Source organism: Halichoerus grypus, chromosome 1 (assembly GCF_964656455.1).
Source record: "Halichoerus grypus chromosome 1, mHalGry1.hap1.1, whole genome shotgun sequence".
Lineage (NCBI taxonomy): Eukaryota > Metazoa > Chordata > Mammalia > Carnivora > Phocidae > Halichoerus > Halichoerus grypus.
In genome coordinates this window covers 13712352-14289067 of record NC_135712.1, presented here as the reverse complement: position 1 = coordinate 14289067, position 576716 = coordinate 13712352, and the positions used below count along the sequence as shown (strand labels likewise).

The 576716-nt window shown below is 44.3% G+C and overlaps 2 protein-coding genes, 1 long non-coding RNA gene, 1 other non-coding gene and 1 pseudogene across 16 annotated transcripts; 1 reads left to right on the top strand and 4 right to left on the bottom strand.

Annotated features, from left to right (window-relative positions):
- Positions 1 to 108519: 108519 nt before the first annotated feature.
- On the bottom strand, positions 108520 to 482257 carry TIAM1 (TIAM Rac1 associated GEF 1). 13 transcript variants are annotated; one of them, XM_078053766.1, is made up of 30 exons: positions 482082 to 482257; positions 406229 to 406277; positions 366360 to 366489; positions 328132 to 328217; positions 249689 to 249867; positions 239288 to 240261; positions 224457 to 224904; positions 219069 to 219241; positions 203313 to 203537; positions 201334 to 201519; positions 195619 to 195765; positions 193068 to 193142; positions 190184 to 190354; positions 183911 to 184015; positions 176445 to 176526; positions 170491 to 170577; positions 165242 to 165466; positions 150022 to 150125; positions 140167 to 140346; positions 139166 to 139234; positions 138736 to 138861; positions 133623 to 133731; positions 129944 to 130123; positions 129733 to 129851; positions 124722 to 124830; positions 120100 to 120158; positions 119511 to 119613; positions 117119 to 117206; positions 114650 to 114822; positions 108520 to 111046 (listed from the first exon to the last, which is right to left on the bottom strand). In XM_078053766.1, exons 6-30 carry the CDS (start codon positions 240248 to 240250, stop codon positions 110577 to 110579), a joined length of 4776 nt encoding a protein of 1591 aa, XP_077909892.1. In that variant the 5' UTR covers positions 240251 to 240261; positions 249689 to 249867; positions 328132 to 328217; positions 366360 to 366489; positions 406229 to 406277; positions 482082 to 482257; the 3' UTR covers positions 108520 to 110576. The 13 variants fall into 13 exon arrangements, with proteins under 13 accessions (XP_077909892.1, XP_077910277.1, XP_077909952.1 ...); XM_078054151.1 differs by lacking the exon at positions 239288 to 240261; XM_078053826.1 differs by lacking the exon at positions 366360 to 366489.
- LOC118521865 (large ribosomal subunit protein bL35m pseudogene) lies at positions 449752 to 450488 on the top strand (annotated as a pseudogene).
- A 2688-nt stretch (positions 482258 to 484945) lies between the features above and the next one.
- On the bottom strand, positions 484946 to 547300 carry LOC118521862 (uncharacterized). The gene is made up of 4 exons (XM_078053577.1): positions 547197 to 547300; positions 509079 to 509147; positions 489715 to 490088; positions 484946 to 485404 (listed from the first exon to the last, which is right to left on the bottom strand). Exons 2-4 carry the CDS (start codon positions 509124 to 509126, stop codon positions 485311 to 485313), a joined length of 516 nt encoding a protein of 171 aa, XP_077909703.1. The 5' UTR covers positions 509127 to 509147; positions 547197 to 547300; the 3' UTR covers positions 484946 to 485310.
- LOC144378853 (uncharacterized) lies at positions 524696 to 525690 on the bottom strand. The gene is made up of 2 exons (XR_013440700.1): positions 525629 to 525690; positions 524696 to 525448 (listed from the first exon to the last, which is right to left on the bottom strand). It is a non-coding gene; the product is annotated as an uncharacterized LOC144378853 (long non-coding RNA).
- An 8080-nt stretch (positions 547301 to 555380) lies between the features above and the next one.
- On the bottom strand, positions 555381 to 555481 carry LOC118521870 (U6 spliceosomal RNA). The gene has a single exon (XR_004910342.1). It is a non-coding gene; the product is annotated as a U6 spliceosomal RNA (small nuclear RNA).
- Positions 555482 to 576716: the final 21235 nt, after the last annotated feature.

The window sequence follows — 576716 nt, the reverse complement described above, 5'->3', positions numbered from 1 at the left end:
AGCGTTTGCTCTGGTCATGATCGGCTCCGCAGAAAGCCAGCTTCTCCCTCTCCCACTCCCCCTGCTTGTGTTCCCTCTCTCGCTGTCTCTCTCTGTCAAATAAATAAGATATTTTATTAAAAAATTAAAAAATAAAAGGGAAGAGAGTGGTTCTGGTATTGGGAGGGGTCTCAGGTCCTACCCCAGATCTCCCACCTGCTTGCTTCAGAGCCCCTCCAGATGTTGCTTAACCTCTTACCTCTCTGAACCTTCATTAGTTCATCTATCAGAAGGAGATAATGGCAAATCTGAATATGGATATAATTGAATAAGATGGTATAAGAGAAGAACATCCTGAGTGTTTCATGTGAATGGTAATTGGTATTACTAGTGCAGAAGCCCTTTCCAAAACACTTCGAGCACAGTGCTGGACCTTCTTTAGATTTCAAAACGTTCCTAAAGAAACTGTAGGTCTTGTCTCTAGCTCCATCTTTCTCCGCATAGTTTCCAGGCTCCTGTTAGACATTTGGTCAGACTTTAAAAGAACAAGTCTGAAGGGGATGTCATCATTTTCAGTGAAGTCTTGGTTAATTATCTCTCACAGAGGTAAAGAAATAGGGACTTTAAATTTAAATAATTTAAATAATCAATCAAGCTAAACCTTGACCAGAGATGCGCATGCATTTTTCTTCCCAGCCATGTCCCTTACTGGCCAGTATTTATCTTTACTTAGGGTTGTCATATGTGGCTATGCAAGCTGAGCACTGCATACACAAGGGGATCACATCACACAGATTGACGTCCTCTAGAGCTGCACAGGGCAGACCTACCCAGCTCTACCTGCTAGCCTGATTTGGCCAAATTCTTTTCTCACTCACACACGGAGCTATCTTCTGTGAATGGTCCATGGATAAATAGTCTTCACCTTCCAGATTCGCTGCTAATTGAATTTTGGAAGTGTTGTTAATCCCAGCCTTCATGTCTCCTGTAATCATTGCCAGCTAATAGATGCTTAGCAGCGCTAGTTTCATAGGCTTGCCACCTGTAGAGTTGCCCCAAGCCCCATGCTTGGTTTAATGCTCTGCTATCCCCATCTTGAAATTCTTAATAACTTTTTAAACAAGAGGCCCCATATGTTCATTTTGTACCAGGCCCTGCAAATTATGTAGTCAGTCCTGATGCTTAGAGTAAATAAAATTCAAAAGTTCATCAAATAGTATCCTGATCTTGGAAGGCTTATAAAAGATTGCTAGCTGGGATTAATATATATTAAGACAGTGACCTACAAACACCTCCACTTCAGAATCATTTGGGGATTTTGTAAATTGTGCAGATTCTTGGGCCCCGCAAGCTGGAAATTCGGATTCGGTAGGTCTGGGTCTCAGGTGCATTCTCAACCTGAGAATTCTGTTAATGTCACAAGTCATTCTGATAGGCAGCCAGGTCAAAAAATTGTTGCCCTGGGACATGCCAGGGTGGTCTTACCCAGAAGCAGAATCGGGAGGAGTCAATCTGAAAGTTTATAAATTCTCCTTGGAGTATTCACTCAGATTAGGTAGGGTAACTACCTACTCTGAGCCGCCATCAAAATTCCTTTTCCAGGAGCCTAAGAAAAGGACTTTTAACCTCAAATATGGGAGAAATGGCTTTTCAAAGTCAGAGGTCTTTTAATTACATGATGCTAAAACTTAAAATTATAAGGTGGAAGAGTTTTTCCTTTTTTTCCCTGGTCCTCTCACTAGAGGAATTTTGATGACTGTAGAGTGTGTCCCAAACACCTCTGAAAGATTACAAATTCAAAAGAGAGAAAATGTAAAGGGAAAGTGAGAGGAGATATGTTGGTGCATGGATGCCGCTCTGGAAAGTTCCACAGATGACCTGGTCCTTGCATAACTGTCAGTCTTGTTGGATGGTTCCCAGCTCCTCCAAGATGGTAGCTGGCTCTCTTCAATGAACTCAACAAGAGTTCCTCCTCTGCTGCTCCCAGGGCTGAGAGACTCCCTTCAGAGGAGACCAGAGCTCTGCATGGTCACAGGGCATCGTATGTGTTCTCTTCTCAAGTCTCTTTTTTTGTGTTTGTTTGTGACATTTTACTATGTGTTGTCTAGATAAATAAACTAGTAGGTAAGCCACTACTTCATCCTAAAGTTCCTTTTAGAGAGAATCGTCAGATTCCCCCCATAGGGAAGGAAAAGTTCCCATATATCAGGAAACTTTTTGAAAAATCTTTCTGAATAGAAATTAAATGCATTTGGGGCACCTGGGTGGTGCAGTAGGTTAAGCATCAGACTCTTGATTTCAGCTCAGGTAATGATCTCAGGGTCATGAGATCGAGCCCCACGTCAGGCTCCACACTCAGTGTGGAGTCTGCTTGGGACTCCCTCTTCCTCAGCCCCTCTCTTCCTGCATGCTCTGTCTTTCTCTCTCTCTCTCTCAAATAGATATATATTTTTTAAAAAATTAAAATGCACTTATTCAAGGTCTGCTGATGTCAGGAGAATTGTGATAGAATGTCTATGAATCATTACAGGGGATTCTGTACAAGGGGGTGAAAGAGCAGGAACAGAAACATCTCCCCAATCAGTTTCAGTCTCCTCCCACACCTGCAATCATCCACTTTAGAATAGGTGGGCTCTCAAGCCTCCTTTCCCAGAGCCCTACAGAAATCTTTTGGACCCCTTGTCTGTTTTTGAGAGGGAAGCTTGTGAAAAGCTAACCCCAGGGGTCTCCTCCTGGGGTGATTTCCTCCCACTTTACAGGGCACGACATGGCTTCCATGGAGACTGGTCCAAGGTCAGAACTGAGGCACAGTGGATGCCAAAGCTTTCATGCATAGACTTCCTGTACAGCGCCAAATCCCCTTCACCTGGGAATCCTCTGAAGCACCATGCTGCTATCTTAAGGGAACACTCCAGCTTTTAATCTAATGGTTGCCAAGAGCAGCAATTTTAGAAGTGTGGTTATCAAGTCTCCATAGAGACTTCTTCAAAGGTCAAAGGACCCTGAGGAATTCTCTCCAAAGTAATAGAAGGGACCATGCTGGGCTCACAAATCAAAGGGAAAAAAAACATCTGAACTCCCCTCTGGGAGGCTATAATCTAGGCTGTCTTCTACACACTTCGTTATCCATTAAAATAATTTAAATGTGAAGAAATAAAATGCTAGTGAAAGAAAGTAAAATACATATTCCAATAGAGTTTTTGAAAGCACTAAGCACATGAAGAAAGCACACACACATTTGGAGAAGATCGGCTTTTTGGAATCCAGGGGGCTGCATATATGAGGGCAGAGTGAACAGGAGTAAGAAATGGCTGAAAACTGGGGATTCTCGAATGGTCTTTACTCAGAACAGCCCCTGTTGGCGCCCAAACCCTACTCACCCCTTTCCTCACAGGTTTGAGAAATTGAGCACAGAGGGAAATGTAATGTAGCCTCAGCAGGGGTCAAGAATAACTCCTTCCCCAACTATGTAAACTCCAGCTAGTGGTTTTTACTTTTCCACATCAACTTCCAGACACCTGTAGAACATGATGTTTGCAGAACCACATAAGACTTAAAGATCCTGGCAATGATGTGAGCAGACCAGAGAACAAGTTGGGGAAAAGCCTGGAGTGTTAAAATGCAGAATATACAGACAGGAGAGTTGGAATAAGATTATGGAATGCAAAAATGAAGTACCGCACTGTAATTTAAGGTTACATCGATAACCAATAGCAGTAAATAATATGCACAAACACTGAGAGGAGGGGAAGGAGGGGCTCACATGGAGGAGAAGGAGGGGCTCACGTGGTCTGAGTGAGCTAAACCTTTCTCATCGTAGGGGTAAATAAATCAATAAAGTGCACCAAATTTTTTTAATCAAGTAACTATTTTGAGTTTTGGACTTAAGAAACAGAAGTAAAACAAAAATTATTAAAGGACTTTCTCTGAGGAATGGAACCCCTGCTTAGAGAGAGGTAGGGGAGAGACTATTGCTTTTTAGAAAATCTTTGGTACCATCTAATTGACTCCATGCATATGGATGAGGTGATAAGGTACATGAACTCTGGAGGCCTTACCATCTGTGTGATTTTAGGTAACTTCTCGAACATCTCCATGCCTCAGTGACCTCATTTATAAGGCAGGATTACTAATAATGCTTCTCCCATATTGTTGGAAGAATTAAATGGGATGATGTAATTAAAGCATTTAGCACAATGTCTGACCAAGAGTAACAAACATCTCAATAAAGATTGGCTACAATAATTATTATTGTCACTTGGTAACTTACTTTTTATTCACTTCATACATCATGCACAGCTCTACAAATTAAGACATATGGATCTAAGTCACTCTTTAGTTGTTACTTTATAGTCCATTGTATGAACTGTCAGAGCTATTCAGCCTTTTGACTGCTAAGGTTCAAACATGCTCCTTCTCAAAACAAGGATTTCTCCAACTCAGCACTATGGGCATTTGGGGTCATATCATTCTTTATGGTGGGAGACTGTCTTGTGCATTACAGGGTGTTTAGCAGTATCCCTGGCCTCTGCTCACCAGATACACCACCACCCCCAAAGTCCAGAAACCAAAAATGTCTCCAGACATTGCCAAATGTTCCTTGCGGAGGAGGAATGGAACAAAGTTGCTCCCAATAAAGAACCATGGATCTAAACTGACATGGCTAAAATCCATCCTAAAGACTTCAGGGACTGCCCACCTAGAGTCAAATTTCTTCTCATGGGAAACCTTTGTTACAGGCAAATATAAAATACCACAGTATCTTTGGGGTTTCACTCATCTGAAATTCAGGGCCAGAGAGACAGTTTTCTTGTGTCTTTGATCTAAGATGCACTTTACAAGACCTGGGGAAAGGAATAGGGGTATTACTCAAGAAATAATGCTATTAGTCAAGCCAACCAATGGAAAACTACTGAAGCAATATTATTTATGTTTTTGGCTCTAGTTCTTATAAACTCAATCATAACTTTATTAAATGGGGTTAAAACAGGTACAATTTGTACAGGACAGGTTAATAGTTAATTTGGCATAAATAAGCTTGTTCTTCCACAAATAATCGTCTGTACCCAAGCCCAACAGCCTTGCCATTGTGTGCCAAATGATCTAGAGGGGCCCTGCAAGAGAAAACAATCAACTCCACAGAGACGCAGCCCCATAACTAGATGAGAGCAAAACATGGAATCTGTATCTAAATAACACTAGCTCAGAGTTTACTTTCATATAAGGAGGGCAGCAAGTAAATATGAGCAGAATCCCATGATTATATAGCATTTTAATTTAGAGTTCTGTTTAGCAAAACTATATCCATGTCTTTGGGGATGGCTTATTATAATAGTACTTTGCTGATGCGGTTTCAGAAAATCATATTAAATGAAAAATCCTGTAGAACAGATGTGTTCACAAGTCCCTGTCCACATAGCAGTTGATCTGTTTAATGAAAACACAGCTATGGTTCAGAATTAGTGCTTTATACTGTTACAGTATTGTTATATTAGGGTCTCAGAGGAGGAAAAAGGTTGGGGAGGAATGAGAGTAAGGAAATTGCCAGAACTAGGGGTCAGGGATAGAATATCTCCAAGGCGGGAATGGTACAGAGGAAGGGAGATTTTAAAAAAAAAGTATTATTTAGAAAAAGAAAGAGATAGCAAAACCAGGACCTAGAAATGAAATGTCTGCTTTATTCAGATAAACTAAATCAAGTAAATAACACCACCTCTGTGCTCTGTTTAATGGGTTCCATTTAAATATAATTGGAATGTAACAAAGCTACTTGCAACTCCCTCAAATTCATTAAAATGAGATTTTACCAGGATTCACGAGCTATTGCTTACCCAAATAATCCTTGTACCAGGGGAGTCCTAGGACCACTTAGCTTGTGCTCAAAAGTTGTAGATGAAATTTTATGAGGTTTCTCCACATCAGTTCAATTTGTGGTGACTGTTCAACTAGCTTTAGAATAATTGTTTTTGTTCTGTCTCCAAAGCAAGCAGGAACAACTCCATTTGAGGATCTGCTGCAAAGAAGCTGCCTCTACAGTCCTATGGACTGATTTGTGCCCCCCTAAAATTCGTATGTTGAAGCCCTAACCCTCCAATGTGATGGTATTAGGAGCTGGGACCCTTAGGAAATAATAAGGTCACAAGGGTAGAGTCCCATGACAGAATTAGTGCTCTTATAAGAAAAAAAAAATAGTGCTCGTTCTCTCTCTCTCTCCCTCTCTCTCCCTCTCTCTCCCTCTCTCTCTCTCTCTCTCTCTCTCCCCCTGTCTCTCTCTCATGCAAGGACACAATAAGAAAGAGAAAGCAGCTATATACAAGCCAGCAAGCAAGTCCTAACCAAGAAAGAAATAAGCACGCACCTTGATCTTGGACTTCACAGCATCCAGAACTATGAGAAAGAAATGTCTGCTGTTTAAACCATCCATTCTATGGTATTTTGTTATGGCAGTCTGAGCTAAAACATACGGATGTGCGATGCATTTCTCTTTCTTCTCTGTGTGTGTTTGCATGTGACAGAAATCATTCAGTATGATCCTTGCCCCCAAAGAGCTACACTTCTAAATAATGCACACCCCAGATCCTATGTATACCCTATCCATCCTGAAACCACAGGAAAGCAGATTTTATTCAATTAAATATAAGATAATTTTAAAGAAAGCCAATAATTTCATTTTGGATGATGGTAGATTGGGCTAGTAAAAATAAAGATTAACCTTGGAAAAAAACAACATTGGCAGTTTTTTCAGTTTTATTTTAATTCCAGTGTCATTAACACAGAGTGTTATACTAATTTCAGGTGTATAATACAGTGATCCAACAATTTTATACATTTCACAGTGCTCAAGATAAGTGCCCTCCTTAATCCCCATCACCTATTTCCTCCAGCCCCCTTCCGACCTCCCCTCTGGTAACCATGAGTTTGTTCTCTGTAGTTAAGAGTCTATTTCTTGGTTTATCTCATTTTTTCCCTTTGTTCATATGTTTTGTTTCTTAAATTCCACATATGAGTCAAATCATATGGTATTTGTCCTTCTCTGACTGACTTATTTCACTTAGCATGATACTCTTTAGCTCCATCCACATCATTGCAAATGACAAGATTTCATTCTTTTTGATGGATGAATAATATTTGTATATATATATATATATCTCACATTTTCTTTATCCATTCATCTATCGATGTACATGAGCTGCTTCCATAATTTGGCTATTGCAAATAATGCTGCAATAAACATGACAGGTTTAAAGAACACCAGACAGAAGGATCAAACATCAATTTATTCTTGAATGCTAACCCTAGGTTAAGAACTACCTGAAGTATTGAGATTTTTTGCAAATAGCATGCCTTCTCTCCCAAGAGGCCACCACGCACATTTTTAACTTGAGTAGTTGAGTTTTCTTCTAAAAAATAAAAAGTTTAGAGCAAAACTGGAAAAATGCTTGTCATTAAAAGGAATATAAAACAAATATTTTAATAAAATCTATCCCCTAAGACATTTCTGAGGTGACACCGGCTCTCTAGTTTCACAGATCTGAAAAATCATCTGCAATAGTGGTTGGATTATTAGCCACCTTCCAGCTCTTGTTGAAAAATAAATAAACAGCAAATGTTTTATCTGAATTTGCTGATGCAAGCAGCAATATAGTTCCTTTGTATTTAAACCAAAAGGTACTGCTCGATTTGTCTTTTCCCACTGGCTTTATTAAAAGAGATTAATATATGTATTGTTCTCTCATAGTTTACAATGCACATACATTATCTCATTCAATCTTTCCAGCAAGCCTGTGAGTTTTGTAATATTATCATCTCCATTTTTCAGAGGAGTAATTGGACACTAGAGAGGGAAAGGAATTGACCAAATGTTATCAACTCAAAAGTGGTGTAGCTAGAATTCAGTGGCACCAAGAGGCTTCTACAGGGCACGTCTAGTCTTTCCCCACATAAACAAAAGGTGGCCCTTCTCCAACACACACAAGGGAGCAGAAACACACACACACACACACACACACACACACACACCCCTAAGACACAGCTTGTTTCAGAAATTGATTATAATTGGCCATATATTTGAGAAAATTTTCACAGACTTGGGGTCTTTGATGATGAGTTTTCTCCTTAGAGCCTATAGTGCTTGTTTTGATTTTCAGCAACTTGCAACTTGATTGAAATTAAAACATTCTGCCGGTCAGGGACCTGTTTGGTTCCCTAAGGACAACCATTGCCACCAAGTCCCCAGTGGACCCCACGTCAAGAGCACATTTTATTATTAATTCAAATAATAGACACACAAACCCTTGAAGCCTGTCCTATCTTCCGTATCAATTAATTAGTTGATCAAAGAAAGCTTGCTTTTTTCATTTTCATTTTTTAAAGAATTTTGGAAGCCTCCCTGTGATGATTGTTTTATCTGCTAAAACTGTAAGAATTTTTTATGCAAAAATTTTTTAAAATACGTATGGACTTGAAATGAAAGGTTGCTCAGCATTTTTCTATCCCTCTGACTTCAGAGACCACCTCAAAGACAGGTTCCAGATGAAAACGTCCTACTAAATTGTCCAGACCTTGCAGAGAATACTCAAGCAGAGAAACACGTCACAGGCTTCACCGGGTATGTGACTAAAATAAGTAAAAAATTAACAGAGTACAGTTGACCCCTGAGCAACATAGGCTTGAACTATGCAGGTCCACTTACATGGGGATTTTTTTTTTCAATAAATGATATACAGGACTGTCAATGTATTTTTCTCTTCCTTATAATTTTCTTAATAACATTTTCTTTTCTCTAGCTTACTTTATGGTAAGAATACAGTACATAATGCATAAACATACAAATTGTGAGTTAATTGTTTACGTTATCAGTAAGGCTTCTGGTCAAGAGTAGATTCTCGTAGTTAAGTTTTTGAGGCGTCAAAAGTTATGTACAGAGTTTTGACAATGTCAGCAGATGTGGGGGGGCACCCCTCACCCCTACATTGTTCAAGGGTCAATTGGAGTTAAATGCACCCATGCTGGAATGAGACAGCTTGGGTTCCCATGCTGGCCCTACTATTTTTACTAACACTGAGAATTTGAGCAAATTATTTAAACACTGTGCCTCAGTTTCCTTATCTGTAAAATGGGCATGGTAATAATAGTATTTATCTCATTGCCTTCTCTTAAGAATTGAGTAAATAGAGGTAAAGTACCTCAAAAAGCACCAGGCACATAGAAAGTGCTATGCAAGTATTAACTGTTGTTACTATTACAGTAACTTAAAAACAAAAATTCTACCTCTTGATCCTTCAAGGACAGAAAAGAATTTTTAAAGCAGTTCCATGATAAAAAATCACTTTCATTTTTTCTCTTCCTGTTTCCAAGTCAGGGCTCAGCGAAGTACAGCCCGTGGGCCAAATCTAACCCACTACCTGTTTTTGTACAACCAGCAAGCTAAGAATGGCTTTTCCATTTTTCAATGGTTGGAAGGGAAAAAAATGGAAAAAAGAATGCTATTTCATGACACATGGAAATTATATGAAATGCAAGTTTCAGCGTCTATAAGTAAAGTGTAACTGGTGCCCAGCAGTGCCCATTCGTTTATTTGCATAGTGTCTGTGGCCTCTTAATGGCTCAAGGCAAGGTTGACTAGTTGTGACAGAACTAATAGCTCACTAAGCCTAAAGCCTATGATATCTGGCTCTTAAGAGAAAACATTGCCAGCCCATCGTACAGGTGATTGGCAGACTCAGAGTAATCCGGTGAACTGAGGGAGATCCAGACAGGTCCTGAGAGGGAAATTTTATATTCAGAAAAATGACAAGATAAAATTTAAGTAGTTAGTATTATTCCTTCTGAGTTCAAGGAACAGTATAGCAAAGATGTCCATTGAAATTATAGGTTCGATTTTAATTACAAACTAAATTGTGTCGATTCTAGGAGGTTTGATTATTCATAATAATCAGAAACTATCTGAGCTCACATCATAGATGCTCAGTTTTTTATTATAGAAATTTTGTACAGGGGCGCCTGGGTGGCTCAGGTTGATTAAGCGGCCAACTGACTCTTGGTTTTGGTTCAGGTCATGATCTCAGGACCCTGGGATAGAGCCCCGCATTGAGTCTTGCGCTCAGCAGGGAGTCTGCTTCCCCTCCCTCTCCCTCTGCTCATGCTCTCTCTCTCTCTCTCTCTGAGATAAATAAATAAATCTTTAAAAGAAATGTTTGTACAGTAGCTAAAAATGTATAGGTAACTCCACTCCAATCACCCTGCACCCCAGCTCTAACACTTTTTTTCCTTGTTTTAATTCATTGCATGTTTATCCTTCTATTAAAAGTTCAAGTTTGAATCTGAAAAATTAAAGATGAAGCATGAAATAAGTTTATCTCACCTACCCACTGTCTCATTTGTCTCCAGGCTTCTGCTCATTCCCTCGAGAAGAACTTGTTCTTTCTTTTCTCAATATCATAATCCCGTACTTAGGTTTCCAAGTTATTTTTCACACTTTGATACTAAAATATTCACAGTTAGACTTTTCCCATCATGATGTCCTCTCACCTTCATGCTTCTGCCTTCCTTGTCACCCATAAAATCTTGCCTTACACTCTGGTGAGGCAAAGTTAAAAACAATATAATAGAAAGTTCTGTTCATGTATACAGTTTCTACTTGCTTGTTTTAACTGTTTTCTTTTCTCATTATTTTGATGAAATTACTTTTTTCCTAAAAACCATTTTTCTGACCACTTTGTGCAATGACAGCCCTGGGGTTGCTGCAGTGAGGTAGGACTGAGGTTTCTGGAGTTCGTTTGAAGGTGAAGGGAGAAAGGACCTCTACCCTCAATTCCCCTGCCCTCTCCACTGTAGCTGCTCCCTCCCCCCAGACTGGAGCAAAAGAAGGGAGGAGAGGTAAGGAGACGGGGAAGAAACCACTTAACTGACACCCATGAGCTTTAGTTTTGGTTCTAGTTGGTGTTTAAAGCCAATTCTATTGTGGGATGCTTTGTGGGTTCTTTGGACAACATCTCCAAGTTGAGGATCCCTCACCTGCAGTTGCTGTGATGAGGGTAAATTTCTCATCTCAGAAAGTTGAGGACTGCTCCTTCAACCTCGCCATCTGGTGTCTCACCTCCACCTTTTCTGGTGATGACTTCTTGCTTCTCCCTGAAGTCCTCAGGGCAAGATCTAAAACAACTCCAAGCTGGTACTGTCACACGTGGCCTTCACCTGGGCTCCACGTGGCCAGAACCTCTGACTGGCCATCAGAGAGCATACATGACCTCCCACACACAGCCCTGTCCTTAGCTGCCACAGGCCAGGCCAGCCAGCCTCTCACCCATGCAGGCTTTTTTGTAGGTAATAAACTACAGAGTTTGCAGTTCACACTCTGCAAATGAGCTCCTTAAAGCCTTCTCTCTTGCCTTGAGAAAGAAAAATCCCTTTCATGTTGGGAGGTGAGAAGGTAGTAGGGATATAAAACATGGGCAAAACATGAAATGCGAAGCCCAGCTTTTCCCAAGTTAATTCTCTCCAAGTTCCTGGTTCTTCTCTCAGATTCCATGACCTCATTCATAGGCTGGGGTAGGTGGCCAGCTAAAGGCCACAACATGGGATTTCGCCTCCCTCCTTTGCAAGTCCTGATGAGGAAGCCCAGTGTTTCACTTTGAAATATGGGAGAAGTTGAGACTTATTACCTTGGAGTCTCAACCAAAAACAAGACAAGAAAGAGTCCTTGTCAAAGGCATACAATTGGTCTCACGAACATTTAAATTTACCTGGTAATGTTTTTATTTGAGGATAAATGCAAAAAAAAAAAAAAATTTGGTTTTCTCATAATGTCTCTAGTTTATCAGCACTTATAATCCTCAATCTTGGAAATTAATTATATAATAACCCACTTAAGCATGTTTTTAAAACAAGCCAACAGAACAAACACCTTTGAAGTACAGCTAAAATCTGGGGTCATGATGAAATCTTAATCTCATTTTTCTTTTCAGTCTCTGGGCTTCTGGACTTTTTACTTTGATCCACCCTGCATAAAGCTATGGGCAAATGTATGATGATTTTGATCTTATAAAGTGTATGTAAATTCACACACCCTCATATTTGCCTTGTAATAAAGACAGCAACCTATAAAGGATGACACAGCGGTGACTCAGCAGTTTGAAGCCCTGCCAACAACTACATCGTCACCTCTTTATATGGAGCTTCATCCAAAATTCTCCCCTGGGAAGCTTCCTTGATGATTGAGGAGCCACTAGACAAACAGGCATCTGCCTTCCCCAAATGCTGGCAGATATCACCCAAGGAGAATCTCAAATAGGAGAAAAAAGAAAAATAAGGAGAAGAATTTTTTTAGTGCAAAAATAAATATGGGGCACAATTCAGCAGCATTGGATACCAGAATGAACATAGAAGAGAGAGGTTGACGGAGGACATAGGAAGCTGGGTCACACTGTGCAGGTGTCTGGGCCACCACCAATCATCTCTAAATATAGGAATGTGAAAAACAAGGATTCCAGAAATGCTGAGATCATAGTTAGTGTTGAAATGATTATGTCTTCATTATGTTGGTTTTCTTTAAGCACCAATTCTAACTAGATTCATCAGGGTACATACAAGAAACATTCCATAATGATTCCCTGCAACACAGATAGGCACATTCCTGGCCACCAGCCAAATCCAGCCTGCTGCTTGTTTTTGAACAACCTGTGAGCCAAGAGTGACTTTGTTTCTGAATGGTTGAAAAGAACCATGACATGTGAAAGCTAGGTGAAACTCAAGTTTCAGTTTCTATAAATGGTTTTACTGGCCACCAGCCATGCTTATTTGTTTACACATTGTCTATGGCTACTTTCACACTACAACGGTGGGGTGGAGTAGACGTGAGTGAGACCAAATGGTGCACAAAACCTAGAATATTTTTTCTGTCCCTTTGCAGAGAAAGAAAATATTGCTCTATAATTATTAAGAATGCCATGGACAAGGAGGCTGAATCGGTCGGAAGAGGTAGTCTGTGTCCCAATTCACTCCCTAAACCTTAGTAGATGTCTCCAAATTAGCCTTGGCATCTCTGCCTTCTACTCTAAATTAGAACAGCCCCAGGGAGTCTGTTTGAGTATGCCAGAAGAATAAAATGGAGTATGGAGAAGGACTAGAAGCAAAAAAGAAAAAAAAAATCAAGAGATTTGTCTTAGTCATTTCTCACATACAAATGATTTAAAAAAGAGAAACCCTGGTAAACCAAAGGGATCAAGTAAGATTACCTGTGCTTTTTACTAACCAAACTAGTCAAAGTAGCTCTGATTTCATCTCTATTTTTATTCTCATTAGGCCTCAGATTTTCAAAACCTTACTGTTATCCTGTTTATGAAAATAAATGAAAATTCAGCCATAGAATATTAGTTTTGAGATACTGGGGACTTTTGCAGTAGAGACCTGAAACCTTTAAAGGATATTACCTTTCTGTATCCAAATGCCCACTTACAAAGATTTGTCGGGAACACGTAAACCAACAAGGAGTTCATACTAGTAGGTTGACTATCAACCCATAATTGCCATGAGAGTATAAGCTTCCCATTGAAACTGTAAATTCCCTCTGTTAAATAAATACTCCCTCAAAGGTGGGATGCACATTAGCTTCTGCTCAGCTCAAAGAGCCTGGTACCTGGTAAGATGCTGTCATAAATACTGGTTGAATAAATGTTTTATTTATTCAGAGAGTTTTTTTTCAATTCCTATTGCAATTGTGTGTTAATTCATAACATAATTACAGATATTTTCATATATTTTAATATGGTTATATTAATTTAAATGAGGATTTGCATCACTATGCAATACAAAAGGAATTCTACACACACGAATGAAATACAACGGACTTACCGCCTGTCCCTAAAGACTGATCCAGAGACACCGTGCCACATGGACCAAAATAATATCCATTCACTAAGTGAGAATCTGTCATGTGAAATGAGCACTGTGAAAACAGTTCCCAAAAATGATAAGTAAATCTAATCCATTTGTCACTATGCATGAAGCAAACATCAAATTCCTTGGGAAACAACATACACCATTTTCAACTGTTGAATCTGGAAGAGCATGTGGGAGTAAGACAAACCAAAGAATACATCTCCAAAGCAATGGCAGATATTCTTTGGATAACCCTCCACTAGAAAGCATTCTTTTCCCTCCTAAAGCCAAGAATATTTGTAGAATTTCTCTCATCACAGCATGAATTCATAGGCAACTGCAGCAGGATTAGCTACAAGCAGCATTAGCAGAACCTATGACATTAAGAATCTGGAGGAATTTTGTGCCATCAGCATTTGTGTGCAACATGCAATTAGTCACTAGAGCATCAAACATTAAAATAATAAAAACACAGTGGCTAAAGGCCTTTCTACTTCAGAGACTTAACTTGGAACACACATTAGCTGACACAAAGTCTCACTCTCAAGTTCAAAGAAAACTTTCTCTTATTGTTACAAAGAGGTGCTGGGCCAGATAGATTCTACCAACCTTGGTAGTCAATATCCTGGGCCCAGAGCAACGGTGCTGTTCAGGATTCTTGGCTCCATAATGGAAACTAACTCTGATTACTTGAAGGCATAAGGCATCATTTATCTGAAGGATGTGGGATAGATCACAAGATTCAGAAAAAGGCTAGCCAACCAGGCACAGAAAGTGGGCAAAATAGGGAAGCCAGTGCCATAGCCAAAATCATGGCAATGGAAGACTCTGCATAGGATCCTACTGTGGCCCCATTTTACCAGCCCCATGCTGGCCCTGGACAGGGAATGCTGCCACTAGACACAAAAAGCCACAACCATCCCTCTAAGACAAATTCTAGAATGCGCCTATAAGGAGCTCAGGTCAGGTCACCCAAAAATGTACCACTCTGGCATGTTGATTTTTTTAATTAAAATTTACTTAAGAAACAGCCAGTATAAAAAGAACACTTTGACCCCATCTTTGTCTCCAGAAAACAGGAAATAAATCTCCCTCGTGGAAGGTACCTCCCCTGTACCAGGAGGTAAAGAGACATGGGGATAGAGATAGGGAATTTAGAGCTGAGAACGGTGTTCAAACAAATCTTGTTACTTTCTACTAATTTACTACCCCGCCCCAAATTCTGTTTAGAATTCCTCACTAATTGAAGCTCCCAAATATAACTTTTATTTTCCCCGTCAATTCCTCATAGATTTATTGTCTCTTCATCTAAGAAGTATAAAAACTGCCTGCTTTGGTCATTTCTTTAGGTCTCAACTTTATTATTGGGATTCCATGTGCATGTAATTAAACTTTGGGGGGTTTTCTCCTGTTAGTCTTTCTCATGTCAATTTAATTCTTAAACCAGCTAGAAGAACCTTAAAAGGTAGAAAAAAAAACTTTCACTCCCAACACCTGTTTCTTTGCACCACTGCCCCAAAGTCTAAGGTAAGAATACAGTAAGCTTAGCTCCGGTCAAATACCTGTTCCCTAGATGCTAGGGAATGAGAGAAGAGCACCTGGAACATTCTTCAGTAGGAATCAGGGCTCTGCTTCCACTAATCTTAAGCTTTCCCCAAATTGGAGATGGTTTTCAGATGCTAGACTAATGTCTATTTTGGAGGTGCCTCCCCTTTCTCAAGGAATTGCAAAATAAATACAGATAACACTATTACACTAGAGAGGAAATATATAATGAAATATTATGATTCTAGGAACTATATACCATAAACTGCCCCATGGTCAATCCCATTTCATAGAGGAATAACACTTCACTTCTACATGTTTTTTTAGACATTCCAGAGTAGAAACCAGTGAGGAGGAAATTGAGGTCCACATCATCTCCTGACATCCCTTCCACAGCACCGTGACACAGGCACTCAGGTCCCTCTGAGCTGTGGTAGTTCAGGTAGCATAGGAAACCAGTGGAGGACAGCACGAGGATTAGGCTTCAGGGAAAGGAGGAAAGGCCTAAATGGCCAGGTTCACCGTGATAATGAAGGGTACGGAGAGAGGTGTGTGGAGCCCTTTTGCTTCAACTTTGCAGCAATGGGAAAGTGATCCAGAACTGGAGCACCCCTAACTAACAATGGAACAGTTACAAATGTTCATAGCAACAATATTTCCTTGTCAACTCCTCACTGGTTCGGATATGGAAGGCTAATCAATAACACCATTATGTGAGGTCAACACATTGACTTTTGCCTTGGGCTACAAGGTCCCAGACTCACTCAACCCACACACATAAAAGACGCTTACAATCCCAGAGCTTATCAAAATTGAGAGCAGTTCCGATTTGCTTCTGTTTCATAATTGAAAAGAAACTCAAACTCTAAACTTCTTTGGACAAGGAATGTTTTGTTTACTCAATTGCTCGACTGGGTTATAAAGTCTTGACCGCTAATACTGATAGGTAGCAAGACAGGAGGAAGGGCATTTGGAGGAAAAATGGCCCCCTTTTAGTAAAGATATACATTCATCAACAAAATATACATTGCAGTATAGTAAGTACCTCCATTATATTATTAAAAATACTCTTTAAACTATCCATGTCTTTGACAGGAGAATTATTTCCTAGTGACTGCATAAGTGTTTGCCAGATCCAAGGGAAGGAGGTGGTCCTTGCTGCTGAGAAAAGTCATAAGTACCCAATCTTCACAGTAGAAGTTGGTAACTTTGTACCGAAGGACTGAACACAGCCCAGGATCAGGTCGGGTTTTCTGCTTTGTTCTCCAGTCTCCTGTCATCAAGGCACATACATACAAGGGGCTGGTGGTATGCTGTGCTGATGAAGTGACCTGGATGAGTCCACGTTCATTCAGCCCAGCTGGGGGAAAGGGGCTGGGCACCCCACCCCGGAAGCCAAGCACACCCAGGCAACCCTTCTAAGGCTTGGCAAAGGCATCCTGTAATTAAGCATTAACATCTAATAAATAATAAGTGAATACCAGGGTAAAGCACTTTGCAAATGGAGAAGACTGCATGAGTACCTATCATTGCAAATGGTGCTCTAGGTAATCACAACATCCAGGAAGGAGTTTACACATACAGAGCTTTGGCAGAGAAAACACTAGCATCCGAAGAGCTGGGCACTAAATGTTTCAAATCCCTGCCCTGGCTGGATGGCTGCCCAGAATAGGAGGCAAGCCTACAAAGCTCTTGGGATGATTTCTGGGAGTTCTGCAGAAGACACCAACATTGCCAGGGAAATCCTGGAGCTTCCTTAATGAATATTGGCAGCAGCAATCTCATGTGTAGATTTACAGAAGTCGTCCCCTTCCGAGCCCCTAGAAGAAGAAACTGAAAAATATTTAAATGATCCCAAAAGCTCAGCCACTTAACTAGTCACCTTCATAATCACAATGAATGTGAATAAGAAGGACTTGGAGAAGGTCAAATGGTAGATGTTGTCCACTAGCACAATTTTAAAGGGACTTCCAGTTCCTTTATATCTTGGTTTTTTTGAATGAATCCTTTTCCTCGAAGGAATTGTGGCATTTTGCAGAGACTCGGATTTTTATTTTATCTATTTCTAGTTATGAAAAAATTTGCATTGTTGTGTTCATCCAAATCCAGCCGCCTTCACTCATCTGTCCATTTTTTGAATGTCTACAACGCTGAAAGTAAGCACTGCACAGATAGATTACATTTTGTCTCACCACATTCTCTAATTTTTATGTGTATTTAGTCTTTTCATCTTCACGATAAACCCCCTAGAGGCCAAGGACAATATTGGTTCAGGGCATTGCTTCGGGTTCCCTCTGGGACTAACACAGTAATGCTCATTAAGTAGATTCGTCGTGCTATGAAGTTGCTCTAACATGGGATCCTCTAATTAGACATTCCCCACCTCAATATTCAGAACATTTCAAGCAATTTTTTAGATAATATATGTGACATTTAAGTGAATTTCACCTTTGCTTGAAAGTCCCCGCTTTGCAACGCAGGTTAACCATTTCAACATCTCAGGGAAGAACATTCCGCACTTGAGGACAAACCAAGTGCACCCAAGAACTTCCTGAGCTCTTGTCTGCTTCATAGTTGATGGCTCACCACGGCTCACTTAAAGGGGAGGGAAAAAAAAACAGTAGTTTTTCTAACAAAATATTTTGGAACACTTTGAGGCCTCCCTGTCTTGAATGTTCTTTAAAAGAAATATGGTATTGAATTTTCCATTTATCTACAAAAGCAATATAGAGTCAGTGCCCCGAGCAAACAACACAAATATTTAAAGGAAAAACTGAAACCTCCTTCTCACCCCTTCCTAGATAACCAGTACCAACATTTTGAAGCATTCTTTCGTGCTTTTTCTGATGCTCAAACATATCAAAACATGTTTATTCATATGTGGTTTTGCTTTTTGTTTTGTTTTGGGGTTTTGGTGTTGTTTTATTTTGCAAAGTTGAGATCATACTGTGCATATTATTTTGTAATTTGCTTCGTTTTTACTCAAAAATGCATAAGGGGCGTGCCTTCAGGCCACCCCACCCTCTCATTCCTCCTTCTTTTGAATACATGTGTTAGATTCCCTTGCATGGTGTACTATCTTATTTTTCCCCCACCTTTTCTTACTGGTGAGCATTCAAGCTTTTTCCACTTCACTAAAATTTGGAATTAGCCTAAAATAAAATTCAGTTCTTTAAAAAAAAAAACTATTTTCTGGGTCAAATTAATAAATATTTATTTAATTGAATTTCTTAAAACTACTTTGGGTTTGAACTTTAAAGCATCATGCAATTCCTGAGGAGCACCAGGATGTCCTAAAATTATTCTTGAAACAGGGCATGCGCACACTTCTTTAACTCCTTTAAAATAATTAAAATAAGGGCTTAAAAGTGTCAGCACCCTTCCATTACTATAACACAGAAATTCAGTTGGCGTTATGTACATTTACACAAACAGTTTCTACAGGGTCTTCTGGGGATGACTGTCCAGGGAAATGCTACTAATGATCAAAGTAAGCCTGGGAAAATTCTGTTTAAAACTAACTAGATTGGGGGCGCCTGGGTGGCTCAGTTGGTTAAGCGACTGCCTTCGGCTCAGGTCATGATCCTGGAGTCCCGGGATCGAGTCCCGCATCGGGCTCCCTGCTCAGCGGGGAGTCTGCTTCTCCCTCTGACCCTCCTCCCTCTCATGCTCTCTGTCTCTCGTTCTCTCTCTCTCAAATAAATAAATAAAATCTTTAAAAAAAAAAAAAAACTAACTAGATCATTTTTTTAAATTCTGTTTTCCTTGTGAAGGTGACTACTTCCTAATCTCTTCCCCTACCTTCTCCATTAAGTCATAGAGATGCCTGTGCAGTCTGGCCAGCGCCAGAGAGAGAACCTCATATTGCAAGCCCTCTCTACCATGCGCACAGCATAATGGGGCAAATATGGGCAGTGCTACCAGCTCTCCTGTCCCTCCCTCTCCAGGCTCCCCTTCTTGATCAAACATTAAACCATCACTCAAGATAGAAGTAAAAATTCATCCTCCTTACTTCTCCTGTGCCCTCAATCTTTCTTACCTTTAAAGCTGAAAGGAAAGTGACATTTGGATTCACTTTTTAAGGTTTATCATTCGTAAGAAACTATCTGAAAGCACAGGACAAAATGGCTTGGTTTTAACTTTGAGATCAGAATGTACCTTAAACACAGGCAAATGGCGATTTGGTTCTCACCTCAAGTGATAAGAGAGATTAGAGGCATGGCCTCAGGTGCCTACATCAGGGAAAGCAGAGGCACACTTGGGAATTCAAAATGGCCTGACTTTTTTTGCACAAAGCCCAGCCCCAGCTCTCCTACCCACCCCACTAGCAATTTAATTCTTACTTATTTACATCAAAAGAATTCATAGGAATTAATAATCACAAAACTTATGTTTTCTAACTGAGTGAAATCTAAAATATTTGTCCTGAGTATCTATCCCATGGGAATAATCGTGCTAGAGCCTGAGAATAAAAAGAAACCCTTCCCAAGACACTAGCTCTAATTGAAACAATAGACCAAACACTCAAAGACACTAAGTAGTAAAAGCCAGATGGGATCACCACTATTGTCAGAAATGAGAACTCCTGCATTTTCCAGAACAAGACTTCTCAGGCAGACATGAAGACCACCTGAATCAGAATTATCCTGAGTCTGATTTAAAAAAAAGATCTGACCCAGCCCAGACCTGCCACATCAGGACCATAAAGGTGAGTGCCCTGGAATCTACCCTTTTTACCAGCACCCCAAGGGATGCTGATGGACACAAAAATTTTAAAACCATAGGATAGTGGTTCTCTGAGTGTGGTCCCCAGACTGGCAGCATCCAAAAGACCTGGGTTTGTGTAGAGATACCCATTTTCTATCCTACCACAGACCTACGAAACCAAAAATTCTGGCAGGGACTCAGCAATCTCTGTTTAAGAAGCCATCCAGGTGATTCTAATGCATGCCAAAGTTTGAGAACCATTCCCATAGCATGCTTCTGCAGAGCTCAGTTTGGAAAATATTGGAATGAGTGAGAACATACGAATTTAAAGAAGGAAGCCATCACCTGAAGCTGGGACAACATGTGGACCCTTAAGAGAAGAGCACAGGTTTAGGACAGGGCATCTAAATTATGGGTTACTGAGTGAAAAGAAGAAGAAAAGGCATTCAAGACAGAGGGAAGAATGAGAGAAAATTGTAATAAGAATAGGCATCTTCCCAGGGTCAATAATCAGTTCAGTGAGCACTAAGATTTCATGCCATTTTTGTTACAAGAATTACAGTTCAACAGGCGTACTAAGCTGGGGATCTGGGAGAACTTCAAAGTAACTGTAAAGAGTGTGCACCTTCTTGCTCAGGCATTGATGAAGCATTGAAGAATAATGAGCTGAGGCATAAGAAGACACAGGATTGTGTTTAGGAGATGCAATTATGCATTAGTGCTCATAGGGAACATACTAGAGTGTCTAAAAGTGGGTAATTAAATTAAAAGTCTTTTTATATTACAGAAATAAAGCGGTAAGGGTCTAGATTAGGGTGATGGTGCTGAGGAGTAAAATTACCAAACAGGTAGAGGTGACTTAAAGAAGGAAAAGTGGCATGTACTTGGTGTGTGGATGGGGCAGGGGAGAATGAAGGAGGAGCAGGGAAAGGAAATGGCCAAAGGTGACAGCCCAGGTTCAAGGCTAATAAGCCAGGAGCATTTAGGAACATGGGAAATTCCGAGGGGTGCAGGTTTGGGGGAACAGAGATCCCATCTCCACTCTTGCTATCACTTTCAGTTCTCAGAACAAATCGGTCTGCTGTGAAGGAGACATTCATAATAATTCTACAGAATGTGTAGCAACTAGATACCAAACCCCTCCAGCTTACAAAGAGAGTTTTTTTTTTTTCATATTACATCTGGAGAGCAACTTCAATCATAATCCTTAAAATCTGCAAGGAAATTCCTCAGGGAAACTGGGCTGCTGGCTTTCATTTAGGCTAGCTAAAGACACTTCAGTTAACACATGTGTGCACCTGACCTAAAGTACCTGAAATTTCGAATTTGCCAACAGAAAACTTTTCCTTCCCCTGGCCTTCTCAATGAAAACCTATCAGTTAAAATTCTTTCCTCCTCTGGCAAGCCTTCTGGAAAGTGGTGCTTAAACTCCTGGGTACCCTGATAGGTGGCAGAATGATTAAAGAGTAATAAAGCATTAAGGTCACTTTCTGGTTAGGATTTGGAGATGGCCAGGTTCCAGGCAGAACTAACTCAGAGGCTCTTCCAAGGAGGGTCAGGCCCTGGACCTCTGACCTCGGAAGGTGGCGCTCAGAGGACCAACAACAAACACCAGGACAGGAGGTAGGGATGCCCGGGAAAAGCTTCCGCTGCCAACGGAAAGAGCCCCCAGTGGCCAAAGCTGAAACAATTTGAGCAATAAAATGTGGCTGCCATAACCGATGACCACAAACTGGGTGGCCTAAAACAATTGGAATTCCTTCTCTCACAGTTCTAAAGGCCAGAAGTTGGAAATCAAGATGTCAGTGGAGCTGTGCTCCATTGTGGGATCTTTGGGAGAATCTATTCTTGGCCCCTTTCAGCTCCTGGTGGCTCCAGACAGTCTTTGGCTTGTGGTCACATCCCTCCAACCTCTGCCTTTGTCTTCGCATGGCCTTCTTCTCTGTGTCTGTGTCTTCTTTCTTTATAAAAATACTTGTTTTTTTTTATCATGGTGATGATTTTGTAGTGTATATAAATGTCAGATCACTACATTGCACACCTGAAACAATATAAAACTGTATGTCAGCTACAGGATACTTGTCATTGGATTTAGGGCCCACCCAAATAATCCAGGATATTCTCATCTAAGATTCTTACTTAATTACATCCACAAAAACCTTTTCCAAATGGATTGCAGGGGTTAAGATGTAGACGTATCCTTTTAGGGGCCACCATTCAATCCACTGCACTGATAAATAAATGGTTGAATACATAGGTAAATAAGGGGGGGAGGGTAGGCAAATTTTCAGAGCTTAAAATTTTAAATAATGTATATAGATAAATACTCTGTCCGCAAAGAGGTGGCACATAATTCCCCTCCCCTTAAGTGTGGGTTGCACGCAGTGAACTCCTTCCAAAGAATACAGCATGGAAAGGGGTGCAGAGAGTAACTGCTACAAAGAAACTTGACAAATGCTATCTCAGCCAGGTGATCAAGGTTAACATCAACAGCGGCCAGTCATGTGAATAGCAGGCACCTCTGATATGATGTGATGAGAATGATATTTAATTCTGTGGTCTTCCTCCAAAAAGTCTATAACCCCATTCTAGCCACGAGAAAGGCATCAGACAAACTGAAACAAAAGACATTTTACAATATACCTAACTAGGACTCCTCGAAGTTGTCACTGTCATCAAAATCAAGAAAAGCCTGAAAAACTGCCACAGTCTAAATAAAGGGTCTAAGGAGACATGACAACTGAAGGTAACATGGGATCCTGGAACAGAAAAGGTATATTAGTAAAAACTAAGGAAATATGCAGTATGGACATTAGTTAGTAATAATGTATTAATACTGGCTCATTAGTTGAGATAAATGTACCAAACCATATAAGATATGGATGCTGGATGTAGAGTATAAGGGAACTCCCTGCACTGAATCTGCAACTCTTCTGTTAATCTAAAATTATTCTAAAATTAAAAGGTTATCTTAAATATAGCAATATTGCTACATTCCTGAGATTAATGTATGAGGGTTGACTACAGGGTCCCTCAGCCTCAGCACTACTGACATTTCGTTGAGGGGCCTGTCCTGTGCTTTGTGGGATGAACAGCATTCCTGGCTTCTATACGCCAGATGCTGGTAGAATCCAAGCTCCCCTCCACCCCACGGTGGACAACCAAATATGTCTCCTGATATTGTCAGATATCAGTTCTTATTACAATGTATCTTAATATTTGTTTTATGTTATCATAATTTCTCATAATTATTTCATAATTCTATTTCTCACTCCAAGAAAGATTAATGATGTCCTAGCAGCAAATGTGAGGAGCCTCTGAATGAAGACACAGCCCCTCAAATCCTTACCAGTGGGTGCAGCTCAGGAAAGCTATGCAGTGGGTTGATAGCTTGTCCCCAACCTCTGCATCTGTGACCTCAGCTGAGTAACCAGCTTATTGAATGGCTAACTTTGATGAGACTCCATCAGGAATAGGCTTTATTTCCTCTGCCCCTTACTTCCAGCATGCCTTGGCTGAGCTCTGTTCCCACTTCTTGATGGTGTCTCGGACAAACAAGAGAGCTTTCTGGTCAGTTTCAGTAGTAAGAAGAGCAGTCTTATAAAATGATTCCCGCAGACCTGACTCACTCATCTGAAGTAAGCTTCAGTCTCAGGTTTCACAGAGCAAGCCTGGCCCTTGAGTGAGGCCATGCGGTGTCCACCCATTCCCAGACTGTCTCCTGAATCAGCCCCCTCCCACCACCATGACAACCAGGAGGAGTCGGGCTGGCCCAGATTTGGCGATGTTGGTGCTTGGGGCCTATCTTCTCCCGAGCCCCAGGGATCTTGTGTTGCTCACGTCTAAGTCTTGGCATTTGGATTCTTCACGCTCAGCATCAATAGATCAGAAAAGATTTCAAATTACACAGATCCTACATATTCAACAAAGGAAGAGTACTTCAAACATAAGGGACAGCAGGTTATCACGATCTATTATTTAATAGGTAAGCAACTAACAGATGATAGAGGGTTGTGACATTACCCAGGCAGGAGAAAATTTGGAAGGAAATATGCCCTCATTCCAGGAAGTCCTCCATTCCTTGGGGGCAGAGAAGGTTACAGAGACTCAGAACAGCTCCTGAAGGTACCCATACAGATTCCTAGATTCACTCAATTCTAAGATGCCATCAACTGTGAGACACAGCCAAAGAAATGGGGGGAAATAAAGAAATACCAACACTTTAAACATCTATATCAATAAGAAGATGCCTCCTGATTTGATAAATATTAAAATGGGAAATGGGAAAAAATTCAGGGAAGCAGAATAATTAAATGGCTCTTAGACTAGAAAAAAATCTTTGAAAAATCCTTTAGCTGACCCCATGAATTCAGGCAGTCTACTATAGTCCCACCCAAATCAGAGAAAGTCTGGCTAATTTTAAAGATTAGGTTCTTTTCATTTTCAGTGGCATTCCTTCAGGGGGAGTGAATTACAATTTGCCACTGGGATAGATAACAGAAAGAAAAAGAGCTACAATTTGCATACTAAAATCATGCAAAAAGTGGAATACTAATGAAGACTAATCACTCTTCTCAATGGAATGGTCTACTACTAAGATCCTCTTTTACTCTGCTTTTAACTTGGCTGAGAGAAAAAAGTCTTTTTTTTTTTTTTTTAAATAGAGGGGAAAAAAGAATTTCATTTAGGAAGTGCCCTAGCTTTGTGCATTTTAGGCATGAATTTCTGTAGACACACTTACCTTTTTAAGTATATTGTGCACAAATACTGTTTCTTATGCTTAAAACCAGTTCTTAAAAGAATTAGAAATGAGGACTTGCCCTGATAGAGAGAAAAGTCTGATTCAGGATTTAATAAATCATACACTGAAAATTCTTCATTGCACATATGGGGCAATAGTGAAGCTCAGTCTTTGGAGTCAGCAGGAACTAGCTTTGAAACTGAACCCTATAACTTACTAGAATGTGCCACTTTTATTTTGTTTCTGTTTCTTGAGTTCTAAAATGGTGAAAATAATTCTCACATATTAAATTCAGGATTAAATAAGATATTGTCTAGAAAGCAATTTACCCAGTATCGGGCATTCAGCACAATATTAATCTATTCTATCCTCCCTAGCCCCTAACAAATGATCAGAGTTTCAAAGTAAATGTTAACTTTAAAGTGAATTGCATTAATTAATTAATGCTGGTTAGATCTCAGCTTTCCTGGAAAATGAGGAATAGCTTTGTTTTTATGGAACAGACAAATGGTGCCTACTTCATGTCAGGTACCATATGGGGCATAAGAATAAACACAGAGAAGACTATGGCACAATTCTAGTTCATGAGGATTTACCATCTAGTGGCAGACAGAGGAGCAGAGCAAAGCCTTGCCACACGTGGTGGCTCTAAGAAAAGCAAGTACACACAGTACCAGGGGCAGCTGAGCATGGCCGGTGCCCTCAGAGTGGTGGCTGACCACCTAGGAGCACTGAGGGAGGCTCTGCAGAGATGGAGGGCCTGGAGCATCGGGAGCTGTCAGTGAGGCAGGGGCGGAGTCAATGAGAATCACATGCCAGGTTCTTCAGAAGGGAGGGAGTCTACCATCATCATGTTCACCAGCCAAGGGACCCAGGGAGTAGAACACTCTCGGGTACGTCACATCTACTCTTGAGTTTCTCTTTGATTTATAAAACAGTGCAAATAATTCCCATATATTAAATTCAGGATTAAGTGATATAATCTGCTGGAGAATCAAAGGTCCAGAAACATCTGAACTCCTTCAAGTTTGCTCACCACCCACGGATCTCCAGCAAGTCTTCAGATCAACCTCCTGCCCTGCTCAGCTTCCTTTTCTTCTGTCTCTGGATTCCATTTCCTGCAGTCCCTGTGCTTTTCATTGTGTTCCATGGCTCTCCTTGATACTGAGATCAGATTCCTGATGCCTCTTCCCAGAAAAGCCTTGGAAACTCCCCTAGGATCCAAGTTTAGAAAAGCAATTTCTTTCTAAAAGGGTCCTCAGAGGGTCATGCTAGACCAGTGGCTTACCTTTTGGGCCTTGATGACTTTTCCACAGAGCCACAGTGGTCTTCTAATGCCTTTGCAAGAGAGGGTCTAGCATCACAATCAGGGTCCCACATAGAAAGAACGTGAGCATTAAGAGCAAAGGGGCCTGGGATGTGCAGCCACTCAATCACCACGGAAGAGAACAAACATCTGGATATACTGAGGAGATGAAGCCATTGGCCTCTGAGAGAAAGACAGGAATTCCAGAAGTTAACACACCGAAAAGAACATTTGAAGAGTCTTCAGATTTAGGAAGCCCTGCCCTCCCTCTGAGCCACCTTGTTCTTGCTTTAACATTTCTCTGCCTGCTTCAATTTTTCTTTTTAAGCCACAGATTCGTACCTGGCACAGCAATGAGCAGACTCAGTGGCCTGGCACATTTTCCATCTGATATTCACCCCTAATGGGGCCTGATTTATGTATAAATTGTCTCAGCATAACAAGTGACACCCTGTGACTTGGCTGTCCTTCATTGTCAACAGAGGACCCAAGTAAAACCCGAAACATTTCTGTCTTGCCTGCCTGGTGACTCTGCACCTGTGATTCATGGTGCCTGCTCGCTCACCCCTCGACTTGCTGGCAGAGGCTGAGGCCACTGGTGGTTAGTGCTCACCTCCCCACCTCTGCAGCTCTCGGGTCTCCTCTCCAAAATGCAGAAGGAGGAAGGCAAGAGACGGGCACCTCCATCATCACATCTGACGGAAGCAGTCCCCAGGTGTTGGATCAGGCAGGGCCCTCGCTGGGGTACTTCTGTTCCAGAACCATCCCCAAGCTGTTATCACCTTTGGACCTCATTTGGCAAATATTCTAAGACCAAATGACTTTGGGATAAACTCTTGCCCAAGGTTGGGTGGGTAGGTCTGACTGGATGCTTCTGAATGATATAATTGAGAGAGCGAGCGAGCAGGAATTTTCAGGTCTAAGACCTTCCAGGAAAATAATTTGAAACTAATTAAAAATAATTTAACTTAAATGCAGGTGGGGTTCCCCGGGTAAAACACATCTCTTCTGACTGCAAGGATTAGAAAAATTGCATTCAAAAACCAATGCTATCAAGCCCCAGTTTGCAAAACATTTGGCTTTCCTCTGGATTTTTGCAGGAAATATAAATTGTCTGTAACACATTCCAAAGAGCCTCACCCAACAGCACAAGCCAAAGTGCTTACATAGCACAATCCTGATGCTTTCAGCCCACCCTCAATAACTGATATTTGTCATGACATGAATAATTTGTCTTCTCAAGTGCGAGTATGATTAAAAGTTTCTCCTCTCAGGTCTAAAAATACTGTAAGAGCCTCTTATAAATTAATGCAGTTGCTCTTTGGTTCTTAAAATGCAAGAAAAGAAGTATATGTAAAGTGAAGAGTGTATCCCTGTAATCTTCCTGTTCTAACCTAATTATTTTATTTCATGATCTATAGCCTACCAATTGCAGGTGTCTGAAATAATAAGAGTTAGCACTTACATGGTACTTACAATGTGCTGGTCACTATTTTAAGTGCCTTCATAAACTCATCTAATCCCCACAGCTATCTTTGGATAGACGTTGTGATTTTCATCCCCCTTTTAAAGATTATGAAACAAGGGCACAGAGAGGTTAAGGGACTTTCCCAAGATCACACAGCTTGTCTAGTAAGAGGCTGAGCCTGGATTCCCACCAGATATTTTAGTGTCTGTGCTCTTATCCATTTATACTGTTTAGTGTCTGTGCTCTTATCCATTTATACTGTTAAATCTCTTTTAAATTGTCACACAGGTGAAAAGTTAAGCTTTTCATCATGACTGGGAAAACATTTTTGTTGGTTTTGCTAATTTGGGGGATGTTCAGAGAATCTCCAAGCAACATTTGGTAATTATTTGATTGCTTGTATTGAGAAGGACCTGAGAGATCCTCTAATCCCACCCCTTCCTGGTTTTTTCAGCAAGGACACTGAAGCTCAGGGTGATATAGAGATTTCCTTGGAAACTGGGATTTGGGTCTTTTCCTCCCAGTCATCATGATGAGACAGTGTCAGGAAACAGGTGCGTGGATTCAGGTACCAAATACCACTAATTAGCCTTGGGTTAATCCGAAACAATCCCCCTACTTCTGAACTGAAAGGCTTACAATGGGTGTGTTCTAGGGTTTCTTTAGGCTATACTTTCTATGACTCTAGTTGTGTGATTTTCCCAGGGTCAAATAGTTCTACAAACAAAGGGGAAAATGTGGGAGGAGCTGAAAAGTCAAGTCGAACTTCTAAGAGGAGTCTGCTGGAGTGGGGCACACAGTTCTCCTTATTTCTTCTGTCTCCTTTACAAACTGATCTGAGACCAAGAAAGGAAGAAGTCAGAAGGTGAACACCTTCATCTGATCTCTGTGTAAGGTAAAGCAGGACCTAGAGGGGATGGCCCCCTGCAGAGCGATGCTCAGCAATGAATCCCAGGTATGCAGAGGGAGGTCTGGAGATAAACTGGCCCTGGAATATCAAGTTACTGTGCTCAGTCCAGTCCAGGGGACCGGGGAAACTGTGGGTTGAGGATCTGTAAAACTATAGACGGGGGATTATGGAAAAGAAGAAAGATGGCCAAGCAACATGTAGGGATAACTAAAGAAATTTTAAGACTGTTCTTTTGTGACTACAAAAAATAAATTCCCTCCTCCAAGATATTACCCCGCCACACACACACATGCCAAAAAAAAAAAAAAAGAAAGAAAAAGAAAAAGTCAGCAAAGTCTGTTACACTAATGCCCTCCATAAGAAGGTTTTCATGAATATAAAAAAGCAGGGAGGTCAACTTCCACGTCTGGTTTGGAGGGGGGAACAGAGAGAGAATAACAGTGGAAGGGAAGGGGCACCTGGCAGGCTCAGCTGGTAGAGCACTCGACTCTTGATCCCCAGGTTGTGGGAGTTGTGAGTTCGAGCCCCATGTTGGGTGTAGCGTTTACTTAATTAAAAAAAAAAAAAAAGTAGAAGGGAAGATGGGATTAGTGTCATCCCTACATCTTGGGGGATTAAGCAGCAGTCCTGGCCTCCATCCCCTAGATGCCTGTAGCAGTCCCCGCCCAAACTGTGACAACAAAACCGTCTCCAGATATTGTCAGATATCCCCTGGAGGGCAAAACTGCCCCCAGTTGGGAATCACTGGAAAAGACTGAAGTGATTAGAAAGTCATCCAAGCTCAGAGGTGAGGAGCTGAGGCAAAAAAAAAAAAAAAAGAAAAGAAAACACCTAAAATCTCATGACTCACTTCCAGACACTTTACTTGTGTTAATCAAGCTAAAAAAAAAAAAAATTTGGATGGGATTTGAGATTCAAAGCTTTATCTCATTAGTTATTTTAACAAGTATTTTAACAAGGACCCTCCAGAGGCCAATTGTTTTTTCGAATTTTATTTTTTAAATACCCATCATTCCTCCCTCCTAGGGCTGTCAGCTTTCTTCTCCAGTTAAAATTTAGCAGAAGAGTTATTATTTCCTTTTTTTCCCCCTTTATGCTTGTCAAAGTTTAATCAGCCTGATTACCAGATTGAAAATGAATGGCTGCAAGATGCTAGTTTCTAAAAACAGGAGATCAATCAACACAATTGTGCACACCTGATAAAAGTTTCCAGCAGCAGGTTCCTGATTCCAGGAAACAGTAGCCTTCAGGACAATTTCACTGCATTATAGATTAACCCTCCTACTACCAGAAAAGTCTGGAACTAATGTGTCCCTCCCAGAGTGAATCATAATAGCTAATTAAGTGAAGTGCTGTATCATAGATTCTTAATTCTCACTGGCAAGGTTCTTGGAAGCTAGGATCAAGTGTCTGGGAATCTCAAGCCAACACAAGTGTTACAGCTTGAATGTGTCCCCCAAAATTCTTATGTTGAAGTCCTAGCCCCCAGTACCTCAAAAAGTGACATGATGTGGGAATAGAGTTTATCTTTGCATGGACAATTAGTTAAGATGAGGTCATACTGGAGTAGGGAGGTTCCTAATCCAACATGATTGGCATCCTTATAAAAACAGGAAATTTGGACACAAATATGCACACAGGGAGAACACCATATGAAGATGAAGGCAGAGATTGAGGTCATGTGTCTACAAGCCTAGGAGCACCAAAGATTGCCAGCAATCCACCAGAAGCTGAAAGAGAGGCACGGAACTGATTTTCCTCGCAGCCCTCAAAAGAACAAATTTTGCCTACATCTAGCCTCCAGAACTGTGAGACAATAAATGTCTGTAGGACTCTGTTACAGCAGCTCTAGCAAGCTAATTAAAGAAACCTACACATACCTCTGCTCTAATTTACCCCTGTCCTGCCTTATTCAAGACATGTGGCAAAATGATCTTCTCTCAGACTGACATGGCTACAATAAGATCTCCCCCTAGACTCAAGCAAACAACATCAGAGTAAATTACTTTTAAAGGGGGAGTACAGTTCCAAAACTCACTCATCTACAGTCCCATCAAAACCCAGAAGCCTTAGGAACTCTGTCGCTTCCCTGATCTGAAATTTCCAAGTTTCAGCCAAGATTGTTTATGTAGCTAATCTCAAAACCATTGGCACTCACAGCTTGCTACTACGTGTATTGGTCAGGGTTCTTCAGGGAAACAGATCCAACAGGGGATCTATCAATATTATCTATCTATTATATAATACCATATAATACACATAATATAGATATATATATCTCCATGTTATATATCCTTTATATAAATATAATCTCCGCGGGGTGTCTAGGTGGCTAGACACCTAGTCGGTTAAGTGTCTGACTCTTGTTTCAGCTCAGGTCATAATCTTGGGGTAGTGAGATGGAGCCCTGAGTCTGGCTCCACACTCAGCGGGGAGTCTGCTTGAGAGGCTTTCCTTCAGCCCCTCCCCCCACTAGCCCATGCACATTCTCTCTCTCTCAAATAAATAAATCTTTAACTATATATATATATATATATATTATATGTATCTCCTTTACGTATACCTATATGTCTGTATAGATATTCATTTTATATATATACTATATATATCCATTTACATATGGAACTTTATATGTATAAAGATAGAGATTTATTATGAGAAACTGGCTCATGCAATTATGGAGGATGAGAAGTCCCACAATCTGCCCTCTGTAAGTGGAGACCCAAGAAAGCATTGGGTATAATTCAGTCCAAGTGTCAAAACCTGAAAACCAAAGGAGCCTGTGGTTTAAATCCCAGTCGGGGAGCAAGAGAAGAGGAGATGAAATGTCCCAACTCAAACAGTGAGGCAGAAAAAAAAGGAATGAATTCCTCCTTCCTCCACCTTTTGTTCTAGGCAGGCCATCCATGGATTGGATGATGCCCACTGACACTGAGGAGGGCCATCTGCCTTCCTGCATCTGCTCATTCAGATGCTCATCTCCTCTGGAAGGCCCCTCCCAGACACACCCAGAGGTCATGTCAGTCTGGAGCCTCCGTGGCCAGTCGAGGTGACACACACAATTAGCCATCATACTCCAGAACATAGTTTCTGCTTCTCTGTGTGGGATCCAGAAGTTTGTATGAACCAGGGTTTAAAAATGTACTTTTCCTTTTATTTCACTTATATAGCTACAGCTAAAAGAAGGCACAAATAATGCTGTATTCAAATTGTTATGAAGAAAATGACTTCAGAAAATGCACAGTTTTCTTCAGAGGGGCCCATTTCCCTTTTCCAAATCTTTAACTTTCTGAATTAATAGGTTTAACAAAGGCAATCCACACCTTCCATGTGGATTATATTCTGTGGACTATTTATAAATTGGCTACATGATGCAGCATTTTCCTGTAGTAATAATATTATGAATGAAAGTCAATATCCTAGACAGAAATCCTAGGTTTGTTTTACAAACAAAACTATTTCATCCCTAACGTCACTGAACTGCCATTCTCAAAAGAGAAAGCTGAATTTGAGGTCCTGGGAACAAGGGTTCATGTACTTCAAAAGGGAAAATAATTTTTAAAAACTCTCTTAGTTCTCATTTTTCTTTTCGTGCCAGGCAGAAGCAAGTGTTTGTATATTAAAGTGCAGCAGGGTTTTAGGATGTGGCTTTCCCGCCTCAGTGTTGACATGGGCGCCACGGAAGAGTACCGGGGTGACTGTGACACCCGGACCTCCACAGAGAAAATTTACAATGAGAGCTGAAGACCTATTCCAAGACTCTTGACTCTCCTCACCAATTCCAAGAGTAGAAAAGTGTAAGAGGGAGCAATTTAGCAGGAAGATTTCTTTGCCAAGACCTGCTGCCATGTTTTAGCAGAGTGCTGCCCCCCCAAGGGGAGAGGATTGTGGTGTGCTGCCTTCCCCATCTCAAGCCTGGTTGAGAGGGCTTCTTCGTACTCTCACGATGCTTTAAAGCGTGTTTTCTGATGTGGGGCGAGTCTCCCCTCACACAAAGCAAAATAAAATTGTGAAATTTCAACTTCTGGCAATGATAGCACAGCTTATATCAAACCAATTTCCCCTTGAATAAACTATAAGAGCTGAAATTTTGTTCAAAGTAGCTGTTTGAAACCATGAGAGATCAAGAAGGCAGCCAAGACTTGATGGGCCAAGATCAAGATAGAAAGGAAATACACTGGTGTGATCTTTTTATTCTCGGCTACATTTCTCCTCCAGCTGTTTACCAATTTCTCAGTTGCGAGGAAGAGTACTAAAAAGCAAGGTAAAACTGGGAGCTGAGGGCCCAAAACGCTAAGCAGAGTTTTGTCAGGCTTGAAGTGCCTGAAAGACAAAAGTTGGAGTTCAAGTCTGTAAGACCCTGACAGGCCACACCCTAGGAGTAAAGGTGACCAGAATGAGACTGGAACTTCCAAAGACTGACTGGATCAAGATGACCTGTTTCTACTGCACCTGCCTTCTGGAAGAAAGCTAAATCCTCTCTGGAGAAAGATAACATCATCTAAATCCTCCATAATTTTTTATATGTAATATCTGACATTTAATCAAAACTGGCAGGCATGTCAAGAAATAGGGCCAAGTGATTGTAAAAAAAAGAGAGAGAGAGAGGAAGAGAAACTAGATAATAGAAACATACCCACAGCTCATTATGTCTTTAAAATAAATGTGACTGATATGGTCAAGAATATAGATGGCAACATGGTAAATTTCATCAGAGATCTGAAATTTATTAAGAAAAAAACAAATGTAAATTTTTAAAATAAAAAAATGCACTAGCTGAAATTAATAACTAAATAAATAGGATTAACACCACATTAGATAAATAGAAGAAAGGATTAATGAACTGAAAAATACTGCTAGTTAGAAAAATAGCCATAATGAAGCATGAGGGGTGGGGAAGGAAAATGCTTAAGAGCAGAACAACTCTGTGGAACAAGGTAAGAAAAGCCTAAACCATGTGTAAGTGGGCTCCCAAAAAGAAAGGGAAAAGAGAATGAAATATCTGAAGAGATTATGAATGAGAATTTTCTAACACCGATGAAAAACACTAAGCCATGCACTCAAAATGCTCTCTATATAAGACAAACACAAACAAAACCACACTTAGTCACATTACGGTAAAAGCTACTAAAAACCAAAGATAAAGCGGGGGGGGGGGTGGGAATTCTTACATAGAAGTATGGAATTTCTGAAAGACTTTTCCTGCTATAGGCTGGTCTCTATGAAAAGATGTATATTGGCCCTCCTCCCTTGCTCCCCAATCACCCTATTTAGTGGGCAGTAAGGTAACCAGGTCCAGAGAATTTCTCCCTTTAGCAACTCAGCCAAGCTGCTCACTTCCTGAATTAGAAGATGCACCCTTAGAGTATTTGCATTAATCTGTGGCAGAGAGTGCTGGCTGCCTTCTAGACGGATGTTCTTTACAAACAGAACTCAATGAACCTAAATACAAAGACAAAAACCCCTTCTTTCCCAGCATCTAATGTAGCTAGAAATAACCATGTGACACAGTTCTAGCCAATGACAAATGGAAATTCTTACTTGGAGCCTCCAGCAAGCACCTCAGTGGGGTAGAATCAGTTGGCACAGGGCAGGTTTTACCTTTGTGCTTCCCTCTTTCTCCCCACATGAAAAGCACTATGGTGGCTGGAACTGCAATAGTATATCACAACTGACAGTGAGAGAATCTAAAGAATTAAAGAAATTGATCTTGACATCCTTGAGCTGCTCCACCAACTATGGGCTACCTACCAAGACTTCATTGTCATTCAAGAGTGACTTACACAAGTCACTATTATTTGGATCACTTTGATTGATGCATCTGAAGCGAATCCCTGTTAGTGTTTCCCTCTCCTTGGGGCTTGAAACAATTGGGTAAGGAATTCTTCTGTTGGGTTCAGCTTGTTGCTACTTTGAGGTTAAGGGAAGCCTCAGAATATCTGACCTAAGAGGAAACCAATCAGCAACTTATTCTCACATGATACCCTTTCAACATAAGGAAGAGACAGTTTAACACAGGATATATGATCATCAAATCTGGACCATTAGATGGGTAGGAAGACAAGGAGGGAGACCAGTTAAGTGGTCACTGCAATGGTCCAGTTGGAAGTAAACTCATGGTAATAAGACTGGCCGAGACAAGACTGATTTGAAACTCACTTAAGAGGCAGAACCAATAGGATTTAGCTATAAGTTGAACACAGTGGAGGAGAGAGAGTAACTCCATTCCACCCCTTATTAGTGATGTGACCTTGGCACAGTCCCTGACCTTTCCAATTCTCAATTGCCTCATTAGAAATTCATAAGGTTGTTGAGAGCATCGAGAGTGCTCAACATAAAAGCACCTATTACAAGGCCTTGTTACAAAATAGATTTTCCACAAACACTGGTTTTCTTTCCCACTTCCTTTTCTTCTCCTCAGGCCATACTGCAGAAGGGCTCGTCTGAGTTATGGAGACTTTGCTCTTAGAGATACTCATGCTGGACATTGAGAGCCTTTGGGGGGCAGATGCCCTCCCATAATCCATCTCCAGAATTCTCACAATAAAGCAACTCCCAGAGTAGGATCACGTTTGGGCCGTGTGTGGCAATTCTTGTATTCTTAAGTTATCTGAGGAAGCAACATGGAGCTCTTGGTAAGTTCTGACAGTAAGAACCATGTTCCTTGGGCCCTACTCTTCAGTTTATATTGTCTTCATTCCCCCCCCACCAAAAAAAAATCTGGGCCATTTCTCAATGAGAATCTGAGTGGGGAAGATGGAAGTCAATCTCTCTTTGATTCTGGGACCTACATCAGTTCAGAGATCACAGAATTTAATCATCTGTCTTAGATTCAAAACACAGATGGGAAATGAGGGAACTAGTATCCTTACAAGCCTTGTCCCTATGCTGAGGGACCAGATTATTTTTCCAATCCATCACAAAGTGACACTTTTGTCAAATACAGCAGAAATAAATTATTAGAAAGTGAAATTTTTCAAAAGAATACGTATCACTCATCTCAATATTGTGCTATTTGATTCAAGAGACGTAAAGCAAATCTGTCAAATTGGTTTTTTTTAAGTTTCCTAAATCTTACTCTCAAATTCAGTACTTAACCTACCATGATCTATGAACAAACACTTCATAGACTGGCTTGTCCACAAGCCACACTGAGTAGAACACATCTAGAATGTCTTAGTCTGCTACGATTACTGTATAAAGTGTCATACATTGAGTGGCTTAAACAACAGAAATTTATTTTCTCACAGTTTTGGAGGCTAGAAGTCCAAGATCAAGATGTCAGTGGGTTTGGTTTCTCCTGAGGCCTCTTGGCTTGGCTTGCATATGGCTGCTCTCTTGCTCTGTCCTCACATGGTCTTTTCTCTGTGTGCGAGTACCTCTGATGTCTCTCTCTCTCTCTCTTCTTATAAGGACACCAGTCCTATTGGATTGGGACCCCACTCTGTAATCCCATTTAACTTTAATTACCTTCTTAAACGCCCTGTCTCCAAATACAGTCACTTTGGGGGTTAGGCTTCCAATATGTGAATGTAGGACACAGTTCAGTCCATAACAAGAATAAAGCTCATACAGGTTTCTGCAGTACTTCTCAATTTGAGCCTTGTAAGAGTCTGAAGAAAACAGCCTCTGGATTCTCTCTCATCTTGGAGGGGATGAAAAAGAGCCAAGCGAAAATGTCACTTACACCCAGGGCTCGTGTACCTGCAGTTCATCCCTAATCAATGAAGAACCCTTAATGACCAAGCTTGAAAGTCTCTCCGTCTTGATTTTCCTCCTTCTTCATCTACTCTGTTTATCTTTAAATAGGTTTTAAACAAAATTACTCAACAATTCCTCACTGTGACACTGGACTTCTATCTTTTTCAGGGTTTTTGGTTTTTTTTTTTTTTTCTGTTTATATGTTGCTTCAGTTTCCTTGGTATTTCATTTTTCATCTAAATGAAATCTCATGTGTGTGTTCCCTAGTTCAGTGATGGGGATGCAGCTAATAGAGAATGTAAGTCAGATGGTCTTTATAACCCCTTCATAAGCGTGTGCTGGACTATTTGTGCTAGAATCTGTCTCTACCTCCTGCTGGCTGCGCCCCCTCTCGTGTGTGCCCAGGCAGATGAAATATTTTGTCAGGAAACACATGAACCACAACAGTAGTGACTTTTTCTTTCTCCTTTACCTGCAACAGCATAAATTTCTACTGTCAGATTATATATTTTGTTCCTAAGGGTGTGTTCATTTCTTTTTCTATTTCCATAGCAATCTGCTGATTTAACCCACATGTCTCTAGGAAGTGACTGTTCAAGAAATCTGGCACATTCAACCCAATATTTGTAATCAGTTCTACTTTGGGCATAATGACTGGTTCAGTAAAGTCTATGCTTGTTGATAATATTTCCCCCCAAAATGATGATTGTCAGACTACTTAAAATTGTATTTGTAACCAACAAACAAATATTTGAAAGCCTGGCTGCATACATCTACATTTAAAAGGCCTTCAAAGAAAATACAGCCACTCACAAAGTGCTTTCTTAAATATTTACATTTTTTAACAAGATAAATTTAGAATTTTTAAGTAGAGCAAAGACATAAAGACTGCAAAAATACATTTTTAAATCATTTACACCCTAATTGTTGTATTTCATCATGCAAACTTTGGGTTTTTATTGTATCTACAGATAAAGATCAGAGAATTTTCTTGTGGTACCCACATCACCTGTAACTGTTATGAATGTTCATATTACAGTTAACATCTTGTCGTTTCTCATTTTTTGCTTCCATGGAAGCATTTTGCATTATTAAGACTTGCCTATAATAGGGGCGCCTATATTAAGCATCTGCCTTCAGCTGGGGTCATGATCCCAGGGTGCTGGGATCAAGCCCCACATCAGGCTCTCTGCTCCGCGGGAAGCCTACTTCTCCCTCTCCCACTCCCTCTGCTTGTGTTCCCTCTCTCACTGTGTCTCTCTCTGTCAAATGAATAAATAAAATCTTAAAAAAAAAAAAAAAAAAAAAAAACTTGCCTATAATAGCCTGAGACTTTGTTTCTTGATCTGCAATAATCAGAGAGTTGGGCCAAAAGTTTGGACTCACTTTAATTCCTTTATTCTTTTTACTCACCTGCATGCTTATCATCTTGTGATTTAGCTGTTGCTGTTCTTATTTTACAATATCATATTATATATCTTCAACTAGAATGTAAGTCCCCAGGAGCAGAAGTCATATCATGCCTGCTTTCTATCCCCTAGAGCAGAGCTACTCAAAATACAGGTCTTCCAACTATTTTTTATTTACTGTTTTATTTGCATACTGTTTAGTTCAACCAACATTTTTTCTTAGCAGGACTTTTTTTTTTTAATTTAAATTTTAGTTAGTTAACATACAGTGCAATATTGGTTTCTGGACTAGAATTCAGTGATTCATCACTTACATACAACACCCAGTGCTCATCATATCAAGTGCCCTCCTTACTGCCCATCACCCATCGAGCCCATCCCCCACCCACCTCTCCTTTCATCAACCCTCAGTTTGTTCTCTATTGTTAAGAGACTCCTATGGCTTGTTTCCCTATTTCCTTTTTTTTCTTTTCCCCCCCTTCCCATGTGTTCGTCTGTTTTCTTTCTTAAATTCCACATATGAATGAAATCATATAGTATTTGTCTTTCTCTGACTGACTTATTTCACTTAGCATAACACACTCTAGCTCCATCCATGTCATTGTAAATGGCAAGATTTCATTCCTTTTGATGGCTGAGTAATATTTCATTATATATATATATATATAGCACATTTTCTTTATCCATTCATCTGTTGATGGACCTTTGGGCTCTCTCCATAGTTTGGATACTGTTGATAATGCTGCTATAAACATCAGGGCTCATGTATCCCTTCGAATCTATATTCTTGTATCCTTTGGGTAAATACCTAGTAATGCACTTGCTGGATTTAGGGTAGTTCTATTTTTAACGCTTTGAGGAAGCTCCAAACTGTTCTCCAGAGTGGCTGCAGCAGTTTGCATTCCCACCAACAGTGCAAGAGGGTTCCCCTTTCTCCACATCCCCTCCAATACCTGTTGCTTCTTGTGTTGTTAATTTTAGCCATTCTGACAGGTGTGAAGTGGTATATCATCATGGTATTGATTTGTATTTCCCTGATGATGACTGATGTTGAGCACCTTTTCATATGTCTGTAAACCATCTCGATGTCTTCTTTGGAGAAGTGTCTATTCATGTCTTCTGACCATTTCTTAACTGGATTATTTGGTTTTTGGGTGTTGAGTTTGATAAGTTCTTTATAGATTTTGGATACTAACCCTTTATCAGACATGTCATTTGCAAATATCTTCTCCCATTCTGTAGGCTGCCTTTTAGTTTTGTTGGTTGTTTCCTTCACTGTGCAGAAGCTTTTTATCTTGATGAAGTCCCAATACTTCATTTTTGCTTTTGTTTCCCTTGCCTCCAATGACATGTCTAATAAGAAGTTACTACAGCCGATGGGCGCCTGGGTGGCTCAGTTGGTTAAGCGACTGCCTTCGGCTCAGGTCATGATCCTGGAGTCCTGGGATCGAGTCCCACATCAGGCTCCCTGCTCAGCAGGGAGTCTGCTTCTCCCTCTGACCCTCCTCCCTCTCATGCTCTCTGTCTCTCATTCTCTCTCTCGCAAATAAATAAAAAAAAAAATTAGAAGTTACTACAGCCGAGGTCAAAGAGGTTACTGCCTGTGTTCTTCTCCAGGATTTTGATGATTTTCTGTCTCACATTTAGGTCTTTCATCCATTTTGAATTTATTTTTGTGTGTGGTTTAAGAAAGTAGTCCAGTTTCATTCTTCTGCATGTGGCTGTCCAGTTTTCCCAACACTATTTGTTGAAGAGACTATCTTTTTTCCATTGGATATTCTTTCCTGCTTTGTCGAAGATTAGTTGACCATAAAGTTGTGGGTCCATTTCTGGGTTCTCTATTCTGTTCCATTGATCTATGTGTCTGTTTTTGTGCCAGTACCGTTCTGTCTTGATGACTACTGCTTTATAATACAGCTTGAAATCCAGAATCGCAATGCCTCCAATTTCGTTTTTCTTTTTCAGAATTGCTTTGGTTATTCTGAATCTTTTGTGGTCCCATGCTAACTTTAGGATTGTTTGTTCTAGCTCTGTGAAAAATGCTGGTGGTATTTTGATAGGGATTGCATTAAATGTGTAGATTGCTTTGGATAGTTATAGACATTTTAACAATGTTTGCTCTTCCAATCCATGAGCATGGAATGCTTTTCCATTTCTTTGTGTCCTCATCAATTTCTTTCATAAGTGTTCTATAGTTTTCAGAGTACAGATCCTTTACCTCTTCAGTTAGGTTTATTCCTAGGTGTCTTATTGTTTTTGGTGCAATTGCAACTGGGATTGATTCCTTGATTTCTTTTTCTGCTGCTTTGTTATTGATGTATAGAAATACAACAGACTTCTGCACATTGATTTTATATCCTGAGCAGGACTTTCTTAGTGAAGAAACTATAGGTTGATTTACACTCTGATACAAGCTCCTTACTTCACCATAACAAATAGTTCCAGGAAGAGTAGAACCTGCAGGCAGTTTTGGTCGATAGAGCCTTACAAAAGATTCTCAGTATTTATTATTTGACAAACGGCTTATCTATTCATTTAATAAGCATTAATTGAGCATCCATGATAAAACAAAGCACTGAGAGAACCCAGCAATGGACCCGCAACTATATGGTCAACTAATCTTCAACAAAACAGAAAAGAATATCCAATGGAAAAAAGACAGTCTCTTCAACAAATGGTGTTGGGAAAACTGGAAATGGTGGGAGGCACACAAACCTACGGATGCTTATGGTCTATTAAACAAGATGACATATTTTAAATCATTGAGTAGAATATAAGATCACAAATTTATAAGCAAGGCACATACAAGACACCATGGGAGTTCAAAGGAGGGAAAGAATCATTTGGGCACCGAGAAGGGGTAATCTGGGGACTTCTTTCTTTAAGGAGGGGCAGAATGTTGAATGATGGTATGGAAGCCAATCACAGGGAGCAAAAGTAAGAATGCCAGGAAGCTGTAGGCATGTTTAGGAGACTCCCCGAGTATGAACATTGCCTTTCTCATCATTTGACATTGGACAAGTATTCAATTCCTGCACATGCCCTTTTTCTTATCTGTTAAAAAAAGTATTCATCTTACAGAATGAACATCAAATGGCTTAATTCAAGTGAAGTGCTTAGAGCAGTGATCAATGCTCAGTAATTGTCAATTCTTGCTGTTATTATTATCATTCATCACATTATTACTATGGAATGTTAACTTTGCTTTTGCTTTTTGAGGATGTTAGTGCTTTTGGTTTTATGCTGTGGAAAATAAAAAGCTACTGGAGCTTTCAAACCACAGTAGGCAAGAGAGCAGAGGAAAATGGGACAGAGGTCAGAAAAATGATGGTTGCCTACAATTAAGGAGCAGAAAGAGAAAGGAAAAATCAGCAAAGGGCACAGAAGACACCATCTGGGAGGCAGGAAGTAAGCCAGGTAAAAATGGGCACATGAATTCGAGCTGGGAAAAAAAGTGTTTTGGCAGAATGAGGCCATGAATAGATTGAACTACTATAGAAAGATAAAGGAGGGTGGTTATTAAAAAAAGAGAGAGAGGAGGTAGTTGAATTGGAGAATTATGAAGTCACTCACAGCGACCTTTAAGAGAATTTCTTCATGGTGCTCAAAGCAGGAAGCAGACTGCAAGAAAGTGAGGAGGGTGAGCAGTAAGGAAGTGGAAATATACAGGTAACATACTCCCATTCCTTTGTGAGTATTTACTTGCTGTGACTGAATGGGTGTGCTCATAGCCCACCTAAATGACAGCCACTAACTACTAACAGTTTACCGCTCTTCAAGATGGGTCATGGATGTTCTGTCTGTTCACCCCTTGCCCAGCCCTTTCTGTAAACTATTTCTACCCCCACCTCGAACCTTGCAGCTGACATAAGGAATGTGTGGATTTCTAAATGTGGTACCAAAGAGAAAGCACGAGTCAGTCTTTTCCCCGGAGCAGAAGTTTTAACATGAAAAACTTTGGTGCTGTCAGCAATCATATTTCTTCCCTGCTAGAATAAACCAGTCAGTCTGCAAAGAAAGATGATAATTCCAGTTTTCAGAGAGAAGTGGATGGAAGAAATGGAGAGAAAGAATCCTAAAGGCAACTAGACCCAAGTTCCAATTGTTTCTGAGGCACGGCTAGAGTACTGCCTTTCCAGTGGTTTTCCCATTCAACGTGTCCTTGGATCCCATGAACCAATAGACTCACCTTCTTGTCTTAGGCACTCTGACATCTGTCCCTTGCGACTTAAAATTACCTAATATGAGAAGGGCTATATATTGCAGCAAAGGTTTAGTAGATGTTGGAAAATGTTAAACAATAGTTCAAGATGGTGGCATGGTGCGCTTGCAGTGAAAATGGAACAGAAGGCAATGAAGTGGGCCTGAATCTCAGTCTTTTTTTCCCCATTTTATTTATTTTTTTAATTTAAATTCAATTAATTAACATATAGTGTATTATTAGTTTCAGAGGTAGAGGTCAGTGATTCATCAGTTGCATGTAACACCCAGTGCTCATTACATCACGTGCCCTCCTTAATGCCCATCACCCAGTTACCCCATCTCCCCACCCACCTCCTCTTCAGCAACCCTCAGTTTGTTTCTTATGATTAAGAGTCTCTTATGGTTTGTCTCCCTCTCTGGTTTCCTCTTGTTTCATTTTTCCCTCCCTGCCCTATGGTCCTCTGTTTTGTTTCTTAAATTCCACATATGAGTGAGATCATATGATAATTGTCTTTCTCTGATTGACTTATTTCGCTTAGCATAATACCCTCTAGTTCCATCCATGTCATTGCAAATAGCAAGATTTCATTTTTTTGATGGCTGAGTATTATTACACTGTATATGTACACCACATCTTCTTTATCATTTCATCTGTCAATGGACATCTGGGCTCCTTCCACAGTTTGGCTATTGTGGACATTGCTGCTATAAACACTGGGGTGCAGGTGCCCCTTCAGTGAATCTCAGTCTTTCACTCAAGTGTGCAATAAATATAAATGGTCTTTTCTGTACCTCAGCTTAATCTGCATCATAAGCCCTCAGCCCACTGGGTTGGTAGAAATTTTATCCTAGTTTTATCCTAGTTGATTCTCCCCGCTCTGTCAAGGTTCCAGGGTACTCAGAGCACTAAAACGTGGTCAGGGGTTTCCACTAAGACATGCCTTCAGTCTAGAGGCTCTCTCTGCCATTTCTACATCATTCCAGTGGCAGGGGACTCTTGCTGCGGCCTTTGTGCCATGCCAGGGGTGCAGCAATCTCTGCCACACTAAGGACCCATCTGCTTAAACACCGTGACTCCATTTTCTCCCTGCAATTCTGTTGAGCAAGAAGGCAGTGGGTTCCCTCTCTCCAGGCCTCAGAGTCTCTGTATTCCCCACCATCCCAGAGAAATCTTCTAGTTTGGGGAAGGACTAGGGTGGGGTGGAGATGAGAATCCTCCTTTCTTCTTCCATCCAAACATTATGTCAATTCTCAGTTCTCCCTTTCTCCTAAGAGCTCAGGGATTCTCTGCAACCAAAGCCCCTAAGACCCCTTCCCCCCCACCCCCCCCCACCCCCGGTCCTATCCCCTGCTGAGACCATAAACATGGAGCCAATTCACTGCTTCTACGTATGGGAAGAAAAAACAAGAAATGCGGGGAGAAATAAAGTTGACATAGGTTAATATCTCAAAAATATCCTCCCCACACTCAGAACCTTAGAAGTGATATAAGGGGAAATGAAGGGGTCCCTGTTAGACAGATTTGATCCTCTGAGCAAAGTAAGAGTGGAGAATTTCCTGGGGGAAGAAGAGAGCTGAGGATTGACAGCTCAGAAGTTCCTCGCCTTCCTCTATCAGTTCTTGGGACCTGGGAATAGCAGGAGAAAGTCTCCCTATCCAGGCATGGATGTGACAAGTGGGAACGGTGCAAGGCTATATGGGCTGAGGGGTGCTAAAGTGTGAATGAGGAATTTGTACACACTGGGCCCTAGGGTCCAGGTCGAACAGAGAAGCAAAGGAGATGGAATGGAGCAAAAACTCTGACAACAGAGAGGAACTGTGGGAGCAGGTGTTCCTGTGAGGATGGGGAGCCAGCCCAGCAGGAAGAATACGAGGTGTCGGGAAAGGAGAAAGTCCCAAATTCCAGGTCTGGGAAGCCCTGGGAGATGGGAAAGATATCGCTGGAGAGCCCATGTGCCCACATCTGCTGAGAGCCAGATCTGATATTAAACCCAGAGATACCTACTCTGTGCCAGCCCCCCTCCCCCACCCCGGGACCTGAACTATATGAGCTTCCGGGGGTCTCTGAAAGTAAGGGGGGCAAGAATCCCTCAAGGGGCCTGAAACTGTCTCCACCAAATATTTGCTAACTTCACAATTTCCAAAGTCTTATGAAAACCAGGGCTAAGACTATACACGGACATGAAGGGAAAGAGTTACGTCAATCAGCCTAAGAGCTACTGTGTGGGAGCTGGTGGTTATTTCCAGAAAGAGAGCATGTGGGGTTTTTTGTTGTTGTTGTTCTTTATTTTTTTAAGATTTATTTATTTATTTATTTATTTATTTATTTATTTATTTATTTATTTTTAGACAGAGAAAGAGAGAGACAGAGAGAGAATGAGGGCATGGGGTGGGAGTGTGGGCAGAGGGAGAGGGAGAGAGAATCTTAAGCAGACTCCCGTCTGAGTGTGGAGCCTGAAGTAGAGCTCCATCCCACGACACTGAGATCATGACATGAGCCAAAACCAAGAGTTGACCTCTCAACCAACTGCACCACCCAGGCACCCTGAGGCCATGAGGTTTTTAATCTTCATTTTACAAGTGATTTTTTTCTCCTCATTAGGCAAGGTAAATCTTATCACTGTTTTTTACATTTTAAGCTTTCCTATTTATCAAGAATAACACCTTCCACTGAGAGACATTGTTCCAGAAATGGAAGTTTATAATGTATTTTTAAAGTCTGTGCACTGGCAATCATAATTATTTTACCGGCTGCATTAAGAAGCACTCTTTTGCATTTCCAGAGAAATTCAAAGCTTCTGTGGGCTTCAGTATCATCAGCTGGTGCCTGTGGCCTTCTTATAGGATGAGATGGCTCATCCTACTTTTCAGATAATAAATGGAAACAACAGGTATCTCATCAACAGAGCTGGCATTTGCACCCGAGTCCCCAGCTTCCTGCATGTCATTCGGGTAACTCAGTTTCTAATCCTGCTCCATAAATTCACACGTCTCTCTCTCTTCTCCGTTGATGGTATATTTCAATTGCGTCTGTTTGCTGAGGTCCTCAAAACACAAATGTAATCATCTTCCCTCTGCCTTCTTTATGTTTGCTTCTTCAGAACTGCCATAATCTACAGGAAGCCTCACCACCTTCTCTTTTAAAATCTGGGACACTAAGCAGCTACTTAACTAGTACACACCAGGCATGTAAGGAAATAAACCAAGCTTACAGGCAGGATCCCCAGAGAGTCAAGAGAAAGCATTTTTTTAACTGAATTGGCAAACAGTATAATCAAAGCCTCTCTAGGACTTTGTCACAGACATTAAGGAAAACAGGTTTGGTGGAAACTGTTTTGAGGAAACCTGAGATGCTTAAGGGCATACAGGGAAATTGCCCAAATCTTACTTCAAAAGAAATAGACAAGAGCACACAACTACTGCGCTGTGATGATTCGATTAAGAACTGCAACAGACTTGGCCAACATCTCCACGGTGAGTTAGAGAGCTGCCAAATTCTATAAATTACCTCAACTCAGAGCCAAAACTCTGAGTTTAGGAGTGCCAAATGGAGCTCATGCTTACTATGTCAGCTTTAAATCAAACTAAAAAAGATGGACTTTACCGCATTGTTGGTAGTATGTTATGTTATTTCTATTTTAGTGTATGCTTCTTTCAAGGTATCTCCTTCTTTTCCCTACCAAGTAATCATGAATCTTTCTTGTACAGTAGAGCATGTTGTGCTTTAAATCCCTTTCATGTCTGTTTTTCTGATTCATTCTCAACAGATAAGACTGCCCTTGTCCACAGTTCCCAGATGAAACTCAGAGAGGTTCAGTGATGTCTTAGTCAAAGTCCACCGCAGAATCCGCCACCCCAAGGTAGGTGTGGGAGGCAGGAAGGTGAATCTTAACTCAGACAGAATGTCCTGTCAGTGCATACAGGCTCTCTCAGCCGGGTCATGGGACTACCCAGAGTCCAGTCACTATTAGAAAATTGTGCAAAGCCTTGAGGAGTACCCACGGGAAAGGGGGCACTTGTCATTGCAGCATTGTATAAAACTAAGATTCTGATGCTTTGACATCTTGAGGGTTTGCTAACTCTGGGGACTGCCCCTCCCGGCCACCTCCAAGCCTACCTTTCATATGCAAACCAACCAATCCAATGATGCCCATACCCCCCAAACATCTCCTCTATCAGGCCTTTACATTCTGGGGCCACTATTCCCCTGCCCTAATCGCCCCCAGGGTACCAGACAGCTAAGGAAAGCCATGTGCCCCAGAGCCCACTGAAATCACTCAAAATGGCCCATCCCAAGCCAGCTTACCCTGCCTCACCCATTCCTTCCTGTAGAAACCCCAGCACAGGTTCCTGCCCACGTTTTCCTCTCACTTCCTCTGCCTCCTCACTGGCCCTGGTGCTTCCCCGTGTGGCCCTGTTGGGGGTGGCATGCCCCCCCCACACACCCTGGTAAACACTTCATGAGTCACATACTGTCTTTTCAATGGCAGTCATCTCCTGATCTGTTGGCCTCATCATACCTGAATAATAATAAAACCTACATTTTAAAATCAGCACATTTGAAAATTAAATATTGAAATAAGCTGGGGCCAGGCAGACCAAAGATGAGAGTGAACGGCAGAACGGTCTCCTTTCCAGGAGAGATCCTGTGCCAAAAGGAAATGAGCTGATTTCGCTGCACCCAGCCAGCTCTCCAGCAAGAGCCCAGTGATCGCAGCATCCATCCAAGCTTGCCCTCCTGTTCCTCCACAAAGCCATCCCATATGCAATCAGTGTAGGTTCTGAATTGGAAGAATGTCTGCTCAGCTTGACTCATCCCTCTATCTGAAAAAGCAACAAAAAGCAGAGAAGAAATGGCACAGTTGATAAGAAACTACAGTAGTCCTCCACCAACACACCCTCATGTACACTCCCATCATAAGGTCATTCCATCAGTCAGGGCTTACGTGGCAAAGGGGATTGGTTGGAAGGTGGCTTAAATTCCAGTACTACACATCTGCATTGTAATGGGTGCACAGAGCACCTACTCTCATTCTTTAAGGCCTATATTGGACATAATTTTGGAACTAGAACTTTTGAGATTTGTTCTGAGTTTGGGAGTGTGAGATCCTGGGAATAGGACCAGCCTTTTTTTTTCTACTTGTTTTCTCAAGGCACTTCTATACAAGACTGCCAGAGAGAAGAAAGAGTTCCCATATATTTGAAATGCAATCTGCCTATTACAGATGGGTTTTTGTTATTATATACCTCCTTTTATTTCAAAGGGCAGATGAAAATGGAAAACTGTTAGCTATTCTAAGAATCATATAATCATAATTATCAATTTGAATTCCTATTGCGAATACTTGTAACCACAGTGAAGTGATTTATCATCAGTGCATCTCAGGGTTTTAATTGTGTGCACTTGAATGTATTTGCATATTCTCAGCACACTTCATCATTTTCATTCCTGATAAAGCACTTCAAAAGGAACTATACTATGTCAAAACTATACGGTTCAAAAATGTATTGTTCTTGCATATCTCTCAAAATTATGGGTAATTGCTATCATCCTCTGAATATGTTTAGGATTAAAGGTAACTTGGACTTTTTTAAATGGTTCCATGAAACTAAGATTTCAAAAATGCTGCTCTAGGTGTCCGATGTTTAATGTTATTCATATCCACACTCTGTATAATGTTCTTTAATGATTTCTTGTGTGACAGTTGAAACTGGGACAGCAGATTCTAAAAGCCCATCTCCTTCCTGCCTCCTCGAGGAGCCTAGGCGCTATAAAGGAGAAGGAAGATACTGAGAAGACCCTAGATAGATAGATATTAACTGACTGGGGCCTTTTCTGTGGCTCCTTCCCTCATTTTTCTTCCATCACTGATTCATGGCCTTCAGCATCATATTTTTCCTCTCAGGGGACTAATAGATCCAGAAAGTCATGAAGAAGTTAATGTAACAGCTATCAAAAGAAGTGATAGCAAACCTATTTAATGAATCTGACAAGAGAAATACAAACCCAGCTTTCCCAACACTCCCAAAAAGCAATAATTTGCACAGATCCTGCTGGTGTTATTTATACAGTCCACTAATCTAATGCTTTCTTTTATTTGTACATCTAAAATGCATATTGATATAAATTCTCAGACATAGGAAAGATCTTCAGCAGAGCTGAGGAATGTTCTTTGAAAATTAACCCTAATCTAACCAGATGTATTTACTCAATCCCCCTAGACATCAGTGTCAAAAGAAGGTATTAGGATGCAACAAGATACCATGTAACATAGTTTCAAAATACTTGAGGCAAAAATAAACAAAAGTACCCCCAAAAAGGCAATTCCTCCGTTATGGTGCAATACTTAAACATATTTTTCCCAATAATAGGCCAAACACAAAATAAATTGGTAAGGATATAGATTTGAATAATATGCAAAAGCATTATCTAATGCACATATATTGAACACTATGTCCTCAGAATATACATTCAAGTACGTGAAAAATATTTATAAAAATGGACCAATTCTAAAGTTAAAGTAACTCAAAAATGTCAAAGAATTGGTATCATGTAGATCACATTTTTAACTACAAAGCAGTTATGTGATTATTACTTATAAAAACAAAACTATAAGTGAAAATCCCCCATATGTTTGAAAATTTAAAAGCACAAATTTAATAACTCACAGATCAACTCACAAGGGAAATTATAAAATATTTAGAATTGGAATAACAACAAAAATAGTACATGTGTCACAAACCCTGTAAAAGAAAGGCAAAGTAGTGTTTATAGTGGAATGTATAATGTAATGTGATTATAATAGAAAAGTGAAAAGGCTGAAAATTTATATAACTACTCAGAGAACATTAAAGGATGAAAAAATAAAGATAAGAACATGAAATAATGGAGAGCAAACACCCAATGGAGGGGAATGGTAATGTGAAAACTAGATTATTTGAAAGAATAATAAAATTGACAAATGTTTGACAAGTCTGCTCAAGAAAAAAGACTGAATGAATAATATTGGAATGAAAATGGAACAAAGTTCCAGATGCAAATACAAATATTAAAAAGATAATAACAAATTTATGCCAATAAATGTGAAAAGTTAGATGACATGGACAGATCCTTGAAAAATATAATTTACAAAATTGCCTCCAAAAGCAATAAGAAAACAACAAATATGTCGATTTACATTTTTAAAAAATTAATCAGTCAAAAGTCTTCCTTTAAAAAGTAGAAACAAACAAACAAAAAAGCAAAAACAAGGGCACCTGACTACCCTAGTCACTACAGCGTGTGATTCTTGATCTTGAGGTCATGAATTCAAGCCCAAAGTTGGACCTAGAGCTTACTTAAAAACAAAACAAAACAAAGTAGAGACATAGTAATTTTATAAAACTAGCATAACCTTGCATCAAAAACTGGTAAGAGCACTATGAAAATGGAAAATTATAGGTCAATCTTATTCGTGGTTACAATGTAAAAATAATTATATATATAATAAAAATTTTACATATGTATACACATACATATGTGTATGTGTGTATATACATATATATAATATTTAAATTTACCAAATATTCAAGGAAGATTTAATACCAATCGTTCCCAAACTCTTTCAAAAAATAAGAGTGGAGGAAATAATTCCAAGCTCATTTTACAAGGCCAGCATTACTCTGATACCAAAGCCAGACAAAACACAAGTAAAGAAAATTAGAAGCCACTATCCTTGATTAACATAGATGAAAAAATCCTCAAAAGAATATTAACAAACCAAATTGAACAATACATTAAAAGAATCATACATGATGATCAATGGGATTTATTCTAGGGATGTAAGACTGGTACAACAACCATAAATCAATCAACTTGATGTGCTAAATTAACAAAATGAAGGATAAAAGTCGTATGATCATCTCAATAGATGTAGAAAACGCATTTGACAAAATTCAACATCCATTTAGATAAAATCCTCAAAAAATGGGAATAGAGGGAATGTGCCTCAACATAATGAAGGCAATATATGACAACAGCTAACATTATACTCAATGGTGAAAAGCTGAAAGCTTTTCCTCTAAGATCAGGAACAAGAAAGGGATGCCTATTTTCATTACTTTACTCAACATAGTATTAGAAGTCCTAGCCGGAGCAATTAGGCAAGAAAAGGAAATAAAAAGCATCCAAGTGAGAAAGGAAGAAGTAAAACTGTCACTATTTCCAGATGACATGATATTATATATAGAAAACCCTAAAGACTCCATCTAAAAAACTGTTAGAACTAATAAATGAAATCAGTAAAGTTGAAGGATACAAAATTATATACAAAAATCTGTTGTGCTTCTATACACAAACAACAAATTATCAGAAAGAGAAATCAAGAAAACAACCCCATGCATCAAAAAGAATAAACTGCCTAGGAATACATTTAACCAAGGAGGTGAAAGACCTGAACCCTAAAAATTATTAGACTTTGATGAAAGAAATTGAAGAAGACTCATAGAAACAAGTGGAAAGACATTCCATTTTCATTGATTGGAAGACTTATAATGTTAAAATGTTCATATTATCCAAAGCAATCTATAGATTCAAGATTCCAGTGGAATTTTTCCTATCAAAATTCCAAAGGAATTTCTCACAGAACTAGAAAAAAACAATCCTGAAATTTGTATAAAACCACAAAAGACCTAAAATAGCCAAAGCAATCTTGAGAAAGAAAAAGCTGGAGACATTATAACCCTTGATTCAAACTCTATTACAAAGCTGTAGTATTCAAAACAGTATGGTATTGGCATAAAAACAGACACATACATTAATGGAACAGAATAGAGAGACCAGAAATAAACCCATGCATATATGGTCAATTAATTTACAACAGAAGAGCCAACAATATACAATGAGTAAATGACAATCTCTTCAACAAATGATGTTGAGAAAACTGAACAGCCGCTTGCAAAAGAATGAAACTGTACTACTAACTGACACCATACACAAAAATTAACTCAAAATAAAGACTTAAACATAAGACCTTAAATCATAGCTTCTAGAAGAAAACATAGGTGGTAATCTCCTTGACATCAGTCGTGGTGATGATTTTTTGGATTTGATTCCCAAAGCAAAGACAATAAAAGCAAAAATAAACAAGTGAGACTACATCAAACTAAAAAGCTCTGCACAGCAGAGAAATCATCAACAAAATGAAAAGGCAACCTACTGAATGGGAGAAAATATTTGTAAATCATATATCTGATAAGGTGTTAATATCCAAAATATGTAAAGAACTCATACAACTCAATAACAAATAAAAACCAAACAAATAAACAATTGAATCAAAAAATTGGCTGAGGATCTAAATAGACATTTTTCCTAAGAAGATATACAGATGGCCGACAGGTACATGAAAAGATGCTCAACATCACTAGTTATCAGGGAAATGCAAATCAAAACCACAATGAGATATTACCTCATACCTGTTGGAATGACTATTATCAAAAAGATAAGAAATATCAAGTGTTGGTGAGGATGTGGAAAAAAGGGAAACTTTGTGCACCATTGGTAGGAATGTAAATTCATGCAGCCACTATGGAAACCAGTATGAAGTTTCCTCAAAAAATCAAAAATATGATCCAGCAATTCCAATTCTGGGTATTTACCTGAAGAAAACAAAAACACTAATTCAAAAAGATATCTTCACCTCCATGTTCACTGTAGCATTATTTACAATAGCCAAGATATGGAAACAACCCAAGCGTCCACTGATAGATGAATGGATAAGGAAGTTGTGATATCTATATACAATGAAACACTATTTAACCATAAAAAAAAAAAAGTGAAGTCTTACCATTTGCAACAACATGGATGGAACTTGAAGACGTTATTCTAAGAGAAGCAAGTCAGACAGGGGAAGATAAAAATCATGGAATCTCACATTATATATGGACTCTAAAAAGAAACAACCAAACAAAAAAGAAACAACCAAACTGATACAAAGAACAGATTAGGGGCACCTGGGTGGCTCAGTCATTAAGCGTCTGGCTTCAGCTCAGGTCATGATCCCGGGGCCCTGGGATCCAGCCCCGCATCGGGCTCCCTGCTCAGCAGGAAGTCTGCTTCTCCCCCTCCCACTCCCCCTGCTTGTGTTCCCTCTCTCGCTGTGTCTCTCTCTGTCAAATAAATTTAAAAAAATCTTTAAAAAAAAAAAAGATTAGTGGCTGCCAGAGGTGAAGTCAAAGGGTCGGTGAAATGGATTAAGGTACTTATTAATTTAAAAAAAAAGCATTCTTATAAAGCTTTGACAAGTAGGACACTATTATCATAGGGAAAGGCAAATAGATAAACGAAACAGATAGAGGTTGAAATAGTTGAAGTTAATGGGTGATCAGTATCAAGGAGGGCACTTGCTGTGATGAGCACTGCTGTTGTATGAAGTGATGAATCACTAAATCCTATACCTGAAACCAATATTATACCATATGTCAACTAACTGGAATTTAAATAAAGACTTGGAAATAAAAACAGAGTTGAAACTTGATATGTCAAGAGTGGGGAAAAGATAGGCTTTTAATAAACATGACTGGGACAATTATTATTGTTTGGAAAAAATGAAATCAAAGCCCTCCTTTACCTCATGCACAAAAACCAATTCCAAATGGACTAAAGACTTAAATACAAAAGGCAACACTATAAAATTTTAAGGCACAGCATAGAACAACATTTTTGTGACATTAAGGACAGGGGATATTTTTTCTAAAACAAGACGCAAAAAAGTGTAAATCATGAAGGAAGATATGGGTAAATTAACTAAATTAAAAGTAAGAACTTGGGCGCCTGAGTGGCTCAGTGGCTAAGCATCCGCCTTTGGCTCAGGTCATGATCCCAGGGTCCTGGGATCGAGTCCCATGTTGGGCTTCCTGCTCCACAGGGAGCTTGCTTCTCCCTCAGCCTCTGCCTCTGCCTCTCTCTCTCTCTCTCTCTCTCTCTCTCTGTATCTCATGAATAAATAAAATCTTAAAAAATAAAAATAAATTAAAGTAAGAACTTTTGGGGCACCTGGGTGGCTCAGTTGGTTAAACGTCTGACTCTTGATTTTGGTTCATGTCATGACCTCAGGACCATGAGATGGAGCCCAACGTCAGGCTCCATGCTCAGCAGGAAGTCTGTTTGAGATCCTCTCCCTCTGCCTTACCCCCCACCCCGCTTGCTCACTCTATCTCTCTCTAAAATAAATAATAAATCTTAAAAAAAAAAAGGAGGAACTTTTGTTCACCAAAGGATATCGAAGAGAAAATAAAAATACAAACCACAAACTTGTAAAACTTTTGCCATATGTATTACTGACAAAGGAATACTATCTAGGATATATAAAGAACTTCAATGAATCATTAAGTAAAAAAGCAAGCAACTGATAGAAAACTGAAACAACAGATTGAATAGGTCTTCAGAGGAGAGTAAAGCCAAATGGCCAAAAAAATATAAATGAGATTCTCAGCCATATTAATCACCAAGAAAATAAAAATTCAAACCACAATGAGGTACCACATTACAACTACCAAACTGGCAAAAGTTAAAAATTCTGGCAAAATCTGAAGTTGGCAAGGATCTGGAGTTGCTCGTCTATGAAATTGTAAATTAAGACAAGCACCTTTGAAAACTGTATCACCCAGCAAGTACATCTAGAAGACAATTGCATATTCATAACAGCACTTTTTGTAACAGAAAGAAAAATGGGAACAATCCAAATGTTCATCGCCTGTAAAAGAGATAAACTGCATAAAAGTCATACAATGAAACACTGTGTTCTTGTGGAAATTAATGAATTACAGATATTTGTAAAAACAGGGATGAACCTCAGGAATATAATGTGCAACTAAAAAAGGAAGTATCATAAGACATACACTTTAATTTTGTCTATATTAAATTCAAGAACACATAACACTGAACAATATATCATTTAGGGAAGTACCATCTGGGAAAAGTGAAAAAAAGAGAGAAAAAGGGGGGTGGAAAATAATAAACATAAATTTCAGCAGAGTGGTTTCCTCTGAGTAGAGAACTAAAGCCAGAACCCAACCAGAGCTCAAAACTCCAAGCGAACCAACATCAAAACCGAGTCATTTAAGTTATTGTCCTGGGACTCCCCCCTACCAAGAAAAAGCATAGGTCACAGAGCTAGTGTGCAGGGTTGAATGCAAGGGAGAAGCTTAAGAGAATCCAGCTGTGAGAACAAGGTCTTTATATCATCTTCAAGGAAAAAAGGTTTTCTTCTTATTTCACAGGGAGGAGCCCTGCAAAAAGTTAATATGACCTCTATAAAGTCATTTTATCATCAATTTAGACCCAGAAATAGAATCCATCAGTCTTAACTCCTTTTGTTGATGCCATCACTAACCTATACTCCTTCATTCACAAATGACTTAGAGGCTACACACAAGCTATGGAGGAGACAGGCCATGATTCACCGGCCAATGTGTTTCAGGCAAGGTTTTATTTCCATGCTTTCGCGATTCCCATCTCTTTTATGCTCTGAAAACAGCAGCTGTGCCCGACAGTAGTCAACAGAAAAAGAAAAGAACTCATTTATAAAGCAGAGGACAAAAATAGTTTGCCCAGCATTTATACTGTGCTCTTTGGGGCTCAGGGTCAAAGAGTTCAGTCTGACTTTTCTTTAGTAACCTAAACTTAGTTGCTTTCTTTTTCTGCATCAAAATGATTTTCGGTGTCTATTCATATAACAATGGATGTGAGGTTCTATCAAATGCCAACCAGTTGGATCGCTACTGAAATGGAAATGGCATGGTTTAAACAAATCAAAAGCATATCATTAAGGTCACTAAAAGACATTTTGCTGGCAAAACCCAAGACACTATGGCAATGAAATATGTCTAAAAATGAGAAAGACCAACTATAAAATATTTCCTTATGTAAATGTCACAACTGCATTAGACATTAAATCCACCTTTAGAGGTAATTTTGGCCCAGAGTCAGATTTAGAAATCTTGCTTCCAGAAGGAAAGAAAAATTTTTAAAATAAAGAAAAACACATTAAAAAAATCCAGATCCATCACCAATTTTCTATGTGACATTACACAAGTCTTCTAACATCAGAGACTCTGTTTCCCCACTGGGCAAATGTGCTCAGAGACACCTACCATTCCTGGTTCCCCAAAGAGAAATATATAGGAAAGCACCTCACTGAATATGAAGAGCCACTCAAAGTATGTATCTGATGTGCAGCTACAATTGGGTTTCATGGAATTTTCTCATAATTTAAGAAAATATTAAGAAGTTCTTGTAGAAGATAAGACACATCCGTTTTGATTCACAGTGGGCTGATCAATTACCAAAGAAGGTGGACTGATTTTTTTTTTTTTTAATCTAAGAAGGCGTGTTTGTTTTCTATTGCTGTGTAACAAATCACCCCAAATCTAGCAGCTTAAACAATGCATGATCTCACAATTCTGTAGGTCAGAAATCCAGTAAGCTTGACTGGGTTCTCTACTTCGGGTTTCACAAGACCAAAGTCAAGGGGTCAGCCAGGCTGGGCTATTCACTGGAGGCTCTAGAGATGAGTTTAACCTTAAGTTCATTTAGGTTATGGCTATAGGTCTGAGGCACCCAATTCCTTCCTGGCTGTTAGCTAGTAGGGGCTCTCTGCTCCTAGAGGGCACCCTCATTCATTCACATGTGGCCCCCTTCATCTTCAAAGCCAGCAACAGTATACTGAATCTCCCTCATGATTTGAATCTCAGACTTCCTCATCTGCTACTAGTTGAGAAAGCTCTCTGCTTTTAAGGAATCATGTGATCAGACAGGCCCACCCAAATAATCGTAAAGTTAACTCTGTCAGATAACATAATGAGACCATAGGAGTGATATTTCATCATATTCCCAGCTTCTATGGATCAGTGAAGGACATTTTTGTGGAGGGAATTGTAGAAATTCTGCCTACCATGGAGGAAGTAGGGGGATAAAAGTTAAGAGCATGGGTTTTGATAAAAGACTGACTTAGTTTCAAATTCCAGCTCTGTAATTTGACTGGATCTCTGTTTAAACTCAGATCTAAGTTGCTAAACCCCTCTAAGCTTTACTTTCTTTAGATTGCAATCTACTTAGGAGCAGGGAGAACTAATAACTATTTCCCATATGCATTGCACAGTGTCTGGAACATGTCAGCATTTGGTAATATTTGAGAGAACAAATGAATGAATGAATGGGAGTTAACACTGAAAGTTATTTCCAAAATGTACCACAAAGCTTTATTTGGCCCTGTTTTGCTAATATTTTTTTCATCAACTTAGTGAATTTGAATTGACCCAAATTGACTTGGATCAATGAATGAGGACATACAAGGAATACACGTTAAAGCAATAAGCGATGTGCTATGGTGAGCACTGTGAATTGTGTAAGACTGTTGAATCACAGACCTGTACCTCTGAAACAAATAATAGATTATATGTTAAAAAAAAAAAAAAAGAAGAAGAAGATAGCAGGAGGGGAAGAATGAAGGGGGGGAAATCGGAGGGGGAGACGAACCATGAGAGACTATGGACTCTGAGAAACAAACTGAGGGTTCTAGAGGGGAGGGGGGTGGGGGGATATGTTAGCCTGGTGATGGGTATTAAAGAGGGCACGTTCTGCATGGAGCACTGGGTGTTATACACAAACAATGAATCATGGAACACTACATCAAAAACTAATGATGTATGGTGATTAACATAACATAATAATAAAAAAAAAAAGAAAGAAGTGAAACAAAGGTGGGCCATACATTGGATGACAGAGCCCAAATCAAGAAGAATCATGGCAAACTGAAAAAAGAAACTTACCAAATCAAGTGAGATGAAAATTAATGAGTTTCCTTAATGACCTTAGCCTCCAGCCTAGGTCATTGATCTTAGCTTGGTGCTAGGTTTCCAAGTTAATCACGATAGTTTTTTCTCAGTCTGGGCTAACTGTCATCATTGTCCCTCTTCATTATTCAAGTCTTGTCCTTTGACTCTCATGCTTCATAGTTTTATTTTAACTGGTTTTTACTGTAAATCACCTAAAAGTTTGTTAAGAAGTAGGTAGGATATAACAATGTGTAACAAGATGGAGAAAATTTTATGTGCCAAAATCCAGGAGACCTAAAGACAAGCAGATTTTCTTTGGGTAATGAAGAGCAGGAGGGGACTGTTCTCTCAGAGAGCCCCTGGACTGAGATACAAGACTACTCTCTCAGAGATTCCCATGATGAATGGGTCACATATGGAGAACATGAGTGTGGGCAGGGCTAGATTGTATGAATGAGCTCCTAGGCAAGATGGTAAAGGTATTTATTTACCTTATCTCATATGATCACTTCTCTATGCCTCCCTTCTGCCCTTAAAACTTCAGTTAAGGTTCTAATCTGTCAAAATGCTATTGTGTACATGGATGTGTGTGTGTGTGTGTGTGTGTGTGTGCAGATAATAAAGACCAGGTGGGGAAAGAAGATTATAGAGACTTAGTTGAGTAGACAGAGATGGAAGTAAGGGAAAAAGACACTTTGAACTATTCTAATACCAGAATTATCAGAATTTCTGAGGCACAATAAGACCCCAAATGAGGTCCTGATTAAATAAATTAACTAATAATTATTAGATAAGATTTAATCCCTTCAAATGCCTATAATCCCTTAAAATCCCCTTAAAAATACTGTAAGAAAATATAAACATCTTTTTGTTTATCCTTATAAGAAAACAAATTAAAAATATTTTGTAGATTTTTATGCCTATAACATTTATAAAGAGGTAGATAGATACATAAATTTACATATTTATTTGATCTTGGAATGCCAAAAGACAGCTTGTACCATTTTTTTTAAAGATTTTATTTATTTATTTGACAGAGAGAGAGAGACCACAAGCAGGGGGAGTGGGAGAGGGAGAGGGAGAAACGGGCTCCCTGCTGAGCAGGGAACCCGATGTGGGCTCTATCCCAGGACCCTGGGATCATGACCTGAGTCAGCAGCAGATGCTTAAACCACTAAGCCACCTAGGTGCCCCCAGCTTGTGCCATTTTAAAGTGACAAGAAAATATGTTAGCCTGAAAAAAATGTCCTATGTCAAATGAAGAAAGTTCACACTTGATCTTTCCATTTCTCCATCATATTTACATTTGGGTTAAACCAACAAATGCTGGGGCCGGTGGGGGCAGAAAGGAGCAAAGAGCCCCTGAGATGTGCAAAACAATACGGTTCTGGCTGAGGAAAGTAGCCACGGCAGAGACCACCAATCCTCCCCTTCCTGGGCACACAGAGACATATGATGAGTCCTCGCAGATGGGAAAGGGAACAGCGCTAGTGTGTCACATCTCATCCAAGGCCGTAAAGAGCTGGTATGGCTTCTGCATGTTGTCTCCTCTTCCTTTATCCTTCGGCCTGGCTGGAACATTGAAACATGGGAGCAGTGTGAGTGAGCCCGCTGAGATCCCTGAGCCACAGCCTCCCCGAGGACAGGTGCCTGACCTGAGTAAGACGGAGACAGGGTCAGAAATAAACCTTCCTGGATCAAACTGCTGAGATCTGAGAGTGTATTTGTTACCACAGCATAGTCTAGCTATCCTAATACGAAAACACTATTTCAAGCCATAAATACAAATATTCCTCGGTCTGAAGGCAACTGGGATTCAACTGTTCTACAACAAATTAGACATATCCAGGAGTTAGCAAAAGCTTGCTTTTTTATTTTAGATATTTATCATCGATAGCCCATTTATAATAGATAAGAAAATAACCAATAAATCGAGAACTTTTACAAAATATACAGGGATTTTTTTTTTTAAGATTTTATTTATTTATTTGACAGAAAGATAGAGAGCACAAGTAGGCAGAGAGGCAGGCAGAGGGAGAGGGAAAAGCAGACTCCCCGCGGAGCAGGGAGCCCGATGCGGGACTCGATCCCAGGACCCCGGGATCATGACCTGAGCCGAAGGCAGCCAATTAACCAACTGAGCCACCCAGGCGCCCTTTTTTTTTTTCTTTTTTTAACCACAGTTGACCCTTGAACCACATGGGTTTAGAACGCACAGGTCCACTTATATGTGAGGGGTTTTTTTTTTTTTTGATAGATACAGTTCTGTCAATATATTTTCTCTTCCTTATGATTCCTTTAATAACATTTTCTTTTCTCTAGCTTACTATTGTAAGAATATAGGACATAATACATATAACATACAAAATATGACTTTATGTTACAAGTAAGGCTTCTAATCAACAGTAGGCTCTTAGTAGTTACTTTTTTGAGGGGTCAAAGCTGTATGTGGAGTTTTGGTGGCATGGGGGTTGACGTCCCAATCCCCACGTTATCCAAGGGCAAACTGTACTTCTAAGTGACTTCCAGATAGTACTCACCCAAAGCTTAATGAAAAATTCTAATTCTCGGGGCACCTGGGTGGCTTAGTCACTAAGCGTCTGCCTTTGGCTCAGGTCATGATCCCAGGGTCCTGGGAATGAGCCCAGCATCGGGCTCCCTGCTCAGCGGGAAGCCTGCTTCTCCCTCTCCCACTCCCCCTGCTTGTGTTCTCTCTCTAGCTGTCTCTCTCTCTCTCTGTCAAATAAATAAAATAAAATAAAATAAAATAAAATAAAATAAAATAAAAAATTCTAATTCTCAAGTAGCACTGAAAAGTTATTCTTAACAGGTGGTCGGAAACTTATAGCCCAGATGATTAATGCTAATTTGGGTTTCAGCACAAGAGTGTGTTTTTAAAAGCCTCAGTCTTAAGATATTGGGTAGTGACATGGAATGCTGTCCCTGCCTGGGACATCAGAATGATCCTTGAGGCCTTCCTTTCAAGTGTGACATGAGCTTGGCATACTTTTTAGCTGGTGAGTTGGAAACAAATGTACAGTTTTTCCTAGGCCTTCAAAGTTCAATCCATCTCATGTGAGATAAATCTTAGTGAACATTCAGGGAAAGCTAAATTTAGTGAGAGGCCCATGTGTGGTATATTATTTCTGTCAAGTAGAAGATACTAGTCAGCAGTGGGGTCATAAAAGCAACTGCCTAGTCAAGATTCATGCCAATCTCCAAGTTCAACAGCCCTCATGAGTAACTCCTGGTTACCATATCATTGTTTTCCTATATACATTTTTCAGACATATTTAATAGCCTAAGGAATGTTTGATAGTCACGTCAGTTTTGTTAAAGCTCTGATCAGCTATCCCAAACCCATCGGGCAGACTATTGAAATACTGAAGGCTCTATGTGAAAATCATTAGTACTGTTGCCCAACTAAAATATTTTTTAGTAACACAAAGAACATTAACTTTACGTCTTTATTTTTCCAAATATCTTTAATAGAGTAAATAAATTAATTTAAGAAATGGCAAACACCATTTTCCTTAATATATTTCATGTTACATAACAAATTTTCTCACATAATATCCCAAGGAATAATTTAGCCAGTATATAATTTTCAAAAATTCTATAACAACTTTCAGGCATCAAAATTACCATTGAAGTTCTGATTAATGTTTAGCGAGATTATATTCTCTGCAAATAATACCCATTTCCTACTGATATCACCAGTGGAATATCGATGCCTGCTTTTATATAACAAATACACTCAATATTCATTGAGCAGGATACATTCTCTGCACAAGCTAAAAAGCAAAACCAACAGGTAAGCAAGTTTCTTAATTCATGTTCTTCATTTGATTTTCTTTGTGGTTACTGTTGAAATTTCTGTTATATTCTTTCAGGTATGATTAGCCCTATGACTAAAGTAAAGATGCTAATAATGTATAGATATCCTAAATTTGGAGCATGGGTGCATTAGGAAAAATTTCCCTGACTCTGTCTTCGATCTTAGAAGAACAGGGACTCATCAACCCCTCCCCCAAATATGCCCCTATTATAAATTACTGGCTTTTGAGTTTCTTAACACTAAAAGCAATGTGTTTATTCATTTGAAACCCACATATGTCCTATCCTGTTAAAGAACACATGGTAGGTACTCAAAAAAATGTATGGTAAATTCTGGTTTTAGCTGACTTTTTTTAAATCATGGAGTGTTCTCAATTGGAATATAACAAGTATGCAGAAAATACACACACAAAAGTAAGTTAACAGTTCAATGACTTATCACAGAGAGCATTTGACCACCCCCCAAGTCCAAGTAAAATGGAGAATTGCCAGCACTCCAGGAGCCTCGGACTCCACCTCAGACCCTCTCCCTAATAGTAGCTCCCCGAAGGGAATCACTATCCTGATTTCTAACCCTGTAATCTAGTTTCTCCTATCTAGGATCTTAAGTAAATAGGCTCATGCTGTATTCTCTTATGCTTGGTTCTGACACCCAACATTATGATTATGAGGCTTATCCAGGGTGTCTTGTGAAGCTATAGTTTGGTCCTTGTTGTTACTGTGTGGTATTATTTTGCAAGAATGTACTACCATTTACTTTTCCATTCTATTGTTGATAGACATTTGGGTTGTTTCTAGTAGTCCCCATGAGCACACATTTGCCAGTTGTATATGTTGCAAATATCTTTTCCCACCCTGTGGCTTGCCTTGACAGCAAACAATTTTAACTAATGTTTCTTGGCAAATTGCAAGGTATTATGCCTGATTCTGTAAGTGGGTACATATAGAGTGCTTCTCAGCTATGGGACTGTTGAGGTATTTTTGAGCTCCTGGGACAAATAGCAATTGTACCCAGGGGTAGAGATGCTAACCCAAAGTGTGTGTGTGTGTGTGTGTGTGTGTGTGTGTGTGTGTGTTCAAGTCCCTGTGTATAAGTGGGGTGTGTAGAAAAACACCATGATTCCAAAATTAGGATAAGCTTTCAGATACTTATTAGGTGAATTAAAAATGGCTCTGGGGCACCTGCGTGGTTCAGTTGGTTGAGTGCCTGACTCTTGATTTCAGCTCAGGTCATGATCCCAGGGTCCTGGGATCAAGCGCCGTGTAGGGCTCCCCAGCTCGGAGTCTACTAGTCTCCCCTCCCTCTAACCACCACTTCGCCTCCCCTGCTCGCACGTGCTCTTTCTCTCCCTCAAATAAATAAATAAATCTTTTTAAAAATAGCTCTATATTATAAGAAAACACGAACAAATTGTGAAAGCAGGCTATTTGTAAATGTAAACAAGCAACATTTTTGTGTTTTTATAAAAACTCTGGTTTCTCTTTTGCTTTTCTCTCCATTGATGGGCCATACTTAAGTTTTAGGGGGTAAAATCCTAAATAGTGGATATTATATGATCTTTGAGCTGTATCTGCCAAAGGGCTGGCTCACAATAACACAGAACATGCCCTGGTGTTCTACAGTGGGGAGTGTGTCTTCAGCCTGGACACTGAGGAAGAAGAGCTTCTTCGTTGAAAGGAATTCAAACTCTGCTCCTATTGCCTTTGCAGGAAAAGTCAATGCAGCAAGTGAAGGAAGAACACAGATTCCCAGCACTCAGCTGAGTGAAACCCAGAGCTGCAACCTCAGGCCAATGTTTCTTTTAAGGTGGCAGTCAGCTTTGGGCAGATACTGCAGAGAAATAAATATTTCCTTAGAAATCAGTTGATGAAGATGGAATGGTTGACCAGAACTGCCTTGAAAGACAGAGAATTGGAGTCCCTGAAGCAAGAAAAAGAGATCTCAATGCAAAAACCTTGCAAAGCACAAAGAAGACGGCCAAACTGGAAGAGAATTTTCCCTGAGAAGAATGGAGATAATCATTTATTAAAAATGATCATCTCCCTTATAAGGACCCACTGTTACTTACTGTGGAGGAACTAGGATATGTAGATCCTTTACAGTTGCTTAGCAGGGGATGATAATCTTAGGATATCGAGCCAATGTGCTTTCATCCTTGGGAACTGCTGCTTCCACGTTAAAGCGGGTGGGGTTGTGTGGGATGCAGACTTGGGAAGGGGTGTCGAGTGCAGGATGTTTGTTAAGCAGAGCCCTAGGACCAGCCCTAAGGGAGGGAGCAGCAGGGAGCAGAGCTGGGCAGAAGGAGAAGCAGGGCCATGATACTGTCAGGACATAGCCTAAGCTGACCCATGTGGCTGCCGCAGCTGGAAGAGCCCTCTGGCACTGTGCCAAGTAGGGCCAACGTGGCCCAGCCTTTATACTCCCATACAGATCAGTCATTAGATATGAGCATGACCTTGGGCACAGCTCCGAGGCTACACTGATCCTAAAGAAATGACAGCTGAAGGCCATGTGGGCACCCTACTGTCAGCAGCGGGGTCCAAGTCCAGCACTGAAGGCATCCGGGCTGTGCATTCTGGTGTCCACCCGGCATCCTACTGCAGGTTCCAGTTGCGGATGCTACTGTGCCCTGCCCTTTACTGCCCTGACCTCCAATGTGGGCAGTCCTCTTTCAGACAGAATCCACATCGCTATGCCTGCCGGCTTCTTGCTGAGCCACCGAGGGCCACTTTGCCCACAAGCAAGACAGGTTGGATGTGCCAGGGGATGAATAACCACCCAGCCTTGACTCTCGGGAGTGCATCAATACCCCAGCTTCCTGGCCCTTCCGTGATACAATTCCTATGTGCCTGTTTGACACTTCTCCAAGTTTCCATGTGAGATTAAGCTCCCGTCACCCACTGCAATAATTGTCTTAATAACTCACCCATTATTGGCCTTCTTTTTCCTTGCTCACTTCCCTACTCCTCAACCAGTGTTCCTTTCCCGTCCCAAATAAACTACTTGCACTCAAGTCTTCATCTAAGAACTTCTGGGGGAATCCAAAGGAAAGAGTTTCCATAGCCAAAAACTAGCCTGGTAGACTCGGATGATGGAGTTTCTTCCATTAAGGCTGGTCTGTGGAGATCAGTGCTGTGGGGAGAAAAGTATAATATAGGGCAATCCTTTCCAAGAAGGAAAAGAAAGTGGAAACCCCACTGTTTGGTGCAATGAAGTATAAGAGGAAAGGGTGGAGGTAGAAATTGGAGCCATAGTGTTGAAGTGTGAGGGACACATCCAGGCAGGGACTGTTGGGGCAATGTAATTAACAAAATCTCTCCCAACCCAGAAAACCTCTTCACAAAGATAGAAGAGAAATAAAACGATTCTATCATTGAATAGTCATTAAATCAGAATGCGGTGTGTATCAGAGGCAATCCGCAAAGAGATTGCAAAGAGGGGAAAAAATCTTACTATTTTATAGAGCCAAGCAGATACACCCTATTACATGCATGTGCTCAAGATAAACAATAACCACTTGTCTATAACAGGACCTGACAGCACCATTTGTCACACATAGATCATCCCAGATTCACCTGGTAACTGAGGTTGCGATGTGTGTTTGCTAATTGGCTTTATCCAAAGGAAAAATAAACCTCTCACATCTTTATGACAGGAGGTGGCTTTGGAGTGAGGCACCTGCCAAAGTTAGGTCCCTATCCTCTCACAGAAATTGGGAGATGGGGCACTTGAGAAAGACATTTCTGGGTCATAAACGCGACAAGAGGCTTATTTAGCTTTTAAAAAGATTTACATATATTTCAAAGAGAGAAAGAATTTACAATTAGGAGTTTTCTAAAGGAAATGCTTGAGGAAAGGGGACGTCTCTTCCCTTATTTTCAAAGAAAGAATTAAGCATCTTATTTGTATTTGTCTTTGCCTTTACAGTACAAGGGAAACCTAACACTTGAGGTCCCTTCCTGACACAGGTTTCTCTAGGTGATGCTCCGCTGAACAAGAAGTGCAGGAGACAAGATCAGAAGGGACTGGGGATTAGACTGACCTACCCCTTGTCAACAGTTGTAGGGCTTGGCTTTCACTGTGATTGAGATAAAAAGTCATTAGAGAGTTTTGATCAGAGGAATGATGCAGTCTGACTTATATTTTAGAGTCACTTATTATAAAACTGATGACTACCTATTTAGCAGGACTTTATTCTCAGGACTCCTGCAGGTGCTAATGGAACTACACAAGATCCAAAGCTTTATCTTGAGGTTGTTTTCTCTGCCGTCTGCTGATGGGAAGATAGCAGGGAAAAGTCATTAATAACTTGAGGTCATACAGGTTTATGTTCCCAAATGGCAGCAATCAGTGTACAGAAGAGGCTAGAAGAAAGAAAGCAGAAGAAAGGAAATACATTGAGGACTGAACAGTGTCAAGGAGAAGATGGGACCCAAGCTATGCATCAAAAGGATGGAGGTAGTTAGTGACGGAAAGGCAAACAACATGAATTCAGGGTCAGAGGTCACTCTGAATACAGCCTGTTTGGAGTAGGCTGAGAAAAGTTAATAAATTAAGATTGCAGAGACCTGTGCTGTGGAGGCCAAGTGTTACTGATAAGAAAGTATAGGGGCGCCTGGCTGGCTCAGTCGGAAGAGCGTGCGACTCTTGATCTCAGGATCCTGAGTTCGGGCCCCACGTTGAGTGTAAGATTACTAAAAGAAATAATGAATAAACTTAAAAAAAAAAAAAAAGAACAAAGTATAATGAACAGACCCTCAAGAAACTAACCAGTGGAGAGGTACCCATCCTCTGCTCTGATGTCTCTACCTCCAGCAGAACAGAGTAGCCACACATTTACATCATTAATGACCTCCACCTAGTTACTTCTTGCCAATTAGTTGGGTGTAACAAAAAGCAATTTACTTTTAATTACTCCCACCATTCCGTCCTCATCCCCTCCCTCTGTCTCTTGTCCCTGAGATAAAAATTCACCCCCATTTGTGGGCAAAATCTATATTACTTGGGACCTTTGAGCAAAAGGCCATTTTACTGGCAGGACAAGGGAGGAGGCTTCAAAAGAGATGAGAATGAAAATTATGATGGTTAATTTTATGTGTCAACTTCACTGGGCCACAGGGTGAAGGATATTTTGTCAAATGTCATTCTGGGTGTTTCTGTTAGGGTGTTTTGGATAAGATTAAGATTTTAATGGGTAGATTGAATAAAGCAGATTGTCCTGCTTAGTGAGGGGGAAGGGGGCTTCATCTAATCAGCTGAAGGCCTGAATAGAAGGAAGAAGCTGACTCTCCCTAAAATAAAAGAGAAAAACTCCTACCTGACTGCATTTGAACTGAGACATTGGATTTCCCTATCTTCAGACTCAAACTGAAACATTAGTTCTTCCTGGGTCTTGAGCCTGCTGGTCTATGGATAAGAGCTACACCATTGGCTCTCCTGGGACTTCAGCTTCCTGACTCACCCTGAAGATCTTGGGACTCTCAGACTCCATAATTGTGTGAGCTAATTCCTAATAATAAATCTCATTATATTTACATATATATAAAGAGAGAGAGAATATGGACAGAGAATAGATAGATAGATGATAGATAGATAGATAGATGATAGATGATAGATGATAGATAGATAGATAGATAGATAGATAGATAGATAGAGATAGATAGATAGATAGATAGATATCCAATTGTTTCTCTGGAGAACACTGATTTAACAGAAATGCACCTGAAGCCATTCTTCTTCCTGCTTTTGTGATGTTGGTCACCAAAGGGTCGAGGGAAGTGAAAGCAGGGCAAGGTTGGAAGAGATATTATAATACCAGGACTTATGAAGTATCTGGGGGCTTCCCTCAAGCACAGACTAGGGTACTACCAAGTCATGAGGTGTGATAAGTGTCAGGGGGTCAATAAAATCTTCCAGGATTCTTCTAGGTAATGGCCTAAGTCAACTTGGAGCCTAAGAGACTGAGCCTGGAGGAGGGAATACACTCTGTACTGGTAAAGATTGAGTAAGGCTGAGGAAAACACCTGGTGTGGCAGAGTGGGACAGACACAAGTGAATGCAGGGCGAGCCGGGTCATGGGACCCTACAGACATTTCCCTGTAATAGCTACAAGAATGAATACAACTCACAGTGAATGCTTCCTCAGTAACAGACACTGTGCCAAAGGCTTTCTGTCCATTGTCTCATATAATGCCCCCATTTTTCAGATGAGAAACAGAGAGCTAATGAGGTTAAGTGGAAATTATAGATAAAGAGATTAAGGGCCTCAGACTAAGAATCATGTAAGGATGAAATGGATTATGTTAGGAAGTGCGTAGAGCTAGGTGTCTGGCATATAATAAGAGCTCAGTAAATGGAAATTATTATTTTCACATTGTCCTCCTCATCACTATTATTACTGTAGGATTCCTTCATTATAAATACTTTAGCAACAAAATTGCTCTGGCACTAAGAAGGCTAAAATGCTAAAGAGATCCCTCTGTATATGGCCTTCCAGTTCAAAGGTACCTGAAAGGGGCACCTGAGTGGCTCAGTTGGTTAAGCATCTGCCTTCGGCTCAGGTCATGATCTCAGGGTCCTGGGATCAAGCCCCACATTTTGCTTCCTGTTCTGTGGGGAGCCTGCTTCTGTCTCTCCCCCCCTCCCCTCAAATAAATAAATAAAATCTTAAAAAAAAAAAAGCTACCTGAAAGTCTCTTTCTTACAATGTTTTCTGTCTCAAGAGCAAGAGGGACTTGGGAGTCTTCCTTAGCTTGAGAAAGAAACAAAAATCACTCTCTAGTCAGAAATCTGGCTCCAAACTTCTCATTAATTTCTCCCTGGTCACCATAGCTCTTTCCTGGTTCCCACTTTCAAACATTTCCTGATTGCAGCGACTAAGCTCAAGGGCACCCATTCTCTACCTCAATAGGGTTTTGCCTTCAATCTCTTCATATACTATAACCTAGAGGTTACTTGGTTACTCAAGGCACATAGTTGGTCCTAAATACTTACCTGCTTAAGGCAAGTTGTTTTCTCTTCAACCCCCTCCCTTCCTGCACTAAAGAGAAAAATTTAGAGTTGACCCTGTAGCTGTAATGTAAGATGACCTACATTGCTTTAATTGTATTTCATCTTTGCATCAGAGTAGAGTTGACCATATAGCTATAATAAAAGACGTCTTATATTGTTTTAATTGTATTATATCTTTGACACCTTCTCATAAGAAATGGAGAAATGCCCTTTGAACTAATTTTTCCAATCTGTGTATCATGAGCAACCTGATTGCTTTGGAATCAGTTTCTTGCTGTGATCATTAATTATTTTTCCTTCTCTGATGACTGTCATTATCCTGTGGCTGCCATTCATTCGTTGTCACACATATATCTTGCAGTTTGCTTATTCCTGTTGCCACTTCAGTCCTGATTAAATTCAATGTGAACATTGGCCTTGGATGAAAAGAGGGGCAAATTTAGCGGTGTTGCTTGAATTTATGAGGCTGTGACATGATTTGTTGTGATTGGAGATGGGACACCACTCTGGAGAGCAGGGCTGCCACCAAAAGGAAGAAACCCATGTGACCTTCCCTCTGACATTGGCGATCACAAGGGGTTCACAGCCAGGACGTGGCCTGGCTTCATCTGAAGAGGCTGCCACATTTTACACCAATGTGGTATCTGCTCTGTGAACATTGAGAAGGAAAAAGGAAATTCATCAACATTGCTTGTCATCTATGACCACTCTGGGTACAATACTTGTTCAAACTTACAACAGCACAGTAAATAGCTTTTATTAAACTCATTTTAGAGGTAAGGAAGCCGAAGCTCAGGGAAGCTAAATAACATGACCAAGAACACACAGCTGTAAGTAAAGGAGCAGAGTGGGGTTTTGAACCCAGGGCTGTGATTCCAAAGCATGCGTTATTTCTCTGCACATCACTAAGAAGCCTTAAGAAATGTGTTCAGCAATGAAATCAAGTTTGGAAAAAGGACAGTGGTCCAGCTGGCCAAGATGTCATGGGGGGAAATCTCACAGCCAATCAGCAAAGTTACGAGATTTTCTTCAATGAGTCTTAGAAACCAGTCAGGATGGAGAAAGCAGATAATCTGATTGCCCAAGATTTGGAGTCTGCATTATGGGTGTGGTGGAAGTTCCCAAAGTGAGAAATCTGGGACAGAAAGGAGGGCATGATGTGGGCATGATGAGTCCTGGCTGTGTGCAGAGCTGAATACCAGGAGGGAGTGGGGACAGACTGGGACAACAGAGAGGGGCCTGCAGTCTGAGAAGAGGTGGAGTGGAGAGACAGGGAAAAGAATGTCAGAGCAGAGCCCAGGAAAATAGCTCATTCTCCAATAAGCTGCTCCCCTCCAGCTGTCAGACTGTTGAGAGGTTTCATGCAATGTGCTGCCAGGGTTAACTACCCTTAAACAGGCATCTCTTCCCAAGCAAAGCAAAGGTACTTGAAAGATATAGGATTCTTTAGTCATAGAATGGCACTCTATAAACAGATGCTCAGGATTGTGAAAGCTAGAAATTCCGGTGAGGACAGCCCCCCAACACCTCAGTCCTTCCTCCAAATCTTACTGCACTAGGTTTAATCTGCCTTAGAATGAGCCAGCTCTGCCTGAAGCTGGCTTCTTGCATGGGTTTCATAAAAGGGTCATAGTCCCTCATTTGGGATTCTCTTGCCAAACCAACAATTTCTGGGCACTGTCCTGCTTTCCTCTCCCACCTCACTCTGCTATAGCCACCCTGGTCTCTTCTCGGTTTCTAGAACATTCCTTTCCTGATGAAGAACTTTGCACTTGCAAAAAGAAACCTCTTCCTTCAACTTTTCATGAGGTCGCTTCTTCTCATTGTTCAGATCTCTGCCCACATATCACCATCAACCGCCTGACCTCAAACCCCTTCTGCACCCACCTGTTACAGTTGCCTGTGCCTACACGGTGCCTGTGTATAATCATTGTGTTCATTACCTTCTGTCTCCCCCACAGGAGGACAAGCCCCATGCAAACAGGGGCAATACCACATTGAGGTATATCCTCAATGCCTAGCACAGTGCCTCAGAGCAGAGGAGGGGACCTAACAAATGGTATTGGAACAAATGAATGAATGAGGAATCAGTAACTAAGCATCTCCAAGAGGCAACAGAGGGTGGAGGAGAAGAGAAAGTGGTTCTATCAGATGACATTTACTCCTCTCTCAATGGACCTTTCAACTCTTCGTTGTTTGTCAATTTTCATCAACTGAAAGGCTAACTGTGAAAAACATGTAAGGAAGGAGGCAGAGGGAATTTATTTTCTTTGGGTTCCACTGTGCCTTCCAAAGTGGGTCTTACAAAGCCCACAGCCCAACTCTGGCAGTAGGAACATGGTTATGGACTGAGTTGTCTCCCCCCAAAATTCGTTTGTTGAAGACGTAACCTCCAGTACATCAGAATGTGACTGTATTTGGAGATGTGGCCTTGAAAGAGGTAAGTTCAATGAAGCTGCTTGGGTAGGCTTTAACCCAATCTGACTAATGCCCTTATAAGAAGAACAAACTTAGGGGCACTTGGGTGGTTCAGTCAGTTAAGCGTCCGGCTCTTGGTTTCGGCTCAGGTTGTGATCTGAGGGTCATAAGATCGAGCCCTGTACCAGGCTCCACACTCAGAGCAGAGGCTGTTTTGGATTCTCTCTCCCTCTCCCTCTTCCTTTCCTCCTCATACTCTCTCTCTCTCTAAAATAAATAAAACTTAAAAAAAAAATTTAGACACGCAGACAGACATCAGGGATGCACACACACACAAAAGAAAGACTATGTAAGGACAACAAGAAGGCAGCCACCTACAAGCCAAGGAGAGAGGCCTCAGGGGAAACCAAATCTGCCAACACCTTGATCCTGGAATTCCAGGCTCTAGAGCTGTGAGAAAACAAATCTCTTTCCTTGAAGTCTGTGGTTGTTTTATTATGGTAGCCTGAGCAAACCAACACAAACAGGAATATAATAGTCTTGTCAACATCTTGGATCACTTTCACAGACTACACAAGTTAGACTGAGCTGGCCTCACAGTCCAGGGAAGCTCTGTGGTGGGTGGAAGGTACACAAGCTGTGCAATCATGTCCCAGGTCTACCACTTGTCATGTTGGGACATTTGCCTACCCTCTCCCACCGAGATAGAGAACATTTGTGTATATGCTAGTCAATCACGTTTCTTTTCTTCCCCCTCTCCCATTACCCTATCTATCATCAGACGTTTTAATAGTTGGTTGGCCTTATAGCTCCGTATTTAAGTTACAAGATATCAAAGGAAGAGCATGATGCAGCTTGGGGAGGAACAACATCACCGGGAGATGGATGAAATGACAAATGAGACTTTGTATACTTTGGAAGAGAGAGCTACCATGTTTTAGGCTATTTGACTGATAGTGGCATTGTGTTAGAAAGTTAAATGTGGATAAAGAAGATGCATATTGATGCCAGGTGACAAAGAGCGGGACATCCTAGTTTTATACTATGTCAGCCTGTTTACTGGCACAGAGTCCCGGAACCCCCTTCAGGGGGCCCTTATTCTTTGATGAGTATCATGGCTAGATGCAATGAGGGATAGAGACAGAAGTGCTGGAAGATTCCAACTTTCGTCCTTGCTCTTCCCTCCTCTGTACCCAACTTTCCTTGACTGCCAGCCTTGCTGACTGTGATGGTGAATTTTATGTGTCAACCTAGATGGTGTTTTCTCAATGCAATTAACATTTAAATTGGCAAATACTGGGTAAAGCGGATTGCCCTCCATAATGTAGGCAGGCCTCATCCGATCAGTTGCAGGCTTGAACAGAGAGAAAAAGACTGGCCTCCTGCCGCAAGAGAAAATTCTCCAGGAGACTTGGAAATGCGCCATCAGCAATCCTGGGTCCCAAGCCTATTGGCCCAGGCTGCAGATATCAGACTTACCAGCCTCCGTAACCATGTAAGTCAATTCCATAGATAATAGACAGGCAGGCAGGCAGGCAGACAGACAGATGGACGGATAGCTAGATGATGATAGATAGATGATAAATGATAGATAGATGATAGATAGATATACGGATAGATAGATGATAGATGATAGATATAGATAATAGATGATAGATGATAGGTAGATAGATAGATAGATAGATAGATAGATAGATAGATAGATGATGGATCCCATTGGTTCTGTTTCTTTGGAGAACCCTGACTAATACACTGATCACCATTCCAGGCCAACTACCACATGCAGTGCCCACAGCTTCCTTAGACCACCGCCCCATCACAGTTCCTTCCCAGCCCTACTCCTCAGGTGATGTCTCTGCCTTCCCATATTCCTCGCCCACTAGTCCACTTGCACTACTGGTACAGAGGGGCTGGCTAGTGATGCTTCCCTGGTCTTGCAACTCCTTTCAAACCCCGACTTTTCCAGCTTCTTCCATAATTGTGGAAGGCTGCGATCCTATAATGAATCTTATTCTATAAAACCCATAATGATTCTGCGTTCCCTCTTATACCATGTGTGATATAATATATTATAATTTAGCACAGATGAAAATGTGCTAACATTCTCAGCATAGACAGTAAAGCGTTCATACCATTAAATGGTTCTCATTCTTGTCCCGGTTATTCACTCACTCTGTCATTCATTTAGGAAATATTTGGTGAGGGGCCCACTCCAGGCCAGGTGCTCTTCTATGAGAGCACACTCGAAATTAACAAAGGGCTGTGATAGGAAGATCGTGGGGATCTGGAACTATGACCAATGAGGGGAAATTGCCAGGAGGAAGCTTCAGTTCAACATAAAGAATTTTCTGACAAAGTTAAAGCTGCCTATAAGTAGAATGGCCTCTCCATTCTAAGGCAGTGAGGGACTAGCTACTACAGAAATTAACCAGCAACTTAATTACCAAGGAGGCTTCAGAAGGACTGGCACATCAATGACCAATATTGAAACTTCATTCGCACCAGGTTCGCTTTCAAATTTTACATTCTAAAGATTTTATTTTATTTATTTGACAGAGAGAGAGAGAGACAGCTAGAGAGGGAACACAAGCAGGCAGAGTGGGAGAGGGAGAAGCAGGCTCCTGGCCGAGCAGGGAGCCCGATGCGGGGCTCGATCCCAGGACCCTGGGATCATGACCTGAGCCGAAGGCAGACGCTTAACGACTGAGCCACCCAGGCGCCCCTTACGCTATATGGCATCACAATTCAGTCTTAGGATGTGAGAATTAATAACATTATCAACCATAAATAAAAGCATAATTTTCAGGTATATTCCTGATGAATGCATATTTTAAATATATAGTTTAGAACATGTTTTTTATTTAATGTATTAAATGAGTCCTCACCCTTCTTCTTGTAATGATGTGAGATGATAAAATGTCCAGAGATGAAGTGAGGGGAGTGACGTAGGCACCGTCACAAAGCAGTAAGCTACTATTGACCTGCTGACAATCGGTCAGAGAAAGGGTCATCTTTCCTCAGTTACTTGAAGGTAACTGGAACCACAGAAAGCAAAACTTTGGATAAGGGCGGGAATCCTGTGTATTTTCCAAGATGATTTGTTCCCTCTTCTACACGTTCTGAGATCCATCCTCTCCTCCCTCCAGAGGCCTCTGTAAAACAGATTCTTGTTTATTCCTATGCCAGTTTCTACTTTCAGCCTCATTTAAAAATTAGGAAGACTCACTCCCATTAAAACATTTCAATATGAGGAATTGGTTGAGCAGAGAAAAGGAAGTATTTTAGACTACTTAAATTGCAATGAATGACATACTACTAGCATCCATGGCAATTTAAGTGTGGTAAGATATTCCTTTTTCTTTGCTCAACCAAGCACTCATAACTAGATGATTTTGCTTCAAGCTATGATTCAGATCCACAGAGGATTTCATTTTGCCTTTAAACTATAGCCAACTATTGCTGTATGAGATGTTTAAGGCAACCAGGTATATAAATTGCCCCATCTGCAATTAAGGGAAAGATGAATATATTTTTGTAAAATGGACCTCAGAATAGAGACAGACCTATCTGCTATTTACTCTAGTTACCAACATCAGCTCCAAAGCAGAAAAATAAAATTGAAGGAAGGAGAAATGGTTTTCAGCTCATTACAGGGAAATGTAAGCTACATTAGAACATGATTCATGTAAAAAGCAAAATGTATACACAAACACACAGTGGGAAGAAGGAAACTAATATTTATTAAGGGTTTAATATATACCAAGAGGCTCACATACCTTTCAACTACCCTATGAGATAGATATTGCTAGTTCTCTATTACAACAACAACGACAAAAAAAAAAAAAAGAATTGCCAAAAACAAAACTCAAGTTTATAAACCCCACCAGCTCAGGGTCCTGGCTTTTTCCAACATATTACATTGATGCTATCTACAATATTATGGAAATTTCCTTTAGAAACATGGAACTAGTTATATAAGATATTACTTACCTTTTTATGCTTCAGAATGAAAATAAAGTCATGAATCTCAAAAGGGAGACTTCAAAGTTATTGCAGCCTCTACCAATTGTCCCTCTGCTCTAGTATTTATTACCTATTTTACAAGCACCTTTGTGTTTAAGCCTTTACAAACTTGTTTGGAAACTCTGAAGTTTATAATGAAAGTGAACAGAAAAAACTGTCCTCCCATTTTGAAAACATTAGAGAACTTTCTAGCTCTCTGGAGATGATGTCTGTTGTTGTTCAGGACCCGAAACCCAACTCACTTGATTTTGAAAACAACCCCTTGCCTTTCCTGCCTAGAACCACCCTCCTCCTGGTTTATGGTTTTGATAGAGCTGTCTGTCATTCAGGATACCCTCCCCTGGGGCGCCTGGGTGGCTCAGTCGTTTAAGCATCTGACTCTTGATTTTAGCTCAAGTCATGATCTCAGGGTTGTGGGATCGAGCCCTGTGTTGGGCTCTGGGCTCAGCACAGAGTCTACTTGAGATTCTCTCTCTCTCTCTCTCTCCCTCTGCTCCCCCCACCCCAATAAATAAATAAATAAAAACCTTTAAAAAAACAAGAACAACAATATGCCCTCCCCTCTCCTGACCAAGGGGAGATAAACCAAGGCTGGATGCTCCCCACACCCACCCAAGATTCAGATTTTGTGCAGAGATTGAAAAGGAGAAAATAACTGACATCCCAAAGACATCACACAGACTCTGGTCATTATTTCTCCAGCTCTGCCCAGGTTCTTGTGCTTCTTATTTCATTCATTCATCTATTCCTTCAGTTCCATATATTTCTTTATTTCTTCCCCCTTTACTGACTAGAATCAGTTTCTGTTGCCATAAACCCAAATACCTGAAATGATAAACCAAGTTGCCCTTGGCATATTGTAACACTGGGCTCCAGGGATCCTTCTCTCCTGGATGTCTATATTTGCAGGATGTGCTCTTGCATGATCAGTTCGCTATAAGCAACTAATCCCATCTAAAATAGTCATGACTGATAATAGCTCAAATTGTATCAACTACTGAAAGAAATTTTAATTCAGGGGCACCTGGGTTAAGCGTCTGCCTTTGGCTCTGGTCATGATCCCAGGGTCCTGGGATGGAGCCCTGCATTGGGCTCCCTGCTCCGTGGGAACCCTGCTTCTCCCTCTCCTACTTCCCCTGCTTGTGTTCCCTTTCTCGCTGTGTCTCTCTCTGTCAAATAAATAAATAAAATCTTTAAAAAAAAATTTTAATTCAGTGGGAAACCCAAGAAAACTAGAAAACGCTGCAGACACAGAAGAGTGAGACTCCAATGATGAGATCACACATATGCTAAGTAAAATAAAGTAAAAGTAATATATTTATGATAGATTGTTCCAGAACAGGCTTCTAGAACAATCTATCACAATTAATGTTATCTAAACAGTGTCATCCAGGACCCTCTGCCCTAGAATATTCCATAATTTATGGAATCTTACACTTAGAGAATCTGAGAGATTCTTAATTAACCAGTTGTTGAATGTTGTACCTAAGACCATGACAATTTATGCTGGTTACTTCCACACTCGGATTTACTGGAGTTTAATTTAAAATTTTAAAAAGAAAAATCTACTTAAAAAAAAAGATATCATCTACCCTTTTCACTATGAGGAACAGGTTTTACTGCAGACTACTCAGAGAGTAAATTCATGGGATTGAAGCTCATCTGCATTATCTCTTGCTGCTGGTCTGTTCTTTGCACACCAATAGTGCAATTGTAGGAAACTACAACAATCCTCACCATCTTGTTGACTGTTCATTACGTTCCTCTCTGAAATAGGCTTTTTAAACAAGGACAAGAGAAATTATCAAGTAATTTCTGTTTCATTTAATCTGCAGGTGAATATAGGGCCAGAGACTGCTGTTTCCTCAGGGGCTTCCAATTAAAAAGGATTAAGAACAAATCCCTGTCCTAAGCTTCCCCAATTTCTCAGCGTAATCACTTTACTCCATCTAAGAACCTCAGCTGCAGCAGTATCCTATAAATACCAGCTATATTTTGAGAAAGACTCAAATCAGACAACTAAAATTGCATTTACAAAATCAGGTCAAAATAATGTAACATCTGGACCCCAAACACTAGAGTCCCACTCTTCTGCTTTGTTCACTCCAGGCTCCTGGCTGGACGACACTCCCCACTCTCAGCTCTATTAAATCATCCCTGTCCTTTGAGGCACAGATGGTTCCCTTCCTCCATGGTTTCACTCCATGAAAGAGTCTATGACCCACTGACCTCCTGATGCATTCCTCCCCTGGGGTCCATTCATGCCCAGAAATTCCAGGAGTCTCTTGAGGCACTTAGCATAGCTAGCCATACATACTCTGACTTCTGGGAAAGCTCAAGGCCCTTCTCCTCCCATTTAGATCCTGGCAAGGTCCAAGGATACAATAAAGCAGTGACACACAACTGGGTCACACTGCTGATAGAGCACAGGAGGGACGTATTTAGATAGAGGAATAAAAATGAGGTGAATGGTCTGCTTTTAAAAGAATTTTCTTCCCTTGTGTGTGGTAAAAAATTATCAGGACAATATTAGCAATTGGTACAACCTTGACCTGCCTCTAGAGTAAGTCTACATTGAAAGGGACATGGGGAGTTCTGGGTATAGTTTAGATTAGCAAGCAGGGTTGGGATCGCCAAAGAAACTAGGTCTATGGGGGCACCTGGGTGGCTCAGTCGTTAGGCGTCTGTCTTCAGCTCAGGTCATGATCCCAGAGTCCTGGGATCGAGGCTCGCATCAAGCTCCCTGCTCAGCGGGAAGCCTGCTTCTCCCTCCCCCACCCCCCTGCTTGTGTTCCCTCTCTCGCTGTGTCTCTCTTTGTCAAAAAATAAATAAAATCTTAAAAAAAAAAGAACCTTGAACTTTATTAAAAAAAGAAAGAAAGAAAGAAAGAAACTAGGTCCAAAGGCAATAGGCCTTCCTCTCCTGCAAGGCCAAGTACAATATGGTAGCTACCTAGTACAGAGCTACCAACTGGAGGGAGAATCAAGGAGTCCTCAATTCTGCTTCCAGACCAAATATCTTCTACCAAAAGTCATATATTGCCTTGTACAGTTAGTTGTGTAATTTGGACTTTTTCCAGTTTTACAAATGGATTGGAAATTTCTTGAAAAGAATTTTTATCTTCCTAGTATCCAACTACCATGCCTTCTATGTAGTAAATGTGAAATGTTTGATGGTTTAAATTAGAAATGACTTCTTAATGAAAAAGAAAATCACATGGAGAAAGAGAAACATCCTAACCAACAAATACAACATGTACTTTGATGAAGTTATGAACACAGTGGATGCTAGCATAGTTGGCATACTAGACTGGAAGCTCTAAGAAGAAAGGGGCCATGCCTATGTTATTGACCAGTGTGCCCAACACCAAAGATAAGCTTAAAAATTATTTAAATGATTAGCTAGGAGTTACTCAAAAATTAATATTCTATCCCCTATATTAGTTTCCTATGGCTGTTATAACAAATTACCACCAACTTAGTGGCTTAAAACAACACAAATTTATTATCTTATATTTCTGTTGGTCAAAGTCTTATGGAGCTAAAATCATGGCATCAGGAGAGCTATGTTCATTCTGGAGGCTCAGCAGGAGAATCCATTTCCTTGCCTTTCCTAGTTCCTAAAAGTGTCTTACATTTGTTGGCTTATGGCCCCTTCCTCTGTCTTCAAAATCAGCCAGGCAGCATCTTCACACTTCCATGACTCTGACAGTCCTGCTTCCCCCTTACAAGGACAGTTGTGATGACATTAGGAACCACCTGAGTGATCCAAGAGAATCTTCCCATCACAAGATCCTCAACTTAATCACAAGGGCAAAATCCCTTTTGCCATGTAAGGTAACGTATCTGCAGGTTTCAGGGACTAGGACATGGGCATTTGGGGAGGTCATTATTCTATCTACTACCCGCCCCCCAGGGTGTGCACATATGCATGCACGCGCGCGCGCGCACACACACACACACACACACACACACACACACACACGGCTAGGTAGCCGTGTCAGGCATTTATGAAGCACCGCAGTGCTGAGGTGGAGGGTTTTCGAAGTATTTTTGAAGTATTGAAGTCCTAAGCAATAGCCAGCCTCCTCACAGTCTCTTACACTTGGGTTACAACTGCGATGTTCACTGACAATTGAAAATGTATTAATCAAATCATTATTTATATGTGATAGACGCTTATGTGAAACTCTTTTGTAAAGAAAATAATCACCCTTTCAATTAATCTTTTAAGTAAATAAGAATTTTCATTCAAGGGATTACTTAAAATTGGAGTGCGTCCACATTTATTTTATAAAGCTTAGCTTCCTGAATCACACTCAGAAAGTTACTGCCCCATGATTTCATAAGGCATTAGCCTCAATGATGAAGAAATGTTGGGAATCCTCCACAGAAATTCTACTCTCTATGATCTTGCTTGGAACAAAACAGAGAGGAGAGCAGAGGAGAGGAGAGTCCAGACAGGAGACGGAGATGTAGATTAAGATTTTCTTGTCAGGGTTCCCTAGGAAACAGAAATGTAGGTGAAGCTTTCATACTGTTTTCTTGGGCGGTGCAATGTATTGAAAGCCAGAGTGAGGGGTGAAAGGATAGTAAAGTAGAAAACAGCAAATCAAAGGTGGACTCGTACCCGTTGCTCACACCTTCAGCATAAAGTACATTCTGCCCAGTTGCGTGGACCATTTCCAAATGAAACTGAAAACAAACCAGAGCCTGAGAACCATATAGGGGAGGAAAGGAGAGAAATTTATCTGTGGGCTCATTCCTGTCTCCTGGCTCCCACTGGTCCAAGTTCACCCAAGCTGTATTACCTGGCACCCCCGGGAAGCCACTAGGAAGTCAGAGCTCACACCTTAGGTATGGCCCTTCAACTCAATTCTGAAGCAGTAGAAAGGCCAGAGTCCCATTGAGTCTTGGCCAGCTCCAAATCCAAATCCATCTGACCAAACCGAAGGGAAGGGAAGGGAAGGGTCTCTGTCTCTAGGGCCACCTTTGCAGGAAAGACCCTGGTGGGGGCTTGGGGCCTTAAACCTTCCTGGCCTCACTCTTTGGTGACTGCATTCAGGACTTCAGTAAACTAAGACAACTCATCCCCAGGGAAATTAGGCTGTGCCTCCACCTTGTCCCTTCTTGGCCACAGGGCGAAAACTCTGCATCCCTTAAACACTGGATCTGCTGTGGTTCTTGCTTCCATGAACACAATGGTGGTCACAGCAGTCACACCGCATTGTCATAGCCATGCTTTGTGATGTGGAGGAGGTAAGCCTGAGGCCATAAGGCTGGTTGGCGGGTGTCCAAAGAACCCTTGCCCCTGAGAAAGAAAAGGTATAATACTGGGGAATATGAAGATTAGCAAATCAGAAAGGCACATAAAGTTGGACTTGATACAAACTCCAAGGACATAATAATTTTTACATAATACCACGTCTTCCACGTGCCAGAAGCAGTAGCACTGGCTTGAAACTGGACAATATAACTTGGTAACTTGCAAGCGGATAACAAGATGACAGGAGGAGTCTGGGCTCTTCTGGGATGGGTTCTTCTGGGAGCGTATCACCAATGGACCAGTGCAACTAAGCAGAGGAACCTGGTCCCTCCTTTACTGTTCTGAGCAGACTGTGCACACACACAACTCTGCAAAGCCCTCGCCATGGGACCTCACTCACCCCAATGATTCAGACGAGTGTGAAACTTTCAGTTCGCTGTGTCTAAGGGGCCAATTCCCAAAGATGGAAGGAGCATGAGGGATCAGGGTTATTTTCCACCCCTTCTTTCTAGTCACAGAGTAATATCCCTTGGCATTTCGGTTTTCAAGGAGCTCCTAGAACTTTCCATGTGCTCCTGCTAATTACTACAGACCACAGGGTGCTGGGAGAAGCAGGAACAGTAATCACAGCCATAATCGGAGTACAGTTGAGCCCAGCCCAAGTGGCTGAATCAAAATAAAATGCAGGTGACCTACTCCTCAGCGACGTGGCACTACGCCCCCTCCCCACCCAGTGTAAACATGTGAGCTGGTGGATTATCTTTTCATCAGTGACATTAGCAACTCTCAGAAATGGTAACCAGCCTGGGATGGGAGAAAATAAAATTTATCATAAATTAAACATGTAATTTGACATGCAAATGTTTATAGGAACAGTAGGTTTATGAGCTTTGCACTTTTTTTAAGATTTTTTTTAATTTATATATTTATCTAATATATTAGAGAAAGAGAGAGAGAGCATGAATGCAGAGGGAGAGAGACAAGCAGATTCCCCACTGAGCGCAGAGCCTGACGTGGGGCTTGATCCCACAACCCTGAGACCCGGACCTGAGCCAAAACCAAGAGTCAGATGCCCAACCAACTAAGCAACCCAGGCACCCTGAGCTTTGCACTTTTACAGGAACCTAAGTTTCCCTGGAGACTCTAAAGAGTTATCACACACGGTTTCTTATTGTCAGTCAGTCTATTTGTGAGACAGGGTTATAAGGAATGGTCCAAGGTGGTATCTGAAGCAACTGTCAGTCTTTCAATACCATCAGTGACTAGACAGGGCTTCTTTTTCTTTTTATAAAGATTTTATTTTTTAAGTAATCTCTACACCCAGTGTGGAGCTTGAACTAACAACCCCAAGATCAACAGTCACATGCTTTACCAACTGAGCCAGCCAGGCACCCCTAGATAGGCAAAAGTCATCTGAAAGCCATCTTGAGACCACAGAGGGACATCATGCTGAGACAAAGCAGTGAAGAAAAGAGGAGAACTGAGGGTAACGGGAACGATGTCAAGTGTCAAGTCCTGAAACATCCTTGGAGCCCCTGAATCCAGCTAATCTACGCCTGAACTTTTCAGTTAAGTGAGCTAAAGATGTCTTTTTTTTTTTTTTTTTTTAATTACTTTGAGTTAACTTTCTTTCACTTACAACTGACAAATTCTGGACTCAAAACACCACAGACCCCAAGAACATAAATGACAACTGAGATTTTCTGTGAGAATAACCTGAACACCAATATTCATAATAATTCCTATCATTTTGTGGTTTTAAAATTAGACCAAGAGAAAAATGAAAGAACAAATCAAAAAATACATTCATTTTACTTGGTACAGTTTTCTATGACTTTGCCTCTGTTCTGACTCCTAAAGCACTAAGTTATCGCATCTTTTCAGCTCAGAGTTGGTGATTAAATCTTGCCTCCTACCAGTATCTCTAAACCATTCTTCCAGCCTTCGGGGAAATGCTGTACAAAATAATAGCTTTGTTCATTGGAGCACCTAAATATATAAAGCGAAAACTAACTGAGCTAAAAGGAAAAATAAACAGTAATACAATAATAGTTAGGGACTTTAATACCCCACTTTCAACAATGGATAGATCACCCAGACAGAGAATCAATAAGGACACAGAGGATTTGAACAACACTATAGACCAAATGGACCTAACAAACATATACAGAACATTCTATCCAACAACAGCAGAATACAAATTCTTCTGAGGTACACATGGGACATTTTCTAGGATAGACCATATATGAAGCCACAAAACAAGTCTCAGCAAGTTCAAGAAGACTGCAATCATTCCAAGCATCTTCTCTGACTGTGATGGCATGAAACTAGAAATCAGTAACAAGAGAAAAACTGGGAAATTCACAAACACATGAAAATTAAGCAACACTTTCCTGAGCAACCAGTGGACCAAATTAAAAATTAAAGGGACAATTAAGAAGTCTCTTGAGACAATGAAAATGAAAACACACATACCAGAACTTATGGGATGCAGCAAAAGCAGTTCTAAGAAGGAAGTTCATAGCAATAAATGCCTCACTAAGAAGCAAGAAAGATCCCAAATAAACAACCTTAAGTAACAAGAAAAAGAAGAACAAACTGAGCCCAAAGTTAGCAGAAGAAAGGAAATAATAAAGATTAGAGCAGAAATAAATGAAATAGAGAATAGAAAAACAATAGAAAAGATTAACCAAAGAATTGGTTCTTTGAAAAGATAAATAAAATTGGCAAACCCTTAGCTAGGTTAACCAAGAAAAAAAGTCAAAGGACCCAAATCAATAAAATTATTAATAAAAAGGAGACATTACAACTAATACCACAGATATTCAAATGATCATAAGAGGTTACTCTGAACAATTATATTCCAACAAACTGGACAACCTAGAGAGAAACAGAAAAAGTCTTAGAACCTTACTGAGACTGAACTGGGAAAAAATAGAAAATCTGAATAGACCAATTACTAGTAAGGAGATTGAATCAGTGATCAAAAATTTCACCACAAAGAAAAACCCAAGACCAAATGGCCTCACTGGTGAATTTTACCAAACAAAGAAGAATTAACACCAATCCTTTTCAATTTCTTCCAAAAAACTGAAGAGGAGGGAACGCTCTCAAACTCTTTACAAGGCCAGCATTATTCTGATGCCAAGACCAGAAAAGTGTTCCACGAGAAAATAAAACCACAGGCCAATATCCCTGATGAACATACATGAAAAAATTCTCAACAGAATATGAGGAAACTGAGTGCAACACGACATTAACAAGATCATTCACCATGACCAAGTGGGGTTATCCCTGGGATGCAAGGATGGTTCAACATATACAAATCAATCAATGTGATACATCACATTAATAGAATGAAAGAAAAGAATCTTATGATCATGGACACAGCAAAGCATTTGACAAAATTCAACATCTGTTCATGATAAAATCTCAACAAATTAAGGATAGAAGGAACATTTATAATAAAGGCCATATATGATAAGTCCACAGCTAACTTCATACTCAGTGGTGAAAGGCTGAAAGCTTTGCCTCAACACTGAAAACTACAACACATTGATGAAAGAAACCAAAGATGACACAAATAATGGAAAGATATCCCATGTTCATGGCTTGGAAGAATTAATATTGCTAAAATGCCAATACTACTAACAGCCATCTATAGATTCAGTGCAATACCTATCAAGATTCCAAAGGCCTTTTTTTCCAAAAATACTCCTAAAATTTACATGAAACTACAAAAGACCCTGAAGAGCCAAAGAAATCCTAGGAAAGAGAGCAAGAGGTATTATACTTCCTGATTTCAAATTATACTATAATGCTATATGGGTGGCTCAGTTTGTTGAGCGTCCGACTCTTGATTTCAGCTCAGGTCATGATCTCAGGGTCGTGAAATTGGACCCTGTGTCAGGTTCCATTCTCTGCAAGGAGTCTGCTTCTCTCCCTTTCCCTCTGCCCCTCCCTCCGCTGGTGCTCTCCCTATATATATATATATATTAAATAAATAAATAAATCTTTTTAAAAAGTGTATGGTACTGACATAAAAACAGACAAGTAGACCAGTGGAACAGATTCAAAAGCCCAGAAATAAACCCATACATACACAATTAACTAATTTTTGACAAGGGACCAAAAGTACTCAATGAAGAAAAGACAGTCTCTTCAACAAATGGTGCTAGAATAACTGGATATTTACACATAAAAGAATGAACCTGGATCCCTATTGTACACCACTCACAAAAATTAACCTGAAATAGATTAAAGTCTTAAATCTAAGACCTGAAACCATGAAACTCCTAGAAGAAAACATAGGAACAATGCTCCTTGACATGGGTCTTGGTAATGATTTTTTTTATATGACCCCTAAAGCACAAGAACAAAATAAAAAAATAAACAAGTGTGGCTCCATCAAACTAAAAACCAAAAGAAACCATCAACAAAGTGAAAACACAACCTACGGAATGGGAAAAAACTATTTGCAAACCATCTATCTGATAAAGAGTTAATATACAAAGCATATAAAGAACTCATACAACTCAAGAGCAAAAAAAAAAAAAACAGCCCAATTAAAAAATGGACAAAGTACCTGAATAGACATTTCTCCAAAGAAGATATACAAAAGGCCAATAGGTATGTGAAAAGATGCTCAGCATCACTAGTCATTAGGGAAATGCAAATCAAAACCACAGTGAGATATTATCTCACACCTGTTAGAAGGGCCATCATCAAAAAGACAAGAGAGAACAAATGTTGGCCAGGATGTAGAGAAAGGGAATTCTTATGCCCCATTGATCGGACTGTAAATTGGTACTACAGAAAACAGTACAGAGCATCCTCACAAAATCAAAAATAGAATTACCATATGATCCAGCAATTGCACTTCTGGTAATAGTTCACAAAAAAACACTAACTTGAAAAAAATATCTGTACCTCCTTGTTCAAACAGCATTATTTACAATAACCAAGACATGGAAACAACCTAGGTGTCCAATGACAGATAAATGGATAAAGAAGTTGAGGTACATATACACAATGGAATATCACTCAGCCATAAAAAAGCAAGGAAATCCTACCATTTGTGATAATGGATAGACTTTGAAGGCATTATGTTAAATGAAATAAGTTAGACAGAGAAAGACAAATACTGTATGATCTCATTTATATGGGGAACCTTTAAAAAAAAAAAAAAACCCTCATAGAAAAAGAGATCAGACTTTTTACCAGAAGCAGGGGTGGGAGGAGGGAGGGTTAGAGGAAGGTGGTCAAAAGATACAAACTTGCAGTTATAAGATAAATAAGCACTAGGGATGCAATGAACACCATAAGGACTATAGTTTACACTGCTGCCTGAGGTATAGGAGAGGTGATAAGAGGGGCACCTGGGTGGCTCAGTCATTTAAGCGTCTGCCTTTGGCTTAGGTCATGGTCCCAGGTCCTGGGATCAAGGCCCCGTGAGGCTGCTTCTTCCTCTCCCTCTGTCAGCCCTCCCCCTACTTGTGCTCACTCTCCATCAAATAAATAAAATCTTTAAAAAAAAAAAAAAAGGAAAGGTGATAAGAGAGTAAATCCTAAGAGTTCTCATCACAAGGAGAATTTTTTTTCCTTTACTCTTCTTTCTTTTCTTTTTATTGTATCTATATCACAAGATGGATGTGAGCCGAACCTATTGTGGTAATCACTTTACAAAATATGTAACTCAAACCATCACGCTGTGTGCCTTAAACCTAAATGGTGTTGTATGTCAATCATTTCTCAATAAAACTGGGGAAAAAATAATAGCTTTGTTGATATGGAAAAAAAAAAAACAGGAGCAGAATGTACTGAACATCAGGTTAACTAGGTAAGGATTTTGCTTCGTGTCCTGCTGGAAAAAATGGCCAATTCACATTCCTCTTACCTGAAGGCAGCGTCTGTCCAGACTGCTGGCACGGACATTAATGATGTTGGAGATTCGTACGGCACTTTACGGTTTATAAAGTGCTTTCCCATTTACGCTTACATGTAATACCCCCAATGGTAGACAGGAACAGAATGATACATTGTCTGTTACAAATGAGTAAACTGAGGCTCAGGGAAGTCCAGAGGGAAGTCCAGGACCCACACCATTGCAACACTCTGGCAAATCTGCAAATTGCTTCTTTTGCCTCCATCGAAGAACAATGAAGCTTTGCATCCCCTCAGCTGTTCCCCCCACCCCCCACCCCGGGTGGCTAACGAAAGGCCTGGGTAGGCTTTTCTTTTAGGATGTGGTTGACTACAGGTGTAGGTGAGGAGGGAAGCAAGTCTAGGGTATGAATCCAGAGCTGGGAAACACCTCCGCCCCCAGACCTCCTCCCACCCCAAATCTCACCACTCCAGAAACTACAGCAAGAGAGCCTCGGATTTTGTAACTCAAGATTAACTTTAAAAAAAAAAAAAAAAAAAAAACGGGAAGAGAAACACTAAGCAGGAATTCATTCTTACTGTGAAAAAGCCTGACAACCTTCTTTCCAAACCCACCTCCCACACTGGTTCCCCAGCAGCCTCCCGCTTCACCCCTCCCTTACCTCTGCCCACCCGCCCTCAGATTAAAACCTTCCTGAGAGCAGATTTGGATGTGACTGAGAAAGGGAATAAAAGCTCAGTCGGTGGAGCGTCCAGCTCTTGATTTCAGCTCGGTTCATGATCTCAGGGTCGTGAGATCAAGCCCCGCATCAGGCTCCCCGCTCAGCTTAAGATTCTCTCTCCCTCTCTTTCTGCCCCTCCCCTCTCTAAAAAAAAAAAAAAAAAAACTGCAGGACCCAGAGAATTTGGGGGTGTTTGTGCATATGGGGCAAAGGAGAGAATGAGCCAGGTGCCCAGAACTGCACGAGCTGCCCTCCCCATCATCTTATTTAATGCTGCCCCAACTCCTTAATGGCCGACATCACTTCCCTCACTTTGTCATTGAGGAAGTAAATCAAAGCTCTGGGAGGTAAAATAAATTACCCAAGGTCACATAACCAGCTTCAAAAGCAGGTCTGACTAACTGCAGAGCCCAAGTTTGGTCTGCCAGACCACGTTGCCCCAAACACACATGCAGCTCCTTCCCCTTGCCCCAGGAGCTGGGGAAGGGTTCCAGAGAATTCCCAAATACAAATAACCAGTTCTTCAGATTTGCCACCTCCAGTCAGAAATTCCGTGACTGAGTTGTACCCAATCACCCAGAAACTACCATCCCTAAATTATAGTAATTCAAGAAACGGACTCCGGTCGGTCTTTGCTGTTTGGTCGGGAGCACAGCTAAGTCTAACCGGATTCCAAGGAAAGGACAGAACAGATTAAGTGATACACTAGAAGTGGGGTGAAAAGGGTTATCTCTGGAAGAAATTAGTGTGCTTAAGCAACATCTTAGAGCTGCTGAATGTACCTCGTCAGATGTAATTGCCTTTTTCACCTGAAGCCCCTGTGTTCAGTCCCGACCTCCAGAGCCGCAGGCTTTAAAGGGGAGTCATAAATCTTACCTGGGCGACATCTGTCAGTCAGAGGTCAGCCCACGGGCATCGCAGAGCCCCCCAGATGAGCTGCTCAGGAAACACATCATTTGCTTTCAGGGCAGCTTTGCGAAGGCTGGCTGAGGAGGAGAGGCTGAGACTTCAGATTAATGAAGAATGCTGGGATAACCAACATTTTGGAACCATCTGCAATGATGTCTCAAGTTCAGGCACGGGGCCGTCTGATACCTGGTGACTCTGCGTGGGACGGGAGAGACGGAGAGACAGACTGGGAGTTAGAAGAGCCACGGAATGGCATTCCAGCCTCACCCTCCAGGTGAACCCAGCAAAGGGAAAGGGGCTCAGCCCTGAGAGGCCCTGGAAGTGAGGGCTGAAGGAGAAGACTCTTTCCTGAAGGGCACTGGGAACGGGGTTAGAAGCGAGGAAGAAGTCAGCAATGCAGCAGCCAAATGTCTACAAACCAATGAAAACTGACCCTCGGCTCATAATCCCATGTTGATTTTTAATTTGCCTTGTAAAATATTTCCATCATATAGAAATAGAAAGAATGACACACTGAACGTCTAGGACCCATCACCAGGTCAATCAAACCCTAATAGCCTCCCATCCTTGTTTCCCATCTTTGATAAGAAACAAGGAGTCAAGCTGAAACCCCCCCCTTCTTCCCTTCCCCAGAAATAACCAACATACTGAATGGGGTGGTCATTCCCATGATGCTTCCCACCATTATTACATGTAACTGTAGTATTGCTTTGTTTTCAAATTTTTTTTAAATGGCATCTTCCAGGGGTGCCTGGAGGGCTCAGTCAGGAGAGCACGCGACGCTTGATCTTCGGGTCATGAGTTTGAGCCCCACATTGGGTATAGAGATTACACATAAGTGCCGTCTTATAGGACATATCCTTTGCCATTGCTGTTTCCCTGAACTTTAGATTTCCAAGACTTATCCACTTGGTACATGTGGTTCAATTTCATCCCTTTTCACTGCTGTATATTATTCTATTGGCTAATAAACCAAAATGTATTTATCCACTTTTTTCTGAAGAGCTAGATTGCTTTGTCATTACCTTTTTTTTTTTTTTACAAACAATGTTGCAATAAGCATTCTTATACACTTCTCCTCCTGCCTATCCAATGTGTGACATTTCTAGGAATCTTGCTAGAAGCAGGGCTGATATTCAGCATGTTTTCAGCAACACACATGCACCTGCTGGGTATGAGAAGCCTCCACTCTAATTGGAGAAGGTGTGGGTTCTGATTGGTGGGTGGCTTTCCCCATGGGATGTTAAATATATCAAATATCATTCCTGCCTAGAAGTGGAATTACTGGGTCAAGAGCATGAGGATCTTTAGCTTCACTAAGTGGTGACGAATTTCTCTCTGAGGTTACTGTATTGACAGAATCCTCCCAGTCACGACTGATAATTCCCATTTCTCCAGACCCTTGTCAACGCCTGGTATCTGTCTTCTTTTTTTGCTCCATTGATGGTGCAAAACATGATCTCTCTGTGGTATTAACTTTAAACTCTGATTCCTAGTGAGGTTTCATGTTTGCTACACATTTAACTTTCATCCTTTGTGAATTACCTGTTGGAAATTTTGTCCTCTTTCTGTTTTGAGTTTTTCTTCTTACTGATTTGTAAATCACAGATAATAATCCTTTATCATATGTATATTTATAATATATATTATGTAATATATTATGATATCTATTATAATTATATTATATACATATATTATAATGATCCTTCCCCATCTTGGCATGTGGTTTTCAGCCTATAATACAGGTGTATTGGATTATCCCAGCCCTTCTTCACACCAACAGGACAGTTCTTGCTCTCTGAAGGGGTGTCGGCAAAAAGACCACAAGGGGAGACCCCAAATGTGACCTGTGACCTCTGAAGCACCTTCCTCCAACAACCACCTGTCAGACTAACCATTTAGATTTTACTGGTATGTTGAGTTTACCTTTCAATGTGATGGTAAATACCACGAGCGCAGGAACCTGGGCCCAGTACAGTGTTTTTCTCTCTTTCTTTCTTTCTTTTTAGATTTTATTTATTTATTTGACAGAGAGAAAGATAGCGAGAGCGAGAGCAGGAACACAAGCAGGGGGAGCGAGAGAAGCAGGCTTCCCGCCGAGCAGGGAGCCTGATGCAGGGCTTGATCCCAGGACGCTGGGATCATGACCTGAGCTGAAGGCAGGCGCTTAACGACTAAGCCACCCAGGCACCCCCCGGGACAGTGTTTTTCACAAAAATCAGTGCCCTTCACATTTGTCAGTGGGTCACAAGGAGGAAAGGAATGAAGCTGATCTCCTAGAAAACATAACTGAAAGTTGGCAGGAACAATAATTAATATAGTGAAAGCTGTCATTTATTAGACACAAACATACATATTTAAATAATTTACTCTTCTCAACAATCCCACGAGGCAGGTACTATTTTTATCCCAGCTTTTGAGAGGAGAAAATGGTGACAAAAAGCATTTCCAAAGCTTGTCCTCTTAGCTAGTAAGCAGCAGAGTTGGGACTGAAGCCCAGAAAGGTGGGCTCCAAAGGCTTCGTCCTTCATCTTCTTGGTTCACTTTCCCTTTTTCCTATTCCTGGCCAAATAAAGGCTCGGAGTAGTGTCAGAGGGTTTGTCAGAACCAAGAGAAAAACAAATACAAATATTGTAATTACTGATTGTCTCTACCTTTACTGTGATGTGAGACAGTTGCTTGGTGTGCTGGTTAATTTTATGTGTCAACTTGAGTGGGTAAGGGATACCCAGATATAGCTGGTAAAACACTATTTCTGGATGTGTCTGAGGGTGTTTCTAGAATTGATTACCACGTGTATTGGTGAGCCGAGTGAAGCAGTTGGCCCTCCCCCACATAGGTAGGCATCATTCAATCCTCTGAGGGTCTGTATTGAACACAGAGGCAAAGGAAGGGCAAATTCACTCTCTGCTTGGGCTGCACATCCTTCTCCTGACCTTGGACCCAGGCACTCCTAGTTCTCAAGCCTCCCGGCTCAGACTGAATTACACCACCGACTTCCCTGGATCTCCAACCTATAGACAGCAGCTCATAGGACTTCCCAGCCTCCTTCAGCACGTGAGCCAATTCCTTACAATAAATCTCGTCAGATTTTATATATATGTAAACATATATACATACACACACAGACACACACACATATCCTGTTAGTTCTGTTTCTCTAGAGAACCTTGACCAATACAACTGGAATAATAAATCAGAACTGGGTGGGGGGGGTGAAGGGGGAGGAGGTGCGTAGCCGGCTCAGTCGGTAGAGTACGCGACTCTTGATCTCAGGGTTGTATAATTCGAGCCCCGTGTTGGGTGCAGAGATTACTTAAAAATAAAATCTTAAATCAGAGGCTCAAAGACTAAAAGCAGGAAGAATCCTAAAATGGCATTTGAGACACCTAGCAGATAAACATAATTCTACATCTTATTTTGTGACCGGGACAGCCAACACCTGGACAGAGTAAGAAACTGGCTCAAGGTCACACAAGCAACAGAACATTCAGTCGAAACCAGTTCAGTGGGGGAGATCATGTCACCTTCCTCCCGCCAGTTTGAATAGCCTGCCTGAGAAGGAAAAGCAGAGGTAATACAAATGAGAACCGGGCAGGTTATGGCCCTCCCTACCAGCCAGGGACATTTCAGGTCCTTAAAAACCGTGGAGCCCAAGACACAAACACCAAGTTCTGTCAAACTTACCACTAACCAAGCTGTGAGATGAAGCACTTCTGCAGACGGGCGCCCTTTCTTTGGGGTTCTAAATCACCCCACACTTAAAGGATGCCATCCACACCAAAGTGATTTACAATAGAGAAGACATCTGTGTTTGCAACACACCTTTCCCACCCCTCATCACACACACCTGTTTCCCATGTCTCTCAGGCTACAGAGTTCTTTTAAAATATTTGACCAGGGGCACCTGGGTGGCTCAGTCGGTTAAGCGTCTGCCTTCAGCTCAGGTCAGGGTCCTGGGATCAAGTCCCGCATCGGGCTCCCTGCTCAGCGGAGAGCCTGCTTCTCCCTCTCCCTGCCACTCCCTCTGCTTGTGCTCTCTACCAAATAAATAAATAAAATCTTTAAAAAAAAGAATATTTGATCAATTTTTTTCTAATTGGTGAAATCTGATTTTGATTAACTCTCCCAGTTAAAAGCCTTCTGTGGATACCTCTCTCGAATAACACAGGTGAAGATATGGAACAGAGAAGACGAAAACCTGGTTGAAAACACTAAAAAGAAATACTTTTTCTGAAATAATTTTAGTGATCAATCAAGAAAATAATAAAACCTCAAGTTCCTGTCAATGGCTTAATAAGAGAACTTCTGGAAAGCTATATAGTCTCCGTGCAGAAAATGAGTTTTAACTATCAAATGTCAAAATCTCAGTGCTTCCCAGATTTGACAATGGATTTTTCTGAACAACTCCCATTGTCCTCTCTGGGGCCAGGACAGGTAAGACTCAGAAAATGAATAGTTGGGAAAAGGAACACAGAACCCCAGCTAGGTGACCAGACTTTATCTACACACCAAAACGAAAGTCCATTTCCATCTGGTAAAAGCTGTAACGGGGAAGTTTAACTATCTTTCCCATTTAGTCTGTACTCGGGGAGTTTGTCATTAGGGGGGATCGTAGTATTCAGCAGGCAAGCGGTGAATGAATGTTGCCAGAACGTGCTAAGCAAAAACATCACTCCCCTGTTGTCATATCTTACGCTGACTGGAATAAAGAAGGGAGAAATAAAAAAAAAAAAGGAAAAGCGGAGGGAGGAACAGAAGGAAGGAAAAGGAGACAGAGAACGAGGGTAGTAAGAACGATAATTTTTGACCGGACCAATATTCTGGAACTCGCTGTAGAGTCTTAAAAAATATTCGTAGTGAAAGAGCGACCTCTACTGGTCATATGGAGGAAACGCAGGAACTTCTCTTTCTCACCAAAGTCCGCGGAACTTCAAAGATGGATGAATTACGACATTGAAAAAGAACTGCATTCAAAGTTTACTAAACCTGCCATTGTGCACTAAAATGAACCCCACAAACTAGCAAACTCAACTGAGGGACAGTGTCCCGAGTTCCACCAAATCCAGTGAGAAATTAGACTTGGATAATGTTCTTCCTCCGGATTTATCCTTCCCCAGTTAAAAGCAGCTCAAATGTATCCTCTTATGGTGAAGCGACTTCTCCAAAATATGTCAGGAGCAAAGATTAGACTCACGATCCTAAAGGAACGGGAAGTGGCAGGACATACGAGGAGGTCCCCGTGAGGCCACACTCGCCCCACCTGGGCTCCATTTGGAGTAGGACAGACTTAGATTTGAAAGCTGGGCTTGTATAAATAGGTAACTTTGGGCCAAGACCGAACAGTCTGTTTTCCCAATTGGAAAATGAGCATGGGAACAGCTTTTCTCAGGGTTTTTCCAAGGAGTCCACGAGAGAGCATGAAGCACAAAGCAGGCGGGGAAAGCATGGCAACCTCGCGCCTCCCCCTGCGTGGGACGCTTATCTCTGAGCACAGCACAGCTTCTCATTAAACCACACATCCAACATTTGCGTATTAGCTCTTCTACTTTTACATCTATACTCTTTTAAAAAACAAGATAATTTCTTTTACATTTTTTTATTGTGGTAAAATATACATAACATAAACCATTTTAACCGTGTGTAAGTGCGTTAATTACATTGCCAGCTTTGTGCAACCATCACCACTATTTCCAAAATATTTTCATCACCTCCAACAGAAACTTCATACCCATTAAACAATAATTCCCTGTCCCCCTTCTCCTCAGCGCCCCCCCCACCACCACAACCACCACCAACCCTGATCCTTCTGTCTTTATGAATTTGCCTATTCTGGATTTTTCACATAGTGGAATCATACAATATTTGTCCTTTTGATCTGGTTTATTTCACTTAACATTCTGTTTTCAGGGTTCATCCATGTTGCTGCATATATCAAAACCGTTTTTCCTTTTTATGACTGAATAATATTCCATTGTATCTACCTGCATTTCGCTTATCCACTCATCTGCTGATGGACACTTGAGTTGCTTCCACCTTTGGACTATTGTGAATAATTCTGCTGTGAACATTAGTGTACATCTGTTTGAGTCCCTGTTTTCAATTCTTCCTAGCAGAGGCATTGCTGGGTCATACGGTAATTCTATGCTTAACTTTCTGAGGAGCTGCCAAGTTAGTCCCCAGAGCATCCTCACCGTTCTACGTTCCTATGCTCGACATACAAGTTGCAATGTATTTATATCCTCACAAACACTTGTTATTTTCTGGGTTGGTTTTTTTTTTTTTTTTTCTGTTATCACCATCCTGGCAGGTGTGAAGTAGTATCTCTTTACGGTTTTGACTTGCATTGCTCCATGACTAAAGATGTTGAGCATCTTTTCATGTGCTAATTGGCCATCTGTATACCTTTTTTGGAGAGACGTCTGTTCAAGCCCTTTGCCCATTTTTTTTTAACTGGGTTGTCTTTTTGTTGTTGAGTTGTTGGTGTTTATTTATATTCTGGATATTAAACACTTATCAAATATATGATTTGCAAATATTCTCCCCCATTCTGTGGGTTGTCTTTTCACTTCCCCAATGGTGTCTTTTTTTTAAGATTTTATTTATTTATTTGAGAGAGAGAGAGAGTGAGAGAGAGAGCGTGCGCAGGGGGAGGGGCAGAAGCAGACTCCCCGCTGAGCAGGGAGCCTGATTCCGGACTTGATCCCAGGACTCTGGGATCATGACCTGCGCCAAAAGCAGACCCTCAACCGACAGCCACCCAGGTGTCCCCAGTGGTATCTTTTGATGCATGAAAGTTTTTAATGTTGATGAAACCCAGCTTATCTGTTTCTTCTTGTCCAATTTGTCCATTTTGCCCAATTTGGCGATACCTTGTTTTGGGGTGAAAAAAATAACCATTCTACTTACATGATGACCACTTGCTGCGTCTGCTTCAGTGTCTTACACGTGAGGATCTGCTTCCAACCAGACTCTGCTCCTGCCTGGGTCTTCAGCACCCACATTCCTGAACTTCCATGCCATAGCTCATCAGTTCTACTTGGAGTCCTAGCTCATTCTACAACAACACAACTATGTTTACAAGTCAGCAAATGACAACCTGAGTAATTTATCACCATGCGTCACTTAGGGTCACACTAGGTCATGGCCCCAAATTTAAGCCCCCTCAAATCATCTAACATCCCCTCTCTCTTCATGTTCCTTCTGTGCCCCCTGCCCCATCTTCCTCCCAAATCCTCCCATCATGTCCTGAAGGATGCTCAAGCTTTGATGAACAGCCAGCTCCATCCTCAGCCCCCATCGCATTGCTCACTTTCATGTTGCAACCTGCTGAGTTTGCCCTGGATTGGTGAAATCTGGGACACATGTCTGCCTTCCGGTTGGAAGGGAGGTGGGCAAGGGCTGGGAAAGGAAGAGTACCAAATTCTACCTTGAGAAGGCAGGACAAGACTGCCATGGGGAGACACTATCTAGTTACAACCAGAAGGTTCGAATCATACTGCAGCCATGGTTGGCAGATGTCTACTACCAAGCCTTCTCCAGTCAAAGGCAAGAGGAAGCAAGAGGTAGAGGGTTCAAGAGAAGGGCTCTGTGATGGATTGGATGTAGATGACAGAGGTGACTAGTTGTCCAGCTTGCTCAACCCAGGAGGTGATGCCAGTGACTGAGATGGATGAAACATGATGGAGGAAGAAAAAGGAGGGGTGGAAATGATAAGACACTTAGCTTGAGGGGCTTATAAGTCTATAAGCTCAAAGAAGTTTCCAGATGCTCAGGCTCACGTAGTGGCACCAGCAGTCACCCGGGGGCCTTGCATGTGGCACCAGCAGCTGTTCTAACTCTGCCTATCATCAGCTGATGCTCATCTCCAAGCTTTGCTCAGGCTGACCTCCTCTGAAGACTGTTCTCTCCTATCCCTGCACACCACCCCCCAGCTAGACCCCAGTTACTAACATGAATGAGCCTGCGAAACATACTTCATCACTAACATGTAAGAGCCTGGGAAGTCCACTTCACCGTTCAGGGCCTCAGTTCCTCATCTGTACAATGAGAGGGTTAGAAAAGATGACCTCTAAGGGTCCTTCGTGTGCACTGGGCTCTGGTTCTAAATAAGACGCGGCACTTCGCTGATCCACCACCAGGGGACACCAGAGAGGCGCCTTCTCCGGGGCTGCAGGGGAAGGGCCCGCGGCCAACCCGGGGACCTATGCGGGGCGCCGCAACCGAGAAGATAAAAGAGGTGGGACTCGATCCTTCCAAATCCTCCTTACTCCGGCAGATCCTTAAGTATGAAAAAACCGTTCAATACGTAGCAGGCAACTTTATATTCTTCACCACTTTATTAAGGTAGAAAGCATCCTACTGCTTGCTTTTCACTGCCAGAATTGCAGACAGGTGTATGAATTTTCAAAGTAAATTAGATCCAATAATTTTCAGTCCAATTATAAGACAGACAAGGAGAAGAGGATTTTCTTGCCCATGACTGATACAGACCTGTAGTTCACGGCTCTACTGGCTCATTAAAATCCCCTGCATGCTTTTCAAGATACTGATCCCAGCCCAGAGCCAAGTGAGAAGCCACAGATCTCCCTTCAGCAAAGAAACGAGCTTGGGACAGATTCCTGCTTCCGCTCACGTCCCCCCCCAGCTCCCGCAAACTCGGCTCTCCTCGGTGTCGACCCTGAGAAAGAAAAGCTTGAGACCATCCGACAGGTGTCCAGCAGGGGGCACTCGTGTACACGTGGTGCCTTCGAAGCCGCTCTGGCGAAAAGCGGGACCGCGGTGGTTAACGCAGAGTGGTTCTCTTACCATCCTTACCAACGGCAAAAACTCATAGAGAAAATACTAGAACATTACGTTTGTTCTTGTTCAAAGAAGCAGGGACAGTGTCTTGGTCCTTGTAATTCTAGCATTCTGTCATTATAGTCCATCAGTGAATTTTCTAGCCGGAGATACTGGGATTCGCCAGACTGTTTCCCGGTGTGGGGTCCAATCCTGGTCATTAACACCTAACAGAAAAGCTGCCAAGGTGCAAGTCACACTTCCTTTGAGGCTTCTTTTCCCACCTCTGCTATGGAGGTTAGGAGAGCAGCGCAACCCATCTCACGGGGTCTCGTGAGGGTCGGACCGCGTATGGATAACACGGTGCTTTGCGTGTAAAGGGCTGCAAATGCCAGGTGAAACTCATTTAGAGGTGAGGGGTCGCTTGGCACTATTTTATTTACAATTAGCCCAAAACATGAATCATCCAAAATTCTCGAATTTAGGTTGAGACCCGCATTTGTCAGCAAGTATTTGAGGGTCTGCCATGTGTCCACTAAAACGAAATCTTTGTAACGGTTAGAAACTTAATAAAGGGATGTCTGGGGGGCTCAGTCGGTTAAGGCATCTTCCTTCGCTTAGGTCATAACCCCAGGGTCCTGGTATCGAGCCTCACGGGGCTCCCAGCTCAGCAGGGAGTCTGCTTCTCCCTCTGCCCCTCCCCCCCGTTGGTGCTCTCGCTCGCTCTCTGTCTGAAATAAATAAATAAAATCTAACAAAAAAAGAAGAAATTGTTTAAAAAAAGGATGCTTAATGGCGCGGGGAGCTGTTCATTATGTGTAGGTGAAATTCAGCAGACTACAGTATAGTAAGGTACAATATGACTCCCTTTAAATACGCATATATCTGTGTATTACTTAGATATGCATATGCATATAAAAAACAGGGGGAAACGGAGGCCAATACCCCATGGAAGCAACGGTTATGTCTGGACAAAGTAGACCCACTGCGTTTGGCTGCCTTCTTGAGTCATTTTTCAGACTGAAGAAAGAGAAATGAGCTAATGGGATGACTCAGTGGGTTTCCCTTTATTTTAATTTAGTATGAATGTATCTTAACATAGATTAAATTTTATACATTTGAACTCCCATTAATTTAGTGAATTTAAAAAATAAATACACAAAAACGAATTCAAGTGAATTGTATTTCAGTCAATGCGAGGATTTTTAGATTTCACATCCTTGAACATCCTCAGGTAGCGTGTTGCTTCCCTATTCCCGTTTCAAATACTGAGTTCCTTCCCGGGAAGTGCATGGGAAGGAAGAGAAAATGGTTCTCCGTGAACAGAAATTCTATATGGTGTGTATATCAGGGGCATTTCATGCATTCATTTTGCCAAATTGTGAGCTTCGTGGGTCGAGAATTATGCTTCTCCACCTCGTTCCCCCATCTCTTATTATATCATAGGTGCTCAATAAACGTTAATTAGATGTATGGACTTTCAAATTCCAAGCTAAATTAGATCCAATAGTTTTCAATCCAATTACAAGACCCAGAGCCAGAGGAGTATTGCCTGTGATTGATGGAGTCCCGTAGTTCACAGGTCTATGGGCACATTAGAATCACCTGAATACTTCCAAATAAACTGAAGTCAGTGCTGGTAGCACTACCCTATTTTTTTTTTTAACTGCTGGTAAAATTCTCTGGTATGAATCATTTATTGAACTTTTCCATACCTCTCTCTCTCATCTGTTTTAACATTTGCTGCTATTGTAAATCCTGTAACACATGCACACAGCTGTTTGCTTGGATGAGAATGTCAAAGACCTATTTTCTAAAGCAGAGGTTTATATAAAGAAACAAATTAGAAATAGATTAGATATTGTTACCTAGAGCTTTAGTCCATAATGGGGTTATAATAGTTAATATTGGGCCCATGCTTTCATTTTTCCAACTGGATGTGAGATTGACGCCTGAGATAGCGGTCTGCCGAGTGAGACTTACCAGTTCTCTTTGCCTGAAGGGATCCTCTCTGGCTTCAATATTTATTGGTCTGGGTATCTCCTCTGCTGTTTGGCTTTTAGGAGGGTCTCCCTGGTTGCAGGGGGGACATCCTTTTTATGGAAAACACAGAAACAGAACCAAACAGCCAGATTCTATGCTTCTTAATTTACTAACCTGTTCCATCATGAGCCATGGGGTTTAAACCACAAAGCTGTATGGATCCAAACTTCTCTCTCACCAATACCCACCCCCCTCTTTGTGTATCTTTTCTTACTATGGACACCTCAGAATTCAGAGGATTTTCTTTGGCCACCAAAGAGCATTTTGTTAATCAATACATATGATTTTATAAATATTTATCTAAGGTGGAGAACTATACCCGTCATTCTGCCCAGCATGTGTGTAAGTGTGATTGCTTTAGTTACTGTGAGTCCAGTTCAAAATCAGGAATTGTAGCATTTGAGTCTGTCTCAGACCCTATTTGAAGGCAGATGGATCATTTCATTAGGCTATTTTAAAAATTGATAAAAGCTCTGGGATTCTCTACTTACTCATATAAAGTGAATAAAAGCTGGGCTTCCCATAGTCTAGCATAAAAAAAAATACACTGATGCCATCCCAGAGACTGTAATTCTGAGGTCAGAGGTGGGTCCCAGCATCAATGTATTTTCAAAGCTTCTCAGGTTTGAGTACTGCTGATGCGTTAAGATTTTCTAATTACATGTCTCCTTGGTAGCACCAGAAGATACCTGCATGCACATTAAGCTATCATGTGCTTCCCTTGGAGGAAGGGCTGGCCTCTTCCAGAATTGCAGGAACCCCCAAGTGAAAGTGTCCCACAGAGCAAGGCAGGGTGGCTGGGTGGGGGGGCTCCCACCTGCTGAGTCCAGTCACTGTCTGGGCATCACCACTGACTCCTTCTTCCGAAGGACCCAAGGGATTCTGCCCACTTGACCCTCTTCTTCATAGCAGTCACATCCCACGTTCAGCTCTCAGGTATTAGCAGTGAGATGCTGAGTATCTGTGGAACTATACCTCGCTTCCTTGCTGCCCCAGAAATCAAATGCAACTGAGCTTTTTTTTTTTTTCTTTTTTGGTTAAAATTTCTATGAGGAAACAGAATAAAAAATAACAAATAGGGGAGGTTAAAAAAAAACCATGAAGCCTGATTTTCAAACCCCTGTCTGTGTTCTGTTTTGACCTTTGCATAGATTGGACCTGTGACTCCATCTGAAACAATCCTGGGAATTCCCTCCAGTTCTTGTCCCCGGGAGCTAAGCTTGTCTGCACACGGAACAGATCAAAACTCTGCCAGGACTGATGGAAACTCCAGCTCCTTTTTGAGCTGGGCTCCTTTGCAGTCTGCATCTAAGAAAGGAGGAAGAAGGCTCTTCAGAATGTGCTCCCTGTGTGGTTTCAGGTGTATCTCTCCTGACTTTGGGGAGGTGGCCGTCTCCCCTCGAAGAAGTCCGCATGACACTAATCCCAGAAAGTGTCAGCCTTCCCCGGGAAGCCCTCCTCCTGTGGTCTCCATCAGTCTCCATCCATCGCTAAGACTGGTTTGGCATACATGAGGCTCAGCATCTCTACCCATCCCTTCCCTCTATGATGTCAGTTCCATGAAGCTAAGGACTTTGTCGTGCACTTCCTTCACTCCTCCAGCACATAGAACAGTGCCTGGGGCTTCATACACAGAGTAGGTGTTCAATATGTATTTGTTGAATAAATGAATAAATTGTCCCAGGCAAGCAACAGCTCTGATCCCATCAGACACTTTGTAGCGTGATGGTAAGAGCCATCCCCTCACTTGCGCAGCTTGTTTTAAGACCCATCATCCAACGGATAGACAAATTTTGCATTATTCATACTAAAAAAATACAGCAAGAAAAATAATGTACTACTAGGAGGTGAATCTCACAGATTTAGGAGTGAAAGAAGCTGGCCACAAAAAAAGTGCATACTACCTGATCCCATTTATGTCAGGTTCAAAAGCAGGCAGAGCTAATTGGTGATGATTTAGTCCATGCTAAGATATAACAAAATATCATAGACGAGGTAGCTTATTTTTTTTCTAGGTGGTTTAAACAAGAGACCTTTTTTGTTGTTTTTGTATTGTTTTAATGAATGGAGAAGATTAAAGGTTATTTCCTGACATGTGAAAATGATATAAAATTCTTTTTCCCTTAGTTTTATTGATATATGATTGTCATATAACGTTGTTTTAGTTTAAGGTGTGCAATATAATGATTTGCTACATGTATATTTTATGGATTACTATAGTAAGTTTAGTTACTTACTATAACTAATGTGTATAGTAACTAAACTGTGCCCTTCGCACAGTTCCAGTTTTTCTCTTAGCATCTTTCAAATATACAATACAGTTTCGTTAACTATAGTTACCACACAAAATATAGAAATTTATTTATTTATTACTTCTCACAGTTCTGGAGGCGAGGAAGCCCGAGATTAAGGTGACAGAAGATTTGGTGCTTGGGGAAAGCCCCCTTCCTGGTTTGCAGATGGCCACCTTCTTGCTGTGTCCTCGCGTGGTGGAGAGAAGTCATCTCTCCCTTATCTCTTTTTTTCTTTTAAGATTATTTATTTATTTATTTGACAGAGAGAGACACAGCGAGAGAGGGAACACAAGCAGGGGGAGTGGGAGAGGGAGAAGCAGGCTTCCCGCGGGGCTGGGAACCCCGTGTGGGGCTTGAACCCAGGACCCTGGGACCAAGACCTGAGCCGAAGGCAGACGCCTAACGTTTGAGCCACCCAGGCACCCCTCTCCTTTGTCTCTTATAAGGGCACTAATCCTCTTCATGAGGGTGGAACCTGGTCACAACCTAGTCACCTCCCGAAGGCCCACCTCCTAGTACCATCACCCTGGGGCTTCGGGCTTCAGTGTAGGACCTGAAGGTGTGGAGGGGAACACAAACATTCCGCCCATAGCAGTGATGGAAGGGGGTGGGCATTGACTGGCAGAGATACAGGGTCCCTTATGGGGTGCCGGAAGTGTTCAAAACCCTCCTCGGAGTGGTGGTTATATGGGGTGTACACATAGAACAATCACCAAGGTATTCACTTATGTGGTGCACTTTATAGTATATTATATATATATATGGTGGGGTTTTTTTTAAGATTTTTATTTATTTATTTGTCAGAGAGACAGAGTGAGCACAAGCAGGGGGAGCAGGAGAGGCAGAGGGAGAAGCAGACTCCTCGCTGAGCAGGGAGCCCGACTCGGGACTCGATCCTAGGACCCTGGAATCATGACCTGAGCAGAAGGCAGACACTTAATCAACTAAGGCACCCAGGCGCCCCATGTATATATATATGTTATACCTCAGTTTTAAAAGTCATTTTTTAAAACATCCCTCTCCCTCTCTGAGCCACCCCCCCCCCCCAATTCCTTGTCTCATCCAGTTCTCAGTGAAGCAATAAAGCAGAATGGTTTGTCTTTCCAGAGCCTGACAAACGACTTGGCCTTTTCCAACTTGACATGCATGCTTTGCTACCACCTCCCCGAGGGAATTTTATTTTTATAATGTCAAAATTTCTTACACATATGTCCACGAAGGTCCGGCAGGGACATTTCCTTGAAGAAAGCTGTTACCGTTTATTCACTTATGAAAACAAGCTCTACGGCAGAGAGCAAGCTTGCCGCACCCCAGCTCCGCTAGAGGGACGTGGCGGTCTAGTGACCCTGCTCCCCAGACTGGGGATACGGCTAGAATGTGTAGATGGAAACACGAGAAATGCTCTTGGACTGGCTGTCTTCATAAGACAGCTCTTTAGAAATAAAAACCACACCAGCTTTTCTAAATTATTAAAGAAAAATGAGCAAAAGAAAATAAGGGCAGGGGGAGGAGCAGAGGGAGAAGCAGACTCCCCCCAGCCCCGAGCAGGGAGCCCCACACGAGGCTCCATCCCAGGACCCTGGGATCATGACCTGAGCCAAAGGCAGATGCTTAAGCGACTGGGCCACCCAGGCATCCCTAAAAATACATTTTAAAATTCAAAAATTTCACATCATTTCTTTTCCTTTAAATTTATTTTTCTAATCCCCTATCACCCTAATATGTTGCTTTACAATAAAAATATCTGTATGAATTTATTTGTAAAAAGTTTTGGCCTTTCCAGGCTGCCTGGGTGACTCAGTCCATTAAGCGTCTGCCTTCAGCTCAGGTCATGATCCCAGGGTCCTGGGATGGAGCCCCCTTCAGGCTCCCTGCTTGGCAGGGAGTCTACTTCTCCCTCTCCCTCTACCCCTCGCCCCTGCTCATGTGCTCTCTCTCTCTCTCTCTCAAATAAATAAATAGAATCTTTTTTAAAAAAAGTTTTGGCGTTTCCTATGATCATAAGACTCCAACTATTTATTTAAAAATCAGTTTTAGATTGAGTTAGGATTACGATTGTTATTGGTACAATTGATCAATATGAAAAAATATATAGATAAAAAATTATTAGATGTAAAAGGTAACATTTCGCTGGAAATGATCTCCTAATGACATGGAAGTGTTTGGGTACTTTTCTCAATTAGTTCATGTGTCCAGAAGGGATCCTACTTTTAGCTGCATGTAGACTTCAGCACCAATTCTATTTCTGTTTTTCATTTTTATAGATGCAAGCACAGAGAAGCCTAGTTTGCAGACTGGATGGGAGTGAACATAGTCCGATTATGGCAGTGCCAGGCAATTCCTTGACCTCTTGAGTCATATGCCAAAAATCAGCGATATCATTGATAATTGTTTGCAATGATTTATCACCCGACAACGTGATTCAGTCCTCCTTCACAGTGATTGAAGACAAATTTGAAACCACCTGACTTGCAGAAGGATTAGCTTCCTGGTCAGTAGAGTCATTTGCTTTCTCAGCACCCTGTTTTTCTGTTTCTATTTGAGGTCCCAGAGGTACATGCTCCCGAGCGTGTTCTGCAATGGATAAGAATAGTCTCTCTTCCATAAAGAGGGAGAGGATTCTGAGAACGGTGGGAGAAAACTTACATTTCCCTCATAAGCATGTTCCCAGGCAGATGAAGGCGAGGAAAGAAATTTGAAGGTGGATTCCTCTTCACTACCTGCATCTTGAGCCTCCTGCAAAGTCACATTTTGGCTCAAGGATCATTACTCCGTTGAGTCTGGTTCATCTTCCTTTCACTAGTGTTGAGAAACTCCCCGAGACTTTACGGGTTTATTGAAAATCTACCAGTCATTGTCCCTTTCTCTGTTCTACAAAAATCTTTCTTTTCTCATAACAGCTTTTAGTAAAAGACATCAGGATTTGTTTCAAACATAAATTTCATCCCAACCACTTATCCCCACCTTGACTTTCTCTGATATTTTTGCAAAAAATAAAAAATAAAAGAACCTATAAACTTTTATTTTTGTTTCAAAAGACCATTTTATTCATTAGTTGTAAGAGGACATTGGGAAGAGGAGTGGATTGCCCAAACATGTCTGTGATTTGAAATTATTTGATCGCTACTGTAAGAGCTCATCCCTCATTGAAATCTGGGGGTGAAACCAGAAGCAGCATGTAAGGACTGAGGCTATTTAAAAATCCCTGGAGTTCTGAAAGGGAGACTGTGCAAGGATGTTCAGCTCGTGGCACGTGAAGTACCCGAATCCTGAGCCTAATGGCCAAACGTTCCAGCAAAACTGAGGGTGCAATGGAGGACAGGACTGGGAGGAGATCCAGCTCAGTAGGCATATCGGACCCAAATATCTAAATATAAATGCAGGTGAAAATGGCCAGCCTCCACGGCAAGGCCACAGGCATTTCTGTGGCAAAATGAAGACACCAGGGGCGCCTGGGGGGCTCAGTCGGTTAAGCATCCGACTCTTGGTTTCTGCTCAGGTCATGGTCTCAGGGTCGTGAGACCGAGCCCTGCATCAGGCTCTGCACTCATTGGGGAATCTGCTTGAGATTCTCTCTCTCTCCCTCTGCCCCCCACCTGTGCTCTCTCTCTCTCAAATAAACAAATCTTAAAAAAAAAAGAAAGAAAAGAAAAAGTGAAGATACCAGACAGGATATTGGATCTTGACGACTTACCAGAAGCCAAACAGAACAGGAGTAAGTCTCTCTACAATGTAGAAATGTACATCAGAATCTTTAAAAATGCATATAAATACACTCAAAGCTATTTTTATGATTGTACTCTAAGGAAATAAGTGGACCCGTGCTCAAAGATTATGCGATACAGATATTCACAGTATTTTTTAATAATAAAAACCAGAATCCTTAATGACCATCAGCAGGGAATTGGAATATATATAAATGATGGTAAATCATAGTCTATCCATTAAAATGGATTACACTGAATTTAAATAAAAAATTTAAAAAATAAAAATAAAACAGATTACTATGTAGCAATGAGTCAGAGTGATGTAAACCTATATATATATAATGTGTTAGGCAAATGGCCACAATTTGTAGCACTGAGGGTAAAAATCAGGTTAATAAAAAAGTATGTGTCAAAAAATAGTACGAACCCATTTTGTAAGTGTGTGTGTTTGCACACAAATGCACACCCATGCATGTATTTGAGGAACCAGTCAGGAAGGACATGAGCCAAAACATTAACATCCTGACTGAAAGTGAAGGGATTATGGGGCACCGGGGTGGCTCAGTGGGTTAAGCATCTGACTCTTGGTTTCAGCTTAGGTCATGATCTCAGGGTCCTGGGATCGAGCCCCACGTTGGGCTCTGTGCTCAGCAGGGAGTCTGCTTGAGATGCTCTCTCTCTTTCTCTTTCTCTGCCCCTCCCCCTGCTCACATTCTCTCTTTCTCTCTCTCTCTCAAATAAATAAATAAATCTTAAAAAAAAGTGAAGGGGTTATAATCAACCAACCATTAATGTCTAAAGCACAAGGCAATGAGACCAGGCACAAAACACAAGCACAGAGCCAAGCACAGCAGAACACAGGACGTCCTATTTAAGATGAAGACTCAGACCTCAGAGACCAACGAGCTCTTGGGAAGAGCTCCAGGAAAACGGGCTAAGTCCCGAAGCCTAAGACGATGGGGCTGGGGCTCAGACAGATGGCAGCAATGCGGTGAGGGTCCCAGTGGTGAAAATCCGACTTTGCTTTGACCTGGATGTGGAGCATGTTGAAAGAACATGGAAAATGGAGTTCTTTTCCAACGGATATGTTCTATAGTGGAACTTGATTTTTAAAATATTAAGGGAATTTAGAAAAGCATCATGCCACCTCAATCTGAGAGCAGTGGGCAGTGCTAGGTGCGCATGTGGATAATATTCCCGGCACAGGATCTATTGCCCACAAGTTAGAAACCACCAGCCCATAGTAAGAGTCCACTCTTAAAAGCAGGGAAGGGAGGATTTGCACATTTGGCAGATTCATCACTTTACACCGAGCACGTAGTTGAGGCTTGGACATGGGTGATGAGACACTGTCTCACTGACAGAGGACAGTCTATTTGCTTCATACTGTAGAAAGGACAGAATAGACCAGAATAATCTATTGTCGATATAGTAGGTCTAATACTCAATGCGTCCTATGGATATTGAGGGAGGGGAGGTGACAACAGGGAGGACAACGGAAACAAAGCGATCCCAGGGATGTGTTTGGTGGTGGTGGTGGGGGGGGGTCTACCACTGCTTCAAGTCAAGCAAAGACCGTCCCTTCCCAACAGCACCATCCTCTCCACAGAACCCGACACAGTCATGATTTGTGCTTTGAATATTTGTTCTTTCTTCAAACATTGACATCTTTTAGAAAAGCTTATGATGCTGCTGTTCTGATTCCACTTACTTTATGAATCAGTGGCTGAATATTTTGAGTATTTAAAAAATTTTTCTCCCTGTATTTTCATTTCTCCCTCTTCCCTACCTGCCCAGTTCCTCTCTTCGGAGCGATTGTTACAGGGATTCCCTACTCCAGGACAGGTTTGCGTCAAGATGGAAAGCAGAAGTGTCAACAAAGAGTCTGGAAAAGAATTAAGACCTTGTCTACACTGCTCCCCCCGCCCCTCTACACAACCATACACATGGCCTCCCCCCCACACACACAGAGCCCCCCTACATAGCCCCTCCCTTCCCCATCCTCAGTCCCACACCCTCCCACACTCACACAGACCCACATACACGAACCCCCACCGTAGCCCCCATTCCCCACACCACCTCCCACAGCCCCCCCCCACAGCCCCCCTATATAGCCCTTCCCAGCCCCCATCCTCAGTCCCACAGGCACGACCCCATAGCCCCCCCACCTACACCCACTGCCATACATATAGACCCCCCCACACACAGCACCCCCCACAGCCCCAGTCACACACAGCCCTCCACCCCTCACCCCCTCCCACATTGCCCCCACCACACACCCTCTCCCACACCCCCACCACCTCCCACACAGCCCCCTCCACACGCCTCCCCACCCCCACATCCCCAGCCCCCCACCCCCCACAGAGCTCCCCATACAGACCCCCCCACCTCCCACACAGCCCCACCCCTGCCACACACACATAGCCTCACCCACACACCCCCACACACATAGCCCCCCAGCCCCACAGCACCCCCACAGCCTCAACCCCCATAACCCCACACACAAGCATTAAGGCATATCCACTTAAGTGGGAAGAACTTGGGCAACATCCCAGCGGGACACAAAATGCTGGGGGCCCTGCTTGCAGAGATGCCCTGCGCGGGGAGCCGGAGTCGGGCTAATGGAAACACCAGTCGGCCACCAAACGTGAAAAAGCCTGTGGGCAAGGACAGTCGTCACGGCCATTGTCACCTCCGTGGCTGGAGGACTGGAGAGAGCAGGGAACTGAGGGTGTTTCCTGCCAGCCCGGCGGGATACGAGCCTGAGAAAGAAACTAAGTTAGGGTGAAAAAGGCACGGTTATGTCTGTGTACCCGACTTGGAGCGCTCTCCGGCTCCACGCTGATGGCCTCAGAGACTGGACAGGAGAGCAGCCCCAACTCCAGTCTCACCAATACCACGAGCAAACTGTTAGAATAATCCCATCAAGCGCCAAGCTGGCTTCAGTCATCCCCTAAAAGGAATACGATGGGTGCAGAAATGTTTCTGGGGCGCCTGGGTGGCTCAGTGAGTTAAGCATCTGCCTTTGGCTCAGGTCATGGTCCCAGGGTCCGGGGATCGAGCCCGGCACTGGGCTCCCTGCTCAGCGGGGAGCATGCTCCCCCTGCTTGTGCGCTCTCTCTCTCTCAAATAAATAAATAAAATCTTTAAAAAAAGAAAAAGAAAGCTATGGGTGGAATTCGAACTTTCAAAAATTGAGGGATGCAGCAGAGCCTGAATATACTTTAAGTAGTATGACGTGCTTCGAATCATTGTTCAACATCAAAACGTTTGGATATAGCCAAACCAACACTTCTCAAACTTGAACACGCATAGGGATCACCTGGGGATCTTGTTAAAATGCATGTTCTGGTTCAGTAGGTCTGGGTGGGGTAGTTTCTGTGCTTCTCCCAGGCTCCCATGGTTCAGGGCCAATGTGGCTGGTCCACAAACCACACTGCAGAGCAGGTGCTCACCTGCTCATGTGGGGAGGGAGTATTCTAGTTCGCACAAGGCAGGCAGGAGAAAACGTGTTTGCCTGGAGGGCAGGTGTCGGTGGGGTAAACTCTGGGTAAGGTTCATAAGGGACTGAGGAATGGTTAGATCACGACTCTGAAAGGGAAGGGAATGCCCAAGACCGCATTTACTTTTCTTGTGATTCTGTGGAAGACCCACACAGCAAGACCCCCAGTGACAAAATGTGGTGGCAGATTGCGGGCTCAAGAGCTCACCCACCCAGGCCAGTCTAAGCTCTGCACTCTACCCCAATACTTCCCCAGGCACCCCTCAGCCTGCCCTTCCGGGAGGGGACAGAAGACTGGGAAAGTGCTCAGTGTGGATATAGACACAGAATTGTGCTATTTCCTAGTCTTCAAATCAATAGACCTAGATGCTGGGGCGCCTGGGTGGCTCAGTCGGTTAAGTATCCAACTCCTGATTTTGGCTCAGGTCACGATCTCGGGATTGTGGGATTGAGCCCCGTGTTGGGCTCCGCACTCAGCAGGGAGTCTGGTTGAGATTCTCTCTCTCCTTCTCCCTCTGCCCCTCCCCCTGCTCACTCTTTCTCTCTAAAAATAAATAATCTTAAAAAAAAAAAAGGCCAAGATGCTGAGCAATTGCTTTATTTATTTATTTATTTTTTGGTTAAAACTTCAAGCTTGGGGCGCCTAGGTAGCTCAGTCAGTTGAGCACCTGCCCTTGGCTCAGGTCAAGATCTCAGGGTCCTGGGATCAAGTTCCTCATCAGGCTCCCTGCTTCTCCTTCTTCCTCTGCCCCTTCCGTACCCCTCCCCCCACTTCTGCTCTCTCATTCTCAAATAAATAAATAAAATCTTTAAAAAAAAAAAAAAACTTCAGGCTCTACAGACAGAAAAAGATAAATACCATATGACCTCACTTATATGGGGAATCTAAAAACAACTCCCCCCAACCAAAACCAACCAAAACCAACCAAAACCAAGCCCATGGACACAGAGAACAGACCAGTGGTTGCCAGAGATGGGAGACCAGACAGAATGGGTCAAAGGGGGCAAAAGGTACAAATTTCCAGTTCTAAAATGAAAAGTCCTGGGGAAGTAATTTACATCATGGTGACTACAGTGAAAACGCCATACTGCATATTTGAAAGTAGCTAGGAGAGTGGACTTTGAAGTTTCTCATCACAAGAAAAAAAAAAAAATTTATAGCTCTGTGTGGGGACAGATGTTCAGCGGATTACTGTGGTGGCCCTTTTGCAACATATACAAATACCGAATCGTAATGTCGTCCACCTGAAACTAACATAATAGGTCAATTATACCTCGATTTGGAAAAAAAATCAGTCAAAAGACCTTTAAGCTCTACCAAGTCAGCTTTCCCTTGATGCTCCTAATTATTTAGAGAGAGAGAAAAAAACGGGCATTCCCAAGAATCTCCTCTCACAGAACTCTTTCCAGCCAACGGTCCATATCCACCCTCCCGCCCAAAAAGGCACAGGACTGTCCAGATACTTTTCAGTATTTTTATTGTTTGACAGGCATTTACAACGTTCCATTCGTAGACCTAAAAACATAAAAATAGACCTTCTTTCAGCTTATAAAAGAAATATATAAGAACTTTTGACATAGACACGTCATGACCTTATGTACAAGACACAATGGCACCCTCTCCAAGCACCTGACTTTCCAGCATTTTTCAGACGGAACTGTTGCACTGGGATTAGTAAGTGTGACTTTATCAGAAGCCTCTGCTTCACTTTTCCATCCGGACACAATCGAACTGGAGGTGATATGGAACAATGCAGTGGTACAAAGGGTATAGAAACCATTCTAAAGCTTTTTAAGAAAATCAGAAGATATAGCAAAAATTTAATAGAATAAAACTTTCAAAAGATCAAGCTCAAAGCCCTGGAAACCCAAAAAGGGGAAGGATACAGGGTGGGGAAGCGGGGAAAGCAAGCAGGGGCCTAGGAGCATGATGTTCTGAACTCTCTATTGTCTGGAAATATAAAGTCATAACTGATTTTTATAAAATATAATTCCTAAAGCTACTATAAAATTCAGGTCTTTAAAGTACCTACTGATGTGTCAAACACCAAATAGATATTTTCCCCAAAAAGAAAGTTTTCATATTATTTAAACCCTTCTTAGGAAGTGGACATTGTGAAATGGGAAGAAGGAAAAAAAAAAAAAAAAGCTATAAACCGTTTAAAAAAAATCGAAAGTGCTTTAACTTGTTTTTGTTCTTCCTATTTGGAAATCTGTTTAGAACTTTAGCTTTTTAGCATGTTTACCCTGTTTCGTTGGCATGTACAAAGTATGAAACACAAGGTATGTTTTTGAAGAGGCTGTTGTGTTAAGAGGTTTGGTATGGACTGTCAGGGAAGGGACAGGTAATCTATGGATGAAGATGCAACTCTGATGGGAAAACCAATGATCACCATGGCAACCCCTTGAGAAGGAGTCTCCCCTCCCCCGCCATGTGCAACAGACACACACACGCCCATCGGGTGTCATGTTTAATCCAGCCAAACTCCCATCTCAGAGATTCAAACATTAAAAAAAAAAAAACAAAACAAAAAGAAATCTTCTTCTTGGAAAAAAAGTTTCTCCTAAGCATCTTGTTGGCCTTTCATATATAAATATAAATCACCATGCCTCACTCTCTCTGTAAAAGGTAAAATCCTCATTTTTTTTTTTTTTAGACTCAGTTACACTAACACTGTAAAATTCTCATCTGTTTGTGCCCCTGCATCTCAGGTAAAATAGAAAAAATAGTGGTTTTTTTTTTTTTTCAAGTGATAAATTTGGATCTCTTCTCAAAGAGTTTGGCATCTTTACAATTCTATGCAAAACTAGAACTTCCGACACGGACATGGAGTAAGACCAGCCATAGACCAAAACAGAAGAGAGAGAGGAAAAAAAAAAAAAAAACACCAACGGCTCATCAAAACATACATCTCCACCGTCTCCTCACACATTCTTAAAATACACAGATATTCTCAGACATTGAAGAGGGAAAGGAGTGAGAACACTGCTAAGCTGTACAGTTGTTTGTGGCATTTTGTGTTTGAAGGTGGTTTCCCCAACTAAGAGATGGCTTCTGGACTGATTTCAGATAGAGTGACTTTTAATTTTTTTTTTTTTTTTTTTTTTTTGTGCTATCCCTTCAACTAATCTGTTGTACATACTTTAAACTCCTGGGGGTCACTCGCTTTCCAGTGCTGTAGGATCTTTTTTTTTTTTTTTTTTTTTCAATTTTTTAATTCTTCCAGCCCTGATTAGTTGAGAAATAAATAAAAGCCCTTAGTAATATACAGAAGATAGGACTCGAGCTTATTTGGGATTCTGAACAATTCTTTCCGATGTCGTTAGAAATGACGAAGTTGGGTGGCTACGTGGCTTCAGAAAAAAAGTCAGCCGCCAAGACCGTGTGTGCAAGAGTGCGACCTAAGGGAACATTCTCCTCCTCGCGGGGACAGGAGGGGGACAGGAGGGGGGGCAGAGTGAGGGCAGGGCGGCGGGGGCGGTTATCTACACACACTCTCTAGGGGGGAAAGGGACAGTCAGATCTCCGTGTTCAGTTTCCTGGACGGGGCAAAGTCTTCACGCCTGACCCAAATGACTTCCTCACCCGGGCTCTCCAGGCCTCCATTGACGCCCGAGAGGGCGGCTTGCTTCTTGAGCTGCGTCATGCGGGACGCGTGACTATCCAGGGCTCTCCGGCCTCTCTCCCGCTGACTGATGGAGGCAGCCCGTAGCTGCTCCCGGAGCTCTGCGTCCACTGCGGCGCCCTTCACGGACTCGCAGAACTCATCATCGTCACTGAGGATGTCTGTCTCCTTGATGTCCTCCTGCTCTTCGTACTGAGCAAGATCAAACTGTTCCTCCACCCACCGGTCAGTGTCCCCGCCACCGGGGGGCTGCTGGGACTCTTTCTCCGGGCTGCTGGTAGAGATGGCATCAGAGTCAATGGTAAACCTGTTTCGAGCCAGGCGCCGCCTCCTTCTCCCAAGAGACTTGCTTGGGGCGGACACTGCACACACACACAAAAATATAAAAATCAAACCCCCACATGCTTTACATGCGATGACAATCCAGACAGGAAAGCAAAGAAAGGAAAAACTACATGGGATTTATTTAGTGCCTTGCTGTCGTTCGGGGCTTAAAGTCCAGATTTCATCAGTCTGTCTTAGAGTCTTTACTCCGCATGGATGTCTGGACTTGGAGGATGTTATAGCAACTGACCGAAGGGCAAAGGAGGGGGGTGGACAGAGGGACACGGGGAGGGGTGTTGGTTATGGGGAAAAGGGGATTCACCTCCCTCTGAGACAATCCACTTCTCTGTCCTGTGCTGCACCCAAGGAGACCACCGACCTTGGGATTAGTTAGTGCTCTCAACCCTGACACTGTCACATGGCACAGAGCTCTGGGGGTCCCCAAGGGCTGTCCCAGGGACATCTAGCTGGAATGGGTCTTTAGTAAGGGTGGGGGATGCTTCTAGAGTTCCACATCACCGTGATGTGCCAAGGACCAGAAGCACTGGGCCAAGCTATACTGCTTTCTGGGAAACCAAACGTACCATTTCTGGAGGATCTGCACTTAGTTAAGGGCGCGGCATCCCTCACACAGAGCCTAGAGCAGAGCTACTCTTGGACATACCAACTCTCCGGTGGCCGCCCTGCCCTCGTTCTGCCAAAGCCCCACATCCACTGTGAAGCTATGCAAATGGGAGCTGTAGCCCCCGCTGACTACGTTCTGTGTATCACTGATTTCTCTCCTACAAAGCAATTAAAATATTGGTGCCTGAGTGGCATGAGAAATAAATAATATATGACACCCATGCCATTGGGCCTCCAAGTGCTCTAGGAAGTGAGTAACAAGAGAAAACAAATCTCAGAATTCATTCGTTCACCCTACTGCCTTCTGGGAAGCCAGAATTATTCCAGACAAAACACACAAGACGCCACCCAGTCAGGCAAACGAACATTCCCACCACACACACGCACGCACGCACGCACGCACACGCCGGGAAATGCTGCCCCTTGCTAGTCAAGTGGCTACTGCGTGAGACCCCAGCAGGTGAAATGCAACGTGGGCTTTCCAATGGAGGGGGAGAGCCCAGACACCAGTTAGGACCAGCATTCCTGAAACCTAAGCCCTAAAAACCATTAAACTGCTTCAGTGCTGCTGGAAGCGAGAGGACCATCCACAGTGACTACCAAACACAGCAGGTCCCAGGCCAGTGAGCGGGCCATCCTCTGCCTCAGACCCCTGTGTTCCCATTATGGTTCCGAGGTGTTCTACCATCTTAAAATACGGAACAAATGGACATCCCTCTTGATCAAGGAGGGGAACTGAAAAAAGGTTTCCAGAAAAAAATGGAAAAAAGAAAAAAAGAAAAAAACCACCCACTGTGTCTCCTCCACTGGAAAGAAGCAGATGTCCTGGTCAGTTTTATCCCAACACCCTGTAGTGGAGACTGGCTCTCTCCAATCACCTTACTAGAACTACCTCAGTTCAAAACTGGGCTCTTGGAAATATTCGCCAATGACCTGCATGCTAAAGTATTTACAGGTAAAATGTGTTGATGTCTGTATTTTTAAAATGTGTCAAAACTAACGATGAGTGGATGGAGGATAGATGGATAGATATGTGATAAGGAAAATACAGAAAAAGATCAATTATAAGAATAGATGGTAGGTTCTGTATGTGTATCATTCTTTCAGCTGCTGTATCTGAAATTTTTCATAAGAAAATGTTGAAACAAAAAAATTTTTTAATTGGGCAGACATACAGTACTTTCAGACTTGAGTACTGAGGCAGGATATTTGGCTTTACTGTCCTTTTCCAAAAGAACAGAGAAATAAACTACCTGGGTATTCATGACAATGCATAATGAAGCATGAGTATTTATCCTTTATTAAAAGGATACGTAATAGCCCAGCCAGCCTTCTGGGGTTCAGGGAGACAATCTCTGATTTGAGTATTTCCAGTGCATTGTTAAAACTGACAAGTTAGTCTAGCTGACCCACTCAAGCACCATCTTTAAAATTATCTAACGTGAAGGTCCTGATGATAGTGAGGAATTTCAAAAGCAGAATAGCCGAAAATGAGCCATCGGGCAGAAAATCTTTCAATTAGCCAAAGCCAACAGGCTGACATGGAGGGTTTCTCTTGGGTTTCATGACAGTGTAAGGTGTGGGTTGGTTTTGTTTTCTTTCCAAAGGGGTCTCAGCAGGAAAACTTCTGAGGGTCCTACAGAGTACAGTGGCTTAGGTTTCAAAGTAAATGCAGCTCTGAATTGAAGTCCCTTGAATAACAGTCGAAACCTGGTCAATGACAGGCGGGTTTCCTAAGGTTGGGACATGAATTCTCAATCCTAACTTAAGCATCCCCTGTCAAGTAAAAGGATTAGGTGAGACAAGTCTCAGGAGAAATGCTCTGTTGTGAGCTTATAAAGGGATCCACAAAGCTTTCTTAACATGAGGACTCCATGAGAAATTGTGGATACAGAGGTATGCAAGACTCTTAAGATACCTTGGAGAACCCAATAGAACACTGGGGGTTCACTGCACCAGGTTTTCAATAAACACTTATCAACTGATTGGAGAATAGATTCAAGATAACTAACCCCCAACATTAGTCCAAGTCAAGAGCTTAAAGCATGTAATATCCCATGTCAAGCTTTGTAAGCTATGTCTGCAAAAACCTCCAACCACTCACAATTAATTTTATCCATGCCTCTTCAACACAACTGAGAATAGGCGGAAAGGTCATCGAGACAAAGGTCAGAACCTTTTAGCAAATGCAAAGGAAGGCTCTTTTATTGGAATCTTCCCTGAAAAATTCGGGGCTGCCTCTTAAGAAAGGAGTGATAAAAGTGTTAATATCTTGATGTCATTAATATATCTACATTATGAAAACATCTTTCTTCCTAGATATATTTTACTGCTGTTTATAGATGGTAGTATAGGTCTTCCTTCCTCCCCGCTCCACAGTGACAATTCTAGTCCTAAAAGACTATTTACTCTGGGACCATTTAAACTCTACATTCCTCTTTACCAATAGCAGCTCAAGGCTTCCCCAAACTAACACTGAAGCTAAAAATAAAGTTGCAGGCATAAGGCAAGGGTAAAAATCTGATGTGTCATCTGGTCTACCAAACATGGCCTCCTTACTGAGAGCAGGCATTGCCGTGTTTCCAGATTACAAGGCCACCATGTTCTCAGAATGGTGGGCCATGACCCTGCTGAGACATGACACACTGCTTTTGGCTAGAAGCTGTCATGCAAAGCAGCGACTCTCATTCCACAAGCAGGCTGAGAGGGCCCCTCCAGAAAGAGAATGCGCTCACTTCCTGGCTTGGCGAATGAGAGAGGAGTCCCCAGCCAAAAGGAGGAGGGCAGCAAAGGGAAGCTGGAGGGAGGGCAAGAGGAGTAAACGAAGGGCGGATCCCCAGGGAGCTGCTGGGAAGGAGGCAAGGGCAAGGAAGCTCACACCAGGGAAGAGCTGTGCTCCAACGTTAGCCCCCACAAGGCCACGTCTAATTCTTGCTCAACAAAAACATCAAGCTCACTGGAGTTCTACAGTGGAGCGGGGGTGACGGGGATCTTGAACGTCGGAATCCCCACAGTACCTGCCCTGCTCATGGCTGGCCTGGCCCCCTTGAGCGCACACAATCTTTTTCCTCCAAAAGGTACATATTGCTGGGATGAGGGAAGGCTTTCGGTTTTGAGGAGCTGTCTTCTGTGCTTATCACGCAGGATTGAATGCACAGCCTTCAGGAAATCTTTCCTGCTCTCTGGAGAGCTATGAAAAGAAAAGAAGATTGACACGTGTTAGGGGAAAAGTACTTAACACGTGGGGAACTTCTAATATTCTCACGTGCAGCCCAACAAACATCCCCGAGGGCCAAAGGTTATAAAGACTGAGGCCACAACTCCAATTTCTAGGCTGAGCCATGTTTTCATCGCTGGTGATAGAGAACGCATACTTCTTTCCCTTTACGCTTTGTGATTCATCTCCTGCAGCTAATGTGGGACAGACAGCCCATTAATGAATAGACTGATCCTGCACCCAGACGTTGCCAGATTCTGCTCTTGATACTTAACGGCAAAGCCTTTCATTCTAAAACGCTTTTGCAGGCAATTGAACCACAGGATTCTCAGCTCTGCAGAGCACCCGAGGTCTGATGTCCCAACCAACATCCTTAGTTCCCTCTTGAGCTGGCCTTCTGTTAAATACCAACTACTCCCATGACACATTTCAACAAGTTAATGCTACATTGTAGAGAACCGAACAATCTTCCCAAGTCCTAATTCCCACAGTAAAAAGGTACTTCCTAGGTAAGAGTCATTTTTCTCATTAGGTTCTCAGTATTTTTACCCGGGTAAGTGTCACCTGGTATTCCTTATTAATGACGAATATGGCATCTCTAGGAGCAGGCTCACCAGACCCCATGGACCTTACCAACAAAACCACAAATGGTAAATATGGCACCCAAACCACATGTGGATCATTTGAAAAAAAAAAGTCAATTCTAGTCCCAGGAGCCTCCCACATTCCGCCCTTTATTGATTTCTCACTCAACACAGAGAGGTGATGCAGATACACAAAACAGGGGCTTTGAAGTCAAACCTACCTGAGTTTGAACTCAGTGTTCATTTGCTATAATATTTTAGGCAAAGTACCCTCCAAGAGCCTTGGCTCCCCATATGTAAAATGGAAGAATGTACCTCAGTCTGGCTAAATGAAATAATGCATACAAGGGGCTTAGCATAGTTCATGCTTGGTTACTGTGCCTTCTTATGATGCTAGCAATAACATGAAAAAATACTGCTAATAATCATAACAACATTGATTCTCTCAGATCTTTTTTTTTAAAAAGATTTTATTTATTTGTGAGAGATAGAGAGCGAGAACGTGCACGCACAAGCAGAGGGAGAGGCAGAGGGAGAAGCAGACTCCCCGCTGAGCAAGGAGCCTGATGCAGAACTCCATCCCAGGACCCCAAGATCATGACCTGAGCCGAAGGCAGACGCTTAACCAACTGAGCCACCCAGGCATTCCAACTCTGTCAGATTTCTTTGCAGGGAAATTACAGCATATTACTACCCGGGGTGTGGGGTACTGGGGAAGTACTGAGTAAATCACTAAGTACACACGATTAGCTTAAAGCCTAACTGAGTACAGATCATATGTCAAGCAAAATACACCGGAACACTGGCCATCGGGACCATTCATTGTGACATTTTTTTAGGCAAAAAAACAAAGAGAGGGAGAACTGGCTGCATTGGAAAAAGGTCTTAAAGTCTCATGGAGGAGGAGGAGGAGAGGGAAGGACAAGGGGGGAAGGAAAAGAACAAGAAGAAATCAGTAGAAGCCCTTCTAAGTGCAGCTTCCTCCTGAGATCTGTAGGTGAACCTGAGCAACCTGTGGCACCTCCCTATCCGAAATTTCTCTGCATGACCAGGAGCCGGGTAGTGCCTGCACGCCCTCTCACCTCGTCCCAGCTGGTTCTCCATCTGCCTCATCTCAGACATGCCACAGTATAAACAATGCGTCTAAACACCAAAACAAAATTGTACAAGACAGCCACGTCCTTCTAATCTACTTCTAATCAAATATAACTATGGGAAGAAAGCCCTCATTTGAACATCGCATATACAAGAAAATTCCTACTTCCTTTTAGAAAGATACGGAGTTAATGAGGTTATTGTCTATGTTCTGATAAAATCAGTTTAACGTGTCCAATTAGCGTTATTTATTTTTAAAGATTTTATTTATTTATTTGAGAGAGAGAGAGAGAGAGAGAGCAAGCATGAGTGGGGGGAGGGGCAGAGGGAGAAGCCAACTCCCCACTGAGCAGTGAGCCCGACACAGGGCCCGATCCCAGAACTCTGAGATCATGACCAGAGCCGAAGGCAGACGCCTAACTGACTGAGCCACCTAGGTGCCCCCCAATTAGTGTTATTTAATAAGTGTTGCTCATTTCTGAAATGTACAAGAAAAAGCATGCAGCGTCTAGGGACGCATAGGCTGACGTGCAGACCCCGGAGCGGGGAGGGACATCGAGCCATCACATCCCTCCCGGCCCCAGGCTCACCTGCAGCAGAGATGGAAGACCCTCTCCGGCCTCCCTTCAGATTCAGATTTCACATGGACAATCTCACACACAGCGTTTGCTTCCGCATCTAGACAAATTAAAACAAGAACGAATTAGGGTGTGTCTCAGATTTATTTGCATTTTTACAAAAGCATTTTCTACGCCTTGCTCTAAGATTCCAGAGTGCAGAGCCTCCAAAGGCCAAAGGTACCTCGCTGCCATCCTTGTCATCTTAAAGAGACAAAGGGAAAGCCTTAATGGGTGTGAAGGAAAAGAACACTTGGAAAATTTCCAGTTGCTGAAATCTCCTGCTCGATGGTCTAGAGGGCAATCAGTCCACCATATTGATTCCAGAACTGCCCCCTTTCGATGCACAGCCTGTTTGGCAGAACTGTTTCAGCTGAGTGAGGAGTTGTAAAGGCAGATTCCATCAGGCCAGTGCTAGAGAGGCAGGTCCTCGTGTCCATGGCGGGAGCCCTCCCTGCGAGTGACCAGGCCTAGGGCCCTGGACAAATGGGGTTCTGCTTTCTCGGCACCCCCAGGGTACCCACTCTGAGGGAAGCAAAAATGGGATGCTGAGAAGGTGGGGAACAGTTAGGCTTTAATTTCTAAGCCTTACAATGCTTGCAGTACCATATTCTTTTAGGTCCTGAACAGACTGTTTGTGAAAGGAACAATCACACTAAACATTCGAGACTGCACACGGTGAGGTCTCGGCCTTCTCCAGTGGGTCAGAGCCCTGGTCACAAACCCTCACTGTGCCCACATTATGTAATCCCAACCAGGGCTCATCTGCCAAAATTTCCACAAATCTTCCCAAATGAAGATAAAAATCAAGCAACTGCACGTTCTGATTTCTCAGATCCACTGGAACGTATCTCATAATGAGAAACATGTTGGCTGGTCTTTATAACTCTGTTAGAATAAGCTTTTATCTTGATTGTTTTAAGCTTGATTTGAATGAAAAGCAGAGTGAGAACGGAATGGCATATCACAAAGATGGCTTTGTTTTCAAAATTTAAATTCTTCATGTATTTAGTCCTCAATGAAGGGAAAATTTCTGGCTCAGAAGCCTGCAGTTTTCTATAAACATAAGCGTTCCATCTTATAAACCAGGCACAAGGAAACACAAACTAGATAATCTGCAACCTAAGATTGCAAAATAGGACAAGAATAGTGTTTAAGTGCCCGAACCTCAGAATGCCATTACAGCTGTGTTAGATCTACAATTTACAGGGTCTCGCAAGTCAAATTGTTAAGTAAAAAGGCACCAGAGTAAATCTCTGTGCTGGAAGATCAGGAAGAAACCTTCTTAAGGTAAATGTATTCATTTGTCTGATGTGGGTTTTGCATTTGACATTTTCTACTGCAAGGGATCACAAAAGTGTAGGAAGCTATATCTAGTTGAATTTGGGTGAATAATTGAAGGTTTCCTAAATACCACATGACATTGGACTAAGGAGACGTGGTTTTATGAGGATCACAGCCAATTTTCTTGCTCATGGAGGTGACAGGTAGAAGTGGGGGAAAGATGAGCAATACACAGTGGACATATCGGATGCCAGAGAGGATATAGAAAGAGGGATCTACCGTGTATGTGTGGAGGTCCCTTCCATGGCCTCCCTGTCTAACCAGATGGCTGCACCTGCTGGCCTGAGAGTTTCTACCTGACCCCCAAGGTGCCCCCTCTGGGGTGTGCTCAGGAGAGCCCCTGCTGACAGGTCTTCCCTAGAATGGCCTCAAATTAGGCCCTGGATGGGGCCTCCGAGTGACAGAAATAGTCCTCTTGGTCAATACCCTGCTGGCGTTCACGGCTCTTCTCTTGAGCTTACAGCACCATCTAATTCATATTAACAAGTATATTCCTTGCTATCCGACAACTCGCTTCACTGCTATTTGGATCACAGAAAAAGGCCTGACATTTCAAAGGCCTCCACACTAATACAAAGTTTGTAATGCTTCACACACACACACAAATGTGTATTTGATGGCTTTTTTGTGCTTTTGGTGGTCTTTTCCAGTCTCCTGGTTAAAAACCAAGTGAGTTATTTTACATGGGCTTTATCTGCTCATGGTCTCAAGGATTCTGTCCAGAAGTACAAGACTCACTGCTACTCTGACATCAGGCACTGTAATATTAATATATACAACAAAACGACTGGAATTCCTCAGAAAGATTTTGAAGACATCACATCCATTCACTCGGGTCATTCATTCATTCAAATAGTTAATAAATGGCTGGGTAAACAAGAGGCAGGGGAGAGACTGGGGGAAAAGAGAGTTAAATATAGGAGAAAAAAGGGTAGTAGGGTGGTTCGACCAAGAGCATGGGTTCAGACCAACAATTCACACACACATCAAACACGTGCACCCGGCACATTTCAGGGTTTACCTGCGCTCGCCAAAGCTCGAACCTGCAGAGCTTCAGTAGGGATCATGTGCCGAAATCGGAAGGGGTCCCAGTCCTCATAAATTGAAAGCCTGTGAGATCCTACCTGCAGGAAGAGAAGGAACCAGGTGCCTGAGAACAGTCTGCTCTAGCCTCGAGTGGACCCGCCCCACCCCCAGAAGATCAGTGAGTCTGGAACCCCCACGCTCGTCTGGAGGGACATCAGCCCTACTGGCACTTTGGTTCGTCCAGCGGAAAGCGAGAGGCCGTGTGATAAACAAGCATGGGGTGTGCAAATGAGTTCACTGACTAGATCCAGGTAAAAGAGAGACACGGGAAGGCGGAGAATAGAGACCCCCAGAAGGAGAACAGAAAAAGCAAACAAGTGTGGGGAAGGTTCCGGCTACGGCAGGCCCGATAGCTATTCGCTTTCATGCTCTCAACGTGAGCCTGCCAGAGAGAAGGCAGGATGGGCAATTTCCTCCAGTCCTTAGCAACACTGCAAATGTGTTTAAAAGTTTAAAAAAAAACAAAAGGCAAGAAAATCCTAAGAGGCTGGTGTCTGGCCAAGGGGTAGAAATAAGATTCTTACAAGTTTCTTCTTCTGTTTGGAGCCATCTTTATATACAAGGACCACAGCAGTTTTGAAGACTGGAAAAAAAAAAAGAAATAAGACACAGGCGGTTACAGCACATAACGTGTGGGGCTTTCCCCTGAACCCCACTAACGTGGGGTTATCGACACTACAGCTCGGAAGAAGGCAGCGAGATGAGCCAGCGCTGACTTCACCTTCCGCCCGTTCACCCAGCCTATTGAGACAACGCTTTCCAGCTTCCATAAAAACACAGAAAGCCCAAATAAATGGAAATAAACCCTTCCGCCCCACTGGAAACTTTTGGGTTAAACACCATTTAACTATGGTGTCATCTCAAGTTTAAAACACCAGCGATACACATGTTAACAGAAATGTACTAGGTCAGTGATAATAACAATATCGCTTACGGCGATTTAGACTTATGCCAACCAGCCTACTAGTACACATACACGCACAGAGTGTTCAGAGTTTGGGACACAGAATTCATCTTTCTGACCCGAAGAAATGAAAATTAGTTTATGAAGCAGAATGCATTTGCACTTCCTCCCAAAAGGCTGAATCACAGGAAGCATTTAGAAACAGGGAGTAGGCCGGTTTATTCTTCCAGTCTTTGAGGGGTGGGGAGACACAATAGTTATGCACAGTCCATAGAATTCCTTGAACAATGCCAAGCATGGTGACCACTCGGCGACTCTGACCCCTCCTACAGGGGAGGAAGAAGCGGCGCCCAGAGGGCCGGAAGTGGAGCGAGCCCATCCTTGGTTCTGGGTGGCAGGGACTCCATCCCCCTGCATGCCCTGGCCCCAAGGCAGAGCCGAGGCCCCGTCAGTCCCACGGCAGCCGGAGGGGGCACGCCTGGTGTACCAGACCCAGAATTACAAAGGGAATGGATGTTCCGAAAATTCTTCATCGGGGTGGGGTGGGGGTAGGCTCCCAGGCCCTATGGAGACCAACCCAAAGTGTCTGGTTCATTTTCCATCCTATTTCCATCCCGCCTCCCCTTTGTGCAGGATGGCTCTCACCTTCCTTGAAGAAAAGAGCCTGAAGGCATAAAGAAACAAACTCTAGCCACTGGGTCTGGACTGCTCCTGGCCCCGCACACTCACAGCATCCGGCCCCCCTCAAGAATCCCAGAGGATGGACTGAGAGGCTCCCTCTCTAAAGTTCCCACTGGCCAAGGAAGCTGCACCAGCTCTGCACAGAGGCTGAGGCTGGCACCTGAAGGGGCCCTGTGTGCTCACCATGAAGCCTCCAGAACTCACAGTGGCCAGGATAACCGGGTCCTTTAAAACTGAGGGAGCTCCACTCCAGGAGAGGGTGTCCAGTGACCTGAGTCTCAGAAGACCCACCACGTCCCTGGGACCACATCTCAGTGGGGGTAGTTGCCATGGTTCTAAAAAGGCTACTGGTCTGCCTCAGTTTACCTTGACCTCAGCCATCTTGGATCACAGTGGTGGGGCAGCGTGGTCCCCAGCCGGGGCTATGGCCACCTCCTCCTTAAGCTCTCCCTGATCCCCTGGGGCTATTTTCACTCAACTGACTCCAAGTGCTGCCCAATCTCGTAGACACCACCTCAATCAAAACTCCTAGCTACCCCTGCCAGCCCAAGCACTCCCTCCACACCCCCAGAGCTGATCATCTAATACCCCAAAGGCGGGAGCCTAGACAAATTATTTCTTTTTCTTCTTTTTTTTTTTGAGGTGAGGATCATCAACATGCAGTACAGCTTAGCTGTCCTGTGAGCAAAATATCAAGGTACTAGGTTGGCAGTACATCGATTTCAGTTTCAGAAGAAAGCTGCACTGTTTCCTGAGATTAGAGATTTAAATCAAGACAAGAGACAACCATGTCTTAACCCCAAAGCTGCCAGTTCCGTGGTAATCACTCTGCTTCCCTTTAAAACAACTCCTCCTGATTTCGAAAGGCATTTCCAAGGCTCTGTTCGTGCCACCAAAACGGCCCAACATGGCACCTTTACAGACTGGGAATCCATAAATAATCTCATTATGGTGACGACAGTCTGCCTTTACTCATAACCCTGGCTTTAATCCTTCCTGCTCCTCTTTACTATTACCCTGGAGACAACTCTGAAAAAGCCTGCCTCCCCTAGAGCCTCGGGCGCGTCTCCCCTTGCTAACTCTGGCGCCTGTGGGATCCACGGGCAGTGTGATCACTGATGATGGGCTGGGGGCTCCCTTCTGGGGAGCCACCCCCCCTCCTAACCCCAGGAAGCAACCCACGGGGCAGGGAACAGAGTGACGCAGAGTGAAACACACACTGTTTGTGCAGCGAGGGGCAAGTAAAAACCCCAAACCTCAAAACCAGCATTTTCCAGAACCCTTTATACCACTGGCTGGCAGACTGGGGCCCGCGGCCCACTCACTACAGCCTGTGAATACAGGTGCCCATTTGGTTACATATCGTCTATGACTGCCTTTGACGACATATGGCCTCTTGGCCCTTGAAGCCTAAAGTATTTACTATGTGGCCTTTTACAGAGAAAGTTGGTCGACCCTCCTTTCTCCCAAATTATTTTCTTCTTTTAAATCTGTTTCTTTCTTTTTTTTTTAAGATTTTATTTATTTGAGAGACAGACAGAGAGCATGAGGAGGGGGAGGGGCAGAGGGAGAAGCAGACTCCCCGCTGAGCAGGGAGCCCGACGCGGGGCTCGATCCCAGGACCCTGAGATCATGACCTAAGCCGAAGGCAGACGCTCAACCGAATGAGCCACCCAGGCACCCCTAAATCTGTTGATTTCTAACCATAGGAAATCTGTACAATTTAGGAGATAGTCATGAAAAATCCCAGTGTGGAACTCTGGAACCATTCATCTGTAGCCCAGAATCAGAAACAGGTAGACGGTGTGGGTCATTTACTTTGGAATCCTACCTCCCAGAAGCGACCTACCAAGAAGCATCCGAAAGCTCCCAACCCTTCCAAGAAGAAATTACAGTGTAAGAGACACAACTGGTAAAATTATCCCCAGCCCTGCCCAAAGCAGCCGCTCATCAAAAACTACCAACATGTTACAGTATCCCAATACTTTCTTGTCTGTCATATCTGGTCACACATTTTCCTTGCACACTTCTACCCATCTTTGTTATTTTTAAGGAAATGGTATCAACAGCTCTAGTTACTCTTTGAAAATATTAGTAACGTCACTAAGTTTTTCAGTGAAGGCTGAGTGATCTAGGCAGGAAGTATGATAGTCTTTATGTTCAACGCTCTGATCTTAATACCACTAGGATGTTCCATTTGGGGATACTCTGTTCACATCGTGGGGGAAAGAAAAAAAGAAGTGTTCAGTTAAAGAAGCAATAAGCAACCACCCCTTTCCCCTAGAAACACGAGGTAAGGTAAGAGAACGGAAAATACTAGATTTCTTTTATATTGTGTGCCTACCCATGAATCTCCTGTGGGGGCTTGGAAAAGATACAACATAAAACAAACACATGCGCTGTTGGTTGTTTTATACTCAGAACAGCACTGGATGTCAAACAACAATTTTCCTGCAACCAAGAGCCATAGTTCCTGAATTACACGCAATTCCCATAGTTTTCTCTCTCAAAATGCCTATCCCGATACAACCAAGTGAGAGTTCTGATTGCAGCAACTGGATCCATCCAAACTAGTTTATTAAAAAATAAATCATTCGCAAGCATCTCTGCTTTGGCTAGTATTAGTCACGCGACTGAAAAGCACCTCACAACTGATCAAGGCACCCCAGTGTGGTCCCAAAAGGTCAGCTGTGAACCAATGTCCTGAATCCCAGCACCACCCACAGCAATGGAGTCAGAGAGACGAGGAGAGAGCTCAGATTTGAGGTCTCAGAACAAGGCAGTGTTGTCTTCATTTTTCACATGAGTTTTCCTTGGCGTATTATTAACCCGTTCTTTTGTTTTGTTTTGTTTTAAAGATTTTACTTACTTTATTTGACAGACAGTGAGAGAGCACAAGCAGGGGAAGCAGCAGAGGAAGAGGGAGAAGCAGGCTCCCCGCTGAGCAGAGATCCCGACGCGGGGCTCGATCCCAGGACCCTGGGATCATGGACCTGAGCTGAAGGCAGACGCTTAACCGACTGAGCCACCCAGGCGCCCCAACACGTTCTTTTCAAAAGATAATCAGAGCAGTGACAACAACAACAAAATCTTTCCCTGCCTGTGTGCTGATACACGGGGCAGCCCTGGCAAGGGCATCCTCTCTCTCCCACGTAACGGGGTGGTGCCACTGGCCAGATGGACCTGGAAGGTTTAGTTTACTATTTGGGACATGTTGGTGGCTGGGGCAGGGAGACCGATTCAGGTAACTGTAATGAACTTAACGTTAATAAACTGGGTCTTGAGAAAGAAATATTCTTATTTTGAAAAATAAGCCCAGCTTCCCTCTCTGTGCTACCCCCTACCAACCCTGTTATTATTATTTTTTTTAGAAAGAGAGAGAGAGAGAGAGAGCAAGCAGGGTGGGGCAGAGAGAGAGAGAGGGAGAGAATCTTACGTAGGCTCCACACCTAACACGGGGCTTGAGCTCACAACCCTGAGATCCTGATCTGAGCTAAACTCAAGAGTCAGATGCTTAACTGATGAGCCACCCAGGCGCCCCAACCCTGTTCTGATACATACCAAAAGCTGCCAATTCTGGCTCCTTTTTCCACTTTCCCAGGGAGGCTGGCGGGTTTGGCCATATCACCGTGGTGTGCAAAAGCAGGTCCCCCATGCTCAGATCTGCCACCTGAAAAGCAGGGACAGGGCAAACCGTAGCAGGTGGTGTTATAAACATACAGATTTTCACATTTTAAAATCTGGCAGGCTGATGTCAATCTTACCTCATGAAAATATTGTCTTTAAAAACATCTGGTCACTTTTTTTTCTCCCTTTATCCCACGTTTGTCTATAAGAATTTCAAGAATAAAGTGGCAAAAGGTAGAAACTGGGGCCCCTCCAAATTCACACACAGTAAATCTGTCAAAACTATCTCCAAAATTGGCAAAGGTCTGTGTTCAAATGGAGACAGGTGCCCAAGGAGAGACGAATGGCCATCATCACAGAGATCCGCCCCAGAAAACTAGGCCTTTCCACCTGCGAGTTTAAGCCCCCTTGGAGCCAAGGTTTTTTCCAGGAAACAGTGGAATCAATTATTTTTTCTTCTTCCAGCTCTTTGTGAAGATTTCATTTCGCTTTCGAGGAGGGAGAAGCCAACCGAGGAGTTTGAAGAGCGCTCTGGAAGGGTGTGCAGCATGAGCTCTGGGATTCGCAGACGCCGTGAGGTCCAGTCGCACAGCCGGGAAGGTCAAGTGCCAGCCCATCCCGGTGAGTTCTGGAGAGCACCAGACACGGTTCTGCAGTAATCCGGTGCCTACGCCTCTCGACAGCCCTGTCTGCCTTTCTCACCGGAATCCGGGGCCCTCGTGCGAGCCCACCCGAGTCTCCTCCTACCCTCTCAGCAGCACACTCACCGGTGGGAGGATCGTCTGGTGTCTCGACCTGCTCTCAGGGCAACCACATCAGAGAAAAAGGCTTCGTAACAATCAGAGACCACAGTCCACCCACCGATAAATACCGTAAGCTGTGGGCAGGCTCTGCATCCGCAGAAATCAAGCTCAAGGAAGCATTTCAGATATTTAAAACGTTGATGTAGGGGCGCCTGGGTGCCTCAGTCATTAAGCGTCTGCCTTTGGCTCGGGTCATGACCCCAGGGTCCTGGGATCGAGCCCCGCATCGGGCTCCCTGCTCAGCAGGAAGCCTGCTTCTCCCTCTCCCACTCTCCCTGCTTGTGTTCCCTCTCTCACTGTGTCTCTCACTGTCAAATAAATAAATAAAATCTTTAAAAAATAACTAACTAACTAACTAAATAAATAAATAAATAAAACGTTGATGTTGAGCTTCTCAAAGACACATGTTCTGTTGCTTATGCTCTGATAGGGTTTCTAGATAGCAGCGACTGAGCAACCCTCTGCTGAACCCAGGGCCATTTGGCATTGCTCTTCCTGAGTCACCAAGCCAGACTACGATGCTGGCAATGTGGCTCCAGCAGTAAAAAATACAGTGGTGTTGCTGCCACTGTCGTGACTGGGGGCTCATTAGAATAAAAATTACTCTATTATTGACCTGTGTTATTAGTAGTATAGGCAAGGGTAAAAAAAAATGTCAGCCATCAGACTAGCTTGTCTGGACATATCAAGTAACGAGCCAACCAACCTCCCAGGACAGGATCAGCCAAGGAAACCATATAGTCTCTACCACCCCTGCCCCAAGCACCCACACAGCGGTGCTTACACACAAAAGTCAAATTCCCAGGTAGCATTCTGGGCTCCAGCCTTAGGGGGTACGTCTTTAAAAGTGATTAAAAGCTCACTAGGGCAGATGGTTGTCCAAACTCTCCTTCCTCCTTCCGACAGGATTCTGGGTCTGCACGCTCTGCCATGTGATCTTTCTAGCACCTCCCACTAGACCAGGCAAATCCCTGATGACTCTGGGCTTGGCCATGTGCCCTAGGCCATGGACTTGGCATAACAAGTTTCCACCAGGCCTCCTGAGCTCCCCGCTTCCAGGCATGGAAAGGGCATGCCTGAGCCTAGCTGTGTTCAACAAGAACACACCTGAGCCTTATTCTCTGGAGCTCACCAAGAGAAGCCAAAGCTCAGCTAGCCCACACACCTGTGTTTGTGGTAGCAAACTCGAAGATGTTGAGTTGTTTGTTACATTATAACAATGTACTGATCCAGTCCAGGCCACATGGTTTCCCTCAAGTTTCCACATGGCAAATGGAATAAGGGGGTAGGGCTGCCCCTTCGGCCAACAGTACCTCCCTTGGCCTTCCACTGGTTGACTTCTGAATCTTCTGCCCAAACCACAACACTAAGTTCTGCTTTGGGGTCTGGGATGTCCTACCACCCTGGGTCCTTTGAGCCCTTCTTCTAAGGGGAGATGCCCTCTTTGGCTTTTTCTTCCTCTTACCTAAGCAAAAGGAATGATCTAGGTGGTCCAGCCCAGCTCCCTAGGGTTTAACATGGAGTAGGAGGTTGAAGGCCCAGCTTCATCATACAGTGTTTGCTAACCAGCTTTGTTCTCTGTGAACATATCTACCTGCAGGAAAGTTGGCTGATAACAGGATCAGGTACCCCGTGTCCCTGGAATGCTACCATTTCAACAGTGGCCTACCTTTCTCAACAGATACTGAAAAATATTCCTATTCGTAACTGTTTACAAACTGTTAATAAAGCCATTCTAGGTTTTTACTGGATATTGGCATTAAAAGGGAACGACAATGACCAGGAATCACTTTTGTGAGAATTGTGGAAATTGAGTCCTTTCTCCCTGAGTGATCAATCATCTTCAGCTACGATACCTCTGCCCCGCTTTGGGAGCCTGTTTCTTCCTTCTTCTTCTTCTTACAATGTTAAAACACAATCTCTTGTTGCTGTCTCTGGCATCTTTTCTAAGCCTTGATCTTCCTGGGCTTTGGACGTCGGAATACTGAGATAGGATTCTCTTCCCTTTAACACTGGTAGGCAGTCAAATGTCCCTCCTCCCATTCCCTCCATTTTTTGCACATTTCTCTTTACAAAATCTCAGCTCACAGGAGGCTATTTTGTACAGCACTTTGTCTCTTTGTTCCTCGCTGGAAAGATTCCTCACTTGATTGTCAGAATTTCATTTCAGAGGACGGGCAGTTTCACCAAAGCCGTGTCCCTTTGTACAGTCCCTGACTTTTGAATCATATTCGTCTTTTTTTCTAAATGCTTTGCAATCCACCGTGCACGTCATCTTCTAGTCTTTAGCATAATGGTCCTTTGCTCCCAAGGTCATTAAAATCCAGAAACTAGTTTGGCAGATAACGAACAATATAATGAAATTTAATGAAAATGTTCATTTCCAAGACTCAATAAAATTCACTTCTGTCAAAATGAAATAAACTAAAATATAGGAGGGAGAAGTGTTATGACAAAAAATGTCTACAGGATTACTCACAGTAGTCAATAAATGAAGCCAAGAGAATTGTCCAATGATAGGAATTAAGTAAATCACTCAGCCACACAATGAAATATTACACAATAATTTAAATGATTCTTTTGAATAATTTAAAATAACATAAAAAGCAAGGCATACTATAACTTTCAAAATATAATTATTCAAGCATGTGCAGATATATAACTTTTTTAATCAAAATAAACACCCAGACATCGAGAGTGGTAAGTTCTTTGAGATGGAGAATGGCTTTTCTTCTTGCCTTTTTCTGTTGTTTTGCCCTTTCATAAGCATACCATGCTTTTCTTCTTACAAAAGTTTTATGAAAAAAAAAATGAGAACTAAATCCAGAGTCGCAGCGCCCACCTCTCCTACGCTCTTGACTGACTGAATTATCTGCCAGGTAGATTGAGAGCATGTTCATGCTTTGCTTGCCACCCCAGTAGAAAGAATAAATCGTGTTTCAGTGGAAAACGATGCTCCCAGGCCGTGAGACTCCAGGCCACGTGGAGGTCTCTGAGCGCCTCTGCAACTCTCTGGAAGGTGCAGACAGCAGGTGTCCTGTCAGGCACCAACCTGACCAACTTCCCCCCATTATGGAGAAACCAGAGTGCCTCCATTTGTAAAGCCTCGCAATATTTCTTCACTTCATATACACACCTGTGCCATTCCGACCTTTCCAACAAACCCTTACGATATCTGCCTGCCTCCCTCCGATCATGTGAGTAAAATAAATTTCTTAGAATGTGTTTGCTTTTACGTCTATAGGAGATGCCAAGATTTTAGCTCTTTCTGAAAGTTACCTTTTAGCAGTCTGAAAACTTGCTTCGTTTCCCTGAGGACTTAACACTGAACCTGGATAGGAACTCTGTATACCTCGAAGATGAGGCTAGTTTTCTCTCAGCTAGACTCAACAACCAAGCTTCCCCGCCCCCTTGCCTTGAACTCTCCCCTTCACCCCAGCAAGAGTGATTTTTCTGCCTGGTTCCCTCCTGGCTTTTCCCCTTTATTTATTTATTTATTTTTTTTAAGGCAGAAAGCAAAACCGAGGAGAATATTCCAGTTTAATGTCCAGAGGCAGTGATGAATGTTATCATGCACCTATAGCCCTCTGATTCATCTCAGTATTATCAGAATTTTTATTCGCAAAAGCTCTTCTCAATGACTTGGGCACTACTTAGAGTTTGCTCTAAGTTTTTCTCAGGTGTATCTGTTCCTGTCACTCTTTCTTCTAAGGAGGTTTTTTAGGTAGACTTAAAAATATATATATTTATTAGAGTCATTCGAAACTTTCATTCATTCAGCAAATATTGACTGAGCACCTACTATATGCCAAGCGTTATTCTGATTTCCAGGGATGTAGCTCTGACCTTTTATGGTGCTTATAGAAGCTGCCTAAGCTATGTTTGGAAGGTCAGGCTCAAACTGAACAGAACAAAACCAGAAGTCCTAAGGGGGATGGGGTGAGACTCAGAAACACGGTTCCTATATTAGGAAATAACTCAGCTGAGGAAGAAAATTCACCTGCAGCCTTGGATAAAGGATAAAAGTTCCACCAACAGAAATAATAGCTTCGTAACTATTTTACTTATAAATACCACCTTCAAAAAACAACAAAACCAACCCAGCTTCGCTGCCCGGTGTCCTGAGAAGTTGGCATCCTTACCTCTTTTTTCTCACCAGTCTGCTCCGCAATGAGCTGGTCAAACACAGCCCCAAATTCTTCATGGATTTTCTGCATTTCATTGATATGACTTGCAACCTTGTTCATAGTCTTGATGGCCACTGGAAGACAACGGGCAGGAAATGGAAAGGCTGTTTGGAGGCTCTCGTGGAGACGCACGCAAGGGGGGCAGATTTCGGGGCCCAGGGCTCACCATCCAGATGGTAGTGTTCCTCACTCTCTGCGTCTGTCAGGGCAAAGAGCTCCTTTAGCAGAAGCGGGTACTTGAGGATCCTCTGGATGGGCTTGATGAGGTAAGACTCGAGAGTGGCGGAGTGCTGTTGTTTCGGGTTCTGGGCGTCTAAGAACGCCTTGAAAGCCGGGTCCGTCTTGGCTGGGAGAGAATAAGAAACACAGACTGTCAGGGCGGAACCCCAAAATGCCCCCCTCCTCACAATTCCCCTCACTTATTCCAAGGCGCCCTTCCCCAGGACTGAGAGGAAGAAGGAAGGTGGGGGCCCCAGACAGACAACTGGAAGGGCCCGTGGTATTAATTTGGGGGCAATAACGGGGGTTTGAGTAAAGGGATAACAGGGTTTGTAAATCCTACACACTGGGGTTCTCAGGGGTTGCTGTTAATCCTCGTTGTACTAAGAGCGTCTTTGTATTCTGCTATTTTGACATCTGGGGCCTTACAGACCCTGGGGACTGTCCCTCCCAGGGCTAGCCAATTTCTAGAGGTGGTAAAGGACTCACCTGGGAGCACACTTTCATATGCAAACCAACCAATCTGGAGCCCCTACAGCCGTAGCTACCCCTTCTAGAGGGCTCTCTCACTCTGGGCCACTGTTCCCCTGCCCTACTCGCCTCAGGGCCAGGTACCAGACAACCTGGGCCAGCCGTGATATCCCAGAGTCCATTGAAACGACCCAATCCTAAAAGTCTGCTTACCCTGCCTTGCTCCTGCCTCCTGGCAGCAACCACAATAAAGTTGCCCCCATCTCCCCCTGGCTCCTTCTGCTTCCTGACTGGCCCTGGCACTTCCCCGTGGGGCCCCGTGAGGCACCACGTCATGCCCCTTCCTCTTGGGAGCTGCGAGGAACAAACTGTCTTTTCAATGGCAATTGTCTTCTGATCTGTTGGCGTTGCCATATCTCAATCATCGGAAAGCCTGCATTTTAAAACACTCTTTACCCTGGCTTTCTCTGCCTTTCAAGCCTTTCATTGCTGGTGGGGCCTTTTTTTTGAGAAAAGACAGGAGGGGGGGCGGAAAGCACAAACCAGAAGCAGCACTGTTCTGCAGCTCTGGGAAGTGGGGCAGGGCTGCATCTCCCCCAGCGAATGCCTTTTCAGATCTATTCTATGTTAATTCAGTACTACCAGCCATTAGCATCTGTAGGGCAGGCCCTCCTGCCCGGGACTGCAGAGTTCTTGCCCAGAGAAACGTACATCTGACCTCATATAACTCAGGGAGCTCCCTCCTCACCAGCCTGGTTTTTATCTGTGTCTCAGCTGGGCTGAAAAGCAACCCTGGGGAGTTGTGGGTCCCCAGACAAGCAGAGAGGTACCCACCAGTGGGTAATTAGGAAGACAAGGCTAATTAATGCCTTCCAGGTGCAAAGAAATGGTGGAGAAGAGAGTGAGCGCAAAAAATGGGGTGGGGGGGAAGGACATTATATCAAAGTGAGTGAACGGTGGGCCTACGTGTTTTAAAAAGCTTCTGATAAAAACGTATTATTTCCTTATCCGGGGAAAGACCAGAAGATGTGGTAAAAGGACATCATGAATTGTAAAATGACTATTCTATCTTTAAAACAGCAATCATGTGAAGGTGGCTTCATAAAGACCACAATCGTTTCATCCCCGTTAAGCCCCATTCAGAGGAATCAGACTCCAGGGGTTCAGCCACCATTTCTCTTCCTTTCAAAGAAGAAATCTGTAAAGAGAAAGGACACTGGGAATGAATGGCCTATGCATCAGGGAAGCGAGGCCGATGCACGGGGACACCGTGGCTTCCGTAGGACATCCCAAGTACACATCCACATCTACCAGGGGCATAGAAATCTGCCCACAATCCGCAAGTCCCAAAATACGGCCATGGGCATTTAATCCATCAGCTATATTTCACGTCAGAACTAAAGAGGGCATGGTTCTCGGCTCCTTGTGAGCTAAAGGAGTGTCCCTCCCATCCAGCCTCACCGTGAGCCTGTTAAGAGTCAGAGACGGGTACTTTCTGTTCTCTAAGAGTTCTCTTCACCCTCTTGGCACATCTGGCCATTAGAAAAATGTAGGTCATGCCTCATGTTTTCAGGGATCGTTTGGAAAGACACGATAATAATTTTCAGGTGCAAAAAAACAATGTTATTGAACTATGGAAAACCTACAGGGGCAGACTTTAATCTAATTGAGTGATTAAAAATACCACAACTCTAAGGACTGGAACGTGTATATAATTTTACAGTAGAGCAAAGTGCTCTGAAGTTGTTACATTAACGATCTCATAACAACTGGCATTCAGTTAAAGTTAAAAAAGATATGCGTATGCAGAGCGATAGGACCAATACAGCACATGAGAAGACGCCGTCCAGGCCAGGCAACGAGACAAGGAGATTCCCAGGTGCCCTTTAAATTTCTGGGCTGAAGTAGATTCTGTTGCATGAACTATCTCTGCCATTAAGTATGTCATTATCTGGGGCAGGCTCTTCCGTTACCCAGAGACCTGCATTGTACTAATATTTCCTTAACAGGTCTTAAATTAAGTCAAGCTCATTCTCTCTGGCAGGAAAGCATAACATGTACAAATTATTTACGTATCCAGATACTGGATCAGCAGCTGTGCACATGGCACATGACAGCCACGGGGAAGTGGTAAGACTGAGCAGCCTGCTTTCCAGAGATTCTCTGTAATCGAACTCTGTACTGGTTATACTGTTCCCCAGGAAAATTGTTGCTGTTGTTTTTTTAAATCCTTTTACCTATCACCAGCATCACATGCCGAACCAGGGAAGGGAAACAGCTTTCTGGAGACTCTCAGAATGATCCATCAGCTGCCCAGAACACTGAGGGAAAGGAGCCTGCCAATTTAAAACTCCACTCTATTCCATGCAAAATATAACCGCGAGTCGAGGGATTCTCGTGAACAATGGAAACAACTTTTGTAGTGCTGGGGGTGGTTATCATCACACGCCCACGAACAAAAATAGGTGAGGGGGAGATGGAATGCCACCAAAAGGTATATGAAGTGTGCGAGGTTATAAGGAAACGAGTGAAAATTAGGAATAAAGCAGGGAATTTCTAAAGCCCCCCCCCTTTCTGCATAATTACAAAATGACCCCTTAATTCTGGCCCCAAATAGCTGAGTCAAAACTTGCATTATAAGAAAACTAACAAGGGGCATCTGGGTGGCTCAGTCGGTTAAGCATCTGCCTTGGGCTCAGGTCATGATCCCAGGGTCCTAGGATGGAGCCCCGCATCGGGCTCCCTGCTCAGCAGGGAGTCTGCTTCTCCCTCTGCCTCTGCCCCTCCCCCTGTTTGTGCTCTATCACTCAAATAAATAAAATCTTTAAAAATAAATATATAAATAAATAAGAAAACTGACAAGACGGTTAATTCAAGATCTCAGGCTGCCTGGCTGGCCCAGTCAGTACAGCGTGTGCCTCTTGATCTCAGGGATTATGAGTTTGAGCCCCACGTTGGGCAGTTTAATTAAAAAAAAAAAAAAAAAAAAAAAAGACAGGCACGCATTTCACTTCTCAGTACCCTTATTTAAGAAACATCTATCTGGCACATCAGTGACTCTTGGATTTCTGTCCAAACGCCCCGACCGCCGCCAGCCATACCCATGTGAACCTACAACAGATGTGCCCGCCTGCCACCAGCCGTCACCCGCCTACCTTTCACCAGGACCTTGGGAACCTTCGTGTGGCTGGCGCAGAAGGCACTGTAGAGCTTGAAGCGGTCAGCATAATACAGAAAGGATCCCCCCAGAGAGAACAGCACTTTCTGGATTTAACGAGAAAAACCTCAGTTAGTTCACATTCATCCTCATCTGGAAAGATCAGCAGGACCCAGAGGGAGCTCACAACTGCATGACCCTCCCCACAAATCAGCACCAGTCACACCTGTCACAGCCCTCGCTCTGCTCACCGATGGCCTGAAACTGCCTGTTGGAAAGGGTACGGGCTTATGTGTTCGCGTGCTCGGTGCCTGAGCTGTCCCTCTCGCTAATTACACCGGCGATGTCCCTGCTTTTCCAGCCTTGGGTCTTTACATGCCCCAGCTGGGATGTGTGAATGTTAATGAGAAAATACCGATGGCATTTTGGAAAAGGCAGACCGCTCCTGCAATCTCTCATTAGCTCCTGTTGGGAGGTCAAAGTGACACACCAAATACAGGCAGGAAATGCATACACCCCAAAAATAGAAGACACGCGTCCCTGGTCACTAACTCCGTCCTCTGCAACACGGCTCCCTCTCCTAGCACGGAGCAGGTGAAGATGCAAGAAACACGCCGGACTCTGGGGATGAGTTCGGTATCCTATCCCAGCCCACACCCTCCGCCTCAAAAGGATCAAAATTGGGGGAAGGCCTTCCCTGTTAGAATTTAATATGCCTTGGGGATGCCTGGGTGGCTCAGTCAGTTGAGCAGCTGACTCTTGATTTCAGCTCAGGTCATGATCTCAGGGTCCTGGGATGCAGTCCCGCGTCACGCATCCTGCTCAGTACAAAGTCTGCTTGAGATTCTCTCTCTCCCTCTCCCTCTGTCCCTGTTTGCCCTTGCTCTCTTTCTTTCTCTCTCAAATAAAAAAAATAAATCTTAAAAAACAACAGAATTTTAAAAAATTTTAAAAATTAAAAAACCCATGGCTAAGGATACTCTGTATCCTAAACATTTTACATACATATATGTATATATACCCAAATATATATACAAGCCTAAGAAAAATATCTTCTATATGTTCCACACTGATGTAGTCTTGTTCAGAGAGAGAGAGAGAGAGAGAAGGAGCATGCGACTGCTTAATTCAAGGTTAGAATCAAAAGTGACGTTCCAAGAAAAAAAAAAGTTTTGGATTTCAATGTGTAATTTATCTAACAAACAATGCACAGAATTCTGATAGACTGTCTACTAACAACAAAAAGTTTATTTGGAACCGCCCAGAATGGGTAACTAGAGACCTACATTAGTTTCTTACACGTTCTACTTCTCCTCTTCTCCCTTTCAAGCCCCACCTCCTCCCAACCTCACCACCCCGGCTGAGAGGGTCCCAGCAGGCACAGTCTGACTCTGCAAGTGCAGTTATCCTTCGAGACATACTCAATAATTAGACAAGAAAAGATGAGGAAGAAAAAGTTCTAACTGTAACCCCTCACATTAACCATATTAGGTCATTCGTTTAACTTACCACACAGGCAGCCACAGATAAAACATTAAGGTATTCATTTATTCTTCTGGCCTTAACAAATGATCTCAGGGCACAAGGTGTGCACAGGTATGAGGGCTTTATACACAAAGACTGCATTTCCCCAAAGCTGCCCTTCCAGAGAAGGTCACAGAGCCTCCCACTGACGGACATTGCAAATTTCCAAGAGGATATTTTATCAAAGCTTGTTTGACCTCAGAACTAAATTTTTTCTAATACTGCCTTAGGACTAGTGTTCTAGGCAATGCAGTTTGAATATTTTTTTTAATATTTTTATTTATTTGTCAGAGAGAGGGAGAGAGAGAGAAAGAGGCAGACAGAGAGAGAAGCAGGCTCCCCACTGAGCAAGGAGCCCGACACGGGTCTTGATCCCAGGACCCTGAGATCATGACCTGAGTTGAAGGCAGATGCTTAACTGACTGAGCCACCCAGCCATCCCACAGTTGAATATTTTAACAAGTTTTTCATATTTTTGGCCAAATATACAATCAGAATTTAAACCAAGTAGCAATGGTGCAACTGACAGCAACAGTTTTGGGAGAAAACACAGACAATCCAGAAGCCAACTCAGAGGTGCTAGAAACAAGCCCCTGGGCCATGAATATTCAGTATGCATAGGTTGTCTTGCTCTACTGACAGAATGGAGATGGTCAAGTGTGGCCATAAACCAGGACAGTGAAGGTCAGGGAAGAGAGTCCCACTTGAATGGAATTTAGAACTGTGACCATCTAGCAATAGCTCGCTGAAAGAATCCACGCACCAATCCCTCCTAGAACAACCCTGCTCATAATGCAGCCATGTCCACATCAAGTTCTGTCCACCTACCTCTCCTCAAGCGATTAACCAGACCTAAACCCACACAACTGGCCCCACAGCAAGAGACCAAGTGAATATAATCAATGTTAGATGTCTTACAGTAAAACCAAGTGTTGTGGGGCACCTGGGTGGCTCAGTCAGTTAAGCGTCTGCCTTCGGCTCGGGTCATGATCTCAGGGTCCTGGGATGGAGCCCCATCGGGGGAGAGTCTGCTTCTTCCCCTCCCTTTCCCCTGCTCGGTGGAGAGTATGCTTCTTCCCCTCCCTTTCCCCTCCCCCTGCTTGTGTTCTCTCTCTCTCTCTCTCAAATAAAATCTTAAAAAACAAACAAAAAAACAAGTGTTTTAAGGAATGTCTGTGTCCATTTTAACTATGATCCTCATTAAGCAATTTTCTGAGTAACAAATTACTGGCCCTTGTCATGAGTTCTAACTGTCCTAATGAATGTACTAATTTAGAAAATACATGTTATCATTACAAACACAAACAAACAAACAAAACTGTATTTCAAATGGACCGCATGACCACCTTGAAGATAAGGAGGGGAGAAAATTAACTCACCTAAGCAGCATTTGAACCCACAAAAAATGAACTGTATGCAGTAATTAGGGTTAAAAGGGTATTATGCCTGCAACTAAACTCTTCAACGGTTCGAGGAAAAAAATTATATTACACACACACACACACACATCGGAGACAGGAAGATAAAGAATAAAGGAAACGTGGTCAAATGTTCACTTTTGGGAAATCTGGGTGAAGGATATCCAGAAATTCTTCAGGCTATTCTTGCAACCTTTCCATAAGTCTCAAATTATCTCCAAATAAAAATATGTAAGTATATATAAATATATATTCTTATGCTAAGTGTATGAACGTGGGTGTGTATACTGAATAACTTCTGTTGCAGAGAAGCAGTGACATACAAAAACATATATAGAAAGAGCAGCCTTCACCCCAGTCCCTAAACGTGTATGCTAACAGCACTCAGCCAGATTTCTGTAAGCTCTAGAAGAGGTCAAAGTATATGGGGGCCCCGCATATATAGACAATTGAACCTGAGTCCAACATCATTGCGAAATTAATACAGTGGAGGAGGATAGAAGGATAGTCATTTCAGCAAATAGCACCAGAAAAATCAGACATTCGTATGGAAAAAAGATGACTTTGATTCCGACTTCACACCCTAACGAATTTAATGCACAACAGATCAGAGACCAAAATGCACATGCCCAACCTACAAAGCTTCTGGGAGAAAAAAGGAGAAAATCATTAGGACCCAAGTTTAGGCAAAAATTTCACAGACGTGACACAAAAAAGCATGACCCAAAAAAGAAAAGACTTGAAAAACTGGACTTCATCAAAATTTAAAATTTCCGCTCTTTGAGAGACACTGTACGACAAGAAGATACTTACAAATCCTGGTTCTGGTAAAGGACTTATAGTTAGAATATACAAAGAACTCTCAAGTCTCATAGTAAGAAAACAACCAACCAAACTGAGGGTTCTAGAGGGGAGGGGGGGTTGGAAGATGGGTTAGCCTGGTGATGGGTATTGAGGAGGGTACGTTCTGCATGGAGCACTGGGTGTTATACGCAAACAATGAATCATGGAACACTACATCAAAAACTAATGATGTAATGTATGGTGATTAACATAACATAATTAAAAAAAAAAGAAAACCACCAACCAATACAATCAATGGGCAAATGATCTGAACAGATGTTTCACCAAAGAGGATATATTAAAGGCAAATTAGCACATTAGAAGATGCTCGTTGTCGTGTCATAAGGGAAATTGAAATGAAAGCTACAATGAGGTGCCACAGTACGGTGGGATACCACAGAGCCATAGACTGATATCTGCAGCCACGTGCATGGAACGTGACATGATTATTCCAAGTAAAGGATGCCACATTAAAAAAAAAAAGAGTACATGCTGTATAAAATTCCAGATTGCAAACGAATCTAACTAATCTATGGTAACAAAGAGCAGGGAAAAACCTTCAAGGGCTGCTGCTGATGCTCATTATCCTGACTGCGGTGATGGTTTCGCAGGTGTATACATATGGCAAGATTCATCACACTATACAATGTGAATAGATGCAGGGTATTGTATGTCAATTACACCTGAATTAATCTTTTGGTATTTTTTTTAACTTTACGAGAAGCCGACACCACCGTGTGTGCATCGAGGAGCTCTGTCGGCTGGAGGTGCAGCACAGGAAGTATCTGTAATGGAGAAGAGCCAGCCAAGGAGGGGGAAATAAGCTGTAAGCATCCTCACTGAGGTACTAGTCATAAATCCTCATTAAGGCTATAAGGACACTGTGTGCTGGAAGACTGTCTTCCTCCTGGATCATGATAAGCATTTCCATTAAGCAAAGTTTTCCAGAACATGATAAATTAACTTGTTTACTGGGAAGCCAAGGGTGCTAGTCTCATTTGCTAATATCAAGTATTAAAAGGCCCCACGTCAACAGAACGAAAGGTCAAGGCTGGTCTATCCTCCAGAGTGGAAGCCCGCAGGGGCACCAGTTTCATACAAGTTGATGACACTGGCGTCACCTTAGCCAGACAAGGTTCCCCCTCTCAGAATCCCCTTAGGGACTGACCCCACTGGAGGTCCAACGAAGACTCAACACCACGAGCACAAGAATGTACCAAAGAGAGCCTGTGCCTCCTGCGATGTGTTCTCAAGAGGTTCCACTTAACCTACGGAATAACCCACCCATGACAGGGGGAGGCAGCCTGACATCATTGGTGGACTTACCTTGAATTGATCGACTTTCTCAAGCTTTTCCAAATCGGGTACCAGTCTCACTCCATCTTCTAGAGTTTTCAGAAATTCTACTTGAAACTCTACCATTTCGGTTAGATTTCCAAAGAGCACATCGAGCTGGAAAATGAAAAAGAATTTAAGCCACCCATATTTCATTGGTGTTCAGAAACTTTATCTGCTTCTGATTTCAGAGTTTTTCTATCAATACTTATCAATTAAGATCATGAGCCCACCATGAGGTGGGGGGGTTGGGGCAGGGAGTGGGGCCGCTCCTCACTCTCTGGGTGCAAGCCAAGAGCGTTAACTCGCAATCATTTAACTCGTTCCAAGTGTTTTCGGTACTACATGTGTGCCTCGCTCCTTCCTCTTCAAGTCAAGCTGCAGGAAAACCCTCACAAAGTTAAGACAATGTCCACCATACCTCATCTTGGGTGAGGAAAGTTTCTTTTTGAAGAGGTTTTAGGTATCTCTCCATGAGACAGTTTAAGTCCTAAGGGTTGAAAGGATATCTCATTAGCACATCTAAAAGCCTAGAAGGAATCTAAAGGAGAAAAAAAACAGATTATGTCGCAAATGCTAACATTACAGTCTTTAGGTCATTAAGTTCCCTTAAAGCAGGAGTGAGCCAACCTCTTCGGTAGTATTTTCGACTCTGCAGGCCATGTGGTCTCTCTCACAACTACGTAACTCTGCTGCTGTAACAGGAAAGCTGCTTCCTGTTACGGCAGCACAGACAACATGTAAATGAATGTGTGTGGCTGTGTTCCAATAAAACTTTATTTGTCAAAACAGGCAGAAGGCTGGATTTGGCCTAAGGGCCATGATTTGCTGACCCCTGAGTTAAAGACTAAAATAGGTCATTAAAAACAGATCACACTGTTGTGATATTTAACTAATTATATAGTTACAGGAATAGATAATTACTACAGTCATAGGAGTGTATTACAATGTATGTATTGTAACGTATGTATAGTGCATACATTGTTATATGTATTACATAGACATTAAGAATTATATAGGAATAAATTATATAATTACAGAAATATAACTAAATGTCCGAACACAAGTGAGACTAAAAAGAAAACAGATACCCTTCTGCCTAGACTCAAATTAGATACCGAAAACAATACCTTTAAATCCTTCAAAAACTAAATTCAATTTTAGTATTAGCTCAACAACAGATTTAGAAAGGTCAGAAGGCTCGCTGAATATTCACCATCATCTCCTTTCTCGATCAATTACATATGTCAATAAACTGCTCTAAGAATTGAGGTGCTTCCTTAAGATGCAGGAGATCTGAACATTAAGAAAGGCCAGATTCCACAGGAGACCAAACACAGTGTAAACCCACAAAGCCCCTCCTTCAAAACGAGGAGGGAAGGCATGCCAGGCGGGAAGGGAGGGTAGACCAGCAAGACGTACTTTCACGTAGGTGCGCTCTGTCTCCAAGAGCTCGCAGATCACCTTGCGCAGCTTGTCAGCGTCCGTGAGCTGCCTCATGGTGGCCAGCTGAGGCCCAGTGGCGTCTTGCGGAGATGGGCTCGGCTCGGAGGGGTTCATCTCATGCAGACTGCGGCAAAATGCGGCCACCTGTTCCGTGCTCTTCGGAGCACAGTTTAAAAGGCAAGGCAGATGAAGTTACCTCTCACAAGAGAGACCTGTCTGATATCTGTTCCGCCTAAAGGTGTCCTTCCTGGTTAATGAACTGCCACAGGTGAATTACATTTCTCCTTCTCCCGACTGCTCTACACATAGGAGAGCTCACTGAATGCTCAAAACACCCATAACGACAATTGCTAACATATTCCAAGGGCTCACCACATGCCAGGCATTGGTCTGATGTATTTAATCCTCCTACATGGTAAGTAAGGGCTGTTAGCATTCCTATGAAACAGGTGACACAAAGGAGGCCCAGAGAGATTAAGTAACTCATCTGAGATTGCACAGCTCAAAAACGGCACAGCTGGGATTTGAACCAGGCAGAGTGGATCAAAGCCTGTGTTCATAACTACTCTGCAAGAAGCTTACAAATAAGGAGACGGAGATACAGAAAAATTAAACGCATTTCACCCCAAATACAAGGCTAATTATCACAGCCCCCACTTAAGTAAACTATACTTACTTTGCAATGGCGGAAGATGATTTTATAAGCTAAGATTCTTTCTGGCGCTGTTAAAAACTGGCCCTAAGGCAACTTTCTAGATAATGATAGATACCCATATGTTTTAAGAAAGAAAAAAAAGTTCGTCTCTCCGGCTTCTCCAAGCAGAAAGACACCTCTCCTCTCTTTCAAAATAAAGGCTGTTGGGCCCTAAACAAGGCTTCAGTGGGGGAGCTCAGCCTCCACCTAATCTCTGTCCAGGATGATTCAGGTAGAAGTTTAGGGTTCTAGGATTCTAAAATTGCAACATTTCCAGTTATGCAAAAGAGTTCTCCAAAGAATGGGTGGCAGGCGGGCTGCTGAAAACCCCATGGAATTAGTACTTGAGCTTGAGTACTTGAGCTGCATATAGCAATCACCTGACGAGCATGCCCAGCACACCCTCCAGATCAATTCAATCAGGACCTCCAGGATGGGATGAGCCAGCGTATTATTTAAAGCTCTTGCTGGAATGCCTCCAGAGGCTATTTTGTAGCACAAAATCTAGTTTATTAATATTTGCCCAAATGTAGCACTCTACGAATGTTCGCTGGACAGCTCCTTGAAGGTAAGCTGCCTGCCCATCCTCCTCTCCCTGGCTTCCACCATCTAATTCATCCCTAGGCACAGAGTATTCCCAGCAAACACGGGTGCAAATAAAGAATTATTTCTATCACCCACCTACCCAGGAAGAACATGAGAAGAACATCCTCCCCAAAACAGCAGTTGCTGCCCAGAGCTGAAACTCAAGGCTGGCATTTGGTGCTGGGCAGAGGAGCTAAAACCAAGGGTATTCCATGGGGACAATCCCTTAAACATAGAGGAAAAAGGCAGCCAACATTAACATGCCTTCCCCTCACTGGCATTATCCCAAAGGGAAGGGAGCCTGGAACAAAGGCAGTACAAGGACATGGGAAATCAGAACCTAACAAGGATGCATTCACAACAATGCCATGACAGCAAGGAGGAGAGCCAGGACCCAAATCCACATAATGATTATTTCTTTGGGTTTTGTTTTTTTTTTAAGATTTATTTATTTTGGGGGGAGGGGCAGAGAGAGGGAGAGAGAATCTCAAGCAGCGTGGAGTCTGATGGGGGGCTCATTCCCAGGACCCTGAGATCATGACTGGAGCCAAAACCAACAGTAGGACACTCAACCAACTGCGCCACCCAGGCACCCCTATTTCAATTCTCTTACAATGACCACAGCTTATGTGGTGCTAGCACTAACCCTAGTCTTATGTTCCAGAAGGTATTAGTCACCTCCAGGGGCACTGTTCACTGTTGTCCATGGATTCAGTGTTCCAGACGTTGTATATCCCCACAAAGAATTCTCCCTTCAGTGGCTAACAAAAACGCTCACCAAAATGGGCGGAACTGTATGATATGTGAATTGTATCTCAATAAGGCTGTTAAGAAAGAATTCCATCAAAGCTTGTTTCTGTAGGAATCAACTAAACAGTTTTATTTCGTTATGTTCGTATTTTACTAGTTTGTCATTCTTAAACATCCAGTTAAATATGGCTTTGTCTTACAAATTCCACAGGAACAAAAGACCCGTGACCCGTCATAATAAAAATGCTCACACATCTTTTAAATGATCCAGTGATACCTATAATAGGTCACTGCATTATAACATAGACACGATGGGGGGGGGGGTCACCCTCACCAGAACTAAAATCCTGTGGACAGCCAATGAGAACGACTGACAACTAACGGCCCTGCCCCCCAGCTTTGTCCGACTGTCCTTTATTGCTTCGATTCAGCATCCTGCAAAGGAACCCAACACAACAAACGTCTAACAGGCACCTTCCCTTACACAATGCTCTTCTCATTGGCCCAACAGGAACCACAGCTGTCTGTCATGAATCTGCACATTAACCTCAAAGCGACTCCTCATGATAAGTAAATCTATCGCTTCATTCCTATCAGTGACGCAATACGCCTTTCTACGATTTTATCATTTTGACAAGTTGCCATGGGAAATCCAGTGTCCTCGTGGAGTACACAGGGGTGCCCCATACTTCCAGGATGGGCCAAAGTTACAACCTGGGGACTCAGGCACATAGCAAAGGCAGGAAATTCCACAAGATGCTTCTCTTTGTGCTAATACTCATCAGACTCACCTATTGCCATTCCCACCTATATCTGTGTATAATAGTGGAAGGTATGGGATGGACTTTCTAGGTTTTCATTCCCTCTGTTTCACCATCAGGGCTCTGAGGTTTCCATTTTTAAGAGTGTGAGTTTCTGACTTTGTATGAAGTTCACCACTTCTAAGGTCTGGCATCCTTATGTTAAGCAGGCCCAAGGGCAGAGCTAAAGGTTAGTGGGATGTGGGCTAGGGCTTTAGTGCTCAAAACATATGCCACAGACCTAAAGCCATGTCCTACCCAACCTCATTCCCAAACACCCAGCCTGCTCATCTTTCTCCACCTCTGAGCCAAGTTCTGGAGTGTAGGGAAAAAGCATCCTATAATTGAGCATCCCAGGTACACCCCCAAATTCCCTGAAATCCTCTTCTGAGAGTTCAAAGCCTTAGGCATCCCATCCTTATTAGACACAATCCTAAACTTAGGATAAATTTAGCCAGGTGCTCTCTTACATGGAGGCGGGGCAAAGCAGTCTCAACACGGGCAACCCTGTTCTCTGATTCAAGGTATAAACGCTCCAAGGAGCATGCACAGAATCTCAGCAGGGATGTAATCTCTTCACTTTCAATTACATGTTATTTAAATAAAGAATAAAAAGACAGAATTCCAAGTTACAATGCATACTGTCACAGCATGTTTTGCAAGGCTCTTAATGAAATTTTTACTTGGAAACCATTAAAATGATGTCATCAAGTTTGAGAATTCTGCTTTACTAAAATATTACCCCAAAAACATCCTTGGAAGGAAGTATGAAATGCAGGTCTTTTCCAGAATAACTCTAATGCAGAGATTTTATATGTTGTGGCCCAACTTGTAAGTCCCCCTGGCCCTATACTGTGGCCAGACTTTTTTGCATCAAGATCCATGGAGACCTTCTCTGGGTAGCTTAGCCACAATGTAGGGTGTACGAGGGGCGCAGGGCTCTCCCCGCTCGGTTACTGAGCATTCTGTGCTGTCCTCTTTATTCTACACCAAGCTCTGCAGCCAGAGATGCCTAGAAAGGTAGCTGCCGTGGGAGGTTCTCCACACACTCCTCAAAGCCAAGTTTCCTGGAACTGGGACAGACCGCGAAATACTGTTCAGAAGGAGATGGTCGAGGCTTCTGTAATGGGAGAAGTGCAAACCTCTCCCCCCTGGAGGACTGCGGTCAGTCACCCTGGAAACAGAAAAGCACTTTTGGGCCCTTCAGGCTGCCAGTTTAAAACTGTTCAAGGTAGCGGAGGCCTTCCCCTGTCAGGCCTAAGAATGATCCAACCAACATGCAGAGAAGAGCACACAATTGCAGGGGGAAATGGGCCACTTTACTGAGGCCAGCATGAAGCTCAATGTTTATAATATCGCTTTCTTCCTGTGGAAGATGAAAAGAAAGTACAAAAAGAGGGGGGGAGGCTTTTAAGTACATACTATTGACTCAAGCTACCCAGCTGTTTAAAGTCTTCCTGTTATGCAACCACTAAAGGCAATTTCTATCTCTAGATGAGTTCAGGTTCTAAAACTGTCCTTTAAGTCTGACCGATTTAACACATCCCACAGATTTAAAAGGGGCCAGAGTGGCCTCAATTCTTAAAACCTTTACTTAAGCTTTTTTGGAGACAAACACCAAAGTCATATTCTCTATAATTTCAGAGACCACTATCTACAGTGGGAGTCCCTACGGTTTTCCATCACCTTCTTGGTCTCATTTTGAACAGACACTGAAGAAGAAACAGCCAAGAAGGACGAAGGCTTAGCTGGGTCCATCAGGTGTACTCACTGCCAAATTTCAAGTTTCCTTAAATGACACAAAATCGAATGGTGGACAGACTCCAATATTTATATTGAACTACTAAAAAGTTTAATTGGATTTGGTTAAATTGTCCCTTGTCATTAACCTACTAGATTTTCTTACCAGGGACTCAACATTTACTAGAGGGACTGCCATGTACAATCTAAGTCAGTGGACATTAAAGCATTAACGCAATCCCTGAGCCAACACTTCTATCACCATCTCCTTCTCAAGTAGGCAGAAATAAAGTCAAAAACACTTAAAACTTTGTAGGAGGCCAAGGTGAACTCCCTTCTCCCAGAAATGCTTGATGAGCACTCAGACGACCCAGTCTGAGGCGGGGATCGGGGAGATTTGCCATACACATCATACAAACACACTCAAAATCTCAACAACCAAAAGAAAGGAGAAGAATTCAAATGACACTGTTTCAAAAATACAGAATATATCTTTATGCCATTTAAGAATGAACAAATAGACAAATGTGAAGATTCTAGGCAAATTCGATTTCACACCAACTACCGATGCCCACCCCTCCCCCATGCTAAACTATATATTCTTTATCAACAAGGGGATCCGGAAGGTAAAAGGATGCAGTCGTGGGGAAACGGGACAAGAATAATCACCATCATTTGGACTGGAAAGCAATTCAGCTGGGAAGTCGTCACATAAACAAGGTTAGCAAGAGAGAATTCAAACATGCTCACCAGATGAAGGGTCCGATATATAGAGTCACCGGACTTGTCATTGTTTTCAATCCTGGGCTTGCGCTTTATTTTCCACAGTGCAGACATCATCAGGAATGTATTCTCATGGTAATTCTACCACCTGACGTGTTCCGCACAGAAACAGAAGTTTCTTAAAATACCCCGAGAGCGCCAAACGCCTTCCAGTTCCCAAGGGAGCATCCTCTCGTATAGACAGCCCATACCGGCGCGCCCGGGAAACCTACTGCTGCATCTCAACAGACTGGACAGAAGCCCTGCAGCCCCTGCTGCCCGGCAGTGGCCTCTGGGATGGTGTCAAAGGCTAACTCGTGGACAGGAATTCATGCTTTCATTTCACCTGGCTCACCAACAAAAGTTCCAGAAAGGGAGAACCAAAAGAGACCAGACACAAAGCAGAAAAAGCCTGCCCAGGATGTGAGCGTCTCTCTGCTCTGCGGACCACGATCAGCTGATTGGCGAGCGTCATGCACTGCACAGGGATATTAAACCCGGCCAGCTCAAACAACTTTGAAGACACCCCTCACTGAGTCGGGAGCAGGCACTAAGAAAAATAAAATAAAAACACGCTATGTATTTTTTTTTTTTGAACAGTTTATGTTTTCACATTTTCCGCTAATGCGTTGTTACTAAAGCAGACATTTCTGAGACAATCCCAATTTGGATTAAAAAGAGAAAAAAAGATGGCTTTCGGAATGGAAATGTTCTGAAAATTATTCTAATACATTTGCTAAGTGGAAAACAAAATCACAGCTGCCAGGGGGCCTGGAATGCAGAACAGGACAGCCGGGAGCTCATTAGCATTCATTTCCAGAGACAAGAGTTTTTTCCATTAGAAGCAGAGAAACAAGTGACCAGTGGAGGAGGCCCCTTGGAGGCTGTCACCCACCGTCACAAAAGGAAGGAGGAGGCTCACAAAGAGAAAGGCCGCTAGACTGCCCCTGCAGTGTGGGAGCCCCACCCCCACCCTGTGGATGCCACTTTCCAGGGCCACCAATGCTCTTTCTGCAAGCCTGCAAATACTTACTTGCGGAACCCCAAAAGGCCGTGAGGAGCAAAAACTGTTATTTAAAAAAAAAAAAAATCGAAAAACACATGACGCTCCAACCTGTGTTCTCTTAATTCTGCCCATTATTTTGTAAAGCAATTCATTTAGGAAGAACAGCAAAAATATTAAACAAAAAAATCAAGAGCCCTCACAGATGCAGCAGGAATAAAAAAGGATTGCTTGTTTCATTTCATTCCTTGATGTGTTTGCTTATTTATTTACTTTTACAGCCTGGTGCATTCAAGGTAAGGCTAAGTCATCCTTCCACAGCTAAAGGCAGCTTACGACTTAAAAATTAATGTGCGGTTTAGTCTCAAGAAAAATTACTGATCTAGGAGACGTGTCAAAAGAATATTTAATCTTGATCAAGAAACTCAAGATATGTGCTTGCTCTTACTTTAAATCATAAAAAAATACACCCAGAAAGGTTATGCATTAAGAAAATATGTAAGTGGTTCATGAGTACATATCTAATTGACTGACATAGCACACTAATTAATTAATTCCTTCTTTTTCCAAAACCTGGTATATAACACCAGACTTTAACCAATCTGGCCAGAAGGTAGTTTCAGCATGGCAGGTGACAACACAAGGCCTGGTTTTGCCATCTCAGAGCTGTGTGACCTTCACTGAGTTGCTAACCTCTCTGTTCCAATGTCATTACCTATGAAATAGAGGGAATAATAGTATTTCTCTCTCAGAGGTGTTGTGAGGATGAGATAAGTTAATATGAATGGTGCCCAATATATACAAGATACGAAATAAGTGTTAGCTCTCATTTACTATTAAGAATACACAGTGGTGGGGGGGGGGTGCCTGGGTGGCTCAGTCCATTAAGCACCTCCCTTTAGCTCATGTCATGATCCCACGGTCCTGAGATCCAGCCCCATGTTGGGCTCCCTGCTTCTCCTTCTGCCTCTGCCCCTCCCCAACCCCAGCTATGCACTCTCTCTCTCTCAAATAAATAAAATCTTAAAAAAAAAAAAAAAAATACACAGTAGGACCCAGACTCCAAGAACCATTTGCTCAATTTAATTTTTTTGCTTCTAAAATATCCAAAGTGAGACATTAACTCATTAAAGGCCCCAATTTAGTTAATTAACTTGGGTTACATGACAAAGCAGTTCAAATAAAGAAGATAAAATGTGAATCGAACCAAAACCAGGAAGTATTTTTGGGTACGGAATCACACAGTGCTCCCCAACCTAGTAAAAAGGAATACAAACTTAAGGTTTTAGTGCAGGTCACTGTACTAGCTTTAAAAATACTGATCATCACCCAAACTTGTCATTGACAATTTTGAAGACATTCTCTTCTACGAGAGCCCACCATGCATTTCTGCAGTGAAATCTGGGGTTGGGGTGTTCTGTTCCTGCATCTAACCCTGTCTGTGCCAGGTGAGTTTTAGACCTATCCTCTGGAGAAAGAATCATAGACAGACAGGCATCCAGGGCAGTTCAACAAAACCCTGGGGCCCCTTCCTTCCTCTCTACTGCCAGACCGAGTATTAGAGAGGACCCTGTTTAGGACCTCATGACTCACAAAATTTCAAATGAAAACAATCTCAAAATTCCACAAGGAATGAGAACATTGGCCTATTACAGTGAGGTAGAAATGACCCAAGTTAAAAAGTATTCAGAAATAAATGTTTTAGATATAGGAAAAATAGCTGTATTCTAAATCAAATTAGAAACTGAGAATTAACATTTCTAAGTTCAATAACAAAATGACTTAATAAATACTCTTCCAAATATCTTACCTCAGTTTGGAAATAATCCATTTTTCTGTCCCTCCTCCTTCCCCCAAGTGCCTAAAAGTAAAGTAAGGGCCACACACCTAAAAAGTAACTTTAAGCAAGTTTTTGTTTGTCTTTTTTGGCTTTAAATGAAATGCATATATTTCCATTCATCTGTGTTTTAATTAATAGCCAACAACATAAAGCCTTTTTAATTATCAGAATTACTTTCAAATATTAAATTTTATACTGTGCTCAACTTAGGACATGGAGAAGGGTGATCTTATCTATGATGATCAAAGAAATACACATGGGGTAAAAGTGATGCTGACTACTCAAACATAGGCACACACATGCAGAGAAATGTAGTTTTTTAAAATAATGGTTCAGGGCGCCTGGGTGGCTCAGTCGTTAAGCGTCTGCCTTAGGCTCAGGTCATGATCCCAGGGTCCTGGGATCGAGTCCCACATCGGGCTCCCTGCTCGGCAGGAAGCCTGCTTCTCCCTCTCCCACTCCCCCTGCTTGTGTTCCTGCTCTCGCTATCTCTCTCTCTGTCAAATAAATAAATAAAATCTTAAAATAAATAAATAAATAAAATAATGGTTCATATTTGAATAGCATATTTTCATGACCAACATGCTCTCCTACAGTTATATTATCATGCTCTCCTACAAATATATTATTTGACAGCCCCCCACCCGCCCCCATCATCCATCACTGAGCAAAGGCAAGAATCACCCCCACACTGCAAAAGGGAAAACAAAGGTATAATTTAAAGTTACGTGATTTGATCAGAGAGTGACTGGTAAATGTCAAACCAAAGAAAGGTGGGTGGGGATCCACATACATATGTCAACAACACTATAAAAGGTGAATAAATACAGAAACAGAATCACGTGGGGCCCCTGGGTGGCTCAGTCGGTTAAACCTCTGCCTTCGGCTCTGGTCATGATCCTGAAGGTCCTGGGACGGAGCCTGCTTCTTCCTCTGCCCCTCCCCCCTGCTCATGCGCTCTCTCTCTCTCGCTCATAAATAAGTAAAATCTTAAAAAAAAAAGAAACAGAATCACGTACAATTACTTTTGCTGGGGAAGGGCCTTTGGACAGAGGTAACACCAAGTTTTTAAATTGTTGTACTTTGGACAGTGTGCCAATAACAGGCTACTGATCCACAGAACCCTTTGTGAAGTGGGATAAAAGCATGATGAACTATGGAAAACAAATTCACGGTGTTCCACCAAAGAGTCAGAATAAGGGCTTTCTCACAGGCCTTGAACAACTGAGGGACATGCTATATGAATAAAGAAAAAGAGTGTTTCTTTCTCTCTCATGTAAAAACTGCTCACGTTTAACAAGAACCAAACAGATCATGCAAAAAGAGCTTGTTGCAGAAACCACGCACAGCAAGAAAGTCTATCTGGCCCAGCCACACACATTTTGGATGCTATTTCTTCAAACACAAATGGAAATGTGAGAGGGAAACAGGTGAAATGAGATGGGAGCTCATTAAAACTGATTTCTGCCCTGTGTTCGCACGTATAGGTTTGTTATCGAGGCTGTAATTGGGATTTCGTATCTCAGTGACATCTCAGAGGTAAAAACACTCGGTCCCGTGGAGAGGACTTCTAACCACATACAGCTGCAAAGGTGACGTGTCAGCTGTGATTCTTCGGTGGTTCGACACGTGGGACGTGAAAATGAAAATCTCTCACCTTGCTGCTGTGATCAGTTTCATCTGAGGATTCCAAGTCCGGCCCTTCGGTCTCCTCTGGAGCGGTCTCGGCACTGTTGCCTTGCTCGCTGCAGAGGCCGTGTCCTGCAAGATGAAATCAGAAGACATGGGTCAGCATGGAGAGCAACTGCTACAAGTCAGGCCTGTGCAAGGGCAGGGCACAGGGTCAGGCCCCCCAACACGTACGTACGTACGTTGTTAAGACCCTCCAACTATGAGCTCCACGATCTTGGCTCAGTAAGTGTGTTCTGTTATGTTTATTCTTACTACTATTATTTTTACATGACAGTATATATATATATATATATATATATATATATACACACACACATTTTTTAAAAAATTTTATAACACATAATCATATCGTATGTTGAAGCCCTAACCTCCCACGTGATGGTATTTGGAGGTGGACCCAAGGACAATAAACATTCAGTCCGTAGTATGTGTGATGTCTGTTTTTGCAAAAGTCTGGCAAACTATAAACATAACACCATACTTCCATACTTCCCGCCATATTCTATGCAAAGGTGAAGGAAAAGAACATTACAAACACGGTCCTCTGGTGGGCTTCTCAAATTTAAAGAATATCTGAACCCCCAGGGGATCATGCTCTGCAGATCAGATTCGATAGGTTGGGGTTGGACCGAAACTTTTGCATTTCTTACAAGCCCCAAGAGGACACCGATCAATACTGTCCATGGACCACACTTGGGAGTAGTAAGGCTCTAAGACATTTCGACACCTGGATCAGGGACAACAGCACTAGGACTACAAATGGGCAAGACAGAAAACGAGAGTGAAGGAGCCACCTTCTGACCCTTTGGATGAAAGCCTCTATTTGCAAACAGGCTGTTTTATCCAGTGACACTATCAGAGTCATCATCTGCTTGGCATCACTTTCTGTTCAAATTCAAAGTTGGCCGCCAAACAGGGAGGAAGCCGACCTCTAAGCAAACACTTAAGCTCCAAGGCTGCATCCTTTGGTCCCCTGTCCTCCTCTGTGATGAAGCACCAATGAAGTGAACACAACCTCGATGGAAGTTTCCATCTGTGTCCTCCTTTTTGCTCTGGCTCTAGAATTTTCTTTCTTTCTTCCTTTCTTTTTCTTTTGAGTTTTATTTATTTGAGAGAGGGTGCATACACAGTGGAGAGGGGAAGAGGGAGAGGGAGAGGTAAAGAAAGAATCCCAAGCAGACTCCCGTGCTGAGCAGAGCCCAACACAGAGCTCAATCCCGCGACCCTGAGATCACGACCTGAGCAGCAACCAACAGTCGGACGCCCAACCAACTGTGCCACCCAGGTGCCCCTGGCTCTAGGATTTTCTGATTACTTGCTCCCTCTACCATATGGTGGTAGCAGTCAAAGAATGAAGCTCAGGTAACTTGGTGGCTATCGACTATGTCATATTGTTGCCTCCATGGGAAAAAAGCTGATTGAACACTTTGTATGGGGGCAATAACCTAGATGCTGGAGCCAGGAAAAAGGGCAAGAGTTGATCCCCAAAAAGGAGCAGTGGATAAGCTCAATTAGAGACACTTTGCTTAGAGCACTAGGCTCTTGGCTCACAGGAACCACGGCTCCCTCAGCAGGATCCAGAGCAGCCAGGCTGCACGCCATGCAGGGGCACCATCCCCACTGTAGTCTGCAGAACAGCAACCCCCAGACAGCAGAGCCAAATGCTGTGAGCCTGCATATCTCACCACGTGACACATTGCCTGGGGTATAGCTGATGCTCACCAAATAGTGGGAAAACAAACTAAAGGATTTTCATTGGTAATGATACTGTGGGGCTAGGTATCCTGAAAGGAAGGAAGGAAGGAAGGAAGGAAGAGGAAGGAAGGAAGGAAGGAGAAAACTTACCTCTACAAAACATTTAGGAATGTTAAATAAAACATAACAAAATCCTTTTAAACACAGAACTGAGCTCCAAGAAATCCCAGAGCCCCAAATGAAGACAATAAAATGAGCTGGTGGGCAAGTCTGAAAGCAATGTTGAGGAAATCCATCAGTCCCCTAACCCTAGTGCGGTGTTTCCCAAAGAGAGAGAGAAATCTTTTGGTGGTAGGAGATGCACAGTTTGGGAGGGGGGCGCAAAATCACATAGTTGGCAGGGACACTTGAGTCTCCCTCGCTCCTGGGCAGTAAATACAATTAGCACTCCCTGGTCTCTGTGCCAATAAAAATGCACCCACACATTTCCCAACAGCAGTACCATCCCAGCCTGGGAACCAATGCCCTGGAGACTCTGGTTTCAACTCTATAAAGACATGATACTGAAAAAAGTGTCATGGGGTGCCTGGATGGCTCAGTCGGTTGAGCGTCTGCCTTCGGCTCAGGTCATGATCCCAGGGTCCTGGGATCGGGCCTCCCATCGGGCTCCCTGCTCCGCGGGAAGCCTGCTTCTCCCTCTCCCACTCTCCCTGCTTGTGTTCCCTCTCTTGCTGTCTCTCTCTCTCTCTCTGTCAAATAAATAATAAATACAATCTTTAAAAAAAAAAAAAAGAAAACAGGTGTTAGATCTGTACGAGTTGGAGAATTAGAACTGAATCTCCCACATTCATATGGTTCCCCTGAAGGGCTATACCCTTGGTCTAAAAAGATGTAAAAAGATAAAAGAAAAAAGTATTCCCTTGCAGAAGGGAAGGAAGGGAGGGGGAGGGAAGCGAAGGGAAGGGAAAGAAGGAGGAAGGAGCAAACAAAGGAAAGGAAGCTTGTCTGATTCTGCCTACACTCCAGGACAGGAGAGCAGGGAGGGAGCAAGGGGTGGGGGTGTGGGGGGGGTTCTCCAAAGATGATAACCACAGGCTGGCCCCATGGGTGCTTGAGACTCAAATTTACACCATGTACTGCATCCAGGAGACTCCATGTCTTCGTCAGCTTGGGCTGCTATAACAAAAGACCACAGATGTGGTGGCTTAAATGACACACACTTATTTCTCTCAGTTCTGAAGGATGGAAGTCCAAGGTCAAGGGGCTTGCAGATTCAGTTCTTGGTGAGGACCGGTGGAAGGCCACCATCGCCCTATGTGCTCGCATGACTTCTTCCTTGTGTGTGTAAGGAAAAGACTGAGCTCTGCTCTCTTTGTCTCCTTACAAGGACACTAATCCCATCATGGGGGCCTACTCTCACAACTTTATCTAAACCTAATTACCTCCCAAAGGCCCCAACTCCAAAGAACAATCACATCGGGGCTCAAGGCTTCAATATATGAATTTTGGCAGGACACAAATATTTCGTCCATGACACTCAAGATGAAAAACTGCCTTAAGATTGTTGTATATTTGTATTCCAAGCACTCCAGCAAAGACATAATCAAAATCCCTCTTAATCAAAACCACACTTAATGATGGTATCATATAATGCCCAGTTAAAGCTTGATCAAATAAAAACCCATAATTCATTATCATAAAACCCAGGAAGAACCAGGTCCTCATGAGTGAGAAGCAAGAGACACAATAAGCAACAGAATAAGATTCCCAAGGAATGATACTGCAATCATAGATATAGAATGTCAAGTACATTTAAAAAAAAATTTTTTTTAAGAAGGAACAAGAAAAGAGATAACTTCAAAAAAGATCAGGTAAATTAACAGAATTTTAAAAATGAGAACTATAACCACTCAAATAAAACACTCAATAGAGGGGCGCCTAAGTGGCTCAGTCAGTTAAGTGTCTGACCGTTGATTTCGGCTCAGGTCATAATCTCAGGGTCGTGAGATCAAGTCCTGCATCAGGGTCTGCATTGAGCATGGAGTCTGCTTGAGATTCCCTCTCTCCCTTTCCTTCTTCCCCTCCACCTGTTCTCTCTGTCTCTCTCTCTCTCTCTCAAATAAATAAATCAATCTCTTTTTTAAGATTTTATTTATTTATTTGAGAGAGAGAGAGATAGCACGAAATGGGACTCAATCCCAGGACTCTGGGATCAAGACCTGAGCCGAAGGCGGATGCTTAACTGACTGAGACATCCAGGTGCCTCAGATAAAAAAAAACAAAACAAAACAAAACAAAAACACTCAAGGGGCACCTGGGTGGCTCAGGTGGTTAAGTGTCTGCTTTTAGCTCTGGTCATGATCTCAGGGTCCTGGGATCAAGCCCCATGTCAGGCTCCCTGCTCGGTAGGGAGTCTGCTTCTCCCTCTCCCTCTCTCCCTCTGCCCTGCTCGTGTCCTCTCTCTCAAATAAACAAATAAATAAATAAAAACATTAAAAAGCACTCAATAGATAAAAGATAAAAATATAAAAATTAAAAAATTAAAAAAGATAAAAATAAAAGTTCAAGAAAGAATAAAAGATCTGAAGACATGACCTCCCTAAAGCACAGAAGTCTTCAAATGCTAAAACTATCATATAGAATTGTATTTCCAGCTAAAATATTATTCAATAAGAAGACTATAATGTTCTCTGAGAAACAAAGAGTGAGAAAGCTTGCTATAAACAGAACCTCACTAAAAAACTCTCTAAAAGGATGTATAGGCATACTTAGGAGATACTGTGAGTTTAGTTCCAGACCACTGCAATGCAGTGAATATCACAGCAAAGCAAGTCAAATGAATTTTTTGGTTTCCCAGTGCATGTAAACGTTATGTTTATGCTACATTGCAGTCTAATAAATGCGCAATAGCATTAGGTCTAACAAATGCACTTTTTTTTTTAAGATTTTATTTATTTATTTATGTTTAGATTTTATTTATTTATTCATAAGAGACAGAGTGAGAGGCAGAGGGAGAAGCAGGCTCCCCGCTGAGCAGGGAGCCCGATGCGGCACTCGATCCCAGGACTCCAGGATCATGACCTGAGCCGAAGGCAGATGCCTAACCATCTGAGCCACCCAGGCGCCCAGATTTTATTTTTAAGTAATCTCTACACCCAACATGCGGCTCTAATGTATAACCCTGAGATCAAGAGTTGCATGCTCCATTGACTCAGCCAGCCAAGCACCCCCAAAAGTACATATCTTTATTTAAAAACACTTTATTGCTAAAAAAATACTAATCACCTGAGCTTTCAGCAAATCATAATCACTGATCACTGATCACCATACAAATAATAATAATGAAAAAGCCTAAAATATTGCAAGAATTACCAAAATGTGACAGAGAGACACAAAGTGAGCAAATGCTGTTGGAAATGTGGTGCCAACACACTTGCTCAGGGCAGGGTTGCCACAGATTCTCAATTTGTAGAAGACGGTATCTGCAAAGCGCAATACAGCAAAGCACAATAAAATAGGGTATGCTTGTACTTCAAGTGGGGACATGCACACACACAATCTGATATACAATAAAGTAATAAAGAGCTGATATACACACGTGCAAGTCTTAGTTTATAAAACAACACCCCACAGATTCCAAAAAAAGGGAGAGCATTTGTAGGTTTAAAAATACAAGATGTGGGGTGCCTGCAACAGACACATGAAAAAGTGCTCAACATTGCTCAGCATCAGGGAAATCCAAATCAAAACCTCAATGAGATACCACCTCACACCAGTCAGAATGGCTAAAATTAACAAGTCAGGAAACGACATATGTTGGCGAGGATGCGGAGAAAGGGGAACCCTCCTACACTGTTGGTGGGAATGCGAGCTGGTGCAACCACTCTGGAAAACAGTATGGAGGTTCCTCAAAAAGTTGAAAATAGAGCTACCATACGAACCAGCAATTGCACTACTGGGTATTTACCCCAAAGATACAAATGTAGGGATCCGAAGGGGCACCTGCACCCTGATGTTTATAGCAGCAATGTCCACAATAGCCAAACTGTGGTAAGAGCCAAGATGTCCATCGACAGATGAATGGATAAAGAAGATGTGGTATATATATATATATATATATATATATACACAATGGAATATTATGCAGCCATCAAAAGGAATGAGATCTTGCCATTTGCAATGACGTGGATAGAACTGGAGGGTATTATGCTGAGTGAAATAAGTCAATCAGAGAAAGACATGTATCATATGACCTCACTGATAAGAGGAATTCTTAATCTCAGGAAACAAACTGAGGGTTGCTGGAGTGGGGGGTGGGGTGGGAGGGATGGGGTGGCTGGGTGATAGACACTGGGGAGGGTATGTGCTATGGTGAGCGCTGTGAATTGTGCAAGACTGTTGAATCACAGATCTATACCTCTGAAACAAATAATGCAATGTATGTTAAGAAAAAAAAAAGAAGATAGCAGGACGGGAAGAATGAAGGGGGGCGAAATCGGAGGGGGAGACGAACCATGAGAGACGATGGACTCTGAAAAACAAATTGAGGGTTCTAGAGGGGAGGGGGGTGGGAGGATGGGTTAGCCTGGTGATGGGTATTAAAGAGGGCATGTTCTGCATGGAGCACCAGGTGTTATGCACAAGCAATGAATCATGGAACACTACATCAAAAACTAATGATGTAATGTATGGTAATTAACATAACAATAATAAAAAAAAAAAGATGTGGGGCGCCTGGGTGGCTCAGTTGGTTAAGCATCTGCCTGCAGCTCAGGTCATGATCCCAGGGTCCTGGGATCAAGCCCCGCATCAGGCTCCTTGTTCGGCAGGGAGCCTGCTTCTCCCTCTCCCTCTGCCGGTCCCCCTGCTTGTGCTCTCGCTCTCTGTCAAATAAATAAATAGAATCTTAAAAAAAAAAAAAAGAAAAGCCCAGAAGCAGCCTTCCGGCATACAGAGGCATGATATACAGCACATGAGCCACTGCAGATGCTGGGGAAAGGAAAGGCATATCTGATAGACGTTATGACAGCAGATTACTCAGATGGAAAAATGCACAGTTGTACCCTAACATGCACCATTCACAAGAATCAGCACCAGGGAGATGTAAATCAGAAGCATGTGAATAGCCCAAAGTATACAATCTTTTACAAGGAAATACAGAAGACAATGTTTGTTACCTTAGGCAAGAGAAGGGTTTCTTAAATAAGATATAAAAAGCACAAATCATATGAGACAGAAAATCAGATTTTATTAAAATTAAAAACTCTTCTTTGTCAAAAGCCACAAGACACATACTGAGAAAAGTTATCTTCAACACGTAACTGGCAAAAATGTTAATATCTAGAATATAAAGGAATTCCTATGAATCAGTATCTTGTAAGTATATATGATTTTTTTTTTTTTTTTAAGGATTTTATTTATTCAGGGGCGCCTGGGTGGCTCAGTGGTTAAGCGTCTGCCTTCGGCTCAGGTCATAGTCCCAGGGTCCTGGGATTGAGCCCTGTATCGGGCTCTCTGCTCAGCAGGAAGCCTGCTTCTCCCTCTCCCACTCCCCCTGCTTGTGTTCCCTCTCTCACTGTGTCTCTCTCTGTCAAAATCATAAACGAAATCTTAAAAAAAGATTTTATTTATTCATCTGAGACAGACAGAAAGAGCATGAGCAGGGGGAGAGGAAGAGGGAGGGGGGGAAGCAGGCCCCCCACTGAGCGGGGAGCCCCACTTGGGGCTCGATCCCAGGACCCTGAGATCATGACCTAAGCCAAAGTCAGACGCTCAACCGACTGAGCCACCCAGGCGCCCCAGTATATATGATTCTAAAGCATGTATTCTTTTTTACTCCAATATGCCATGCTTCTGCCCTTAGCTGAAGACAAAAATTAATAAAATAAGAAGAGAAAAAGCAATGTAGCTTGTGAAAGAGAGTTTGCAAAGTGATGATTCTATCCATCCCTTTGAGCACAGATTTTTGTGTTACTTTTTCTCCATCCCATGAATTGGGGCTGGCCTTGTGACTTGCTTCAACCAACAAAATGTGACATAGATGATGATACATCAACTCCAGGCTAAGACCTCGAGTGTCCCTACAGTTTCTGGTTTTGCCTCCAGGATCTCTGCGCTCACCATACAGAGAAACCACAAGCTAGCCTCTTGAGGATGACAGGCCTCAGGCAAGGGGGGGCATCCAGTCAACCAATCACCAAACATGCAAGTGAAGCCAGCTCAATCCTCCAGCCCCGGTCAAGCCGCCAGATGACACAGCCACATGAGTGACTCCAGGCAAGCACAGCAGAACAAGCACTCAGCTGAGCCCAGCCCAAAAGAACGAGCAAATAAAATGATGGTCCTGGGGTGCACCTAGCAGAAGATAACCAATGAACAGGTAAGGGGGATTTAGCCATCAAAGAAAGCCAGAGCCAGAGAGGCAGGAATTGACAGCTTCTCTGAAGGCCCCCTAGCCTAAGAATCTAGTGGAACAACACCACTGACTTTTTTGGCAACCCCAATGCCACAGTTTTGCAACATCCTACCGCAGCTCCCCACGCCCTTCACTACAAGACACTTTCCTCTAACAACAGACACTGAAGGAATTCCCCTTTGTCCGGGAGGTAGCTGCCCCCGTTTACTCACCAGTGCGCACACACAAACAGATGGCTCTGCTCACCATCAGAGAGATGGGAAAGCCAAGGACAAGGCTGACAGGTGGCTGAAGAAGTGGTCAGAGCAAGGGAACCGCCGCCTCACCTCCACTCCATCCCCACATTTAGCATAATGTCCAGCATAGAGGAGGTGCCCGGCCGCCATTCTGGCAGCACAGAGAAGTGGGGCCAAATCGGAAGAGACAAAGGATGGACGGGGGCTGGACAGCCCCGGGGGATGAGGACGCACAGAGCAGGGCTGAGGCTGGGCAGGACGGGACCTACTGGCTATATCCACAGGCACCATGAATAACATGCATTGTTGTAAACAGGTCTGATCGTTTCTTCACTTTTCAGAATGGTTTTCACGTCATAACAACGTTCTTGGGACCGAGAAACCTTTGAACTAGCACGTCCCACTCGCCATCAGCAGGACAGACATTAACATTTAGATTTCTCTTTCATTGATTCAGTGGAGACACATTCACTCTGACTTCATTCAAGTCTGCTCAGGACTTAAATTTAAAGAAAGAAGATAAAACTCTTCCACTCACGAGATACATTAACCATGGTTATTAAATAAGCGGATCCTCTAATTCAAACATTTCCAAAGAAGAACCAATTATAACGTTGATTTTCTGAAAGCCTTGATTAATGCTTGCGTTTAAATCTCTGTGAGGAAAAAATGATTTGAGGGCCAGGGGGCAAGAAAAGGTTAGATATTACCAATAAAAACATTCAGCTGAAATGAAATTTAGTCACTAGGCCAGGATTTTATTTTGCTTTTCAGTCTTTTGACTGTCATATAAGAATTCCATAGAAACACTCATAATATATATAAGATCAGCATAAACACTCTCTCTACCACAAAGCTAAGAAACAAAAATAATTATAAAAAAAAAAGAATTACGGAGAGCTTAATATGGATTATGAAAAAAACCCTCCAACTTTAACTTAGCAGAAAAATAACTTCTTTCCAGCCAAATTTCACAAAATCTCAGCATCTGTTTCTCTATGGAGAGAAATTTTTAAATCCATGAAAACTGTAGATATAAGCATTACTGATTCGGTTAATTGGTTGTGAAAGTGAAATAATACAAGGTTCATTCATGTTCTTTAAAAATATACAAATGGAGGCTCTTAAATTCTCAACCATCCCCCCCTCCACAGGATTTGACAGGTGTCATCAACCCATTCCAGTTGGAAATCAAGACTAGGGGTTTGGCCCCAGCAGGGCCTCAGGAAGCAGGCCAGGTGCTGTGTGACAAAATCACAGAACCCAGACAGTTTACAAAACGCACATGGCTCCACATTTTATCAACAAACAGAGGACCACGCGCTCCTGGTATCTATGAGATGTTAGAGCCTCTGAAGGACGGGGCCATATTTGTTTGTAGGGAGATAAATCTGTGCGGTTCCTCTTTCTTTGTTGCCTCTCCCTGAGGCCTGATTGTCTTGTTATCAGAATCAAGCTCCAGACAATCTGCACGGAACAGCACTCTGGAATAGACTCTTCCACTTCACAGGCACTCTAGGGAAGCATGCTCTGCCCGCCGATCAAAACGCTGTCCACGTGGGGCGCCCAACCATTCCTTCTCGGACCAAGGTGCCTTCGACTCCCCCTGCTGTCACGGAAGCTTTTCCCGTTACAACACACACTGCCCGGTCTACTTCCTGCAGGAGGGATCTCTGTACTCGAAACAGACTCCACTCTTCCACTGGGCATCAGACAGATGTGCCTGAGGTCTATCAAGGGGGGGCTGACTCTCCAAACCCAACGATGGCCCCAGTTGTCTTGAACTCCTACGGACCAGAGTTAGCCGCACACGCCCGGCTCTCCCAGGCTCAGTTTCTGGAACGACCATCTTTCAAACAAGAACCAACTTCAGTTTGCTGAGCCCTGGCATCTTTATTGGAATACTGAGCTGAATGAGGGCACCTGCTTTACCCCCACAGGTCAGGTGGAATTTTAGGGAAGATAAAGCAGAGCTGCAGTCACCATAAAAATGGCATGGCTGTGAGCCTTGATGGCAGAATTTAAAATGTAAGACACACAGATATTCTGCAACCTTGGGAAGATACCATCGATGCCACTGGTATGATTCTTACAACTTGCAGAAAATGTGGGCTTTTGCATCATGACTAACTGAAATACCTTTGTTTCAGGAGTTAATGTCAGTGATAAATATCTTCTGCCAGAACAGTTTCACTCACATTTGGGAGAAAGGCCTCAAACTAAGCATTTATTCGTTCTTTGCTCTTCCCTTGACTCAAGGGGGGGGGGGGCGGGGAGTGGGAGGGAGATGCCAGAAAAGGGTATTTGTGTTAGAATTCCCTCAATAAATGTTTTATAAAACCTTTAAAAATTATTTTACATCCAGATTTGCTTTCCTATATTGATGTTCGCTGTGAATAGTTCCCTAACTGGGTGAAGTAGGTTTACCTTCTGATAAATCAGGCCAGTGGCTCTCAAAAGGGGGAGATTTTGCTGCTCAGGGGACATTTGGCAACATCGGAAGATATTGTGATTGGCCCCACTTGGGGGAAGGGGCTCCTTACTACTAACTTACAGTGGTTTGTAGTAACACTGGTAAACATCAGTGCCTAGGACGGGCCCCCCCACAACGAAGAATTATCTGGCCCAAAACGTTAGTAGCTCCAGATGAGACCAGTATTCAAAATAAATCACACAGGAACATTCAAGAGGTCTTCTGGAAACTCACACAAACAGTTTTGCAACTTCCTACCCCAGCTTCCCCTTTGCTCCAAGGTTCTTTCTATAATAACAGTCACTCAAGGGACTGTCTTTTTGTCTAGACATCCTTCCTCCATTTTCTTACCAGTGTGCCAGTAAACAAATATTAAAAAAAAAAAAGGTTGAAAGTAGCTCAAGAAAGATTTCAACAAGGACCCATGGATGGTCAGTGACTGAGAATGGGAAACTGGGTCTTAAGAGAGAACACTCCGGATGAGGTCCCTGGTTTTCTAAGCCAACACAGCAAAACATTCAACCACGCTTCCTTGCTCTACAAGGAGAGGAGTCTGGAGATGCATTCCATATCGCCTAACAGATTTTCATTACAAAAATCTCAGGGGCGCCTGGCTGGCTCAGTCAATGGAGCATGTGACTCTTGATTTCCAGGTCCTGAACTCCAGCCCCGCGTGGGGTGTAGAGATTACTTAAATAAATAAGTAAATCTTTAAAAGAACAAAATCTCAGACCATGATATGGTATCAACAAATACCACTACAGATGGTTTGCATGTGACCATAACATCCCACCAAGACAACAAAAAGGGGATCAACAACCAAAGGACAGTTGGTAACCCGACGTGGTGGATCCCAATCCTAGCTGCACGTTAGAATCCCCTGAGTTTTAAGCAAAACCACAACAAATGCACCCGAGGCCCCAGTTCGGACCATGTGAATCATGATCTCTGAAAAGGGGCCCAGATGTCTCTCATTTCTTTCCACCCAGGAGAGGAAAATACTTAAGTAAGGTATTCATAAACATAGTTATCAGACAATTCACCTGTTGCAGATTGAGGTGGATGGAGTAGAGACCAGTGAGATCAGAAATGAGCAGCCTCTGGTTCCAAGCCAGAAAATCTTCATGTCCCCATAAGAGATTGTGCTTCGAATACGTAACATTTATCGAGCACTTCCTAAGACCTATTCTAAACACTTTACTTTTATAACTCAGTTCATCCTCACAGCAATTTAGTGAGATAGTACTGTGGTAATATCCCCATTTTATGCATGAGGACACCGGGGCTTGGGGAGATGAAGCTAATAAACACAGAAACAGGACTTAGTCCCGAGAAACCTGGTCCCAGAGCCCATTCTTAGCCACTAGGGTGTGATGCTTTCAGAGAGGAAACAAACCTTTCCATGAGAAAAGGGGGCTCAGAAATAATCCAGCCCTGCAAGTTCATTCCAAATTTCAGTCCAGGTTCTGAGGGCAGGATTGGACCAAGCCTGCCTACTTGGGCTCGTAGGATAGGGTGAGTAGCCGGGCCAGCCTCCCATGGACGGGCACCCGCCAAGGCTCACGTGGACCCCCAGGTCCCTGAGACACTGCCAGGCCCTCCGCCCAGGCTGCCAACCACGCACTGTGACCACCATTAAGATGGTCCCTGCATCAGACCTCAAGCCTGCTACTCAGGATGCTTATTTTTAGCTACTTCTAAATTTAGACTAAGGCTATAGTCCAGCCTCCCCATTGTACCATTTTGCTAGTTGTTTTCTTTGCTATTTTAACCGCAGCTGACCTTAGACACTGCTTTATCTCTGCCTCATTATGGAGCAATCTTTCAGGTTATTTTATCCTGTTTACTTGCCTCTTTTATTCTTCACGGTTAAATGGGGACTGGGAAGCAGTAGCAAACCAGAAGGCAGAGAGGCGGAGACTCAGGCTCCCCCGCTCAGCCCCACCAACTGGGCTGCGACTGCCCAGAGCGTTTGAGAATTCTTCTGGAACTTATTAATGTTGAAGACGGCCTAGAGACCTCACAAGCAAACTAACACAGTGACCCGACTTTCTTGCTTTCATCTTGAACCAGTTTGGTGATCTGACCTGGACTGAAGAAGACTTTGTTCTGAAGGATTTTCAATCATTGCAAAATATTGAAAGGGGAACTGATTAAAAACCAGAACATCTGCTAAAATTTAAGTTTGAGAACACAGTCATGGCCCAGTCGTCAAAATGACTTTGAGCACCTCACTCAACAAATGTCAGATCCAACGTATCGTTCAGCCGGAAAAAAAGCAAAGGAGTCAATGAATCTTCTAAGAATGATTCCAAAATGGAAATTTTAGTATGCTTTGAACACCGGTAGGTTCAGTGGGTTTAGCACTCAGCCTTCAAAGGTGACTGGCCTAAAGGAGGTAATACGTAGTAGGTAAAGGTCAGTTGGTAAGTTTAAAACTCCATCATATAAAAGATGGGACACTTACTATATATATACGTATACTCTATATTCTATACTCAAGTATTTCTAAAATACTTGTATGCAAATGCATTTTAATTAAAACAATTTTAATAAAAGTTTACAAAATGCACACATACACGCACAATCTTTTTTTAATGAAGAAACACCCCTAAAATAGTGACTACCTTTAAAGGGGCAAATTGTGAGCAATTCCAGTCACATTCTCTCAGGGAAACTATCTGTAAAGGGTCAGATGGTGAATATTTTCAGCTTTATAGACCACGAGTCCACGTCGCTACTACTCAACTCTGCCTTTGCAATGAGACAGTAGCCAGAGATAAGATGTAAATGATGGGCATGACTGTGTTCCAATAAAACTTTATTTACAAAAACAGGTTGTGGGCTGCATTTGACTGGTGGGGTGTAGTTTGCCAACCCCTGCTTTATATCCGTAACCCACAGGAAGGGCTCAGACGGAAAAAAAAAAATTCAAAAAAAGTTGTGCACACACTGTTGGTCATAGCGTGTACATCCAGATCTTGTAAAAATCCTTTAAATAACCTAACCTACCACTACATGCCTCATTCAAAGTCATATTACAGAAACCGCGCTCTGTGAACTGAGTTTTATGGGCTCGATGCTGCCATCTTGTGGTCATACAAAAGAACAGCCTTCATGGTCTCCATTCTCTGTTAAGGGTACATGGTTCACTTGAGTCCTGTTCTAAAAATCTGATAGGGGTGTGGATACTGCAATGACATAATGACTCAAGGAAGTCAACGGCAATAGGCGCCTTCAGTTTGCTGAAGCCTCAATTTGCCAAATTCTTGCGACAGCCGCTGAGCTGTCACAAGAATGAACTCTCACAAGGGTTCTGCCGGTGATCTCCTCTCATCAAGCCAAACTTCAGAAGGGAATTTGAAAAACAATGACAGGGCAAGAATACTCAAAGTACCTACCCTCAAATTTTGAAACCAAAGACTTTTTTTTTTATTTTAATTTAACTCAAGTTTTAAAAACAAAATAAATCCAAAACCCCAACTTACTAAAATCAACCCCAATTCTAGAATTAGGTCATGGGGTCGTGAATAAGTGACAATAATGCTGTTGACGGATGCACTCATTCACCGACTCTTGCGGAACGAGAATGGGGTACCTGTGGAGTCGCAGGAAGAAGACATAAGCTCAGTCCCAGGAAACAAACTCAGGACAAAGAGAGAGACAAGCCAGTAAGAAGAGTATCACGTGATAGGGGCCCACGTGAAAGATGTTTTTGGAGGGTCCTAGGGACCTGGAGGAGGGAGCTAGCTCTGCTGGGTCCCACCCAGGAAGGCTTCAAGGGGGCAGGTAGCATTCTGGTTCCTTCTTTTGGGAGGAGCACGAGGTTGCAAAGGGACAGGGAGAAAAGCTGTGAGCAGATGGGGCAGGGCATGGCTCACACGCAAGATTGGGGGAGCCCAAGAGAAGCTGACCAAATGAGAGCTCTGAGTGCATTTCCACTCTGGGCAGCTTATGCCCTCTCTCACACAGAAGGGAAAGCCAGGGCTGGGTGGTCTGGGGGATGGTGACGTGGACGGCAGAGCTAGGACCCAGAGCCCCAGCAAGTCCTGGCCCTTCTGTAGCTCTGTTATCTCTATCCACAGCCAAGAGACGGTGGCCTCTACCCATTCGACTTTCTCCAAAATGACAAACAGCAGAGGCTCGCTGAAGCTCTCCATGTGGGACAGCCTGGCTGGTGACCAAACACGTATTCCACAAGAACACAAGTGCCCTGAACTGCGGAAATTAACAGGAAGCATGCATTCAGGAGGAACCAGCGCATCTCACTCACACATCTTTATGCCTGCTGGCCCCAGTCCAGTGGCACACACACACATACACACACACACACACACACCCCGCAAGGTCCACGTCGCAGCCGTACCTGGGTTGCTGTTGAGAAAGGCCAGGGGGCTCTCGCCGGGGTCCACGGGGCCGTCCGCTCGGTGGGGGGGGCAGGCCAGCAGCTCCACGCCTCCCTCGGCCTCAGGGTGGGTCCTCACCAGGAGGCCCAGGGACGGCTGCGTGAGCAAATCTTTGAGCACAGATGAGCTCAGGGTGCCTGCAGCACGATTATTGATCTCGAGAATCTCATCTCCCGCTTTCAGGCCTGCCAACGTGAGACGGAAAATGTTTAATTTCACACGCACATAAAAGCAGCATCTGCCGTAGCAGCGAGTCAGATCACAACAGCACAGAAGTGCTGAGAAAGGGCACGCGGAGCTCACTTGTCACGGCCCCCCCCCACCACCACCCCGGCCCCAGCGCTGGTGCACACGGGTGCTCATCCTCCGCAGTGAGCGTCAGGTGATCACAGGGGCCTCGGTTTCGGAAGGTTCTGGACTTGGATGTGACAGCATGCCTACCTGTCCTGAACACACCGACTAAACACATTGACTCCTTCCCGAATCAATCTATATGCTCTGGGCATCAGCCAATTCCTCCTCACAAATGCTAATTCTGGCTGCTGTCCTCGGTTTTGAGGGGGGAAAAGTAGAACTGCTCTGATTACTGCGGTAAGTTTTGTACACGCGTGTGCACAGCACACATGTGTGGCACGGCCAGCTCACATCTCTTGATCACCGCCACGGAACCAGCTGGAGAACCAGCATGCGGGGAGCTGCTTCTGGCTCCGACCACAGAAAAGCACTCGATCCCCAACACACTCTACAGAACCAAATATGATCATTTTGTGCCCTCCTCCCTTTGTTTAACTACATCAGGACCTCAGGCTGAGTTAAAATGCACACCCATCTTTTGGAAGGTCCCCAAAGGTTCTGCTGCTTTTGCAAAGCACGCTGGGGGAGCCGCCAAAGTTGGAGACCTAAAGGACCAGCTGTGAACGAGGCCAACCCAAAAGAACAAGAGGTTTTGACTGACCCTGGGGCATTTTAACCTGGTTTCAAAGAACAAGCCAGTGGTTTGAGAAAGGGAGAGGTTAGAGCAGAACGTGAAAGGAAATGAAGTATTGTTTCAACTAAGAAGAAAAAAAGAGTCCAACTCTTACTTTATAGACTCGGGTGGAAAAGCAAACTTGACAAAGGAAGTGAGTGAAGGGCAAAGGTAAGGAACGAATTGCAGAAAGGAGAAGCCACTCGACTCCTCAGGCATCCAAGGATCCCACCCCTGATGCCTCGGAAAAGTGTTTCCAGAGAGACGTTCTCACTCCCCAGCTTCACCGAGTCACACCCCTTGGCCATCTGTGCTCGGGTTCCCAAACTACTTGACATCAATCTTGTATCAGAAAATACTCCAAGAAACATTTTGAGTGGGAAGGCAATGGCAGAGAAAGGAGAATACTTTTCTCTGTATGGAGGTGGGATTCTGGGAAGCTAAACACTCCATTTTTAGGTAAAAGATTCTGGCATCACAGCACTTGAGTTGAAAATACAAAATTTCCCCCATGCAAAAAGTAGTTAGTTTTTGGGTTTTTTTTTTTTTTTTAAGTCTTCTCTTGGAGACAACCCTTTTGGTTAGATATTACAGTTATATAAAGAACAGAAGAAAAGACTTAAACATCTTATGAGTTTGGTTGGTTTTTTTTCCTTTAGAGGGAGAGGCATAGGGAGATAGAGAGAGACAATCTCAAGCAGGCTCCACACTGAGCGCAGAGCCTGATGCGGGGCTTGATCTCATGACCCTGAGATCATAACCTGAGCCGAAATCAAGAGTCGGACGCCTAACCGACCGAGCCACCCAGGCACCCCAAGGTTGTTTCTTTCTTTAAAAGAACTCCCAGGTTTAGGGCGCCTGGGTGGCTCAGTTGTTAAGCGTCTGCCTTCGGCTCAGGTCATGATCCCAGGGTCCTGGGATCGAGCCCCGCATCGGGCTCCCTGCTCCGCGGGAAGCCTGCTTCTCCCTCTCCCACTCCCCCTGCTTGTGTTCCCTCTCTCGCTGTCTCTCTCTGTCAAATAAATAAATAAAAAATCTTTAAAAAAAATAAAAAAAAAAAAAAAAAATAAAAGAACTCCCAGGTTTACTATGAATGGTGGAACCAAAGTGTGTAGTAGGATAAACGGTGACCCCTCAAAAGATACGTCCATGTCCCAGAACTGTGAATGGGACCTTATTTGGAAACAGGATCTTTACAGTTATAATTAAATACATGATCTTGAGATAGACCATGCTGGATGATCTGGTGGGTCCTAAAGCCACTGACAAATGTCCTTTGAAGAGACGCACAGAAAGAAGAGGAGCAGGCCATGTAAAGCCAGGGGCAGCCACTGGGGTGAAGTTGCTGGAGGCCAAGGAACCCTTGGAGCCACCAGAGGCTGGAGGAGGCAAGGAGGGGCTCTATCCTAGAGACTTCAGAGGGGGCACAGCCCTGCTGACACCTTCATTTCAGACTTCTGGCTTCCAGAACGGGGAGAGAATACATTTCTGTTGCTTTACACTCCCCAGTTCATGGTTGTTTGTCAGGCAGCCCCAGAAAAAGACTCCAGGCAGTTGCCTGAGTGACTTATTCTCAGTATTAGCATGTGAATGTGGGCAGCCCAGCAGGAGTGAGCCATGAAGTGCCCCGCCGGGGTCCTTCTGTCCCAATGTCACCATGTAACTGCTCTGTGACCGTAGGCATGTTATTGAGTCTCTCCCAGTCCCAGTCTCCTCCTACGTAAAAGCGACAATGCGCTCAGTGAGGTTAAGCACAGCATCTGGCACACTGAGGATCTATTTCACTAGACTTTAACTCTCATTAGTACATGGCAGAAGAAAATGGGAAGCTCTTCTTGCTCACAGAAAATCAGAGCCTGCTCAGAAGCAATCCCCATAACTGGCCATGGCAAAGTGAAGTATCTAGAAGATGCGGAGAAAGAAGCACATGGCTTTCTCAACTGGGCTCTGTGCAGTGTAGCCATCAGAAAAACACTTCGATGACAGCCAATGAGATGCCAGATCCCAGCCTCAGATGACCCCAAGAAGGGGTCGGGCCCAAGCATGGCCAAGCTGATCAAAGAGAAGTGTAAAAGAACACACTTTGGTTCAAAAAGTCAATTCTGTAAGTATAGCCGATGGGAGATCCAACAGAGGGGTAGGTGGGTATTAAAGGGGGATTAACCATTAGCTCAAGACAAGCCAAAAGCCCAAGGTGGCCACCAAAAATAAATAAAAGACTTAGAACGTGATGGGCATCCAAGGTTGTCTACAAAGAATGAGGTAAAACAGTGAATGGACGCTGAAGGAGGAGAATGTTTCTCGATTAGAGATGTCTGTGAAGATGTCTTATGGTCCACAGTGAGCTCTCCATTATCCAGAGGTCTGCACATAGAGGCTAGACTTAACATTAAAAACAACAACAACAACAAAACCCACCACCCAAATATCTTTCTCGACACCGCCCTCTACAAGCCGGGTATTAGGATGGTGTTTGTGGCCCCGGTGGACAAACGGGCATCACTCTTTATAGAGAACAGTGCAATATGGGGCAAGTGGGTTGCAGCAGGCAGCCATTTGCTTTTATCTAACACCAGGGTTCCTGGATTCAAAGAACTAAAACAGGAAGTGAGTGACGCCGAGGCTCATATTTCCCCACCCCCAATGGGCACACTCATCGTGCTGCGAGAGATAACAATCAGGCCTTGGGTTTGAAGGTGAATAAGCCCTGCCACCTCTGCTCTTAGCTGAGATATAGCATCAGACCCCGGCCTCCAGGCTGCCTTTGGCCTTGAAAAGTATGGAAGGAAAATCCTCCTCCGTGAGAGCAGCAGATAAATGACTTTGACTTTATTTCCCCTTTGTCACGCTTTTGCCATTTCTGTGCATAGTCAAGTCTGCAGGCTGCTCTTCTCCACGGCTTACAGCACAGGGGGAGGTAACCTGCTTAGGTGGCTCATAAGTCACAAACACCCAGAGCTAAGCTGTCCCAAGAATGGAAGGAGGTGGCAAGGTAGGGCACTCCACCATTTCCTCGGCTGCTCCGCTCAGCAGCCCTCAAATAGCAGACACAGGGCATTACATCTAAGGCCAAGTGACCCAGATGTTTTGGTCTTCTCCATTCAGCAGGTATGATTTTGCCACTGCCCGGATGAAACTAAGAATTCCATAACAAGGAGAATAAAAGGAAGGTGGGTTTTGAGCCCTCCCTACCTGTCTGATGTGTTTATGCTAAGTATGGTAGGCTGGAAAGGGTCCTCCAAAACTCATGTCCACCCAGAATATCAGAAGGTGACCTTATTTGGGAACAGGGTCTTTGCAGAGGTCATTAAGTTAAGATAAAATCATTCTGGATTAGGATGGGCCTTAAGGCGATGACTGGTATTCTTCTAAGAAGGCCACGTAAAGACACAGAGAAACACAGCGAAGAAGGCCACATGATGACAGAGCAGAGATTAGAGGGAGGCAGCCACAGGCCAAGGAGTGTCGAGGACCACCAGCAACCACTGGAAGCAAGGACGAGGCATGGAACAGATTCTTCCTGCAGAGGCTCCAGAAGGAAACAGCCCATACCCTGATTCTGAACTTCTGGCCTCCTGAACTATAAAAGCATAAGTTTCTGTCATTTTTAATCACTCAGTTTGTGAGAATTTGTTACTGCAGCCCTAGGAAACCATCACAGGAAGCAAAAAAAAAATCTAGATTGAAAAGATTCTCTCTGAGCAGAACGAGGAAAGAGAGCTGGGGTTTCACAAATAACCCAGACTCCAGTGAGCCCTTGTAGGGCTACAGGCGGGGTGTGGCAGAGAAGAGCTCTTTACGTGGGGCAAGACGACGGGATCCTGAACCCTTAAGTTCCCCAACTTCCACAAAGATGCCTCCATCAATGGGAACAAGACGACATCCACTTTGAAGGAGCTTTGCAGGCTCCTAATGCTCTGCTTCAGGAAAACCCCTAGGACTTCCATACCATCCCAGACGGTAGAGAAGGACAATCACGTCAGATTAGAATGGAATTTCCCACTTGCCCCAAGGACATGGGCTCAGAATCAGATTTAAAATCCAAGAATGTGACATTTCTTATACACCTGAGTTTAGAGAATAATATCCATATTCCCTGCAAGGGTTTTCAATGAGACAAGGTTTGAATAATCTGCACAGGTGAACTCTTGGGGCATATCTTTCTTATCCACCAACCAGAGACACCCCAAGGGGATTTTAAGAGAGGCGGACAGACAAACAGACAACAAGCCAATGACTTACCCTTCTTGGAAGCTAAACCAGTTTCCTTTACACTATTCACGTAGAGCCTTCTAACACCATCTTCTTCCACAGAGGAAAGTGAAAACCCTAGAAAACACGAAGCCAGGATGGTTAGGGCTCACACCTTCTGAATGTTTACCAAACAACAGGAAGTACCCGCTGTGAACAACGTATGTTCAATGTTTTTGGTTACAGCTTGGAGCAATTGTTTTTCCTTGTTCATATTATTTTACAAAGCAGAAAAATGTATTTTAGATGACTCTAAAAAAAAGTCACCACTTACAAAAATTAACATTACCAGGTACATCTAACCTCATACCACCTACCTATCAGTTCAAGTAGAAGACAATTATTTTGTTTTACCTTGCTTGCTAGTAAATGCCATCACTTTATCTTTTTCCTTGTCCCCTCCACCAGCACAAACAGAATGATCACCTTATCTCACCTGGGTCCTCTTGACTTTTCTCAGCCAATCCTTGTCCTAGGATATGTTACAACTGAACAAATGTATGGTGTGTGTTCCGCTGTATGTAATGCTGTGTAGACACTAGTTTGATTTAATAAAATTCTGCAATGGGGATTGAGTAGCAACTCACTTGACAAATCTTATTTTCTACTGAAATGGACTGATTCCACATTCTACTAGTGTGTGATCATAAGATCATCTTATTACCTGTCCAGGCTTCCCGAGCCCAAAGCCCATTAGCTAATTAATCTTGGGGTTGTTACACCCTTCAGAAACAAAGGGCAGAACAAGGCCCTGAGCTTGCAGGTGGTTTGGGGATCTGAGGTGCTCCCGATCCTGTGGCTACAAGCCCTGGTCACCTCTGTTTCTAGACAGTCTCACTCAAACTCTTTTCTGATAAGGGTTCCTGGTGGGCTCAGTCAGCAAAGCATCTGACTCCTGATCTCAGTGTCATGAGTTTGAGCCCCACGTTGGGTGTAGAGATTACTTTAAAAAAAAAAAAAAACCTCTTTTCTGATCCATCAGTGAACATCCCAACCAATACCTCTTTTCCCTCAAGTAAAAGACACTGGCGAACACCCCTATAGGACCAGCGGGAATGAATGCAGCTGTAAAGATCCGAGATAATTTCAGGTCTGGGTGAAGAATAATCCCATAATATAGGTACTTACCTTAAGGCTGAAGGCAGAAAAAAACACTGGTTTTAAAGAACCAATAAGCAAATAACAACAAAATAGAAGAATTAATTACAGGACGGGGACCCAGGGAGTCATCAAGGCTTTTCAGGCCATGTCATAACGAATGTGTGTTTTTCTGTTTCGTTCACAGGACCAGGAAATAAATACCCACACATGGGCAAAACTACCAACTGTCCTCGCCCACTCTGGTACCATAACTCGCTCAGACGGGGACAACACAGGCCACACCCCGAGGACTTTCCGCTCTTCATTTTACTCTCCTATTTTGAATTCCATTCGTACAGCAACTTGCAACTTTCCGATTACGTTTCAAGAAGCCTCACTCAAGTAAAAACAATTTTATACATGAGCTACTGAAGTGGACATTAGCCTTAACATAGGTCTATCTATCTGCGTTTCAGTAGAGAATGTTTTTCCCCTTATCTGTTGGAATAGATGCAGACTCAGGGGCTAGGTCAAGAGAAAGAATGGATAAGATCCATTAAAATACAGGCATCTCCTTTCTGAAATGCTGTGACTCTATAACGTTTTGAGGCCACATTTCTTTTTTTATTAAAACTAAAGTGAGCAGCAAATGACAAGCCGCCTGAATGGAAGATACCAGAACAGGGGATGGTGGAGAGCCTGCTCCAAGCCTCTTTCAGCCAAAGTCAGTGGAGACGGCTGAGCTATTTCTTTGCCCCTATTCCCTCGTTTCTTGGTCTTTTTTTTTTTTTTTAAAGATCTTATTTATTTATTTGACAGAGAGAGATATAGCGAGAGAGGGAACACAAGCAGAGGGAGTGGGAGAGGGAGAAGCAGGCTTCCCGCCAAGCAGGGGGCCCGACGCGGGGCTCGATCCCAGGACCCTGGGATCATGACCCGAGCCGAAGGCAGACGCCCAACAACTGAGCCACCCAGGCGCCCCTTGGTCTTCTTTTTCTAATAACCAAAAGATAATAACAAAGACTACAGTGGACTATGAAATTGGCACTGGGCAAGCATGGCTCTGAGAAACAGATCGGACCCCTCAAGGTGGTGGGGAGTCTCTGTGATAGGATTGCTGAAGAAAGCTTTAGCAATCTTTTCTGGAAGATCAGGCAAATGGAAGCCGACATGCACAAAGGTAAATAGCACTTTAGCTCTGCGCTGGAATTCATATCAGAAGACACCTGTTTGAGGAGTCAAGCAGACAGGAGCCCCTCTCGGCGTTCAGAGAGGCAGCGCTCGCCATTCAGAAAGGCAGCTCTCGCCACACTCGGCTATGCAACAGACACCACCTAGGGCTCTCAGAGTCCCCAAGAGCAGCCTCCATTTCAAGATGCCAGTAGTGAGCACACTCGGGGAAAGGGGGATATATCCATCTCCTACACTGACAAATATAAAGAAAATATGGTACATCCTACAGCTGGATTATTTCGAGGTCACTGAAGAACACAGTGATTTTAACAGTTAATCAGCAAAGTCAGGATCTTTTTTCCTTTTAAATAGGATAGTAACAATCTTTTTTTTTTTTTTTTTAATTTATTTGAGAGAAAGAGCACGCATGAGAGGGGGGGAGGGTCAGAGGGAGAAGCAGACTCCCTGCTGAGCGGGGAGCCCGATGTGAGGCTCGATCCCGGGACTCCAGGATCATGACCTGAGCCGAAGGCAGTCACTTAACCGACTGAGCCACCCAGCTGCCCCTAAGATAGTAACAATCTTAATTCCCGGCCAACAAATGTAATACAGCCCCCAAATGATTGCCGACGGGAGGCAGAGGGAGTTACTGGATATAAACCCAATGTATCCACCCCATCAGAAGGCTCTCAGTTACAAAGATGGGGAGGCACTATGAGTGGCAATAATGCCCTCGAGAATGAAGGAAGTGATTAAAACTAAGAAAAGAAACCAAGGAGACAAAGTCCTGTGATGAACAACCAGAAGGTTCCTCATACTAAAATCGATAGCCAAAGAAAAATCATGACAGCATCAGAAACAGCAGGGAAGTACCCAAAATCAGATTCCAGGATACAGCGAAAGTCAGAGAATGGGACAAGGGGAGACACCTCTGATTGAAATGGTTCACACGACCAGAAACACAACAGCGGAAGTCCCCGGAGAAAAAGGAACGGACGTTCCTTAAATGACGCGTCCTTCCACTTCAAGGCGGCCGAGGCGATCATGCTTAATCTCGTAACCATCTGAATTCATTTCAACAAGGTCTGCAAACAACCTGCAGGCTCAGGTGGCGGGAAGGGCAACTGGGAGAAATTAAGGAAGCGTCGGATCTTCCCATTGGTTCAGTCAGTTGGATTATTAAGTGCTATTTCCCTCCCTAAAGTGTTCCGAGATAGAAGGCAGCATGTGGTCTGTAGTTAGCTTTTTGTGTGTTGGTGCGTGCTGGGAACTTTGACATTTACCGCACTCAATATATACTGAGCTCGATACACAGCGGGAAGCCACACTTGCTGGGTGCTAGTGTTAGGTACAGATGCGCTGAATTTAGAATCCTTGGTCATTCTGAGGTCAGAGGCAACCAGGTCTCTTAGGACTGGGGGACTCTTTAACTTCTCAATCAATACGCCGTTGGAAGACCTCACGCCAACATGAACTGGGCCCTCAGAATAAAGGGTCGAGCTCAGGTTATGAGCCACACACAGCAGGCTCTAGAAAGTGCAATCCAGGATCCCAGTACAGTTGGCTGCTGACAGTCATGTAAGGACAGAAGTTGAGACTAAATACTGAGAACCCCGCTGTGTAATCTTGGCACACCTCCACACATGAGCTTTCGTAGTTTACAAAAGCGGTGGTGGTCCATAGCAGATTGGAATTGAAAACAAAACAAAAAACCCTGCTTCTTTAGGACATCAGATAGTTTGAGAAGCACTGCTGACAAGAGTTCTGGGTGGATGCCTGATGCACTGTAACACCTTCAGCGTGGAAATGTAAATGGGTTGTCATGTCAATAAAAAAAATATAACAAGTATAGCAGTTTTATGCCCCGTTTCTGAGTCCAAGTACCAGTCAACCTTAGAGTTCCATATCAGGAGCTTGAAATTCACCCTCTCCTGCTTCTTGCTGCTTAAAGAGAAAAGAGTAAGTTTCATGGTGCATCTTCCTTTGGAGAACCCACTTATTTATAGCACTGCTACCAATTACTGCTTTAATAACCAAGGTCACGCTTCTGATGCATAATAAGCCCTTCACAGACATTTATCCTCTGCCATCAAAAACGCCCTCTGGGTTTATGATGTCTTTAGTTTTAGGGTCCAGAAGGAAAGAGCAGGAAGGTGTCATGCAAGTGACCGCGGTTCAAAATTAGGTTCTCTTCATTAAGCCAAATCGTCTCGGGAGCATTCGGAGATGAAGACTGGGTGCCTGTGGGAGCGAGTGCAGAAGGACTCTGCTATTCCCGCTGCGCAGGAAAGGATCTGAAGATGCTCAAATGCTAAAAAGCCGAATAACTTAATTCAGAGAGAAACTGTAAATGAGCAGACACAGGAGGCTCATGTCTTTCCAGGACCTCTTCCTTCCTGCACAGAGCAGGGCGACGCTTCTCTGCCCCCTGGAGGAAGCTGGGGGCCGTGCGCCCTGCTCTAACAATAAACCATCGGGTGCACCAGCGCCTGGCTTACCACCTTCTCTCTCTCCCTCTGCCAAGACATGGACGATGCCCCAGGTGGCAGCCGCTGTGGCCCGTGTCCTGGAGGGAGGACAACATAAAGAGTCCCAGCCAACCCACAAGGGATGCGTGGTGAATTTAGGAAGCACATTTCCCTGTTTGGAGCTGCCTCAGCCAACCCCACCGCTCCTAATATCGCAGGATGGATTTCCCCACGTCTTCTACTCAAGCACCAACTCCATTGCTATTCAAATCATACCTAAGTAGTCTGAAACATATGGAAGGGATGATATATTCAACTACGCCAGAATGCGGGCAACTGTGTGGAAAAGCGTTAACATGGCAACCCTGACTACTGGTCTTTGAAAGGCCTGCTTACAAGTTTGGCCCCTGGCTGGCATCCGGGAACTTGCAACACCCTCACGAGGCCCACTGGGCCTCGCATGTGTACAAATAATGTGGTTTATGCTGAACACCTGCTTTCCACCTGGGAGTCCGAGGCTTTGGTACACGCTGGGCAGAGGGTATCTGTGTGACTGACTGGGCACTGAGTCTCCAACAAGCTTCCCCACTGGACAACAGACCCCATGCGCTGTCCGCTTGTGAATTAAGGCCGTCCTGTGTGACTGGGGAACTCTTGGAAGCTTGTACCCCATTTCCTCAGACGTCACCCCATGTGCCTTTCCCCTCTATTGATGTTGCTTTGTACGGTTTCCCTGTAATAAGTCATGGTCATGAGTAGGACTATAAGCTGAGTCCTACAGGTCCTCCTAGTGAATCAGCAAATCTAGGGATGGTCTTGGGGACGCCTCCCCCCACAACACCAAAATGAGTTCTTTTAACATGATTCATTGGGGAAGGGAGAATAATGAGCATATTTGAGGGAGAGAGGTGTGAAAAGATCATGTCTTCATTATTAAGGGTATACCACAAGATAAAGTAATCTGTTCCCGATATAGGCATTTCCTTTTTATGACAGTTGAACCCCGCTGATTAAGGCTATGAAATTTAGGCTGAAGTCTTCATCGTACCCACAGTAAATATCTCTTTTTTCCTGACTTTGACTGCTCTGTTTCTAGCACTGAAGCCAGATGTGCTGTTTTAAATAGGCCCCAAAGGCATTTTACTGAATTGTAAATAAGTGCATGTTTACACAGGAATTGCTTTAACTTGAAAAACACCAAAGATCAAAGAAAAATAAACGTACCATAATTATCACTGGCCGTATCTGACTTCTCAATCTGGATGTCCTGAGTGACTTTTGGACAAATTTCAATTTCTTTGTACAGCTGAAAAGTGACAAAGAGGAGTCTGATGAGGATTTCATTATAAATAACTTATTAGGAATAGACATCATTTTCTAAGTCTATTTTTTTGCAATTGATACTTGAAAGTAAAGTCTCATCATATCCCAGTCTTTTTATTGAACTCAATCCATTAAGAATCACAACAGAAATGTTAAAACTCATATTCCCAGACTTGGCTACAGTTCCAGTTCCTAAATAATCCCTCAACACCACTCTATGTCTTTTCCCACCGAGTATCTCTCACAGATCTGAAAAATAAATTTGCTAAAGTAATCAAAAATCTCCAGTACTCAGGCCGCCTGGGGTGGCTCAGTCGGTTAAGCGTCCGACTCTTGATGTCGGCTCAGGTCACGGTCTCAGGGTTGTGAGATCGAGCCTCCACCTCCATCCAGCTCTGCGCTGGGTGTGGAGGCTGCTTAAGATTCTCTCTCTTCCTCTCTCACTGCCCCCCCCAAAAAGAAAAGAAATGTCTGGTACTGGGGAACAAAATTATTAAAATTAGGAAGAGGCTATAAAGATCTTGACAAGGGACTCCTAGAAATAGGAGAAATCTCTGTGCTTCCCATTCTCTTCTGTTCACAAATCATTTTTGCCCAAAATGTTCACAGTAGCACAAATAGGTGGCAACAAGTTACAGCACTGAAATGGACAGAGAATTATATAAATAGAGGGTATTCTCGTTTAGCCACTGCATTATACCAAATTAGCTAGAAAACTAAAGCACATAAATTAATCGGTTCTCTACAAACCCAAGAAAGCCTGGGGGGGGGGGGGGAAGGATAAAAAAAAAAGCTGTAGTTCACATGCCAGAAACTTTATCTCAATTTACTTTAATTCATTTTCACTTGGAGGTACCAAACCTTACTTCTTAGGTAAGCAAGCCAAAGGCCATTTCCAAAAATTATGATAAATATTCCAAAACAAATATGCGTGTCAAAGCTCATATGGAACTTAAAAACTATCATTCAATTTTGAAATGAAAATCTATTTGTGCCAAGGTCAATAAGAGAAGGCTGTCCTTTAGCACGGAAGGGAAGTCTTGGTGGTTATCTAAACTTGCTCCCATCTCTGACCACAGGGTCATTCCTCTGGAAATAATGTAATTCAGGCAAGTAGAAAAGAATGGTAGTTTCCTTCTCTTCCCTTTCTTAGGGCAGCTGACAGGTGGGAGAGGTGAATCCGAAGCTTGGGACTCAGGAGCCTAGAAAAGGGGCCACTGTAATAGAAAGCCAAGGGAAGCAAAGGCCTGGGACCACTGACCACCCAGCCCAGGGCCTCTAGAACACCCTCACTCAATGCAACTTCTGACAAATGCAGTGTGTCAGGGGTATAATTTCATGTGGTTTTTTTTTTTAAATCTTTTTATACTTCAGAAAAATGTTCATACCAATACACTCTACAAATCAGAAGAAATCAATTATAAAACTGATCTTTAATTCAGAAAATACAGTCACCAAAGTTATAAATACCAAACATACTAATGTCTTATGCCATGTTTTAGAACACCACGGAATGCTCAATAAAATGCCATGAATTGTGTTCACTTCAACTTGCTTTGAGCCTTAGTTTTTACTTTTTTTAATTTAAATTCAATTAGCCAACATAGAGTACATCATTAGTTTCAGATGTAGTGTTCAGTTAATTCATCAGTTGTGTGTAACGCCCAGTGCTCATCACCTCACCCTTTTTCAAAATTTCCTTGAGAGCCAAACTCTTACCCTAGGTGGCAGTAAACCACTGTCTGTTCCAATCGTGTCCGTAAAGTTCCAAGTGGTTTCCACAGATCCAGCGGGAACACAGCTTTGTGAATAATCTTTCTATTCTTTCATAATATTGCCTCCTACTTTTCTTTGGATTGGTGTGAAAGCCACTGTGTCTTTGACCAGCCTCAGACAATAACTTAGTGTCATCTAGGTAAGCCCCTTGGCCACAGTCCTTCCTTAGGGTACTTAGACTAATATCGTGTTTAATAAAAAGCACTAATAAAATATATCAAAATCTCGAGAAGGGTCTACACTTTAAAATATATTTTCAGTGCAACGACAATCAATATCTGAAACTAGAATTGCTAAAATTTTGTACTTTTATACAAACACCTTTAACAGCAAAGCGTCACACACATTCCCTTTATTTTATTAAATCAATGATGTCGCACGCTCTCCCTCTTTTCAAACACCAGATTAAAAGGTCATCAGATGTTAAAAAAAAAAAAAAAAAAAAACCTTGATTACCAGGTATTCAAGTTATCATGAAGTCACAATCCTTCGTTATCCCATCTCCTCTGGGTGCCCTGGTCCAAGCCAGCATCACCCACCACCCCAGCCACGGCTCACTACCCCCTGCCTGCTCTCAGCTCCTTCTCTTATGCCCTACGGTCCACTGGCCACACATCAGCCACGTGAGCCTACTAAAAACAGAAGTCCACGAATGTCCTTCCTCCCCTGGGGCTTCCCCTCTCACCTAGGCCCTAGATGGCCCATCTGGTTCCCCTCCTCCCTCCTCTCCTGCATCCTCAAGCCTCCCTCCCCAGCCCCCTCACCTACCCTCCTCTTGCCCTCCTCACACACAAGCAAACCACCTCCACTCCTGCCACCCGCCCCGACAAGGCTTCACCCAGCTCTGTTCCCTCAGCCCAGAACACTTTCCTCCAAACTACCTCTACGACTCATTCTCTCACCTCGCTTCCTGTTCACACATCAACCCAAACACAGCTAAAGGAGCGGCACCCTCTGCTTCTGGATGCCCCCATCTCTCTATCCTCTTGATCTAACCTTTTCTCTCCAAGCTCTTCACATCCTCCGAAATATTATGCGTTTACAGGTTTTTGTGCAAAAAATTTATATTTTTATATCTGTCTCCACAAACTTGAATATAGGTTCCACAAGGAGCAGAGATTTTCCGTCTTTTTTTTTTTTTTAAGTAGGCTCCACGCCCAATGTGGGACTTGAACTCATGACCCCAAGATCAAGAATCCCATGCTTTATGGGTTGAGCCAGCCAGGCGCCCCTAGGAGAAGGGATTTTTGATTACGTATCACATAAGTGCTAAATAAATATGTGCTGGATAAGGAAATCAGTTAATCAGTGTTTCTGTAAACTCTTTCTTCCCCCCTACCACTTTAAGAAAAACACACTTAACATGGGTTTTGAAAAGCCAGTGTTTCTCATTCATTATCATTCCGTCAATGGGGCCTAAGAACCAAATAAGAAAAAGTAGCCAAACAGGTACCACTTATACTAGAAAGTAACCAGCAAAGCAGATGAGCAGATGACTGACGCGTCATGGCCAGTCACAAGCGAGAGGATCCCCTAAGCCACCGAATGAACATACCAGACCCCTCAGGTCTTTAAAATCTAGTATACACTTTTGCTAATAACTACCGGCTTTATTATGAAAGAACGCTGGGTAAAACGATGTCAGAGAATAAGACATATTGGGACAGTCATCTATAAATGAGTTCCTTTTGAGGAAACAACTTCGTACATGCGTGAGCTTCCCTGGTCTGTCAAAAATAAAATGGAGGGGGGCGCCTAGGTGGCTCAGTCAGTTAAGCATCTGCCTTTGGCTCGGGTCATGATCCCAGGGTCCTGGGATCGAGCCCCGCAGTGGGCTCCTTGCTCAGTGGGGAGCCTGCTTCTCCCTCTCCCCCTGCCTGCGACTCCCCCTGCTTGTACGTGCACGCTCTCTCTCTGACAAATAAATAAAATCTTTAAAAAATAATAAAAAAATAAAATGCAGGTGGGCACTGGGAACCAATTAACCATGTGCGGTCTGATGCTTGTTCAGTAGGGGTCAACACTTTGAAATCTGCAAACTCTCAAAAAGCCTCCAGGAACACTGTGTGTTCAAACACCCCCTGCCTTGGAATGACATTAGAACCAGTTAATGGCCTGTACCAGGGATCGGAAACCAGGGACCCCTGGGCAGAATTCAAGGGGGGCGTAAACTTACATGGTGAAAAAAAAATGACATCTTTATATTCACTAACCAGTAACTGAACCTTAGCATTTGAAGCAACTGAAACCTCCAACCATAAATAAATGCAGGCAACAAATACAGGAGTATTAGCAGCCGCTGTGACCTGTCACAAGTAAAATTAGTTATTTTCCAGTCACATTCTAGCTACCACTACTATCTCAAAGTGTTATTCATGCTCATCACGACTTCAAAACGGTGGTAGCTATCAGACCTACAGCTAGCTCTTATTATTTAATGAGCCAATAAATAAGCACATATATTATCTACAATTTTAAGAATGTTTTGATAATTATTTCAACATAATTAGGCCATAGGTAATCCTGTGTATTTTATTTCGTGCAGGCTTTACCAAGTTTCCCAAGCTATCTTAAGAACAAAAAAGTTCAGGGGCGCCTGGGTGGCTCAGTCCGTTAAGCATCTGCCTTGGACTCAGGTCATGATCCCGGGGTCCTGGATCTAGCCCTGTGTGGGGCTCCTGGCTCAGTGGGGAGTCTGCTTCTCCCTCTCCCACTGCCCCTCCCCCCTCATGTGCTTCCTCACTGTCTCTCTCTCAAATAAATAAAATCTTAAAAAAAAAATAAATAAATAAGAAGAACAAAAAAGTTCAGAATCTGGTAAAAACAGAGATGTGAGTAAGCAATACTCACTTGCAATCCGAACAATAAAATTAATGAGTCTATGGCATTTGCTTCCTCAGGGATCTCTGAGCTGGAGACCTTTGGCAATGAGCAAGAAAGAATGCCATGCTCTCTTCGCATTTTAGATTCTTTTAAAAAATTATAATTAGGGCGCCTGGGTGGCTCAGTCGTTAAGCGTCTGCCTTCGGCTCAGGTCGTGATCCCAGGGTCCTGGGATCGAGGCCCGCATCGGGCTCCCTGCTCGGCAGGAAGCCTGCTTCTCGCTCTCCCACTCCCCCTGCTTGTGTTCCCTCTCTAGCTCTCTCTCTCTCTGTCAAATAAATAAATAAAATCTTTAAAAAAAAATAAAAATAAAAAAACAAAAAAATAAAAAATTATAATTAGAACATCTGTCCAGCAACTGTAGATACAAAGAGACTAGGCTTGGCACACCTCCGTCTCCTATACTGGATGAACCACACAATGGCCAAGACTCAAAAGTAGTAAGTGAGTTGATATCATTTCAAAAGATGTGTCTCAAGCACGTACTATGTGTGAGATACAAGGGACACGGAAGCTGGTCAGGTGCAATATATGAAAGTCATGACCACCACGATGCAAACACGTGGATGATCTAGCAGCTGTTTCAATCTTATCGGCAACGCATGTTCCTTTTTTAAGTAAGGAACGGGGTTTTCTTTCCTCTGCTCAGAGAGAACAAAGTTGGGGCTCTTCCACATGCCAGAGGGGGGTAAAAATAAATCAGCTACTCTCCTTTAAAAGTTCCCTCTTCTGTTAACAATTATTTAGGCAATGGTTGAAAATAGACTGGTCTTGATCCTCTTCCATTGATTGCATTGGCTCGGAAAAGCGCTGCGAACACACCCCCTCTCCGATTTCATTAGCGACACTTAAAGGGGCCCGAGGGAACATTTCAGGATGATGGAAATTAAGTTAGGATTGTAGCACTGGAAACAGGACGGTATACATGGGTTAAAAGTCCTTGAATTGTGTGCTTCCCAACTCGCCGAGCTTTACCGTATATAAAGTGAACGTCAAAAAAAAAACTTGACTGAAAACAAAATTCCCTACTAAACTTTAAATCACGCTTCTCCTTTTCAGAGACAGACTACTGGGGTCTAAGTTTCCAGTTCTGCTTTCTGTGGTGCAACCGCATCTGAAGTCATGCTGCTATCACTCGCATTTCTGTGGCAAGCAACTCAGTGGCCCCCAGAGGAATGACTAAGTGCAGAGAGGGAAGAGCAAATTCCAAGACAGAGGCGCCTTGCTCCCCAAATGGCTCTTTCCTGGAACAGAAAAATGTATCCACTCGGCTAACAAAAAAGGAACTTGTCGGTGTCTTGTTACCATGACCATCTTTACTGAGCATCTACTATGTGCACCATGATCTCTAATCTTTGCAAAATCCTAGAAATTAAGCACAGTTGACTCTTGAACAACATGGGTTTGAACTGCATGGGTTCATAGATTTTTTTCAGGGCTGCAGATGCATTTTCTTTTCCTTATGACTTTTTTTTTTTAAGGATTTTATTTATTTATTTGAGAGATACAGAGAGAGAGAGCATGAGCAGGGGGAGAGGGAGAGGGAGAAGCAGACTCCCCGCTGAGCCAGGAGCCCGATGTGGGGCTCGATCCCAGGACCCCGGGATCATGACCTGAGCCAAAGGCAGATGCTTAACCACCTGAGCCACCCAGGCGCCCCATGACTTTAAAAAAAAAAAAAAAAAAAAGATTTTATTTATTTATTTGAGAGAGAGAGAGAGCACGAGCAGGGGGAGCAGCAGAGGGAGAGAGACAAACAGACTCCCCGGTGAGTGTGGAGCCCCAACGCAGGACTCGATCCCAGGGCCCCAAGATCATGACCTGAGCCGAAGTCAGCCGCTTAACCAACTGAGCCACCCAGGCACCCCTCTTCCTATGACTTTCTTAATAACATTTTCTTTTCTCCAGCTTACTTTACTCCAAAAATACAGTACATAACGCATATAACATACAAACTACATGTAATTGACTGTTAATGCTATCGGTGAGACTTCCAGTCAACAGTGGGCTATGAGCAGTTGAGTCGTGGGGGAGTCAAAAATTATACTCGAATTTTCGACCGTGCAGGCCACTAACGCCCCTACCCCCTGCACCGTCAACTATATTCAAGGGTCAACTGTATTAGCACCTCATTTTTTGCCAGTACCACAAATGAGTAAGCGGTAGGGCCCATATAAAACCCAGCTCTAGTTTAGAACCCGAGTCCCATAATGAAACTCAAACATACATAATGTCCCCAGGAATCGATACAAGTACAGTAACAAAAGACTGGGACATATGATCACATGGCGGCTTTTTCATCTCACGGGATTCGACCCACTGGTATCAATAGGCAGGTAGAAGTCACTCAACCCTGGAGTTAGTGCTTTTTTTTTTCCTGACAACAGCCAGCTGATCTTTGAGTCACCCATTTAAAACAAAGGCCTGCCAAAGCTGCAGGGACAGCTAGGAATAACAACTAAAATTCCATCTGAGAGGCAGCTCTGGATTTCAATTTTTCTTGATCGCGTGGCCTCGCTCCTTGCATAAACAAAGGTGGCATTTCTACTCGGCAGACACATCGTGATAAGTAAGGCCATCTTCACAAACTTTAGAGCTCTTTATTTTAGAATTCATTCCACTTCACCAACCACAATTAGCCCGAGCACACACATAATTTAAAAATAATCTCCTACAGAATGTACTTGGACAACAGTCATAAACATTACCAGCTCATAAATGTCCTCCTCAGGCTTTGGAACATAGTGTTGCATTTTGTTTTCTATTAGAAATTTCAGACGCAGGTAATGAGCAGAATGATCCAGTTGATGTGTCTGGGACAAAAGAAAGGAAAAAGAAAAGACAATGGGTGTTCAATAGTAAACAGGAATAATTAGCGCACCACTGACATATTACCATGTATCCCCCGAGAATTCTAGAGATTTCTCACTGTGGAGGGGGAAAGGTTTCTAACCTCTTAGAAGGTTTACATCCAAAACTCAAACCTTGAAAGCATTTTCATTGAACAGATGAATAATATTCCACGGATAGCTTATGATTCCACGGAAATAACTGAGTCACATCTTCACTTCTGCTTATCTGAGTCATACGCTTTAACACTGGTTTTGCATCAGATTAGAGAGGCCCTTCCACACAATTCCAAACATACAAAGGTGATTAAAGAAGAAAAGTAACAGAAAGGCAAGGAAGTATTCCCAGGGATAGAAAAAAGCTGTGCCCTGGCAAAGTTGTTTTTCTAACCACATGGGGACACTGGGACAGTTGTTAATAGTTCATTTGCAGGCGAGTCAGTGTGAAGACAAGGCATTTGGATTTCAATCTTATTTATATACACCCCGAGTGAGACTCCCTCCGGGGGCAGTGCAGACGGGCATGGGTCCAGCTTTGGAAACACATTGAATGACTTGCCCAAAGAAAACAATTCTAAAATAGCTAAGGATTGAAATTTCCAGGCCTTCTCCTTTGGTCCAGAATGGGTCAACTGATCTTTCCCCTCTAGAAAGTCATCCTCGATTTAATGTTTGGGGGGGGGGGGGCAGCCATAGTGGCAACGTGGTTTTATAACTAATCCCCAGTCTACATTCATGAAGATGCAGAGAAAAAAGTAAGAAAATGCTCTTTGAAAGTTACATGGCAAGCCTGAAAATGGATTGTTAGAAAATGTTTAAATCGGGTCATTTTTTTTTAAAGCATTCTTATCTTTTAGAAATTCATCCTCAAGGACTAGGAGATAAAGATATGATGTCTACAATTTGCTTCTAAAGTAATCCAGAGCAGGGGGTGGAAGGGAGTTAGTAAACAGATGAAACATAATTCCGGTAATCACAGAACCTTGGTGATAGATACGCAGGAGTTTATGACAGGATTCTCTAACTCTTACATAAGTTTGAAATTTTTCATAAATATAAAATCTCTTCCCACCAAAAGCTCTACTGGTGAGAATTATTTCAATATAAGTGAAATTGATTTTTCACTGCATTCATCCTCTGCTTACCCTGCCCACTCCCCCAAAACCATTTTAAAGGCCAAACTAAGATCATGCCAACAATTATTCCAATAAGAGTCATTCAATCACATCTAACAAACTCTTAAGTGTGTCAGGCACTGTGAGAAGCACTGCAGATAAAGCAATTAATAAGACATAAATGCAGTCTTCGGGAGTGTGTGTGGCTACGGGGAAGGGGTGTGCAGAAAATGGAAGGTGGGGTGGTGGCGGCTTCGCTTTTTAAATAAATACACATGCAAGATATGCATCTTGCATTATCACAAAAGCACATTTCCAGAGACTGCAAATGAGTTTGTTCTGCACACCTAGCAGAATGATAAAGAAGTTTTCTATCAGTGACTCTTCGGAACCCCCAACCTGCATCCTCTCCTGAGTCAAGTGATGATCTGAAGCCGCTGTGTGATCCCAGGCACTGATTAAATGCTCAGTGTCTCACAGACCCAGATGGTTGGGGTCTAAGATAATAAGAGTGTATGGGTAATCCAGAGAAGCATAAAACAGGCAAGTTTTCAAGTGTGCGATCTATTGCTTGTGGGAGAGCTGCTGAGACAAACATCAACGAAATAATAATATTTAGGGTAATAGGATCAGAAACGTTTCCCTCCAGAGACAGAAGCTGCAAATGCTTCCCACCTACCTAGGTCCTCACTGAAATCTTTAAGTAGAAGAAAAAAATTTTGTTCCCCATCTGTTTCTGACTGAGGTGGGAAGGAAAGAAATGAAACTCCATAGGGTCTTGATTAACAGGAACAAATCTACTTGGCACCCGTTACTGTCACCGTTAATAAACACTTTGTGGATGCTCCCAATGAGGCTGCCACTTAAACAGTCTTCTGGAAGTTGGACCCAAACAGCAACCTCACCTAAGAAGTTGAACCCTCAGTGTGAGAGACAGATGGCCCACTGTCAGGCACCAAAGATCTTCAGATGGTCCTGATGAAGACTGGAGATTCTCATCACACCTTAAATGCTACTGTGCTAAAACATTTACACGGATGTACAGAGAATGACAAACGACAGCTGTCGAGGTACCTCACTTAAAGGAACACAGCAAAGACAACCAAAGAGTGATCAATGTAACAATGATAATGAGGCTGATTCTTGCCACCCTCCCCCTCCACCACCGCCTTTTTCAAACTTCGTGAAGTTACAATAATGTCTTGATGATTCTGAAAAATAAAAATGGCACATGCAACAAATAAAAATTTTAATGGTCTTACTTGTAACCAAGGTGCCCTTAGATTGGTCAGTAAACAGTTACCCTAAAAATGGGACATTGGCTCAATATACCAGAGTGTCTATCATTTTGGTAAATATGTCTCAATTACAAGCCCTCACTAGTCACGGCTGCTCCAACATAAAGGCAAAATCCTAATGAATTAACTAACGGAACACTTAATCCTAAAGAATTAAATCAGATCATCACAACTCTCAAGAAGAATTTTATGCTCCCTAAATATCTGCAAGTCAAAACCAAAGCAGGTTGAGCAAATTACCATGTTCACAATACATCTTTGTGCAGAAAGAATTCCAAATATCAATGAATATTTCAACATGGCAATTCTAAATATTTGGCCTGCTGTAGACTTGTAAAACATTCAAGAGAAACCTTCCTAACTCAAGAGAAATTCAGCGAGGGAAAAATTTAAATGGTACCAATTTGTTTCCCAACGTGCATTTACTTAAGTTACTTAGAGAGCATTTGATTCATTTTGAGGCCATGTAGCCTCAAGTTCTACCTGAAGATAAATATTACCATAGAACAAGTATTAGTTTAGTTGGCATATTTTTTTTAATTTGCATCTACTTCAAAGGGTGAAGTAGTAAAACACAATGCAGTTTTTTCAGTAAATAGTCTGAGCCAATTACAATAGATAATAATGCGATCTTTCAATCCATATGGGTTTGCTCTTCCATTTTGGTCCAACTTCTCAGGGAAACATAAAAGCATGCAGTTACCACATATAGAAATCCATGCAAACACACACACACACACACACACACACACACACACACACACACACGCTACTGTGGAATTTCCGAAGATATTTATCTTCCTCTTCAAGGTGACCTTTATTTTTTTTTAAAGCCAATGGTTATTAGAATAATCAAAGGCATAAGCCAACATAGGGACGGCATGAAATAAAGCTCTCATCCCAGGGCCACACGTGAATTATATTAGTGAGAATGGATGAATGAATTTTTTTGCAATTATTTTGGTAATTGCAATGACCAGAATATATCGAAAACCCATAGGCCAATGTGGTTACCTGCTATATTTAGCAACAATCTTTTTTGTAACATCCATAACATGAACAGTACATGAAATGTAGATCTTGAAACATTTACTATACCAGAACTTGACTGGCTCTCGGATGGCAGATGACAAACTGATGGGAAATGATGTGGATCAGATAGAATAGGAAAGAGAATGAGCTGAATGCAAGAGACAGAAGAAAGAGATTGATTATTAAATATTAGAAAAAGCATCCATCACCAACGTTGAGAATGACAATAAAGAAATAAAACACACATTCTGACAATCACCTTTTTTTTTAGTCCCTCCTCCAAGAGAAAAAAAAAACCACTCACCATTAATTAGATCATTAATAACATGTGGCACTGTTTCCCGTTATCTCTTTCCCTCTTAAGAATAAAACTGGCTCCACTAATTACAATAAAGTGTTTTCCAAAGAAGAAGCCAGCTTTAGAAGGCACCTGGCTCTCAGCACACTATATAATTTATCCTACATGGGTGCTTTTCCAGAGACCATCAATTTCTTAAAGTGCACACGAAAGTTTTCCATTTTTAAACTCGTGACACGTAAGCTTGTCCCACGCCATATTGTTTTTGTCTTTATTTCTACGTTTGGGGAAAAAGAGCTGAGGATCCAAGGAAAATTGGGCAGGATGACCTTCTGTTGTCGGAGAAAGGGATCTGTGCCCTCATGATACCATCAACAGCCTTTCAAGTGAAAGAAAGAAACACTTTATAGGGGGACAAGTCCAACTATCTATCTAGAGATGGTCTGTAGTTGCCGTGGCAATACTATTCCTCGTTCCTTGGGTTTCTACCAAGACAACCACTTGAAAAGTACCTAAAATTGCGCCTATCACGATTTTCCCCACTCACTGTTCAATTTTCCACCAATCAATGGTCATTGGAAACTGTGACCTACCCTCCCATCCCTAATTGTGTCTGAGGCCGATGGATACAGGATGCGTTAAAGCAATGCCATCCCCTGGAAGGACCCTCCAGAGTTTGGCTTGTAAAAAAAAAAAAAAAAAAAAAAAAAGCACCAGAGTCCTACTTTTGACACCTTCAGCTGCAGTTCTGAGAATAACTCCCACAGCTCTGCAGAATATTAATGGGTCTCTAAAGAATCGTGCTAATCTATAAATAAAAGAATGCAGAAATCCTCAATAGGCCAATTTTGTTAAGTAATTAAAATGGAAAATGTGAACAGAAATACCATTATCTTCAAAAAGCTGGAATTCACGTACATGAAGACTTCAAAGCATGTAACAGAGTATCATTTATTTTTAACACCTATGTGGGGGCTGGTTTTAGTTTTGTCCCGAAACAAATAGTCCTTCTACATTTCTTGCACATAAGGCTTATTTGAGCCAGACTGTTTCATTTCTCCCACTCAGAGAAAGAGCCATATTTTTTTTTCTTTACAAAGGCCCTAGTGATTTGTTTTCTTTAACAAATTCAAGAATCGCTGATTGTAGAGTTATATACAGCACTGAGGTACTTGCTCTGGGAGAGAAAGTTAGGCAGTGTTTATAAACCACTGTGTTGAGTGAGGAGGTCCTCAAAATGTCATTGTCTCCATCCAATTTCTCCCAGGGCAAAATTATGCCAGAAAGGTCTCCACTTGCCCTTTCATGGTCCTGGGGAAAACCATCACACTGTCTAAAGAATATATTCTAGATTCTTCTGACCCTTATGTACTGTCCTTCCTGATGACTGATCTGGTGCAGGAGGATACACCCAGGCTCAGAGCAGCCAGGTAGATGCAGGTTCAGTCCCTCCTTTGCAAACTGACTGCAGTGTGAGCTCAGGGCCAGGAGCTATGGCTCTCTGGGTCTCCCCTTCTCCATCTGTATAATGGGCAGGGGGCATCAGTTCTTTCTCAGACTTGATAGGATAATAGGACTATTAGTGTTAGTTGTGTGGAAGTAAAAACAGGCCCATGAGAAAAGCTCTTTTCTTTCCTCTTTTGCTTATTTGACTTCATCTGGCTGCCCATCAGGGGCAAAAAAATAACACCATGTTAACCTTGAAAAAGATTAGGAAGTTTCTCAGCTTGAAGTGAAAGCAGGGAGAGTGAGCGCAGGCATTTGTCTCACACACACACACACACACACACACACACATACACGCACACGCAAAAGGAGGCTTAAATATGGTGTTTTATAGGAAAGGGAGTTTCCCATCACGGAGGTCAAACATATTTCTTTCAGTTTTTCTCTCCCCAGATGCAATGGTGTGTCTGTTGCTGTCAAAAAGTAGGTTACACACAGCACACATAACATGGTATCATTAAATACACGCGTGTGTGTGTGTGTGTGTGTGTGTGTGTAGAAAACAGAAGGGAAGGCAAAACGCCAGACTGTTTCCAGCATAACTTCTGGATCCTATAAGGGTGGGTTTCACTCGCTTTGTTCTTCCCCCAAATTTTCTAACATTTTTGCAGTGAGCATGTGATACGCTTGTTACCAAATCTATGAAATACACATATTGAAAGGAGCTACTTAAAAAGAATCCCTCTCCTCCCAAAGCCAAAGAATTCACTTCCGCTTATTATGCGTATGATCACAAAGGAATCCAAAGCTGCTCTGAGAGGAAATGGAGGTACTCCAGAATGCCTTCCTCTCTGGCACACCTCTCAATTCCCCCGTGTGGCAGGGAAGGTTCCTCCAGCCCCCTCTGCTCTTCTCAAGGAAAAGACCCCAAGTACTTTCATACCTTGCAGATCAGCTCCAGGGTGTCCCGGGCAGTGTCCCCAGGCCGGACAACCGTCAGGGCTGGCTGATTATTTGGCAGACAGAACCAGGATGGAGTGAAATATTCATGGACCCAAATGTCGCAGTCAGGATTGTGCTGGTGGACGCTGGGCAGGACCATTTCTTTTTCCCTCTACGGTAAGAAATAAAGTTAGCCGGGCAACAGTAGTCAGGACTTGCTATCTCAGATCCCCAGATTGTATATGGGATTAGTTATTCCCAGGAACATGGCCCAGAGCAGAAATGGTGGCACTGGTTAAGGACAGAGGGGAATATTCCGAGGCAGGAAGAAACTACCGAGAGAAGCGGAAGGAGAGGAAGGAGAGATTTCTTAAATATGGTTTCTTAGACCCGGTCCATGGCATGCACGGGTGGGCAGTGTGTGAGTGAGTGGGCACTGAAATTTGGAAGAAAGAAAGAAATGGATCATCCATTCAGCTCAGTGTTCTTGCTATGATTTCTTCCACCAACCCGCCTTAATTTAGAGCAGGGAATTCCTACAGCAAGAATATCTACTGTGTGAGTTATATGTTTCAAAGGCAAGAGTGAGGCCCCAAGGACATTTTTAAAGAAAAGATTATGTTCTAGCACTCATATTTACAGGGAGCATCATCTTTGTGCTTGCATTTGACCTCCAGCACAGTTCCGGGAGGGAGACAGTTCCATTTCCCAGATGAGGTTCAGGGAACCTTAAGGCATGAGCTTGCTGGCCTTATTAGGCTGTTGCCACATTCCACCCTCCCCAACACTCTGCCTGAGGGCCAGGGAGTAGCACCAAGTTTGTAAGGATGGGAAAAGATGTGTCTTATGTACGCATTCAGCAGCTGGGTTGATCTAAGCATACGCAACTAAAACACTCCATAGCAATGAAATAGGAGCCCAATCTCTTTGAAATTAGCAAACAAAGAATGATGTTAGATTTCAGCAATGTAGAAAGAATATGGATGGGCAAGATGTGCTTTGATAAGACTTGATTATTGGTTTAAAACCAGGCCACCGATCAGAAATACATATCTATAGGTTACCAAGAACAAGGCTGGTATTGGCAAATTACAAGAAGAAACAAATTTCCAAACAGAGGCTGAGAGGTGGTAATGTAACAACTTTCATTCATAAAAAGAACGAATCCCAGAATGGGGGACATATTTTTGTAAAGGCTACTAAACTAAATTCACTTGAGAAAACAATTTCAGCTCTGGCTTTGAATGATGTCATTTGTGCAGATAAGTTGAACCCCAAGGAAGGCCTGGCAAAAAACAATCAACTTGGCTAAATCCCATTAACTAAAATTGGAATTTTCCTACTGTCCTCACGCACCACGTAAAATAAATGCCCCTTAGCACTGGATCAGCCCAAGTTTTACATCTAAACTGCTCTTGGAGATCAAGGCATTCTAGCCAAGAAGTGGAATAAAGAAGTATCTCTGAGAAATGGAAAAACAAAAGGGACACAGAAATCCAAAGGAAAAACATTTGCAGGCTCCAGGATCTGTGTGCCTGGAGAGGGTATCCCAACATTAAAAGTGAACTAATAATGGGGCGCCTGGGTGGCTCAGTCGTTAAGCGTCTGCCTTCGGCTCAGGTCATGATCCCAGGATCCTGGGATCGAGCCCCGCATCAGGCTCCCTGCTCGGCGGGAAGCCTGCTTCTCCCTCTCCCATTGCCCCCTGCTTGTGTTCCTTCTCTAGTTGTCTCTCTCTCTCTGTCAAATAAATAAATTAAATCTTAAAAAAATAAAAGTGAACTAATAATAGTATGCAAGATGAGTTATCTAACTTCAGAAATGGCTTCATTAACATCAAAAACTATGCTTGGATTGCACGTAGGTACAGCGATTTAATTACACCAGATCTCATCAGAGAGAGTTTTTCAGAGAGGGCTGTGGATGGGTATTTCCAAGGACACCCGCTTCTGCACCCACGATGACATAATCCAGGAGTAGTTCGAGTACAAAAGTGAGAAAAGGCCTGCCCGCGGCCACTCGTCTCTCCTCCCCCTCCAATGGCCCGAACTCCCCATCGCACTCTGGCTTCAGAGGCTCGACTCCATCTAGAATGCGGGGCTGGGCTGACTGCTGACCACCGCTGCTTGGTTGCATGGCAACCGGGGGCTGAACTCTCTGTCATATTGATTCCGAGTCCGAGAACCAGAGGATCATTCCAAGGTCGCATTATCAACATCAGAACCCCCTGAACAAAGAGGTTGTTGGTATCACTACCAGGGTCTTTAAAACTCGGGATGTCCATTTATTTAGAGGCTGAAAAAAGTGGCCCAGAAAAAAAAAAAAAAAAAATCAATATTCTTTATGGGCTTTCAATCAGAGCAGTTTGACAACCCCTTTTAAATCCAAGCACAAGGTTGGAACGAGTCTGTGAATCTTTAATTGAATACTTGTCTTCAGGAGGCAAATGCAGCTTTTTTTTTAGAGTATACTATCGGAACAGTTCTTTGAAATTAATGGGAACAAAACAGCATGTGTGGGCAGAGAGGGAGGGCAGTAAGAACTCACTCTTGGGAATGGAAATTGGATATAAAAGGAATCGGCAATGACATAAAATACTCAGCTCCCCAGAACCCAAATTTTGTCTTAAATTCTAGACGGGAAATTACACATCCAAATGATAAGTATTGAAAATGTTATGTTAGCAGGAGCATGTTCTTATTGTTTCCAAGTTTTAAACATAAAAGGCTTTTCCATCTTTTACTGACCTGTTACATAACTTTGAAGATCTGATCATTTCAGTATTTAACAGAGTCCACTTAATTTTAGGATCCCAAGAACCCACTGAACTGTGTGATGTTGATACATTTGTGGTACTTTTAGAAAAGGAATGTGTTTATTTTTACCTTGCCATCTGGAACAGTGTCATCAAATATTCCCTCTAAAGATTTCTTTACAGCATCCGTTCCCTCTCCAAACACCTGCACATACAAAAGGATCATCTTAAAAAGGACCTTGGGCAGGAGGGCAAACGAAGCATGGGAAGGGGGACGGAAAATGGACATGGCTCTTAGAAAACATTACAGAAGTTTCCAGCTACTACTCTATCAGATCCATAAACAGGGAACATAATTCCATGGTAGCAGACCATGAAAAATATGTTCCTCTAACTGGATCACTTCCCATATTTTTGACAACTCAAAAAAAAAAAAGAAGAAGAAAAGAAAAAGTTAGCTTTTAGATCTGGAAAAATCGTTTAGATTTAAAGACAATATGCTTGCAAAAGCAATGAGCTAGGTCTCTTCACATTGAAGTTTCGGCAATTCCCTCCTAGACACGATCAAACATTTATCAATAATTAATTTTTCATACTCTGTGGAGTAGAACCTGAGAACATACATTTATAGTACCTTCCACACCACAGAAAAGGTTGTTTTTTTTTTTTTAATTTAAAAAACAGAAATTTGTCTGTTCTTTGAAATTAAATGAATTCTGCTAAGTAGTCAAAATCTAAACACGCAGACAGGAGAAATTACATATATTGGCTCTAAACCAATCAGGTACTGTCAGGATAATACAGATGATTAAGAAAAAGGCTTTCTCCTGATGCAAATAAGATTGATAGAAACAGACCATTTTTGTCCAATTCAAAGCACTGAATTAGTCAGTAAATTTCTGTTGGTGCTTAAGGCTTATTCTCTTGGTGCTTATGGCTAAGCAAGAAGTTTTTTTAAACCCTGACTTTAAGAGAGAGCAACAAGAATTGCTTATAAGATGTTGCATCACCCTTTGATTTTTGAAATAATGTTAAAGCATTCTCTTGGACTCAGTTAACTCGAGTTATCTACTTCAGCAGCAAGAGGAATATGACATAACCTGGCGCCGATGAAGTAGAACCACATGAACCAAGGCTTTTGATAGAAAAGAAGGTCAAGCCGAGTTGCCAGCTGCGAAGTCCTGGCACATATTTTAGTGATGGTCTGAGTCATCGGCCATCACAGGAGGATTCACACAAAACACCACCACCACCTCATAAAAGGAGGGGGGAATCCTGACTCTGAATGTCCTCCTTCTGTGGGTTTAAGCAAAAGCCACCAAGTCTCTTGTGTGATTTTTTGGATGAAATAATGACTTCCTGGGGCGCCTGGGTGGCTCGTCGGTTGAGTGTCTGTCTTCGGCTCAGATTATGATACCGGAGTCCTGGGATCAAGTCCCATGTCAGGCTCTCTGCTCAGGGGGGAGCCTGCTTCTTCCTCTCCCCCTGCCCCTCCCCTTGCTCCTTCTCTCTCGTTCATTCTCTCTCTCAAATAAATTAAATCTTAAAAAAAAAAAAAAAAAATGAATGACCTTCCTCTAAACTTCTTCCAATTTACACAGAAGCAAATCCCCTGGTAACAAACTTGATGACCCGCCTTCTCCAAAGACCACAGAACAGACCGCATGATTGATCGGTCCAGGCTACCTTATCATTTGCTCATCTGGTCTCCTGCAAACTCCATCAAGGATACAGATAATCCACATTTAAATAGTGAGCATGGTGGTCAGTGAAGAACGCAGGACATCAGTTTCCAGGATTAATGTCTCTATTAAACTTCAGTTCTTAAGCAAACTAACGGCTGGGATTATCAGAACAAATAATGAGGGATCTTTTTATCAAGCCGGTCAACTGGCTTCTCACTTTGCATAAAGGCACAGAGTGAATCCAAAATGCTCACTGCCTCACTTTCTAGCCGCCATGAACCATGAATCCAACATTCTCCTTCTCTGGAAAAGACCAACAGCCGTGTTCCTTCAGTCCCTAAAACCTGAATGAGCGGTCCCGGAGCCACTCATTTCACAAAACCAGAGAGGAGCATGACAATGAAAATGGGGAGAGGTTCCCAGAAGTGACTCTAGTAGGATAGCGGTCTGGGTGAGAAGGGGTCAAAGGGACAAGGCCACAGCATCTGGCTACAGAGGGATGACCCTGCACCACTCTTGGTGATGCCATTCACCACCTACCGAGATCCCCTTCAAGCCCCAGCATCTGGGTGGAGGGCAGAGGAGATGCCCACTTAATGTCAACCCCAAAAAGTCAAGGGCAAAGAAACAATCCAATTTCCCCAGAGGCTGCCTTTGATCCCGCGCCAGAGGCAGCTTAAAAAACTCTGTGCTCAGGTGCCCACTTGGCTTCATCAACAAGTCCTGCTTTTTTCTGAAGACTCAGGATGAATTGTGCACTTTCAGGAGGCCTATAATTAACCAGGGTTTGGAAAGGATGCAGGTGGGGAGACTGGAGCTTGGTGACAGACTAATAGCAGAGTTCAAAGTCAGGAGTATACATTATCTATTAAAAGCGTCTAGCGCAACCAACTTCTTCGTGTCAACTAGCTGATCTGAAGTAAGAGCCAGTAGCAATAAAGGCTCACCCAGCCCAAGGTGAGCTGGCCGTGGGAGCGATCTGGGCTTGCTTCTTACCTGACTGATGCTGGGGCGTCCCTGCTTCTTTTTGGAGGTAGTGTCCAGACCCCAAAGGGAAGAAAACCTGCTCCTTCGCTTGCTTGCAGATCTGGACATGGCCTGAGTGCGACGTCTCACTCCAGTCTCACCAGTGCGAGCTGCCACCTGAGGACAGTGAGCAACCACATCAACAAGAGAGAGGTGTCAGGACCACTCACCTGCTCCTCGGGTTCCCCACGAAGCCACACCTCCAGGGAGCAGCTCTCTGCTTGCCGGATGGGATGCTGCCTGATTTGTGAATTACTTAATAAAGCCAATTAGATCTTCAAATTCATAGAAATGTTTTTTAAAAAAGGCAACACTGATCCCACCACCAGAGCATTTCATCTCTGACTCATATACGTTGGGACTTTGAGGGCCCTTCGTGGATTTAAAATGCAACTGAAAGTTTGGCAAACTCAATCACTGTCTGAAATCATCAGGAAAACAGTAATATGTAAAATAGTAACAGAATGTATAGGTCCTGTTTCCAAGAAGTAGATGCCCCTCTGGTCACAGGATTGAACTCGAGCAGCAAGTTAAACTAACCATGCTATCTTGAGATTCTCCCCAAATGCTATAGAGCTGTTTCTACATTCTAGAAAAATGGTGCCTCAGTGTCAGCAAAACAGTGCAAACAGTATGTGTTGGTTGTTGTGATTCCACGTGAAAAAGCTAAATTTACCAAGTCTTCCACTAATTTTCTCAGAATTACACAATTCCCTTCTTAGGGAAGTGATAGCGGTCCCCCAATATCATTCTCCCTCTGCCTCTATCAGAGAAACCCCCCAGGTAGCTGAGCACATGGCTACCCAAAGTTGACTTATTTTCCTTTGTAGCAGGACATGTGCTTGTGGCTAAGTTCTGGTCACTGGGAGATAAGCAGAAGGGCTATTTGCAATCTCCAGGAATCATCCTCAAGAGGGGGACTTTCCCCTTATCCTTCACTTCCATCCTTCTCAATGAAGGAAGGTCCATATGCTAACCAGTTAGTCTAGGACATTCAGACAGAACCCTTTCCAAGATGGCAGGACAATCAGATGGAAGGGACCTGGGTCTGTGAAAATGGTGAAGCCACCTTATTAGCCTTACATGTCCTATGTTTAGGTAAAAGGGGAATAAAAGTTCTGTTTTGTTAAAAAAAATAAATAAAGGGAAGCTAAACTCTGTTGAGATATTTGCAAGATGCCAGCAACCCAGACAAATATTTCTGAGGGCATCACCCCAGGTGTAAGTCTGCCTCTCGGACAACTCAAGGAGATGCCACATCTTCGTGAGGACTCCACAGAGTCCTTCCTAAGCATACATTCATGCTTGAAGTGCATCCTATGGGCTACAAGCAAAGTCCCAGGAGCTTAAGGGAACTTTTGTCAGGAGGCCTTACTAGGCCACCCACAGGCTTTCCTTTCATATAAGGGAGTGCCAGGAGGTACAGCAAGTCAGACTTGAAATGAAACCTCCCCGCCCATTCTTGGAGCTGGAGATGAGTCTTGGAACTTCCTTGTAATAGATTCCCACACGGGCCACTCCCAGGGTGACGGTTGCCAACTGGCAGGAGTCTAGGGGATGAAACATGTTTGGGTAACTTCAGGGGCCCCCCAGCCATCAGCATGGTGGTTAGAAGGCACACCTCTCCGGGCTTTTAAGTACTCTGGAAGCCCCATGAGTGGACTGGCAAAGATACTACAAACAGGAATCCAAACAGCTTCTCTGCGTATCAGGGGGAAGGTTTTGGTCCCAAATGAAAATAGGCAGATGAAGTCTTATGTTTTCCCAGCTTGGCAAAGAAGAAAACCCAGATCCGGGCAGATAAAAATCCCATATCCAAGACCGCGTTACAGAAAGAGCTCTAATCTAGGATTATGCTCAAGGTGTTGAGAAGGGGACAAAAAAAAAAAAAATCACAAACCAAAAGGCACATGTTTACTTTAAATAGATAAACATTTTCTCTATTCTCATCACTTTCTTAAAGGTAAACACAAGTTGTAAAAGGAATAACTTACAATGCGCTGACATACATACATACATGCTCACATGACTATTTCAGTATAAGACTGTCATCACAAAATGAGGCTAAGAACCACTAAATAAATGTTGTTAAAGTTAAAAATCCTTGGGGCGCCTGGGTGGCTCAGTTGGTTAAGCAGCTGCCTTCGGCTCAGGTCATGATCCCAGGGTCCTGGGATTGAGCCCCACATCGGGCTCCCTGCTCGGTGGGGAGCCTGCTTCTCCCTCTCCCTCTGCCTGCCTCTCTGCCTACTTGTTCTCTCTCTCTCTCTCTCTCTCTGTCAAATAAATAAATAAAATCTTAAAAAAAAAAAAAGTTAAAAATCCTAGAGGGGAAAAAAATGCCCATTTGGTCTCATTACCCTGTCTATATATACATGTATTATTACCTTGTTTCCTTCCTTGTAGCACACATCAATACCTGGATCTACCATGCCTATTTAACTGCTTATTTATTACGCATCACCCCCCACAAGAACATAATCTCCAACAGGAAGAGAACCCGGGGTTGTTTGCTACTATAGCCCTAATCACAAGGACAATAACTGACATATTCCAGGCCTCACATGGATTTGTTGATTGAATGAATAAAATAAATAAACCAACATCGCAAAGCAAAAGCAGAGATCCTACATAACGTGGTTACAACAGTAACGCTTTAGTTTACAGTTCTAGGAGAGCAGAGCCCAGAAGAGGAACTTCTACAGCCATAAATATTCTCAGTTACCAGCTGACCAGTTGGTTTAGTCTGTTTAACCAATGGGCACTTCATGGAGGGTTCTCACAGTAACTATTCTAAACTGCTGGGGGCCTTGTAAACTGCTAAAGTAAGTGCTACTCCCAACACAATAATGACCCAAAATAAGCAAAGGGATTTGGGAGGGGGGCGGCTGGCAAAAGAACTAGTAGACAAGAGCTCAAGAGTTTCTCAATGATCTTTGCCTAGACAATGCCTCCCTTTGTGGCCGGAACCTGATTACTCTATCATTCTGCTCATCTGTGCAAACAAGAACAATGATAACCTTCTTTCAAAGAGTACAGCGGGGACCCTTCAGTTAATTACCAAATCACTGAGCATTATGGGAAGCCCTCCTGGTGAATGGGACTTAAATTGTAGCCCAAATCTCCCCGCCCCCCGCCCCCCCCGTCAGCCCGACTGACCTCACACCTCCTCCTCCAATGCCCCCCCCAAAAGAAGAAGGAAGAAAAAAAAAAAGGTCTGGACAAAGGCTAAATTGAAGCCTGTTTCAATCCCAAGGGGAAAAAAAAAAATTCCCTGGGGTCAAATGACAAGGAGAGGAGGAAAAAATAAGTATCCAATAAATCAGACTGCAAAATTCCCTGCCTGGGATCTCCTGCAGGAACTGGAGCAACAAACACGAACAGATACCTAACAGGCTTGCCTAACTGGTTCTGTCTGAGGCGAAACCCCTCATGGAAAAGAGAAGTTTGCAAGGGCATCTAGACATACGGGCACCCAGATTCACCTTGCAGATGCAGCTGGGGCCGGGGGTTGGGGGGAACCACCCGAGGAAAAGAGAGCTGCACATGAGGAATTAAATATTCTTCTTTAAAATAACTGACCAGGGACGCCTGGGTGGCTCAGTTGGTTAAGCGGCTGCCTTTGGCTCAGGTCATGATCCCAGAGTCCTGGGATTGAGCCCTGCATGGGGCTCCTTGCTCTCGGCGGGGGCGGGGGAGTCTGCTTCTCCCTCTGCCTGATGCTCCCCCTGCTGTGTTCTCTCTCTCTCTCTCTCTCTGACAAATAAAATCTTTAAAATAAAATAAAATAAAATCAATGACCAAAAAGCCTAAGTTACTAACCTTCCCATCTTGAGCTGGCCAGACTGTCACAGCCTGCCCATCAAAAGAAAAAGATACACAAATCACAGATAGTGAGGTAGAGGAAATTAGATGGACGGGAGATAAGTTACGGAAGGGTAACAATACAGTGACTTACTTCCTTGTTTCAGAGAAGTTAGCTCCAGTGGCTTTGAAGAAAATGAGGCAACGAAGTTTTAGGTGGACAGCAAAATTATTTCTTCCAAAAAATCTAATCAAGCCCAGGAAAAGGAAAAGGCCATTTGGATGCTTGGGGCTTAGAACGAATATGGGATCTGCATCACTGGCATCATGAGCTCCGTTAACACGTTAACGTGTTATAGATGTGGTCTACGACATTCTTGCAAGAATTTTTATCCCAATAGTTTTTTTTTTTTTTTCCAGAATAAGCCAATTGAGATTTGGTCAAGTTACAAACTGGTGTCCAGGTCTCAGAGAGACAGCCCTAAAGTCTCAAACTGAAAACATCTGCAAGACTTATTCATCACTCAGGCGCCTGGGTGGCTCAGTCGTTAAGCGTCTGCCTTCGGCTCAGGTCATGATCTCAGGGCCCTGGGATCGAGTCCCACATCGGGCTCCCTGCTCGGCAGGAAGCCTGCTTCTCCCTCTCCCACTCCCTCCTGCTTGTGTTCCTGCTCTCACTCTCTCTCTCTCTCTCTCTCTGTCAAATAAATAAATAAAACCTTTAAAAAAAAAAAAGACTTATTCATCACAGTGCGTTGACCCATCACTATTAAAAAAAAAAGGACTTAATAGCTATATGGAGAGGTGGTAGCCAGGGAGACCAAGAGAGACCAAGAGCTGAGCTGTAATTAGCAGAACAAATCAGGATGCCAGTTTTAGTAAGTCCAGAAATTGGTTTAAGACTTCTTTAAAAATGTAAATCTACCCCTAATTATCTGAATGATGACGCTAATCTATTTATAAAGAATACAAACGCCTTTGACTGAATTACAGCTCTGAATTCAATTGAAGGGTACAGCTGACACAACAATCCAGGAGCAGCACAGCTAAGGTTTTCCAAAGCCGCTTCTGGAACCTGCGCCTTAACATTTAATTCCGCAGCAAATGTGCTAAGGTGCAGTACGTTTTAAGTGGGTGTTGACTTGGATGGGCTGAAACCATGTTACTCGCACAGCAATTTTTGAGAAGAAAGGAGCCAAAAGAACATAAAGCTGTTCGCAATTTAGCAAGTACATAAAATTACAGACTGCAAACACACAACACGATGCAATCTGCCGCTCCGGAGGTCAGAGGAACATTCTCTTTCCCAAGCAGATACGTATGTCGGGCTGGAAAATCATGGAACATCTTTACCTTCCTCGAGTGCATGAGGTATTTATGACTGTCAAGAACTGACTTCCAGAATTATAACATTTAAAAATAAAGTGAAAAGGAAGATCTCCAAAGAGATCTATGTTCAATATATGGTGCATATGTTTTTGTGCGTGTGTGTGAAAGAGAGAGGATGCATTTATGTATGAGAGAGCTTTCCACTTAACATTTCCATGAGGTTAATATAAAAAAATCTGTATTTGGATTAAAACCAGGACACTGCCTAAAGATGACACGAATTATCAACAAACACTACATGCAGAGATCTCTTAAGATAATACCTTTCATATTTTCTTTGCACAATAATTTAGGGCCCATCAAGAGAGGCTTAAGTAATAAATTTCAGGACAGATTCAAATGAAGATCTGTACCCACCGCAGACAAGAGCACATGTCAGAAATCCACACATCACAGTAAAGCAGAAAAACACTGCAGAGATTCTTGTCGAGTCCTGCTCAGGATTAATAGTCAAGATAAATATTTCTTAAACACACCTCAGCTTCTACTCACCAGGGCATGAAAGGATGATACAGAAAAGATCCCAAGACGGCCCATTGCCACTTTCGTTGGTCGGCTTGCAAAAGCAAGTAGCCTTTTGGGGTTTGGCAGTTCCCCACCTTGGAGGCTAGCTAAGTAACAGCGGTAACGAAATAGGTCCATTTGGAACTGTTCAAGATTTTGCTCCCAAACAAAGATCTACAGTGGTGAAAAGGTGAGTAAAAGGGAAAACAAACGTTAACAACTTCATCCTACACAACTTGACAAATCTGTATGTTCTCAAGGTATTGATTATAATCCTAAAGGGTAAACAACAGGTACTCTAAGTTTCTTAGGGAACAGCAGCTCAAGTCTTACTGTTTTCATAACTTAACGTGTTCCGCCCCCCGCCCCCCCGCAAAGATCTACAGTCACACATTCAGTTTGGTAAAAAGAAAGTATATGTTAGTTACTCTGTGTCCTCCTGTTACAGATGTCACGTTTGTGGGCATTCTAGCCCATCAGCTCCAAGCTCTGGGCCACAAACCCAAGGAAGTAAAATATGTAGGATTTCTACCACTGGAGAATTCTAGGACTTGCCAAGAGAGGACTTTTTAAAGAAAGACAAAGAAAAAAGAAAAGTGAGGCGAAGAGACCAGGAGCTTTTGGGAAGAGGTCATGGCAGACAATACAGGGTGGGAAGCAGAAAACACTAGAAGGTGAAGAGAAGACTGAGGCTCTGGAATAGAATTCCAACCATAGAGTATATATATCCAAGATATGTGTCCTCGTTTTTCAAAATGGCAAAGTATACCTACTTCCTAGGACTGAAGTGATATTTAAATGAGATCATGCAAGAATAAGACTTGGTACAGGGTCTGGTATACAGTGAAGGCTCGGTGATGTTAACAATGATACGGATAATGATTAATGGCGGACATCGACTTTTTACTTTGACTTGAAATATAGCGTTAGCGTACATGCCTATCCACAGCACTATTCACAACAGCCAAAAAGTGGAAACAGCCCAAATGTCCATCAATGGACAAATGGATTATCAAACTGTGGTGTGTACAAAGATCCACTACAATGTGGATCAATCCCAAAACATGACGCAAAGTGCAAGAATTCACACACAAAAGGTCATGTATTATGTAATTCCGCTTACATAAAACATCCAAAATGGGTGAATCTATTGAGGCAGACTGCCAGGAGCAGAGGGGAGCAATTTAACAGGTACGGGGTTTCCTTCTGGGGTGAATGACAATGTTTGGCAACTAGACAGAGGTTGTGGTGGCTCAATATTGTGAATGAACGAAATGCCACTTGAATCGGACACTTTGAAATGGGTAATTTTATGCCTCAATGACCATAAATACCGTGTCAGGTAACAGAGGGCGAGACCCATGGGAAACCACAGGCTGGCCCATGCCATCAACCGTTCAGTGATTTAAATTCACTTCCTCACATAATTATTTCCTAAACATTAAGACAAAGTTTCAAAGCATGACTCAATGGCTATCACTGACTTGGAAACAATTGAGAAGGCAAAAATGTCCTCTGTCACCTCGCTAAATCTTTCCTTATACTTCTGCTCATACACTGCAATGCATTTTTTAACAACAACACATTCTACCTTTTCTAAGTTGACTGAGGAGTCGGGAGTGCGTCCCTCCACAGCCGCGCCCCACATCAACCTGAGCAGGTGGGGAAGGCCAAGTGCAGACTTCGCAATTTCACAGAGGCCCTAGAAGGAGCTTGCCCCTGGTGGGAGCGGGAAGCCTCCTCTATCAGATTCCTGTCTCTCCTTCAATGTAATGTTGTTCCCTTCCGCTCATGACAATGGGCTGTGAGCGATGGGTGAGCAGCACTGACAGTTGCAGTAAGGAATTCAGCAGCCTGGATGACAGGCTGACAACGACATGACCCAAGACACTCTGTGATTCCAAGGAGCGGAAGAACTTGAAAGACCCAACACTCCCGCCCAAGCCTAAACACAGAAGAATGATTACCTGATCTAATATAGTTTTCTTCTTCTTTGAATCGGTGACGGAAGACAGCTGCATTTCGCCCATTTTCTTCATCTTTTCATCCATGTCAATCTTCTGTTCCAGTTTTTTGATTTCGGACCTGAGGAGCCGGAGCGTGTCTTCCTTGTGGTGGTGCCTTGCGACGGCGGCTGCGCAAGCAGAATGGATGGCGGTGATCCAGTTCTCCAGCTCCGTCTGGCTGGTGGTCTGTAAGGGGGGGACAGGTGGGGGCCGAGAAGAAACAGTGGCCTCTTAGGTTATCGGCAGGGAACCAGTGCATTTCTGGAGTAGCCATGGCCCCAGGAGTCAGGGTGACAGGTCTGGATACGTCGTGGGTCAGGCTACCCACCCTGATCTCATCTTGCAGAGACGCTGAAATAAGTTGGCCTTAGGTCAGATGCCACGCCCACCCCCAGCCCCCAAGAGCTGTCTGGAATATGAAGTCTCCGTGTCTGCTCACTCGGTGTGCTAAAGGAACTCATTTGTTGTGATGGAATGAATGTTTGTGTCTCTCCCAAATTCAAATGTTGAAATCCTAACCCCCAGTGTGATGGTATTAGGGGGTGAGGCCTTTGGGAAGTGATTAGGTCATGCGGGTGGAGCCTTCCTGCAGCGGATTAGTGCTCCTATAAAAAGAGGCCAGGGAGCTAACTAGTCCCTCTTCTGCCAAGTGAGGACACAGCAAGAAGACACAGTTTATGAGTCAGGGGGCAGGCCTGCCCAGAACTCAACCATGCTCCCACCCTGATCTTGGACTTCCAGCCTCCAGAATGTGAGAAATCAATGTCTATCGCTGATAAGCCCCCCATTTATTTATTTACTTGTGCAATTATGTTAATAGCAGTCGAAATTAAGACACTTGAATATGTGATAATCCTATTCGGAGAGCTTAGTTTCTAGTGAAGAGGGCTGTTCTGAAGCAAAGGTCAGTTTTCACAGAGGGTTGGCCACTTCCAAGGTTGAGAATGAGGCCAAGGGACATCACTGTCCAAGGAAGACAACAGCCCTGCCCCCAGTGAAATGCTGTGACCCAAATCCAAAGGCCCTATGCCAGAGGCAAGCAGCAATGACACAATTAGGGTTGTGGAAGGAGCTCAAGGCAGCCAGAAGCAGTATTATGTTCAGGGACACATGGGAGTTATCTAGGAAGTGGGGCCATCCAGCAGCGAGGAATGGCTTTTCACATTCCATTTTCTTTTAAAATGGCCACCCCCAGCAATGGACAAGCAACCTCAAAGTGACTCAAGGTGCTCTGAAAGGCAAAAGTCAGAGAACAGTCTGGGGCAGACAGCTCATTCGCACTAACCCACCATTACAAATACTTCAGGAACTCAGTCAACGAGTATTTATAAGTGAGGACATGCTAGAATTTTCCGGGTATCCCCTTAAGCCCAGAGAGGTTTAATAAACACTCAGAAATTAGCTCACTGAAGAAAAAGGTCTATTCAGCCACTTCAGTACTGAAGTAACAGCCAACATCATTTTCATGCACAAAACACTGATTTTTTTTCCCTCTCTCTCTGATGCATCTTTTTAGCTTCCAAACTCATTGGAGTGATGGTTGGCAAACAAAATTCCAGTAACAGGCCCCCACCCACCTGGTACCCTGCACCCCGGCAACCAAAGACCACCCCAGTTTGTTATTTCTGAATCTCCTCAGTTTGCTATCCCACAGTGGAAACTGCAACACGGTGTCAGCCAACAGAGTCCCGACCCACTGGGCCAACCTCAACAATATGGCAGTTGTTACCTTTATAGCAAAGTACGTGCCTGCACCTAAAGAAGACATCAGTGAGCGAAACAGTCTCACAGAGAAGCAACAGAGCGAAGCCAACGGGATCATCTTGTGAAAGCTGAGGGGGAAAAGAGGAGGTAGCAACACCGGAAATCCCAGGTAAATACTTGTAGGGACCCATAGGTCCGTATAGACGACTCCCCTTTAACGCTTAACGTTGCTTCAAACTGTTAATATGTATCTCCTCTTAGAAAGTCACTATCTTACATTTTATCTTTATATATCACTTTCAAGTAACTCCAGAAAAATCCAGAGTTTTAGGTCCTCCCACACATGATAAATGCACCAGGCTTGCTCCTGCCTTGTATAGAGCACAGGGCTTGACCTTGGGGTCTCTCAGGGCCTCAGCGTCAGTGGGTATGTTACCAAGTGGAGTTATTTTTCGTCTATCTATCTATCTATCTAGGGAGGGAGCTAAGGAGGGAGGAATTAGCTCAGATGGAAGAACAATCTAGTAAGGATTCTTTTCTAAAAGAAAAGCTTCCAGGGGGCGCCTGGGTGGCTCAGTCAGTTGAGCTTCTGCCTTTGATGATTCCAGAACCCTGGGATCAAGCCTACTCAGCAGGGAGTCTGCTTCTCTCTCTCTTTCTGCCCCTCCCCCTGCTCTGCTCTCTCTCTCAAATAAATAAATAAAATCTTTTAAAAAAAAAAAAAAAAAAAAGCTTCCAGGAAGAAAATACCAAGTGATGGCAAAGATATGGAGCAACCAGAATTCCCAGGCAGTGCTGGTTACTGGATGGAGAATATACTGCTAGTATAAGTGCTTTGGAAAGCTGCTGGACGCTACCTGAGAAAAGCTAACTACGTGCACGCCCTGTGACCCCAAAAATGCACTCCTGGGTATACACTCAACAAAAATGCATTCATATGCTCAACAGAACATATACACCAAAATGTCTATAGCAGCATAATCTGCAATGGGCAAAACTGGAAACTATCCAAACACCCGTCAAGAGCAGAATGGATAAATAATGTGTGGTATAATCACACAATGAAATACTACACGGCAAGGAGAACGAAAGACTGCAACATGAAGAAGTCACACACATAACACTGAGGACAAGCAGCCAGACATGCAAGAATATAGACTAAGATTCTATTTGTATAAAGTATAGACACAGGCAAAAACGAATGCACAGTGAGAAGTCAGAAGAGGAGCTCTTTGGTGGGAGCGGGGGAGGGAGAAGCAGCTGCAAGGAACCACGAGGGGGGCCTCTGGGGTGCTGGCCACGTTCAGCTCCCCGGTCTGGGTGCTGGTTGCACGTACCTCCGACATGGGGGCACGAGCTTTTGAAACACCATCGAAATGTGTACTTTTCTGTGTAGATATTATACTTTAATAGAAAGTTCACCTAGAAGGGGCCCAGGTGCATTTTACGAATGGAGAAACCAAAGCCCAGAAAAAAATTAGGTATAACCCAGTAATTTATTATAAACCTTGATCTTTACCAATCCTGTGCTTAAAATCATTTTGTTAAACACGCCACTCTGCCCCCGAACCCCTAGTTCTCATCGATTCTTCCGAAGACTGGGCCCCTGTGGTGTCATTCCTGTTGTACATGTAATATTTTGGGCTCTCCCTAGGGACATAGGAGGATGGAACTTTCCTGCTCCCTTTAAAATTAGGTGTGGCCCTGTCATTTGGCTTTGGCCAATGAATTTGAGGAGAAGCGACATGTGTCATTACTAAACAAAAGCCCAATTCACTCCCATTCTGGTCCCTTTGCTTACAGTCGTGGAAGCATGTGTCAGGGAACCTTCTGTCACCCTGGGTCCCGGAGTATCCAGGACAAATACAGCTTCATAGCCAGTGTCCATCAGAAGTGTGGCAGGAATGAAAAAGGTGTGTTAAGCCATGGAGATATGGGGGCTGGTCCTTCCTAGAGCATAATCTAACCATCCTGACTGATACACTAGCTAAGTAAGAATCCCATTTCAACGCTTCTAGAAAAGTCTATGTCACACACTTTCAACTGCCAAGAAGAGCCATAATCTGATAGGTTCTACGGAACAGCCTTTTCCTCTCTTTATTTAATGAAAGCAGGGCCCCTTCTTCCCTCCACCTTTGAGGCTCTCTGCCAAACTGAGCCAAGGGCAACACACTCCATTCCGATACCAGAGAGTTTACGTCTGCATCCCAGTTAAGAAGTGCAAAGAAAGCACCTGGCTGGCTCAGTCAGTGGAGCATGCATTCTTGATCTTGGGGTTTTAAGTTTGAGCCCCATGTTTGGGTGCAGAGATTACTTTGAAAAAAAAAAAAAAAGAAAGAAAAGTTTAAAGAAAAACTGATACTAGCTGATGAAGCTAAACAGCCTTTGAAAGATGTATATTTAATTTTGGCAGAGCAGCTATCCTGAAATTTATCTATCTATCTATCTATTTATTTAAGAGTTTATTTATTTATTTGACAGAGAGACAGCGAGAGCAGAAACACAAGCAGGGGGAGTGGCAGAGGGAGAAGCAGGCTTCCCGCCAAGCAGGGAGCCTGATGCGGGGCTCGATCCCAGGACCTGGGGGGACCATGACCTGAGCCGAAGGCAGGCGCTTAACAACTGAGCCACCCAGGTGCCCCTGAAATTTATTTATTTAAAGAAAGAAAGATGGTGGTTGCCAGGGGTTTGGGGAGGATGGGAGTGGGAGCCAGTGTTCCAGGTTTCAGGTTTGCAAGATGAGAAGAGTCTGGAGATGGATGGTGGGGACAGATGCACCACAATGTGAACGTGCTTAATGCCACTGAACGTCGGCACGCTTACAAATAGTTAAGATGGTATGTCATGTGTAACTTACCACAATTAAGATTTTAAGAAATAAACAAAAGCACCAAGCCCCACAGCCTAGAGAAGGATAGAGAGAAAAGTCTGCTTACAGCTTTATGAAAAATGTATCCACCAGTCATTTTAACCATTAAGCATGCCTCAAGCCTCCAAGCTTCTCCAGAACCTGTCGGTGGCTGAAGGCAGTTCCATTAGAGAGAACTTTTCCTCCTGCTGTCCTGTCTCAACAACACAGCAGTCTCTGCCTTTCTCCATCATTAAAGCCAAATCTATTTCTAAGAAGCACAATTCACTAAATGAGCTTTTTGAAAGGGCTGGTCCATTCCCAGGGGCATACCCAGAGCTATGTGTCGATGAGAGGCTAGGTCTACCCTGACTGCTGTCAACATAGAGTTAAGTAGAAAAACTCTGTAACAGTTCATGGCAGTTTACAGGCTTAATAATTCAGAGCAGCTCACAGCAGACCACTAACTTGATAGAATGTCTCCCAGTGTGGACTCTCCAGAATTTCAAATCTGACATGCCAGAAAAAGCTTTTCAAAGCCGCTACCTTTGCATTATCTTCTTGAACCAGGCAAGTTTAATTAGGGACATTAGGTCTACTAAAGCGCTCTCTATCAGAATCCAGTGGTCAAAGGGGCAGGAAGGAGAGACACCCCCCACCCCCGCAACATGGTTGTGATTTCCTCCACACTCATCTGCTTCCATTAAACAAACAGCAGCAGACAGGTAGCAAAACTGAAGTTTGTGATTCTTCCTTTGCCCTCTGGAGATGCTATAAATACTGTATAAAGTTCAGTGAAGGGAATAAGCAAAGTTCTTGCCAACACAGGAATATAATCAGCAAAAAAATGCATTTTGCATAAGAGCCCCTTTGAGTGCAGAGTTAAGATGAAGCTCAGGGCTTCATTATGTATTTAAATAGATCTAGCTTCAATTATCCAACTGAATGGAGGATACTCAGTGATTTCAGATAATCAATGGTTTACGTGAGTAGCAGGAAAAGGGAAATTCATTTTAAACGAGAGAAATACTAGGGAATATATGCCAGATCTAGGAAAATAAAATTTCAGATAATTTGAGTTTATAGAGACACAAGAATAATTGTCAAGTAGGTTGAACTTCTTTTTCCCATTCTAAAAAAAAAGGAAAATAAAGGGGAATAAAGTTATGTGTTTTTAAGAGGTTAGTTGGGAATGAAGTTCCTGTGTGAATTCTTGAAAGTCCTTTTTTTCCATTGTTTTTTTTTTTCATTTTATTTATACAAGACTTAAGTCAGCTGTCATTTTTTAAATTTCCTTAAGTAATAAAAAGGGGCTCAAACTCACGACCCCAAGATCAGGAGTCACATACTCTACTGACTGAGTCAGCCAGGTGCCCCAGTAAGCTATCGTCTTTAACATCTGTAAAGAGAATTTAATATGGGGCTCCCCTCATCCACTGCACAAAGTCATACAACTGGGCACTCTCCCCCCGCCTTGTACTCCCTCACCTCCCTAACCCCTCACCCACCTAAGGTAAATCCTTTGGAGAAGAGAGGGTCCAGACTCTAGGAAGACAGGCACAAAAGGAGGAACCATTTGCTGCAAATGAGAATAAATGGAAGCCTGCCCAGTAAATGGCAATGGCAGGATTCATCTTTGGCAAAGCTGAGTAGCCCAACAGAAAAGACCAACAAATATTGTCAAATGGACACCCTCAACAAAAAGGTCTTACCATCTGTTCATGCTGTAAAAGCCCCCAGTAGATGGCCCAAACAATATCCAAGCACTTTTTTGGTATCTCACATTTAAATATGATCAGATAATCAAGGACCACCAGACATTTGATGAAAGCCTCTAGCATGAAAGGCAGAGACAAAAGCACAGAGAAGAAAATGCATCACGAAGAAACAGAAACAATGCCTGAAGCCATGAAAATTTCCTGAAAACCCAGTAACATCCTCAGAGACAGAGAAACAAAGGAATCTAAAGCTATAAACAAACAAATGCACAGGTTACAATGAAAAAGGAACAATGAGGGAGAAAGGAGGGAAGAAGGAAAAGGGAGAGAAGGATAGAGGGAGAGAAGAAAGGAAAGGAGGAGGAAGGGTAGGAGGTAGGGAAGGAAAGAGAAAAATAGAAAGGGAGGGTGGAAGGGACAGGGAGAAAAGGGAAGGGAGGGGAGGCGAGGGAGAGAGAAAGGGAGAGGAAGAGAGAGAACAGGAAAGCTTTTAGGAATAAAAAAAATAACTAAAATTAAAATCTCAACGCGAAGGCAAATCCCTTTGAGAAACCATAACCCTGGTGATAGAAAATTATTCTAAAACCTCAAAAGAAATAAAGCACACACAAGATAATCAGAAATGAGACTGGTATCAGAATATAAGTGAACAAAGGGGAAATAATTTTCAAACCAAAATTCCAAATTACTCAAAGATTATTCAAGTAAAAGGTAAAATGAAGACATTTTCAAATATGAACCACTTTATAGGAAGTTATTATGGGTTTATTTGTTTGTTTTTATGAAAATGAAGGAGAAAAAAGGAAGACTTGCAATCCAAGAATCTAACTAGGGTAATGAAGGGGAAACCAGTGTAACTATTATGCCTGAGGCCTAGACAACAAACAGATTGGAGCAGGATAAAGGGTCAGGAAAAGGCAGTCTCCAGGGAACAAAATAGTACAAAGTGACTAGGTAATAAATTGGAGATTTAGAAAATACTGCTAAAATAAGCATAAAAATAAGTAAATGGAGCAGAAAAAAAAAGGCAGGCATTAACTACAGGGAAAAAAAAACAAAAAGTTGTTCAAGAAAGGAAATAAAATGATGGTACACTATTTGGCCCAGCAGCTAATATTATTTATATGGTCATAGCAGCATGGAACATCCTAACAGTATAATAGAGACTATTAGTTTACTCCTAAATGTTCATATAATGATATAGGAATATGAGAAAAGGAGAATTCATATATAATACAGCTAAATATTCATCTAACATCACAGAAAGTCAGTAGCTAATGCCTAAAGTCAATTAAGAAATACTGTAAACATGTTAATGAGAAATGAGGGTAAATACAAGGAAAAAAAAATCCAACCAAACAAAAAAACCTAGCTAAAATAATTGAGCATAGTTGCTTTGGGCGCCTGAGGCTGGGGGAAGAGGTAGAGGATGAGAAGAGAATTTCACTTTAAGTCTTTTAAGGTTAATTGAATTCTTTAAAACTATGTGCTTGTATTGACTTCATACAAATTTAAAATAATGTAACAAGGAAGACAAATACTGTTAGTAACATATTATTTGGATAATACATAATAGTATACAGATTACATACTAAAATCTAGCTCAGCCACAATTATATCTCTGCACTGTACTTTTAACATATGTGAGGAGACCTCTGAATATGCTAATAGTAGGGCATGTGCTGTAAATGATTACCAGCCCTGTGTATTCATTTTGTACTTCAACATCCACACTCTCCATCAGTACCCTCCTAAGAGCTAGGCAAATGGGGCCCCATATTTTGAAAAGACCCCTTCCGATGCCTGAAAAGGACAGGGTCCAGAAGGAATACCCGATCCCCCCCCCCCATCCATTTTCTCCCTTTCAGGGAGCTCTCTGACCCTGTATCCCATATGTGTTATCAGTAAGATATGCTAATGAGCTCCTGGACATAAGTCTATGCCTAGTGGTTGTTCCCATTAGTCTATCTGGTATTTCTTTCACCAGACTGCATGAGATGAGCCACCAGAATGGTGTTGACAAAGCTGATCTGGGGTGAGTCAAATTCTTTATATAGATAAAAAAATTTGCCTGGGGCTCCATATATCTTAGGCGTTTACCCATCTTCACAACTAATCCATGTCAAAACCAATGGTAAATATTTCTAAAGTGGCTAGCTAGAGGCAGGGAGATGATCTATGATGATGGGAAAATAGGACTTAGCTACAGACTAAGGCAACATTTAAACCCACAGAGAGAACAAAGAGAAAACATCCAGTTTGTCTTATCTGCAGAGAGCATGAAGTTAAGAGGGAAGATGGAACTAGGATCCAAGCAAGATTTCAACAAGTTCATTAGAAGAGCAGAAACCACAAACATAAGATTTCAAAGAAGTAAATTTACTTCTGCATTTAGAGTTCTTGAAACACCTATTAAAATAAGATGGAAGAGACCTTGTAAGAGTTGATGCCATGGGTATGATAAACCACAAGCTCAGTATGAGTCAACAGTTGGGTGTGGTTCCTAATAAATTAAGGAACTGACACTAGCATTGTGGAAGAAAATGGGAAGAGCAACTGTAGGCAGGCTGCACAGGACTTTTCTCATGGGGGACAGGTTGTTCCAGAACTACTTACAAGGAAGAACATCAACGATAAGACCTGAATCGTAGGGAGAATGGCTCAGAAACCTTACACAGGGAAGCCTAAACAGAAGACATGGCAGGAGACAGATGAGAGCTGTTTTCAAGCATTTGAAAGGTTATGAGAAGGAAGAAGACGACTTGCTTTAGACTTGGAAAACATAGGGAAACAAAGGAAAATGACAAAAGCCACCAGAAAGAATGTATTATCTCAACACAACAAAGAACGTGATAATTCTTGGAGCTAACCAGCAAAGCAGATGGTTGAAGAGCTGGAAGCTTCCCAGGGAGGGAGGTGGTCATGCAGTGCGCAGGCTGACCAGCTGTCAGGGGCTTTGAGGAGATAGTGCCTACCTTGAGAGCGAGGCTGGACTTTCATCTACTCAAGTCCAAGATGCTAAATCCCCTCTGGAGTCTCTTCTACCAAGTCCACTTGATGCCTCCTTGTGAAAGATGATTTCCAGATTTTTCCCTAATCTGGCTGCCCTGGTTCAGGGCATGTGTGCCAGTGACCTTCATCAAGTCCACACAGAAGCAGGTGTAGCACTTCAAGATAACTGTCTGGAGCCTCAGAGCCTAATAACACTCAAAGCCTTAGCCTCTTCACAGGGAAACCACACTCAACTTCTGTAAAGATACGTATTTAAGATACGTATTTATAATTAAAATGAGAAGCATACATGTAATGAGCATTTGCTATCTATAAGACATCTGACTTGGATTATGACATCTAATCCCCAATTCATCATAATGGTGTAAATACTATTCTTTTTTCACTAGTCTCTTTTTAATATGCATGCTATACCCTCATCCAGGGGACTTTCTATAATAAGAAAACTTTCTATGGAAAGGCAGTGACCCCTGAGAGAGATTTTCTACACTTCTTGAGCTATATCACTGCATGTGATTTTGCTTCCCATCAGGCATCACTCTTACCATAAAAGCCACTGAGCTTTTTGGAAGTGCACGTAACATCCACCAGTCATGGACAGAGGAAGGCCCAATATGAAACTGTACTTTGTAGGTGGTAGGCGCTGGTTCTGACTTCCAGGTGGAGGAAAGATCTCTAAAATCATTGAAATGCAGGACTCATTGCTGCCCTTTGCAGACAGCATAGCAATTCTTCCATTAAACTGCTCTAATACTCAGGCCCATCCCCACCCCCATCCTGCACACAAAACCTCTTTTCTGCTTTTGCTGGTAACATGAACCTCCTTACCGTGGGCCGATCTGAATAACAGCATCAAATCAGCAGCATATAGGCTCTGTAAACTGTGCACACTGAATTGAGCCCCAGGGCTGGAATAACCTACAAATTATTTCCATAATCGTGGTTGATCTCCCTTGCATTAACCTCACCCCTCACACACACAGGTTTCTTTCAAACCTAGCCCCTCCCGAGTCATGTGGATTACAATAAGTAGAAGGTAGAAAAAGCCCTCATGGATCCTGAACAGCAGCAATTTCTTCTGAGAAGGTTCGTTTTGTGCTCTATCCCACGTAAGTAGCATAAAAATTTCACCAGGACAAGAGGACACAGAGGCTTTCATGAATAAGGTCCTATGTTGCCACAAAGGAATTTTATTCAATGCAACCTATTGGATACTTAGATTGTACCAGCAATTTTATGGCCAGGAAGGTCCTTTCAAAAGGAATTCACATCAGCAGTGTGTACGTAAAAAGGAGAGTATCCTGAAACTGATCAGATTATCATCGAAATTGTGTAGTGTGGCAAGAATGACCGAAATATTGAAATATTCCCAATGAGTGGCTTAATTCTAAGAATGAGAAACAGTACCTTTTGACTGTGGCCAGTGATTCCTGCCCATGTTCTTCTTAGGGTAAACAGTAATAGAAATGGGATAAATAGTATACTTAACACAATAAAAGACTTTAGAGAAAGAGAGGTTTGGTTTGAATCCAGCCAACACTCAGTTACTGCGTCACCTGGCATCTAATTCTTAGCCTTTATAAAAGCCTGAGCTTCACCAAATGGTGGACACAGTCCCCATTAATTGGTTAAAATATGGATATACAATCCAACTCACTGATTGCTGTACGAACTAAATGTGACTTGTGACTTCACTTATATGGGGAACTGAAGAAATAAAACAAATGAGCAAACAAACCCAGAAACAGACGCATAAATACCAGGAACAAACTGGTGGGGGGGGGGGGGCAGGTGAAGGGGATTATAAACTTCTAGTTATAAAATAAATACGTCATGGAGATGAAAAGTACAGCATAAGGAATATAGTCAATAATACTGTAATAATGTTGTAGGGTGACGGATGGTAACTACACTTACTTGAGCACTGCATATAGAATTGCCGAATCACTATGCTGTGCACCTAAACTAATATAACATGGTATATCAACTGTACTTAAATTAAGAAAAAATTTTTCTAAAGAATTATATCTGACTTTTACATTGTAAAACACTTTCAAGATGGTGGCATACAATAAGGGCTCAGTAAAAGACAGCTGCTGATATCATATAATATTACTGTTGTTATTGTTAACATTGTTAGGCATTCCCTCATATACAAGATATCCAGATAATTAATAAGAAGCTATGCCAGATGCAGAAAAACAACGGTTAATAAGCTAAACAGAAGGACATTTTCATGACTCAGAGCATGTAGATTTTTTAAATAGGATACACAAGGCACTATCCATTAAGGAAGACTGGAGAAATGAGATACATTAAATTTAAAAAGTCAGCATAACAAAGGACACCTTTAACAGAGTAAAAGGCTAGCCACAGAGTGGAAAAAGATATTTGCAATGCATATAATCAACAAGGATTTGATACACAAAATATGTAAAGAACTGCCATGAATCATTGAGAGACAGACAACCCAACTGAGAAATAGGCAGGAATAAGCACTTGAAATAAGTACTTCACAAAAATGATATTGAAATGGTCATTAAACCCTCAAAAAATGTGCTCAGCTTCACACAAATAGCTTACAAGTGAAAAATAAAAGATCTGACAATACCAAGTGTGGACAAGGATAAGGAACACCTGGAATTCTCCTAGGCTGCTGATGGGAGCATAAATTATTTCAATCATTTTGGAAACTGTTTGGTAGTATTTACTAAACATGAATGTGTACATTTATCCCATGATACAGCAATACCAGTCCTAGGTATACACCACTAGAAATGTGGACAAACATATCCTGAACGCAGATATGAGTACTCTAGCAACATTGCTCATGATCCCCCCAAATAGGGATCAACCCAAACGCACCTATGGAAAGGTTGCAACATATCCCAGTAGCCTGAATCTATTGCAATTTATACCCGTTATCCTGGCATAATTGTTAATGGAGCTGGTATATCTGTCAAAACCATCAAGTCTCTAAAGTGTCCTGATGAGTTCATCAGTGGAAATGGGGAGAGTAAGGACCTCAAAAAACTACTCCTCTGTAAAATCAGTAACACTGGCAAAAATGGCCAAAATCAACTTTTTCAGAGCTCTGGCAATTAATTAGGTCTTGCAACAATCTTAGGTACTTCTACTGGAAAAAGTGATAGCTGAATCTCAGTAAGAATAGCAAGCTTTGAGGACATTTTAGCTTGCCTTATTCCCATCTTCATCTCCCTATCTCCACAATCACATGAAAAACAGCAGTCTAGCAATTGCTGAAGGGGGCAATGAACTCCCACAAAACAGCATTCTCAGAGAACTGTCATTATTTGACCTATCTGACAGTTCACAGAAAACCTCCATTCACAGGGCTTGTTGCTATTTGACCTCAGAACTCACTTGTGCAGATAGTCTTTACTCCAAAGGGAGTTGATGAAAAATAATCAGTAAGAACTGTTTAATATCGCAGCTGCCTGAGGCAGTGATGACAGTTGGGGCAAAAGAGGTAGCTGACCAAGAAACTTTTTAAAAAGCTGACGAATAAGATATTCATGAGATATCCATAGTTCTGGAAATCTAGAAAGTCACATACATGTATAGGACTGTGCACACATCCACAAAACCCTGAGAAGGCCCTATGCTCACCCCTCTGGCTGACCTTGAGGCTCTGTGCAAGCAGAGGTGAAGGCTAAGGCAGAGTTGTTAACTAGCTCCCTGAGTGTTGAAGACACAGAGATCTTTGGGAAAGACTGGAAGTCTAATTGCTTCCAGGCATCTAAGGAAATCTCTCCAATCATTAGCTGACTACTAAACTAACTGAGCAGAGGCTTCAGTGGCCATACATGACAAAGAATAAATATTTTATAGATTTCAGGAAAGTCACTTAACAAATAAGCAATAGTGGGGCGCCTGGGTGGCTCAGTTGGTTAAGCGACTGCCTTCAGCTCAGGTCATGGTCCCAGGGTTCTGGGATCGAGCCCCGCATCGGGCTCCCTGCTCGGCACGAAGCCTGCTTCTCTCTTTCCCACTCCCCCTGCTTGTGTTCCCTCTCACTGTCTCTCTCTGTCAAATAAATAAATAAAATCTTTAAAAAAAAAAAAAAGACACATATTCCTTTAAAAAAAAAAAAAAAAAAAAACAAATAAGCAATAGTGACAACAATCAACATCAACAAACCCCGGGGGTGAGGGTGGGAGGATCCGGTTTCAAGAGTCACCACATTATATTCTGCAAAATGTAGTTTTCAACCAAGTACGTATGAAACATGCAAAGAAACAACAAAGCATGGCACATACACAAGAAAAGAAGCAGTCAATAGAAACTGTCCCTAAGGAAGTCCAGATGGTAGCTTGCTAGGCAAAGATATTAAATCAATTATTTTGAATATATCCAAAGAACTAAAGGAAATCATGTCTAAAGAAGAAGTAAAGTATCAGAATGATATCTCATCAAATAGAGAATATCAAGAGAGAAATTTAAAGAATTTTTTTTCAGAGAACCAAATACAAATTCTGGAGTTGAACTATAGAATAACTGAAGTGAAAAAATTTACCAGAGGGGCTGGACAACAGGTTTGCACTGACAAAAAAAGAATCCGTGAACTTAAAGTACGTCAACTGAAATTATCCAGTCCATGAAACAGAACAAAAAAAGAACGAAGAGAGATGAACAGAGTTTCAGAGACTTGCACCATCAAGTGCGACTAACATAAACATAATGGAAGTCCCAGAAGGAGAAGAGAGAAATGGACAGGAGGACTATTGGAAGAAAGGACAGCTGAAAACTTTCCAAATGTGATTTAGACACACACCCCCACACACCCAAGAAGGTCAATGAATTCCAGATAGAATAAACTGAAAGAAATGAATACTTAGAGACACACCATAAACTGTTTAAATACAAAGACAAAAAGTAGCAACAGAGAAGCAACTCATTTAATGCACTGGTTTTTAATTTTAAGTAGGCTCCACCCCCAACATGGGGCTTGAACTCCCAACCCTGAGAGTAAGAGTCACATGCTCTGTGGACTGAGCCAGCCAGGTGCCCCGAGAAGCAACTCAACTATACAAGGGATCCTCCTAAGATTCAAAGTTGATTTCTCATCAGAATCCATGGAGGCCAGATGGCAGTACAATAATATTTTCAAAACACTACAATTAGACTGTCAATCAAGAATTCTATATCCAGCAAAGTTATCCTTCAAAAATGAAGGAGAAATGAAGACATTCCCAGATAGACAAAAGTGTCCTGGCTTGGATGATAAAATACATATTCACTCTACCCAACTAGTCGCCTGCATGTATGTATGTGGGTGGGGAGTGGCTGGTAGGGTGCTAAGAACTTCTGTTTCCTGACCTAGGAGGTGGTTACGTATTTACTCTGTGATACTTCTTGGAGCAAAACATTTATGTTTTGTACACTCTTCTTTATGTGTTTTATATCACTGATTTAAAGAAAGAAAAAAACAGATGTTTTTGCCTATTCACAAATAAATGACCACTTTCTTACTTTAATTGCCCAAATGGAAATAACTTAGGGGCCAAACCTGGAAACTCAGTGAAATCACCTATTACTCTTTTCCATGCCTTTGATCCAGCTCTGTCTTCTGCATGGAATATTCTGTCCATTTCCCCCAATTCATCCCTATTCATCCTTTAACATTAATGGTCAGGCTTTCCTACTCTACAAAGATCTATCCACATGTCCTTCTCCCACATCACATGGGAACAATTTTAAGAGTAGGAACTGTGTCAAAATCTTCTTCTTCTCAATAGCACTGTGCAAAGCATGTAGGCAGCATAGAGTAAAAGTGGGAGGAATTCTTGCATCATAGAAACACATGAAGGAAGTCTTCCTAACTAACACAACAAAAAGTTCTGGTAGAGTACACCACAACCAACCAAACCCAACCGATTCCCTGCAAAATTAAATGCTAATCTTGAAGTGATTAGCAGGTTAGTATTTTTTAACACAATTAACACTCAAACTTCAAGAACACTGACTACAAATTTCTGATAAGTTGAGGAAGAGAAATTATCTGGGTATAGCTAATCATTTCTGGGATGTCATTATTTTACTTTATGAGTAATATTAGAAGAGAACATTATGGTAAAAAATTTTGACAGCTCAAATAATTTCTAAATTAAGGAATTCATCATCTCTTTCTAAGTCTCTACACAAATGGAATTGAGTCTACACTGACAAACAGGGCAAGTTTCTCTAAGTCCACTCATGCTCTTCCCTGGGCTTCCCTTAGAACACTCTGGGTGAGTTCTCTCATTTCTGAATTCAGTGTAAGTGTGTATTTTGTCATTGATCGTTCTTGTTTTTATAATGAGCAAAAAGATAAAACCCAGCACTGAAAAGAAAACAGGGTGAGGTACATAGGCAGGAGAGGAAGCTATCTGGTTCAGAGGTGTGAAATGCCCTGAAAGGAAGTGCCCAACAAACCTGAAAGAGGAAGGCGTCACCCAGGGAATTGCTGAGGCAGAAGACGAAGTCCTTCTTGGGGTGCTCGGGCACAGCCTGCACAATGCTCTTCTCCACCCACACGGCGTGCTTAGGGATGCTGTTGTGGTCTATTCCACACCTGCCGTCGCTCTCATAGAAAAAGAGTGTGCACCCTGAGGAAACAAAACAGGGGTCCGCATGAGTGTTCGGTGCTTGTACAATGAGAGGTCGGTGGTGGAAACTAGCACTTCTGTCCTGTCACAAGGAGAGGGCTGCAAATGAAAGCATGTGGAAACCTAGAGAGTAAAGAGAATGGGGCCTTGCTTGTATTGAAGTCTTGGATGGACTGAGAGAAAAAGACAGAGAGAGAGAGAGAGAGAGAGAGAGAGCATGAGCAGGGGGAGCAGAGGGAGAAGCAGACTCCCCGCTGTGCAGGGAGCCCAACGAGGGACTCGATCCCAGGACCCTGGGATCATGACCTGAGCCGAAGGCAGATGCTTAACCGACTGAGCCACCCAGGAGCCCCAAAAAGGCAAAGAGTCTTAAATCACAGTTTCTCAACCCACACGAAACTCCCTCCATGCATGTCCTCAAGTTCTTTAAGACCCTCACTTTCTGTTTTAGAGTGTTTCATTACAGGCATATGGCGGTCTTACGGCTCCTTCAGCCAGTGGGGGCTAGAAACCCAGCTCCACGGGTCAGAACTGCAGGTTCCATGGTGTGAGGCCTGCCAGTCAGTAGGGAACCACTGGAGTCCCTTCCCAATAGCTCACGTGCTATACAACCAGGCGACACAATTTATTGGGTTTCTTGGCTATGCCCTTGGAGAAAACCATTTATAATATTAGTGTTAGGTATTTTACAGATAAGGAAAGAAATGATAGGTTTTTGATCTCAAATACACTCTACAAAATGTTCTTCTAGAAATAAACCACGTCCCTGTTCCTACTGAAAGAAGAAATGGCATGGCACATGCCATATGAAGGCCTGGGGGTGGGGGTTCTGGAAGCCTGGTCCACGCTTAATTGCACTGTGAAACTAATGAGACAGTCACAATAAAAACCTCTCAGAGATTTGTGGCAAGGTGGCTTTAGGAGATACCCTCCATCGTCACCTAAACATGAGGCTCACTTTAATAGTAATTACTAGCTGAACATTTACTGCCAACTAATCAAAACCAATTTCAGGGGAAGCCTGTGTCCAACTTTATGAGTCTTTCTTAACTCTGTCAGTTTTCAACATCTTAACCACCAGCAAGGGCCACACTTTAAATGTGAATAGCAAAGTCCTTGAAAGTACAATCTACGAGTTTTCACAGAAAGCTACAATACGAGTTTTCATAAAGCAAATTTGTTTCTATGTGATTAGCAATGTGGAATGATGGGGATCGATGGAAAAGTCCCATGAGTTCAAAGGCAATGTCTCCCAGCCCATCATATTTCACATCTGTAGGTTAACAGCTGCTGAGTGCAAATCCCCAAACTCAGCTGAATGCCATGTCCACTCGTGTCACAATTTCTCCCTTGGCAGAGTTTCCCAAAAGCTTTCCTTACAAGTCTTGTGGTATGGTGCTCCTGAGCTTTATGATTTCTTCATCGCTGTCTTGGTCTCAAGAATTCAGGGGTTTCAATTCTTCTTTCTACCTATTCAAGTTATATTTACTTTGTCCTTAAAGGCGAAGTCCCACATTTTCTATAGTATTTATTGTTAAAAAGTAAGATGTTGGGGCGCCTGGGTGGCTCAGTCGTTAAGCGTCTGCCTTAAGCTCAGGTCATGATCCCAGGGTCCTGGGATCGAGCCCCACATCGGGCTCCCTGCTCGGCGGGAAGCCTGCTTCTCCCTCTCCCACTCCCCCTGCTTGTGTTCCCTCTCTTGCTGTCTCTGTCAAATAAATAAATAAAATTTAAAAAGAAATAAAATAAAGTTTCTTTAAAAAAAAAAAAGTAAGATGTTAACTATGTGAGTATTTTTAGCTGGGTATTTAGTTATCTATCTATCTATCTATCTATCTATCTATCTATCTATGTATCTATCTATCTATTTAGTGTTGGGCTAAAAAGTTGCATACACATAATTCTGCCCCAACCTTATTCTTCCCATAATCCCTGTTATTGTGAAGGTCTCAGGTCTTTTCAGAAACACACATAACATACTACAGAATCATCTGTACCTATTTTCACTTCTTAAGCTAGCATAGATTGAGAGATAAATATAGGAAAGGAAATGGAAAGGGGATGCTATTTTCCTCCAAATCGGAGGTTCTTGAAGTGGGGCAATTTTGCCCTTGAGGTCAAGGACATCTGGTGGTGTCTGGAGACATTTTTGGTTGTCACTGGGTGTGGGGGGAATGGGGGAAGGTGGGTGCCACTGACATCCAGCAGGTAGAGGACAGGGATGCTGCTAAACATCCTGCTATGCCCCGGATAGCATCCCCACAACAAAGAATTATCCGGAAAATGTCAATAGTGCCCCTGTTGAGAAATCCTGCTCTAATCTTTAGGACTAACACGACACTAATGATTAGCAGATTCTGAACAGAAAAGGAGCAACACAGCTGTACCAGAGGTTGAGGAGAGAGAATGAAGCCTGTGGATAATGAAGGGGAGCCATCCACAAACCTTGGCATGGACAAACGTTGAACATTTTACAGTCTTCTCAAATTGCTGTTTTTATAATTTTGCAACATTGGTTTACAATCACCCATGACAGTAGGTGGTTAAAATCGGCTTTTACTCTAATTTTCTGCTTGTTTCGGTGTGAAGATTAACACGAAGCAGCAAATCCAGGAAGCACATCTCCCTGAAAGCAGTCCATTTGCCTTCACCTTCACTTGAACGTCATCTGTATGCTCAGGCGGTTGCCAAAAGAGACGCCCCAGAGATTAATTCTAAATGAAATCTTTTTTAAAAAAAATTAATTATTCTGTCTAAAGTGGAAGTATCTTTGGAGAAATCTACCCCACAGCTCCCAAGCACTCTGCTTTTTTATTTCTCCATATCCAACGGTTGCCAGGAAAAAAGCAGCATGTTCTGCCTCTGAGTGGCAAGGACCAGCCCCAAGCAGGTCAGCATATAATGGGAACTGATCAGGATTAAGAAATGAAGGGCTCAGTGGCTCTGTGTTCTGGGCCTGGATCCTGACAGACTGTGTCACTCAAATCTGGGTCACCAAGAACGGGAAGGCTCCCTCCTCTAAGGGGCTCTTGACTTGTTGCTCCAAGATGTTGCACCCTGCCTTCAGGTACCCTTTATTCTCTAAGGCAATGGCAGAAACAAAACAATGCCCTCTTCCATGTGCCAAGTAAAAAATCGCCTAGTTACTGTTAGTCTATGTCACTAACACTGGTGTTCTTAAATGCAGTGTAGGAATCACCTGGGAGGTTTGTTTAACACACCAATTCTGTGGGCCTGTCATGGGCTGAATTATCTTGCCCCAAATTCCTATGTAAAAGTCCTAATCCGGTACCTCAGAATGTGACTGTATTTGGAGTTAGAATCTCTACAAAGGTAATTACAGTAAACTGAGGTCACAGCAGTGGGCCCTGATCCAATCTGACCACTATCCTTCTAAGAAGGGGGAATATGGACACAGACAGGCAGAAGGGGAAGGCCATGGGAAGACACTGGAAGAAGACAGCCATCTAGAAGCCAAGGAAGACAGGTGTCACACCAACCCCACTCCCACCTTGATCTCTCCCAGCTTCCAGAACTGTGAGAAGACAAATTTCTTTGGTTAAACCATTCAGTCTGTGGTACTTGGTTATAGCGGCCCTGATACAGGGCAGAGGAATATGCCTTCATTTTTCTGCAGGAATGTGGGCCTGGTGGTGAGCTACCTTGACCACAGGGACTGGATCTGGGAATAGCAGAGCAAGGAAATAGAAGGAACCTGGGACCTGGATGACTCACAATAACTTCAGATGGTCTACCTCTGATGGACGGGAGGGAAATCAGTTCTATCTCACTTAACGCATCATCATTGTGGGTCTCTGTGACATGCAGTGAAACGTATGGTCTAATTAACAAGCCCCCCTCCTGTCTCACTGACATACTGAAGCAACACCTGGCACTACCAGTAATGGGACCAACTACACCTTGCTTGCCCTGCAGGGGTTGGCCTGCGCATCACTGTGCAGACTCTAGAATGTTCTGTGCCTCTAGGATTGGATGTCCTCACACCAAAAACAGCTAATGAGATTGAGTATCAAATGGTCTAGAGGGTACACCACACCTGGGAAGCCCAGACTTCCTCCTGTGCTTGTCCTTCATGCTTCTTAACCTATTGAGCCTGTCCTGCCATATCCTAAACCAGTTTCAAATTTGGCTTGTGCCAAAGAAGATCTAAGTGGGCTGGGCTCCAAGTATTCTTTTTAAGACACGGAGCTCACAAATGTGTTACAACTTTTATCCTACTAAGATGTATGTAGACATGCACAATAGTATATACACGTACTTCAAAAGTATGACAATGAATTGCAACATATAAAAGTATTATGCTTCTAATGAAAAGGCAGTGATCTCTCCACATGTGTATGTATCCACACACACACACACACACATATTCACAATGTGACCGTAAAATAGTTGCTTTGTCACAAACCTAAGATGGTTCAGACATTCTATTAAGCACTAGGCTGAACCTTATGAAATTAGTGATATTCTATCATTTTTAACCGAAAGAAATGGTCATTTCATAGGATTCAGATGAATAAGTTTGCATCCAAAACAGTCATTTTAGGACATACTTCATTAACATGAATGATTAAAAAAATTTTTTTTCCTTTTGGAACATGTCCCTCGAAACTGTCATCAGAAGCAGCTGTATATATAAGGAAACTCGATGTGCGGCGCTCATCTGGCTCAACTGTGAACAAGTAAAGAAAACAAAACAGTGCTGGTGCGGAGGGGGACGTGAGGAGTTACTGAACAATCAAGGAGCAGAAAGTTCCCGTTAGGAGAGATGATTACGTTCTGGACATCTGCTCTACAGTCCACGATAGAGGCACGCACACCTAAAAATATAAGCGGGGAGATCTCATGCTAAGCATTCTCATCACAGTGAAACAGAGTTGGTTAAAATTGGTATAAAATACAAACGCCGTGTCATCACAAAACATCCCGCAGTGCAAGGTGTACCATGGCGCGCAAGGTGCACCATGGCGCGCAAGGTGCACCATGGCGCGCAAGGTGCACCATGGCGCGCAAGGTGCACCATGGCGCGCAAGGTGCACCATGGCGCGCAAGGTGCACCATGGCGCGCAAGGTGCACCATGGCGCGCAAGGTGCACCATGGCGCGCAAGGTGCACCATGGCGCGCAAGGTGCACCATGGCGCGCAAGGTGCACCATGGCGCATCACGCACGGGGCGAGGGGCGCTCCCTCTCCTTACCTTTCAAGGACACCCAGTAGTGCTTCCACTTCCGCCGGGTGGCCGACTCCACCTTCTTGTTCTTCTTGTGCACCAGGAAGTTCTTGACGGCCAGAGCCCCGGCCTTGCGCACCGTGCCCTGCGCGGCCGTGAGCAGGATGTCTGACTGGCCCGGGGAGCTCAGGGTGCCGCTGCTCTGCTCGTCGCTATGCGCCGAACCCGCCTCCTCCAGGCTCTCGCTGTTGGTGGTGCTCATCTCCAGCTCCCGCCGGAAATTCTCGTACACCCCCTGGCGGGCCGCATCCCCAGTGGAGCTGCTGCCGCTGTCACTGCCCACGAAGGCGCGGCCAGTGGGGGGCGAGTAGCTGGAGTTGGTGGCATTGGACCGTCTGGACAGGAGGTCCGTGTCGGTGGCGGCCCCTTCGATCCCACTGTCTGCAAACTCACTGCCCTCGCCGGCATTAACATCCTTGGGAGCAGAAAGGGAGAAAAGGACAGGCATCACGCAGAAAAGTAAGCCGGGGACTGTGTAGCCGGCAGAGCTGCAGGGGACCCACAGGGCACTGCTGCTCCTGACCTGTCCCAGACCAATTCCTCCTCAACCCCCGGACCCACACAAACCCAACTTGCCCGCACAAACCCAACTTGCCCGCACAGTGGCTTGGGTAAAACCATGAAGCCGCCCTGGCATGAATGCCAACGACCTGCAACGTTCAGGAAATATATATTAAAAAACAAGGAACACTTCCAAGAGTTTATCATTTATCGGACTTAGATAATTAACTAACTGGCAAATCAGCTATAGATTCTCCCACGGCCATGCTGAGAGAGCTCAACACCCTTTTCCTCATCAGCCTGCCCAAAACGCCGTGAAATTCTGCAGGCTGATTAGCTGTTGCAGGGGTAGGGGGTTAAAATGGATAACAAGGTCTTTGCAGCTAATACCCTTTCTTATAAATAAATAAATAAATAGCCTGGTTAAGAGTCTGTTTTATAATGTGGCCACTAAAATGATAACTAGAGCACTGCCTCACCCACTCACCCAGCAAGGACCCAGGTCCCACGAATAGGCAAGAGTCCTCATGCTGTAATCAGCTTCACTTCTTGAAAACAAGCAGCCTCTCACTCTGCATTGAGCTAAATAAGTCTGTGGGGCCCACAGCTCCAAGGCAGACTCTCCAATTACCTTGCCCTTTCAAAGCCGGGATGCTAGGAGCCTGAAGCAAGTTACTCACTGCCCCTGGGCCAAGTGACAGCTTAGGGCAACTGCCAATATGCGGGGGTATCAATTCCCAGTTTAAAAACATTTGGAAGTTGCAAAGCACTGTCCCTGCTCTCAAGTTGAACATTTCCGGAACACAGGTCTGTTCTTAAATCAGAAGCTTAATTGCTCTAAAGTGCTATAGGCATATCCATAAACAATAATTAAATAATGGTAGTAATCAAGGAGGGATAATGACAGCAATATTGGATAGGCCAGCTCAACGGTCTTACGGATAAGAAATTAGACCGATTTTTCTCAAAGGAAGAGAACAGGAACATGGGTCTGACATAGGAGATGGCAAAGTAATACACAGTTTGGGGATTTAACCACTTTTTGAGCCTTCAGTCGTACAAGCATCCAATTATGGTTTGAAAATGTAAAAACAGACTATTCTGGGTTGGCATAAAAATGAGTGCTTTGGGCTCAAATATTTGCTGAGAGGCAATGGGGCAGAATGAACCAAGCCACAAACTGACACTGTCCTGCACAAGGCCCAGACAGGTGCTGTGCCCGTATCTCTAAGCATCTCACTTGGTCAATTCAAAGTGAGGGCCTCAAACTTCACTTCACCTTCGTCATGAAGAGATACTAAGTGAACGACTAAAAGATGGGCATAGACAGATGTGACAAGCAAGAGGCGACACAGAAAGACAAATGCTGCATGATTCACTTATATGTAGAATCCAAAAATGTTGAATTCACAGAACAGAGAGTGGGACAGTGGTTGTCGGGCGGGGGGGGGGGGGGGGTTGTGGGAAATGGGGAGATGGTGGCCAAAGGGTACCAACTTTCAGTTATAAAGTTAATAAGTTCTAGGGGCACCTGGGTAGCTCAGTCAGTTAAGGGTCTGCCTTTGGCTCCAGTCATGATCCCAGGGTCCTGGGATCGAGCCCTGCGTCAGGCTCCCTGCTCAGCGAGGAGTCTGCTTCTCCCTCTCCCCCCACTCATGCTCTCTCTCTCTCAAATAAATAAATAAAATCTTAAAAAAGAAGTTAATAAGTTCTAGGAATCTAATGTGCAGCATTGTGGATATAATTAATACTGCATTGTATATTTGAAATTTGCTAAGGGAGTAGATCTTAAGTGTTTTCACCATACACACAAAAAAAGGTAATTATGCGAGGTGATGGATGTGTTAATTAACTTGATTGTGGTAATCACCTCACAATGTATACATATATTAAATCATTACATTGTGCACCTTCAAAACAAACAAACAAAAAAACCAACAACAAAGAGAACAGTATGCAAAGGGAGGAAAATGAGTAATTTCACAGTAGATGGATCTGGCCAATACTACCTCAGCCAGGTGTTCAAGGTTAACTGGGAGCCCTCCCTATTATCTAAAACTGTTCTTAAAAAAAGAAAGAAAAGAAAAAGCAAGGAGGGAAGACAGCAGCAGGAAGTAGTTAAGAGAGCTTCGGAGGACCAACCGCATTTCCGATGGAGTTCAGACCCCTGGGATTTCGAGGGGCTTAAAGAAACTGTGGGTGCAGCTCGGGGGCACAGCCCCATAACTGCTCATCCAATCGCTCTGCCATCTGCCATCCCACCGGGGTCATGAAGGACCCAGATCCAGTGGGTAAAAATTCTCTATACAGACAGGAAAACATGGTTAAGAACTCCCATTTCTCCCGGCAGGGACATTGATCAAGTCAATAAGACAATAAGTAACTTTGCCCCAACTGATGATTCAAGACAACCGTGAGTCGAGGGAGATGAAAAGTGTGTGAATTTCCTAAACATCTGGATTCATTTTCATGTGTCTCAGTCTTTCCCTGGAAGAAATGAAGGCATCAGTTACAAGTTCCCCTCTAAAATGCAAAGAGGTGAGAAGCGACTCCGTTTAAGACAGGGAGAGAGAAGCTATGCCGGTAACCTCCCTGGTCCATAAGAGAAAGACCTCCGAACAAGGGAAAGAATGGACTCAAGGCATCTTGTAATTCCCAGAGCTCTAGAATAGGAGGGAACCTTGCAAAGCCATCCCCTTGATTAATGGCTGAGGACGCTGGGGCTCAGAAAGTCACAAGCCTGGCTGGTGGCCGACTGGGAGTCGGAACCCACCTTTCCAACTATTATATGGCAGCCCCACTGCTCAGTTGCAAGGAGCACCTGGCCAGGTTCTGTCTAAATAGTCAACCCCATGCCTTACCCTTTTTTGTCAACAAGGCCCTTTCTAGGTTTTCCCAGCAAAAGCTAGGGGACTATCTATCTGCCTTGACTTGCCAGGCAAAGAGCTCAAATCTCAAAGTGGAGATAAAGGGAAGGAGGAGATGAAAGAGGAGGGAAACACGCAGAGACGAGACTGGTCAAACCCTCAAGAGCATGTGTCTTAACAGCCTCTGACTTTCCCACAAACCATTTACCCCTCTACAGAATACCCTGGGGCCTCTATAGAAACTAAGAGTTAAGGCCTTGGTAGACACTCACCTCTCTGCCAGACCTCAACATCTGCTCGTGCTGCTATAATCTTGCCATGGCCCAGGCTCTGTGTGCTCAACTCTGGGATGGCCACTGACTTGAGCAAAGATGTGATTACTCCGGGTAAGAGGCCTGCTGGCCCTAGCTGAGCTTCCATACCCTTGAAGCACACAACCCGTGTAACTGCTGAGGAATGCTCTGGATCTATTATCCAAGCCGACTCCACCTTGTCTCCACAGGCGGCTAAGCAGGCTCAGTGCTAGACGTCCCCCACTGATATGTCACCCAGCCTGTTGGGAAACATGTGCGTTGCCCAGCCCCAGCCCCAATTTGGTCATGAAGCTTGCGACGTCCCAAATACCCAGAGGCCCTGGGCTCTAGCATCATGGGAAATGAGGACTACCTAACCAGAGGCGCTATTCAACACCGGAACGGTCAACAAGAGGCTCGCATGCACCCGCCACCTCCAACGTTAGTGTGGGAAAGAATCATCTGTAGAACCATCTACCCAAATGCCTAAGCGCCACACGAGAAATGCAGATTTACAGGGTCTCAGGATCTCTAGTACAAACCAAAGCCAGATACTCTGACACAGAGGCTCTGGGTTCACACTTTGTTTTTGTTTTTATTTTCATGCCAGTTAGCTAACACACAGTGTTCCATTAGTTTCAAGCGTACAGCATAGCGATTCCACATTTCCCATACGTCACCCTGTGCTCACTGGGTTCACACCATGAAAAGAGCAGGCATCCATCCCTCTAAGGCTGCGTCCCAAACGCCCGTCACTCGCAGATGTCAGGATGCCTATCACTGCAATGCACCTCCCAGCAGCTCAGAAGAAAGGCCACCACTGCCACGAGAACATTCCTGGTGGTCATCGTTCCAGGGGGCTCCGCCTCTTCCCCACTGCTCTCTCGAGGACACTTGGCACCTGAGCAAACGGATTCTCCCCATGCTCCGAAGCCCCGGAGAACCACCCCCACTCTTCCCAGCAGCAAGGAATCCAAAAACCAACCCCGGGGAAGCCTCTCACGGGAGCCTCAGTAGTGTCTGTGGCAAACGCGAGGTATGTTCCTTCATACTGAGCGAGGTATCTTAGCACCTGATAGGTCCTAGTATTTAATCACATACTGAGTTCTAACTCAAAAGTCAGAGGAGATCAAGGGAAATGGTAAGACCCTAGCTACACAGAGAAGTGTCTCCCAACATGATGCATGACCCAGTTAGAGACTTCCTGGAAATTACTCAAAAGACACTCTCCATGTTAGAAACACTCCCCTGAAGAGGCTTCCGATTATACACAACATTCATGGGATAGAGAGGCTCTTAAAGCCTGGTCTCTCCGGGCACATCCTCCCAAGCCAGATTTTTAGAGCACTCACCAGTTTCCATGGCACTGGCAGATTCCCAGCAGGAAAGTACGCACTTTCCTCCTGGATGCTCAAGTGGCCAGCTGTCGCCCAAAGCATGCCTCAGCTGCTAGGCAAGAGTGATCAGTCATCAGAGCAGGACCACAAATGCGCACATGAGCTCCGGTGCTAAAACGGAGGAGGCAGGGAGCAAATGTGAAGCCCGTTCTCACTGTCTTGGCAAACTGAACGGTCAGGCGGCATGAATGGGGCTAACGATACATTGTGGCAGGACTCCAGATGCTTTGCTGGGCAACTTACAAATACTCTGAGGGACAGGTTTTCTGTGTTAATGATAAGTGAACACAGTTTTGAAAAGGTAATGAGCCACACAGGCCAAGGGCCCCGGGACAGTTCAAGGACAGTAAGATCAATCGGCCATTTGTAGTTGTAAGTCGAATGCAATTAGAAACTATTTCATTGGTTACTTTGTTTAATTTCCCTGATGAATCCAGCTTTGCTTTCATATACCTATATAGAGAAGCTTAATAGAGAGAGTTCACTGACTTTCAGTGGGTTGAGGAAATTTCGACCTGCAGAAGCTCTGCATTAGAACAATTTTTGCCTTGTTAAATTCTAAAATACTCCTCCCCTGGTTTATCATCTTCTTATCCCCAAAATTGTTAACTACCCCCTCCCACACACATGCACACACATGAATACTGTCTTTGGCTCCCAGTGTTCTCTCCTTGGTATATTTGATATACTCTTAGTATACTCTCCCTTGGTAACCTCAGTATGGTCAATACCGATCCTAGGGAAGTTACTCTAAACCACTCTGTGCCTCAGTTTCCCAACCTGTAAAATGGGGATAACAACAGTTATCAACTCTTTAAAACACTCCCTAAGATGCTGTGAAATTGAGTTAGCCCAACAAAGGTTTCTAGAACTGTGCCCAGCACATAGAACCCACTCAAAAGCATTAACTATGATTACTGTCATTTCCACCTTCAGCCTTATTTTCATCTCAGCCCAAGGAAAGAAGGCACTGCCTGACCCCGCTCACTAGCGACACTAACATGGAAGGTTGCTGCTCAGGAAACTGGGGAAAACAGGCCGACGAAGGCTGGTGCGAGCCAATGAAATTCTCTTTTAAGGATTTAAACTTCACATTCACAAAACAGCATCATAACCTAAGAAAATGGTGATATTTTCTTTCTTTTTTTTTTAAGATTTTATTTATTTGACAGAGCACAAGCAGGGGGAGCGGCAGACAGAGGGAGAGGGAGAAGCAGGCTCCCCACTGAGCAGGGAGCCTGACGCAGGGATCGATCCCAGGACCCTGGGATCATGACCTAGCCAAAGGCAGATGCTTAACTGACTGAGCCACCCAGGCGCCCCAAAATGGTGATGTTTTCTACACTGTTGATTAATAACTACTGGGCACTATTATAATAATTGCCATTCCTGATTTGCTAGAAATATTGCGGTGTTACTTTTCCATCATTATGAGGCTTTTTTTTTCTTTCTCTCTCCCCAAATGTCCAGCGCTTTTTTGCATTTCGAATTCTGAAGTTTGTAAATTCTACCCACTAGGTCTCCCACTATCACCCCCCTTGCACATGTCCCAACTCCATCTGAGGCATTTCTAAAACCCAGCTCTATTTCCCCCTTCTTCCTTTCCCAAGACAAAATTTCCATGCCTTTTTATGTTTTCAACACGTCTTCCCTTCTTCTCTAATGATCCCCAATGGGAGTGACTCAAAATTTCTCTCGACCCGAAGTTCTTACTGTTGCTAAAAAGGGAGTCAGAAGTAAGTTGGCAAATGCTTGAAATGTTGCTTCAGGTAACTCCAGACTGGGGACTGCCAACATCTAAGTTAATGAATCATCTTCTCTCTTTTCATCTGTTTTTCTATGTAGGTGCCTCAAACCTTGTAGTCATCCTTCTCCTCCTCACTACCCACGATGTATCTATCACATTGTCCCAAGGGTTCTTGTCTTCCTTTCTCAGAGCCACACCCGTGGTTCAGCAACAAGCTCTCTTCCCTCATCCTTCCTCAATGCACCCTGCCCACCGCTGCTAGGTAGACCTCCCAGGAGCCATGTGGAAGGCTCCTCAGCCTGCCTTGCAAAGCCCCGTGCCGGTGTCCAGCCTTCACACTGGAGCACTGGATGGACCTACCAGTCAGTGCAATGGGAGCGCATGCTCCCAACCGTTCCTGCTTCCAGGAATACTTATCCTTTAAGGCTCAGCTCACGTCCCTCCTTTCCACGACTAAAAGACTTCTTTCCCTCCTCCGATTGCTGAGCCAACTTCTCTGCAGCATCTTGTTCCCGCACCCCAACTCTGCGCCAGACACACTGGCCTCTTGCTTTGCCTCAAACACACAGGGCACACTCCCATCTTCCAAATCAGTGGCCAACTCCCTCTCAAGGGAGAGTCTGCCCTCTCAAGGGGGCCAAGCCTGACCACCCTATCTCGAATTGCCTCCCGCATCCCCCATTGCCTTATCTGCCTTGCCCTGCTCTTTTTTCCATAGCATGTCAAGTGCTTATTATGCTCATTGTTTTTTTGCATACATACCCCCATTTCACCCCAAACTAGCTCCGTAAGCTCAGGGATCTTTTTCTGTTGACACATCCCAAAGCGCTAAGAACAGTGTCTGGCATGGAGCAGGCAAGACACTTGAGAAAAATAAACCCACTTTGCAAGGCGAATGGGTGGCTCCATCAGTTAAGGACCTGCCTTCGGCTCAGGTCATGATCCCGGGGTCCTGGGATGGAGCCCCACGTTGGGGCTCCCTGCTATCCCTCTCCCTCTGCCCTTCCCCCCACTCGCGTGCGTGTGCATGCACGCACAGATGCTCTCTTTCAAATGAATAAAATCTTTATTTATGAAGAAAAAGAAAGAAAGAAAGAAAGAAAGAAAGAAAGAAAGAAAGAAAGAAAGAAAGAAAGAAAAAGAAAGAAAAATAAACCCACCTTTGTGTAAATGAACTGCTGTTCATTTTCCACCATAATCTCAAAACAAGGAGAACAGTTTCTCATGGATCACATTTTAGTTTGATTTAAAGGTTTACTCATTTCCAGGTTCAGCTCACACTCAACTATTGTTGAGCTGACGAATTAGTCCTGTCAAGCTAAACTTTGCAATCTTCAAACAATCCAGTTTTATTATGTCATTTATGGATATAACCAGAGTTAATTTAAATCATTTTCTTTAATAGAAAAAGTAAGAAAGGCATGATGGGCTGTCCTATGGGCCATATTAGATAATCTGTCAATAGTCGTCCAAAGCAAACTGGGTCCAAAGGACGATGAAAAGCCTGTCGGCTGTTTCCTAAGTTCTGCCTTGGCTTCATGGAGGCCCTCTTAGGCCTTCAGAGCAGGCTGGCTAGAAGGGCTCTAAGTTCCCAATTCCAGCCCTTCTTCCTCCTCAGTGATGCTAGGAAACCAGCATTTTCATCAAGGCACACAGATGTTCCCCTCTTCAACCACTAAACTAAAAATGTGAATTTCGAAGGCCTAAACTTTGCCAGCCTGTATGAGCATAAATGGGCAGCTCTCAAAGTGTGGACCAGGAATCCTTAGATAATTTCAGGGGGGCCCTAAGGGCCTCCCTTTTCCAACTACCTGGGTGGGCCACATTTTCCCCCTAGAGTCCAACCAAAACAGCATATAACTAGAGTGAATACAGAAGCAGATAGGAGACTCTCGGGTCTCCTACGTGCCAGAAATCGTAGAGATTTGCAAAATATAAAATAACACCTCTCTCCTCACTAATTTTTTAAATTTTAGAAAATAAAAAAATTTAAATAATTTGTATGAACATATAAGGGTTTATTGGTGCTATTTTAAAATGAATCAACAAATGGTTTTTTGTTTTCCTGCTTCAATTTCTAGTGTGATAAATATTTATAGTGATAACCCACATAAACAGAAGCCCTTTGGGAGTCCGCCGTACTTTTCACAAGTATAAAGGGGTCTGAAACTACCAACAGAGCCACCCCTCAACTACCTACTCACCTTCCCACTCCCCAAAAGAAGATCCTGGCAAAGAGGCAGATACTCCTGCTGAAAATGGATGGGCTTGCTTTCAAAACAATTATCTCATTGCTTAACTTAGATGCCAGAAAAAGGAAGATCAAGGGGAAAGCAAAAAAGAAGCATCAAACAGTCTGAAGAGAAGGGAAGGAAGAGAGGGGTTTAAAAAAAAAAAAATTTAGGTGAAAATATGTTGTTTCATGAAGAATTAACCTGAGGTTATTAACCAAAAGCTTCTAGATGGACTTTGGGGAACCCACGGAGCCCCTGAAATTGAATGCAGAAGGGTGGTCCATGTGTTTATCTAAGAAAAGGGCCCAAATTTTTCATTCAATTCTCAAAGGAGTCTGTGACCAAAGGTTTAAGAATCTCTTGGATGCTGATGTCAGTTTTCAGCTCAGGGAACATACTTATTCCTGAGCCATTTAAGCTAAGTGTAAAACAAAACAAAATTTTAAAAAACCAACACAATTTTGCTAGGAACTCAAGATCCTCTTCTGACAATGCTGCACCCCCTCGTTGCTGAAATCATGGACTCTATGACTTGCTTTTCCAAACAAGAAAGCAAGGCTTTCTTCTAAAGCTGCCGTGGACACCTCTCTCAGGAACCACTGTCTCGGGCTACGGTAGTGGACATTCCTACGTTCTTTTCAGCCAATCACCCTTTTTTTGCTTCTGTACCTGAACTGAGGATTTTGATCTTCAGATCTGAGGACACGTGAGTTGGACTCTGGCAATGAGGAGGCAGCACAGTGTGGGGGTGTGCGTTTCCGAAGAATGACCCTGGTCAGTGAGTCAGGAGACCTGGATTTTAATCCAGTTGTGACACCTTGTCGCCTCATCTCTTTAGAGACACTCAAAGTGAGGGGGGCTGGACAGAGAGGTGACCTGTGAGCTGGAAATCAGGCTGACAGGAATGTGTTGGTGGCCCACAGGGGCCAGAAGCTCTGATGGACAGCTCTGCCTTATGTCGTTCCGACTCCATACGCTACGGTGTGAAGGATTTCTGGGAACACGGAAGTGATCAGAAATTGCACAAACACACAAACCCATCAACAGTGTCACATCTCCACAAGGGGCTCTGAGCAGGGGCCCCTCGCTGTCTCAAGGCTGTGGTTCCTTGACTCATTCCTGGTAAGAGCTGCTCCCATTCTCTCATCTCCTAAGTGGATGAATGAAGCTCTCCTCACTAGTCCTGCACAATGGCCCCAAGCCAAAGCTTCCCTTTGAAACACAGAACCTGGCTACAGGATGCTCCATCAGTTGGCGGTTTTCTCTTTCCACCTCACCCACTGGAAGTCTGAGATACAGGAGGGCTGAGCTCTAAAATATGAAGCCAAACTAGTCCCATCACAACTAATAACCATTACTGACTGAGCTTCTACTATGGGCAAGACAGTGTGCCAGGAGCTTCGTACTCACTCCCGTGTGGGACTCACAGTAGCCTCATTAAAGAGGCACCGAGATCCATCCAGGTTACATAAGCAACAGAAAACAGGGCTCAGACTGACAAGCTCGGCTCTGCTGCGTTTCAGAATGTCTTTACATGACAGCAGGCTGCCCCAACTCTGTCTGTTAACCATGGGACTACTGAGACAGTAAAGTTCAGTCCAAAAGACCAATAATGCATCCACTAAATCAAGGGGCAATCTACTCCATCTTTCTACAGAAATCAATGCAAGTAAACTGTGCTTTAAGTGGTATGGGTAAACCCTCCCAACAAGTGAATACCAAACTGACTCTCAACACAAATTTTTATGGACGCTGTGTGTGTGCGCGTGCGCGCACACACACACGCACATGCACACACTTAAACGTATTGAGTTAAATAATTCCTCAGCCCTCACTGTGTGGCAGACATGTACTACGTGTCACTTTTTAAAACCTACATGTGAACTCCAGTGCCTCGTGTTTTGGTAACATGTCCAACTACTGAACAAATACAAAAACAGGAAAAATGGTCAAAAACTCTTTTTCGATCATTTTCAAATCAAATGAAGTTATTCACATTGTTTCAGATAAAACGTATTTTATCCCAGGCTCAGAGGCCATGCTCTGGGGGCCACATGTCTGCCAGAACTCTTTTTCTGGGGAGTAAAATTGCTGACAGTTATAGATTCAACTGCGTCACCAGGACAGATGAGGGAACTTTAACATCTCTGATCCAAGCTCACTGAAGAGATCCCCTGGGTCAGAAACTTTTACAACAACAACAACAACAAAAAAAAAAGAACAAAAAAAGAATTCTTTTCAAGGAAGCTTCCACACCCACTGTCTCTTAAAATACACTGTTTGGAACATAGTGGGTTCTCAAGAAATCGCGTTGGATGAACACGCCAAACTTAGACTAGGAAGCGTGGGTGGATGGATAGTGTTGTGCATAATTCTGGGGTTTGTTTCAAGTCATTAAAGATCCTCACTCAACATATAAAGTCAATACGAAAATAATTCTTCCGTTCATTTTATAGACTCTGCAAAAGGCTTCCATGCAGGGTGCCCGCCTGATCCCCCTACAGGCCCTGTCAGAGGCTGGTGTCCCTCGCCCTGGACACAGAAGGAGCCTGCGGGGCACGCAAGACGGAGTGACTTGCCCAAGGTGACCGGTCAGTGAAGAGCTGGCCAGGATGTAAACGGACTTCGGATTCTGAGTCCGTTGTGCTCTGCATTACATTAAGCTGCCTAGGCAGTGACTTTCTGAGACACCACATTCAGATGATCTCACTTCCATATATTAACAATTTTAGAAGGCGGCAAGCCAAAGACGGAAATTTCGTGTAACAATGACACGTGAGAGCTCGCAGTGGCACCAGCTCTGCAGGAGAAAACTGCTCTGCCCCTCTCTTCTGGGTGGAGTCAGCCGTGACTCTAACCCCCATCAGTGGGGGGTGGGCTGAAGCAGAGGTCCAGCTGTCCCCCAGCAGGGGGAGGGGGGCATGGAGCTGGGGAGCCAGAATACAGCCAGGTACCCCTCTTAGATCTCACAGAATATGTGCTAACATGGGGCACCTGGGTGGCGCAGTCAGTGAAGCGTCCGACTCTTGATTTCGGTTCAGGTCACGATCTCAGAGTCGTGGGATCGAGCCCCGCCATCGGGCTCCGTGCTCAGCGTGGAGTCCACTTAAGATTCTCTCTCTCCCTCTGCCCCACCCCCCACTCCCTCTTAAAAAAAAAATGTCCTACGTGGCATTGTTCCAGGTAAGAAGGACAGTCACAGGTGATGTTCCTTTCTCCACCGTCTATATCAATGCACCCGTCTCTGAATCCTGAAGGCCAGGAGCCCCCCTGTTCGTATCAGCCCTGCAACGCCATTCTGGCCATGCCTTCAAGACAGAGCCTTTAGCCCCTTTCAGATTACAGGACAGGTCACCTATCTCACCCGTCTCTCCACTTACCAAGCTGACAGTGAGGAGTAGCCCACCCCCCCCCCCAGGGTGGGCAAAAGGACCACAGCGGGGTTATTCTGTCATTCCCATCAGTAAATCTCACCCCAGAAAAGGGGTAAAAAATTCAGGTGTGCATCTAGATGCATCTTCACACTCACCTCCTCAGACGCGGAGTCAACCTTTTTAACAACTCTGTTTCTAAGACACAAGACTTTGATAGAAACACCAAACCACCCCGGGTCCTCAACTCCTATACCACCACTAATAAGGAACATGGCAATGACTAACGAATTCTCCCCTACCGGCTGCTTCCAAAGGACCAGGCACTGTGTTACTTCATTCCATTTTCTCGAAAGGCCTTATTATTATCCCCATCCAACAGTTTTTTGCCCAAAGTCACCCAGATGAGAAAGGGTTGGAGCCACACACGATGCCTGGCTTGGACACCATCAGCAAAACCTGCCCTCCAACAGATGAACTGGTCAAAGAAAATTGCGGCATACACATACACTGGAATATTATTCAGCCTTAAAAAAGAAGGAAATCCTGGCTACAACATGGATGAACCTTGAGGAAATTATGCTAAGGGAAATAAGCCAGTCAAAAGAAGACAAATATTACTTGATTCCCCTTATAGGAGGTCCCTAGAGTAGTCAAATTCATGGAGACAGAAAACAGAATGGGGATTGCCAGGGGCGGGGCAGGGGTAGGGCTGGGGGCAGGGGGGTGAGAGGTTGTTGATTAATAGGGACCGAGTTTCAGTTTTTCAAGATGGAAAGAGTTCTGGGGATGGACGGTGGTGATGGGTGCACAACAGTGTGGATGTACTTAAGGCTACTGAACTACACACTTCGAAATGGTCAAGACGGTAAATGTTATGTGTATTTTTATCACAGTTAAACATAACTTTGGAAAGAAAAAGAGGGGAGAGGTCAAACACGGTTCCCTTTAACCCATATAAACTAGGAGGAACACACAGAAAGTTTTCATTATTCTAATACAGAAATCTAGGGTAGTAGTAGAAGAAACAAAAAACTCTCTCCCCTGATGACTTGTACATGAGAATTTAAAATTCCAACACAAAATTAGAAACCTGAGATTTGGGCAATTTTAAAACTCTGCTCTCCAGCAAAAACACGGACAGTCTAATGCCAATTTTCTTTGCCCCCTGCTTGGGTTTCCCACCATCTGCCCATTATATTTAGACCCGCTTTCTGAGAGAACTTAACCTCGAAATGCCTGTTTGGCTTGTACTGGAGCCGTACCATCCCCATCCCCCCCCCCCCCCCCCCCCGGTCAGGCCAGAGGGTACCTGCCGCTTTCCCACTGACCGCCGCGCTATTAGCTGGTCACCCTGGCGGCTGACATGCCTTTCAAGGCAAATGGGCTTGATCTGGACTTCTGATCTGAAGCAACATGTTGCAAACCATGAACCCATCCTCAACACAAGCCAGGACGCCCAGAACTCGGCAACAGGGAACAGCAGGACCAGAAAAGGACGAAGGCATGCAGGAGTGCGTAACAGGCTCTTAGGCTCCTGGGAGTATCATTACCAATGAAGGTGATGAGTCCTCTTTTCCATTAGCAACGCACTTGGAAAAAATCCCCCTTGAAAAATGCCTTCACACCCACTCTCTCCTGCCCTAGACCCCGGAGCAAGCAAGTTGAGCCTTTTTACTCCCATTTTTTCAGAGGAGCAACTAGAAGTCAGGGTTTGCCCAAGGTCAGACAACGAGTTGGCTGCAAAGTAGGAACTGGAACCCGCCCATGTTATTCCTTCCGCTACACCCCCTCCAGAGACAGGGCTGGCCAGCATCGCAAGGAACAGGAAATTGAAATGGCTCCTGGTAAGGCAGGAAGCCTGCCAACCTCCGAGAGAAGCTGACCAATGGCCAGAGCCCGCCCTGAATCAAAGATGCCTCCTCAAAGGAGCTTCCGACTAACCTCTCTTCCCACCTGCGGCACTGGAAAGATACTCCAGGAGTCCACAACCCACCCTGCCCATCTGTCCGGGGAGAGGAAGTAGGCTGAGCGTAAGCGAGATGCTGTTCAAGAGCTGAGTTGGAGAAGCAGTAATTCCCTAGTATGAACTTCTCAGCTTTATTCTCACTCCTACCACATCACCCCCCCAACACACACACACACACACACACACACACACACACACACACACACACACTCTTTCCTTAATCCCACCCCTAGCCACCGAACTGGAAGAAGGGTGAAGCAGAGCCGAGGCAAATCCTCGGGGAAGCAGCACTAGCTGCAGAAGCCGCCAGGCACACAGGGTAAGACCGACTAGAAGATGGGAATCTCGTAGGGGCAAAATCATGCACTTCCAGTCATGCACCATTTCCGAAATATTGAAACAGATTTCGATCACTTTACCTGAGTTGTTTTTGCTCTTCTGCCTTGCATGCTGTTGCTATGGCTAATTTGTGGGTTGGCGGCCCCTTCGGAAAGACAGTGAGATTTCCTACAGGGAAGTGTGTTATAATTACTGTACGGAAGAGACTCTTCGGCAGCAGCTGGTGGCATCTTATGGTTTGCAAGATCAGGAATATCAGACACCAGATTCCGACAGTAGCCTGCAAATTTGCTCCTGGGTCCCCCGTTTGCCGTCACCCCAGAGTTTTTCTGAGCGTACAAGTCACCCAGGGAATTGGCACGCTGACAGGTGCTGAGCTGCCGGGGGCTCACCCGGGGTTCCATCCCCCGAGCCTCCTCGCAGTCTTTCTCTTCGGTGGAACCCAAGATCTCTTCGTTGCTTGTTAAATGTTCTTGGCTCAGATCAGAGAGTGAGAATTCCAGGCTGTCCTCCCGCCAGATGTCTGCAGATTTGGAGCGTTTCTTCTTAAAGCTCGCCGTCTCCATGAAAGTGGGCCCATTGGATGTATAGGGAGGCTGCCCCCTGCCGCCGTCAGCCAAATATGTAGCGTCATCTCCGTAAAGCCGGCTCTCCTCCGAGTCTGGCATGCTTCGCACAGACGCGGCTGTGAGGACGATGCTGCTATCGACGCTGGGAGGGACAGAAGAATCGGTGTACGACACAGGTCTCAGGCCCATATCCACTCGGTCCACCCAAATGGGGCTGCCGAAGTCCTCTAGGGTGCCCTCTTGGGAGAAGGGCTCCAGGCCATTTTCGGCCAGGGACTGGGGGATGCTGGGAGTGCTGCTGGATCGCGTGCTCACTTCGGAGTTCCTGTGGATCACCTTCCCCGAGGACGTGTGCCTCGTCCGCCGTGCCTTGTGCGACAGGCGCAGTGAGCGTGACGTGTGCTTGCGCCCCAGGCTGGCATGCTTTTCTCCATAAAACTCATGCTCTACATTTTGACTTTCTGCGTTTCCCATGGTTTTATGGTCTGCAGCATGGGGGAGGTGGGGGAGAGGAGGGGATAAGTGAGTCACCAATGGGTAGTTTAACAGAAAGAGCTCAGGGTGCAGGGTGGGCAGAGGGCTTGGCAGGTGTCAGGCCACCACCCTCTGCCCACCTGGCAGGTGCTTGGGCTCTTACAGGCTAGCAGGTGAGAACTAACATCATCCCCTGAGACTGGCCCTCCCGAGATGTGAAATAAGAACCCAAGTAAGGTTAAGTAGAGAATTAAACTTGTCTCGGCCCAGAGGGTAGCTGCCCATGGGGCCCACTGCCATGCTGCTTTCATAGGGCTAACCCTTGTGGTTCCTTCCTAAACTCTATACTTAACAAAAATCTGTTCCTCTCCGGACACTGAAAACCCTGAAAGCACAAACGGACTTTCTGTTGGAAATTATATGGATTTCAAAAAGCATCACAAAACTTAGAGGCACATTTGATAGCCTCCTTCCCTCCCTCCCGATGTTTCTGTTTGATTTGGACTCCATCTATATTTCAAAATCAATTAAAACTGGAAACACTCAAGAGGTTAAGTCCGATCAACTCTTCCTAGTTCATCCAAGTCAAAAAGAAAATGGGCTTTTACCTGAAATTCAATTACATTCCACAGCATTTGAAAACCTTAACTTTTGGTGTTTCGGAGGGGGCATGAAGTGGGAGGAGGGGAGAGGGAGATGGGCAAAACAAAATAGAAACCCCGCTCTCTGCTTAGCACCAGACTAATGGGTTTATTTCTGGGAGCAAATCCAAACTGAGAACATTAATCTGGTACAGAGTGCCCTGCAAACAGAAATTCACATTATGAAACCACTAAATGTGATTCAGCCTTTTGGGGCTACCCAGGTTAATTCAAGTCCTTCCTTCACATTTTCCAGTCTCTCTCCCTGACCTGGTGACTGTTACCCACAATGGGAAAGAGAAAGACCTTCAAAGCTCAGCAACTGTGACTCTCTTAGCCTCTTCTTCCTCTGTTCTTTCTCTATACCATTCCAATTGTATGCACTTAAGAAACACGCATAAAAGTGGCCAGAAAGGAAAAGAGGGAAAATATAGTAGCTGGGCACATTCCTGAGCTGATGCTTCCAACCACCTACATAGTCATCCATTCAGAAAATCCATACTGAGCACCTACCATGTTCTAGAAGCCAGAGATACAACAGTGAACAAAAGAGACATTCCCTACTCTCGAGAAACTGATACTGTGGCCAGGGAAGGTAGACAATGAAACAGTGAAAGGCACCAAGGGGGAAACAGAGAATGAATTGACTATGACCACGACAGAATTTGAAATGCCCTGGACTCTGATACACCTTCACATTGATCCAGAATCATTCTATAACCTCACTATTCAGTCTAAAACACACCATCAACTCTGATGAGCAGAACTTCGCTGAAACAAAATCAGTGGCAATAGGAAGGGAAAAAAAACCTCCATTTCATGTTCCAGTGAGTTTGGAGGTAACTCATACAGGCATCAGACGGTAAGCTATTCCCATACTGGAATATTCCCTACCGGGTCACACATCATATGATTCTCAGAGGGAACTTTCCAAGAAGGAGAATCTCCTTTTTCCTGGCAGCAAGTATATTTCAAAGCAGTTAATAAGCTCATGCCTCTCTGGCTGGCATCTTTAAGAAGCAAAGAAAAACAAACAAACAAACAAACAAAAAAACCTCAACTCACTAGAGGGAAAAGAAAAACATCAACTGTCCATACACAACCATTTATGTGATCTATATTCTGAAGAATATCGTGTGCTACGTTTTGAAAGTAAAATAAGCATTTCTATTTTTTTAAAGATGTATTTATTTATTTTAGAAAAAGAGAGCACACACATGAGTGGGAGGGGCAGAGGGGGAGAGAGAGAGAGAGAGAGCCCGACAGGGGCTCGATCTCATGACCCAGGGATCACGACCTGAGCCAAAACCAAGAGTTCGACGCTTAACCAATGGTGCCACTCAGTCACCCCAATAAATAAGCATTTCAATAACTAAAAGCCATGGCCAATTCCTTAGAGCTCTTGATCTTTTTAAGTACACATTAAGATACCTGGATGTGTCTATGTATCTATACGTTTTGCCAAGAAATAATAAAAAGCTTAGAACAAGTGTTAACCATAGTTCCACGTTAAGAATCACACAGGCTTAAGTTTAAAAGAAGGAAAGAATGATGGTGGAAGAAACCGCGTGTAAAAGCAAAACTGTGCCCTCACGCCCACAAGGAGGACCCTCCTCTTAGCCTATGTATCAAAAGTTTGCAAATATAAATTGACAGGCATATTCCCAACAACACATTTTTGGTGAGGCTTGTTTCTGCCAACAGAAAAGCAATTAAGTTAAAAGCCTCAGGAGAGGTTTCCTAAAGGAAATGGCCCCAACCTTCAAGAATTACAGCACCCAACGCATCACTCTGATGGGCCTGTTACATTAATAGCATTTTTAGTAGCAGGATTCTTTTCAGCCAGCCAAGGTAGGAAAGAAGCCATTTTTATCTTCAGAACTAGAATTTAGAGATGAGTGCCAAATCTCCTAAATCCTACCAAGAGAAATTCTCAGGGGATGAACTAAGCAGAGTCGGCAGGAAGTCTGAAGCAAGTTAAGAAAGATCAGTTTCTAGGGACCTGCTGAAATACCCCTTAATTTGAAAGCTGTTCCTGAAAGGTCGGTGAGAACCACAAGGGCCCATGTGGCATTGGTGGGGGGACTGAGAAGTAACAGAAGCATGAAACATTAAAATTGCTTGTGGCATGCGACAGACACCATCTCCCCTTTCCGGGGCAACTTCTGCCCCACAGGCAACCCCCAGAACGTTGGTGAATTGGAAGTTCTAATCCTTTTCCTGTATGAAGGTAAAACGTCAGCTACCTCCATCATCTGAATACCTCCCTATTCTGTTTAACCCCATCACTGATTTTTATTGCAAACAAAAAAAAACCCAGTTCGTAATTTACACCTGCACGCACTCTGTTCCTGTGAGTCAGGAAGCAACTTCTGGGTAGAAAGCGGCTTTCAATTCCTCGGTAACCTCTACGGAGGCTGGAAGCGTTCTACTCCAGGCAAGGAGTCAGTCAACAGTCATGCATTTTAGGAACAAAAACAAAAGGTGAGTGATCAGTAGTACCTCACCAACACAATCATCACACTGTCGCGAGATGAGAGAAGAGAGATTAAGGTCAGACTGAAATGCAAAAACCAGGACAGAAATTAAAAAGAAGAGCATCAGAATAAGAGTGAGCACTCAATCTCTAGTTGGAAACCGTCACCAGTTTTAAACTCATTAAAACTCTCACTTCCTTATGTAGCATGTTAGTGGTTCCAAATAACTTGCGTTTTCAGGGAGCACTTAGCAGGAGGGGGTTAGGCAGGAAGTATTGGGTAAGATTTTATCACAAGAACAACCCTCAGTATTTAGACCTCAAGTCTGGCTGCTCATACTTTCTTTTCAAAGGTCTAAGTTCTGGCTACCCGAGCTTGCCCCAGGGCCTTTGCCCATGCTCTTCTTTCTGCCAGCAACCCTCCTTCACTGCCTCGCTGACATTCCAGTTTGTTCTGATTTTGACTCAAATATTGCCTTCTCAGTGTGACCTTTCTTGACCTCTCCAAAATGACAGCCCCTCCCACAGAGCTCAATCCTTACCCCTCTTGTTTTTCTTTTCCTCCTTAGCCTTTATCACAACTGTAACAGACAATATATTTCACTTACTTAAATTTTTTATTCTCTATCCTTCCCCACCAGAACCTAAGCTTCAGGAGGGCTGAAAGTTTTGCTTGTCTTGTTTACTGCTATATCCTCAGTGCCTAGAACACTGCCTGAAAGGTAAAAGGTGCTCAGCGGAAAAATACTGAATGAGTGAATGACAAAATAAACTTTAATCTAGAATGCAGAAACTCATACAACCGCAATAAGATGGAGATGAGAATGGGACCACGATGCAAATCAGGGAACAATACCACAATGTGGACTAGAGAAAACACATGTCAGACTTAACTATGCTAGCCCCTTCCATCAGATGCCTCGAGGAAACAGCGGTCTTCAACGTGCCCGTCACTCTGGCTCCCTTCCACCTGAAGACCTGTGCAGGTCCCTCATCCCAGACCATTCGACCCTGCTCCACTGTTCTCCCCACCCCCAATTACCTGGCCAAAGAATGCAGGCCTTGCTCCTGCCTCATTTCACTCAATTCTTGCCCTCAGTTCTTCCCTGCCTCCTCTTTTGGGAGCTGTCCCTGCGGAAGTTCAGGATAGAGTTCAGAGGTGAGAGGGTACCCCTCCCCATTGTCTAGGTGGAGAGTGCAGATGTGCTCAGCCTCAGAGGACGCAGACAAAATGGAGGCAAGGGAGACACGGTGGCATGTTGGGCAGGGGGTCATCGGACAGTGGGACCGGGTCAGAAAATCGAGATTCTCAGGGCCAGAGCTCAAGGACACTTTTTCCAACATCATGATCTTTCTCTTAACGTGATCAGTTAAACTTTTCAGGTCATCCTAGTACATTCCTTTAAATCCACCAAGTTAAATACATAGTGAGCAAGTGAAAAGGTATCTTAAGGAACTTTATCAATAAGAACAGTTATTAGGTTCATACACTCATCAGGGAAGTGGTTATTTCTCATGATCAGCTTTTTTTCGATGTATTAGCCTGCTAAAACTTTGAACTATACATATACAAAAAATGTTTTTATACATATAAAAAAAATGTCAAATTCCTGGCTCTGATAATTTACTATAATTATTTAAGAGGCAACCATTAGGGGAAACTAGGTGAAGGCCACATACTTCCTCTCTACAATGTCTTGTGAATCTGTAATTATTTCAAAATTTAAAAAACAAAACCTTAAATAACTGAAATATTCTGGTTAAATGAAATTTTTGTTTAAAAGTGAGAGTTCTTTGGAGGTGCCTGGGTGGCTCAGTCAGTTCAGTGTCCAACTCCTGATTTTGAATCAGGTCATGATTTCAGGGTGGTGAGACCGAGCCCCACATTGGGCTCCTCGCTGGGCATGGAGCCTACTTAAGATTCTCTCTCTCTCTCTCCCTCCCTCTGCCCCCCCTCTACTCATGTACGTGCGCGAGTTCTCTCTCTCTCTCTCTCAAAAAAAAAAGTGAGAGTTCTTCTAAATGAAACATTTTAAATCTGTTTTTACAGCTGAAAGCCATCTAAAACATTCTAATATAGTCTCAACAAATTAGGCAATAAAAAATAAGCATGCCTTGGGGCACATGGGTGGCTCAGTCGGTTGAGCATCCAACTCTTGATTTCAGCTCAGGTCATGATCTCAGGGTCATGGGATCGAGCCCCACATCAGGCTCCCTGCTCTGAGGGGAGTCTGTTGGAGATCCTCTTTTCCCCTCTCCCTCTGCCCTTTCCCCCATTCTCTCTCTCTCTAATACATAAATAAATCTTTAAAAAAAATAAGCATGCATTGAGCATCATCTAGCATCTCTTATCAGGAAATACAAAGTAAGCACAGACCAGTGGTCCAAAGGGAGGTTAAACAGAGAGGTAGAGCTGATTAACTAGGGATGGTGCTTCTGTCTAAATAAAGTAGTAAACAAAACTGAATTGCCAACATCTGGTGCCAGCCAAGATGGAATTAGGCACTAGGACTGACCTTTCTCTGACTGATAAAAAACTAAAAAACTTGGGACCAGAGGAAAAAGCAACTACCCAAAGATTCCAAAGTGTAAGCACAAGCATGCTGTGTGGGGAAGTCAAAAACCTAAAGAAGCCACTCATCCAAGAGTGGGTTTCCTGGTTTTTCTCTCCCAGTCTTCCGTGAAAGTACACCTCTGACCTCCCAGTACACCTCTGACACAGGCAAGAGAGAACTCCTACGACACACCTCGTTGTTCTGGCCAAAGAACCAAGAAGAGTGGTCCCAGCCACCCAAAGAGTGAGGGGAATCTCAGAGCAAAGAGAGGTAGAGAAGCAAATCCACCAGTGCTGTGTATAAATCCACACAAGTCCCAGGCTCACCCCCCTCAGATGCACTTGCCTCGGACTGACCCCAAGCAAGACAGCAGAGGCTTTGGGAACTGAATTATTATATAAAACCACAGCCCACCTCCCAGACTGCCAACCAGGTGGCCCATGTGTGGGACAAATCCAAAGATGCCCAGCCAAGACTGAGAGATGGAACTGACATTGGAGTCATCATCCACCAAAAGGGAAACCCAACTTGTGATCTGGACTTAGCAGGTTGACCACCTGCTAAAACAGCAAAAAAGAAAAACCATCATTTGCCAGATGATTTTAACAGGACCTCGAGTCTCCCAATATGATACTTAATATGTCCACAGTGTGTTCCAAAGAACACAGAAATTCTAATCACTTCTCCAGAGAAAAGGCAATCCATAGATGTCAATCCTAAAGTGACCCAGATGTTGGAATAGCACACAAAGACTTTTAAAGCAGCTATTACATGGTTGAAACTGCAGGCCAATGTGTTCTGGGACTCATGCTAGGAAATGTATGCAAAGTGCACCCAAATTCATCAATGAAATGGGGAAAAAAAATTCTTCAATATTAAAATTTTTTTCTTGGGTGCCCGGGTGGCTCAGTTGGTTAAGCGTCTGACTCTTGATTTTGGCTCAGGTCATGATCTCAGGGTCATGAGAGAGACCCCACGTCCAGCTCCGCACTGGGCATGGAGCCTGCTTAAGATTTTCTCTCTCTTCTCTTCTCTCCCTCTGCCCCCTCCCTGCCGCTCACACATGCGAGCTCTCTCTCTCTCTCTCAAAAAAAAAAAAAAGTAAAATGTTTTTCTTTAGGAACTTCCTCTCCAAAAAATAAAATAAAATAAAGCAGCTACTATAACTATGCTCCCTGAGTAAAGGTAAGCACTCTTGAAATAAATGAAAAGCTTAACTGCTTGCAATGTCCACACAAAATCATTATGAACATCAATTATACAGGAGTAGAGAAACAGAACACAAATAAAAAAGAAAGGCAAAACCTGAATGATCCAAGATAAATCATGCAAGCTGTGTTTCTAATCACACTGATGTTACGTTTTCTTCGTATTACATGAGAAAACATTCCAGTTAATAGAAAACCACCCCATGGGGCGCCTGGGTGGCTCAGTCGTTAAGTGTCTGCCTTTGGCGGCTCAGGTCATGATCCCAGGGTCCTGGGATCAAGCCCCGCATCAGGCTCCCCGCTCTGCGGGAGGCCTGCTTCTCCCTCTCCCACTCCCCCTGCTTGTGTTCCCTCTCTCTCTGTGTCTCTGCCAAAGAAATAAATAAAATTAAAAAAAAAAAATAGAAAACCACCCCATGTCCAAGGTCTCTGGGCAGAGAGGAACAAAGAAAAATACTCTTATAACTTCAGATTGTTCAGAGGGAAAAGAGTGAGAGAAAGAAGATACAAAGGAAACTGGAAATAACCTCATCATTTCTTTTCTTTTCTAAATTTTAATGCTAATGCTTGAGAACTAAGGAGCCTATATGTTTATGGTCCAGGAAGTCGAATTCCCTAGATGAGACCAGCAGTTGGAGCAGTCCCCCAAACAGACAGCAGAGAGATCCACCCTTTCCCCAGCCTTTCCATTCTTTGTGATCCAAGCCCAGCCTTGTGGGTCAGCCTGCCAAGGCTTGCCCTGTTCAGAAGTAGATAATCAAAAAAGATCATTCTACTGTAGGGTCAAACGTCACTGGAGCAAAACTCTTCTTATTCTCAGAAGTAAAAACATTTGAGATGCACATCCAAGAAAATGGTTTTGAGCAGGTTAAAATTTTCTTTAGGAATATTAATAATATGTTCACTTTCTCTCTCTCTCTCTCTCTCTCACATACATACACACACACACACACACACACACACACACACACACGCTAGACCTGTAGAATAATTTTAAAAGCAACTATTCTGGATAGAGTGATTGTGGGTAATTTTGATTTTTCAAAACTTATACCTTTTTTTGGTACTTTCTAAAGTTTCTGCACTAAACCTGTAATTCATTTTAAGGAAAGAAAAATAAATAAAACATGTTAACATGTTCTAAGTCGCTGGGTTTTTTGGATAATTGAAGAGAGTGAGGATGTGGGCACTCTGCTGACAGCTACAACAAACGACTCCAAACCCAAACTCAAAACAGATGGCTGGGAAAAATTACCTAAGGTAAAGAAAATACTATCTAGCTTGGATTTAATCATGCTTGCTCTACATTCCAACAGCACTTCGCTTGACCTCTTCACATGGCGTCGGCTGCGTGGTTATTTGCACACTGACACACTTGTCTCGCTTTGTATGGACCCCCTTCCCACCTTATTATAACGGCCCAGGGGCAGGGACCATGCCTTACCCATCCCTGTCTTGGTTACCTAAATATACTAATGTCTTCACACAGCTCTCCTCAATAGGAGTGCTCCTCATGCAGACCCCCTTATAACAAGGGCTCTTCAAATATATAAAACATTAGAGCTCATTAGGGGGCCCAAGCTGACCCAATTCATATCACATTCAAGTCAAAAGTGAACTACTAAAGCAAGGTTTCTCAGTCATCGGTAAGGACATTGTGAAATCCAAGCATAAGGCATTTAATGATGCACATAAATTGTAATTATTAATAATGTAATTTTTCACTCCCCTGAGGTATTTAAAAACCTATTAAAATAAACATAATGATCACCCTTCTATGACTTGAAAACAGACCTCCAAATCTGCAGGAGAAAGGATGAAATGTATTTATTTCAAAGTTAAATTTGAAGCGAAAATCACAAGACAACAGATTGCAAATTTAAAATTAGCTTCTAGTGGGAGGTCTTGGTTTCAAGCCTGTTTTTTCTCTACTGAAGGCTGAGCTTGAAGACAGGGGTGGGGTAGGGGGTAGGGGGGGAGCTAAGATTAAACTGAGACAAAGTTCTGAAAGTTTTTGCTAAATCTTTACAAACCCATGAAAAGTGTTTTGCCAAGTCACACGCAAATACCCCTAACACAAGAGACTAAACAGGAAAGTTTTGCAACAAATAAAAGATGATCTTTGATTTAGAAAGATTATTATTTTGACTGTATTTATTTTGCTTTTTAAAGATTATCCAAACCAGAAACAAAATATATCATTGTTTTGAATTTAAGATTTTGCAGCTAGCTTGGTCTTTTTCAAACATAATCCAATATAAAGATGGTGAAGCTCAGGGATAAATTTAAAAGACCCTGAGGGCAATTCACAGGGGGAGAATAGATCTCATAGGTACCGGCTTTTTCTTTTCTTTTCTAAATTTTAATGCTAATGCTTTTGAATTCTTAGATGGGTGTAACCCTAATCCAAAGAAGTGGTTCCAAATTCTTTTTCCCACGAGCTACATGCAACCCAGCAATTCCAATTACACTAAAGTATATCTGTCCCACCACTTTGGAAGCATTTCCATTAATTCATGTGGATGTATACAGGCTCAAAACTACACATACAAACCTACCTTACAAGGCAACAGTGGTTCCCAACCCAACTTGCCCGAAGAGCACTGTGGCATTTAGATACTGAGATTGGGAATGGCGTCAGGATGAATAGTGGCAGGGACTCGGGAGAGGTATCAGCACCCGCCCCTCGGGGAGGCCATCATGGTCTCATCTGAGTCTCGGAGGATGTGCCAAAAACCTGCAGAGGACAGAAAAGAGAAAGGAAGTGGTCAGCCAGAACACAGAAAATGGGCTTTTTCCATGGAGCCCATTCTCCTCAATTCTCCAACATCCATTTTGTGTGTGACGCCAAACCCCAAATCAAACAGTGCAACCTTTAGCTACAGGTATAAGCAGGCATAATCAGATACATAAATACGTGCAAGCATGTCTATATTTACGGTACGAACCAGTCCTACAGACTTTAAGTTATCATTTTCCCCTATTTCTAGGGAGAACCACAATGGCTAACAGAAACCGGTTACTATGGAATGATTTCCATGGCTCCCTCTTCATCTTTAAAAGGTCTCAATGAACAGAGATAATCAATAAAAGGAAATAAGAGAGTCTCGGTTACTACCAAAGCAGAGCTACATTTACGACAGAAGTTGAAGAAAACGTTAAAAGACGGTAAAACAAAACACCAAATACACAGAACTCATCGCATACAAGTTTTCAGCTGGCCAAACATCAAATTCAGAGGAGGCAACTTGTGAAGAATACGTACAGAAAAGAATTTAGTGAAATATCTAAACTGTTACTTAACACAGAGGATAAACAGACAAGGACGGCTCCAGGAACAAGAAGTATGAATGATATTTTTTTTAAGGGAAAAAAAAAAAAAAAGCTTGCCTTCTGAGATGAAACTGCAAATACTAAGGAAGAAAGGAAGAGAGACTGGGGGTTCCTTGGGGGGGGGGCTGCACCTTATCACCCTCCTCCCCACACTCGTCTTCTGTGGGGCTACCCACTGCCCCCACCCATTGCTGGGGGGTTCCAGCAAGGTGAGGACCCAGGGCGCCCAACGCTTTGAACAGGAACACGGAGAAAACTGCCTACTTTGTGGAAGGCAGCCCACAGAGGCAGTAAATAAATAAATGCACACATCCGCAGAGCACAGAACAATCAGTGAAGTTGCAATTCTTCCTTATCTCGGAAAACGTGCTATTTAACCTGAAGTGGGTGACTCATGCTTTTCAAGGAAGGAAGCACGCATCCTCAGCAATACCCCATTATTACCCTACAATGCGTGCCCTTTCCATAATTCCCCCACTGCTAGCTTGTTCTCTCTCTTTTCCTAGGCATCCTCCTGAAGCTGTTCTCTGCGAATTTTCAGATTTTCAAAGCAGTTCCTGAATTGCCTAGGAACTGGCAGAAATTAATAAGCAAGAGCCCATTTATATTGAAATGGACTCATTACGGTGCCCTCTGCCAATAATTTGCAAGGCTGGATTCTTGCTGGCAAATGGGGGCCTGCAGACGGCTGCCCTTCCACCTGCACCACAGAAGCTGGTAACACATTTTCTTAGACTTTAAAAGAAGTACGTATTCTAGCTACCAGAACTACAAGTTTTCTCCATCTATAGCCTTCTAATTCCTGAGTAGAAGAATAATGTGGGGAAGAAGACGAGAGTTATGGGGCATTATTTATAAAACATTGCAGGAAAACAAAATTGAGCTGTATCTGGTAGAATTTTTGTCTGATCTGGACGTGGGGGAAAATTTCTCCCCGTGACCCCGGCTGCGGAGTTGACCCGTGACATGGATGAATGAAGAGCCTCATGTGTGTTCTTTTGCAAGCAGCAGATACACTGTGGTTGCAACATGCCAAGAAGCACTCATTTTCCTGGAGTGGTTAGCTCCACCATGGCACCCGAGAACGATTACAGTACTCTGAGTTTTCTTCGAGAACTGCAAGGAATTCAGGTTCAACGGAAGTCAGCCAGGCATCAAGCTCGGTGCTGGGGGTTTGAGCCTCCGTCCTACTGCATGCATCAGGTCAAATCTTGACCTCACCAGCTCACCTGCAGGGTGATTTGGGGGCAAACTCTACATATCACCCCTCTCCAAAGAGAATAGTTCCTAAACCACTGGGTTATTACGAGCACTAAAGAAGATCACGTACGTTACATGACTAGCTTCGCGCCTACCCTGTGGTCAGTTTGCAATGAACGTTAGCTATGATTTCACCTTACTTAGCATTTGTAAACTGAAAGAAGTCTGCTATAGAAAGCCACTGTTACTGGGGCTTCCTGAAAACAGGATGCCTAACTCATTGAAACTGGGTCCGTGTTATAAGTGGGATGACACCAGTCACCTTAAATTTGTTGCGGGGCAACCAGGGAATTGACTGATGCAGCTGGAAGATGTGATCCACCCGATTTGTCACAGCACACACACCACTCTGACGCAATCCGGCAATACCAGGGGCCTGCTTACATTACACTGATGGGGCCTGAACGCTGAGTGTACCACGTTTTTTAATCTCGCTCTGATTCATCGTCAACTCCTGGAGTCCATTGCTGTGTCAGGTGTCAAGCAGTTTTCACAGGGAAGTGTGCATGCTGGGGGCGGGGGGAAGGAATTACCAAAACTAATCTCCGGCTTCATGTACCTGCAAAAACTGACAAGGCTGAGGGGTCCCATGGCCCCAACCTTCCAGTCTGAGGTGAGCTGATGTCAGAAATACTGTGTCCGTGACAGCTGATCCATAGCTTCTCCTAAAAAGTCTGCCAGACCAGAACTTTCTATTTCACCTTCAAAAAACACTCCCAAGGAGCGTCCTGTCATTTTTAAGTCCCCAAAAGTTCCAGAAACCAAACTATATAGAGAAAGGGGTATTGTACTTGCCCTCAAAATACCCAAGCTCTCTTACTTATGTGACCTTGGGCAAGTAAATGATCTATTCTGAAACTCAACAGGAAAAATGAGGATGTAAGATTATCTACCTTACTTACCTACCTAAAAAGATTGTTAAAAGACAGAGAATCAACATGAAACGTTACACAAAAACTATAAAATGCTACATAAGGATGTTAACTTTTACTCTGTTCATCATGACTTCAGTGCCCAAAACTGTTCCATAGTTAATGAATTAATGAGAATCAGGAAGGTCCCCCTTACCTTGAACCTTAAAAATGAGGAGCAGAAGGAAGGAGGCTATAGAGGTCTCAGATCAAAATCCTGAACAAGTCAGAATCCTGAATTTTAATTTTAAATGTAATAAGCACCAAAAAAATTAGTTTTTAGTATTCATACTTAGTCTAAAAATCAGTATTGGATAGATGGATGGATGGATCTGCGGCACTGAAAAATTTTACATGGTTCAGAAATTAAAGAAAATTCACTGGTCATCTTTTTTACATATTTTTTAACCATTACTTTATTCAACAAAGGATTCAGTAGTGAGTGACTTTCAAAAATGTATAATCTAGGGGCGCCTGGGTGGCTCAGTCAGTTGAGTGTCCGACTCTTGGTTTCGGCTCAGGTCATAATCTCAGGGTCATGAGATTAAGCACCACATTGGGCTCCATGCTCAGCACAGAGTCTGCTTGAGATTCTCTCTCCCTCCCCCTCTGCCCCTCCCCCTGCTCATGCATGCACACTCTTTCTCTAGAAAATAAATAAATAAAATCTTAAAAAAAAAAATACATAATCTAAAATAGAAGAAATTACTAACCTCAAAAAACCCAAAAGAAACCCAAAGGATGATAGAGAGAATAAGGGTAACCATGCATAACCTATCAAGCTACCCAGCCAGTTGCATTTATAGTAAGCTTTATAATAGCCAACTCAAATTGAGAAAACATGGCAGTTGTATAATTCACAATTCCTAATCAATTGCTCAGAAGAAGGATGAATGTTCTTGGTACCAAGATCAGACAGAAATTTCCACGGTGGTCCTCTGAGGTCACTGTGATATGATAAGCAATGTTCTGGACCATACCCTTCCACATGGGCTCAGTGACACATTTCACATGGATGTTTCTTCTTGAAAATTGATTTAAAAAGAAAATCACAACTCAGCAACAGAAGTTCTGAAGAAGTAGGATACTGCTGAAGAGCAGAGAGGCTATATAATGTTCCAGGAAATTCTCCTTAATCACTCTTTGCTCTCCACAGAGTCCTGAGGGGTGGTAAGCTCTCTGGCTCATGCCCAAGTATAGCTGGGTCATGCTACGGGATGACCACCCTCATCTGGCATGAGGACAGGGTTCCACCAGGGGTGAGCTTGTCCACTTTGTGTGAAAACTGAGACTCTAGCACAGAGAAGAGGTGCCATGCCTTCCCTCCCAGGAGAACCACGTGATGATTCAAGGTAGGACCAGAATTCTTAGCACAGATGAACGGGCTATGAGGGGGTTCCAAATTCCTATTCCCTAGAGTATGGATGATGTGGCTTTGGCCCAACTGTGTTTTTGAGACAGGTAAAAACAGACACCCATATCAGCTGCACAAAATCCCTGAAATTTCCCATATCCCAACACTCCACTAGTTTTGAGCAATGCTACTTCCCACTAGATCCAAATGTATCCCAAGGTAACTGAGGAAACATGTTCATAGAACGAGTATTTTCAAGCCAGCTATAAGTCAAGAAATCTCTACTAAAATAATAACTTTTAATTTTAGCACAGTGAATCTTTGAAAATACTTAACCAACAGGTTCGGCGGGGACAGACATTACCATATCTCACAGGAGTAAAGTCAGTGTGTTTCAAAATGAAGTAACATGTTCTACCCCGACTCAGCGCGCTCTACCATTTATGGAATGCTTACTATCTGCCTGGCAGAGTGTCGGTGGCTTTAGGCCAAAATACTCTTCTAAGTTTCCCTCGGTTCTTGGTGTTTATTGTTGGACGCTGGCTACTGCCAATGCATGTAACTCCAACATTGCATCACTCGCTACGGAGCTCCTTCCCAGCTTCGACCTAGAGAGTTTGGAAATTGCCAGTCCCAGCGGGCCGTGTTACACAGCTGGCCATCAAATCTCCCAAACACCCCCACGGCCTGGCCCAACAAGGGCTCAGATGAGGCCCGGCTTACCAAAATGGATTTAATAGCTTTCTCAGGACAGACCATGAGAACCATGTAATTTCTCAAAAATCTAAGTACCATCATTCCCACTAAGAAGCCGTGAAGCTACCCAACACTTGAGAATTCCACCCAACATTCCAAGAGGAGTGACCACGGGCTCCTTGCTCCTAAATTCTCAGTTTCAAGTTTGAGTCATGTCAGAAAAGCATGCCCATGTCGCTGCGAGAGAGAATGGAACGTTGGATCCCCAAAGAAAACGGAAGTGGGGCTGACCACGGTTAAGTGCTAACACTGAAATCTGTCCTCGAGCATTCCACCATGCTGTGGCTAAACTTAACTGGGTGTTCCCAGGGAGGGGACAGTGGGAGAGGACAGTACTGCGTTCAAAGTGATTCCACACCTCCCGTGAGACAGCAGAGTGCACGAGCCTTAAACTGCACACCAGAATTACCTCCTCCAAAGCACATCAGTGCCTTAGTTAGAAGAGATTTCAAACATCTTTTCCGGAATCATGTCACCCAGGTCCCTCTTCTTGGGCAGACCTGCCTTATTCCCACACCAGCGGTACAGAAGCCTCCCCAGGCACAGGAAGAAGCCTCGGATCCCAAACCACTGGGGCCAATGGGTGTGGGTTAGGGCAGCTCTTCTTTCATGGTGAAAGACTACAGCTCCAGAGGGGGAGTTTGGTTCTAGATCTTTCTGGCTTTCCATGCCTGTGGTATACAGCCTGGAGACTAGGGGTGTCTCTATCCTGAAGGACACAGCCTTGGGTGAGCAGTTGAGAGGAAGGGAACGCTAAGAGCAGAGACTCTCAGACTCAGCAGCTGCTGTCTGCCTCCAAGACCTTCTCCGGGCCCTCCCCGGTGACCCAGCGGTGTGAAAGGGCAACCTGCCATTTCCATGCTGGTCTCCAACCCCTACAACCTGGACTCTCCCTTCACCTGTTCTCTCGCTGAGCAGCCAGGAGGAAAGTCTTTCTTCCCAAAATGTAATCGAGCTGTCAAGGGGTCCCTCTTCTTCATCAGGAAGCAGAGCAGGATGTGGTCACCCCAGCGATTTGGTTCCATTTGTCGCCGTCCAGGTCCAACAGTTCCCTGACCTGGAGCCACCTCTCCCACACAGCAATGGGAGGGCCACTCTGTGAGCCAGGGAAGAGCTCCCTGGGGTGAGGCCATGCCCCCCAGCAGCCCGTGTGGCAACTACGCCTGCCAGCAACGGGCTGGGATTGCCTTTGACAGAGAGGAGAGAGAAAATACCACAAAGGGCCCTCTGGAGACGTTACCAGGCTGGGGAGCCCCAATTTCACACTGTTGGTCCCTCATGCTTGAGCCTAAAGGGCCCATCAGAAAGAATCACGCCCTCCAGCTGGTAGCTGCTCCTTGGTTCTCTTCCTGCTGCTGGGGGTATTTGTGTTGGCAGAAGGCATGCATGATTCAGTAAACCAGACACTAAGGTTGGAGAGGAAGGAAGGGAAACTAAAAATATTATGTATGTGTGTATATATTAGATTACCAAGATAATTTAGTAACCAAAACTCAATGAGCAAGTATGATAGCTGGAAACACAGCTGCCCTACAGAAAAAGGGACACTGTAACGGGTCCTGGGCAATGCCACTGGTAAGAGGATATTAGGAACATCAATCCTGATACGTGTTTAGGGGGTAACAGAGAATATTGATCAAAGACTGAGGAAAACATTTCAGTGCAGCAAAGAATCTTCTACTTCAATGTCAAATAAGATGATTGGTGACAAATTTTTGTGGCTTTGGCCACAAAATCCTCCCAAGGATTTTCAAAGTGGGGTTGATTCTTTACCTGTAAGTCCCCATCTTCTAAAAAGGAAGAAACTAGGGGCGCCTGGGTGGCTCAGTTGGTTGAGTGTCCAACTCTTGGTTTCAGCTCAGGTCATGATCTCAGGGTCCTGGGATCGAGCCCTGCGAAGGGCTCCACATTCAGTGGGGAGTCTGCTTCTCTCCCTTTCTTTCCCTCTCCCTCCACCCTTCCCTACTCGATCTCTTTCTCTTTCAATCAAATAAACAAATATATAAAATCTTTTTTAAAAAATAAATAAATAAAAATAAAAAGGAAGAAACTAGGGCTCACTCATGAGACAAGAGTGAGAGGTTAAGGTTCCATAGGCCTAGCATCCCAAGGCAGTCCCAGGCTACTCAGCCCAAAATGCTCTTTTACTCTCTCATTTTAAAGTAAAAAAAACCCACTTAAGATGACCTCAATTTTTTATTTGCAAATCACCTCCAACTCTCTTTTGCAGTTATAGAATTAAGACTACACGAGCTCCAGCAGGTAAAAAACACAGTTCCTTATTTCACTGAGTCTAAGAAACACATTTTTCACTTTGAACATCTCTGAAATTAAATGTGCCTTACAGTCACGATGGTGCAGTTTGGTTTCACTGGTGCCATTTTCTTTCTGAGTGGTACATAAAATAGTGGTGGGCCTTACGATTGGTAGCATATCTTATGAAATAGAGCGTATAAAAGTAGATCTTAAATAGTTATGCTTACGGCTATCTAAAAACTGCTTGTGAACTGTTTGGCAAGAGTCTACGTAATTTTGCTGACTGCTACCAACAGTTAACCCCACCAACATTTATTGAGCACCTACTGTATGTCCAGGATGAGGAAAGAGACCATTTGCCTTATGATGCCCCAAATCTGAGTAAACGATGGTCACCTATCCACTCAGAGACAGGGCTGTCAGGGCTCATCTGGCATTATTAATAGTGAATGATAAGAAGAAATAGGCTAATTCTGCCAGAAGAAGCTGTCATTTGAACCTGGTCCTGATGGGCTAATAGGATTGGCTTAGCTTGTGAGGATGGGAGGAAATAAACAGGGACAGGAGGGAGTATGCAAAAAAAAGGGCGGGGGGGAGAACTTTCCAGGAAAAGAGCAAAGGCTCTGAGAGCTGAAAGCATCAGTCCAGTGTTGTAGAGAGGTAGATGCACGGAAAGGAGCTGGAGATGGTAAAGCTAAAAAGATGGGTTGGGGCTATGGATGCTACACAAAGGAATCAGACATTATGTGTAATGGAGTATGTGATGGGATGCTATTAGCAGAGGTGCGCAATCCAGCACTTCTCCCCAGCCCACTCTGGCTAGCAGGGAAGAGAAGGTGGAGGCCAGTTACAAGGAACCAATCAGGCAGTGATGGGCTGGAGATAAGGTGGCCTAAACTGGGGCAGTGAGAGCCTTGAAGTAATAAGGACGACAGGCAGAATCCCCAGGACTCAGTGGCCACGTATTTACTGTCAGAAATGAGGAGGGAAGGAGAAAAAGAAGGGAGAGATGCTTCTGAAGTTTCTAGTTTGATAACTGACAAAGAAGGTGACAATAACACCTTCCACCATGAGGTCAAAAATGGAGCACTCGATTCCAAAGTTTTATACTTGAGAGGTGGGAATTCATTGTGATCCTACTAGAAATGCAATGTCCCTTCCATGTAAGCACAGAGTAACCAGGGTTGGAACACATTAGCAGGGCACTGGAAGGAAGGAAGGAAGTAGGTGGAAGGGAAGGGAAGGGAAGGGAAGGGAAGGGAAGGGAAGGAGGAAGGAAGGAAGGAAGAAGGGAGGAAAGGAAGAAGGAAGGAAGTAGGTAGGTGGAAGGGAGGGAGGGAGGAAGGGAGGAAGGAAGGAAGGAAGGAAGGAAAGAAAGAAGGAGGTAGGTGGGAGGGAGGGAGGGAAGGAACATGACAGGGAGGGAGGAAGAAAAGAAACCCTGCCAAAAAGCCTGGATCAGGAAGGATTTATGGAGACACAAATATTGGCCAATTCCATCGTATAATCAAGAACTTTAAACACACACTCACACACAACCTCTGATGACCCGTGAGAGGCCAGAAGTTTAAACCATTATCTCAACCACGCCTTCTATCGACTCAGCCAATGGCTATAATAATAAATGGAAGAAATAGCATCAATAATTTAACACAAAAATAAAATGCGGCCTCAGGCTCAGTGCCATGAAGTTAAAATGTAAATCAGATTGGAGTTCAGCCCCCAGAACTCTCTAGGTCCTCAGGACACCCACCACGCTCCTGACTCGCCCTGAGATTGGGTTTATCACTTAACTAAGATCGCCGACTCCACGGCTGAGGCTCCAAAGTTGTACACATCACAGTGAAATGCATGTGGGCCGCACACAGCAGCGCACCAGACCCTACTGCAAATGTAGCATCTGGGGACAGTCGCCATCCCTTCCACGTGTGAGTGAAACCGGAAGCTGACGGCAGGCTTCAGGCCACCATCTGGTTACGCCGGAGAACCCTGGGGGTACGGCGTGTGACAGCGGGTCCAGAGCCATGGCAGGAAAGACATGGACTCACTTTAGGGCCACAAGCAACTCAACTCAAGCCAACCTTCCTGACCATCCATCTCTTTAAATGGAGTGGATGGTCTAGAAGTTTCTGTGCTCCTTGCCCTTGAAAGGAAGTCCACGTTTCTTTAACCTGCTTAATTAAGTTAAAACCTATATCATAATTGGAACCATCGTGAGAGTCTCTTTCCAGTAAATTCATGATTCAATTAAGGCAAGAAGTGCCAGTGAGTTTGGCCCCAGAAATGCAAGATGGAACAGACCAATCCTTACTTCAAACGCTGGTGTGAGATCTTTTTGGCTGAAGAACGACCAACATTTATCCTAACTGAATTAAAAATTGGGAGGGAAATAAAAAGCACATGAAGTGGCTGCAGACTTGATTTTTAAAAGTAGAAGGGAAAAAAAAAAAAAAATCAAATGACTTTTTTATGACTACTCCCTGTAGTCCAAAGAGGATAATCAGCCTCTTTCACATAAAGACGGTTCCTGGGAAACCATGGGAACGTCTCTGAAACAGTGATACATCAAAGTCCCCATGCAGAAAAACCAATACATAAAATCGCAAAGCAAATCTGTTTCTTGTATGACAGCCACTAGCTGAAAAAGCTTGACATTCATTGCCAAGTAATATCTATGAGACCACACACAAAGCGAGCAAAACAGACACCAGCCTGCCTTCTTAGAACTAATGAGTACACTCCTGTCCGAGGCACTAGTGTGCAAATGGTTTTATGGGCACCCTCACTCAATAAGATCGTTCTGAGCACGCCCATCTAAAACAGGATGAGTGTGTATCATCGCTCATTTAACTAACGTGTAACTTACATACATGGGCTATTGTTCAAATGAATGATGCACATTTTACCTTTCTGTGTATGTTAATAATGTGCATCACTTATGTGAATCAAACAGAAATAGGCAAAAATTTAAATGCACATGATAGACAGAAATATAAATTCTGAAATTTCCTTCTCCCACCCTAAGGAAAGCATCTCGCGTATCCACGTGACATTGAAGACGGTTGCCGTTGCACAGAGAAAGTTGATCCAGAAGCTGAGAAAAGACGGTGTGTGGAAAGCTCACAGGAATGCCTCCTGCCCCGGCCACATGACCCCGGCTTGAACAAAACCACTTGGAAGACCTATTCCTTCCCCCTCTCCCTTCTATCTGTCTTGTTCCACCTTGGTCCAGGCTTACTGTTTCCCCTGGGGGCATGGTGGACAGGTGGGGTATGCAAGTCGCAAGAGAACTCTCCAGCAGCAGAAAAAACATCTTTATGGTAAATAAATAAATAAATAAATAATCTTTTAAAAGTTTTAAAAAAATAAACAACAACAAAAACTATCCCCAAATCTGTGGCTAATGTTAGTTTTGTAAGCCTATTTGACAAATTCCTCAGTTTCCCCGTCTATACAGTTCAAATTTTCCCGACATCTTAGCCTTCTTGTGAAGCAACATCACAGCAATGTCAAAATCTCCCAGAATCTTCAGGAAGAACTTCAGCTGAGAACTTGAGGCTGCTCTGAAGTTATGGGCTGACAGGACTAGCTCTCACTGGGGGCCATTACATGGTGTTTCCTACAATCAAGACGTTGGTCAATATCCCTTCACTGGTGCTTAATAAAACGATGCCATGTGTAGAAAAAGAAAATGATACAGGAAGGAGGGACTCATTTTTGCAACCTGCTGATCTCCACCCTCCACAAGACAATACAATGACTGGCCAAGAGGCAATAAACAAAAACGAGTCTGCAAGCATGGCCGCATTTTTTGGTGTGGGGGATCTCAGACAGAGCCAGGATAAGTAGCCAAGAAATATCACTTACATAGTCTGGAAGACAAAAAAAAAAAAGGCCAGCAACAACAACAACACACAAAGAAAAATCATTTTTGAAATAGTTTTGAATGAAATTTTGGTCCTCCTAGGTGGTAAGAAAAGGTTTCATCTTCTGGAAGAAATCCCCATTCTGTCTGGCCAGCTTCCCACCCGGAAAACCACTGGTAACTAAAAGAGCTCTCACTTACAAGTTCAAGTGGCCGTGGCCTCCCATCAGTATCTGTCCCCCACCAAACCACGGTTCCTTGCCTTGGATTCCATGCACTTTGCAGGTATGCCTCTGACCCCAGCTGTAGGTCCTGCCCATAGCCTTCTACCAAATTCTCCATACGGAGAATTTTTCTCTTTAATAAACTCACTTCCTTCCACGCTCCCCACTACCTGAATCTCGGTCTTCAGCACACATCCCTCTTTGTAACCCCCTTCTGGATCCCTCCATGGGACTAACCAGTGATAGTTCAAATTTGACACACTATTTAGGGTCAAAACCTTCCACACTTACGATTCCTCCGAGAAGGTAACATTGATTTGTCAATGTAACACAGACTTTGGATTCAGTCAGATCTAGCCTTCAGTTGCCATCTAATGTCCTTGTGACCTTGAGCCGGTCATCTAACATCCCTGTATATCGCTTTCTCCATCTGCAAAATGGGAAATTTGCCTTGAGGGTTTGTGCTGAGGATTGAGGCAATGTATCTGAAAATACTCTTCCTTAGTATTTCTTTGGGACTTCACGAACTTTCTTTCTTTCTTTCTTCATGAAATTTCTTTCTTTCGGTCTTTTCCTTCTTCCCCTCTTCTTCCTCCAAAGTCCCTGAAGTACTCTCTATATCCCACTCCTTCTATTTCTATCCTCCAACTTAGGTCTCCCTGCCTTTAATCCCCATACCTAATACCCCTCTCTGCTGCTCACTCAGTGCATTCATCACTGCAAACCGCAACTAACCCACATTCAAGATGCACATAATGTCCTTCCAGAATCCAGTCCCTTGAATCCCTGCTCTGCTACCTGACGTACAAAGACCCCTGGCAAGGCCAGCAGAGAGAAGATCCATCGGGATAAAGGGGCATCTTTCTGAAGAGTCACGTTGACTCAGATTTACTCAGGAGGTTAGTGAGGGCAGAGGAGTTGGGGCAGGTTGATAATGGAGTAAAATTTTAAATGTCTATGATTTTTTTAAGGTGAAATACCCATCTTTTCCCCAAAATAAAATGGCACATGGAGTGGTTGGAAGTTAATTCTCTTTTTATGTTGGAGTGTTTTATTGGAAAACTGTGCAAAGCTCTGGTCTTCCAAGACCTGCTTTACCACTTTTCTCCTCCGAATCCCCACAGTTACCAGCTACTGGAACACTTGTCTTAATCCGTCTCTTCTAAGAGAATCATCAGCTTATTACTTTTTGACATGGCGGTCCATGGCACACGTGTCCTGTGTTAGGGTTCTCTAGACAAAGGGAACCAACAGGATGCAAATGGATGGATGGATGATGGGTGGATGGACGGAGAGACAGATATTTTAAGGAATTGGTTTATGCAATCGTAGGAGTTGGCCAGTTCACAATCTGTGGGGCAGACTGGCAAGGTGGAGACCCAGGGGAGAGATGATGCTGCTGTCTTGACTCCAGAGGCATTTTGAGGCAGAATTCCTTCTGTCCAGAAGACCTCAGTCTTTACTCTTACAGGGCCTTCAAGTGATTGGATGAAGCCCATCTACACTATGGAGGATAATCCACTTTACTCAATCCCTACTGATTTAAATGCTAATCATATCTAAAAATTACCGCATAGTAACATCTACACTGGTGCTTAACCAAACAACTGGGCACCACAGCCTAGGGTTAACATATAAAATTAACCATCACATGCCCACAGATTTTTTTCTCCAGTACCTAATGGCATCAATGTCAGCCAAAGGAACAGAAAGAATACAGATTATTCCCCCACAAATGTTTACAACGGTCTATCCAGCAGGTGCTCTTGACTGACCCACCAGATTTGAGGTCTGAAAGAAGATCTACTTGGAGGTGTTCCTGGTAGCCCCAAGCTCCAGGGCATGAAGGGGTCACTGAGGACATCACTTTCATGATGTCACCTTTGCTATATATTTCTAAGAACATTTTTTTAAGGTTTTATTCTTAAGTAATCTCTATACCCAACATGGAACTTGAACTTACACTCCCGAGATCAAGAGTCGCATACTCTACCAACTGAGCCAGCCAGGGGCCCCTGTCATATATTTCTAGATAACTGCATCCCTCTGAGCTTATGATGGTAGCCACCATCATCAAGAATTATGGCTCTTTTTTACTTTTTTTACTTCAATATGGAAAACTGTATCAAAACATTATTTGCAAACTGGAAAACACAAATACACAGGCCCCCACTCCTAACCCTCTCCCACCGCCCACCGCATAATACATAAATTATGGCGGTCCTGGGTACACAAGCTTCCCCGGGGTGACGTTTCTGCTCTAGCCCTGGATGTGAAATCACCACCCTCTCCCACCCCTCAGCCAAGACTTCAAGCACACAGCAGGGTAGGTGTGGGGAGGTGTCCCCAGCATGTCCTCAATTCTAATGCAGCTGGGCTTGAAGTTGAGCTTGAAAACCCAGTGATGGGGAGGAGGGTCGGAATGATTGTTCAACACCCTCCTACGCCCTGCTCATGACTAATGCATCACACTGGGAAAGCAAGTCCTCTGAGCTAGCTGGAACTGACAGGTCCACATTTAAACCAAACCAACCCTCAGAAGGCTCAGGCGTCACTACGGCTCTCCCAAGCCCTAAGCATGCCCCCTTCTGAAAATAGTTGCCTTGAGAGAAAACAAGCTGAGAGAGTTGGTTTGGGCGTCCTAATTCGGCTCTTCCATAGGGTAGGAAGCTTGACTTTTTCAAGGACCAAACCAAAGAACACTCACAGTAGGTAGGCAATGGATAGTCCTCTGTGAGCGCCAGGATAACTTGACAACTTGGGGCAAATCACTTAATTTCTCTACAGCTTCATATTCCTCCCTCAGTAAAATTCAGCCCCTGGTGGGAGCGCCTGGCTGGCTCAGTGGGAGGAGCATGGGACTGTTGATCTCAGGCTTGTAAGTTGGAGCCCCCTGTGTTGGGCGTGGAGATGACTTAAATAAATACAACTTAAAAAAAAAAAAAAAATTCAGCTCCTAATAAGCACTTCCAAAACATGGGCTTTGCAGAAGAGGGAGCTGTTGGGGGTGGGGGGATATAATGGCAGGGGGTATTGTGTTCATAATCAATGTAGGGATTTGCTTTTCCAACAGTGATTTTCCATTCAAAATAGCATCCCTGAGAAGGAGGGGATTAATCAAGTGTATTCATTAACTAGGGCTCGATGACCAAAATAATACCAGCCTTCTGGTTCCACCCATGTCTCACTTGAACAAGCACAGGGAAGCGGGGACTGTGTGTGGCCTGAACTAATGTTGGCACCAGGGGGCCAGCTCCAGAGCCACCTGCTTTGTTCTGTTTATCTCACTCCGTCCCCACACTCACAGGAACAGACTGCCATCTGTGCTGTTCCCGCTGGGCTCAGTTTTCCATAAAGGTAAATAAGATCATGACGTTTCTCATCTAAAAAAAAAATTCCTCCGATCATTACTTTAAGAGCTCCATCTCAATTCAACTCAACCCAATTCCATGAGCACCTTCCCTTGGCTGGTTCGAGATCTCACAGGGATACGAAGATGGGGAAGGCTTCAGGCTCCTGAAACAGCCGTAAAGATCCTTTTGCGGGGGGGGCGGGGATAAAACAAAAACCAAAGAGTGCAATGTAAGACCCCAAAACTAAGTAGCTACGATGAGCTCAGAGTACATGAAAAATGAACGTATGACTTAATAAAATTCTTTATGCCAAGAGGATGCTCATGTCACCAATACACTTTACAATGAAATATATGCTCTTCACAGGGCAAGGTAAAAAAAAAAAAAAATACACACAGATTATGAAACTATACACAATAGGACAGGAGAGCAGTTTAATGTGACTGATTTTTTTAAGCTGAGTGTTATGATTACTCAGGGGAAAAAAGGTGATGATCATTTTGGTATCTGAATCTAGAATTGGAATACTGCTTAAATCCTTAAAAAAGGAAACATTCCTAATTGTAAGGGACATATCTATTGTCTAGAGCATGAAACTTGACCATGATCACAAGCCAGGTCTGCATCCTCCAGAACGTGGTGTGCTCATTTCTCAACTCCACACTGTCTTCCAACATTTGTACACAGTCTACAGAAACACAGGAAATGCTCATAGATGCCCGAAGAAAAATGCATTCCATGGTCAAAGGAGGGAACTCAAGCTCTTAGAGTGAAGAATTGGATTTCACTTTTTTTTAACCAATTGTTTCCCGAACTTTCTGAATCAGGAAACCTTTTTTTCTTTTTTTTTTTTGGTGGAATATCTATTAATGGCCTGTGGGACCTTGAGTATTCTGTGGGTTATTATTGTGGGGAACCATCTAACAAAAATGGGCTCATTTTTATGACTATAGATCCAGTCTTCTTGCCAAATAAAGAGCCAAGTCATCAAGGTGTTTACTTAATTGGCAGCTCCAAGTATCAATATCATCACCAGCACTGCCCACATGGAGCAGTCTTCCCTCTCAATTTCCTATGTTCCTTTATCCAGATCTCTCCATCAACCATAAAGCAGACCATGAGAAAGATAATAATGACTAACCAGGCATCATCCTTGGCTCTTAGACTTCTTACTCACTTGGCATGGGTCAGATCCATGCCAGGGTTCATGTGCGTTGGGGTGGGGGGTATGCACACAGGACCACGTGTGTTATGGGATAACTGCAGTATGTGCTTTAAAATAAATTAAAAGAAGGACAAATAGTATGTGTACCCCCTTTTTTATAAGGCCCGGTATATATGAGTCAGAGAAAGAAACAAATACATTGCTCTGCATGAAATACCTATTGCAGGAGGGAGGTACATGTGAACAGGAATACGAGTTTTGCAGGTGATTTTTATACAGCAGCAATACTTACATTTGGAGTTAGCAGCTTCTTCCCACTAATTAAAACAAAAACCATCAACAACCAGGAGCCAAAATTTCTAATCGTGGGCTTGTTTTGTTTTCAACACAGGGCATCCAGACTCCTTTAAGACGTAGCAACGAATCGTTCAAAAATAATTGGTAATACATTATACTTATTTAATCCTCGAGAAGACTCCACCATCTCCCTCTGGGGCTCAATCAAAAATAAATCTGCTCCATGCTTCTCAGAATGAAGGAAAACACAGTCACGGTTTTCAAGGAGTAAGCCTGGCCACGTATCCACGCCACCACCCTCCCCTGCTTCCATGACATTTCTGAGAATGCAATTAACTGCTGACATTGGCCCAAGCTTCAGGGGAGCAAACACTAAACCTGTCGACTGTTATTTCTTGTTGGGGCTTGTGCTGTTATTTACGTATGTTCGATTTATAAAATGGGAGTTTGTCAGCTTCTTTTGTTTGAACTTGACACAATGGGAAAAGCCCTTAAGGGTTAATTATTAATCTCAAAATGATATCTGAAACAGATAATGAACAGGTCTTGAGTAATTGTGAAAGACACCCAACAGCATCAGTCAAAATAAGGACTGTTCCCGGACAAGAGTCCTCTCAAGCTCAACTGCATTTTATTAGCCATTAAGTGACTGAGACCGAGAGATTAGTGCTCAAAGAATGGACTTCAGAGACAGACTCGGGTGGGAATTTTGCTTCTGCTACTGAATACCTAAATGGCTGTGGAGAGTTCATTCACACCACTAAGGCTCAGTCTCCTCACTGGTAAAATGGAAATAGTAAGAGTAAATGGAACAATCCATCGGAAACCACACGACCTACTGTCTGGCCACAGAAGTGATAAACAGATGATGAATGTGGGATCTTTCATTATATCCAGATATTGATTAGTAATCGTAATCTCTAGGCTTCTGTACCATAATTAGAAATTTTCAAAAAAAAAGCAAGTATGAAAAAACTGTCTGTGAAATTAGTACCCGAATGTATGAAATCTCATTCCTTACTGATTGCAATGAAAATACACGAAGCCTTCACATGAAATAGTCATGAGGGGCATCCAATACCCCTCTTCATTGATCAATTATAAGGAGGAGAAATGACAACTCAAAAGACCACAACCTTGTAAAATAATACACCAGATCTTCAGCTCTTTGATGCTATCGCAAGCTTTTTGAAAAGATTATTATTACCCAAAATTAAAGACAGAAACTTCATCTTCTAAATATAACCACTGTTGATTGAAGATAACTAGAGACAAAAATTTAAGTATCTTGGAAAGAATATTGCCAATGGCAGGTACACGTTACCTTATCCACCACTCGTCAGGAATGCACAAAGCCAATCAGATTTTTTTTTTTTTAAAGATTTATTTATTTATTTGAGAGAACGAGAATGAGAGAGAGAAAGAGTACATGAGAGGGGAGAGGGTTAGAGGGAGAAGCAGACTCCCCGCCGAGCAGGGAACCCGATGCGGGACTCGATCCAGGGACTCCAGGATCATGACCTGAGCCGAAGGCAGTTGCTCAACCAACTGAGCCACCCAGGCGCCCCAAAGCCAATCAGATTTACTAAATATAAATATACTCATCTATAGATATGCCAAAATACTAATTCTATAATATTTTGATTTAAAAGGTCACAGTTTTAAGGGATTAAAGCACAAATTCCTGATATCTCATGGTAGGAGGAGGCAATAATAAAATGTGTTTGTTGCCAAACGGACTAGGAACATCCAGCTCCAAGAGTCTGACTCAGAGTAGATAACTCCCCAGGTATGCATGGCAGTGACAACAAGGGTTGATCTGAGTTGTGAATTTTAGAGCAGAGTTCTCTAGAGAGTGAGATTATGTATATACATATATACATATATATGTATATATGTGTTGTATATGTGTATGTGTGTGTGTGTGTGTGTGTGTGTTGTTGTTGTATATATACAAACAAGTATAAGCCACGGCTATTACCTATGAGATACTATGTGCCCAGTGCTCAGGACCGGGAAAAAGGTGGGGTATTCCATCAAGTCTATGACACAGGTATGATTACCCTGCCCAGTCAGCCAGGAAGAAGCCAGACCAGGAGCCCAAGGCTGGAAACCAATGGTCTTTTTCTTTAGGGCTCAGTTTATAAGAGCTAGATTAATACAGTGGAATTTAACCCTGTACAATAAAAACCCTGGGCTCAATTTCTTATTCTTCTCTAGACCCTCTTATTATGTAATCCCTAGCTATGGGATACAGACAAGGGCATTAAATGAGGACACCCTTGGGATTGAGAAAAATAAACAAGGGACTCAGCTAGGAATTACACTCTAGGTGAGATAATCAAAGTACACTAGACAAATGTAGTTGACATCCCCCCCCGCCCCGCTATCCAGGTGGGATATTAGGCTCTGAGAATAGAAACATTGTTATTCAACCTGAAATTCAGATGTCAAATATCTTGCAAAACTGTCCTGCAAGGTATCCACGGTCAATGCTAAGTAACTTCTGGATTTAGATCTGGACTATCCAGCAGCACTACCTTCACAATCATTAGCATCAAAATGACTTATAATTGTTTAAACAACAACAACAACAGAAAAGGACCTTTTAAAAAAAGCACTCTGGCAAAAAACGAGTTAAGATAAAGCAGAAAGCAAATGACAGAGTGAATACATATGAAACTCTACCCCACACTCCTGCTCACCAAAAGCAATGAAATATAAGACATTTGCTTGGTGGGACTCTTAAGAGTTATGGTCTCTAGTTGGCTGTGAAAACTACAGCTATATTCATATACTCTATTTGATCCTAAAGCAAAGAAAAGACCCTTTGTTCAATTTCCTCAGAAACTCCAGACCAACCTACGGGTTCCCTATAGAAGTTAGTACTAGAGGTAGGATAAATGGTAGACAGCACCATGGAAGGGAAAGAACATAAGAGGGGTAAGGGAACAGAAAAGAAAAGAAAAAAAGAAAGAAAAGAAAAGAAAACCTTGGAAGCTTAGACTCCAAAAGGAATCAGGATAAGCCATCAGATCCTAGTCTTGAGTTTTCAAATGCTCTGTGTTTCTGGGGGCCATCAGGTTGAAACAGAATCTGTTTCTAAGAAATCCACCCTACCAGCCTCAAAACTGGGGACCCAGTTCAATGCAGCCAAGCACCTACTGCATGTCAAAGGTAAGAGTGACACATACTACAAGGACAACATGGTCAAGATCTCTTTACATGTAGGTATGGTTACTTAAAATTCAAGAGGACAAAAAGAACTTTTCCAGTTCTAGCAAATTCTGACAACAGACTGGGATTTTATGCCATTGACATGTTTGAATTTCTAAATTTACCCAACTCCTGTCTCAGATAAGTATCTTTTGTCACACTGGTCAGTGTGTGCATGTGTATGTGTGTATGGGGGGAGAGGGGAACAGAGAGAGAAGATATACTTATAAAATAAATGATAAAAATTTTAAATATTTTGCTTAACAGGGATGTGCAACTGGAAGTGTTCATTACGAGCACCACTTCACTAAAATACCGCCTTTTTAAAAACATGTACCTATGAACAGTTTTTTAAAATTAAATTTGGAGTCAAGAATTTCAGTTGATTATTTTTAGAGTGGCAAATCATAATAAACTGTATAGAAAAGAAAGTGGTAGAAAGTGGTAATGAACGAGCATTTGGTTCTAAAGCTGAATGAAAGGGCTCAGAGGGTCAATGGGAGTGCAGCATGGAAGAGAACAGGGCAGAGAAAGAGGGGGAAGGAGAAGTGAGCAACACAGGATAAAGAGAAGCTGGCTCCCAGCTTTCGTCCTCCCTTACAGGACCACCTCCGACAGCCTCCAGCCAGCAGCGTGCCCTCCTGTCCCTCAGCCTCAGCCAAGGCTCTCCTCGAGAAGCCAGCCTTCCAGATCGCCTTAGAAATCTTATCAACACCCCATTGTTGCTGTTGAGAGAAAAGGTGATGACAACATCTTTTTTTAAGATTTCATGTATTTATTCGATTGAGAGAGAGCATGCACGCACAAGCAGGGGGAGCTGAGTGGGAGAGGGAGAAGCAGGCTCCCCACTGAGCAGGGAGCCCAACGCGGGGCTCAATCCCAGGACCCTGGGATCACGACCTGAGCCGAAGGCAGAGGCCTAACCGACTGAGCCACCCAGGTGCCCCTGATGACATTTTTAAACTTGGGTTTAACATGATGGAACTTCTCCTAAGTCTTTGAATAATTTGTGTAAGAATGTGCCTGGAGGCACACCCACCACCCTCCCATGCCAGCTTACAAATTCTAAACAGGCTTCACTGTTTTTTTTCAATGTAACAACAAAACCAATTCTCCCCTAAACCTTCTTAAAAATATCTATGGTGTACTGACCCCCAAGATAAGCATAAAAAACCCAGTGAGGAGAGTGAGGAGAGTATCCACCCAAGGGACTGGCCTGGCATGGGGGTGTCAGAGTCCAAGCAACTGTGGGGGGGGGGAGGTGCCCACAAAAGGAGAAGTCAGGGTGCTTCAGAATCCAAGCAGAGTGAGGGATGGGGGGACACAATGGGACAGAGGAGTCTGCTTGAAGGGACCATCACAGGTCAAATCAGGAAAGACCAGAGTATCAAAATAAACACTACTACTAACAGAGTATAACCCACTGACTAAAACAAAAAGCTATGAGTCCATAGAGATATAAATAAATAAACTGAGGGGCGCCTGGGTGGCTCAGTTGGTTAAGCGACTGCCTTCGGCTCAGGTCATGATCCTGGAGTCCCTGGATCGAGTCCCACATCAGGCTCCCTGCTCAGCAGGGAGTCTGCTTCTCCCTCTGACCCTCCTCCCTCTCATGCTCTCTGTCGCTCATTGTCTCTCTCGCAAATAAATAAAATCTTAAAAAAAATAAAAATATAAATAAATAAATAAATAAATAAATAAACTGAAAGTTCTATAAGAAATAAGGGATCTACATAATCTCAAAATATCTCTCTATAAAAAACATTTAGTGGGGCGCCTGGCTGGCTCAGTAGAGCACGCGACTCTTGATCTCAGGGTTGTGAGTTCGAGCGTTGGGTGTGGAGATTACTTAAAAATAAAAATAAAATCTTAAAAAAAACATTTACTAATTACAAAGGTTCAACGACTAACTTCCTAGCAGATCAGGTTGACGGACAGCATCTTCTAACCAAGAGACCAAGGTGAGTGGGCACCATGAGAAATGAAACAGGTCAAAATTGGGAGTTCCCAGAGAAGACACCATGAGAAGGACACACGATCCGCACCTCAGCTCTATCTGCCAATGATGCAGAACACAGGTCTGATCTGTAGGAAACATCAAGTAAGACCAAATGGAAGGACATTGGACCAAAAAACTGCCCAGAGCTCTTCAAAAGTATCAGGGTCATGAGAATCAAGCCTGAGGAGGTGTTCCTGATAGGAGTCTAATCTAAAGACACATGACAACCCAACACATGATTCTAACTAGACACACATGCTATTTAAAAGGGCACCAGCTTGGGATGCCTGAGTGGCTCAGTGGGTTAAGCGTCTGCCTTCGGCTCAGGTCATGATCCCAGGGTCCTGGGATGGAGCCCCACATCAGGCTCCCTGCTCAGCAGGGAGTTTGCTTCTCCTTCTTCCTCTGTCCCTCCCCCTGCTTGTGCTCTGTCTCTCTCTCTCTCAAATGAATAAATAAAATCTTTAAAAAGGGGGGGGGGGGAACCATCCTTCCAGCACTTGGGACAAATGGCAAACCTATAATGGGGTGTGAGGAGTAGCTGGTGGTAATGTATCCATTCATTCTGTGATTTTGAGCCCTGGAGGGTGGTTGTATAGATGAGTGTCCTCTTTACACAAAGGAAAAAAACACTCATGTCTGGGGTAATAGCAACTTACCCCCCAAGTGATTTAGAGAAAATAAATTCTTTATATTGTATTGTCAACTTTTCTCAAAGCTTGTGACAAATGCAAAATAAAACAAAATTTTAAGCATGATGCTTATTTATTCTAAGTCATATACACAGATACAAAATAGTCATGGGTCATTTGTATCATGAAGCTGAAACAATTTAACAAGCAACTTACTACATTAAATAGGAGAATGAATGGAAAAGTATCAAATGCGTTAGTTTCATCTTAGAAAAAAAATAAAACCCCTTTAGCCACACATGTTCATATGCTCTTCTGTCTCACCAGCACACAGGACATCGGTCAGCAGGTTTGTGTAAATTTGGGGCCTTGCTTTGTCTTTTTGTGCCAAGCCACTCCCACGACTGTTAACATTCTGAGTACACATTAAATACACCGGATGCTCAGAAAGATCTCCCCCATCTCAGAGCCCCAGTGGGCCATCCAGAACACTGCCAGGAATGAACAAAACCCAAATCACTGCCAAGTGTCCTGCTTTTTAAGTCTGCGTTGTCACAGACTCTGAGGATGTGGGTTCTACTTTGAGATCTACCCCAGACAGCTCAGTGCTGGAACCTCCTCAGGCCTTGGTTTTGTCATCTGGGAAGTGGGATGTTGGGCCTGGTAACCTCTCATGCTGATCAATTCCACTAGCGTTTTATACAACACTCCCCAATCCTGATCGTGTCTTCAAAAAAGCTCACGTCCAGCAGAGAGAGAGAGGGTGTCATGAGAAATGGTCTCAGTAGTGGGCACAGCTTGACCCCATTCAGGGAGAACAGAGTGTAAGGTAAGGGCAAGTGACAGGAAGATGAAGAGTCTCCACTGAATTTTGAGGATAGAAATTAAGAGTTCCTCCAAGTAGAATTAAAGGGCAGGGAGGGAAGTTCAACAGAAAGAGTCAAGTAGCATCACCTGGCCAGTACTAGGCAATGGCCAGCTCTGGCGCCCCCTAGCTTGCCCCTAACCCAGGGCAAGTTACATAACCTGCAGAACTTCTCATTTGATATAAAGAAATGAATTGAAAGTCTGATGCATCTCCTTTTCTCATTTGTAAAAGGGACATAATAACATTACCCAGCTCATCCTTGGAAGGGTTAAATGCTTTCATGTACTCCATAGACCCCTACATTTAATATTTAAATCTACACTTCATTATTAAATTGTTGAGATAGAATATATTAATTACATATAACAAGAAATTGTTGGTTATTTAAAATATTTGATAATGCAATCTCTATTTAATATAATCTAAATGTTTTGGCCTCTAGGAGTGTAAAATGTCTTACTATATTCTGTAAGAGACCCTGACACATAGTAAGTACTCAATAAACGTTTGTTGATCTTTATTATGAGCACACATGGATTATGGTGATTATAACCTGGCGTGGCTCGGGAAGAGGGTGCAGTGTGTGTGTGTGTGTGTGTGTGTGTGTGTGTGTGTGTGTGTGTCATGGGGTGGGGGTTGCTGTACTTTGTGCAACCCAGCAAGGGCCATTTTAGCTGCCTGCCAAAGACTATAAACACCAGATGAGGAGCTTGAACTTGAGTCCGTCGATAATGGGAGTCCCTCTGTTGTAGTCCTCACTTAGAGCCTATTGATTCTCAATTTAACAAGCTTGATTACCTGGTTTGACAGCCCACAGTAAATTAACAGCAGGGAGAGTCAGAGGGAGCAGGGATGGTGGGGAGGAGGAAGAAGGGACACGGAACCACACTAGATGTGACAGGAAGGAATGAAGCCAGCACAACGAGCCCCAAAGCCTCGCTATTCCGCACCTTCCAACCTCAGTAACCTCTACTTTACCAATCTCGGTGCAAGATCATGATCAATTCTGTGGGATGAAAAAAATTACCTGAGGATGAACTGATGCTCAACATGACTCTGCTGCACATGACTGGTAAGGTATGAAAAGTTTTAAATGATTCCAAAACTATTAAAAATGAAAGCTTTGGAATCTGTAGGGAGGGGTGGGAATCTTTCATCAGGGAAAAAAAATCACAGAGCTGGAATTCTGCACCCCTAGACTGGAAAATCTGGCTGAAGAAGTTCTCCCGAAAAGTCAAGAGAGCTGTGTCTCAAACAAAACACGAAGACGTGGCCTTCTCACCCTGAAAAGCCATGGTCAGTGATAAACTCTGAGCAGAATGAGATACAAAGACGAACTTCAGGGCATCTCTAAAATTAGCACAGATCCCCAGAGGTACTGTCTGAAAAATCTGAATTTGATTATACCTAGAATGTACCATGGATGACCAGACATTTATCCTGGATCTTTGAGCAGGTAATAAACACATCATCAGGCAAAGAGAAAAGTCCCCGATGCAGCATTTTAAAAAGACAAAAAATGAAAAAAGCCTTTCTTCTCCATTTGTGGGAAGCTCATAAACACTTAAGGTAAAAATGAATCTGGAAATCAGACTCAATACCCAGCTACTGGGTCAAGTAAATTCCTCTTTTAAGGTCTTCCTAACAAAACACTTCACCTTCAGAAACCCTTAAGATTAAGTTTAAATACTCAGCTGTGGCAGAGACATTAAATCAATTCCTTTTCACGTGAGAAGCAAGGAAATGGAGCTTCCCAGCCCGGTCACCACTATGTGGGGACCATGTGCCTGCATCATGGCCCATGGAATGTGGGCTCGAATAACATGGGACACTTCCAGAATCTACCCCTGACACCTCTCTGGAGGCTCTACAGGCCCCTTCTCTTCCTTGTACACCAAATGCAGAGAAGCCGGGAGAAAACTCTAAGAATCAAGGTCCAACCATATGGAACAAGCTTGAGTCCCTGAATAACCTTGTGGAGAGAGAAGGAGAGAGAGGGAGGGAGGGAGAGAGAGAGAGAGAGAAACTACCACCCCTTCCTGTCGCCAATCCACGGTAACTATGACAAGAACAATAAGTAAACCTCGGAATGTATGAAACCACTGAAATTTGGGATTGTGTATTAAAGGAGTCAGACTATCTGCCTTGGGTTAATGAGCTTTTGTTGAGAATTTTCTGGATGGACATATAGCTACCAGCTCCAAAGAAATCTTGGAAATTTACACACCATGGGGGTTAAATTAACTTCACAGACTTACAGCCTGGACACACTCCTAAAAACTCCTAAAAACCCAGAATTCCCAGCTACCTTTCAGAGAGTCAGAAGTTGACTACTCCCAAATGGAAATCCCTAGCTGCTCCGTTCTCTTCTACCAACTCAGTGACACCAAAATGACAAGGCAGAATCAGGTGGGCTGGTTATATGGCAGCCAATAACCCTAAAGGAAGGGTTACCAACCACACACAGAAGGAGGACAGCACTGACGATACTCATTGAGGAGAGCTGTTTAGGGCAGCCTGCCAAAATGTTTATTTCTATAGCAAAGTATAATTTGCATTTTTTTCTGTATTTTCATTTAGCTTGGTGGCTCATGCAATGTGATCCTGTGACCAAGGACTGCCTTCCAAATTTTCTTAAGAGAAAGTAGAGTCAACTTGTTTTAACAAGCCAGCCAACACCTGCACTGGCTCGGCAGGACCGTCTCACAACCTGCAGGCGATGGACTGCCAATACGCTTGTTCCCGCACCAAGAAGGGAAAAAACCTGGATCCTCTTGCCCATTGTCTTCACTGTCAGGAAACATTTTCTGACACTCCTCTGTCGGTGCAGTAAGAGGAATACAGTGAAAACTGCTAAATCAGGAGGGCGATGAATATGCTACAAAAAGAGAAAGGAGCCCCTGATCTAACATGCCTGCTTCTTAAAAAGGGGATGGACTCCATCTTGGGAACAGTTCCTATTACTAAGAAACTGCACAAACTGAGGCTCTTTCATGACACCACCCAGTGAAAGACTAACACTCTAAACACTAAAGTGAAATCACTCCAGGGGCGCCTGGGTGGCTCAGTCGTTAAGCGTCTGCCTTCGGCTCAGGTCATGATCCCAGGGTCCTGGGATCGAGCCCCGCATCGGGCTCCCTGCTCGGCGGGAAGCCTGCTTCTCCCTCTCCCACTCCCCCTGCTTGTGTTCCCTCTCTCGCTGTGTGTGTCTCTCTCTCTCAAATAAATAAATAAAATCTTTAAAGTGAAATCACTCCAAAAATGCCCACCAAGGTTTCTAGGAACTTGGGGTTTAGATTTTGGTCCAAACAGCAATGACAAGTGGTTTACCACCACCCTCAACGAAACATAGTGCATCATTTCTTAAAAGACTCATCCTCTCACTTCTGAGTCAATGCAAACATTCCAAACCAGCTCTACTTCCTCCATGTTGGAATAGATCTGTGCATGCAGAGAGGCCCGCGAATGGGGAGGTCAGGGAAGGAAACTCTACTCCTCCTTCAGCAACCAGTCCATTCATCTCCATAGACGTCTCTTCATAGAGAGATAAATAGGGCTGTGATTGGCCAGGAAGCCTACTGGGCGTCTTAACAGCACTAAGCTTCAGTTTCTCATCTGTAAATAATGAGAAATCAGTTCAAATGATTCCTCCTAATAATACCTCACCACTGCCACCTCAACCCCAAGTGAACCGGGAAGGTTAACGCACTAGAACACAAACGCACATAATGCTAGGCTTGAAACATAAAAGGTGATCAGTAAATGTTAGTTATCATGAGTGCGAATTACACAGCACGTTATGTCAGAACTCTGGCAAACAGCAGAAAAAGTGAGAAGTAACTGAGATTTTCAAGGGTTCTAAAAAGACCCTCCTTACTCACAAAATACATTCTCTACCCAACTGAATAACCCCCAAATCCTCCATTAGATGTTTATTTTTATTTCTCTTAAGAAATGTATACCTTTTAAAGAAGTAAACCTGAATCTTACCAGCCTAACGTGTTCACTGAATCCAGAGATAATAAGCAGCCCATTTTACAGATGCGCAAACTGAGGCTCAGAGAGGGCAACAAAGTCACCCAAGTTCTTGGAAGCGGCTGAGTAGAAATTCCAACCAAGGCCCTTTGGTCCTAGATACATGCCCCTTTCCCATAGAATTCTGCCAGATACTAGCAATTGTGTTCCTTCCAAAGGGAAAGTTCTTTTATAGCCAGAGAGTGAAAGGGAGAAAAGAGAATAGAAAAACATTATATAAATAGGAGAGCAAAAGGGGCAGGGCATACCAGAAAGGAGTGTCAAGAGACTCAATTTTAACAAAGGGCGGGCAGCCCTGTGGGAGACAGCTGGGCAATGTTCTCAAACCCACATCACACACAACCCTTAAATTATAGCAGCTACTCACTAGGCTGGTGCAAAAAGCATGTTTATATGCATAGAGTATGTCCTATATATTACTTTATAAGATACAGCAAGCTCAAGCTTAAATCTTTTTGCAATACTCTTAAGAGTGGTGGAGGGGCAAGGTTTTCATGCATAAATTATCTTCTCTAAGAATCTGAATACATTTATTCGGGGTAGACATTTGCTTTGAGTATGTTTGATAATCCTGAAAATTTGATAAACTTCTTTCCTTAAAGATTAACACAATGCCTACAAAAAGTACTTCTGAGGGGGAAAAAAAAAAAAAACACCAGGAAAATTACTTAGCTCTCTTTGTGTGTGTGTGGTGTGTGTTTCTTTTGTTTTGTTTTTTGGGTTTTTTTTTTTTAACCACATTTACTTTAATAACAGGTCCTGACAGTTGAGTTTCAATGGTATTCAGAGTTTTCTAGGAGACTCCCATCTGGGTTCCAAATAATCAACATTTGCAACATTTGTAAGTGAACAGAATGTTGGTTCACAATATAGAGAAAAGAAAGATTGTTCTTTTAATGCCACTTATGACATGTGGGGGCAAAATAATTTATACAAGAAATCAGGAGTTAAGTAGACTACATTTAAAAAAAATAAAAGAAGATTAAACAGATGCTTTTAAAAGAAGAACACTACCACGGAGGGCTCATCTGCTTGGTTAATGCAGCCAGAATGGCCAATTCAACAGATTCTGAGAAATTCTAAAGGAAGTCTCAAATGTGATTCCTGCATGGTATGGCGAACAGTTCAGCCACTACTAAAAGCACTGATTAATGCTTATTGCAGGTTTATGCTATGCATTTTATACACATAAGCGCACTGAGTCTCCCCAACAATCTCGACGGAAGGAGATTATCATTATCGGGACCACTTTACAGAGAGGACACAGAGGCGAGGAACCATGAAGGTTCTTGTCTGAGGTAGTTAAGTGATGGCGAGGTGGGGAATCACATGGATCCTTAGCCGGAGGGGGGAAAAAGAGATGGAAGTATTAAGGAAAATCAGGAGAGCCTCCGACAGTAGGATTTAAGCTTGCTGACATTAGAAGTATCCCCAGAAAGACTGTGGCTAAGTCATCACTTGGAAGAGGATGTTACGATATAAAAATGTTAGTGGGACCACTGGACTCCTGAACATTTTTTTAATAAGGAAGAGAAAGGACCAATGGAGTCAAACATAAAATGAAAAGAAAGCATGCGTTTCTTTAAATTGTTCCCACTGCCCTAAATACATAGCAAGATAAGCAGAGCAGACATCATTTTTCTCAAACTGGGACCTGTATTTTTCATCTCAACCCAGCAGACAGATGTATAGACATACAGCCCAGTTTCTTTTCTATTCTGTTCCATTATGTTGTTTTGGTAATGTTGGCCCCAAACCACTGAAATTACTTTTAAACCCCAAAAGGGTTTCAACCCCCACTTAAACACACACACACACACACACACACACACACACACACACACACACACACACACACACTACCCAGCTGGAAATGACAAGTTTCCAATGGAGCTATTAGTATTTTTTAAAATATTCATGGTTTTAAAGGGTGGGGGTCACATAGACTTGCTAACTTTAGCAATTTTGCAATAGGCGCTGGGAACTGACCTAATACAAAGGTTTTTAGGGTAGGATCCCTGGAGAACTTTCGAGGGCCTTTGAACCTTCTGGAACTGGATCCAAATTACGTGCATGGTCATCTCCACACTTGTATAAGGAGTGGGTCATGGCTTTCACCCGCTTTTCAAATGAGGGGAACCCACAGAAGTTTTATATGTAAATGTATTTATTTTGTGAGGGTCAACTAGCAACAAAACCACATAAAACTTCTACATACAAATAAAGTTAACATGGCAGGAGAGGAGAGCATCCCACCCCAAGGTGGCCACGAAAGCGTGCTACAGAACAGAGAGTAGCAATTCGGCCGCACATACACATGACATCCATTCATTTACTCTACAAAACCAAGTGCCCACCAAGGGTGACTAGGGAGAGGGTCCCTTGCTAGGACACCAAGGTTCTGAAATCTGCAAAATTGAATATTGTCACCTACCTATCCTTCCCGCCTCCAACACAGAACTGGCAGAATGTTAAGATAATTACTTTTAAGCGGTGTCTGGGTGGCTCAGTCGGTTAAGCATGTGACTCTTGGTTTTGGCTCAGGTCATGATCTCCTGGGTTGTAGGATTGGCCCCCGAGTCGTGTCAGGCTCTGTGTGCAGCAGGCAGTCTGCTCGAAGACTCCCTCCCCCTTTTCCTCCCCCCCACTTGCGTGCGCACACACCCATGCACGCTCTCTCTCTTTCAAATAAATAAATCTTTTTAAAAAAAATAATGACTTAAAAAAATCATTGTTTTATCATTGCTTGTTCCTAATTGTCAGCCAAAATATGTCCAGAAAAGGTTTACTACATGTAGAAAATCACGAAACGTAGCCACCCTCGGATGAAAAAGGGTGTCCACTTCTCACGAAAAAAAAATTTTTTTTAATGTGGCCTTCTTTTTACCCTGTGGTTGGGCACAATTAGGCCTCTCACTTGAAAACTCATCAAGGCATCTTATCATATCAACAATGATAAAGTAACTGTGCTCCGGGACAAAGACAGCATTCTGCTGGATAGAACACGTGTGCCAGGTCCCGGGCCTGAGGTTTTCTCCCACAGGAAACGTCTTCAACTACAGAAAACGTCCTGGCCTCTCGGACCCTTTGACCGCTCTGGGAGGGCAGAGTCACTCACCTAGTTTGGGGGAATGACCCCCACGTGCCTAGCTCAAGCCCCTACTTCCCCTGTCTTTGGGATCTTCCAGGCTCACAGAGAACCCAAGGTGGGACCTGCTCTAGATTATGTAGTAGGTAACTCTAGAGGGCCTGCCTCATGGGGAGAGGCCTCCTTGTGCCCAGTGCTTGGTCTGCATCGAACTCTAATCCTGAATCTTACTGTTGCTACACCTCGACGTCACAACCTCCAATCCTACGTGTACCAGTAATAGAGGGGACCATCTGATCTCCATCTGCTGACTCCTCTGTCTCTCCCAATTGGTCCAGAACTGGCAGAGGGATAAGAGCTTCTCCAGTCCCAACCAGCTCGGTCTTCTCCATATTCTGGACTTCAGGTGGGTTGACACTCCAAATACTATGCTTGACCTCGGCTGTTACTTTCCAATTTTAGATTACACGTGCCTTCTTGATCAGACAACGGTACTGCAAAGCCCCATTCTGACACAGCTCCCACCCAGCAAAGAAGTTCCTGGAAAACCAAAGCCTATAACCACAGTCCCAGCGCAAGAAAGGATTTCAGAAAGATACTTTCCTCCACATTACTGCCCAGTGACAGAATTGATGGCAGGGTTGTGGAGTGCAGGTAGACAAGAAGTTGGGCAGTTAGAGCTCCCAGGTCTCTGCAGAGAGAGTATTTTATTCTACTGTTCAGAATGTATGTCTAGAGTAACAAATATTCAAGTGTGAGTATTTTGATACACCCCCTACGGCTAATAAAGTTCGGGATGAATTATCAATGGTTTAGTAGGTGGTCTACAGACCCTACTCTGCAGAGACAGAATAACTATCCAAGAACCCAAAACCAATGTTCTGTTTCCTGCTTAGATTTGCTCCTTCCAACTCTGATTAGCAACACCCGCCAATTTTGTCATGGTACATCCAACAAAATTTCCTACTTAGGAAATAAATCCTTTGGGCTCTGAGGCTAGGAGAAAAGAGTTCCATATATACATCTACTTGTCATTATCTTGACAATGTGACTAGAAAGAAAAATACCTGATTCAGCCTCATTTCATATTCAGGATGTTTCCTGTGTGTCTTGACATGACAATGTGGCTTCCGGGGTTTGAACCAAACTTTGTGTTTCTCAAGTGGCTTTGCGTCATTCCATCAGCATAAACATGGAAGGGTTGTTTTTTTTTTCCCTGCAGCTCTAATTTCTGCTGCTCTCCATGCTAGATGAGCAGGTGGCAACATAAGTAAATCATCCTTAAGAAAGACGAATTGATAAACAATAATAATGCAAACTCAAAGTAGCTCAGCTGGCTCAGTACCTTGTTGAGTCCCTATTTGCAATTCTTCCGGACCCTGTACCTAGGAGTGGAATTGCCAAGTCAAATGGTAATTTGATGTTTAACATTTTGAGGAACCATCAAACTGTTTTCCACCGTTTCCACAGTAGCTGCCACGTTTTACATTCCCAACAGCAATGTACAAGGGTTCCTTCCAATTTCTTCACGTGCTCACCAACATTTGTTGTTTTCCTTATTTTTTATTATTATTATAGCTATTCCACTGGGCATGAAATGGCATCCCGTTGTAGTTTTGATTTGCATTTCCTCAATGACTAATGGTGTTGAACATCCCTTTATGTGCTCATTGGCCCTTTGTATATCTTCTCTAAAGAAATGTCTATTGGCCCACTTTTTTAATCGGGTTGGTTTCTGTGGTGGTTGTTGAGTTGCATGACCAGTGTTCATAACAGCACTATTCCTAACAGCCAAAAGGCTAAATGCCCACTGACCGATGACTGGATAAACAAAATGTAATAAAGTATTATTCAGTCACAAAAAGGAATGAATGCCCGATCCATGTTACATGAATGAACCTTGAAAACATTATGCTAAGTGAAAGAAGCTAATCACAAAAAGACAAACATTGTATGATTCCACTCATATGAGAAATTGCCTATGTGGACTAGGTAAATTCACAGAGACAGAAGGTAGAATAGACATAGGGGGTGGGAAGGCTGTTACTGTTTAATGGGCACAGAGTTTCTGTCTGGGAGGATGAAAAAGTTCTGGAAACAGACAGTGGTCATGGTTGCACATCACACATGTCCTTAATGCCACTGAATTGTTCGCTTAAAAAATGTTGAAAGTGGTAAATTTTGTGTGATGTCTATCTTACCACACACCCAAAAAGGGCAGCTCAATTTTGTTCGCTTTCTATTTCCAAATTATAATTAGCCAAGAAAAACATCCACATTTAAAAAAAAAAAAAAAAAAAGGAGCTCTGAGCAAGGACGGCTGAGTCAGTGGGCCCTGAGGCAGGTGTGAGCACGAAAGGGCGTGCAGGTGACGTGGTATCGGGCTCACGTGACAATCCCAGCTCTGCACGGCTGTGCACGCGATGGTGGGCGAATCCTTCAACGTCTCAGAGCCTCCTTAGTTACAGAGTTGAAGAAGAGCAAGAATGGCCCAGAAGGTTACTGTGCGGATATAGGAAGTTACGTACCTCTAGTGCTCGGTGCAGGACCAGCCAGAGGAAACGCTCAGCAAGTGTTCGCTGGCCTGCACCCCCTCCTAAGACTGCAGGCTTCTCCACATAATTTGAGCTCAGTCTAGATGCTGGCCTCTTGGTGGGTGCTATTCACCATGCTCCTCGGCGTTTTTTAAATATTTCATGAGAGAATTCTGAAAGCAAGTCAAACTTGCTCCTTACATAACAACGTAGGAAACCAAATTGGTGGAACTAAGTGCAGGAAAACATTAACCCTCCCTGACATCCTTCAGAAACTAACTCAGCAGGGGAGGAAAAAAGAAGTCTAGAAGGAAATAGGCTGTTAAGAGCGGGAACATCTGGAAGCAGGCCAAAGGGTAGTTTTGACCGCCTTCTTTTTGCTTATCTATACTTTCTAATCTTTCTGTAATGAATGTGCATGATCGTTTAAAAATACTAGAGAAAAGAAAAGGCTAGCCTGGAGTTAAGCTTCCCTGGCTGCTTCCTCCCCTCCCCCACCAGAGTCCCTCCCTCCCTGTGTGACCCTCTGCCCCGCCATGAGGTACAGGATGAGTCCAGCTCCCATGTACGAAAGGTGTGCTTGTGATGAGCATTTCCCCTCAGTCCTTACAAAGGTTAATGTGTTTGCTCCTCACAAGAGCTCTATGAGGTGAGCACCACCATCCCCCATTGCACAGGGGAAGGAACAGAAGCCCCAAAAGGACAGTAACTTGCCCACAGACACTCCAGTCATGGTGAATAACACACACACTCACAGACACTCCAGTCATGATCTCCATCATGACGAGACTGGCTTCACGCCAAGGCCGTATGGCCCGTGCACCCCCACTCTTAGCCTCAACACTCTGCCCTCTCCTAGACACAGTCCTATGGTCGTCATTGCCTTGCTCTTTGTCACCTGGCACTGAACCTCCTGTCCTGCTGCCATACTGTGAGACAGGAGCTGTGTCCCATGAATCTCCATTGGGAAGATCCATCCCCTGGTCGGGTCTCTAGTACATCTACTGACTTGAGTTACTCTTCAACACTAAATTCCTTGCTCATGCAACATATAGGTCTCCATTTCTATTTCCATACGGGTGATAAGCAGCCACTGATAATTAGAGCGGGATTCGTGGTTCTCCCACACAGCTCAGGCAGGATCCCCTCAGCCATGAGGCAGTTAGTCAAATTTCTCTTCAGGGAAATTTGGGTTTGCAGGTGAAGTCCATGGAAAAGGAATGTACACTTTGGGCCTTCACAAAGTCAAGAAAGAACAGAAAATTCATAGAGAAGCCAGTAATGATTTCAAATCTCATGATGGCCATCTGCTGTGGATAATGGGGACAAGACTGCAGGCTCCAGGGGCAGGAAACTGAGGGAACCAGACTCAGAAATGGTTAAATCCTTGTTGGGGAACATCATCAAAAAGACATGAAGGCCGACTGACCCGAATGACCTGCTGGACCCAGGCACTAGGAGGCTTGTCACCCCCTCCCCCGTCCTTGGAATGTGGATTTTGCTTGCCTTCCCCACTCGCAGAGGCTGCTCCAAGGACACGGCCTGGAGATGGGGATGCGGTGCTGAGAACACCTGTGGGGTACACGTGACTGAATCCAGTTAGGGCCCCTTTATCAACTTTTAAGATTTGGTGTTAGGGCGGGTGCGGGGATCCGTTCCTCTTGCTGCTGCCCCAGATGAGCCTCGTATGCAAGTTCCCTTGCTCATTCTAGAGTGGTCTCTTTCTCCGGTCTCTCCCTGGCCTCTGAGTACAGGGGCTGGTTTCATATTACACCCGGGAAGCTCCCGGGATGGTTGTGAACCAACCACCTTACAGTGGTTTAGTAGAGAAGAGACAGAAATCTTTTTAAAACTCCAATATTGGGGCTCCTGGGTGGCACAGTCGGTTAAGCATCTGACTCTTGATTTCGGCTCAGGTCATGATCTCAGGGTCAAGCGATGGAGCCCAGAATCTGGCTCCATGCTGAGCGCAGTCTGCTGCTTGAGATTCTCTCTCCGCCCCTTCCTCTCGTGCACTCTCTCTCTCTCTCTCTCTCAATAAATACATCTTTTTTCTTTAAAAAAGCTACCTCAGCATTCTGGAATTCCATCCACAGGGCCCCTGACATTGCCACGAGCAAAGTGATTAACTATTTAATTTCAAAGTGTGATTTTAATGCTGAAGACAAAGATTTTGGCTTGTTTTGGCTTCTAAATAATGAAGTAGATTTCTAACTCATTTCTTTGCTCCAATTATTTATGTAAGGACCATTCCAGTAAGGTCCCTGCCAACTGGAGCTCCCGTAGTACAAGGAAACAGTGAATACCTATCCCACAACCATATATAAGAACAGATGATTTTCCACTGTATTTGCACCAATGTAAGCAAAAACCACATCAACACTGTCAAATTAAAGAACAAAAGTATTTTTTTACAGTTCAATACAATTACATAAGTATCCTGGAAGGATACATTCTTATGAGGTGTGCTTTTAGAATTTACTCCAAAGGGCCTTCATCTAAAATAATATATAAACGTTTATCTTTTATCTGCAGACATACAGGTATCTTTCTACCTTGCAAGTCATAAAGAAAGACCAGGAATCAGTGGGTTCGAGGGGCCACATGGAGGAGGTATTCAAAGAACCCATACTTCTCAACATTTTTCCATTATATTGTTTATTTCCACATGCAATTCTAAATAAAGGCAGTATTTTATTATAAAATCAATAGCCTATTTTACACTGGCATTGGGGAATTTTTTAAAAAATAGGCCTAAGGACTCTATTTAAAATCGAAAGAATCCATGCTTTTGCAAACCAACTGTGTATCATGCAGCATTCTCATGTCCTGCCAAGGCCTGCCAAGCAGCATCCCCCTGAGGAATGACCCAGCCCTCAGTGTAGCAGCACTATGGCTCTGTCTATAAACACTCTGACCTCCGCTGGAGCCAGATCCTTGACTCCCTCCCGCAGGTTAGCCGGTGAATTCTCTACCTATTAATGACATGACCACAACACTTTCTCCTTTGGTTTTTTTCTTCTGTTCCATTTTTTACATCAATGCCCTCATTTACCAGAAATGGACTCGAGCAGCTTCTTCTGGGGAGAGAGGTGGCTCTCCCCTACCTTTCTCTTGTTCCGGTTCACCTGGGGGACTTTCTGGAGTGAGACATTTAGGGTGAAGGGGATGTCCCAGGGCCCTAAATGAGAATTACCCATTACCAGCTTGGAAGATGGCTGAAATTAACAAAGAAACTCCCTCCCTGTCTGTATACCAAACCAAAAAGAAAAGAAAAAAAAAGCAAACAGCCTTACCCGTCAACTCTACCACCCTTCCATCCGCACCAGGAGACCACGGATAATCCACAATACACCATAAGAACCCATGAACCAGAAATGAACAAGTCCTCTGCAATGATCATACTGAAAAAAGCGAGGTCTCCGTATCCCAGGATATTCACCACTCCCTGCAGATGTGCATAATAATGCACTTCCCACCAGGTAACACTTGCCAAGTATTTAAGAAGCCAGATGAAAGGCATTGGTGAAATGCAAAATGCCTGTTAGTGCTAGGCCCACAGGCTGTCCCTCTATGTTCTTTGCAGTGGTGATTAAAGCACTGGGCCTTTCACCCCTTCCCTACCTTCCAGTGATGTGAGGTTTAATTAATGTGCACTTGGGGTTTTAAGATCCCTAGATGAAAAGGGGACCAGATGTGAAAGTTATTATTATTCTGTTCAAAGTCCACTTTGGTAAACTAACATCTGCAGACAAATTTAGTGCATGCCACTTAAACAAGGGTCAAACGCCCCAAACAACTCCGGTTTGGACTTTTGGAAGGCTCGGAGACCCACCAGCTGTGTGTAGGCCATGATTCAGGTAGCTCACCTTTAGGTGAGACAATGACCCTGACACGTTCTTCACTTTTCTCAGAACAGAGACTCCAGATGAGCAGCCGGAACCAAAAAGGGGGACAGGGGGAGGCGATGTCACGGAAAGAGTCCAATCTGGTTACAGACGAGAAGGAGGCTCCCAGAGGCAAAACAGAGCCAAATGGAGGGAGGGGGACTTTACTGTTTTGAACGTAAACAAAACACGGGGCTGCAGAGAACCTTACATCGTCTTTGAGCATTTTTTTTTTTAAGATTTATTTATTTATTTTAGAAAGAGAGAGCAGGAGGAGGGGCAGAGGGAGAGGAACTCAAGCAGACTCCCCATTAAGTGCGACCCCAGGACCCTGAGATCATGGCTGGAGCCGAAATCAAGAGCCAGACGCTCAACCGACTGAGCCACCCAGGCGCCCCTTTCTGAGCATTTCTGAACCCATCATAGAACTCATCGACTAACTACACTTGCATGACAAAGTCCCTTTTCTCACTAACTATAAAGAAAGAGAATGGTGCTTACAGAAGTTAAAAAAAGAAAAAATCCTTATTAATAAATCCCCAAGAGCACCAGTAAGAGCAGGGCTGTGTGAGCAATAACACAATCATCACTGCTCAGACTCAGGGGTTACTACCAGCCACAGGGTCGAAATGAGCTGTCTAACCTACTCTCAACAGGGCCTGAAACCTAAATCAGATGGTGTCTGATGGCAACCACACCCACAAGCCGCCAAAGGTCTCCCCTGCCACCAGCGGTCCCACCAGCCCCACCCCTGCCACCTCCTCCCGGTCTCACCTCCTGTCTCTCCAGAATGCTCTCTCCCCCCGAGCCCCAGTGGCCTCCAAGCTACTTCTCCAGCAGGCCAGGCCCCCTGCTTCTCTCTCTGTAGATCACTCTGGCTGTTAAAATAACCTCACTTCCTCAACCCCTTAGCATCATAGTCACCCCTGCGGCGAGCCTCTCCTCTCCCCCCCATTCGAAAGTTCAAACTCCCAGCTCTTCCTGGCCCCTTCCTTGCTTCTTATTTCCCCACCACAGTGATAACCTGCCAACATACCCCATGTTTTAACCACTATTCACTGTCTTGTCTCCCGCCTCCAGAATGCCAGTTACACACATGCAGATTCTTCTTTCTGGGTCTTGTTCACTCCTATAGCCCCGGAACGTAGAAGGGGCCGGGCATAAAGGGAAGTGCTCAGTAAGTATGTGGTGAAGGCATGAGTGGTGACTTCGGAAAAGTGACAGACAACCTGCAAGGAGAAACACTGGTGTAAACTTCCAGAAAAATCTGTGTCATCGCTCAGTCGCATGTTCATGGGCCCCGTGCACACAGCTCCCCCGGCAACTGCCCAGGGAGAAAGAACAAGATCAAGGCAGGAAAGGATGATGTCTGGTCTCCAGGCCACAGTATTTTTAAATACTACCAAAGTCAACTCCTCCCTAACCAGGCCCAACGCAGGAGAAGTCCCACTAAAGTGGAATCTACCAAAGGAGTAAGTTCATCAAAACCTGCATCCTTAGTAACAAAAACAGTGGCATAATACAGGATCAGAAGGAAAAAAATAGGAACTTGAAGTCAATGCTTTCATAGGTAGGAAGCCACCAGGGAAGATCCCCATCGTCATCATACCCCAGTTCTCTGAACACCAGAGCCCCCCGCCCCACAAGGAATCTTCCATGCTGTCCACCAGCTGCCGCCCAAGCAGAGGGGCTGCAAAGGACTTAGAGAATGAATCTCATCAAGAGACCTTTTACTGGATACCATGGAGGGAATTCACAGCTGTTTCCTCAATTTTGGCTTGTATGGTGTTGCCGTTGTTACGTAGATGTTATTAGATGGAGTAGTTTAAGGTTCATAGCAAAATTGAGCAGAATATAGAGTTCTCGGGGGCCTCCTGCCCCTAGACCCATACAGCGTCATCCATGATCAACATCCCCCCAAAGACTGGTCCGTCTATTACCCTCGGTGAACCTACATCGACACATCATCAACCCCAAATCCAGAGTTTGCATCAGGGCTCACACTTCATGGTGCACATCAGGCAGGTTTTAACAAATGTATAAGGACATATATCCCCCATTATAATGATCATACAGAGTAGCTGCACTGCCCTTAAAATCCCATGTTCAGGATTTTAATCCTGTTCATCCCTGCCTCCCTCTGCCAAGTCCCTGGCAACTACGGACTTTTTCCTGTCTCCGTCGTTTTGCCTTTTCCAGAATGTCACAGTGCTTTAGATCGCCTCCCTTCAGGGGCTTCCACGGCTCTCGTGGCTTGCAAGCTCATTGCTTCTGAGGGTGGGTAACATTCATCGTCTAGATAACCATGGTTTACTTCTCCCTTCACCTACCAAAGGGCATCTCGGTTGTTCCGGGCTGGGGCAATTATGACGAAAGCCACTGGAGACACCTGAGTGCGGGGTGTGGTGCACGTGTTTGTATGATTTCACCAGCATTTTAGGAATACAGAAAAGATACAGAGAGAGAAAAACCTTCAGGAGGTAAAGACAAAACAGGCTCCGTACTCTTCTGGAAAGTCCCTCTTTCCAAGAACCTTTTTGAGAAATGACATCGGCAAAGAAGTCTGGTTTTAGTTTCATACATACATGCATCCATTCCCTACACTATGGTTTTCTCAAGCACTTCGAGTGGACTTATAAATACTTATAAATGTAAAGTGTTTTGAGTATTTTCATTAGTCCCTATTCATGAAGCCTGTCTGTGGGACTTCGTTGTCCATTCCATGCCCCTTAGCCCCTGTTTCTCAATGGGAGCCACTAGCCTGTCACTTCCGAGGAGCGCCATCTCCACGCCTGAATTCCGCGTGCCTCTCCCTGAGCAAGGCACACAGCGGGTGCGAAACAAATTGTTGACTGGGAAATGTGTTTCGAACATTCGACCAAGTATTCAGCCAAGATCATGACAAATTTTAAAACAAAGATTCATAAAAGCCCCTGCACAGGTATCAAAATTAATTGGGAAACTAAGCATCCATTCAACCGATCCCGCCAAAATCCACTTAGAATTACTAAACAAAAAAACCTAAGAAATGTGGGCATCTCAAGTCAGATAGATCCATGTCTTGGAAAAGGGGAACTCACCACATCAAAACACTGACTGCGAGTCGTCAGGCCGAAACTGGTTAAAGGACTACCAGCCATCTCTCAGGGGAAACGCGATGAAAGATGATATCCAAGAACCCAAACATGTTTTAAGATGCGATACACCAGAAGGAAGCATTTTCTCAATGATTTTTTTACCTCAAAATTCATTGCCAACATTTCTAAAATCGAAATGCATTCCTAGTGTCAAAGACCCTACGTTGCCATCCCGCTCAGGATGGGAATCCCCAACAATGCCACACCAGCTTTCAACTCGCAGATCAAATCATGAGGCGTTTTAGTGGGCCTTCCATTTTCCATTTGTACGTGTAGACATTTACACAATGTCTACTGCAGGCTGGCATTTCACAGATGAATTTCCCACATCCTGTATTTACCACATTCAAAGTATTCCTGGGCATTCCCACCCACTCCCATTTGTGAGTTAAAAAGAGAACCGGAGAAGGCCAGATGGATAAAGAGACGGGGTCACCTGAACTAAGGGCTCTCACTTGCGGGATTGCAATCCAATTTCAAATTATAGAAATAAGAGGCCAGCGATCTGAGTTTAAATGCCAACTTGATGTGCTCTTGAGAAGATTGAAATATTTAACATTCAGATCTGCTTTTTGCTTTCTTTAACTATACGGTCCCAATGAAAAAGCCATCCACATATAATGTATCCAATCACCAAGAAAAAACAAGTACACGCTCCTATGTTCCCTTCACCCGGCTAGCAACAAAATGGTGTGTTTTCTCATTTTGTTTAATTTCTCTGCTGCTGAAAATTACTTCCAGATTCTGTCTCTTCTTTAGTTTCCATTTTCGTCCTACATGAAACCCCCTTTTCCTGGAGTAAAAAGGAAAGAGATAAAAGAAAACACAACCAGAGGGTGACACAATGTTTTAAGTAGAACACCAAAAATATAAAATGCAGCCACAGCATCTGGGTCTAAAAGAAACGCATTTAAATAAAGAGTATAGTAAGATCAAGTTAAAAGTTGAGTCTTGATACATAATACCCCGATCACAGGCTCTCACTGCCCTACAGAAAGAGATCTCCGTACATCCCAAGGACCCTGACTACGTCATTTGCTTCCCCAACAACGAGCTCTCCTAATGTCAGAGAGTTAGGAAGAGCACATCAAAAACCCTCGGGTCGGGCGCCTGGGTGGCTCAGTTGGTTAAGCAACTGCCTTCGGCTCAGGTCATGATCCTGGAGTCCCGGGATCGAGTCCCGCATCGGGCTCCCTGCTCGGCAGGGAGTCTGCTTCTCCCTCTGACCCTCCTCCCTCTCATGCTCTCTCTATCTCATTCTCTCTCTCAAATAAATAAATAAAATCTTTAAAAAAAAAAAAAAAAAAAACCCTCGGGTCACTGGACGTCTAGCCTGGTGCTCTTCTCTGCTTTGCATTTTATTAAATAAACATTGCCTGGCAAATAATGACAACCATTTTGCTTAAACACAAATGACTACGCTTGCTTACCTCCCTCACCTAATTTGAAAAAAACAAAAACACAAAAAACCATCCTTCACCAAAACAGAAAAATCGCTATGCCCTAGGCAAGAGACAGCTTCCGGCAGTACCAACCTCGACACTGGACCCACCCAGGAAAAAAACCTTCAAACCACCACCAAGGAACTGAGTAATAAAACTCCCACACTCATATTCATGCTATTTATATGATAAATTAAAATCACCCTCCAAGGACCTAAGAAAGAGTTCCTTGGTTAGATCTTTTCATGACTGAACGGCCCATCAGAGATCTGCACAAACTAGATTTCTCCAAACGTTGAAAAAAATAGCCGGAGGACAGCCACACTTGGGAGCACAGCACAACGGATAGACTTTGTGACTTTGTCAATCACTCACTATGTTGCATACATGTAACTAATGTAACACTGTGTGTCAACTGGGCTTCAATTAAAAAAAAAAAAATTTAAGAAATTAAATTTAAAAACTTAAAAAAATTAAGATAAAAAAGTGGAACAGAAATACACCCACATTGGATGTTTGCCCCTGATTTCTTTTCTTTTTAAGATTTATTTATTTATTGGAGAGAGGGGAGGGGCCGAGGGAGAGGGAGAGAGAGGATCCCAAGCAGAACCCCCACTGAGCACAGAGCCCAACACGGGGCTCGATCTCAGGACCCAGAGACCATGACCTGAGCTGAAATCAGAGTCAGACATTCAACCGACTGAGCCACCCGCGCACCCGTCTCTGGTTTCCTAAAAAGAAAGAAATACTGTGGACGCGCTGCCAGTTCTAGCAAACACAGGAAAGTGAGAAATGGGAAGAGCCATGGAGGCAAGAGGTCACTGGGATGCCGACTGCCCAGGAGTCTACCTGGACTTGCCATGAGGGGGCTGTGTCATCTCTACCTCTCTGTCTCCGTTTCCTCGGCTGTGAAACCGGAATGGTAACAGCTCCCTGGGTTATTGGGAGGATTAAATGTGGTTCATACATGTTAAGCATTTAAAACCGTGCCAGACAGAGCGTAAGCTCTTAATACCCAACAGAAATTAGTAATATCCTTAATAATTTTCCCAATCATTCCACCACTCCACCGCTGAATGGCTCATGTCCTGGACCCTTCAAATGTATCAAACTTCTAGACGATAGCTCTCTCATGTGGCCCAGTAACTTTCCCACGGTACACTGTAAGCTCCTTGAGGGAGTGTGAGCTGTGTGTCCTACCTCACTGAGTCCTCCACGGACACCTCCAACAATGATACCCAGAGCCACCCGATGAATGGCTTGTTGGAGAAATGAATACATGAACCAGCCGTCCTCCCCCTTCCCAGCCAATGTGAAGCCTAGAAACTAGATGTCACTGTGTTAACATTGAATAGATTACCTTACTTGGGTTTGTTGGGACTTCTGTAAAAGCATTAGAAAAATAAATAGCAACAGTTATTCTTACCCAGAGGCTAGAATCGGAAAAGCTTTCAATCAACCCTTGTGGCTTTTGGCTTTTCCACTTTGACTGAACTCCATGTTTGCTTTGCATGTAGGCGACCGTAATTACCTCCAGTGTTCCCTCTAAAGCTAAAACCACCAAAAAACCGCTTGATTGTCACATACGGTCAACTCGATTTTTCTTTCAGGCACGATTCAGCTGCCTCACACGCTCCCTGTCTGGGTGTTCTTCATTACCATGCTTCCTGAAATTTCCATCAAAGCCTTCAGTCCCCCACGACACAGACTGATGCTGCCTGACCAGCCAAGAGTCCCACTGATAAGGGCCCCCGCTGCTCTAGCTTGCCTCTCCGGGGACTGCAGGTACTTTCACCTCAGCCTCTAGCAAAGCTAACCCAGTCCTCTGGAATGAATTTTCTTTCTGACTCTGAAAGTAGTTATCTGCAATCCCATCACTTTCTTCACCAGCGCCCCCACCCCCACCCCCCACCCCAGACCATTCATGTTCTCTCCTAAGAAAGCAGAACTTCACGAAGCATCAATCAGGAGCAGAGAGAAAAGGCTCTGCTCTGAGCCAACTGGCTTCTTCCCAAGCTAAATGCACTTATGTAAACCTGACTCCATTATTGCCCCAGCCTGCGGACGGACCAGGGCACCCAGCCTTTCTGGAGTTAAGCTTTTGTTTACCTGCTGTCAAGTAGGCATTTCCCAGGCAGCCTCTCTTCCCGTGGAGACTGGCTGCAACCACCCCGACCCCCCACCCAGGCAACCAAATGTGACATCAAAGGAGCCTCCCGAGTGGCCATCTGTCCCTGCCATGGCAATGTTTATGCAATGTGGGCAGGAGTGGGACAGAACCCAGTCAAAGGACCCAGAGCATCCTGCTGTATCCGACCTGAGCACCGACATCTCGGGCCACATACGCTACAGAACAAGACAGTGACAAGAAAGTCCTCAGTCCAGCTAAAAGGGCTCCTTCTTCTTAAAAAGAAGGATAAAACTACTTAGCTTTCTTGAGGGTGTTCAAAGAATGGGCTTGATAGCTTTCACCTGTGGAGAGGTGTGTGTGCATGCGTGCGTGCGTGTATGGATAGGTATCTAAAAATAAAGTCAGATCCCTAATCTTGCAGTTTTTCAAATATGGACGCCCCACTCGCCAAAAGTCCCACCTAAACATGGTATTTCAGGCTATACTGACTTTAACAAATTCAAAAGCAGTTAAGTGCTAAGGGGAATTGGCTAAGGTAGAAAAGGAATAGGTCAGCAAAGAACCCAGGAGTCTCAGAATTCTAGAGTTAATATGACCGTTAGAATCATCATCTTAACACCTGTTTACATCCTGGAAGAGCTGTGGGTTTAGCAGTCAAATAAAACACAGCTCAAATCCAGGGTCACCACAATGTGTGATTTTAGTGAAATCATGTGGGTTCCATCCACTGGACTTGGAGAGGAGAATGGCACATCCCAGGTGGCAGTGGGGATCAGTCACATACTCTGCTAGAGAACACTTAGCAGAATGCCAGGCACACAGGAGGTGCTCAGTGTACGCAGTCTCTTTCCCTTTGCATCTTCAGTTTTGGATTAACCCTCCTTCCTGGACATTATGGTGGGGGCACACCAAGAAGGCAAAGTATGTCTGAGTTGGCCAAAGAGGGGAGGTCACCACGGACAGGTGCCCGGCCACCAGCAAAATTCAATACACTGACTCTGCTGGGGACATCTTTGTTATCTTTCAAATGGGTGGGGAGGCGGGGAGACACTTGACATGTTTCACCTACTATTCACATGAAGCTTGTCAAACTGCATCTCAAGTATTAGAAGAAAACCCACATTATGCCTCATATAAATCTACTTAAATTCCCCCGGGGTGGGGGGGAATGGTTAGCCATCATGCTTGAAGCCAAGAGATGAGACATCCACTCTGTGATGCAACTTGAACAGCTGTGGAGCGAAAATGCACACACGGGCTCACACAAAAATGGGCTAACAATTTTTAGATTTGTCCCTTGCTTATTTTTTTTTTTCAATTTTGTTCTTTGACCACGTTATTTCCCTTCATTCACAGAACCTGGAAACAACCTTGGCATTTCTTTGGACAGCTCTGACTAGGTTTTGATTAATCCCCAAAGAACCGAGTCACTGAACACTTACTCCGTGGTTTGGGGCACACAATCGTAGCTCCCCAGGATTTACAATCAAACCAGGGGGAAGAGAAGATATACAGCAGCCCCCCTCATCTGTGGGGGTACGTTCCAAGACCCCCAGTGGATGCCTGAAACCTCGACTGCTAGCACCAAGCCCTACCTACACGGTTTTTTCCTATACGTATGTACCTATGATAAAGTTTACTTTATAAATTAGGCATAGTAAGAGATTAACTAATAAGAAAACAGAACAATTATAATGCTATACTGTAATAAAAGGTGTATGAATGTGGTCTCTCAAAAGATCCTATTGTGCTCATTCTTCTGCTTGTGCTGATGGAAGACCATAAACTGCTGACCTCATGAGATGAAGTGAGGTGAGTGACGTGGGCACTGTGATGTAGTATTAGGCTACTAGTGATCTTTTTTTTTAATTTGTTTTTTATTATTATATTCAATTAGCCAACATGTAGTACATCATTAGTTTTTGATGTAGCGTTCAACGATTCATTAGTTGCATACAACACCCAGGGATCATCACAACACGTGTCCTCCTTAATAGTCAACACCCAGCTACCCCCTCCCCCCCATCCCCTCCCTTCTGTAACCCTCAGTTTGTTTCCCTGAGTCCAGAGTCTCTCACGGTTTACTAGAGACCTTCTGATAACAGTTAGAAGGAGGATCCCCTGCTTGTGGACCACGGCTGACCATCAACCATGGGTAACTAAAACTGTAGAGGAGACCCCTGTCCAAGGCAACACTGGACAAATACTACTGGTTCTGAGGGGGGAAAGAACGGTAGGCTGGGACACACTGGAAAGGGGGCAAGGAGGAAGTGGGTTGGAGTTGACGCTGAAAGAGAGCTAGTAGGAGGTCATCTTAGGGGGGAAAACGAGTGGACAAATGCCCAGAAAGGGACTCAGTAAGGCTGATTGGGGGAACAGCCTGCGGTCAGCCAGGCAGTCACTCATTATGGCAGGTCATTCCAGAACACCCCATGACAGTCACTCTAATACTCACTGAGGCAAACATACAGAAAAAGGACAGGCAGCCCTAACTCGGAGAAACACAAGGGAGCGTTCTGGTTAAGAGCACAGACCCTGGGGGAGCCCGGGTGGCTCAGTTTAATTTTTTTTAAAGACTTTATTAAGTTTGGGGCACCTGGGTGGCTCAGTCTGATAAGCATCTGCCTTTGGCTCAGGTCATGATCCCAGGGTCCTGGGATAGAGCCCCGCATCAGGCTCCCTGCTCGGCAGGAAGCCTGCTTCTCCCTCTCCCTCTGTCCTCCCCCCCACACTCAATGCTCATTCGCTCTGTATTTCTCTCTCAAATAAATAAAACCTTAAAAAAAAAAAAAAACAGGGCGCCTGGGTGGCTCAGTCGTTAAGCGTCTGCCTTCGGCTCAGGTCATGATCCCAGGGTCCTGGGATCGAGTCCCACATCGGGCTCCCTGCTCAGCGGGAAGCCTGCTTCTCCCTCTCCCACTCCCCCTGCTTGTGTTCCTGCTCTCGCTGTCTCTCTCTCTGTCAAATAAATAAATAAAATCTTTAAAAAAAAAAAAAAAAAACAGGGGCGCCTGGGTGGCTCAGTTGGTTAAACATCTGCCTTCGGCTCAGGTCATGATCCCAGGGTCCTGGGATCGAGCCCCACATGGGGCTCCCTGCTCAGCTGGGAGCCTGCTTCTCCCTCTCCTTCCTGCTGTGCTCTCTCTCAAATAAATAAATAAAATCTTTAAAAAAAAAAAAAAAAAACCAGAGCACAGACCCTGGAGCCAGGTAACCCGGTCCAAATGCTAGCTCCTCACTTTCTAACTGTTGCTTTAAACAAGTTACTTAAGCCAGCGATGAGAATTCGTTTACAGAGAACACCAATCTGGGGAGCAGGGGAAGGGAGCCACAGGGCGTCTCTGGAAAGAGGACAGAGGAAACCTCAGAATTATCCTAAAATCCACGCAAACGCGCCCCCACAATGGTTCGTCCCGGCCAAGGACGGCCCTGGAGGAACAGGGGTTCCTTGGTGGGGGGGAAGGAGGCTCAGGCCCCGAGGGCAGCCCTCTAGCACAGAAGGAGCTGCAGGGCAGTGAAAGCAGGAGGAAGGGGGCAAACGCGCAGGAGAGGTAAGTGAGTCCCAGGGGACAGCCTGCGCTACCAGGGGCTCACTGCGGTTTTGCCATTATTGTACTGTTATTTCTGTCATTTTTTGCGTCCTGAAAAAGGCAACTAACCCGATTATGGTAATACCAGGTGATGTAAATACTGAGAGGGAGATCTCCAGGCTGCACGCAGAGAAAGGAGGGGCGGAGGCTGTTGGTCGGGTTCAGGAGCAACAGGTAGGACCTGAACCACCAGTCGCAGCAAGGCCCGCACCGCAGGGCCCCCGGCGGCGGCTGGGAGGCGCAGGGGCGCGGGCGGCGGCGGGGAAGCGCGCAGCCGCTAGGCAACGCCGCATGGAGGCTGCTCGGAATACAGATCGCACCACCATATGATCCCGCAAGCCCACGGCCGGGTATCTCCCATGCGAAAGAAATGAAAGCCTATCTCAAAGAGCTATTAGCACCCCCGTGTTTGCTGCGGCACTAGTCACAACCGCCAAAATGCAAACTCCACCTGCGCGTCCCGCGCCAGATGAATGGGGAGAAAACGCAGGGTAGCCGCACAACGGAGTATTAGTCAGCCTTTAAAAAGGAGGTCCTGTGGTATTGCGACAACATGGATGAACCCTGAGAACATCCTGCTGCGTGAAATAAGCTTGTCGCCGGGGCGCCTGGGGGGCTCAGTCGGTTAAGCGTCTGTCTGCCTTTGGCTCAGGTCATGATCCCGGGGTCCTGGGATCGAGCCCCGCATCGGGCTCCCTGCTCAGCAGGGAGCCTGCTTCTCCCTCTCCCTCTGCCCCTCCCCCTGCTCTCTCACTCACTTGCGCTCTCTCTCAAAATCAAATAAATAAAATCTTTTTAAAAAAGAAAGAAAGAAGCTAGTCACAGAAAGACAAAGGCCACAGGATTCCACTTGTATGAGGACTCTAAAACCGTCTAACTCACAGAAGCAGAATGGTGCCTGCCAGGAGCCGGTCGGTGGGCGGATGGGAAGTCGCTAATCATCGGGGACATTATTTCAGTTCCGCGGCATGACTACGTTCTGGAGAGCCACCACAAGAGAGTCTAGAGCGACTCACACTGTGTTGTGCATTTAAAAATCTGATAAAAGGGTAGGTCTCAGGCTAAGTGCTCTTGGTACAGTAAAGTCGGAAGAAAACAACACCACAAGGGATGGTGCTTCAGGAAACATCTGTGATTCCTCCTCTCCACCAAGTCGGCAGTCGAGTATTTTGTTCAAATTCTGGAGAGGCCAGCCTCCTACCCAAACCTGAGAAAGGGTGAAAATAGGGCAGCATGCTACCTAACGACAAGGCTCCGGTGGGTTTGTTCACGGGAGGAAGGCAAACCTGAAAAGAATAATTGCAAGTCTGTTTAGTTATAAAGGCCCTTTTGGTCTAAATCATTCCCCGCTGAGGAAGTAAATGAAGATTGACATGCCAGTGTCCCCACCTGGCAGGAGGGCAACTGAAGTACACACAACCCTTCTTGCTGACTCACCCCCCCACCGGGAGGTAGCATTACTTCTTTGCCCTGAGTGCCTGTAATGTTGCACGTTTACCAACTTGATCCTTCCAGCGGGAAGCTCCTTGCCTATCATGCCATGAAGACCCCAATCTGAGCACAGCAGTGAGGCCCCCCTGCAATACTCCCCGAGAACCAAACCTACTTCCCCGTTTCGACAAAGGTTCGCCCTGCCTGTGAAAAGTAACCTGATCTCAGGGCGCCTGGGTGGCTCAGTGGGGTTGGTTAAGCGTCTGCCTTCAGCTCAGGTCATGATCCCGGGGTCCTGGGACCCAGCCTGCATCTGGCTCCCGGCTCAGCGTGAGGGGGAGCCTGCTTTCCCTCCCCCTCCCCCTGCTCCTGTTCTCTCTCTCTCTCTCAAATAAATAAAATCTTAAAAAAAAACGAACATGATCTCACATCCAACAGCCCCAGAAAAAGCGCATTCTAATACCAAGCTTCCCCTGCTGCAGTCCAAAACAATTCCTTCTTCTCATTTCTAGGTATCACGAGGGCAGGCAAAAGAGATGCGAGGAAGACAAAGGTAGGAGGATGGGTCATTACCCTGTGAAGTCTCTGAGATACTATAATCTAAGAATCAATGGGAATCTTCTTCCTCATGAGTCAAAGCACAAGGAATCAAGGCAAATCAGTGGTCATTCACAAGGGGCGGACCCAGCCCGCGGTGACCCTGACATGGGATGCACCGCTTCACCCCCTTCCGCAAGCCCAGAGGCCTGGCTTGTCCGTGGCATGACCCAACAACAGGACTGCCCACCAACGAAGGTTCCCGGGAAATTTATTTCAAAGGCAAGTGAGCAAACCCTGTTTCCAGGAAACAGCAGTCACAGATAATGAACTTCCTGTTGACCCCAGACAGGACAATCTGAGCAGGGTCCTAAGACAATAAAGACTTTAAAAGTTTGAGTCCTCCTTTCCCAGCGTTGTGCAAATGCCCCACTTACCCCATCCCACACAGAAGAGGCTTCTCTCAAGATCTCCAAACGTGCCATCCGGAGGGGCCGCTCACATCCTAGGTAAGAAACTAGGATTCAGAGTTTCACACCCCATGGTACCAACCCTCCTCTCCTCCTGGCTTTCGGGTCTAGAAAGGTGGGCCTCAGTCCACACTGGTTCTACCTACAAGAGCAGACACAGGAAAATAATGGGTTTTGTGCTCATTTTTTTACATACTTCTAGAGGCAGGATCGTCCTCTGAAACATTACTGAGATGACACAGGAAAAGCACTGGGTATGCTGTAGACACTCAAAAAATTACTATTCAGTTTTAGTATTTTAATAAGCAAAGAAGTATTTACCAGGCCCTTATTCAACCATGGCTTTGTAGAGAGCACTTTGGCCATGGTTATTCTTCCCCACAAAAATCTCTGAATTTACAGAAGTCGGAAACCTCAAACACTGGGGCGTACAATTCCAAGGTATCACATGAGGCTCTGTGCTTCACTACAAGACCTCACAAATCCCCCCCCAACCGTTAAACGAGTAAAACTTTCCAAAAGCCATGATCTCTCCCCCACCCCCCCAGCCAAGTTTTTACCAATGAAGGCCAGGCTAATACTTGTTTTCAAGCAACAGAATCAAAATAAACTGGAGGAGTGGTGTTGCAAAACACTTACGAAGACTATACACCTTGTTCCCCACTCATAAAAACCCTAACCAGTATTAACAGCCGCAGAGTTACCCAGCACACCGGGTCAGAGCGGACGGGCCAGACCCAAGGCCCTGCTGTCTTCGAAAATCACTTCCCAGCTGATGCCGATTCCTACACAAAATGTAAACCAAGACTCACTCCTTGGGCAGAGCAGTGAATGATATGGGCAGAGCACTGCAAAGCCTCCCCCCCGCTGACAACCCCTTCCCTTCCCCCGTTCCGCCCCTTGCGCTATTAGACACCTAAAGAAACATTCGCTAATGATGCCATATATTCCCCAGGACCTTTTCAATTGACAGAGCCCAGGGAGAACAACAGCTTAAAGTTGGATGACTTCAATAATGCCATATTCCTCTGTGGAGGACTATTACCCAGCCAAACCTCCTCCGCCCCATGCTTCTCATTTCCCTTCTTGGTTATGAGGTCAGCCATAGCATTCAACAATCCACACTTCCCCCAAAGTACCGAGGAACTTTCGGCGCTGCAAAAACATTCTCAGAAAATGCAATGGCGATAGAAAACAGATACGGTTATCATCAACACCGTCTGCCTCCCCAGTTGACATTCCCACCAGCCGTGACGGGGCTTCCCTTTTCTCACACAGCCTAACACTTGTTATTTCTTGTCTTTTGGGTAGTGAGATGGTGGGGTCCCATTGTAGTCTTGATTTGCATTTCCCTGATGATTAGTGATGTTGAGCATCTTTTCTGGAGTAACGAGAGTTCTGGAATAACTAAATCTAACAAACTTTGCCTTCATAGAGATAACCCCACCAACTTACATCCCAGTCTCTGCCAAGTTTTGAGCTGCGTACTCATTTCATTTCTAGAAAGGAAGGGAGAGGGGACGGAGGGAGGGAGGAAGGGAAGGAGGAAGGAAGGAAGGAGGGAAGGAAGGAAGGAAGGAAGGAAGGAAGGAGGGAAGGAAGGAAGGATATAATAGAGCAGTGAGACCCTCAAGGAAGTGAGAGAAACTGAAGAAAAAAATAATAATCCCAGAAAGACAAGGTAAAAATTGGAGTGGAAAAATATATAGCCAGTATACCACCAATCAATTTGGATAGTAAGATGAAAATACTGAAAATACGGAAAGCGACCCTGATAACCCCCCATAATGAAGAAAGAACAGATGGGAGAAGTGGCTTTTTGTTTTTGTTTTTTAAGATTTTATTTATTTATCTGACAGACACAGCGAGAGAGGGAACACAAGCAGGGGGAGTGGGAGAGGGAGAAGCAGTCTTCCTGCCGAGGAGGGAGCCCGGTGCGGGGCTCGATCCCAGGACCCTGGGGCTATGACCAGAGCCGAAGGCAGAAGCTTAACGACTGAGCCACCCAGGCGCCCCAGAGTGGATTTGTTTTATTCTGTTGCAATAACCTTTCACATTTCTGGAAGGAGGGCACTGAGAGAAGTTGTGAGGTTAGAAGTATAACCAGAAAGGGCAGGACAGTGAAACATGCAATGTGCTACAATGATAAGTGCCTGATTTGTTCCAATTCACAACTAGAAATCCCACAAGGGGGGCGCCCGGGTGGCTCAGTCCGATTCCTGATTTCAGCTCAGATCATGATCTCAGGGTCTTGAGATTGAGCCCCGAGCTCAGAGCTCAACAGGGAGTCTGCTTGAGGATTCTCCCTCAGCTCTTGCGCAAGAGCACACTCTCTCTAAATAATAAATAAATAAATCTTAAAAAAAAAAAAAAAAATAAGAAATTTCACCAACAGCTCCTTAAGTAGTTTTCATTATTTCTACCTCACAGGAGGGGAAATATAAGCGCAGAGGGGTTAGGCAATGTTAGGGCTAAAAGTGGCAGAGCAAGAATTCAGATCCAGGGGCACCTGGCTGGCTCAGTCTGTAGAACATGCAGCTCTTAGATCTCAGGGTCATGAGTTCGAGCCCCACCTTGGATGTAGAGATTACTTAAAGTAAACTCTAAAAAAAGCAAAAAGAATTCAGATCCAGCTCCTTCTGACTCTAAAGTTCTTGTCCTTATAACTGTCACAGACTCAGATTTTCTGAGAAATCGTTAAAATGCCAAGACTCATGCATTACATATGAACGAAAACGAAACTTTCTTCTTCAATCATTACAGCAAATTTGTTCTGCTCTAGTACAAAGTAAATCTGCATTGTCAAGTAAGCTGAAAGCACCTACAATTCACGTTAAATTACCAGTAAATCTTATGTAAATTCTAGCTGGATGTTTCCAAAACAATTTCACAGGGTGTGCCCTGGTGAAGATAAAAAACCCAACTTAGAACAATTTGATCCACTGTGTATAATACTCAAGAACACAAGGTATGTTTTAATAAAACCGAGAAACATTATTTCAAAGACACATAAAATAAATACATAGTGTCTGCCTAAGTCCTTACAGCTAGGAGACTCAGTTACTTAGTTTTAAAGGCGCTTAAAATCTTTTTTGACAGCGTTCCACAGCACAGGACTTTTAAAATGCATGTAAACTTAGGAAAGGAGGCAGTGTTTTTGTTTCATTTAAAATACAAAAACCAAAGTTGGTTCTTCCAAATGCCAATAAAATTGATAATACATGAGCAAGACTGATCAAGAAGAAGAAAAGCACAAATAACCAATGCTAAGAATAAAAAAGGAAACATTTCAGGGCACCTGGGTGGCTCAGTCAGTTAAGCGTCTGACTCGTGATCTCGGCTCAGGTCATGATCTCAGGGTCGTGAGATCTAGCCCGTGTCGGGTAGGTGTGGAGCCTACTTAAGGTTCTCTCTCTCCCTCTGCCCCTGCCCACCCTAAAAAAAAAGGGAAAAGGAAACATTTCTAGTCTTTTAAAATATTATAAAAGGATATTTTGTGCAAATTTATGCCAATAAATCTTAAAATTTACATGAAATAGGAAACTTCCTATAAAAAAACTACTTACTAAAACAAGATAATCTTAATGGCCCTATTTCTATTAAACAAATTGAATCTGTAACTTCGAAAAAAAATCAGAGTCAAACGAGGATATTCATGGGAAAGTAAGGAGACCTTAAGAAAAAAATAATGATACAGAAACTGTAATATTCTCTCACACCTACCTGCGACTACCTAATTCATATAGCAGAATTCATCCAATTTTCAACGTCTGCATGAAACAGTCCCATGTGACAATGTCTATATACCTTCATGAATAATATAGTCCCTTTCTCTGGCTAAGGATTACTGTTCCATAAAACTCTATGTGAGCAAGGATCTATTAGTCAGTTTCACCAGCACTATCACAAGATCCAGTTTGGTTGTCTTTCCTGTTGAGTGAGTTGCTACAGCCTTCTTGGGGGTGGGGGAAGCGGGCCACACACTTCATGTCCGCATCAAGTTCACATCTGCATGCCATGCTCTGTCTTGATCCTCAAGGAGCTAGAACACAGGACTCTGGCCATTGTAACAGCCTGGACCATGCAACAGCCTGAACCTGTTGTTCTTCCCTGGGACGCGTCTGCTTTGGCTTAAAAGTCATTTCATTTTACTTCTGTCTCACTAACCTCAGGGGAAGCTGGAAGGTGAAAGCAAACTAAGTAAAACTATGGCCACAGCACCCTGTCCCTTGGCCCCAAAGTTCAAGTGGAAGGTGCACTGAGAAAGGTAGGCTGTGCCATTCTGGTATCAGGAAGATGATGAAAACCAACTCTTCACACCCTCCTAATTGCACCCACCCCAGATCTGGGAGAAACACCTATAAAATGAAATTTGGTTTTCTATAAACATAGTAACAGCCGCACATTTCTTTACCTCCGTGAAGGTGCAACACCTATAAAATGAAATTTGGTTTTCTATAAACATAGTAACAGCCGCACATTTCTTTACCTCCGTGAAGGTGCCCTAAAAATAAGACAATTCCCTAAAAATTCATATGAAGGATTAGCTTACAACACACACACACACACACACACATACACAGCTCCCACTGCTCTGTACTAACCTGTTGACTGGATAGAAAATAGGTGAAACAGGTAAATTAGCCCAAAAGCCTCCATCGGACCCCCATTGCGGTGAGCAAATACCACAAAGCTCCAAAAGGGGTTTCAAATAAAAGCTAAAAAATGTCTGCAAGAATGTCTTTACCTTTGGCCAAGTTCATCATTTGCTGGAACAGATATGAAGCGTCACTTGCAACGATCCTAACCAGGGTGCCGGCCTCCACCCAACAAACTTCCTCTCCCCACCCCACCCAAATCTGACTTAGGCAATTGACCTGGAGATAAAGCAGCAGCCACCGAAAAATGTGCTATTTTCAAAAAAGTTCCAGATAACACAAATAACACCTCAATAGCTAGGACGTCTTGAGCTGAACTAAATCAGACACAAAATTAATGAGAAACCCAAGACTTCTGATGCCTCCCTATAGAATTCCCACCCTGACCCAGGAGGCTGTCCGGGCGCCCCAGCTTCAGAACATTCTCTCGGAAATACTGAACCCCAAGCCTTTCAGGGGATTCATTTTCAACGGCAGTGACCTGTGATTACAGACCGCGCAGCCGGACGGCGGGGACCACGGGGACACCTCTGGTGGGTAACCCGATCGGGCAGCGTCCCTCCCGCCCTACCCCTTAGGGTCCCTGGATGCGGAAGGCAAAGGGGGAAAGGTGAAGGGCTCGCAACGCCCCAACCCTTCACCCTGGAGCCAGAACGCACACGGGCGGCGCCCCCGGGGTGTCCCAGCCCAGCGTGGAGACGCCGCTCACTGATTCCGCGGGGCTCCGGGCGCGCAAGTCCCCCTCCCGCCGGCCACTCCTCGGCCACAGCCACCTGGGCTGCGTGCCCTCACCACCCAGCACAAAGAAAGTCGGCGGTGGAAAGAATGGGCTTGAAATGAACGCTCACCGCTGCTCAGCAAGGCGCACATGCTTCCCGGTCTTGCCTCACATCTCCCAACTTCCAGTAACAGAAATGAGGAAGCAGCCTCCTTCCCCGGCTCCGTGCAGAGGGAGTGGGCGTAACTTGCGAAGTTTCGTGCAGCGAGGAATCTGGTCATTTGGGTGTGCTGGAGAGGGTTTGTCGCTCCTCCCCACCCACCGTCGCCTCCCTCGTCTCCACCTCCTTCCCCAATTTAATTCTCCCCTTGGCGTTCGCAAGACCAAGAACTCTGGCCGCCGGCGGCTCAGAGTCCCAGCTCTGGGCTCCTCACAACCTTGGGGAAAACTTATTCCTAACAGACCTGAACCATCTCACGGATGAACCTGGTCGCCCTGCAGAAAGTTTAAGTGCCTATCACTTTTTTTTTTTTTGGTGGCAGCACAGGGCAAGAAGGCAGGGCCTCTTTTTTTTGGATTTAAAAAGCTAGAAATCTTAAATAATTGCACGGTACCCCCTCTGCACAGGCAGGAATGTGGGTAGGTTAGCCAGGAGAGACCTAATTCCTCAACGTCTACTTAAAGAGAGTGGGGGACGGAAAAACAAAAAGCTGTGTTACAAAACTTGCTACAAAATAGTTCAGACATGCAAAAATATATTTGAAAATCAGATAGTGAACCCTCAAGTATCCATTATGCAGCAAAAAAATTAAAATTACCAACAGAGTTGGAGCCATCTGTAAACTCCTCCCTGAAATATATCCTCCTCTTCCTCCCCCTAGAAAAATAGCTGCCATAAACTTGATTTTCCATAAGCAATATTCATACCACAGTTTCTGAGATTCTAAAGGATGCAAGCTAACTTCAGAGCCCACCCAAAAGCAATCCAATGATCATCCCTTCGCTAGGCCTGAGCTTGGTTCCGAAACAGAAGTTTCGTGAAATAACACTAAAAAAATGACCACACACGTTAAATGAAGCCTCAGGTGGCCGGTTAAAGAAAATGAAGGAAATCACAATATAAGAAAATCAGAGATCTGGAATGACAAGTGGAGGCCATATCTGTAACAGTTGAAGCGTTCATGGATGAAATTGATAGATTAATAGAGCATTATCATTTTACGAGGTTAATAGCTGTGTCAAAGCCAAGGATACTGACCCACACTGCAAGGGCTTTCCTCAAAGACCCAGGCTACAGAAATAGAAACACAACATTCATTAAAGAAGTCCTAATTACTCAACCGCCTACCAGAGTTGTAGGCTGGGAGCAACATTCAGAAAAGGGAACTTTCAAGATAATAATGATAAAACACAAAATAGTGGAAACCATGATACATTCACAATTGACTCATATATATATTCTCATACATATATGAACATGAAGAAGGAGATGCCTAGCTCATCTTTATATTCCTAGTACCTTGCATAGAGGCTGGCATGAGTAGAAAATTTATAGCTATTTGTTAATTGAAGGATGCAAATGAACAAAAGAATGTCCATGGAGAATTCTGAAGGAGCAGAATGAAGAGACGGGATACGTGAAATCAGCAGTGGTCTTTAACAGGAAGTAACTTTGCCCAGTGGGAACATTCAACAATAGTGAAGACATTTTTGGTCGTCACAACTTGGGGAAGCTCTCGGCATCGAGCAGGCAGAAGACACGGATGCTGCATGGGAAAGCCTCCTAAAACAAAGAATGATCCAGCCCCCAAATGCCAATACTCCTGGCTAACGAGAAGCCCTGGGAGACAGGCTTCACGATCGACAGTCACTGAATTTTTTCATTCCATATATAATCATCAACATCAGGAAGAGACTCTCCGGGGACTTATAAGGATACAGAAGAGCATTTCTCCTCCTTTTCCACTGTGCAGCATCTGATGGCTGGACCACCTGCGTGGGATCAGAGCTAGTGGGCACTGGAGTCAGAAGCAGGAAAGCATTCAGGGGTTGGGGGCACAGCCTCAAGCCTATGCACTCATGAAGCTAAGGACCTGTGTCAAATTTAGATGGAAATAATGAAGAAGGGGGTGGGGAGGAAGTTGACGTAAGGTGTGGGTATCAGCTTTAGAATCGCAGATAGCACGTCTGGGGGGAGGAGGCAGGGTAGGGGCTGTGAACAGACAAAGCAGGCTTATCGCAGCTACCAGACTCATTTCTCCATTGACAGTCTTGAGCTGGAGACGCTCCATTGAGAACAGGAAGGATGTTTAATCTCATTACAGCTTATCGAAAAGAAAGTTACAAATCACTTACAGGAAAAAAGATGCAAACCCCACCATGTCTACCCGTCAGGGTGAAGGACCTACAAAGTGAAGACATCTTCTCCACAGGTCTTCTGGTCTCATCATTACCTAAGAAGTGTTTCTTTGAACTCTAGAATGCCGGGAGAAGTCTTGTTCTTGTTGCTCACTGTTTCTCAGAACAGGGCATGGGACAGTGGGTTCGCTCCCCTTGAACTCCCCTGGAGCCAAGGATGGTTGGTATGTGATAAATGCACATGGATGCAACGGAATCGGTCTTCACCTCATTGCCCATCTCTCAGGTCAGTAAATAAAGACTCTCCTATAGCCGCTTCTGGAGGAATCTGCAGGGCACCCTGAGTTCAAGAGCCTGAACAAACTGTGAGCACATAGAAAACCTGTTGGTTTCATTCAGTGGCTGACAGATTGCAAAACACCTGATACAGGTGAGACCAAGAGGTCCTCAGGAATGGCCACCAACCTCACAGGGGAACTGCTCTTGGCATCAAGGAATGAAGGACGCCAGGCTGGGGGTCCCCTCCGCACAACCCTGTACAAATGGGCAGGAAGGGGGACGCCCTATCCCTCGTTATGTCACCAGCTTCTTTACCTGCAGCTCTAAATGCCATTAGTCTTGCTTCTTAAAAGCCATACGAATTCAGGAAAGGAAAATGTGAGCACAGTTATGAGTCCCACCAAAAGCAGGAACTTAATCAGGAATGTACAGTGTTTCTGTTCCAAAGAAATGCAACCAGTAGAGGGAGCCCAGCTGACTTTTGTGCTTTAACAATTTTCCAAGATCAGGCTAAAGCAGGGGACAGTGTTAAATGACACGAGTTACAAAAATAATCAGACGTTACCACAAATAAAAAGATTTATGCAAAACTATTTTGGAAAAACTCGAAGCCATGACACCCTTATAAGGTATTTGTCCTGGTCATGGATATTTACACAAGAGCTAGCTACAGAGATAGAAGACCATATAATGAATAAATAAATATATGTTGGAAAACATATTGGTATGTGGAGGAAAACTCAGAAAGGGTCAGACAGCTCTCTTTCCCTTTGTCAGTTGAACTGATGCTCAGACACAAAAAACCATGGAGAGTTTATTTTCCCCAAAGATTTTAATTCAGGCTTTATCTTGATGTTTTATAAGTTTGACCTACAATAGCTGACTTGTAAAATTCCTTTCAAATTGTGTTCTCAACGACACCAATGCCTTCCTTAAGCAAGACTCTTCTGGATTTCGGTCCAAGGGTCTTCAGAACCAACTGGATCAAAGATCGGGGCGGCTTAACGGAAAAAGGGTTGCCAAGGTCCAAGATCTTGACACCAGCTCCTGCAAAGGAGCTTACCTCTCGCCACGCTTCCCAGCTCACATAGACAGCTGAGGTGGGTTCCCAGGAGCGAGGCAAACAAGTACCTACATCAACCCTGCCGTCACCTAGGTCACCTCACAAGAGCAAACAGCAGCAAAGCTAAAGAAAAAGAGCATTCTCCTCCTCAAGTTAGGTGAAGCCCAACAGGGGTGTTGATGATCTGTGTCCAAAGAGAGGACCCCCCCTCCCCAGCATCACTGCAGATCCAAATCCAGATCCCGTTAGTCATACGGTATCGCTATAGAAATTCAAAAGCTTTTTTATGAAGACATTTTGCGGTTGGCTACCGAACTGATTGCCAGAATCAATTGTTCACATTTGAAACGGACCAAAAGTCTAAATATGGATCCATCCCACCCACCCTTGCGCTTGGTGGTCTGAGGCTCACCAAGAATGCTGACATGTGTGAAAACCCTTGACTCACCCCTGGACGAAGCCTTCCTTCTCTCTGAGAGAAAAAGCGAGGCTCGGCCTTTCAGATGATGTCTTCAAGTGCAGATCCCCGTTCAATTTGATTTGACGCAAAAATGTTTTACAACTTAAAATTAAACCTTGCACCAAGCAAACTTAGTGACTTTGAACAGAGTTTTCTCCATCTGAAAACTGAACACCTAACAAAAGAAGCAGAAGTAATCCTGAAGAATATAAAGTCTGTCAAAAAGAGGCCATGAAAATTCTTATAGCCTTTAAATACCACCCGGATCCAGAATACCCTGCAGGGACTGAATGTGTGGCAAGTCCCTTATAGTCCAGAGGCTTCGATTTCCTCAACTACTTAAGTGGTAATAGCCCACTTAATATTCTCTGGCTTCCTATTTCTATCTTCCAATCATGTGTTCCCACGATTTTAAAACTCCCATTGCTTTCAGTGCCCCAAATGACAAGTGCTCACACAAAAACGTTTTATGGAACACACCAGAGTCAAGAGTTTCAGGACTCACTGGTGGCTCTCATACTTATAACTGAAGCCATGCTTGGAACTGGAAGGGAAAGGGGGAAAAGGCAGGAAGTGCAACCCGAGGATAAAGGTAACAAAGAAGCCAAAGGAAAAGTCCATGAACCCTTCACACACTGACTCGCAATCAACCATATGGGGCCAGATGCTGTCCTGCCCACACACACTGGGAGGCGGCTGGTGCCAAGGGCCCTGTGAGCCTTGCACAAGAGGTACATGTGGTTCGTGGGGGCGAGAGCATCTGGGTTTTCCCTGATGTGGGCTCTTTTAGACACCTCTCTGCTCAGCAGCAATAAACAATAATAATTATTATTGGCACTAAAAGCGCAGTTGTGCTGAATAACTAATGTAAGAAGATAGGAAGTCAAGCTCTAATTTCAGTCCTGCTTTCTCTCCAAAGAATGTGTGGAGCCAGGATAGCCTTACGGTCCTCAATATAGCCCCCAGGGAGCGTCTCCCACTGGGGCTCAAGGAGCAGTCCCACTGAGGAGGCCTCCTTTGGTCAAGGGAGAAGCAAGGATGTGAAATAAGGTCTTGTCCGAGTCCCCGCTCCACCAACCACCAGAGGAATAACTTAGAGCAAGCCACCTGGCTTCCCTTTCAGTAAAATGGGAAGTTGAAATCAATGCCTATTGACAATCCATGGGGTTACATGGGTTAACGGGCTTCATATAGGGCACATATCCAACACTCTCCCTAAATGGTAAGGGGCCCCCAATTGTACAAACACAATTTTCAGTCAGGAAATAAGCAACCAACCATGTTAGTGTTTTATATGTTTTCAAGGTTTTCGTGTTGATAGTGCTATTTTGGTCATGGAGAGAAATATAGTCCAGACACTAGTTATGTACCAGATTGGAGCGTGGGGGGCATTCCAAGACTCAGGGGTCATAGAGAGACCTGTTGAGCCCTTCCTCAAGTCCCTACTGTGGGGAAGCAGCAAGCCCCCCTCATGAGGATCGCCACAGTGAGACACACGGGCCCTTGGCACTCACCAAGGACAACCAACATAACAGTTACTTGTTTTCGTTATTGAGGGTTTTGATTTTTATTTTATATTAAAACACTGGAAACTATCATTCCACAATTTACAGACCAAAACATACTGGAGGAAGGGTAGGTGGGAACAAGGTGAAGCAGACAGTAAGGGACACACCTAGCACCTGGGAGCAACAGTGAAGTGACAAGGACCACACCCATAGATGTGTTTCTAACTCCTGACACCTTACACAGTTCTCTACTAGTGACAGGCACAGATTCAATGAAAACTAAATGACTTCTAATGTCAGAGGAGACATGCAAATGAGAATCCACTTGTGTTTCCTTTCTAAGAACATAGACATTAGATTTTATGGACTCTGGGAGCACTTGGTGCCATTTTCCCTAATGTAAACAAAAATCCAATATGCAAAGAGTATTTTCTTTTTCTTTTCTTTTTTTTTTTTTGTTTCAGAGGTAGAATTTTGTGATTCATCAGTAGCATGTAACACCCAGTGCTCATTTCATCAAGTCCCCTCCTTAATGCCCATCACCCAGTTACCCTATCCCCTTATCCCCCTCCCCTCCAGCAACCCTCAGTTTGTTTCCTAGAGTTAAGAGTCTCTTATGATTTGTCTCCCTCTCTGTTTTCATCTTATTTTTCCTTCCCTTCCTCTATGTTCATCTGTTTTGTTTCTTACACATATGAGTGAAATCATATGATATTTGTCTTTCTGACTTATTTTGCTTAGCATAATACCCTCTAGTTCCATCCACGTGGTTGCAAATGGCAGGATTTCATTCTTTTTGATGGCTGAGTAATATTCCATTTTGTGTGTGTGCACGTATATATATATATATTCCATTGTGTGTGTGTATATACAAATGTGTGTGTGTGTGTGTGTGTGTATATACAACATCTTCTTTATCTATTCATCTGTCGATGGACATCTGGGCTCTTCCATAGTTTGGCTATTGTGGACATTGCTACTATAAACATTGGGGTGTATGTGCCCTTTCGAATCACTGTTTGTATACTTTAGATAAATACCTAATAGTGCAATTGCTCGGTCATAGGGTAGCTCTACTTTTAACTTTTTGAGGAACCTCCATACTGTCTTCCAGAGTGGCCACACCAGTTTGCATTCCCACCAACAGTGTAAGAGGGGATGGGGAAGATATTTGCAAATGTCTTATCAGATAAAGGGCTAGTATCCAAAATCTATAAAGAACTTATCAAACTCAACACCCAAAAAACCCAAAAAATCCAGTCAAGAAATGGGCAAAAGACATGAACAGACATTTCTCCAAAGAAGACATACAAATGACCAACAGACACATGAAAAAATGTTCAACATCACTCATCATCAGGGAAATACAAATCAAAACCACAATGAGATACCACCTCATACTAGTCAGAATGGCTAAAATTAACAAGTCATGAAACAACAGATGTTTGGTGAGGATGCAGAGAAAGGGGAACCCTCTTGCAAAGAGTATTTTCAACTGGAAAATACAATAAGCCTATATCTCAAAATATTAAGTGACCTGGGGTAGGCAACAGACACATGAAGAGTTGCAGACCCACATACATAAGAGTAAGAAGGGGTTCTGATTAATCCCTCACCCATCTGAGGTCAGAAGGGTTAAGGGACTCACTCAGGCTCACATAATAAAATAATGGTAGATTCAGTCTAGAACCCAGATCTACTGAAACAAATCTGCTGTATGTCCTGCCAACTCAATTATTCCTTCCTGGAAAAAAAAAAAATCCATAAAATAAACATTAAATGCAGTATATGCATATATAATTTTGGGCCCCAACACAGTACAAAAGGCACATATAAATTAAAAACTGATACAAATTGAGCCCATCGGAAACTAATAAGTAAACCATAATAACTAGGTGCGTGAAAAATGTCTTGGCTCAGCCCCAGACGAGCAAACAAGAGGCTCAGAGACCCGGACAGAAGGATGCAGTCAAGCCAGGACGGCTGAAGGCAGTCTGATTCACCAGCAGCCAGCATCCTCCCAAACAAATTACGAGGCTGGGCAAGACTGTGGGTAAGCCTGGGGGTGATGTGCGATGGATTCATACATGCCCGAGGGGTCATGTGGGCACCCTGCCAAAGACAAGACTCCTCCAATTTCTCCCCAAGAAACAAAAACATGTCTCTACAGATGCTGCAAAATAGCATCTTTTCACTTGCACGTGAATATGAACCGCATCCCTGCACACAACTGGCCAAAAGTGTCCGCAACCCAGGCGTCCATCAACAGATGAACAGGTGGACAAAATGGGGCCCATCCATCCGACAGACAAATACTTAGCCAATAAGAAGAACGAAGTTCAGAAAAAGGCTACAAATGGATGAACCTTGAAAACAGTACGCCAAATGATGACATCAGACACAAAAGAACAACGACTGCATGATTCCACTTCTATGAAATACCTAGAAGAAGCCGATTCAAAGAGACTGAAAAGAGACTAGAGGTTACCAAATGCTGGGGGGCAAAGGGGATGGGAAGTCCCCATTTAATGGTTACAGCGCTGCCGCGTGAGTGATGAGTCTGGGACACAGATAGCAGTGTTCTTTGTCCAACACAGTGCACATCATTAATGCTACTGAACCGTAGACTTAAAAATGGTCAAAATGGCAAATTTTATCGCACGTAGATTTTTACCACAACTTTTTTGAGAGATTCAAAACAACACCGCATTTGCAGCCTGTTGGCTCAGGACCTCGTAGCTTTTCAAAATACTGCTGCTAAAAACAAAAGTAATCAAAACTTTGATCTAAGCACATCAGCCAGCTTTAAAATGTGCCTGTTCTCCCTGTCACATTACCGTGATCTTAATCACATACCTAAAAGAGCGATTTTCTCTGATTGTAAGAGATAAAATGGGATTGTCTAAACTATGAAATTAAATCGTTCCCAATTATAAAGGTAGAACAAGGCGCACCTCTTCCCGGGCAAAGCTTTCACAGGATGCCAGACGTCACACCTGTAAGCAGCACCCCTCGCTGTACATCGGCTTCCCCACAATCTGTTCCCATCCCCGATTTCAAAGCAGATCAAGAAACCTGAAGGGTTCGATGTAAATCCAGCACCATTAAGAGTGAGAGAAATGCACCAAACTCAAGTTACCCGTTGAATACATGAAACGGCACACATTTTAACGACCACCTTTTACACACTTAACGGACCCGAACTGGCCAGGAATTCATTTTCTAGTCATAAGCTCATCACCTAATCCTTGTAAAACCTCAGTGTCTCATCTGTAAAGTGGGTTATAATAGTATTTCTCTTGTGACGCTACTCAAGGATGAATCACATTTCCTGAGCACTTCATGCAAATCACAGGGCTGAGGGCTGCTTATCCATTTTTGTGCCTGGTCCCCATGACAACTCAACAAAGTATGATAACTAGACCCATTTTACAGATAAAGAAACTGAGGCACCGAAAGGTTACTTGAACTGCCCAAAGCCGCCTGACAGGTGGGAGTCAGGTCTGAAATTCCAACCTGGTCTCTCTGAGGCTGGGACCACAGCCCTCCCTCATTTCATTGCTACGTGTGGCCTACAGTCTTGGCTGCTTGTATGTGATTTTATTATTATCATCACCTTTAAAAGTCACAGGTTCTGGGCTCACAAAGGCAGAGAACTGGACCTGATTCCCAAAGCCTGCACCTGCTTATGGGGTACCTTATCCCCCTCTCAAGGCCAAATGTAGCAGGCAAGCAACATATCTCAGGGTTTGTCAAGAAGCTCCTGGCAGGTAATCATCCCTCCGTCTGAGAAAGAAGATGAACAAGGTATCTAAGATGAGCAAGTTAAATTGCACAACAGTCAAAGAATATGCATAATGTATGTGAAGGAATCTCGTAAATAAATTCACTGGGCCCTTTTGCAGAACCAAGTTCCTCTGCAACAGGCAAGTTCAAGGTCTGGACTGAGATAGTTAACCATTAGGTGGATATTTTATACTCAACTATTTACAGTGGTGGTTCACAATCAAAAGAAATACATAATGAACAGAATTTTGCTCACGCTCTCCCAGACTTCCCAGTAAAACATGGCAGGTGACTCACAGGATGACACACTGCTCTTGGCGAGGTACCAAGAGTTACACATGCCGACCAGTCGGTGAGGTGTAGGCTCTCCCAAGCAGGTTGACAAACTTTACTGGATCCTCTGAAACACCCAGGCTCAGCCTTCCACTCCCAGCCGTCTGGTTTCTGAGAAAAGGGAGTCCTCAACAATGGGTTGCAACGATGCCAACCCACTAAACAGAATCCTTGCTGAGGCCTGGCCATGACCAAGACAAGCCATTTCTGACTTTCACTTTTCTTGCTCCAACAAATTCACACACCTTTCTTAGACTTGGGCTTATGATTCAGACTTGTGGCTCCTGCCAAAGCCCTGTATCCTAAGAGCCTTTGTTCTCTTCTCTGGCCACAGATGAACTCAGCCCATTGAGGAACAGCTGCAAACCCTTGCCCACATAACTTTCCACTGGGCAAAAATTAGTCAGGTTGGCTGGGTCTGAGGTGAGCAAGCTCCTGAAGGAACACCCCTCAGACAGCCCATCCCACCTCCCCAAAAGAGTCAAATATAGCTGTTAATGAACTGCCCATTTCCACAGTCTCATTCACACATACTGACCCACACACATAGATCCTACTGGCTCATTCAATTTCATTAACCAAAAACAACATTCTTGGCCTTTGGCATTAGCGTGGGTTTTGGTTTTCATAAGGACTTGGTGCGCCAACTTGTGCTATTTGCTTCCATGGGGACTTACCTTTATTCTGAGTATACCCATGACCTTAGACTTGAGGTCTTTGCTCACTGTCCCCTTCCCAGTGAGGTCCCCTCAGCTGCTCCAGCCCTGCAGCACCACCACCTCTTTCTCTGACACATTTCCTTTCTCACTTCCCTACATTATTTTTTTCGCTTTAAAAACACACACTAATCATTTTCCTATTTTACCATTTGTCTTATCTACTGTTTCTCTCCCTCACTAGAATCTAAGCCCCACACGGGCAAGGATTTTGAGTCATTCTTCTCCCAACTCTATCTTGAGTGCCTAGAAGAGAGCTTAGCACATGGTAGACCCACAACAAATATTTGTTGACTTAGATTGAATACACCTTTGTGATGATAACCAAGACCAGAAAGCATGATTAAAAACCAAGCGAGCCTGAGCTCGCTCCTGAAACCACAGAAATAAAGTCCTCTGAACCCCAAACAACAAGAAGAGAAATAGGGAACAAGGAGGGAAATACACATTTATTCCAATAATACACAAGTACTTGGGCTTTTCGACCTCTCCTATGAATTTTCAAGAGCCAGCATGCCGGGGCGCCTGGGTGGCTCAGTCGTTAAAGTGTCTGCCTTCAGCTCAGGTCATGATCCCAAGGTCCTGGGATCGAGCCCCACATCAGGCTCCCTGCTTGGCGGGGGACCTGCTTCTCCCTCTCCTACTCCCCCTGCTTGTGTTCCGTCTCTCACTGTGTGTCTCTCTCTATCAAATAAATAAATAAAATCTTTAAAAAAAAAAAAAAAAAGAGCCAGCATGCTAAATCTCTGAAATAGCATTTTGTTAACCAAAAGGGGGAAAGACCAGTCCTCTCTCCATACAGTCAACACCATGCGTCCGACTCTCAGCTCACCACCTCCTACTTGTCCAGACCAACCCCCTCAGACCTCAAGCCCACCAACTCCCTCCACCTTCTGGTGGCCCTCAAAACCATGTTGCCTCACATTCTTCCCTGGTCTACCACTGAGTTCTCTTCCTTAACTCCCTGGCCCCTCTATCACTTGGTCACATCCATTTGGCAAAGATACCCACCCGGTGAGATCCAACAAACTGCCCGGTTGGCACCTGCACCCAGACAGTTGAACAGTCCACTGGTCGTATCTTAAACTCACAACCACTAATGTCAAGTCTGCCCTAAATGAAACTGGTGATCTCATACCAAAGTTCCCAGTCCATTCACCCTTCGTGAAGTTCCTATCTACTCTTCTCATCCCAAATGCCCAACAATCTCTCATCTTTTTTCTCAGCTGATGATCTCTTGTCCTACTTCTCTGAGAAGACTGAAGCAATCAGATAGGACTACCACAACGTCCAAGCCTCTGTGTATTCACCAACAAGCAGATATCTGTACCCATATACTCTACCTCCTGCCTGTGACCACAGATAACTATCCACACCCCATCTAAAATCCATCCCTCCTCGTGGGACTAGACCCTAGGCACCCCCTCCCTGCCCTTGAGGACAATATTCCAGCAACTCCCCTCTCTCTCCCCTACAGCATCAAATCCCCTTGCTCTCCTGGAGCATCCCCAGCAGTAGGAAGAGATCCAAATCACCTAAAATCCAAATCACCTCTCAACACCCCCACGGTTGCCACTATACCGTGAGCCACGATCTTCTCTCTACTGGGCTAGAGCAAAACTCCTTAACAAGGCTCCCGGTTTACACAGTCTGATCTCACCCCAGAAGCCAGCCCTCCCTTTGATGTGCAAATCAGATCACACTCCCCTCTGCTCAAATCAAGGAGTAAAAGCCAAACTCCCTGGAGGGACCTACAAAGCCTCACCTCCTGCTCCTTCTCCCCTAGCTCAAGCCACTTCAGCCACACTTGGCCTCTCTGATGTTCCCTGAACTTTCCAGACACACTCCCTCTTTCTGGAACATTCCAGATATGCAATTAGCTAATTCCTTTATCTTTAAGTCCTCATTCAAATGGTACCTTCTCATCACTGTACCCCTAACTGGCCCTACTTCCCCCCAAAACTGCCCCTCTCCCCAAAGCAGCTCTACCTTTCCTTTTTTTTCTTCTTTAAAGATTTTATTTATTTATTTGACAGAGAGAGAAACAGCAAGAGAGGGAACACAAGCAGGGCGAGCGGGAGAGGGAGAAGCAGGCTTCCCGCTGAGCAGGGAGCCCGATGCTGATGCCGAGGCTCGATCCCAGGACCCCGGGATCATGGCCTGAGCTGAAGGCAGATGCTTAACAACTGAGCCACCCAAGCGCCCCTACTTTTCCTTTTTTTGATAGCACTTACCACCTTCTAGCATATTATAGCATAAAGTTAACTAATTAAAATGAAGGACTATTAATAACTAATTAAACAATTGTTTATTATTTCATGGTAATTCACAAAGACAAGGATCTTTGTCTCTTTTGTTCACTGAAGTATCCCAACTACCTAAGACAGACAATACGTAGCACACAGCAGGACCTAAAAGACCACTGAATGAATAAAATAGTATTTCCTTTTCAGACTCGTTGGCAGAATGAAGCATGGAAGGACAAAAATATGAAAAACAGAGAAGGAGAAAGTAAAAGACAGAAGACAGAAAGAAACATGCAGGAAAAAAGAGAATCAGGCAGAAGAGACACAGGATGGCAATTTCCCCAAATGCACAAAAGACACCAATCCACAGTTTCCAGAAGTCCTACAAACCCCAAACAGAAAAAATAAGAAGATACTTACACCTAGACATGTCATAGCAGAACTGGAAAAGCCAAAGAGAAGAACTGTAGAAGCAGCAAGAGGAAGACTAATGACCTACGAAGACGCATCCCCTGGGCTGTCAGCTGACTTCCCAACAGAAACAAAAGGAGCCAGCAGAGGATGAGCTGTTACCTCCTAAGTGTTAAAGGAAAATAACTGCCAACCCAGAATTCCATATTGAGTAGAAATAAAGACCACCTGGAACAGAGATAAAATAATAACATCTTAGGAGATTTTAAGTGATATAAAAGAAAAAAAAGACATGCCATAACAATAACCTATATACAAGGCGGGCGTAAAAGGAGTTAAAATACTCTAATGCCCTGTATTGTCTGGGAAGGAGAAAGTACCAATTTATATAAGGCTTTGTAATCTAAGGTAACAGTGGGTAATCTTGGACCAAAAAAGAGATTTTAGCGGCACCTGGCTGGCTCAGCCAGAGGAATGTGTGACTCTTGATCTAGGGGTTGTGAGTTTGAGCCCCACACTGGGTGTAGAGAGAGGACTTAAAAATAAAATCTTTCAAAAAAAAAACAGATTTTATTTAAATAGGGCAGACATAAAGGCAAATAACTAATCTGATTACATTCAGACTGAAAATGTATTTATTTATTTATTTTAAAAATAATAATTTATTTAAAAAATAAATAAGAATGAAAGACAAGCCACACTGGGAGACCATATCTGCAACACACACAACCAATAAAGGCATATTACCCAGAATATGTTAAACACACACACACACACACACACACACACACACACACACACACACATAAAATCAATAAGACCAACTACCAAACAGAAAATGACAAGTGATTTGAAGAGGCAGGCCACAAAAAAGGATATTCCAAATGGCCAATAAACCTATGAAAAGGAGCTTAACATTATTGATTTTCAGGCAAATGTAAATTAAAAGCAAGAAATCCACTGATTACCAGAATAACTAGAATTCAGATGAGTGATAATGAGGTTTCCCTGAGGACCTGAACCAACAGGAACTCCCTTCTATTCCCAGGGAGAATGTAACTGGGTCAACTACCTTACCCGTTAAAGATGAAGAATCAGCAATTCCACTCCTAGAGATACCCCAAGAAATGCATGCACATGTGGTCTGGGGAAGATATCCCTAGACATTCTTTGCAGCCTTATGCACAATGCCAAGCACTCGAACTCACCCAAGTGTTCATCAGCCACAGAATGGCTACTATATCAGTTACAGTCTATTCACACAATAAAATTGTATAATAACAATATGGATAAATCAGAACTACACACAAAAGACATGAATTTCATTTCTTAAAAAGGTGAGGAAATGAAGCCAAACCTAGAACACTAAACAAAAAATATTTCCGTTCATATAAGTTTCAAAAACAAGGAAAACTAAACAACAACGCTTAGAGATACATATTGGAGTCATAAAACTGTGAAGAAAAGCAAAAACACAATTCCATAAAAGTCAAGCCCAGTCCCACATCGGGCTCCTTGCTCCGTAGGCAGCCTGCTTCTCCCTCTTCCACTCCCCCTGCTTGTGTTCCCTCTCTCTCTCGCTGTGTCTCTCTCTGTCAAACAAATAAATAAAATCTTAAAAAAAAAAAAAAAAAAAGTCAAGCCCAGTTGTTACCCTTAGGAGGTGGGAAGAGACCGATTGAGGATGGAAAGAGAGGTCTTCTGGGGGGCTGACAATGTCCCACTTCTTGAGCTGGTGATGACCATACTGCCCATTAGGTGTACAAGTTTTGTGTACTATTCTGGATGGGTTGGCATATTTCACCAGTTAAGAAAAGTGAATAAAAGCACATGAAAACCATCTTAGGGAAAAATATTTCCCACCAAATATTAACTCCCCCTTCCCAAATAAGAAAGCCTCTTAATTTAGACTCCAGGTATAAAATCCCATATAAATAGCACTCTAGTAAATCTCTGTAAAATTCAATGAGTAAGACAGTTAATGACATATAAGATCAAATACTTGTTCTAAAGGAGATACTTAATTCATGAAGACATTCTCCTCCAATCTTTAACTAATAGTAGATCATATGGTTAAAGATTCAGGTAACTCTTCTTTAAGGAATATTGTCAGAGAGATAATTGATTAGATGGATAGGCAGGTAGATAGGTAGGTAGGTAGATAGATAAAGTATGTATATATTTATGTACTTACATACCCAGATGTTTATATACACATGAATATGTATGTGGCCTGCATAAGAATATACCCCTTGCCGTGACTTTATTTAAAAATGGAAGCAGCATTTAAGAGTGGGCTCAATGCACCCATCCTCTTCCCCACTTCTTTAGTGTCACTGGACTGGACGAGCTTTGGGATCTGATGCTTACAACCCAGGGGCACCAGAAAGGAAATGGGAAAGGTGTGGCGGTTGTCCCCACATTGAGCCCAAAGATGCAAGCCATCCACCCAATACTTTCTCCTCATGATGAATCATGGATCCATTACGTATGAATATGCTCTATTTTTATGTTTAAAGAAATGCCCATCTATCACCTCTTGGGGCAATGAGCACCCATCTGTCTTACCTGCACTCTGAGGCAGGAATTGCTTTATTTTCTGATTAGTATGCACCCTCTATAACAGGATAATCAAGTTCTCGGATGTCTTTTTTGCCTAAGACTGGTGGTGGGGACCTGTCCCTTCCTCCTTTATTTGTGGCTGCTTTTCTCTGAAGAGCATCTCCACACTTTCTTCTCCGCCACCCCCAGCCACAAAGATGAGCATGATCCAGGCAAGGAAAATCACCAAACCTCAAGACCCTGGACGTAGTGATTGGTCAGAGGTGGTAAATGATCTATCATAGCCAATCAGAGAACTTTTAAACCTGAGAGTGTCAGCCTCAAGCTGTTGGCAGCATGTCTCTGCCAGGCTCAAGCCAGACTGAGAACAACTAATCTGACAGAGGAAAAAACAAAGATGAAAACCAGGAGAAGCCTGATGTGCTGACTTCTCTAGGTCCAACTGTCCCCTATATCCAGCTTGATCCTGTTCCTTCCAGGGATCAATTCATTTCCACTCTGGCCTTAAATCAACTGGGGTTTCTAACCCTTGCAACAAAAGGTCTACACTAATAGGGTTGGGGGTTTTTTTCTGGGTTTTGTTTTGTTTGTTTGTTTGTTTGTTTCTGAATGGTCTTGCTGTTGATGTTGCTATTTTGCTGGGAAAAAACCAAAAAGATGCCCCTGGGAACCACAGCATACCTCCCAATTCCATGTTTGTGAAAAAATACTTTGTGAGCCACTAAGATTCCCACCTTTTTATTTCTTTTAAAACTGTACTTGAGGGGCGCCTGGGTGGCTCAGTCGGTTAAGCGGCTGCCTTCGGCTCAGGTCATGATCCCAGGGTCCTGGGATCGAGCCCCGTGTCGGGCTCCCTGCTCAGTGGAGAGTCTGCTTCTCCCTCTCCCTCTGCCTGCCTCTCTGCCTACTTGTGCTCTCTCTCTATCTGTCAATTAAATAAATAAAATCTTTAAAAAAATAAAACTGTACTTGATGTGCCTTCTCCCTGCCTACTTCTTTATATATTTCTTTATTTCACCCTTGTTTCCCCTCTTCTAAAATGCTGAACGACCCCATGGTGAATGTCTTAGATTCTTCTCTCTTCTGGGAGAATGTGGATCACCCCCAAATTAAGAAGGGACCAGAGAGCAGAGGCTGGAGATGCTTTTGCAGTATCCAGATCATGATTTTAGAATCCTTCCAAAAGAAAGCTCTCTGGTTTTGAGGAAACTCCAGGCTTGGGGCAACCAAAGGAAGTGCCTCTGAAACCACACAACATGCAATGCAACCACAGAAAGAAAGAAAAAAAAAGCCTCTTCCTGTGTATTTTCTGAAGCATTTTTCTTAAAGAGAGATCAGTGGTGTTCAATTTCAAGAAAGCAACGTTACAAGGAAAAGCGTCCAGCACGACAGCTTCACAACACGTGCAACATCCACGGCCACAGAAGTCCTTCCACTGACTTCACACATCTCTCCTTTAACTTGATAAGGAAGACCATCATTTCAGCATTTTACACGAAGGTAAAAATGCATTCCTAGTTATACCAACCAATCACTCTCTTAATTCCATGGTGATCCTCCCAGTATTGCCGGCTCCTAGAGACAAGATTAGAGGTCCCACCAAGGCACTGTTTTTTATTTCTATGGGCCACAAAAAATTAAAAGTATCCCAGGTGGAGTGAATTTGTTAAGCAAAGTGCCATTTGAAAATAAAAGTGCTTGTGGAGAGTTCTCTCACAGCTTGATGAATGGGGCTCCGGTCCTCTCAATCTGAAATTGTGATTAAATGAGAAGTGATTCAAAGGTTTCTGCTGAATACTCAACCGGTGGGCCTTGTAACCTGCCACTGGAGGGGTGTTGGGGAGTGGAGGAAGCTGTTTTGAGAGTGAGATAGTGGAACTGAGAAGATAACAGAGCATCAGCCATGGATGGAGAGGAAAGTACAGCTCAACCTACAGGCATTGTTGGTAAGAGTTCTATATTCTCTCTAAACAAATCTGGAGCAGCTGACACCATCATGGCCAAAAACCATAGATGGATGGATGAATGGATGGACAAGTGGTTGAATGGATGGATGGATGGATGGATGGAGATATGGACGGACAGGTGGTTGGATGAATGGATGGAGAGATGGATGGATTGAGAAGAGAATGGTGATGGTCACAACTAAGTGAGTGTATGTTGATGGAGGGGAGAGGAAGGAGGACGGGCAGAACACACCATAACTAAGTAACAGCATAGTGCAGAGTGAACAGATTTTTCGGTGAAGAGCCAGATAGTAAATATGTTAGGCACTGTGGGTATTATGGGCTGAAATGGGTCCTCCAAAATTCATATGTTTAAATCCTAACTCTGAGTACCTCAGAATATGACGGTATATGGAGATGGGGTCTTTAAAGAAGTAATTAAGTTAAAATGAGCTCATCATATGGGTGAGCCCTAAATCCAATATGGCTGGTGTCCTTATAAAAAGAGAAGATTTGGACACAGACACTTAGAGTGGGAAGAACACGTGTGGACACAGGAAGAAGATGGCCATCTACTAGCCAAGAAGCAGCCTCAGAAGGAATCAACATCGTGATCTCAAACTTCCAACTTCCAGAATTGTGCGAAAATAAATTCATATTATTTAAACCACCCTGTCTGTGGTCCTCTGTTATAGCAGCGGAGTAGATTCACACAGTGGGCACTAGTCTCTCTGGGGATCTTCAACTGAGCCATTGTAACATAAAAGCGACATGGACAATATGGAAGCAAACAATATGGCCTTGTTCCAATGACCCTTTATTCTTGGACAGCAGCATTTGAATTTCATATAACTTTCACATGTTATCATTTATTATACCTCTTATGATTTTTTTCCCCAACCATTTAAAAAATGTCAACTATAAGGGGCTCACAAAAACTGGAAGCAAGCAGAATTTGGTCATCAGACTATAGCTTGAGGATCCTGGATCCATTCTCCAAGCACTCAACTCAGGACAGTGACCAGAAAAGAATCTCTCCAGTAGATTCCAACAAAGCAGACATTTCTCTACTCTGTGTTCTCTATATACTTCTCCTTCTGCCTTGATCACACACCATTCTCCATGTATGTGATTGCGAGTCTGTTTCATGCACTGGGCTGTGAGCACCTTATGGGCAGGCTCGATGTCTCACGTGTTCCTTTGTATCTAGCACTTCTCATAGCACCTGGAACGTAACAGGTACTCAATACCTATTCCCTGAATCGAGTCATATTCCCTGACACCACAGGATTCTGCTGTCCAAGCGTGACATGTCCAAGCAATCCAGGAACAGACACCCCAGCTGCCAAGCCTCCCACTGTCTGATATCACAGCCATGAATATTATTCCCTTGGGATGCTTGACAAAGATCACAGAAAGCAAACTGCACCCATCATCCTGAAGCTGGATTTTGCCCTTTGTCAAAAGCAACTCTTAGTTTATCACACTAAAAAAAGCAGAAAATACTTTATATTCCTGCCATGGCCTCATGGATGTTACTTAATTTATGCATGTCCCAAATGAAAGGAAGCATGCCTCTCCATTAGCGAGGACCAAAAAAAACATATCACCCTTGACTCCTGAGTCTGGAGATCAATGTGCAAGGAACACGTTCCAGCATTTTCCTTCCTCTCTCACCCATCCATCCATGAGGAGGGAAGTTCAATGTCATCTTCCAAATGAGCATTTTGTAACTATACCCTGCACACAGTCTTCGTCTACAATATCTGCATGTTTCTCAGGAAGGCAGCGTCCATAACAGGATGTTGCTGAGGACTACTTTAAATACGTCACTGGAAATCTTAAATAGAAGTGTGTCAGGGATCAAATCTGTGTACAAAAGGAATACAAGAACCACAGGAAATGATGCCTGACTATTCAGATTTGAATGGATCCTAAAGTATAGCTCCGGAGATGTTATCGGAGACAGGCAGGCAGGTAGACAGGTAAGCAAGAAAGAAAGGAAGGACAGAAGAGAAGGAGGGAGGAGGGAGGAAAGAGGGGAGAGAGGACACCAAGGGTATAACTCAGGCTGGTTCAGCCCTTCCCCCCGCCACCCTGACCCATCCTGGCCCTTATAGGGGTACTAGACAGTACTCTGGGGTTATAGATACTTAAGTATGAAGAGCAAATAGGGCCCAAAACTTAGACACGGCTGACACCACTTTTCTATTCAAGGTCCATCGGTCACTGCTAGATTTGAATCAAATTGCACAAAGACTTAGTTTCCTAGTCAACATAATGGAACTAGAAGTTCCTGGCAGGCAGACCAAAATCACATAATGGCATTTCTTAATTCATCAGTTATCCATTTTAAATGGTATGTGTATTCTTTTTCTTTGTGAAGGAATTTCCATAGCAACTAAACCTGAATACCTCGGTATTCAATCCAAGCTTACCTGCCCAATGAATTTGGCAAGAATGGTCTCTTCTTACTAAAGGCACAGTGTGGTTGCGAGGAGCCAGGAAACCTGACAGGTCTCACACATTCTTCTTAGGCTAATAGACAACCAAGACGCATCCACTTGCTTCCCCGCAAAGGCTGCAACCTCCCATCATTCATCACATCGCAGCCATAGATCAGCTCACCGTTCATGTTATTTACACATTTATCCTTTGGCACCCCTATGGGCCACTGTATGACAATATTTTACTTCAAAGGACATCTTCACATGAGTCATATTATCAATATAACTTTACTGGTCATTTGACTTCTCTAAACCGCTGCAGGGACCACAAATAGGATGCCCAAGGAACAGAATCAGAAGCTGAGTCCCAGTGAATCGATGTGTGAGATCCACAAACAGCCGACCTATATATACATTTCTACAGCAGGATCATCTTGGTATACTGCATGCAAAGATTCCTATTAAAATAATTAACGTTGAGGGGCGCCTGGGTGGCTCAGTCGTTAAGCGTCTGCCTTCGGCTCAGTTCATGATCCCAGGGTCCTGGGATCGAGCCCCGCATCGGGCTCCCTGCTCCGCGGGAAGCCTGCTTCTCCCTCTCCCACTCCCCCTGCTTGTGTTCCCTCTCTCGCTGTGTCTCTGTCAAATAAATAAATAAAATCTTTAAAAATAATCATTATAATTAATGTTGAAACATTTTACTCGAATTCAAACTTAATGGCGTCACTTTAAAGGAACTTGAAACAACCTGATGGTAAGTTGACAAAAGAAATTCACCAGTTTTGGGGCACCTGGGTGGCTCAGTCGTTAAGCATCTGCCTTCGGCTCAGGTCATGATCCCAGAGTCCTGGGATCGAGCCCCGCATCGGGCTCCCTGCTCAGCAGGAAGCCTGCTTCTCCCTCTCCCACTCCCCCTGCTTGTGTTCCCTCTCTCGCTGTGTCTCTCTCTGTCAAATAAATAAAATCTTTAAAAAAAATAAAAAATAAATAAAAAATAAAATAAAAAAGAAATTCACCAGTTTTTTAACTTCCTGAAAGATTTTAAGGGAAAACATTTAAGGTTGATATTAGTAACTCTCTACTTTGTTTCTTAGGCTCCATTCTTTAAAGACCATTAACATTTCAAAATAATTGATCCTAAGCGGTCCAAATAACCTTTCCTAAAATTCCAGGTGAATCATTTCTGCAATGGGTTACTGTTTGGAGTTCCACAAATTCTTCATTTGAGCTGAGCCACATACACACCATGTTTAATTAGGGTGCCACAGTGGGCCTTGATTTCAAGTCCAAAATATCCCAATCCAAAATGATTCAGTAGGCTTTCCTGTTTGCTACCAGGAGTTTGAAAAGCTAAAAATAGCAACGAGGTTTTTACATCACGAGGCAGCATGCACCACTTCGGGAAAGCATCCAAGCTTCAAACAGATCCATGAACAGATCCCAAAAGCCAGCTATAGGCTGACAAGATCTTAGATCTGGTCATCCCCACTCTACTTTTATCTGTAAAGGCAAAAGGACATTAGGCACACATTTAACAGTATCATATTATCAGGAGAAAATCTTTGTAAAACAGAGACTTATACACTATGCAGTTTCAGGAGGAGGATAAGAAAAAAGCTGCTAAAATTCAAGTGTCTAGACTCCTCTACGCTATAAAACTAAAAATCTTTAAAAATCTTTAAAAATAAAGATATTAAATGAGTATATAAAGTTTGAATAAATCCACAGAGATTCAATCAGCAAAATCCAGAATATGGGAAACTTTACAGGTCAGAGACTTAAGGCTCTTCAACTAATAAAGTAAAAGGGGAAAAAAGAGAGGGTAGTGGGGAACCTATTGATTATGTAACACTTAAAGAAACATATCTATCAGTTGCAACATGTGGGTGTTATTTGGATCAAGACTCAAAAAGATAAGCTGTTAAAAAAACTGTAAGACAAGAGGGTAAATTTGAAAACTGACTGTATATTTTATAATATTAAGGAGTTACGGTCAATTTTTTTTATGTTCTTACCTTTTCATGACATATACTGATATATTTATAGATGAGATAATACAGTGTCTGGGATTTGCATCAAGACAATCTAGGGTGTGTGTGTGTGTGTGTGTGTGTGTGTGTGTGTGTTGGTTGTAGATAAAAGCAGATTGGCCATGGGTTGATAATCACTGAAGCAAGGTAATGGGTATATAAGAGTTTGTATGAAGGTTCACTATATTATTCTTGGCACTTATAAATATTTGAAATTATCCATAATAAAAAGGTTCTTAAAAATTGGTATGTACAAGAAATACTGTGGTCTGTATGCCCAGAAAAGGCCTGAGGGTGGCCTGAGGGTGTGTGTGGCCTGCAGACATATTTTGTTTGGATGGTGGGACTGCTTTAAAAAAAATGTGGTGTTTTTTTTTTTCCTTTTTGATCCAACACTTAAAAATAAGAAGATTTCACATAAAAATCAGGATTTCCAACTTCTCTTGGAAAGTAGAAAGGTCTGGCAATGCTGGACCATAGCAACAAGCCCTGAAGTATGGCCTGCCACCACCCTTTGCCTCCCTGGCATTCATTCACGGATATGGCCCCCCTGGTCTGTGATCATCTGAGTTTGGCCCCCAGTGGACAGGGCTCCTCAGAGCAGTAAGCGAGCGCCAACACGAGAGCCAGAGTGTCCAGAATTAACATGTTCCACTATCAGCCCAAACCACTAGAGCTTTGTTTTCTGAACAGTAACCAAAAGTTCCTCAAGACAAGCACTTGGACAGTTTTAGTTTATATTACACAAAGGAGTGATTGGAAACACATGGAGAGTGAAGACACTGCAAAAGAAAACTCTAGAGTTCTTGTAGCTGATTTGGCTTGGGACCTCTGGCCAGCTCTGCTGCCTTTCCTAATCACAGGCAACAGGACTGACTTCTGTCCTACTCCAAACTCCCAGTGTGCAGACAGGAAGGAGCTGAGAGGTCTTTTAGTTCCTCCCCTGCCCCCTCATCTTACAGCCGAGGGTCAGGCCAATGGGAGTTGGGTAACTCATCTACCCATTTTCTAGGGTTCAACAGAGGAAGGGATGGGGGTGAAAACGTAGCATGAGACCCACTCCAGATACTGGACAACAATCTGCTCCTGCGTGTTTTTCGTCCTTGTAAAATACCTTTCTCGTACAATGTTTCTCTAGAAAGATAGGCTTTGAACCTTGAATAGAACCTTGAAGCGCCTGGGTTCTAACATTCCTGTTTAACTGACCCCTCTATGTGGAATGACTGTTCGCAAGATCTCCAAACACCTGACCAACGTTCCTCACTTGTACAACACTTGTTGTCTTCTCATCATACAACAAAACAAATAAGGTCCATCTTTCTAACTCCTCAGGTTCTCTGAAGACTTGGATCCTAGGTTCTCTACAACAGCTCTCAGATTCATTCACTCCTTGGACCCAGCTCCACCAAGCTGAGTCAAAGGAAGTTCTCAGAGTCCTACAGTGACTGCCATATTCTCAAATCCAGCCCTCTGTGACCTTGGGTACTTCGCAAAGTGAACTGACCCAGTTAACAACACTCTATTGTTGACATTTAATTAATTCAATGCAGGCACGTCAAAAGAAGAAAAAACAACCCTGGGCAATATATGAGATATGACCGTGGCATACAAGTCGTACCCCCAACACTCCAGTGGGGAGCTCTTGTCAACCTCTGGTGACACCTCACGTGCTGGAGCACCTCACTCACTTTCTCACAACTTCCACATACCTGAAGGTAGCAACACTTTTCTCCCATCCAAGGTCTAGAAGGCACCACAGCAAGGCCTGGCTGGGGTTCCTCAGCCTCCTCAGCATCTGCACATGAAAAAAGCCTTTAGGACCAATCATCAGTGGTTATACTACATTAGTCTGATAAAGGCACAGATCAGGACTCCTCCTTCATTCCTCACCGTTGCGAGGTGACAAGGTTTGAAGTGAATCCCCAGCAGGAAACATGGAGGCTCTGAGGCTTTACAGGAACATCTATGGCCAAGCCCCGCTCAGCCAGAACCTGAGAACCATTGAGCGCTGTGGAAATCAGCCACGGGAACCCGTCCGGCAAGGGAGGACAAAAGTCTAAACTGGGACAGCTGCCACAGATGAAGGGGAGGGGCTTGGGAGGCTAGGTAGCTAGAGACACCACCGCAAACCCAGATGACATGATATAAACCAACCTTTATTCTGTTCATACAATAATATTTCTTGGGCACCTAACATGGGACAGGTACTATGCCAAACACCGAGGATACAGTAAGGACCAGAAGAGAACAAGGAGAAGACACACAAAGAGAAGCAGGATGATGTTGGGATTCTGTTGCTGTCATTTTGAAAGGGAGAAGTGGGGATGAGAAGAGTAACCTCATTCAGAGAGACGTTAGGTTTGAGGGGAAGTCTAATGGGCAGAAGAAACTTGGGATGATTCAAGAAAATGACCCGATGTAGATATTCCTCTACATAAATGTGCTTACCACTCTCCTGTCTTTTAAAATAAAAGCCCCGGGGCGCCTGGGTGGCTCAGTCGGTTAAGCGGTTGACTCCTGATTTCCACTGAGGTCATGATCTCAGGGTCTTGAGATCGAGCTCCGTGTCGGGCTTTGCTCTGAGTGTGGAGGCCGCTTGGGATTCTCTCTCTCCCTCTGCCCCTCCCCCTGCTCACATGTATGCGCTTGCTCTCTCTAAAATAACTAAATAAATCTTTTTAAAAAAATAAACAAATAAAATAAAAGCCCCTTCTTTGGTCCTACAATCCCTCTAGTTATTGCTCGTCCCCTGCCCCCTGAAAATCACAGTCATAGAAGCAACAGCTCCTTCTAGATGCTTTTGCTCTTCTCACTAGTGCATAATCCCAGCCAAAATCACCAGACACCACCCCAGTGATCACTCTGAAAAGTCTTCACCTTCCTCAATATCTGCATGGCACCTGAAACCCATAGCCATGCCCTTCCTTCGGGGAAAGCCTCTTCATTGGAACTCTGTAGCAATTACTGGAAATTTCATGTGAGCTTCGGCCCTGATATGATCAGTGCTTGGCACACTGGAAGAACATCAACACTGGATGTAGAGCCCATTCCTCCCGAAATGCATAGTGAGTGGTCAGTCGGCACAGCTGGCTGCCATAAATCATATACTGGGTGCTGATAAGAAGATGGGAAATGAACGCTGCATAGACAATAAAAATTATGTCCACTACCAGGTTCTACGTTTTCTCTCCTATAGCTGGGACCATTTCTTCTCAAACTCCGCTTAGCTCCCTTTCTTTGTGCCACCTTGGACACCTTGTGTACAGAATAGTCCCTATGCATGCCCACTGGAGCCCCCTCCTCTTACTACACTGACAGCTTCTAAGGACCTTCTGTAACGTCACATGCACACCCTATTCCTCACTCAGAACCCAGGAGTCTGATATACCCCTGAAACTGATCAGAATTCAGGGTGGAAAAGGGGATGTATCAAAATGGAGAATAGAGGGGCACCTGGCTGGTCCAGCTGGTACAGCATGCAACTCTTGATCTCTGGGTCGTGAGTTCAAGCCCCACGCTGGGTGTAGAGATTACTTAAATAAATAAAACTTTTTTAAAAAAATGAGAATAGGAAGCTAAGCAGTGGAGCCTACTTAAAGAAAAGAAAAGAAAAGGAAGGAAGGAAGGAAGGGAGAAAGGAAGGAAGGTAGGAAGGAGTGAGCCACATATTTGGGGTGCCTGGCTGGCTCAGTTGGAAGAGCATGTGATTCTTGACTTTGGGTCATGAGTTCAAGCACCATGTGCGGTGTAGAGATTACTTATATAAATAAAACTTGTTTTTTTTAAATGGGAGAGTAGGGAACTAAAGCAGTGTATCTAGGACATTCTGATACAGGTTCTGCGTGTCCCACCCATCCCTCTGCCTCCGTCAAGAGAAGCCCATCCTGGCAAACACCATCGGGCAGGAAGGAAAACATCAAGTTCTCGGCAGAGGGAAATTTTTCCCCAAAGTAACATGGGACAAGATTTGATTCCCAGAATTTGTACATTCAACTTCTAGGACCAAAGTTACCACCAGCCAACTAATAATTTTGGAATTTATTTTTCAAGAAAAACAATTATTCATTATTCCTCTGGCCATTAAATTATTTTAAATGTATCTTATGCTCCCACCCATACCCCCTAAAAAAAAAAAAGACTAAGATTCTATTTTAAACCATTAAAAATGAAGTTTAGCCGAGGTTTAAGAGGTAAGGAGGAGCAGGGAGCAACTTAGCAAAAAATGCCAAAGAAAGGGCAAAATTTCTGGCCTTCAGAAAACCATGGTCTATACTTTATAATCAGTGCAATAGATGCTTTCATGTTTGACCCTGAATGAGAATTCTGTTTTCTATGCAAGCAGAGAAATGTGCCCACTTTTGAACTCTTAATTTTGGTTCTTTATTCTTTATATTCTTCACTACTAAGTAATATTCTTTTTTTTTAAAGATTTTATTTATTTATTTATTTGACAGAGAGAGACACAGCGAGAGACGGAACACAAGCAGGGGGCGTGGGAGAGGGAGAAGCAGGCTTCCCGTGGAGCAGGGAGCCCGATGCGGGGCTCGATCCCAGGACCCTGGGATCATGACCTGAGCCGAAGGCAGATGCTTAACGACTGGGCCACCCAGGTGCCCCACTAAATAATATTCTAAGAAGCATATAATTTGGGGTTGAATTTAACATTTCAGAAAAACAAACTATCAGAAAGTCAATGTTTAATAGAAAAAGTGACTTCAGTCACCGCCAACAGACTAAAAACCACTAACATACATGATCATCTGTATCTGGGAAATCGAGGTATTTGTGTGCAAAACTGTACATCATTGGTGCATATATCTGTCCATACCTCCATATATTACCCATCTGTATGTCCAAATAATAAAGAAGAAGAAAGAATGGGAAAAAATACCGAAGTCTGAGCATGACTTTTAATAGTAGGTAAATAGGCAATTATATCCCCTTCCTCATATTTTTCTGGTTTTTCAAACTTGCCGCCGTGATCACTCATGCATAGTAAAGGAAAAATGAATGACTTTATCTTTTATCAGATATAAGAAGACTTCCGTGTTTACAATGGGCATTCATCTCCTTATGTCAAAAACAAAAACAAAAAAACCAAACCAAACCAAACCAAAAACAAACAAACAAAAAACACCAGACACTAAATATCTCAAGTTTCACACAACCTCTGGTACCAAAATAACCCCAACAGTCAAAAAAGAAAAACTCCACTTCGTTGCTAAAGTAAATCTGTTTACCAAGAGTAAAAAGAAAAGAAAGCCATTTTGTAATGACATGGCGATCTGCATCCTTCAAGTATCTTTCAGTTTTATAATGGAATTGTAATCATCTGTCTCATAAATTGCAATGTCACATCCTTCCCGTTGTCGTCTTTTTTTTTTTTAGCTCTCTTGTTCTCTATTTCCCTAACTGTGCTTCCCCCATAGAGCGAACACGCGCAGCACGCACAGATGTGCACACTCACGCGTGACACACACAGGTGCGTGCTCACGCACAATTCCTGACTCACGCGTCCGAGTCTCTGTCCCCAAGCCCCCGGTGCTCTTGGAGGGCGTCGCACTTCCTTGCCTGAAGTCCAGTGGATGCAGGGTAACCACGCCTCCTGCACGCTCACTTCGTCATTTTTTCACGGGAAAGGCCATACAGTGTTTAAAGCAAACTCCTGATTATGCACGCTCATGAAGGCAAACACCGGAGCAGATGCGTGTTTGGCACAAGATTTCCCTAATTGCATTTTGCTTAGGCTACCGTCAAAATTAGTTAGTGTTCCCCCAACATGCACACAGCATAAGGAGGACGCAACAACTGGAAGGCTTTCTGGGCAGAAATAGAAAATAGGCCTAAATAAGACAGAAGGGACATTTTCCGGATTTGCAACTCTGAGGGTTGTTCACGTAAAAGACAATCTATGCCCAAGCACGTACGTACACCTCACTCACACAGGTGCCATCTGCAGACGACTCGCCGATGTGGCCCAATTACAAAGCCTAAATGCTGACTAACGTCACGATCAAATGGTAGGCAGAGTACAGGGGAAATCTAGGGCACCTTCTATATCCATAATACCCTGGATGAAGGGGTAAGTAATACAGCCCCAACTAGGAAGCACAAAATTATAGGCAACTGCTGTTTCTAAGACTTAAACAGTCTTTTCTTAGATGAATTTAAAAGATGCCTCTCTGTAATTCCCATCTGCTAGAGAAACCAGACCAATCTCTACCTTTCTGCACACTAGCCCTTCAAACAGCAGAAGGAAGCGGTCTTATCTTCCCTTTATTGTTCCGGCCGCCAGGTGAAGGTGCTACCCATGGGTAGGTTTCCTATTACCATTTTGGTTCTGCTCCTCTGATTATTCCACTTTCTCAAAGTCTTCCTTGAAATGGCAGTCAGGGAGCTCGATACAGTCCTCAAGTGCTGGCTGACTGGATGGACGTCCAGTGGGACCAGGACACACTGCTTCCCTTAGCCCATGAATGGGTTCACTTATTTCTACGGACCAACATCATCATGCCTTCTGACACGCATTGCTAGAGGTCCTACCTTCCCCATTCGAGATGTACACAACACTCTCTTCTACTTTCTTGTTCTCCCCCAAACTCATGTAGGACACTACATTCTGCTTTTTAAGTATTGTGTGACAGGTTTCTCTGCCTGCCATCCTGGGCTGCTGAGGTTATTCAGAGTTTGTACCGAAAGCCCCACAGGTCTCCCATCCTGATGTGACATTCAAGTTCAGAAACTTTGGGCAGCCACATTTTGGGCAGTGTCAATTCCGGAACAAGAGAAAAATAACTTAAGGCTGCAGGAGATGGGGCACCTGGGTGGCTCAATCGGTTAAGTATTCAACTCTTGAGCTCAGCTCAGGTCTTGATCTCAGGGTCATGAGTTCAAGCCCCATGCTGGGCTCCACGCTGGGCATGAAGCTTACTTAAGAAAAAATAAATAAAATAAAATAAAATAAAATAAAATCCTGCAGGAGAGAGAATGACACAGATTAACAAAGACAAGAGGAACCAAGCAGACCAGGGAATCCCAAATTGTGATGGCCTTCCCAACAGGCACAATTTCTAGACAGATACATAACTATGAATGATGTCTAGGAGGCATTCTGTATCTTTATAAAAATTAACAGCAACCTCTTTTTTTTAAAGATTTATTTATTTGAGAGAGAGAGAGAGAGAGAGAGCAGGAATGGGAGAGGGAGAGGGAGGGAAAGAATCTCAAGCAGACTCTATGCTGAGTGGGGAGCCCGATGTGGAGCCCGGTCCCAGAACCCTGAGATCATGACCTGAGCCGAAATCAAGAGTCAGATGCCTAACGAACTGTGCCAGCCAGGTGCCCTGACAGCAACCTCTTTAAAACCCAAAAACAAACACATACACAAAAAAACTTATGTGATCTGGAGTCAGTTTCTGTTGTTTACAAACCAGAGTCCTAGAAACACAGAAACTGTATTCTCCTATAAAAAGTGAGTGTCCCGTGTAAATCACCATTGCTAGCTATTCTTTAGGTATTGAGCAATTTGTGGGGTAAACTATACATCCTCCCAGTTTGGTACTGATCCATTAACACTCTTTTTGTGTGTTCCAACCAGCTTCGAATCAACCTACACGTATCTTATGCTTTTCCCAAGACATTTTAACTTTTTAACCCTCAAGACTTTTTTTTTTTCAAGTTTTATTTAATTATTTGAGAGAGAGCACGAGCGGGGGGTGCAGGGGGCAGAGGGAGAAGCAGACTCCCCACTGAGCAGGGAGCCCACACAGGGCTCAATCTTGCGACTCCGGGATCATGACCTGAGCGGAAGGCAGTCGCTTAACCGACTGAGCCACTCAGGCGCCCCAACCCTCAAGACTTTTACTGTTTTACCCTCATCTTTAGTTGGCTTCCCCTAATCCCCAATGCCTGTCCTTCTCCCACACGTGTGTTCAGCCATACAATCCAGCCAACACATTACCTAATACATTAATGAAGTAATGAATAATTTTTGCTTCCAACACACTGTGCCGTGCCCTTAGCCAAAGATTCACAAAGGGTGGACTTGAGGCAAGTTACATCCGACTCCAGCCTCGACTCTGGGTTGGTAAGAATTAAGGAGTTGAGAAAAATTTCGCCAGTGGCACAGGCGTGCCTTACTTCAGAAAGTGCACACGGACAAAATCTACACTTAAAAGTCAGTTTCACATGAAAAGATGCACGCTAACAGCAATAGCCATTCGGGAAACAAAAATCAAGATCACAACTGGATACTACCTCACGCCCACTAGAATACCTGTCATCAAAAAGAGAAATAATGGGTGCAACCTGGGTGGCTCAGTTGGTTGGACATCTGCCTTCGGCTCGGGTCATGATCCCTGGGACCTGGGATCGAGCCCCGCATCGGGCTCCCTGCTCAGCAGGAAGCCTGCTTCTCCCTCTGCCTGCCGCTCCCCCTGCTTGTGCACTCGCTCTCTCTCTCCCTCTCTCTGTCAAATAAACAAATATAATCTTTAAAAACAAAAAAACAAAAAGAGAGATAACAAGTGTTAGCCACGATGTGAAGAAACAAGAACCTTCCTGTCACCGGTAGGAATGTAAAAAGGTACAGCTGCTTTGGAAAACAGTCTGGTAGTTACTAGAAACAGTCAGCCTAGAGTCACCATACAACCCAGCGATTTCATTCCTAAGGAAATGAGAGCACACGTCCACACGAAAGCCTGCACATGGATGTATCACGGCAGTATTATTTGTAATAACTGAGGGGTAGAAATAACCCAAATGTCCATCAACTGATGAATGGATAAATAAAATACAGTATATCTATACAGTGTAATACTATTTGGCAACAAAAAGAAATGAAGTGCGGATACATGTTACAACATAGACGAAACCTGAAAATATTATGCTAAGTGAAAGAAGTTAGTTACAAAAGACCCTATATTGTATAAATCCATTTATATAAAAAAGTCCAGAACAGGCAATCTGGAGGCAAATTAAGTTAATGGTTGCCGGGGGCTGGGGATGGGGTAGGGATGGCTGGGGAGAAACAAGAAGACGAGGGTAATGGGTATAGAGTTTCATTTGTTCTAAAAGTGATTGTGAGGATAGTTGTAAAATTCTGTGAATATACTAAACACTACTGAAATGTTTACTTTCTTTTTTCTTTTTAAGATTTTATTTATTTATTTGACAGAGAGAGACACAGCGAGAGAGGGAACACAAGCAGGGGGAGCAGGAGAGGGAGAAGCAGGCTTCCCGCGGAGCAGGGAGCCTGATGTGGGGCTCGATCCTAGGACCCTGGGATCATGATCCGAACCAAAGGCAGACGCCCAACGACTGAGCCACCCAGACGCCCCAAAATGTTTACTTTCAATGGATGAATTGTATGATATGTGAGTTATAGCTCACTAAACTTGTTTAAAAGAAAAAGTCCATCAGAATATGATCAATCCCATTGCCAATTGTGGTATAAAGAAAAGAAATGTGGGCGCCTGGGTGGCTCAGTCGTTAAGCGTCTGCCTTCGGCTCAGGTCATGATCCCAGGGTCCTGGGATCGAGTCCCACATCGGGCTTCCTGCTTGGCAGGAAGCCTGCTTCTCCCTCTCCCACTCCCCCTGCTTGTGTTCCTGCTCTCGCTATCTCTCTCTCTCTGTCAAATAAATAAATAAATAAAATCTTTAAAAAAAAAAAAAAAAGAAAGAAAAGAAAAGAAATGTACTTGGTACGCTAGTTTTTCTAGTTCATTAACATGTCAGTCAAAATCCTAAATTGGACATACACACAACTTTCATAGAGCAGTCTATATGTTTAATTCAATACAACCTGCACTATTTCAGATTCATTAGGAACAGGGGTTTTGGGATCAGGACTAGGTTTGAATCCCAACCCCACCACTCACAAGTTAAATGACCTTGAATGACTCTGCTACGCTTTTCTAAGCTTCAGTTTCTTTATATGTAATAGAGGAAAATAACAGTGCCCCTTCCAGGGGGTTGTTGTGACAAATGAACAAAATAACTTCTATAAACTGCTAAGTACCTGGCACAGACCAGCACTCTAATACTAACTTTATGAATATATAAACATATACATACATAAAACTAACAACAAAACCAACAAGCACTTAGGTGCAATGAACAAGCTTTTTGAAAGGACACAGATAATGTAGTCCCCTTCTTTGATTATAATGCCAAGCAGATCAGTAAAACACTATGAGATTTGTGCAGAAGAAGACACTTCAACTAGGTCAACTGGAAATTCCTGAATCAGAGATTGAAAAGGGGAAAAAAATGGAACAAAATCATAAGCACATCTTACATGTAATGTTTTGCTACCTCATACACAAACACCAGAGACTCATGAGGCTGCAGGTCTCAGCACTCGCCAGCACATTGTATATCTGTATGAAGAACCACAAAAAATTATGAAAACCACTGCCTAAAATCACAGGTGACACAAAGCATGACTATGGAGGCTCACACCCTGGTTAGTACCAAACTAAGGGCACAAGTAAATGAACAGCAGAGAGATTAACTGTGTACTTTGACCATGTCACAACAGCAAATCAAATACATAAAATCTCCAATCTCAACGTTTCTGGCCACTAGCTATCAGACTCCTCTGTATCTCATTAAAGACATAGAATAAATTATCACAGAGCCTGACAACTTCCTGATAACTCTATGGTCTGTGTCTTCCCAAAGATGGAATAATTCCAATGACACTGTTCTCTGAAGGATAGCCAATAAGAAGAATGTAGCACACTAAATGAAACAGACTTGAAGTTTCCATGCTCTTTCTTTTTAAACTGTGTAAACAATTTTTTTTGAAAAAGGACTGTCAGTCAATTGGTGATATTTAAGATGAGATACTAAAAGTCAAAGTCTTTTACACATAGCTTCAGTGGTAAATTCTACTAAACATGTAAAGAATTAATGCCAATCCATCTCAAACTCTTCTAAAAACTGAAGAGGAGAAAACACTTCCAAACTCAGTTTATGAGGCCAGAATTATCCTGATACCAATGTCAGACAAAAACACCACAAGAAAAGAAAATTAAAGGCCCAATGTCCCTGATAAAGAGATGTAATAATCCTCCACAAAATGCTAGCAAACCAAATTCAATAGCACATTAAAAGGATCACTAAACATAAGCAGGTTAGGATTTATCCTTGGGATGTTAAGGATGGTTCAACATAAGGAAATCAATAAATGTGATAGACCACATTAACAGAATGGGGGGGGTAATACAATGACCTCAAAAGATGCAGAAAAAGCATTTGACAAAATCTGACATCATTTCATGATAAAAAACTCTCAATAATTTAAGAAGAGAAGAATACATGACAAGCCCAAAGCCAACATCATTCTCAATTGTGAAAAGCAGAAAACTTTTCCTCTAAGACCAAAAACAAGGAAAGGATGCCCACTTCTATTCAACAAATTACTGGAAGTCCTAGCCAGAGCAATTAGGTAAGAAAAAGAAATAAAAGGTATCCAAAGGTACCCAAATCAGAAAGGAAGAAGTTAAATTGTCTATGTTCTTATATATATAGGAAAACTTAACGATTCCACCAAAAAACTGTTCAAACTACAAAGCAAATTCAATAAAGTTATGGTACATAAAATCAATGCACAAAAATCAGTTGTATTTCCATATCCTAACAACGAACTATCCAAAAAAGAAATTAAAAAAATAATCTCATTTGCAATAGCATCAAAAAGAATAAAATACTTATGAATAAACTTAACCAGTGATGGAAAAGATCTGTACACTGAAAACTATAAAACACTGATGACAGAAACTGAAGACACAAATAAATGTAAAGATATCCCATGGTCATGGATTGGTAGAATTAATATTGTTAAAATATTCCATACTACCCAAAGTAATCTACAGAGTTAATGCAATCCCTTTCATAATCCTAATGGCATTTTTCACAGAACTAGAAAAAGAAACCTAAAATTCATACAGAACCACAAAGGACCCTGAATAACCACAGCAATCTTAAGCAAGGAGAACAAAACTGGAGGCACCACACTTCATGATTTCAAAATATACTGCAAAGCTACAGTGATCAAAACACTATGATATGGGAATAAAAACAGATATATAAACCAGTGGGACAGATGACAGAGCCCAGAAATAAACCTACATATATATGGCCAATTAATTTATGACAAAGGAGCCAAGAATATACAATGGGGAAAGGACAGTCTTTCAATAAATGGTGTTGAGAAAACTGGACAGCTACATGCAAAAGAATGAATCTGAACCCTTATCTCACCATATATTAAAATCAACCCAAAATGAATTAAAAACTTGGGGCACCTGGGTGGCTCAGTCGGGTGAGCATCTGACTCTTGATTTCAACTCAGATCATGATCTCAGGGTCATGAGATCGAGCCTCACACTGGGCTCTGCACTCAGTGTGGGGTCGCACTTAATGCAGAGTCTGCTTGAGATTCTCTCCCTTCCTCTACCTCTGCCCCTCCCCCCACTCGTGCATGTGCGCGTGCTCTCTCTCTCTGTCTCTAATAAATCTTTTTTTAAAAACGAATTAAAGACTTAAATGTAAAACCTGAAACTATAAAGCTATTAAGAGAAAACAGGAGAAAAACTTCTTGACATTGGTCTGTGCAATGATTTTTTTTTTGGATCTGACACAAGTGACAAATGAAGAAAGAAACAGGTTAAACTACTTCAAACTAAAAAGTTTCTGCACAGCAAAGGAAACAATTGATAGAGTGAAGAAACAAACTATGGAATGGGAGAGAATATTTGCAAACCAAACATCTAATAAGAGGTTAATATCCAAAATACATAAGGAACCCAAACAACTCAATAGCAAAAAAAAAAAAAAAGATAACCCAATTTAAAAATGGGCAAAGGACCGGAATAGATATTTCTCCAAAGAATACTTGCATAGGGTCAACAGGTATATGAAAAGGTGCTCCTCATCACCAATCATCAAAGAAATGCAAATCAAAACCACAATGAGATACCACCTCACACCTGTTGGAATGGCTAGTATCAAAAAGACAAGAGGTAACAAGTGTTGGCAAAGATGTGGAGAAAAAAGAACCCTGTACGCTGTTGGTGGGAATTTGCATAGCCACTATGAAAACAATGTGGAGGTTTCTCAAAAATTAAAAATAGAACTACCATATGAACCAGAATTCCAATTCTGGGGATGTGTCCAAAGGAAATGAAATCTGGATCTTGAAGAGATATCTGTACTCCCACGTTCACTGTAGCATTATTCAAAATGGGCAAGACATAGAACAACTTGGGGCACCTGGGTGGCTCAGTCGGTTAAGCATCCGACTCTTGACCTCAGCTCTGGTCTTGATCTCAGGGTTGTGAGTTCAGGCCCCATGCTGGGCTCTGCACTGGGCATGAAGTCTACTTAAAAAAAAAAAAAAAGATATAGAACAACTTAAGTATCCATCAACAGATGAATGGATAAAGAAAATGTGGTCTATATCTATACCCACATACAGACACAAACATAGATACTGACATAAACACAGATAGACAGATATAGTGAAATATTATTCAGCCCTGAAAAAAAGGAAAGCTTGCCATTTGCAACAATAAGGATGAACCTGAAGGGCATTATATGCTAAATGTATTAAGCCAGACACAGAAAGACAAATACCGCATGATCTCACTTACGTGGAATCTTAAAAGGTCAAACTCAGAAAAGCAGAGAGTAGAATGATGGTTACCAGGGGTGGGGGGTAGAGAAAATAGAGAGACATTGGTCTGAGAACAAAATTTCAGCTAATGCAACATGATTAAGATCTAGAGCTCTAATGGTATCATATAGCACAATGACTAGTTAATAGTTCTGTATTATATACCTGAAATTTGCTAAGAGAGAAGATCTTTGGTATTCTTAGACCAAAAAACAATAATAACTATGTGAGGTAATTCATGTTAATTAGCTTGATATGGTAATCATTTCACAATGTATATGTATATCAAAACATCATGCTGAATGCCTTAAACATATACAATTCTTACTTATCAATTTTGCCTCAATAAAGCTGGGGAAAATAAAATACAAAGTCAAAATGTCTACTACAAAAACACAGCACATAAACTAAAAAATAAAAGTATATGATTCAAAATTATGTAAAATAGCTACCCATGCAACATTTTTGGTTTAAGAATTATTCTTCTGTATCTTCAATATGGAAAGTTAATCATTTTCACCTTGGTGAACTATTACAGTATGCTGCATGTTTAAAGCCTATTTCTCATATTCTATGCTCATGGATTGGAAGAACAAATATTATTAAAATGTCTACACTACCCAAAGCAATATACACATTTAATGCAATCCCTATCAAAATACCAACAGCATGTTTCACAGAACTAGAACAAACAACCCTGAAACTCATATGGAAACACAAAAGATCCTGAATAGCCAAAGCAATCTTGGAAAAGTAAAACAAAGCTGGAGTCATCACAATTCTAGATACCAAGGTATATTGCAAAGCTGTAATAGAAACAGTATGGTTCTGGCACAAAAACAGACACGTAGATCAATAGAACAGAAGAGAAAATCCAGAATTAAACCCACAGTTATATGGTCAATTAATCTTTGACAAAGCAGGAAAGAATATCCAGTGGGAAAAAGACAGTCTCTTCAGCAAATGGTGCTGGGAAAACTGGACCGCAAAATGCAGAAGAATGAAACTGGATCATTTCCTTGCACCATACACAAAAAAAATTCAAAATGCATTAAAGACCTAAACATGAGAGCTAAAACCATAAAAATCCTAGATGTAGTAACATTTTTCTAGATTTGTCCCCAAAGGCAAGGGAAATAAAGCAAAACTAAACTATTGGGATGACATAAAAATAAACTTCTGCACAGTGAAGAAAACAATTAACAAAACTAAAAGGCAACCTACTGAATGGGAGAAGATATTTGCAAATGACATCCGATAAAGGGTTAGTATCCAAAATAGAGAAAGAACTTTACAAAACTCAACACCCAGAAAACAAATAATCCAATTAAAAAATGGGTAAGAGACATGAACAGATATTTCTCCAAAGAAGACATACAAATCCCAACAGACACATGAAAAGATGCTCATTATCATTTATCATCAGGGAAATGCAAATCAAAACTACAATGAGATACCATCTCACATCCGTCAGAACGGCGAAAATCAAAAACCCAACAAACAACGGGTGTTGGTAAGGATGTGGAGAAAAATGAACCCTCATGCACGGAATGCAAACTGGCGCAGCCACTCTGGAAAACAGCATGGAATTTCCTCAAAAAGTTAAAAATAGAACTACCCTGCGATCCAGCAATCACATTACTGGGTATTTACCCAAAGAATACAAAAGCAATAATTCAAAGGGATACATGCACCCCTATGTTTATAGCAGCATTATTTACAATAGCCAAGATATGGAAGCAGCCCAAGTGTCCATCAACTGATGAATGGATAAAGAAGATGTGGTAGGTATATACAATGGAATATTATTCAGCCATAAAAAAAGAATGAAATCTTGCCATTGACAACAACATGGATGGAGCTAGAGAGTATAATCCTAAGTGAAGTAAGTCAGAGAAAGACAAATACCATATGATTTCACTCATATGTGGAATTTAAGAAACAAAACAAACAAGCAAAGGGGGAAAAAGAGGAGAGAGACAAGCTAAGAAACAGACTCTTCATTACAGAGAACAAAGTGACAGTTCCCAGAGGGGAGGTGGGTGGGGGATGGGGGAAACAGGTGATGGGGAGTAAGGAGTGCACTTGTCTTGATGAGTACTGGGTGATTAAAATAAAAACTTACAAAAAAGAACACACACACACAAAAATAAATGAAAGTATATTTCTCAGTATCATAAACACTTTAAAAAGTATAAAACATAATCACCATTTTTATAAACTTAGAATACTTAGCAGAATAAAATGTTTTAATCCTGGCCCTCTCGATCTAAAATATGGTGATTCCCTAAGTGCCAGGGGCCACTGAGCAGTATAAAGACTGTGCAGAATGATCTTTACTGAACACCTATTCTGTGCCTGACCCTGGGCTATCATTAATTCACCAGGAACTCAAAAATTCGTAGGATGAATCCTTCCCAGAATCTCTTCACACGTCCCACAGTTTTATCACTGCCTTATAAACAAGTTCCAAAAGTGCTTTCATAGACTCCCAAACTGACTCTGCCTTGTCCACATTGCATGCCTACCTAGTTCAGGCTAGTCCTCTCCCAGAGCAGTTCCAAGTATGCCTAGGGAAACAACAGTTCTTGTATCTATATCAGATGGTATGTATCATGTTGTATGCATGTATCTACTTATAAACAGTATCTATACAATAAAATTAGACACCACCAAACTGTGTCCGTGTAAACAAGGAAAGCATGAGAAATATATGAGCAGGGCACATTACCTCATTTGGGGCACCAGACCAGCTTAATTTGCTGGTATTTTCCACTTTCCAGAATGAAGATATGGAATGGAAAATTAAACTATGTTTCCAAGGTTATGCGGCAAATCATGAGCACAATCTGGGCCAATGGACAGGTTTCCTGATCTGACAACTTCTCTGCTATCTGTTGGGACCTTTATCACACCAACTGAACACCTAAGGAGCCATACAAATTGCTAAAATCTAAGTAGAGCATGTGAAGACATTTGCTGGTGGATGGCCACATTCTTGTAAATCACTCTGGGCCGTGTACCCTGTTGTGTTCCCAGATACTGTGTTGTTCACGGCGCAGGGCACATGGTCAGTCCACGTTGAATGAATGAATCAAACAGGATAGTCAACCTAATACATCACATGTGAAGGGCCATCATACCATCAAATGAAAAAAGTGTCAAAGATCAAGAAGGAAGAGGCCTACATTTTTTTTTTTTTTTTTAATGTTCCAACTTCCTTAAATTACTCTAGATTTCATTTTGTACTTCAGGACTGTACAGTTTGAGTTTGTTTCAAATTTAAAAATCAGAGTCCACAAAAAGTCACCAAATATCCATTTCAACTGATCTGTGTAGTTGCCTATGTTCCCTGTGCCTTGATTTCTCTATCTGTAAAATGGGGCTAATAACTGTCTCTGCATAACAGAGTTACGATGTTAAATAAACTGGAGAATGGTAAGCACTCTGTAAGTGTTATCTACCATTGTAATTGAGCACCCATTCACTCATATATCAGAAGAAAGATAAGGGGAGGGAAGGGAGGAGGGCACAGGCCATCAGCAGCTAGCTCTGCTCCACTAAGCCAGGGCTCAGCAAATGTTTCCTGCAAAGAGACAGAGAGTAAATATTTTAGGCTTTCCAGGCTAGATGGTCTCTGCCACAGCTTTGCAACTTTGTCACTATAACAGGAAAGCATCCATAGGTAGCACATAAATGCATGCGCGTGGCTGCAGCCAATAAAACTTTATACATGGACACTGAAACTTGAATTTCATATAGTTTTCTCATACCACAAAGTACTATTCTTATGATTTTTTTTTCCAGCCATTTAAAAATGAAAAACCCATTCTTAGCACAAGGGACCAAAAAACAAAAAAAAAGAGGTAGCGACCGGACTGGGTCCTTGGGTCTGCGGTTGCTTACCTGTGGGCTAAGCACCAAGCATGTACACATTTACCCAACGACATTTTATATTCACCTGAACTGACCGGTTGGCTGTACTCTCAAAGTCCCCTGCCTTGGACACTGACATTTAATCTCTTATTGTCAACCTTCACAGAGAAAGAGATTTTAGCCAATATTTAATGAACTATCTAACCTACTTAGTGAGAACAAGCTTCAATTTATCTATTTTAGCCCTGATATTCTTCTTTATAAATCAATTCCTAAGGTACACATTTATAACTATAAATGTCAGGCCTCCTCCGTAAGTTTTGGGCTCTTCATTCTGTGCTCTACCACACATTATGTCCAACACGACAAATTTATTTCATTACGTTCCATAATCAGGAATATTTTCAGCAGTGGGAAAAATCTCTGGAACATAACCCTTTTCTGTATGAGCTTCCTCATGTTAAACAGACTTTTTAAAAATCTTATTAGACAGGGCGCCTGGGTGGCTCAGTCGTTAAGCGTCTGCCTTCGGCTCAGGTCATGATCCCAGGGTCCTGGGATCGAGCCCCACATCGGGCTCCCTGCTCTGCGGGAAGCCTGCTTCTCCCTCTCCCACTCCCCCTGCTTGTGTTCCTGCTCTCGCTATGTCTCTCTCTGTCAAATAAATAAATAAAATCTTTAAAAAAAAAAAAATCTTATTAGACAAAAAAAAAATTTTAAGGTTTTTATTTATTTGAGAGAGAGAGAGAGAGAAAGCAGGTGCAAGAGCACGAGAGCAGGGGGGAGGCGCAGAGGGAGAGGCAGAAAAGCACAGACTCTTGCTTCAGAAAGTCTTCGTGCTTTCTAAAAATTGTTTCTGGGGCTCCTGGTAGTTCACTCGGTTAAGCACCTGACTCTTGATTTCGGCTCAGGTCATGATCTCAAGGTCCTGGGACCGAGCCCTGAAATTAAGAGTCGGATGCTTAAATCTTCATTAAGGTTCTTGAAAAGTGAAAAGTGAAAATCTTTATTATGGTTGTTCTGGGGGGAAAAAAAACCTTGTATAAATGTACTATATATTTCCCTACTAGATCAAGCCTCAAGTTTTCTAAATGAACCTATGCTGGAATAAAATATATTCCTTTATTAAAAACAATAACTTTTGGGGTACCTGGGTGGCACAGCCGGTTAAGCGTCCAAGTCTTAGTTTCAACTCATGTCATGATCTTGGGATGGTGAGATCAAGCCCCGAGTCAGGCTCTGCGCTCAGTGTGAAGTCTGCTTGGGATTCTCTCCCTCTCCTTCTGCCCCTCCTGTTCGTGCTCTTTCTCTCTCTCTCTCAAAATAAATAATTTTTTTTTAAAAAAATTAAAAAATAATAGGGACACCTGGGTGGCTCAGTCAGGTAAGCGTCTGCCTTCAGCTCAGGTCATGATCCCAGGGTCCTGGAATTGAGTCCTGCATCAGGCTCCTTGCTCAGCGGGAAGCCTGCTTCTCCCTCTGCTTGTGTGCTCTCTCTCTCTCTCTCTCTCAAATAAATAAATAAAATCTTTTTAAAAAATTAAAAAATAAATAAAATAAAAACAACAACTTTTGAACTGCACGCTGCTGAATTCCCATGTATTTAGAGTGGATGCTTCTCACTCTACTTTTGTTATGGTAAAAGTAACGGCTAGCTTTTCCAAGATCAAAACCAAAGCTACAAGATTCCTAGTAGCAAATGACTCTGGATCCCCTTTTCCAGAATCATCCCCAGAAGAAGGGCTCCTGACCTGGGCACTCACATCAGAGGGCCTTCTCTGACCCTCCAGCAGCCATATGCACAGAGGCCTTCCCTACCCCTACCCTGGGGGCCGAGTGCCCACATGCAAGCCCTTCCATAAGACCTCCTTGGCTCTATCATCCCAAGGGCAGGGAGGGGACATGTGCACTCTTATGCCAAGGGCAGCCATTTGTGGGGGTCGTAGAGGGAGGTTGTTTATGTAAGTTGTAGGGTCCATGAAGCCTCATATGGTCCAAGATGGAGCCAAGAGTAGGAGGATAAAAATTGCCATGGGCTCGGGGCTGGCTGTCCCTCAATCCCCTATAATTCCTTGTGGTATTTCAAGGAGCCTAATCATTCTACATCTGAATCCAGCTTTCTAGGTCATTAGAAAAGTTTATTTGTCAAGGTAGGAGAATAAAACACGGTTTATTTTACAATTTGTTAACTTCATTTCAACTTTTTTTATATTTAGGCATAGGTTATATGAGCCTTCATTTGTATTTTTGCCCCAGACCTTCTTTGTTTCACCAAAAAGAGACAGTGGATAAATTATAGCCAAAAAAGAAAAAAAAAAGCGGGGGGGTGTCTGGGTGCCTCAGTTAGTTGAGCATCATCTCGGCTTAGGTTTTGATCTCAGGGTCGAGGGTTCAAGCCTTGTGCTGGGCTCCATGCTGGGCGTGGAGCCTACTTAAAAATAAAGAAAAAGAAAAAAAAATTTCTAGGCATATGCTCTCATTCACAAAAATCATGAAAAAATATTTCTGAGTTGAGTTCCATTTGGTTTACCTTGTTAAAAATGGACAATGAAAAGCAAAAAGATGCCCAGGTCAACTTAAGTCCACTTCTGGGTTTGCTTTTCAGGCGTTACTACTCTGTGAGTGCCCCCTCCCCAGCAACCCCCTCCCTCTCTCCACCCAGAAGATGGCCAGACAAATAAATGCTCCCACAACCCAAAGCAATCACATCGGGCATTATAAAACATGTGTGCATCTGAACCACAGGATTCCACAGGAATGACAGGACTCCCCTCCACTGGCAAGCACTAAGAGCCATCGCTAAAGTAGTTCTGGATTTTTTTTAGTTCTGGATTTTTTTAAGGGAAGAATTTCTCCTTGGAGGTCAGTTGTTCAAGAGACTTCTAAGTTAGCTATTTTGTAAAACTGACACTGCTTGAATGTCGATTATCATAAAAAGTCACTTAAAAAGCACTTTTAATGGAAACAGAACCAGCATTTGGAATGCCCTAAATCTTTCCTGTCTTTACCAGCAACTGTTCTAATATGTAATAACCGTATGTTCTGCATTTTCCAGGACAGCTCCAATTTCATGTGTTTTATTATATTAAATTAATACAGAGACTCAGGCTGAATTTTTAAATTTTTCTTCCTTTTTTTAATATTTTCCAAATGTTACACAACTGAGCATGTGCTTTTTCATAATCAGAAAAAAAAACAAAACTTCATTAATATATGTAATAGACATGAATATAAATATATGTAATATCCATACAAAAATCTGTGAATGTTTACAGCAGCTTTATTCATAATTGTCAAAACTTGGAAGCAACTAAGATGTCCTTCGGTAGGTGAATGAATAAATACACTAGGGTACATCACACAATGGAACATTATTCAGCAAAAATAGCAATGATACGGAAGAACCATAAGTGCATATTACTAAGTGAAAGAAGCCAACTTGAAAAGGCTACATACTATATGATTCCAACCACATGACATTCTGGAAAAGGCAAAACTAGAGAAACAGTAAAAAGATCAGTGGTTGCCAGGGGTTAGGGGGTAGGGAGGGATGAAGAGGGGGCATAGAGAGGAATTTTTAAGGCCATGAAACTACTCTGTGTGATGCTGTAACAATGGATACCTCTTACCGTGCCTATGTCAAAACTCACAGAATGTACATCACAAGCCCTAATGTAAGCTATGGACTCTGTGTGATAATGATGAGTCAGTGTAGGCTCATGAATTCTAACAAATGTACCACTGTGGAAGGGGGAAAGGGGGAAGGGGAGGGGGTAGGAAAAGCTGGGGATTGGGGGGTGGGGGACTAAGGGGTACAGTTTTGCTGTGAACCTAAAACTTCTCTAAAAAATAAAGTCTATCCAGGGTGCCTGGGTGGCTCAGTCAGTTAAGCATCTGCCTTCTGCTCAGGTCATGATCCCAGGGTCCTGGGATCGAGCCCCACATCGGGCTCCCTGCTCGGTGGGGAGTCTGCTTCTCCCTCTGCCTCCGTTCTCTCTCTCTCTCCCTCATGAATAAATAAATAAAAATCTTTAAAAAAAAAACCCAGTCCATCCATTTATTCACACACATGGGCTTGCAGGAACACATGAGACTCAGGGCTCGTGTTTATGATGACTTGGCTGCCGGCCCTGGGCAACCACCCCTCCACCTGCTCCCTGCAAGTCCCTAGTTTCTTCCTCTGTGGTGTGGAGCGATTCTAGTTCCTACGCACAAGCTCCAGGCTTTATTTCAAAACTAATGAGCCTGAGCTGTCAGGAGACGACCCTGCGTCTCAAGGGGCTACTTCCAGTGAAGTCACAAACAGCCCAGAGAGCGCCGCTCGCCGCCTCCGCAGAGAAGCCGTCCACGGGGACAGGGAGCGCCCACTTCTGCAGAGATGTGCGATGGCAAGGACCGCTTCTGCCACCAGAGCAGCAGAGAAAACTGGACACGAGGAGCCCCCGGAGGCCAAGGTCGTCTCAACGCCGTAAGTCACCCGCTTTGCCAAGGAGCCAAAAAGGACCATCCCTGGGTTTTCTATGCCAGGAGAACTTAGTGTGGCACCTGGCTGAGAAAACAGAAGTGGTTGCATTTCTCTACATAAATGAATTTCCGCAGAGGACATGAGGGTAGTAAAAGGTGCTAGACGCGAGAATAAATATTGACTAAAACATCCATCTATCGAGGGGTGGGGGGGCGGGGTGGGGGGACACATGTGTTCCCTTGGCTGGCAGCTGAGAATTTTTGTTACACGAATTGGAGGGGTTACTGAAAGGACGTGAGATGCATGGAATTCATTAACAACTATCTGTGAAAGTATATCCTAATTAGGAAAACGACATGCTACATGGGGGAGCCTTAATGCACTGGAAGAAAATAAAGCAGCCTAGCACAATGAAAACAAATAGGCAGATCGTGCTCCCGCTAGATTTATCATTTCAACAGGAAATACGGCATTTTTGCCTCTTACTAGCTGTGAAATTGATTGGGATATAGGCTAATAGAGGTCCCAAGGGTGCTAAACTAAATTAGAGGAAGTCCTATAATTACAGCTAGCAGTTAATTATTATATGATGGGAATTGTAATCAAAGGAACAGATACACTATTATTTTCCATCTTCTCTGCAGAACACGTTTAGCAAAGTCTCTGAAGAGGAGCAGAGCAGCCGGTTTTGAGGTCTGACTTGTGTCGCTTCCCATCTCATGCAAATCCTATCCCGGTGAGAACCTCACACAAATCACATCCCAGAGAGAACCTCCTACAGGTGATTTGGCCCCAGTGCTACTTTCCTGCCTTTCCCACCCAAGCCCCTTGCAGTTCTTCAACATGTTCCTAGTTCTCTCTGCCTGGAATGCTCTTTCCCCCAGATTTCTACAAGGTTTGCTCCCTCCCTCTGTGCAGATACCTGGCCAGAGGATTCCCAGTCCTCCCACCATTCCTTGATGTCTAGCCTCTAATCCCACGTTCGTCTTCTTCATCCATTCCGGCTTCTCCCTCTCCCTCTGCCTCCTGACATTTGTTTTCTACTATCTGTCTCCCTCTGGACTATCTGCTCCATAGGAGCAGTGACTCGGTCCATCTTGTTCCCACTGTTTCCTTTCGCTCCCAGAGCCCAGCCCGGTCCTGACCTGGTCCTCAATAAATATGGTTAAATTGAAAGGGCGGGGGGGGGGGGGGGAGGGGGGAATCACCTTTTCTACCCTACCACCTTTTGATGGTAGGAAAAAACAAAAGGAAAAATGCTTCGATCATTGTGGTATCACTATATATAAGTGAATAACAATGGAGCCAAACTGATAAGAAGACCAAGGAGACAAAAGTCTGCCTATTTGACCAAAGATCTGAGAGGCAACTATCAAAATGGTAATGAAGGGAACTAAGATGGGGGAGGGGATTTTTTAGGTACTAGGCACTGTGTTTGGCTCTTAAAGAGATATTATCTCTTAAAGGACTATCATGCCCATTTATAAATGTCATTGTGTAAATGACAAAAACAGGCAGAGAAGTTGGCTTGGCTAGAGCCACACATACATTCCTAAATGCATACACAGGTCCCTCTGCAACAAAAAGCACTGTTAACTGTTCATGCTTCAGTCTCCTGACTTCCCTCGTTCCTCTCCTCCACATCCCTATTTTTTTTTCCTTTCTCTTGAAAAAATTTCAGAAAAGTAGAGATCCATATACAAACATCTTTATACCTGCCCCCCAAAATAAACACATTACATTTTGTTAGATTGGCTCCAGATCACCTTTTTTTTTTCAACTAGAAATTTAAAAACTGCCAAGAAACCTTCTTCTCATTTTCTCTAAAAGGAACCAGAAGTCCTGTCACCTCATCTCCTACTCAAAGACAGGACGAAGGAAGCACTGGCAGACATCCTGCTCCTTGTAAAGCTAGGGCTTTATAGAAATTAAAAGCATTCCTTAGCATCCATTTGGAACCATTATTCCCACTCTTTAGGACATTGTGTTAACTGCCTGAATACCTTCATCTCATACCGTGGATCTCAACGTGGTGTCTCTGATTTAAAGTATTGCAATCACATTGACCAAAGCAGCTCGTGATTTAACAGAGTGCCCAATAGTCCCTGCCAGAAGTAAGATGGCAGGACAAAGACGTGATGAAACCTCGTTCAAATGACTATTTATGACTGTCCTCTCTGGCTTGACGCCAACACTGTACGTTCTAAGTCAGTGAGGGGGGGGCCCTACCAGTCAAAGGCAGCTCTGTGTCAGACAAACCTCTCCATACAGAAAGAAACTCTTTCATTCCACTCCAGAAGTCAGAATGTGAAGATGCCGGGGCTGCTTTCTGGCAGGGAAAGTGAAAGGGCAGGAGATCAGAGAGACAGATGCAACAGGTTGGACACTGACCATTCTCTGAGAACAAAAGGACTGCAGACTTTTCGCTGCTAACTTAGAGAATGGACGCACCATAAAGTACCTGATAAATATCTCAGCAAGCTTCAGCCTGCCTCTCTGTGGATATGCACAAACTCTAAGCACCTCCTGCTGCAACCAAACACCAGGCACCAATGGGCTTGGCTTCCCTTTGACCTCCCCGACTGCACCAGCAGAATGGGACCCAGGGTCACAGGAAGTGCCTAATCTCTGCGAGCAAATGTCAATCTTCGGGGCAAAGAAAATGTCTTTGTTCTTGAGAACGACGGTTTAAATTGGGTTGAAATGACCACATAAATTCACTAGCTTGAACTCACAAAGGAAGCACCTGTTTTCAGAATGGCGTGGAAAATTTTTAAACAATCTTACTTTTTATGCCGTCCTCTTGAATGAATGGCTGTGGATGAGAAAGGGCTTGAGGGAGACCTGGCCGGGTTCCCACACAAGGGTCATGGTTTACATGACTGATGGAAATGAGCAGATTTTTAAAATAAACCACCACATAATTTTAATCCACTAAAAATGGAAACTAATACAACCCTTGGAAGAAGCCACATCTTTCTATTCGCCCTCGCATCCAAATACCTAAGCGTGTGACCAGAAGCAGGGACGGGGGTAGAAGTAGCATTGCTAAACTGCTAAATTCCTGCACCCGGCAGAACTTTACCATCCTCACAGCAACATTCATTGTTCCTGGGTGTGAAGATCACTCAGTGCTCCTTCAGTGAAGGAGAGAAATTACGACCAATTACAATAACAAGGGCATTGGCCATTTTAGAGAACTGCTTAGTGTGATGTAAAAATATGGAGTTGATCGCTTGTCCTGTGAAATTGATGAAGAAAGAGAAATGTAAATACCACCATCTCCTATCACCAAGCTCTGTCCCTTCTCAAACAATTAAAGACACTCTGCCAGAAATCAAAAAGAAATTACAAAGAATTGGTTGCCTTACTAATTAATACTAACAATGTATGATAGAGAGTAGTAACTTTCTATTATTATGGATCTTGCTTTAACATTTTAAATGTGACATCGATGACCCCACAGATATTTTCATATAATCTGTCTGTAAAGCAATGAAATCATTTTTTATACTGACTTGGATAAATTCTTGAAGATTTCAACCAGCGTATCCTTAAATTCTTTGTACCATTTTAAAATGTAATCATTTGGATTTAGGGTGTTTAACAATCTATAAATGCCAAACAAAGAAGAAAGTTTAGGTCAACGAAGTTAAATAATTATATACAATATATTATTGCTTCAAATCCCAAGGCAAAGAAAGGAAATTGCTTCCTTTGGCTGGTAGAATGATTTGTTTGGATCCACTGGGGGGAAATATATATTTCTTCCCATCTAAAAAAGCTTATCCCCCAAAGTTTCTATTTCACAATAGCAAAGGTTGCAAAACATGAAATTTTTTAAAAATGAAGGATTTTATGTCTTGAGTTCTATGCTAAACCCCAAGAGATGAGTCAACCATAGCAACTATAAAGACATGTTACTTGAAATTGTCTAAATTTAAATTCAATATGACATTTAGGGTTATTAAAATCCATTAAGAATTTTAACTTTGAGGGCACCAGGGTGGCTTAGTCGTTAAGCGTCTGCCTTCGGCTCAGGTCATGATCCCAGGGCCCTGGGATCGAGCCCCGCATCGGGCTCCCTGCTTGGCGGGAAGCCTTCGTCTCCCTTTCCCGCTCCCCCTGCTTGTGTTCCCTCTCTCGCTGTCTCTCTCTGTGTGTCAAATAAATAAATAAAATCTTTAAAAAAAAAAAAAAGAATTTTTACTTTGATTTCATAAAAGCAAAATGAGTTACCCCCTGCACAAGGAGGAATGTCTTTCCCTGGGTCATCAAAGCCAAGATATCAGCTCATAAAATGTCTCTGGTAAGTTTTATTTATTCTCTTAACTCAAATAAAGCTCATTTAATGTTTGCCTTGAAAAACAGACCTTTTTCAAAGAATGTTGACATGTGCATTGATTCTGACTGGCTCCTGATCGTGTGCACACACGATCTAATTTTCACAAGACAAAGAAGCCCACCCACCTCCTATGATGTCCTATTCTCTTAAGACCTAATTTTTCATCAAGTTGGAAGGAAATACAAGGATACTCCTCTTTTTGATTTATAAGCTAGAGGGGTGGCAGAACATGCTGACACAGAATCTCTAGGAAGACAAGATGGCTATGTATTTAGTTCGCTCCTGCATCCCGAATACCTAAAATGGGCCTTTGGATATTATCCCATTGACCCCTCTCAATAACATTCTGAGATGGATACTTTTCTTACCGCATTTTACAGGTAAGGAAACCGAGCTGCAAAAAACTAAAGTCACCAAGATGACACAGCTTGTTAGTGGGAAAATGAAGCCTTCAGATCCTCCCCACCCCTCCTCTTCTGGACCTTCTGTCACTGTACCCACCCCTGTCATCCAATGACTGTGACACACAATAGAAGTTCTTGGTTGTAAAGCCGGAATCTCTGCATGATGAGTATGGATGTCTTAAGTCAAAGTTAAGAACTCAAAAGGTAAACAAGTTTATATAGAATGAAAAATTCAAATGCATTAATTTAATGCAGAGGCATGAGTTAAACTATCTTTTAAATTAAATATTGATTGGCAACACCATGTATCCAGTCATCCCCGTTTTCATTAGTGTTCGGAACCAACTCTTCATTACCCACAAACAGACTACAGAACTTCTGAACCTCTTCCTCATTCTACAGCCTAGGCCTGAAATTCCAACTGGGCAAGACTGGAGGCCAAGACCGGGCCAAAGAGGAATGGGTCCTACTTTCCTAATGCAATCTAGAGCCAAATATAAACAATGGTGAATTGTTCCTTGATTGGGATATGGTAGCCATGCCAATCATAGCCTCCCACCAACTCCACCTTCTTGAGAGCCTGCCTAGACGAGTCTGGGACTACCTGACACACAAATTGACCCCTTCATCCCAGCAACAGCTGGGGGAGACCAGGGGTGGATACATGACTCAACATGGGCCAGACTCCCACTTAAAATCTTAGAATTGAGATACTGAGAGACCAAGATAGCTCTCTAAAGGAAAGATCTTGTAGTACTGGACTAGAGGACTCTATACCAAGTCAAAGCCACTTGGCAAACAGTTGAATCTGAGAACCTGAGAAACCAGAACTCAAGCAAGAAAGTGAGTCTGCAGGCAGAGGCCAGAGAATGGTAGAGCCTTGCGAGAAAAGCCAAAATGACAGATTAGATAGGCCCTCTGAAAAAATGGGAGGATGGCATCCCTTCCTGATTCTCCTGCTCTCATCCCCTCAGGGGCACATCCTTGGCTCCCCACAACTTTCTGCCATCTTGCTTCAGTAGTGCACTTTTATGGAGGTTTATTTGAGAACTTCTTTCCATTGCGTTGTAGCCAAATGATCCCAAAGCCCCAGCATTTCCCCTCCCTGTGACTGCCACATTAGAAAAAGTGACTGGAAAACTTACCTTCCTAAAGTTCTCACGGAAGACAAGGCCCCACAGCACCAATGACAGTTTGGAGAGGTCATAATCATAGATGACAGCCAACATCCTTAATACCCAGCCCCAAAAGGAACTCAGGAGTCAGAAGAATTTTAAATCATTATCCCAGGTGTTAACAGTTAAGTGTAAAAGATGATTAACTTTTTGGAAAAATTCTATACCGCAGGGAAACAAACAAACAAACAAACAAACAAACAAACAAAACCTTTCTACTGCTTTATTCAAGGAGAAAATCTACCAAGCTCCGAGGCTGTTTTAATGCTGTTTCAGTAACACTTGAGAACAAGGCCAGCCTATCTCGTGATAGCCCCAAATTACACAATAATCTATCATGAATTAAGCTGTATTGACTTCAAATACACATAAGATGCAAACAAATGCCCAGTTAAATACATAAAGTAAGTGAAGCCAGGATAAGGAATAGTCTGGAAATTGCGAGGGGCAGACGACCAGAGATCCCTTATGCTCTAAGCATCCTGCTCGATACTGGAAGAAAGGGAGAAAGAGAAAAGTCAAAAAATGAATTAGTCCCTGCCCTCAAAGAATTCCTAGTCTAACCGAGAAGACGGGGGCCCCCACAAATAGCTTGAATCCAGGGCAGACAGTGACAGAGGCTAATTGAAAGTCTCAGCAAAGCATGATAGGACCACAGAGCCAGGAGCAATCAATCATGATGAGCCAGGCAGCCAACATTTAGCCCACCTCATACAGGGCTGTCATTTTAAAAGTAAATCCACTCTTAACGGTTATCATGAAATGGCATCCAAGATCTTTGAGTCCCACCAGTCCATCCATACCTCTTATCTGATTAATCAAAATCTCTCCCTTTTCCAGGGATAACAACATCTGTTTATCATTCTCTGCAAGAGCTCTTCATATGACACATTGACCTTGAATTATCCTTTATCTCTTGAAAGGCTCCTCCCTCTGAAAAGGCAACAAAAATGAAGATAATATCCCCAAAGAGTTCCAGGCCATAAATGAAAATAACCAGTTTGGTTGTTAGTCCATTAACTCAGCTGCTGGACTTCACATTCCACTCCACTGTTTGCCGTGTTAAAAACACTTAGACGTTAAACTAAAAATCAGGTGTCTGTAAAATATTTATGACAGCCTTAGTCAGAGGTCCTGCCCATCAAGAAACACTGGTCAAATTATATGTACTAAGTACTATCAAAAACATAAAATAGGTAACATGCAAAAACTAGGGAAAACACAGTGTGCTCTGCAGTTTTGTTAACTGCATCATGCCAATTATCAATTTCCTAGTTTTGACACACACTATTTACAGTCAAACAGGATGTCATTACTAGGTGATGGGTACACAAGACCTCTCTGTATTCTTTACTTCTCGTGAGTCTGTGATTATTTAAGTCAAAAAGAAAAGCCACTTATCACATGTGTAGCTGGCTTTGCAGGGCTTGTCCACATCCAACAGTTCCTTTTTCCTCCTAGATTCCACTTTGACACTGAGCCTCAAAACTTGCAGATACAATTCTGCAAGTGTGTTACCCTAATCCTGGGAAGGGCAGCCAGAAAGGGGCATTTCTGCCAGAGTTCACGTTCTCATCAGAGTCCAAGAAAGTTAATTTCCACCATGGACCGATTCCCTACAGAACTCCCTGCTTTGCTCTGTCACAGATATCCCCGCTCCCCCAACACACACACACAGCACAGATAAGGGGCATTTAAACAAGACATTAAGAAAAGCAAAACCCAACAGAATCTCTCACCTGCAAAATTCACCTCTGTCTTCCCAAGACTTAACATGAATGAACCTCAAGCAGTTGGCTAGAAAAGTCTAAAGAACTGAGCTCCTACGTAATTCAAAACACAAGAAATACTCAAAAAAGTTGTCATCCTCACTCTTCTCGAAGACACACAAACATACAAAGCCCCCTTGGGGATGGCTCCTTAGCAGTTATGTGTACAGCTCATTCTCCACCCCTCCCCAGCCCACCTGTGTCAGGTAACATGAACTGAGATCCCTGTCTTCAGAGTTATAATCTTTAAAGAAAATGTTATCAGCCCTAATGTGGATACTTGCGAGCTGTTTCCAAGACAAAAATCCAGCATCTCTATAACATATTAAACTCGTGAGAACTTTGGTACTGGATCTATGATGCAATGATGAAGAACCAAGAATCTGATGCTTCAGGGATCAAATCCCTGTACCATCCACCTGGATGCACAGCCCACCATTTACCACCCAAATAACCTTCGGCAAGTCACTTAAACTTGCAGTGGCTCGGCTTCCGGTTGTGAAATGGGCGTAATAATAGGATCAGGATCCTACCACACAAGATTCTTGAGAGGATTAAATAAGCGGATACACGGGGCGCCTGGGTGGCTCAGTCGGTTGAGCATCTATCCAACTCTTGGTTCCAGCTCAGGTCGTGGTCTCGGGGTCATGGGATCCGCCCCTCATTGGCCCGCACTCAGGGCGGAGTCTGCTTGGGACTCTCTCTCCCCCGTGCCCTCTGCCCCCTCCCCCTCTCTCAAATAAATAAATAAATCTTTAAAAAAGAAAAGTGAATACATGTCAAGGGTTCAGAACAATACCTGCCACATAGCGAGTACCCTAAAGTGTTGTCCATTATAATTATTATTATTATTAATGCAATAATTTTCTCTACTATTAATATTAGTGCAATAAACTGTAATTATTATGTTTATTGTTATTGTTATTGCAAGAAACTTTTATTGAGCACCCAGGTCCCAAACTCTACAAATCCAAGGTAAAAGACGGCATCGCCATTATTCCGGAAGAATCCACAAATTACCAAATATGGGAAAGGAGTAGACCAAGTTGGTGTCCCCAGCCCAAAGAACCACTTCTTCAGCTTCTAAACTGAATGTTTAACATAGAACCTGTGAGTCACAGATGGTAAAACTCTAAGATTGAGAAATCTAAAAACCTGGACAAAACCCCAACAGGGCGAACCTATGAAAGTCACAATGGTATGTCTGGCCCTACCCCTCCCTTGTTCACCTTTCACCTTAAAAATCAACAAATTCCTAAAACAGTGCACTGTCTCTCACAAAGCCCGAGCAGTCAGACAAGTTTTTCGAGTTCCGCAGATAATTCTATTAAAACGCCAACCACCCCAATAACACCGAAACTACTAGCCACACCATTCTCTCCCCTGCTTGTCACTCTTCTGCAGCAAACACGTTCCCACTCACTCACCATCACCAGTGAGATCCCTCAGATCAAGAGAGCGATTCCCATAAAGAAACGCCTTACAGGGAAGCACAGTTTCAACCCATACAGACGGGGCGAGCACAGAACAACTCTGAGAAGCAGGGATCCCTGTGGTTTCTGAAACATTGCCAATCACATAAAGGAAGCCTGATGCATGGTTTTCAAGCCGGTTTTATAAAAATGACTCCAAATCCCTAAGCGTGTGAAAGCCAAAACTGTAAATATTGTTAAAATCCCTGGAGTTGTTTAATATTATTTATTATGATTCCTCTTGGCACCCTAAAAGCACTTTATTAATTTATACCCCATCAATAGGGTTCACAGATGGCGGGATGGATACATGGAGATGTCAGAGAGCCTTGGCCAAAATCCCAACAACTTGTTAATAAATGTAGCTCTAAAGGACCCAGAGTGTTACTCAGCCCCAAGCCCTATTGTTACCACTGGTGCTGAGGCAGGACCAAATGCAGACCCGGGGTAAACCCGAAAGTCAATGGCCCGAGCCACCGGGAGTAGGCGCCAATTCCAAGGTCAAGGTTTTCGATACTCTCCTTTTCAAAGTAGTCAGTTGCACTCAAATGAATCCTTTCAAGGATTTTTAAGGACTCCATGAATAAGTGACCTGCCTCATGTGAACAGAGAAATAATTAAGAGCTCTTCTGAAATTTGCACGTTTGCATTTTAAAGGCTCCTGGCCAGTGTGACATACTTCCCCCTTACAGAAAGTAAATCCTAACTTAGGGCACAGCCATCAGTGCTCGTAAAGACTGGCATTTATTCCAGATCATTCCAGAGCATCCAGGGTATTTTCGAAGCATATAGTTACACTGTATTTTATGTGTCTGTCTTGCACTCTTTTGTTTGCATTTTAGTTATTTTTATCCTTGTGGCCAAAATCCTGCATCAATCTTTGTTACATTCAGAAATTAAAAGAGAAAAAATCAGAGTCTGTCAGCTGAAACTTTAGGCCCACTGACATCAAATGTTCATCCTGATATTGAGAGGACAAACCCAGACGTAAAAGAAGGGAGCTGCTCAGGCCCTTGAATTATCTTCTTTTATAAATAAAAGTTCAAGTGAGGGACTCTCTTTACTGAGTCAGCTAAAAGCACTCAAAATTACAAAGAGCCAAAACTCAGTTTTGAAACACTCTTCCTGTTTATAGTGAGTGAATAAATTCCCCAAATGCACAGGAATTAGATTTTAATGGAAGTCTCTACTATCATGTTATTGCTCAAGAGCATTTTCTCAACTAGCTTAAGCCTTTCTAGAACTTAGAAATTATGACATAGTAACCAACCCAATGGGGACCAAATTCTTGCTCTTAATACACAGTTAGCTTTATATTCCATCTTATAATCATTTCTTTTTTTAAAAAACTTTTTTTTTTTTAAGATTTTATTTATTTATTCATGAGAGACAGAGAGAGAGAGAGAGAGAAGCAGAGGGAGAAGCAGGCTCCCAAGGAGCAGGGAGCCCGATGCGGGACTCGATCCCAGGACCCCAGGATCATGACCCGAGCCGAAGGCAGACGCTTAACCGTCTGAGCCACCCAGGAGCCCTTATAATCATTTCTTAGCTCAGTTTCATTTTGCGGACACAAACAGGCTCACTTCACTGCTGATCTTTTTTTTTTCTTTTTTTTTTAAGATTTCATTTATTTGAGTGGGAGGGAGGGAGAGCGAGCGAGCAAGCGAGGGGGTGTGGGGGAAGAAGCAGGCTCTCCACTGAGCAGGGAGCCTGATGCGGGGCACGATGCCAGGACCCTGAGACCGTGAGCTGAGCCGAAGGCAGACACTTAACCAACTGGGCCACCCAGGCGCCCCTGTTTATCTCTTTTATTCGAGGCCAGTGGTTCCCCAAGTGTGGCTCCCAGAACTGCAGCAACATCACCTGGGAATTTGTTAGAAATGCAAATTTTTGAGCCTAATGAAGACCTACTGTGTCAGAACCCCTAGGGGCAGGCGTTCTTCCAGGTGATTCCAGTGTGCCCTATGGAGTGAGCACTACACTCTGTGGCCATGGAAACCCCATCATCTGTGTCACACAAATGTCCCCTGGGCTTCAGCAGGCGGGTGGTCCTAAGGATGTCTCAAACACACTGCCCCCCACCCCACCCATGTCCATCACCCTCTTCCCCCAAGTGGCAGGAACTCAGACTTCCTCCTTTCTCCAGGTCTCTCTGGAAGTCTCAGAAGCGGGTTGTTTGTCACAGGCTGCCTGCATCTGTCCCAGTAACTCTCCCACATCTCTAGATGGACGGAGGGTCCACAGTCCCCGGACACTCTGCACTGACTTCATGCTCCGAGGATGCCAAGCACATTAGCCCTCCCTCCATGGGCCCCACCGCTCCCCAAGCCCCACTCCCCTTGCTATCCCGGTCCCTCCCGCAATCGCAGCCCTGCCCCTCTCTCTCCACCTCTGCGGAGGCTTGGCTGTCCTGTCTCTGGGCTGGAGGAAACATCCATCTCCCACGGAGCCTCCCTCTTTGGTGGGGAAGCCCAGCTAGCTTCCTCTGAGTAAAAGCTATAAGCCTGGCCCCAGAAGCAACGAGGGCCAGGTGAAGGGGGAAGTGAAGGAGACGTTGTTTTTAAGCAGGATTTACAAAGGCTGGTGATTCCTATGAGAGAACAGGAGATTCAAGTTTTCTCCAGCAGCTTGAGAAATGAAAGAAGCATCCTGTCCTGGGATTTGACTGAAGCAGTCATTACGGTCGACAGAAGGCAGCACTGAAGGTGAGAGAGTGAGTGAGAGTGAGAGTGTGTGTGTGTGTGTGTGTGTGTGTGTGTACACGCAACAGAGAAGTTACAGTGAGATCTCCATGCCACTGGCAGGCACATAAATGACCTGTGTTTCCTGTGTCAGGTAGCAACTAAAACAAGGTACACAAAGTGGGAAAGCCTCTGGAATGCAAACCACTAAGGACAATCTCATCACTGGGAGAGATGTTACAAAGATCCACCGAGGGGCGCCTGAGTGGCTCAGTAGTTAAGCGTCTGCCTTCGGCTCAGGTCATGATCCCAGGGTCCTGGGATCGAGCCCCGCATCGGGCTCCCCACTTCTCCCTCTCCCACTCCCCCTGCTTGTGTTCCCCTCTCTCGCTGTGTCTCTCTCTGTCAAATAAATAAATAAAAATCTTTAAAATAAAAAAAAATAAATAAATAAAAAGATCCACCGAAACGCTTCATAGACAGAAACAGAAACCAGGTAAGTGGTGTTCAAAGTAAGTGTGCTCCTGGCATGTGGGGTGAGGCTGTCCTGCAGTCTGGGGGATATCTGGAACCTCTCAATACCTGTGGTAGCTCCTGATAACACCCCCCCTACAATTCCAAGAGGGAAACAGCACCCCGCCAAAAATGCAACCCTTAAAATAATCCAAGAGCTAAGAGGAGAGGAACGAGGGGAAGCTATGGGTTGGGTTTAAAGCAGCAAAGATGAAAAACTAGAGATTGTAAATAAAGGGGATGGATGTCCAAGATTTTACTGTCTGGATAAAGGGCAAAGGTTGACAAACTTTCAGTAAGAAGCCAGAGAGGAAAGATTTCAAGCCCGGGCACTCATTCGTTCTGTCAACTCTGCCATTTGAAGTGTGAAAGCAGTCACTGGGATAAAGGAACGGGCCTGGCCACCTTCCAATAAAACTTTATTTACAAAAACTGGTGACAGAACAGATGTGGCCCATGGCCCGTGTTTGCCAACCCCTACCAAGTATGTGTGTGGCGCAGGACGCAGCAGTACTAGAAAGTGTAACTCACCTGCTCTTTTCAAGAAACAAGATGATAATCGATAAACTAATGTTCCCTTCTCAGAGACTTCTGTGTCTGGATGGGAAGGTCCAGCTCACGCACTAATCTGTCTCCTCCTTGCACCTCATGTCGCAGGCTACACCATTCTCCCCCGAAACCAAGCCCCCATCTTTCTGCCCCTGAGAAAGAGATATTATAAAAATGGATTATCATCCGGCTTCTTGGGAAAAAAAACAAATGAAATATATCGTCCAGAGCTGGCCAATCCCCTCCAATATTAACAGGTGTGTTTATACTTCATACCAGGTCTGGACGTCGGTTTGAGGGGAAGGCCCAGGCGAAGAACATGCAAACAGACAAACCAAGCACCATCTCCCTCCACAGGGTTCCTGCCACTAACCGAGATGGAGCTTCAATCTCAAAGTCATGAGCGTGACTCAGCCGGGCCCCCCGGCAACACCAGCTGGGGTTACGTCACCTGCGCAAGTTCAACATCTGGAAATCCACAGAACGACCCCGGTGGATGGGAGCAGCGCTCGGGGAGCATTTTTCCAAGCTCATGGGGACTGCACACATGACACTGGGCAGACGGCAAGGGCCTACAAGAGTTATGATTTGGCTCAGCTCTGCACTTCATCCCCACATCAGTGGATCTCTCCAGATCAAGAGTCCCGGGAGCCCATGGATTTGGCCACTCTGAAAGCACCAGAGAGAAAATTCCAGAGCTGCAGAGAAAGAACTCTGACAAACCTCAAAAATGGTCAGGATTCATTTTCTTTGTAACATGAGGACACACGGGATCTCAGAGTCCCAAAGTCCAGGTTCCCTTCCTCCTACGGATTTCCTCAATAGCCAGGGGAGTCATCAAGTGCCCATAAGAAAAGCATTAGTCTACGGCAAATGGACACATGTCCTGCTCACATGGTTTTCATTAGACTTAAAAGAGAAACTGTCCTTTTTCTTCTCAAATCTAACAGTGAACATTCCCAAAGGACATGAAAAGCTCTCAGAATGAATCAACCACAAACGGGAAACACGTCCTCACAGGGCCAGGTTGCGGATGGAGGTGGGGGGGACCGGCTCTTCCTCTGTGTCCAGGGTGCAATCCATAAAAGCATCCCAGGTCAGCCGAGGACCCTCCAGCGCCTCCTCCTTGTCCCGCGTCCAACCTGATGACTTCCAGAACCACGAGGTAAAAAAAAGTCTCTGTGTCGGGAAGGGATACCAACCAGAACCATATGAGCCTCTGAAGGACAGGTGTCCGCGCAGTTGGACCTGGACCATAGGAAAGAGAAATTCTCTCTTCTGTTGCCACCAGTGCAGATGGATGGGATCTGGGGATCATTTCCTCAGCAGGCAAAAACCCAGGGGAAGAGGAACTGAGAAAGGTCATGTCCAAACAAATCCATCAAGCCAACTAAGAGAGTCCCGGAATGTGTAGGTGGACACACACCGCCCACAGGAGGAGGAGAAAGCAATCACCATTTGAAATAACCAATTACTCTGAGGAGCCCTCCTGCCAACAGGCCCCGAGAAAGCCCTCTGTGGTCAGGTGGCCAGGAAGCCACTAGAAAAGGTGCACCCCTGAGACATGGGGAATGTTCTGTGTGATCCTTCCAAAAATGAGTGTCTCCTACCTGGAAAACTAAAACGAAAGCCCAAAAAAGCACCCCGTATAAAATAAATGGGGGGAGAGAGAATTTTAGAGGGTCTTCTTACCCTGCAGGCTCCAAAGAAAGAGAGAATCCTTATAGAATTCTAGGGGCGCCTGGGTGGCTCAGTCGTTAAGCGTCTGCCTTCGGCTCAGGTCATGATCCCAGGTCCTGGGATCGAGCCCCACATCGGGCTCCCTGCTCCGCGGGAAGCCTGCTTCTCCCTCTCCCACTCCTCTGCTTGTGTTCCTGCTCTCGCTATCTCTCTCTCTGTTAAATAAATAAATAAAATCTTTAAAAAAAAAAAAAAAGAATTCTATATAAGACACATTTATAAAATGCTTAACACAAGGCTGGGAATTTTTAGTAAAGTGAGGTATTAAGATCTTATTATCTTACTAACAACGCCAATAATAATATCCATGACTCTCACCGAAGCATGTGTTCCTTCCAGATATGAAAACTAGGGTCTAATCTAAACAAATCCACTGAGTTAGTTAACGAGTCACTTTCTAGAAACTATAGCTATCCCAAATATTCTCTCCAAGTCGGTAGGTCCACATGGAAAAAGTTGAAGCAGGTGGCCCTTCTCTCCCTCCCATTTCTAATCCAGGGGTGAGGGAGGCGGGTGATCCCTTAGTGATGCTAGCTGCCAATGTCCCCAGTGCAACTCAAGTCAACACACTGCTTTTCTCAGGCACCAAGAGTTTTCTATCCTCCCTCCACACAGTGAGAAGGTAGGCTTGCTATGGCCTCCTCTGGTTTTAGCTCCATTTCATCGACTAAGGAGGAGAATTTGGTCTTTTTTTTTTTTTTAGGTAATCTCTGCATCCAAAGTGGGGCTTGAACTCACAACCCCAAGATCAAGAGTTGCACGCCCCACCAACTGAGCCAGCCGGGCACCCCAAGATTTTGGTCTTTTGAGCTCCTGAGTGGTTTGGGGAGAAAAGTGGCCTGTTTGGGGCCACGAGCCAGAAGAATGCTTTCTTCACCCAGTCTTCTCCATCTTTTCCCACCATGACTGTTTCTCGGCCACTGCCCAGCCCAAGCTCATCTCTAACCAGGTCGTGGAAACCAGCTCCTAACTAGCCTCCCCGTCACCTAGACCACCCCCAGCCAGCTAGCCTTCCTGATGCTACCCTAGGGTTCTCTAATAGACAGATCGTGGATCTCATTCTCCCCTCCTGGCAGACTTCCGGTGGTTATCCATCTTCTGCTGGTAAAATTCAAGCTCCGTGGTGCTTCCTTTAAAAAGGTCTCTGCAACGTGACCCCAACTGCACTTTCCCTTTTCCTTCCCACACGGCCCCTCACAAACCCTACACACTGGCCCCAGAGGACAGCTCTCCTCTTCTGCTATGGAGTCCTGCATTTTCACCTCCACCATCTCCCTTAGGCGGCTCATCCATCCCTGCATCCCATCCCCATGGAGTCCTGCCCCTGCCCAATGCTTGCTAGAAGTCCACTTATGCAGCAGGATGTGCCTCGAGTGCTGTCCATCCTGCAAAGTGATCTTTAATGCTTGGCAAAAGTGATCTCCCTGCTCAGGGCTTTCACCCCACTTTGCTTATACTTGGATGCATATTCAAGTTTTGTATACCCTCAGTATTGATGATTGTGTCTACCTTCTCCAGCAAATTATAAGCTCCCTGAAGACAGGAATCATCCCCAAGAGCCCCAACACCCAACTCCATTGCTTCACACACAGTAAACAATAAACAGATACATACGGAAACTGGAAATGAGGACATTCGATTAAAACGCTGGGAAAGAGTGGGGGGTCCAAGTTGACCCTCCTCCCCTCCTTGGAAGCGGATCAGACCCAGCTGAAAAGAGCCGCTTGGAGCCCAGTAGGGACTTTCATAACAATCCACCTGCCCCTGAAATTCAACAGAGCAGTTCTCATTCTGTCTGAAACCTAGGCCCCTGAACCAAGGAGTACTAACCTGTTGGTTTGCGAGACCCAATACTTCTCATCGAGCCGAGATAAACCTGGAGACTTACTTCGCACAAGTGTCTCACAACCCATTACTAACTAGAGAGTTAAATTCCACCATCAGACTTAACAGCCAGAGGGCCTCACGGCTGGAAATGCAAAAATCTTCTGATGCCACTTCCGTTCGGGGGACTATGGGAGGGCACCTGGTAGTGGCCTCTCAAGTGAATCAAATTTACATTTCATACGAGCCAAGCAAGGATCCCACAAGTCACAGGAATGAAACACACGGTAGCTAGTAGGATTCTGCAAGAAGAAAACTCCTGCCATCACACACAGAACAGATGTGTACATTCCAGAACACCCGCAGGTCAGCTCACACCTACGGTCGCCAGGGACATGACCACCACTCGAGGCCACATTCTCTCTACCGGGTCAGGGACATGGGGGACACATTCGGGGTGGTTTTCAACAGGATGACTGGGGACAGTGTCACTGAAACAGAGACCCGATAGAGCCCAGACCGGGAGGAGTGGAGGGGCCCACCACGGGGCTCCCCAGAGAAGACTGCTCCAGGTGGAAGACAGCCGGCACAAAGGCTGTGGGGAGGGTGTTTGTCCCCAGACATCTGAGCAACAGGCAGGAGCCCAGTAAGCAAGGGGAGGGAGGGGGAGAACAGAGGGCCACACGTGTCCACCTGGAAACCACTGCGAGTACCTTGGTCTTTATGTGGGGCGGCTGGAAAGAACTGGAAGGTTCTGAGCAGAGTGACACTGAGCTAAAAGGCACCCTCTGGCTGTCGGCTTAAGACAGATGGTGAGAGGGCAAGACAAGCAGAGAGACCGATGGGGCGCCTGGGTGGCTCAGTCGTTAAGCGTCTGCCTTTGGCTCAGGTCATGATCCCGGGGTCCCGGGATCGAGCCCCAAGTCGGGCTCCCTGCGCAGCAGGGAGTCTGCTTCTCCCTCTCCCTCTGCCCCCCCCTTGCTTATGCTCTGTCTTTCTCTCTCTCAAAATAATGAATGAATGAATGAATGAACGAATGAATGAATGAATGAATGAATGAAGCAGAGGGACCGATGCAGTAGCCCAGGGCAGAAGGCTCTGGGGCTTCCAAATGCACCCAGAACAGCTGCCGTCTTGAGTCAGGTGTACGCACCAGCTACCAAAATGGATGTGGGGACACCCCTGGGTGTCCCCCTCTCCAGCCCCAGCAGCTCTGGACAGAAGCAAGGCCGCAGCGCCCAGCGAGGGAGAGCACAAGATTCCAGATGAAAGGCGAGCCCTCTGCAGCTTTCAGAACAACCACACAGAAGCTGTGATCAGAAAGTTGAGCAGCAAGCTTAGCCCAGCTTTAAACAAGTCAGAGGGGTCACCCCAAATGAAAAGGAAACTGAGAAACAACCTTCTCCTGGGAGCCCTGCGGGAAATGCGGAGGAAAACATACCTCCAGAGAAGAAAGGCAGCCCGCTGACACCCACGGCTCAGGCCTCTGCACAGAACTCGGTCTCAAAGACAGCCCTTCGGAGCTGGCTGCGTGGCGAGGCCTCACGGAACTGTCCTTTCTCTAACTGCATCTGATGGGAAGAGAGGAGGGTGAAGGTTACAAGCTCAGGTGGCTTTGAAGCCCGGCTCTGTCCCAGGCCCCCCAGCCACCCACTGAGCAGTCTATCCTGGTAATCACAGGCTGAAGTTTCCAGCAAACCACTCTGCGCTCCTCGTTCCCCACACAGGGCCAGGCATGGCCACGCTGGCCAGTCCCCTCCACGTCCTGGACAGGCTTCTGTTCCAGAAACAGCTCAGCCCCACCGCGCGTGAGACCTTGGCCATGTAACAGCACACCTCTAGCCCCCTCCCTCCTCCTCTGTACAGTGGCAATGAACCTAGACCATGCAAGAGAACACAGTACAAAAGATGCCACTCAACAGTGGCAATTCTCTTAACCTGTCCACGAATGCATGAGAAATTTTATTTAAAGCAAAGTAAAATCATTGAAATATTCACAGGTACCAATAAGCAAAAGATGTGTCGTCATTAAACAGTCGTGATTAGAAGCAGGATGGTGACACATCTTGCATATATATATTTTAGAAGGAGAGAGAGAGCGTGAGAGCGTGTGGGGTTGGGGAGAGCCAGAGGGAGGAGGAGAGAGAGAATCTCAAGCAGGCTCCACGCCCAGCTCTCAATCTCAGGACCCTGAGATCACAACCTGAGCCGAAATCAAGAGTCAGATGCTTAACCGACTGAGCCACCCATGCGCCCCACATCTTGCATACTGATGTACCATCTTAAACATGTATTCAAACAGAAAACCTACCTCCAGCTAAATGTCACCCTCCCCCAGATCTTGATCCTTCACGAACAGAGCTAAAGACAAAATAAAGGATACAAAGGTTTATACCTAAAGATATAATAAAAGATGCAAAGATGTACATGTAAGGAAGTTCATAAGCCCCACAGCTAGTAAAACGAAAAGTGGAAAACTGAATGCTGAACCAGAAGAATCAGCTAAATTAACCACATCACATCCTTTTAAGAAACTACTATGCAATTTAAGAAAGAGTAACTTGAGGAAAAATATCTTCAGGAGAGCCTCAGCTACCTGAGAACCTGGCAAATGGATTAGAACTGGATTAGCAACTGGATTAGAAGCATACTCCCGATTTTGTCACATAAGATTATGTCATGGTACAGAAAACAGGATTGGAAAGCAAGAAAACTCAGAGCCAACACGCATGGCCCAGGATGGTCAGATCAGCCACTGTACCTGTGGAAAGGACCCGTGGGCCAGAGCCTCCCACCTTCTTGACACCCCTTCTGGAAGCCAGTGAACACAAGCTCCAAAAAAATCTCCAGAAATTGAGCATAAAGAATCAGCTGACTATTTCAGGGAAGCTGACTTAAGGGATATCCATGAAAGAATTTTCCAGCAACTCGTATGCAATCAACTGTTCTCCCTGAAGACTCTGAAGATAAATGAATTCAATATACGTTCTCAGGAAAGCACGCAAGATTGTCCAAAACAATGGACGAATTTAGAATTGAAATTTGGAATTGAAATGGCCACCTGACTTGTTGCCTTGTTGTTGTTAGGGTTATTGGTGGAGGTCCCTTTGACCAAGTATATGCTTCTTTTTTTTCTTTTTTTTTTTTAGATTTATTTATTTATTTGAGATAGAGAGAATGAGAGAGAGCACATAAGAGGGGTTAGGGTCAGAGGGAGAAGCGGACTCCCTGCCGAGCAGGGAGCCCGCTGCGGGACTCAATCCAGAGACTCCAGGGTCATGACCTGAGCCGAAGGCAGTCGCTTAACCAACTGAGCCACCCAGGCGCCCCCCAAGTATATGCTTCTTAAATCTTTAATCAACAAAGTAGAACTGCCTTCAGAACCAAACCTTACAGGTAGTGGGTCAAATACTGCCCCCCTAAAATTTATGTCTACCCAGTTGTGTCCATGTAACTTCAGAAGGTGAACCTATTTGGAAATAGGGTCTTTGCAGATATAATTAAGTGAAGATGAATTCACAATGGATTAGGACAAGCCCTAAATCCAATGGCTGGTGCACTATAAGAAGAGAGGACACACAGAGAAGGTGGTCATGTGAAGACACAGGCAGAAACTGGGTGTTGCAATCACAAGACAAGGAATGCCAGAAATTACCAGGAGCCACCAGAAGCTAAAATCTTCCCTAGAGCCTTCAGAAGGAGTATGAACCTGCCAACACCTTGATTTTGGACTTCTGACCTCCAGAAATATGAGAGAATAAACTTCTGTTGCTTTAAACCACCAAGTTGATGGTGATTTGTTACAGGAGCCCTAGAAAACAACTATAGCCTACAAGCAAAAGTCCCAAAGACAAGACACACACAAAGAGCTAAACACACAAAGGACTGCCACAGACCGAATGTTTGTGTCCTCCCCTAAAACTCCTATGTTAAAAGCCTTCAAACCCAATATGAGAGTATTTGGAGATGGCTTTAGGGAGGTGATTGGGGTCATGAGGGTGGAGCCCTCAGGAATGGGATCGGTGTTCTTATAAGACAAGAAAGAAAGCGATGCTCTCTCTCTCTCTCTCTCTCTGCCATATGAGCATACAACAGAAGCTGTTCCTCCGCAAACCAGGAAGAAGGCTCTCACAAGGAACTAAATCAGCCCACAGACACTAGCATACTCTCCTGTGTTAGCTTGGGTCTATGTTACTTTACAACTCCATTTCAGACTCGGTGCTGGGGTGAGGGCTAGGGGATTATGAAGAAAAACTGAAAGATAAAAATAATTTTAAGATCTTACTAACAGTTTCCTTGTCTGTCAGGGCAGTGGTTCCCAAGCATCAGGGTGTAGTCGCCTCACCTGGCAAGAGCATTAGAATGCAGATCACCAGGCCCCTGACCCCAGATGCCGAGGCAATAAATGGTGTATTTTTAACAAGTACCTCCACATTCTGACAAAGCTGGCTCCCCAATCACACTTAGAAGGACTCTGTTGGGCGTTCTACCTATAACAGGAACATCTTTTTTGGAGAAGCCCATCTATCTACCTCTCCAGGCTGGTCTCTCTCACTTCCCTCTCCCGCGACCCTAAAGCACATGATCCCTTGTGCCCGAGTTCACCCCATCCATGAATGTTCCAGGAATGTCGCACATGTCCACCTGCAGCCCCCACCCCCTGCACTCACTAGCCCATGCCTCCCTGCCTCAAGGAGCTCTCCCTGACCACTCACTGATCTCTTGCTCATTCGGTCACCATCTTTCGTGAGCCCACTAAGCATGAAGGTTGTTGGTCCTGTGAGACAAGTTGCACAGAGCCGATATTCTTGTTGACAGAGACAAAACAAACATACACATGGTGGCTAGGAGCTGGACTGTGGCCAGACTGCCAGGCCTCGAATCCTAGGTCAAGCTGCTCAAGCAGTGAGTCAATCAATACGTATAAGAATGCAACTCTCAGGCCACCACTACGAAAGACACGAGACCATTTCAGACTCTAACACTGTACTGTGAGGAAAAATCATAGGGTACCAAGATAGAGTAACACGGTACTCTCTCATGGGATGGATACCATAGGAAGGGGAGCGTGACTTACGGTAGACCTTGAAGGAGCTGTGTCATGAGGCTTGGCCAGTCTCGAGACCCGACCCTGTCACTTCGGTTCCCAGATGATAACATCTCAGGGGGCAGACAGCCATTCTCCAGCACTTCGGCATGCAACTCGCCCCTCGGCACGGACTTGGACACTCTCATCGTAAAGATTTGAGCAAGACAGTCCTTCGAGCGGCTCCTAGAGTGTGGGGCTGATGGAGGTATGCCAACAAAGGAAGGACAAGCTGTGACCGACTGCGACCAGCCTCCACATGCCAGTGAGGCCTGCTGACGTTCGGGTTCTAAGCCTGCCAACCCGCGCTTCCTCTCTGATTACACAGGGAGCTGCTTGAGGGCAGGAACGCATCCGTCTCTGAATGCACACGGACTGGAGCCTGGGGCATGCAACAAATGTCATGTTGGACGAATAAAAGAAAGAATCTGCAAATGGCCCTGGGCGGTGATGCACCAAAATACAGCACAATGGTCAGACTGCCTTAAGATGGGAGCTTAAGATGGACCTTGCATGCCCCGACATTCCTGACCGTTCTGGATCATTCCGTTGAAGCCTAGATCTCGCGTTGTGTGATGAAATGGGCCCTAAAGCCGTGAGGGACTTGTCCACAGTCTCCCACCTACTTACCAGGCAGTAGAATATGACAGTGACTGCCCATAACGGAGAGCTCACAGCAGCCCTCTCCACCCAGAAGTCTGGGCCCGGGAACACTCTATAGCCTACAGCTGCTGGTACCATTCATCTCTCTTCCCCTGTCTCCCAGCGTCCTGTTTCTATGTCCCCGTGAATCCCTGGGATCGGCCTGATCATTTACTGCTTGGGAAAGCTCTGATGCCCTCCACGTTGACACTTCCGAGTCTCGGCCTTCTAGAAGGGACTCTATGGGACCTGCCACCCCCACTCCCACTCGCGGTGAGTCAGGGCTAGGAGGGGAATGCACTGAGCAAGGGTCCTCAGAATTAAAAGCTGAAACTCTGAGGTCTACAGGTCAAAGCTTCTAACCTTTGCTTTAAGTTACTTCACAAACTGGAAGCAGCCTACCTTCTGTGGCCATTCTCCATGCTTCAGCCACAAGACGCTCCTCAATGCTCCTGCCCCATGAACCCACTGAGTATCTTCACACTTGTGCTCGCAACCTCTACTTCGATGTTGCTTTCCCGCCATGCACATACTGGCTTCCAAAAGAACTTTTACTCGTTTTCCAAAACCTTAATCAAACATCATCGTCACCACCCCCTAAAGATTCCTTTGAGTGCTTCAGGGAGACTGGCCCATGGCCCAGCATCATGCCGACCGGCACTCGGCACAGATGGCTATCTGCCCCTCCGTCGGGGTGAGCTCTTCAAGGACACAGACTGAGTCTCACCCTTTACCGTGTCACCGCTGTCTACTGGTCACTTCGTATAAACACTGATGGAAGGGATTTCCCACTATGAGATGTGTGGACAGTGCTGTAGTTTTTTTAATAAGATTTTATTCATTTTTTTATTCATTTATTTATTTAGAGAGCACGCATGAGTGAGGGGAGGGGCAGAGGGAGAGGGAGAGAGAGAAACCCAAGCAGACTCCGAGCTGAGAGCAGAGCCCAACACGGGGTTCGATCTCGCAAGCCTGAGATCATGACCTGAGCAGAAACCAAGAGTCGAACGCTTAACCAACTGAGCCCCCCAGGCGCCCCTGGACAGTGCTGTCTTAAAGATTTCGGCAAACATTAATTCAGAGTAGCCTCCCTCACCTTCCCCGTTACACATTTTCAAAGTATCCAAGTTTTCTCCATTACAGAAGTCAGCCCCCGGTGACTAATATCTGTGTAATAATCCAGTTAATGCTCATCATCCCCACAAGACCGAGAGTGCTGTGCAGCCCGGGGAATGAGTCTAGTATTCACTGCCGAAGGTCTAGGCCCCAGCCCTGCATCTGGCTCATGGCGTAAGGAGCGCCCAGATGGTGATAAATGAATCTCTCACATGTGAGATCAGCTGAAACCCTAGAAAGTTACACAGAGACCTTGCAAACATTATGCTGAGTGAAAGAAGCCAGTCACAAAAGATCACATGTTGTATCATCATATTAATAGGAAATGTCCAGAACGGGCAAATCCAGAGAGACAGAAAGTAGACAAGTGGTGGGGGGCGGGGGGGGGGGGGTGGAGGGAAATGGAGGCGGGAATGTTGACGGTACAGGTTTTTGGGAGGTGATAGAAATGTTTTGAAATTGACTGGGGTAATAATCCCACAACCCTGAAAACATACTAAAAATCCTTGGATCATACACTTTAAGTGGTGAATTGCAGAGTAAGTGAATTATATCTCAATAAAACTGTTCAAAACAGTTTAAGAAGTTCTGTTGTTACAGATATTCAAAAACAATATGGGGATGTATGGCTGACTCAGTCAGTGGAGCATGCAACTCTTGATCTTGGGGTCATGAATCCAAGCCCCACTTTGGGTGAAGAGATCACTTAAAAAAAAAAAAAAAATGAAGTCTGTTCAAGAACAGTGAATGAAGGGCACCTGGGTGGCTCAGTCGTTAAGCGTCTGCCTTCAGCTCAGGTCATGATCCCGGAGTCCTGGGATCGAGTCCTGCATCGGGCTCCCTGCTCGGCGGGAAGCCTGCTTCTCCCTCTCCCACTCCCCCTGCTTGTGTTCCCTCTCTCGCTATATCTCTCTGTGTCAAATAAATAAATAAAATCTTTAAAAAAAAAAAACAGTGAATGATATCATTAGGAGAAACCATGAAAATCTTTAGAAGACATATAATTTTTTTAATAAACAAATGCAGATTTTATTTTACTTAGTATCCAATAACTAGAATTTTAAAAAAGAATGCTTGAGGGGCGCCTGGGTGGCTCAGTCGGTTGAGCATCCAACTCTTGATTTCGGCTCAGGTCATGATCTCAAGGTCATGAGATCGAGCCCCTCGTTGGGCTCCAGGCTCAGCACAGAGTCTGCGGGAGATTCTCTCCCTCTCCCTTTGCCCCTCCCCCCCAAATAAATAAATCATTTTTTAAAAAAATGCTTGAAAGCATCAGGTCTGCGTTTCTTATTTTTAAAGTACTGAAAACTGAGGTGCCTAAGTTTGGGGATTTGTCGGAGATCTCACGTCCGGTTTGTGGCGGCTTAATAGCCAAACTCGGGCACAGCAGCATGATGCACAACAACCAAAAGGTGGAGGCGGCCCAAATGTCCATGGACGGACGACTGGGTAAACAAAATGGGGTTCATACATACAACGGAATATTATTCAGCCTTAGAAAGGAAGGAAAGTCTGACACGTGCTATGACGTGGATGAACGTTGAGGACATCATGCTAAGTGAAATAAGCCAGACACGAAAGGACGAATACTATGTGATTCCACTTACGTGAGGGACGCAGAGTAGGCAGGTCCACAGAGACAGAAAGCAGAAGGTGGTGGCCAGGGGTGGGGGGAGGGGAGAGTGGCGATTGCTGTCTTATGTGTTGGGAGTTTCTGTTTTGCAAGATGAAGCTCTGCAGGTTGGTTGCACAGCAAGGTAAATTGTTTCTACTGAACTATACACTTAGAAAAGGTTGGGATGAATGTTATGTTTTGTGTATTTTCTAATGTACAAACAAGAGACCTAACCTCAAGCCCCCTCACCCTCCCGATAATTCCTGTCCTGGCCACGCGCTCCAGCAGGATGCCCCCAGACCCAGCAGGATGCCCCGGTGAGGAGAGCAGGCTCTGCTCCGTCTGACATCACTAACAGAGAAGTCAGAGGGACTGAAGCCACTGCTTCCAAGGGTTTCCAAGAATTTTAACAAATCTCAGTATGCAGATCAATGAAATGGAGGCCACTCCAGAGGTCTGGGTCTTCCTAGAGCAAAGCCCGGCCAGGAGGTAACCGGATGGCTGCAAAAGGTAACTGGCCATGGGTGCAGAGCAGATCAGATAGCCTTCTCCAGGACAGAGCTCCCTACCCTGGACCGAGCATAGGCATCAATTGAGATCAATTCCTTGGGAAAATGCAGATGCCAGTTCACCTGGGTGAGGCCTGAGACTCTGCCCTGCTAACAAGCGCCCAGATAATGCAGGTGTGATGCTGGTCCCAGGGATCCCTCTTCGACAGTTCAGGTGGCCAGGGTAGAGAGGAAAGGCCACCCCACCCTCCTTTCCCCACATGAGAAGCTACCCTCAAGGGCTTGGGGCTCCACAGAATCATTCTATTTTCGGGACAACTAAGCACACAGCCAAAGGCAATAAATCTCAGCTCACTGTGTGAGTTAGAAAACATACACATTTTAATTTTTTGATTTAAGAAAATGTTAAGTTTGATTTATGTTAAAACTGGGTCAGTAGGTTGCCTGCTTGATTGTGGGCAGCTGGGGAAGACACCAACTGTGGTCCATTCTTTAAAGGGAATATTAAATCAGGCTTAAAACTCAGAAGTTGGTGGAATGTGGTCTAACATTTGCTTCACAAACTCAACTCTCGGTAAGCCAGGAGCCACAACACAGAGCCCAAGCATTCTGCTTGACACGGAATCATAGACAACAGCGGTTTCCATGAAGGTCTGGTTGCACGCCAGTTCCTAGTGAAAATTAACGAGGAAGAAAAGTCATCGGAACAGTAATGACAAGAGGTTTAAGGGCCAGAGCCTGCGATCAACAGGACCGATGACACAGAGGGAAAGACAAACAACGAGAAACAAAACTGACATTATGTTTTTAGGGTTAGAAGTCATGAAAATTAAAGCTGTTCTTGTGCAGAGAAAACAAAACTTTTTAAAAAGAGAAAGCAAAAAATCGGCTCCTTGCCATCAAAAAACTATCCCAAAACACTCTATAGAAACTAAGTGTGGCTACTTTGCAGCTTTGCACCAAATGAGCTTCTAAGGTTCACTACAAAGTTGCTAATCCCCATTCCTCTATCTGTGTCAACTAATTAGCCCTTTCATTTTATTGCCATGATGATTAGCCAGTCCCCAAAATAGGAGAGGGCGGTTTACCTATTACTCACAATATCGATTCAGTGATTCTCTCAAGGTTCAAAGCACACACCTTCTACCAGTCTTTGCTTGTTGCAATGTCAATTTAATTAAAAAGGGGGAAGGCCTTTACTTTAACAGACAGGAATAAACAAATGGAAACCTCAAGATACTAAAGGGGAGAGAACACAGTGCTCAGTACCAGCCCCGTGGCGGTAAGATGAGATTTTTCACACTCCGCCTGGTGGCATGACTAATACGACCTTCTCTGCATCAACTGGTAACACATAAAGACTCTTAAAAATATTTAGTCTCGGGGCTCCTGGATGGCTCAGTCATTAAGCGTCTTGTCTTCAGCTCGGGTCATGATCCCGGGGTCCTGGGATCGAGTCCCGCATTGGGCTCCCTGCTCCTCGGGGAGCCTGCTTCTCCCTCTCCCACTCCCCCTGCTTGTGCTCGTGCTCTCTCTCTCTCTGTGTTAAATAAATAAGTAAAATCTTAAAAAAAAAAATATTTAGTCTCTTTGGGTGCCTGGGTGGCTCAGTTGGCTAAGCGACTGTCTTCGGCTCAGGTCATGATCCTGGCGTCCCAGGATTGAGCCCCACGTCGGGCTCCCTGCTCAGCAGGGAGTCTACTTCTCCCTCTGACCTTCCCCCCTCATGTTCTCTCTCTCTCTCATTCTCTCTCAAATAAATAAATGAAATCTTTTTAAAAAATTAAAAATTAAAAATTAAATATTTAGACTCTTTGATCCAGTAATTCCTCTTCTGCAGATCTATCCTAAGGAAATGATCCAAAATTTAGAAAAGGTGCCATATGGAATACCGACAGCCACCGAGGTATTTTGGAAAAATACAGTAAGAATTACAGAGGAGCACCGAGGGGTTTGTTCTGTGTCGCTGTAGCTAACTAGGAGCTGCGTTTCCCAGAATCCCCTCTCTTGGAGGGTCTTAGCTTAGGGCCAGCCATGAGCAGAGTGTGCCCGGGATCGGAAAGCACAGTGGAGAAGCAGACAAGGTCAGGGCGGTTCCAGCTCCTGAGGTAGGCACATGGGGAGCTCCAAGGGCAAGGGCGTGGGGTCTTCTGCACGTCACCCCAAGTCATCGAGGTGAGAGACAGACTGAGCTTCAGCACCACGGGGCTCTTCAGGCTCCAACTGCATTTCCTTCCTGACGGCATGCCCAGTCAGACACAGAGACAATAGCCTTCCACAGACTTCTAACCCCGACAAGTGCACAGGGTCAAATTCTCCTGGTAAATCCCCCTTCCACATCCCTCACTGTGACGGTGAATCTTACATGTCAACCTGACTGGACCAAAGGATGCCTAGGGAGTTGGTAAGACATTATTTCTGGGTGCGTCTGTGAGGGTGCTCCTCGGAAAGATTAGCATTTGAGACTGAGTTAAGAAGATTGCCCTCACTAATACACGTGGACATCATCCAATCCACTGACGGCTTGAACAGAACAAAGAGGTGGAGGAAGGGCAAAGTCTCTCTGTTCGAGCTGGGACACCCATCACCTGCCCTCAGACGCAGGTGCCCTTGGTTCTCAGGCCTTCACTAAATGATACCACTGGCTATCCTGATTCTTCAGCTTGCAGATGGCAGGCAGATAATGGGACTTCTTGGCTTCCATAATTGCATGATTATGGATATATATATATAATATATCCTATTGGCTCTGTCTCTCTGGAGAACCCTGACTAATACACTCACCAAACCCAATGTGAGGTACAAAATGCATGAAAATGAGAGTTCAGTAAACCCCGGTACAGCCCTCCATGGAATGTTAAACACTTGTTAAAACAGATGTTTACAAAGTATTTAAGGACCACTCTTCCCATTAGATGGGGGAAAATATCAAGCTAAAATTTAAATTTATTATTCATACTTTATAGAATAAACAAAAACCAAAGAGAAAAAAGACGACATTAAAGTACATCCGAAAGGTAAACAGTAGTTTGACCTAGGTTGAATTAGGAATTAGCTTTTGTTTCTTTCAGTATTTTCTAATTTTAAATTTTTCTTTTTTTTTAAAGTTTTTTATTTGTTTGAGAGAGAGAGAAATCAAGCATGAGCAGGGGGGAGGGGCAGAGGGAGAGGGAGCAGGCTCCACACAGAGCAAGAAGCCCGATATGGGACTTGATCCAGGACCCAGAGTTCATGACCTGAGCCAAAGATAGATGCTTAACCAACTGAGCCACCCAGGTGCCCCTGTATCTTCTTAGAATTAAAATTCTTTAGGATTATACAGAGAAGCAAAAGACCCCCAAAAAAACAAAATAATATTGAAGGAAAGTGGAGAACCGACACTACCCAACTTTAAGACTTTCTATAAAACGACAGTAATCATGACAGTGTGCTGAAAGAACAAATTGGCAAAAAAATAAACAAACACATCAAAGGAAAAGAAGAGAGAGCCCAAAAACAGATCTGCATAAATAGAATGAACTGATCTCTGACAAAGCAGCAAAGAAAATGCAATGGAGAAAATTTGGTCTTTTTGACAAATGGTGCTGGGAACAACTAGACATCCACATGCAACAGGAAGAATCTAGACACAGACCTTGCCCAAAAATTAACTAAAAATGGATCACAGACCTAAATGTACAATGCAAAACTATAATGAAAACTTTAAAAAAAATATGTAAAAGATCACAGAGGAGAAAATCTCAATGACCTTGGGTATGGCGATGACTTCTTAGATACACCAGAAGCACAATCCATGAAGGAAATAATGATAAGCTGGACTTCATTAAAATTAAAAATTTCTGTTCTGTGATAAACAATCTCAGGAGAAAGAGAAGACAAGTCACAAACTGGGAGAAAATATTTGCAAAAGACACATCTGGTAAAGGACTGTTACCCAAAATATGCAAAGAACTCCCGAAACTCAACAATCAGAAAACAAACAACTCAGTTTTACAAAGGGGCCGAAGGCCTTACTAGACACCTCATGGGATGGGAAGTAAACAAATGAAGAGATGTTACACGTCATATGTCACCAGGGAAATGCAAGTTAAAATAACAATGAGATACCACTCACTCCTATTTGAACGGCCGAAGTCTGGAACACTGACAACACCAAATGTTGACAAGGATGTGGAGCAACAGGAACTCTCATTCATTGTAGAGGGAATGCAAAATGGTACAGCCACTTTGGAGGATAGTTTGTCAGTTTCTTATAAAACCAAACACATTCTGGGGCACCTAAATGGCTCAGTTGGTTGGGCATCTGCCTTCGGCTCAGATCATGATCTCAGGGTCCTGGGATCGAGCCCGATGTCAGGCTCTCCGCTCAGCATGGAGCCTGCTTCTCCCTCTCCCTCTGCTCCTCCCCCCTGCTTGCTCTCTCTCCTGCTCTCTCTCTCAAATAAATCTTTAAAAAAAAAAATTCTTACTACACACAATCTAACAATCACATGCCTAGGTACTTACCTGAAGGAGTTGAAAACTTATGTCTACACAAAAATCTGCACACAGCTGTTTACAGCAGCTTTATTCATAACTGCCAAAACTTAGAAACAATGGAGATATCCTTCAGTAGGTGAACTGATAAACTATAGTACATCCAAACGATGGAATATTCTTTAGGGCTAAAAAGATATGAGCTATCAAGCCACAAAATGATACGAGGAAAACGTAAACGCATATTACTAAGTGGAAGAAGCCAATCCGAAAAGGCTACAGGCTGCATGAGTCCAACTATATGACATACCGGAGGCGAACTATGGAAACAGTAAAAAGATCAGTGTTGCCAGGAGCTTGGGGGAGGGAGGCAATGACAAAAAGGTGGAACACGGGATTTTTAAGGCAGTGAAACTATGATAATTAGAATGGTAAATACATGTCATTATGAATCTGTCCAAACCCATAAAATATGCAAGACCAAGAGTGAACCCTGATGAAATGTTAATGTAGGTTCATCAGTCGTAACCAAGGTACCACTCTGGTTGTGAATGTTGATAAAGGGGGAGGCGATGTAAGGGGGGGATGACAAGGGGTAAATGGGGAACTGGTACCTTCTGCTCAACATTGCTGTGAAACCACAACTGCTGTAGAAAATAATCTATGAAAAAAATTGTGTTAATTCTTTAAGAGTTATAAATAAGAATTAAATTCTAAATTCTTGATTTTTTTTCCTCCTTCAGTTGGGTTTTGAATATATCATAAGAACTTTTTTCTAATTTAAAGAAGGCCCTGTTTTTTGTGTATATCCAACAGAATTGCAAATCTGATATTATTCCATTTCACTGCTAAAACAACCATCCAGCTATTTTCCAGGAAAAAAGTCAAGCTTCTTGGCCACTGATCCTGCCAGCTGACCTCATCCATGACCCTGACATAAGAATAACAGTAATAATGACATAATGACAATAATCATTGTGATCCCTTTGATTGCTCTACACTCTTGCATGTGGTTCTCTCGGCCTAAAAACGCTCTTCTTCTCACCATTATTCATTTGAAGAAGAACCACTCACCAATTAAGGCTTCACTTGAACTTCCTTCATCTGAAGATCCACCTGACTCTCCAACGGCATCAACTTCCTCTTCCCAGTAGACTCGACTTGTGTTCAGCCTCTCTGGCCAGGCCGTATTGAATGAGTCCATCTCTCCAGCTGGAGGGCTTGTTAAAATTCACATTGCTAGGCCCCACCCCTAGAGTGTCTGATTCAATAGGTCTGGGGTGGGGCCCAAGAATGGGCATTTCTAACAAGTTCCCAGATGATGCTGATGCTGCTTGTCAGGGGACCACACTGTGAAAACAGCTGAGACCCCTGAAGGGGGTGGGGGGGAACTGGGCTTTATTCATTGGAGCATCCCAAAGGCCCAAGAACAGTGCCTGGCACTTCGCAAGTGCTCAGAATTGGTTAAAGATATTTCTTATTTATTTTACTGTTTAAAATAATATGGCTAACATCACTAGGATGCAATAGAACATGATGTGCAGAGTTATACAAAATCTTAGGACTATTTTCTTGTTCATACCTTTGTGAAATCTGGAGACCTTAGTAAATACGAGGTGAAAATGTCAAAAAATCCAAGATTCCTTTTATTGGTACCCACTCTTTGTGAAAAGCCTTCCACATTTTACATAATTGTTGTCCTTTCTCTGTTGCTCCAGGCAACAGGAAATGAAGCCCAAAATAGGAGAAGGACAGAGAACACTTGGCTGTTCTTTTGCTCCCAACTTCTCAATGGTAAAAGCCTAGACCATTTTCCCAAATGCCCTGCTATATTTTGTCTTCTGTCCCTCCTCTCCTACCTGTACAATTATACGGCTGACTGGCAGTGCGAAATCCAGGAGCTGCGCTCAGGTAGTCTGACCTTCAGGCTTAGAAATTACCTTCCTGATAACAGTGACCATCACCTTCCCAGACACACCCTCATGCTAGTTTGGGAGAGAGTCCTAGGAATCTAGACAAGAGAGGAAGCAGTTCTCTTGTGAAGGCTGGGAAGATATCCCAGCATGCATGATTTGAGAGAAGGGGGCACAGGGAGGATTTTCCAGGGAAACAATGGAATCAAACACACAGAGGCATTAAAACATATGGCATGTCCCAGCAACACCAAGATGTCTGCCCTATAGCTGAAATGGACCGCGTGGTAAGAGCCAGGACTGGAAAACAATTTGGGGTCAGACGGTGGAAGGTCTAAAATACCATGTCACAAACAGACTCTAATCTGGATGCGGGAACTCCCGTCATAGGGGGGTGACAATGATCAGACCCACATGTTGGAGAAACGACTCTGGTGGCTGAATGAATGAGAAAAAAGGCCTTGGGGAAGCTGTGCTCAGCTTTACTAATAATCAAAGAAATGCTGAGTGAAATTGCAAAGGAAACAGGAAACAACCCAAAATCCGTAGAAGTATGTCTTTATCAACCCCTGAATAAAGGCCTTTTATTTTCTCTTTTCCTTCTATCTCAGCTCGTGTCAGAAACAACTTAAGCGAGGTAAATAACTAATTGAATACCAGACCTCTCCAGAGCAAAGGAGATAGGCAAGTGCTCTAAGGTACGAACCCGGCCATGAACAGTTAAGAAAGACTTCACTAGGAGAAACGATGCCTTGTACAAGCTGTCAATATCCCCGGAGACTTGGCAGAAGAGCTCAATTTACCTTGTTCTTTATTTAAAAGCCAAAGTCTTCAGAAATGGACCTTACCTCCAAATTAGCAACATTCAGGTGATTAAATGAGCACACTGGGTGTAAAGAGGACAAAAACCCACATCAGTTATGCCATTTGTGAGTACAATCTCGGAAAATAGATCAAGTAATTTCATTTATACTTCAACTGCAATTATGTTTTATAGTCCACATTTCTAGTCCAAAGATAGGGCAAGGCCTGCCGAACTTTGGAAACTCATGCTTTTCTTTTAGAACAATTTTCTCAAAACATACAAAGAAGAGGCAGATTTTAAAAAGGAACTGATCCCCTGATGGCTGAGAAGAGAGGTTTTAATTATGCTTTAAGGTAAGGTAATAATTGACTTACACTCCAATACATCTTAATGCCAAGCTCATATGCACGAAACAACTTAATTATCAAAGACTGTCAGGGAACGCGCTATTCCACATATGTGAACTTACCGTGCAACTAAAGCTTAGTATTTCCCAATGTCCAAACTTTTTTTTTTAACTACTTAAAATCTAGTTTGAAAGAGAAAGAAAGCATGGTCAAATATATTACAGAACTTCCACATCCAGCCAAGACAAAATAACGGGTCAGATGTATACAACCTCCAGAAATAATTGTTAAAAAAATGGTCAAAATAGGGGTGCTTGGGCGCAATCCCCCTGGATTCATTCATTCGTTCATTAGTGAATGAATCAAATACTATGACTTAAAGTCTCGGGCAACATGTATCTCCTTTTCTAAATTCATAACCGATTCCTGTTCAGGTCAACCTGAACAGACCAGTTAGACACCAGTCGATTCCAAGAGGGCTACTTGTGCACTTCCTCACTAAGAGCGGTAACCACAGCTCCATCCAGAGCATTGGGCCACTGGCCACTATTGAACCTGTTTGTAGAAGAACAGTGGAATCCACATTCCACAACGGGCAGCTTTCATGTCTTCGAAGCCAACATCCAACTTCATTCAAGTTAGCCTTTGAAAGGCGCTTAGTCCTAGAGTTTAAAGCCGCAAGATAATGCAACAGGTAAAAAAGGGGTTGCTTCTATGGCCCCCAAGGAATGTAAAACTCTACAGATATGTGCCCATAAGGCCACGAAGTGCCTTGTCAATTAACGCAAACAAGACTGTAATGAATTCAGGGGAAATGATCAATCCAGTTGTCATACAGAAAGGACCAGTGGGAAGTTAAGTTCCAGGTTGCTCACACATCTCTGCTATACACAGTGCTAAAAATAAAGTTAACTTCTACTCACAGAGCAACTCACAGATCAGTGATACAAGTGACCAGGCAACTCCCATCCACGGTCCAGGAAGTGATGAGAAAAGTGGACTGGGGTCTCTCAGCCCTCCTTCGCCTTGTAAACTCCTCGCCTGCCATCAAGACCCTTCTCACATGTCACCTCCTCCATGAAGTCTTCCTTCATTCTGTAAGGAAGCTTGGCTATACTGTCCTCTGTTATCCCACAGAACTTTATTCCCATCCCTACACCAGCACTTGGTCCACGGTGGGGAAATCTTTCCATCCACGTATCCGTGCCTGGTGTGTCCAGCTCTGTTAGCGGCCACACAACAGTCACTTGATAAACAAATGACCCTTGTCCCCTGTGATAAATTTATTTAAACATAGAAACTTCAGGGGCACCTGGGTGGCTCACTCATCTAGTTCTTACAAACGCCCCAAGCACCAGACAACAAGAAGGCCCAAGAGGAGACCATGTCAGTAAGCCAGACATGCACACTGAGATCCTCTCTGTGAGCTGACACGCTCTGCTGTGTTTCTCAAACAGGGCACTGGGGAGAGTTCTGTGCACAGACCTACCTTAAGCTAACATGTTAAGGCGTAAACGCTTTTCCTCCTTTTCTTCCAGATATCTCTCTTCCATATCCTCCTCCTTACTCCCTACTAATTGTTCAGAAGCCCCCCAAAGGTCAAATCAGAGTTCCATAACTTTAGCACCATTGGCTGGACAGAGCTGGATAATTCCTTGTCATGGGGAATGCAGCGGAGATTCAGCGCATGGTAGGATGTTTGGCAGCATCCCGGGCCCCCACCCAGTAGGCACCAGTAGCAAACCCCCACGCTGTGACAACCAAACTAATTCCAGACCTTGCCAAATGTCTCCCAGAGGGCAAGTTCAACTCCAGTTGAGAACCACTGATTAAATTAACCATTTAGTTATTTGATAACAAAGGCAGGGTATGGGCCAACCAGGAGTGAGAATTTGGTCTCAACTACTTTGCTGACTATGATTGAGTGATAGTGTTCACCTGATGGTATGGCCAGGGAAAAGGGCTACAGTTGGTTGGTGATGTCTGCCATGGGCTGGGAATGGGTATTTGCCCCCTCCATTCATTTGCCAAAAACTGCTGGACAGGAGGTGCCGATTGGCGCAATGTTTACAACTTGCCTGCGAAGAGATCCAGTGCCATTTGCCCGCGACTCCATGAGAAAAATAACAAAAAACCTGAAACACATTCTGTTCTTTAAAATGCATTTCACTGCTAACATCCTATGAAATGATCCTGAAAAGAAACATAATTGACTAGTCATTAATTATAAGCTTCCTATACTATATGAGCGAGCTGGGTGTTATCAAAGGCTGGTAAGAAACAGAGCTGACTCGGGGCGCCTGGGTGGCTCAGTCAGTTAAGCGGCTGCCTTCAGCTCAGGTCATGATCCTGGGGTCCTGGGATCGAGCCCCGCGTTGGGCTCCCTGCTCAGCGGGGAGCCTGCTTCTCCCTCTGCCTGCTGCTCTGCCTACTTGTGCTCTCCCTCTATCTCTGTCAAATAAATAAATAAAATCTTTAAAAAAAAAAAAAAAGAAATAGAGCTGACTCTACCCCACAGAGCCTCAAAGAGCTGGCAGTACTGAATGCTAACCCCAAAACCATAATTCTCATGAAAGGAAATGGAACCACTTTTGTCTGCACCGTGTAATCTATGTGCAAAGAAAGAGAAAGAGAAGGCTCGCTCCAGAAGCCGCTGGTTGTACAAGAATGTAAGAGCTAATGCAGAACAAGTCAAACTGAGAAAGAAGAAAAGTATGGGTTATTTCTACTTCTGATTGTGAGCGGGGTCTCAATTCTCCACAATGTAACCTTGTGCAGTTAGTAAACTCCCTGGGCCTCAGCCTCAGTTTCCCTCAGCTGGTAGAACAGAGATAAAATCGCACTAACACCTTCTAGTGTTGTTAAGACGAGCAAATAATAACCAAGACTATAGGCATGCCTAGGTGGTTCAGTGGCTCAGTCAGTTAAGCATCTGCCTTCAGCTCAGGTCATGATCCCTGGGTCCTGGGATGGAGCCCCACGTCGGGCTCCCTGCTCAGAGGGGAACCTGCTTCTCCCTCTCCCTCTGCCTGCCGCTCCCCCTGCTTGTGCTCGCTTGCTCTCTCTCCCTCTCTGACAAATAAATAAATAAAATCTTTTAAAAAAAATAACCAAAACTATAGGCAGTAAGTAGTCTATCAATGTTAGCTGCTGGATGCCAGTACTATATTCAATCTAGAAAGCATCCATTAGCCTGTGTCATATTTGCCCGTAGCTTAGCAACGGATGGTATCGAGAAATTAGAAACCCAAAAGAGTCTCATTCAGAGCCTCTATATTCACGATCTCGTTTCCCCTTACGATTGCAATTTGCCTAAACCAAAGCTCATGCAGATCCAAATTATTTCTTCTCACTCCACCAGCTTTCCTTGCTGGAGTTTAGGAAAACTACACACTGTCACTACACACTGTCCCTCCCCAGCCCCGCGTCTGCCCCTACCTGATTCCTGACACAAAAATAAAATAAACTCGGCCCATTTAAAAATCACAACACAAATGACCAAGTGAATAGCAGATCCTGTCAGAGTTTTCACGGTCCCAGATCAGTAATTCTAAGCAGAAGAGGTTAAGAAAATCCTTGTCTTCAATGGGTTTAAAAGAGACAAATGAAAGACAGAAACCATCCACTACAGTTCGCTGCTAAGGGAAACAAGCATACTTCCTGTGCTCCCCATTCTGGCCCCCAGGACCCCATTATGTAAGGAGGAACTGGAAGGTAACATCCTAGTATGTTCCCAAAGCAAAGGAGTGTCAAAAAAATGATTATGGGCCGTGGGGAAGAAGAGATGATAACCCTGACCATTTAATCAGCTGATCAGAACAGGTCAACACATTTTTCCAAATTTAGAATATGGGCAGAAAAATCAACTGGGATTTTGTTTGCTCAACTTCTCCCTTCACTTTGGAAGGACTCACTTTTTTTCTGTGTGAATAATCCCAGCATGACAGGATCACAGAACCTTGGGTCTAGAAGATACCTGGCAATCATTATGTATGCCGTTTCTCAAGGTGTGGCCCAAGAATTACATGGACACTTATTGAAAATGAAGATGGATGGGCTGGTGTTCAACAAACGTATTCCCTCTTCCTCTGGCCTACATTTCTCAGCCTCCTTTAAAGAGAAATGTGACCATGTGACTTGATTCTAGCCAATGATATGTGAGTGGGAAAAATGTGCCCTCCCTCATACAAGCCTTTGTGCTATTTCCCTTCCCATGATTTGACTCACAGGAATATGGCAACCAGGGAAGGCACATGTTGGAGATGATAGAGCCATGGTGTAAAAGGAGATTGGGTCTTAGAATCACATTTAGGAGAGAACGTTATGTGGATAAGAAAAAAACTTTTGTTGGGTTAAGCCACGTAATTTTGGATTTTCTTTCAGAAAGTTAGCCTTCCCTAGCTAATAATGCATAGATAGGGTCTTGTCTTGAACCTATCAAGTAAGAATCTAGAGGCTATTAAAGAATAAATTATTCTGACAGCTGTTGAAATGGTAAGGAAGACGTATTTAAGATTATCAATAGGAGTAGACTCTTAACTCTAGGGAACAAACTGAGGGTTGCTGAAGGGGAGGTGGGTGGGTGAGGGGATGGCGTAACTGGGGGTTGGGCATCAAGGAGAGCACTTGACGAAATGAACACTGGGTGTTATAGGCAACTGATGGATCACTAAATTCTACCCCTGAAATTAAAAATACACTACATATTAACTAACTTGAATATAAATAAAATCTAAAATAGCGGGGGGAGAAAAGAGTACCATTAGGAGTATTGCAATAAGGGAGAGGGGTCAAACTCCAATAACAACAAGGACAAGTGAGAATTTAGAGCAAAGGATCAGGGCGAGGGGGTCGGTGGATAGAAAAATCAGTACAAGGAGACATCAAGGGGGATTCCTGCTAAACTGGCATAACGGGATTCTTGTTAAAGACAGGCCCAGGATTAAAAGGTGGGGGATGAGGAATTTGATCAGATATCAAGGGTGGGGATAACTTAGCAGGATTCTTTGAAAAGACTGGGCTGGGCAGAACGAAGAGTGAACGAGGGACCAAAGTCTAGGCCTTAGTCAAACAGAGAGCCCAATTAAAGAAAGCCAATTAAAGTTTGGTCCAGAGGAGAGACTTTGTCAAGGTAGGGCCCTGGAATCCTGCACATTAACAACCTCCTTGAGATGTGGGAAGGACAATAAGTTGAAGGGCTAGAAATACCCTACTAGAGCAGGCCACACAAGCAGATACGGAGAGAGCCAGGACTAGAAGTCTCCACTGATCCATCAGGTTCGATGCAGTGTTTCAGTGAACGAATATACAAAATACCAAATTCAGCTGTGTCTCTCTACATGTACGTTACCCAGGATTGAGAGCAACTTCTAACTACCTTAGAGCAATTTAAGCAGAAAGCATCACTACCTAAAAAGTGGAAATCCTGGACTCTTAACCTTCATGTCGGAGCTTTACCTCTGAAGAACAAAGGAAAGAGAAGTATGGGAAGGAATGGGTTACACAAGAGCCCAATGCGGGGCATGGCCAGGCCTGTCAGATTCCCCAACTGCCTGTAGTCATTGGGAGTAATTAGACCCTCCAGTAATGGGCAAGGAATATGAACAGACATTTCAGGGCTCCCCAGACATTATAAAACAATGGCAAGTGGGGGGAGGCAACCTTTTCTCACAAGACCCTCACCTTAGAGAGCCACATGCCCCCACAGTCCAAACACTTTAGAACTGGGTTCAGAGTCTACTGATCACTCTTCTATATATATATCCTCACCGGGTTACTGCTCTGCCCTTTGAAAAAGGGGTTGATTTCTTTGAAATTGGCTTTTCACAAATTATCATGCAGAGTTAAGCATTACTATTCCTTCGATGCCCTCTTCTGCTTCCAACCTCTTCCCCTGCCTTGCCAATTAGCCCGTTGAAGACCTATTGACCAGCAAGCCCTACTTGACCAGTTTATTTATTTATTTTTAAAGTATGTATGTATATATACATTTTTTAAGATTTTATTTATTTATTTGACAGAGAGAGAGACAGAGCACAAGCACAGGGAGCAACAGAGGGAAAGGGAGAAGCAGACTCCCCATTGAGCAAGGAGCCCAGTGTGGGGTTCGATCCCAGGACCCTGAGATCATGGCCTGAGCCAAAGGCAGACGCTTAACTAACTGAGCCACCCTAGGTGACCCGCTTGACCAGTTTAAATATCCTCTTGTAAGAATTTCACCTGACCCACCACCACTGGAATAAAATCCCCAGACCTTAGACTCTTGGGGCCCAAGTTGTGAATCTCTTTCAGCTCTCAAAGTATAATTTCTGATATTGGGACAAAAAAAAAAAAGTCCTATTGCATAGCCATGGTTTCTCCGTCGAGCCCTGAATTATTACGGTTTTCCAAGTTTTCATTCTCCAGTTTTCATTCTCTTAACAATATTCCTACCCCTCTTACAAATCCCTAAAAAACTAGGATTTGGAATTCACTGAAGGCCACATGAATCTGACCCGTTATGTAATATAAAACATCAGACAGAGCTGGCTCCCCTGCAAGTCATTTGCAACATATTTCAAGACAGCTGACCTCATGCAGTGCTACCTCCCAAAAAGCCAAAGAGAAACCACAGTCTGTAAGTCGTTCATCCCTGGACCCTCCTTGGTCTCAAATTAAAATAGCTGGGAGGATAGAAATTGATGAGATTTCATTAAGTGAAAAAATTCAGGAAAATCAATCCTAACCCCTTTAGCTCCCAGCAACAAGACCTGTGTTGATGCGGACATGTTAAAGACACGGCAGCAGAAATCACAACAGTGGTTGTCAAACGATTTTAATACAGTCTCCTAAGCCTCTGCTTAGGCACTACAATTAAGAATTTGCGTGGCTCTTCTTGCTGTGCGAAAGCATAGAGCTGAGAGCCTGCACCCACACAGGAAAACAGCCACTCAGAAATACAGCTTCCTGATTTAAAAGTAATTGATCCATAAAGGCAGGCTTCTACTCAATTCCTGACTGCATTAAATTCCAAAGGAAGAGTGAAATGTATCTACAATGCCACAATGGCTTTAAAGCATGGAGGGTCACGACGAGTGAATTTCATGCTCATGCTCTGGGAATTTACAAGGAAAAAATTCCGGATAGATGACTAATTGCTACAATATTAATTGCATATTTACATTCCCCAAAAGCACCGAGGCGAAATTTATCAGCTTGAGGAAAATGAGACTGGACCATTTATCAGAACCTCAGATAAATAATGATCCAATATCCGAATTAACTGGTGTCTACCATTATATATTTAACAATAAAAAAATGTACGTCAGCAACCCTTTCTAAGAATAAGAGAATACTTATTCAACTACTGCTTTTGCTACAGACAATTTTATGATCAGTAACAACTAGGTAACATTTCTGTGGGAAATATCACCTAGCACATGGAATGCATCAAATGTCACAGGCTAATTTGAGAAACGGTCTATGGTGATGAGTGGATCTTGACTTTCAGCAAACCACTTACACTCCAGGGCCTCAGTTTCTTAATCTGTAAAATAAAGAATCTAAATTCATTTGATCACTATGCTCCTGTTGGCTTTAACATTCTGTAATGCCACGACAAGCCTTACTGTGGTGAGTACAAGTGTGTTCTAGAATGTTTTTTTTACCACAGCTCTATGATATTACATTTTGGTTTTTGCTGAAAGAGGGGCAATACTTGCTCCAGAAGACTCTTCATGGCAGGTGCAAATTTTGTGGAAAATGGTCTAGTAAATCAAGGAAATGTTCATCTTCCCCTTGCCATTCTGGATATTGTCTACAACTCCAATTAATGGAGACTCAGGCCTGTAGCAGCTACATAGAATCCTGACTCTTGTCACACATGCTGCCCTCTCACTACCTCCTTGGCAGAGATTTCAGACACTCAAACTCCTGGCAACACCCAAAAGTATGTTCTCTTCCTAAGAGACCTACAATATCCCAAATCCTTATAAAAAAATCCAAAAAAACCCATTACTTCCTGAGTTGGCATATATCCGTTGAATTTATCAATTAGCCCTACCCGACCGAGGAAACAAAGGCAGCCAGGGAGGAGGGCAACAAAGGAGAGACTGGAGGTTTGCTGGTTGCATTTTTGGTCTGAGTTTTGGGGAGGGTAGTTTCAGGAGGATTTCTTTGTTGCTATTTTTTTTTAAACGAACTCTGCACAATTTCTGCAGCTAAAGATTATAAGCAACCTCTTGCCGTTATCTAGTGAAGACTGGGATGTAAGTTCTGGCTATCCCATGCATCATGACCCAGACTCCCACTCCATGGGCGACACGCACCAAGCCATCTGTCCCCTCGCCCGGAGCTCACTGGGCCGGCAGTGGAGGCTTGCACATGGGCTTTCACGGAGGGACCTCCACACAACATGACCAAGTGCAAGATGATGGGTCCTACTAGGTGAAGCCCAAGGAGCACCAAAGTATGAATGAGAAAAATGCGGAGAAGAAACATGGAGCGTCCCCAACATACCAGTGGAGATATTCATTCACCACAGTTGGGACGTGCGACAACGAAGGCCTTCCGCTCCAGTGATGGGCCTCACCGAAGCATCTGGCCCACTCTCAGCCAGCCCACCAAAGCCCCTTCGATCCAGAATGTTATAGATGTGCTGCATATCTTTTTTTTTTTAAGATTTTATTTATTTATTTGAGAGAGAGAATGGGATAGAGAGAGCATGAGAGAGGGGAAGGTCAAAGGGAGAAGCAGACTCCCCGCTGAGCAGGGAGCCTGACGCAGGACTCGATCCCGGGACTCCAGGATCACGACCCGAGCCGAAGGCAGTCGCCTAACCAACCGAGCCACCCAGGCGCCCGATGTGCTGCATATCTTTGATGAAAAAATGTTAAAAACAGAAAAGTTGCAAGGCTTGCAGTCAAATTAAAGCAAACCAGTAAAGTTCAAAAGGAAATACGTTACTCATTGTAAAAGCTGGTGCTTGAGGGGCACCCTGGGTAGTAGTCGTTAAGCGTCTGCCTTTGGCTCAGGTCATGATCCCAGGGTCCTGGGATTGAGCCCCGCATTCGGCTCCCTGCTCCGAGGGAAGCCTGCTTCTCCCTCTCCCACTCCCCCTGCTTGTGTTCCCTCTCTCGCTGTGTCTCTCTCTGTCAAATAAATAAATAAAATATTTAATAAAAAAAAAAAAAAGCTGGTGCTGGAAGAAAAGCAGATTGAATCAGAAGAAAATAGGATGGCCAGAGTTATTCTTGGAAATTCTAGAGTGGGCCTGAGACCTGTGGCCTGATTTATTATTAAGAATTTCAGAAAAAAAAAAAAAAAGAATTTCAGGTGAAGGGGCACCTGGGTGGCTCAGTCCATTAAGCATCTACCTTTGGCTCAGGTCATGATCCCTGGGTCCTGGGATCGAGCCCCAAGTCTGGCTCCCTGCTCAGCAAGGAGCCTACTTCTCCCTCTCCTCCCTGCTTGTTCTCTCTGTCACTATCTCTGTCTGTCTCTCTCTCAAATAAATTTTTTTAAAAATCTTTAAAAAAAAAAAGAATTTCAGGTGAAGATAATGATACCAATACTACCCTGAACCTTCATAAACCACAATAATTAGGGACATTGTGGATCCTAAATAGGACAATAAGAAAGAAAGAAAAGCAAGCAGGAGGGGAAAAGAGAAGAGAAAATGATCGAGAAAAAGAGCAGACAAGATGGAGTGAGCAGAGAAAGAGGGAAGAAACGTTCCTAAAGTCACTGAAAAGGAATTGGACAAGGAGGAAGAATGTGAGGATGAGCTGTGTTAAAAACTGAGCTGTGGGATCAGAGATAAAGGAGGGGCAACAGAAGTGGACAATGGAAGTAAAGAGACTGTGGCTCACATGCTTCCCTGGAGCACCCGTGGGAAAAGCAGTCAGGTGACTGTTGACCTGAGAAATGAGGAGATGGGCAGTGATCCGGCATGAGCATTGTATTAGTCAGGGTTCTCCAGAGATACAGAAAAAACAGCTTTTTAATTTTTAGAAATAAAAAAAAATTACGTGTAGATATATATATACACATATATCTAGATACATAGATACACATACAGAGACACAGAGAGATTTATTAAGGAATTGGTTCACACAGTTATGAAAGCTGATAAAGCCAAGATCCACCACTGGCAAGCTAAAGACCCAAGAGAGCTGAGGGTATAGTTCCAGTCAAGGCCAAAGGCAGGAAAAAGACTGAAGTCCCACTTTGAAGGTAGTCAGACAGTTGGAATTCCCCCTAATGTGGGAGAGGGTCCGTTTTTTTGTTCTATTCAGGTCTTTAACTGATTGGACCAGGCCCACCCATATTAGGTAGGCAATCTGTTTTACTCTGTCCCTCAATTCATAAACATCCTCAGAGGGGCGCCTGGGTGACTCAGACTGGTTAAGCATTCGACTCTTAGTTTCGCCTCAAGTCGTGACCTCGCGCTCCATGCTCAGTGCAGAGTCTACTTAAAAGAGTCTCTCTCCCTCTCCCTCTGCTCCACACCCCCTTCTCTCTCTCTCTCTCAAATAAATAAATCTTTAAGGAAAAAAAAAAAAATAAGTCCTCAGAGAAACACTCAGAAAAATATTTGGATCAAATATCTGGGCACCAGGTGGCCCAGGCAAGTTGATACATAAAATTGACCATCACAACACTGAAAGTGTAACAGGCCCCAATATAAACACATGAGAAACACTGGTCACCACTAAAACATATATCCCGGTCAAGGTTAGAGGCTAGAGTCTAAGTTAGAAGCATGGCGCAGAGAAGCCCAAGGACAGAGACCCACTGTGGCGGTGTTTGGCAAACCTTCATGCCCAACGCCACCTCCAACGTGGGGGTACCACTTCTGCATCACTCAGGACTCCACACTCAGAACTGTGGCAGCTCTCAGAAGGCAAAGACCACTAAGACAAGACAGGCTGGAAAATCCCTAAATTCTGGACATGGGTTTTTGGGGTCAGAGAGTCCAACTCTACCCAGTTGAGCCCCCGGCCTCCACTCCTAAAGATCCTTATGACCAAGGTACTTGACCGCTCCCTGCCTCGGTTTCCCCATTTGCAACAGCAGATGTGCTGATCGCATCTACCTCCGTGGATTGTTCTGGAGAGCAAATGAAGCAATGGACGGCCAGGATTTAATCCAATGCCAGACACATAGTAGATGCTCCAAAAAAATAAAAAATAAATAGCTGCTGTTTTGTTTTTCATTAACCCCTAGGCCCCTCCACAAAGTTTCCACCCAGAAAAATACCAGTTGCTTCCACAGAGAAACCAGCCTGGCGGTGTCACAGCTCCCTTTTCTGTCTTGGCATCAGGACAACGTATGGACTCAAGCCTACATAAAGTACCAGGAGGGCTCCCTACAGATGGGCCAAGAGCAAGCAGAAAGTACTCACACATGGGCGTAACTGGATGAGGCAGAAACGCCAATGTCCGGCAGGCTAGGACGAAGAAGGCAGGTGCCTGGGGTCTTGGGGGGGCGTCTTCCTTGGGGCAACCTGTCCGGTACCGGGCAGCAAGCACACACCCGCCGGCCTCGCCTCTCCCCTGGGAGCAGAATCTCAGGGATGTCGGGAGGAGATGCTCGTGAAGGCTGCAGCTGAGCCCTGCAGAGTATCACTGTCCTTCTCCCCACGGGCTGTCTTGACCCAGAGGCAGGACTCAGTTCCCTCCCCTATCCCAGACAACTCCATAGCCTCCCAAGAACCGGAATCCCCCCAATGATCTCCTTTTAAAGGGGTCCCTCCCAACATCGCTGTCATCAACAAGAGGGCCTCTCTTCTACACCAGAGAAGCAAGTCTCAGAGACTTCTCCAGCAAGGTTCCCTGATGTTCTGTAGGAAGCAGGTCCCGTGTAACCACGCAGCTCTCCTTCCCGTCCTGCCATTAGGAAGTGCAGCTCTTTTTCAGGGGTGCCCCTCTTCCTGCCCAAATCTAAGTGCCTTCAAGGCAGAACGCGTGTTTTCTCTCTGCCTCTTGCTTCCCGGGCCTTTGCCAAGTGCAGAGCACCCAGCAGCGCTGACCCGCAGAGGGGGCCCCAGGGACACGGAGGCCTCTCCCTCTTCCAGAGTCCACGAAAACGGTCCTTGGGGGCTTCAGACCTCATCAGAGAGCTCTTCATCAATCCAGAAGTCAATGAAGCTAAAAAGCTAAACTGAGAACTTGAGAGGAGAAGGGTGCATGCGAGATGGATAAGGCTGAGGCCCCGCGTGCTAGCACAGACCTCATCATCTGCATTGTACCGCGCGGTGATTTGTAGTTAGAGGTGAGCACAAATCAGGCCTCGAGCGGCAGGCTCAGCCAGTCAAGTGGGCCACAGGCCTTCTGCCACCGGCCATCAGTCACGCCTGCCGCCGTCTGGGACGCCCGGTCACAGACACGGCCAGCCTGAAGGGACAGGCGTGCGAGGCGACTCGGATTGCCAAAGAGCAGGCTGGATTTCATAAATCATATTCTTCTCATGAATTTTTTAATTCAAATAATTCACCCAACATTACTTTAATAAAAAAAAAATAGTGCTGTGTATAAGGAAGTTAGCCAAGTCTATACATGGTTGAGTAATCCAATTCAAGTGACCTTGATGATTCCAACATGGGGGGCAGTGGGGAGTTGGTGAAAAGCACCAGGTGTAAGTGGAGTTCAGAGAAAAGAATGATCAAGGAGGCTTGGGAGGGGTGGGGGGATGGCTTCTGAGGATTAACCTAAGGGGGCTGCCTGAGGACCCTTCTGGAGGGACAGACAAGCTCCAAACTATCTGGGCAGAAATGTGGGAATGAGGCAACTTGCTGGTCGGGAAAAGGTTGGACAATCAGGCTAACACCAGACCCTAGAGAGGCTCAACACATGTGTGTGTGTGTGTGTTTGCGTGTGTGTGTGTGTGTGTGTGTGTGTGTGTGTGTGTGAGAGAGAGAGAGACAGAGACAGAGACAGAGACAGAGAGACACAGGGATGCAAAAGTCAGGGTTTAGGAAGACAGATTTCAAAGGGCATTTCAAGGAAAATTTAAGGACTCAGTAAGTGAACGGATAATAAAATGACAAAAACAGATGTCAACATGAACACTCAGGATACAAATCTGGTGGCTGGAAGACTAGTAGTTATGCTAATAGATACCTGGGAGTTGGAAGAGGAGAAATGGTGAGTCTGGTTCCAAGTTGAAGTTTCCAGATCAGTGAGCTGCTCTATGGAGGGCACATCCTAACGGGACCCCTGGTGACCCTCGCTCTTGTACAACCCCCTGCCTCAATTGTGGGCAGGGCCTGTGAGTTGAATTTAACCACGGAATACAGCAAAGGTGATGGGACGTCACCCCCTGATTACCTCTCATTATAGAAGATTCTGTCTTAGCAGACAGGGCCTTAAAAAGCCAAGTGCCAGGCTGTGAATGGCCTTTAGAGGGCGCCACGTGGCAGGAAGTGAGGATGACGGCTAGGAGGTGAGGGTGGCCTCCAGCGAAGAGCCAGTAAGAATCCAGGGCCCATGACCACAAGGAAATGAATTCTGCCCACAATGTGAATGAGCTTGGAGGCCGTTTCTTCCCCGGGCCAGCCTCCAGATGAGAATGCGGCTGGCCAACACCTTGACTATAGCCTTAAGACCCTCTACACTGTGCCCAGACTCCTGACTCACGGAATGGTGAGATCGTAAGCATCTGTTGTTTTAAGATCCTAAGTCTGTGGTTACTTGTTACACATCTCTCAGAAACTGGAGTAACTGGACTAAAGTTCAGGACAGAGGTCAGGTATGGACCTGCATCCATAACATAGTAGGTGAGAGCCCGTGTGCTGGAAGCAAATGCCTGGGATTGAGGCCCAGCATTTCCTAGCTGGGGGGCTGTGGGCAAGTTACGTATTCTCTCTGTACCTCAATTTCTCCATTCATAAAATGGGAAAAATAATGGTACCCATTGCCAAGGTTGCTACTGATGATTACCCTATCAAGTAACTTCTTAGTGCTTAGAACAGTACCCGCTCCAGAGTGAGCACTGCTGGGGGAGAGGGGCTGGCTTAAGTCCTCAAAGGCAGAATGTGCTAGAGCGCCTGGCTTAGCTCCATGGGTTAAGTGTCTAACTTTCGCTCAGGTCATGATCTTGGGGTCCTGAGATCAAGCCCCGAGTCGGGCTCCAAGCTCAGCAGGGAGTCCACTTCTCCCTCTCCCTCCGCCCCTCCCCCTGCTCATGCTGTCTCTAGCTCAAATGAATAAATAAAATTAAAAAAAAAAAAAAGGGCAGAATGTGCTAAGAAAGGCGAAGCAAAAGACAAAGCCATGAGCAAGGGAGGGACAAAGATGGGCCAAAGGCAAAGTTAGAGTCAGAAAGAACGGGGCCAAGAGGGTAAACACAGTCACAGTCCAAAGCCTCACTCATTGAGGCAGGAGAGTGTTGGTAGAAGGAGATCAAGAAGTATCAGGGAAGGGACGCCTGGGTGGCTCAGTCGGTTAAGCATCTGCCTTCGGCTCAGGTCATGATCCCAGAGTCCTGGGATCGAGTCCCGCATCGGGCTCCCTGCTCCGCGGGGAGCCTGCTTCTCCCTCTGCCTCTGTCTCTCTCTCTGTCTCTCATGAATAAATAAATAAAATCTTTAAAAAAAAAAAAAAAGAAGTATCAGGGAAAGGAGCAGCCGCAGAATGAAGGAATTTCCATGGGTTAAAACAGAAATAGTCCAGGGCACTGGGGTAGCATAGTCGGTTGAGCGTCCAACTCTCGATTTCGGCTCAGGTCATGATCTCAGGGTCGTGGGATCAAACCCCGCGTCAGGCTCCACACTCAGCATGGGGTCTCCTGGAGATTCTTTCCCTCTGCCCCTCCCCCCACTCACGCATATACTCTCTCTAATAAACAAATAAAATCTTAAAAAAAAAAAAAAAAACAGAAACAGCCCAAAAGGGTGGGGGTGGGCGGGATTAACTGTCCTCTAAGCCTGAATGGCCTGGCCCACCTTACCTGGCCTCGCTCAGACACACTGGGACGCTCCCCCTCACAGCCTCCTCACCAGCTCTTACCATCTACTCCCAGAATGCCCTTCCTTGACACCCACACTTCCGCCTGGTGTTTGCCCAGAAGCCCCTTCTCATCAGGGCAGTCCTGACCAACGTATGCTATACATTCATCTACACCATCTAGCCCCCTGCTGCCACTCGACAAGATTTAGCAGTTGTAATATTTACTGTTTTTCTGTCTCCCCTGCTAGGATGCAAGCAAGCTTCACAAAGACAGATTTCTGTCTCTATTTTCTGCTGATAAATTCCAAGGGTTTAGAATGGGGCATAGCTCACAACAGGGCCTCAGAGACATGACAAGGAAAAGCAACATATAATTCGGTACTAGATCCTTCGACTTATAAAGGACATTACGAGAGCAGGCGCAACCTTCCTGGGGTCTGAGGATTAGGAGGTAGTCACGTGTCAGTGTTGATTTCCTGATGTCATCGTGGTTGTAGGAAAGATGACTAAGAATTCCAGGATGGCAGAGCATCCTCAGTAACGTACTCTCAAGAGGCTGGGGCGCGGGTGGGTGGCGGGCAGAGGAAGCAGCTCTCTTGGACTACACTCCCAACTTTCTGTGACTGCTACAATTTTTTTTTTAGCATTGTTAAAAATAAAGAATTTAAAAAAAAAACATTGCCTTGAAAGTAATAACGAAAAAAAACAAAACCTAAAAAGATACTCATTGCTTTATTATAAACGGTTACTTCTGGAAAGGGCAATGAAACTGATGGGGAAACAAAGAAGGAGAGGAACTTTCATTTTTACTCTGGGTGGTTTTTACAAAAAACAGGTATTCTTTACATAATCAAATATTTGGTGGGGGGGAAAGGGGGAAGTTGGTCCACAGAAAAGACACGTACCCTGGACCCTAGTCCTAAATGAAAACCCCGGGCCCCAAGCAAAGACAACACTCGCTCTCCTCTCCTTTCTTAGTCTTCCAGGCGCTCTGTGTCTGCTCTGAGTCTTGCGTAAACTCTGTTCTCACCTCCCCTCAGCTCCCGTTTGATTTCTATCCTGTGTAAAGCCAAGGACCCTCCTGGCTGGGCACTGTGGGACCCCCTCTGGGTCCTCGGACCCGGCCAGCCTGTGTCACCACCACCCCCCAGGGCCACTGCAGGCACAGACAGGGCGAGACTTGGTGACGAGTGACGTGGAGGCAGCCTCCCTGCCCACCTGGTAAGGACAAGCCTCCTCCAGCTCCTGTCCCCACGTCCACCTGTGGCTCCAGACAAAGGGACTCTGCCAGTGAAACCGGCAGCATCTGCTGGGCTTGGGAGATTCTCTTGGAGATAAGATGACAAAATTGACAAATGTCTCATACTGTATTTACATTTTTTTGACTGCAAAGAACTTTGCAATTTACTGAAGCTGCTCAGCTTCCAATTTTTAAAAAAATGTTTACTATGGCAATTTTTAAGATGGTTACATAATTCCCATGGACCCATAACCCAACTTCAACTATTCAATCCTGTTTCACTATAACCCACCCATACTGGATTCTTTATGTTGGGGAAAATCTCAAACATCAAATTATGCCATCCATAAGTACTTAATATATTGCTAAAAGAGGACCTTTTTCTTAAACATCAACATAACACTTTTTATACCAAAAATTCCTCTCTGGTACGAATTATCCATTTAGTTTCTAAACGTCTGTGATGTTTTCTCTTTCTCTCTCTCTCTCTCTCTCTCACACACACACACACACACACACACAGAGTGGGTCTGTTCAAATCAAAATCTAAACAGGATCCACACACTGCATTCAACTGACTCTTGGGTTCCTTTATTCAGGACTTCCTCCTTCTTCCTCTTTTTCTTTCCTTTGCATTTCAGTGTCCCCTGTAGAGTTAAATGTCTCTGCCATGGAAGGTACTCCTCTGTCCCTCCCTTTCTCTGACTCCCCTAACCTCCTCCCTGATCATCTTTTTAAAAACTATTTTGTCAGTAAATCCTGGACATGCCTAGGACAGTGGTACTTGATGCTCAGGCTCCAGCAGGGATCCCGAGGAGGAGGAGGTAAGACCCCCCCCCCCATGCTCCCGCCCCCAAGAGCTCTGCTAATCACACCATCAACTGACATAGAAAGCAAAAGTGCACGGAAATTCCCCAGAAACACCCATAAGGGCATCGCTCTGCAATTAGCCATGACTTGGGTGAATCACTGTCCTTCTTGGGCCTTACTTCCCTCATCTTTAAAATTTGAAGATGAGGGGCAGCTGGGTGGCCCAGTTGGTTGAGCACGTGACTCTTGGTTTTGGCTCAGGTCATGATCTTGGGGTCCTGGGATCAAGTCCTGCATCAGACTCTGTGCTCAGCGAGGAATCTGCTAGAGATTATCTCTGTCTCTGTCTCCCTCTCCCTCTGCTCCTCCCCCTGCTCTCTCTCTCTCTCTCTCTCTCTCTCAAATAAATAAGATCTTTAAAATACAAAGATGAACAACATAATGAGGACATTGACATTAACTGGGCATTTAGTGCCCAAAGATCCTTCAAAAGTCCTTCCAGCCAAGCCTGTGATTTTAAGTATCAAACTCACACAATGCGTTAGCAAAGAACACCCCCCCTCCTTTGTTGGGGGAATGGGGGAGAGATTTCATAAATGGGACAAAAATGACAAAGAAACTAAGATCACAGATGCGGGTTATAAACAAAACTGCAGTCATCAACATAATCTCAATTTGAATAACATGTTACTGTTTCCAATCTGAGCCACACTAATGGATATATGATAAAGGATGGTACAAAAGATTAATGGTAGAATCTTGGGTATGTGGGTGTTTCTAGACCAGTGGTTCCTGATGGGGGAGATCTTACTCCCCTTTCCCCAGGGATATTTGGCGACGTCTAGCGACACTCTTAGTGTCACAGCTAGGGCAGTGTGCCCAGGAGGCTGCTAACTATCCCACAGGACACTGTGTACCACAAAGAAGCATCCAGCTCAAAGTGCCAACAGCTCTGAGTTTGAGAAACCCCGAGGGAGAATCTTCTAGTTACCCAAGCGAAACCGTAACATGCTCGGGGTTTCAGGGGAAGGCTACTAAGTTCTAAAACCACAGGATACACACCCTGTGTCATAAGCTGCTATACCACAGACCACTCCAATACATGAGGTTCGATCAAGAGACTGTCTTGGTTTGGTTTGTTTGGTTTGGTTATCAAGATAAATCAGAACACATATTCCTGAATCTGAACTCTTCCCTCAATATAGTCATCTTGGGAAATTACTTGGAAGACATCACCCAACTGAAGGATTTACCGTGTGTCGTAGACTTATCTTGGAATGACAGCACCTGTGCCGTGGCAGCCTCATTGAGGCCATGAGTCACGAGTGACCTTGGGACTCCTTGGCTCGAAAGGAAGTGACAGGCAATGAACAGGCCAATGAGTAAGAGTGAGAATTCCAATGGCCCCCGGTACCATGATGAGACCAGAGCAGTGAGAGGGGCTTGGGGACATTGTGTGCTGAGGGGTGGCTACTTCATACTGGACACTCTGGGAGGCTTGTCTGGGGAGGGGACAAGAATGGAAGTAGAAACCAACTGAGGGGGCCCCTGGGTGGTTCAGTCGGTTGAACGTCTGCCTTCAGCTCAGGTCATGATCCCAGGGTCCTGGGATCAAGTCCCATGTTGGGTTCCTTGCTCAGCGAGAAGCCTGCTTCTCCCTCTGCCTGCCGCTCCCCCTGCTTGTGCACTCTCTCTCTCTCTCGCTCTCTGACAAATAAATAAAATCTTTAAAAAAGAAAAAAAAGAAAAGAAACCAACTGAGAGGCAATTGCATTAAGAATTTTACTGAAAGTCAAAACCACCCAAAAAGAGAAAGACTTGCCACTGAGGAAGCTATTCCAAAGAACATGCCCCAGACTCTAAAAGCTATTTCCAAAGAAGAGGCCCCAAATCTCTGACCAGTGGTTGTCCCTTTCAAATAAGTGCTGGGCAGTGGGGCCTGCCCATCGCGTGACCCCTTTCAAAAGATGTTTTGACATCAGCCTCTTTACCTCACACAGGGCCAACGTCCCCCAGCAGGGGGCGCCGAAGAGCACCCACCACCACCACCACCACCACCACCACCACCTCTCTGAGAAGCCTAGACATGGCGCCTCATAGGCAAGGAATTCTAACACCAAAGGAATGGCAAATAAAAGCTCACATCTGCCTGGAATGTTCTCCCCCAGGACTTTCATTTACGTCCTTGAGGGTTCTGGTCTCCCAATCCTCAAAGAGTCAACTGCAGCCAAGGGTGGGCAGTAGAGAAAGTGAGGCTCAGGCTCTGAGCCTGGGAATCCATTACTGTCCCCCTCTTTCTCCTGGGGGTGTTTTCCTTAGACTCATTATTCTTGGCCACATCTGCCATAAGATCCACGGGGCCAGGATGGGGGTGGGTCTAGAAAATGAGGTGAAGGAGGCTTCTCAGCCTGTTTAAGGCATAAGCTCCAGGCCAACCTGACACAAGGACAATGAGGGTCTTCCCCCACACACACACCCCAACCCCCCAGTCTACTCCAGGGAACTATCCTGCGGTCTGAGCAAAAACCAATCTGTACTCAGGAGTCTGTCTTCTCCTCTCTCCCCTGCGGCAGTCGTGGGTGGCTGGCCGGTCAAGAGTTGGAGGACCTTCTGTCCTAGTCCTTAGTTTATCATCTCTCTCTCCCACAAAAAGCAACTAACAAGGCAGGAAGGAAGCAAGATGCTACAATCTGTGCACAGATTCAGAAGCGCTATGGTAAGAACTAATTTAGACATCACCACATCCTAAGAGATCCCCTGCCTGCCCAAACGTACGCTTCCTACTTCAAAGAAAGATTGTTAATTACACATTATGATACCAATTATATCTGAATGCATTATGAAACAGGATCTTTGCTAAGCAATTTCATTATTTTAATTCCTTTCTTCTATCATTTTTAATAATTGTTCTCTGGCTTTTATTACATTAAGATGCAATTAAAAAAGAAAAGTCCTTTATATTTTAAATCTACTGCATTTTTTTTTTTTACATAAAGAATTACACAGCCTTCCACAATAAGGTAGCACACAATATAGCCGAAAGACAAAAGGAACAACTTAGATAAAACTAGCTGAGTCCCATTTAGGGGGAGAAAATGCAAGTCTACTTATTTTGAGAACCCTTGGCATTTACTGAAATGATGGAGAATTCTTGATCACACGAAGGCAAAACAAACCACGTACTTGTACATTCATATGGAAGAGAAAGCTCTCTACCATTCAAGGAAGAGGGCATGGCAAATCAGGACTCAAATGCTAAACTCTGGGATTACTAAATGTTCAACACTAATATTCAGTACTAATATTAATTGAATATTCAACCACCTACCCAGTAAAATGACACCAGTATTAAATGTGAACCTACCCATGCTGAATTATATTTCCTTTGAAGTATAAAAATAATGTCATCTAATCTGTAGAAGAATGAACAAAGAAGAGTAAAATTTTTAACAATTTTAAGCCACAATTTGTAAGCCATAAAATTTCACATTCACACACACTAAGGCTGAGTGGCATTACAGTGACTGACAAGGAATATTTCTGTGCCATCCATATGCTGATAGCCTTATTCATCCTTTACTTATTTTCTAGTCCATAGGTCAGCAAACTTTTCTTTCTGTGAAGAATCAAATAGTAAACATTTCAGGTTTTGTTCAGGTAATTACTCAACTCTGCCCCCAACATAGCACTAACTCATGTTATTATTGTCCATGCAACCACGGACAATAATAACAAAGCGGTGTAGCTTTGTTCCAATAAAAATTTATTTACTGGGGCTCCTGGGTGGCTCAGTCAGTTAAGCAGCTGACTCTTGATTTCAGCTCTGGTCACGATCCCGAGATCATGACATCAAGCCCCATGTCAGGCTCTGCTCTCAGTGAGGAGTCTGCTTGAGGATTCTCTCTCCCTCTCTCTCTCTCTCTCCCCCTCTGCCCCTCCCCCTGCTTGAACACACTCTCTCTCTAAAAAATAATAAATAAATAAATCTTAAAAAAAAAAAAAGAAAAGAAAATGAATGGAGGCTTTAACATTTTATTTACAAAAACAGACCCATGGACTCATCATCAGAGAAATGCAAATCAAAACCACAATGAAATACCATCTCACACCTGTCAGAATGGTGAAAATCAAAAACACAAGAAACAAGTATTGGTAAGGATGTGCAAAAAAGGGACCCTCTTACACTGTTGGTGGGAATGCAAACTGGTGCAGCCGCTCTGGAAAACAGCATGGAGGTTCCTCAAAAAGCTAAAAACAGAACTATCGTATGATCCAGCAACCACACTACTAGGTATTTACCCAAAAAATACAAAAACACTAATTCAAAGGGATATATACAGCCCTTTGTTTATAGCAGCATTATTTACAATAGTCAAGATACGGAAGCAGACCAAATGTCCATCAACTGAGGAATGGATAAAGAAGACTAGGGGTATATCATGGAATATTACTCAACCATAAGAAAGAATGAAATCTTGCCATTTGCAACGACATGGATAGAGGTAGAGAGTAAAATGCTAAGTGAAATAAGTCCGTCAGAGAAATATGATTTCACTCATATGTAGAATTTAAGAAACAAAACAAACAAGCATAGGGAAAAAAGAGAGAGAGACAAACCAAGAAACAGACTCTTAACTATAGAGACAAACTGATGGTCACCAGAGGGGAGGTGGGTGGGAGATGGGGGAAATAGGTGATGGGGACTAAGGGGTGTACTTATCAGGATGGGCACTGAGTAATGTATGGAACTGTTGAATCATTATACTGTATAATTGAAACTAATATAACACTGTATGTTAACAATACTGGAATTAAAATTTAAAACTTAATTAAAAAAAAAGAAAAAACAGGCCCAGGGGCTAAATCTGCCTCCTCTTGGTCTAGTGCTCAGGGTGCTGGGAAGGAGAAGTGAAACAGCATACTTCAAACGCTCCTGTAAGAAAGTGGCAGGAACAAGAGTGATCTGAAACCACCCACCAGGGCACAAAACCCCAGAGTATTCTTCCCATCGTACCCTGTACTTTTCCAAGACCAAAACCAAGTCTAGACACACGAGGTAGGAATTGGTCCTCAACAATCTTTGTTCTCAAGATACAAGGGTCTCTCCCTCAGAGAAGCAGCTTCTAGTCTGTCTTGGGGCTTGTCTTCTGAACTGGGCATCCATTGGAGGTTCAGCACTGACCTCCACCAACCCTGGCCATTTTTGTGGCTGGCAGTAGGCCAGGGCCAGGGACACGAGTTGTGGTCACTGAGTTAAAAGAGGTGACTTGCCCACCAGGGAAGGAACCCGTCCAGCAACTCATAAACCACTCAAGAATGAAGAACATCCATAGGCAAGCCCTTCCACAGCTGGCCTTGAACTCCTCCTACCTGCTGAATGGCCGGGGAGGGTACCGGGAGCCTGGAGTGGCCAAGGTCCACCAATGTCACCTCTCAACCCCCCAAGACATGTGGCTCTTCCCTCTCTGGACACCTCCTCCTCTCTCACACCTCACACCCCATCCATCAGCAAATCCTTCAGCTCTCCCTTCAAAATGTATCAAGAGTTTGGCTGCTTTTCACCAATTCCATCACCAGTATGCTAGTCAGAGCCACTTGCTAGTTGGTCTTACTAATTCTGCCATTGATCCTGCCTCCCCCCAAACAGTATTCTCATGTTAAAAAATTAAGTGAGATCATGTCCATCCATGGTCCCCAAAATCCTTACAATGGCCTGCAAGGCCCTATGTAATCTGGATCCCAATACACACACCCCCATTGCCCATCGCCTCCCTAATCACCCCTTAGTCCTCTCCTGCTCGTTCACACTATAACAGGTGCAACAGTCTCCTTTAGTTCCTCAAACACGCCTGAACACACCTGAAACTCAGGACCTCTGCTCTTCTCTTGCCTCGGCCTGGAACGTTCTCTCCCAGAAAGGCACCTGGCTTCCTCCCTCGCCTCCCTCCTGTCTTTGCTCAAATGTGTCCTCAGAGAGATCTTCCCCGATCATCCTATGAAAATCACAGTCCGACCCTCCAACCCCACCACCAGGATGCTCTACCGCCCTTCCTCAGTTGGTTTCTCCCCAAAGCATGAATCAGCAGCGGACATGCTGAGCCTTAATTCAGACTTCACACACACTAGAAGGTCAGCTCTATGAGGACAGGCATGTCCTCGAACTGAGACAGGCATGCAGCAGGTGGTAAAAAAGCATTTGTTGAATAAATTAATCCCCTTCTATTTATCTGCCCTGGAGTATCTCAGACGATTCCTTTTTTTTTTTCCCCTTCCATTCCTCATTTTTAGCATCTTTATTTTTTATCCTACTTTCATCTTCATTCAATCATGCTTAAAGATTCTTGTTTCTTCCTTTTTCACTCCACATCTTGCCTTCCCTTCTTTCTTTTATTACCCAGAACTGTTTAAGTAGATTTCTACATCTAAAAACAGAGGCTTTTTCAAATTACTGTTTCTACCAAACCCTCACTCCAGTGTCAAATACGTAAAGAATCCAGGAGTTTGCAATAATGTCCTTTTTTAAAAAACTCGCTGATCATCTTTGAAAGATAATATGGAATCGGTTCATTATTCTGGTAAATAAAGAATCAAGCCATTATTCTGCCTTTTATATACAAACGATACCTCGAGGTCATTTTTTTAAAAGACTGAAATAAAGTTCTTTATAAAAATGTTCCAGCTAAAAAATGCAGAAGAAATGACAGAATGAGATTATCACCTTTTTGTAAACACCTTAAATGAAAGATGATGTACGCACCCAATGGAGGCCATCAGTGGCTGCTGGGGCCCCTAATAAATATTGGATGATCAGATTCCCGGCACCTGCCACCTCAAAAAGACACAAAATATGTCACCTGACGAAGTTACATTAATCACGCATGAAATACTGTTGCCCAAAAATAGGAACTTGAATCGAATAAAGCCCTTAGTTTATAGGGCATTATGGAGACAATAAACACGTTTAATGACAACACAGGGATGCCGGCCGCAGAGTCTACATTGTGGGCAACGCCACAGGACAAAAGAGCGAGCTTCTTGACCAAATATATTGCCAGAGAGAACAAGACAGGGACAGGAAACCTACATATTAAAAGAGACTTGAGACACTGTCAACCGAATGCCGTGTGTGGACTTTAAGTCTTTTCATTTACTCTGAGCGACTTTTAACTAACTGTGAAAAAATATTTTATCAGACAATCAGGGAAATCTGAATGTGCATATTCAGTGATATTAAATGAATTATCATTCTTTTGTACGTGATAATAGTGTGTTGAAGTGTAACTAAAAGAACCCTATCTTTTCAGAGTCATAAGGAAATATTTAAAAACAAATCTGATTTTCTTTTTATTTTTTTTATTTTTTTATTTTTTTTTAAAGATTTTATTTATTTATTTGACAGAGAGAGACACAGCGAGAGAGGGAACACAAGCAGGGGGAGTGGGAGAGGGAGAAGCAGGCTTCCTGCTGAGCAGGGAGCCCGATGCGGGGCTCGATCCCAGGACCCCGGGATCATGACCTGAGCCGAAGGCAGACGCTTAACGACTGAGCCACCCAGACGCCCCTGATTTTCTTTTTAAATCCACATCTTAAAATTCTTCTTCAAGCAAAGGACTTTGGTTGTTTTGATCCTATAGAAGTCACTGCTTTTCAAAGATACCCATAAATGAGGTGACGCAGAAAGAAGAAGCAGTGAATATCAACTAACGCAAGGCACGGATTTAGGGCTGTATGGTAAACAAATAAATGAAAAAGCAAATAGATTGATATAGCCTTGATGCACCTAGAAAGTCCCTCAAAGCATATAGCAGAGTATAAACTGCTCACCATGCGGAGGTCAGGCTTCTGATAATGTTAATATCTGGAACACGGCCATCTGGAAATTAAAGAAAAAAAAATACTTCTGAGTGACCAACAACTTGCCCAAAGCCCATGCACTTTACCCCATGAAAGAAAAAGAAGCATGTCATTTATAAAACTGTATCCGACAAGGCATCATCAAGAACGAACAGCAGAGGGGAAAAGCAGAGCACTCGGAATTAGAAGCAGAGGAGTAGAGCCATCCAGGAGTTTATAACAAAGACAGAGTCCACACAGACTCAGCCCCCAGGGGCATCCCCCCTCATACAGCCTCCTACAGTAACAATATCCCTGACTCTGCAGCATGGTTCCACCCGGGCTCAGAATGCTGGTAAAGAAAGCAAGAGGGTCAATGTCGACACCGCTTGAACATTATTTTCATTAAGATGGTTAAAATCTAAGAAGCTCCTTTCTTCCCTTAAGGAGGGAGGAAACAGTTTCCAGGGAAAAGCAGAACTGAGATGAAGGAGCAAAAGTGAAGTTGAGTTTCGAACTTGAGACTGAGGCAAGGCTTCTTAGCAAGGAGCACCCGCCCACAGGTGCCCAAAGCGGGTTCCTCGCAGCCGGCCCGCCTGGTTCTCAACGCTGGGTGGGTTGGACTGGAAGTCCTAGAGGATCCCAAACAATTCCAAGGTTTTATGGGGCATAATGTTTAAAAAAAAAAAAAAAGGTATTCTGATGTTTGTTTAAAAATGGTAAGGAAGACTTTATTCAGGGCTATTGCAATAGAGGAGAGATGGAGCTCAACTCTGAATGCAGCAAAGACACCTGGGGATGTATAACAAACAAGAAGAGCGAGGGGAGGACACGTCAAGGGTAGGAGGGTTCTTACCAAACCCACAGAAAATAGGATTCCTGCTGAAGGCAGCCCCAGGTGACCAGATATTGCATACCAACATGATCACATACGAGAGTGGGAGATTCTCTCTAAACTGACTTAGCAGGATTCTTGCTACAACTGGGCTGGGCACGCCAAAGACAGGACAGGGACCACGCAAGGTCCGGGTCTAATCAAAAAGAGGGCTCAAAGGACCCTGACCTAAGTTTGCTTAAGGAGAGGATCATTGTCAGTGATGCTAACCCCGCCTTATAATAGAGATGCCGGCACCCAGAGATGGTATCCGAGGTCCCAAGGTGCCGAGCGGGAGCCGGGAGCAGATCCCAGACTTCCCAGAGCCAAGCTGTGCGGTGTGAGTTACACCTGCTGTCTCACCATAATTACACTGCATAATTCTTCTTAATTTCCCAACTGCTTCCCCACATATAATTTCTCTGTTTTGCAAAAATCTAGAAATGCCCATTTCTATACATCCAGCTATCATGTAAGAGAAAAGTACCTTTGAACATGACACCATGTGAATAATATATATGTAATTCCCTGAGATACCAAGGAAGACAGATTCATCATCATGAGTCGTAATGAAGCCTTTCAAAGTAGCCTTGTAATAACAGGCCTACAAATAAAATAGGAAAAAAAAAAAAAGAAAAGAAAAGCCTAAAAGCCTGGATTTAAAAGCATCTGAATAAAAACAGGAAGCTTGCAACCATGAACAGGATTACAAAAGCTCCAGAGCACAAGCTAAGCCGTTTCCCATGATGCCCGATCCCCCAAGGAGAGCATTTAAGGATGACAAAGCTTCTCCTTTGCAGTTTCAAAAGTGCCATCGACTGGATAAAAGGTACTTAAGAATCTGAAGAGTCACGTACTCAATATTGTCTGGTTGTGTCCCATCTTTTTTCCACTGGAATGTATGCCCTGGGAGCCTGACCTCCATGGCCTGCACCAACCAGGCTCCCTTGCCCTCTGGCCTCGTGGCAGGTAAGAGTAGAAGCTAGGAGAGGAGGAGGAGGGTAAGAAGGAAAGAGCACGCATCCCCCTGCTTCCTCCCTGCCAGGTCACTGGAGGTCTCTCCACGGGTCATAGCTTCGCTTCGGGAACCCTCTCCCCCATCCTTAGTTCCAGGGGCTGAAGAGTGCCATAGACTGAATACGTCCCCCAAATTCATAGGTTGAAACCTACCCCCCAATATGCTAGTATTAGGAGGTGGGACCTTGCGGGGTGATTAGGTCATGAGGGTGGGGCCCCCAGCAATGAGATTCGTGCCCTTATAAAAGGGACCCCAGAGGGATGTCTGGGTGGCTCAGTGGGTTGAGTGTCTGCCTTTGGCTCAGGTCATGATCCCGGGTCCTGGGATCGAGCTCCATGTCATCATCAAGCCCCCCAAGTCTAGCTCCCTGCTCAGCGGGGAACCTGCTTCTCCCTCTCCCTCTGCCCCTCCCCCCTGCTTGTGCATGCTCTCTCTCTCTCTCTCTCTCTCCCTCTCACTCTCACATAAATAAAATCTTTTTTAAAAAAAGGAGGGGGGAACCCCAGAGAGTCCCCTCACCCCTTCCTCCACGTGAGGACACAGGAAAAGACAGCCATCTATCAACCCACAAGCAGCCCATCACCAGACCCCAAATCTGCAGTGCCTTCATAGTCTGGGACTTCCCAGGCTCCAGAAGTGTAAGAAATAAATTTCTGTCATGTATACATTTCCCAGTCTGTGGTATCCTGTCATAGCAGACTGAACAGATGAAGACAGAGGGGCTTCCTGGGGTAGCCCCAGCACCTCACTCCCCCTCTCTGCTCCCTGACCCCGGGAGACACCTGCATTCAACTCTCCTCTCTCACCTCTTTGAGCGTGCCGTATCTTTTCCTGCCAGGCCTCTGATTGACGACAAAGGAAAGAGAAGGGGGGCAGAAAATCCAAAATTTAATTTTCCATACTTGCCTGCAGTTGTGTGGGGGGGGAGAAAAAGGGATAACCCAATTGTTAAGCTAGGCTTCATGGTATGAACGGGGAGGGTAGGATATGGCTCAGAAGGCTCTAGGTGTGAGGGTGCCAATGAAAATCCAGAATTTATATCCAGAAAGGGACACATGCATTTTTCTGAAAAGCAAACTCCAGGAAGAAAAAGGTCAAAAATTAAGTTGTATTCTCAAAAGTTGACCCCAACATGCAGAGCCAATGCTGTGAGAGAAACAGAGCACAGAAACAGCCTCCTCCTGGCGAGGAGAAGAAAATGAGCAGGTGGACGATGGGTGCCTGTGCTGGGTACCTGTGCGGGCTGCAGGTGCAGAAACAACCTCCTCCCCGCACCAAGGGCCGGGCTGGAGGAGAAGCCACGCCCCCCAGCCGCCTCCCCCAGCCGCCCCCACCCGCTCCTCGGAGGCAGCTGGGATGGGTGCTCCCTCCCAACAGCCAAGTGACATTTCAAAAGCTCATCAGCCCAGCAGGTGTTCGGATGCACACGCAAAAGCAAAAACAGTAACGGGCTGAGGAAAATCTCATCTTTTTGTTCTGAAAAGCTGGGGACACTGAGGCACGGGAGAGCAGGAGGGTGTGGGGGCGGCAAAGCAGGAGGGGAAAAGCAGAGCTGACGTCCCATCCCAGGGGCAGGGGAGAGCCTCCCCGCCCCCGCGTGTGGAGTCAGCCCTTACCCTCCTAGGGGGCCCCTCCCCTGCTGTGCGAGCCAGGATTCCAGAACAGTGGCTGAGGCCCTCCCCGGGGCCACTGTTTCCCTGTGCAACATGGAGACCGCCCCTCAGTATGAACCTCACAGGGCTGTGGTGGGGGTCAATGAAGAAAATGTGCATCCAACACTCCGAATGCCTTCCCAGGGATGTTTTGTAATTCGTATCAGAGCTCTTCTTCATTTTCTGCACTACTGGGCTGGTCATGGCTACAAATGAACAGAAGCCTACGAAAGACTGAGAAAATCAACCTCCAATTCCACACCACAGAGGATGTCCCAAAAGAGTGACAAGCCATGTGGGCAAGGGCCCCTGAACGGGACCACACAGCCTCTGCCCCACACGGAGCCCTAGGACTGTGCCCCCTTCCCTGTGCCACCATCGCTTCCCCAGCTGTACCAGGGGCCTTAGCTCAGAGGCAGAGGCTGTTGGGATCAAGGGCCCCTGGCCTTGTCACGGACTGACTTGGGCAAGCTAAACTACCCTTCTGACTTAGTTCCCTCGTGTATAAATCAGGTGCGATCATAATCGTAGTAGCTCTCTTTCTGTGAGGATTAAAAAAAGAAGTCACGCCAAGTTCTTAAAATAGCGCCTGGCATACAGTAAGAACTCAATAAATGCTAGCTATGGTGCTGCCCTGCACATTTAAGCTAGTTTCCGGGGCCCACCGAATAAGGAGGCATCTGTGCTCCGGAGAGCAGCCAAACAAGGGCTCCACCAGCCCACGAGCCAAGCACCATATGTCCGTGATTCGAAGCTGTGTTTTGTATGTTAATGCTCCTAAAATTACAATACACGTGCACATTTAACACTGCAGATTTGCTCCTCTGTAAAATGAAGACTACGGCATCTACCTAATGGGACTGAGGAAAAATTCGTGATTAATTCATGCAAAACACTTTGGACAGGGCTTGGCGTCAGAAACTGTTCTCGGCGGGTATGATCCTCATCAGGACATTAAGCGATCTGACCGGCTGCAGGCCTTCCCGCTCCAACCGACTACGAAGATCCTTCCACATTCCTCCTTGATATAGGGATTGCTTGATCCCTGGTACCCAAAGATGCTGGGGGCTTGGGGCTGCGAAGTGAAGAGCCAGAGCCCTGGCACACAGCACGGCTGCTGGGTTTTTACCCTTCCCCTGGCTTCCCAGAACTAGTGACTTTACAGGGATTGTTGAGAAGTTGTTATATTGCATCATATTGGTTCCTGGGTTTATTTAAGTTTTTTGCCCACAGAATAACTGGCCGGTCATGATGCTGGTTTCTTGGTGGCCTCTAGAGGACAGATGGCCTCCCATCAGTCGAAGAGGGCCGCATGGAAGGTGGACCTTTAGCAGAAGCACCTTTTAAGAGGCAACTCAGAATGGAGAAAAGGTAGGAGGAAGGGCCACCCAGCGCAGCTGAAGATGAAGGAATGAGCCAAGAACCAAGGCAGTGAGCAAATCAATGGCGTCTACTGTCCAAAACAAAGTCCAAAGCCAGTTCCATCAAACCACCCTATTCTCCCTTCGTCTTTCATCTTAGCTGCTTCCTCCCTGCGCTAAGGCATGCAGGACACTGAACAGACGAGGGTATATCCAGTGGAAGGTGGACCCCCATGAGCATGGGCGCTGGGTCAGATTACCTGGATTCAAATCCCCGTGTCCCCAGCGATTAGCCAGGTGACCTTGAGCCCGTCCCCCAACCACTCCAGGCCTCATCTGTAAGATGAGGGTAGCAGTAGCTAATAGGCGAGTGGGGATCAGATGAATGAGTACATGTGAAGCTCTTGAAACACTGCCCAGACACGCAACAATCAGTCACAAACCGTGGCCTCCATCGTGCTATATATGGTGGCTGCACCCCAGGAGCCCCGCTGGGGAAACCCCGAATTCTTACCACTCTCGGGGAAGTCTGTCGGCCGCCCCAATACCCCACGGCCAGCCACAGCTCCCGAAGTCTTCCTGCCCACAAAGTAAGGCAGGGGCCCGCTTCCCAGGGGGGGAGGTGAACAGGGCCTGTCTTCCAGCACCAAGAAGTCAGCCATTTCCCACCAAAGGCCCAGAGACAGGAGTCGGGGGCAGTAAAACCCAGGAGGAAAGAGCAAAGGCCTCTCGGTTCTGGAAGTGCTCTGGGCAAAAACCGCCGGTAAGCAAAAGTTCTGGAAAGCACCTGACCACTACTTCAGGAGCTGGGACCTGAATCATGAGCGAGAAGGACTAGCGAAGGTCGTTTTTATAGAAATGTCTGAGGGATAAAGAGAGTAGATAAATGTCAAAAACAATGCCTAAAACGGCTGCACACTGCTTTGCTTACACAGCTTTTTCCTTCTTCAGACAAATGATAAAAATCCGCACTTCTGAATATAAATCATCTTCAATTAAGACATTTCTGTTGGAAAGCACTTTTGGCAGGACCAACGAAGTATTTGCCACTGTTCTCCGACTTGGAGCTTTCAAGGTTGGCAGGGCGATTTATTTTTGTTGATTAAACAAAATACAAATGGAAAGGGCCTAAAAATTGATTAGCCAATTAAACTCAATGATTCTCAACAAAGAAATGTGCATTACTAGCTTTGCCAGAGTTATAAAAATGCCTCCTACTTTACCGCCGCTTTCAGGATTTACACCATCGATATTTGTGCTGACAGAAAGATTAAGTAAGGACTGGATTAGGCAAAATTTGTCTACTCTTTTGCTGGAACAGAAGGAAGAGAAACAATTAAGGGCTGGGGCCATTTCAGGAAGAACATTTGCACAGCCTTCGTAATTCTGGAAAGAGTGATTCGGGCTGAGTGAGCTGTTGTCAGTCATTTTGTGTGTACTTGTTCTTGGGCAAATTACAGATTCACTAATAGGGGCCAAGTTTGTTGAGATGACAACATTCGTAAGTATCCAAATTCTTCGTTTTCTCTTTTCACTTTCCAAGGGGATGAGTGTCCAGATAGGCAGCCAACCAAATGATGGGTGTCAGATGCTTCTGCAAAATGGATCAATGTACAGAGGGGCGCCATCGGCCTCTTTCAGTCCAGAGCAAAGTGTTTCTGGATTGCAACCATGGGGTCCAGACCACAGTTGCAATAAATTCACATACAATAGCCACACACCCGGGCGGCGGAATGCTGAGACTTCCTGGTGGTCAGAGCATGAATGTTGCAGGCTGCTACGCATTTTTAAACTTGATTGTACATAATTGTTAATCACTGACCCATTCTCCAACCCTCCCGGGCTGAAGCATGTTGCTAGGCAACCAATTTTGCTCTAGATACTTTCTGAAAGCTAGTGAGGCAACGACCAAGTGTCAACTAAGTGAACACTAACCATGAGAGACAGGTTCAAATAAAAAAAGGATGCCCTGTTTCCTTAAAGCACGGCCGTCCCGTGCCTTTCCTAATGTAGACACTATTTCCCTTGTCTAACAACTCAGCAAGAAGCTCTCTTAGGTTGAGCTGGACGAAATTGCCCTCGTAGTAGCTCAGTTTGGCAATTCAGACGGTTCAACCTAATAACTTAAAAGAGGTCCGCACAGAGCGTGAAACAGACGGATTATTTTCCTCCGCTGGGGCATAATCACAATTGTGCTTCGTATCAATAACACAGCATTCACCCAGTCCACACGGTTCTGAAAATTCTTCTGATAAGAGACAGCCGGCAGAGTTATAAAAATGCATCGTTTTGTAAACCCCCAAGTAAGAAGTCACATTTATTTTTCCATTTTAGACTATTACAGACGGATCTATTTCTTGTAATATCCACACCTTCCTGCCTTTTCAAACGCTCCGAGTCAGCGGGGAGTGGGACTAAATTTATTTTTCCCAATTTGAGAACAGGAATGCCAAAGGACATTCTAAAGACGAGGACAGAACTGCCAAGTACAGGAAAAGAAGTTCATTTAAGGGGAAAGAGGAGGGAAGGCAGGATCGCTCGTATCACGAACACGATGCTATTCCGGGGAAGCCCGTGAAATCTAATGACTCTCCCCTTCCAAGGCAGCTGAGAGCCCCACAGTCAAGGAGCGCTGGGAAAAAAAAATAATGACCCTATGTCAGCTCACAGAATGTCTCCAGGAGGTTTTTAGAATCTCTGTTGGAAGCCCTGAATAATGACCAGCTTGGGCAGTGCATACGAGTAGATGACTAACCTCATTAGGAAAGAATTGGTAAAAATTATTAGGTAAAGGGAGAATTCACAGGGAAGCTTAGGTTTAAATTCTGCCCTTATTGAACAGGTTTGAATACCGGTGCAATTACCACTTTCTAGCAACCAAGATTACTTGTATTTAAAATTATTAGGTTACAATTTATAAACTAGACACTTGTAAACTTTATATTGGGCAAATGGCAAATTGTGGTAAGAAGGCAACAGAAAGTTTATCTCCCTTGCCCAGATGAGCCTTATTAAAATATAAGCAGGCTGTTTAGTGTGGATTGGCTTTATGTTACATGCTTATAATTAAACATAAAAATAAATTAAATACAGAAACATTTAGAAAGTTAAAAGGTACAAGTTCTCTCTCCAACTCATCTCCACCTTCCACCACCCTCCAGAGGTACCCACCAATCTGTTTGCTTATTACTCTTTGACAAAAGTGGTGTCCTATGCGTATTTCAGCAACTTGTTTTTCTCACTCAACATTACGACATAGAAGCTCGTTTTAAACAGAGTCCTCTGGAGCATTCAATTCACCAGCCGGTCTGTCCATGATTTCAAAATAGAGCTTCTCAGAGAAGAAGAGTGACCCTTCTTCTCTCAGAGTTAACAACAATTTAAAGAACATCAAAAGCAGGGTCCAGTATTCATCTCCCGAGAGCTCCAGGACACGCCGCTAGAAGCCCAAGAAGGAGGAAAGACATTTTCAACTCCAGATATGTCCACAGAAATTCAGCCTGGCACAAATGGAGGTCCCAAGAAGCAACTAGCTAAAACCACAAATGGGTGGCTTGAGTTGGGAGTCCCATGGGAGAGATGTCTATATCACCAAAGAGAAAAAAAAGAGAGAGAGGGAGGCCAATGAAATCCAGAAACATCAAAGACTGAATAAATATCGAGAACCAAGTGCTAAATTAAATTCTGAAGCTCACTGCTACAAACTGGGAGAAGAATGTCATTTCGACAGGGACATTTTGAACCCCCTGTGAAGGAAACTGTGGGCCTGCTGGGAACCAGCAACTATAGAGACAAGGAACAAAAAGACTTCAGTGGGCGTTAGGACTATCATAGGAAAGCAGGGACTGACAGAACTGTGGTGTGTACAACATGGAATCCACATTGCTCCAACTTGGAAATTACCAAGCTATATTAGAGGTTGTGCATTCTTTACTCAAGAGAAGCAGCTGCAGACCTAAATTCTGAAGACCACAGTCCTAAATCTAAGTTCTACAAATAGACTTTAAAAAGTCACTCCCTCAGTTTTCTTGTCTATAAAATGAGAAGACTTGACTAAAGGAACTCTAAAATCTATACCATGATTTATTTTTAAGATTCTGTTAAACTATGTTCATAGATGGATGGATAGATGATGGATGGATAGATGGACAGATGGATGGGTGGATGATGATGGATGGATGGATGGATGGATGGATGGATGGGTGGATGGATGGATGGATGATGGATGGATGGATGAGGGATGGGAAGGATGGATGGATGAAGGATGGATGGATGGATGGATGGATGGGTGGATAGATGGACAGATGGATGGGTGGATGATGAAGGATGGATGGATGGATGGATGGATGGGTGGATGGATGGATGGATGAGGGATGGATGGATGGATGGATGGATGGGTGGATAGATGGACAGATGGATGGGTGGATGATGAAGGATGGATGGATGGATGGATGGATGGGTGGATGGATGGATGGATGAGGGATGGGAAGGATGGATGGATGAAGGATGGATGGATGGATACTGGGTAGATGGATAGATAATGGATGGATGGATGGACGGATGGGTGGATGGATGGACAGATGATATATGGATGTGTGATGGACAGATGGATGATGGATGGATGAATGGACAGATGATGGCTGGATGGGAGGCAGTGGTCTACTGAATGGGACTGTACAGGCTGTGACCAATTGTTAATAGTTTGAGAAATTTGGGGGGCCATTCAACACCATGTCAGTAGCTTGGAATCAGTCATGGAGGGAATATTTACACCACGGAAACTGGCAAACAGTACAAATCCGGCCTTTTTATTCATCCCGCAGAGTCGGCTTACCAAAACACCACTGAAGAAAGAGAAGGAGGAAAAGAAGGATAGAAAAGAGAGGAAGAGGCAGTATCTGTATGTACACCGTCCTCCAAGCGGGCTGGCCTCCCACTTCTCCATGTTGATACGCTTATTATTTTCTCTGCCTGCAACACCATTATTCAGCTTTGCCTGAAGAACCAGGACTTCTTGCCCAAAACTCAGCTCAAGTCTCACCCCTTTCAGGAAAGCCATCCCTGGCGTCTGCCCTCCCTCTGTGTGGGACCCCACCCTCCCGCAATGTGCTCCCTCCCGCAGCATGCGTAACCACCTCCCTCTGCCCTCTCAGGTCACACCTACAAGATAGAGTGGTCCCTTTAGGCAGCCCCACTGGATTGTCAGCCAATTCAGGACAGCAACTATACACTTTAGCTCTGGGTGTTTAATGCCTTGCACAAAGCCAGGCACATAATCACCATATCCAATTAATATATTTTAAATTAAAGCAATGGTTTTCACTTAAGGCAGAACAAAAGAATTTACTGATAAAAGGTTCAGGCTCAAAGAACTGCACTACGCTCTCCTAGACATAAGTGGGTAGCTGGAGATTTTTCGAGGGCTTAAGCTTTTCAAGTCCACTTTCCCTTAGATTGTGGCTTTCCATTAAATCAGTTAACCTACATTCATCACAAAACAGTGCAGTGTGTCACTGACCCACTTTGTTTCATTCCTTTGTCATTCAATGACATCCACGTGTCACTGTGAATTGCATTGTTAAATAAGGAATTAAATATATTTGTCCTGGATTTACCCAGGCGAGCTCAGAGAGCACTAGGATTCACCCTCGGGTTCGCTGCCTAATCTACTAAAGTGGCTTTGAGAAAACGGCTTAAACTTTCTCATCCCAAGCTCTCCGATCCATTAAATGAAGACAGGGCCTGGAAATAACCCAGCCAAGAAGCCACGGCCCTGCCCTGGGCCAGAGCCCAGGCGGGCTCCCCGGCGGTGACCCCATCGATGCCGGCCTTCCTGCAGATGGAGCCGTGCACAGCTGTCGCCTGTGGAAGCCAGGGAAGTGGCTCACTCAGCCTGGGGCCACCATCCAAAGTGCCACACGCTGGGGGGGCCACACAACGGAAGTGCGTTGTCTCACAGCTCTGGAGGCCGGAGGCCCAGGAGCAAGGTGTCAGCAGGGCTTGGCTTCTGGGGAGACCTGCCCCCCTCGGCTTGTAGTCAGCTGGCTCCTCGCATGTCCTCCCACAGCCCTGCCTCTGCGCACAGGCTTGAGGAAAGAGGAGCTCCGGTGTCTCTTCCTCGTCTTTTCTTTCTTTTTTTTTTTAAGATTTTATTTATTTATTTGAGAGAGAGAGAGAGCACAAGCTGGGGGAGCAGCAGAGGGAGAAGCAGTCTTCCTGGCTGAGCAGGGGGCCTGATGCGGGGCTCGATCCCAGGACCCCGGGATCATGACCTGAGCCGAAGGCAGACGCTTCACCGACTGAGCCACCCAGGTGCCCCTCTTCCTCTTCTTCTAAGGACACTGTTCCAATTGAATTAGGCCCCCACATTTTGACCTCATTTTACCATAATTACCTCCCTAAAGGTCCTATCTCCAAATACAGTTACATGGGGAGTTAGGGCTTCAACATATGATTGGGGGGTGGGGGGCCGGGGACAGGTGGGAAGGAGGAGGGAGACACAATTCAGTCCATAACAGAAGAAAACTACTGAACTACTGAGCACCTACTGGGTACTAATACCTCACAAGGGACAGAATCTCTCTCCCCTCTCCTGGAAGGAAAAAAGCTAGACCTCTATTCTGTGTTGAGTTGTGTTCCCCGCAAATTCATATGTCAAAGTCCTAACCCCCAATACCTCATAACATGATCTTATTTGGAAATAGGGTCATTGTAGATGTTATCAGTTAAGAGAAGGCCAAGGTGAACAGTGTCCTTATATAAAAGGGGAAGTTTAGGAATAAGACGGGCACACTGGGAGAACACCCACATGAAGAAAAAGGCAGAGATCAGGATGACAATTCCACAAGCCAGGGAACACCAACGAGTACCAAAGACTTCGAGCAAACTGCCAAAAGCTAGAAAAAGGGCATGGAACAGATTCTCCCTCACAGCTTTCAGAAGAAACCCTGATCTTGGACTTCTAGCCTCTAGAACTGAGAGACAACAAATTTCCAGTGTGTAAGTCCCACCTGCCCACCCCCACCCCCGTGTGTGGTCCTTTGTTACGGCGGCCCCAGGAAACTAAGACAAGCACTCTTTCAACATCCCCTCAGTCATTCCTCCCAAGGAAGAAGAGGACTTTCCTGGTTGGTGGATTGAAAGAAAACACAGAATACATGCCTCCAGCCTTCTGAACTCTTTCTTCTGGAGCCGATCATCTTCAGGACTCACCTTTCCTTCTCTGCCCTGTTCCCAGCGCTGGCCAGCCCTTCAAGTTGGGAAGAGCGGTGAGCGAGCCCATTTGGTCCTCACCTCTAAGCCTGCTCTCCAACCAGCTTTATCTGTAGTAATGCTGATGTTCTGATCTCCCATCTGTCTGGATTCTCTGTTCTATTTGTCACTTGGCTCTACACTCTGAGAAGAGAAGGGATGATTACTTAACACCCCTCAAAACCCAACAGCGCCCTCCACATCACTCTGTCGCCGTGATCTCACGCCACCGCCACCTCACTCCAGGTACCAGGGAGGGAGGCAGCCGAGGCTCATGAGGGTTTTGCCTCGTGGCTATTTTCCCAGGACTCCTGCACAAGGCAGCCAGGAGCCCAAGCCGTGTCCTCTCACAGCGAATCCTACACTCTTTCAATAAAAATCTCTGTTCTGACTTAGAGCAGGTCAAAAATACAAGAAGAAGAGAGGGGGAAAGGGGGCATGTGTATGGTGAAGATCTTCAGTGGGAAAGAAGGGAAAATCCAGTGAGTTACCAATGAAAACTACTAAAAGTGAGTCGGCCTGGGCAACTGCCAGCCAAAGAGGACTCAGCCACCTGCTCAACTACCAGGAGGCACAGCTTCTCCATGCTGGGGAAACTCCGACTACGACAGGCTCACTGGTGAGACTGGCTCAAGCACAGTCCTACAGAGGCGCCAACCCAGAACTAGGAGGAGACAGTATCTGTCGGCCCGTAGACTCCAAGGAGCTACCATTATTTAAAACAAAACAAAACGAAAAAATGGTGGGAACTCTCCACTTCCCACAAGAGATCCATATTTCCTCTTCCTCGCTTCTTTCTTCTACCTGCCAGTGGTCTAGATGTGCTGTGGCAGCCCACATCATTGAACTTCGGGGATAATGAGGTGGGGGTACTCTGAAATGAATGGCTTCTTAAGAAACCATCCTATGTCCAAACTATAGAACAAAAGGACGCCACGGCTGTTGACTCACTAACTTGCTTGACAGAAGCAATGACAAGATCTAGACACATTGGAAATTTCTTCTAGATCTATGCAAACTCCTACCTGTAAGTTGAAATGCAACCAACAGCACTGGCTGGGAAGACAGGTTCAGATGGGATTCACACTGTCTGGGTGACTGGAAGCTAAAGGAAACAATAGGGTCACATGGATGCAAGAGAAAAATGCATGCTATGAAAGCTAAGAATGTGGGGCACCTGGGTGGCTCAGTCAGTTAAGTGTCTGCCTTCGGCTCAGGTCATGATCCCCGGGGTCCTGGGATCGAGTCCCGCATCCGACTCCTTGCTCAGGGGGAAGCCTGCTTCTCCCTCTGCCTGCCCCTCCCCCTGCTTGTGCACTCTCTCTGACAAATAAAATAAGATAAAATAAAATAAAATAAAATAAAATTTTTAAAAAGCTAAGAATTCACCTAGAGAGGGGCGCCTGGCTGGCTCAGTCAGCGGAACATGCAAATCTTGATCTCAGGGTTGCAAGTTCAAGTCCCACGTTGGGTGCAGTGATTACTTAAAAATAAAATCTTAAAAAAAAAAATGCATCTAGAGAATGGAAGGTTAATGGTCAACGCACAGCTGGAATAATGGGATTAGTTACAGGAAATGAAAGCCACTTCAAGGGGGTCTTTGACAATCTGGAGAACAGCCCCAAAAAGAAAGCAGCAAGAATTCTGTGTGGTCTAAAAACAAAACCCAAGGACTGAGAGCTTGAGGAAATGGCGAAATTTAACCTGAAAGAGAGGTATAGGTAAGACACAGCAATGACCTTCAGATACCTGACGGCTATTAGGCCATCGGAGAGGTCACTGAAGAGGGATTTCTCCTCAGGGCCAGTTAAAATTAGAGATGCCCCCGAAGCTTGGAAAGGGGCTGCTTTGCGAGAGAATCTGGTTATCCAGCGGTATTCGGGGGTACAGAAAGAGGCCTATAGGTCAGAGATGTTTTAAAAGGGATTCCTGGGGGGGCGCCTGGGTGGCTCAGTCGTTAAGCGTCTGCCTTCGGCTCAGGTCATGATCCCAGGGTCCTAGGATCGAGCCCCGCATCGGGTTCCCTGCTCGGCGGGAAGCCTGCTTCTCCCTCTCCCACTCCCCCTGCTTGTGTTCCCTCTCTCGCTGTGTCTCTCTCTGTCAAATGAATAAATAAAATCTTTAAAAATATATTTTTAATTAATAAATAAATAAATAAATAAATAAATAAATAAATAAAATAAAAGGGATTCCTGGGTGGGGGGAAGGCAGAGGGGGGGAGAATTTCTGCATTTAAGAAGAAAGTGAGTTTGGATGACCATCATATTCTCCTCGGCTCAATAATAAAATCCAACCAAAATCCCAAGGGGGGACCTGTTGCTAATCACGCATCTTGACTGGAAATTCTGCGTTGCACACACACCTCAAGATCCAGGCTTTTCGTCACCTGGGACTGGCATAAGGAAACCAAGACAGGGTTTATTAAGGGCTTATTTTTTATTCCCCAGGCTGAGCCACTTTGTTTTGTCTGTGTGTGTGATGGCTTCTGCCCGGGAGGCAGGTGGTGAGAGTACAGGGTGGGAGACGTGGGCCGGACAGAAGGCGTAGGCTGACATTCAGGGACACACCCACCTGCCGGCCCATGTGCATCTGGAGGTTAATTTTAGGCTTGCCAGTCCTTAACTACACCAGAAGCATCCACAGTCAAGGCCACCCTAATGCTGAAAACCCTGTGGGAGACCGTGGCCGTGACCCAGAGCAAGGTAAGAACTGCACTCACCATTAACTTATAATAATAATGGGTACCGTTCACCCACCCTACTGTGCCAGGCACCGTGCGGATATAATCTATAATCATCATTGCTAGTTAGACTGGTAATTATACCAATTTTACAATAAGGGTACAGAAGCTCAGAGACTAAATGACCCAGCCAAGGCCACACGGTTGGTCAATGAACAGGAATATGAACCCAGGGCTATCTCCAAAAGCCATGGCCCTAGCATTACCCTATGCCACGCTGCCTTTCCTGGTTCCTCCAGTTATAAAGAAGGAGGCATTTTACAAACATAAGTGAACACAGCTAGGCCAACACCGACAGGTCCCAAAGCAAACCATGCTGCAGACCCCACCACCCCGGGGGCCAACACCATCCCTCTCCTTTGTTTTACGAAGTCTGAGCTCTCGAAAAGACTACGCGTGCAACTACACACATGCTCCAACCCAAGAGTCAGTGTGTAAATGGCAGAGTGGGTCTTGTGCCAAGAAGCTGGAGCCCGTTTATTTTCGTCTCGATGTTAAGACAGCCAGCACCAGGTTGAGGCTGAGAAATGCTCCTTCTAATTAAAACTTTTTTATTTTCAAACACATGTCACAGTTTCAACATGGTGAGACTCACTCCTTGCTTTGTGGATGTCTCAGAGGAGAAGCAGTTGCTCTGTGACAGTCTCTTCCATCCACGCTCGGATCCCAAAGGGCACGGGATGCATCGCTCTACTCAAGGCAGCAGCAGTGTGGTCCCGCGAGCACTCGAGAGAACAGCAAAGCCGGGAACGAGGGGAGACCACCGCAGATCGGGCTGGTATCGCAAGAGTCTGACAAATCCACGCAGAGGCCCACGGACCATGTTCCTTGTCCCAGCAGGTGGGAAAGCAGAGTCCAGCACAAGACTTGCAGACCCTTGGAAAGCCTTGGAAAAAGGGAGTGAACCAAGGCATCCCAGATGGCTGGTCACTGCTGAACAAGGAGTCAGAAAACCCACCACGCACGCTGTCCCCCAACCGCCTGCTGATCTTCATCTCGCCCCACCCCATGGCCTCCACCAGAAGGTTGCATCTGCTTTGTTCCCTACTCCATTGGAGGGCACATACCCAACAGGTATGAGCTCGACACATCAAGACTTCAATACCTGCTCATCAAGTTCACTGGGCCTGACAACCGTGGGTGGCCTCCAACACCAGCTGCCTCCCCGATCATTGGCTCTTCTCCACCAGTGTGAAAATCAGGGAGAGGAACAGAAAGGATTTGTGGAAGTCTGCAGGAGTGGAATACTGTGGGTCTCAAATCCTTCATCTGCCACTCTCTACCTGGGTAGACCTGCTCAAGGCCCAGCTCTTAAGTCAACCCCTGAAGGCCACAGCACTATGTGTCCTGAAATTTCAGATTCCCAGGAAGGGGAGTCTATATACCATCAAGGATCCTGACCCCAGTCATGCAATCTTCACGTTCCAAGCCCCCCCACCCCTGCCAGTTACGGCCAGCCAGGTGATGAGCTAGACAGAGATACTCCCTTCTTTTGCCATTCGTGGCCGAGGAACAGGGTCTACAGGTAAAACTGCTTCTACAAGACAGAGAAAAGCGCGCAAGTGGTGAGGTAGGCTGTGTGGGCCACAAAAGCCACCCTTGGGATAATAACCCCACAGAGGAACAGAGAGCCAAGAGCAAGTCTGGGCTCCAAGCTGCCTTCCCACTCCTCACTCTGCAGCCCACCCCATTCCAGCTGGTCCCAGGAGAGCAGCCCTTGGTGGTTCTTGGGTACGGGCCAGCCTCATCTCTTACGGTAGAGGCCATGCAATGAATCAGATATCAAGAGGCTGTGCTGTTGGATGAAAAGCTTATGATTCACGGAGACTTTCTGGGAGCCTATAAAATCCCGATGGTAATCCAGGGGCAAAGAAGTTTAATGTTTAAAAAATGTTGAATACCACTGTCGCCTGAGCATGTGGAGATGGGAGGCAAGGAGAACCCGAAGGCTAACTCTAGAATTACGAGTCAAGATGGACACCTGGAACCTCAAACCTCGAGGGGCCATATTCCCCCTGGGGGACTCCACTAGCCGGACTGCATCAGGAACCTCCATACCGCTCCCACACCCCCAAAGACTGCCTTCCCTCTGCAGACACACACTCCTGAAGGGACGGACCTTGTGTGTTTTGTGTCCCAAGGATGTAGCACAGAGCCGACAATTTAGACAACAGTTACTGAGTGCTACCCACGGGCCGGATATTGGTCTCGGCGCACTCAATCCTCAGAACACTCCTGAGAGGCATTTTGCAGACGAGGACGCTGAGCCACAGAGAGGATACGTGCCCCATGCAAGGTCGCACAGCTGGTGAGTGCAGGTCACAGCCCTCTCCAGAGCCTGTCCTCTGAGCTCGGCCCAGCCACCTAACCATACAGAGGTTCGAGAGGCTCTAACTGGATGATCCCCAGGACGGCGTCAGTCCACATCATCTAGGCCTCTGTGGGTTCAGGAAGAAGCTGTCCGTCAATGAGTAGAAATCAGGGGCACCCCCCCCCATCCCTCTACGACTTGATTCCTGATTCAAAAACGCTTCTGGTCCGCCGTAAAACCCAAAGCCTGAAGTGTGTGCACAGAGGCATCGTGCTGCCTCACTGGTGAGGAGCTGGCGTGCCTTCGAGGGGACGGGGGGCCAGCCAGACTGGACCACCAGCCATTTTCCACCTTGGATCCTCCTGGGAAAGAATGAAAACCGCTGCCCTCCGACAGCTAGCCGGTGGCCTCGCTGCGCGCTGCCACCTGGAGGTCCGTCCGCCGTGCCGTCACGGACCCGCCACTCAGTCCTCTGAGGGGAAGCACGGGCGGGAGAAATGGCCATCCAGCTGGGCCGGGCCACCCTTCGGGGTCAAGACAAGAGGGGCCAGGGCAGCTCCAGCAGCTCGGGCGGCCCGCAGAAGCGAGATTTATGAAACATGTGGTTTACGTTTGACAAATATCCTGTGTCCCGAGCAGGGTTCCATCTGACGGCTCCTGGTCCCTGAGCTCAGCAGGCCGGCCAGACAGAGGGAGGGCTCCTCCTGCCACGCTGGCCTCTGAGAAGGGAACGGGCTGAGCTGCCCTTCCTCGTGGGGCATCCAAGGACCATGAGAACCCCGTGGTCGTTGATTTGAGGGAGTTTGGGGGCCGAAGCACTTTGTGGGAAGCTGCCTTGCCCACAGCTTGGGACAGAAGGGGAGTTATGTCCCTGTTCAGGACTTCCTGCAGTGTGGCCCACTCCCCTGGTAATTCACTGGGACCACAGGTGTCTCCCCCTGGAGTCAAGCAAGGACAGGCAGTGGCCCTGGCTGAGATGGGGTGACACAACCATGGGTGGATCTTCCCTTGGATTCATCCTACCTATGACTGCTAGATCCTGCAGCTTGCACCTTGAGACAAAATGCCTGATATTCTGAGTCTGGGAATGTGGACTGTCAGAGCCTGTGCTTGACCTTCAAGGGGGCTCATCCTGGCTGCCTATCAGTTTTGTTCCAGGTGGCCATGGGCAGCCCCAGGTGATAAATCCTCAGTAGTCTAGCCCAGTGGTTCCCAAGCAAAGGCAATGTATGGAGTTGGGGGAAGGGCGCTACTAGCATCTAGTGGGTGGAGCCCTACAATGCATGGGACAGCCCCTCGTGCGACAGACAAAGCACAAGGCCCAAAAGGTCAGTGGTGCCGAGGCTGAGAAGCCCTGTCCTAAGCTACCTGGAACATCCTGCTTTCCTTTACCCGAAAACTAGGGTTTTCAGCCCTACTTTACAGCTGGGCAAGGTGTCGGGGGGCGGGTGTCGGTGGGATAGAGTTTGATCACTGAGATATAAGGGAACACCTGCTAAGAGACATCAACGCTGGACACTGGACTGAGCAACCCACTGAGATTTTTACAACCAGTTCTCAAACAACCGTTACCCCCTTTCACAGATTAGGAAAACCGAGGCACAGAAAGATCACATACTGCTTAGAAGAGGAGCTGGGGTCTGAATCGATCGGTCTGATCCCACACTGTGTAGTAACTGGGAGAAAAAATACAATGTTATATGTATATCATGTGTGGTCCTCACTATGTGCCGAGAGAAGAAAGAAAAAGGGAAAGGAAGAGAGAAAGGGAGGGAGGACAGAGATATGCACAAGAAGGACTGTAAAGAGATGGACGGAAAGGTGAATAGCCACAATCCGTAAGTGGTGAGATTGGGGCATCTTCTGTTTTCTTCTCTATGCCTTTCTGTATTTCTCCATTCTCTCCACCGAAAATCCCTTTTATGGGCAGAAAATAAATAGTAAGCAAAACAAAAATACCTGCCAAGCATACATTTCAAGACTGTCGTCAGCACCAGCATCTGTAACTGTGCCAGAGGGGCGCCTGGGTGGCTCCGTCAGCTAAGCGTCTGCCTTAGGCTCAGATCATGATCTCGGGGTCCTGGGATCGAGCCCCGCGTGGGGCTCCCTGCTCAGTGGGGAGTCTGCTTCTCCCTCTGCCCCTCACCCTGCTCGTTCTCTCTCTCTCCCTCCCTCTCTCTCTCTCAAATAAATAAAACCTTAAAAAAAAAAAAAAATTGTGCTAGAAAAGAGATGCAGAATCCCCCGTTGGCAGAATTGAGGGGACACCCTTGGTCAGTCGGGCCCATCACTGCCTTGATGACAGCCCGTGTAGGGAAGCCATCCCAGGAGGCCGCGCACGCAGCACACCTGCAAGGGATCTGCTCCTGAGGAGAGATGCTGCCCCGAATCTGAGACAGCTTGTCAGCTCCTCATCTATCTCCCAGCAGAGAGCACCGGGACAGGGAGCGCCGTGCAGTTGCGAGGTCAAGACCCCCCGCCACACCTGACTGTTGCCATGCTCGAAATGCTCAAAGACGACTTCCAGAAAAATAAGGTTTCCAGCTCATTAAAATGTCCTTTCCACAGTTTTCTTAACCGGTAGGAGTGACAGGAAAAAGAAGAATGTTTTATCCCGAGCCTAATGTGAAAATTTGTTTTAGGGAAAAAAAGAACTCTAGGATACACTGAAACATCTGCTTTTCCTTTTTTTTTTTCCCCATAGAATTTTTATTTGTACTATTTTAAAGTTAGTCTCCACCATAAATACCTACACTATGCAGAGAGGCCCATTACCTATTGTACCTTTTTGTTGTTATTCTTAACTTTAAAAAAGGTGTTTATTCTCCCCCTCACCATGACTGGGGTCACTGTGAGGCCCAACTCCGCCTTATGTAAAATGCTTAAGTGTTCCGTGGTCATAAAAAAATTATGGCAGTTATCTTAAAGTTTCAGGAAGAATCTCTAAAGTTTAGGATATCACACCCCAGAATGCAGAAATTCAAAATGTCCAAATGTCACCACTGGGTAAGGCAAGGAGTAAAATAATGTTTGCTAGACCATCAGCAAGCCTAGACTTATTTTTAAAAACCATAAATCCCAGGGCATCTGGCTGGCTCAGTGGGTTAAGCATCTGCCTTCCGCTCACGTCATGATCTTGGGGTCTGGGATCGTGCCCCCCCAATGGGGTTCCCTACTCAGCGGGGAGTCTGCTTCTCCCTCTGCCCCTCCACCCCACTCATGCTCGATCTCTATCTCAAATAAATAAAATCTTTTTTAAATAAACAACAAATAAATAATAATAATAATAATAATAATAAATCCCTAGCTGCCTTGCCAAGAGCCACTGCTGGGGGCCTCCTTCCTCGCCAACAGAACACTGGCCTTTCAAGTTCAAGTTCCCAGCCACAATGGACTGCAGAACAGCCTCTCCAAGCCTGAATTAGGCCTGAGGCGAAGCAATCAGGAGCATCCCACTGCTCCTTGCCTGTGATTGGGATGGGGCCAGCCATGTGACCCAGCTCTAGCCAATAGAAGAAGAGGATGTGCCATGGGTAGCATTCTCATTGCAGATGAAAAAAAGCAAGGCGGAGGAAAGGGCTTTGTCTGGGGGCCAGGTTTTGTTCCACCTACTTGCACTGCTGCAAGTCCAGCTACCACCCGCGCCACTGTGTGGAAATAAGCCCAAGGATCAAGCAAATACCCTGAGGACGGTGGAACAGAAAAACGGAAAGAACTCAATTCTGAATTGTTGAATTAACCTTGGAATCATCATGTGAGATACTAAATGTTTATGATACTGTTAGCTGGGGCATCGAAAATATCTTAACTGATAGAATCCTATACGAAGACTCACTACTAAGAGTCCGGGATCTTACTAACACCTTAATACCAAAAGAGAATGTGTCAGACCGTCAGGACCAGATCCCCACAAGTCAGTGAGAGGACAGGTGACTAGAACCTTCATAATGACTTCCTGTCCATTACCAGTCTGTTTCCAACTCTGGGTCCTCCCACCCTGACCGTAGCCCACTCCAACAGAGGTTACACAGCTGAGATCCTATACAGCATATTCATGAGGTACAAATGGGTGCTCCATGGCCACCCAAGAAGAGCAACGCAAGCCAGAATTCCAAAGACCTTACACATTTATCTCTTCTGCTTTAGCAATTCATAGACTACCAGCTGCTAAAAGTCCTCCCCAAATTTAGACTTTAAATAAACTGACTCATGAATCTATAAGACTTGGGGAAGGAAAATTTTCAAAGCAATTTGTTCGGGAATGGAGGCTGGTGAGCAGCATAAGTGGTAGATAATAGGCAGTACATAAATCATCGTGCTAAAGATATGAATTTCATGTAAGGCTCTCTACCCTCAGAAAACAGACATTTAAGAAGTGATAACACCATCTGACTAGAAAGAAAATCTCTCTGCTATTTGCCTGCAAATTTATTCTTCAAGAACTAGTTTCCTAAAACTACCTAAGCATTAAAAATAATTACTTTAATATGTATATATGAAAAGTTAAGTGAGAAAAAATCCAGGTATCACAATATACATACGTATACATATACATATATACATAATATATACATATATATACACACACACACATATATATACTGGTTCCAAACAGAAGTGCACAGGTGCCCAATGAAAAGACAAAAAGTGAATGTGGGTACATAAAGATCCTTAAGGTGAGTTTTAATGAAGTTGCCTTTTTAATGAGGTTGACAGTTTGTGTATGTCTTTTAATGAAGTTGTTTAAGCTGTTAATGCATATATGAACATTCCCAAACACCTCTGGTACTTGAAACTATAAATTTACCAAAACCACTTAATGACCGTCTTACTTTCATTAAGCTCAATCCTGCAAATATCTGAGGGTCAACTGCATACCACGTGAGGTGCTGGCCTGTAGAGAATTCAGCTATGTTTCAGACACAGCCCAGGTGGCACTGGATTCTTTCTGGAACACAAGAAATAAGGGAGAGTGGGAAGGAGAATGGATTTACCCTTCTAGGAAAGGGTAATCCAAGGAGAAAACAAGGGGTAGGGGAGGGGTAAATACACAAATATTTACCCTAAGGCACACAAAGATTAAAGGGATATGAGCTAGCAGAGGACTTTAAAAGAGAAAGATCTTATTAAGTGGAGAATTTCAGGAAGACTTTATGAGACAGGTGTCATCGGAAACGGAGTCTTAAGGATGAGAATTAGGCGAGTGGCCGTGACCCACCAGAGCTGTGCTTTAGAGAAGCGATTCCAGCAGCAGTGGGCGAGGGGAGCTGGGGCTGGAGAAGGGGGTGTGGGGGCCTCTGCACGAACTCGGGCAGAAGGATGGAGTGTAGACGCAGGGCTGGCGGCACGGCTGCCACAGACGAGGAAGCTTTACAAGTATTTGTTAAACTGAGTTAGACTTCTTATGGGAAGGGACTGGGCCTGATTTTTTCCCTGTAGTTTGGACAGGTTCCTAATGCACGTTAGGCGCTCAATAACGATGCAAAGGGTCTGAGAGGTGCACTTCCTGCCTGATCCCATCAGGAGGCAGAGAGGAAAAGCCCCCAGGATTAAGAGCCCTCCCTCTACCCATTCCCAACGAAGAATGAAGAATGCTCTTTCTCCCGGAGGAAGAAGCTCAGGAAAATACAGGAGCTCAGCAAAGATCCAAGAAAAAAACACCTCATCGGCTCGGTAAGAAAAAACATCTTGATTCTTCTATACTCTTACAAACGAAAAGCCACGGTAGGTTGGTCCTAAAAATTAACGAAAACATATACCCACATAACCAACGTAAAATAAGACTCGGAACAAAGTGCAAATAAATTAAGTACAATGGGATGAAAGGCTGAGTCTGTGTGAGGACCTGGGATCGAGCCCTGCATTGGGCTCCCTGCTCAGCAGAGAGCCTGTTTCTCCCTCTCCCTCTGTCTCTCAGCTTATGCTCGTTCTCTCTCTGTCTCTGTCAAATAAATATATAAAATCTTTAAAAAAAAGAATTCACACAGCAAAGGGACGTGATGCTCCCCACGCACTCTCAAATGGATCAGAAAAACAATGTGTGTGTATATATATATAAATGCATGCGAGGATAAATGTGTGCAGGTGTAAATGTGCATGCTATGTATTCACATACATGGAGTAAGAATTATAAAGTAAATGGTGCAAAATGCAGACAATCGGTGAATTCGGGTAAAGGGCATATGGACATTTCTTATACTATTATTGCAACGTTTCTGTAAGTCTGAAATAATAGCAAAACAAATAGTTACAAGAATGAGGAAGCAATTAAATGCTGATAAGATCTTTAAAAATCGCTGTTAAGTGAAAAAAAAAAATCCATGCGGAATGGAATGTATGGAATGTTACCACGTGTGTAAGAGGAAAAGGGGGAGAAAGATATATATGTGTGTATGTGGATAGACTTATAGATACACACCCACACATATGCAGACACTTGGGTGTAATATAGCGTAAATGACTCACAAGAAACTGGAAACATAAAGCTTCTCTTTGGGGAAGAAAGGGGTAGCTAGGAGTTGGGTGGAAGGGAAGCTTTTCATTATAAACTCTTATATACATACTCTGAATTTTGAACCATGTGAATATATTACCCAGTCAAATATGTAAATAAAATAAAATGACCTTTAAAAACGTTAGAGGAAAATAATAGCGCAAGCATGTGGTTTGGGGTAACTTAGACCAGAGAAACATAGTGAACGGGATGAAAGCCACTTGGCAGGGTGCTGCCCAGGTGTGACCCCATGGGCCGCTGTGCTTGGACAGCTGCCTGTTTGGAAAGGGCTCGTTCCAGACAAGTAGAGCTGGGGGCTTGGAAAAGCACGTTCTACCAAGTTTCAGCCTAAACTGGATAGAAATTTCCCCTCAAATAAACTACGTGACTTACTTACAACAGATGATTCCCCAAAGCCCTGTTCCCCAAGCTCATATTCCCCGTTCTAAGATTTAATCATCTGACACATGGCACGTCTGTCCTGCCTCTCACTGCCACCAACCTGCTAACTAAGCCCTGGTGAACGGCTCTGGGAGCTGATGGAAACAGGACAGCCCCGGAGATAAACAGCATCCATCTGCCTCCATCGGCAGCCACCCTCCCTTGGAAACAACGGCCAGCAAGCCATCCAGGGGTTGTGTCACTCAAGTAAACATACTCTTGGATCTATGTGATATGTAAGTTTCCAAGATGATCGTGCACGGATTCCAGTGCCGGCAAGTCAGAATGGGGAAATGGACCTTCTTGCCAATCTAGACTCCTCTTAAACTTCACGGGGGCCGAACAAGTTCAAAGACAACAGTAGAAAGATGGCGAGCTCATCTGGCTTTCTGGCTGTCGGAACACCAGGCAAGGGACCCCACCGTACCTCTCTCTCTCCCTTCAGGAAGCCCAGGCCCCTCTGAGCCACCATCTCGGCTCCAGTCTAGTGCTTTGGGGGATTGTTGGGTGTGCACACCCGTGTGGTCTGTGCCTGAAACTGCCACACGAACTGCAATCAGGAAATTAATTGATAGATGCATTTGAATACGGATGGGGGATAGTCAGAAAGCAGGGTATAGGTTCAGTAAAAGAGGGTCCTTCTCCCCCAGGAATTTAAGACAATGGCTGCCAGTCTAGCAGAAGGAGACAACATTAATTACAAATACTGTAAGGATGCACTCGTGCCATTTGCCTGGCACACGGCTCCATGCTTGGAGAAGGCACATACTCCTGACGAGCAGCAGCTGAGATGGAAGGAAGCCAGAAATGCCAAGAGCACCTCGCCATCAGAAACCAGGATTCCAGCCCAGCCCTCCACTGATAGGCTGTACGTTACGGGGCCAGCCACTTAACTGCTGAGACTCAGTGGCCTCATCCATGAAATGGACATAACAACACCTACCTTCACAACTGTCCTAACAAATCAATTCAAGCGGGAGAAACTGCAAGTGCCAAGCACAGCGCCTGCCATGTAGTAGACCCTTGGCCAGCAAGACTATTCTCTCCCATCAATTTATCTAAGGCTAAATATATAAAGCCTCTGTTATGGGTTGGATTGTTGAAGTTCCAACCCCCCAGTAACTTAGATTGTGACCTGATATGAAAAAGGGCCAGTGCAGATGTAATTAGTTAAGATGAGGTCATACTGGAGTAGGGTGGGCTCCAAATCCTATATGACTGGTGTTTTTATAGAAGGAGAACAGACACAGAGGAAGAAGCCATGGAAAGATGGAGAGACACAGGCCTACAGAGGCCCAGATTGGAGAGATGCACCAAGGCACTCCCAGGTTTGCCAACTCTCACAAGAAGCTAACAAGAGGCAAGAAACTGACCGCCCCACAGAGCTTCCAGAAGGAGCCAACCCTGCTGACACCTTGACTCTAGACTTCTAGTGAGGGACGAAATCATTGCTGTAAGCCACCCAGTTCGTGGTGCTTTGTTAGGGCAGCTCAGGAAATGAATACATCCTCTTCTCCTCCCGCTCTTTTAAGGAAAAATGAAATTCCTGAGTCCCCTAAGGAAATAGGACACTTTTACAAATACAAATAACATGCCTGGAAAGGCGATCTTCAGTAATGAGCCTCTGCAGAAGAAAAAGCAATATGAGAAATAGGAATGTTTTCCTGGTTCCTTTTTTTTTTTTTCCTTTTGTCTCCTTTTCCTCCCTGCCCCTCTCCTACTGGGGGCAGCCACCATGTGGGGTTCCTCACACTTCCCAGAGGAATGAAGACACAACTAAAGAATGACCTAATGCTGTGTAGAAGGTCAGGACCACAAAACTCACCAGTGCAAAGGCTCATTCGCATCCCACACACAGCCCACCTCCCAGGAAACCCCAAAACATTCCCCCTCAGGAAGACGAATGGCCACCTTGGGGCAGGATAGTCACTGGATTTTTCTTTTTTATACAATCTGCTAAAAGTAAATCAAAGGTTGATCAGAATGGAAAGAAGAGGGGCGCCTGGGTGGCTCAGTCGTTAAGTATCTGCCTTCGGCTCGGGTCATGGTCCCAGGGTCCTGGGATTGAGCCCCGCATTGGACTCCCTGCTCGGCGGGAAGGCTGCTTCTCCCTCTCCCACTCCCCCTGCTTGTGTTCCCTCTCTCACTGTGTCTCAATCTGTCAAATAAACAAATTTTTAAAAATCCTTAATAAAAAAAAAAAGGGATGGAAAGAAGAGGGGGCCAGAGTCAATCCAATGTAGGAAATCAATTTCTAGACCTCTGTGGGGCTAGAAGGAAGCAAAGTGATGCTTGAGTCTGACTCACCCAAGCCCATGCCCTTCTTGAGGCCTTTCATCTCTACCTGTGCTCTGGTCTGAATGTTTGTGTCCCTCAAAATTTGTATGTTGACATCCTAAGGCCCAATGTGATAGAATTAGGAGGTGGGGCCTCTGGGAGATGCTTAAGTCAGGAGGGTGGAGCCTCCAGGAATGGGATGAGTGCTCTTATAAAAGAGACCCCGCAGAGCTCCCTGCCCCTTCCACCACGTGAGGACGCAGCCTGCAGCGAGCACTCTACAACCCTTCATCAGAACCTGACCATGCCAGCCCCCTGATCTCAGACTTGCAGCCTCCAAAACTCAGAGAAACAAACGTCTGCTGCTTTTAAGCTAACAAGTGTGTGATATTTCATTACAACAGCCCAAACAGACTAAGATGCTATTCCATCAACACAAAACTGGTATTCTCGCTGGAATCCACAAAATCCACAAAGTGGTTTTTACCTGTAAAAAGAAGCCATTTGTTTGCATACGTGTGTCCAACAGGCTGTATGTCCAGTTACCAGCCCTGGTAAAATTCGACTGGAGGAAGGCTCACTAAGAGTGACCACAATAGGGACACCTGGGTGGCTCAGCCAGGTAAGCATCTGCCTTGGGCTCAGGTCATGATCCTAGGGTCCTGGGATGGAGTCCCTTATCGGGCTCCCTGCTCGGCGGGGAGTTGGCTTCTCCCTCTGCCCCTCCCCCCCACTCATGCGCGCGCTCTCTCTCTCTCTCTCTCTCTCAAATAAATAAAATCTTCAAAAAAAAAAAAAAAAAGAGTGACCACTATACAAGTGGGCTTTGGACATCATTTTAATCTCCCCCGATTTTCCAGCTTTCACCCAAATGTTTGGAGGCCTCGGGGGAAATTGCCAGGGTCAGGAACGCACCTGCAGAATTAATGACTCGGTAGGGCTGGTTCTAATAAGGTTACCAAACCAGTCCACTAGGGACATACCTCAGAGAACAGTGAAGGCAGATATACCAGAGAGGACACCCGAGGACCCGCGATCCCTGCCAGGAAGGCAGCATAATTTAAGAAGGCACCCATCTCTACCTCTACCACCACCAGCACTACCCGCCGAATCCAGGGCAGCACCAAGCCCCAGGCCGGAAGACAAAAGGAAGGGTAGGATTTCAGCTGGAGAAAAGAGGAAACCATGATGCTGAGATAAATGGGTCAGGTGGGTTCTAGAAATTTCTGCTCCATTCAGGAAGCCTCCCTAAGATGTTTTTTGCCCAGATCATCTGTCTTTGGTTTCCTGGTTGACCCTGGAGGGCAGCCTTGAATGCATTCCACCGTTCCCCGGAACACTCGGATCCTAATTATTCAAGGATTGTTAATGCAGGTGGTGGAACTCTCCGAGGTGGGCTGCCTGCCATTTCTCGGCTTAGCAGCATCTCCAGCAGAGGGAGGGCAAAGGAAATTTCAGGAGAGGCAATCAGTCAGGCAAGGAATCCTCACAGTCAAACCTCTTAGTGGAGTTAAGATGACGGACTTGCCGTGGTGGCAGTCAATTCAAAAAAAGCGGGGGGGTGGGGGGGGGATCATAGAAGACAAGGACAAAGAAAATTTCAGAAAGGACAGCCCTGGAATCTTGGAATCAGAGTATTTCATTACTGGAAATCATCTGGATTCTCTGCCCGTTTTATAGATAAGAGAACTGGGGTACTGAGAATGGGCCAAAAATCACAAAAATGGCTCCTGTTAATGGGCTGACCGGGCTTTGGGTCCCCAGCAGGGCACCCCCCGTACTACCCCACCTGCAAGCATGAACACACGGGTACCCTAGGAGGCCGGCTCAGAGTTCAGCCCCAAACCCATGCCAGGTGAGTCTTCAAAAGACAAAAGGAACACTGCAACAGGCTTTGCTAGCTGTGGTCCACTCTGGGCACAAGAGTCGGGCCCTGATGATGTGCATTCATGAGGGAAGCAATGAAATCAATTACATGGAAAAGCTGGGTACTTCACTCCCCTGTTCCCAGTGTCTCCAGCAGGAGGGCCTGCCCTCGCCCCGTCAGACTGCACAGGTTTGCTCTGCTGAGTTTGGGTGGTGTGAGGACACCCTCTAGAGAGCAGCTCCACACGTCATACTCAAAGGACCAATCCCAGGCTCTGTCAGATAAATGAAGATTCGCTGAGCATAAAGCAAATGTCAAAGGTGACCCAAGGGCCCCTGTATGGGAGGACTGCCAGCTTGAGACTTTCCATGTCATCGGAATCATGAATGTTATCTCTTGCCTGCCCCCTGCCCCAAGTTTCTGGGAGGCCGTCTTTCCATCTTGGTGGCCCTGGGGCTGAGGACACTTGCCAGTCCAGAATGGGAGGGAAGCTAGCACATGGCGTAGAACTTTGGGAAGAACATACAGGAAGAGTTTAACCCAGCCACGCCATGAAAGAACACACATGGGGCCAAGGTGCTGGAGCGCGGATGTTTTCTCAAGTATCAAATGTGAGGGCCCAACTATGGCTCCTTCCAACACCAACACGCAAAGGATGATTCAATATGCTGAATCCTCCAGATAGTCTAATGCAGGAGCTGGGGCCAGCTCGTCCACTTTCCAGAGCGGATCTTTCATGCTTATCGGGTATCACTTACAAATGTTAAGATTCACTGTCTCTGCTCTCACACCAGGCCCAATCTGACAGTGATCAAGGGCCTCGATCTTCCAAAGGAAGTATGACCTCTTTTCAAGGGAGGCAGGAATGAGCTGACGGTTGGCCTGTTGTCTGTCCTGACTTGCTAGCAGAATTACAGGCTCCTGATTACCTACAAATGCACTTCAGAGCCATCTACGCTGTATTACCGCAGAGCCCTGTCCAGAAAATCGATGAGCCCGACCTCAGTTGCCTTTTCAGGTGAACGAGAGGCCTGACTTCATCCTCACGGAGATGCAAGCAGGATGCATACCCAGAGGAGTGGGCATGTCAGCTTAGGGCAAAGAATCTAATCCTTTGGGGTCACTCACTCACCTTATACTCTTCAAGGATGGGCTGCCACTCTGTCAGAAAGAAGGTGGCTCCGAGGGGTGACTTCTCTACCGGGCCTTTCAGAAGCCACTCTGAGAACAATGCCCCCATCCCTCCAAGTTCAAAAATGCCGGTTGGGAGAAATGAAAGCAGTATGGGTTGCTGGGATCTAGGGCCCTCCTCTGCTAGTTTTTCAAAGACTACAACACAAAACTTCCAAAGTTGGGAAACCTCCTACTTCTAGCTAGCTCAAACCACTGGATCTAAAGCTAGTTCTCCATGGGAATGTCTCTGGGATCAAAAGGAGCTGATGAGTTCTGCAGGGGAAGGGCCTATGCAGGAGCCCATTTTGGCTTCTCCATGCCCAGACCCTGAGTGATCCTTGCTTCTTCAGATTGTTAAGGGAGCACTCCTTAGCCTGCATCGTTCAGTGGATCCGATACTTTGTTAGTAACTGCTCTTCCGTCCACAAAGGAAACTTCTGGGGACCCTAACTCTTCTCCCCAGAAGCTAAGAACTTGACCACTGTGGTCTGCTCAGCACAACAGATATTCCTTTCCTGACACAGCGAGACAGGAATGATGCCTCTTAAAAGAAATTAGCAAGTAACCTTTGAAAAAAAATGTTATTAGTCTCTGACAGGCCAGTACTGGAGACCTTAGAAGTACCAAAAAATAAAAAGAAATGGTCCCCAACATAAAAGGACCCAGGAATACAGAAGGAACAGGGATGCGGGAGCCTGGGGCAGTATCCACGGTATAGAGCTGGGGACAAACCAAGCGCAATCACAGCCAGTCGGGTGACATCAAGGCCAAGCAAGGAACTTAACCACTCAGCTTCCTCGTCTATAAAACAGAGATCAGGAATCCACCACCCAGTGTGGCCACAAGGATTCAACATAATTCATGCAAAGAGATACTATTTTTTTAATTTTTATTTATTTATTTATTTTTCAGAGAGTGGGAGAGCACAAGCAAGGGGAGTGGGAGGGGGAGAAGCAGGCTTCCCGCTGAGCAGGGAGCCTGATGCGGGGCTCAATCCCAGGACCCCGGGATCATGACCTGAGCTGAAGGCAGACGCTTAACCGACTGAGCCCCCCAGGCACCCAAGAGATACTATTGTCAGCATAAATAATTAGAATACAAGATCAAGATGTACAAATGTTAAAAGAAAAGAAAAAGGACCAAGGTAATTTTGAAACTTGAAGACCTGGCAAATGGATAGGAGCAAAGAGAGATCAAGAAAAAAATTGAATGTATTCTTCTTAAGCCAAACTAACTGGTGCCATTAAAAATACCAGAACTCCTGGCCAAAAGATGATGGCTTCAAACTGACACACTCTGGAGCCAGAATTAGGAGAGCCCTCACTGCGCGTAGATACTGCAGAGAACTGTGAAAAACATCAGTGAATCAGCATTACCTTGTTAGAGGCTTAAAACCTCTGAAGTTTTTGAGCTGGAAAGATCTTCAGAGGTTACTATTCCAGCTCCTTTTAAAAGCTGATGCCCACAATGGGAACCCATTGATATGCTCAAGATCCCACAGCTAGTTGGAGACAGAGCTCTGATTATAACTGCAGGCTCTAATAACTACCCTGATGCTTTTCCTCCAGCCCAGCTACTTCTCCCCCCAGGCACCCCCAGCTCCTCCTCCGGTGGCCTCTCCCTTCCCTCCCTCCAGTGCGCGCTCTTGAAACCCGCCCTCTCTCTCTCTCACGCACACATACACACATCTTCGTGTGTGCGCGTGCATGGGTGCGTGCTTCCGTTTCTGTTTTTTAATTGTCAGCTACACAGAACATAAAACTGATCATCTTAACCATTTGTAAATGGTTCAGTGGCATGAAGTACGCTCACGTTGTTGTGCAACCATATCTCCCATCCATCTCCAGAACGCCTTCCATCTTGCCACACTGAAACTCCATTCCCATTAAACACTGACTCCCCATTTCCTCCCCCCGCCTCCAGTCCCTGGCGACCCCACTCTACTTTCTGTCTCTCTGAATCGGACTAGGTGCCTCAAATAAATAGAATAATACAGTGTTTCTCTGTTTGTGGTTACCTTACTTCCCTTAGCATAATGTCCTCAAAGTTGTTCCATGTGCCAGAATTTCCTTCCTTTTGGGGGGCGCCTGGGTGGCTCAGTCGGTGAAGCGTCTGACGCTTGGTTTTGCCTCAGGTCATGACCTCAGGGTCATGAGATTCTCTCTCTCCTCCCTCTGCCCTCCCTGCTTGTGTGCTCTGTCTCAAAAAAAAAAAAAAAAAAAGAATTCCCTTCCTTTTTAAAGCTGAACAATATTCCATTACACTTATATACATACATTTTATCCATTTATCTGTCAAGGGACACTTAGGCTGCCTCCATCTTTTGGCTGTTGTGAACAACGCTGCTACAAACACAGGGATACAAATATCTCTTCAAGTCTCTGCTTTCAACTTTTTTGTATATATATCCAGAAGTGGAATTGCCGGATCTTACAGTAATTCTATTTTTAACTTGTTTTGGAGTCACATGTATCTTTTAAAAATTATATCACACTTCTCCCTAACTATAATTAATAGAAAAGCAAGTTTTCTTTTTTATCCAACAATATTTTATTTTACCTTTTTGAAGATTTTATTTATTTGAGAGAGACAGAGATAGCGACAGACAGCAGGAGCAGGAAGGAGAGGGAGAAGCAGACTCCCCGTTGAGCAGGAAGCCCGACCCGGGACTCGATCCCAGGACCCTGAGATCATGACCTGAGCTGAAGGCAGGTGCTTTACCGACTGAGCCACCCAGGCAGGCACCCCTAACCAACTAATATTTTATTTTTTTATTTTTTTTAAAGATTTTATTTATTTATTTGACAGAGAGAGACACAGCGAGAGAGGGAACACAAGCAGGGGGAGTGGGAGAGGGAGAGGCAGGCTTCCCGCCGAGCAGGGCACCCAATCCCAGGACCCTGGGATCATGACCTGAGCGGAAGGCAGACGCTTAACGACTGAGCCACCCAGGCTCCCCTATCCAACTAATATTTTAAAACACAAGCTACATGCTCGGCCTTGGCTAGGTACCAAGGGTACAATCAATCAGGAGCTAAAGTCACGGTCCCTCGTCTTGTTAGGGTTTACAGTTTACCATGACAGACAGACAGACAGGAATCAGAATACTGACAAATATCTGTTTTGGCTCCAGGGTGAGTACCATGCAGGATCTTAGGAGAGTGTGTACCTCCCCCGGAAAGGCACAAAACAGAAATGTCCAGATGGAAGTATGCTGTCATCCAGACCTGACAGGGGCACCTGGGTGGTTCTGTCAGTTGAACATTCAACTCTTGATTTCGGCTCCGGTCATGATCACAGGGTTGTGAGATCGAGCCCTGCATCAGGCTCCACGCTCAGTGGGGAATCTGCTTGAGAGTCTCTCCCTCCCTCTGTCCCTTCCCCCGCCTGCACTCAAATTAATAAATAAAATCTTTAAAAAAAAAAAAGACCTGACAAAGCAGAGAATAATGACAAAAAAAGATTTAGCAGGGAAGGGGCAGGGGGGAACCTGAATCAAAAGGATAACTCTGGGCTCAAACAAAGCGGGGAACAGATACATAATAATAAAATAATAATATTCTGGGAAGGCAAGGCAGAGCAGCGTGGTGAGGGGGGTGTTAGGGGTTCAACTGTGCCCCCCCAAAATATATCTTGAAGTCTTAACCCTGGGGTTGCTGTGAATATGAACTTATTTGAAAATAGGGTCTTTGTGCAGACTAATCAAGTTCAGATGAGGTCACATTAGGTTAGGGTGGGCCCTCATCCAACAGCTGATGTCTTCATAAGAAGAGAAAATTTAAAGACAGAGACAGACCCAGGGGAGGGTGTATCAAGATGGAGGCAGCGGCTGAGGTGATGCAGCTCCAAGCTCAAGAACGCGAAGAACACTGGGGTCGCCAGATGCCAGGAAGAAGCAAGGAAGGACTCTTTCCTAGAGTCTTCGAGGGAGCGTGATTCTGCCAACACCTTCATTTCAGACTCCAGTCTCCTGGACTGTGAGAGAATAAATCTACTTTCAAGCCACCCAGTTGGGGCTACTTTGTGACCACAGCCCTAGGACAGCAGCCAGGGTGGAACGTGGGGAAAGCCCTGGACTGGGATTCTTGTGGTGGCAGCAAACAGAAAAACAGAGGAGGACACTTTCATCGTGAAATTTCTAACCGAATAACCACCTATGATCCAGGCCTGTTGACCTGAATCTCAGTTTCCAAACCTGTTGAATACGTAGGTGCCTCGGACGACATCAGTGATCCTAACACTGAAGGGATCTGGGTTTCAACATTCCCGGGGTCTTTTTCAACTCACCCAGCAGGGGCAGCTCCAGGGTGTCCCTACAGGAGGGCAACACAGAAATTGCAGGCATTCGGGGTGGGGCATATTGCAGGTTAGCTGAGCCAACTGGGCTAAATGCTAGTAACTCACTCTGGCCCCCTTCCCCCACCCAGTATGATGAACACATATTTCTAGTGCAGCCAGTGCTGAGTTGAGAGCCACCCTGGGGTGGGGGCGGGGGGAGGTCAGGGTAAGCACAGGATTTATGTTTAAATGCACTAGGAGCATATTTAATGGAGATAATGGGGATGGAGAGCACTGGGCAAGATTCTTCAGGACTGACACCAAACCCTCCTGCTGAGATGTCACCCCAGTGAGAATCACCCACTCAGCCACCACTGCACCCCTTGGGTGTGCTGGGGGTGGGATCAGGCAGCACCCTCTGCACGTGACATGGAGGAGGGAATGGGACCCCCCCCTCCCGGCACCGAGGAGCAAATCCAGCTCCCCCGGAGTCCTGCAAAGCCCCAGGGGCCACGTGAGTGCCAAGTCACCTGCCTCGCACGGGCGCCACCTCCCACCCGCTCCACGGGCACCCAACTGTTCCAGCACCCGTCACCGCCTCCCCCGCCCCTGTCAACACAAACGCCCACACCCAGGCACGAAGCAAAAATAACCAGGCGTCTCATAGCGATGGCTCATCCCCTTCCCCAGGGGAGCTGTGCCTCTCCCATTCCCCAGGAGGACCTCAGAGGAGCGAGCAGGGAGGGGAGGAGGGGAGGGGAGGGGCAGGGAAGGGGAGATGAGGGGCAGGGGAGGGCAGGGAAAGAAAGAGGAGGGGATGGGGAGGGGATGGGAGGGGAGGGGAGAGGCAGGGCAAGGAGAGGGGCGGGGCAAGGGAGGAGAGGAAGGGAGGGCGGGGCGAGGAGGAGGCGGGGCAATGAGGGGCGGGGTGAGGCGGGACTGGCGAAGCTTGAGCTCCAGATCCGTCCCCAGTGCTTTGTCTGAGCCGTCAGAGGCTCATCTTTAAAGGGAACAAAAGTCAGAGGCTCTGCCCTTACGGGAGCGCTACCTGTTCCTCTCGCTCAGGAGGAACTATCTGGAACGGCAGCTCGGCCGCTCGGCAAGTTCCCGCGTTAGCCTGCAATCTCTGCCCACACCCTGGCCTCCAGGCCCCTCCCCACCCCGCAGGGGGTGTGTGTGTTTATTTCAGGCAGGTATATTGGTGCCCGGGCAGGAAGGAAGGGCCCAGCCCCCCGTTCCATGTAACCCCACACCAGAACCAGCATCCTACGAGGCAGGGCCATCAGAGGATCTCCTAATCTGAGCGGTGGAATCAAGACCTGGTACTGTGGGTTCAGCTGTGTCCCCCCCAAAAGTTGACGTCCTAACCCCTCCTACCTGGGAATGTGACTTCATTTGCTCGGGCTGCCCTCACGAAGTTCCACAGACAGGAGCTTAAACAACAGAAATCTAGTTTCTCACAGTCTGGAGGCTGGCAGTCCAGGATCATGGTGTTGGCAGGACCGGGTTTCTCCTGAGTACTGTGTGTGTGTGTGTGTGTGTGTGTGTGTGTCCAAATTTCCTCAACTTAGAAGAACGCCAATCAGACTGGATTAGGACCCACCCTAAGGGCCACCCTTTTAACGTACTTACCTCTGTAAAGGCCCATCTCTAAACGGAGTCCCTTTCTGAAGTTCTAGGGGGTTAAGGCTTCAGCACATGAACTTGAGGGGGACACGATTAGCCCGTGACAGTGACCTTGTTCGGAAACTGTTTACATTTTACCATTTGGCCACTGCAGATGCAATTAGCTGAGGATGTACTGGAGGGAGGGGGGCCCCCAAACGCACATGACTGGTCTCCTTGTAAGAAGGGGCAGAGACGAGAGGGCCACGTGGCTATGGAGACAGAAACTGGAGTGATGTGCCTCGAGGCCCCAGGACGCCCAGGACTGCCAGCAACCCTCAATCTAGGAGAGGGGTCTGAACACACTGACCCTATAATCTTCAGAGGGAACAAGGCAAGGCCCGACAACACCTCCATCATGGAGCCCTCGTCTCCAGAACTATCCGAGTACAGGTGTGTTGTGTTAACTGCCCCCGGGTGCCGGACCTCATTAGCGCAACCCCAGGGAACTAAAGCCTAGGAGCCCCGGGTTGAGCAGTTTGGTGGAACGGAAGGTTGGGACCCCTGAAGCCACTTAGCAATAGACAGAAAGGCTCGATCAAAATTATTAGCTTTTAATGAAATTCGGAAACTGATTTACAACACAGCGTAGCAGAGCGCTCATCAGCACTGTCTCCACAGCCAGAATGGCTGGGCTCAGGTCCCGGCTCTGTCACTCACCAGCCACCCCACCCTGGCCAAGTCATGCTCTCGGAGCCTGGGTCTTCCTCATCTGTAAAAAAGAGGGTAATAGTAATAATAATAATAATATCTAGCTACTACTATTATGAAAATCAAATGAGGTACTATTATAAAGCACCATGTGCCCGGCACATAGAGCCCAAGCTATAAACGGATTTCATCAATCCTAACAAAGAGTTGTGTCACCAAGGCATGCTTCTCTCAGTTGTATGTAACATCCCTAAAAACCCTTCCTCGGGCCTCTCCCATCCTGGACTGATCACGTGCAACCCCCAAATGTACCAAATTTTCCAGGCAGAGAAGAGCAAAAAGAAAAATAGTACTAACGAAATATTCCAAACTATTAAAATCCCAAGCTTAGGGGCGCCCGGGTGGCTCAGTAAGTTAAGCGTCTGCCTTCAGCTCAGGTCATGATCCTGGAGTCCCAGGATCCAGACCAGCATGAGGCTCCCTGCTCAGTGGGGAGTCTGCTTCTCCCTCTCCCACTGCCCCTCCCCCCCCACTTGTGCTCGCTTGCTCTCTCTCTCCCTCAAATAAATAAAATCTTTATTTTATTTATTTATTTATTTATTTATTTATTTGAGAGAGAGAGAATGAGAGACAGAGAGCACGAGAGGGAAGAGGGCAGAGGGAGAAGCAGACTCCCTGCCGAGCAGGGAGCCCGATGCGGGACTCGATCCCGGGACTCCAGGATCATGACCTGAGCCGAAGGCAGTCGCTTAACCAACTGAGCCACCCAGGCGCCCCATAAATAAAATCTTTAAAAAAAAAATTAGGGCGCCTGGGTGGCTCAGTTGGTTGAGCGACTGCCTTCGGCTCAGGTCATGATCCTGGAGTCCCGGGATCGAGTCCCGCATCGGCCTCCCTGCTCGGCAGGGAGTCTACTTCTCCCTCTGACCCTCCCCCCTCTCATGCTCTCTCTCTCTCAAATAAATAAATAAAATCTTTAAAAATAAAAATAAAAATAAATTAAAAAATAAAAAAATAAAATCCCATATACCTGGCTGCTAGGGAAAGGGGAAAATATTTTTAAGAAAATGTAATCTGAGGGGCGCTTGGTTGGCTCAGTCAGTTAAGCATCCAACTCTTGATTTTGGCAGATCCGGTCATGATCAGAGTCATGAGTTTGAGCCCAGCATGGGGCTCTGCACTGGGCGTGAATTCTCTCTCTCCCTCTGCTCCCCCCCCGCCCCCACCCCCAGCTCATGCATGCACACACTCTCTCGAAAGAAAGAAAGAGAAAGGGAAAATCTAACAGAAAGAAAGAAAGAAAGAAGAAAGAAAGAAAGAAAGAAAGAAAGAAAGAAAGAAAGAAAGAAAAGAAAGGAAAGAAAGGGAAAAAAAGGAAAGGAAAGGAGGAAGGAAGGAAGGAAGGAAGAAAATCTAACCGAAAGAAAGAAAAATCTAACAGAAAGAAAGAAGAGAAAGAGAAAGAGAGAGAGACAGAAAGAGAAAGAGAAAGAAAAGGAAGGAAGAGAATCTAACCTGAGAATCCATTTGAAAGTGATGAGCATTGGCAGTGACTGGCAGAAGCAGACAAGAGGCGCTATCCCAGCCCCGGGGATACAGAGGAGGGTAGCAAGTCAGGTCCAGGTAAGAAATACCACCTGGCGACCTTCAGACACAGGTCTGCAGGTATGTAACACAAAAAGTATCTCCCTTATGTGGGATGCACTGAAATTTCCTATTCTACTGCAGTTTTTTAAATGTTATCATAACAGCCCTAAATAAACCAACAAATACCTTATAACCCAGTTTGAAAACCATGGACATGACCCTCTGCAAGACTCTTCCTGCTCTTTTTCTCCAAAATATCTAACTTAAGAAACTAAATTATAAAGAAAACTCTTAGCACTTCCTTTTCTTTTCCAAAGTCTAGGATAATCTTCTCTAAACACAGAGAATCTTGAATGTTCTAGAACAAACCACATAAACCACATAAGCTTGGACAATTAAAGACTATGCAGGGTTTCCAGAGGGCTAACAGCTCTGCTCTAAAAAGTTAGTAAAATCTAACATTTACTCGTTTTCATCATTCTTATCCTCTAGAAATTGATTTATTTTGCTTAACAGACATTTTTACACGTGTGCCATATACACGAGTGCCATGTATCAGGCACTATTTTAAACTCTTCACAAATATGAACTCAATCTTCACAACAACCCTATGAGATAGATGAACTGTATTATGCCCATTTTACAGATGAGGAAACCACTAGCCCCAAGTGAAGAGCCACCGTTCATGCCCAGGCAACTGAAACTGAGCTCCATGCTCTTACCCACTAGACCATGCTGTGGTATGGTTTTGTTGTTGTTGTTGTTGTTGTTTTGGTTTTTGGTTTTTTGTTTTTAGAGAGCATCAGTGCAAGCAGGGGAGAGGGGTGGAGGGAGAGGGAGAGAGAGAAAATCTTAAACAGGCTTCACACCCATTGCGGAGCTGACACTGGGCTTGATCTCACCACCCTGAGACCATGACCTGAGCCGAAAGCAAGAGTCAGATGCTGAACCGCCTGAGCCACCCAGGCGCCCCTAGACTACGCTGCTTTAATCTCTCAATTTTCTCACTACCTCAGAGGCCCATGTTCATTATTAAGCAGAGCTCCTATTGAGTTTTGATGCTATCTATCATCTTGAAAAATGCAAACTTTTTTTAAGTAATTAATTTTGTAATGGAGATATAATATAACATTAGTTTCAGGTGTACAACATTAACGATTCAATATATGCATATGCTGCAAAATGATCAACACACTAAGTCTAGTTAGCATCCATCATAATGCAAACTCTTAATCAGGACAGCACAGCCACCCAAGAGGGGAACTTACAAGCTCTCACCCTCTCCGTCCTATCCATTCCTCCCATGTTCTTTAGCAGCGGAATCAAACTGCCAAAATAAGCTCCTTAGAAAACAGATCATACCTGTAGTAGAAGAGTGAATTTCTGAATTTATTTTAAAGGAGTCTCTTGTATAGGAATCATGCCTGTCGGCTGTTTTCTTTACATCAAACCAGATCTGCCTGCAAAAACAAGGTTCTGGCACATTCTCCCAAAGGACCACAACAGAGGGACATTTCTCGGGGGGGTGGGGGGGGAGTCCCCTTATATCTCAAAGCTGCTCTGATCCCACCCCTCCCTCCATCCCCAATTCCTTCCAACCCATGATCTGAGAGTTGAAATTAAGAACAGACTATAGAGTAGAGGGGCGCCTGGGCGGCTCAGTCGGTCAAGCGTCTGACTCTTGATTTCAGCTCAGGTCATGATGGGGTCCTGGGATGGAGCCCCATGTCAGGCTCCCTGCTCGGCGTGGAGTCTGCTTTTCCCTCTCCCTATCCGCCCCGCCCCCCGCCATGCTCTCTCTCTCTCTCTCTCTAATAAATAAAATCTTTAAAAAAAAAAAAAAGAACAGACTATAGAATCAAAGTTGTTTGCCCCCAAACATAATGCAGACCCAGGACTAGAGAAAGTAAAAACTGTTTTCAACAGAAAAAGCAATTATCTAATCAAACTGGTTGAATGGGAGAATTGGCAAATTCGAGGTTCTGGATTCCAGGGTTATAAAGGGGAGCCACCAACCGCTCCCGGGAGAGGAATGCAACTGCTGAAAATGCGAAGTGACTAGGCAGAAAGAAAATAAAAACTCATTTTGATTCCAATTTTGAAACAACTACAGTCCTTAAATCCTTCAGGATTTGGATGGCAGAGCGTGCGCCTATAGGTCTCGGTGTGGTCCCTGCCAGCCTCGCTGAGCTGCCTTCTCTCGGCAAGACACAGGCCTCCTGGAGGCCGACGCTGGGAGGGACGACAGGACAAAGGCAACTCTGTTCAACTAGAAAGCCTGTGTTGGAAGACGGCAGAGATGGGAGGGAGATAGAGCCGCATTACTTCTTGCTTCCAACTCTCCTCATTTCTACGGCGGGCATCCATGTAGCTTCCAAACTCACCTCGGGGTTCCTTCCGACACAAGATGCGGGCGGAAGGGCCTCACCTGGTTGGGCCACTCTTTCCTAGCTTTCCAGAGACCTGACGAACACTTCTACAGAAATCCAAGATTCCTGTGCCCTTGACCAAAAAAAAGAACCTCTTACACTTTATTCTCTACTTTTCCCCATTTCTTCACAATCTAGCCATAAGCAACCCTCCAAAACCATGACCCACCATTCCATTTCCTACCTCGCCACACCACCCTCCCCTTGGCCTGAAATGCCCCATCCTCTCTCGTCCATCTAGGAAAATCAGGCTCATCCTAAGCCCAGCTGGAAAAGGCCCACCTCTGGGAAGCCTTCCTGACCTCCCCGTTGAGTTAGATACTCCGTCCTCCATGACCCCATGGCATAGCGGTTCTCAAAGTGTGGTCCTGGAGCCAGCTGTCTGTGCCCTAACGAACTCTCCAGGTGGTTCTGATGCCCGCTCAAGCGTGGCACCCACTGCCACACTCATAATCAACACTTTATCCTACTTCCACCTACTTGGCTTAGGAGCTTCGTCTTTGTAAGCCCCTCAGAGCCTGGCACAAGCTAGACACAAAGAAACACATGCTTGCTGATTAACCTACTGAACCTCTTCTAGAACCGGAAAGGGCAGTGTGAAATCAGCAACTTTACAGGCCAGCAAATCTCCACGTCCAGGTTCAGGCCCACAGTGGCAGCAACAGCCAGGAATCCTACAGAATAAAACCGGAGTCGGTCGGCACTCTCGCGAACAAGCGATTCAAGAAAAATGAATGCAAGGCTCCCAGTCACGGCCACCAGGTTAGCTGCCTTGCGCAGGTCAAAACACACTCAGGAAATGCTGGGAACAGCTCCGGCTTGTGTCCTAGAAGGGGTCTTCGCTGGCTCCATGGGGACAGTAGAGTTGACTCATCCCCACGGGCTCCCCAAGGGAGGGAATTACCCAAGTGTGATCAACCTGCAATATCTGATATATGACATCTTCTTGCCTCATCAGAGCTACTGATCCCAAGTGCCAACACTTGCTTTGGGCAAAACCCAACATGCTATGGGCACCCACATAGGATCTGAAGAAAAAAAAAAAAAAGGAGGAGGAAGAGAAGAGGAAGATGGACAAAAGGAAGTTAGAATGAAAATGAGTAAGAGTCAGGGCAGCAGAGCAGAACATTCTCAGAACTGTAAGTTAGTGTGTACTGGGTTCTGTCTCTGCCCGGCCCTGAGCCAAGGGCTTAAATACTCACAGGGTGAAGGGTACAGCCACAATTCCCTGCTCCATCACTTGATCTCAGGTATCCATGTAAAAAACTTAAGACAAGAGGCACCTGGGTGGCTCAGTCAGTCGAGCATCTGGCTCTTGGTTTCGGCTCAGGTCATGATCTCAGGGTCGTGGGATCAAGCCCCCCAATGGGCTCCATGCTCAGCGGGGAGTCTGCTCGAAGGATTCTCTCCCTTTGCCCCTCCCCCACTCTCTCTCTCTTAAGTAAATAAATAAATCTATTTTTTAAAAAAAGGCCATCCCATCACATAAAAACATTGGTGGAGAACACTATTACTTTTTTCCCTCATCCTGGAAGGGGTGTCCCCCAAACCTATCCCCCGACCCTAATCCCCAGAACCTGTGAATATTACCTCATATGAGAAAAGATACAATTGAGTTAAGGATCTTAACCAAAATGCAATCACATGCATCCTAATGAAACAGAGGCAGAGGGAGATTTCAGAGATGTAAGAGAAGGACACACAGACAAAGGAATGGGAGCACAGAGTGCCGCCACCAGTCAAGGAACGCCGGCAGCCCCTGGAGCTGGAAGAGGCAAGGGACAGGTTCTCCTGAGAGCCTCGGAGGGAGTGTGGCCCTGCCCACAATGTTGATTTTGAGCCAGTGATACTGATTGTGGACTTCCGGCCCGAAGAACTGGGAGGAATAAATGAGTGTTGTTTTAAGCCACCAAGTGTGTGACTTAGGAAACTAATCATTAATCACTTCACTTCTCATACTAGCCGGTATTATCTCCATCCTATGGACATGGAAACCTGGACTCAGCAGGAAGGGACACTGGGCTCCCAATCGCGGGGTCAGGGCAAGCCAGGTGCCAACTCCGTCCATCTGATCTTCCCAACACACCGTGCTGGCTCCCGCGAATCGACATGTGGGTTCCTGTGGCCTTTAGAAGTAACCTGGGAAACAGTCACCCCGGTAACATTGTTTCTATGAAAAACATTCTCCAGGTTCCAAATAAAAGACAAGAGGAAGTTGAGCACACCACCATGGGGGAGAAGAGAGTGCGCATCCCAGAGACCAGTTTTCCACTTAGAAACGAAGCAATGCAATTAACCCATTCACTGATGGGTCCAAGTCGCCCGGTCATACACGTCACAGACAAGCAGATAAGATGCCCCCTATTCTCTGGGCATCAGCATTTAAAGAAAAGTTGTAACTCATCCTCAAGCTCCCGACACTCCATAATAAACCCCAGAGCCCTCCACTTGAAATCCCCAAGAGTATTCACAATGTACATGGCCCTGTGATACCCCAACAGAGGGCTGCTAAAACCAATGATCATAGGTTTCCTAAGGAAAAGAATTTGGGGTGGTGGGAATTAACACTAAATTAAATTACCAATCGGGTGAGTTTAAAATATACCTTCACACTCTACTGCAACACTAAACCAGCTGATGATGATGGTTGGTGGAAAATACGGAATATACTGAACATAGTTTTGTGTAGACAACGATTACACGCATGAAACAAAAACAGATGCCTAGTAAACACTAGGAGGTACACTAGTTTGTTCAATGCTAATAATAAGCACATGAAAAGATGCTCAACATCACTCATCCTTAGGGAAAGGCAAACTAAAACCACAATGAGATACCACCTCACACCCATGAGGATGGCCATTAACAAAACACAGAAAACAAGGAATGGTGAGGATGTGGAGAACTCGGAAGCCCTGCGCACTGGTGGTGGGAATACAAAATGGCGCCACCACTGTGGAAAACAGTATGGTGGTTCCTCAAAAAATTAAACATAGAATTATCATCTGATCCAGCAATTCCACTTCCGGTGTATACACAAAAGAAACGAAAGCAAGGACTTGAGATACTAGTACACCCATGTTCACAGCAGCTTGGCCAAGATATGGAAACAACCCAACTGCCCATCATCAGATGACCGGATCAACAAAATGTGGTCTATCCATACAAAGGAATATTATCAACCTCAATAAGGAAAGACACCTGCTACAACATGGCTGAACTTTGACGACATGATGCTAAGTGAAATAAGCCAGCCACAGAAGGACAAATACTGCATGATTGGACCTATAGGAGATCCCTACAGCAGTCAACTCAGGGACTCTGGGAGGGGGGCATGGGGAGTTAGTGTTCGATGGGTGTGGAAATTTCGTCTGCGAAATCTCAGAGCAGTGTGAGTACTTAATGCCACTGAACTGGAACCATTTAAAAATGGTTAAAATGGGTGGCAAGATGGCGGTCGCTGCCTTTGCTCGTGCCGTGAGGGCAGCATCAGGAGTCTTACAGCCCTTGAACATTCTGGTGTCTTCAGCCTATCGAAACTGTGTCAAGAATGCCTGTCTCAGCTCTGCACTGTCCACCCGACATTTTAGTTCTCTTCAGACACCAATTGTTTCCTCTGCTCCTGGACTTAGCACATGTGTCAGAAAACTGACATGCGGGCATACTACAGCAATCCTCAACAGAGCGGCCCCCTTGCTTCCAAACGTCCTGAAGCTACCAGTCAGAACTGTAACGTACTTCAGTTCACGGAAAGGGAAAAGAAAGACCGTGAAAGCTGTTGTCTATAGGTTTCTTCGACTTCATTCTGGCCTGTGGCTGAGGAGGAAGGCTGGTTATAAGAAAAAATTATGGAAAAAGACGGCTGCAAGATAAAGGCGCTTGAGGGAATTTGTGTTCTGCAATAAAACCCAGAGTAAGCTCTTAGATAAAATGACAACGTCTTTCCGGAAGAGGCGAAACTGGTATGCTGACGATCCTTATCAGAAGTACCATCGGACAAATCTGAAAGTATAGATCAGAAATTTTATGACTTCTAGCTACTGAAGATGTATCTTCGTGTATATGATGTCATTGCAAAATGGAATAAGTACAAAACTTGATGTAAATTGTGCCAGTTGGTCTGGAAACACACAGTTCCAACATTAAACTTATTAAAGTTTTAACACAATGGATTAAAAAAAAATGGTTAAAATGGTCAATTTTATGTTCTATATATTTTACCACAATAAAAGACCAGCAACAGTAGCTATTTAAGATTGGTAAGTTTACAGGTGAGGTTCTATTTTTCTTTCGAGTTTTAAATTTTCATTCATGAAATTATGCCTTCTTAAAAAAAAAAAAAAGAAGGCGTATGTGGTATTAAATATCAAAAGAGGGAAAAAATGTGACTGTCCTAGGCAGGCCAACTCATTGAAGACCCACAGCTTCGGGGATCAATGGAATTCCCGTGGTAATGACCTTTCTCACTTCTGTAATATGAATTATTACAAAGTAAAAATCCAATTCCCTCTCCATGTTTATGAAAGCCATGCCTTTCAGACAGCTGAAGCAACAAAGCCGGCCAAAAGCACTTCCCAGCCGTCGTCCGATTGGAGATTTATACCGCATATAAACATAAAGAAACATTATGTAACGTAAGCTGTGGGGCAGGAGAAGAAAGCTGGTCTGGGAATCAGAAGCTGAATTCAAGATCAGCTTCACCCACTGACTCCCCTTGCTGGACCAATTAAAAACTCTCCAGGCGTCTGCCACCTTTTCCATAGGCGAAGTAACACCTGCTTCATATGGTGACAATAAATCCTGAATAGGACCCAGGGCTTACAAATGTCAGGGGTTTATCCACAGCCTGAGTAAAAGAACACAGCCTGCCACAGAGCAGGGGCTTAATAAATGATCCACGCTTGCTTCCTTTCATTCCACAAGTATATGAACTCACACATCAAGTGGAGCTATGCTTGCTTATTCCTCAACGTAAGAAGGGACGGATTGCTTGGTTTACTCTCAATTACCTCTGTGAGCTTTGGTTTTCACATCACAAATGATGACAAAAAACACACGTATACGCAACTGAGCCTCTTGAAGTAAAGGTGAGCAAGAACTCTAACTGTTAAGGAATTATTCATCATGTCCCTCCTACAAGATTATTAAATATTCTCCTTTATGTTCTAGGGGAGCCTTTGTTTCTGGACCTTAGGCTCCCATTTTTCTCAATTGGAACAGTCCTTGGCCAATAGTTCTATCCTAATGGGATCATTGGAAAGAACAACTGAAAACAGGTGGTAGGGATGGGCAGAAAACAAACAAAAGAATTGAAAATAGTGAGGAAGTGTCTTTTGATGCGACCCATTTATTTATTTATTTTTAGATTTTGTATTTTTATGTAATGTCTACACCCAACATGGGGCTTGAACTTACAACCCAGAGATCAGGGGTCGCATGCTCCACTGACTGAGCCAGCCAGGTGCCCCTTGATTTGACCAATTTAAATAACAAATTAAACATCTGTTTCTCCATTGTGGTAATTAATATTACCCAGTATCTCAACATGACAAGTATTTCAGCGACAACCGCGAAGACCATAACTCACTGACTATCTGTAAAAGGAATCTCAGCAAATTCTCAAGCAACCCCAGTGGACCATCCTCATTCGGGGCTAGAGATAGCTTTGTCATGGCACCCAAGACCGTGTTTTTAAACAGTGGTAACTCCTCTGAAAAAGAAGACTTCTCTTTTCAACCTTTCACGCCCCACAAAAGGACCTGCACGGAGAAGGAAATCAAACAAAACATCTTGTTGCATTTTATTCTCTCTTTACGAACGTTAGGAAAGAATAGAGCCACACCAAGACATAAAAAGGGCCCCCTGAAACTTTATGAGGTGCAGGGTTTGCCAAATAGAGCTTAATGAACTGAACAGTTAAATGCTTTTACAGAAAAAAAATCCCAAATCGCGCTGTTAAAAGGGGTCTGAAAAAACACAATGCATTGATAGAAGTAGCAGAACTTCTCAAAGGAAGGACAAGTCAGAGGAAGCACCCGATTAAGACTCCTTTAAGGAAGGTGTCTAGACGTTGAAATTAAGAACAAAAAGAACATGATTCCAGAGCAGAAGCATGATGACGTAACAGGACTCCTGGACAATCCTGGACACCACCTGACGAGCTTCTAGGCTTCAGTCTGCTCTTTAGGAACCGGGGGACTGTGGGCAAAGCTCTGATGCTCAGTCTGCTCCTCGGTCAAGTAGAGACAATACTGCAAACCCAGCTTACCTTCCGGGCATCATAATTCCCATCATTCAGACGGAAAAAAAAAAAAAAAAAAGCCAAGACAGGATCAAATCCGACGGCTAGTGTATGTCAGACCCCGAACTCCAAAATCGATTCTACCTCCCAGGCCAATGCTCTTCCTTGCTAGGTGCAAGGAGCACCAGGGTTCCCCTTCATGCGCTGGTGATGGTTTGGATCCTGAGAGCTTTGAAACAGGAAAATGGAAGATCTGATTAGAAATGGAAGGGATAATCGGTTTACTCTCTGCCAAGGTTAATAAGCAAAGGAGCTAAAGTGCACTGAGCCCGTACTATGCCCAAGTTCATTTTATTACGTAATGTCCCTTTGGGTCGTTCATTAAACGACCTAAAGTTACACGGTACTTGGTGTCTGCCTTGCCCCTATTCTAAACTTTGATCATCTGTGAGCCATTTCCCACTCCCAGCATCCCGGGGAGACAGACAGTGTTTGTGCTCTATGTTGCAGATACGCCAACTGAGGCAGAGTCTAAGGGACTTGCTCAACTCACCAAGCAGCAGCAGTGGGACGAGAATTCAAACCCAGGCAATTTGATGCCAGTCTGGGCTGTGAATCCCTACGTGAGGGACTCCTATTATCTGCCACGGTGCATAGGAAGAAAGACCCTGCGGGCGGCAGATGTTAAGGACCGCACCCACGTGAACACACGTGCTTCCAACCTGGTCTGCCCGGCCTCAGCCCCTGGGCCCTTCTGACCAGGCTGGCCTGGGAGGCCTGGCTGGCAGGGGTGTGCTCCCCGACGGTGCTCCTGGCTTTGGGCAGATGAGTAACCAAACAGGATCAGGGACCCACAGCAGCGGACGGAGGAGGGAAGGACGAGAAGCAAGTAGAGATGGTAAAGAGCAGGCCACACCAGCAAAAGGAGCCAAAGGCCCAATCACCTGTTTCTGTTGACGCCAATGAACCCAGACGGCAGGGTGGAAACTTCTAGTCCAGCTTATATGGAACTATGTGTCTGTGGCCAGGGGCTCTACCAGCTGAGTTCATCTGGAAAATTAATGACCTTCTCAATCCTTTACGTCGATGTGAATAGAAAAAGAATCGCTCAGCGCATCGCTGAGACAGGAAGTCCCATGGGGAAGGCTGCAGGTCTCCCCTTCACTCCAAAACAATAGGGGGGCGCCTGGCTGGCTCAGGCAGTAGAGCATGGGACTCCTAATCTCGGGATTCTGAGTTCAAGCCCTACGTCGGGTGCGGAGATTACTTAAATAAAACTAACTAAATAAATAATAAAAAGAAAACAATATGTGAATGCTTCCCGATCTTACACAGACCTCCAATGCCACCTTCGGTAAGTTTGGGGGTCACATAGATCCTCACATACTTTACCTTCATAGATTATCTGTGGGATTCGCAAAAGCTTGTGGTCTCTGTTCCCTGGTCTTCTGTCAAACTTCTGAGAACACCCAAAGACACCCAGGCCACCCACTTAGGAGCAGACACCTGAGAAGCGGGTTCCAGCACAGAGAATCAATTTAACACACTCTTGCGAATGCAATCACCCCGGCAACAGCTGAAGCTGGAAGCTCTGCATACCAGTGAAGACCCCCAACCCCCAAAACTCATCACACCTCCCGCCTCTGCTAACCCAGAAGCCGGGGCTTCCTTGCGTCAGCTTGGACTACAACCCATCACCATGTCCACTGGAACTTATTCATGCTGACACACAGGCATGTTCTAGAAAGGGAGAGGGAGGTGGGGGAGACCCAGGTTAGTAGACCCTTTGGGAAGGCCCAACACTAAAGGACACTTACCCGGCCTCCACTTTGCAGGAAGCCTGGGCCTAAGGCCTAGATCCTGAGGATCTATGTGACCCCCAAACTTAGTTTCAATGCCTCGTGGAAAGCACTAAAAATAAAGAGTCCTAAAAACTTCAGACAGAGGCAATTTTTTTAAATTTTCTTTAAAGATTTTATTTATCTATCAGAGAGAGAGAGAGAGAACGAGCACAAGCAAGGGGAGCTGCAGGCTGAGGGAGAAGCAGGCTCCCCGCTGAGCAAGGAGCACGATGCGGGACTCGATGCCAGGACCCTGGGATCATGACCTGAGCCGAAGGCAGACGCTTAACCCACTGAGCCACCCAGGTGTCCCTAGGCAGAGGCATTTTAAACTGCAAACAATTTATTATTTAAGTAACAAACACTTACTGAGTATCTACATGGATGGAGACAAGGATGAATTAGACAATCAAAGAGCAGGAAAAGAAAAAAAGCAGCAAAACGCAGGCATTTTTTTTTGCCAGTTGCTCGTTTGCCCTAAAGCATCACTGAATCAGAGCGGACTCTCCCAATGTTAACCATTTACTCCAGGGCAGGTGCAGAGACTCCCAGAGGGAAGGGACTGGGCTAAAATCCCCCATCTGTCAGCCACCTCCCCGAGCAAAGCCCACCCTGCCACTTATCACAAAACCTTAAGATACAGAAAGGGCCTTAGAGGTCAGCAGCTCCGATGCAATGCTGGAATCGCCTCCCCATCTCCCACGGGCCAGCCCCCATGCTCCTAAACCACTCGTCGTCCACAGTCTCCCCGTGGTCAAGTCCCTGACCAAGCCCACCATTACCCTTCAGGTACAAACTCTCCCCCAGGGAAGTGTCTCCTTTGCTCCACACAAACAGACACAGAGTGGGAGCTCATGCCTGTTCATACCAAGAGTCTGGCAGGCTGGTACTGATACAGGCGTTAATATATCTGAGATGAGAAGCCCCCAACAGTGGTGACTCGAAGCTTCCCAGCGTACAAGGAGGTGGAGGAAACCACAGTATTTAAACACCAAGTCATTCATTCACAGAGAGGAACAGCGGCCCCCCACCGCCGCTTGTGCGCGCTCTCTCTCTCTCAAAAATAAATAAATAAATAAATAAAAATTTTTTGAAAATATTTCTCAAGTTACGGGTGCCTGGGTGGCTCAGTCAGTTAAACGTCGACCCTTGGTTTAGGCTCAAGTCATGATCTCATGGGTCATGGGATCAAGCCCCAAGTCAACAGGCTCTGCACTCAGCAGGGGGTCTGCTTGAAGATTCTCTCCCTCTGCCCCACCCCCACTTGCACCCACTGCCTCGTGCTCTAAAATAAATAAGTCTTTAAAAATAGTAATAATAATAAATAAAATATTTCTCAAGATAAAAACAAACAAACAAAAATATTTCTCTGGGAATGCAAGCTGGTGCAGCCACTCTGGAAAACAGTATGGAGGTTCCTCAAAAAGTTGAAAATAAAACTACTCTACGACCCAGCAATTGCACTACTGGGCATTTACCCCAAAGATACAGATGTAGTGATCCGAAGGGGCACGTGCACCCCAATGTTTATAGCAGCAATGTCTACAACAGCCAAACAATGGAAAGAGCATAGGTGTCCATCAACAGATAAATGGATAAAGAAGATGTGGTGTATATGCATAATGGAATATTATGCAGCCATCAAAAAAATGAAATCCTGCCATTTGCAACATGGATGGAACTAGAGGGTATTATGCTAAGCGAAATAAGTCAATCAGAGAAAGACAATTATCATATGATCTCACCAATATGAGGATTGTGAGAAACAAGACGAAACCAGAGAGGGAGACAAATAATAAGAGACTCTTAATCTCAGGAAACAAACTGAGGGTTGCTGGAGAGGAGGGGGGTGGGAGGGATGGGGTGGCTGGGTGATGGTCACTGGGGAGGGTATGTGCTATGGTGAGCGCTGTGAATTGTGTAAGACTGTTGAATCACAGACCCGTACCCCTGAAACAATAATACACTATATGTTAATAAAAAAATTAAGAAAATATAGAATTAAAAATATATATATATTTTTCAAGGTAAAAACTCACACATTCATCTTATCCTAATTTTAGGAGACAGGAAGGCTATAAATTACAGAAATGAAATCCATCTTTAATCCTTCAGCCAGGTGTTTAGGGAGTCCCATCATGGTGGAAAATAGAGAGACATGAAGTCTGTCCTCAAAGGGTCGTTGGTCCCACTGGGTTGGGGAGACAACACGAAGGCAGATAAAACAATTAGGAGACAATTACCAGGTCTGATTTGAGTTCCAAGGTGATTACTTATGGTCTGATTTGAGTTCCAAGGGTAAGATTTCAGGAAAAAAAAGAAGGGTCCAGTCACCAGTTCTCTGATACCTGGAGCCAGGCAGAGGAGGAAGCTGTAAACCAAACATTCTCTCCTTTATCTCTAAGTGTATCTTCTCCATCAGCAAATGGATTTCCTTTCAGGCAGTTTAAGACCTTGTGGGTCAGGGCTACCTGCCCAGGCTCGGCCAGAAGAGAACAAAGGAAACAAATCAGGTCACCCATTACCCCGCCCTTCTCCCCAGGAGAGTCCCTCCTCGAACACAGAGAGTGACAGTCACTGCAACGAAGCTGCATGGAGACGTGTTTATAAACACAAGTCCGAAACCGCCAACCCAGACAGCTTTCCTCCTTCAGCTCCAGAGAAAGGTTGGGTCGTGCCCCTTCCTGCTCAGGGCAATGTCCACAAGAGACAAGATGCTCTCACAGGGAAGATTCGACCCTCCTGTGACCCCTGGTCAGTTTCTTTCTCTCGTTTTTTTTTTAAGATTTTATTTATTTGACAGAGAGATTGAGCACAAGCAGGGCAGCAGGGGGAGAGGCAGAGGGAGAGGGAGAAGCAGGCTTCCCGCTGACCAGGAAGCCCAAAGTGGGGCGCGATCCCAGGACCCCGAGATCACGACCTGAGCTGAAGACAGCCGCTTCACCAACTGAGCCACCCAGGCGCCCCGTCCCCTGGTCAGTTTCCATCATGCCCATCACATCATTTACTGATCTCGATCACGGCTTTTGTAAATTCCCTGCAAACGTTTATTTAGTCTAGCCTGTCAGAAGGCAAGAGGAGAACCTGGCATTCCAACAACCACGTCAGGAAACTCACGTGTGACCTTGGGTCCTGTCTTAGCGCTGCAGGGCGGGACGTGATCCCTGTTCTCCCAGCTCTTGTCTAGCGTCCATGCCATCTCCCAGGGCAACCTCACCTGGGAGGGTCTCCTCTGAACTCATACTGAAAAGGTCTTGAACATGACCTGCCCGCACTTTCTTCAAGGATAGCTGACAGATAAGGAAATGGAGGCCGAGAAATCAAGCAAGGTGGCCAAGATTGCCCAGGGACCTGAACAGAGATTGAACACCAAAAAACCCTGCTCCTCACACTCGAGGCAATCGTGTCTCCCATCACCAGAATATGGCTTCTCAAACTGGCCAGTGGAAGCCGGCTCAGAGCGCTGAGGCATATTTGTAGGAGTATGAAGGTCCTGGGAAGAACCAAGGCCACAAAGGCTGATGGAGATCTGTAAACCTGTAAGCCAGGGGGGTGCCCCAGAGACCAACTGCATGTGCCCTCCTGGTGGGCCTACCCCCAGAAGCAAGGCGCCTTGTGATCTACACCGAGCAGGCCCCTGCCCCCACAGGCTGGCCAGCCCCACTTCCAGCGCTCAGAACCAACCTCCAAGATCCTGGACCCCTGGCCACCCTACGGGTGCACAGCCAATGGAAATGTAAGCAGAGGGGCAAATGATTTGAGGAACACCCTTTCTTTCTTATCTGCTCACCCTTCAAGGCCAAACCTTGTAAACACAGAGTACAGTAGGTCTGGCTTGATTCCTGAGTAATAAACTTAGGGGTTAAAAAAATAAACGATGACTACTAACTATCAAGAACCAGAAACAGGACTTAACAGTTCTGGCCCCAGGTCAATCACAGCGCCACTGACTTACACCCCACAGAGCACACTACCATGGCTAATTGCTCTCCAGATGGTGGCTTGTACTTTTCCAGGCAGAATCTCATCTCCCCGAGCCTTGCCTCACCTTTCTACAGCTCTTTGTGTTTTCCCAACGTCCTCTCTGTGTGCAGAGGGCTTTGCAACACCTCCAAATTTACGGCCACCTACAGATTTAATTAGCAGACTGTTTACTTCCCCCCTCACTCTTTGGAATATCTTAAGTAAAACCAGGCCTCCATTGAGCCCATGGGTACTCCACCCTGGGCCTCCGTCCAATCAGCTCCCCGGTGGAACAGTGTTTGCCCAGCTCCAACCCTGGGTCTGGCCCTTGTCCAAGGCAAGTCTGTGCTGAGCCAGCCACCAGGTACCACGTGAGGGCCTTCCACCCCTGGGGCCGCCTGCACGAGGAGGGTATGCCGAAGGAAGGGCAGAGGTGGGCAAAGAAAAAGCTAAAGTGACGCTCAGTCGAGGCAAGGCTTTGTTAGAAAAAGAAAGGGTACAGACAGGCCAGGTGAACACACGTTTTTCAGGACTTCTCCATGTAATCCATACCTTAGAAGAAGGAAAAAAGAAGAAGAAGAAGAAAGCAGTATGGAAAGAAAGAGCGCAAAAGAAACGGAAAAAGTGGGACCAGAAGGGGAAAGGGGGCAGGAGGGAGGGAAAGAGGATGATCTGCTTTTTTCTATTAACAACTAACTCTATCAATTAACAAACACAAACCGAAGGTGCATATTAGGCGCAACAATACAGGAGTTTTGCTTGTTTTTTTTTAAGTAATCTGTACACCTAACATGGGGTTCAGACGCACAACCCCAAGATCAAGAGTCGGATGCTCTGCCGACTGAGCCAGCCGGGGGCCCCAACAATACCGAAGTTTAGAAAAATAAAGCAACATCTCTCATCACAAGAATTTTGGCATCTACCAGGGGAAACAAGTCAGCAACCAACAGCAAGGGAAACTAATATGAAACCAACATGCAAACAGGCATATCATTCATTCTCCTGCAGAGCCATTTAAGGATGCAGAGACTAACAAGTTACTCTGGCTAAGGAGCAAGAGTAGAGAGTCCACAGAAACTGCCCCCCCACCACCACCAACTAAACCAGGCAGGTCTCCGAGGCCCACCCCCGAGCAAGCCCAGCACTGACACATTATTACAGATAGGACAACCAGCATATGAAATCTCACCTTGGTAACACTGTGGCCCCCCACCCTTCGCAATGCTACAGCTTGTACGCACTGTGATTAATTTTTCCTAAACTATTCTGGGGTTTTATGACTACTCGTTTCTTTATTCTTAAGCTTTGAAAGTGGAGTCAAACAATTAAATATGTGGCACTATTATTATTCATAACGGGTGCTAGATATCGTGTCTACCTGATCATCCAAATTTGCCTAACTTAATTTTGCTGCAATGAAAATTCCTCTTTCCCAGGACCTAGATAGGAAAACTCATTGTTTTGGAAATCGCCCCCCCTTCCGCTTGTCATTCTCTCCACGCCCTGGCTTCAACATGCTTTGCCAAGGCCTGTCAGAACTAAGAGATTGCTCAAATAAGAGAGAAATCACCCACTCTGGCAGGTTATCTCAGGAAAATAAGTGGGCAATCATTCTCTAGGGCAAGGCTAGCTAATAAAAATATAACTTCACATTTTCTGGTAGCTATATTAAAAAAAAAAAGTTTTTACTTTTTAGGACAGGGCGCCTGGGTGGCTCAGTCAGTTAAGCGTCGGACTCTTGATCTCGGCTCAGGTCATGATCTCAGGGTCGTGAGATCGAGCCCCGCGGGTAGTCAGCTTCAGATTCTCGCTCTCCTTCCCCCTCTGCCCCTCCCCTGCTCACGCGTGCACGCTCTAAATAAATAAATAAAAATAAAATCTTTTTTTTTAAGTAAAAAGGTTACATTCAATTTAATAACCTATCGTATTTAACCCAACATATCATAAATATTATTTCAACACATAGTCAATACAAAAGGTATTGAGGGGCGCCTGGCGGGCTCAGTCTGTGGAACACATGACTCTTGACCTCGGGGTCGTGAGTTCGAGCCCCATGTTGGGTGTAGAGATTACTCAAATAAATAAAGAAATAAGCTAAAAAAATGAGTAATTTCTACTTTAAAAAAATGTTTTAATTAAAAAAAAAGTTATTGAAGAAAAAGTTGCTGAGATGACTTACATTCATCTCTTTCTTCCTAAGTCTTTGAAACCGGGTCTCTAGTTCACGCTTAGAGCACGTCCTAACTCAGACATTTCAAGGGCGCGGCAGCCATGTGTGGCTAGTGGTCTCCACGGTGGGCAGTACCGCTAGGACCCCTCCGACTGTGTGGCCAGGAGGCTGTGAGGTTCAACAAGGAGTTTGCCAAGTGAGAGGGATTCCTGATCTTGTAAATGCCCAGTTTCCAGGACGTGCTGAGCTTTCCTCGCACAAAGATGCCCTTTGGTCTATGGGAAAGAGCTGCCCCGAATCGGGAGAACCTCTCCACGGTACTGAGTTTCGGATCCAAAAACCTAACACCCTCAATATAATGGAAAACACAAGATATTTATTGAGTACCTCCTAAGGAAGAAAAACCATGCTAGGGGCTGAAACGAAAACGTGTCCAAACTCACTATTAACGTCTAAGCCCCCAAGACGCTGGCCAGGGGATGTTTTCTTTTTCGGAGCCCCGTGCCTTATTAAAAAGTCATTAAATCTCAGTGCCTGCCATCGGGAAGGCAAACATCTTTAACTACAGGAAACCGAGTCCCTGAGTTCATGGCCGGCCCTGTTCTAAATGCCAGGATAAACCGAAGAATCCCAAATCAGCACATAAGAACCTTCATTTCTGCCTGCCCATCACTGGAGTCTTCACCGTCCCAAAAACCCTAAAGGAATAATCACTGTTAGGGTATCTGCAGTGCTTGACATTTTCTTCTCGGTGTCTCTGTTGCTCTAAGTTGACCCGGGAAGTTCGTGCTAACCCAATTGTTTCTCCTTTCACCTTAAAACAAAAGGTATTTCAATATTCTTTTTTTTTTTTTTTAAGATTTTATTTATTGGGGTGCCTGGGTGGCTCAGTCGTTAAGCGTCTGCCTTCGGCTCAGGTCATGATCCCAGGGTCCTGGGATCAAGCCCCGCATCAGGCTCCCTGCTCCGCGGAGAGCCTCCTTCTCCCTCTCCCACTCCCCCTGCTTGTGTTCCTTCTCTCACTGTGTCTCCCTCTGAGAAACACAGGTCTCTGAGAGAGCTCAGATCATGATCCCAGGGCTGCTTTGATCGCTCGTGGGGCCCAGACTCTCCACACCTCCCCATGGGATCAGAATAGCCACCAGACCCGCATTTGCAGCTGACACAGGAGTCTGAGGTCCAGCCCAGGCACATCCCCACACTTGCAAGGACACTCAGGTCATTATTTATTCTTTTCCTGAGCAAGCACCAGATTGAAGGCCTCTGGGGAGCCAGCCACCAGGCCAGGAAGGGGGAGGACAGGATCTAGAATGGACCTGCCCTCAAGAACTTCAGGGGCCCCGAGAAAGAGAGGCCCCCCAACAGATTAAAAGGAGACAATGGGTGATTATGCCAGCGGAGAAGAGCCTGGAAAGCTTTCTAGAGATAATGGTGCCCACCCGGAGCCTTAAAAAGTAGGCAAGAATAAACCAGAGGGGGAGAAAACACTATTCAAAAGGGGTCTGGGGCTGAGTTTCTTACCCAGGTGCCAAGCCCATTGGAAACATCTACAGGAATTAACTCGCTTACTGCTCACAATAGCCCTACCAGGTAGGTATTATCCGTGTCCCCATTTGACAGATAAGAAAACTGAGGCACGGAGCAAGACGATGCTGTTAGTAAGTGGCCAAGCAGAGGATGCAAACCAAGCAGCACGACGACCACACCCCTGTACCAGCACGTGTGGGAGCACATTGTGTTTGTGGACGTGTGAGTGAGGCTTGTAACCCGGACCCCCCGGAGGCCAAGAAGGGAGTTTAAACGCAAGAACGTGGGGCGCCTGGGCGGCTCAGTCGTTAGGCATCTGCCTTCGGCTCAGGTCATGGTCCCAGGGTCCTGGGATCGAGCCCCGCATCAGGCTCCCTGCTCGGCAGGAACCCTGCTTCTCCCTCTCCCACCCCCCTGCTTGTGTTCCCTCTCTTGCTGTGTCTCTCTCTGTCAGATAAATAAATAAAATCTTTAAAAAAAAAAATAAAAAGTAAAATAAACGGAAGAACATTTGAACAGAGTCATGAGGACAATGGTGGACCACTGGAGCCCAGAAGAGCCCCCTACATGCGTCAAGTTCAAAGTCACATCCGGCGCTCTTTGATGTAGATACAGCCCCCTCCCTGCCCCGCTGACAGCTCCCCATCTGTGTCCACTTCGGGGTTGAGCGGGCAAGGCCAGGGTAAGCGAGAGGTGAGGCAGAAGGGGCGGAGCAGGGTACATACACCAGGTCAAGAAGTTTGGGCTTCACCCAATGAACAATGGGGCAACTCGGACAGGTTCTAAACCAGGACTGACATGATCAGACATGCATTACATGGATGGCTGCCCTACAGGGGGAAGATGAAATGCAAAGTAAAACACGGACGGCGGGGGGGGGCACCAGGAGAGAGGGAAGGAGAGTGCATCCGTCAGCTGGAGCTCCAGTAACAAAGCACCACAAACAGATGCTCAACAATGGAAATGTAGGTCTCACAGCTCTGGAGGCAAGTCTAAAATGAAGATGCGAGCAGGGCTGTGCTCCGTCCGGAGGCTCTGGGGAAGACTCCTTCCCAACTCATCACCCAGGAAGGTTCTGGGGTCTCAGCACGTTCTGGTTCTGGATCTGAGTGCCGGTTACATGAGTACACGGTTTGTACGAATCCATCAAACTAGACACTTCCAATAAGGTACACTTTTCTGTACGCGTGTTGCATTTCCATTTCAATAAATGAGCACTTACATTCACCAAGGTTGGTAAGTAACTTCCTGACTGCAAAACGCAGGTGAGATCGCCCCGTCTACAAAGCTCTCCTGCCCGATGATGTCGATAATTCTAAGGGCAATGACACGGAATGCTGTTGCCATGCAAATTCAGCGTCCAGGACTTTCACGGAACAAGGTCCATGCATAACATGCTTTAAAAGCCCATCTTGTTTCCAAAAAGAAATGTGCATACAGCAATGTTCTGATTAGTGCTGCCTTTGTTTCGAGAGAGTGGGCCTCCATTGTCAAAGGCTGAAATCTTAGCTGCAAGCAGGAAAGGGGAGTGGGGAGGGGTCCTGGAAAATATTTTTATGCCTTTCTCACTGAAACCGAACACCAAAAATGGATTTTCCACAAGAAGCGGCAGGAGGAGGAACAGGCTGCCTTAGCCTCCCGTGATGGCAACACCAGAGTTAAACAGGTGTCCTAACAGGAAAAGGGCCCGTAAATGGCAAAGCCAGAAGGCCTCGTGGCGCTGGACAGCTGGTGCGAGGGTAAGGGCTACAGACCTAAGTGGTCCCCAGGCTCCCGGAGTCGGCCGTACTTCGCCTCGCACACGCTTAAACACCCATTTGCCTTCAGAAGCACACACACACCACATATATAAAACCTCTCAACAGGAAATTTCTTCCATTCTTAAATGGCCTGGCTCTGAGCTATTGGATTGCATGAAATGAGAGGAGAAAAGCGAATGGGTCGGCTGTTCCACAGTTATCAGTCTGCTCGGTGGAACAGGGTCACGTGGGCACAAGGGGCTGCTCAGGAGAGGGACATAACCGAAAAGGGGGTGGGGAAGGTAGTGGCCTCGGATGGGGAGGTGAGGGGAATCAGCCAATCCCAGCCCCCCACCACCACCACCCCGAGCCACCCAGGTGCTGTCCTCAGCCAATGAGCATGGTTTTCGGGGATCCACAGAATCCACATTGCGTGGCCTTGCTCATGCCATCTGCTCGCTCCACTTCCCCACTTTCTCATCTGTAAAATGGGATGGCAATGCCCACCTGCAGGGACTTTTTAATGATTAACGTGTAGCCCAAAGGCCCAGCACAAAGGAGAGGATCTATAAAAGGTGGCCAGGATAATGGTCAGTCATAAACACCATTTATAAAGAAGTATTTAATTATTGACTTGTACAAAAAAAAAAAAAAAGACAAAATGACTACTCATTCTTTGCCCAGAAGAGAGCATAAAATGCAGGACTGTAGTTGATCTGCATGTCTCATGAACTCCCCAGAAAAGTTCAATAAGAAAAGCGCAGACGGGACTGAGACCCCGAAAATGAGAAGAGGTGGGGAAGTGGGGATAAAATCGCATTCTCTTCCCGCGTTCATTTTCAGGGGTAACAAAAGAGCACACACTGCGTGACTTCAGCAACAGAAGTTTATGTTCTCACAGTTCTGGAGGCCGCAAGTCCAAGATCGAGGTGCTGGCAGCTTGCTTCCTTCCGAGGCCTCGCTCCTCGGCTGGCAGATGGTGGCCTCGTCACTGTGTCTCTCCTCTGTGCTCAAGCATCCCGGGGCCTCCTTGTGTGTCCACGTTCCCTCTTCTTCATGAGGACACCTCAGTCAGGTTGGGTTAGGGCCACCGCAAGAGCCTCACTCGGACTTAGCCACCTCCTCAAGGGCCTCATCCCCAAATACGGTCACACTCTGAGGCCCTGGGGGCTGGGGCCTCAACATGAATTGAGGGGGAGGATACGATTCAGCCCATTTCACTTCTCGGCACCCAAGCTGGCCATGCTGAATGGGGTGTTCACAGAACTAAAGAATCCACGTGCTACGAAGGACAGATAAAGGAGCAGAGAAATTGTGCTTGAAAAGAGCTATTGGAGTAAGATGGGGGAGGCATGACAGCCAACCGTAAATGCTTACAGGTGGAGGGGTTGACTTATCTCCCTCCCCCACCCCGCCTACACACACAGACCCCCACCCAGGGCAGAGTCACCAGTGGAAGATTCAGAGAGGCCGACCTCCATTTCCTGCAGGGAGCAACTTTCTAACAATTCACTTGCTCAGCCAAGAGCAAGGCTGTCCACGTGCTTCTGATTTGACTTTTGTGCCTTCCTCTGGGGTTAACAAGGGCCAGTCGACCTTGTATCCATGCCACACCTAGAACCTGGGGGTGGGCACTGCTCTGGCGTCACGCCACCAAGGGACCACACAGGGTCTGCCTCAGGAAGGGAAGTGGTTTCACCACGGTCACCCAGCTCATCGGAGTCGGCGTGGGCAGCTGAAGCCAGGCTCTTGGATGCAGGGCGCCTGCCCTTCCCTTGGCTTCATAATGGGAACCACAACGAAGGCTCGGGTGACATTCCTCAGCCGGGGTATCACAGAGAAGACTCCTGGGTTGGAGGGCCTTATCAATCCTCTGACTCTAAAATCCCAGTCTAGAGGCAACCACATTGGAAGGGCAGGAAACGATGGGGAGAAACTCCCAAGGAATGACTCTCAAGAGTGATGTCAGCCGCAATCCAACTGCATGACATTCTAGAAAAGGCAGAACTATGGAGACAGTGTAAGATCAGTGGCTGCCAGGGGCAAAAGGGTGAAGGAGAAATGTATAGGCCGAGCATGGGGGATATGTGGGGCAGTAGAACTATTCTGTACAATACTTTAATGGTGGATAGACATCATTATCCGGCTGTCCAAGCCCAGAATGTGCAACACCAAGAGTGAACCGAAATGTAAACTATGGACTCTGGGTGACCATGAGGCCTCAGTGCAGGTTCATCAAGGGTAACAAACATAACGTACCACTCTATGGGGGATGCTGATTACAGGGCAGGCTGTGCGCGTGGGGCGGGACAGGAGGTGTATAGGAACTCTCTGAACTTTCTGCTCAATTTGGATGTGAACCTAAAACGGCTCTAAAAAAAAATGAAGTCTATAAACAAAATTAACAAAAACCAGCCCACAGCAGGTTACCTACAACCATGTCACCAGCCTGTGCCTCAGAAATCTTAAGGGTGCATCCCATTCACCTTCTACACTTTTGGTTCATAAAGTCAGATGCAGGACGCTGGAAGCGAGGAAGACCTTCAACCTCACCATCTCACACAGGAGGAAGCCAAAGGACGCTGTTCCTTGTTTTATTTTGTTTGTTCTGTTCAAGGGTGTGTTAAGGATTTAAAAGATAAGCCCATGACAGTGTTTCCTAAAAGTTTAAAACAATGTTCAAAATAATTAACACAAAAAGTTCAGCCCTCCCGAAAGCAAAGAAAGAGAGAGAGATTCAATTAACAGTAACGAAATAAATGTTTAAGACCCAGTGCTGGCTCAGCTGTGGTGAGTCCAATATACTCATATATATGAACAGATCAAGACTTCTGGAAGGCAGTCTGACAATTCAAATTAACAGCCATTTTTTTAAATTACCAATTACCATTATAAATGACAAGTTGGGGACAATGCAGCCAAACTGCACATGTTGACAATGCAGTGTTATGTGAGAAGAAACAAAATACAAAGCTGTATCTAAGCAAGAGTTACAAATACATAAAAAGGACATGACAATGATGGATAAGAAGGAACAGAGAAAACCAAAAGCAACCAACATGTTCCTACAGTAGGAATGTGGGAGAATGTCTCCTTTTAAATGTACTTGATTGTTCCTACAATCATCATGCAGTAAATAAAAATACATTTTATTTTTTTATTTAATTTTTTTGAAGAGGGAGGGGCGAGGGGGAGAGAGAGAGAGAGAGAAAGAGAGAGAATGCCAATATCCAATGCAGAGCGCGACGCAGGACTCAATCTCACGACCCTGGGATCATAACCTGAGCCGAAATAAAGAATCGGATGCTTAACCAACTGAGCCACCCAGGCACTCCAATAAAAATACACTTTAAAGAACAATCTGGGGGCACCTGGGAGGCTCAGTCGTTAAGCGTCTGCCTTCGGCTCGGGTCATGGTCCCAGGGTCCTGGGATAGAGTCCCACACCAGGCTCCCTGCTCCATGGGAAGCCTGCTTCTCCCTCTCCCACTCCCCCGGCTTGTGTTCCCTCTCTCGCTGTGTCTCTGTCAAATAAATAAATAAAATCTTTAAAATAAAATAAAATAAAGAACAATCTGATCTGTTTGCAATGTGAAGCCCAATGTTTGCTCAGGTCTACCCACAGCCACTGCCCAGAAAAATAGTTTGAAAACACCAAAGCAGAGGTCTGGACCCTTACAGATCTCAACCAGCAACGTGTTCACTTTCACTGGAACCAGTCGCCTTCATCTGTCCCTCTGTGGTCACGTGCAGTGAACATTATGCCCTCAACCCTATACCCACCACAAACCTCGAACCAAGCTCTAAGGCACCCCCTCTATGAAGATCCCCTTTCCACTCTCTGTCTCCCTCTCTGCTTGTGTTCCTGAGTAACCCTACCTCCCAGCCAAAGTGCATTCTCCTAAGACCACACACTTCCTCCCCTCATTGTTTTCCCTGCCCCCACCGCTCACTACCACCCTTAGACCTTCCAGGATTTTCTACAAATACTTCCAGTACCCAGGCACAAATTCTTCCCCATCTACCTGCAGGCTAGGTCCTGGGCTGCCCAGCCCTAAGCTCCAGTAAGCCTTAACTATAAGCCCAGGTCCCCAAGAGCTCACTTTGGAATCAAAGGTGTATCGGCACAAGGCTCTTAGATTTGGGGTTTTCCAGTTTCTCTTTCTCTCCCGGTTCCAAACTGCTTACCTGGTTGCTCGCTCACTGCTATGGACTGAATGTTTGCATCCTCCAAAAACTCATGCGGTGAATACCTAATCCCCTAATGCATCCAGTGGGATGGTATTTGGAGGCTGGGTCTTTGGGAGATAATTAGGTTTTGATGAGGTCGTGAGGGTAAGGTGAGGGTAAAAGCCCCTCGATGGAACTGATAAAAAGAAAATGAAATGTGGGATCTCCCTGAGTGTGCATGCACCAAGGAAAGGCCGTAAGATAAGGTGAAGATATAACCAGGAGAAGAGCTCTCACCAAGAATCCAACCATGACAGCACCCTGATCTCAGGACTTCCAGCCTCTAGACCAAGAGAAATAAATGTTTGCTGTTTAATCCACCCAGTCTATGATATTTTGTTATACAGCAGCCTGAACTAAGACACCAACCCACCCATCTTTCCCCTCAGAATGCAGGCTGTCTAATTTTGGCTCCTAATATAGCATCAGATTCATCCTGGCTGTAGACCGCTTACCAACAACTAAGAGACACCTTCCTCTTGCCAGTGGGTCCTCACAGAATTTGCCTGTCTGTCACTCATCTCTCCTGAGTACAGATGTTTTTTGCTTTGGGCTTATCTCTTAGCTGCCACCCTCCATGGCCTGCTATCTTGGCAAAGACCCATGCACAGTGCATATATCCTGACTGCTGATGGCGTAAATTGGGGGCAAGTTTATCTAAACATATATCAAGCTCCTCCACAACGGTGCTGTGACCAAAGCCACAATAAATTTGGTTGAGACCCTACCTTCAAAGAGTTTGCAGTCCAAGAAGAGTTCACTGAGACACAAGGTAGACTATGAGAACACATCTAAAAGAGCCATTAGGCATTAGGACACCAAGGAAACTGCATGAAGACAGCTGATTTCAACCAGACCTGGAAGAAGAGAGGCAGATCTGACAAGCAAAAATGGGAATAGTCCAGATGCAGAGACCATGTGAGCAACAAACAGGAAGGAAGGAAGGAAGGAAGGAAGGAAGGAAGAAGGAAGGAAGGAAGGAAGGAAGGAAGGAAGGAAGGAAGGAAAAAGGATAGGATAGGATAGGATATAACCCAGAGCAAAAGGGACTTCTGTTTCATTGGCTCAAACCATTTGAGAAAAGAGTCCTGAGAGATGAAATGGAAAAAGCAGGGCTGGGACCTAAGGGCCTTTGAAAGTTTGAACTCGGGACACCTGGGTGGCTCCAAGAAGCCTGCTTCTCCCTCTGCTTGCTGCTCCCCCTGCTTGTGCTCGCTCTCTCGCTCTCTCTGACAAATAAATAAATAAAATCTTTAAAAATAAAAAAAAAGTTTGAACTCATGTTGACATAGGGGTACCTGGCTGACTCTGCCCCACATTGGGCATAGAGCCTACTTTGGTTGGGTGGTTGGTTGGTTGGTTGGTTGGTAGGTAGGTAGGTAGAGCCTACTTTGATTGGGTGGTTAGTTGGGTGGTAGGTAGGTAGGTAGGTAGGTAGAGCCTACTTTGGTTGGGTGGTTAGTTGGGTGGTAGGTAGGTAGGTAGGTAGAGCCTACTTTGGTTGGGTGGTTGGTTGGTTGGTTGGTAGGTAGGTAGGTAGGTAGAGCCTACTTTGGTTGGGTGGTTAGTTGGGTGGTAGGTAGGTAGGTAGGTAGGTAGAGCCTACTTTGGTTGGGTGGTTGGTTGGTTGGTTGGTAGGTAGGTAGGTAGGTAGAGCCTACTTTGGTTGGGTGGTTGGTTGGTTGGTTGGTAGGTAGGTAGGTAGGTAGAGCCTACTTTGGTTGGTTGGTTGGTTGGTTGGTAGGTAGGTAGGTAGAGCCTACTTTGGTTGGGTGGTTAGTTGGGTGGTAGGTAGGTAGGTAGGTAGAGCCTACTTTGGTTGGGTGGTTGGTTGGTTGGTTGGTAGGTAGGTAGGTAGGTAGAGCCTACTTTGGTTGGGTGGTTGGTTGGTTGGTTGGTAGGTAGGTAGAGCCTACTTTGGTTGGGTGGTTGGGTGGGTGGTTGGTTGGTTGGTAGGTAGGTAGGTGGGTGGGTAAGTAAGTAATGAAATAAATAAGTAAGTAAGTAAATAAATAAATAAATAAATAGTAATAGACTCACAGTGACACATCAGCTTTCGGAAAATTTAATGTCTTAGCAGTAGGTACACATCCATATTGCATGTCCTTCACTGCTTTAAACAGTCTAATGGAGTACTGCTTGGACACTCTTGTGGGTTAAACTGTGCCCCCCCCCCAAAAAAAGAGACGTGTTTAAGTCCTAACCGCTAGCACCTATGAATAGGACCCTATTTGGAAACTGGGTCTTTGCAGATAAAATCAAGTAAGGATGAGGTCATATGGGTTTAGGATGGGCCCTACACCCAAGAGCTGGTGTCTTTCTAGGAGACAGAAGGAGATCTAGACACAGACACACAGCCACAAGAAACGACCGCTGTGTGAAGGAGCAGGCTGAGATTGGGAGTCATACTGTCACAAGCCTAGGAACACCTGCGGCCAGTAGAGGCTGGAAGAAGAAAAGACCCTTCCCTAACAGCCTTTGGACGGAGCGTGGCCCTGCCAACACCTGGATTTTGGACTTCTAGCAACCAGACTATGAGAGAATACATTTCTATTATCTTAAGATACCCAGTTTGAAGGACTTTTTGCAGCAGCCCGAATTAAATTTGACCTCAAAATCATCCATGCTTTAGGACCCTTCAGAGAAGATGGGACAATTCATGAACAAGGAGGCAATCCTGGGAAAAAACCGAGGTCAAGAGGCACAACCATGTTTGGAACTGTGCATGTAAGCCCACTCTGGGGAAGGATTCTAAAGAAAGGGATGCAGGCAACACTAGAAAGTCAACAACTTTCTAATAACTGAGGGTCTGGGTTCAATCCTAGCCTGAAAGGATCCATCAACAATGGGGCTAATCCTTCCATTGATATTTAATCACTGGGCTTCTTGGAAGCCCTACAGGCTTTCTCATCTTTGCTCATTCCGGCCAGAATCCACAAATTCTTTATTCTTCCCATTGTCCTCATTGTTGAGAGGAGCATTTAGCTATTAATCCCCATGTGTAAGTGGATTACGGAACAAGACAATATGATTTGGGAGATTAAGTTCCCACTGGCCACCACCAACCCAAAGCTGAATGTGGATTTAATTAGTGCAATTTTACTGATTATCAAAGGAACCCCTACTCACTGCAAAAGCTTTCATAAGAAAGTAAGAATCCCCCTTAATCTCAGTACTGAAAGATATTTATTGTTCGTATTTTGGCTATACGGTTTTCACTATTGGTACCTGATATAATTAAGAGAAATACTTTGTAATTAAAGGGGGAAAAAAGCATCGATGAGGAGATATTTGGGAAGAACCACTGTGACAGACCAAAAAAGGGGGGGAACTCACAGACTGGGAAAAATGAAAAAGGATGAACCCAGGTAATCAAAAGCCATTAACCATTTCAACACTGCTAGATGTCAGAAATTTTATTCAAATTAAAGGAGGAAGTTCAAAGATCTGACTCACAGAGGCTGTTGCAATACTCAGGGTATCAAACTATCCAACCTGACGCATGTCCTAATTAAGCTCGCCATTCCTGAATTCCAGAAAGTAACTTCTCCAAAAGGAAAAACTGCACCTTAATATTTCCTTCAGAGATTTCCATGTTCCCTCGAATCACGCATGGTTTGCTAGCAACCTTAACATAGGAACCAAGACCATATCTTGTGCTCCTGGAACCAGGCTCCCCGAGCCCCGGGACTCTTAGCTGTCGTGGCTGTGGGCTGAGCCCCCAAATGTTGGGGTGGGGGAGCTGGCTCCATGCGTCCCTAATAAAGTCCAGGCACTCTACATTGCTAGATGCTCGTTGCTTAGGAGGCCCGTAAATTCACTTTTCCTGACTTGGATGGGACTCAGAACTGCTGCATCACAGGTTGAGAAGACATGGATTACCACAGTTAAAATTCAGAGGTCGTCAGTGAGGGATAATTTTAGCCCTTCTCACTCTAATAAGCCGTTAACTAGTCCTGCTGTAAAGAATGGGCCGTTAACTTAGATCTCTAATGCCTTTGGCATGAAGACTCTAAGTTCCTAATGCTAACTAGCAATACTTATAAATCCATCCATTTGGTTTTAACCCCATTTCCTCGAAGAGAGAGAAGGACATTTGGGTGTTCTTACTCAAAGCAAGCTGAAACCCCGCAACGACAGGCTCCCACAAATCTTTCTCTTTAAGGCAGTTTGAATGGTTTGCTACTATGGGTGGGATGCCCAGGACCAAGGCTGCAGGCAGATTCAATCCCCACATTAAGCATTAACTGTCGGGGGGGGGGGGGGGAGGAGAGAAAAAAAACAAAACCCACAGGATGAATTTTTTAAATCTACTCGAAAACACTAGATTGTTGGGGTGTCTGGGTGGCTCAGTCATCTGCCTTCGACTTGGGTCGTGATCTCAGGTCCTGGGATCGAGCCCAGCATCCAGCTGCCTGCTCAGCGAGGAGTCTGCTTGTCTCTCTCCCTCTGCCCCTACCTGGCCCTCCCCACCCCCAATCATGCACTCCCTCTGTCTCTCTCACATAAATAAATAAAATCTTTAAAAAAAAAAATAGATCGCTAAATTATTAGCTAAATGAAAATCAGCTATGAGGTTTTAATTTTATAATTACAATGCAATGTTAAAGTTCAATTGATATTTATAGATTGAAATGATAATTCCTAATCAGAGATTTCAAGATGAGATAATTATTCTAACATTCAAAAAATTTTTCTAAAATGTCACAGTGGATCTTGCCCCGGACTTTTCTTCCGAAAATGTTTTTAATGCTCCATGAATTGCTTAAGAGGAGTAACATTGTAATGATCAGACTGCAAATACTTTTCCTCCCACAACATTAACCACAGCAGAGTTAAGGGCTAAGGATGCGCCGTTCATAACGCTGTTATTAGCACTATTCTGAAGTCATTAAGTGGGTGAACTTGCTCAAGCACTGAGAAGCCCAAAACCCCTGAAATTATTATCCAATTTTTTTTCTTGGGTTGCGGTCTTAATCTGTTTATTATCCAATTTTTAAAACCTTCTATCCTAGGAGCGCCTGGGTGGCTCAGTCGGCTAAGCTTCCAACTCCTGATTTCCGCCCTGGTCATGATCTCAGGGTTGTGAGACTGAGTGCTGGACGTGGAGCCTGCTGAAGATTCTTGCTCCCTCTCCCGCTGCCCCTTGCCTCCCCACTCTCTAAAACAAAACAAAACAACAACAAGAAGAAGAAAAACCTTTCTATCCTAAAAAGGATACCTTATTAATTTATTCCAGCTAAAATAATAACCGAAATAACCTGATGCCTCAGATTATTCATTATTAATCTGACAGCTCGTTTCCAAATATCTAGGAAACATAAGCTCCTTTCCCAAGTGAAGAAATTTAAATATGTGCTAATAATATTTGTGTCTTTTGAATGCAGGGTTTTTCAACCTCAGCACTACTGACTATGGACCAGATAATTCTTTCTTCTGGGGGACTGTCCTAGGCATCAAAGGGTGTCAGCAACATCCCTGGTGTCCAGATGCCGGCTATCTCCTTATATCTAGATAGATACCAGTATAACCTCCCCAATGTGACAACCAAAAATATCTCCAGACATTGCCAAAGGTCCCCTGGCGAGCAAAACTGCCCTCAGTTAAGAACCTCTGTCCTAACATAACACAATAAGAAATATCACCCAGCAGAAATTTAATGCCCAAAAGCTGATACCCAAAGACAGCTCACTTTCAAATCACTTTGCAAATATTTCCTTCATGTAGCTTTGGTAAATAAATAACTGAACCATACACACTTTGTTTTTGAAGTAAACTGACTATTGCTCTTTTTTTTAATGTGAAATCAACAGGAGCCAAGAATATTCAAGAAAGAAAAGACAGTCTCTTCAATAAATGGTGCTGGGAAAATTGGATATTCACATGTTAAAGAATGAAACTTGACCCCTCTCTCATACCACTCTCAAAAATTAACTTGAAATGCATTAAGGACTTAAATGTAAGACCGAAACCATGACACTCCTAGAAGAAAACATAGGAAGAAAGCTCCTTGACATGGGTCTTGGTAATGATTTTCTGGAAATCAGGTCTAAAAGCACAAGCAACAAAATCAAAAATAAAGTGGATCTCCATATCAAACTTAAAAGCTTCTGCATAGCAAAAGAAACCAACAACAAAGTGAAAAGGCAACCTACAAAACAGGAAAAAGTATCTGCAAACCATCTATCCAATAAGGGGTGAATATCCAAAACATATAAAGAACTCCTACAACTTAAGGCGCCTGGGTGGCTCAGTCGTTAAGCATCTGCCTTCGGCTCAGGTCATGCTCTCAGGGTCCTGGGATAGACAGCCCCGTGTCGGGCTCTCCGCTCAGTGGGGAATCTGCCTCTCCCTCTCACTCTCCCTCTGGGCTCTCTCTATCTCTCTCAAATAAATAAATGTCTAAAAAAAAAAAAAGAACTCCTACAACTCAACAGCAAAACACCAAATAACCCAATTAAAAAATGGGCAAAAGATCTGAATAGACATTTCTCCAAAGAAAATACACGAATGGCCAACAGGCACATGGAAAGATGCTCAGCATCAGTCATCATCAGGGAAATGTAAATCAAAACCGCAGTGAGATGTCACCTCAACAACAGCCATCATCGAAAAGACAAGAGAGAACAAATGCTGGGCAGGATGTGGGGACACTGGAATCTTCACACATTACTGGTGGAAAGGTGAACTGGTGCAGCCACTGTGAAAACAATGCGGCAATGCCTCAGAAAACTAAACATGGAATGACCATACGACCCAGTAATTCCACTCCTAGGTGCTTACCAGAAAAACATTTTAAGTATTCAAACAAATATTTGTACACTGATATTCACAGCAGTAACTATTCACAAGAGCCAAAAGGTGGAACCAATCCAAAAGTCCATCGATTGATGAATGAATAAATAAAATGTGATGTATCCATACAGTGAAATACTACTGAGCAGTAAAAAGGAATTCAGACACACGCCACGACACGATGACCCTTGAAAACATGACACTAAGCGAAAGAACACAAAAGGCCACATATTATGTAATTCCATTTACATGTAATATCCAGAACAGGCAAATCTATAGAGACAGATCAATTCGTGGTTACCAGAGGCGAGGGGGAAGCATGGGGAAGGGAAGGGAATAAAAATGGGTACAGGGTTTCTTTTGGGGATGATGAAAATGTTCTAGAACTTATTATGGTGAGGGCTGCACAACTCTGTAGGTATACCAAAATCCACCAAATTGCACACTTTAAGGAGCTAAATTGTATGGTATGTAAATTCTATATGAATAAAGCTGTTATAAAAACAAAAGCAACCTAGGGGCTCCTGGCTGGCTCAGTTGGTAGAGCATGTGACTCTTGATCTGAGCGTTATAAATTCAAGCCCCACATCAGGTATAGAGATTAAAAATGAAACTTAAAAAAAAAAAATAGCAAGCTATAGACATGCTTACAGAACACAATCTTACGATCCTGGTGGTGACGGAAGCTGGGGGTGTGGGGGGGTGAGTTGAGATAAAGGACAGATCAGAGCACCAATATTCTCACTTTAGGGGAGGTTAAAAGTCAGTCTTCGGTTGACGAAGCTAAATTAGAGATCTATATAAGTAACAAAGCCTTGAAGAATAATCAATATAAGAACTATAAATAAAACCATCAAAAATCTGGAGAAAGAAGGAAGGAGGTAAGAAGCAATAAATCAACTAAATGGTCCTGCATCCTAGCAGGAAGTGGATAAATAAAAATGGTTAAGTACATTATTTAGAGATACAAAGACAACCACGAGAAGAACAAAAAAAACAAAAAGGAACAAAAGTGATCCTTTCTGGAGAGTACAGGAGTGGGCGGGAGCAGAAAGGGATGGGAACAAAATGCTTTTTCATGTTAGCTTGCCTGTTCCAGGAGTTTGTTAATGTTATCCGGAATTATTTACACATTGTTTTTAGAAAGAAATCAAACTTGGCATTCCTGGAGTTTAAGAATATGGATGAAAGAAGAATATACTTGATGGCAGGGGAAAATAGTAGAACTGGATCATCACTGCTGAGTAAAAATTGTGGTTTAAGTATATTTCGGCAAAACTGACTCGAGTTTTATAGCCAGAGATTGCATCCCGATTAAGGCAAATGTGGAAATGTATGTTAGATCCTTAAGAGAACAAGAAACACGTACAAAGCCCCAGCCCTCTGAACGGCAGAGGGTAAGAATCATCCTACGGTCAGAGTCTCACCACGGCAAGAATATTCAAAAAGACCTAACAACGGTGGGATCTAAAGGACATTTCAGATGAAAGAAAGAGCAATATGGCATTCTCTCCCCACACACGCACAATGGACCTCTGTTTAAACACACATTAAACACGAAAGGGTGAAGGTCAACACACTGCTCACCTCCAGAACGCAGCAGAATTTGCCACCGGGAAAGTACTACCCATGGTTATTTCAAACATCATCAGAGTAACAACTTGGACACCTGGGACTTGATTCTGGACAGCTAAAGTAGGGCGCTTCTGAGGGTGTCAGATGATAAATCTGATCATGACACCAGGTAAGAGGCATGACGGAGCATCCTCGGTACCCAGGGAGCTCAGGGCCTCGCCGGCATGGAAAGGGGCCCCCACGCCCCGCAGGTATCAGAACCCAGGTGGCCTACAGCCTGCTAAGTGTGTTCACTTTCCAAGGACATCCTTGTGTCATGGGAGGAGATGGAGATGCACATTTTGCAAAAAAAAAAAAAAAAAAAAAGGTAAAAACTAACACATTACCTCAGTTGGGTCAGGCTCCTTTTAAGTCCAAAAACCCCAAAATCCACATAAGAAGTTCACGGCAAGAATAAACCCACAGTTCAGAGTCTCTAAAACACTGCCCCAAACTGGCTGATGAGTTCCAGAGGCTCCCAGACCTTCCTGCTGGAAATCCTCACTTGCCCACAATTCAGCCAGTGCTCCCCACCCAGCCCAGGTGACAAGGTGGGGTCAAAAGAGATCTTAGCCCCAGGATCTGAAGACGCCTTGAGATGGTCAGGCTTTGACCTGGAATCCTAAAGACACGGGAGGCCTCCAATATGGCTGGGGGAAAGGGGAGGCAAGACAGGCCCCCCCGCCCCAGGCCCCTCAGACTCAACCTGCAGACATCAGGCCCATCACCACCCCCTTTCTGAAGAGCAAAAGGTAGACAACGCCATGGACTCCACATCCACGGTCCCAACAATTCCACAGGGCAAATTCCCAGACCCATTCTCGGGGCCCTAACCTCCCCCTCCCCCAGGGCTGACCTGGTGGCCTTCCAGGGCCATTATCACCTCTGCAGAGGACAGAGGAATCCAGGAACAGGAACCAGAATTGATCTCTGTTTACAAGGTTAGCAGCTCCCGGCCAAGGAGGAGGGAGGGAGGGTGGGGGGAGGGGGGTTCTGTTGGTCTTTAATAAAATCACGTTCTGAGAGGGCAAATACTGAGGTTAAATAATACTAGGTGGCTTTTTTGTTAAAATCCTCCTCCTTTGTAAATTCAAAGTGGCTCTGGGCAGAAAAACTTGCAATGCCTTTCATATCATACTGTGGTTTTGCTAGAGGGCTGCAAGATTCGAGGACCCCCATCTCCCCAACTGCACCCAAGTCTCCCTTTAGGGAAAGAAACTTTGTGACAGCACCAAAACTCAAAGGGCCTTGGCCCATTCTGTAACTGACGATGCCCTCAGCTGAAAGAACCTTCCTCCCCGCGCCATCACTCTGTTCCACGTCCGACTCCTGTATCACGGCAGTATGCTGCACTCCCCCCCCCCCATTTCTGCTACCATTTCAATGAACTGAGACCCCACCTGCAGGGGAATGCGAGCCTCTGAGCTCAGCCTCAGCCCACTAGGGAGGCACCTCTTCACCGAGCAAAAGAGCTCCAAGGTCTTCTAGAAGACTCTCACACAAGCACAGGAGGAATCTTTCCGTAACCACAGTCTAGACCTTTATGAATTTCTTAACGAGGTCCCTGGAGATCCCAGGAACAGTGAAAGTCTTATGCCGGAGGGGGTGGGAAGGAAGGGACTGGAGGTGGGGAAGGGGCTGGAAGGAGAAAACCCACCTATAAATATCCCGTAACTTTTACACTGGAGCATTGTTTTATTTTCAAAACACTCTGTTCCTGGCTGAGTACTGCTTTATCTTTCAGTGCCTCCTTTATTTAATCTTTTTAAAAAAAATTTTTTTTTTCAATAAGTGATTTGGCCTACCATGATGAGAACTTTTCTTCTGAAACACAAGAGTGATTAAGTTTGGGATTGTAAAAAAACTGAAAAATTTTGCTGGGGCCTGTTCTTTCTGTTCCTATACTGAGAAAAATACAAACAAAAAAACAGACACACTCAGAAACATACACTCTACCCATCTGCTTAATTTAGAAAGGAAAGTGTGTAGGTATCTAGGCGCGCATGTCAGGTAGACACAAACATGCACACAACACGGCCCCCGTGGAACGGTGTTTTCAATACAAGAGTCCAATGGCTGGAGACAGTGAAAATAAGGATCTTTCTCTACCTGCGGTGTTCAGGAATCTGGACATTGCCCATAGGAACCAAATTCTCTTTCTGCCTTCCCACCTTCACCCCTCCTGCACGCTCAGGCAGCAGAACACCCTGACATCCCTGACTTCTAGTTGAGGTTTCAATGCGATCCCTATATTCTCACCTGCCTTCCTCATGTTTCCCAAAAGCCCAGTCTCACAAAATGTTTCTCCTGCAGACCGCAAGCTCCGTGTGGAGAGGAAAGAACCAACTGTTAACCAGCATGCCCAGTGGGCCCACGGCAAAGCTCTGGGGAAGGGATTTCTGGCCAGGCACTGCGGAAAGCCTGCGGGGGGGGGGGGGGGGGAGGGGGTCACAAACTGCAGGAATTTTGGTGAATTTGGGGGTGGGGAGGAGACTGGACCAGGGCTGCCTTTCCTTTCATGTTTGGGGTGGGCAGAGAGGAGAGGGAAGCTGGGAGGGAGAACTTGCAGAGGGAAAGGAGAGGAAGTCTTTGTCCCAGCTCTTCAGATGAGCATTAGAGAGGAGTTAAATTGTCAGCTAATGAGATTTCCGAACCACGTGCTCCCTTTTAAGTCTAGGCCCCCAACTGATTTGATCCCCGATGGCAGCAGGGGACAGCATCCCTCGGGGGCCAGAGAATTCCCAGAACAAGTGCAAGAAGGCTCAGAATCATCACTAGGCAAACATTAAATAGGTTATCTCGTATGTTAATTGATATCTAGCAATAAGACTACTGGCTCTTTCTGTTTGCGGGAGTCACCTCCTTGGGGTGAACTGAGGCAGGCCCGGGGAGCAGAATGGCATCGGGAGCATTCCCTGGGGGTTCCTGCGCCCACTGGACAGCTGCAAGTCCCTCACCTGGTTTCTGTCTGTCTGTATGCTCTCCTAGGCCGGTTAAGACCCTGGAAGTCCACGTTCAAAGGACGGGTTCCTGGACCTAACTCAGTAATTTGCCCCCAGCAGCAAAGGGTGTTGAAACTGGAAACATTTTTTCCAATACTATCTTACTTTGTAGCCAAGCCTGAGATTGTCTCTTTTCAACTCTCTCATTTGGGGTTGTAGAGGAGTTTTTCTTGCTTTTGTTTCTCTTGTATGAAACTGCGGGGCTGGTGGGGCAGAGAAAAAACAAGTCAAAACACATTGATGGCATTTTGAAGATACTCGTTGAAATCAATTCTCCCCTCTACCTTCCCTGGTTAAGTCCACAGCCTCCACCTTGGGTTTATTTCTCCTCTATTCAAAGATAATTACTTAGCAACTTTTGTGTTTACCAAACGCAAAGACAACCCACAAAAGAGCATATTCTAGAAACCAAAGATTTACTAAACTTCTGCCACAAGACCCGGCTCAAATTTCACTTCTACCAGGAAGTGTTCCCTCCCTGCCTCCAGGTATCTCTTTGTTCAAACCTCCCTCCATTCCGACGCTAATCACTTTGCTCGGAGGCCATTGGTTCACTTGGTTCACGGGCAACCGGGCCCCACCTGGACAAGTGTTCTTCCTCCAAGCCCAGGCCTGGGCCTCAGCATTGCCCTCAGGAAGAAGGAGGAAAGCAGAAACAACCGAAACCTAATGGAAATTCAAACACATAAAAAGGACCTGAAAGCGATTAGATAACTATAATTAAACCTAAGGCCAAGTAAAACAAGCCCTGTTTGAGGCTGAAAACAGTCCTTCAAGCTTTCTAAAATAAAACAGAAGCCAGGGAAGAACAGCAGAAAGGGGAAAGACAGCGGTCTATCCCCTAGAATAGATTAACTAACTGGGAAACAACAGTCCAGTGTTTCATTTGTGGCAGTGTGCTAAACTGATGATTTTTTTTTTTTTTAAAGATTTTATTTATTTGACAGAGAGAGAGATAGCGAGAGCAGGAACACAAGCAGGGGGAGTGGGAGAGGGAGAAGCAGGCTTCCCGCCGAGCAGGGAGCCCGATGTGGGACTCGATCCCGGGACCCCGGGATCATGACCTGAGCCGAAGGCAGACGCTTAACGACTGAGCCACCCAGGCGCCCTAAACTGATGATTTTTATTGTCGTTCAAACCCCCACCACCCCCAGCCTCCAACAAATGGTAATACACATTATCCCCACTTTACTGACTCGGAAACTGAGACGCAGGGAGACGAAGTAGCTCGGCCTGGATCCCTCGGTTTGTGAGTGATACTGAGCAGATCCTGGAACCCGAGTGTGTCTGACCTCAGCGCCCAGGCTCTCAACCTCTTCTCCAGCTCAAAGTGCACCAAGTCAGCACGCACGGGTAAGCCGATCGCTACCGCCCGGACTCAAGGATGCCCCACAGCTGCTCCGCGGGGCCGCGTGGGTACCAGAAAAGCGGGCATGGATTGGCCAGCGTCCCCAAGGGCTCGCGCGCGTCCTTCAAGACTTGCCAGCACGCAGGAAAAGGCAGACTTGGAATCAACCTGGGCTGATCCGGAGGCAAGAACAGAGGATGCTACTGGGAGGGAGGTGAGCTTGGCTCGGTCAGTGCCCCGACGGCCGTCAATCTGAGAGAGAGCCCCTGGCCGGGACAAGGCGCCTCTGGGTGCACGGGGCCTAGGGGGGCGCCGTGCGCGGCGGGGACTGGGCGCGAAGGCGCCGGCTAGTCTTTTCCCTGCAGCATCTCTCCAGGAGGCCGGGGGAGGGGGCGTCACCTGACAGCACGCACCAACTTCTCCCAGCTCGGAGGGGGCGCGCGGCAGCAGCCTCGGCCGGGGGAGCGCAGCGCGAGGCTCTCGCCCAATGGCGAGGTCTGTAAACAAAAGCGGGCCCCACGCGGGTCCCCCACCGGGCGGTGAGCCGCGCGGCGCAGCAGCATCCGAGCGGCAGAGCCCGCGAGAGGGCGAGGCGGGGTCGGGATCTGGCTCCGGGACTCCACGCACAGCCCCCGGGACCCCGCACCCGGACCAGTCATTGTCTGCGCGCGCGCAGAATGCCGCTTTAAATGCCTCCTCCCAGGTCAGCCGCGGGTCCCCGGCCCTGTGTGCCGGCCCCCAGGCTCTCCGCCCCGTTGTGTCCGGCCCCGAGCGCGCCGCGGATCGCCAAGGTGAGCGCCGGCAACGTCGCCGAAAACCCAGGCCTGGAGGTGCCCAAGTCAGGGACGGAGACACACACACAGACACACACGCGCACGCACACGCACGCCCTCCCCGAAGTTGATAAAAATCAGCCGATAAATACAAAGTGCGGCCGCCGCCGCAGGTCAGCGCCGACCTCCTGCTGCCGAGAAGACCGAATGCCAACGCCTGTACACTGTCACTTTCATTCGGCACCCGGCACCTGGGCGCCGCTGGCTCGTCTCCCTCCCGACAGCTCCCTCGCGCGAGGGATGTCTCCTCTAGCCTCCCCTCGCTAGCTCCTCACCTTCCAAGTGTGTGAACACGAAAACAATACGAGTAAAGCCCAATCGGGGGGAGCTAGGACCCGCCGGGAGCCCCAGTGTGCGGGAGACCGGGGTCAGGACGTGCCCGCCACTGGCAGAGCGGCTCAGGGCATCCTCACCACGGTCCCTCGGGGCGGCTTCGGACAGCCGGCCCGCGCCCTCCAGGCCCGCGGTACTCACCCGCGACGCTCGTCCCGGATCTCCGCGACGGGGCCGGGGACAATGCGGAGACGCCGGGCTCCTGGGGCTGCGGGCGCCGAGGCGTTCGCGGCGCTGCAGAGCTGCGCGCCCGACGGCGGCGGCGCTGCTCGGCCCGGCCGCGCTCCGGCCCGCTCGCCGTCTGCCAATGAGAGCTGTCAGGGCGCCTCTGCCAGCGGCCTCGGGGGCGGGGCCACGGGAGCCCGTGGGAAACCGAGCTCCGATTGGGCCGCCTGACAATCGCTCCGCCTCCAGGCGGCCAATCAGAGGCGGCGGATACAGGAGCGGGGCGTTCAGAGTTGGGCTGGAGAGTGACAACAGGAGCACGCTGGGTACCCGCGCTGCATCCCCCGCCGGTGGCGCCCGGCTGGAAGGATGCGGGCGCCGCGCGCTCCGGAGCTGCCACCCCGCAAGGCGCCGGCGGCGCAGCCTGGGGAGAGCAGGGAAAGGCAGCGGAGGCGCGGCGGGCTGGGGAACGGCGAGGGAGCCCCTAACAAAGCAGCTTTGGGAGGGCCGAGCGGCCCCCGCCTCCTCCGTCTATAGGTCGGCGAAGCTGCCTGTCACTCTGCATAGGTGGAGGTGGCCAATGACGTACAGAGAAGGAGCTCGAGTTGGCGCGCGCGCGCGGCTCAGCATCAGTGGGATTGGTCGGAGGTAAAGGATTTTCCTGCCACCTAAGGCCGAGAGGAAAGGGGAACGGAACGGGGGAGGGGAAGAACCAAAAAAAAAAAAAAAAAAAACGTACCTGCGACACGTGGTCTGGCTCGGGAGGCGTGTGCCTGGCTCTAGAGGGAGACAGGAACTTTTTTACGAGAGGCAGGAAAACCCTAACGTAATCCCTCCCTGTGGATGCCGGGGGATGTTAGCGCCAACCGGGCTCCAGGTGGGGCACGGTGGCCTTAACCGAATCCTGGGGAGTCGTGGACTCCCCGAGGTGACTCACCTTGCCCAGCGAGTGCACTTAAAATCACAGCGTGGGGCTTGGGCCTTACATTCACCTACCGGGCAGAGTACGGACTTGGGCAAGGTTCACATGGACCTCCCGGTCCCGTCTGTAAAATCCGATGCTTCTTGCCCTTTACCTTTCGCGAGCTTGTGAGGGACATCGAAGCCGGGACGTGGACGGTAGGGACTAACGAAGCTTTCCCCACCCTGGGCCGGTGCTCCCTCCGCACTTGAAGAGCCTTGGACTTCACCATTAAGAACAAAGGCTGGGGTGAATATCCCTTAACAACCTGAGGGGTGGGAAGGCCTGGGCTCGCGGGGTGATCTGGTTGAAAACTAAAGGAACCGCAAAAGGCTTTGCCTGTGTCCTAGAGGGTAAACCTGAACGGGAAAACTAAAAATCATCCTTGACTTCTCCCTCCTCCTTCTCCCCTCTGTTCTCGCCTGCTTCCCAAATCCATGCCCTCCTCCGGATTTCTCTCGCCCCGACCACATCAAAGGCCTCCTGTGTCTCTCTACCCCCAAGCCCTCCTGAAATCTGTTCTCCCCTCTGCGGAATCATCCTTCCAAGCAGAAAATCTCATTTTTGCTCCCTCACCTTTGGGCTCTTCCCTTTTTGCCCAGAATACCACCCCGCCCCCCCCCCCGCCCCTCTACTTTCCCCTCACTTAACTAACTCCTGCCCCTTCTTCAGAACCCAGTTTTGCAGGCAGTACATTCATGCAGTAGACATTTGCTGAATTCCAACTGTGCAGCAGTGAGATAGCCACTGGAAACCTCCTGTATCCAGTCAAAGTTAAAGACCCACATCCCCAATCCCCAGTGCTCCCACTCCCCCCTGTATTATGTGGGCTGTTGCCAGTTAAGTACCTCCTCTGGTCCTCTGCCACCACACAGCGCTCCATTCCATCCAGAATCGCATCTGTCTTGTTCTCTGCTGTTTCCCAGTGCCTAGCACAGTACTCGCCATATTTGGGGCACTCAAAAATATTTAATCAATAAATATAGAGGAGCTGGGGCGCCTGGGTGGCTCAGTCGTTAAGCGTCTGCCTTCAGCTCAGGTAATGATCCCAGGGTCCTGGGATCGAGCCCCGCATCGGGCTCCCTGCTCTGCAGGAAGCCTGCTTCTCCCTCTTCTACTCCCCCTGCTTGTGTTCCCTCTCTCGCTGTGTCTCTCTCTGTCAAATAAATAAATAAAATCTTTAAAAATATATATAGAGAGAGAGAGAGGAGCTATAAGTAGAGGTAAGAGCTTTGAAGATTTGAAGTGCTTCTAAGGCATCCGTTTTGAGAAGAATCGTTAGGACAGTAGATCAAGAGTGGTATGTCCACCAGGTGCCATGATGGGTGTTGCAGGGAGCTTTCTGAGTGAAGTTTGTGAGATTTTCCAAAAGACACCCTTTCAAAAAACTACCTTCGTCACAGCCAATACCTTGCCCAAGCTTCTCAATGGAGAATCATTCCTTGGCGAAGCTTTCATCCCAGGAGAAAGAGCAATTTCTTCAGTGATTACAAGTCACCATATTGGAAGAATATATACATATATTCTCGTTATATATATATATAATATATTTATAGATATATATTTTTAGATATATATTTTTAAATATATTTATATATAAATATATATAATATATATTAAAGTATTCATTTATATATATATATATAAATGGTTTTTCCCAAAGTATGTTCAGAAGTGCATTTGGCTGTCCTCTGGAGCCAGGCTGCCTACTCTCAACTCATAGTCCATTTTCTAGCTATGACCTGGGCAAGTTACTTCACACCTCTGTGCCTCAGTTTCCCCATCTTTATAATTGAGATGACAATAGTGCCCACTATATAGGGTAGGTATGAGGATGAATGAGTTAATATTAGTCATGAGCTTAGAAGAGTGCCTGGCATATAGTAACATTAAATAATGTTTATTAAATAACATCTCCCGGGGTGCCTGGGTGGCTCAGTGGGTTAAGCATCCCACTCCTGATTTCAGCTTAGGTCATGATCTCAGAGTCGTGACATCCAACCCTGAGTCCGGCTCCACACTCAGCAAGGAGTCTGCTTGAGCTTCTGTCCTTCTCCCTCTGCCCCTCCCCCTGCTCATAAAAAATAAAAAACAAATAAACAAACATCTTCCCCTGGAGACATGTGGGTGGAACCTGCTGAGGCCTCCTTGTCAGTGGCAGGTAGCTAAAGGCTCTCCTGGAAGGGAACAGATGGAACTCTCTTCTCTGCCTTGCTCAGGGCTGCCGCCATCTTGGCCCTGTTGTTAAGGAGGTGCCATTGTTGCAAGGTGAACTTCAGCTGAATCCTGAGTGGCCATCTGATAGCCTTCGGCATAGTTCCTGCTGCTCTGAAGAAATCTGAAAAGCAGTTAAGAGCACTCACGAGTTAGACCGGCTGGTTTGGATCCAAGCTCCACCACTTTCCAGCTCTGAAGCCTTGAGCAGTATACTTAATCTTCTGTAAGCCTCACTTTCTCATTCTGTAAAATAGGAATAACGGCCTAACCCATAAGGATGTTGAGAGGGTTAAAAAGAGGTCACGCACAGCACGTGGTATGCACTCGTAAAAGTTAGCTCTTGGGTTTAGCGAAGTTAACTAAAGACTCTCAGTCACAGTGGCCTGATCTTTAAGATGGAATAATGAGGGGCTCCTGGCTGGCTCGGTCGGTAGAGTGCAAATCTGGATCTCAGGGTCATGAATTCAAGCCCCACGTTGGGCATAGAGATTACCTGAAAGGAAGGGAGGGAGGGAGGGAGGAAGGGAGAAAAAAATTAAAAAGGGAATAATGACATTTCATTAAGTGGTTGAAAACCCTGAAAGGCTTAGCCCTGTCCATAAAGGGGAGGTGGATATAGAGGAAACCACCATTTGGGCTCTTCCCATCATTCACTCCCAGAGCCCCACCTACATCAACATGTCAGGACTCTCACCTCTCAGAATCGGCTCAGGGGCGACCATGGGAGCCCTTCCCACCTTCCCGGTGCTACCACGGGGGTGAACAGAATTAAGCGCATCCGGCCTTTGGCTACCTTTTCCTGACCACAAAAGCTACTGCAGGTTTTTGTGCTGTTTCTTGTTCGCTTCACACAGTATCTGGTTGCTTCACCCTGTGGCAAAGAGAAGGGGGCATTCTGATTAAAACACAGACAAATGCCATCTGGCAGAGTGTTATGGCATCTCATCTCCTGAGGGCACTGTTGACATCTGAAGAAAACATAGCGTTGGCATGACGGGAGAAAATGGAGTGGTCGAAGGCAGAATTAAGGGTTTAGGACAAGAGAACGGGCAGAAATCACGTTTCCGGTACATGACCTCAACTCCAGCCACCAGTCAACATTTTCTTCCCCACTGTTGACTGAAAGCCTCACAAAATACAAAGGTTAGTCACAAGTGGCCCTCCCTAGTAAGGCTACACCACCGAGACGAGCCCACGTCCTTACTCCCAGCAGCCTTGTGTCACCTCTGCTCCTGACCTGGCCTTCCATTTGAACAGGGCTCTCTAGGGGCACCGCTGGGGTCTGTTCGGGTCACTGCTGCACCCCTCGTGTCTGGAACAGAGCCTGGCCCACAGAAAGCACTCAGTCAATGTTCACGGAATGAATGAAGGTTAGCCTCTTGAATTCTCTGCTACGAGGAGCTCAGTATGTTCTTTTTTGTCATTTAGTTGTGGATGCCCTCTTTAGGAAAGAATGGGAGGCAGCCCATAAGAACACCTATGTCTAGCCGGGCTTCCCTCATGGAAAAGAGGGTAGCACTAGGATAGTGTTCTCTCCAACTAAATTTAAGCCCCTTGAGGGTGTGCTTTACTCTCCTGGAGCTTGAATGCTTGTGTTCAATAAAAATTTGCTACAAATCACTGACTGTTCTCATTTACTTGAAATGCACTAGGAGAGAGATGAGAATTTGGTTTGCCAAAGCAACTGTTGATAAATTTGTCCATCTCTTGCCAAGACCCCTTTAGCCCATTAATCCCCCCACCCCCGGAGTTAGAGGGATTAGCAGATAGTCAGGGCTAAAATCTAAAATGGAAAAGTTTGGGGTGCCTGGGCGGCTCAGTCAGTTAAGCATCCGACGCTTGATTTCAGCTCAGGTCATGATCTCAGGGTCCTGGGATCAAGCTCCAGGTGGGCTCTATGCTCAGCGGGGAGTCGGCTTGAGATTCTCTCTCTCAAATAAAATCTTTTATTTTTTTTTAAGATTTTTTTTATCTTATTTATTTGACAGAGAGAGACTCACAGGGAAAGAGGGAACACAAGCAGGGGGAGGGGGAGAAGAATAATAAATAAAATCTTTTAAAAAATAAAATGGAGGGGTGCCTGGGTGGCTCAGTCGTTAAGTGGCTCAGTCGTTAAGTGTCCCAGGGTCCTGGGATCGAGCCCCACGTCGGGCAGGGAGCCTGCTTCTCCCTCTCCCCCTCCCCCTGCTTGTGTTCCCTCTCTCGCTGTGTATCTCTGTTAAATGAATAAATAAAAATCTTAAAAAAATAATAAAAATAAAATGGAAAAATTCTATTTAGTCCAATCTTACTGGCCTTTTTTTTTTTTTTTTTTTTTACCTTTCTGAGATTTTCTCTAACCAACCAGTCAAGTCACTAATGAATTCCAAGTTTCTGATAATAGGTTCAGAGAGAGTAAAACCTCTGCCTTCTGGATCTGGTAAGCCATTGCTGGGTGGTTCTCTTCGGAGGTACACTCCTCTAGAACTTTGCAGTGTATCCTGACACACAGACAGCAGACCCCTTCAAAACCTGGCCTGAGTGTTTCCAGGAGCCCCCCCTTCCGACTACAACACCCCCACAGCCATCCAGACGGCACAGACTTAGTAGACAGGACTCTAACTCTAGCCACTGCTGCCACGGGATTTACAAGTGCCATAAAAGTGACACAAACTGGTTTAATTTATAAATATCTGGAATGACAAGTATAATGGATGATGAACACATTATTTCATTGAAAGTGATAAGGCTTTTGAAATTAGGAAGTAGGAAGGAGGGAGGGAGGAAACGAAAAGAAAAGAAGGAAGGAAAACAAAAAGAGGCACAAATCAATACCCCAGAATTTCCATCAGGACCCTTAGCCCTATCTGGCTTCTGAGCTGACTCTACCCAGAACAAGCCTAAGGGACACAGGACCTGTATGGTTCCAGAGGTTCCTGCTCTCAGAAGGGCTCCACACTTGGTTAAATGCCCTGCTCCTGCTATCTTGAAAATCCTAATTTTTTTCATCCTAATTTTTGAACAAGGAGCCCTGCATTTTCATTTTACTTTGGGCCCCACAATTACATAGCCTGTCCTTCCCAAACCCCTTCCCCTATAGGGGGTCTCATCCTTGGTCCTCCTTGACCCCCAGTTTGGACCTTTCAGAGAGCAGGCATCCAGGACAACTGTATTAAGAGTTCAACATAAATGTAAAGTGTCATCTGTTGTTTCTATGCCAGAATGCATGGGTCAAGCCCAGGTGTTACGTAGAGAGTTGCCCTTGAGAGCGCGGAGATCCGGTGCGGCAACAAACATCCAGCTGACAAGGGGACACATCTGGATCTTCTGACCGAAGACTTCCAAGAAGATAAGCAAAGGAGCCATGAAGACCCCCAAGGGAGGATTCACCCTCCCATCTTATAGAGCTTCATCTTATGAGTCAACCTGACTGGGCCACAGAGTGCCCAGACATTTGGGCAAACCTTATTCTGAATGTGTCCATGAGGGTGTTTTGCATGAGATTAATATTTGAATCAGTAGATTGAGTAAAGCAGATTGCTCTGTTTCATGTGGGTGGGCCTCATCCAATCAGTTGAAAGCCTGACTAGAACCATACGGATGACCCTCCTATAAGGAGGCTTTCCTCTTGCCTGACTGTATAAGCTAGGACATTGGTCTTTTCGTGCCTTCAGACTCAAATGGAAACTTCAGGTCTCCCTGGGCCTGAGCCTGCTGGCCTTCAGACGGAAACTTACACCGTCAGTTCTCCCGGGCCTCCAGCTTGCAGATGACAGAGCGTGTGATGTTAGTCTCTGTAATCACATGAACTAATTCCTATAATAAACCTCCTCCCCATACACCTTTCTCCCTCTTTTTCTCTCTCTGTATATGTAAAGATCTCCTATTGATTTGTTTCTCCTAGAGAACCTTGACTAACACATATCCCAATAGTGTTCCCTACAACCGTTCAACCTTCAGGGTTTGCCTACACCGGGCACCTCAAAGCCGAGTCTACAAACCAGCAGCAGCGTTCTCGGCCGGTGTCAGAAATGCACGGTCCCACGCCCCATCGCAGACACACCGAATCTGGATCTACATCTTAATAAAATCCCCAGGTAACTCATCCTCCCATCAAACTTGGGAAACACATCAGCCCTCTTTGAAAATGAGAGCCACCTGAGAGGAACGACAATATTTAAAAAAAAAAACCCTCCTGGGGCACCTGGGTGGCTCAGTCTGTGAAGCGTCCCACTTTTGATTTTGGCTCAGGTCCTGATCTCAGGGTCATGAGATGGAGCCCCACGTCGGGCTTTGCTCTCAGCGTGGAGTCTGCTTCTCCCTCTGCCCCTCCCCCTGCTCCTGCTCACTCTCTCCCTCTCTCTCTCTCTCTCAAATAAATAAATAAATAAATAAAATCTTAAAAAAAAAGATTTCCTAGTAAAAGAATTAGTTGAACCAGGGCTTTCTTACCTGAGGACAGGTGGGAGCAGGGTGAAAGAGGGTCCAGAAAAGGCTTGGGGAGCCAGGACATTTTCCCAGCCCTGACGAGCCTTCTTCAACCGCGGAGAGAAGACCGGGGAGGCCTCAACATGCGGACTCCTATGTGCGACCAGCGCCGAGAAAGCCCAGGTAAGGAGGCAGGGCCGGACAAGGCCGGCCGCATCACAGTCAGGGAACTTAGGACTCCCTCCTCTGTGTAATGTGCTTGGTTGCATTTTATTTTCTGTGTTTTCCCTGAAACGGCAGTTTGTGGAGAAACTCTCCCACTTGGCTGCGAACAGGCTCCGAGCAACAGCAACACTCTGCAGAATTGGCAAGGACGGCGCCGTGGAATATTTCAGAAACTTCAAGGCAAAGGGACAAACAAACAACCACAAAAAAAAAAATTATCCCTCAAAACGTGTTTTAAGGGAAAAGAGCTGGAAATCAAAAACAACGACTGGGAAGGTATCCACGGTCTCCGAAAGAAAACCAACTTGAGGGGCGCCTGGGTGGCTTAGTCATTAGGCGTCTGCCTTTGGCTGAGGTCATGATCCCAGGGTCCTGGGATCGAGCCCTGCATCGGGCTCCCTGCTCAGTAGGAAGCCTGCTTCTCCTTCTCCCACTCCCCCGGCCTCTGTTCTCTCTCTCTCTGTCAAATAAATAAAATCTTAAAAAAAAAAAAAAAAAAAAAGACCAACCAATTTGATTTGATTTTTTTCTGCCTCCGCCCACCCTCGCCCGATTATTAATTCATCGACCCCGGGAAAGAACAAAAGCTCTTCTGCACACCATAGCTACGCATGCTAGGGGGGCTCCGAGACTCTCTACCAGGTCTTAGCCTCGTGGACCCCCCCCCCCTTTTGATTAAAGTAGAGCTGACGCACACGCTGTGTTCATTTCAGGTGCGCGAGGCAGGGACCCCACCGGTCTGTGCTCTTTGCTGTGTTGGCGGTGAGCGTGGCTCCCGCCTGCCACCATACGGGGCTCTGCCACGGCCGAGGACCACGTCCATCCCTGGGTCGTGCCCCTGCCCCGCTCCCTTGGCTCCCACACCCAGGGAGGCCAGGGCCAGTCAGGGCTGCCTCTTTCCCACTCCCCCCGGCACGTGACCCGAACATGCCAGAGCCCGCTCGCTCCACCTGCCTCCCACCATCCCTTGATTCTCGATTCTACGATTCTACGCAAGTGGCAAGAGCCGTTCCTCTCCCCCCCCGAACCGCCCCCCCCCGCGCCCCACGTCGGACGGAAGGGTATGGAAGAGGTTGGAACGTAGCCATGCTGCCTCAGCAAAACAATCGCTAGGCTTAAAAGCCTCTGCTCTTCACAGGAAGCACGCTGGTGCACGGGAACCACAGAAATCAGCCTGTCTTCTGGGAAGAAGGGGGCAGCCCAATTTCTCTCTATCCGCACGGAGATTCCGCCCCTCCACACACAGACACACACGCACACACACGCACTTTTCTACAGAAGCGGTAGTGAAAGGCAGAGAGGACAGTGATTAAAAGCAAGGACTCTGCCCCAAGTCAGATCTCGCCTCTGTTCCTTCCCAGCTGTGTGACTTGGAGGAAGCTTAGGTAACGTCTCTGTGCTTCATTGCCCTTGTATTAGCTCAGGTTGCTCTAACAGGATACTACACGCTGGGTGGCTTCAACATTTATGTTAATTTAGAATAAAGAAATTAATTTTCTTTTTTTTTTAAGATTTTATTTATTTATTTGACAGAGAGAGAGCACACCAGCAGGGGGAGCGGCAGAGGGAGAGAGAGAGAGAGAGAGAGAGAGAGAGAGAGAGAGAGAGAAGCAGGCTCTCCACTGAGCAGGGAGCTGGATGCGGAACTCGATCCCAAGACCCTGGGATCATGATCTGAGCCGAAGGCAGACGCTTAACGTCTGAGCCACTCAGGTGCCCCAAGAAATTAATTTTCTTACTGTACTGGAGACTAGAATTTCAAGATCAAGGTGCCATCAGGGAACTCTCTTCCTGGCTTGCAGATGGTTGTCTTCTTGCTGTGACCTCAGCGGGCCCTTCCTCTGTGCGCATGCTGAGAGAGAACTCGGGTGACTCTTCCTTTTCTCATAAGGACACTAGCCCTATTGGATTGCCCCCCACCCTTATGACCTCATTTAACCCAAATTACCTCCTAAATGCCTTATCTCCAAATACAGGTGCATTGGGGGCTGAGAGCTTCAACCTATGAATTGGGGGAGGGCGGCCCAATTCAGTCCATCACAGCCCTCATTGGTAAAATGAGGCTCATAATATTGTCCATCTCGTGGGGCGTTATGAGGATGGGGTGACTCCATACAGTAAAGAACTTAGACCAGCACTCGGCCGACGTTAGAGACACCTACAGATCCCTGACTCACCTACAGAAAGCCAGACTCATTTTTGACAAGCTTGCTACACATCTCTCCCCAGATACCCAAAAAGCTCATGAAATTAACATGTCCATAATCTCATTGCATCTGCTCCACCACCTTCCCCAAACAACCACCAACAAATTCCAATAACTTCTTTTTTTTTAATTAAGATTTTATTTTTAGATAATCTGTCTACCCAACGTGGGGCTCGAACTCACAACCCCAAGATCAAGAGTTGCATGCTCTACCGACTGAGCCAGCCAGGCACCTCCACCCAATAACCTCTTTTGATTCCCAGGTCACTTTCTGGCCTTCCCACCTAGAGAGACAGTGCTCAGGCTAGAAAAATGGGAGGCAGCTTGGACTACCCCCCCCACCCCGGCTTTACTCCTCATCAAATAAATGTCCAAGCTGCAATTGTGGGTAGATCCAACCTTGGAAATGACTCGGCTCCTGCCCTTGCCCCAGCTCACACCCCCACCTTCTGATGATGGCAACAGCTTTCTCACTGGTCCCTCCACCTCTGGTTTCCACCCTTCTGTCACTCACTCTTTGGAAAAATCTCTCCACTAAATATAAGATAAAGAACATTGATTTCATCTGGCACTGAAGACCCGTCCTGCCTTTCTGATTTCCCCCAATGCTCCCATACTTCTCCTGTTCCCCATCTACACAAGATGACCCAGGGTTCCCCCTGCCAGGCTTTTCTCTCCTTGACCCTCTGCCTCCAACACCTTCTTGTGTCCCAGTTCTCTGTGTCCGGCATGATCCTGCTCCCCATTCAAAGTCAGGGACCCTCTTCTTCCTCATGGCTACTCATCACCTGCGATGTGTGAGGCTTTACATTATGCGGTCTCTGATTCGACTTTTCATTTCATATTCACATCAACTTTCCAAAACATGTTCTATAACCTCCGTGCAAAAGATAAAGAGATGGAGTAACTCGCCCCAGGTCAGAGAGCTAATGAGTGATTCTCCCAGAGGGAGGCCTCTGATGATTTCCCTAGCCCTTGCTGCCCCACCTCCCAAACAGAATCTGTCACTCCGTTTTTCAGAGTTGACACACGCAGCCCGTGCCTATGACACTTATCACATGGTATTTGAGGCAGAAGACCAATCAGTTTTGGAGGTGTTTGCAGGAATCTCTGTTGGAAGGTCTCGTTTCTTTTCTGGACCCAGCGTCCTCCCTTCCCAGAGGGTCTGTTGGCCCCCACTTCGTGTGTCCAGGGCCGTGGTCTTTTCCACTTTTTTTGGAAGGTAAGGAATGGGCACTGATTAGGGACATGCCGCTTCAGAGGTGCACAGTGAGGAGAGAGGCAAGCAGGGAAAGCAGGAATGGAAATGGAAATGGGGGGGTGCAGGGCTGGAAGGGAAGTGCTGAGCATGTGGCAGGATCAGGCTGGAACCCCAGAGTTTTTGGTTTTTTAAGATTATTTGTTTGAGATAGAGAGAGAGTGAGAACGAGCTGGGGAAGGGAAAGAAGAAGCAGACTCCCCGCTGAGCAGGGAGCCTGACGCGGGACTTGATCCCAGGACCCTGGAATCATGACCTGAGCCAAAGGCAGATGCTTGACCGATGAGCCACCCAGGCGCCCCGAACCTCAGAGTTTTGGCACGGGCTGCTGTGAGGGCAGAACAGTGTGTCTGTTCTGTGTTGGAAGAAGTATAACAGTCTGGCTTTTTAAGGACTGTATTAATCCGTTGGGGCCGCCATTACAAAGGATGACAGACTGGGGGGCTTAAACAACAGAAATGTGTTCCCTCGCTGTTCTGGAGGCTGGAGGTTCAACATCAAGGTGTCATCTGGGCTGGTTTCTTGGCTCATAGATGGCTGCTCCCTCCAGGCATCCTCACATGGTCTTTCCTCTCTGCACAAGGGTCCCTGGTGTCTCCGTCTCTGTCCCAATCTCCTCTTCTCATAAGGGACAGCAGTCCTATCGGATCCAGACTCAAGAGAAGGACCCCATTTTAACATAACTAACCCTCTAAGGCCCCATCTGCAAATGCAGTCCCATTCTAAGGTACCTAACGGACTCCAACATAGGAATCGGAGGGGCGGCCCCCATAGGCCCCTAGCAAGTCCCACCACCCCACACACCATGCTGAGCATTAGGGGTCAGCACAGATACCCTTTTCCCATCGTGTTTGGGTCCGTTTTCCCGGTTGAGTAACCGTTTGTGGAATTCAATGGGATTCTTTGGTTAGTTAGCAAAGGGTCACTGAAAAAGTGTCCTCTGTCCTCAGAAGCATTTCTTCTCTCCTTTTCGAAAAGGAGAGGGAAAAATGCATTGTTGCGATTTCTAAGTGCTTCTTTTAAAGCCTGGGAGTGAAGGAGAATCGCAGTCATGGGGCTCTGGGGGCAGAGAGCGAGGGGCCGGGCGGAGGGCGCAGGCGCACTGTGGCCAGGGCCCGAGGGGGAGCCGGCCGGGCTCGGGACAGGGGCCCTTTCTCACGGCGGTCCGCACACGCCGTATTATCCCACGTCTGCACCCGGCCGCCCATAGGTGCCTCTCAATAGCTGCATTAATCCCTCCTCCAGGGATTTAAGTGAATTTTTTCCCCTCTAAAACAAGTGTTGCTTTTATCGTTTCAAAACTTGTGGTATGAAAGAAGCAACATTCCAGGGCCTTGGAGTCCCCGTTACTGCAGTTAGTTGCTCGGATTGGCCAAACCCTGACTTCCTAACATATCAACTGGTAACTGGAAGCCACTGGCCAGTGCGGCTACCCGGGCATCTTGCCCCATGTGTTTACCTAGGACTCCTGTATTACTTCTTTGGCCAAATGATGGAAATATAAAATGTGCACTATTTCCCTGCCATTTCCCACCCTAAAATAATTCCCAATTGGAAACAAAGAGCCTGGATATTATTGCAAGTCATCTTATTTTATTTTATTTTTTAATTTATTTACTTTTGAGAGAGAGAGAGAGCAGGAGCGGATAGGAGGGGCAGAGGGAGAAACAGATTCCCCATGGAGCAGGGACTCCCACGCGGGGCTTTAACTCAGGACCCTGAGATCATGACCTGTGCGAAGGCAGCCGCCCAACAAACTGACTTGCGGGGCACCCAACCCAGGCACCCTGCAAGTCATTTTAAATAGCCAGCTACAAAAGGACAAAATAGGGGCGCCTGGGTGGCTCAGTCGTTAAGCGTCTGCTTTCGGCTCAGGTCATGATCCCGGGGTCCTGAGATCGAGCCCCGCATCGGGCTCCCTGCTCTGCGGGAAGCCTGCTTCTCCCTCTCCCTCTGCCGCTCCCCCTGCTTGTGCTTTCTCTCACGCTCTCGCTCTCAAATAAATAAAATCTTAAAAAAAAAAAAAGACAAAATAATCCCTGCTTAAAAAAAAAAAAAGAAAAAAGTGTTTCGTGTAATAAACACTGGCTCTAATCCAAAGAAAAAATGTACAAAATAGGACCGACAGGTGCTTTGCTGAAGTGGGTCACATGGAAGGGAATATCCGAGCATAGAACAGTATGTTCATATTGATTATCTGATAAATACCACTTTAAGAAAGAGGTTATCTCCTAAGTGAACTTCGTTTTTTTCCTTGACTGACCTGCTACATTCGTTTCCTATTGCTACCGTAACAAATGATCTCAAATTTAGTGAAACCACACAAATTTCCTGTCTCATACTTCCGGAAGTCAGAAGTCTGAAATAGGAGTCTCACTGGGCTAAAATCAGGGTGTTGGCAGGGCTGCATTCCTCTCTGGAAGCTCGCAGGGAGCATTTGTCTTCTCTCCTTTTCTAGCTTCCGGAGGCTCTCCACTCTCCTTGGCCCGTGGAGCCCTTCCATCTTCAAAGCCAGCAGTGGCCAGTGGAGCCCTTCTCATGCTGCCCCCCCCAGGACACTGACTCTGCTCTACCTCCCTCTTCCACTTCCAAGGACTCTTGGGATTCTGTTGTGCCCACCGGATAATCCAGAATAATCTGCCCATGTCCGAGTCGGTTAATTAGCAACCTCAATTCCATCTGCAATCTTAATTCTTCCTTGTTGTATAATGTGAGGTAGTCACACAGTCTAGGGATTAGAACATGGGCATCTTTGGAGGCCATTATTCTACTATACCCACTTTATGGCAAGTAATGAAAATACAGTGTATTTCAGGAGTTGTGTGTGGTGTTTATTGTATCTATTTAGAATGATTAGATTTTCCCCCTATTACTTTTTGTTTAAGTATAGTTGACATATAATAATATATTAGTTACAGCTGTACAACATAGTGAGTTAACATTTATAAATATTACAAAATGCTCTTTCCTTATTACTCCTTTTTTAAATTTTTTAAGTAATCTCTGTACCCAACATGGGGCTCAAATTCACAACCTCAAAATCAAGAGTCGAATGCTCTACCGACTGAGCCAGTCAGGCGCCCCTTCTTCGGTCTTAATTGGACTCAAACAATCTATACATATGTAACATAATCAAAATAGTATATACCATTCCTTTCCTTCCCTTGCTAAATGCACTTCCCTCTTTTTCCCCAAAGGGCATGTTACTAAGAGATGCTTGAGTATCATATTTTCTAAGAAACCTACCAGTTCTAATTGTTGGCTCAGAACAGGGATCCCTTATTCAAGAAACAATTCAAGACATTAGTCCATGGTTAGTTGTTTTCAGCCACGGACAAATTAAAATTGTTTGCTCTACACCTGACTTAACTTCGCATTCATCAATACATCCTATTCGAAAACCCCATCTTTAAAACTCCTTACAATTTCCATTGTGACTTTGGAGACGAGGAAGGCCTGGGAAAGAGAGTTGGCTTTGTACTAGATTTGTTGGTTTTGTAGCAGAAGATTCTAGAAAGGGCTGATACTTTTGAAGTAATTAAGTAGAAAAGTGACAAATGTTCCTCTTTTTGTTCTCATCATGAAAACACGTGTAGGCCAAGACGAGAAAATTCTGGTCCTGAAATGATAATCTGTTACAACATTAACTACATTCAGAATTTGTACTAATCCTCAATTTTTTTCCCCTGAGTGCGGGTTGACAGTTCGGTAGAGATACTTCAAAGAAGACCTAGTGAGTGGGGGTGGGGAGGAAACAATGTTTATGTCTAGCAGCACCTGGGAGAATGTGTAACATCTGTCATTTGGATCTCAGTTCACAACTCTCCCACTGGCATCTGCAAATGTAATAGAGGGAGATAATCATTTCCCTTTTTATTCTTATCTGTTTGGATTGTCTCTCCTATTAAACCCGCTCCAGTATTATTACCACTATTCAGAGAAATGAATGGTCCTTCCAAATACGTGCTATAAAATAAACCCCTCAATGTGGGGTCGCACAGATTTAGAAAAGAAAGGCTTAATTGAGTGACTTTTATTTTTATAATCATTAGGGAAAACAAACAAAACTTCCAGCATCCCCAACCACTGGCTTTTTTTAAACAGCTCATGCTGGAGGTCCTGGGTGGCTCAGTCAGCTAAGCGTCGGACTCTTGATTTCCGCTCAGGTCATGATCTCAGGGTCGTGAGATCGAGCCCCGCGTCAGGCTCCACGCTGGGTGGGGAGCCTGCTTTAGATTCTCTCTCTTCCTTTCCCTCTGCCTCTGCCCCTCCCCCCTCCCTCTTTAAAAAACAATAATAAATTAGAGAGAGAGAGATAGCTCATATCAACTCTTGAGTTGATTCTAGGGCTGGGTTCTGTGGGATCCTGACATCTAACCCAGGTAAACACATTTTGGTCCGGGTCTTGGCCAGAAGACTGGAGTCTTCTGATGGGCTGGTGGAATATGTTTCATCAGATACTTGTCACAGAGGTTGCAAGCTCGCTCAGGTTTGATACTCCATGGAAGAGGCAGTTCATTTGTTGAACAGGTATTGCAGAAAGTTCCTCTGCAGTTCTTACACACATTTTTTTGTTAGGTGTGTTTTTTTTTAAGCTCTATGCCCAATGTGGGACTTGAACTCACAACCCTGAGATCAAGCATTGCATACTCTACCAACTCAACCAGCCAGGTGCCCCTTAGGTGTGTATTTTTAATAAATGTGCGTGAAGTGGGGGGGCTCTTTTCAATTTACATGTCTTGAAGAAAATCTTTGATTTGATGAGGACAATCTCTCCATCAAAGATTGCTACTGTTAGGGTGGATGGGTGGCTTAGTTGGTTGAGCATCCGACTCTTGATTTTGGCTCAGGTCATGATCTCAGGGTCGTGGGATGGAGCCCTGCGTCAGGCTCCGCGCTGAGCGCGGAGGCTGCTTGTCCCAGACATGTAATAGAAAAAAATAATAAAATAAATAAATAATTAATTAAAAAAAAAAAAAAAAGGATTGCTACTATCTTAGGTTGGCCTGGCTCACTAAAATACACTGACTTGGGACACAGAAAGGAGACAGAGAGGAGCCAAGTGTCACAGATCCTGTTCCAGGGGAGGCAGGAGCTGAGCCAGCAGGAAGTGCCCTTGGGATCAAGAGCACCTGGGAAGGGAAGGGCCAGATGGGGCAGAGGCAGAAGTCTCGCTACAATCTCGCTACAGTCCAGTCTCAATGAAGACCTCAGGCAACCCTGTGGGGAGCTCAGAGCTGAGCTGGTCCATCAGGACAAGTGGGCTCACTGGATGCTGGCTGCCCTGAGAAAGGGCTGGGTCTGTGAGTGAGGCAGCTATCTTGAGTGAGACCAGTTTCCAAAGAAGGCTGATGGCTGAGAGCTGTCAGGGGACAACCTTCCCAGCAGCTGCGGGGAAAGAATTTTCCAGTACTGATGGGGAAGTCAAGATCTACATGACCTTCTGCTCCCTGGGGAAGCCCACTTACCACTCAGTGAAAGGCAGCACCTGCCTGGCCTGGAGAGGGTCCCAGGAAATGTCTGTCTTTCTGGACTTGCTGCTTTTCTACACTGGACTTCCATGATCTTAGCTCTCAAATGAGGGCTTATTTCAAGGTTGAAAGTGGCAGCCCTCCCACTCAATCAGGCCCATACATCTGGTTTGTTTTGGCCCTCAGTATTTTAAAATTTTGAGGTTTCATTGCCAATATTCATAAAATTGGGATTTCCCCCAAATTCCAGATTTCTGGTTTTTTTTCTGGAAAAAGCAGAAGATCCAAAAAAGAAAGAAAGAGAAAAGAAAAAGCAGAAGATCTGGCCACAGTCAGCCTGAATCCCTTCAAGGTACAGTCATTGGACATGTCACAAGCCCGCCAGCGTGCAGAGACCCCCACCAGGCCTCCAGCCCCTGTGTGCATCTATTTGGACAACTGCTAGATTTTGAATAATATTCAATTATTTGAACATGGCTTCTAAATTAACTGTCTTTTGTTTTTAATGTCAACAAATCAGATAACTTTTTATTAAACCCCAAATAAATCAATCTCTCAATTACACATACTTTGCTATGCACTGAACATGAACTTATCTATTTTTATTTTTATTTTTATTTTATTTTAACCCTAGTCGTGAATATGAATTTTAAAATGAGAAGAGCAGTGCCTAGGTGGCCCCATTGTTTAAGCATTGGCCTCTTGGTTTCGACTCAGGTCATAATCTCATGGGTCCTGGGATCGAGCCCCGCATCAGGCTCCAAGCCCAGCAGGGAATCTGCTTGAAGATTCTCTCCCTCTGCCCCTCCCCTCCTACTCATGTGCATGTGTGCACACTGTCTCTCTCTAAAATAAATAAATCTTTATAAATAAATAAATACATAAATAAATAAAATGAGAAGAAAAGAATTCAAGCCCGGTACAACATCCCACATCCAGGAGAATCACCAAGTAATTGGTGTTCCTGGATATGGGTAACACTCATTCTTAAAGAAACCAACGGTGGTGACATTGTGACATGTTATACAAGTAATTACACATTTGTAACAGATGGAGCTCCTTTATATAAACCAAGCATAAGAAATGTCATTTAAAAACATTACTCCTTCAGTGGGATGACTGGGTGGCACAGTTGTTTGGGCATTGGACTCCTGGTTTCAGCTCAGGATATGATCTCAGGATCGTGGGATCGCCCTGTGACAGGCTCTGTGCTCAGTGGGGAGTCTGCTGGAGATTCTCTCCCTCTCCCTCTGCCCCTCCCCTCCCACCCCTGCACACACTCTCTCTCTCTAAAAATAAATAAATGAATCTTAAAAAAAAATAATAAAATTACTCCTTCACTAAAGAGCACTGTATTTGCAAACCCAAGCTACTTAAGTGATAAGTAGGAGTTTTGATGTATCCCTGGGTAATTTCTGCTGAAATGTATCTTATTCCAAATATTGGAGTCATTCTGATTTAGGCACATGATCTACCATTGGTGCAAAGCCTTCAGCATTATTTGTCTTCACGGTGAGGAGGCTTACTATTAAAATGGTATCCCTAGTAGAGGTTAGTACTTGTAAAAGATACTCTTAGTGTCCTTCACTCTTTTGTCCTTATTGATGGAACACAGATTTTACTCAGGTGGAACAGGTCCAACCCTGGCATATCCCCAGGGGGTGGATCATGATTGAGCTGAGCGTGTCAAGGATATCTATCACATTCCATTTTGATGGGTATTTACATTTCCAGCTTCCCTTGCAGCTAATCTGTGGGGGTACTTCTGAAAAAGATAATTTGTTTCTTGATAAAAAGGGACAAGTGCAAGAAGGGGGCTTATTGGTGCCACTCTTTCCCTTTCTTCCAGAGTCATCTTGAAAACATGAGGTAACAGTTAAAGGAATGAAAAGACAGGTGAAATGAAAAATATAGTCGGGGGCACCTGGGTGGTTCAGTTGATTAAGTTTCTGCGTTCGGCTCAGGTCATGATCCCAGGGTCCTGGGATGGAGCCCCAAGTTGGGCTCCCTGCTCAGTGAGGAGTCTGCTTCTTCCTCTCCCTCTGCCCCTCCCTACCACTCATTTTCTCTCTCTCTCTCTTGCTTGTGCTCTCTCTCTCACTCGCTCTCTCTCTTTCTCAAATAAATAAAATCTTAAAAAAAAAAAAAAAGAAAGAAAAATATAGTCTGGATCCTGGATAATATGGTTGATACTTGAGCCATCCCTGGAAATGCCTACTTCTAGCCTTTTTGCTGAGACAGATTGTATTACCTAAATTGGTTTTAGTTAGATTTTCTATTATGAGCAGCTAAGAACATTCCTTTTTTTTAAATTTAAGATTATTTATTATGGCACTAAATTCGTATCTCTCAATAGTTACCCTGAATGTAAATGGGCTAAATGCCCCAATCAAAAGACACAGGGTATCAGATTGGATAAAAAAACAAGACCCATCGATACGCTGCCTGCAAGAGACTCATTTTAGACCCAAAGACACCCCCAGATTAAAAGTGAGGGGGTGGAGAACCATTTACCATGCTAATGGACATCAAAAGAAAGCTGGAGTGGCAATCCCTATATCAGACAAATTAGATTTTAAACCAAAGACTATAATAAGAGATGAGGAAGGACACTATATCCTACTTAAAGGGTCTGTCCAACAAAAAGATCTAACAACTGTAAATATCTATGCCCCTAACATGGGAGCAGCCAATTATATAAGCCAATTAATAACAAAATCAAAGAAACACATCAACAACAATACAATAATAGTAGGGGACTTTAACACCCCCCTCACTGAAATGGATAGATCATCTAAGCAAAAGATCAACAAGGAAATAAAGGCTTTAAATGACACACTGGACCAAATGGACTTCACAGATATCTTCAGAACATTTCATCCCAAAGCAACAAAATACACATTCTTCTCTAGTGCCCAGGGAACATTCTCCAGAATAGATCACATCCTAGATCACAAATCAGGTCTCAACCGGTACCAAAAGATTGGGATCATTCCCTGCATATTTTCGGACCACAATGCTTTGAAACTAGAACTCAATCACAAGAGGAAAGTCGGAAAGAACTCAAATACATGGAGGCTAAAGAGCATCCTACTAAAGAATGAATGGGTCAACCAGGAAATTAAAGAAGAATTTTAAAAATTCAGGGAAACAAATGAAAATGAAAACACAACTGTTCAGAATCTTTGGGATGCAGCAAAGGCGTCCTAAGAGGAAAGTATATAGCAATACAAGCCTTTCTCAAGAAACAAGAAAGGTCTCAAATACACAACCTAACCCTACACCTAAAGGAACTGGAGAAAGAACAGCAAATAAAGCCTAAACCCAGCAGGAGAAGAGAAATAATAAAGATCAGAGCAGAAATCAGTGAAATAGAAACCAAAAGAACAGTAGAACAGATCAACAAAACTAGGAGCTGGTTCTTTGAAAGAATTAATAAGATTGATAAACCCTTGGCCAGACTTACCAAAAAGAAAAGAGAAATGACCCAAATAAATAAAATCATGAATGAAAGAGGAGAGATCACAACCAACACCAAAGAAATACAAACAATCATAAGAGCATATTATGAGCAACTATATGCCAGAAAATTAGATAATCTGGAAGAAATGGATGCTTTCCTAGAGATGTATCAGCTACCAAAACTGAAACAGGAAGAAATAGAGAACATGAACAGACCCATAACCACTAAGGAAATTGAAGCAGTAATCAAAAATCTCCCAAATAACAAGAGCCCAGGGCCAGATGGCTTCCCAGGGGAATTCTACCAAACATTTAAAGAAGAATTAATACCTATTCTTCTGAAACTGTTCCAAAAAATAGAAATGGAAGGAAAACTTCCAAACTCGTTTTATGAGGCCAGCATTACCTTGATCCCAAAATCAGACAAAGACCCCATCAAAAAGGAGAATTACAGACCAATATGCCTGATGAACATGGATGCAAAACTTCTCACCAAAATACTAGCCAATAGGATCCAACAGTACATTAAAAGGATTATTTACCATGACCAAGTGGGATTTATTTCTGGGCTGCAAGATGGGTTCAACATCCGCAAATCAATCAATGTGATACAATACATTAATAAAAGAAAGAACAAGAACCATATGATCCTCTCAATAGATGCAGAAAAAGCATTTGACAAAGTACAGCATCCTTTCTTGATTAAAACTCTTCAGACTGTAGGGATAGAGCGTACATACCTCAATATCATAAAAGCCATCTATGAAAAACCCACAGTGAATATCATTCTCAATGGGGAAAAACTGAGAACTTTTCCCCTAAGGTCAGGAACACAGCAGGGATGTCCACTATCACCACTGCTATTCAACATAGTACTAGAAGTCCTAGCCACGGCAATCAGACAACAAAAAGAAATAAAAGGCATCTGAATCGGCAAAGAAGTCAAACTCTCACTCTTTGCAGATGATATGACACTTTATGTGGAAAACCCAAAAGACTCCACCCCAAAACTGCTAGAACTCATACAGGAATTCAGTAAAGTGGCAGGATATAAAATCAATGCACAGAAATCAGTTGCATTTCTATACACCAACAACAAGACAGAAGAAAGAGAAATTAAGGAGTCGATCCCATTTACAATTGCACCCAAAAGCATAAGATATCTAGGAATAAATCTAACCAAAGAGGCAAAGGATCTGTACTCAGAAAACTATAAAATACTCATGAAAGAAATTGAGGAAGACACAAAGAAATGGAAAAACGTTCCATGTTCATGGATTGGAAGAACAAATATTGTGAAGATGTCAATGCTACCTAGAGCAACCCATACATTTAATGCAATCCCTATCAAAATACCAATAACTTTTTTCAAAGAAATGGAACAAATAATCCTAAAATTTGTATGGAACCAGAAAAGACCCCAAATAGCCAGAGGAATGCTGAAAAAGAAAAGCAAAGCTGGCGGCATCACAATTCCGGACTTCCAGCTCTATTACAAAGCTGTCATCATCAAGACAGTATGGTACTGGCACAAAAACAGACACATAGATCAATGGAACAGAATCGAGAACCCAGAAATGGACCCTCAACTCTATGGTCAACTAATCTTCGACAAAGCAGGAAAGAGTGTCCAGTGGAAAAAAGACAGTCTCTTCAACAAATGGTGCTGGGAAAATTGGACAGCCACATGCAGAAGAATGAAACTGGACCATTTCCTTACACCACACACAAAAATAGACTCAAAATGAATGAAAGACCTAAATGTGAGACAGGAATCCATCAAAATCCTAGAGGAGAACACAGGCAGCAGCCTCTTCAACCTCAGCAGCAGCAACTTCTTCCTAGAAACATCGCCAAAGGCAAGGGAAGCAAGGGCAAAAATGAACTATTGGGACTTCATCAAGATAAAAAGTTTTTGCACAGCAAAGGAAACAGTTGACAAAACCAAAGGACAACCGACAGAATGGGAGAAGATATTTGCAAATGACATATCAGATAAAGGGCCAGTATCCAAAATCTTTAAAGAGCTTATCAAACTCAACACCCAAAGAACAAATAATCAATCAAGAAATGGGCAGAAGATACGAACAGACATCTTTCCAAAGAAGACATCCAAATGGCCAACAGAGACATGAAAAAGTGCTCAACATCACTCGGCATCAGGGAAATCCAAATCAAAACCTCAATGAAATATCACCTCACACCAGTCAGAATGGCTAAAATTAACAAGTCAGGAAACAACAAATGTTGGCGAGGATGCGGAGAAAGGGGAACCCTCTTACACTGTTGGTGGGAATGCAAGCTGGTGCAGCTACTCTGGAAAACGGTATGGAGCTTCCTCAAAGAGTTGAAAATAGAGCTACCCTATGACCCAGCAATTGCACTACTGGGTATTGACCCCAAAGATACAAATGCAGTGATCCGAAGGGGCACCTGCACCCCAATGTTTATAGCAGCAATGTCCACAACAGCCAAACTATGGAAAGAGCCAAGATGTCCATCGACAGATGAATGGATAAAGAAGATGTGGTGTATATATAAAATGAAATATTATGGAGCCATCAAAAAATGAAATCTTGCCATTTGCAATGACGTTGTAGAACTACAGGGTATTATGCTAAGTGAAATAAGTCAATCAGAGAAAGACAAGTATCATATGATCTCACTGATATGAGGAATTCTTAATCTCAGGAAACAACAGAGTTGCTGGAGTGGTGGGGGTGGGAGGGATGGGGTGGCTGGATGATAGACATTGGAGAGGGTATGTGCTACGGTGAGCGCGTGAATTGTGAAAGACTGATGAATCACAGACCTGTACCTCTGAAACAAATAATACATTATATGCTAAAAAAAAAAAAAGAAGAAGAAGATAGTAGGAAGGGAAAAATGAAGGGAGGGAAATCAGAGGGGAAGACGAACCATGAGAGACTATGGACTCTGAGAAACAACCTGAGGGTTTGAGAGGGGAGGGGGTGGGGGGATGGGTTAGCCTGGTGATGGGTATTAAGGAGGGCACGTTCTGCATGGAGCACTGGGTGTTATACGCAAACAATGAATCATGGAACACTACATCAAAAACTAATGATGTAATGTATGGTGACTAACATACCATAATAAAATAAAATTTTTTTAAAAGATTAATTATTTATTTATTTATTTATTTATTTGAGAGAGAGTGAGCGAGAAAGAGCACAAGCAGGGGGAGGGATAGAGGGAGAAGCAGGCTCCCCGCTGATGAGGGCAGGACTCGATCCCAGGACCCTGGGATCATGACTGGAGTCGAAGGCAGTCGCTTAACCAACTGACCACCCAGGCACCCCAAGAACATTCCTAACTGATGAAGAGTTCTGGAGGGCAAAATGCATTTAATAAAACAAGAAATAAGATATTTTCCTATAATTTGGGAAAAGGCCTTGCCCATATTGACAATAATCCCTCAATAGAGCTGTCTGCTTGAACTTTATTAAGTGCATCTTTTCAACCCAGATCCTATTTAGCACACACTTCCTAGTTTCTCTGAAGTATACTTGCATCTGAGAACTTAATGTTTATCTAAGTAGCAAGTCCTTCCACTTACTTTAACTTAACTGCTGGACCCTGCGCTATTCCAGAATTTCTTGTAATGTGGTAGAGCCGAGGGCACAGTCCATGAGCCAGAGCCTGGACCAAGATTCCACCATTTGTTATTTCTGATAATCCGTTCCTCCCTTCCTTTCTTCACCTCTCCTTTAACTCCAGCATCAGTTTCTAGCACCCCCAAACCTGCTTCCCTGAAGGTCACCAAGGCCATTCTAGTAAAATCTGAGGGTCTTACTCCATTCCTCTCCATGTGGGCACCTACCTTCAGTGCTTTCTGTGGGGTTGACCAAAGTCCAACCTCGCTCCTAGACTCCTTTCCCAAAGCCTTGCTCCTTCAGAGAACGAATCCATGCTTAGGGCTTTGGGCAGCCCTTCTTCCTTGGAGGGGTGAAAAAGTAGCACCTGGGGCAGATGCCTGGGTCCCAGGCCATCCTTGACCTTTCCCTGGCTGGGAGACCTTGCATGCATCATTGAACTTCTCTTCGTTTTAGCTGATTAACCTATGGAACAGCTGCTGTATGTATCCACAAGAGGCATGTTTTGGGGTGCTCGCCCAGGCCACAGCCCCTCCTTGGAGACCTGCTCCTACCGATGGCCTAGGCAACCATACATGTGCTATATAACCCTACATGGACAGATGGAGAACGCCCAAGGAGAGCCGATACACTTGCTGGTCAGTGACCAAATGTATTCTCTCCTTCTCAGAAAGCTGAACAAAGAGAGCCAGAGAGTGTATTCTAAAAGGTGATGATACCAGGCTGGGGCAGTCATCTTTCCCACAGAGCGCAGTGATGAGTCACCAGACAATAGCAACCTGCTGAGGAAAACCAGAGAGCCATGTAGACAGACAAATACCGGGGCTGGAGACCATTTCTCTCTCCAGGGCACTAGAAGGACTGAGTCTCCTTTTATCTCCTGATGGCTTCCAGATTCCCCTGAGGCTCAGCTGTTCTTTGCTTCTACGAGGTGTCCTCAGCTCCTTCTAGCCTACCCCTTTCCTTTATACAAAATCATTTGTCTATCGGATCCTTTTAGCTAAAAAGCCTTGATCAGCAGCATAGAGTCTCACATGAGAGTGATGAAAATAAGTAGCTAGAGTAGAACCAACTCATTTCAATGCAACAAAAGATCTGCCTCCTTCATGAAACCACTTTGATGTTCCAACCGCCCCCAGGAGTCCATAAAGTACTTTTTGAGCATTCACCATGGGTTCAGCCTTGAAGGTCTGATCAGCTTTGGGAAAGTGCAGGAAGGGAGGTGAGTCTAGCCAAAGACCCTGAAGCAGAGGTAAGCAAAGTATGGGAGGAGGGAGGGGTCAAGGAACAAAACCGAGAAGAGGTAGTTACCTAGAGTTGTCATTTTTTGTCTGCGTGACACATCTTCTTCTCCTTCCTCTAGCATAAGGAACCCTCTTTCTTAAAGAGAACCCATTCTCTGCAATTGGACAAGAGCCCGTCCTTCCTTCCAGGACCATCACATGGGTTGGCACATGACCCTCCCCAGTGCATTCCAATCTCTCCGTCACTGAATTAACTGAAGGGTGGGCTCATCCGATATGATCATAGCCTTTGGCCAATCCAAATCTCCCCTTCAGTTGTGCTATGGAAGCCTTGGGAGAATGACATTCTCTAGAGATCACAAGCCACAAAGAGAGCTGTTTGGGGATGGTCCTGGCCTCCATGTGGAGAGATCTAGACCAGAATGTGCTCTCAAGCAAAGCGAGGATCACAGATAAAGATGGAGCAAGGAAGAGATCTAGATGGTATCATTTTGACTCCTGAATCCAGCTATACCTCAAGCCATTCACACCCTTTTATTGCTTTATTGCTCAGCTTAAGCAATATTGCTCAGTTATAAGGTAACAGTATGTCTTTTTTCCTTACAGTGGTTTGAGTTGAGTTTACATTACTTGCCACAGAAGCCTTGACAAGAATGGAAGGTAGAGGAGAAAGGTGGCAGCAGTTTTGGGTGGATGAGTGGTCTTCGAGGGCTCTGCAAGCCAGGCATGGAAGTTTGCCTTGTTAGGAAAAGCAAGTCCTTTCCAGTTGTTGGTGAGAGAAGCTATTGTCATCTTCAGTTCTGATTCTTCCCTCCGTGAGCTGAGGGGCACCACACCGATCCTTCCCTTTAACGGTAAGAGAGGCTAACCCCAACATTTCACTTCAAACCATTGATTTTAGAAGTTTAGACAAAAGAGGCTGTTAGTCCTGGAAAGCGCTGCTTTAATTATGGCCGCAGGGTGTTCCCTTCCTGCTTCTGACTCTCTTCTGTGCTTGCCTCCCTGAATGCCAGACGTGAACTCGAGGATGCAGCGGTGGCCAGAGCAGGGCTGGCGTGCCAGCCTCCTTTCTTCTTTCTTAAGATCTATTTATTTATTTTGGAGAGAGAATGCACATGCAAGTTGGGGGGTGGTGTGCAGAGGAAGAGAATCTCAAGCAGACTCCCCGCTGAGCATGGAGCCCAGGGGGCTTGATCTCAGGACCCTGAGATCATGACCTGAGCCGAAATCAAGAGTCGGGCGCTCAACGGACTGAGCCACCCAGGTGCTATCTCAACAGCACAGTTCGGTGTAACTGACTGCCCTCCCAGCCTCGAACACTTGCTGAAGTATATGGCACTTCCCATGATTAAAAGCGCAAAGGGAACCAAGGAAACCGAAAACATTGCTCCTGTGATTGATAAACCTGGGTTGGAGAAAGGATCTTCTGTCTGTGGGTAGAAGATAAAGGGTAAAAAGGAAGGCAGAAAGAGGAGAAGGGGAGGGACAAGAAGGCAAGCAGCAGAGATGGGGGGGGGGGGAGAGTACCAGCACAGGCAGAAAGAGGAGAGAGGAAAATGCAGGAAGCATCAGGAACATTGAGGCCAAGACCCAGCTCCTCCTGGGCACCCCTCCCCCCCCTCCCCCGGCCCCGCGCCTCCCCCGGGGCATTCACAGGCAGGACCAGCTACACATTTGTGGGGCTGAATGTAAAACCGAAATACAGAGCCCTTGTTCGACACTTACTAAGAATCTCAAGACAGTAACAGCAGAGCATTAAACCAAATGTGGGGACCCGGGCGGCTGTGCAGGTTGCCCCCCGATGAAGCTGGCCCAGCCTGTATAGGAAGATAAAGGAAATCGGGATTTTCAACGAGTGTTCTGTAAGCTTCCGATGTTGCAGGAACAAACGCTTCCTTCATCTCCTACCTGGGAAGCAGGGCGCACGCCCCATTCTGGAAGATTCACCCGGCACATGAACACCTCCAAGAAGCCCTGCTGAAAAAGAAATGTGTGTAACTCCATTTAAACAAGCATTGCTCAGAGTGCCTGGCTGGCTCAATGGAGCATGTGACTCTTGATCTCAGGGTTGTGAGTTCGAGCCCCACGTTGGTATAGAGATTACTTAAAAAGAAAATCTTTAAACTTCTTTTTTTTTTTTTTTAAGACTTTCTTTATTTATTTGACAGAGAGACAGAGAGGGAACACAAGCAGAGGGAGTGGGAGAGGAAGAAGCAGGCTTCCCACTGAGCAGGGAGCCCGATGCGGGGCTCCATCCCAGGACCCTGGGATCATAACCTGAGCCAAAGGCAGATGCTTAACCAACTGAGCCACCCAGGCGTCCCCAAAATAAAATCTTTAGAAGAAAAAACAAGCGTTGCTCGAATTTGATTGACCACAGAAGCATTTTTCCTCCTAATTTTCCATATTAACATCCCACAGAAACCATTTTGCAAAATGCTTGAAGTAGTCAGTGATCCTGATGTTCCTGGAGCCAGAGGGGGCTTTGGCAGTCACCCATAGGAGCTTGGTGGATTTGGTGCTCAAGAATCTGTTCCACGTGGCCAGGCCAGGGACAGCAATGGCTTTGTGCCAGATTTGGGGCCCAAGGGGGGTGGAGGGGGAGGATCAGAGTAGCCCTCAAATTTTACCATGGCTGCAAAACCTGTGGGAGGTTCTCCAAGATGAGAGACATCAATTCCTCTCCCCTCACCCTCAGGGGTAAAAAAGCCTTTGCTTTAATTTAAACATACTCAGAATGTTACCTCTTCACTAATGTCTCACCTCCTCACAAATTTTTCAAAAGGAGCTCTGATAGCATATGTGGGACAGGACTCCTTGGTTATGGTGAATAAACACAATGTTTATAGAAACCTTGCAATCTCAGATAACTGTATCCAAAGTGCATCATTGTATTTGGGGAGAATTTATGCCCAGAACAATGGGTTCTGGTTCCTGATAAAGATTAGTTAACTTTCAATGTTGTTGAGAAGAACAAGGTTTAATGCAGAAGACAACCCTGGTAGTCTTTTCTCTTGTCCATCTGCATGCAGTAGGGTAAAGTGAGGGATTGAGAAACTCAAGGTTCGATCTCCTTTCTGTCCCTCACTATCTTTGTTGCACTGGACAAGTCACTAAATTCTCCCCTCTGTGCCTTTGTTTTCCCATCTGTGAACTGGGGATAACAGTAGTAAAGATTCTTCTAGCAACACAATAATGCATGAGAAAGCCCTCTAAAAATCGAACTGCTGCAAGCTTTACTTAACCACCTCTAACTTCCCAATTATAATATGTAGAGAGCCAAATTTCCACAGTGAGGCATGGACAGATGATTTGAAAATCAAAAAGAAAATTAAATGGTTTAAAAAAACACTTTCCGAGGATTCCCCTCATTGGTCGTTTTGCTTGGGGGTTCAAACCATCACCAAATGCTATGGAATATGCTTACTTTGGAGATTGCTGAAGTCACTTTGTGTGAGTCCTTTTGGAACCTATCAACTGGTCCCTAACTGGCAATCAGTCCAGCGGGGACTCTCAGAGTGCGTTGGTGACGCCTGCTGGCGAGGGGTGGCATGACAAGTGTGTTCTACAAAGACAAAGGGAGGTGGTCTGGGACCCCGAAGTGGGGATTCTGGGAAAGCTGGGCTGGAAAGGAATCTTCTAACCCAGATCCTTGATGCCCAAAGTGTGGCCCTTGGACCAGGAACATTGGCATCACTGGGAGCTTGTTGGAAATGTAGAATCAGACTGCATTTTTATGAGCTCCTCCAGGTGATCATATGTGCATTAGAGTGCAAGAAACATACTCTGGAAGATTTCATGACTACGGGTCAAAGGGCAATTCTAGAAGTAGAAAGCTACTTTAATTTCTTTAAGCTTGGTGCTACTGCTGTACTGGGTCAAGCCCTTTGCCACACCAGTGAGTAAACGGAGGCCTTCCCCGCCCCCCACCACCCTGCTTTTCTTAATTCCATTTTTATCATTATTTCCTCCTTATTCTCTTGAAGGCTTTTTTCCTTCTACGGGATCATTTTTACAATTTTATAATAAAATGAGCCAGGGAAACAGGATTCCCATGGCAGAAAATTTGTTTTAATGTCTTATTTTCTGAATTCCTGTCTTAGAGTTCCTTGATGGTAAGCAAGAGAAATGAATTCTGGGGAATGTAAACAATAAATAAATAAGTACGTGGGGCGCCTGGATGCTCAGTCGTTAAGCGTCTGCCTTCGGCTCAGGTCATGATCTCAGGGTCCTGGGATGGAGCCCCGTGTCGGGCTCCCTGCTCAGCGGGAAGCCTGCTTCTCCCTCTCCCACTCCCCCTGCTTGTGTTCCCTCTCTCACTGTGTCTCTCTCTCTGTCAAAATAAATAAATAAAATCTTTAAAAATAAATAAATAAATAAAAATAAAAATAAATAAGTACGTAAGTAAATAATACCATTCATTGGATGGATATGGTGGTAGCTTAGAGAACAAAGAACAAGCCGAACAAGGAGGTCTTAGGAAGGACAGGAAGCAGGGCACTCCAGCGGCTGGCATTTCCAGGCAACCTTTGGCCAATCAATGACCCCCCTGTGCCAAATGTTTTCTGTGTCATTGATCAGTATGCAAATTCTTGGGACAGAGAGTCTGCCTGGCCTAGCTTGGTCCATGCTTGGCCCTTGGAGAAGGGCGGGGCATCTTGATTTCAGGACCCGTCAAAAGAGTATCTGATGAGTGACTGTGGGTTCAGCTGCTGTCACAGTCAGCATCCATTCTGACCGCTTGGGTGTGGGGATATCCCTGCCATTCCAGTTGCTATACACTTTGACTATCAGCCCTGGAAGGGGTGCATCCCCAAAAGAAATCTGAGGTGTTTTAGCTGAAAAAGAAGGGGTGGATCCTAGGCAGGCAGACCCAATAGATGTTCTCTACATACATCTGCATTGTGAAACAGACAGGCACCAAGGTACTGACTGGAGAGGATACAGGGAATGCATTTACTCTCAAACCCATAGACTTCTTATTCAAGGACCAATCTGTTTTGTAACCATTGATGCACACGGTTGGAGTGTTCAGCAAAATCTTGATGATTTTTGGTTCTTTTTTTTTTTAATAAAGCTTTTATTTTATTTGTCAGAGAGAGAGAGAGCACACACAAGCAGGGGGAGCGGCAGGCAGAGGGAGAAGCAGGCTCCCCACTGTGCAGGGAGCCCGATGTGGGACTCGATCCCAGGACCCTGGGATCATGACCTGAGCCGAAGGCAGATGCTTAACCGACTGAGCCACCCAGGTGCCCCTGATGTTTGGTTCTTCAAGGCAAATCTACTTTCTACCACATCATCAGATTAAAACAGAAATTACACAGTCGGAAGGGGCCTCCACCCTGCCAAGACTTGCGGCATCGGCCTCCCTTCTGACGTTCTAGCGTATTCACGGGAAATGTTATACAGATGGTGAGGGTCTGTCTTTTCTCTTTTTCAAATAAAAAAGAATAAGAAAAGATGGTGTAGCTATGAAAAACCCACTGTGTCACAGAGCCACGTCACATTTCTCTGGGAAAACATCGTGGGGAGTAAACGGCTGCAGTCCCACGGCAACATTCAACTGAACGATGCTCTGAGCTGAAACATGTTCCCTGGTCAGAAATTCGTGCCTACAAAGGGATACATCCACCGAGTTACTCACCGTTAATTACGGATAATAAAGTCAGCCCACAGCCAGGGGAAATGAGTCTCAATCATGTAGCTTTATTGCCCCCTGGGAATTTTGCAAAGGACTGACCAACGTCCTCGCAGAGTGAAATGAATGAGCCCGTGTATCACAGAGAGGACTCAGGGGCATGCCAGCCACCTTACAAAGTTTCTAACCTGCAAGAAAGCGTTTTCTTTTTTTAGAGAGTTATTTATTTATTTGAGAGAGAGAGAGTGTGCAAGCAGGGGGAGGGCAGAGGGAGAGGGAGAGAGAGAATCTCAAGCAGACTCCCTGCTGAGCCCAGAGCCTGACACAGGGCTCAATGTCACGACCTTGAGATCATGACTCTGAGATCATGACCCAAAGCCAAAATCAAGAGTTGGATGCTTAACTGGCTGAGCCACGCAGGCGTCCCGGAAAAAAACATTTTCTTTTCTGTTCTGAGCACTGATCACACTCTACATATAGCTGCTAATAATAATAATAATAATACAGCATTAGGGAAACAATGATGGTAGCCCCACACGCACTTCCCATAGGCCTATCTCTATAAGCAGTGTGTTATATTCATTATGTCTATGTGAAGTCTTATTTCTCTGCTTCAAAACTGTTTCATGAGATAAGATAATCTATTTTTGTGTTGTTGGGGAGACTTGGCATCTATGGCCCAAGTAACTAGTATATGCACGTTTCTTTGAATCCTCCTGTTTCATCTTGAAAATCCAAGTGATTTTTGCATTCCATGCCATAGTCTATCCCTGCATATTTTTAAAAGAGTCTATTTTTTTATTTGAGAGAGAGAGAGTGGGAAAGCGTATGAGCAGGGGGAGGGGCAGAGGGAGAGAGAGAAGCAGACTCCCCACTGAGCAGGAGCCCCATGTGGGGCTTGATCCCAGGACCCCAGGATCATGACCTGAGCTGAAGGCAGACGCTTAATGGACTGAGCCACCCAGGCGCCCCATCCTCGCATATTTTAAAAAGAAATCAATGTTTTCTCCCGGATTCTAGATGCACATTCGTTCTCTAGGAAGTGGTAGCAGGCATACATATCATGGTCACCTGACTGAGATGGCTCAGTGAGGAGCAAAGGGCTGGGGGCTCCCATCCTGGTTCTGTCGCCCTGTTCCAGGGTGGAAAAGGCCAGGAACTTAATTTCACTGCCCCTCAGTTTCCCTACTTGGACAATTAGGTGGCTGATTTCTGGTACACTCTCTAACGCAGCTCAGAAAGCCTACCATCCTGGTCCACTTTGTTGTGGACTCCAGGGGGTAGAAAAGGAAGTCAGAAAGAGTGACCAGAAAGCCACCTCTTCTTTGTGTAATACATCTGGGCCTTCTCAGAAACTTACATCGGGAAATTTCCTTTGGAAGTCCCATCTCTGGTCCCCAGTCTTTGGGGAGCAGGTCCAGAAGCTGAGTCCTAGAACTGAAAGCTGGAAGTACAAGAAAAAAGGATCTGAGAGTTTATTTTTTAAATACCAAATTCTTGATTAGGCCTCCTTCTACCCTCTGTTCTTTCTTCATCTGAACAGAGTGGCGATAGTGAGCACCCGAGCGCCCGCCACAGTCCTTGTCCCATCCTGTCTGGCACCGTCCAAGCTGCGTGCTGAGAGCATGGCTTATCAGAAGCTCAGAGGGATAAACCTAACCCAGGAGATTGGATTAAGACTGGAAAATATCTTGACAGGCTGGAATAATGGATGAAATCTAACATCTGAAATTTAATCAGGATAAATGTAAAGTCTGGCCGACAGGTTCAGAATACCAAGGGCACAAAAACAGCTGATCTCATGAAAAAGGCCTAGAATGTTCAGGTCACTACAATCTCAACCTGCACCAAAACCGTCAACAGGATGATTCCCCGCACCCCCCCCCCACCCTGCGGCTTCCCCTCACTGAAGCTAGCAACGTGTGGGCTTTGCTGAATAAAGTTCACTGAAGGGGTGCCTAGGGGGCTCAGGCAGTTAAGTTTCTGACTCTCGATCTCAGCTCAGGTCATGATCTCAGGGTCGTGAGTTCAAGCCCCGTGTTGGGCTCCATGCTGGGTATGGAGCCTACTTAAAATAAACAAATAAAGTTCACCAAAGTAAGAGCAGAAAACTCTGCACCATCCTCTGCCCTGTGTTGTTAACCACATCTGTGTCATCAGTGTGACTCAGTGATAGGCAGCAAAGCAGACGAGGCCCAGAGGGAATGACAGACTCCAGGCAGGCAAGCTGACTATACACTCATGAAAAAAATTAGAACAAGGGAAATAATGTCTTAGTATTATTATTAACGGAGTTTTGATCCCATTACGGCCCTGAAAGTTCCTGAGGATATCGGACCACAGTTTTGAGAACTACCTACCACCTTTTCACTTCTCTGGCTTCAGGCATATCATCTAAACAAAAGCAGGAAGGTGAGAAGAGTTGAGCAGGCCACACTGTCTTCTTACCCAGAAAGGAAAAGCTTCCCTAGCAGGTCTGAGCTGCCTTCCTCTTGGCTCACTGGCCAGCCCTGTCACAGGATCTCAACTAGCCGTTGTCCAATATGAAAGCAAAGACCAAAACCCAACAAAGGTGTTGTGAAGTTTGGAAGGAAACAAAGACAATCCAGAGAACAGAGTAACGAAAATTTTAAACCCATAATTACTTTCTTCGGAGAAGAGGACAATATTGGGTCCCTAAAATAAGAACAATATACTATTAAAAGTATTTTACAGCTGAAATAAAAATTCAACCAATGGGTTGAGAGATAAAATGGAGGAAATCTCCCAGAAAAAAAAAAAATACAAAGCAAGTAAACAGAAGAAATTAAAAAAAAACAATTAGGATACATACACAAGGTGTAATCAGCCAGATCAGATAAATTGCACAAAGAAGTGAGAAAACAGAAAATTACCACGGAAATAATTCAAGAAAATACTCAAGAATTTGAGCATTCCAAGAATGGTTCAGGAATTGAGAGAATTGAGTTTCCGGATTACAAGAGCCTACTACATGCCCGGCAGGAGGAAAACCTCGCAAGGTGGGTCATGATGGCATTTTCGAATCCTGCAGATAGAGCAGAGAGAGAGAGGGAGACAGGCAGAGAGACAGAGACAAATTCTGAGAGAGAGAGAAGTCATACAAAAAAAAAAAAAATTGAGAGTTAAGTTGACTATGTGTAGAATGTTGGGTTGAAAATAATTTGCCTTCAGAATTTTGAAGGGACTGCTTTATTGTCTTCTAGCTTCTGGGATTGCATCCCAATTTCTGTACATGAGCTCTCTCTCTCTCTCAAAATCTCTCTCAATCTGTCTTTCTCTCTCAATCTCTGTCTCTCTCCATATATATATATCCTATCGGTTCTTGTTGGTTCTGTTTCTCCAAATGCCACGTAATAAACTGGGCGGGCAGATTTCTATTATGACAGGGGAGCAGGGAAGACAGGTACTGGGGACTATTAGGAAAAAGAAGTACTTAAAAACTTCAGTCAGAGCAAAAACTTGTGTAAGAAAGGAAACATAGCCATGATGGGCTACTTGGCTTAGCAATGACTGTATTTTGTATAATCATAACAAGTAAACTCTGACACATTGACTTAACCCCAAACCATCATGTAACTATTGGAATGAGAAGAAAATGAGGAGCAGTAAATGTTCTCAAGGTGCTAAATGATCTTCTTGTACATTAGGACCCTGCTATAGACTGAATATTTGTGTTCCCTCCAAATTCAGATGTCAAAATCCTAACTTCCAATGTGATAGATAGTATTAGGTAAGGCCTTTGAAAGACTCTGCCCTGGGGCATCTGGGTGGCTCAGTCAGTTAAGCATCTGACTTCAGCTCAGGTCATGATCTTAGGGTCCTGGGGTCGAACCCCACGTGGAGCTCCCTGCTCAGTGGGGAGTCTGTTTCTCCCTCTGACCCTCCCCTGTGTTCATGCTCTCTCTCTCAAATAAATAAATAAAATCTTTTTTAAAAATTAAAAAAAGGAAGACCCTGCCCTCATGAATGGGATAAATGCCCTTAGAAAAGAGACCTTAGTATGTTCCCCTCGTGTGAGGTTAGAGTAAGCTGTCAGTGAACCAAAAAGCAGGTCCTCAATGGACACTGAACCTCTTGAACTTCCCAGCTTCCAGAACTGTGAGAAATAAATTTCTGTTGCTTATAAGCCACCCAGTCTGTGGTATTCTGTTACAGCAACCCTCATGGACTAAGACAGACCCAATAGACAATACACATACACTGAGAACTGGAGTATGCTAGAGCTTGAAGAATCCCTTGAAGTCCAAATCGCTTGACTGAATCACTCTGTACGATGAGAAATGGCCTCAGAGACAAGCCACAAAACGAGTCAGTGGTGGAGTTGGGATCAAAACCAGGTCTCTTGATTCCTTTCCCCAATTGCCTCCTCAAACAGGGATGCCAAGATTGTACCACTGGGGGTGGGGGCACCTTTGTCATTGTATATCATGAAAATACACAGTCTAGGGAACACCAGCCTCCAAGGAATACAACACAGTGGGCGCCTCCTGGAGTTGTGCAGTGGTCCTGTGCCCAAAGAGAGTATTCAAGCCATTTCCAGGCATAATTGTAAAAGCTCTTTTTAAAAAAATTATTTATTTATTATTTATGTATTTATTTATTTAAGTAATCTCTTTTCCCAACATGGGGCTCGAATGCACGACTCCCAAGATTAAGAGTTGCGTGTTCTTCCGACTGAGCCACCCGGGCACCCCATCAAGAGCTCATTTTTTGAGAGACTGGCCCAGGTGGGTGATGTAGGCTGTGGCTGTGGAAACACTGTTTCTCCATCTGCAGCCATGGGACTCATGTGGACTCGACCCCCAGATCCTGGCCTCAGCTTAACTCTGTATTCAGGACTTCATTCCACTAACAGAGGCTCTGAGGAGGAGTCACGTGCCCCTGAGACGGTGTGTGGCCGACGATGCCACCAAGTTCGCCGAAGCAAGGTCTCCCTGTGGCCCTCCTGCCATCCTCCTTGCGGCGACCAACTGCTTTTTTCAGACTCTTCATTCGGTGCTGTAGTGAGCTCAGGAGCTTCACTGTTGCCATGGGTTACATGAATTCCAAACTAAGGATGGAACCAAAACAGTCCCTTAAATATCAGGCCTCAAGTGGGAAGCGAAAGAAGTGCTCCAGCACCTTGGAGGAGATGAGGCGACGTCATGACAAGGGGCAGATACGGAAGAGGAATACGGCTGAGCAACCAGCTGGATGGTGGCCGCCTGGGGCTACAATTTGTTAACAGCTGCTAAAAATATTCGCTCTCTGTGGGGCTTGCAAGTCATGGCAAATTCCCAGGGAAATGAGAATGAATGTCTGAACTTCAATCTTGTGCCGTCCAATATGGTAGCCACTGGCCACACGTGGCGACTAAGCTCTTGAAATGTGGCTGGTCTGAATGGAGATGTGCTGGCAGGAGGATGGCCACAGTGGCTGGGTAGGGGAATAAAAGTCGCTCTTTCATTGCACTTATCAAAATAAACTCCCGAGGGATTAAAAAGTTAAAAGCAAAAGCCTATGTAGAAAAACTAGGTGACTTTTGGATGGCGCAGGAGTGTCTAAGAATACGGGAAACAGAAGAAATCACAAAGAGAATGACAGATTTGACTGCAAAAAAAAAAAGAAAAGCTTTAGCTTTTTGTTTTGGACAAATATTAATTTTAAAAAGGATAAGAAGGGGCGCCTGGGTGGCGCAGTTGGTTAAGCATCTGGCTCTTGGTTTCAGCTCAGGTCATGATCTCAGGGTCGTGGGATGGAGCCCTGCGTCAGGCTCTGTGCTCAGTGCAGAGCCTGCTTGAGATTCTCTCTCCCTCTCCCTGTCCCTCCCACTTGTACACTCTCTCTCTCTCAGATAAAGAAATAAATCTTAAAAAATAAAATAAAAAAGTAAAAGAAATGACCTTCAGGCCAGATAGGTACTTCTGGAAACATTTTCTCTTAAAAATATTTTTTAATTGAAATATAATTGACATATAACATTGTGTAAGTTCAAGGTACACAACCTGTGGATTTAACACATTTATTACAATATTGCATATGCAATATGATTACCACCATTAGGCATACCTAATGCCTGTATCATGTCACATAATTATTTTTTTTGTGGTGGGAATAATTAAGATCAAGTCTCTTAGCCACTTTGCAGTTTATAATATAATATTGTTTATGATCATCATGCTGTGCATTAGATCTCCAGGACTTACTTATCTACTAGTTGCAAATTTGTAAAAAGCTTCAGCTTTTATAACATTATAGGTATAAATACGATTTAAAGCCATATAAAATGGGAAATTATTTTCCATAAAGATCACATATAAAGTACAGAAAAAATTGATGATGTTCTAATACCCCAGGAATGGAATGAACAACTCCCAGAAGAAATACAGATGGCTAATAAACATTTAAGTGTCTATTCCTACAAGTAATCAAAGGAAAGCAAATTAAAACTGCCATTAAAAGTTTAAAAAGTTAAATTAAGGCAAGTTGGAAACACTGTTTATTATGATTCAAGTTAACAAACTTTTGTTTTTGATGGAAGTCATACATAGCTGATGGGAATGTAAACGGGGAAAAATTTCTAGAAAGCAACTTGCAAAATGCATCAAGGGTCTAAAAATGTTCTACTCTTTGACCTGGAAATTTCACTTCTAAGGAAATTAACAGACCAATTTATGTGCAAGGATGTCCATATGTTCACTGTTCATAATGGCAAAATAACTCAAGCAGCTGAAAATATGCAAATAAATGATGCCACCATGATAAAAAATAGATGTGCTGTAAGCATAAAATGCACACTGGTTTCAAAGACTTAGTATAGGAGCTCCTGCATGGCTCATTTGGTTGAGCGACCAACTCTTGATTTCGGCTCAGGTCATGATCTCAGGGTCAGGAGACCTTCTCCAGGCTTGGCATGGAGTCTACTTAAGATTCTCTCTCTCCTTCTCCCTCTGCCCCTCCGCCCCAACCCCTGCTTGTGTCTGCATTCTCTCTCTCTAAAAAACCAACCAAAACAAACAAGAAAACCCAAAGGCTTAGTATAAAAAAATAATGTAAAAAGATCACACTAATATTTTTCAATCGACTCTCTACAGTGGCCAATATACTGGGTTAAATATTGAGTTGTATAAAATATATCATTATATATTTGGTTATAATATCGGGTGAAATAAATTGGGTTAAATAACATGATTAAAATTGATTTCATCTCCTTTTTAGTGTGGCTACTAGAAAAGTTAAAATTCCATATGCAACTAGCTTTTGTGGCTCACGTTTGTGGGTTGCACTACATTTCTATGGGATAGAGCGGCTTTAGATCTGTGGGTAAATCGTCGTCCTAACCCTATGTCCTCCCCAATTGTCTCTCCCACCCCAGGCTTTCCCTTTCTCTTTCCTTCTCTACATTTTATACTCTTTCAGCAGGAAACTAACTCACTTCTACCATTAAATGGGAAGAATAATAGCTAACATTTTTTAAAAAGATGTATTTATTTATTTGAGAGAGAGAGAGAGAGACAGTGCACGCGTTCGTGCACGCGTTTGTGCACGCGGGGGAGGGAGGGGTGGAAGGACAGAAACTCAGGCAGACTCCCCGCTGAGCACAGAGCCTGAGGCTTTATCTCTCCACCCAGAGATTGGAGATCGTGACCCGAGCCAAAACCAAGAGTCAGAAGCTCAACCAACTAAGCCACCCAGGCGCCCCGCTAATATTTTAAAAAAGGCTCTATGTGCTAAGTACGTTACCTGTCTTATGTCATATAATCCCCCCAACTATCCTCTAAGGTAGGTAACATCATTGACACAGGGCGTCTAAGCTATGTGCCCAAGGTCATACAGCCAATTAGTAGAGACGCTGGGACCCAAACCCCAGGTAGCCTGTCTCCCAAACCTGTCTGCTCTGTACTGCGTAAGAGAAATCGAAATTGGGAAATCTTGAGAGAAACCTCTTCGGAACAATCGACGGTGTTTTCCCGCTTGCACTGCCATGATGCCCTGGGGAAGACATTGAAGCTTAAAAGCTAATGGTTGGTTCCTGAAATGTGCCCATCAATGCTGTGGATGGCATTGTGTCTCCCGGGTTGGGTCATCGCAGCTGAGACAGCACATTCCTGAAAATTTCTTACACATTAGGAGCCTCTTGAGGAGGCTTTTAGCCTTGGAAGATGTGAACAAATGGGTTAGAATCAATAAAAGAGGATGTAGGGACTTCAAGTGGCATAGGACAAAGGAATGACCCAGTTGGGAGGGGCCAGGAATGCTGGGCTGAAAATTGGTGAACAGAAGGAGGTTAGAGGCATATTGTCCATGATAAAAGATCCTCAGGTTTTCAGGAGGAAAATATGTAAGATGTGTGAACAATAAAACAACCATTATGGGGATGGTTGCAAATTGGATTTCTAGAAAGAAAATTTAGCCATTGACCTGGTGGGTCGACCACATCCAAGTGCCTTAAGCTGTGACCTCAAACCATGGTGCCTCATCCAGTGGCAAAGTTGGCTGCTCGCTAATTATTAAGAAAAATATTTAAGTACCCAACATGGCGGAGGATTTACTTTGTATGTGTTTTAAAGTGGACAGCTGTGTTATCCCGATAATGAGCTCCCGCTCCGGACCGTCTCCCATGCTTTAGAGAGCAGAGAGGAAAGCGTGGGGTCAGTGTTAGCTCCGTGGCCGGTCCCCAGAGCTCTCTCACCTGTGCCGCAGCCTAGGACCCCAAAGGAATACATCTGTCCCTTGTTCCCAGGCAGAAATGAAATTTGAGAACAAATGGTTTAACGGATGATACAAGAGAATCAAAGGGATCGTGGTAGGTCAGATGATGCTTCAGACAGCAGGAGGGGGAGAAGATGATTTGCACAGGGAACCCAGAAGCTTTAGGGATTTGGAGATCGAGGTGCAATGATGTGGATAGAGGAGTGCCTTGAATCCAGGTAGATTGGGTTTAGGTCTCAGAGCTGGCCCTTAGAAGCTTATGGGAGTCTGTGTGGAGTTTTTTTTTCCCCCACTCCAACAACCAATTCTCTGCCAACTGGGTGTCCAATAATCCATTCAGTGCTGATACGGGCTGACATTATCTACCCACACTTCTGCCTGGCTGACTACGAACTTGAGGTTCCCATACCACCACCATCCCACCCCCCCGGTTTGGTAATTTGCTAGATCAACTCACAGCACTCAGGAAAAAACTTTACTGACTTTGCTGGTTTATCATAAAGGATACTACTGGTGCCGGTTGGTGTCGGAGAATTGGTGTTGGAACACACCAGCTCAGGCCCCAGGCATCACAGACCAGAGACAAGCAGTCCCCTGGGTGCTCTTTCCAAATCCTGACCCAGAGGATCTCTGAGCACAATAAAATGACTACAGCGTCATGTCACTTTTGGGGGGTTGGTTTATTATGCAGTCATAGATAAATGGACCCAGGTGGTCCACCTTCAGAGTTGTAAGGATCAGAGAGAACAACATATGACGATCACCTAATCTGGGGCCTGACCTACAGCAAATCTTATCTTCGTTATTGAAAATGAAAGGATCATAAGCTACTCGCTGTATTTGGCCCATCAGTCTCCTTTGCCCCACTCCTCCCTGCCCCTCCCCCACACTTCCAGGAACTCTCAGAGTCAACTCAGAGTAGCAAAGACCCTCCTCCACAAGTTCCCACCACTTTGAGGGTCTTTAAGTGTCTTTCTAGCTGGTCTGAAGCCAGCTTTATGTTAAATCAAGCCCCTCTGCCCACCTGTCTTTATTCTCTTGCTTTTTGGAAGCCCAAATCCACTTTGACCTGGGGCTGACCCTAAAATTATTCTGCAGGCTGTCAACTCAGGTCCATCCGATCCTGCAAAGTGGGGGAGGCCAGGTGTGAAACCTGCAGGGCCCCAGCTGGGCATGGAAATAGTTTTCCCTGCTCCCTCCCTTGGCCCTCAGTTTGCCTCACCCCGTGGAATCCTGCCCCAGAATCCTGTCATTTCTCTGTGCTCCGATCTGCCAAGGATGCAAGGAACATAGGTTCTCCACCCTCTCTTTGGGGCTCTGAGGCAGACAAGACACCACCCACTCACTCTGTGGTGTGTCTCAAACGAGGTGCGTCTCCTGCCAAGTGGCTCTTCCTCTTTTTTTTTTCTCTCCAGGTCGAGTTGTGAAACACTTGGCACTAACACAGACCCGGAGCCCAAGATCAAACAAACCAAAGCAAACTTCGTAACCATGGAAACGAACGATTGCATCAGATGATTGCTGCATTCAGGTGAGGAAAGCCCAGGAACTTCCTATGCCTTGGCCACAGGTGCGGATGACCACGTGGGGCTAGACAAGGACCCGGCAAAGCTGCCCCACGTCCTACTATCCACATGGAACTGCTGAAAGGTAGATCCACGTGGGGTGAATACGCTTATGGTTCCCATTGTATGGACGAGCCGACAGAAGCTTAGAGGGTTAGTCCAGGGCCACAGAGCCAAAACAAGACAAGGCTGGGATTTGAACCCAATCTGTCCAGTTGAAAGTCTAGCCTCCCAACCCCCAGCCCGTACCACATCCTCTGCTATAAATTCTGGCTCTGTTGCTGGGTTACACAGAAAAAACCCAGGGAGCTCCACGGATCTTTACCGAAACCCTATTCCAGGTGATGTACTGTGTCAGGAGCTGTGCGGGATAAAAAATGACTGAGACAGAGGAAGATAGCTGATAGTAGAGAAATAACAAATCTTTCTAAAGATTCTTGTATAAAATGTCATGAAAAGCCCCCTACCCCTTCACAGAGCTCTCAGGCAGTCAACTAAACCATCCAGGACATTCCCTTAGCAGGAAGGAACACTCCAAAGAGCTGTCCAGGGCTGAACTGTGTCCCACAAAAGGACGTATTGAATCCTAGCATGAATGGAGAGAAGACAATGGGAAAAGACACAGAGTGAAGATGGCCATCTCCCAGCCAAGAAATGTCAGGGATTTCTGGCAACCACCAGAAGCTAAAACAGAGGGCATGGGCTAAATTCCTTCCTTCTCCAAGAAAGAACCAACTCTGCCAACTGACACATTGATTTTGGACTTCTGCCTTCCAGAACTCCAAGAGAATACATTTTTGCTGTTTTAAGCCAGCCGGCTTGTGGCCCCTTGTTATGACAGCCCCAGGAAGCGAATACACCTACCTTCCATTTCACCGTGGTTCCTGTGTTGTGGGAGGAAGGTAGTCTCTCCTTAACCTTGTGATCTCTCATTCTTCCTGTGTCTCCTCAAAGACCTCCAAATCCTTCACCTAAGCTTGTGTCCTTCCAACCAGCTTGTCTGCTAGGAGCACGCCCTCCTACTCTAGGGCCATGGCTCCTCAGTGCCATTCACGTATCCCTCTGCTTCCCCAAACCCCTGAAATGCACATTCAACCCTTTGCTTTCTCTGCATCCCTCCTGATTAATTACCCTCAGCAAAGGACTGACTCTGCCCAAGGGATGGATGGAGGAAGTGAAGCTGGAGACGTAGGATGAGAGCAGACGCTGAGCAGGAAGAAAGTCCTATAGAATCTGATAAGGTGTTTCAGTTCCATAACCTAGGGGAAGGGAAGCTACGGAAGCAGGAGAGTTCATTTATTTACATGTACTTTTTTTTTTTTTTTTTTTTTTTTGCGAGAGAAGAAGATGGTGGGAGGAGGGAGAGGGAGAGAGAGAATCTTAAGCAGACTCCAGGCTGAGCGCAGAGACTGACATGGGGCTCCATCTCACGACCCTGAGATCGTGACCTGAGCCGAAACCAAAAGTTGGTGGCTTAACCAACTGAGCCACGCAGGCACCCCTATTTACATATACTTATTGAGTCCCTGCTGTATGCTAGGCATGGTGCTAAATGCTGGAGAAGTGCATCAGGTAGGAATGCTTTCAGTGGTAAATGACAGGACACATAATGGACTCAAACCATAAGTACATTTATTGTTCATTTAACAAGCAGTCTGGAGGGAGATGGGATGTCTTCAAGGACCCAGGTTTTCCAAACTTCTTTCTCCACTGCCCTCAACATGTTGATTTCGAGTCTTGTGTTTGTTGCCTCATGGTATGGAATGGCGACCACTTTGACTGAGATGGATGTTATAAGCCGATGTGTATCTCCCCAACATTCCTGTGTGGGAGTCCTAACCCCCACTACCTCAGAATGTGGCTCTACTTGGAGATGGCGCCTTTAAAGAGGCGGCTAAGGTAAAATGAGGTTATATGGGTGGGCTCTAATCCAACATGACTGGTGTCCTTATAAGAGGAGATTAGGACCCAGAAAGGCACAGAGACACCTGGGATGCATGCGCACGGAGGAAAGACCATGTGAGGGCAATGAGAGGTAGCCACCTGAAGCCAAGGAGAGGGGCCTCAGGAGAAACCAGCCCTGCCACCTTGATCTTGGACTTCCAGCCTCCAGACTGTGCGAAAATAAATTTTTTAAAGATTTTTATTTATTTATTTGAGAGACAGCACAAGTGGGAGGAGGGGCCAAGGGAGAGGGAGAAGCAGACTCTCTGCTGAGCAGGGAGCCTGATGTAGGGCTTGATCCCAGGACGCTGGGATCATGACCTGAGCTGAAGGCAGATGCTTAACCGACTGAGCCGCACAGGCGTCCCAGTGAATTTGTTGTTTAAGCCGCGCAGTCTGTGCATTCTGTTATGGTAGCCCTAGAAAATGAATACAAATGGGGAATACAGGGAAGACCAGACTGGGGGTGGGTGGGAGGCAGGAGGAGGAAGCCAGCTTCCGTGCATTGATTTAAACTCTTCCCTCCCCCATCAGTCAGGCTCAGTGAGGCCCCCCTCATGCCCCCATGTCACACTGCACATCTTAGAGACCTCACTCACCTTGGGACTCGTGTCAGTGCAGAAGGATCCCCTGCCCCCACTGGACTGTGAACTGCTCATTCTTTTTTTTTTTTTGAAGATTTTATTTATTTATTTGAGAGAGAGAATGAGAGACAGAGAGCACGAGAGGGAAGAGGGTCAGAGGGAGAAGCAGACCCCCTGCTGAGCAGGGAGCCCAATGCGGGACTCGATCCCAGGACTCCAGGATCATGACCTGAGCCGAAGGCAGTCGCTTAACCAACTGAGCTGCCCAGGCGCCCCAAGAACTGCTCATTCTGTGTTGAACATCCCACAAGGCTGTTTTGAAGGGAGAAAGATGTGTTGTTCCTTCATTTACTGCATGATGAGCTATCTCCGTGCGCTGGAGTCATGTTCATTCTCCATGCACCTGCAGCTGTAAAGGTCTGCAGTTTAACAGAATTAAAAGAAAGTGATCATGACTTGGAGAACCTAGTAAAGTGCCCAAAGATGTTGTAGGTTCTCCAAATCATTCATGATAAAGTAGAGGCTGAGTCTCGGTGGTAATCCCGAGAGTGCTGGGGTAACCCACATTTCTTGAGTCCCGTGCAGTATGGTATATCAGAATGGGTGTGTGTGTGTGTGTGTGTGTGTGTGTGTGTGTGCAAGTGTGCACCCATGTGTGTCTGATGAGGCTGTGAGCACGGACGAGGTGGACAGATAGCTGCCTCGGGTGGGAGACTGGTTTCTCTCCCCCTCCTTCTGAGCCCTCACAGGTTTCCAGGTATGAGACTGGCTAAAATGGGCTGAGAAACATTAGGATAAAAAAAGCTGAAAAATTTAAACAGTGGGGTTTGAGGCACCTGAAGAAGAAACATTGGGATTTCAGTGCTTGGTGTATGGAAAGAAATGAACCAGAGATCAGCAAACACCAGATATGATAACTGGATTTAAGAGGCTGTCAAGAAAAAACTATGCTGATACTTGTTAAAATGGCAAGGAAGACTTTATTCAAGATGATCACTACAGGTGTCAAGACTAGTGCCAATAGGGGAGAGACCCAGCTCAACCCTGAGGACAAGTGGGGACTTTTAGTCAAGGGTCAGAGTGAGGGGGCCAAGGTGTGGAAAATTAGGAAGATGAGACATCATGGGGTAGGGTATTCTTGTTAAATTGACCTAACAGGATTCCTACTAAATGCAGGCCAAGGACTTGTACCTCAAAGGTTGGGGATGAGAAACTTAATCAGATAGCAAGAGTGACTAGATAGCAAGGATGGGGATTCTTTTTTTTTTTTTTTTTTTTTAAGTAATCCCTAGGGGCACCTGGGTGGCTCAGGTATTAAGCATCTGCCTTCAGCTCAGGTCATGATCCCAGGGACCTGGGATCAAGCCCTGAATCCGGCTCCCTGCTCTGTGGCGAGCCTGCTTCTCCCTCTCCCTCTGCCTGCAGCTCCCCTTGCTTGTGCTCTCTCTTTCTCTGTTAAATAAATAAATAAAATCTTAAGAAAAAAAACTCTACACCCAACTTGGGACTTGAACTCACAACCATGAGATCAAGAGTCACGTGCTCTACTGAGCCAGCCAGCTGCCCCAGACAGGGGATTCTCTTTAAAGTGACATAGCAGGACTCTTGCTAAAACTGGGGGTGGGGGTCAAGGTCAATGCCCAGAAGAAGACCCAGATGAACCTGAAGTTTGATCTAGGAGAGAGTCTTGTCAAGGCAGCTCCACCAAGAAGCACATAAATACAGGGTGGTCAGGGTTAAACAGGTGTTAGAATGTAGATCTAAACTATTTTGTATAATATCTGTAACTATGTATAATATTTTATATGTTGTTTGTTTTATACATATTATAATATTTGTAACTATTTTTTTCTCAAAGTAGATTTGATAAATGATTAAGAAAATCTAGACCCAGCTCAACAAAAACCATATTTAAATTTTCAATCTCCTATTTCCTGAGAAGCTAACATTTTGATGAATACTGATGAAATCTCATGCCAGCACATCAAAGATTTAGGAGGTTTTGGCCTAAAATTGTCTCAAAGATTTTTCAAGTATGCCTGTGAAATCAGTCTCATTAATCTTTGAGAAACTACGAAGAAAGAGGCACTAGAAGGTCAGCGTTGGACAAAGTCTGTCCCAATTATATAGAGTCTGGATCCATTCCTAGAATGTTCACTAGATCAATTCTGTGTCTTAGGAATGTGCTGTAACTTGCTGGAACCATGAAGAAAAGCAGTGGAGAGAATGCCACTCAAGTCAGGAAAGTGGTTCCCTAGGGGGAATGAGGCAATTCCTCCTTGGGCAAGACACACCATGGACTTTTGGGATTCTCCCAACATTCAAATTACTGATTGTGGATAGTTCCAGGGATGTTGGACTCACAGTTATTTATCAATTAGTACATACTTATATTTTATGTACCTTTATGTAATGTGTTGTATTACACAATTAAAAGCTTTAAAAAATAGTTTGTCCTAATTTTCAACGAACAAATACATGGAGGCTTCTGGAAATTATAAACCAAAATAATCCTTGAAAAAAAAATTCTAGGATAAGTGATGAAACGGACAGTGTGAGTACTTGGAAAAGAAAGTGGTGATGCTAGATGGGTTTATTTAGAATAAGCTGGGCTAAGAGCATCTGAATTTTGTTTTGCATAGAGTTAGCAGGCTAGTGGGTCGTGGATTGTAGAAAGCATCTGGAAAGAGCTCTCAAGATATCCTTGTGGACCAAACAGAAATGTGGGCTGGCCCAAAAAAAGTTTATCTGGAGGATGTGAGGTTGGTTTGCTGGGGATGATCTAAAGCATGGCTGCAAAGGTTTGATACCCTTCTTATAGAGAGGTGAGGTCTATGCCATGTCATGTTGCTACATGTCTAACAGCCACATCTCTGAGGATAAAAGCCCTGATTTGTAGTATTTGACAATTTCTATGGGATACATTTTTTTACAAAAAGATTTTATTTTTAAGTAATCTCTACCTCCAACATGGGGCTCGAACTTGCAACCCTGAGATCAAGAGTCGCACGCTCTACTGATTGAGCCGGCCGAGTGCCCCTGTGGTGTAAATATCCCCACCATGATTGATGTCAAAGATGGCTGTGTTTAACAATGGACTCATACAATTTTTGAAAATTTTGCTGGCTCCACTACCCTACTGGGTCTATGTCTCCTCTTTTGGATCTAGGCAGGTTTGTGACAGCTTTAATCAAGAGTCCAATGGAAGTGATTCCAAAAGGCCAGTGATAAAGGTGTGTCACTCCCAGTCTGATGGTGGAGCACTCTGGGAAAGCCCTCTGGGAGCCCCAGGCTGCCATGTAAGTTTCGCCCCTGAGAGAATGTGCCAGATATGTGAATGAAGCTACTTTGGACCGCACAGACTCAGCTACCCAGTGACCTCCACCAATGCCACGAGAAACAAAAACATCACCCATTGAGCCTTGCCCAAATGTCTGACTTCCAAAGTCATAGGATATAATAAAATGCTTCTGTTAAACCACTAAGTTTCGGGGCAGTTTGTTCTGCAGCAGATCATCGAAATACTTCCCACACGCTCTCATCTCCTTTCTGATTTGTCTTTCTCTACACCAGAGGCTTCGAAAGGGGGATGCTCAAATTCCGAGCCTCCCTTACAGCTAGTGTAAGCTCCCTTACAGCTATTTCCTGAGAAGCTAACATTTTGATGAATACTGATGAAATCTCATGCCAGCACATCAGTTTTGGCCAATGAGATACAGGCAGAAATCCCTGGGGAGATTTTCTCTTTCTGAATCAGGAAGGCAAATATTTAAGAGGCGAGGATTTTTGCTCTTTGTACTTTGTCATGCCTCATTTTTCCTGCCTGGTATGTAGATATGATGGCCTGGGGTTCTGCAGCTATCCTGTGTCAGGAAGAGAAAGTTGGTTCTAAAAGTAGAGAAGGGCAGAAATCCTGGGTTATCTGCTTCTGGATCTCTAGTGACATGGAAAAAGTAAAATCTTACTTGCTTAAGCCCTTGTTTGTTGGGATAGCTGTTACTCACAGCTGGAAGCAATTCCAGCTTACTTTAGAGAAGCCAATTTGTAGCAAGTTGGATGAAGGAACCAAAGAAGTTAAATCAGGGCTGGTTTCTTGGGTGTGTGACCTGTGCAATCACACAGGGACCCACACAGAGAAGGGCCCACACTTGGTTTAATGCTCTCCTAGCTTTACCTTGAAATTCTGAATAATTTTTGAACAAGAGGCCCTGCATTTTAATTTTGTTTCTTTATTTATCTTTAATCTCTACACCCAATGTGGGGCTTGAACTCACAACCCTGAGATCAAGGGTCACATGCTCCACCGACTGAGCCAGCCAGGCGCCCCTGCATTTTCATTTTGTGCTGGAGCCCACAAATTAGTCAGTTCTGGGTTTAATGAATCAGTGTGATCCTAAATGAAATTTGTATGTAAGTTATATCATCAAACTTGGTCAGTCAACATTTTTCTTAAAGTCACAGAAGAGGACACAGACAACATTATGAAATTTGTAAACAGCCCCAAATTTGATATACTGTCAATTAGATGACAGATTTAATATTTAAAAAGAAATCTAAATAGTCATGAAGCCCAAAGCAAGATGACATTTAAGAAGAGATAAATGAGAAGCCCTGTCTTTGGGATTTTTTTTTTTTAAGATTTTATTTATTTATTTTAGAGAGAGAGAGAGTGGGGGGAGGGGCAGAGGGGGAGGGAGAAGGACAAACGGACTCTGCACTGAGTGCAGAGCCCTACCTGGGGCTTGATCTCATGACCGTGAGATCATAACCTGAGCCAAAACCAAGAGTTGGATGCTTAAGTGACTGAGCCACTCAGGTGCCCCTACGAGTTTTTTTTTTTTTAACACACAAGGTCAGAGCTATCCATGTGGCAGGAACTCTGTGGTAGGGTCACTACTGTGCGTCCAAAGTAAATCACCACTTTTCTGGAGCATGACATTGTCCCGTGCATGGTAAGGGGTTTAGCTGGGTAATTCCAGGTCAATCTAATGATTCTAAGTGAGCTACTGACTTGGGCTTGGAAATCTTTTCGCAATATAGTGAAATTTAATAATAGTATTTCATCTGGGAAGGAGCCATGTACATATTTCCCTAAAGCTTGGAGCTGATGTGGTACCAGGTGAGTGGGTGAGAACTGGGACCTACAAACTTTGTCCAGTCTTCTTTACCCCAGTGATACACATACACACACACACACGTATATTTATATAGTAAATATAAATGCATGTACACATAATGGTTATAAGCGAAAATATCAAAATATTTACGAACCACTTGATTATCCTCACATTTTATTATAGTCACCCAGAATAGACCACTTTATCCAATAAAAGTTTATAGATAATAAATCTGCCATGAGAAAAATTGATGTAATATTTTATTAACATCTCCAAAAACATGTTGGTTAGCGAAGAGTAAAACAATAAAACAGAATCTAGGTGCCCCAGACTTGAAAGACTGTTATCAAAACAGCCCTTGCCTCCTTGTCTTTTGTAAGGATTATATGAGGCAATCCAAGCAAAGTGCTGGGTACACAGTGAGCACTCAGAAAGTGAGTTCTTACAATAAGACAGTAATATATTTGTTCTTTGCCTAATCATGGCCCAAACTACCAGCTAACATCTTCTCTGGTATCGAAGAAGTGAAATTCAGGGAAAACACTATCAATGAGAGCCAGATAATGAGGCGACCCATCTTTGAAGGGGAAAATGTGAGTGAGTGGGAGAGAAGACTAGGGCTGCAAACTTTGTTCCCATTTCACCGTTATCTCTAACTGACTAAAATGGAACGTTCCTCCAATCAGTGAGTCCGCAAGCGGCGAGTTCACCAAGACAACTATGGGGTGCTGGCACCACCTGCTGGTCACAAGGAACAGTTCTGTGAGGACAGAAGCCGCCTTGGTAACTGGGGGAAACACACTTTGTCGTCACAGGACAGTGTGGCTGAAAGAAAACGCATTTTGGAATTAGTCACCTGAGTTCCGATCCCAGCTCAGCCACTCGCTGGTGGTCTTGGGGGAATTACTTAACTGTTCTTAGCTTCCTTTCCTCTGCTGTAAAAATAGAGCTACTAATAGGGTCTTTGAATGGAGTCTGGCTACGCCCGCCTGGGGGTGGCGGAGAGTGTTTGGGTAACTTTGCAAAGGGAGAAACAGTTTCCAGATCCTCAACTTCCACCTGCCCTGGTTCCCAGATTGATCTGATGAGTGTGGATGAAGTATCAAGCTGGTTTTCTTTCAGTCTCCCTCCCTCTTCCAAAGCTCTTCTCTCCCACTTCACAGAAGGAAGGCATCCCTGTCATCTACCCTTGGTCTAACTAAAGTGCCCTGCCCCAGGAAGGGGGGGGGTGATCCTGGGGCACCAAAGGGACAAATGGAGATATCTGTGCCTGCAGTGAGAACATGAATGACTAATGACAGAGTACCCAGTCCTGATAAATCAGGTCATTTCCCATGCGTTGTCTTAAGCAAAATTAGAGGACCTAATTGAATTGCTTATTACTAGATCATTAAAATTAATTTAATGAGAGATCGCTAAATGATTTCTGACATATTATGCTGAAGGAATTAAAAGAATTGAATGATATTGGGGTGATAAAACTCCTTCCAGACCACCTCCTGATCTACGTGAAGCTGGTCTCTCAGAAGATATACCCTTTTTATAATTATTAGTAAATAATTATAGATTCACAGGCAGTTGCAAAGACGATACAAAGAGATCTGATGTACCCTGCACCCAGTTTCGCCCAGTGATTAATCATATGGAACTATACGACAATATCAAAACAGGAAATTGACACCAGTGCAACGTGGGTGTAGTTCTGTGTCATTTTCATACACGAGGCCCAGAGCTATTCCCTCAGCATGAAGATCTTCCTTATGCTGTCCCCTCGCTGTCACTTCCACCCCTACTCCACCATTGTTAACGCCTGGCAACCACTAATCTGTTCTCCAACTCTAATTCTGTCATTTCAAGAATGTTATATAGGGCGCCTGGGTGGCTCAGTCGTTGAGCGTCTGCCTTCGGCTCAGGTCATGATCCCAGGGTCCTGGGATCGAGTCCCATATCGGGCTCCCTGCTCGGCAGGAGGCCTGCTTCTCCCTCTCCCACTCCCCCTGCTTGTGTTCCTGCTCTCGCTATTCTGTCTGTCAAATAAATAAATAAAATCTTTAAAAAAAAAAAAAAAAAGAATGTTATATAAATGGAATGATACAGTATCTGACTTTTCCAGACTGGCTTTTTTCTTTTTAGTCTTCGTAATGCCCTTGAGGTCCATTCAAGTTGTCACATGAATCAAATTTTTTTTGTATGCTAATGCATACATCTTTCTAGATGAAGAATGGGGATAGAACTGATGCCAAAGCCTGATTCATTGTAGCAGTAATTTTTATTACCAACAAGATAAACTCAGTGTCACCAAAAAATCATCCATTTCATGAAGATATGTACTTCTAATAAAATTACTTTTTACATTTAATAGCTGTCAATATTTTTGTTCTTTTAATCAATTCTATTACTAATCATTGTAGATTAATCCAAATTAAAGAAAATTTAAACCTTATAACTTAAGATCACAGGAAATGGAAAATATTTCAGTTTATATAATTTAGTTAGAAATGGTGGATGATCAACAAAAGGCCTTCAAGCATGTACTGTAATAGGAAGAATACTGTAGGGGATATGGGATAGAAGTTGAAGGGGGAAATGATGCCAATTTCTGACCGGTAAAGAATTTGTTCAGGGGCGCCTGGGTGGCTCAGTGGTTAAGCGTCTGCCTTCGGCTCAGGTCATGGTCCCGGGGTCCTGGGATCGAGCCCCACATCGGGCTCCCTGCTCAGCCGGGAGCCTGCTTCTCCCTCTCCCACTCCCCCTGCTTGTGTTCCTGCTCTCGCTCTCTGTCAAATAAATAAATAAAATCTTAAAAAAAAAAAAAGAGTTTGTTCAGTGTTTTGTAAATGGATAAAGATGGGTATTAAGTCTCTGGGGTATTTAGGTTCCATCAGACACATTTGCAAGTGATCCCAGAGGATTGTTTTGTGGTAAGAACACTTAACAAGAGATCTACCCTCTAAACAAATTCTTATGTGTACTGCAGAACTCTTAGCTATAAGCACAATGCTGTCCTGCAAATCCCTAGAACTTACTCCTCTTGCGTAACTGAAGCCTTACACCCAAAAAAAGTGATCTAAGAGTTTTACTTGAAAATGTCAATATCTCCAACATGAGAGAAATGACGTCCTTTGTAACAACTTAAACTTAACACGAAAAATGATTTTTAAAATGTTAAAACTTTAGAAAGCATATGGGGGGAACACAGTTTTTCCAAAGTTCTTCTAGAATGTAGGTGAACAGAAATGGTGAATCACCGTCACCAAATGGTTTTGGCAAAGTGATTTTGAAACTATGAGGTAATGCCTGTGACGTGAACAGGGTGGCCCTCATGTAATAGTATTCCCATAAATGTTCCCTGGCATCCTGGTAAGAAACCAATCTGTACTGGGATAGTTTCAGTGAGTAACCAAAATCTGACTCCTACTGGATTAAACTGAAAAGAGAATTTACTGGCCTAAAAACTAGGAGGCTGGGGTGGCGGATCCCTATGCTCAGTTGGTAACTGGAAATCCATCTCTCCAGCTGTTCTGGCTCTAGTTTCCTCTCTGACGGTTTCACGTAGGGGAAGATGTTCCCTTGTGGTGGCAACACTGCTGCGGTTCCGGGTCGCCCGGGGCTCCCACCCGCCCCATTTGGCAAACCTAGCACAACGAAAACTTCTTTCCCAATAGGTGCGGTGGAATTGCAGGAATTGGGTCTTATTGGCCTGGCTTGGATCATGTGCCCATCCCCGAGGCGATGACTGTGGCCATAGAAATGGAATGCTCTGATTGGATAGTTCTGGGTCACGTGTCCACCCCTGAACCCAGGGAAAGGGCCAGCCGGGCTCAAACCACCGGAACTGACAGTGAGGGAGTAGAGGAAGATCCGGTATTCTACCGGAAGGGAGAATGGATAATGGATGCGCCGACGTGATGGAGGGCTCCACGTCATCATCAGTCGGCAGGAATTGTAGGGGTTAGAAAGATACATCAGTCATGGATCTTGTTCATTATTAATGTACGTGTTCTGAATGAATGAATGTAGGTAAAGTGCTTAGAACAGAATGGTGTCTAGTACAAAGCAAGTACGGGATGGCTAGTGTCTGAGGTCAGGTTCCCTAGAAGCAGGGCCTCAGGGGATTCGTGTTCTAGGGATTTGCTGAGGGGCGGCTGTCAGGGGAAGGGGAGTGAGGGAAGCAGGATGGGGTAGGGAGGCGGTGAACTAAGCAAAGGCGTGCTTTCAGCAGGAGACCGGCTTCAGGCCGATCTCACGGGGAGCTCTGGGGCATGAAGTGCTTCATGGAGCTGGTTCCACTTAGAGCAGGGGGCTGGCCTTTTGTCCGCCTCTGTCGGGCAGTCACCAGCTGTGGGCTCCTGGGGGTGGGCTGGGGAACCATAACCTCCTGGGTCCTGTGCTCCTGCCCAAGGAGGGCAGTTCTCTGGAGAAGGGGTAGGTGTGAGCGGGAGCGAACACTCAGAGCACTGCCGGTCTAATCGAGGGAATCAGGCTGGGCATCAACAGCATCTTCTACAGTTCCTATCATTATTTTTATTGAGGGTATGGAGACGAAGATAAATAAGGAAGAGTTCCTGTTTTCCATGTAGGAATTTCATCTTCACTGGGGTAAAATACAAAGAGCCCCACGTTGTCTCTCATGGAGTACTGACCCTCAAGGCAGAGGGGCCTCGGGGAGAGGAGAGCTCAGCAGGCCAGTGAGAGGGCCAGGAGAAAGTTCTGGAAAAAATGGAACTCGAGCTGGCACTCTAAGGGTTGGGGAAGCTCTGGATGATTGGGGCGGGGGAGACGAGGGGGGGTGATGGAGTCAGTGCTTTCCCACAGCTTATAGTTAATTGGTGGACCTCTGGGAGGAGATGGATGGGGCAGGAGAGCCACACACATGATAGACCCCGGTTCGCCAGAGAGCAACGTGTGACACAGTCACCCTCAAAGTCCTGACAACGATCCTCTGAGTGACACATGGAATCACTGTCACAGATGAGAACACTGAGGCACAGAGAGGTTACACTATTGTTGAAAGTCGCACAGCTGGGAAGCAGTGGAGCAGGGTATGGGCCAAGTCATCTGGCCTGAGTTGGCACTTGGATCCTCTGTGCTGTCCTGCCACCCCCTTCATGACTGCAGGGGCCCAGGAAGGGCAGCGTGGCCCAGGCTTGGTGGCCACTGAGCTTTGGATTGACAGTGAGCTGCAAGGGAGCTAGCTGAGCAAGGCCAAGTGAGCCCTGATGCACAAACCCTGCCCAGGGGGGTGGGCAGAGGCATCACCAAAACTTCAGCTAGGCCTTCTGCAGCCCTATGCCAGCCTGAAGGATGAAAAGCTAACTGGGCAACTGGTTGGCACGGTGGGGACCTGAAAGCAAGGAGTGAAGCCTGGGAGGACAGAGCCTGGGAGGAAGGAGAAGCTGGGGCCAGGGTTGCAAGACAGCAAAGGGCACCAAGGGGGTGGTGGTCAAATGACTTCCCAGTGGACTCAGCCTCCCTGACATGGCTGGGAGCTGTGGAAGGAAGGAAGCCCAGTTCAGTGATTAGGCCCGGAGGCCCTAGGCGCAAGGCAAGCCCACCCTGGGCCAGTTCCTGCCCTGAAGACAGGATCCCAGCTGCACATCCACTTTGGAAGCAGCTGGGATTTGGCTTTGTTTTTTTTTTTCCTGTGGTAAAACATACTCAACATCATATTTACCATTTTAACTACTTGTAAGTGTACAATTCAGGGGCATTAAGTACATTCACCTTATTGTACAACTGTCGCCGACATCCATCTCTAGAACTTTCCATCATCCCAAACCAAAACTCCATACCCCTTAAACAACGATTCCTCAATCTCCTGTACCCCAGCCCCCCATAATCTCTATTCTACTTTCTGGGTCTCCAAATTGGCCCATTCTGGGTACCTCATATGAGTGGAGTCATGCAGTATTTGTCCTTTTGTGACCGGCTTACTCCATTTAGCCTCATGTCTTCACGGTTCATTCATGTTGCAGCATGTACTGTAATACCTGACATGAAGCTTTTGATGCTGAGGTGTTCACTTTAAAAGACCTTCCTTTAGAATACACCTGTCCCCAGCTGTGTGACACAGCCACGAGCAAAATGGCCAGATAAGGAGCAAGGCCTCCCCTACCATGGAGTTCCTTTTATGGAAACCCTGGACAGCCTAGATACCTGACCACTTGAATGACCCTGCGTCCACTTTCCCATGCCCTAATTCCTGCTCTGATGCTTTGCATTAGCCACTTGACACCCCACCCCTCTGACCCTAATAAAGGCAGAGCCCCAGGTCCACGCTCATCTCTCTCAGCACAACTGACAGAACGTAACGCGTATCAGAACTTCGTTTTTCTTAAGGCTGAATAATATTCTATTGTATGGATATAGCCTCTTCTGCTTCTCCATTCATCTGCCGATGGACATTTGGGTTGTTTCTACCTTTAGCTATTGCGAATAACACTGCTGTAAATGGCGCACAAGTATCTGTTTGAGTCCCTGTTTTCAGTTCTGTTGGCTCCACTCCCAGCAGTGGAATTGCTGGATCATATGGTAACTCTAAGTGAAACTGTTTTCCACAATGGCTGTTCCATTTCACATGCCTACCAGTAACACACAAGGGTTCCAGTTTCTCCACATCCTCGCCAATACTCATAATTTTCCATGCAGAGGTTTTGTTTTGTTTTGTTTTAGGTTTTATTTTTAAGTAATCACTACACCCAATGTAGGGCTTGAACCCACAATCGTGAGATCAAGAGTTGCATGCTCTACTAACTGAGCCAGCCAGGCACCCCTCTATGGGGAGGTTTTGGGGCTCTCCATGCCAGCCCGCACTTCAAGGGGTTGGAATCAGAACCAGCCGTGGTGAGGTTCTGGCTTAACTATCTCCTGGTCCTCATCAGCTTCCCTCCCTCCCCAGCTCCAGACAGGCTCCCCTGTTAAAGCCTGTGTGATGACTCTGGTGTGGGGCCAGACTTCAGAAGCATCCCCACAGTTCCCCGGGACACTGAGCCCCGAGGTACAACCCTATCCCTCCCTACCCCACCCAGCCTACCTTTTAAGGACACATCTTTGGAAATGAACACCTACTTAGGTATAGGAGTTTCTAGGTTAACAAATGCAGATGACAACCCACTTTTACCAGAATTTGAAGCTTATGTATCTTCAAAAAAATTTTATTTATTTATTTTTTAATAGATTTTATTTATTTATTTGACAGAGGAAGAGAACACGAGAGAGGGAACACAAGCAGGGGGCGTGGGAGAGGGAGAAGCAGGCTTCCCGCTGAGCAGGGAGCCCGATGCGGGGCTCGATCCCAGGACCCTGGGATCATGACCTGAGCCGAAGGCAGATGCTTAACGACTGAGCCACCCAGGTGCCCCTAGTTTATTTTTTAAGTAATCTCTACACCCAACATGGCGCTCAAACTCATAACCCCAAGATCAAGAGTCACATGCTCTTCCAACTGAGCCAGTCAGGGACCCCAAAATTTAAAAAAATTTTTTACTCAAGTTTAATTAACATAATATATTAGTTTCAGGTATGCAATACTGTGATTCAACAAGTCTGTACATTACTCAGTGCTCATCTCGGTAAGTACACCCTTCAGTACTCTTAATCCCCTTACCTATTTCACCCATCCTCCTACCCACCTCCCCTCTGGTGACCCTCAGTTTGTTCTCTATTTTTTTTCAGTTTGTTCTGTATTTTTGTCTCTTTTTTCTTTGTTCATTTGCTTTGATTCTTAAATTCCACATATGAGTGAAATCATATGGTATTTGTCTGTCTTTGAATTATTTCACTTAGGATTATACCCTTTATATCCATTCATACTGTTGCAAATGGCAAGATTTTGTTTTTTATGGCTGAGTAATATTCCATTTTGTGTGTGTGTGTGTGTGTGTGTGTATGTGTGTTTGTATACACACACACACACACACACACACACACACACCCCACATCTTCTTTATCCATTCATCAGTCAATGGACATTTGGATTGCTTCCATATCTTGGCTATTGTAAATAATGCTGCAATAAACATAGGGTGTACATATCTTATTGAATTAGTGTCTTCATTTTCTTTGAGTAAATACCCAGTAGTGGAATTACTGAATCATATAGTAATACTATTTTTAATTTTTTGACAAACTGCCATACTGTCTTCCACAGTGGCTGCACCAGCTTGCATCCCTAACAACAGTGCATGAGTGTTCCTTCTTCTCCATATCCTAGCCAATACTTGTTTCTTGTGTTTTTGATACTAGCCATTCTGACAGGTGTGAGGTGATAGTTCATTGTGGTTTTGATTTGTATTTTCCTGATGATAAGTGAGATAAGTGAGGTTGAGCATCTTTTCATGTGTCTGTGGCCATCTGTACGTCTTCTTTGGAAAAATGTCTATCCATGTCCTATGCTCATTTTTTAATTGGATTATTTGTTTTTTTTGGTGTTGAGTTTTATAAGTTCTTTATATATGTTGGATATTAACCCTTATCGGGTATGTCATCTGCAAATATCTTCTCCCATTCAGTAGGTTGTCTTTTTGTTTTGTTGATGACATCAGCTGTAGAAACATTATTCTAGATATGTCTCCTTTGGCAAGGGAAACAAAAGCAAAATAAAACTATTGGGACTAAACTCAAATAAAAAGCTTTTGCACAGCGAAGGAAACCATCAACAAAACAAAAGGACAACCTACTGAATGGAATCAACCTTTTTATTTGTTGGTGAGAGTCCCTGGCTTGGTGTGGAATCTTTGAGATCTAGAAAATTCCACCATGAGATTAGCAAATTTAATAAAATATATTTATATAAATCATTAATACATTAAATTAATGAAATAAATCAGATTTAGTTAATGTCCATTCTGCCCCACATTCTGTGGAGCTCTACTTAATAATCCACAAATAGACCATCGGTTTACCCCTATATTGTTGGTTCTTACAAAGATAAACTCTGTTTAATAAAGTTGGTTATTGGGGCACCTGGGTGGCTCAGATGGTTAAGCGTCTGCCTTCAGCTCGGGTCATGATCCCAGGGTCCTGGGATCGAGCCCCACGTCGGGCTCCTGGCTCGGCGGGGAGCCTGCTTCTCCCTCTCCCTCTGCCTCTCTCCCTGCTCATGCTCTCTCTCTCTCTGTATCTCTGTGTCTCAAATGAATAAATAAAATCTTAAAAAAAAAATAAATAAATAAAGTTGGTTATGGGGTTTCTCAGCAACCCCTTAAGCCAGATGGCTCCATGCAAGACGGCATCCAGGATCCATCCTCAGGAAGCTTCCCTGGCCTGGTGGAAGCTCCTTCCCTGGGGCTTTCTGCCTTTGCATCCCTGAAGCTATAGCTTCTGAAAGGAGTGTCAGCAGACCTCATGTCCTTTGATTACATCTGTTTATTTTTTTAAGTTTTTTTTTTTTGAGGTTTATTTATTAATTTGGGGGGAGAGGGGCAGAGGCAGAGAGAGTCGTCCCAAGCAGACTGTGCTGAGCACAGAGCCCAACGCAGGGCTTGATCTCACAACCCTGAGATCACGACCTGAGCCGAAATCAAGAATCGGACGTGCAATTGACTGTGCCACCCAGGCACCCCCATTATTTCAGCTTTTAAAAAATCTGGAGATTCCACATAAAATCTAACTTTCCAGATTCTCTTACAAAAATGCATGATGTGGCAACCCTAGGTGCCACATTCCCACAAGGCAAGAGTTGACTGGAAGAGATTATCACTACTGTGTGTTTTATTTTTTTCTTTTGTTTTTTGTTTTTATTTAAATTCAATTAATTAACATTTAGTGTAGTATTAGTTTCAGAGGTAGAGTTCAGTGACTTATCAGTATTATATAACACCCAGCGCTCATTACATCACGTGCCCTCCTTAATGTCCATCACCCAGTTACCCCATCTCCCCATCCCCCTCCCTTCCAGCAACCCTCAGTTTGTTTCCTATGACTAAGAGTCTCTTATAGTTTGTCTCCCTTTCTGATTTCATCTTGTTTTATTTTTCCCTCCCTTCCCCTATGATCCTCTGTTTTGTTTCTTAAATTCCACATATGAGCGAGATCATGTCTTTCTCTGACTTATTTCACTTAGCATAATACCCTCTAATGCCATCCACATCATTGCAAATGGCAAGATTTCGTTCTTTTTGATGGCTGAGTAATATCCCATTGTGTATATATTCCACATCTTCTTTTTTTTTTTTTAAAGATTTTATTTATTCATTTGAGACACAGAGAGAGAGAGAGAGAGCATGAGCAGGGAGAGAGGCAGAGGGAGAAGGAGAAGCAGGCTCCCCGCTGAGCCAGGAGCCCGATGTGGGGCTCGATCCCAGGACCCTGGGATCATGACCCGAGCTGAAGGCAGATGCTTAACCATCTGAGCCACCCAGGTGCCCCCCACATCTTCTTTTCCATGCATTTGTTGATAGACATTTGGGCTCCTTCCATAGTTTGGCTATTGTGGACATTGCTGCTATAAACATTGGGGTGCAGGTGCCCTTTCGGATCACTACATTTGTATCTTTGGGGTAGATGCCTAGGAGTGCAATTACTGGGTCATAGGGTAGCTCTATTTTCAACTTTTTGAGGAACCTCCATAATGTTTTCCAGAGTGGCTGCACCAGCTTGCATTCCCAGCAACAGTATAAGAGGGTTCCCCTTTCTCCACATCCTCGCCAACATCTGTTGTTTCCTGTGTTGTTAATTTTAGCCATTCTGATGGCTGTGAGGTGGCATTGTGGTTTTTATTCGTATTTCCCTGATGATGAGTGATGTTGAGCATTTTTTCATGTGTCTGTTGGCCATTTATATGTCTTCTTTGCAGAAATGTCTGTTCATGTCTTCTGCCCATTTCTTGATTGGATATTTGTTCTTTGGGTGTTGAGTTTGATAAGTTCTTTATAGATCTTGTTGATTCCATCTGTTTGGATTCTCCTTGGGAACCTGATCTTCAAACTTTTCTTCTACTCTCACTTCTCAGGGAACAGTTACTGTCTGTGCAGAGTTCCAAGGACTATGTCTTGATGATTCTAAGGGAAAGCAGCTGGCATTTTTCCTTTGTCATTTAGATTTCAGTTTGTCAAACAGAAATTACTGCTTTTGGTGACAAAGAAAAGGAATGAAGTCAATGAAGGAATTAGCTGGGCATTTATTCACTCAGTGGGTTCCCATTGTATCCATTGTGATGGTTAATTTTATGGGTCAACCTGGCTAGGCTATGGTCCCAGTTGTTTGGTCAAACACCAGTCTTGATGTGGCTGGTGAAGGTATCTTTAGACTTTGAGTAAAGCCAGTTACCCTGCACAAGGTGAGTGGACCGTACCCAATCAATTGAAGACCTTAAGAGAAAAGACTGAGGCCCATAGAAGAGGAAGCAATTCTGCCTCCAGTCTGACTGTAGACTCAAGACTGCAACTCTTCCCTGGGTCTCCAGACTGCCCTGCATGTTTCAGACTTGCCAGCCCGCAGAATCATATGAGCCAATTCCCTAAAATCAATCTCCTAAAATTAATGAATTTAAAGGACTTCTTAAAATCAATCTTTTAAAGTATATGCATGCATATATGTGTGTGTTTGTGTGTGTGTGTGTGTGTGTGTGTGTGTGTGTGTGTGTGTACACATACATACTATTGGTTCTATTTCCCTGGAGAACCCTGACCGATACAGCCATTCTGCAGGATAAAAACAGCAGACTCTGCTTTTGTAGGAACTTAATTTTAAAGACTACATAAAAGGCTAGAATTTAGTATTGCCAGAATTACCTTCATGAATCTTAAGTTCTCAGTAAGGGATCATCTTTACACAATATGCTGATGAGTGACATATTAGCTGTCCAAAACAGTCCTCTTCCCTGACACCAGAGATGAGCAGATTGCTGTTTCTATGTTTATTTTCAATTGAGCATCAGTTGAAATAATCGCTTGAGGATACAGGGCCTTGTTATATCAGAAATAAGTACCTAGACTACATCAAACTAAAAAGCTCCTGCGCAGCAAAGGAAATAATCAACAAAGTGAAAAGGCAACCTACTGAATGGGAGAAAATATTTGCAAATCATTTATCTGATAGAGGTTCACATCCAAAATATATAAAGAACGCACACAACAATAGCAATAAATCAAAGAATCTGATTTAAAAATGGGTGGAGGATCTGAATAGACATCTTCCCCAAGAAGATATAGAGATGGCCAACAGACACATGAAAAGATGCTCAACATCACTGACCACTGGGGAAATGCAAATCAAAACCACAATGAGCTACGACCTCACACCTGTCAGAATGGCTAGTATCAAAGAGACATGAAATAACAAATGTTGGTGAGGATGCAAAGAAAAGGGTACCCTTGTATACTGTTGGTAAGAATGTAAATTGGTGCAGCCACTGTAGAAAATAGAACGGCAGTTCCTCAAAGAAAAATTGAGGGGCGCAGGCTGGCTCAGTTGGGAGAGTATGCAACTCTTGATCTTGGGGTTATGAATTCAAGCCCCATGTTGGTGATAAAACAGGTATATTTAGGGGTGCCCGGCTGGCTCAGTAGGAAGACCAGGTGACTCTTGATCTCAGTGTTGTGAATTTGAGCCCTACGTTGGACGTATAGCTTACTTAAAAAAATTAAAAATAGTACTACTATATCATGCAGCAATTCCACTTCTGGGTATTTATTCTAAAAAAATGAAAACACTAATTTGAAAAGACATCTGCACCCCCATGTTCCCTGCAGCATTATTTACAATGGCCAAGACATGGAAACAATCTAAGTGTCCATGACGGATGACCAGATAAAGAAGATGTTGTATACAATGAAATCCTGCTATTTGTAACACATGGGTGGACCTTGAGAGCATTAAGCTAAGTGAAATAAGTCAGAGAGAAAGGCAAATACCATATGATCTCACTTATACGTGGAATCTAAAAAACAAAACAAATAAAAAAACAAGCCCATAGATACAGATAGATACAGATACAGACTGGTGGTTGCAGGCCAGGGGAGGAGTGGGTGGAGTGGAACAAAAAGTACAGTCTTGCAGCTATAAAATAAAGAAGTCTTGGGGACGTAAGGTACAGCATGGTGACCATAATTAATAATATTGTGTTTCATAGGGTGCCTGGCTGGCTCAGTTGGTTAAGCGTCTGCCTTTGGCTCAGGTCATGATCCCAGGGTCCTGGGATCGAGTCCCACATCAGGCTCCCTGCTCAGCGGGGAGCCTGCTTCTCCCTCTGCCTCTGCCTCTGTCTCTCTGTCTGTCATGAATAAATAAATAAAATCTTTAAAAAAATACTGTGTTTCATATTTCAAAGTTGTTAAGAGAGTAGATTCTTTAAAGTCCTCATCACAAGAAGAAAAAATTTATAACTACGTTTGGTGACAGATGTTAACTAGAAATGTAGTGATCATTTCACAATGTACACAAATATGGAATCATTATGTTGTATGTCTGAAACAAATATAACGTTCTATGTCAATTATATACCTCAATAAAACTTTTTTTTTTTTCCAGAGAGACAGCTTGCATGCGGGGGGGCAGGGGAGGAGAAGAGGGAGAGGGAGAGAGAGAATCTTAAGTAGGCTCCATGCCTAGCACAGAGCCTGACACAGGGCTTGATCTCATGACCCTGAGATCATGACCTGAGCTGAAACCAAAAGTCCGATGCTTAACCAACTGAGCCACCCAGGAGCCCCAAGAGTGAAGACATTTTTTGAATCTAAAGGAACAAAAGTTGATTCCATACCTGCTGTGGGTAAAGTACTGTGATAAAACCAAAGTGAATAAGATGTAGCTGTTCTCTTCATGGAATGGAGTGTAGTAGGAAAGTTAAGACATATGTAGTACACAGGCCCATATTTTGGTGTCTAAATGCCATTACCAACTAAGAGGAACCTGGGATTCTTTGAGAAAGACCAAACCTCAGGTCTTTGGCAGGGAATGTAGGAGAGTAGTGACATTTCTACCACAGAAAGCAAGATCAAAGACCAGTGGTGTCCTGTCATGAAAACTCAGAACCAACTTGAAGGAGTTCCCACGGCTCCAAGGTGAGAATCAAATCAATCTGAGCATCAAAACCAATAATGTACAACCTAAATGTCCACTGATGGGTGAATGGATAAATAAAATGTGCTATATACATGCAACAGAATATTATTCAACCTTTAAAAGGAAGGCAATTCTGACACATACCACAACATGGATGAACCTTATGCTAAATGAAATAAGCCAGTCACCAAAAGACAAATACTGTGTGATTCCACTTACAGGAGATACCAGATAGCCAGATACACAGAGACAGTGGAATGGGGGGTACCAGGGGCTTGGGGAGGGGAAGAGGGAGTTCTTGAGTAATGGGTACAGAGTTGCAGCTTGGAATGATGAGAAAGTTCTGGAGATGGATGGTGGCCATGGTTACATAACAATGTGAATGTACGGAATGCCACAGTGGCGTTTCACTGTGGTGTATTTTACTACAATTTAAAAAAAAAAAAACAGTGGCGCCTGGCTGGCTCAGTCAGTAGAGCATGTGACTCTTGATCTCAGGGTTGTGAGTGCGAGCCCCACGTTGGGTGTAGAGATGACTAAAAAATCAATCAATAAACAAATAAATAAATGGATGGATGGATGGATGAATGAATGAATAAATAAAAAGAAATGATTACAGCCAGGAAAGATGTGTCTGGAGATGGATGGTAGTGATGATTACATAACAAATGTGAATGTACTTTAATGCCACTGAAGTGTACACTTAGAAATGGTAAATTTATGTATACTTTACTGCAATTAAAAGGAAAAGAATACTTAGAAATGATTATCACCAGGAAAGATGTTCTCTTAATCTAATAAATATATGGTAAGTGTTAAAGAAAAAGACTAATGACCATAACTGATGGAAACAAGGGGATTATATGAACAAGGGGATTATACAAAAAACCACAAGCAGAAGGAAAACGTGCATGAATGGAAGTCATATGAACTTATGCTCATTTCCAGCAGAGGCAAAGATAAGGGAATGAAATCCCAATATGTGTTTTCTCCACCACCATGGGCAATTGTCTCCATTCTGACACTATCTACCTGCAGATAGTTAAGGGCTCAGTCCCACTAGGCTCCCCCTCGCTCCCCTGCCACCCTTCAGATGCCAAATGAAAGTCCAAGCTGTTCCCTGTGCTTCTGGTGACTGTCTATTAATTGGAGGATCCCACAACTCCCCCCTTGGGTTGAATTAACTTGCTAGCGAGGCTCACAGAACTGAGAGGAACATTTTACATTACTAAATTACCAGTTTATTACATAAGAGTATAACTCAGGAACCGCTGGATGGAAGAGATGCGGAGGCCAAGGTATGTGGGCAGGGGTGCGGAGCTTCCATGACCTCTCCGAGTGCACCGCTGTCCTAGCACCTCCATGTACTCACCAACCTGGAAGCTCTCTGAACCCCATCCTTTTGGGTTTTTACGGAGGTTTCGTTACATAGGCATGATTGATGAAATCACTGGCCATTGGCAACTGATTCAACCTCTAGCCTCTCTCCCTTCCCCAAAGGTCAGGGGATGGGACTGAAAGTTTCAGCCTCTGATCACATGTCTGTTTCCCTGTCAACCAGCCATCAACCTTAGGGGCTTTCCAAAAATCACCACATTGACATAAACTCACGTGTGGCTGAGAGGGGCTTGTTATGAATATCAAGACACCTTATCGCTATTGTCACTTACGAGATTCCAACGCTTTTAGAAGCTCTGAGTCAGGGGTGGGGACAAAGACCAAATATGTATTTCTTTTTTTTTTTTTAAGATTTTATTTATTTATCTGAGGGGGGAGGGGCAGAGGAAGGAGGAGAAGCAGACTCCCCACTGAGCAGGGGGCCCAACGTGGGGCTCTGTATCAGATCATGACCTGAGCGGAAGGCAGATGCTCAACCGAACCACCCAGGTGCCCCTGAAATATGTATTTCTTATTATAAATCACAACATCACAGACATCTTCAAGGAGAAGTGGTAGAGTTGAGCGTGTCTGTGGAGGGGCTGTCCAGGCAGAGCACACAGCCACGGGAAGGGCTTGAGGTGGGACAAAAATGGTGTGGCTGAGGAGCAGCACGAGGCCCACATGGCTAGAAGCAGGAGAGGGTGGTTCACGAGTAAGAGATGGGGCAAAGAGCTGGCTGGTGGGAAGGGAGGAGGTGGGACATGAGTTCCTGCGGGCCCTTGATCCGTGTGGACTTCCCGCTGAATGAAGCCAGTCAGGCTATCAAGCAGAAAGGAGATGCTATAAACTTAAAAAAATGCAAATAAAGTGTCAACGAAAATGTGAGGCATCACAAACTCTCACACGCAGCTGCAGCTATATAACCAGGCCCATCCCGTCTGGAGGGAGGTGCCCTGAACACAGACAAATTAAGAGTGTGCCCGCCCATCACGTAGCACGTTTGCACGGGGACACAAAGAAATATGTATGAGAAGGTACATCTTGGCAGCAAAGTGTATTAGTCAGGGAAGGAATTGGCTCACGTGATTATGGAGGCTGAGAAGTCCCCAGATCTGCAGTCGGCAAGCTGGAGAACCAGGAGAGCGCGTGTAAGTTGTAGTCAGAGGGCAGGAGAAGACGGATGTTCTGACTCAAAGAGTCAGGCAGAAGTTCCTTCTTGTTCAGTCTTCTTGTTCTATTCAGGTCTTCAGTGGATGGCATGAGGCCCACCTATATCAGGGAGGACAACCTGCTTTACTCAGTCTACCCATGCAAGTGTTATTCTCTTTAACCCCACCCCCCTTACAGACATAGTCAGAATAATGTTTGACTAAATGTGACTGGTGGGTACCCCATGGTCCGGTCAAGCTGACACATAAAATTATCTATCAAATGAAGTATGGGTAGCAACACAGGTGCCCGACCCAAGGGGATTTATAATTAAAGTGTAGCAAATGGGAAGCATAAAGTGTACTGCCGACCAGTTGAGAGCAATGAAATTGTCTCATATCACAATATGGATAAGATGGAAAACTGTAATTAGGAGTTAACAAGGTAAAAAACAAAACATACTTGTTTTTACACTCTAGAATGAGACCTAAAAAATCCCACACCCCTGGCAAAAAAAAACCCAAACCATAAGCTCATTATGATAGTCAACGGAAAGAGAAAGTTGCTTCCCCTAAAATAATGCTTTTGTCACCACGATGGTATCTATTGCTCCAAGTCCTTACTTGGAATACGGATCATTAAAGGGAGATATGTGGACATTTATCTTGCCTTTCCTACAGAAATTGTATTTCAGGGTGACCAAATAGGCCTGAGTGAGGAGAAAAGCCTCTGCTTTACAGAGGACGCCAGCTAATAAATGTAGAAAAGTCATAACATAAAGTCACCATTGTGCAAACTTTAACTTTCTTATGTGTGACTAAGGAATTACGGTTCTGGAATATACTGTCCTTTATTTAAGGTTTGTAATTGACTTTAAAATGCTTCAGGAAATTATATAAAAGAAAGCACCAAGCAAAAAAAGGCAAAATGGTAATTGTTGAATTAGGTGATGAGCTCATTAAATCATTCTCTGTACTTTTCTGAATAGTTGGCATTTTTTCGTATATGGAAATTAGAGAGAGCCACTGGGGCTCTTGGGAAGAAGAAATTTAGGGGTTTGGGGTATCATTTCATGTGCAAATGTCACATCCGAATAGAAATTCTTGCTGACATATTTATCTTTGCGTTAAGCCTCAGAAAGATTGTTTCCTCAATCCAGTAAGACTACAGAAGTCACGGTTGTTTGAGAGAAATTCTGGGTCAGAAATGGTGAAACTGGCCAGGCCCTTGGTGCTCTATAGTGGACTGGGGACTACAGGCCAGGGACCAGAAGCCTTAGGTTCCAACCCTGGGGCTTCTCACCTGGGCCTGCCTGTTCTTACTCCAAAGCGGGGATTTGCATCTATTCAACCCCACAAATCTAACTTAAAACCATGTGCAGTGCTCCAGAACGTGGTTAGGAGCTGCTAGGAAGAAGGACGTCCCTAAGGGGCTTCCCATCCAGTAGAAGAGATAGACAGGAAAGACAGTAGAGAGACAGGTAAAGTTCACACACTTACAGGTGCTGATGAGGGCTATTGAGGCAAACAAAGCACCAAACAAACACAAAGGGAAGGAATGACTTAGCCTGGGGTCTTGGAAGAGCAGCAGGTTTTCTTTTTTTAAGCGGTAGAGAAGACCCACCCCTCCGCCCCGCGCCCCGCCCCTGCCCCACAGGCCACATCCTGAGCAACAGAACAAAGTGGTGTTTGGGTGAGGCCAGATTAATGGGAGTGGCAGATGAGAACCCTGAGACCAGATTGTGGCAAACTTCCAAGCAGTTTCTTTATGCTGGTGCCCAAACCAGCAAATGTTCGAGAGTCACGAAGGAAAGGAGGAAAACCCGAAAGGCTGGTGTTTTCAAAAGGTGATCCTGAACAAGTAATGAGGACCAGCTGGAGACCGGAGAGGACAGAGGCAAGGGTTGTTAACCTTTTCTGTGCCATGGACTCCTGCTCAGGATAATGTTCCTAAGTGCTGCTATGGTCTGGTTGGTTGTGTCCCCCACAAATTCATATGTTGAATTCCTAACGCCCAATGTGATGGTAATTAGGAAGCAAGGCCTCTGGGCGTTGCTTAGGTCAGGAAAGTGGAGCCCCCACAAATGGGATTAGTGCTCTTATAAAAGAGACCAGGCAGAGCTCCCTGCCCCTTCCACCATGTGAGGATGCAGCCCACAGAAGATGGCCTTCATCAGCACCTGACCTTGCTGGCCCCCTGATCTCAGACTTGCAGCCTCCAGAACTGTAATAAATAAGTATCTGTTGTTTATAAACTACCCAGCCTCTAGTATTTTGTTGCAACAGCCCAAACGCATTAATACAAGTGCAGAAAATAAAATACACAGGTTTACAAAGGAAATATTGTTGAAATCCTAACACCAAAATGTATTTAAAATCTGGTATGTAATATAGGTGCTTTCCTTATTAATATATTGGATAACAAGATCTAGTGGTGAGTCTAATAACTGTGAGGATTTCAAAGGAATGATGAGTGTAAATAATATTCTGTGTCAGTTGTAATGTGATATAAAAACATCTGGAATTTCCAAGGGTGACATAGCCATTGGTACTGCTATGCTTTGTTGTCTCATTCATAATCGAAAAGAATAATGAATTTTACTAAGAGGGTGGTGAAAATATCAACCTAACTGCTTTCCCAGCCAAGTTTAAGATCCCCTTGAATTCTATCCAAGGACCCCTTGGGGAGACCAGGTGAAGACTCCTGAGCTTGAGGCTGTCCTGTTTACCCTGAAACTAGAATCCGCACTGATGGGTATATTTCTGGGATCTTGCTGAAGTCAGGTGAGACTCCATTTTCTTTACAAAATCTGAGTTCATTAACTGATTCTTTTGGGTGAGACAGTTTGGAGTAGGATATTAACGAAGGCTCTACGTACCTCCCCACAGGTGATTCATTAATTAACCAGAGGAAAGAGTACCTTGATAGTGGAGAGCTATCCCAGACATCTTCATGTTGACCACCACAGCAAGTGTCCAACATTCAAACACTAATAATAGGACAAACTGAAATCACATTACTCTAGACCAAAATGTGGAACCAGAATAATCTCAAGGAAGCAATCAGATAAGCCCCAATTGAGGGGCCCTCTACAAAACTAGGCATTTTCCTCTTCAGAAATGTACATGGCATGACAAAGTGAGGTGGAGGAGCGCTTCCAGATTATGGGAGATTAAAGAGATTTGACATTTAAACGTCTTGCTTAATCCACGACTGGAGCCAAGCTTGAAAACAAAGGTTTATAAAGGATATTATTTGGACAATTGGCAACAAGTGAACATGAAAAATATATTAAACAATAATATTATATTAATTTTTTGAATTTGACGATTTTTCTAAGACTATACAAGAGAATGTCTTTGTTCTTGGGAGATATACTCTTGGGGTGCCTGGGTGGCTCAGTCGGTTGGGCAGCTGCCTACGGCTCAGGTCATGATCCCAGGGTCCTGGGATTGAGCCCCACATCGGGCTCCTTGCTCAGCAGGAGCCTGCTTCTCCCTCTCCCTGTGCCTGCAGCTCCCCCTGCTTGTTCTCTCTCTCTCTCTAATAAATAAATAAAATATTTTTTTAAAAAGAGACATACTCTGAATTATTTAGGTGTAAAGGGTACACATTAGTCTTAATGATTCAGCAAAAATGTCTCTATATTAAACACATAGGTACAGACATATATATACATGTACATCTAGACACAAACATGTACATATATGGAGAGAGTGTTCATGAGCAAATGTGACAAAAATGTTAACAATTGGTGAATCTAGATGAAAGATATAAAGAAGATATATATGGGGGGGTGTGATTCAGGATAGTACCCAGAAGTTATATTTCTAGGTCAAAGGTAAATACTATGTACTTTTGTTAGATATTGCTCAATTCCCTGCATCAGGGGATGTACCACTTTGTATTCCCACCAGTCATGTGTGAGTGCCCACTTCCTCACAGCCTCGCCACAGAGTAGTTTGTCAAGCTTTTGAGTTTTTGTCCTGATGACAGGTGCATTGTGGCTTCAATCCGTGTCTTGTGAAGCACATAGACAGTCTTGTGTCTTCTACCAGATAAGTGGCTCCTAAGACCTTATTTCAGAGAAACGGCTTCCACTCAGGCTCCAGGTAGTTATTCAACCCCAACCCCTCTTTCCTCCCTGTCTAGACAGATATGGTTAGTCAGATTGTAGGAATGGGGTCCTCATGGTCATCGTCATCATTATCAAATTTGCCTTGACGAGAAAGGGCACTCAATACATTTGTGTCAGTGGTGCATTTGCATGGATCTGGACAACTTGCCCAGCCATTTTGCTTCCATCTCAATCCACACAACAGTCTCCTCCAGAGGGCACATAGACAATACCTTCCCACTGAATGAGGAAAAGGAGGTTCAAGCAGATGAAGTGGCTTATCCAGCCAGTAAGTGGAGAATCCAGGACTGGAGATCACATGTTCAGATTCCTAATAAGTGCCTATAAAGTTACAGAACAGTTCCCAAGACTACCCTCCCTTCTGACACCCATGGCAAGTCCAGGGATCCCCACAACCACCTTAAGTTCAAGAATTCACAAGAAGGACTCTCAGAACTTGCTGAAACCTATTGTACTCACTGTTATGATTTATTACAGTGAATGCATACAGATTAAAATCAGCCAAGGGAAGAGACACATAGGGTGGGGCCCAGGAGAGTTCCATACATACACAAAGCCTCCAGCTGTCCTCTCCCAGCAAAGTCATGGACAGAAACAATGCACGACAATATGCATGGAGTATTGCCAACCAGGAAAATTTACTCAAGCCATGGTGTGCTGTTTTTACCGGGGCTTGATCTCCAGGATGTGGTCGGCTGCCCACATGGCTGACCTCAGTCTCCAGTCTATCCCAGAGCTGAGATGATCCTGCAGGACCAAAGCCCTCACCACAAATCGCATTGTTAGACTACCTGGCATGGCACAAAGCATCCAAGTAAACAAAATCACTCTTATCAGGCAGGACATTCTCAGGGTTTAGAGATCACCTCCTGGGGGTTGAGGGCAAAGACCAGAACTCTCTTTGGGCAAGGTTAAATCTTTATTATGCAATGCCCTTTCTTTGTGCTCCCTTACGACAAGTCGGGTTACCTGCTCACTGTCGGAGAAATGCTCAGCCTCTGCACCCGCACAACTGTGATGGAGAAATCCCACCTGGCTGAACAGCAGGACTGGAGAATGGAAACTGAGCGGAACAGAAGGGAGGAGTGGCACAGGAGAGCCCAGAAGTGAATTTAATGACGGCCCTCTGCAAGAAAAAGTACAGTCGATTCTGGTGGTTGGGAATTTGCGTCCCATACTTTTCTCTGCTCATCAAGGGGGGAAGAGAAGCGCTAGTTTGAGCCCACTTGTCTCTGGGGTCAGGCCCAGCTGGCCTCAGTATCATCTTCTGATTGAGCGCATCCAGGACCTCTAGGTGGCACACATTTTCAGTTTAGGCAGCAAAAAAGAAAGAAGAAAAAAAAAAAAAGAAATCCAAAAGATTAACAAACCTCATTCTTCTATCAAATTACATTTCCCAGTAAGGTACTGTTAACAATGAAAACTGGCTTGCAATTTGTGCAAAAGGTGTTAAGTTCACCTCTTTATTCGCTTTTTAAATCTTAGCCGTGGGAATGTTGTTGACACTTGGAAAAATATTCTATCCCCAAATAGGACAAAGTTCAATAGAGATGAGGCCAAGCCTTACAACAGAGGTGAGGATGGGGAGGAGGGGCCGGCAGGGAGCTGGGAGTGCAGAGAAAAGTCTTGTTCACCTTACCCCAGAGCTTTCTCTAAGGGCACTGGCGTGTCCTGAAGGAGCACAGGAGACCTTCTCTCCAGTTTCCCAAGCCCATCCCAGCTGTTTTCAGGATTTCCATTCTCTTCCAGCCTTCCTTGGATAGGAAGCCACAGTCATAGGCAACTGATTTATTTCTTCATAACACAGACAAAAGCTTGGAAAGACCCAAACCCAACACCTGGGTTACCAAAGCCTTGGTGGGTGCTTATTTGGGGCACAAGACTAAAATGATGAGAAGCCTTGTCATTAATGATTTTGCTCCCCCCTGTCCCCTTCCTCTTCCCTGTCTCATTCCTGCAAAGGAACCAGAAGGTTCCTCCCAGGGATACTTTACTTATTGATTAACAAATATTTACTGAGCATCTATTAATGCCAAGCATTGGTAGGAACGATGATGGGCAGACACAAATGACAAAAATAAACAAACCAGAAAAATACCAGCAGGTGGCCATTGTTTACAGGGGGGTAAAACAGTGTTGGGGTGGTTTTCCTGTGGTCAGAAATGGTCTCTTTAAGAAGGTGACATTAAGGGGCGCCTGCCTGGCTCAGTTGGAAGAGCATGTAACCCTTGATCTTGGGGTTGTGAGTTCAGGCCCCACATTGGGTGTAGAGATTACTTAAACAAATTAAAAAAAAAAAAAGTGACATTGAAATAAAGACTTGAAAGACAAGAATGAGTCAGCAATGTTAAGAACTTCTGTGGGAAAAGAAAAGGGAAACAACCTTGACTTGATGAAGAAGCCCTGACTTGCCCCAGAAAATATGGAATCAACTAAGGTGAAGTGAACTGGCAGAGCGAAGTGGTAATGAGCAGGAACTCCGGCATCAGAGGGACAAAGCTTTGAGTCCTGGGTGTGTGACCTCAGGCAAAAATTTAATGAGCTGTAGCCTCCGTTTCCTCATCTCTAAAAGGGGTATAATGAACCCTCCCACTGAGGGAGGCCAGGAGGGCTCAGTGCAATGGCCTGGCACCCAGGACCCCACAGGGTGATGCACGCCCACACATCAAGGGTCCTTGGGGTGGCCCGGGAGGACAGCTCAGTGGGATAAGCAGGGTTCCCTTTGGTGGCCCAAGCGTAGGGTTAGTAAAGGAGTAAGGAATGCCCTTACTGCCTGGTGGGCTCTTTTCCAGCAAACTCCTAGCAAAGCACAAAGGGCACCATCTCAAGCTGCTGGTTATAGAACTGGTTACATAACTGCTTAAGGGGACATGTAACTCTGTGGAAGGCTGCAATTGAACAGAATCATTTGTAATTGTTTTAAAATAAACCATTTCCCCATACCAACATGGAAACAGCCAGCATAACAGGCAATGCAGGTGGCTTGTGACTATCTATCACGTTCTGATCTCTAGGGGTTGTCAAGATAAACAGAAAGAAAAAGACGAGAGTGAGCCTTTTTTTTTTTTTTTTTTTAGTAAATAGGTAGATATATTTTATTTGTCAAGAGTAAATGTCAATTTTATTTAGGGTTTTGGGACACAATAGATCAGAATTCCAGTGCTGGTTGGGTAGCCTTGGGCAAGCTGCTTACCCCTTGCTACTCAGAGTGTGGTCCCCATGCCAGCAGTATAGGGATGCCTGGGAGCTGGATGGGAATGTACAACTTCAGGCTCCACCCCAGATTTGCTGAATCAGAGCCTGTATTTACCACATCTCCAGGTGATTTTATGCACGTGAGAGCTGGGGAAGCATTCATTTTATTGCATATCTGAAACTAATATAACAATGGATTTTAACTAACTGGAATTATGATTATTATTATTGTTATATTTTTTAAGTAAGCTCTATGCCCAACGTGGGGCTTGAACTCACAACCCCAGGATCAAGAGTTGTAGGCTCTCCCTAATGACCCAACTCCTTACCTAGGTGGAATTAAATGAAAACTTAAAAAGCCAAAAAAAAAAAAACAGACTGGGGAAGCATTGATTTAACATCTCTGAAGGTCACTCTCCTAAGAGAGGGGCTTAAGTGGCTTTTAAACAAATTAAATATAAATATAACCAGCTTTTTTTTTTATTTGCTAAGTCATTCTCACCAATTTATTCTTCCAAAGAAGCTTTCAAATCCTTTGTCAGCACGCCACCAAAAAAAACCAAAACCCACTGGAATTCTCAGTAGAACTGCATTAAAAATATAAAATAATTTGAGAATTGATATCTTTATAATATTTGTTCTTCCTATCCAAGAACATGGGCTGTCTCTACATTTATTCAGTCTTTTCATTTTTTATTCAAGTTTAATTAATATGCAGTGCTACATTAATTTCAGGTGTACAATATAATGATTCAACAATTCTATAATTAGTGCTCATCTAAATCAAAATATGTAACACCACAAATCTGCGTGTCATCCTTGTGTAGGGGTCATACTAATCTTCTCTGTATAGTTCCAACTTTAGTATATGTGCTGCCAAAGCAAGCAATAAATATAACCAGATTTTTAATAATTAAAAATTAAGCAGGGGGCTCCTGGCTGTTTCAGTTTTGGAGCATGTGACTCTTGATCTCAGGGCTGTAAGTTTGAGCCCCATGTTGGGTGTAGAGATTACTTAATAAAATCTTTTTTTTTAAAGATTTATTTGAGAGAGAGAAAGAGCGCATGAGTGAGGGGGAGGGGCAGAGGGAGAGGGAGAAGCAGGCTCTTCGCTGAGCAGGGACCCCGACGCGGGGCTTGATCCAAGGACCCCAAGATCATGATCTGAGCCGAAGGCAGATGCTTATCAGACTGAGCCACCCAGGTGCCCCAAACTTAATAAAATCTTTAAAAAAAATTAAGCAGAACAGAAAGTGAAATGAAAAACAAAGTCCTCCTCCATCCCCCAACTCCTTCTCATCCCACAATACCCTATAACTCTTGCCCCACTAGCCACTCTCTGAACTTCCTCCAGCTTGGCCTAGTATTGGGTCTTTCTCCTTTGCAGGCAGGCAACCCCCACACTCTAGGCATTATTTGTCTTGAGTTTGGGGGGTAGCAGTGGAAAATCACCCTTCTTTCCTACAAGCCAACATGCTCTTCAAAGAAATGCTCACTCTGATCCAGGCTGACAGATTCCTCCCTTTCTCCTACTGAGCCCACAGGAGGGCATGGTTTCAGGTCAAAAACTGGTCTAGCCACCTCCTAGCAAGTTATGAGGGGAGATCCCTACACCTCTCTTAAGAATGTTAGGGTCTTGGGGCGCCAGGGTGGCTCAGTTGGTTAAGCAGCTGCCTTCGGCTCAAGTCATGATCTCGGGGTCCTGGAATGGAGCCCTGCGTCAGGTTCCCTGAGAAGCAAGGAGTCTGCTTCTCCCTCTGCCCCTTCCCCCTACTCGTGCTCTTGCTCTCTCAAAGAAATAAATAAAATCTTAAAAAAAAAAAAAAAAAGAATGTTAGGGTCTTGTCACATGTCACTGCTATTCTTGGTTTGGGCCTTCAGCTGATATTCCCGGACAGGGGTCTGTTACAGTCTTCCAAATCTGGCAGTCCGTGGATTGATCCCAGAGACCTGATCTGTCTCAATGATCATTTCATGGTCAGCTCCTTCAGTATGAATGTGACATGACTGAAATAGGACTTCCCTTCATGTGGGCCATCCCAGCTGCTCTAAAGGGAATCAACCAGCATCTTGGGATTCCATGACTACTCAGATTCCATCTTTCTCTAGTTTTAAGAGTCTGGGCATCTTGGTCCAACCTAAAATTTGAGGTTCTCACCCATCATCTCAATTAATGAACAATAAATATTATATACTCTGCTAATTTCTATGTAAAATGATTCTAGTAGCAATCCCAATGTGTGTGTGTTGGGGGGGGTGCTACCCATGCTGTTCAACAGGTATCTGGACACCAGCTGGGTGTCCTACAGTTTGACTCAATTCGGACACTATGTACCCAGAGAGAGCAACAGATGCCACAGATGAAGGCCTCAGTCCTCTAAGACTGTCTCCCCACCCCCCAACCTCAGAAGCCTGTCACATGCCCAGTTTATTACCTGGGCTTCTGACTGACCAGCTATAGATTGGAGGTTCCAATGACCCCCTCCTTGGGCTTAATTTGTTAGAGCAGCTCACAGAACTTCAGAGGAACATGTTACTTACTGGATTTCTGGTTCATTATAAGAGGATATAACTCAGGAACAGCCAGGTAGAAGAGAGGCACAGGGCAAAGCTTGGGGAAAGGGTGTGGAGCTTCCACGCCCTCTCCAGAGGTGCCACTCTCCCCAAATCTCCACATGTTCACCAACCCACAAGCTCTCTAACCCAGTCCTTTTGGGTTTTTATGGATACATCATTGGATAGGCTTGACTGGTTAAACCACTGGCCACTGGTGATTGATCCAATCTCCAGGTCTTGCCCCTAATGTAGGTCAGGGATTTCCAGTTCTAACCCCCTAATCACATGGCTGGTTCTCAGGCAACCAGTTCCCATCCTCAGGTGCTTCCAAAAGTCACCTCATTAATGCTCTTACCACTGAGGGAATTCCAAGGGCTTAAGGAGCTCTGGGCCAGACATGGAAGAAGACCAAATATATATTTAATCACAGTATCACACTTGACACATACATTCTTCCCTTAGCAAAATGCAGAATTGAGGAATATAAGCAGCTTGAATTTTCTTTTGATACCAAACTAATTTATTCATCAAATATTTATTAAGGGCTTACTCTGTGGCAATGCTATCCTGACACTAGAGAGAGATTTAATGATGAACAAGCCAGGCAAAGTCAAAGTCAAAGAAAGACACCCCTATGAGAGGCTTTCAGTTATTTTTAATTCTGGAGGAAAAAACTCTCTGAGAACTGAAAAGTTTACCTCTGTCTAGCTGAAAGTAAATGGAGGCATATTAAACATTTTAAGACTTTCAGCAAAAATCGACTGGAATCAGACAGCATCCAATCTAACAGATAGGAGCCCTGAGGAGCTGTACAGAATGAAAGACTTCTAGTCAGAAGGGAGCAGGAAGAAGGAAGTTAGACTAGACAAAAAAGCGGGTTGGTTACTGCAAGGTTACTTTCCTTTAGGGGATGGCAGGGGGTCTATCAGGCGGAATACCTAACTAGTGCTGATTCCTGACTGACTGGTTTAAGACTCCCTTTCTGAGAGAGCCAAAACTGTAATTCAGGTAAGTCTCGGTTTGGTGATGTGGGGTTTAACATAAGCACCCCAATTTTGGACTGGTTGCCTTGTTTTTAAGTCCCAACCAAAGGCGAATTTTATCTCTTACAAGAATTTGCTTAGTACTTTTTTAAAAGTTAAGCATTTTTAAAAACTATAATAATTTTGGGAAAATTAACACAGTACATGAACATAGGAAAATCAAATGGCCCTAAAGGGGACACGGATAAAAGTCAGCCCGTCCCTCCTCTCCCAACCCCAGCTCCAGCTCCCTCCCCCAGGGTTGGTAGGTGAAGTTTGGGCTTAATGTCCAGGTGGGGCCTCCTAGCCAGCTCTCCTTCTTCCACAGACCGATCTGAGATCTTTGGACCAGAGGGTCTTGGCTTGCTGGACAAAGGGGGCAAGGGTGAGGACAAGTCCCCAATCCCCGTGAGGCCTTGAGTTCTCACATCCAACCAGCTGTTTGGAGTAGAGAGAAGTCACTCATTCTCAAATGCTTGATTGCCAGACACTGATCCAGACATTTGGAATATACCAGCCAGTAGAACAGACAAAAGTCTCTGCACTAATGAGAGCTTACTTTCTAACATGGGAGGACAGAGTGAAAAATAAACATAAAAAGTAAATTACGGGAATTAGCCATCTCTCCTTGTTGGAGGTGGAGAGCGGGGGAGGGCTGGGAGGATGAGGGCCTGGTGTGAGAACCAGGGCAAAAACATCCCCCTTCTCACTACTCTAACCGAAAACTAAAGAGCTTTAAGTACCCTCCTTCCTTAATCTTCTACAGTGCAAGGGATCTGTGGCCACCGCCGACGCCTCTAATATAAACTAGCGATCCCGAACAATGTTCTACTGTGCGTTCCTTCAACAACAAAAATGAAACAGACCTCACAACACAGGGGTCCAGTGAGTCACCCATTTTTTGTCTCCAAGCAGTGCTCTGCACTGTCACTTCTGGACAAGGAGCTATCTCTGGTTTCCAGGAAGCCTTCTTGTAGCCAGTGGGTTGGAGCAGAGGGAGAGGGACAAGCAGACTCCCCGATGAGCGCAGAGCCAGAGGTGGGGGCTCAACGTGGGGAGTCGACTCCAGGACCCTGAGATCATGACCTGAGCCAAAGTCCGACAGTTAACCAACTGAGCCACCTGGGCAACCCCCTACCTGAGCCATTTAATTATTTTTATTTATTTTTATTTTTTTATTCATTCGAGACACAGAGATACAGAGAGAGAGAGAGAGCATGAGCAGGGGGAGAAGCAGAGGGAGGGGGAGAAGCAGACTCCCCGCTGAGCAGGGAGCCCGATGTGGGGCTCAATCCCAGGACCCTGGGATCATGACCTGAGCCAAAGGCAGACGCTTAACCATCTGAGCCACCCAGGCGCCCCTACCTGAGCCATTTTTAAGTACACAGTTGAGTGGTACCAAGTGAATTCATACTTGTGTAACCATAACCACCATCCATCTCCAGATTTTTTTTCATCCTGCAAAACTGAAACTTTGTACCCATTTAACAACAGCTCCCATTCCCCTGACCCCCGGCCCCTGGCACCTACCATTCTACTTTCTGTGTCTACGGCTTGACTACTCTAGGTCCCTCATATAGGTGGAATCATACAGTATTTGTCCTTTTGTGTCTGGCCTATATCACTTCATGGTTCATTCATGTTGTAGCAAGTGTACGGATTTCCTTTCTTCCTTTTTAAGACTGAATAATATTCCACCGTAATCTATACTGTGTTGTGTTTACCCAATCATCTGTCCGTGGACACTTGGGTTGATTCCACCTTTTGGCTATTGCACATAAGGCTATTTTATAAACTTGGGTGTATAGCTGTTAAGGTCCTGCTTTCAATTCCTTTGTGTATATGCCCGGAAGTAGAGTTGCCCTCCTTGCTTTTCTTAATTACAGACTAAATGACTCTGTTGCAAGAGAAAGTCAGGATGCACAGGTAGTCTGCTGGATGTTCACCACCAGTTTGATAACTAACCCAGCTGAAGCCCTCTCATTTAAGGAGAGAGGGATTTTTGCCTTCTCACAGGTTCACAGAAAGTCCCACTCACTGACATACTTTCAAACGTACCTTGTTTCTGGTGTAACTGTTTACGCTCTGCGTGTGTGTGTCCAGAAACTGCACCCAGCCCAGATCCATAATCTTATTAGGTGCTTTGCATACCCACATCACAGCTGTATCAAACAATTTCAACACTGAGAAGCTAATACCCCTTCACTGGAGATACATTCTTTCACACAATCTCTTGCCTTAGGTTTATGTAAAAGATCAAGTTCCATTCAAGTGACAGAACAAAGAAAGGATGGTGACCTAAAAAAATAAGCACTTAAAGTGTCTGAAATGGAGTAAATAAAAAGCAGACCAGCAGCTCAAAGGGGTATAGGAAACACTTAGCAATTCACAGACTTACGGAGACAATGAACACAGGAAGGTGTGTGCTCATTTGCGTGAATAATCAAAGAAATGGAAATTAAAAATGAGATTTTATTTTTAAGCTCTCAGACTGGTAGATAAAGAGACTGGTCCTACAAAGGTCTGGTGAGGCTGCAGGGAAACAAACGCTGAGGGTGGGAATGAAAATAAACGCAACCTTTTTTTTTTTAAAGATTTATTTATGGGGACGCCTGGGTGGCTCAGTTGGTGAAGCAACTGTCTTCAGCTCAGGTCATAATCTCAGGGTCCTGGGGTTGAGCCCCGAGTTAGGCTCCCTGCTCAGCGGGGAGTCTGCTTTGCCCTCTCCTTTTGCCCCTCCCCCTGCTCATGCGTTTCTCTCTCTCATAAATAAAATAAATAAAAAATCTTTTAAAAATTACTTTTAAAATGATTTATTTATTTATTTGAGAGACAGCGTGGGAACAGGTGGAGGGACAGAGGGAAAGGGAAAGAGAGAATCCCAAGCGGACTCCCCTGACTGTGGAGTCAGACGAGGGGCTCGATCTCACGACCCTGAGATCGTGACCTGAGCTGAAATCAAGAGTTGGCTGCTGAACTCACTGAGCCACCCAGGCACCCCAATGCAACCTTTTTCAAGTACAATTTGGCAAAAACCTATGACTCAGCATGTACACTTGTAGGAATTCATATTTCAGAGACATTTTGCAAGTTCATGAGAATATGAATGCAAGTCCATAAGAAAACACGCAGCATCTGTTCTAACAGCAAATCATGGGAAATATCCATAAGTCCACCCATAGGTGTAATGCGTTGAAATATGTCCCCCAAAAGATAAGGTAAGTCCAAACCCTTAGTACCTGTGAACATGACCTTATTTGGAAATAGGGTCTTTGCAGATGTAATTAGTTAAGATGGTATCATACTGGATTAGAGTGGGCCCTAAATCCAGTGACTGGTATCCTTATAAGAAGAGAGGACACACAGACATACACACAGGGAAGAAAGCCACGTGACCACACAGGCAGAGATTGGAGGGATGTAGCCACAAGCCAAGAAATGCCTGAAGCCACCAGAAGATGGAAGAGGCAAGAAGTGTTCTCCCCCAGAGCCTTTGGAGGAATCACAACTCTGTTGACGCCTTGATTTTAGACCTCTGTCCTCCAAAACTGTAGGAGCATAAATTTCTGTTATTTTGACCCACCCAGTTTGTGGTGATTTGTTATGGCAGACATAGGAGATTGATACAAAAGGGATCAGTTCAATAAATGCTGGTATATACACATGACTGGGGATGGGAGTGAGACCCTCGAGCTATTCCTTATTATGTTCTGGTTTTTGAACTACGTGAATATAGTTCCTTTTAAAAAATAAAATAAAATTCAAACAATAAATAAAATACGATTCTATTTCTTTCTCTATAACCTAGTTATTTGAGTTTTACTTATTGCGCTTTTTTATTTTTTAAAAATATTTATTTGAGAGAGAGAGAGCAAGAGAGTGTGTGTGCGTGTGTGTGCTTGAGCAGGGGGAGGGGCAGAGGGAGAGGGAGAGAAAACCCCAAGCAGACTCCCTGCTGAGCATGGAACCCGATGTGGGGCTCGAACTTATAACCCTGAGATATGACTGAGCCGAAATCAAGAGTCGGACACTTAACTAACTGAGCCACTCAGGCACCCCTATTTTTTTTTGCCCTTTAAAGCAGTCTGCTTTAAATAATAGTGGACAATTATATTGATTCTTTTTTATAAAATTTTGAGCTGGAAAGAGCTAAGAGATTGCCTAGTGTAGTAGGCAGAATAATGGCTCCCAGGGGCGCCTGGGTGGGTCAGATGGTTAAGCGTCTGCCTTTGGCTCAGGTCATGATCCTGGGGTCCTGGGACTGAGCCCTGTGTTGGGCTCCCTGCTCAGTGGGGAGCCTGCTTCTCCCTCTCCCTCTGCCATTCCCTCCACTTGTGCTCTCTGGCTCTCTCTGTCAAATAAATAAATAAAATCCTAAAAAAAAAAAAAAAGAATAATGGCTCCCAAAGATGTCCACATCTTACTTAATCCCTAGGACCTATGAATACATTAGGTTATGTGTCAAAGGGGAATTAATGTTGCAGATGGAAAATTTAGGTTGCTTATCAGCTGACCCTAAAATAAAAAGATGACTCTGGATGAGCCGGATTGATATAATCATAAAAGTAGGCTCAGTGCCATCCCTTTAAAAATCAGACAGGGAGGCAGGAAAGCAGTGTCAGAGTGACGCGATGTGAGAAAGATTCAACTGGTCATTGCTGCCTTTGGCTCTGAAGATGCAGGAAGTGGCCAGAAGCCAAGGAAGAGAGGCAGCCTCTAGATACCAGAAAAGACAAGGAAATGGATTCACTCTAAGAGACTTCAAAAAAGAACATGGATCTGCTGACACTTTGATTTTAGCCCAGTGGGATTCCCATCAGACTTCTGACCTCCAGAAATGTAAGACAGTATAAGTGTGTTGTTTTAAACCAGTAAGTCTGTGGTAATTTGTGATAGCAGCCTTAGGAAACAGACATCTTGTCAACTCCTCCTTTTCCAGAGGAAGAAACTGAGATCCAGGAACACCAGAGAGAAGAATCAACACTCAACCAGATCTCCTGGTTAATAAGGGTGTTTTCACTATAAAATGTGTTACACAAATAATAACTTAGAAGATAAACATCCTTTCAAGTCAAACATGTTTTGTTATAATCGACTTCTCTGGAACATTTAAAATATGAATTGTTCTTTGAAAAGTTCAGCTTATTAACATTTCTGGAACATTTCTCATCTTAAAAACAAAAATAAACAATAAGGATATTCCATACTCACTCTCAAACCAATTTATTAAGAACCATTTTTTCACTCAGCTGAACTGGCTTGACTTATCTTCCTTGGTAAAACTGGACTAGATTTCTCACTTCAAGCCAATTTAGGGTTTTCAGTCCCATGCACATGAAGAGCTTCGCAAGAAGAAAAACCTATCATGCCATTGCACGTACAGTTAATGCATGTGTAACAGGATTGCTATAAATTTAAATCCCTGTTCACTGTCAAGAGTAGTAAAAAGATCGCTTCTAGAATTAATGCGATTCTGAGCCCTGTTCTCTAAGGCACTAAAAGGTTAACAGAAAGCACATGTTTTAAGAAAACTGTAAGGGGGAAAAAAGAGTCCTGATCAAGTGGCATATGAAGGAAGATTACTGTTATTCTGGGGAATGGGGGCACCTGGCTGGCTCAGTCAGTGGAGCGTGCAACTCTTCATCTCAGGGTTGTGGGTTCAAGTCCCACGTTGGGTATAGAGATTAAACAAAAATAAAAATAAAATCTTAAAAAAAAAGATTACTGTTATTTTTGGACAGTGTGGTAAAACCAAACATACCCTACAGACCTTAGGTACTCAGTGTGTGTTTTGTTTGAATCAAGACTCATGGGAATCTTTAGTTAATCATGCTTAATATGTAAATTAGAGTAATCAAGCAAGGACAATGATAAGATGTTATTTTAGACTTTAAAACAAATTCCATGGTATTGTTGAAGGGTGCTGGCCTAGAATTCAGAAAATCTGGGTTCAAGTCTGGGTTTTACCCTTTCAAGGCTATGACCACCTCCCTGAGTCTTAATCCCCAATTTATAAAATGGGAATTATGGGGCACCTGGGTGGCTCAGTTGGTTAAGCGACTGCCTTTGGCTCAGGTCATGACCCCAGGGTCCTGGGATCGAGCCCCACATCAGGCTCCCTGCTCGGCAGGGGACCTGCTTCTCCCTCTCCCTCGGTCGCTCCCACTGCTTGTGCTCTCCTGCTCACTCTCTGTCAAAAAAACAACAAAAAAAACCCTCACTAAAATGAATAAATAAATAAATAAATAAATAAATAAATAAATGGAAATTATGATACCATCCTGGCCTTCTAACAGGTGCTTGTGAGTACAGCATGGAACAAGGAGCACGAGAACAATTCAGACTCTACTCTGGGTGCCGAGGAAAAGCCCTGTGCATGAGGGGCAAGCTAGGAGTAGACGGGAGGCCTCATCCCACAAGGGCCACTGGTGCAGATACCCTCACTTGTGGAACTCCTGCCCTTACTGGCAAAAGAAAAGTACAGATCTATGACCAAACAAGCAGTTTCTTGTGGAAGTTCATGAGCAAGTCAGGTCCTTGCACTGGAAATCCTCCTGCTGCTGCACTGGCCTGACCTTGCCAGTAATTAACTGGGCCTCTTAATCTACTGCCTGGAACTTTCTGTGGTTTCCTCCTTAGGATGACCTTCCCCTCATATGTTGTGTTAGGATGCTTTAACAAGTGAGGAAAACTCATCTAGAAATGGCTTAACGGATGAAGAAGAGGTATATTGAAGAAGAGTTCTGGAGATCGGTGGTTCCAGCTAGTTAATCAACAGGCTAGAAGATGCCATCTTTCAGCCTGATCACCCTCGGCTTGTTTTACTCAGTTCAGCTCCCGTCACATCTGAAAGATGGTTGCCCAGGACATCCAGAAGAAGCTGACCAATTCTTCATTTTGCAGATCTTTTTTAAAGAAAGGGAACATTTCCCAGAAGCCTCCAAATGCATGCCCCTCATGTCTCACTGACCAGGACTGGGTAGGTGTCAGGCTTACCCCCAAACTCATCACTGACCTACAGAATGGGGTGACCCTGGCTGGTTTAGACAATCAAGATTTCCGATTTCCTCCAGTCACAGGGGAGGGCAGACTCTGAAACAAAATCTGGGCTATTGGGCTGGTGATCAACAGTGCCTGCTGGAACTGGAAAATAATCTTTTTTTTTTAAGGGGGGTAGGGAGGACTAGAGGGAGAGGGAGAGAGACTCAGGGCTTGATCTCATGACCTTGACATGATGACCTCAGTTGAAATCAAGAATCGGACGCTTAACCGACTGAGCCACCCAGGCACCACTGGAAAATAATCTTTATGGTTCAGTTCAACTCTGTCTACAGTAATTGCTTAGACATTGAAAAGGAAGGTCCATTATTACCTTTCTTGTCTTAGATAACCAAAGGACATCATGAACTTAACTATATCCAAAATGAAACCACGTTGGAGGTGGAACATTTTCCTTCAAACCTGCTCCACTTACAGTCTTCCCAACCATCTTAATTATTAACAACTCCATGCATTGGGCCAAAACTCTGGAATCATGCTGGCCCTCTCTCCTCTTGCACCCAACATCCCAACCATCAGCAAATCCTATTGACACTGCCTTCAAAAATATATCCAACTTGGGGCCCAGGAAACAGGGATTTTGGGGGAAGGCTTGCATAAAACCCAGCTATGCTCCAGCATCAGACTAAGGAGCATCTGGAGGCATCATCCTTGGCATGGAATTGGGTGTCCTCATGACGGGCAGTAGCAGGGATGAAACTTCTCCAGGGAGCTCTGTGGACTATGGATGGGGGCAAGGAGCCAGAGCATGTGAAAGCTGTAGCTGATACTCTGATTTGCGGACACGTGAGCTGCTACTTTGGATATGCCTGGAAATAACTAAGGACACCTGGGGATGAGGAGAAGGGCTGGTGGGGACTTGTGCCAGGAGGAAAATGCCAACTGCCTTTATCTGTGGCTACAGGCTAATCAGGCTCTTTGGGACGACAGGTGGATAACGACAAACATGTATGATGGAGATGGCACTGTGAAAATATAGAAACTACTGTGTTTCTGTTTCTCTCTGAAATCACATTCCCTGGTAGCCTCCCACTCGCAAGTTTGAGTCATGGGCCTTTTTGTCCCAGAAAAGGGGAGGCTGTTCACCCCCAGAACAAGGATGTAATTGCTTTGAGTGCCAAAGTAGATTTTCCTGAGGCTGTAGCATGGGGTGACCAGCCATCCCGGTTTGTCTAGCACAGTCCCATCTACACTTGTGGTCTTAGCATTATTTTAAGTATCAATCCATTTTACTATCAAAGGTGTCCCAGTTTGGACAGGAAACTATAGAATCACCCCACTTTAGAAGATAACAGTTTGAAAACCTTTTCTTGAGAGAAAAGGATTTTCTAAGTTCCTTAGCATCCATTAACAAATCAAAAGTCAACCCTTATAAAAAGAGTATAGAATTTTACTATCAGCGGTAGCAAGAAATCAGCATTGGAGGTAGAGATCAGTGGTTCTTAAAGTGTGGTTAGCGGACCAGCAGCAGCAGCACCTCCTGGGCACTTGATAGAAATGCACATTCTCAGGCCCCATCTCAGACCTGCTGAATCAGGAACTCTGGAGGGTGGGGCTGAGTTATCTGTGCTTTAACAAGCTCTCCAGGGGGTTCTGATTCAGAGAAAGTGTGAGATCCTCTGAGGTGAAACAAGTGGACACTTTTTCTTCAATATTGTGGGAAGAGAGGGAAAAGGAGAGCTATAGAGGAGACAAGTGGTGTGAGCCACATGGGTCCTTACTTCCTCTTTCCCTGTGAGTTCTTTTTTTTTTTAAGATTTTATTTATTTATTTATTTGAGAGAGAGAGCACGGGAGCAGGAGCAGAGGGAGAGGGAGACGAAGAAGCAGACTCCCCCTGAGCAGGGAGCCACATGTGGGGCTCCATCCCAGGACCCTGGGATCATGACCTGAGCCGAAGGCAGACGCTTAACCAAGTGAGCCACTCAGGCACCCCTCCCTGTGAGTTCTGAGGGCGGAGGTAGAAACACCTAGATAGAAATGGAAGATCTTGAGAACTTTAAGAGTGCTAGTGGCCTGCATACAATACTGAGTAGAAGATCAAAGGTCTTGGAGAAGGTCCATGGGGAGAGATTTCAACATGGCGCCAGGCCAGCACAGCTGGGTGTGGAGGCTGATGTCCGGAGAGGGAAGTCTGAAGAGCTTCACATCACCTATGCCTAGCACCTACAGCACCCAGAAGTTTCTGTGGGCCCAGTATTGGATTACAAAAAAACCGAGTCAACTGGTAGACTAGCAGAAGACTGGGAGCAGTGCAAAGAAGTGAGCACTTGGTGACAAAGCAAATGGTCTGAACCACAGACAACAGTGGTGGGACCAGTCACACTATGGCTGTCACCAGTCCAGAACCAGACTGGACCAGCTGCTCTGCAGCTGAAACCAACAAGGATCCTGGTGACATCACATGGATAGGAGGTGCTCTCCTCCAATGCTGCCAGAGATGTCCAGAGTCTATCCTGGAGTGCAATCACAGGAATGGGAGGAAACTCAGCATCTACCAGTGAGACAGGAAACTGTCCAGTCTAACGAAGGCAGTCTGGAGCACTGTGGTGTTTGGGATAATTACAGCCTCCTCTGGAAAGTGACTAGTATTTATGAGAAAATAATTGAGCAATTTTCTCATAGACTCTGATGAGATTAAGAGCCTCTGTGGGCAGTTAGATTTACCTATATTGTCTTGTTATGAATCACCTGAACTGCTAACCATCAGGCTGGCACTGAATAGACCATCGTTCACCTGACAGGCCTTTTTGAACCTAATATTAACAATATTATTTAGTCACCTTTACTTCTATCAAAAGTTTCTACTAAAAAGAAATCTCTGAACTGGCTTTATTTCAGGCCTTGTTCCCCTGGAGCTTTTTTTTTTTTTTTTAAGCAGGCTCCATGCCCAACATGGGTCTTGAACTCACAACCCTGAGATCAAGTCACATACTCTACCGACTGAGCCAGGCAGGTGCACAACCCTGCAGCAATTTTAAATAAAATCTTATGTGTGCTCATAATGAGTTCATAAGAAAGTTGTTTCAGTATCTAAAAGACTCTGAGTTAAGCTAAAGCAGTGGTTTTCAAAGTGCGGTCTCTGGGCCAGCAGCATTACCTGAGAACTCACTAAAATGTAAATTCTCCAACTACACCCAGGTCCTAATGAATCAGAGACACAGGGGGAGAAAGCTGACTTCTGGCTATGGTCAAGTGAAAAGGTCAGCAAATCCTCTTCCCAGAATGCAACTATAATATAAAGCTAGACAAAATTGACAAGAATGACCATTTCAGTGCTCTGGAAACCAACAAAAGGCAGATGACAATTTGAGAGGTGTTTATGCTTGAAAACTGCTGAACTGTGAGTAAGAATAGTAGATGTCTGAGGCATTCTGGCCTAGGACTTCTTCCATCTCCTCCAGCCCAGTGGGTGGAGGGGTTCTGCTAGGGCAGGACAGGTCATGAGGGCTGGCAGCCATGCCACTGTGGGCTCACAGGATTTGGTGTAGTGGGTGATGCCCATGGCCAATGGCACTGTCAGTGGAAGTAATGACAGCCTTGCCTTTCAGAAAATACTATAGGAAGTCCTTCAGACTGAAAGGAAGTGACATCAGATGGCAATTGGATGTACAAGGGAGAATGAAAAGCACTGGAAAAGGTAAATATGTGGGTTAATATAAAAGACTCTATAAATATATTTGCTTCATTTCTCCTCTTAATTTCTTTTTTTTTTTTTTTTTTTTTTTTTTTAAAGATTTTATTTGTTTATTTGACAGAGAGAGACACAGCGAGAGAGGGAACACAAGCAGGGGGAGTGGGAGAGGGAGAAGCAGGCTTCCTGCTGAGCAGGGAGCCTGATGTGGGACTCGATCCCAGGACCCTGGGACCATGACCTGAGCCGAAGGCAGACGCTTAACGACTGAGCCACCCAGGCGCCCTCCTCTTAATTTCTTTACAAGACATAAGATTGTGTACAGCAATACTCAAAACACTCTATTGTTGGGTTTACAGCATATATAAATGTAATATGTATAACAATAATAATACAAAGGAGAGGGGAGAAAATTGAGCTATATTGCAGTAAAGTTTCTATTATTTTACCAGAATTAAATTAGTTTTAGTCTCAACTAGATTTTGGTAAGTTAAGATGCTGTACTCTAGGGAGCAACCATTAAGAAAATACATTTTAAGATAGTAAGAAAAGTTAACAGAGGAACTTAAATGATATACCAAAAAATACTTATTTAACACAAAAGAAAGCAATAAAAGAGGTACAGAGAAACAAAGAAGAGAGGAGACATATAGGAGACAAGTAGCAAAATGGCAAATGTAAATCCATACATATTATGAATTACATTAAATGTGAATGGCCTAAATATCCCAATCAAAGAGTAGAGATATTCAGATCAGATACAAAAAGCAAGATCCAAATATATGCTATATGCAAGAGACACACTTAGATTCAGAGACACAAATAGGCTGAAAGTAAAAAGATGAAAAAAGATATACCATGAAAACAGCAACCATAAGAAAGGTGAAGTGGCTTATGTGGATATTAGCTAAAATAGATGTAAAGATAAGAAATATTACTAGAGACAAAGACAGATGTTTCATAGTGATAAAAGAGTCAATAGATCAGGAATCTACAAAACCCAATTTCCAAAAAAGGTCACATGGGGTTAGACTTCAAGTAACGAATTTTGGAGGGGTCACAATTCAAACCACAACAAATCCAAATGTCCAGCAATTTGTGAGTGGAAAAACAATTTGTGGTATATCCATATAATAAAATACTATTTAGACATAAAAAGGAATGATCTACTGATGCATGCTACAACATAGATTAAGCTCTAAAACATACTAAATGAAAGAAGCCAGATGCAAAGACTACATATTGTATGGTTCCATTTATAAGAAACATACAGAAAAGGCAAATTTATAGAGAAAAATGCAGATCAGTGGTTGCCAAGGGCTTGGAATAGGAGAAGGGATTAAGCAAAAACCAGCAGGAGGAAACTTAATCGGGTTGATGGAAATGTTCTAAAACTGCATTTTGATAATGATGGCCAACTACATAAATATACTAAAAAAAAAAAAAATCACCAAAGTGTATACTTACAATGGGTGAATTTTTTTATAGTATTTAATTATATATTAATAAAGGTATTTCTTTTTTAAAAGTTTCTGGGGGTGGGCGCCTGGGTGGCTCAGTCGTTAAGCGTCTGCCTTCGGCTCAGGTCATGATCCCAGGGTCCTGGGATTGAGTCCCACATCGGGCTCCCTGCTCGGCAGGAAGACTGCTTCTCCCTCTCCCACTCCCCCTGCTTGTGTTCCTGCTCTCGCTATCTCTCACTCTGTCAAATAAATAAATAAAATCTTAAAAAAAAAAAAAAAGTTTCTGGGGGTGGGGACCAGCAATCTGGGTTTTAATAAGCCTTCCAGCTAATTCTTATACTAAGGTATGCAAATCACTGCTCTAAAGAGACTGTTTAAACCAAATGAACTTGACATAACATCATTGGCCCATCCAAGTCTTACCTGATTCTTACCCATCCAAAGTGGCAGAGGTTCATGAAGACAATTACATCCCCTAGAGGGAATAAATAACTACATTTTCTTTACAAATCTGAATAGCATGTATGTTAAATTTGACATAGAGTCCAGACTTAGAAGTGACCCTGAGATTCAGACTCATATCCAAGTTGACAATTCAAGCTTGGCACTTCTAGGTCCCTCAGGCACCCCAGATGTACCCTTTCCTGAATGAGGCTCTTTATCCCTCTACTTGCTTTCCTTGGTAAATGGCACCACCATCCACCCGGTGGCCCAAGCCTGAAACAGGTGAACTACATTTGCCTTCCCCCTCCCTCATCCTGCACTTTAGATAGTCACTGAGGCTTGCATTCCATTTCCATTATCCCTCCCCCTTTCTTCCCAGTAATGGCCTTATGCCAGGACCTTATCATGACTCCCAAATGGACTCACTGCCTTCAGTCTCACCCCATCCCCTGTCAGTCCACACTCAAGATATTCTAGGGATCATTTTTTTTTAAGATTTTATTTATTTATTTATTTTAGAGAGAGAGAAAGGGCATGCTAGTTGGGTGGGAGGCGGAGCAGTGGGAGAGGGATAAGCAGACTCTGTGCAGAACCCACACAGTGCTTGATCCCATAGTCCTGAGATCATGACCTGAGCCGAAATCAAGAGTCCAACACTCAACCGACTGAGTCGCCCAGGCAGCTGCCCCCCCCGCCCCCGCCAGGGATCATTCTTACACATGGACATACTGATACTGCTTCCTGCTAAAACTTCTTTGGTGCCTTCTCATCTTTATCAGTTAGAAACTGCTTTTGACTACATGTAACAGAAACCTGGTTATCCTTGTTTAACCAAATAAAGGTGCATTTTTCTCACGTGAAGTGCCAAGGTAAGTGGCATATTCCCAATGCAAACCATTGTTAGTTTCTTCTTTTTTTTTTTTAAGATTATTTATTTATTTATTTGTGAGAGAGTGCACATGGACGAGTGGAGGGGGTGGGGCAGAGGGAGAAGCAGACTCTGCTGAGCAGGGAGCCCGACTTGAAGGCAGTCAGGTAACTGAGCCACCCAGACACCCCAAATCATTGTTAGTTTCTTATGTCTTACAGGAACATAATGTGCATTTATAGCTTATATATATACAATTTGAAGATTTGAATGTAATTGGGCCCAAGCCCAGTGTTTTCAAAAAAGCTCCTAGGTAGTTCTAATGTGCAGCCCAGGTACCTGTGATTTACAGCTGAGGTCTAGAGAGGATTATCCAGGAAGATACCGTGGGCCAGACTGAGCCAGAGCCCAGGCTGGAACTGCTAAAAATATAGCCTATGACAAAGGTTATTGACAAGATTATTAAATATACAGCTAACTTGCAATTACAGTTTGCAAACTTCTAATCGCAGACTGTTCACTCCTGCTTACTAGCGATCTACATTAATTTTTACACTTTTCACTTTCCAACTTTTAAGAATGCCTCAGATACTTCATGATTCTGTGATATAATCTTCCTACAGGGTTTATTGGTAATAGGTTTCAGTTTTGGGGATTAGTGACATCTGCATTTTAGTAGCTGCAGGCAGAACTAGCTAATGCCACTTCTTGTTTCTCCTTTGCTTCCTAATTGTTAGTGCATTTGTTTCTTAGCGTTTAAAAACCTCTCTTTGTACTTTGCTTCTTTTGAATTTTCCCTAACTCTGGCATTTTCCTACAAGTCACATAAAAATATGTCTTTTGGGGGGCGCTAGGTGGCTCAGTCAGTTGAGCACCTAACTCTTGATTTCTGCTCAGGTCATGATCTCAGGATGCTGAGATTGAGCCCCACGTCGGCTCCATGCTCAGCAGGGAGTCTGCTTGAGATGCTCTCTCTCCCTCTCCCTCTGCCCCTCCCTCCCTTTCTCTCTCTAAAATAAATAAATAAATAAATCTTAAAAAAATATGTCTTTCATAAGCAAAGGCCGTGTAATAATTCCTTTGTGATGTGTGATGTGAAGGAGATTAATAGAAAACTACATATTTACTGAGAATGATGAAGGTATAAAGGGAAAATTGCCTTGAGTCACAGAAATAAAAATGATTTAGGGGAAGAGAGAGAAGAGATAAAGGAGAAAAATAGAAAAACGAACCCTAGGAAAAGAAGAGGAGGAAGGGGAAAAGAAAAGAAATGTTAAGACTGAACTTCTGGTCTACATCCTTCTCACTCACATCCTAACTAAGAGGTCCCCAAACACTGACTTTATATTCTCAGGAATGCCAGAAAGACACGCCGTAAGCTGCTCAGTCATCCACTCAGGCTGCAGTGATATCTGAGACATCTGTCCCTCCTCATCATTCCCTATAAAATCAAAGTCTCTCTGGATTACTCGTGCCCCATTCTGACTGTCAGATTCTGGCCACATTCTGGGCCTCAAGACAACCCAACCTACTTTTGGATTTTTTTGACTTCTTGGAGATAATGACTCTCAATAGGATTGGCCTGGTACAAAAGTGATTTGAAAAATTTTTTCAAAATTACCTGAGTACTCTGGTCACACTGCAGTTTGAAACACATGAACTCTGGGGCACAAAATTTTGGGGCAGGAGCACTCCAAAGCCACCACGGAATCTCAAGGTCAAAATGAATAGGCCTGCCCTAATAGACTGGGGTAAGAGCAAAAATGGAGGCCCTCACACCATACACTAGATTATTTAAATGATATAAATCAAGATAACAGCCAGATAAAATATATCCTATCTTCTGGTTTAGCAAATATATCTTAATAAAGACCTGAAAGGCAGGTTCAAATATGGCATTCTTGGACTTCTTGAGTTCTATGGAGGAAGGTGGCGATAGAATGAGAGCCAGCCCCCCTGTCTTTCCTTCTTTCCCCACTGCAGGCTCCATGTTGCACTGAGGGGGCCTATGGTCAAACTTAGGTGTATACCCATGGTGGCACAGTCCATCTTTAGCCTGTGTAGGCCCTGGAAACAGACCGAGGATGCCAAGAAATTCCAATGTCTTAAGTATTCAGTGAATGTTCTAGAACAGCAGTTCTCAACTGGGGGCAATTTTGCCCCTCAGGGAATATTTGGCAATTTCTGGAGACATTTTGTTTGTCACAGCTTGAGGAGGGGGGTGTTAGGAGCATCTAGTGGATAGAGGCCAGGGATGCTACTAAACATCCTACAAGGTACAGGATGGCCACCACAAGTAGTTATCTGACCCAAAATGTTAACAGTGCCAAGACTGAGATATCCTGCTGTAGGTTGGACACAAATACCGTTCAAGATCACAAGATACCTTGGACATATTGTGGGTTTGGTTCCAGACCACTGCAATAAAGTAAATATTGCAATAAAGTAAGTTGGATGAAATTTTTGGTTTCCCAGTGCATGTAAAAGTTATGTTTACACACACAATAGTAAATGTGCAATAGCATTATGTCTAAAAAAAATGTATATACCTTAATTTAAGAATATCTTATTGCTAAAAAATGCTAACCATCACCTGAGCTTTCAACCAGTTCATAATCACTGATCACAGATCATCGTAACAAATATAATGGATAATAAAAAAGTTTGAAATATTGCAAGAATTACCAAAAACGTGACACAGAGACATGAAGTGAGCAAAGGCTGCTGGAAAAACGGTGCCAGTGGGTGCCTGGCTGGCTCAGTCAGTGGAGTGTGTGACTCTTGATATCAGGGTTGTGAGTTTGAGCCCCACATTGGGTATACAGATGATTTAAAAATAAAATCTTTGGGGGAAAAAAAGAAAGAAAAGAAAAATGGTGCCCACAGACTTGCTCAACCAGGGTTGCCACAAACCTTCAGTTGATAAAAAATACATCTGCAAAGTGCAATAAAGTGAAGCACAATAAAATGGGGTATGCCTGTATTTAAATTCCTTAATCCTGTTCTAGAAGGAGGGGTAAGATTCTGGGTGGGAATACCCTCTTGGCTCCACAGACTCTCCCTCACAGGATATCTGGCTTGGGGAGGGACAGAACAGAGCCTTCTAAAGTACGGGCCCAGGGCCAGGGACTCCATTGTGCAGGTGGGAGGGCAGTACTGGGAATGAATTTAGAGTACCCTCTGGGGTCCTCTAAACCTGTAGGAGAGAAAGCCCTTCCACTGACCAAAACAGGGGGCTGTCCAGGCTTCATCTGAATATCTCAAAAGAGGACCAACTCCCTGTCCCAGGGCTGCTCTTTGTATCCAGGGGTTGGTCCCTGGGCTGATCCCCTGGCAAGCTCATATAATGAACTGACACCTGACTCTCTAACTTCCTGGAACCCAAAGAAAATTAGACCTTGGGCAAAGGCCATTTGGCTAGCATTTGCACATTTATGCAACTTACTAGCATACACCAATTATCTGGCGAATACTAGTAAGTACAAGCAGGAAAATTACAAATATGTGCACTTTCTAGAGGCTGATAAAAAAATGTGGATTGTGTATGTTTGATAGAGGACGCCTTAGAATCCAAGGGTCTAAATAAGTAAATAGGATAAAGTGTAGCCCACATGCGGCTGAAGCAGCCCCTGTCCTTGTTTCACTCTGGCGTTGAATTAGGCCTCAGTATTTTGTCATCCTTACAACTGAATCCTCCTGAATGAGCATTAGAAGGAAATACAGATTGTGGTGAAGAGTTCTCAGGAAATGGGGAGGATTTAAAAATCCCACAAGGCAAACAGAACAGAAATCCCCAGCAGGCAGAGCTGTTCTCCTTTAGGTCTGTCCCTTCTTGGTCCCTGTCCCGGTCTCTTTGTTTCCACTTTTCTTTTCAGGACACTTTCCCCATCTCTTCTTTGGAGTCGAGTAGGTCCAGCTCTTGGCCCCAACTTGCCTGCTTCACTGGGCAAGAGAAACACCTGCAAGTCAGGTTCTCAAAGTGAGGTCGCAGGCCAGCAGCACCAGTGCTACCTGGGAACAAGTCAGGAATGCAAGTTCTGGGTTCCCATCCCAGACGCACCGAGTCAAACACAGCAACCTGCAGTTTAACAAGCCCTTTGGCTGAGTCTAATGCACACTTCCACGTGAAGGTAAACTCACCCCTTCCTCCAAAACCAGTTCAGCCACCTTTGTTGGCATTCCATCAGGCATGCCCTGTGGGGATGGAAGATGAAGACTCTACTCCCCTCCATACCCCCAGCCCCCATGGCTTATCAAATTATTCTCCCAACAGAAGTGTGTGTGGGGGGGTGGAGGGCGGGTAGGAGTCTCAAAGCCCTATCTGTGCGAACAAATTCATGGCCGTTGTGAAAAAAATTCTAAGAGAACTTAATAAAAGGTGCTACATTCTCCTGTACATCTTTGTGGACATTTCAGAGCACACAGTGAGTATGTTTATCCTTAAAATACACAAAAATAGTTTGTACTGTTTGCTCATTTCATGTTTTTGAAATATCTCCCTTGGGGGAGCCTGGGCGGCTCAGATGGTTAAGCGTCCGCCTTCAGCTCAGGTCCTGGCTCCCAGCTCAGCAGGGAGCCGGCTTCTCCCTCTGCCTCTGCCTCTGCCTCTCTCCCCTGCTCACGCTCTCTCTCTGTCTCTCTCTCTACAGTGAATAAATAAAATCTTTAAAAAGAAAAGAAAAGAAATAGCTCCCGAGAAGGCTAAGTAAGATTGCGCGTGTGGGGGTGTAACCTGTGTGCCCACTCTGCCCTTCTCCCTGACTGTTGAGGCAGGAGAGCCCGACAACACCCGAGAGAGGTGCAGAAGTCAGCGTGCTGACGATTTGGTATTTTTACGGCTGTGGGCCTTGTCAAACAGGGAAAAGGTGACAAGAACACAGAATTCCGCGAACCAAACTGGTAACGCTGTGTGCTAAGGACTAAAAAAAAACTGCAGGGAAGAAAAGGCGAGGGCAGGGATTGAGATGCGCCGACTCAACACACCCTCGGAAACCCAAAACACAAGAAGTGAAACGACAAAAAGCACCCAGCTCGACGCGTCCCAATTTAACAGATGAGCCAATTTCTAAGAAACA

Bases quoted from the DNA above. Each gene is read 5' to 3' on its own strand.
- TIAM1 (XM_078053766.1), bottom strand. From the start codon at position 240,250: ATGGGAAACGCAGAAAGTCAAAATGTAGAGCATGAGTTTTATGGAGAA. The intron at 190,355-193,067 runs GTAAAAATAAAC...TTCTTACCGTAG, and splicing joins ACACTGTTCCAGATGGCAAG to AGGGAAAAAGAAATGGTCCT. The intron at 140,347-150,021 runs GTGAGAGATTTT...TGTGCTCCGAAG, and splicing joins AAACTGATCACAGCAGCAAG to AGCACGGAACAGGTGGCCGC.
- LOC118521862 (XM_078053577.1), bottom strand. From the start codon at position 509,126: ATGTGCCGGGTGAATCTTCCAGAATGGGGCGTGCGCCCTGCTTCCCAG. The intron at 490,089-509,078 runs GTAGGAGATGAA...TTTGCCTTGAAG, and splicing joins GCGTGCGCCCTGCTTCCCAG to TTTCTGAAATATTCCACGGC. The intron at 485,405-489,714 runs GTAAGAAAGCCC...ACTGCTTTTCAG, and splicing joins CTGCTCCCACCTGTCCTCAG to ATTTCTTCAGAGCAGCAGGA.